Source organism: Scyliorhinus torazame, chromosome X, assembly GCF_047496885.1.
Source record: "Scyliorhinus torazame isolate Kashiwa2021f chromosome X, sScyTor2.1, whole genome shotgun sequence".
NCBI lineage: Eukaryota > Metazoa > Chordata > Chondrichthyes > Carcharhiniformes > Scyliorhinidae > Scyliorhinus > Scyliorhinus torazame.
This window is the reverse complement of record NC_092738.1, coordinates 29,212,797-29,789,512: the sequence shown is the minus strand read 5'-3', so window position 1 is coordinate 29,789,512 and position 576,716 is coordinate 29,212,797. Positions and strand designations below refer to the sequence as shown.

General features: G+C 46.0%; 8 protein-coding genes across 30 annotated transcripts in view; 2 read left to right on the top strand and 6 right to left on the bottom strand.

Moving 5' to 3' along the window:
• Positions 1-56,594, top strand: part of LOC140405470 (electroneutral sodium bicarbonate exchanger 1-like) — a 391,515-nt gene extending 334,921 nt beyond the window's left edge. For 2 of the 3 annotated variants that reach the window (XM_072493938.1, XM_072493936.1), the window contains 11 exons: positions 3,133-3,294; positions 4,092-4,205; positions 21,660-21,821; positions 22,134-22,385; positions 25,681-25,749; positions 26,460-26,633; positions 37,778-37,912; positions 42,857-42,954; positions 45,849-45,962; positions 49,154-49,197; positions 53,014-56,594. In XM_072493938.1, coding sequence (XP_072350039.1) covers positions 3,133-3,294; positions 4,092-4,205; positions 21,660-21,821; positions 22,134-22,385; positions 25,681-25,749; positions 26,460-26,633; positions 37,778-37,912; positions 42,857-42,954; positions 45,849-45,962; positions 49,154-49,178 — 1,305 coding nt within the window. In that variant the 3' untranslated portion in view covers positions 49,179-49,197; positions 53,014-56,594. The remainder of the gene's footprint in view (positions 1-3,132; positions 3,295-4,091; positions 4,206-21,659; positions 21,822-22,133; positions 22,386-25,680; positions 25,750-26,459; positions 26,634-37,777; positions 37,913-42,856; positions 42,955-45,848; positions 45,963-49,153; positions 49,198-53,013) is intronic. The other variant, XM_072493937.1, reaches the window with a different exon arrangement.
• Positions 56,595-73,084: 16,490 nt separating this feature from the next.
• On the bottom strand, positions 73,085-84,747 carry LOC140405383 (protein S100-B-like). Its single transcript, XM_072493717.1, has 3 exons — positions 84,620-84,747; positions 79,551-79,700; positions 73,085-73,622 (listed from the first exon to the last, which is right to left on the bottom strand). The coding sequence occupies exons 2-3, from the start codon at positions 79,680-79,682 to the stop codon at positions 73,479-73,481; spliced, it is 276 nt and encodes a 91-aa protein (XP_072349818.1). The 5' UTR covers positions 79,683-79,700; positions 84,620-84,747; the 3' UTR covers positions 73,085-73,478.
• A 22,612-nt stretch (positions 84,748-107,359) lies between these two features.
• Positions 107,360-270,911, bottom strand: esyt1a (extended synaptotagmin-like protein 1a). Its single transcript, XM_072493933.1, has 31 exons — positions 270,007-270,911; positions 217,508-217,549; positions 196,846-196,980; positions 189,281-189,354; positions 177,945-178,017; positions 173,781-173,870; positions 168,501-168,556; positions 167,848-167,968; positions 166,597-166,773; positions 164,787-164,869; positions 162,737-162,785; positions 161,349-161,438; positions 148,952-149,047; positions 146,554-146,625; positions 146,169-146,255; positions 145,689-145,838; positions 132,608-132,805; positions 124,066-124,242; positions 123,690-123,772; positions 120,957-121,005; positions 119,900-119,989; positions 118,699-118,794; positions 118,198-118,269; positions 117,065-117,151; positions 116,721-116,864; positions 116,052-116,302; positions 115,556-115,645; positions 111,518-111,649; positions 110,662-110,758; positions 110,258-110,307; positions 107,360-109,544 (listed from the first exon to the last, which is right to left on the bottom strand). The coding sequence occupies exons 1-31, from the start codon at positions 270,331-270,333 to the stop codon at positions 109,523-109,525; spliced, it is 3,360 nt and encodes a 1,119-aa protein (XP_072350034.1). The 5' UTR covers positions 270,334-270,911; the 3' UTR covers positions 107,360-109,522.
• A 24,849-nt stretch (positions 270,912-295,760) lies between these two features.
• Positions 295,761-456,333, bottom strand: LOC140405462 (zinc finger CCCH domain-containing protein 10-like). 12 transcript variants are annotated; one of them, XR_011938615.1, is made up of 6 exons: positions 451,981-452,643; positions 450,977-451,048; positions 315,378-316,680; positions 313,015-313,072; positions 305,942-306,016; positions 295,761-299,118 (listed from the first exon to the last, which is right to left on the bottom strand). XR_011938615.1 is itself a non-coding variant. In XM_072493919.1 (4 exons), exon 4 carries the CDS (start codon positions 433,014-433,016, stop codon positions 431,370-431,372), a length of 1,647 nt encoding a protein of 548 aa, XP_072350020.1. In that variant the 5' UTR covers positions 433,017-433,064; positions 450,977-451,048; positions 451,151-451,433; positions 451,981-452,413; the 3' UTR covers positions 426,920-431,369. The 12 variants fall into 12 exon arrangements, 6 of the variants coding, with proteins under 6 accessions (XP_072350020.1, XP_072350018.1, XP_072350021.1 ...); XR_011938614.1 differs by having other exon boundaries at positions 313,015-316,680; positions 451,981-452,646; XR_011938617.1 differs by lacking the exons at positions 313,015-313,072; positions 315,378-316,680; positions 451,981-452,643 and adding an exon at positions 456,202-456,333.
• LOC140405464 (zinc finger CCCH domain-containing protein 10-like) lies at positions 319,903-370,162 on the bottom strand. Of its 9 annotated transcripts, XM_072493928.1 has the most exons (5): positions 367,056-367,562; positions 334,745-334,796; positions 334,587-334,619; positions 327,686-327,764; positions 319,903-323,538 (listed from the first exon to the last, which is right to left on the bottom strand). In XM_072493928.1, the coding sequence occupies exon 5, from the start codon at positions 323,501-323,503 to the stop codon at positions 322,664-322,666; it is 840 nt and encodes a 279-aa protein (XP_072350029.1). In that variant the 5' UTR covers positions 323,504-323,538; positions 327,686-327,764; positions 334,587-334,619; positions 334,745-334,796; positions 367,056-367,562; the 3' UTR covers positions 319,903-322,663. The 9 variants fall into 9 exon arrangements, 7 of the variants coding, with proteins under 7 accessions (XP_072350029.1, XP_072350028.1, XP_072350033.1 ...); XM_072493927.1 differs by lacking the exon at positions 334,587-334,619; XM_072493932.1 differs by lacking the exons at positions 327,686-327,764; positions 334,587-334,619 and having other exon boundaries at positions 367,056-367,564.
• Positions 456,334-456,420: 87 nt separating the features above from the next.
• Positions 456,421-477,746, top strand: LOC140405463 (zinc finger CCCH domain-containing protein 10-like). Its single transcript, XM_072493924.1, has 2 exons — positions 456,421-456,537; positions 464,313-477,746. The coding sequence occupies exon 2, from the start codon at positions 464,360-464,362 to the stop codon at positions 465,560-465,562; it is 1,203 nt and encodes a 400-aa protein (XP_072350025.1). The 5' UTR covers positions 456,421-456,537; positions 464,313-464,359; the 3' UTR covers positions 465,563-477,746.
• A 1,254-nt stretch (positions 477,747-479,000) lies between these two features.
• LOC140405461 (lens fiber major intrinsic protein-like) lies at positions 479,001-494,146 on the bottom strand. The gene is made up of 4 exons (XM_072493915.1): positions 493,637-494,146; positions 486,495-486,659; positions 484,643-484,723; positions 479,001-483,323 (listed from the first exon to the last, which is right to left on the bottom strand). Exons 1-4 carry the CDS (start codon positions 493,997-493,999, stop codon positions 483,138-483,140), a joined length of 795 nt encoding a protein of 264 aa, XP_072350016.1. The 5' UTR covers positions 494,000-494,146; the 3' UTR covers positions 479,001-483,137.
• Positions 494,147-535,603: 41,457 nt separating this feature from the next.
• Positions 535,604-561,357, bottom strand: LOC140405460 (aquaporin-4). Of its 2 annotated transcripts, none has more exons than XM_072493913.1 (5): positions 561,087-561,357; positions 557,835-558,191; positions 552,838-553,002; positions 550,949-551,029; positions 535,604-542,952 (listed from the first exon to the last, which is right to left on the bottom strand). In XM_072493913.1, exons 1-5 carry the CDS (start codon positions 561,099-561,101, stop codon positions 542,734-542,736), a joined length of 837 nt encoding a protein of 278 aa, XP_072350014.1. In that variant the 5' UTR covers positions 561,102-561,357; the 3' UTR covers positions 535,604-542,733. The 2 variants fall into 2 exon arrangements, with proteins under 2 accessions (XP_072350014.1, XP_072350015.1); XM_072493914.1 differs by having other exon boundaries at positions 557,997-558,191.
• Positions 561,358-576,716: the final 15,359 nt, after the last annotated feature.

Genomic DNA, 576,716 nt, shown 5'->3' with positions numbered 1-576,716 from the left:
TGGATAAGGATAAAGGATGGTAGTGAACGGGCTCTTAATTCGGCCTACTGCTGCTGTGAAGAAAGCAATAAACAGCACCAAACAAAATCAAAGGTCTAGTGTCACATTCTAAATGTTCATGCTGTGTCTTATTGTAATATAGTTAGTAAGCTGCTAATTGTAGAGAAGAATTGTATATCCTTGCTTTTCATAAGATCATTTTCAGGTCCTTGTATTCAGGTTAATTGTATTGGTATTAATGACCACAGAGGAGTGCAGTTAAATGCTGTATTCTGATACCTGTGCAAAAAATATTAAGAAGGAAGAGAGTATATATATTTTATATATTTATATTCTTTCAAACAAATTTGTGATATTCCAGTAGTAGCTATTTTGGATAATATTTGTATGAACTAAATGATGAAATAAGTAAACTGTAAGGGATACTACTATGAATAAATGTGCAAAAGGCTTTGTTGAGTTGATTTTGTAAATAAAGTCAGAAAATTCTTAATTCAGCATCCTCCACACATTGCTGGAATAGTTTGGGGGAAATTGAGCTGAGCAAGCCCCAGGATCTCTGTCATTCAACCAGTTTGTTTTTCCTCAGCTGAAGATTCTTTTCCTTGTACATAGGACCTTTTGTCGACTAAGTTTGGAACAACATCTATAGGAGAGGTTAGATTGGAAAGAACGGTATTAAATGTTCTGTTAATTTGTCCAGCTTGACCAGGTTATTGTGCTTTCTTATCAGGTTTCCCAGGAGACTAAGGTGTTGATACACTGGATAAAAGCCGTCTGGCAAGCAACCTTCCCATTGCTTGCCATTTTAACACAAGACCCTGCTCCCATGCCCACATGTCTGCCCTTGGCCTGCTGCAATGTTCCAGTGAAGCTCAACGCAAGCTGGAGGAACAACATCTCATCTTCCAGTTAGGCACGCTACAGCCTTCCGGTCTCAACATCAAATTCAACAACTTCAGATGATTAGCTCTACCCCACCTCGACCCATTTGTTTTCATCCCATTTCATTTTAACTGTCTTTTACCATTCCTTTCTTTATTGTCTTTCTTTATATATATTTAACACCCCCCCCCCCCCCAATCTTATTACCCTCCCTTACCCTTTCTCCCCTTTGCTTCCCCCTTCCCCTCCCGCCACATCAATATCTATCACAGTTCACCCTCTGATGTTAGTTTGTCTGCTGTTTGGTCTTTCACACCTTTTGTTCTCTCTGCGGACTGCCATTGGTTTCTGTGGCTATTAGCACCCCGTTTCCCTGGGTTTCTGTGGCTATGACTCATCTTTCATTCTCACTCCACGGTATAAATATTTCCCACTTTCTCTGTCTGTTAGCTTTGACAAAGGGTCATCTGGACTTGAAACGTGTCAGCTCCTTTCCCTCCCTACAGATGGTGCCAGACCTGCTGAGCTTTTCCAGCATTTTCTCCAAGGTGTTGATACAGATTGGCACTGGAAAAGAATCAATCAGAAAATATACCAAACTGTCCTTTTCAGAGCAAGCGTACAAAAGAAAGAAAAATTAAAAGCTTTGTTCTTTAGATTGTATGGTAATAAGCTGGGTTCCCTTGGACTTCCCTTTTTAAACGGGCATTAGGTTGGCCATCCTCAAATCTTCTGGCTCTCAACAGAACCCCCAATTAGATACGTTCAGGCCTCTGCTAGTTCTTCCCTCTTCCCTACAGGATCCCATTAGGTCCTGGCACTTTGTTGTCCTTAGCTTAATTAATTAAACTTTTGATTTCCTGTTATATATTATCTTATCTCACTTTTAATCAATTCAGGATCTACCTCTTCTAAATATTGATGCTTTTGTTAATATGGAAGCAAAGTACGTTTGGTGTATCCCCCACCAATTTCAGCTTTTGCTCTACTAACTCTCAATATTCTCTTCACTTGGGGATTCCACCTGCCAGTGTCTCATTTCATGGAGGTTATTTGGAAATTGTACCCATTAGTCACTGGTTCCTAATGCGGTTTTCATTTCGGTCTTTACAAATTCACAGATCAACTGTTCAAATACTTTGAATACTTAAGTTCACTTCCTGAATGAAAAACATTACTGTTTAATGATTGTTTTGACTTATAGTTAGTAAACTATTATGTATGTTACTCATTTTTGATTTTCCATTCTGACAGGATTGCATGGGAATTTTACTTGAAATTGCTTCCCGGTTTAGTTTAAGATATTTCTATCCCAACATTTTACCTCCCAGTGCACAAGTCAAACTGACAGCTATACAGCATAGATGCTCACCCAGCTCCGATGTCTCTGAAGCAGAACAATTTAGGCAGGCTCAACAATTATTTTGTTGCTATGGTGCAAGAATCCAAAGCAAACTAGTGAATAAATAGTGGACCAGACAAATGAATGGTTGAGAGTATCCTACTCTACTATCAGCTTATGGATCAAAAATGCAGGGCAGGATAAAGATCATGGGCGGGATTCTCTGTCCCGCAAGCCCCGTTTTCCGGCAAGGTGCGCCCCAGCCGACAGCGGGATCCTCCATTCCAGCAGCCGGCCTATGGGGTTTCCCATTGTGGCCATTGGGAAACCCGCGGGTGTGAGTGCGCTGCTGGCGGACCGGATGATCCCGCCAACGGAGAATCCCGCAGCATTTCCTTCATTCTATGGCAGTCTCCAATGCATCACTGAATGATTGAAAACCTTTGTGAAGTTGTCTTATGAAGTAATCCAAATACATTTACGAAACACCACTATTTGTATATTTTTAAATGAGTTGGATTCTCTATCTGGACAAAGTATAAACTAAGCATATTTTTTATAGATGGCGAGAAAAAGTATACCTAAATGTGACAGCATGCAAGACTGAATGGTTTAAATCCAGGTGTTAGGAGAAACAAATTGCTGGTCAAGGTCAGGTCAGGCCTTTTAATGTTTGAGGTTACTAAGGATGCCTCTGACAGTGATGTCATCATGTGACAAAATGTCTTAAAGGACAATGGTTACAATATAAACCTTTTCCCCATAGAGTGGTAACCTGGTACAGATTGCTCCAATGGTGTGTGGAGGATACTATCCACTGAAGAAACCTATTACCATGGCTTTCCAGGAAGCTAGTACAATGCAATATTTTTAATATGATCTGTTTGCTGCCTTTCTTCATCCAGGATTGTCGGACATTTCATGGTGAATTTTTTGGTCCTTCGTGTGGACATCACGGACCATACACCCCAGATGTCCTCTTCTGGTCTGTTATACTATTCTTTTCTACATTTGCCCTGTCAGGGTTCTTCAAACAGTTTAAAACAAGTCACTATTTTCCAACTAAGGTACATGCAATCAGTTTCTCCAGCTTAGTTTTAAAAACATTATGTTTCTAGAGTTTTGCGGGTTGTGGTTTTGTCGGAAACTTTTTTTTAAATTTGTACTAGTTTTCCAGGTATAATGTTCAGCTACTCTGAGTATGCAAGCATGTAGTATTCTGCTCCCAGGTCCTGCCAACATGCCATGTCAAGGTTTGGCTCACTATGGGTAACCACTGGATAGGGAGTTTTAATGGAAAAAGATCTACAACTATTGTTATAAAAGATTTGATATAAAAACAGAAAATATTGGAAAAAAATCAGCAGTCTGGCAGCATCTGTGGAGAGCGAAACAGAGTTAACATTTTGAGTCCAATGTGACTTCTAAAGAAGGGTCTCGGAACCCGCGGTGGAGCCGGTGAGCCATTGTAATCTCCATTCACTTCGATGGGACTAAAAGATCCCGCTGGTGAGAATAGGTGGAAATTCAGGCGGTTCACTCTGTTTCTTTCTCCACAGATGCTGCCAGACCTGCTGAGTTGTTCCTGCACTTTCTATTTTTATTTCAAATCACCAGCATCCACAGTATTTTGTTTTTTATTTTATTGTTATATAAGATTTGTTTTTTGGACCTAATTTCATTTTGGTGAAGCTATTTTGTGACCTAGATTTTCTTTCCCTCTGACTTTGTACACTATTTCACACAAAGCTGATTGTTGGCATTCTTGGTGAATGAATACAATGCATTTGTATGGTACTTTCATGTTCATTGTTCTAACTAAGGCATTAATCTTGTTTTGTTAATTTACAATATTTACTGGCAGGTGCGATCAATGATAAGTGACTTTGCTGTTTTCCTGACCATCTTATCTATGGTTCTTATTGACTATGCCCTGGGAATTCCATCACCAAAGCTTCAAGTTCCTAGTGTTTTTAAGGTAATAAAATAGACATAATTTGGAGGATACTTCAAAATACTCAGAGGAACAAATAAGTACTTTGCTTCCATCAAGATGAACAGAAAAACCTGAAGATTTCAGTTAAATTTTATATTTTGTTTTATTATATATAATACAAAAGTAACAGAGGAATCTTAATGAGATGTTCCAGATTTTTTACGGTGTATGGATAAACTGAACACATTGATTTAAAATAAGTCACACTCTACAGCATTGAGACAAGCACTGAAGTTCAGAGAGATTTTGATTTAATTCACACAGACCGTGATGATTATTCAATTCCCAAGGAGATGGTTTCAAGAGGGAACTGGATACGTATAGCTTGTTGACGGAGAAAGCAATTAAAGGGTATATGTAATTGTTATGCATGGTATTTTCTAAACTTTGAAACTAGCCAGGTGAACTAGAATGCTATCTTGAAGTCTGGAATATACCTCCCACTAGATCCTGGCCAATTGATTGTCATAAATATTTTGAATCCCTCCCACGTCCTTGGATTGTCTGTTATTTGGTCTGATGTCCTTTACAAGCGAAACAAAGGTGTGCAACAGTCAGGGATAATGTCAAAAAGATAAAGTTGAGGGCATTTTACCTGAATGCATGCTGCATTTGCAACAAGGTAGATGATTTAAAGGCACAAATAGAGGTAAATGGTTATGATCTAATTGCCATTACAAAAACTGGCTACAGAGTAACCACGATTGGGAACTGAATATTCAAGGATATTTAACATTAAGGAAGGACAGGCAAAAAGGAAAAGGAGATGGTGTTACACTGATAATAAGGGATGGGATCAGTACATTAGTAAGGGAGGATCTCAGATTGGAAGAGCAAAATGTGGCATCTTTGTTTGGCTGGAGTTAAGAAGCAGCAAGGGACAGCAAGCATTGTTCAGAGCTGTTTATATGTGTGGTAGTGTGGGGTATGGTATTAATCAGGAGATTAGAGAAGCATGCACCATGGGTAATCCAGTGACTTCAATCTGCAAAAAGACTGGGTAAACCTAGTGAGTACGAAAGCTGTGGAGGATGTGTTTCTGGAGTGCGTTTGAGATTGTTTTTTAGAGCAGTATGTTGAGGAACCAACTAGAGAACAGGCTATTTTAAATATAGGGCGAGATTCTCTGGCCTCTTGCGGCGTGTTTCTTGGTGGCAGGATCTTCTGGTTCTCCTGCTATCAATGGGATTTGCCATTGAATCCATCGCATGTTGCCAGGAAATCCGCAGGGGGCGCGCCGTCTGCAGGACCAGACGATCTTCCCCACATTAGAGAGAGGCTCTGTGACAAATTGTCCGCATACAGGGGCACCCTATGCTCCTACCTCCCCTCTCTGTAGCTTTCCACCCGGCCGACGATCTAAGTGCGATGGCTCATCGCCAAAGCAAACAGTAACGGGAAAAGTAGATATCCCTGCCTTGTACCCCTATATAACCGAAAGTACCCCAAATTCAGTGCATTGGTACGGACATGCGCAGTGGGGACCCTGTACAAAAACGTAACCCATTAAATGAATTTAGGTTCATAGCCAAACCGCCCAAATACCTCAAGGTACCCCCACTCCACCCAGTCGAACACTTTTTCCGCATCCATGGAGATGATTACCTCTGGATCAGCATTCAGAAGAGAGATGGGCCTATATGACCCACACTCCATGGGATCTTTATCCTTTTTCAGGATTAAGGAGATTGATCCTGTGTCAGTGTGGCCTGTAACACCCCCCGGGACAGAGAATCATTAAACATGTCCAACAGGTGTGACCCCAACACTGTTGCAAAGTGTTTATAAAATTCCAGACGGAGTCCATCCGGGCCCGGTGCCTTCCCCGACTGCATTGAATGAATACAGTTCAAAATTTCCTCCAGCCCGAGCGGTGCCTCCAGTTCCTGCCCACTTTCCCTTTCCATCACCGGGAAGACCAACCCATCCAGAAACTGTACCATAGTCGCGTCCTCCTCTGGAGGCTCAGACTTGTATAGCCCCCGGTCAGAGGTCTCAAACACACCCCCCCTCCCAAAAATCCTTAACCTGTGCTACCTCCCAAGAGGCCATCTGCCACCTCAGCTGGTGAGCCAATAAACGGCTGGCCTTCTCCCCATACTCGTAAAACGTCCCTCTCGCATGACGAAGCTGGCTTACCGCCTTCCCCGTCAACACCAACTCAAACTCCATCTGAAGCTTCTTCCTCCGCTAACAGCCCTGCCATTGGAGCCGCAGAGTATTGACGGTCCACCTCAAGGATGGAATCCACCAACCTCTGCCTCGCCGTCCTACCAGCCTTAAACAAAATTATCTCCCCGCTGACCGCCTTTAATTTCCAATAACAGAAGCCATCCTCTCACAAAACCCTTTATCTGCGAGCAATGCCGTATCCAACCTCCATGGGGGTTGCTTAACGCAGCCCGTCTCCAGCCACATATCCACATAGTGTTCGGCACTGTCCATGTAATCAAGCTTACTATGAACAGCCAAATCCCACCCGCAAGGAAGTCTGCCAGGGCCACAACTTATGCCAGCTCCAGGCCCACCCAAGGTGGTTGCCATCACCTCCTCGGACATCAACCAAGAAACCCTCACCATCAGCAATCTGCCCCATCTACCCTCCCTAACCCCCCAACCCCCGGGGCACCAACCAAGCAGCCAACCAAGCAGCCAACCCAACTCCAACCAAACCCCCCCCCCCCCCCCCCCCCCCCCCACACACACACACACACACACACATCCCGAACAAAGAAAACCCAGCCAACCTAGGCTCGTTGCCTTAACAAACAAAAGAAACAACCCCCCCCCCCCCCAAAGGTAACCAGGTCTCTCCCCCATTTCGCTCCCATTAACCCGCATAACTGCTAGTGGGGTGACCCCGATCTGGGGGAAAAATCAAAGTTATACACACTGGATCAGTATATAGCCCCTCTACCCGAACCTAACTTTAATATCAAACATTTCAGGAAGGAAAACCATGGGTGGGATTCTCTCAGCCCTGGGCCGGGCCAGAAGATCCCCACGACTGGCGTGGTTGGCGCGGCGCCAGTCTCAGGCCGCTCTACGCGGCCGGCCCGCTGATTCTCAGGCCGGGATGGGCCGAGCGGCCGTCGTGGAAACACAGTCCCGCTGGCGCCATCCACACCTGCTCTCAGCCGGCGGGAACTCAGCATGGAAGGGTCAGGTGGCGGCCTGTGGGAGGGGAGGGGGGCTCCGACGGGGGGAGGGGGGGGGGGCCTCCGAAGCGGCCTGGCCCGCGATCAGGGCCCACCGATCAGCGGGCCGGCCCCTCTGGCTGGGGCACTCATTTCCTACGCCCCGGCCCCTGTCGTCCTGCGCCATGTTGCGCCGGGGCCGGCGCGTTGAAGGAAGCCGCTGCGCATGCACGAATCCCGCGGCGCCCAGTTCATGCCAGGAACGGTAGCTGAAGCGGCATGAACCACTCCAGTGCTGTGCTGGCTGCCTGTAGGGGCCAGAATTAGTCCTAGGTGCGACCCGTTCACACCGTCGTAAAACGCGATGGCGTTTACGATGGTGTGGACACTCTGCCGCGGGATAAGAGAATCCCGCCCCATATACCCACACCCAATACCTCTCCCCCAAACATTTCCAACAATACTGGAAACAAAAGACAAAATCGAGGAAAAAGGCAAAATAGCAAAACACATTAAAAAAAACAAGTCAGGTGTAACCAACAACTTCATTCAATTCTCCCTCAGTCCTTGCTTTTTTACAAAGTGCCTCCTCTGGCATGTCAAAATAGTAGTCCCTGTCCCTGAACATGACCCAGAGGTGAGTCCGACACCCCAAAAATGGCCACCAACAGACAAGGCTCCAGTTCAATGCTAAGAATCACTGACATGGTGCTAAAGAAGGCGACCCAAAAGCTTGCCATCCTTGGACACGACCAGAACATGTGGGTGTGATGAGCGGGCCTACAAGAAGACCGCTTTGACAAAGGGCCATCTGGACTCGAAACATTAGCTCTTTTCTCTCCCTACAGATGCTGCCAGACCTGCTGAGATTTTCCAGCATTTTCTCTTTGGTTTCAGATTCCAGCATCCGCAGTAATTTGCTTTTACCCAGAGGCGAGCTGGGTACACCACTCCAAAATGCACTTTTCTCTTACAAAGCACCGCCTTGGCCTTGTTAAACCTTGCACGCCTTTTTGCCAGTTCTGCCCCAACATCCTGATGAATTCTGACAGGATGTCGCTCCCATCTACATTCTCGAGTGTCCTTCACCCACCTCAGGATCCTTTCCTTATCTAAGTTTCTGTGGGGTCAACTATAATCGCCCATGGCGGCTCTGTCTCAACGACCAGTGGGCCCAGTCCACTTCAGGAGGGTTCGCAAAGACAGTGCAGTCACAAATAGGATTGGAGAGGGTTGAACATTAGAGGGCTGTGATTTCAGACTCATTCAAGGCACTGCCAGGCTGCTGCAGTTGGATTTGAATTGCACTTCTGGAATATTTGGAAGCCTGGTGCCCTGGACCACAATGATGTGTTCAGCGTCTCGTGGACCATCTTTTTAAAAAAATATTTTGATTTATATTTTTCATTGATAACAAATACAACATCAACATCAAACAGCCCAGAATGTGGCTCTGACTACAGTGTCATAATGACAATAGATATTTTTTAAAAATACCGCCAACCAATCTTCTAACTCCCACCAGCCCAACAAAAATTACCTACCCCCGACAATAATAATAACCACCTTTCCACATCTAACAGCTGATGGTGACTAATTCTTTAAAGTATGAGTTGAATGGTCCCCACCTCGGATAGAATCCCTTCACGATCCCCTAATGGTGTACTTGACCTTTTTCAAATCGAGAAATTTCATGAGGTCACCCAACCCGGCTGAGGCACGAGGTGGAACGGAAGATCTCTATTCCAGTAAAACCCGTCCCCGGGCTATCAGCGAGGCAAAGGCAAGAACATCCACCTTCAGAGCGGTCAACACCCCCAGCGAGTCCGATACACGAAATATGGCCACCAACAGACAAGGCTCCAGATCAATGCTAAGAATCACTGACATGATGCTAAAGAAGGAGACCCAAAAGCTTACCATCCTTGGACACGACCAGAACATGTGGGTGTGATTAGTGGGCCCACAAGAGAACTGCTTACACCTGTCCTTCATTTCATCAAAGATCCTGCTCTTCCTAGCCTTAGTTAGGTGAGCTCTATGTACCACCTTAAGCTGAATCAGGCTGAGCTGTGCACAGGAGTAGGTGGAATTCACCCTACAAAGGGCCTCAATCCACACAACCTCATCCAGAATGGGTCCCAGCTCCTCCTCCCACTTCACCCTCACCTGCCGCAGCGGAGCAGCTTCCATTGACGTGATCTGCCCATAAATATTTGAAGTGCTCCCCCCTACCCTTGACCATGCCAACAATAGGATTCTCCCCAACAGGGAGGCTTGAATCGAGACGAGAAATGTAGGACAAGCCTTATGGATAAAATCATGTAACTGATAATATCGGAACAAATGTGCACCTCACAGTTGAAATTTCACCGCGAATGCCTCTCAACTGGCAATCGTCCCTCCAGGAACAGATCCCGAGAGCACTCCAGACCCTTTACTTCCCACGACTTAAACGTCGCACCCAACCCTGACGGCACAAACAAATGGTTACCGTATATGGAAGACAGCAATGACATCCCCCCCCCCCCGGCATATGGGGCCAGATTCCCCGATCCTGAAGCTAAGTGCGGAGGATCTGCGGCGTTTTACATGGAAAAAATTGCCGCCGTCCCCTCACCAGTGCAACTGGCGAGGGGCTAGCAGCCATGTAAAACTCCCAGCCTCCACAAAATAAATGGTCCATGGCCACGCCTGCGCACGACGACGACCTGCAGCAGTCGCATCGTAAAATTTGGCACTGGCCATGCATGGACCTGACCTGCCAGATAGTTCCCCCCTGGACATCCCCTCGATGCCCCCTGGTCAGCCCCCACCAGCCCAGCCTTCGCGGAAGCCTCCCCGCCCTGGCCAGCAGCATGTCTCCCACCCAACTGTGATGGCGCTGGACACAGTCCGCAGCCACCACGCCGGGTTCCTGACCGCTGAGACCATGAGTCAACCGCATGGTCGGGAACTCGGCCCATCGGGGGAGGGCTTTCAGGTGATGCGCTAAGGCCGTCCCAATGGGGTGCGGTGCACGCCGCTAGGATGCCGATTCAGAGGGTGCGGAGCATGGGAAACCTGCATCAAACAGGTTTCGACGTAAAAAGGGATTCTCTGCCTGATTTCCGATTACGAAATCGGCGTCGGGGAACAGAGAATCCCGCCCATGGAGTCTGACTCCCCCAGCCACTCCTAAACCTTCTCAACATTGGCTGCCCATTAATAAAGGAGAAAATAGAGTAACGCCAAGCTCCCAAACTGCCGGTCCCTCTGAAGGTATACCCTACAAATTCTTACCCGCCCAAATAAAACAATTCACCAACTTGTTCACCTTGGCAACAAAATACTCGGCATGGAAAACGGGGAGGCATTGGAACAGAAATAGGAACCTTGGTAAAATATTCATCTTAATTGCCTGGACCTTGCCCGCCAGGGACAGCAGAAGGACATCCCACCTCTCTAAACCGGACCTCACCCATCTCACCAAACTTACATATCTTAACCTAAGAAGCATGGACTAATCATGGGCCACTATGATACCCAATACCCGAAGCTACCTCTGGTGTCCGCGTTCAAAAGAGAGATGGGCCTATATGAACCACGTTCCGTGGGATCCCTATCCTTTTGACCTGCGAGAATATATCGGGCAACATTCCCCAAGCTAGAGAATCATTGAATATATCTACTATCAATGGCACCAACTGGCCCACAAACATCTTATAAAACTTGACAGGAAACCCATCAGGGGCCTTACCTGTTTTCATCAGCAATCTCCCTCAGCGCCTCTCAAAGCTTAACAGCGCCTCTAACTCCTCCCTACTCTTTCCACCACCAGGAAGGAGAACCCATTTAAAACCTCCACCATGTCCGACCCACGCCCCGTGGACTCTGACCTATAAAGATCCCTACAGAAAGCTTCAAATGCTGCATTAACCTCCTTCGGAGCGGAAACTAACCTTGGGTCCGATGGGTGGCCGTCATCGGCAATCCTACCGTCACCATTTTCTCTGCTGAGGAACAGCACAAAGCCTCCGACTCTGCTGAGGAATTGTCTACTGTCGGTTTCTTGCTTCCTTTCCTTGCCCTTTTGACATGTGTTTAGTGTGGGAACCCTGTAGTACTGATCCAGAGTGCTTTCCTGCAAAAACTGTCCAGCAAAAGCAGATCCTGGTCGGAGCTACCGAAGCAGTGACCTGTCCCTCACATGCCGCCACTGGAGGTGCTCATTGACTATCTTGGACATGGTAGATGTCCAGATGCTGCGTTCCCTTAATGTTGTGACTCGCCTTCCCTTCTCACATCCCTGAGACCACTTACTGGGGAGAGTGCAGCCCTGCCTGTTCCCCACAACAGTCTGTCCAGTTAAAGTGCAGCCCTGCCTGTGCCCCACAACAGTCTGTCCAGTTAAAGTGCAGCCATGCCTGTGCCCCACAACAGTCTGTCCAGTTAAAGTGCAGCCATGCCTGTGCCCCACAACAGGGTAGCACGGTAGCATTGTGGATAGCACAATTGCTTCACAGCTCCAGGGTCCCAAGTTCGATACCAGCTTGGGTCACTGTCTGTGCGGAGTCTGCACATCCTCCCCGTCTGTGCGTGGGTTTCCTCCGGGTGCTCCGGTTTCCTCCCACAGTCCAAAGATGTGCAGGTTAGGTGGATTGGCCATGATAAATTGCCCTTAGTGTTGGGTGGGGTTAGTGGGTTATGGGGATAGGGTGGAGGTGTTGACCTTGGGTAGGGTGCTCTTTCCAAGAGCCGGTGCAGACTCGATGGGCCGAATGGCCTCCTTCTGCACTGTAAATTCTATGATAATCTATGAAACAGTCTGTCCAGTTAAAGTGCAGCCCTGCCTGTGCCCCACAACAGTCTGTCCAGTTAAAGTGCAGCCCTGCCTGTGCTCCACAAGTCTCTCCAGTTAGAGTGCAGCCCTGCCTGTGCCCCGCAAAAGTCTCTCCAGTTAGAGTGCAGCCCTGCCTGTGCCCCACAACAGTCTGTCCAGTTAGAGTGCAGCCCTGCCTGTGCCCCGCAACAGTCTCTCCAGTTAATGTGCAGCCCTGCCTGTGCCCCGCAAGTCTGTCCAGTTAAAGTGCAGCCCTGCCTGTGCCCCGCAAGTCTGTCCAGTTAAAGTGCAGCCCTGCCTGTGCCCCGCAAAAGTCTCTCCAGTTAATGTGCAGCCCTGCCTGTGCCCCACAACAGTCTCTCCAGTTAGAGTGCAGCCCTGCCTGTGCCCCACAACAGTCTCTCTAGTTAGAGAGCAGCCCTGCCTGTGCCCCACAACAGTCTCTCCAGTTAAAGTGCAGCCCTGCCTGTGCCCCACAACAGTCTGTCCAGTTAGAGTGCAGCCCTGCCTGTGCCCCGCAAAAGTCTCTCCAGTTAGAGTGCAGCGCTGCCTGTGCCCCACAACAGTGTCTCCAGTTAAAGTGCAGCCCTGCCTGTGCCCCACAACAGTCTCTCCAGTTAGAGTGCAGCCCTGCCTGTGCCCCGCAACAGTCTGTCCAGTTAAAGTGCAGCCCTGCCTGTGCCCCACAACAGTCTATCCAGTTAAAGTGCAGCCCTGCCTGTGCCCCACAACAGTCTGTCCAGTTAGAGTGCAGCCCTGCCTGTGCCCCACAACAGTCTGTCCAGTTAAAGTGCAGCCCTGCCTGTGCCCCACAACAGTCTGTCCAGTTAGAGTGCAGCCCTGCCTGTGCCCCAAACAGTCTGTCCAGTTAAAGTGCAGCCCTGCCTGTGCCCCACAACAGTCTGTCCAGTTAGAGTGCAGCCCTGCCTGTGCCCCGCAAGTCTGTCCAGTTAGAGTGCAGCCCTGCCTGTGCCCCGCAAAAGTCTCTCCAGTTAGAGTGCAGCACTGCCTGTGCCCCACAACAGTCAGTCCAGTTAAAGTGCAGCCCTGCCTGTGCCCCACAACAGTCTGTCCAGTTAGAGTGCAGCCCTGCCTGTGCCCCGCAAGTCTGTCCAGTTAGAGTGCAGCCCTGCCTGTGCCCCGCAAAAGTCTCTCCAGTTAGAGTGCAGCACTGCCTGTGCCCCACAACAGTCTCTCCAGTTAAAGTGCAGCCCTGCCTGTGCTCCACAAGTCTCTCCAGTTAAAGTGCAGCCCTGCCTGTGCTCCACAAGTCTCTCCAGTTAGAGTGCAGCCCTGCCTGTGCCCCGCAAAAGTCTCTCCAGTTAGAGTGCAGCCCTGCCTGTGCCCCACAACAGTCTGTCCAGTTAGAGTGCAGCCCTGCCTGTGCCCCGCAACAGTCTCTCCAGTTAATGTGCAGCCCTGCCTGTGCCCCGCAAGTCTGTCCAGTTAAAGTGCAGCCCTGCCTGTGCCCCGCAAGTCTGTCCAGTTAAAGTGCAGCCCTGCCTGTGCCCCGCAAAAGTCTCTCCAGTTAATGTGCAGCCCTGCCTGTGCCCCACAACAGTCTCTCCAGTTAGAGTGCAGCCCTGCCTGTGCCCCACAACAGTCTCTCTAGTTAGAGAGCAGCCCTGCCTGTGCCCCACAACAGTCTCTCCAGTTAAAGTGCAGCCCTGCCTGTGCCCCACAACAGTCTGTCCAGTTAGAGTGCAGCCCTGCCTGTGCCCCGCAAAAGTCTCTCCAGTTAGAGTGCAGCGCTGCCTGTGCCCCACAACAGTGTCTCCAGTTAAAGTGCAGCCCTGCCTGTGCCCCACAACAGTCTCTCCAGTTAGAGTGCAGCCCTGCCTGTGCCCCGCAACAGTCTGTCCAGTTAAAGTGCAGCCCTGCCTGTGCCCCACAACAGTCTATCCAGTTAAAGTGCAGCCCTGCCTGTGCCCCACAACAGTCTGTCCAGTTAGAGTGCAGCCCTGCCTGTGCCCCACAACAGTCTGTCCAGTTAAAGTGCAGCCCTGCCTGTGCCCCACAACAGTCTGTCCAGTTAGAGTGCAGCCCTGCCTGTGCCCCAAACAGTCTGTCCAGTTAAAGTGCAGCCCTGCCTGTGCCCCACAACAGTCTGTCCAGTTAGAGTGCAGCCCTGCCTGTGCCCCGCAAGTCTGTCCAGTTAGAGTGCAGCCCTGCCTGTGCCCCGCAAAAGTCTCTCCAGTTAGAGTGCAGCACTGCCTGTGCCCCACAACAGTCAGTCCAGTTAAAGTGCAGCCCTGCCTGTGCCCCACAACAGTCTGTCCAGTTAGAGTGCAGCCCTGCCTGTGCCCCGCAAGTCTGTCCAGTTAGAGTGCAGCCCTGCCTGTGCCCCGCAAAAGTCTCTCCAGTTAGAGTGCAGCACTGCCTGTGCCCCACAACAGTCTCTCCAGTTAAAGTGCAGCCCTGCCTGTGTCCCACAACAGTCTGTCCAGTTAATGTGCAGCCCTGCCTGTGCCCCACAACAGTCTGTCCAGTTAAAGTGCAGCCCTGCCTGTGCCCCGCAAAAGTCTCTCCAGTTAGAGTGCAGTACTGCCTGTGCCCCACAACAGTCTGTCCAGTTAATGTGCAGCCCTGCCTGTGCCCCACAAAAGTCTCTCCAGTTAAAGTGCAGCCCTGCCTGTGCCCCACAACAGTCTCTCCAGTTAGAGTGCAGCCCTGCCTGTGCCCCACAACAGTCTGTCCAGTTAATGTGCAGCCCTGCCTGTGCCCCGCAAAAGTCTCTCCAGTTAGAGTGCAGCACTGCCTGTGCCCCACAACAGTCTCTCCAGTTAGCGTGCAGCCCTGCCTGTGCCCCACAACAGTCTGTCCAGTTAGAGTGCAGCCCTGCCTGTGCCCCGCAAAAGTCTCTCCAGTTAGAGTGCAGCACTGCCTGTGCCCCACAACAGTCTGTCCAGTTAATGTGCAGCCCTGCCTGTGCCCCACAACAGTCTGTCCAGTTAATGTGCAGCCCTGCCTGTGCCCCACAACAGTCTGTCCAGTTAAAGTGCAGCCCTGCCTGTGCCCCACAACAGTCTGTCCAGTTAAAGTACAGCCCTGACTGTGCCCCACAAGTCTCACCAGTTAGAGTGCAGCCCTGCCTGTGCCCCACAACAGTCTGTCCAGTTAATGTGCAGCCCTGCCTGTGCCCCACAACAGTCTGTCCAGTTAATGTGCAGCCCTGCCTGTGCCCCGCAAGTCTGTCCAGTTAAAGTGCAGCCCTGCCTGTGCCCCACAACAGTCTGTCCAGTTAAAGTGCAGCCCTGCCTGTGCCCCACAACAGTCTCTCCAGTTAGAGTGCAGCCCTGCCTGTGCCCCACAACAGTCTGTCCAGTTAAAATGCAGCCCTGCCTGTGCCCCACAACAGTCTCTCCAGTTAGAGTGCAGCCCTGCCTGTGCCCCACAACAGTCTGTCCAGTTAATGTGCAGCCCTGCCTGTGCCCCACAACAGTCTGTCCCGTTAAAGTGCAGCCCTGCCTGTGCCCCACAACAGTCTCTCCAGTTAGAGTGCAGCCCTGCCTGTGCCCCACAACAGTCTGTCCAGTTAAAGTGCAGCCCTGCCTGTGCCCCACAACAGTCTGTCCAGTTAGAGTGCAGCCGTGCCTGTGCCCCGCAAAAGTCTCTCCAGTTAGAGTGCAGCCCTGCCTGTGCCCCACAACAGTCTGTCCAGTTAAAGTGCAGCCCTGCCTGTGCCCCACAACAGTCTGTCCAGTTAAAGTGCAGCCCTGCCCGTGCCCCACAACAGTCTCTCCAGTTAGAGTGCAGCCCTGCCTGTGCCCCGCAACAGTCTTTCCAGTTAGAGTGCAGCCCTGCCTGTGCCCCGCAAGTCTGTCCAGTTAAAGTGCAGCCCTGCCTGTGCCCCGCAACAGTCTCTCCAGTTAAAGTGCAGCCCTGCCTGTGCCCCGCAAGTCTGTCCAGTTAATGTGCAGCCCTGCCTGTGCCCCACAACAGTCTCTCCAGTTAGAGAGCAGCCCTGCCTGTGCCCCACAACAGTCTGTCCAGTTAAAGTGCAGCCCTGCCTGTGCCCCACAACAGTCTGTCCAGTTAAAGTGCAGCCCTGCCTGTGCCCCACAAGTCTCTCCAGTTAGAGTGCAGCCCTGCCTGTGCCCCACAACAGTCTCTCCAGTTAATGTGCAGCCCTGCCTGTGCCCCACAACAGTCTGTCCAGTTAAAGTGCAGCCCTGCCTGTGCCCCACAACAGTCTGTCCAGTTAAAGTGCAGCCCTGCCTGTGCCCCGCAACAGTCTGTCCAGTTAAGGTGCAGCTCTGACTGTGCCCCACAACAGTCTGTCCAGTTAAAGTGCAGCCCTGCCTGTGCCCCACAACAGTCTGTCCAGTTAAAGTGCAGCCCTGACTGTGCCCCACAACAGTCTCTCCAATTAAAGTGCAGCCCTGCCTGTGCCCCACAAGTCTCACCAGTTAGAGTGCAGCTCTGCCTGTGCCCCACAACAGTCTGTCCAGTTAAAGTGCAGCCCTGACTGTGCCCCACAACAGTCTGTCCAGTTAAAGTGCAGCCCTGACTGTGCCCCACAACAGTCTCTCCAGTTAAAGTGCAGCCCTGCCTGTGCCCCACAACAGTCTCTCCAATTAAAGTGCAGCTCTGCCTATGCCCCACAACAGTCTCTCCAATTAAAGTGCAGCCCTGCCTATGCCCCACAACAGTCTCTCCAGTTAGAGTGCAGCACTGCCTGTGCCCCACAACAGTCTCTCCAATTAAAGTGCAGCCCTGCCTGTGCCCCACAACAGTCTCTCCAGTTAGAGTGCAGCACTGCCTGTGCCCCACAACAGTCTCTCCAGTTAAAGTGCAGCCCTGCCTGTGCCCCACAACAGTCTCTCCAGTTAGAGTGCAGCACTGCCTGTGCCCCACAACAGTCTCTCCAGTTAGAGTGCAGCACTGCCTGTGCCCCACAACAGTCTCTCCAGTTAGAGTGCAGCCCTGCCTATGCCCCACAACAGTCTCTCCAGTTAGAGTGCAGCCCTGCCTGTGCCCCACAACAGTCTCTCCATTTAGAGTGCAGCACTGCCTGTGCCCCACAACAGTCTGTCCAGTTAGAGTGCAGCACTGCCTGTGCCCCACAACAGTCTCTCCAGTTAAAGTGCAGCCCTGCCTGTGCCCCACAACAGTCTCTCCAGTTAGAGTACAGCACTCCCTGTGCCCCACAACAGTCTCTCAAGTTAAAGTGCAGCCCTGCCTGTGCCCCACAACAGTCTCTCCAGTTAGAGTACAGCCCTGCCTGTGCCCCGCAACAGTCTCTCCAGCTGGAGTACAGCTCTGCCTGTGCCCCACAACAGTCTTCCGGATACAATGTCACCCTGCCTGTGCCCTGCAACAGTCTCTCTAGTTAGAGTGTACCACTGCCTGTGCCCCACAACAGTCTCTGGGTACAGTACAGCCCTGCCTGTGCCCCACAACAGTCTCTCTGGGTACAGTGCAGCCCTGCCTGTGCCCCACAACAGTCTCTCTTGGTACAGTACAGCCCTGCCTGTGCCCCACATCAGTCTCTCTGGGTACAGTACAGCCCTGCCTGTGCCCCACAACAGTCTCTCTGGGTACAGTACAGCCCTGCCTGTGCCCCACAACAGTCTCTCCGATTAGAGTGCAGCCCTGCCTGTGACCCGCGACCGTCACTCTGGTACAGTGCAGCCCTGCCTGTGCGCACAACAGTCTGTCCGGTTAGAGTGCAGCCCTGCCTGTGCCCTACAACAGTCTGTCCGGTTAGAGTGCAGCTCTGCCTGTACCCCATAACAATCTGTCTGGGACATGCATGACCGACTGATAGAAAGGGCCGACACTGTACTGGACGCACCAAGAAAGAAATGGGAGGAGGACCTGGGGATTGAAATAGGGTGGGGACTCTGGAGCGAAGCACTGCATAGGGTCAACTCCACCTCCACGTGCGCAAGGCTCAGCCCGACGCAGCTAAAAGTGGTACATAGAGCCCACTTAACAAGAACCCGTATGGGTAGGTTCTTCCCGGAGGTGGAGGATAGATGTGAACAGTGCAAAGGACGCCCGGCCACATGTCTTGCCCCAAAACTGAAGAGGAAAGAAAGGCGAACCATGGGAGGGGGAGGAGAGGGAAGAGACAGGGAACAAGAGAGGAGAACAAGGGAGGTGGGTGGGAGGCAGGGAAATGAGAGTCGCAAGGAAGACATGGGATACAATAACGAACATGGCATCTCCAGGAGCAGGGAACGAGGAGAATAAAGACGAAAGACGGGAGGAATGGCAGAAGCGGAGGTGCGCGAGACGGCAGTGAGATCCGTCCGGGAGAAGCAAGCGACAACACCAACACCAAACCCATTCGAGGATTGCCCACTGAAATTGTTTCTCCGGCACCCAAATGTATATTTACCCTACCAGTCTCCAGCCCTCCCTGCCCCCCACCAACAGTCACCCACTTATGTGTTGTAAATAATCTTGCCAGGTGTACAGAGTTGCTGCTGTTGAGCTGGTGCACAATACCCCACCAGTTATTGTACTTTATTTTTTATTGTATTTTTAAAAATTATTTACTACTTTATTTTCTTTGGTCTGTTTGGGTGTGCCCTTCTCTTCTATATGTGTGTATATATATATGTATATATATGTCTCTTATCCTGTGTACATAACGGTAAATATACTTTGTTCAAAAACCCAATAAAAAACATTTATAAAAAATACAATCTCTCTGGGTGCAGTACAGCTCTGCCTGTGCCCCACATCAGTCTCTCTGGGTACAGTGCAGCCCTGCCTGTACCCCACAACAGTTTCGCTGGGTACAGTGCAGCCCTGCCTGTGCCCCACAACAGTCTCTCTTGGTACAGTACAGCCCTGCCTGTGCCCCACATCAGTCTCTCTGGGTACAGTACAGCCCTGCCTGTGCCCCACAACAGTCTCTCTGGGTACAATACAGCTCTGCCTGTGCCCCACATCAGTCTCTCTGGGTACAGTGCAGCCCTGCCTGTACCCCACAACAGTTTCGCTGGGTACAGTGCAGCCCTGCCTGTGCCCCACAACAGTCTCTCTGGGTACAGTACAGCTCTGCCTGTGCCCCACAACAGTCTCTCTGGGTACAGTGCAGCCCTGCCTGTGCCCCACAACAGTCTCTCTGGGTACAGTACAGCTCTGCCTGTGCCCCACAACAGTCTCTCTGGGTATAGTACAGCTCTGTCTGTGCCGCACAACAGCCTCTCTGGGTACAGTACAGCCCTGCCTGTGCCCCACAAGTCTCTCCGGTTAGAGTGCACCCCTGCCTGTGCCCCGCAACAGTCACTCTGGGTACAGTGCAGCCCTGCCTGTGCCCCACAACAGTCTATCCAGATACAATATCACCCAGCCTGTGCCCCGCAACAGTCTCTCTGGGTACAGTGCAGCCCTGCCTGTGCCCTGCAACAGTCTGCCTGGGTACAGTACAGCCCTGCCTGTGCCCCACAACAGTCTCTCTGGGTACAGTACAACCCCTGCCTGTGCTCCACAACAGTCTCTCTGGGTACAGTGCAGTCCTACGAATGTCCCGCAACAGTCTCTCTGGGTACAATACAGCTGTGTCTGCCCCACAACAGTCTCTCTGGGTACAATACAGCTCTGTCTGTGCCCCACAACAGTCTCTCTGGGTACAGTACAACCCCTGCCTGTGCTCCACAACAGTCTCTCTGGGTACAGTGCAGTCCTACGCGTGTCCCGCAACAGTCTCTGGGTACAATACAGCTGTGTATGCCCCACAACAGTCTCTCTGGGTACAATACAGCTCTGTCTGTGCCCCACAACCGTCTCTCTGGGTACAGTGCAGCTGTGTCTGCCCCACAACAGTCTCTCTGGGTACAATACAGCTCTGTCTGTGCCCCACAACAGTCTCTCTGGGTACAGTGCAGCCCTACCTGTGTCCCACAACAGTCTCTCTGGATACAATACAGCTGTGTCTGTGCCCCACAACAGTCTCTCTGGGTACAATACAGCTGTGTCAGTGCCCCACAACAGTCTCTCTGGGTACAGTACAGCCCTGCCTGTGCCCCACAACAGTCTCCCCGGTTAGAGTTCAGCTCTGTCTGTGCCCACAAAAGTCTGTGTGGGTAGAGTGCAGCCGTGCCTGTGCCGCACAACAGTCTCCCCAGATACAGTGCAGCCCTGCCTGTGCCCCACAACAGTCTCCCCAGATACAATGCAGCCCTGCCTGTGCCCCCCCAACAGTCTCCCCAGATATAGTGCAGCCCTGTCTGTGCCCCGCAACAGTCTGCCCAGGTACAGAAAGCACTTGATGGCAGCAGCACAGTGAATGGTATGCACAGCTTAAAGTCGCCGGTGAGTTGAAGGTGGGCAGGTGCATGCTATTTATATCTGGTCGTAAATCAGACTAGTCTAATTATCTGCTGACGTGGCACTAAAGTAGTAGGAAGAACGTGATTCCGGTGAGTTGTGAATTTAATGTGTATGCATGGCATGCTAATGCTTGCAAATGGAGTTCCCGAAATGGATTAGCGGGAATGTTGATCCGCCAGAGGGTAGTGGGTGCCTGGAACTCGCTACCGGAGGAGGTGGTGGAAGCAGGGACGATAGTGACATTTAAGGGGCATCTTGACAAATACATGAATAGGATGGAAATAGAGGGATACGGACCCAGGAAGTGTAGAAGATTGTAGTTTAGTCGGGCAGCATGGTCGCCACGGGCTTGGAGGGCCGAAGGGCCTGTTCCTGTGCTGTACATTTCTTTGTTCTTTGTATTCAGCAGCCCTGAAAATCCTGAGGGGAAATTCCAACTTATTTTCCTGCGAGTGGATATCCTACTTTTGGTCTTGCCCAATTTTATGCTCACGTCTGCCATGATTCTCACCACTACCTGGATAGGAAAATTCCGTCCTTAGTCTTAACATTTCAACTCTTTTATAATAATAATCTTTATTGTCACAAGTAGGCTTACATTAACACTGCAATGAAGTTACTGTGAAAATCCCCTAGTCGCCACATTCCGACACCTGTTCGGGTACACGGAGGGAGAATTCAGAATGTCCAAATTTCGGGACTTATGGGAGGAAACTGGAGCACCCGGTGCGACATTTAGTTGAGCAAGATAAGACTGTTATTTTTCTGGAAAATACATGTTTATGAAAAACAAGAGAATGACTATTACAGAAGTTCTGTTTCACTGCTTTATTCAATTAAGAAAAGTAGATTCCACCACTGAAGATATTTTTAAAATTTTGAACATAATATTGTACAATAAGGTAAAGCAAAGACTTAATTGAAGAATACATTCAGAACCATTCTAACTCCAGCAAAACAATAATTGCAATCCAGTTACACTTTAAAAGATTGTAAATAATTCAGATTTGGGTATCTATTACGTGAGGATCAACTGCACCATTCAATTGAATGAGATGTGCAAAAGTAACCACATCATTAATGTATAATGTCTTAGGGATGCACTGCTATGAGAGGGTACAGGATTGCAATGATAGTTGGTTGTGGAATTGATTTTAAATTGCTTGTACGATATATGCTTATTTGTAGCCAACAAGAGATGATCGTGGGTGGCTAATTAACCCAATAGGTCCAAATCCTTGGTGGACAGTCATTGCTGGCATTATCCCAGCTCTGCTCTGCACCATTCTGATCTTCATGGACCAACAGATCACTGCTGTTATTATAAACAGGAAAGAACACAAGCTGAAGGTATGATTTCCTTTTGATCATTAATAATTGTCCCAAAATGTTTTGTCGAAAATGGATGATGTAAATGACATAATGTTGAACACAGTTACATCTTTAATTATTTTAGCCTATTATCAGTTAGTACTTTGCATCATATATACAGACTTAAAATGGATTCACTGCAAAACCAGTGTAGTGTGCATATAAAAACCACATCATGGTCTATGTATGGTTGAGATAACTGTTTTGGTTTGTAACATGGTACTAACATTTCAGAGTAGTTAACCAGTTAGAACTTAGAGATTTCAAGTAAATAGTTCTTTCTCCCCACAGAAAGGATGTGGCTATCACCTTGACCTCATGATGGTAGCTTTAATGTTGGGTGTGTGTTCAATCATGGGACTGCCCTGGTTTGTAGCTGCAACTGTTCTTTCCATCTCTCATGTGAACAGTTTGAAGCTGGAGTCAGAATGTTCAGCTCCTGGTGAACAGCCAAAGTTCCTTGGCATTCGAGAACAGCGGGTCACTGGTCTCATGATCTTTGTACTTATGGGCTGCTCTGTCTTTATGACTGCTTTCTTAAAGGTAAGATAACAGTGGAAGCATTAAGCAACTTCTTGTAATGGTAAATTCCAGTGGAGAATGCTAATTTGAAAGATTATGGAATGCAAAATAGACTTTTAATTGAATTATAAGAAAAATTCTGATTATCTTGATGTTTACAAAATATAATCAATTAAAAAATTCATGAGGTAATATAACTCAAATTTAGGATTTTTGTTGCATTGCATTGTTTCTGAAGATAACTCAATGTTCACAACCACTTTTCATATCCTAACATAGCAGCCTGTAGTGCGATAATGATTATATTCTTTTCATACAAATAATCAATGTGGAGGCAGTGTTGTGCCATAACATCCCAGTGTACCAGAGGTGGGTGCAGGGTTGTCTCTACCACTTGAGTAAATTCCCAGTCATAGCTGAGGGTAGGTGATGAGCAAAGGCACTGAGTGGAAAGAAAGAGCGAGACAATCTGAGAAAGATTCACCTGTAGGTCACCCTCCCAGTAGGCACCTCTAAACAGTAGTGGAAGTGGCTATGGAACAGGCCAGAAACCCTTGATGTAGCTGCAGGCAGTGCAAGACTTGAAAATAAAGAAATCAATATACTTGCATAAAGAGTCTTGCGATTCCAGCTGATAATACTAGACAAGTTAGATCCCACAGTGAAACCTGGCTTGATCAATCCTGGATGTGATCTACCCAAATGGGGACAGAGTCCCGTAGTGCGTGATTAGCCAGGTGTTTCCTGGTGCTCGGAGACTAACTGTCTCACTCTAATATGCAGATTTTCCAGAAAGTGATCCCGTCCACAATGGGCGGGATGCACATTGCGACGTTTCACGAGATGCCGTTAGGTCTCACAAGGTGTGGCGAGTCGGGTAGATCCCGGAAGTGGGATCACCCAGTTGCGTTGAGCCACGTCACACTGCTTTTCAGGCGCAACGCGAAGCTGAGCAAATTCACAGAAGTCTGCTGATGAACTTTTAAGACAGAACAAAACATTTATCAAACCAAAAAAGTGAACTATATTATACCAAACGAAAAGTTTGGTAGGATCTCCATTTAAACATAAGAAAATGGCTCAAATATTCACTATTCCTTCACCCCAGCTATTTTTTTTACAGACACATAAAAATTTAGAAAGATAAAACAATTTATCATATCTATCTTATACTTTAATATTCAGGATAAATATGCACTACATATGAACCAACTGGCGAACTGTAGACAGGCACACCACACTCCAAAGTAAATGACGATGTGACCAAAGCAGATTTCTCAACAACCACCCAGATGCTTGTCACACCATGTGCCAACTGGTCTGACTGAAACTCTGGGTGAGATTTACCGGCTTCGTCGCGTCCGACTTGGTGACGCAACAAGGCCGATGAATCTCATGAGATTTCCGATGCTTGAGAAGTCTCATGAGATTCATCTGAACCTTGCAAGACGTTGCAATCTGGATCTCGCCCACGCTTTGACAAAGAGTCATTCAGACTCGAAACATTAGCTCCCTTTTCTCTCCACTGAGGCTGTCAGATCTGCTGAGATTGTCCAGTATTTTCTGTTTTTGTTTCAGATTCCACCATCCGCAGTAATTTGCTTTTATATTAAGCTGTCAAATATGTCATACTTCCAGAGTGTTGCCTCTTGCCTTAATGAGTTTTCTATTGATTTATTCATTGAACTATTCAGAATCAATGATCTGTTATCTGTATACTCCTGGTGGAACAATTGAATAACATTTATAAATGCTGGGCTCTGTCCTCCCAGTAGAAAGCAGGTGCTTAGCTGATGTAATGTCGAGCTTCTGTCAGTCGAACTCAGAACTAGTCAGAAGCAGAAACAGCACATTAGCTTAAGCTGGTGTTCCAGTTTCTGACTCATATCCTGGTTGAAATATATCCGGACTCTGGTCAGTGCCTTCTGACACCAGTGCAAATGAGATTGGGAACTCTGAACTCTGTGTGGCGAGGTCAGTTAATCAGTCAATATAATTTTCAAAATTAAAACCAGTTCAATGATAAGATGGCCTCAATATTAGCTTGGGGCAAGGTGGGGGCATGCTGTTCTGTAGCTGGAAAACTGAAGTGAAAGTATTTCACTCAGGTTTTACCAACATTGACGCAGGAGCTGGTTAAAATTTCTTCTGCCTGTTTCTCAGCTGCAGCCAACCAGATCGAGACTGCAGGCCAGATTTTGGGAGTGGGGGAGCAGTGGATGGGAGATCGGAAGAGTCAAGAGTGACATTTGAGGCTTAGTTCAGGAGAACAGAAAAGGGAAAGATGGGCTGAGATTTTTTTTGCTCCCATTCGCATAGGGTAGCTTTGGCAGCGAGACAGGAAACTATCACAAGAAGGCCTATGTCACATTTCAGTCAACTGAAAAGGAGGAAGCGATCATCCCCTCCCCACATCAGTGGCTGACCACGTTTCCCACCGTTCAACATCAGGAACCTCATTGTAACGCAACTGTATATCATTATCAGGCCCACACACAGGAATCCTACCCCCATGTCATAAAATGCAGCGTGATGTCAGAATGGCACGATGCACAACTGGTTTCAAAAGCATGCACCTGGCGAGCAGAACTCCAAGAGGAGCTCGGAGATGATCTTGGTGCTTGCAGAGCAGTTCCATGTCCTCAGGGTGTGGGAGGGCAGTGGTTGAGGGGTGGCGGGGGGGGGGGGGGGGGGGAGACCTGGGCTGTGTCGTGTGTAGCGGGGGACCTGGACTGAGTCGGAGGGGGGGACAGTGGCTGAGTCGGGGGGACGGTGGTTGAGATGGGGGGGGGAGATAGGTGGACAATGCCTCAATTGACTGGCGGGTAATAGGACCGCCCGATGCCTGCCGTGGTGCTGGTAGAATTGCAGTGTGGGGTGTGTAGGCACAAGGAACAGTGTCACTGGCATGATAGCCAATCTTCCAGACAGCCCGACTCCTTTACCAATCTGCCAACCTGCTCCCGAGATGCTGTAAAATTCTGGCCCCAATTTCTATAACTTCTAAAGAAGTAAAATAGATTTTTGTCTGAATAATAGGTCCCTTAATATGCATAGTGAGTTAAATGTGTTTCATCTTTTTGCACTGTCTTCAGTATCACATACAATGAACTGAGTAGGTTGCTTATAAGCTGTAAACTACTACATAGTTACAAATTAGTCTTGGCAAGGGATTACCAATAACCCAGCCTCTTTGTCAGATCATTTTAAACAATGGGAGGAATGGGAGCATGACGGGAGGGAATCAAAAATAACTTGGAAAAGTAGTAATGTGTAGGTTTCCTTTGTGACGCTTCCAATCACTTTAAATTTGCAGTTCATTCCAATGCCAGTGCTTTATGGAGTCTTTCTTTACATGGGGGCCTCATCGCTGAAAGGAATTCAGGTGAGCAGTACATTCACAAAACAGGCTTTCCACTACAACATGTATAGGAATTATACCTACCACGTGTGAAATTTGTAATAGTACTTAATAATATGAAGAAAATATAATGTAGATTGGTTAGTAAAATATTTTAACAGCTTTGTTGAACAAGTAAACAACTTTGGATATATTTTTCTGTATTAATGCAGAGTTGCATAATTGTAGATTTTCAATGTTCAGAATTTAACAAGTTACAGACATTACTTCAAAGGGAAACTGGAACAAAATCTCACTTTCTTCATACACTATATTCAGTATTGTTAGACCTGTCATAGTGAATTCACTTCTGTCTTGTGAAAGAATAATTCCCAGTTGGTTTAATATTGAAGAAAATAACAAACACACAAGCTGGTAATGTTTTGCAAGTATTCTGCAACTTGAGCAGCAAATATTTTAGGCATCCATTTATATTAACTCTTTTGCTCCCCCATCCTTACACAGTATTTAGGAAAAATGAAACATTTATTATAACTGAAGATTTACAGTAGTTTATTTTACTTTCCTGTATGTTAATTATTTTAAAATCTTATCTCCAGCTGATTTTAAGATTGTTAGTGAATATTTTACAAATCTAACATGTAATATATATTTTAATGAATAATGTAGATGAACCTGTTCTTTTGAAAATGACCAACCTTCTTAAAATAAGTATTAAATCTTATTTTTTCCAGTTCTTTGATCGTCTGCAACTATTTGCGATGCCAGCTAAGCACCAACCAGATTTTATCTACCTGCGTCACGTGCCTCTGCGCAAAGTTCACCTTTTTACACTCATACAGCTCACCTGTCTGGTTCTGCTATGGGTCATCAAAGCCTCACCTGCGGCTATTGTCTTTCCTATGATGGTAAAAGTTATGGCTCTTTAAATATATTTACTTGATTTTAAAGTTATTTTCCTCTTCCCACCTTCCTTTAGGTGTCTTTCGGATTCATATTACCCTCTGCCTAAGTGTGGGGAGCTGACCTGATCTAAAGCCCCTGCCCAAGTTGCCCTTCCTCACTATGACTCATAATGTGCATTTAGGTTGATATTTTCTATTTGTAAAGATTTTTATTTGAATAAAACAAGCATAAATTCAGAGTAATTTTGATTTATTTTTAATGAATTTTCAGAAATTCCTTCCTCATGAAAACCTTTACTACAAATTGTTATGAATGTTGCCAACATAACAGGCGCAATCCAACAGCCAGCTGCGCCGGAAAAGCAGCTTGCTGTGGCGTAGCACATCCGATAAAAGCTGGGAGGCCCCGTTCCCGGGATCTACCCTGCTCACAACTCCTCGCAAAATTCAACACAATCTCGCAAGACGTTGTGATGTGAATCCCGCTCACAATGGGCGGGATCACTTTTTAGCAAATCTGCATATTAGATATTGTGCAGATTCCTGAAGTACCTGACGTTTTGGGATTCAACCCCTTTGCCTCAGAGACCTTGGGTGAGTGCCGTTCAGCACTGGTCTCCACAAACAGGGATCAGATGGAATGGCACTCATGGTCTTCAAGGGGATCAGAGCCCCCAAGCTGCATGCCTTTTGGGTAGGATGGTGCCATGGCACTGCTGGTGGCACCTGGGTACCCTGGCAGTGTTAGCCTGACACCCTAGCAGTGCTCCTGGGTGCCAGCCTGGCCCTGCCAAGCTGGCATTTTTTGCATGCGCGTGATCAGGCTGGGGGTGCCTGATGTGGGTGTTGAGGGGTGTGCACGGGGGACACTCCCATATTATGTTCGGGCTAAGGGGGAGGTCAGGGATCGCTTTGGGGGCCTCAGAGATCGGGACGCCATTTAAAAATGGTGTCCCAATCTCTCGCTACAACTGGGAGTTCACTGCGAGTGCCGGGAAACACGCGGCTAAATGCGCTTGCTAGGGGACTTTGTTCCCTTTTGGGAGAATTACACCCAACATCTTCTTTAGCTTTTCTAGAGGTGAATTGCCCTCAAGTTAAAGCCCTCACTTTTGCCTTCCGACACATCTTGTGCAATGTAAAGCTCATGTGCACAAACATCTGGGCTGATGGTCCAGTGCTCTCCTAACCAATATTAATCCTTCAATCAACATCAACTTTGTTCAAAAAACATTGTCACATTGCTGTTTGTGGGGCCTTGCTGTGCGCTAATTTGCTACTGTATTTTCTACATTATAACTGTGACTATGCTTCACAACAAATGTATTAGGCTTTGGGAGATTCTGACGTCATGAAAGGCGCAATATAAATGTAAGTGCTTTCTTTCCTTGGAGCTACAGAAGGAGGAGTCAGATTATGTAAAGGGGATCTCTTGCTGTATGTTTCGGATCCGTTGGAGAGTATAGGAAGGATTATGGGCCTGTTGGGGAAGTTTAGAGGGTTCTCGATACAAGCTGAATGTAGGGAAAAGCGAGGTATTCCCGGTGAATGAGCTGGCACAGCAAGCTAATTTAGGGGGATGCCATTTACGGTAGCGAGGGATAGGTTTAGGTACTTGGGGATTTAGGTAGCGAGGGAATGGACGGGGCTCCATAAGTGGAACTTAACGAAGCTGGTGGAGGAGGCCAGGGTGAATCTTAAGAGGTGGGATACACTGTACTTAAAGTTGGCGGGGAGGGTCCAAGTGGTGAAAATGAATATTCTGCCGAGGTTCTTGTTTATCTTTCAGGCTCTCCCGATCTTTATACCAAAGGCCTTTTTTCGGAAAGTGGACACAATCATCTCTGACTTTGTATGGGCGCGGAAGGTGCTGAGAGTGGGAGGAGCCTGCTATAGAGGCAGCAAGAAGGGTTGGCGTTACCAAACTTGCTTCATTATTATTGGGCGGCGAATGTGGACAAGGTGCGGCGGTGGTGGGAAGGAGAAAGGGTAGAGTGGGTTAAGATGGAGGAGGAATCTTGTAAGGGGTCTAGTTTGAGGGCTATGGTGACGGCAGCATTGCCAATGGCTCCGAGTAGGTATTCAGGGAGCCCAGTGGTGCAGTCCACGGTGAAGATATGGAATCAGCTGAGGAGGCATTTTAGGGTGGAAGGGATGTCGGTGCTAACGCTGCTGTGCGAGAATCATGGGTTTGAGCCGGGGGGGATGGATAGTGTATACAGGAGGTGGAGGGAAGTGGGTCAAGGTGAGGGATTTGTATTTGGAGGAAGGGTTCGGCAGTCTGGAGGAGCTAAGGGAGAGGGTAGAACTGCCGAGGGGTAGTGAGTTCAGGTATCTACAGGTTAGGGACTTTGCACGAAAGGGCTGGAAGGGGTTCCCTCGATTGCCAGGATATACCCTGCTGGAGCGACTGCTGCTTCCGGATGTGGAAGGGGAGGGAAGAATTGGGGATATCTATAAGTGGCTGGGGGAGCAGGGAGGCGAGTGGGTGGTGAAGATCAAGGAGAAATGGGAAGCGGAGTTGGGAATGGAGATCAATTGGGGAGTATGGAGTGAGGCACTGCGTAGGATAAACGGGACCTCCTCTTGTGCAAGGATGAGACTGATACAGGGTGGTGCACAGGGTGCATATGACTCGGGCGAGAATGAGTGGGTTCTTTCAGGGGGTAGCAGATGAGTGTGAGAGGTGTGGGCGGGGGCCAGCGAATCATGCACACATGTTTTGGGGTTGTGAAAAATTGGGAAGATTCTGGGCAGGCGTGTTCCCGGTCTTAGCCAGGACAGTGGAGGAGGGAGTGGACCCGGACCCTTTGGTGGCGATATTTGGGGTCTCAGAGAAGCAGGAGCTCATGGAGAGGAGGAAGGCCGATGTCTTGGCCTTCGCCTCTCTGATTGCACGGCAACGGATTTTGCTGGAGTGGCGGTCGGCATCGCCACCGGGGGTAGCAGCATGGTTGGGTGACCTGTATGACTTCCTGTGGTTAGAGAAGATAACGTATGAGGTCAGGGGCTCAGCAGGGGAGTTTGAGAAAAGGTGGGGGATGTTTGTGACCGTGTTTGAGGAGCTGTTCGTCGCAGGCGGGGTGGGGGGTGGTGATGGAGGGGGGGGGGGTGAAAAAGGAAAAAAATCTGTACAAACTGTATAGTTGATTGTTGGTAAGAATGTTTCCCGGGGTGTTTATTTGCTGTAACCTACTCTGATACAAGTTTGAATAAAATGCGTTGTAAAAAAAAACGATTATATAAAGGGAGACAGTAATCACAGTCGTGAAGGACGTTTTTCATTGATATGTTTAACCATGTGGGTGGAAAATAGATTACCATGTGGGTGAACAAATAGAGGCAGCAATGGGCACAGGAGGCAGACCACTGGGTGAATGTGAGACCAAAGGCAACATTTTCCAGGATATTGACAAAGCCCGATAGCGGGTGGGAAAAGTAGCATTGAGGCGGCTTTCTCCACCATATCGTTCGGGACTTAGGCTCAAAAACTTCAAGGGGTGGGTTACACGACGTAACACTGGCAAGAGTCCACCCCGCCAGTAACATAATTTCTCGAAGATCGGGGCACATTTTTTAAAGGCAGTCCCAGCACACAATAGTTCATCAGGAAATTCCCACCACCACACATGGATCCATGACTGGGCATTACCACCATCCCCCTGAGCGATGCACTCACCTGAGCGACTCTGGGACGTGTGCCCGCCTTGAGAGACCAGTCAGGTTTCATTTTAGTCTGCCCTCACGCCGACGTGAATGGATTTAGGGATAAAAGTTGGAAAATCAGAGTCTTTGATGCCACAGTTTCATCATGGCTTCTGTGGTATGATTCTTCTGAGACATAGTAACGTCACTTCAGAGACAGAAGAAATGCATTGCCTGTGTTGGCAATGCTCGAAAAATCCAAGGACATGGATGGATAAGAATCCTTTCTGTTGTCTCCACTTTTTTGTTAAGTATATGTAAAATTGCTTAATAAATTCATATACACCAGTTATTCGTAACTTGTTAGGTCAGGTACAACTGACTACTCCATCACCATGTGAATACCTGAAAACTTTTGGCAGTGAGCAGCAACAGGTAAATGCATTTTGATTTTGCTGAAAGACATGGGTGGAATTTTCTAGTCCTTCCCACTGGCGAGATCTTCTAGTGCCAACAAAGGCAGCCCGCCACGGCGGGTTTCCCGACAAGATGGCTGGTGAGCAACGCAAATGGCCACTTTGTTGGGACTGGGAAAATCTGCCAGTGACCTGCCTCCACAAGAGGTGGGAGGCAGAAAATCAATTTTGTACTTTCATTGAAAGAAAGGGCCATTACTCCATGAAAGTGGAATCACTGGCTGACAATCATTCAGGTAATCTTTTCCAGAGAGCACTCGTGACTTGTACATCTGCCACTCATACTGCAACCATGGCTCGTCAAACCTATACCCCACCCTCAGCACAGGACAACTGCAATGAGGTACAATTCAAGGGAGGGAACTTTCATATCAGCCATTGGACCATTTTGTGCTCTATAACATGCATCAACGATGTTTTCCAGATGTTATCATTGTGTGTGACATGTAGCACACATATCACTCAGAACAAAAGCTTCATAGAAAATAGCAGTAGGCATTTCCTGAGCAGCAACAATAAGTTACAGAATACAAGATGCAAAAATGATGATTGCAAAAGCAGCCCATGCAGGCAGAGAGACTGCTTTGTCATAAACCATTATGATTTATTCTGCAAATGAAGGTGCACTCAACATAGCAGAACAAATTTGTTAACTAGCATTTCCTGCTTTTTGCACCTTTCCTCTTTAGACCTGACATCCTTGTATTGCCTTTGCATTCCTCATCTTATTTGGATTTCAACTATACATATTAAAAGACTGATTTCAAGATTTGTGATAGTTTTTTTTCATTTGCCTAATAGTACTTCCACTAAATCCGACCCATGTGCTCTGCTTTCCCCTCATGATTGTGACCTAGTGTAATTTGAACTAGCTCATATACTGTTCCTATGCAAATCTGTAATTTCAGGATTAGCTGGTAGTTGATAACTCTTGCAAGCTTCTTATGATTTCCATGCACCAGTGATCCAGAGGGATCTTTATCTGTACTAGGAATATCCTGTTCTGTACTTATGGGTGACATAATTTTCAAGAAATCATCTGTCACTGTGATGCATGCAGTGGGATTGGCAGTGGTAGGCTTGCCAAGTGTATGTTTTTGTGCAATTGCATGCATGTCTTGACTAAAGACTATGACCTCTGTTAGGCCACTGGTTTGGTCAAGAACAGATCACTGGACTGCAGTGAATTGTCTGGTCTTTCACTGATACTTGTCTCAATTTGATTTCCAAGTTTGTTGAAGTCAACACCGTGAGTGACAGCATTAAGGAGATGCTGTGATTGTGATTTGTGTGCACCACTGAGATCTCCTTCGCAGTTGTCACAGTTACCGGTTGTGTGTACTGTAAATAACTTCTTCAGTCATAACATCCAGAAGGATATCAGCGGAAATCTAATTAAGATTTTCTGAGTCAAACAAAACCACATAACCAGCATATGGTGCAAAGATTACAGTTCTTAGTGTACACATTCATGCTAACACACCATCCTTAATTTGAAAACTGGTGCCCTCAGTTTTTGAATCATGATTGAAACAGCAGGCCCAGTCAACATCCTGGACCGTCACCTTGCATCATGCTGCCGTTCTCTGGTGATCAGCATTGCCCTTAAGTCACCTATGCACTATGACCAATCCCTGATAACATTCTCTACGGTTTGTGTCTTTGGATCACCTATTTTAGGGATTCCATTTAAGCAGGGTGGACTGAAACCATTATGGTGAATATGTTGAGTTTCATCAGAGGATAAGACTGGATATATAACACACTAGTAATACAGCAATAACATATGATCATGATAGGTGCCAAGTACTGGACCCAATCTGATGGCTGGAATATGCAAACAAGTCTTCTTTCTCCTTGGTTTGGTACCTTGCTTCTTCTCAAGGTCTCACCAAAGTGAGCATGAATCCACCCTTGGAAATTTCTCTCCACTACTTATTGCAACGAGAGTCTTTTCCGGATCTGGAGTTCATTGTTGGCCTATAGCGGTTCCTCTATAAATCAAGGTGCCCAGTATTATGTCAAGGTCTTCATTCAGACCATTGTGAGAAGCCCATCCTTATTGTGTCCTTATGGCATGCTAAGGATTGTTTCCCCATGATCAATTTCACAAAATTCCCTTGAGGCATACCAACCTTCAAACCTACGTGGTCAATATTCCATTGTTTGTTTCTACCTGTTATCAGTTGTTTATGCTTAGTGCAAGTCATCCAGTCTGCCTGTTCTACTCCCTTACCAAATCATTGTACCATAGAATGAGTCACTGTTTACAAAGGAAATTCCTACTCTATTCTCAGATATAAGTTAACTTGCTTTGTTAAACAAAATTAAAATACACTCATGTGTACACTTTGTGGTAGGGCTACTTATTCATGCAACCACTCAATTATGGTCCCTCATCTGGGCTTCTTGCAACTGGGGCAATTGTCATATTAAAATGCTCATTCTAGTGAAATGGAATTTAAGCTATTTCTAGTAAAACAAAACCTGCAGCACCAACCTAATCCTCTACCTTATTCTAACCTGATTATATATGTATATCAGGCATATGTCTAACATTATTGAACGCCTTTCTGATCTCAAGCGCAACCTTCTCTATGTGGAGCCAGGCTGGATCACCCTTGGGTTGTTACACTGCTGTCAGATGTGATGTTGGAACATTGTCATGTAATTTCTGTTGATATTATGACAGTACTATCTTGTGTCATGCTGCTCAATCATTATCTGTCACCACATGATTGCAGGAATTCTTGACAATGCAAACCTATGTAATCATGCTAGCAACCAGCCAGTATCTTGGTCCTATCCACTAGCTTTGTTGTCTTCTATTCCTTCCCTGCTGATTTGTAACTCACTTCCTTTAAGGGCTCTTATTTTTTTTAGAACACCACCAGTCCTTGCTGAGTCACTCCTGTTGAATGCTTTTTTTCCACAAGGATGATGGCTGTCAACATTCATTGAGTGCACTGCACGACAACCATGTTTGTCCACTATGAATCTGTGTGTTTATACATTTTGCATTTCTTTACGATGTTGAGAGTACTCTACCCTTGCTACTACTCAGAGTTCAAAGTTAACTTACTCCATGAGCCAATAATATTATTGTTAGGTTTTGTGCCTACAGCGATTCAGCCTCCGTTATGTGATATGCAATTTTCTATTATGCACCTACCTACTTTCATTATTTTCTTGTTAATATTCATTGCTTTCACAGTTCACTAGTTCATTTACTTTTAAGTATAAAGAAACAAGAGATTTGGAGGGTTATTTACATAGATAATTAAAATGCAATGAGCAGTCACAGAAAATAATCAAAAAGACTAAGGCCTTTTAAGTCTAGAGGACTAGAATACATTGGGGGTAGAAAGAATGTTATAGCTATGCAAAACCCTGGTCAAACCACACTTGGAGTCACTGTGAGCAGTTCTAGACACCTTAGGAATCATATATTGGCCTTGGAGGGAGAGCAGTGTGGATTTACCGGAATGATACCTGAACTCCAAGGATTTGATTTGATTTGATTTGATTTATTATTGTCACATGTATTAGTATACAGTGAAAAGTATTGTTTCTGGGAAGGAAGGAGAGACTACAGAATGGGTTAGATTATGAGAGGTTACGTAAACTAGGGTTGTATTTCTAGTAATTTAGAAGATTAAATGGTGATTTGATCAAAGTTTTCAAGATATTAAGGGGAAGAGATATGGTAGAGAAAGAAAATCTATTTCTACTGGTTGGAGTGTCGAGGACTGGGGGTCAGGGTCTAAAAATCAGAATCAGACCTTTCAGGAGTGAAATTGGGAAACACCTCAACAAACAAAACATGATAGAAGTTTGGAACTCTCTTCCGCAAATGGAAAGTGATGTTAGATCAGTTGTAAATTTTATATGCTAAATTTTTGTTATCCGAAGGTATTAAGGGATATGGGCCAAAGGTGGGTGTATAGGTTGCAGATGAGCCGTGATCTCATTGAATGGCGGAACAGGCTCAGAACTAAATGGCCAACTTCTGTTCCAATAATAGGTGTTTTGTGAATGTTGCTGCTTGGGTATATACCTCTTAATAACTGCAACTGTGTTTAGGATTTCATTTTAATATTAATTGTTTCCCTTTCACTTAAGGTTATACAGCTTTTCAGTTCCAAACAAATATAGTGCGCGTACAAGACTGCATTCATCTGTGATCTCTTCTTGCACCTGATGTACTTTTTTTTAGAACATTGCTCCTTTACACTGAAGAGGCTAATGCAGCTCTCCTTCACACAGTTTAAGTGCCTAGAGGGCAGGCTTGGCATTTTATCTTTCCATCATACATTCTGAACAAGTTTCATGCTTCACCTCCAGATTTGTGAAAAATGCATTTTTCCCCACAAGTTAAGTGCCTCTTGCTCGTTAATTCATGCCTTCCTGGCAGGATGGATCATTTAATTTACTATGGTAAACAACAGTGTCCCATAAATAATTTCAGAATTACATTCTTCTATATTTTGTTTTTATTCATTCAAGGGATGTGAGCATCACTGGCTAGGCCAGCGTTTATTGTCCATCCCTAATTACCCTTGAGAAGATGGTGGTGACCTTCCTTTTTGAACCGTTGCAGTCCCTGCATTGCAGGTACACCCACAGTGCTGTTAGGAAGGGAATTCCATGATTTTGACCCAGTGACAGTGAAGGAATGGCGATATATTTCCATGATGTGGAGATGCCGGAGTTGGACTGGGGTGAGCACAGTAAGAAGTCTTACAACACCAGGTTAAAGTCCAACAGGTTTGTTTCAAATCACTAGCTTTCGGAGCACTGCTCCTTGCTCAGGTGAACATACCTCTTCATTCACCTGAGGAAGGAGCAGTGCTCCGAAAGCTAGTGTTTGAAACAAACCTGTTGGACTTTAACCTGGTGTTGTAAGACTTCTTACTGTGATATATTTCCAAGTCAAGAAGGTGGGTGGCTTGGCTGGAAACTTCCAGGGGGTGGGGTTCCCAGGTATCTGCTGCCCTTCTAGATGGCAGCGGTCATGGGTTTGGAAGGTGCTTATTAAGGAACCTTGATGAATTCCTGCAGTATAGCGTTTTGTTGGTACACATGGCTGCCACTGTGCTTCAGTGGTGGAGGGAGTGAATGTTTGTGGATGAGGGGCATCCTGCACAACTTAGCGCTGCAAAGGAGGGATGTGTTGCCACAGGGGGACATGAAGAACCAACGCATCTCCTCAGACGAGGAGACATTGAAGGGGATGAATCTGAAGAGGACAAGGGCTCAAACGGGCCGCATGGGCGCAATGTGGAAGATGTGCCTGTGACAACCTCATAGCTACATGATCCCAGGAGGAAAAGGTTGAAGAGAAGTTGTTACAAGTGCAGTTCCCTCCATTCTTTGATGCAACATATCATGAAAGGTCATCGATCTCACATTTACCATGGAGGAAGCATAAATACAATCAACTCTTAATGATGAGGCCATCCTTGGACGGTGCAGTATCCTCGGGACCATGTGGCCGCTGTGGAATGGGATAAGCAGTCCACTACCACACATCCTTAAGCAGCTAAACATAAGTGCAGTTCTTTCAGCCAGGTCCTGGATGGCCCTGGCCTGCTAAGGGTCTCTTGCTCTGGGGGCAGGTGTACCTATCCCGGCCTGACCTGCTGGAATTGATAGGGTCACAGGTAGAAGGGATGTGGAGCGGCAGGAAATCTTTAGAGAGCCCTGGGTATCTCCGGCCCTCGGGGTGCCTGGCTCGTGTTCCTCCTCACTTTGGATGCCTCAGGGGCCCCTCCCTGACTCCTTGAGAAGGGGCACCTGGAGGGATGTTGAGGTACCCCATCTCTTCCTCATCTAGCCACTGCTGGAACACATCCATAGCCAGAGTAATGGTGTGCAGATCCGAGTGCAAATCCAGCAGAAACTACTGGACCGAGGTCCCCAAGGCAGCCGCCACCCTTCGATGCACTCGCATACCAGAACCATGACATCAGACAGAATGTGGAAGGACTCCTCCAGCCATCATTCTAATCTGGTTATGGCCTCTGACAACTCTGCATGATGTTCCCCTGCCTGTCTCTGCATCTAACATTTCGCTCAGGGCTGATTCCAGAGGCCTGTCATTGGACTCCCTGGCGACCTCCTCCCATACCAGCATGATCAGTTGGATGGACCTCCTGCTCCTGTCTGTCAGAAAGAGGACCTCGCACCTTTCCTTGGCCGCCTGGAGGAGAATCTCCAGGAAGGCCTTGCTGAAGCATGGAGCAGAGGGATTGATCCGTTTGGCCGGTATTGTAATGTATACCTCCAGAACACAGCTGGCCTGCAGTGAGTAAATGTGTGTGTGGGTGCCATTTAGAAATGGTGCCAGGACCTTCCAACCCATGAGGTAACAGTGGGGTGGACAAATCTCTGCTCAAGATTTGATGAGCTCCTTGCTGATGCATAATTAATTAGCTCAAAAGCGCAAGATCGGCCGCAAAATTCCACTTCGCTACGCAGCGAGAATCAAGCAGACTTTCTCGCCTGCCACTGTACTTAATCTCCAGAATGGAACATTCCGCCAATGTGTTTTTAGTTCAAAATGAAGAATTTCGAGGCTCTATGATATTGGGTCACTTTCTAACTTTTGATATTCAGTTATAAGCTGATGTTGAATCTTAATACTATTTAGTCACTGACATTTATGAAATTTATTGATGCAAAATGCATATAGCTAATATTGAACTGTTCATATTAATATTTACATTGGTCCTCTGGTAACTATATTCTGTGCATGTTATAATACCCAATCTAGTTGAGTGACAGATAATGTAACAAGGAGTGTAATGCCCATTTATACGTATCTCCTATATTTACCAATTTGTGGCAAAGCAATAAAAGGCATTCCCCTTTAAACAACTGGGGGAGATGACTACTGAAGTCTGTGGTGTAAGGAAAACCTGTGTAAATCTCCGAGTGTTTTAGTATAGGTATTTAATTGTTAACAATAAAGTTGTGTATATCTCTTCAATATTTCTTAATTTGATCTCTGATGATATATTGCAGGTGTTAGCTCTAGTTTTTGTTAGAAAATTGATGGACCTTTGCTTCCTGAAGCGTGAGCTCAGCTGGCTTGATGATCTAATGCCTGAAAGTAAGAAGAAAAAACTAGATGATGCCAAAAAGGTCAAAGAGGATGGGGTAAGATTTAATTCTCTCAATAAGCTACAATATATGGAATGAATGTGCAGAACAAAATGCACATAAAGGGTGGGTTCTATTTGGCAGGTTTTAGTCATGGGTTAAAGGAGAGACAAAGTTTTGAGTATGCTTTTCCTTCAATGCATTTCTTTTTTCAGAAAATAATATACATGCACAAAATATTTATTTTGATGTTTTAGTAAAAGTTGTTTACTGGAGATTTGCTTAGGCCCAAATATCTCCACGTCAGCAAGAATAATTCTGGTATGTTTACTTCTACATATGGAGGGTCAGTAAATTACATTTTAAAAAGTACTCACCCAGACCATCTTTCCCTTCAATTAGTTGGCTGTCGATATTTGATTAATGAAAACAAGTTCTATTTTTTGATAACATTCTAAACACTGTACAGTAGTTACCCCTTGCACATTCGGAAATTTGTGCCTTTGCACAATTCTAGTAATTTACCAAGGAACGGTATGGTGGCACAGTGGTTAGCACTGCTTGCCCTTAGTGCCAGGGTCCTGGGTTCGATTCTGATCTGGTCTGTGCGGAGTTTGCATGTTCTCCCCGTGTCTGCGTGGGCTTCCGGTTTCCTCCCACAGTCTAAAGATGTGCAGGTTAGGTGGATTGGTCATGCTAAGTTACCCGTTAGTGTCCAAAGATGTGCAGGTTATGGGGTAATGGGGAGAGGGCGGGGAGTGGGCTAAGGTAGGATGCACTTGGTAGGGTCGGTGCTGACTTGATGGGCCGAATAGCCTCCTTCTGCAAATAGTCATTATGCTATTTTTCTCCCTTTATAAAATGTATTTTTCTTTCCTTCATTGAACTACCTTGCCTTACCCACCCAATGGAAACAATTTATCAATCTTCCCTAAGCTTTACAAACGACAACTTCAAATCAGTCATAAGAGCAATCAACTTGTTATTTTGCAGCATTTTCCCTTCCTCCCTGCCTCCGTCAAGGGGAGTTCAGCTGAATTCAGTGTGTGGAATAATAGTTAGAACTGCATTTCCTAACACAATATTAAGGATGAGTTAGACAGATTTTTAATTGGTAATGGGTTGAAGGGTTATGGAGAATGGGCAGGCCGGTGGAGTTAAGGCCAGGATGAGATCAGCCATGATCAAATGGCGGAGCAAACTTGATGGGCCAAACGGCCTAATTCTGCTCCTATATATCTTATGAATATGACAGTGTAATGATATGAAAAATGGCTGTGCCATCACACCACCTACTAAGTACTACATGGAATAATTGATTGGATTCACTAGGTAATTTAAATTTTATTTTAGATCAGAACAAGAGATTTATCTTGCGCATGAGGTTGTGTTGGTTATATATCTCTTTATCCTGCTTTTATCTTTGGCCTTCAGCTAGAGATTGTGGGTGTACACTGTACATGAAGGTACAAAATGATTAATATGAGTATTGAGTCTAACTGCTGCACGTTGCATCTGGTTTGCATTAATGAAACACATTAATATCATAAAGCTTTTTTGATCTGCAAATGCTGTTAAAATTTTACATTTTCTATGCGAGCGACTTGATAAGGTTTCATACAGATGTCTTGTCAATGCAGTTTTGTATTGATACCCATTACTGGTCACTCACTCCAACAATCTGAATATCTTAAAATCCATATGTAATTATATATTGTGCGGAATCTTACCGTATTTTTTCAAAGTATCAGGCTGAGACTGAAGCCCGCTGTGTAGCCCTCCAGCTGCACAGACCAGTTTTCACTCCAGATCTTAAGCCTCTGAGTAAAAAAAATGAATGGCCGTGGTTTATGCCATCATTCTGGTAGGGCGGGGCCTGATAGAGCCGGCCAGAGATTGAGGCGTTATCTTAAAAGGGTGCCCCGATCAGAACTGAAGATCAACTACCCCCAACACAGAGGTCTCATCGGGATTCTCCACCCCCCCCCCAGCAGAAAATTATCGGGGACTCTCTTCCCCCTCCCCCACACCCATCACAGAAGTATAGCCTGCATTCCCACCTACCCCCACCAAATGTTTGCTCCGCCCCTGTGCCCGCATCCTTCCCCTGCCAAGACTGCAAGTTTCTCTCTCAATGGCCTCAGCACTCTTTCTCTCTTTTCTCCCCCCACAAAGGGCCTGCCCCTGGAACTGCCCCCTCTCCCGCACAGGATGGCACTGTCCGGGCATGTCTCTCTCCCCCCAGGGTGCTTAACTTTGCACCCCCGGGGTGGGGGTGGGGGTGGGGGATGGGGGTGTAATCCTCTCAATTCAATCTCTTTTTTTCAAAACTTGTTGCAAATCTTGCCATGTGAGGTTCTCACCCTTTGTGGGAATGAACCTCGTGGCATCACCGGCCACACAATCTCTCCAGAGAGAATTGTGTATCCTGATTCACACGGTAGCACAGTGGTTGGACTGTGGATTCACAGCACCAGGGTCCCAGGTTCAATTCCCGGCTTGGGTCACTGTCTGTGCGGAGTCTGCACGTTCTGTCCGTGTCTGCGTGGGTTTCCTCCGGGTACTCCGGTTTCCTCCCAAACGACATGCTATTAGGTAATTTGGACATTCTGAATTCTACCTCGGTGTACCCGAACAGGCGCCGGAATATGGCGACGAGGGGCCTTTTACAGTACTTCATTGCAGTGTTAATGTAAGCCTACTTGTGACAATAAAGATTATTATTATCTCTGGTTTTCAGCCCGCCTTGGCGATCCCATGCACTGCGAACGTGGGCTCAAAGTTGCTCACTGGAATCCAAGGTGCAGGAATAGGACCTTTTGTGATCTGAATGTGATAAATGTATCTTTCAGACACTTCAGATCATATTTTCCCAAGTTACATAGTATTGAAATGAACCCAAGTCTTTCTCAATAAGAAACTGATAAACGCTTCAGTAAGAGAAAGCTTGACTCAAATCATTGAACTGCCTTATTGCCTTATTGCCTAACTGCCTTATTAACAATCAGCAAGAAAGAATATAGAGAAACAGTTGTAAATAAACCTCACTATCTCTGTACAATTTCATGTCCCTCTATGAAAAACAATAAACTATAATAAGCCATGTGCTCTGCCTTTTGTTGGCCAATTTACTTTTTTGGCATTTATTTCCTTTTTAGATCATTTCTAACTGCAAAGACAGACCTTCTGTATATTAACCTCCATTTCCATTAATCCGCTTCTAGTTCAGTGGCTTTTTAAATCTGAGCAAGTTCACTTCTGAAGGACATTACTTAAATATAATTCATTCACAAACACTTTCCATTCAATAAATTCTGAAATGTGAAGGAATTCATACATCATCCTAATCCATGGTTACAAAAATTAAATACATAGGGCGGGATTCTCCAACCCCCTGCCGGGTCGGAGAATCGCTGGGGGGCGGCGTGAATCCCACCCCCGCCAGCTGCCAAATTCTCCGGCGCGGGGGTGGGAATCGCGGTGCGCCGGTCGGCGGCTGCTGACAGCGCCCTCCCGGCGATTCACCGGCCCGCGATGGGCCGAGTGGCCACCCGTTTTCGGCGGGTCCCGCCGACGTAAATCACAACAGGTCCTTACCGGCGAGACCTGGCTCCACGGGCGGCCTGCAGAGTCCTCGGGGGGCGCAAGGAGATCTGGCCCCGGGGGGTGCCCCCACAGTTGCCTGGCTCATGATCGGGGCCCACCGATCCGTGGGTGGGCCTGTGCCGTGGGGGCATGCTTTCCCTCCGCACCAGCCGCTGTCAACCTCCGCTATGGCCGGTGCGGAGAAAAACCCTCCTGTGCATGCGCTGGGATGACGCCAGCATACGCTGGCAATCCCGTGCATGCGCCAACTCGCGCCGGCCGGCAGAGGCCCTTCCAAGACGGCTGGCAGGCGCCAAAAATCTGGTGCCGGCCTAGCCCCTGAAGGTGTGGAGTATTCCGCACCTTCGGGGCGGCCCGACGCCGGAGTGGTTCATGCCACCCCTCGGCACCAGAGTGGCCCGCCCAGCCGGTTCGCGGAGAATCACGGCCATAGTTAATTTTTTGTATAATTTGGAAAATTCTAAATAAAGCTGGCAAATAAGATAGTGGACGAGATTCTCCAAACCCCGCCGGGCCGGAGAATCGCTGGGGGGGGGGGGGGGTGGCGTGAATCCCGCCCTCGCTCTGCCGAATTCTCCGGCGCCGGGATTTTGGCAGGGACGGGAATCGCGCCGGCCGGCGGCCGCTCACCACGGCCCCCCCCCGGCGATTCTCCGGCCCGCAATAGGCTGAGCGGCCGCCCATTTTAGGCCAGTCCCACCGGCGTAAAGTAGACCTGGTACTTAACGGCGGGACCTGGCTCTGCGGGCGGCCTCTGGGGTTCTTGGGGGTCGCGGGGGGATCTGGCCTGGGGGGTGCCCCCACGGTGGCCTGGCCCGCAATCGGGGCCCACCGATCCGTGGGCGGACCTGTGGTTTGGGGCACTCTTTCCCTCTGCACCGGCTGCTGTGGACCTCTGTCATGGCCGGTGCGGAGACGAACCCCCTGCGCATGCGCTGGGATGAGGGCGGTTGGGGCGGCGCCAACCCCGCCGGCGCCGGCCTAGCCCCTGAAGGTGCGGAGGTTGACTCCGCACCTTCCAGATGGCCCGACGCTGGAGTGGTTCACGCCACTCCTCGCCGCCGGTACGGACCGCCCCGCCGGGTAGGGGAGAATCTTGGTATTTTTATAAATTAGAACAATTTGATGTATTCGAACATTTGGGGTTACATATGATAATAGAATGTGTGGAAATAAACTGCGGAACTCTGCCATAATGAGGTTTCTATTTCTCAGAACCACCTACCTCATATTACAAAAAAAAACCTCTCCCCTAGTTGCGTATCTGTGCAATAATATCCCTGGATTTCTACAGATCATCATTTGTATCACATGAAAAACATTTTTAGCAGATCAGTAAATCATTATGGGAGGATTTTTTAAATCTAGTACAGTGTTTGTATCTCTCTCATCTAGGAATCAGAGAAAATGCTGGAACCAGGGGACAGTGGCGTGCAGCTACCAATGGAAAGTAGAAAACTGCTTCAAAGCCCAGTAAAGAGTAATGTTTATAGGTAATCTAGTCAATAGTGCTTCTAATACTTCACAATTAAGTTCATACAGTTTCAGTGGTTGCGTATAGATGTTTTACATGCTGTTTATATTGAGCATTTTAAGTCATTTCTCACCTGAATGATATCAGATGCCAAACTAGAATACATAACTTGGTGTTTAGTTAATACATTATATTTTTACATCCAAATAATATCAGTATTTGTAAATAGATCAGGGTCTGGATTCTCCGCCCCGCCGCGCCACATTTCTGCCCCGACTGGCTGGCGGGATTCTCCATTAAGCCGGCCAGTCAATGGGGTTTCCCATTGTGGGGCAGCCCCACGCCGTCGGAAACCCCCCCGGGCGCCGGTATAACAGAGAACCCGGCGGCGGAGAATCCCGGCCCAGATTGGGTAGTCTCTACGTATACAGGGAATACCAGTAAAATATACTCTGCAGAAGAGTCATACATACTTGAAATGTTAACTCTATGTCTCTCTCCACAGATGCTGCCAGACCTGCTGAGTTTTCCAGCGTTTTCTGTTTTTGTTTCTGATTTCCAGCATCCATAGTATTTTACTTTAATTTCAGCAGAACTAATGATCTGTCATCCAAAAGTTTCTCTGAGCAGTGAGATTACACTTCACAATAGTGCATTATTATTTTGGGGCATGATTCCAACCGATATATTCAAAAAACATTCCATATCTTGCAGCTTCATACCCTGGTGACAGATAACATGTCTATGGTAAAACAGTGCAAGAATGTACTGGATGCTCTGTCAATATTTTAATCTGCTAGATACCAGCAGAATTACAAAAAGTGCAATGCATGCTGTCAGCAATATCTTATTACTGCGCAAATAGAGTACTATCCGGGCCGGTTTGATCTCAATTTTCTGTCCTTTCATGGAGGCCTACCTCCTCACCTTGCCCCACACTTGCAGAGAGGTACAGCCCCCCCACCCCACCCCCGTTATACATAACCAATTGTCTCTTTCAAATGAAGAGATGGTCCTTTGTGGAATAGGCTAAGTACCTGTTACAATTATGTTCCAGATCTGTGTGTTAAAGTATAAAAACTGGACTACTTTTGATTTCAACGACTTCTAACTCACTTGCGGATTTGCGCTATTTTCTTGAATGGAACATTTGCAGAATAAAATGCATTGCAATGGGCGCACAATTGAAGAGTCAATCATGTCATACTGCAATAAAGCTGCGGCGCCGGTTGTTAACCATGTGTTTAATGAGCTGAAATCTACAAAGCTTTGCTAATGCTGCTATACAATGCGCATGGATCCATTCTTCATTCTTCTGGCTGACAAGCTGAAAGTGTGGGAAATCCTAAAAGGCCCTTCATTTGCTCAGTTCCTTCTGCTGTTTTGTAAATAAGACATTGCTGCCTAAGTTTAAACTTGTTTGCAACAGTGCTTCTTGTTGCTTATTTGATAAAATTTATTACCAGATCCGGACTGCATATCCACCAAGTCCTGGAGCAGGTTAGTAAACTTTTTAAAAAGTGAGCAGCAAATCAGATTGCATCCCTCATGAAGAGTTTGGTGTTAGAAGTGGAAGATTTTACACTGTCATACAAAGAATGTATGTATTGAGCTTCTGAAACTCGGAACTTGGTAAATGTTTGGGTGCAGGATTAATAAATAAGCACGGATGTATTACTGTGCTTAAATAGAACATTCATTGTCATGGAATAATTAAACTTTTACTTTTCTTATTTTTCAAAATCTTGTGTAACAGAAGCACAATACAGGACATGACAGAACAAAATAAATTTCAATTTGTTACCCGACCATGTATTCTACATGGCCAATCATTGTGCTATGTTTCAACTTTTTTGGGGGGTGATTTGGTCACAATGGCAAGGGCTTGCTTATTACTATGAGACAGTGGTGATTGGCCTCCTTCTTGAACTGCTGCTGCTGCTCTGGTGAAGTTAAAGAATTTCATGAACTTCTCCCAGTAATGATAAAGCAATGGCCATAATGTCAAGATTATGTGTGCCTTGAATGGGAAATTGAAGGTGATGCTGTTCCCAAGATATTGCTGCTCTTGCCCTTCTTAGTGTTGAAGGACATGGGGCTGAAAGATGCGATTGCAGTAAGCTTAGTGAATGGCTGCATTCACTAAGTACCTACCATCAGCACACTGTGGCTGCAGTAAGTCCAATGGCAGGAACATTGGTCATACAGACTGCACCTGGTCACAGAACTTCCCTTACTACTGCAGATGTGCAAAGCAATTTTGAAGTAAGCGCAAAAAGCTGGCAAATGCGGAGCGAGTGCACACAGTACAGGTTCCTCCACATTAACACTTAGTTTGCCTGTGGAATAAATAAAGCAAATGGAGGCAATGCTGGATGTGAATTATTAACAATCTTTGAGAATCTTCTCCCTGCTGACATGTAAAGGGACTCTGGTGTCCTTCTGATTTATTGTCGTAGCTTTATCATGTGAAAAGGTATAATTTAGCCATGCAGACATGCTGACTCCTGTCTCATAACAACTTAGAAATGTAACTGAAAACCAAGTTTATTTTTGTTTCGCAAAAACTCAGCAATTTAGTATGGGCAGTGGTGTCCATGTTTGGATGCATGCTCCATGACCCAATAAGTGTCTGCAAACTGAAGTTGAGGGGAAATTTTCCCCAATAGTGAAAATAAAACCACGCATGTGGTAAACAGCACCACTCAGGAGGTGCAGCAAAAGTGGCATTAAACAAAAATTTACAGTTCACTTGCCCATTCTTTGAGTTGAAGAGGATTCTCTGTGGATGACCTTTATTATGTGGCTGAATTGGAAAAAAAAAAATTGAGATGAACATGTAATTTGTTGATTTCTTTGCTTAAAATCATGATTATCTCTTTCTTGATTATGACACCCAAACTTTGTTTATAGGTGTGATCCATCTGAAATTAATATCTCTGATGAAATGTCCAAATCTACAGTTTGGAAGGCACTCAGTATGAACACAGAGAGCAACAAGACCAAGGATAACACAACTTCAAAAAGGTAAAACTAGTGTTCATTCAATGTTAACATTTCTATAATTTTAACCACATAGCCATCCTATCCCATTGGATCAGACATTGAGTAGCTTCTCTGAATTTCAATTCCTGGTCGATGTATTAGGAAACATTCTTGAACAAGGAAAGGGGCCGGGATTCTCCCCTACCCGGCGGGGCGGGGAGTTCCGGCGTAATGGAATAGCGGGAACCACTCCGGTGTCGGGCCGCCCCAAAGGTGCGGAATTCTCCGCACCTTTAGATGCCAAGCCCTCACCTTGAGGGGCTAGGCCCGCGCCGGAGTGGTTTCCGCTCCGCTGGCTGGCGGGAAAGGCCTTTGGCGCCACGCCGGGTGATGCATGCGTGGGAGCGTCAGCGGCCGCTCACGGCATCCCCGCGCATGCGCAGGGGAGGGGTCTCTTCCGCCTCCGCCATAGCGAAGACCATAGCGAAGGCAGAAGAAAAAGAGTGCCCCCACGGCACAGGCCCGCCCGCGGATCGGTGGGCCCCGATCACGGGCCAGGCCACCATGGGGGCACTCCCCGGGGCCAGATCGCCCCGCGCTCCTCCCCAGGACCCCGGAGCCCGCCCGCGCCTCCTGCTCCTACCGGTAAGGTAGGTGGTTTAATTCACGCTGGCGGGAGACTGTTGACAGCGGCGAGTCTTCGGCCCATCGCGGGCTGGAGAATTGCCAGGGGTGGGCCCGCCGACCGGCACGATTCCCGCCGACCGGAGCGGCGCGATTCCCGCCCCCGCCGAATCTCTGGTGGCGGAGAATTTGGGACACGGCGGGGGCGGGATTCACGCCAGCCCCCGGCGATTCTCCGAGCTGGTGGGGGGTCGGAGAATCATGCCCAGGGTCTCTATCAAATTAATTTTCCTTTTCTTCTTCTGATAACCCAGTTATATGAACAAGCTTGACCTTAGTGCAAGTGTTTGAGACAGGGGGCGGGATCTACTGGTCGCATTGCACCCGAAAAGCAGCGTGGCGTGGTGGAACACGACTGGTAGATGCCGGGTGACCCCACTTCCGGGATCTACCTGGCTCCCCATGCCTCATGAGTTCTAATGCGATCTCGCGAGACGTTGCGATGTGAATCCCGCCCATTGTGGGCGGAAACACTTTCTGGTAAATCTGCATTTTAGAGTGAGACTAGCATATGCGTTCCCGAGATCTACCCGAGGCAGACAGAACAGCACTCGTGGGAGTCTCCCAGGGGATTGGAGGTCCCAGGTGCATACTCTCTGGCCAGGGTGATACCCTGGCACTGCTAACTGGGAGCCAGCCTGGCATTGCTGAGGTGCCCAGGAGGCATTGCCAAGGTGCTCAGCTGGCATTTCTTTGCATGGAGGTGATCAGGTCCCCCTTATAGTGAGTCGGGGGTCACGTTGGGGGCTCGAGAGATTGGGATGTCATTTAAAAATGGCGTCCTGGTCTCTTGCTGCACTGAGGTGTTCTGGCAAGCAGAGTACCTCAGTGCAGAAAATGGGCTAAGTGTGGCCTCATCGAGGAGATTCCCGCTGAGGTCCCAGATGGGCATTCGATAGCTCGATGGACATTAGAGCACTCATATAGAACATAGAACAGTACAGCACAGAACAGGCCCTTCGGCCCTCGATGTTGTGCCAAGCATTGTCCAAAACCAAGATCAAGCTATCCCACTCCCTGTCATTCTGGTGTGCTCCATGTGCCTATCCAATAACCGCATGAAAGTTCCTAAAGTGTCCGACTCCTCTGTCCCCATTCGGGTAGATCACGCCCAGGGATTCTAGCTTTCCTTCAGTCATTAAAGGTATATATATCATTGAACTGTACAGGTTGGGAGGGGCGGTCCAATCCTAGTCTGTGCTGAGTTGGTTGATCTCAGGGTAACAGAAGTGGTATGAGGGTGAACCTTCAATTGACCTCTGCCCCGATCACAAAAGCAATGATCATCCAAGGCTCTCACTGCTGCTTGTTATCTGGTAACCCCTGCTAGTAAGCGAATGCTTTGTCATCTGAAGAGACAGACTCCAGCTCATGGTCAAATAGCTTGTCAACCTTAATTGTTTATGTTCACATGTGAATGAAATGTTTCCATAGGTAATTCAGGGCAGTGGGCATCTTCACAACTGTGTATCCCAATAAAAGTCAGCATCCTCAGGGAGAAGAAACTTAATAATTGGTGTTAGTTTTGTCAGGTGTAGATTCTTGTTAGTTATCTCCATTTGTATTCTGTTATTAAATTATTTAATGCACTAAAACAACTAGCAGTTTTCTTGTTAATTCAATGTATAACAATACAGGTAGCACACTTCACTCCTGAGAGAATCTTCTGATTTGTTGAAAATGAAAATCGCTTATTGTCACGAGTAGGCTTCAATGAAGTTACTGTGAAAAGCCCCTAGTCGCCACATTCCGGCGCCTGTTTGGGGAGGCTGGTACGGGAATCGAACCATGCTGCTGGCTTGCCTTGGTCTGCATTAAAAGCCAGCGATTTAGCCCAGTGTGCTAAAACAGCCCCTGTATTTCATAATTGGTATTATGATTGGCCCAAAATCAGGCACTTAACAGGGCAGGCCTTTCCCAGGATTAAGGATCTCAGGGCGCCAGTCCTGCATGCTGAGAGCTGTCAGCTAGTTGATCAGCTTAATTTTCAAATGGACCTGCCCAAATCAGGTGGCACCTTTAATAAAACATTTGAATCAGGTCTTACACTGGTTGTAGGACACCAACTAAATTTCCAGATACTGATGGGCTGCATATATGCCTGGTATGCTACGCCCATTGGTACAGGGCTTAGAGCCGTCTAACCTGTTGTCCTTTAAGGGATTGCTGGAGGCAGCTCCAAAAACCTGTGGCACTGATTTTTGTGGGGATTGGAAGAATGTTTCTTCAGGTCCCATAAAATCATCCCTCCCATTGATGGTGAGTAGGGTGTTCTCTTATTCTCAAACATTTGGCTCTGTAGTGGAGTGACTGGATCCCAACCTTTCCCCACTCTGATTAGCAAGTTATGTACCAATGCTTGTTTAGCACTGGCAGCTCAGGTGAGGCCTGAGCATGAAAATGGTTCAGACATTTGCTATTGCCATTGGGTGAACTGTGTGATTGCTCTGCCCAATCGGCCTTGTATGAAAACTTCCCCCTAAATATTGAAAAGAACACCTTTGTTATCTTCCTTCTTTATACTGAGTAATACTAATTTCTTTTTACAGCAGCTCCATTCAAAAATCAATGTAAATTGATATTACTGGATCAGGTGAGTCATGTGTTCTCTTATTTGGAAAAAACGCAAAGTTTGGTGCTTATTGAGATGAATCATGTCAGTCTGGTACACCATGGACCATTTGCAGCTAAAGGTCACTCTACTCTGCTTCAACGGAGCAGGGTTGAAGGGTCAAAAGGTCTCCTCCTGCTCCTATCTTCTATGTAACAAGGAATTTTAACTCTAATCTCAGAAGAGCAGCCTCAGCACCATTTTGATTTTGTCCTTTCACACACCAACGTCTTTAAGTTGATTTTGCTGGAAAAAATTCACACTGTGCTGTAGACCTAAATGCACATGAATTGGGTTCTAAATATCTAAACTGATTTCACCTTCAGCCCTTACATTTAGCTAAGAGCATCAGTCCAGCCCATCAGTTTAATTCTGATTCCTGATTTTAAAAAAGAGTGGGGTTGTTAATCCAATGGGAGTGATTTTCAACTGCTATTTCTTGTCCAAAAAAAAACTGGTTTAGTGCTGATCCACTCTATATTGTATCCCACACTAAATCCTGCTCACCCATCACCCCTGTATCCAGTGACTTACATTGTCATTTAAAATTGTAATCCTAATGTTTAAATCTCCATATGGGCTTGCCCTTCCCTACATCTTTAACTTTCTCTGACCCTATAATCCACTCTGAACTCAGAATTCTCTTGCTACACCAGTCTCCACCTACTTTAAAATCCTCCTGTAAGCATCCCCATGACCAGGCTTTTGATCTCAACCACCTCCGCCCCGCTCCCAAACCACCTTCTCTGGCTGCGTCATATTTTCATTACACTTTATGAAGTGCCGTAGATGTAAACAGAAGAGTTTGTTGACACCTTCATGCTCTCAATCAATTGGGTTTACTCCCTTTCTTCAATGCCTTTAATTGTTGCTTTGGTTTTTAACTTAAACACTTAATTTTTGATAAGTGCATTGAGCTCCAAAAGCAGATCAAAGTTGAAGTTAGAATCAAATAAGTCCCTCATTAATCAGAAGACCCGAGATGGGATTATTTAGACCATGTGATATCAACCGAAGCTGGTTCATTTTCAGGTGTCAGCCTTGGCTCTGTGGGGCGTACCCTTGCCTGAGGCTTTTTTTTCTTAAATATTTTTATTCTCCTGCTTTTTCACATTTCCTCCCAAATTTACACCCACAAACAATAAACAATAATCAGTAACGAATGCAATGTCAGTCCCCATATCAGTAACAACAATCCCATGTTAACAAAACAAATAACAAAAAGGAATCAGGAATCACCCAAAGTCGCCATTTACACACACAGCCCCCCCCCTCCCCCCAACACTCCCAACCCAACCCCCCCCTAATGTTTGATGTAATCCAATTCTCGAAAGTGCAAAATGAATAACGCCCATGAATTGTAGAACCCCTCCATCCTTCCCCTCAATTCAAATTTGACCTTCTCAAGAGTCAAGAATTCCAGCAGGTCCCCCCGCCACGCCAGGCCACAGGGTGGAGAGGTTGATCTCCATCCCAACAGGATCCGCCTTTGGGCGATCAACGAGGCGAAGGCTACAACATCTGCCTCCACACCCGTTTCCAACCCCAGCTGGTCCGACACCCCGAATATAGCCACCCGAGGGCACGGGTCCTATTTCACGTGCACCACTTTAGAGATTACCCTAAAAACCTCCTTCCAGTAATCCTCCAGCTTTGGACAGGATCAAAACATATGAACGTGATTTGCGCCCCCCCTCCCCCCCAGCAACGTTCACACACATCTTCGACACCCTCAAAGCGCCGGCTCATCCTCACCCTTTTTTTTTATTAAATATTTTATTGAAAATTTTTGGTCAACCAACACAGTGCATCCTTTACACAATATTATAACAACACAAATAACAATGACCTATTTTATAAACAAAAAATGAATAAATAATAAATAACAAAAATGAAAACTAGCCCTAATTGGCAACTGCCTTATCACAAGTAACACTCTCCAAAAATATAATTTAACAGTCCAATATATAATTATCTGTAGCAACGACCTATACATACTATACAGTATATATTAACAACCCTGAGAGCATCCTCACCCTTATGAGGTATGCTCTATATACCACCTTCAGCTGTATCAGTCCCAACCTTGCGCAGGAGGTGGAGGCGTTCACCCTCTGGAGCACCTCGCACCAGAACCCCTCCTTCATACCCCCTCCCAACTCTCCCTCCCATTTTGGCTTGATCCCTTCCAGCGGCGCCTTCTCCTCCTCCAAAATAGCTCCGTAAACCGCTGACACTGCCCACTTCTCCAGTCCCCCTGTCGTCAGCACCTCCTCCAGCAATGTGGAGGCCGGCTCCACCGGGATCTCTATGTCTCCTTTCTGACAAAGTCTCAAACCTGCATGTATCTATGCCTAAATTCCTCCTTCCAAAGTGCATAACCTCACACTTTTCCACATTGTAGTTCATTTGCCACTTCACTGCTGGGACCACAACTTTTCACAATATACATTAATGATCTGGAAGAAGGTACTGAAGGCACTGTTGCTAAGTTTGCAGATGGTACAAAGATCTGTAGAGGGACAGGTAGTATTGAGGAAGCAAGGGGGCTGCAGAAGGACTTGGACAAGCTAGGAGAGTGGGCAATGAAGTGGCAAATGAAATACAATGTGGAAAAGTGTGAGGTTATGCACTTTGGAATGAGGAATTTAGGCATAGACTATTTTCTAAATGGGGAAATGCTTAGGAAATCAGAAGCTCAAAGGGACTTGGGAGTCCTTGTTCACGATTCTCTTAAGGTTAATGTGCAGGTTCAGTCAGCAGTTAAGAAGGCAAATGCAATGGTAGCATTCATGTCAAGAAGGCTAGAATACAAGACCAGGGATGTACCTCTGAGGCTGTATAAGGCTCTAGCCAAACCCCATTTGGAGTATTGTGAGCAGTTTTGGGCCCTGTATCTAAGGAAGGATGTGCTGGCCTTGGAGGGTCCAGAGGAGGTTTGCAAGAATGATCCCTGGAATGAAGAACTTGTTGTATGAGGCACGGTTGAGGACTCTGGGTCTGCACTCGTTGGAGTATAGAAGGATGAGGGGGGATCTTATTGAAACTTACAGGATACTGCGAGGCCTGGATAGAGTGGACATGGAGAGGATGTTTCCACTTGTAGGAAAAATTAGAACCAGAGGACACCATCTCAGAATAAAGGGCCGATCCTTTAAAACAGAGATGAGGAGGAATTTCTTCAGCCAGAGGGTGGTGAATCTGTGGAACTCTTTGCCGCAGAAGGTTGTGGAGGCCAAATCACTGAGTGTCTTTAACACAGAGATAGATAGGTTCTTGATTAATAAGGGGATCAGGGGTTATGGGGTGAAGGCAGGAGAATGGGAATGAGAAAATATCAGCCATGATTGAATGGTGGAGCAGACTTGATGGGCCGAGTGGCCTAATTCTGCTTCTATGTCTTATGGTTTTAAGTTCTTTTGGGAAGATTTTGCAAGATTGTTTTAACTGTGTAACTTTAAGATTATGTGATTAAAGTTTCTTTTCTCCTTGTTAATAAATCTTTTATTTCTTTCTTATATCCTGAAGGTGATACTGACATTCTATGCGTCTGGGGTCAGTAGGTTCCTCCTTGTTTTCAGAATACAAAAAAGGTTATGATCAGTAAGACAAGTTTCCCTCTGGGAGTTGGCTTGCGCAGCAAATAACATCTGTTGTGGTTGCAACAAACCACACTTCTCTACCCTTATCCCAAATTCCTTTTCTTCCTCCTCAACCTCTTCCGCCTCAAAGAAAGGTCTGAGACATTCTTCTGTAACAGTAGCATGATATCAATGCATTTTTCTTGTTTGTTCTTAGGTTTAAATCCCAACATTGACAGAGAAGGATGAAGTTGTAATTGACTCAGGGAAGAGCCAAAACAGAGAGGTTTTCAATCAAACATCCACACTGCGTCCTGGAATGTCCTTGGAAAATTAAACATATTGAAGGCAGCACATTTTCTGTTTAAGTACCCATTAAGACCTTTCAAAGAGAAGTCTAAACTTTTAAGTCCAATATTATTTTGTTTGCAAATGTTTAGATTGACCAGAATAGAAGTTTGAACTCTTGAAAGAAAATCAGTGTAGTTTTATGTATTTTTTTTAAATTTCAGTTTTGTAATACAAAGCCTGACAGACAAAAATAGACCTTTTGAAAGGCCTTAATCTTTAACCGGCATATAATTTGAGATGCTTGATATGTGGAAAGTAACAATATTTAGATTTGTTATATGTACTGTATCACAATTATCGTGTGATGATCAGTGTTGTTTCATATGATTTCTGCATTTCAATGTATGTTTTCATATCTGCATACTTGTCCATCAGCCATGTTTACCTTGATCACTAAATGTTATCCTCCTAAGTAATAAAGCAACTTGCAGTGCAATATACAGTACAAATTAAAATCACTAATAACATAGTAAATGGCTAGTAAATAATAATGTTGAAAATGCTCTCTAAGAATTCCTAACCAATAGAAATTGAGAGGCTTCTGTCACCTGAAACCCTCACCAGCCTGCTGGCAGTAATATCCCTGTTGTGAGCCTTGAGGTGGGGTAGGGGGCGGGAGCAATTGTATGGCATTGATATGAAGAACAAAATTTGATAATTTGGTTTTTACGTGGGGTAGCACGGTGGTGCAGTGGTTAGCACTGCTGCCTCATGGCGCTGAGGACCCGGGTTCGATCATGACCCCGGGTCACTGTCCGTGTGGAGTTTGCACATTCTCCCCGTGTCTGCGTGGGTCTCATCCCCACAACCCAAAGATGCGCAGGGTAGATTGATTGACCACGCTAAATTGCCCCTTAATTGGATTTTTGTTTTTAAATTGGTTTTTACACTGAAGTGAAATATACTTTGCAAAAGGGAAGAATTATTTTAGAATGTTGTACAGTAACAATATGAAAAGTTGTAACTAGTTTAAAAAGTACAATTTTGAAAAAGACCTGCAAAAACATACCCCATGTAATGAAGTACTAAGATCATAAACTTAACTTGCACGTTGATTTAAGTTGCTCCCACTAAAAGCATCCACTGCCAAATTCTCCAAAGGACTTTCTGTAGTCATATTTTAAATTATCTAGCTATTGTCAGATAATTCCACTTCTATATCATAAAGTACAGTTTCTTAACTGTTAGCTGTTTCTTAAATTAGTATTTTTGAGAGGATGAGAAGGTTCCAGTGCAATAATATAGCAATACACAATGCTTATTGTTTATTTTTTAGTGTCAGGGAAGAAATATCAGAAAATCATTAGATGGGAGAGAACCAAAAATGCAAATTCTACTCTGCACCATTTTTGGAAACGGTACTAGTATAAGTGCCATGAAAGTAATCCTGGTCCAAACACAATCAAATTAAGCTATTGAGGGCAAGTGGTGACAGTCTAGGTCTACTGCTGAATGGGAACATCCACAGTCAGCAGAGATTGTCCAATATACTTGCAATCACCATGTACCCCTGAATCGTAGAAGTCAAGAAAGTTTCAGCTGAAAGGTGAAAAACTAATATCTGGTTGGAAAAAATATGGTGTTTTGGGGGAGAACATGGCAAACTTTCCTCCGCTCTGCAAAACATCATTGGAATAGACAGACCTAAATTATGGACTGAAGTGCCACAGTCCCTCAAAGGGTTATTCATAGAGACTACGCAGAAACTGTACTGGTTGCAGGCTGTTGAGGGCACCTGGCAATAAAAACAAATCTCTCCGTTCTGATGGTAAAAATCATTACTTCAAATACTTTGGTTTACAACTTTAGAATCCAGTATTGTTCTGTCACACTTGTAGGACATTGTTTTTGTCTGATTTCCTGGAGAAACACAGCTCTCAAAACAAGCAATTTCCATGATTTTATGATTTTGAATGTAATACATACCAAAAGAAAATAAAGTATGAAAATATATCCTTAGTGAATTTTAAAAAGTGCAGGCACAAATTTTTAATATAGCTTCTTTCTAGTGGACTACATGTAGAAATCGAGACGCGTTATTTTATTTTAGAAGAGACTTAAAGAAATATATTAATAGATTATTTTGTTGCAGAAAACCTATAGTCTTATGACACTTATAATGTAAATAAAAGTACAAGCATAAATCAAATCCACTTGGTCCACAAATAGAAGCTTGTTGGCTTAAATCTGAAGGATGGGCTAATAGCTAACATACACAAGATGACCGCAGACCCCTTGAACTAAGAAATAGAAACGTATAATAAAGGCCAATATGGCTTCTATTTCAGTGATGCTATTTTTGTTTCTGTTTATTAGTCCTGGACATTTCGATGTGAAGACCCAGGTCTTTAATTGTTTGTTTACAGTATTGTTTAAGTGGAGTAATGTGATTGCAGTTTTAGTTCAAGGTGGGTGTAAAAGTTATTTACGATATACCGGCGGAATTGTTATGTAAAAGTGCTGTACAGTCAGGTAATACTGTTGTTTAATCTTGTATTTTGTTTTGTTGCACACTTGTTGTAGTGAAAATAGAGATGCAGATAAAATAAGTGTACACCTAAACTGTAACAGATGAAGAAATGTATCTTTTTAAAGAGACAGCATTCCTCTTATTTAAATAGGCCTGCATTTTGCAAAACTTTAGAATGAACTTTCCTTCCTCTTTCTTAGCCTGTTGTGAACATCAGTAAATGTGATAGAAACATGTTTTATTTCTGTTCAAAATGTTAATATGAAGTCTTATTAACAATGTCCATTAGGTCCTAAAATGCAGCCTCTTTAGATCAAGAGCAGGAATTCTGTCAACTTAAATCATGTAAATGTGAATGGAACAATTGTAATTTATTTCTATAAGGAAATAAAGGTGATTAAAATACAATGATTTGATTATTGCTTAGATAAAATAAATTTTCAATTAAAAATACTGTAGTGCAGGTGATGTTTAGAATGTAATGATCCTTTTAATGTGCAATGTTAGAGTGGTAGGACTTGTGATTCCCATTATTCTGTGTTTCTAATCTGACATTTATCATCATATTTCCTCACAAGAAATTAGGAAAACTGAGGTGAATCGCCTAATCCTCACTGCTACCTAGCTTTGGAGCAGCACTGGAAGAGCTTTTGGATCAGGTCCCATTTGTTGCTTGGTACAAGAGAATTTAAAAAGGAGTGAAAATAACTTAACAATGAGGACCAAAATAATCTTTAATTTGTGTTACTTTATTTGTATAAAACCTATTCTTTGTACATCTTATAAGTCAGAATGTTTTCAACTGATGTGCACAATGAAAGATGTATGTGAACCAGTTGATGAACTGGTGAGTCAAAGAAATGCTTAATCACAACCATATTGTCTGAAATATTTCAAGTCCTACATTAGAAACTGAGTATTTAGAATGAATAACAAGTATTTTTTTGCTTATAAGAAATAAAGTATCATTCAACATATCACTACTAGAATTTTGCAATACGTTTTGAATCACTCAATTATTTGTTTGGAATTATGGTTCTTAACATTGAAAGACGAAAAATGTATGGCATTTGCAGGGAACGGTTTAGTTTAAAATGACAATAAAAATAACTCCTTTGAAAATCCTAATGGACAATTATTAAATAGTCAGAAAAATGGAAAGACAACTTATTAACTAAACGGAGATAAACTTCAGAGTGCTTCGGTGCAAAGGGATCTGGGTGTCCTCGTGCATGAATCTCAGAAATAAACTAGTTTGCAGTTACAGTAGGTAATAGAACAAAGAACAATACAGCACAGGAACAGGCCCTTCGGCCCTCCAAGCCTGTACCGGTCATGATACCAACCTTGGCCAAAACCCTCAGCACTTCCTTGTGTCATATCCCTCTAGAACATAACAGTGCAGAAGGAGGTCATTTGGTCCATCGAGTCTGCACCAACCCACTTAAGCCCTCACTTCCACCCTATCCCCGTAACCCAATAACCCCTCCTAACCTTTTTGGACACTAAGAGCAATTTAGCATGGCCAATCCACCTAACCTGCACACCTTTGGACTGTGGGAGGAAACCGGACCACCCGGAGGAAACCCACGCAGACACGGGGAGAACATGCAGACTCCGCACATACAGTGACCCAAGCCGGGAATCGACCCTGGGACCCTGGAGCTGTGAAGCAACAGTGCTAACCACTGTGCTATAATGCCGCCCTAGGGCAGTTGGAAATTGGGGGGGAATCCAACAGAAATCGGTTAGAGCACAACCCTGCTGATTTTGGGACTCACTATATTTCCCTGTTGGTCTTGGGATGGGCATCTGAATCTCTCATCCGAAATTTATCTTTTGGCCTGGGGTGCCACTATTGGAGCCTGTTTGCTACCAGGAACCCTCTAAGTTGTTGTTAGAGGAAAAGAGGGACCTGAGACTGGCTACTTGTCCACCTGCCTGTGCCTCTGTTGCCACATCTGCAGAGATTATATTCCTTGCTTTGGCAGATGTTGTTGAAGGCTCCTTTCCCCAAAATGGCTATGCCAGCAAATCTCCAGCGGCATCACAATGAAATGTGAATGCTGAAAGATTTTCCAGAAGCTCCCCAATCACTGGTACCGCATCAAACAAGGCATGCCAGGGCAATCAAGAAACAGTGGCCAGAATTCTTCCAACCTGCAGAAGGTTTGGAGGCGGGCAGACATGGCGAATCTGGCAGGAGCCAAAATGTCAGAAATTGGCCGGTGTAAAATTATGTTGCAATTCTCACAATGGTGGGTTAATGGTGGATCCATCATCCTGCTGCCAGGCAGCGCAAATGCAATTTGATTCATTTGCATCCATTGAATGTTCATTAAAACAGCTGCCCACCAGTGTCCCGTCAGGGCTTCCAATCTTGCATCACCCCAGCAGGTAATCATGTCGGCGTCAACCCCGATTCCTGAAGGGTGGTTTGTACAAGATGGCCCTCAGTTAGCACGAGACTTCAAGGTGAGTGCAACAAAGATTTCTACCACAGTGCTGTGCTGCTCCTGATCTGCTTTCCAACACTTCTGGGCAGACTGGTTCCTATGCTCCATCTCCATGCCGAGCTGCTCAACCCATGGACCCTCCTGTGTCACCGTCTCAGTTTAGTACTGTACCTGGGGTTGGAGTGTACAGGGGAGTACCCCCACCCCCCCCCCCCCCCCCCCCATGCCTCACACCAGTGTATACCTGGAAAGTACTGTGTTCAGAAACAATTGTCTGAAGTTCAACCGGGGTTGGGGAGGGGGGGGGGGGGCAGTGGAGGTTGGGGTGGTGGCCTGATGAAGACAATGGGGGAAATGCAGAAGGACGGGGGTATCGGGTGAGAACGTGCGATGGCAGGCAGATGAAGACGAACAATGGAAGGCAGATGGAAGACCAAAGGGAGGGAAGCTGGATCCCAACAAGGCTGCATAAAGAGCTCACAAACAAGGGGGTCAACATGATAGCACATTGCTTACTGAAAGGGGATAGATGAAGACTCCAGAGGCATTGGGTAGAGGTCCAAAGGGGGCTTGGGGAAGAGCTGGTTGAATCGAGAACAGACTTCCTCTTGAGGCTGTTAGCCTACTCCCTCTGGGATTGCTGCCTGGTGCACGGTCTGATAACAATAGCTGGGCTGAAGAGCGATAGGAGGGTGCTGGACTGGTATTTAAATATGGCGTTAGGACATTCAAACCTGTCAGCTGAGGGTGAGTGGACAACTCAGCTGCCAGGAGGCTCGGAGGGGAACTCGCCTGTGCATAATTAATGAGGTTCCAAGTGCAAAACTGGCATGGGATACTGCCATTCTGGTCAGCGGGACAGGCGCCACCAGAGCCGCCCACCACCTGTTTCAAAATGTTTCTTAGTGCACATGAATGGAGAAAAATGTGACTGAATTTTATGGCCAGTCATGGAGGAGCTGGAGCTGGAAACTGCAGTGTGATCGGGGGCAGCACGGTAGCATTGTGGATAGCACAATTGCTTCACAGCTCCAGGGTCCCAGGTTCGATTCCGGCTTGGGTCACTGTCTGTGCGGAGTCTGCACATCCTCCCCATGTGTGCGTGGGTTTCCTCCGGGTGCTCCGGTTTCCTCCCACAGTCCAAAGATGTGCAGGTTAGGTGGATTGGCTATGATAAATTGCCCTTCGTGTCCAAAATTGCCCTTAGTGTTGGGTGGGGTTACTGGGTTATGGGGATAGGGTGGAGGTGTTGACCTTGGGTAGGATGCTCTTTCCAAGAGCCGGTGCAGACTCGATGGGCCGAATGGCCTCCTTCTGCACTGTAAATTGTATGATAATCTATGATAATGATCCATTCGGACTTCAGGTGGGAGCGGAAAATCCCACCCATGACATAGTTTTTATTATGTGGAGATGCCGGCGTTGGACTGGGGTGAGCACAGTAAGAAGTCTTACAACATCAGGTTAAAGTCCAACAGGTTTGTTTCAAATCACTAGCTTTCGGAGCATTGCTCCTTCCTCAGGTGAATGAAGAGGTATGTTCCAGAAACACATATATAGACAAATTCAAAGATGCCAGACAATGCTTTGAATGCGACCATTAGCGGGTGATTAAATCTTTACAGATCCAGAGATGGGGTGACCCCAGGTTAAAGAGGTGTGAATTGCATCAAGCCAGGACAGTTGGTAGGATTTCGCAGGCCAGATGGTGGGGGATGAATGTAATGCGACATGAATCCCAGGTCCTGGCTGAGGCCGCACTCATGTGTGCGGAACTTGGCTATAAGTTTCTGCTCGGCGATTCTGCTTTGTCGCGGGTCCTGAAGGCCGCCTTGGAGAACGCTTACCCGGAGATCAGAGGCTGAATGCCCTTGACTGCTGAAGTGTTCCCCGACTGGAAGGGAACATTCCTGCCTGGTGATTGTTGCGCGATGTCCGTTCATTAAATTAAATTAAATTAAAGGCCACCAATTTTAGGTAGTAGTTATTAAGTAGGTATAGGTAAATCTCATCACTTCCCAAATCTAGGGGCCGGTACTTCCAAACGTTATATTGTCTAGTTTTGACTGCACTTATTTCAATAGTTATACTATTTACGAGTAGATTACTATTCTATAATTAATCTGGATGTTTACTCTAATCGTTATTAAATCTTTTAATTTTGATTGCAACTGGAGATCGATATACTTGATATTGCTAGATGGTTTAAAAGTGTTTCCAGCTACAGACAAACGGGGCAGTCGCAGTAAAAAAAATGGCTCTTTCCTCCTGTGTGATCTGTCTCGCCGCGAGTGACATTTGCTTTAGGTATGGAGATGGTGCGCATGCGCCAGAATATAATGTAGCCCGCACATTGCTTCAGTTGAAGCTGCGCGCGCGCGCCTCATTCGGCGCCGTCCGCCCCTACCCCTCCCCGTCCCCGCCCTGCCCTTCCACGCCCCGCCCGGCCCGGCCTGGCCCCGCCCCGCCAGTGACTTTTGCTTTGGGAATGGAGATGGTGCGCACGCGCTAGAATATCATGTCACCCGCGCAATCATTTCAGTTTGAAGCTGCAGCGCGCGCGCGCCTCACCCGGCGCCGCCATGTTTTCGCGCTGCTGACACAGGTACTTCACTCTTAACATGTTCATAAATTCGACAACCAGTTTTCCTTCCTTACGTACTTCGTTTTGTCTATTTAAAATCTCATTCTGTCCCAGCCGATAATCCTGCCAACAAAAAATCATCTATTTTTTGCCCAAAGCTGGCAACACTACTTGAGCTTCATCATTATATTCTAGTGTTTTATGGATTGCCAACGTTTGGGCTTGGCTTCCAAGGAACTGTATTCAGGATTGAATTTTCTGCAATTCTTTTTTAAAAATGCTAACATTTTTTTAAAATTTAGAATACCCAATTATTTTTTCCAATTAAGGGGCAATTTAGCGTGGCCAATCCACCTACCCTGCACATCTTTGGGTTGTGGGGGTGAGACCCACGCAAACACAGGGAGAATGTGCAAACTCCACACGGACAGTGACCCGGGGCCGGGATCGAACCTGGGATCTTGGCGCCGTGAGGCAGCAGTGCTAACCACTGCACTGGACCACGTGCAGCCCTGAGTTTTCTGGCATTCGTGTGGAGCCAAAGTGCGAGCTATTTACGGAAGTGGAAATATTTGCCAAAATTATTTTTGATGAAGAACAAAAATAGATTATCAAATGGTGTCAGGGGTGAGGAAGTGCATGGTGAGAAGGCGTTTCTCTCTGAGCGACGAAGCTTAAGCAATTTGATGGAGGTGTTTAAAATGATGAAGCGTTTCACTAGAGTAATGGGGATAAACTGTTTTACTGGCAATGAGAGTCAATAACCAGAGAATACCGATTTAAGATAGTTGCAAAATAACAAGAAGGGTGATGAGATTGTTTTTACACAGCAAGTTTTGATCAGAAAGGGTGGTGGAAGCAGATTAGGTAGTAACATTAAAAATAGAATTGGGTAAGCACTCGAAAGGGAAACTTTTCCAGGGTTCTGGGGGGACAAGACAGGGAAATTGAGCTAATTGGAAATTTTTTAAGAATATAAGAAAAAGGAACAAGCTGTTCAGCCCGCAGGCTCTGCCATACAATAACATCATGGCTCATCTTCACCTTTTTCCTGCACTATCCTTGTATTCCTTATGCAGACATAATGGGCTGAATGGTCGCCTTTATGATCTGTGATAAAAGTATGAATATCACATCGTCTGGCCCGATATTCAAATCATTATACACAGCAAACAGAAGTGGTTTCGGAAACAATACTCTGGCATACTGCGATCCAGTTCCAACCATGCTTAAACTGTGCTTAATTCATCTTCTGATTCTTTAACCAGTTATTAACTCGATTTGTTGCCCCTCACTTAATTCCATATAGACAATGTGAAGGTGGAGGAGGGGAGAAAAGCTTCACGAGAATGGTCCAGGAGTGTTTGGGAGATATTGGAACTCTTTTCCGTGCAGAAATGAAGGTCGAGAGGGAATTTGATAGATATTCAAAATTATGTGGGGTCTGGACCCTGGACAGATACTGCCTGAGAGTGTAGTGGAGGCAGGTTCAATCAAAGCTTTCTAATTCTCTTTTGAATGCTATCTGAAAAGGAAGAATGTGCAGGGTTACAAGGAGAATGACACTAAGTGAATTACTCAATCAGTGAGCCAGTGCAGACACGATGGACTGAATGTCCGCCTCGTGCGCTGTTACGATTCTGTGAATTTCTCCCAATGATAGAGTCATAGAGCTTTACAGCACAGAAAAAGGCCCTTCGGCCCATCATGTCTGCACCGGCCATCAAGCATCTATCTATTCTATTCCCATTTTCCAACACTTGGACTATAGTCTTGTATGCTATGGCATTTCAAGTGCTCCTCTAAATGCTTAATAAATGTTGTGAGGATTCCTGCCTCTACCTTCCTTTCAGACAGTGAGTTCCAGATTTCCATCATCTTCTGGGTGAAAAAGCTTTTCCTCAAATCCCTGCTAAATCCTGCCCCTAACTTTTAATCTGTGCCCACTGGTGCCCTCGACCAAGGGGCAAGTTTTTTCCTATCTTACGTCCCTCATAATTTTGTACACCCCAATCGGATCCCCCTTAGCCTTTGCTACAAGGAAAACAACCTCAGCCTAACCAGCCTCTCTTGATAGCTGAAACGCACCAGCCCAGGCAACATCCTGGTCATCTCCGATATGATACAAAAGGACTATGGGCTCCTTTGACAACATTCCGGCGACAGTACCGAAGACTTATACTCCAGAATTAGCTGTGCCCCTAGCCAAGCTGTTCTAGTATAGGAACAGCACCATGTAGTGTACCTGACAATGTGGAAAATCGTCCAGGTATGTCCTGTCCACAAAAACAGGATAAATCCAAACTGATCAATTACTGTCCTATCAATCTACACTTGATATTACCGTTGCTTCACTTGCTGGATCAAAATCATGGAAAACACTTTCTAACAGTACTGAGTGTACGTACACCAAATGGGCTGCAGTGGTCCAAGAAAACAGCTCACCAATTAGGGATGGGTAACAAATGCTGGCCTTGTCTGCGACAGTCATATTACAGGAAAGAATAAAAGAAAGCTACCAAAGACCATATCTACCGGAACCAACGCATTTCTATCACATCTGTCAGCTCAAAGAGCAAACTGTTTAAAAATGAACAATTAAAAATTCCACATTCTTAAGTCGTGGACTAATAGTTCTGTCTTTTTACTATTCCAGCGTTTGGGATGGAGCATAGATCATCTCATCAAACAGCTTCTAGTTATTACTCTCCATCCAATCATCGGTTTGCACTTCTGTTACCAGAGTCGCCCTTCCATCTGGTGCCTGATGTTGAAAGATCTGGCCTTGAATGGTTTGATATTCGAGTCTTTGAAATGTTCGAAGCAGGTAATTTTACATAAAGCTACGAAACATTACAAATGCAAAAACTAATCTTCTATGAAACTGATTTTTCTTCCATTCTTCAGTTGGTAGCCGGGATCGAAATGTGCCATCATCTCCTTTCAATGACACTGCTGAGAAAATGTTGAATACCCAGGATACAGGTAAGTTTTCACTTTATCCCCTCTCCAAATGAATGCATTTGTTACTAACGTGCTCTCCTACAGCTTCTAGCCGAGAGGGCTGGCAGACAACTGCTTGCAATGATAATCTAGACCTAGCTACAAATGATAACTTGTCCCACAATTTACTTTTCCTGTAGATTAGTGCTCGTCCTCCACTCTGGTTTTACCAAATTCTTAGTGGAACGTCATACTGTATCAAATGTTAACAATGATGTTACAAAGGCAAAATATTGCAAATGCTGGAAATCTGAAATAGAAACAGAAATTGCTGGAAATACTCGTGTCAGGCAACATCTGTGGAGAGAAAAACAGAGATAACCTTTCAGGTCAATGATCTTTCCGAAATAACTGATGAGTTCTGATAAAAGATCGTTGACCTGAAACATTGGGCGCGATTCTCCACTCCCACGCCGGTTGGGAGAATTGCCTGGGCCGCCAAAATTTCCGGGGACGCCGGTCCGACGCCCTCCCGCGATTCTCCCAAGCGGCGGGAACGGCCCGGTCGAGTTTCGCAGGCCGGAGAATCGCCGGAGACACCGAAAATGGCGATTCTCCGGCACCCCCGCTATTCTGAGGCCCGGACGGGCTGAGCGGCCAGGCCAAAACGGCGGGTTCCCCCCGGCGCCGTCCACACCTGGTCACTGCAGTCGTGGGCGGTGCGTGAACGCTGGGGGGGGGGGCGGCCTGTGGGGGGGCGAGGGGGGATCCTGCACCGGGCTTCACCTGGAATGTGGGGTGGCCCGCGATCGGTGCCCACCGATCGTCGGGCCGTCCTCTCTGAAGGAGAGCCTCCTTCCTTCCGCGGCCCCGCAAGATCCGTCCCCCATCTTCTTGCGGGGCGGACTTGGAGAGGACGGCAACCACGCATGCGCGGGTGACGTCCGTTATGCTGCGCCGGCCGCGTCATCTATGCAGCTCGCCACTTTTACGCGGGCGACAAGGCCTGGTGCGTGTAGATGACGCGGCCCCGATACTGGCCCATTGTCAGGGCCTGAATCGGTCGGGACCGGGGCTTCCGCGCCGTCGTGAACCTTGACGGCGTTCACGACGGCGCGGCCACTTCGGCGTGGGAGTGGAGAATTCCGCCCATTAACTTTGCTTTTCTCTCTCTACGCTACCTGGCATGAGTATTTCCAGCATTTTCTGTTTTTATTTTAAAATGTTAATTTGCCTGCATTCAAAAATAGGCAATTGCATGAATTATGAAATGTTTTAATGTAAGACTATGGAGTAGAATTTCCATTGTAACTTTAACTTTGGGCTATCAGCGGAAACCCTGCAAAAATGATTAAAATGGTCATTCATGCTGTTTCTCTGTTTTTTCCATCAACGTTGGTGAAATTTCTGCAGGAGATTGGAAGACCCCTTGCAAAAGTTCTGAGTCTGTAAATACAGTTAGTAGATACTTCACTCAGATTTTGATCTTGTGTTATACATGGAGTTTTGTGTGTTGAATACATGTATTAGATTCATCCGGAAGCTTCACTTAAGGTACACTCGCATATCGATTAGCATTTACTTCAAGCTATGATCTGTTAATTTTCAGATTTTATAGTACCTTCAACCCCAACTGATCGTAAACTGCAAGGGATGGTTTCTGCTAGTGATCAAACTTGTGTTCAAAAGCTGTCCCCTCAGGGTAAGAGACAAACATTTCTCCACATCTTGTTACTTTCTTGGCATTTTTAGTTTTCCAGGCAGAAAAGTGTTGACAAGAAAAATAAAAAGGCCAGGTTTCGGCTACATTTGTTTCACTTTTCCTCAAAGGAACATTTACGTTGAAACATTTTGGAATATAGTTCTCTGTAATATTTCTAACCCATATGTTGATGTTAAAAATTAGGAAAATGACACAAGATGGGATTCTGTAAGGAATAGTGAGAGTTTCTATAGATATTTAAATATGAAGAGTTACCAAAGCGAGCATTGATCCTATGGAAAGTGAGTCTGGGGAATTAATAATGGAAAGTAGGACATGGCAGGTGAATTGAACAAGTATTTTGCATCAGTCTTCACTATAGAGGATACAAATAACATCCTAGAAATAGCTGTAAATCAGAAAATGGAAAGGAGGGAGGAACTTGTGAGGGGAAAATTACAATCAGCAGGGAAGTGGTATTGGGCAAATTGTTGGAGCTGCAGGCCAGGTCCTGATGTACTCCATCTTTAATTGATGCATTTTAATTTTCCAAAATTCCCTAGATTCCATTACATTGAAAAATAGTAAAAAAGGAGGGAGATAGAAAGCAGGAAACTACGGACCAGTTAGCGTAACATCTGTCATAGGGAAAGTCTTAGAAGCCATTACTAAAGATGTTATAGCAGGGCACTGAATTAATTCAAGGCATTTAGGCAGAGTCAACATGGCTTTGTGAAAGGGAAATCATGTTTAACCAATTAATTAGAGTTATTTGAAGGAGCCACGGGCTGTGGATAAAGGGATCTGGTGGATGTACTGAGTCACAGAGTCAGAGAATCTTTACAATTTAGAAGGAGGCCATTTGGCCCATCGAATCTTAAAGAGAGGAATTGAATAGAAGTAAGGAGGTTGTGCTTCAGTTGTACAGAGCACATCTGAAGTCTTGTGTACTGTATTGGCCTCATTTAAGGATGGATGTAAATGTGTTGGAAGCAGTTCAGAGAATTTTTACTGGACTAATACCGAGTATAGGCGGGTTGTCTTATGAGATAGGTTTGGACAAGCCTGATTTGTATCTGCTGGAGTTTCCTGAGAGGTCTTGTCAGTGTGGAGAAGGTGTTTCCTCTTGTGGGAGAATCTAGAGCTAGGTGTTACTGTTTAAAAATAAGGGGTCCTCATTTAAGATAAGAGGTGAGGAGATTTTTTTTTCCTGAGGCTTGAGTCATAGAATCATAGATGTTTACAGCATGGAAACAGGCCCTTCGGCCCAACCAGTCCATGCCGCCCAGTTTTTACCATTAAGCTAGTCCCAGTTGCCCGCACTTGGCCCATAACCCTCTATACCCATCTTACCCATGTAACTATCTAAATGCTTTTTAAAAGACACAATTGTACCCGCCTCTACTACTACCTCTGGCAGCCCATTCCAGACACTCACTACCCTCTGAGTGAAGAAATTGCCCCTCTGGGCCCTTCTGAATCTCTCCCCTCTCACCTTAAACCTATGCCCTCTAGTTTTAGACTCCCCTACCTTTGGGAAAAGATGTTGACTATCTACCTTATCTATGCCCCTCATTATTTTATAGACCTCTATAAGATCACCCCTAAGCCTCCTACGCTCCAGGGAAAAAAGTCCCAGTCTATCCAGCCTCTCCTTATAACTCAAACCATCAAGTCCCGGCAACATCCTAGTAAATCTTTTCTGCACTCTTTCTAGTTTAATAATATCCTTTCTATAATAGGGTGACCAGAACTGCACACAGTATTCCAAGTGTGGCCGTACCAATGTCTTGTACAACTTCAACAAGACGTCCCAACTCCTGTATTCAATGTTCTGACCAATGAAACCAAGCATGCCGAATGCCTTCTTCACCACCCTGTCCACCTGCGACTCCACCTTCAAGGAGCTATGAACCTGTACTCCTAGATCTCTTTGTTCTATAACTCTCCCCAATGCCATACCATTAACTGAGTAGGTCCTGGCCTGATTCGATCTGCCAAAATGCATCACCTCACATTTATCTAAATTAAACTCCATCTGCCATTCGTCGGCCCACTGGCCTAATTGATCAAGATCCCGTTGCAATCCTAGATAACCTTCTTCACTATCCACTGTGCCACCAATCTTGGTGTCATCTGTAAACTTACTAACCATGCCTCCTAAATTCTCATCCAAATCATTAATATAAATCACAAATAACAGTGGACCCAGCACCGATCCCTGAGGCACACCACTGGTCACAGGCCTCCAGTTTGAAAAACAACCCTCTACAACCACCCTCTGCCTTCTGTCGTCCAGCCAATTTTGAATCCAATTGGCAACCTCACCCTGGATCCCATGAGCTTTAACCTTCTGCAACAACCTACCATGCGGTACCTTGTCAAAGGCTTTGCTAAAGTCCATGTAGACAACGTCCACTGCACTGCCCTCATCTACCTTCTTGGTCACTCCCTCAAAAAACTCAATCAAATTTGTGAGACATGATTTTCCACGCACAAAGCCATGCTGACTGCCCCGAATCAGTCCTTGCCTCTCTAAATGCTTGTAGATCCTGTCTCTCAGAATACCTTCTAGCAACTTACCTACTACAGACGTTAGGCTCACCGGTCTGTAGTTCCCAGGCTTTTCCCTGCTGCCCTTCTTAAACAAGGGCACAACATTCGCCACTCTCCAATCTTCAGGCACCTCACCTGTGGCTGCCGATGATTCAAATATCTCGGTTAGGGGACCCGCAATTTCCTCCCTAGCCTCCCACAACATCCTGGGATACATTTCATCAGGTCCCGGGGATTTATCTACCTTTACAAGAGTCTTTGGAACTCTCCTCAGATGGCAGTGGAAGCAGAGTCTTTGAACATTTTTAAGGCAGAGCTGAATAGATTCTTGATGAGCAAGGAGGGTGGAAGGTTCTCTGGTTGAGTTGAGATTACAATCAAATTAAACATGATTTTGGGTGGCACGGTGGCGCAGTGGTTAGCATTGCTGCCCAAGGCGCTGAGGACCTGGGTTTGAACTTGGCCCTGGGCCACTGTCAGTGTGGAGTTTGCACATTCTTCCCGTGTTTGCATGGGTCTCACCCCCACAACCCAAAGATGTGCAGGGTCGGTGGATTGGCCACGCTAAATTCCCCCTTAATTGGAAAAAAAAATAATTGGGTACTCTAAATTTAAAAAGAAAGAAAAAAATGAAACATGATTTTATTGGAGCAGGCTTGAGGGGCCGAGTGGCCTGCTCCTCCTATTTCCTATGTTCATAATTGCAAGCACTGAGAAGGACATAAACAGCAGTATATTGAGAACAAGATCACCTCCAAATCAGATTTTCCTTTATTTCCTATCCAACGTTATTGTGCAATCAGCGGGTGAAGAAAGAGGCTTGCGGATACCTTGCCAGAGGAACTAGAAGCGCACAATAAATGCAGCCTTGCCAGCATTGCCCAGATAAGACTAGTATACAACTTTGAATGACCTCGATATAAAGGCTGAATTTTCCAAGCAATCAAAACTGTAAAGCTTGGCATGTTTTTATCAAGTCTGGAAGAGCTATCACAGGATGAGTAAACTTGTCATCATCGCCCTTAATCTTTCCCATTCCTCACTGCTCTTTTACTTTATATCCCCTCTGACCTGTCTCTTCTCCTCTTATCCTCCCATTCTCCCATCACTTTTCAACACTTCCTCTTATCTCCTCACATTGTTCTGTTTCCATTAGCACTCCCATCCTCCCCTCTTTACTTCCTTTCTTACACATTTCCTCCTCCACCTTGTTACTTCCCCCATTATTGCTGCCGCCATTCCTCCTTCCCCTCGGGCCTCCCTCCTTCCCCTCGGGCCTACTCCCTACAGTTTCACTCTGCTTGATATGAAAAGTGTACTTGACAGTCACTCCCGTTGTACAATACCACAGGCGATCAGTTGATATTCTTTGAAAGGCATTAAATTCGGCACCGAGTGAGCTGCCTGTGTTCCATTATTGGCATAGACTTCAGTGCAGCTGATCATTTGTGCCACTCCTTACGTTGGGCTGGATTCTCCGGCTCCCAAGCTGCATATTTCTTGACGGCACATCGTTTGCTGGTGGTGGGATTTCCCATTGAAGCCACTCCATGCCGCTGGGAAACCTGTGAGCGGGGATGCGCTGCCGGCGGGAAAAGTGAATCGCAACGGCTGGAGAATTCCAGTCCTGGTCTACGATTTACTTTTCATTGATATGTAAACCTGTAATCTGTCTCCATTATGTGCAGTGCTAAGCTGCAATTCCAGTGCCAAGTATCTAAGGAGTATCTCAAAACAGATATTACGGCAGCAAAATTTCCTGTTTCCTTATACATTCTAAGATATGGTATTAATCCAAGTGTAACTTTGACGTTTTGTTAGTGACTTCAATTCCCAATGTGCACATCCCAAATAGCCAGCCCTAACCCCAACTACGTATCAGATTTGTTAAGGCTAGAAGCTGGATAGTTTTGCCTCCTGGCGCAAGCAAATCTGACAGGTTTACTTTGGTGTTGGTGCTGGTTGTGCAATAGTTATTTGTTGAGCAGGTGGTGTTTGCGCAATATAAAAATGCTCCAGAAAGACTAGAATTCTACTCTGATTCAAACTCCAGACCTCTGGTCCACTCACTTAACCAATTAATTTGCGTGATGCTCATTGTTTTAAATGGTATTGTTGTAACAATAATGTCTATATTTCTTTAAGTTATGTGATGTGTCAGGGTAGCTATTCTGTTTGTAATTTTTGTAATATCTTTGTGCTTTTTGTTCAGTGATACAAATTGTGCCCTTGGTAGACAAGAGGTCTTCGAAGATTAGTACAGGCAAGCAACAGAAAGTAATACGCAAACAGAATGTTGTGAAGGAGTAGAGTTACTGAAATGGTTTATACTTAAGTCTAGACTGGAGCTCAAGTATTTCCTGTGGCATTGTTAGCTGCTTGATATAATTCTGTAAGGTAATCTATGGGAAGATACTATTAGTTGCAAAATAGTATTTAAAACTTGTGTTTAATTCCTATATTTTAAGATTGTGTTTATTGTAAAATCTGATGCATGAGTTATGCATGTATGAATATATTAATGTCTTTTAGAAATGGGAACACTGTTGTATCGCAAAATGTTCCATTTTCTGATAATGAGTTTATACTTCCTTGTTACTAGCCCACCAACCTTTTATTTTTTACACTCTCAAAACCTTTCACAATTTTGGAAACCTCTTGATAAATTTCCCCTAACTGTTGGTGTTTTAATGAAAAACGCCCCTACCTTTTATTATAATTATAACCCCATCTTTTCTGGTTTAATCTAATGAGTCTTCACTAAATCTTTTTCATGAATCTAATATCCTTCCTAAACTACACAATACACCAATTGTGGTCTGACTGGCATAATGTACAAATTTAAAATTACTTTTGCTTTTGTGTTCGATGTCCCGATGTATAAAATCCTGTTTTGTTTGCTTTGAATGGACTTTCCTACATCCACTCCACAGTTAAAAGTTGTAATTGGGGGGTTCCTCTTCGAGACAGATAATTGGGTGTCTACCTGTCATCAGAGTTTTGGACATGATAACATTGGGGCATTGTCAATTTTGGTAAGTACCAACAATAATAACATAGACTTTAAGGAGTTGAATAAAAAATGGTGCAGTTGTTTGGATAATAGATTTGTAGAGCCAATTTTTTAAATAATCACTAAAATTGAGCATTTTTGAGAATTTGTCTGCCTAGCTATATCTCTGTATAGGTTTGATTTGGCCAAACTCAAAACTCAAAATCCTTCTAACATTGTCTCCAAGGTTTTCTGGGTTTAAATCTGATGTATAAAGATGATGTGCTAAATTGTAATAATATTGGAGGTGATATGTTATAGGAATTGTTGCTGAACCGGTGCATCTTTTAAATTGGTCAATGGGTGAATATTTAAAATAAAACTCTTAAGTTTTTAATTTATTTAATTTAAATTTGCTGTGGACCTCAAGTGCTCAGAATCCAAAATCTGAGAAACCATTCTAAAATGTATTGTTTAAAATGTTGTCCAGTATAATATTCTGAAATGACTTGCAATACAAATCCATGTAGGACTCTTTGCCGAGTGGGTGTAACTGTTTCCCTTGTGTTTTGATAAACTGTCTTTGTTTTATCTTTAATGTCTACATTTTATTCAAACTGTAATGTAGCAAGAAAGAACTATCGTGAGCAGAACGGTGGGCCATGTGATTGAAGTTACCATAGCATGGAGGCAAGAAAATTGGGTACCTAGTGCTGAGCAATGGGTTGTCCACAAATATTTAGAGAATGAAGCACTTTGTTATCATTAGACAGATGTTTTGTAGAATATTACATTAGTCTATTAGAACACTACCTGCTGCCTGGGGAGTTCTGGGGCGCAGTTCTCCCATCGGGAGACTAAGTCCCGACGCCGGAGTGAAAATCGGAGAGTTTCACTCCGGCGTCGGAGGCCGTTCCCAGCCCCCTATTCTCCCGCCCCCGGGGGGCTAGGAGCAGCGCCGCGTCATTTACGCGCACTGGGCCTTGGCGCCGCGTAAAAGCGACGGCGCGTAAATGGCGCGACCGGCACCGCGTAAATGACGTCACCCGCGCATGCGCGGGTTGCCGTCCTCCCCGCAAGAAGATGTTGGATGGATCTTGCGGGGCAGCGGAGGAAAGGAAGTCCTCCTTCAGAGAGGCCGGTCCGCTGATCGGTGGGCACCGATCGCGGGCCAGACCCCTTTTGAGCCCCCCACCGGTGCAGGAACCCCACAGGCCGCCCCCCCCCCAGCATTCCTGCGCTGTTCCCGCCGGCAGCGACCAAGGGCGAGATTCTCCGACCCCCCGCCGGGTCGGAGAATCACCGGGGGCTGGCGTGAATCCCGCCCCCGCCGGTTGCTGAATTCTCCGGCACCGGATATTCGGCGGGGGCGGGAATCGCGCCGCGCCGGTTGGCGGCACCCCCGATTCTCCGGCCCGGATGGGCCGAAGTCCCGCTGCTAAAATACCTGTCCCGCCGGCGTAGATTAAACCACCTACCTTACCGGCGGGACAAGGCGGCGCGGGCGGGCTCCGGGGTCCTTGGGGGGGGGGGGGGGGGCGCGGGGCGATCTGGCCCCGGGGGGTGCCCCCACGGTGGCCTGGCCCGCGATCGGGGCCCACCGATCCGCGGGCGGGCCTGTGCCGTGGGGGCACTCTTTTCCTTCCGCCTTCGCCACGGTCTCCACCATGGCGGAGGCGGAAGAGACCCCCTCCACTGCGCATGCGCGGGAATGCCGTCAGCGGCCGCTAACGCTCCCGCGCATGCGCCGCCCGGAGATGTCATTTCCGCGCCAGCTGGCGGGGCATCAAAGGCCTTTTCCGCCAGCTGGCTGGGCGGAAATTAGTCCGGCGCGGGCCTAGCCCGTTAAGGTTGGGGCTCGGCCCCCCCAAGATGCGGAGCATTCCGCACCTTTGGGGCGGCGCGATGCCCGACTGATTTGCGCCAGGTGTGGATGGCGCCGGCGGGAACCTGTCGTGTTGGGCAGGCCTCTCGGCTCATCTGGGCCGGAGAATCGCCACTCGCCTGTTACCAACGGCAAGCACCGATTCTCCCAGCGGCCAGCCGTGATTCTCGCCGCGCCCGTTTGGGAGGGGGTGGGAGAATCGCGTCGGGGCGGCGTGGCGGGACTCGCGCGGTGCCCGGGCGATTCTCCCACCCGGCGTGGGAGGGAGAATTCCGCCCCCGAGGTACCACAGTAAGGGTCCTGCCCTTTATTTCACCATCTTTATTCATTTAATCAATAAAACGTTCCATTTGAGTAACATCCATTTAGTGAATTCAAATTTTCCAAAAGATCAATAACTGGCACAATTTAGTTATTTTAAAACAGAAAGCAGCATTAGAAGGCAGCTATAATGTGTACATTCTTTGAAGTGGTACATTAAAAACTGAAGTCCAGTTTAGAATACTCTAATTTTTAAAGCATATTTGTATCTATTGTTCGATTTGTCAGGGTTGTCAAGAGTGCAGGAAGCTAGTTTTAAGAAATGGAATATGCTTGGCCCTCCTAGGCATCTTCAAAGTACTTTTTCTTCTGATCAGGTAGTTTTGTTTCTGTCTGCTTGAAAAGTTGTCGTCTTTATCGAGTTGAGGTTCTTCAACTCATTTCTGTACGCAAAGTACACTTTCTGCTCTTGGTTCCAAAGTTCACTGCTGAGGAGCAAAGAAGCTGTGACATGCCGAGGTAATCATAGCAACAAATGTGACAAATTCTTGAAAATCAATTTCCATATCACCATTTTCATCCAAGTCCAGCATGAGTGTATCCAGAGTCTCTTGATCTTTTATGTTCTTTGTGGGATTGATAAACACAAAAGGATGCATTTTATTCAAGCAAATAAACATTAACAAACAATTGGAATGGTGGACTGCGATGCCTGGTCTCCAATTCAAATCTAATCCTAAACTCGTCCACTTTCAGTCAAACACAATAGGAGTGTTTTGCGCGTTCTTGGTTGGGCTGCTGAATAGACTCTGGGTTCCCTTTTGGTCTGGGCCTGTTATTGGACTCATAACCCCCGTATAGTATTTTGGAATAACTAATAATGCTAATCCATATCGGAGTTTATACCAAATGCGATGTAGATGTTTCCCTTGTGTTTTGATAAACTGTTTTTGTTTTACCTTTCATACCTACACTCCATTCAAACTGTTATGCAATAAGGAAGAACTGTAGTAAACATAAAGGTACACTCGGCTATCTCTGACCAGTGTGCCCCGCACCAAGCAGCCCAAGGTTTGGTGGAAATTAGTAGCATACCTGCCAGAGGTTGCTGATAATGGTCACACCTCCACAGGAAGCTAACCTGAGCAAAGACATGATTTGGCCACTGTCCTGACTGGCTGTGGTCTTTGGATAAGTCCTGGGAGGGGTGATTGTGACTCCTGTTGAATCGTAGTACTCCCACTACTACTGGCTCCACATGATAGTTTTTATTCCCCAAATCTTTCATTAGAATCATAGAATTTACAGTGCAGAAGGAGGCCATTCGGCCCATCGAGTCTGCACCGGCTCTTGGAAAGAGCACCCCACCCAAGGTCCACACCTCCACCCTATCCCCATAACCCAGTAACCCCACCCAACACTAAAGGCAATTTTGGACACTATGGGCAATTTAGCTTGGCCAATCCACCTAACCCGCACATCTTTACTTCCCTTATGTCTTACGCCTCATCCTCAATGAAATTGGAAAAACACTAGCCCCTAATTTCCTTGAGCACAGCACCTATTTCAATCATCTGCCAAGGGACTGGTTTAGCACAGTGGGCTACACAGCTGGCTTGTAATGCAGAACAATGCCAGCAGCGCGGGTTCAATTCCTGTACCGGCTTCCCCGAACAGGCCCCGGAATGTGGCAACTAGGGGCTTTTCACAGTAACTTCATTGAAGCCTACTTGTGACAAGAAGCGATTATTATTATTATTATTATTATTATTATTATTAATAAACACACCTGTTTTTTAAAAAAAGGATCCCATGAATTTAGCAGGACCCAATTGAGCACAGACCATCCCATTGCTAACTTGGTATGCCTTGCGCCCATTTTATGCTGAAAAAGCAGGTGCAATGTCTGCCAATTTCTAACCCTCCAAATGGATCTATTGTGTGCATTGTCAAGCAGGAAATCTGAAGCCTGTTGTGACGATATGTGCCTGCAATCGTAATGTAAGATGCTCACCAGAGCAAAGGTTAACATGGGACAAGAGAGTGACACTGCCCACAGTGTGATGTGTGGTCAGAGAATAGGCTAGAAAGAATTTCAAGCAGCTAGCCTTTATGGTGGAAGCACGATGCAAGACCATACTTGGAACTATAAATAGTTAAAGCCTACCATAAAGGTGTTTATGTTTAGACACACAAGCCTCAAGATTGCATCAATGAACCACCACCAGTGCAACATAATATGGCACCTATCATTAAGACAACAGCCATGGGATGTGCATAGAGATGTATTGTCTGATAGAAGGGAACATTACCTGTTCAAGAATTTTGGTTAGAAATAAGCGAGGCATTTATTCTAGCAACTGAGCAATGCCATCATGAGACGTAGCTACTTTAAATAATTTGGAAGGCATCATTTACAAGTAATACTTAGATCTTGGTAAATCTTTGTACAGAATTGGCCACTATTTTCAACTATTAATCTCGTTAATGTCGAAACTCAAAGGAAAATTAAAAATATAGGAAATTGTTCTTTATATCTGTTTTTTTTAAATAGTCTGAGAACTGTGAACTAATCTGTTGTTTCATAATGATGTAACTCTGCAACACAACTCTGCTAATATTTAGGGAGAGTGGTATTCAGTGTTCCCTCTAATTTCTCTTCGCTGTGCGCAGCCTGCTTGTTGCATTGTGCAATTCTTTCTTGACGTATTGTCGTGCTTGTGCACATCTTAAAGGGAATGTTGGATATGCACAAAATTACTTTTTGGCTGCAATGCTTAGAGGGACCATTGGTGAAATTTCTCTTAAACAAAACATGGCTTTTCTCTGTAATTGATAACTCACTAACAAAATCGAACTCTCAGAAATCACAATTTCAAAGCCTTGCATTTCTGCAATTTCTTTGATTTATTAGTTACAGAAGAAAAAACTACTCATCTATTTTTCATTCGGGTTTTATTTCTATCTGTGCATATCCATAAGAACGTGCTATTTGGGGGAAGTGGTATTGTCACTGGACTAGTAATCCTGAGACCCAGGTTCATATCCCACCACAGCAGATGGTGGAATTTCAATTCAATAAAATCTGGAATTAAAAGTCGGATGGTGACCATAAAACCATTGTCAATTGTCGTAAAAACCCATCTGGCTCATTAATGTCCTTCAGGAAAGGAAATCTGCCGTCCTTACCCGGTCTGCTCGACATGTGACTCCAGATCCACACCAATATGGTTGACTCTTAAGTGCCCTCTGAAAATGGCCTCGCAAGCTAATTAGTTTAAGGGCAATTAGAGATGCGCAATAAATGCTGGACTTGACACCCACATCGCATGAAAGAGTTAACAAATAAATTACATAGTGTCCTACTAACCTCTGATTTGAAAAGAAGATTCATTCTTGCGATTTGGGTATTGTCCGTCCCTAATGAATACATCTGTACTATAACATTCTGTATGTTTTGAGTCAATGAATCGGTTGTCTTGAAATTTTTTTTGTTCATGCAAAACATCGAGATTAATGACATGGACAAAATGTCTTGAGTAATTTACAAAGCTAGGAGGGAATGTAAGCAGTGAGGAAGATACAAAGAGGCTCTAAAATGATAGAGACAGGTTAAGTGAGTGGGCAACAAGTGGCAGGCAAGTATAATATGGGGAGGAGTGAAGTCATTGACTTTGATGGTAAGAATAGAAAAGCAAAACATTTTTAACAGGTGTGAAACTTTTATAGGCTGATCATACAGGGAACAAAGAAAGTTAGCGTGCAACAACAACCAGCAATTAGGAAGGCATGTTCTTGCATGCTTTCCTTTATTGGAAGGGGATTGAGTACAGGAATAAGGAAGTCTTAATACAATTGTATAGGGCGCAATTCTCCGGCCGCGTTGCGCTCAAGCGAGAGCACAACGTGGCCGGAGAACCCCAGGAGAGACATGTAGCGAGCCTTGCGACAGCCTCCGCACCTTGTGAGATTTGCCGAAGTCCTGCGAGACGTCTGAGTTGGAACTCCGCCCCAAATGCGTGGGATCCACCGGCCTCCCTCTATTCTCCAGCCTCCCCAGGGAGGCTGCAGCTGGGCGCCGATCAGTGCTGGTCCACACAAACGTGGACCAGGCGGAACGACACCCGGGGGGGTCTCCCGGACCATTGGAGACCCCTGGGTGGTCAAGGTAAGTGCAGGGTGACTCCATGGCCCTCCCCCTGGAACGTGGACATCTTGGCACTGTCCAGCTGGCACCTTGGCACTGCCACCCTGGCACTGCTAAGGTGCCCGGATGGCACTGCAGGCTGGCAGGAGCACTGCCTAGGTGCTAGGGTGGCAGTCACAGCATGCCCGATTACCAGGGTGGCACTGCCAAGGGTCGGGGTGAGGGGGGCCATGCCCATGAAACAAGGGTGGTGGGGGGGTTTGAAGGCTGGGGGAGTGCAGGGCAGGTAATTAAGTAGGGGCCTCCGGGTGGTTGAGGGGTGGGTGATGGGTGGAGGTCCTAGAAGGGAGTGGGTGCTGTTAGGGGACTTTGGGGAGGCCTGAAAAGGGGGGACCCCCAGGGACCCCATAGTATGGTGTCCTCACTTGGGGGTGTGGGGTAGTGTCCATCTGTGTGGGGGGTGACATTGACCATGGTGAGGGGTGTGGGCGACCCACTACCCATGGGTTGGGGGTGTGGGGACCCACAAGCTCACTTAGAGATCGGGGCATCCTTTCAAAATGGCAGCCCAATCTCTGAGTTCAGCTCCCCAGTGCTAAAAAAAATTCTAAGTGTGGGCTAAACCGGTGAGAAACTCCCCAGGGCCCAAAAAGGTGACTTAAATGTAATTGAATAGTGGTGGGGAACTCACCGGCAGGGTCGGCGGGAAGCTCCCTGAAAAACCCACCACAAATTAACTTAGAATTCTTTTGGGAGAATCGCGCCCATAGGCTTTGATGAGGCCACACTTGGTGCATTCTGTAGCTTTGCTCTCCATATCTAAAGAAGCATATACTTGGAGACAGTGCAGTGGAAGTTCACTAGATTGGTTCCTAGAATGAGAGCGATTTCCTGTGAGGAGCGATTGCATATATTGGGCCCATACTCTGATGTTTGGAGAAATGAGAGGCACTCACATAGCAACATATAAGATGGGGCGGCACGGTGGCACAGTGGTTAGCACTGCTGCCTCGCCAGCGCCAGGGACCCGGGTTCAATTCCAGCCTTGGGTGACTGGAGTTTGCCACCGTGTCTGCGTGGGTTTCCTCCGGGTACTCCGGTTTCCTCCTACAGTCCAAAGATGTGCAGGTTAGATGGATTGACCATGATAAAATTGTCTCTTAGTGTCCAGGGATGTACAGGTTAGGTGGGGGAATGAACCTAGTTAGGTCTTTCAGAGGGCCGGTGCAGACATGATGGGCCGAATGGCCTCCTTCGGCACTGTGAGGCTATGATTCTGAGCGGGCTTGGCAAGGATGATACTGAGAGGCTATTTCCCCTGGTTGGGGAACCTAGAACTGTGGGGTCCAGTTTCAGGATAAGAAGTTGATCATTTAGGAGATGAGAAATTTCTTCTTTGAGGGTTGTAAATCCTCGAAATCCTCCACCCCAGAGAATTTTGTATATTCAAGGCTGACATAGATTTTTTGGTCTTTCAGGGAATCAAGGGAAATAGGGAGTGGGAGGAAAGTGGAATTAGATCAGACATGATCGTATTGGCAGAAGAGGCTAGAAGGGACTGTATATCGTCTACTACTGCTATTTCTTATGTAATGTAAAATCTTAGGTCATAAGGTTCTGGCCAGATCCCATTTGCAGTATTGTGAGCAGTTTTAGGACCCGTATCTAAGGAAGGATGTGCTGGCCTTGGAAAGGGTCCAGAGGAGGTTCACAAGAATGATCCCTGGAATGAAGAGCTTGTCGTACGAGGAACGGTTGAGGACTTTGGGTCTGTACTCATTGGAGTTTAGAAGGATGAGGGGGGGCCTTATTGAAACTTACAGGATATTGAGAGGCCCGGATAGAGTGGACTCGGGGAACATATTTCCACTGTTAGGAGAGACTAGAACTCGAAGGCACAGCCTCAGACTGAAGGAACGATCCTTTAAAACTGAGATAAGGAGGAATTTCTTCAGCCAGAGGGTGGTGAATCTGTGGAACTCTTTGCTGCAGAAGGCTGTGAAGGCCAAGTCACTGAGTGTCTTCAAGACAGAGATAGATAGTGGATTAATAAGTGGATCAGGGGTTATGGGGAGAAGGCAGGAGAATGAGAAACATATCAGTCATGATCAAATGATGGAGCAGGTGTGATGGGCCGAATGGCCTAATTCTGCTTCTATATCTTATGGTCTTTGTGTTACCCAGTGCCAATGAAGGTGCTATTTGGGCTACTTTTCCTGCATGTCCAGTTCTGGGTCTTAATGTACAAAATCCAATTGTTGTGAAAGTTTGCAGACCAATTTGCAGTGCACTGGAAAGTGTATATTTGGAGAAGCCTATCGGATGTGTATTATGTAAACAATATTTCCAGGTAAATCCCACAAGATAATATAAGTATACTTAGTAACTGTTAGTAATTTTTTTCTACCTCAATAAACTGGCTTAACTCATTGTTGACGAGAGCCTTCAGTTGCGCTTTCTTGAGTTTATCTCTCTTGCATTTTGTATACTTGTGAAAGACTTTTATGATTGCAATCAATGCATTCTCCAGGTCAGACATTCCGCTCAATCAATTTTTCTGTTAAGAAAAAGATTATATGTGGAGTTAATGAGTATATGCTTTGATGACGAGACAAGAAAAATAACCTGTGTTCTTGCTCTTTGCATCTAGTGTTCGAATCAAAAACTCAAAAGCTATGTATAACATAGGATGGGGGTCGGTTAGCTCAGCTAGCTGGATGGCTGGTTTGTGATGCGGAGAGATGCCAACAGTGCGGGTTCAATTCCCGTACTGGCTGAGGTTATTCATGAAGGCCCCACCTTCTCAACCTTGCCCCCCCGCCTGAGGTGTGGTGATCCTCAGGTTAAATTACCACCAGTCAGCTCTCCCCCTCAAAGGGGAAAGCAGCCTATGGTCATCTGGGACTTTGGCGACATTTTAATAACATAGTTTGAAATCAAGATTAAAGGTCCTAATACTGGGCCTCAACTTTTTAAGCAAACTTCCCTATTCTATGTCCATTTCTCACATCAACCTTTTCTTGGTCTCTGAGAGAAATATGGAATTAGAGGACAAATTATGGGCTATTTTATGTTTTTATTTCTGGCACGCCAATATTTGTTTAACATCTATCATTTCCCTATTCCCCATTACAGTTTCTCCTGTCTCAGCTTCTTAAGGGACTCACATTTACCTTTGCTTCTCCTTTGTACATGCTTGTAGAAGATCCTGCAATCTGTTCTTTACGTCTCTTGGTTACTCTTATTCTTTTTACTCCCTCTATCAACTTTTGGACATCCCTTGCTGCTTTCTAAAACTCTCCCAATTCTCGTGCTTACTACTCTTCTTGATAATATTATAACTCTCTAACACTATCCTTTAACCTCTTAGTTAGCCATTTTCCAATGGAGTTTTAGTTCTCAAAAAAATGTATATTGAAAATTATGAAACATTTCTTACTATCATAAATTTCTCAATCTACGTTGGTGAACCCGCTCCTGATACCTATGTAATCGGCCTTCTTTAAGTGTAATACTCTAGCTTTGGACTTGCATCAAACTTAACTTCATCATATTAGAGCACCTCTAACTACGATATTACTAATTAATCCTACCTCAATACACAATAGGGATAGACAATAAACGCTGGCCTAGCCAGCTAGCTCACATCCCTTGAATGAATCAAGTTGAAATATAGAAGAATGCAATTCTGAAATTATTTATGGGACTTGTTCTAATTCAACTTCCTGCTCCTCCGAGCCAAGATCCTTCTCACTGCCTTTATCATAGAATCATAGAATTTACAGTGCAGAAGGAGGCCATTTGGCCCATCGAGTTTGCACCGGCTCTTGGAAAGAGCACCCTACCCCAAGCCCACACCCGCACCCTATCCCCATAACCCAGTAACCCCACCCAACACTAAGGGCAATTTTGGACACTAAGGGCAATTTATCATGGCCAATCCACCTAACCTGCACATCTTTGGAGTGCGGGAGGAAACCGGAGCACCCGGAGGAAACCCACACAGACATGGGGAGAACGTGCAGACTCCGCACAGTCACCCAAGCCGGGAATCAATGATCCTTTATAATCAGTGCCAAATCCCCAACTAGCTTTTCCATTTCATTAACTTGTTGAAATGTCAAGTACCGTTTAATATTTAGTTCCCCATCTTGGTCATTATGAGCCCAGTCTCTGAAAGGCTATTGAACCAAACCCATTTATTTCTATCTTGTTCCAAATACTTTGTGCATTCAGATAAAGTGCCTTTCGTTTTAACTTTTTACCATTTTCTCTTACCCTGATTTCATTCACTGATGCATTACCATAATAATAATCTTTATTAGTGTCACAAGTAGGCCAACGTTAACACTGCAATGAAGTTATTGTGAAAATTCCCACATCGCCACACTCTGGCTCCATGGTAAACTCCTTCCTTTCTGTCACGTTTTCACATTTTCATCCAAATTTAAACCCACCAACAATCAACAATAACAAATACAATGTCAAACCCCTCATCAACAGTCCCTTCCTCCCACCAACCCCCAAACACCCCCAACATTTTAAATACAAACATCAAAGAAAAGGAATCAGGAATCCACCATCTACCCATACATAGTCACCAACAACATCCACAGTCCAAACCCCCCACCCCCTAATGTTCGATGTCATCCAATTCTTGAAAGTGCATAATGGGGGAAGCACGGCGGCGCAGTGGTTAGCACTGCTGTCTCACGGCGCCAAGGTCCCAGGTTCGATCCCGGCTTTGGGTTACTGTCCGTGTGGAGTTTGCACATTGTCCCCGTGCTTGCGTGGGTTTTGCCCCCACATCCCAAAGATGCGCAGGGTAGGTGGATTGGCCATGCTAAATTGCCCCTAAATTGGAAAAAATGAATTGGGTACTTATTTAAAGTGCTTAATGAACAAAGACCATGTTTTTTAGAACCCTTCCATCCTTCCCCCTCAACTTAAACTTCACCTTCTCGAATGTTAAAGGCTCCAACAGATTCCCCGCCACACCAGGGCACAGGGTGGAGCAACTAACCTCCACCCCAAAAGGATCTGCCTTTGGGCAATCAGCGAGGTGAAGGCTGAAACATCTGCCTCTGCACCTGCTTCCAACCCCGGCCGATCCGATATCCCGAATACGCACCCGGTTTTCCAGTTACGGTGGCAGGAGGCTGCTAGGGAGAATGCGCAGGTGAGGGAGTAGGTTGGTCTCCGCCCCAGAAAAGGTGAATGGTGCGTTTCGGACCGTTTATGAGGGGCTTTGTAGGTCGGAGCCGCCAGAGGATGAACATAGGTTGGCAGAGTTTTTAGAGGGTTTGGAGTTCCCCCAATGTGGGAGAGGAATTGCGGGAGGAATTGGAAGCGCCATTGGGATTGGGGGATAAGGACCCCCACATAGTGCGGGTCGTACCGCCCGATTTCGCTGCTCAATGTGGATGCAAAGCTATTGGTTAAGGTCTTAGCATTGAGGTTGGAGCGCCGTCTCCCGGAGGTAGTGAGGGAAGATGTACCACCTTCGAAATTACCCTGAAAACCTCCCTCCAATACCCTTGCAGCTTCAGACAGGACCAAAACATATGAACGTGGTTTGCCCCCCCCCCCCCGCAAATCTCACAAACATCCTCTACCCCCTCAAAGAGTCGGCTCATTCTCGCCTTTGTGAGGTGCGCCCTCTAACCATTAACCAGATATGTATCACTTCCTAAGCTAAGGGCTGTGACTGCTTCGTAGATGAAAGTATCAATATAATTCTCTATCCCTGATATCCCTGATACCCTACAGTATTTGCCACATTGGACACCAATTCAACAATTCTGAGCTCAAGTTCCTCAAGATGCAAGCACTTAATGCAGATATGGTTGTCTGGGTTTGCAATGCTCTCCAGAAACTTGCACCTCCTACAGTTGCATTGCCATCCCTATCTAACCTTAAGTAGATTAAGTTAAGTATTTACCTGTAACACAAACCACTACAATATTCGAGGTGAAAAACAGCACCTCCTCCTCCACTGAATGGAAAGAATGGGGAGGGCAGATCTATGGGGGAATTTGAAACGGAGTAAAAGTAAAATATTGTGGATGCTGGAGTTCTGAAATAAAAACAAAGTGCTAGCAGGTCTTAAAACAAAGGTCCAGCAGCATTAAAATGGAGGTGTTGCTGGACCAGGAGCCAATGTAGGTCTGCAAACACAGGTGATGGGTAAATGGAACTTGGTGCTTATTGGTGCAAAAAAAAAGTCAATTCACGCTGAAACTATTAGTTGTAGTGTGAGCGTATCCTTAATTACATGCAACATTATTTAAATTTTAAAAACTCTTGCCAAGCTGATTGTATTTCTGGTTGTGTCTAAAGTGCACAGGGAATGAATAAAAGCTCCCAAATTGAATTAGTATGCTACACAGTTTCAATTGATGAAAATATCCAATCCTATCCCTCTGGTATACTTAGAAAGCACTCAGTCAGGCGTAACATTGATCATGTAATCTTCCTCCTCCAGCTGTACTAATGCAGTAACATTTTTACACAAGTTTAAATCATATCTCCCCTTTGGAAACACTGCCTCTGCCATATTTGTACCTGGGAACTGGACTGACATTCATCTTTTGTTACAAAATAAAATATCAACACACAATCAGCCAGTAAAAGACCTCCTGCTCCTCCCAGACCCACGTTCAGGTAAGCATATTTTAAACACACCTTTTTGGTTGTGACTTGCAGCAGTTGCTTTAAGCACCTGCTAGGCCACATGTAAGCATGGTTTTTCCGAGTGCTGGCGCCAATGACTTCAGGGTGAACCAATCTTGGACAGGTCTCAAACAAATGTTAGTTTGGCCCCTTCCTTGCATTTGCAAAGGCATTAATCTGTTACAGGTGTGGTAACTTTGGATGGTACGGTAGCACAGTGGTTAGCACTGTTGCTTCACAGCTCCAGGGTCCCAGGTTCGATTCCTGGCTTGGTCATTGTCTGTGCGGAGTCGGCACCTTCTCCCTGTGTCTGCGTGGGTTTCCTCTGGGTGCTCCGGTTTCCTCCCACAAGTCCCGAAAGACGTGCTGTTAGGTGAATTGGACATTCTGAATTCTCCCTCTGTGACCCGAACAGGCGCCAGAATGTGGCGACGAGGGGATTTTCACAGTAACTTCATTGCAGTGTTAATGTAAGCCTACTTGTGACACTAACAAAGATTCTTATTATAACTGCACATCCTTTTTTGCCATTTACCAAATGGCAGGTGACACCCTTCTGGTTTGTAATGAGCGTATGCTTCCTGCCTGCAAAATTGCAGGACTTTTAGCTCCCTAAATGCAAATTAAATTTTAAGTTGCCAAATTTCTAGCCATTATTTCTTTGACACTATTAATATGATTAATTTATTTTTAACAAAGATAAACTAAACAAGATGCCGATAGATTAATAATGAAATCCATTATTTCCTAATCTACAGTATTACAATTTAGAAGAAATACTTTTGTGCGAAGTGCCGTACTCACCTTATATTTTACTTCTGGGTCTGTCTTTCCTTGTTGCTTGAATGTGATGAATTGGATTTAGCAGCTTTGACTCCTTTCAGTTATCTTTGTTCTGAGCATGCTCAGTCTGAAATGTAGCACCCTTCATTATTTGTTGGTGCATTGAAAGAACAGAGTTTTACTGTCATCATTTCTCGTAAGTGCAGAGCACCAATGGACCTTGCTGCTAATTGCCTTTGATTTGATTTGAATACTGTGTTTTTAATGTTTTAATGGATCACTTAGTGTAAAAGCGCATTCGATGCATTTTCTGCTAAGTCACTCGATTTTCAAGACAACTTAAAAGCCTATACATTTTGTTAATGCATTAGATAAGTACAAGAGGGAAAAAAGAACAGAAGAATATATTAATAGGATCAGATGAAGTAAGATGAGAGGAGGCGCATGTGAAGCATAAACACTGGCATAGACCATCGCGTTATTCAAAGCGAAGTTTTGAAACTATCCATTGAGTATTGAGAGTGAGGACTGGGCACAACACTGGGTGTGCATATAAACATATCTGTCATTCGATAAAATCGTGCCTGATCTATTTATGTTTCAAGTTCTACGTTCTCCCTGATAACCGTTGATTCTTGTTAAGCAAGAGAATCAGTCTACCTCCACCATGAAAACATTCAGTGACGCCGCCCCAGCCAATTCTGAGGCAGAGTTCCAAAGTTGCACAATCCTCTGAGTGAAAATCTTCCTCCGCTGTCCTCAAAGGGCAACCGCGAATTTTAAAACTGTGCCCCATGGTTCTGGACTCACCCACAAGAGGAAAACCCGTTCCACGCCCACCTTGTCACCACCATTCAGGATCTTGTATCCTTCAATTAAGCCACCCCTCACTATTCTAAACTCCAATGGAAATAAGCCCAGTTTGTGTAGCCTTTCCTCATGCAACATGTTATGATCTGGCAGGTGCTGTGCAAACCAAATCCCAAACGGTAACTTGGCAAACTATCAGAATGCTTATCTTTTTGTATTTTTACCACAAGAAGGTACGGCACCAAATCCAGTAGCTCTTTTGGAGATTATAACTGTTAACTGAAAACATTTATTAAGAAAAGAAAACTTTAATACAAGATTACATTCACACAGTTTGTTAGTCTGACAGAACTCCACCCCCCCCCCCCCCCCCCCCCCCCCCCCCCACCCCCAAATCCTACTTGGTTACACTCACAAGTAAATACCCCTTTAGGCAACAATCCTTTTGGATACTTAATCTATAAACAATTCCTGTAATAATACCACAAGGCAAACCTGTTGTTGCTGCAGGGGAGGTATGGCACATAAACTACACTTTTCTGGGTTGCTGGAGGCTTCTTCACTTGCAGTTCTGTCTCAGCACTGAGCACGCGCCACACTATATGGTCACTCCTCAAGATGGATGGATGGATTTGTTTATTGTCACGTGTACCAAGGTACAGTGAAAAGTATTTTTTCTGCGAGCAGCTCAACAGATCACTAAGTACATGAATAGAAAAGGAAGTAAAAGAAAATACATAATAGGGCAACACAAGGTACGCAATGTGACTAGATAACACCGGCATCGGGTGAAGCATACAGGGGTATAGTGTTACCGAGGTCAGTCCATAAGAGGGTCATTTAGGAGTCTGGTAACAGTGGGGAAGAAGCTGTTTTTGAGTCTGTTCGTGCGTGTTCTCAGACTTTTGTATCTCCTGCCCGATGGAAGAAGTTGGAAGAGTGGGAGGGGTCTTTGATTATGTTGCCCACTTTCCCCAGGCAGCGGGAGGTGTAGATGGAGTCAATGGATGGGAGGCAGGTTCGTGTGATGGACTGGGCGGTGTTCACAACTCTCTGAAGTTTCTTGCGGTCTTGGGCCGAGCAGTTGCCATACCAGGCTGTGATGCAGCCAGATAGGATGCTTTCTATGGTGCATCTGTAAAAGTTGGTAAGAGTTCATGTGGACATGCCGAATTTTCTTAATTTCCTGAGGAAGTATAGGCGCTGTTGTGCTTTCTTAGTGGTAGCGTCGACGTGGGTGGACCAGGACAGATTTTTGGAGATGTGTACCCCATGGAATTTGAAACAGCTAACCAGCTCCACCTCGGCCCCGTTGATGCTGACAAGGGTGTGGACCGTACTTTGCTTTCTGAGGTCAATGATCAGCTCTTTAGTTTTGCTGGCATTGAGGGATAGATTGTTGTCGCTACACCACTCCACTAGGTTCTCAATCCCCCTCCTGTATTCTGACTCGTCGTTATTCGAGATCTGGCCCACTATGGTCGTATCGTCAGCAAACTTGTAAATGAGTTGGAACCAAATTTTGCCACGCAGTCGTATGTGTACAGGGAGTATAGTAGGGGGGCTAAGTACGCAGCCTTGCGGGGCCCCGGTATTGAGTACGATTGTGGAGGAGGTGTTGTTGTTTATTCTTACTGATTTTGGTCTGTGGGTCAGAAAGTCGAGGATCCAGTTGCAGAGTGGGGAGCCAAGTCCTAGGTTTTGGAGCTTTGAGAATGAGCTTGGTTGGGATTATGGTGTTTAAGGCGGAGCTGTAGTCAATAAATAGTCTGATGTAGGAGTCCTTGTTGTCGAGATGCTCTAGGGATGAGTGTAGGGCCAGGGAGATGGCGTCTGCTGTGGAGTGTTTGCGGCGGTATGCAAATTGCAGTGGATCAAGGCGTTCTGGGAGTATGGAGGTGATGCGCTTCATGACCAATGTCTCGAAGCACTTCATTACGACTGAAGTCACAACCACCGGACGGTAGTCATTGAGGCACGTGGGGGAGGGTTGGTTATGGTGGCAGGGTGTCTGCGAGCCTGGAGCGGGAGGGAGGGGGTGGGAGAAAACTAACAATGACCAGGGGATTCTCTTTGTCTCGCCCTCGACGTACCCAGGAATTTGTGAAGGAATATGTGTGGATGGCTGACTTGAGGAATGTGTGTGTGTGTGTGTATGCGTGGGGCGGGGGGGGGGCGGGGGAAGAACTGGGACCTGTGACGAGGGCAAGAGTATTTCCCCATTTAGAAGGTTTGGGAACCGATGTATCCAACAAGTGGGTGTGGGACCAGACCATGTTACGATGGCCTGGGTGAGCCAGGTTTGACAATAGGGCCTGGGGGTGGCCATTCTGTTCAGCAAAAGGGTTCGCTTTCAGGCGGGGAGGTTCTGGCCAATCAGGGGATCGTTACATGATGGTTACAGGTACACTGGAGAGGAAGGCTGTGGTGTTAATGAACATGTACGCCCCGAATTCGGACAATGTCAGGTTTATGGGATGGTTGCTGGCTGTTAAGACGCACACCAATTGATTTTAGGGGGGTGGATTTTAACTGTGTATTGGATCCAAGTTTGGACCACGCCAGGCTGAGGTCGCTGGCCCCTTTGAGGATGGCAGAGGTGTTAGCTGCATTCATGGAGGAGACCGGAGGGGCGGACCCGTGCCGGTTTACACACCCGTTTTTCCAGTTACGGTGGCAGGAGGCTGCTAGGGAGAATGCGCAGGTGAGGGAGTAGGTTGGTCTCCGCCCCAGAAAAGGTGAATGGTCCGTTTCGGACCGTTTATGAGGGGCTTTGTAGGTCGGAGCCGCCAGAGGATGAACATAGGTTGGCAGAGTTTTTAGAGGGTTTGGAGTTCCCCCAATGTGGGAGATGAATTGCGGGAGGAATTGGAAGCGCCATTGGGATTGGGGGATAAGGACCCCCACATAGTGCGGGTCGTACCGCCCGATTTCGCTGCTCAATGTGGATGCAAAGCTATTGGTTAAGGTCTTAGCATTGAGGTTGGAGCGCCGTCTCCCGGAGGTAGTGAGGGAAGATCAGACGGGCTTTTTGAAGGGCGGAAAACTGAAGTCCAACGTGAGGCAGCTACTCAACGTAGTTCTTACCCCAGCGGTGGAGCCGGAACCACAGATAATCGTGTCTCTGGAAGCAGGAAAGGTGTTTGACAGGGTTGAGTGGAGCTATCTTTCTGCGGTTCTGGAGAGGTTTGGGCTGGGTCCTGGATTTGTGTCGTGGGTGTAGCTGTTATACAAAGCTCCGTCTGCGAGTGTGTGCATTAACAACCCAAGTTCGTGGTCATTTCAGCTGTATAGGGGGACGAGGCAAGGGGGTCCTATGTCTCTTCTGTTTGTGTTGGAAATTGAGCCATCAGCATTTGTTCTCAGGGCCTCTGACAAGTGGCAAGGAATTGTGAGGGGTGGAGTAGAACACAGGGTGTCCCTGTATGCGGATTCGGGGCCAGTTATGCGGGGTCTCATGGGTATATTGAAGAGGTTCAGCCCCTTCTCGGGATATAAGTTAACCTTTGGAAATAACGAGTATTTTGTGGTTTCTTTGAATCCTGTGGTTGTCTCCACTTTGAAACTCCATCAACATTTCAAGTTGGGCAGTGTCAAGATGAGCGTCTATCTGCAGGAATCATTTGTTTGAGTCGGCAAAATTTGATGCCACATTTGGGGGGGGGGTGGGGGGTGGAAAGGTAAGGGGCTGGAGAGGGTGAGGGATTTGTTTCTGGAGAGGTGGTTTGCCAGCTTGGAGGAGTTGAAGGAGAAAGCAGGACTTGTGGGTTCGGATACGTTCAGGTACTTCTAGGTATGGGATTTTATTTTGTGGATATTTCCGACATTCCTAGTAGCGTCACTGTCCACTTTATTGGAGAGGATACTCTCCTGTGCGGGGTCGGGAGAGGGCAGCATGCCTGGGATATATGGATGGATCTTGGGGAAGAGCAGATCTCGGTCAAAGGAGGTGATGGCCAGGTGGAAGGAGGAGCTGGGACCCATTTTGGAGGAGGTGGTGTGGAGTGAGTTCCTCCATCGAGTGAATGCTACGTCATCCTGTGCAAGGTTGAGCTTGATGCAGCTCAAGGTGGTTAAGGCACCAAGGCCAGAATGAGTCGATTTTTTTTTCAGGGGTTGAAGATAGGTGTGGGGGGTGATCGAGAACCATACGCATATGTTCTGGTCCAGTCCCAAATTGGTGGGTTTTTGGGTGGTGGGTCTTCAGCACCATATCGGCAATTCTAAATATTTGTTTTAGAGCCCTGTCCGTTAGTAGCTATATTTGGGGTATCAGACCAGCCGGAGTAGAGGACGGGTGTGAGGGCGGAAGCCCTGGCATTCGCCTCATTGATTACTAGGAGGCGAATTCTGCTGAGTTGGAGACAGGCAACACCTCCTAGTGCCTCAGCGTGTCTAGGTGACTTGATGGAGTTTCTGTACCTCGAGACGTTTACAGTGAGGGGGTCGAGCGATGGGTTGTACCATAGATAGTAGTCTTTTATATTGTACTTTAAGGAATTGGTCACTGTTCGCTGTAAGTGGAGGGGGTTGTATTTCTGTTACTGGGGTTATTGTTACTGTTGTCGTTTGGAATTTTTTGATACATGTGTTGGTTTTGTTGTGTTTTGTAAATGTTTGATATAAAATGTTAAAAGTGCAATAAAAAAAATGTCAAAGAAAGATGAGGTTTCAGTTTAACATCTGGAAAAATAATACTCAACAATGCTGTAGGAGCGTTTTCAGAGACTAAGTAATGAGCTGTCTTTCACGTGAGGAACTTCCCTTCTTAATTACAGCTCAACTAACACAAAGACTCGTTGAGACAGTAACTCTGGTTAAGACGGCTTTATTTTCCAAGCTTGGTCAATGTACGAGGTAGTGATTTGGGTCAGTGCCAAAACCAACTCTGCTTTATATTGCTTTTGGTTCAAAAATTGTATAATTTCCAAAAATCAGTAGCCCTGTCTCAGCTGGACTTGATCCAATCCTTGTAGCTGTAGATTATGGCTTGACCAATGAATTTTACTTCCAGCAGCATGGTAACTGATTGATCAGCTTACGGAGTTGTCACATCCTGCCTCCTGCCACCTGTTGTTTTTCCAAGACCCCTTATCCGCTGTTCTTCGCTCTCCATATTCCCCGTTCCCCATATAGTTTGGGACTGCTGACAAGAATTGTTTCCCCTGAATGTGTTTCTGCTGACCAAATTGTTTCTGTGATTTTGTGTGGATCTGTCTTTCTCAGGAAAGTGGTTAAGTTTTTAAAAAAAATATTGTTATTAAGGTATTTGAAAATCTTTAGAAAAATAACAGACAATGACATCAACATGGTATAATAAACATTTCCCCCCCCCCCATCTCAATCTTCACACACCCCAACCATACAACAACAATCCGGCCCTCCTCCTCCACCCCCCACTTGGAATACAGCATCTGCTGACATTTTAATTTTCCCCGAGAAAGTCGACGAACGGCTGCCACCTCCGAGGTGACCCTGATCATTGACCCTCTTAAGGCGAACTTTATTTTCTCGAGACTGAGAAACCCAGCCATGTCACCAACCCAGGTCTCTACACTCAGGGGCTTCGAGTCCCTCCGCATTAACAAGATCCGTCTCCGGGCTACCAGGGAGGCAAAGGCCAAGACATCGGCCTCTTTCGCTCCCTGAACTCCCGGCTCTTCCGACACTCCAAAGATCGCTACCTCCGGACTCGGCAGCACCCGTGTTTTTAGCACCATGGACATTGCCTTAGCAAAACCCTGCCAAAACCCTACAAGCTTCGGGCATAACCAAAACATGTGGACATGATTTGCTGGGCTTCCCGCGCACCTTGCACACCAATCTTCTACCCCGATAAACCTGCTCATCCTAGCCGCTGTCATGTGTACCCGGTGGACTACCTTAAATTGTATCAGGCTGAGCCTGGCACATAATGAGGAGGTATTAACCCTGCTTAGGGCATCCGCCCATAGACCCGCCTCTATCTCTCCACCTAGCTTGTCCTCCCTCTTGCCCTTAAATTCCTCCACCGGTGTTTCCTCCGCCTCCGAAAGCTCCAGGTAAATATCTGAAACCTTCCCCTCTCCCACCCAGGTACTGGAGACTACTCTATCCTGTATCCCTCGTGGCGGCAACAGCGGAAAGGCCGGCACCTGTTTTCTCAGAAAGTCTCGCACCTGCAAATACCTAAAACCATTCCCTGTTGGCAATTCGAATTTATCCTCCAAGGCTTTCAAGCTGGGAAAGCTCCCATCTATAAATAGTTTCTAATTCCTGCCCATTGCCAACTCCGGAACCCACCATCTAGCCTCCCCGGTACAAACCTATGATTATTATAAATCGGGGTCCAAACCGATGCTCCCTCCACTCTCTTATATCTTGTCCATTGCCCGCAGATTCTCAGAGCCGCCACCACCACCGGACTTGTGGAGTATCGGGCCGGCGAGAACGGAGAGGTGCCGTTATCAGTGCTCCCAAACTGGTGTCTTTGCATGACGCTGCCTCCATCCGCTCCCATGCCGACCCCTCCCCCACTACCCACTTCCTAATCATGGCTATATTAGCCACCCAGTAGTAATTGCAGAAGTTCGGCAGCGCCAACCCACCCTCCCCCCGACTGCGCTCCAGCAACACTTTCTTCACTCGCGGGGTTTTACCCGCCCACAAAAAGCCCAAAATAACCTTATTCACCCGCTTGAAAAAGGCCCTTGGGATGAAGACAAACTGAAGTCTGGGGAGGACCGTCATTTTCACGGTCTGTACCCTCCCCGCCAGTGATAGCGGGAGCATGTCCCATCTCTTAAAGTCCCCTTCCGTTCGTTCTACCAACCGGGATAGGTTTAACTTGTGCAGTGCCTCCCATTCCCGGGCCACTTGGATTCCCAGATATCGAAAGCTCTTCCCTAGCATTCTAAGTGGCAGCTCTCCCAGTCTCTTCTCCTGTCCTCTTGCTGGATCACAAATATCTCGCTTTTCCCCATGTTCAATTTATTCCCGAAAAATTGCCAAATTCCCCCAAGATTTGCGTTACTTCCCCCATCCCCTCCAACGGGTCTGAAATATACAAGAGCAGGTCATCTGCGTAAAGCGAGGCCCGGTGCTCCCCCCCCCCCCCCCCGAACCAGCCCTTTCCAGTTCCTAGAGCCATGGCCAATGGCTCTATGGCCAGAGCAAACAGTAACAGGGAGAGGGGACACCCTTGCCTCGTCCCTCGGTGTAGTTTAAAGTACCCCGACTTCGGCTGGTTCGTACGCACACTCGCTACTGGTGCCTGATAGAGCACCCGCACCCAGTCAATAAAGCCCTCACCAAACCCAAACCTTCCCAGCGCCTCCCACAGGTAGTTCCACTCCACCCGATCAAAAGCCTTCTCCGCATCCATCGCTACCACCACCTCCGCCTCCTCTCCTTCTGAGGGCATCATAATAACATTTAGAAGCCTTCGAACATTGGCCTTGAGCTGCCTGCCCTTTACAAATAAAATTTACGTCTGGTCTTCCCCATCGCCCCCGGAACACAGTCCTCTATCTTTGTGGCCAGTATCTTAGCCAGCAGTTTGGCATCCACATTCAGTCGAGAAATCGGCCTGTATGACCCACATTGCTCCGGATCCTTCTCCCGTTTCAGGATCAATGAAATCGAGGCCTGCAACATTGTTGGGGGGAGGACTCCCTTCTCTATTGCTTCGTTAAATGTCCTCACCAGCAGTGGGCTCAATATCTCTGAAAACATCTTGTAGAATTCCACCAGGTAGCCGTCAGGCCCCGGGGCCTTGCCCGACTGCATGCCCTCCAGCCCCTTGATTATTTCCTCAATCTCAATTGGGGCTCCCAGCCCTTCCACCAGATCCTCATCTACCCTCGGGAACCTCACTCAACTGATCCAAAAACTGTCTCATCCCCTCCACCCCAGCCGGTGGTTCCGACTCATATAATTTACTATAGAAGTCCTTAAACACCTCATTCACCCCTGCTGAGTCCAGGACAGTATTCCCGCCTCTACTCTACTTTACCTATCTCCCTGGCCGCCTCCCTTTTCCTGAGCTGGTGCGCTAACATTCTGCTTGCCTTTTCCCCGTACTCCTAAATCGCCCCCCTTGCCTTCCTCATCTGTTCCACCGCTTTCCCTGTGGTCAACAGCCCAAACTCCGCCTGTAACCTCCACCGCTCCCTCAGTAGCCCTGCGTCCGGGGCCTCCGAGTATCTCCTGTCCACCTGGAGTATCTCCTCAACTAACCTATCCCTCTCAGCCCGTTCTGCCTTTTCTCTGTGGGCCTGTATCGAGATTAATTCCCCTCTAACCACTGCCTTCAGAGCTTCCCAAACCGTCGCTGCGGAGACCTTCCCCGTATCATTTGTTTTCTGGTAGTTCTGGATGGACTTGTTTTTTTAAAAATATATTTTATTCAAGATTTTTTGGCCAAACATAACAGTACGTAGTGTTTCTTTTAAACAACAATAAAGCAATATAAATAACAGTGGCCAGTTTTAAACAAATAAATAAATAATATATGAACAGAAACAAAAACCAAACTAAATGGCAACTGCCTTGTCAAAAATAAATACTCTCCAAAGATACAATCTAACAGTCCAATATACATTACCTAAATCAAGTGCCTATACATATACAATAACATCCCTGAGAGTCCGTCCGGTTCCTCTCCCCCCCCCCCCCCCCCCCCCCCCCGGGGTTGCTGCTGTTGTCTTCTTCTTTTCCATTCCCTCTATCTTTCTGTGAGGTAGTCGACGAACGGTTGCCACCGCCTGGTGAACCCTTGAGCCGAACCCCTTAGTACGAACTTAATCCGTTCTAACTTTATAAACCCTGCCATGTCGTTTAACCAGGTCTCCACACCCGGGGGTTTGGCTTCCTTCCACATTAACAATATCCTGCGCCGGGCTACTAGGGACGCAAAGGCCAAAACATCAGCCTCTCTCGCCTCCTGCACTCCCGGCTCCTCTGCAACCCCAAATATAGCCAACCCCCAGCTTGGTTCGACCTGGACCCCCACCACCTTCGAAAGCACCTTTGCCACCCCCACCCAAAACCCCTGTAGTGCCGGGCATGACCAGAACATGTGGGTGTGATTCGCTGGGCTTCTCGAGCATCTCGCACACCTATCCTCTACCCCGAAAAATGTACTGAGCCTTGCTCCGGTCATATGCGCCCTGTGTAACACCTTAAGTTGTATCAGGCTTAGCCTGGCACACGAGGACGATGAGTTTACCCTACGTAGGGCATCAGCCCACAGCCCCTCCTCAATCTCCTCCCCCAGCTCTTCTTCCCATTTCCCTTTCAGCTCATCTACTATGATCTCCCCCTCGTCCCTCATTTCCCTATATATGTCCGACACCTTATCATCCCCCACCCATGTCTCTGAGATCACTCTATCCTGCACCTCCTGCGTCGGGAGCTGCAGGAATTCCCTCACCTGTTGCCTCGCAAAAGCCCTCAGTTGCATATACCGAAATGCATTCCCTTGGGGCAACCCATATTTTTCCGTCCCATCTACGAACAGATCTCTCAATTGTGCTACCCCTGCTCTTTGCCATGCTCCAAATCCCCCATCCATTCTCCCCGGAACAAACCTATGGTTATTTCTTATCGGGGACCGCACCGAGGCTCCCGTCCTTCCCCTATGCCGTCTCCACTGCCCCCAAATTTTCAGTGCAGCCACCACCACCGGGCTTGTGGTGTATTTCTTCGGTGAGAACGGCAACGGTGCCGTCACCATAGCTTGTAGGCTAGTCCCCCTGCAGGACGCCCTCTCCAATCTCTTCCACGCCGCTCCCATCTCTTCTCCCATCCACTTACACACCATTGAAATATTGGCGGCCCAGTAGTACTCACTTAGGCTCGGTAGTGCCAGCCCCCCCCTGTCCCTACTGCGCTGCAAAAATCCCCTCCTCACTCTCGGGGTCTTCCCGGCCCACACAAAACTCATAATACTCTTCTCGATTCTTTTGAAAAAAGCCTTCGTGACCACCACCGGGAGGCACTGAAACACAAAAAGGAATCTCGGGAGGACCATCATTTTAACCGCCTGCACCCTACCTGCCAGTGACAGGGACACCATGTCCCATCTCTTAAAGTCCTCCTCCATCTGTTCCACCAACCGCGTTAAATTAAGCCTATGTAATGTACCCCAATTCTTGGCTATCTGGATCCCCAAGTATCGAAAGTCCCTTGTTACCTTCCTCAACGGTAAATCCTCTATTTCTCTGCTCTGCTCCCCTGGATGCACCACAAACAACTCACTTTTCCCCATGTTCAATTTATACCCTGAAAAATCCCCAAACTCCCCAAGTATCCGCATTATCTCTGGCATCCCCTCCGCCGGGTCCGCCACATATAGCAACAAATCATCCGCAGACAGAGATACCCGGTGTTCTTCTCCTCCCCTGAGTACTCCCCTCCACTTCCTGGAACCCCTCAATGCTATGGCCAGGGGCTCAATCGCCAGTGCAAACAGTAACGGGGACAGAGGACATCCCTGCCTCGTCCCTCTATGGAGCCGAAAATAATCAGACCCCCGTCCATTCGTGACCACGCTCGCCATCGGGGCCCTATACAGCAACTGTACCCATCTGATATACCCATCTCCAAAGCCAAATCTCCTCAGCACCTCCCACAAATAATCCCACTCCACTCTATCAAATGCTTTCTCGGCATCCATCGCCACCACTATCTCCGCTTCCCCCTCTGGTGGGGGAATCATCATTACCCCGAGCAGCCTCCGTATATTTGTATTCAGCTGTCTCCCCTTCACAAACCCAGTTTGGTCCTCATGAACCACCCCCGGGACACAATCCTCTATCCTCGTTGCCATTACCTTGGCCAGAATCTTAGCGTCCAAATTCAGGAGGGAAATAGGCCTATAGGACCCGCATTGCAGCGGGTCTTTTTCCTTCTTTAGGAGGAGCGATATCGTTGCCTCTGACGTAGTCGGGGGCAGCTGCCCCCTAGCCCTCGCCTCATTAAAGGTTCTCATCAGTAGCGGGGCCAGCAAGTCCATATATTTCCTATAGAATTCAACTGGGAATCCGTCTGGTCCCGGGGCCTTCCCCGCCTGCATGCTCCCAATCCCTTTCACTACTTCCTCCGTCTCAATCTGTGCTCCCAGTCCCGCCCTCTCCTGCTCCTCCACCTTAGGGAATTCCAGCTGATCCAGAAAGCACATCATTCTCTCCTTCCCATCTGGGGGCTGAGCTTCATATAATCTTTCATAAAATGCCTTGAACACTCCATTCACTCTCTCCGCTCCCCGCTCCATCTCTCCCTCCTCATCTCTCACCCCCCCTATCTCCCTCGCTGCTCCCCTTTTCCTCAGTTGGTGGGCCAGCAACCTGCTCGCCTTCTCCCCATATTCGTACTGTACACCCTGTGCCTTCCTCCATTGTGCCTCTGCATTACCCGTAGTCAACAAGTCAAATTCTACATGTAGCCTTTGCCTTTCCCTGTACAGTCCCTCCTCCGGTGCCTCCGCATATTGTCTGTCCACCCTCAGAAGTTCTTTCAACAACCGCTCCCTTTCCCTACCCTCCTGCTTTCCTTTATGTGCCCTAATAGATATCAGCTCCCCTCTAACCACTGCCTTCAGCGCCTCCCAGACCACTCCCACCTGGATCTCCCCATTATCATTGAGTTCCAAGTACCTTTCAATACACCCCCTCACCCTTAAACACACCCCCTCATCTGCCAATAATCCCATGTCCATTCTCCAGGGTGGACGCTGTTCTTTTTCCTCCCCTATCTCCAGGTCCACCCAATGTGGAGCGTGATCCGAAATAGCTATAGCCGTGTACTCTGTCCCCGTCACCTTCGGGATCAGTGCCCTTCCCAAAACAAAAAAGTCTATCCGTGAATAAACTTTGTGGACATAGGAGAAAAATGAAAACTCCTTACTCCTAGGTCTACTAAATCTCCAGGGGTCTACTCCTCCCATCTGCTCCATAAAGTCCTTAAGCACCCTAGCTGCAGCCGGCCTCCTTCCGGTCTTGGACCTCGATCTGTCCAGCCCTGGGTCCAGCACCGTATTAAAATCTCCACCCATTACCAACTTCCCCACCTCTAGGTCTGGGATTCGTCCTAACATACGCCTCATAAAGTTGGCATCATCCCAGTTCGGGGCATATACGTTCACTAAGACCACCGCCTCCCCTTGCAATTTGCCACTCACCATCACGTATCTGCCCCCACTATCCGCCACTATGGTCTTTGCCTCAAACATTACCGGCTTCACCACTAGTATAGCCACCCCCCTGTTTTTTGCGTCTAGCCCCGAATGAAACACCTGCCCCACCCATCCTTTGCGTAGTCTGACCTGGTCTATCAGTTTCAGATGCGTCTCCTGCAGCATAACCACATCTGCCTTAAGTTTCTTTAGGTGTGCGAGTACCCGTGCCCTCTTTATCGGCCCGTTCAGCCCTCTCACATTCCACGTGATCAGCCGGGTTGGGGGGCTCTTTAACCCCCCCCCCCCCTTGTCGACTAGCCATCTCCTTTTTCAATCCAGCTCCTCACCCGGTTCCCACGTAGCCGTATCTCCCCCCAACGGCGCCCTCCCGCCTCGACCACCCCACCCCATACCAGCTCCCCCTTCTCCCCAGCAGCAGCAACCCAGTTAACCCCCCCCCCCCACTAGATCCCTCACTAGCGTAATTGCACCCCCCATGTTGCTCCCAGAAGTCAGCAAACTCTGGCCGACCTCAGCTTCCCCCCGTGACCTCGGCTCCCACTGTGCGAGGCCCCCTCCTTCCTGCTTCCCTGTTCCCGCCATGATTACCATAGCGCGGGAACAAAGCCCGCGCTTCCCATTTGGCCCCGCCCCCAATGGCCGGCGCCCCAGCTCCTCATCCTCCCTCCCCCCCCCTCCCCCACGGAATGGGGAAGAGAGAAAAGTTACAGGGTCGCAGGATTAACAACTTGGGAAATCATCTCTTTCCACTTTTCCCCCCCTCTTCACCCCACATATTCGCCCACCACTTTGTCCCAAACGTTCTTTTTCTAGCCCGCTTATTCCAGTTTCTCCTCGACAATAAATGTCCACGCCTCTTCTGCCGTTTCAAAGTAGTGGTGTTTCCCTTGATGTGTGACCCACAGTCTTACCGGCTGCAGCATTCCAAATTTAACCTTTTTGTGCAGCACCGCCTTGGCCTGATTAAAGCTTGCCCTCCTTCTCGCCACCTCCGCACTCCAATCTTGATATACGCGGATCACCGCGTTCTCCCACCTACTGCTCCGAGTTTTCTTTGCCCATCTGAGGACCATCTCTCTGTCCTTATATCGGAGAAATCTCACCACTATGGCTCGAGGAATTTCTCCAGCCCTCGGTCTTCGCGCCATAACTCGATAGGCTCCCTCCACCTCCAACGGGCCCGTCGGGGCCTCCGATCCCATTAACGAGTGCAGCATCGTGCTCACATATGCCCCGACGTCCGCCCCTTCTGCACCTTCGGGAAGACCAAGAATCCTTAAATTCTTCCTCCTCGCATTATTCTCCAGCACCTCCAGCCTTTCCGCACACCTTTTGTGTTGTGCCTCGTGCATCTCTGTCTTCACCACCAGGCCCTGTATGTCGTCCTCATTCTCAGCAGCCTTTGCCTTCACGACCCGAAGCTCCTGCTCCTGGGTCTTTTGCTCCTCCTTTAGCCCTTCAATCGCCTGTAATATCAGGGCCAACAGCTCCTTCTTCATCTCCTTTTTAAGTTCTTCCACGCAACGCCGCAGGAACTCTTGTTGGTCAGGGCCCCATATTAAACTGCCTCCTTCCGACGCCATCTTGCTTTGTGCTTGCCTTCCTTGCCGCTGCGCTAGAGGATCCACCGCAATCCGGCCACTTTCCTCTCCTTTTTCCATCCGTGTCCAGGGGGGATTCCCTTCTGGTTTACCACGCAGTGTTTTTAGCCGTTAAAATTGCCGTTGGGGCTCCTAGCAAGAGCCCAAAAGTCCTTTCCACCGGGAGCTGCCGAAACGTGCGACTTAGCTGGTCATCACCGCACCTGGAAGTCCTGGATGGACTTGTTAACCCGCCCACAGATCGCTTTGTCTACTAGCAACCCCACATCCAGTCTCCACAGCGGGAGTTGCCCTCTCTCCACACTAACCCGTAGATCCACTCAATGCGGGGCATGATCCGACACGGCGATTGCCGAGTCCTCAGTATCCACCACCTCCGGTATTAGCGCCCTGCTCAGAACAAAAAAGTCGTGCGAGAGTATACCTTGTGGACATGTGAGAAAAAAGAAAACTCCTTCGCCCTTGGCCGTGCAAACCTCCATGGGTCTACTCCCCCCACCTGTTCCATAAAACCCTTCAATTCCTTTGCCGCAGCTGGCCTCCTCCCTGTCCTGGATTTTGACTGGTCCAATTCCGGATCAATAACTATTGAAGTCCCCTCCCATGATCAGGTTATGTGACTCTAAGTCTGGGATCTTACCTAATACCCGCCTCATAAATTCCACATTGTCCCAATTCTGAGCATATATGTTCACGAGTACCACCCGCACCCCCTCCAGCTTCCCATTCGCCATTATGTACCTACCCCCTTGTCTGACACGTTCTCCCTGCCTCGAATACCACTTGTTTGCTGATCAAGATTGCTACCCCCTGGTCTTTGAGTCCAGTCCGGAGTGGAACACTTGGCTGACCCACCCCTTTCTCAATCTTGTCTGGCCTGTAACCTTTTGGTGTGTCTCTTGTAGCATTGCCACGTCCGCCTTCAGCCCCCTCAAATGCGCAAACACGCGAGCCTCTTGACCGACCCATTCCTCTGACGTTCCATGTAATCAACCTGGTCGGGGGGCTTCTAGCCCCCCCACCGACTAGCCATCACCCTTTTTAGGCCAGCATCGAGCTCGCGCCCTCCGCTTCCTCGAGCCCCCCTTCGGGCAGTCACCATTCCCGACCTCCCATTTGTCCCCTAGTAATAGTTCCTCCCCTGTCAGCAAAGCAGCTCTCTCTCTCTCTCCACTCCCCCCCCCCCCCCCCCCCCCCTTCGCAACAACACTAGAAACCCAACCCCCCAAGTCAAGCTCCAGCTTAACAACTGGAAACTGGTTAAGTTAATTAGCTTAAATCCCACTATACATTTCAGCCACTATACATTGCAGGCTCCTGCTATTAGCAAGGGTTTAAATGCTTGTTAATGTTATGTTTTAAGAATACATGCTTAATGGTCAATAATGCTTACTGGATATATTTTCTATAGTTAGTTTCAGTCCTCAATAAACTAACTTATGTCGAGCTATTCCAGTGCTAACCTAGCTATCTAGTTCTAAGGGGTCTCGTCTTAAGCCCCCCCCCTCAAATGCTCTTAAGTACTGCACTGAAATGTCAATCTAAATTATGTATAATAATAATCTTTATTGTCACAAGTAGGCTTACATTAACACTACAATGAAGTTACTGTGAAAAGCCCCACAGTGGTTCGCACTGTTGCTTCACAGCGCCAGGGTCCGAGGTTCAATTCCCAGCTTGGGTCACTGTCTGTATGGAGGCTGCACGTTCTCCCCGTGTCTGCGTGGGTTCCTCCCACAAGTCCCGAAAGACATGCTGTTAGGTGAATTGGACATTCTGAATTTTCCCTCTGTGTACCTGAACAGGCGCCGGAGTGTGGCGACGAGGGAATTTTCACAGTAACGTCATTGCAGTGTTAATGTAAGCCTACTTGTGAGACTAATAACTATTATTATTATTAGTCTCCACATTCCGGCACCTGTTCAGGTACACAGAGGGAAAATTCAGAATGTCCAATTCACCCAACAGCACGTCTTTCAGGACTTGTGGGAGGAAATTGGAGCACCCGGAGGAAACCCACGCAGTCACAGGGAGAATCGGGAATCGAACCTGGGACCCTGGAGCTGCGAAGCAACAGTGCTAACCACTGCTACCGACTTTAGTCCTTGGCTAAAACCCGTAACATTCTGATTCCAAAGCAAGAGTGCTACCGCTGAGCCAAGCTACCCCACTTAATGTAAGGGAAAGTAAATGATTAAAACTATAAAAAGATAATTGTAGCTGCGTTTTTGTTTCTTTTTATTTAGTGTATCTGTGTATATGTAACAATACAATAAATATACATGCAGAAATATCCATCTAATTCATGAACAATGATCTACATAATCAAGTGCCCAAATCATACAGCACTGTTATAGAACCATGATATTATTTGGCAACATTTAACCATAAAAGTAGCAGTTTATTTTATGCTAGTTATGGCTAATAACTTAAGAGATTTCCAACTAAAATTACAATCTCAATCTCAGTTTTATTTATCATGTAACAAACAAAATAATGGTTACATAGTTCATCTTGGGGGATGCTCTCAATATTGAGGGTAAGAATTTAAATTATAAATAGTTATTTTTCACCATGTATAGCACTCCTGACATTTCTTGTCTGATACACAAGGAAGAAGAGCAGTAATCAGGAACCAGAATGGGACCATTGAATTGCACCAACTCTGAATCAGGGAGAAATGTGGACTTGCGAGATTGTCTCCAGAAGCCCATGAAGGTCTGGAACTAAATTCATTTCCAGTTGGTCCACCTTAAAAAAAAGTCTTGGGGAGCTGTGAACACTAAAATAGAAATTAAAACAAAAATGGACTTGATTATCAATACCTTTGTCTAATCATATCTGTAGATGTATATTGATCATTCAACTGTTTATCAAATATTATGGTATAGTCTTTCAAATCTTGCTTCATATACAATGTTCAACAGGAAGAAAATTCAAATATGATATCATTTTACAGACGTTATGCATCATATGTTTATGATGGATCCATTTTTCAGGCTAGCAAATAAAAATATTCAAATGCGGACAGCAAGATCCATCTTGAATGTCAGAGAAAAACAAAATCTTTCACAGCCACAGGACATCCCAGAGTGCTTCACCATCAATTAAAGTTTGGTCACTGTTATAATGCAGAGAGACATAGCAGCCAATTTGCACACAGCAAGCTTGCACAACAAGATTGAGATAAATGACCAGATAATCTGTGCAGGTTAGATGGATTGGCCATGCTAAATTATCCCTTAGTGTCTTAGGATGTGTAGGTTAGGTGTGGTTACAGGTATAGGATGGGGAGTGGACTTAGATAGGGTGCTCTTTCAGAGGGTCGGTGCAGATTTGATGGGGTGAATGGCTTCCTTCTGAGCTGTAGGAAGTCCATGGTTCTAATATGTCTCTGGTGAACACTCTGGGTCCTTCCCATTTATTCCCTCATTGCCCGTTTTATTTTTGGCTTTACATTTTTGATCCATGGATGATTAATGGGCATGTCCCTTTAAGGCAAGCAGTCTGACTACATCTTTAATTCAAGCAGGAAGAATCTGGAAGGCTAGAAGCTGCAGAGTGGCCGGCATTAGTGACAGAGGTGGGTTAGGACTCTTTTTGATTGACTTGCTGACGGCCAGTGGATTGGCCCAAAAGGCTGTGCTCTGCCCGGTAACAGGTGGTGATTGGATCTGATCCCACTGGAATGTTTATTCAGAGTCCAAGATTTGAGTTTGGTTTCAGCTTTGATTCTGGCAGTCTGGGGAAGAGATCCAACTAACTCTCTCCAGAAGGCAACTGTGAGGGCTGACTCTCTCTCCAGAAAGCCTCCGGGCACTCTCCTGGGGAACTACAGAGACCTGAAGACAAAGCATGCACTGAAAGCAAAGTGTGATGCAAAATAAGATGCCTCTCCAGGAAATGCTGTGAGTAATATAACTCACTCCAGCAAACTGTTTAAAGTTGTGAGTACTGCATTATTGAAACCACAGACACCTGAATGAATCTACAATAAAAGCTTTGAACATGAAGGCTGGGATTGAAGCAAAAAATGCTAACAACACACCATCTGAAGCAAAGACTCTTATCTTTTGACTTGCATCCTTATTATTTTTCACTCCTTTTCCTCCCTGTGTTTGGCTGTAGGTAGAGAGGGGGGGGGGCCATTAAAGTAGGAGTCTAAAATTAAATGGTAGTTAACCGGTTGTATTTACTGCATATTTCATGACAGTTCTTGTTATAAATCAACAGTAATTGTGTTTAAACTTGTAAACCTGATGACTGTACGTATTGAGCAGCCAAGGGCCACAGACTTGTGTATTTTTATGAGAATCGTTGGTTTATTCACTTGGTTGTGACTCCGGGGCACATGGGGCTATAATTGACCGCGCACTAGCCCAGTGTGTCATAACCTAAGTCTGTAGTTTTATCATTAGCAACACCTTTTTGTGAAAAGGCTATTGTGGGCCTGGGCATTTAATTAAGAAATTCAAGGTAAACCTTTTGTTTCTTATCAGGATATACAGTTATTCAACTGTCCTCTAATCCAGCCACTTTCAAACTCGGGGTCATGCCCCATGGGTGATCCACGGGCAGGTGTTTGCAGGGACGCGCCGTTCCTGATCGCGAGAAGAAGTGCCCAACGGCCGTGACCAGCTTTCAAAAATGCCAGCCGTGACTAGCTTTCATGAATGCCAGCCAGTCCCGTGGTGCTAGCTCCCTCAGTCGGATCTAGCAGTGCGCAGGCCCGGATCCCAGCGGGGCAGACCATCTCCTTCTGATGTCAGCGCGCTGTCCCAGTACTGCTTACTCATAATGTCAGCACGCTGTCCCAGGACCAAATTCTTTTTTTTTTTTTTAATCGATGAGGTCTTCCCACCAGAAGCGGTGGCAGAGAGCAGGTCACTGATGTCACAAGAGATTCCTCCATTTTGTTGCTGCCAGCAAGCAAGCAAGCAACAGGACTGTGTGAAGAACTGAAGATGGGTCATTTTTTAATAAAGGAAGAGAGGGCCAGAGACACAGTAGCTAGCACTGTTGCTTCACAGCACCAGGGACCCAGGTTTGATTCCCGGTTTGGGTCATTGTCTACGGATTCTCCCCGTATCTGCGTGGGTTTCCTCCAGGTGCTCAGGTTTCCTCCCACACGTCCAGAAAGATGTGCTTGTTAGGTGAATTGGACATTCTGAATTATCCCTCGGTGTACCAAAACAGGCGGCGGAATGTGGCGACTAGCGGATTTTCACAGTAACTTTATTGCAGTGTTAATGTAAGCCTACATGTGACAATGATAAAGATTATTATAACAAACAGGCCAGAATCTCACAATTGAAACAGGTGGAGAGAGCTTCTCAAGAGAACGCCAGGACAGGACAAAGCAGCGCTGGTGTGAGCTGTATCCAGACCTTTAGGGCCTCTGGTGAACAAACAATTCAGAAAAAAATGAAATCTGGAACAAAATCAATAAAGATGATTTTGTGAGAATTGGCATTTAGTTTTGCCAATGCAAATCAGGATGCAAAGCCCATGTGTGTTATATGCAGGGAAGTACTGGCAAATGAAAGTTTAAAAGCCTCAAAACTTCAAAGACATTTGAAGACTAAGCATAATGCGTTTGAGGACAACCCTCTTGATTTTTTTCAAAGGATGCATTGAGAAATCGTCAGCTGAAGTCCTAAGCAGACATGTAAAATTGAATAATGCAAGTGTCATGAGGACCAAGCATGCTCATCTATCTCATTAAAGGCAGTGCCAGGATGCCACCCTGCACAGAGGGCAAGCACCTGGGGACTCCGATCCCCAGGGAAGACCCCCACGAGTGCCGTTCCATTTGTGGGGACCAGCACTGAACGGCGCTTGCCCGAGATCTCCAAGGCGAGGTAGTTAGATCCCATGCTTTGGGTAGATCGTGGGAATGCATATTAAGAATGAGATTAACTGTCTCACTCTAATATACAGATTTACCCAAAAGAGGCCTGCCCATAATGGGTGGGATTCACAGCGCGATGTCTTGCGAGATCGCATTAGATCTCACGAGGTGTGGCGAGCCAGTTAGATCCTGGAAGAGGGATCACCCCTTATCTCGCTCCAAATGATTATAAAAGCTTAGCTTTGTTTCCCAAGTAGGGTGACTGGATGTCAATTGCACTGAAGGGTGCGTGGGTGTTTAACCATTAGAATGCTTCTGACATTGATTCTAGAAGTCACAAACTTGGTGACCAAGGCCCTAATTTTATATAGATGAGCTACGATTACAATAGGTACTGAATTCTCATTTTCCATTTAAATATTGGACTTGGCATTCTTGGGTTGGGGGACTGACCTCTATTCTGACAGCTGATCATATACAGGCCCCTTGAACACGTCAACTCAGAAGGCCCTTTCCAGCCAGAAGATCCAACATGTGGGCATGAAATTGTTCTCCTGAAAAATCAGACAGTAGCTATTTTTCACTATGATTGAGTGTCAACTAGAGCTCTTGCAGCAGGAGGGGATCATCTTGTTGCCCTAGCTTTTGGGCCCAAAATGGATGCAGAAACAGTCCCCATTACCCCCACCCTGGAAGCGCTGCAACTAGTGACTTGAAGTGTCCACTTCAAATAGCGTTAGGAAATAGTGATAAACTATTGATATTTGTGGGTACTAAGAATAAGTTTTAGCTTCAAGTTTAATTTATATTTGTAGGTTAGAAAGGGTCCTGGGTCTAGTTTTGTTTTAGAGTGGAGACAGCCGGTCTGGAGCTGTTTGTATAGTTGCAATTTTAATGAGGTTTTATGACCCAGGAGTTGTTTAGGGAGGCATAAAAAAAATCGAAAAAGCGTCCGTTGCTTAGCAACATGGGTTCAGAATGGTGAACCCACAGGAACAGAACAGTTTTAGTTCAGTGGAAAGAGCAAGTGTCAAACTAAAGAAAGTTCCAAAAAACCAAGGAGGGACAGGAAACATTTCCAAGACAACAGCTAAATTGAGGAACAAGAATGCTTGCGGATGACACCAGAGAAAAAGCGTTGTGTTGGAGAAGATTTCCAAGCGAGTTCTTCGAGAGTGGAGATCAGAAACCCAGTCCACTGAGATCAGTTGGCTCACAGTGTGACGAGCGTCTGGGGGACGTTGGCGAGAGATTCATAGCATCTGTTTGGGGTGGCATTTGTCACTTGGTTTCAGAGTGCGGTGTTGACAACAGTTCGCTTATTGGTTTACTGGACTGTGTACTTGCTGTGAACATTAGAGTATAATATACATGCCTATTGACACCACAGTTCGCTGCTGCAAACTTTCTTCCTGACGGTACCCCTGGCTCAATCCATTCACTGGACATGTAGCATCCAAGCTGGCTGAGTTTGGGAAAGATCAGACTGGCAAGCTGCACTGGAATGTCCGATTGGTGTCTCTAACTCGCTGGTACTTTGGTGATGACTGATTTGGAATGAGTCCAAAGTCTCCATTTTCAGGTGTGTGTTGTTATGCCCGTTACTAATTTCATGTCAGTTTCTTTTTTAAATGTATTCATTCATGGGATATGGGCCTTGCTGGTAAAGCCAGCATTTATTGCCCCTGGTAAGCCACCTATTTGAATTGCTGCAGTCCATCTTAGCAGGGTTTTCATAAAACCTGAGTGGCTTGCTGTGCCATTTCAGAGGGTAGTCAAGTGTCTGGATCTGGAGTCAAGGTTTCCTTCCCTAAAAAATACATTAATCAACCAGTTGGGCTTTATGATAATACAGTGGCTTTATGATAATACAGTGGTTTCATTATCACCATTACTGATTCAAAATGTTATTTAATTAACTGAATTTAATTTCCGCAACTGGTGAGGTTGGGTTTGAACTTGCCACTAACCCTCCCTAAATGTTTCTGTCAGTAAGACTTGTTGATGATTCATAAAGAGAGCAATTTTACATCTAAATTGTTTTTCTCAAAGCGGTTCCTTGTAAACATGCACAGATTGGAATATTTCCTACTCCTTAGTGGAGTATTTTATATTAAAAGTGTTTCCTAGACTCTGCCACCAGTAGTACATTTGTCTACTTTAACAACACTGTCAGTCTTGATGTTTAACTTAACTGATCATGGACCTGGATATGAGGAAAGGCTGGCTGATTGAAGGAGTCTATGGATTTGTGCTTCCTTTTCCTGAATATTCGTGAACTCTTAACCTCCAGGTAAAACATATTCAATCTTTAAACAACATAATCATGTCAGGTTTTATTAGAATGAAATCTGAACATATTAAGATTCGCAGTGGGTCACGATTCATGAACAGGACTCGATGTATAGTGGGTCATGATTCATGAACAGGACTTATATATATAAGAAATCCCAATGGAAGCTTGCTAAATTTTAACAGAACAGACTTTCTCATAAAGCTAATCACAAAGATACAAAAGAAAAACCTGGTATGTGGCAGAAAATGTTTGTACATTTATGCAAATTTCCAAAGTTATAAAAAGCATCTTCATACTGTACACTGGCTCCAAGCAACCCATGTGAATTTTATTCACTATGGAGTCAGGCTACAAACAGGCACTGCTCATAGCCCTCACACATGGCCTCCTATTCTTGTTGCTGTGCCCCTCAACATGTTATTTCCATGTTTAATGCACTTCTGCTAAAACTGAGCCAGATCTTGCACACCAAACACTCCAGTGGAACAAGTTATCCCATTTCTGACACACCTCAACTTAGTTTTTGATAATATGTAGTTTTTGATAATATGTGAATTCCAGAAGTGGATTGCTTTTAAAGGGCATTGTGAACACAGCACAAATGTATTAATAGCTACTTATATATATGCCATGCAAACAATCCATAACATTTCTATATATATATTCCCATTTGCTCCCTTTGCAATCAGACATTGAAAGTTGGGAACCATAGACCCAGAACAATTCTACTATTTGAGCTTTTCACCCAATTAACCTCTGTCCAAAGCATCAGAAAGCCACATTGTTTACATTAATTCAGGTAGAAAGTCCAGGCAAGAAACAGGAGTAAAAGTAATAAATACCTGAGGCCACTCCTGACAATGCAGTGGCCTGATATCATCACTGTCTGTGAAGTAGTGGTGCACCGGCACATGAAATGTTTGAGGCCCAATGTTTGATTTAGGCCTCAACATGTCCCAAGACAGACACAGACAATTTCTACCCCATTATTTTAACCAGATTTGTTCACTGCTTATTTATGGCAAACATGATTCTGATAAGAGTGCATAATAACCCATTCCTAATTAAAATTGGTATGTGCAAATTTTCCAAGTTCCATGATCTAGAACTTACTATTTTGGATTAATTTCTTGATTAAATAAATGGAGGGTCATCAATGCTGGGAAATGAAACTGCTTTCATTCCTTCAATCCACCACACTTATGTTGGGTATTACCGTCGATCTATAGTAACACGGACCATAAATGTCATCATGGCTCAGCTCCAATTTCTGTATTCCCACCTGCACCAGTGAGACATTTCCATTTTTATGTTAAATGAAATGACGGACAGTATTGCACTGAGATCTCCCAAACCTCTTTCATATAGGTTTAGCTCAGATCTAATGAGAAGTTAATTATAAGGATCTTAAGTTCCAGAAGTGACAAAGCAGCACAGTCCCCGAGAACCACAGGTATTGTACAGATATTTAGGGAAGGGACTAATATTGTGAACAGTGAATAAAAACAGGAAGTGCAGGATAAACTCAGCAGGTCTGGCAGCATCTGTGGAAGCCATAAGACATAAGAGCAGAATTAGGCCATTCGGCCCATCGAGTCTGCTTCACCATTCAATCATGGCTGATGCGTTTCTGATTCCCATATCCCCTGATCCCCTCATTAATCAAGAACCTATCTATCTCTGTCTTAAAGACACTCAATGATTTGGCCTCCAGAGCCTCCTGCGGCAAAGAGTTCCACAGATTCACCACCCTCTGGCTGAAGAATTCCTCCTCATCTCAGTTTTAAAGGATTGTCCCTTCAGTCTGAGGCTGTGCCTTCGGGTTCTAGTTTTGCCTACTAGTGGAAACATCCTGTTCTGTAGAAGGATCATTTAGATCTGAAACATTAACTCTGGTTCTCTCCACAAATGCTGCCAGACATGCTGAGTTTATCCAGCAGTTCCTGTTATTTGAGTTTTCCAGTAGCCGCAGTATTTTCCTTTTAAATGAACAATGTGGCATTCTGAATGCAGTCTCTGGAACTATTTGTGAATTAAAACAAAAACATAGTAATTGAATACAAAATACCATTACAAATTAAGGCATAATACTTTAAGTGGTAAAAAATACTTCAATGGAAATAAAACTATTCAAAAATAGTTGATCATGAATCAAAAACAAACTGAATTAATAGTCCACAGAACCACTCTATTCTTCCTTCAAATCGAACCTGCAATACGAAGAAAAGTTTTACTTTAATACATTGTAATTTTGTATATGTACTGTATCTTTAAAAAAGTTTTCTCCCATCCTCTCCTGAAGATACTGGGATAGTTTCACAGACACTAGCCACTCTCCAGTGCCTCACAAAAGTGGCTGTACATTACAGTTGGGATTCTCTGGTCCTGCCGGCAGCACACTCCCGCCCATGGGGAGGCTTTAATGGGAATTCCCATTGACAGCGGAGCAGAGATTCCTACCCTACATGTTAGCTTAAACAATGAATGTTGTATTTCAACTGTTAAGGACATCACAGCTCAGCGTGATACAATTGTCCACAGCTTGTAGGGAGGAGGCTTGTAGTGGTTGATAATACCAGAGCTCCAACCAGATTCTGATAATCAAAATAGTATTTCACTGCTTCAGAGACGTTTAGGCAAGAAATTCTACTGATCTACCAATCAGTCTGGGCCTCATTCTCTACAAACATGAATCCAAAACTCCTGCATTCACCATGAGGAGATGGACCATATTCTCTAACCATCAGCCAAATGGAAATCTCCACTAACGTGATTAAAGAAAATGGAAGAAAAAAAATCATAAATGGGTGTTATTAGTGATAGCACAGGAAAGATCAATTACTGCAAATAGTTAACTGACAATGATCTGCAACTGCTTGGCCCATGATGTCATATTCTCCCATAATATGGCTTGCTCACTTACCACTGTGTTATATCCTGAGTCGGGCTAAGCTGTGAGAGATCAAAGTAGAGCTGGAAGAGAAGCAGAGAGGTAAGGGGCCTGGTTAGTACCTAGATTCACTAACATGAAGACAACAGGGCACAAGATAAAGATTAATATCTAGTTAAAAGTAGTTACAAGAGGAGTTTAGGATGCTCATAACCGTGCCAACATTCTTAAATACTAAATGTTCATGTTCTTGATTCGCCTGAAGGTTTTTTAAAAAGTCTTCAATTGATGGTTTGTAGATATCCAAATTTTCCAGATCGATCATCATTTGAAATAATTGGGAATTAAACTGCATTTGTTATACTTTAGAATATTTTTCTTTGCAATATTAGGACTTTTTGAATGTTGTACAGTAGTGTAGATACACATCACAATACCTTTCCAATCTCTCTGGACATGAAGGAAATGTTGTTCTTTACAGTGAGGTCTAGCTTTTTCTTCTGTGCTTCCTCGAATGGCATTTCAAACTCAAATCTGGGAGGGGGGCAGAGAAAGCACAAGAACATGAATTCCGGAATGAGAAAAGGTCATTCAGCCTCGTAGCCCAGCTCCTGGATGTTTATTCTACTATGGACTCCCTCCCATATCAACTGTTGATCTCTTATTTTAAGGATACCAGCTTCCTGCCGCAACCTGTCCAAAAAAAGAAAATTATGCAATGTTAATATTTCTCTAACCTATTATCCCTTTTCTCAACAGATTTTGATTCACTTGCTTTGACCCCAGACCAACTTGGTCTCTGGGAGGTTCCGCACATTGGGGAAAAATGGACAGATTTCTTCTGCTTAGAGTATGGGTATGGGGCATTTGGGTACAGAACATTTTCACAATAAACAAGGGGGGAAAAAAATATATTTATGGGTGTGACTGGAAGCAACTGGGTTGTGGTTTATAAAACAGTAATGTACAAGTTATGTGCTTGTCATTTCACAAAATTTCCCTCTCAAATCACACTTCTGTATTGGAAGTCATTAAAATCATAAGCACAAAATCCTTGTTTTGCAGGTGTTTCTGTTGAAATAAAGTTCAAAACAGGATGTTCAAAGAACTGCTATCATGTTACCCCTAATATTGGAGTATCTCGATGATGGCACTGTCAGTATGGGTCCTTTCCGCTCTCGTTTCCATGCCGGTCAATATATTTTCTATTTACTTTCTAATTTTGCCCTGGGTCTCTTTTCCCTTAGTTTTTCTTAGTCTCCACCAGCCCCTCATCTATTCAGAACTCCTTACTTGTCATTGTACTCTGGATTGATTGTTTTCTTCTTCACACTTGTTTTTCTCTTTGTCACTCGATTTTTGTCGGGCAGCAGAATTAGAGAGACATATGGGTCAGGGATCTCCTTGGAATGGAGTTTCAGATTCCTGCAACAAACAACCAGTCAACATTCAGCAAAGCTTTTGTACATATTGCATGGTTTGATTGCAGTCTTTCATGCAAACGGTCTTCTCCATCATTAGCGTGTTACCGTAATTCTTTCCAATCCCCAGTGGATGCCGAATTCTTCTTTTAATTAATGCAATGCCCTTGTTTTATTAATTTCCTGTGAGCCGGAATGTTCTACAATTGCGAAGCACTCTCTAGCTAGCCCCAGCTGACAGGTGGTAACTTGTATCTACAATTATTGGAAAGGCAATCCAGCGTTGGAAGCAAATTAAATCTCAAGGGATGGATCATTTTCTTTTGTTACAGTAACACTTTTCTCTACTCTTAATTATTGTAAATATTTGAGGATGGCACAGTGGTTAGCACTGTTACCTCACGGTAACGAGGACCCGTGTTTGATCCCGGCCCGGGTCACTGTCCGTGTGGAGTTTGCACATTCTCCCTGTGTGTCACTGTCCGTGTGGAGTTTGCACATTCTCCCTGTGTCTGTGTGGACCTCACCCCCACAACCCAAAGATGTGCAGGGTAGGTGGATTGGCCACACTAAATTGCTCCTTAATTGGGGAAAAAAAAGAATTGGGTACTCAACAGTTGAATCCTTTTTAAAAATATATAAATATATGCTAATTTTTTTGTCCCATTGTAGTCTCCTGGGCCACATACCCTGGACTTTGTAAACATAAATGATTCCGTTGTATGCTCATTCACATGGATGGGAGGGAATCACTGAGGAGGCAGGCTCTTTTTGCCTCAGAGCTGCACCTGATGAACAAGTTTGTCTTTAATGTTACGTTCTGCAAGCTCAGAGGAATCTAGTGAAGTCAACCTACAACACAATATAATTAGTCCTGACTTTGCCACCCTCGTGCAAAATGCCTCCTGTAGAAAAACAGCTCCATGAACAAACCAACCATGACCAATATCTGGTTGGGATCAAAATTCAGGGCTCTAGTCCTGCACACCAATGTGTTGTATTTTCCACTTAATTATTTCTTATTCTCCGAGCACACTTATTTAGACCAAGCAGTTACCACAACACCAGGGGCTGGTTTAGCACACTGGGCTAAATCGCTGGCTTTTAAAGCAGACCAAGGCAGGCCAGCAGCACAGTTCAATTCCCGTACCAGCCTCCCCGAACAGGCGCTGGAATGTGGCGACTAGGGGCTTTTCACAGGAACTTCATTTGAAGCCTACTTGTGACAATAAGTGATTTTCATTTCATTTTCATTTTCTTTGGTCTGCTATGAATTATGGTGAAGACCATGGAGCAGTGATCAGAGTGGAATTCACTACCACATAAAGTAGTTGAAGTTAATAATCTTTATTGTTACAAGTAGGCTTACATTAACACTGCAATGAAGTTACTGTGAAAAGCCCCTAGTCGCCACATTCCAGCACCTGTTCGGGTACACTGAGGGAGAATTCAAAATATCCAAATTACCTAATAGCACGTCTTTCGGGACTTGTGGGAGGAAACCGGAGCACCCGGAGGAAACCCACGCAGACACGGGAGAACATGCAGACTCCGCACAGACAGTGACTCAAGCCGGGAATCGAACCTGGGACTCTGGAGCTGTGGAGCAACAGTGCTAACCATTGTGCTACCGTGCTGCCTGCATTTAGGGAAATCTTGCTAAATGCTTGATTTTGGAGGGGTGGGGGACACAAAGGAAAATAATTCTTTGAGGAAGTGACAAAGTTGATTGATGAAGGAAGGGCTGTAGATGTCATATACATGGACTTCAGTAAGGCATTTGATAAGGTTCCCCATGGTAGGCTGATGGAGAAAGTGAAGTCTCATAGGGTCCAGGGTGTACTAGCTAGATGGATAAAGAACTGGCTGGGCAACAGGAGACAGAGAGTAGTAGTGGAAGGGAGTTTCTCAAAATGGAGAATTGTGACCAGTGGTGTTCCACAGGGATCCGTGCTGGGACCACTGTTGTTTGTGATATACATAAATGATCTGGAGGAAGGTATAGGTGGTCTGATTAGCAAGTTTGCAGATGACGCTAAGATTGGTGGAGTAGCAGATAGTGAAGGAGACTGTCAGAGAATACAGCAGAATATAGATAGATTGGAGAGTTGGGCGGAGAAATGGCAGATGGAGTTCAATCCGGGCAAATGCGAGGTGATGCATTTTGGAAGGTCCAATTCAAGAGCGAACTATACGGTAAATGAAAAAGCCCTGGGGAAAATTGATGTACAGAGAGATCTGGGTGTTCAGGTCCATTGTACCCTGAAGGTGGCTGCGCAGGTCGATAGAGTGGTCAAGAAGGATACGGCATGCTTTCCTTCATCGGAAGGGGTATTGAGTACAAGAGTTGGCAGGTCATGTTACAGTTGTATAAGAATTTGGTTTGGCCACATTTGGAATACTGCGTACAGTTCTGGTCGCCACATTATCAAAAGGATGTGGATGCTTTGGAGAAGGTGGAGAGGAGGTTCACCAGGATGTTGCCTGGTATGGAGGGCGCTAGCTATGAAGAGGGTTGAGTAGATTAGGATTATTTTCAGTAGAAAGATGGAGGTTGAGGGGGGACCTCATTGACGTCTACAAAATCATGAGAGGTATAGACAGGGTGGATAGTAAGAAGCTTTTTCCCCCAGAGTGGGGGATCTCACTGGGGGTCACGAGTTCAAGGTGAGAGGGGAAAAGTTTAAGGGAGATATGCGTGGAAAGTTCTTTACGCAGAGGGTGGTGGGTACCTGGAACACATTGCCGGTGGAGGTGGTAGAGGCGGGCACGATAGCGCCATTTAAGATGTATCTAGACAGATAGATGAATGGGCAGGGAGCAGAGGGATACAGATCCTTAGAAAATAGGCGACAGTTTTAGATAGAGGATCTGGACCGGCGCAGGCTTGGAGGGCCGAAGGGCCTGTTCCTGTACTGTAATTTTTCTTTGATATACAGATAGGGCTTGATATAATATGCAAGAGAAGGCGCAGCTGGAATAGAAAACACCAGCACAGACCAGTTGAGCCAAATGGTCTGTTTCTGCACTGTAATTTTAAGTAAAGACTATCACTAAAGCTTGTCAATGCTATATTAATGATTTCCCCTTTAAACGATGAAAGATGTTTTTCTGAGAAAGTAAAGAATTTTGCACAAAACAAGGAATCCTGGATGAAGTGTTTTTAAATGATTGAAGGAAAAGTCGTCATAGTCCCAGAGAACGATCAGCTGCTTTCTCCTTTGAGAGGGAGAGCTGACTGGTGGTGATTTAGCCTGAGAATCGCCACACCTCAGACAAGGGGCAAGGTTGCGAAGGTGGGGCCTACATGATAACCTCAGCCTGGACGGGAATTGAACCCACACTGTTGGTGTCGCTCTGCATCACGAACCAGCTGTCCAGCTAACTGACTAACCAACCTCCCAAAATGATTGAAGTAATATATTAGTGAAGAAGGATACCAGAGAATTCCATATTTGCATCTTGAAAGGGATGACAATAATGATAAATGTGATTCTATGCCAGAATTTACATAATTTTCAATTTAAGGATTCAGTACCATCTGTACATTCTTCATAGATTATTTAATAATTTACTACAATTAACTGAAAAGATGTTCAAATATCTGAGCATTCTTATTTTGGAAATTGATGTATGGTTAACTTGCTGCCAAAGCAAGGTGTTGCAGCTAAGGTACTCCCAAATCTAGTACTGCTGCATAAATGTACCAAAAACAGGAAAGGGAAGAGGGAGCATACAAAGTGCATATCCTGGCATTCCATTCATTGAGTGCTAAATGGTGGGTGATATAAAAAAAACGAAGTCAATGCAGGATGTATGAAACTGTCCACAGAAGGTTTTAACTATGACCTGTGCAGTACAATGATTTATTAGCAATAGAATGCAATGACTGCCTCCCCCAAACCCTTACCTGCAGGAATGTACTACAAGCAGCAGTCTCCCTTGCTCCGTGTTGTACTGCAGTGTCAACTTGATCTGTGGTGACTCTACATCCATTTTACTGAAACAGGAAGAGGACAGTGACTGGTTATATGAAAAGATAAGCAACGATTGCACAGCATGGTTTCTGAGAAATTAGTCAACAAGTTAGCCATCAACTCCGCCTTCTGTGGGCCCTCACTAACTTAATGTTAAGAGGCCTCCAGCTGCAGTTCAATTTTCTTCCCGACTTTCCGGTGCAAAGTGCAGTGATGGGAGGTGTGGGCCTGGCTGGGGGTTGACAAAGGGCAGAAAAAACATATGCTTCCATCCTCTGACAGACACCGTGCACCTTAAGGAGCATGGTATGATTCAACCTTTACACTAAGTTTGTGTGGCATGACAAAGGCCAAAGGTTAGGCAACATAGCGATAATACTCTGCAAAAGATAATTTATGCAACTGGTATCAAAATAAGTTGCTGCCTACCGATTCATTCTCTGTCGTAGATCCAGTTCAGATGATGCTGACTCACTGGTTGAAATGTTGACGTTGTGCTCGGAAGCAAAGGAGGACACTGAATGATTGCTGGGATCATTCACTAATGATGAAATGGGTTTGGGTTCACTCTCATCACTAACTGAAGGTGAGAAGGACACATTCGCCACCTCGCAGTTAGCTGGTTCATGTGCCATGGTCTGAATAGAGAAAAGCTCTCTGGAATGCTCAGAAACTAGGATCTGTGGCATGATAAAAACAAAGACAGAATTTCAACGAAACATAAAAGGACACTCAGAGCAAACCTATAAAACGGCACCCACGTGAATATACAGACGTCAGAGCCGCCCCACATATAAAAGAACAGAACACTTGGAGGCACCTCCTTAATTAAAAAGATTAAAAGAGAACAGTCAGAGCAACTGCACAATGAAACAGAACAGTCAAAGTAGTCTCATAAAACAGCAGTCAAGCTACTTTGGCATAGGCTTCATTATGTGGTAATGGCACAAAAGAAAGCATTTTCACATGTTGGATATACACACATACACAGTGTAATGTACAGGTATACATATGTACACGGTACATATACGCGCACAAGTGCACACAGAAACACACATTTTTACACATACAGTCAATATTTGTTTCATGTACTCTTACCCCCAGCATGACTTTGAACATGATTTTGCTATTAGGTCCTGAATTGTCCAACTGAAACCATTTGTCGAAGGTCAGATTCTTGCTGGCCAGCAGTTGGAAGAGTGGAAGTGTCAGTGTGCCCAGGACATGACTGTCATCCTTAACCTAGGGAACAATTTTGAAAATACGTTTTAAATTGAAAATATCAAGTGTTAGAACCATTGTAATCAAGCAATGAGTCTAGCTGTAGTGGTTTAAAATGAGACAAAAATAAAATCTTGTACAGTGGTATGGTGTTCCTGCCCCACACAGGGGTGTGTTTGCTGAGGTGACTTAACCAAGATGTACAATAGCTTGAAGTTTACCTGAACCTCCATACGTTCCATTTTTGGATTCCCTACAAGGAATGAAAATGATTCCTCCCAAATGGGTAGTTCTGTGCTATTAACAACCTGGAAAAGAGGACACAACAGTTTGTACTTGTGCACAAATAACAAGAAATGTTATTGAAGCGTGGGTTTCAGCAAAGTGACCTCCAGTCTGAAAACTCTCAGAATATAGAGCACAACTCACTGCACCATCCACTTCCTTTTGATATATCAAGTTCCATTTTACTTTAAAGATATCCTTTCTGCCCTCTTTAAAATAGGTTCTGGAGAAGGTTAATTTTCTGGTCATAAAGGTGAGTCTCATTGACAGGAATAGAACATAAGAATACCATCAAACATTCAGGGCAGATAGATCATGGATTAGATACAGATTAAAACCTTCACTGTCCATCAAACACTCTCAGGCCAGATGCAAGGGTTAAATACAGAGTAGAGTTCCCTTACTCAGTTCTGTCGTGTTCCTTAACACTAATCTCAAATGCACCTATTACTGTATTAGTGTGCATATGATTATTTCCATTTCACTTAGCAGCCATTCTTATGATCTTTCTGACCAACCTGCAAATAATTGGTAGGGAATTAATATCATCCGGATGAGTGAAATCATGGTTTTATACATCATCAGATTGTTGCTGAAACTTTTATTGCAGTTCTCACTTCAATTTATATGTAGATATTGGTTTTTGAAATGGAACTGAGATTTGATATTAAATAGTGTTGCAGGCTTTGTGTGAGCTGGTAAGGTTGTCCAGTGATACCCATCTGAGGAAATGTTGTGTTTTGCTGTTGGAATGATTGTTTGCTCTTATAGCTGAGGTGGCTTGCAGAACGTGATACAGCAGAGTTTGAATAGATGACTGACTCACTCGCTTCTTGAGGTTTGCTTCTTGAAGGATGTGATTTTCTTGATTTTGCCAGCAGTGACATATCACCAACCTTGACCTCAATGTCAAGGATTACACATTGACATGGAGACAGGGAATCTTCCCTTCTATGCCTTTGACTTCTACTCAGGAATAGGCTCAGCTTTTCTACGAAGAGCAACATTTTCACCAGTTGCCAGAAATTTGTGGATGTTGGAAGCTCCAAATCTGAGGTCAGTCTCTTACCTGACTTTTAAACGAGGTGCGATTGACAGTGATTTGAACCATTGGACTGGGGAGCTTCTTCCCTTTCTTCATCTGCATGAACATGTAAGATCCATAGTTAGAATCATAGCAATGAACAAGAGCTAGCAACTTAACTCTTATGAATGAATAATGGTCTTGTTCTATATTGTGGATTAAGATTGACCATAGCCATTGGGAAAACTTGTATTGAATGGCCAAGATTAGAATATAGTTTAGTACCATGCATTCCAACACAAACCCTGTTTGGATCAGTGGTTGGATCATGCTCTTGGAGTCAGGGCATTGGACAAGATGCCCCATATAAATTGAATACGAGCCTTGCTAGATTTCTGGGAAATACAGGGTTTTCCCTCGACAATAACATCTCTAACAAGCCTAGATGCAGATTTTCTCATTCAGCAGCAGAACCAAACGGCTTCAGCAATTACAGCTGGGACAGAAATTGCCATTTTGGGGGGAATGAACAAGACTGAGGCTTACAGGAAGTTCGTGTGCCCTGTCCAGGTAGACGGTCAAGATGGCAGCAGATGGTTCCAACTCATTCTGTGTGAAGATGGTCCTGTTAGCCTGAAGCACCTGAAAAGAGATGGATTGGGGAGTAAAATCATTTAAACCAAAATACCAACTCTTGGAGATGACTGAGCAATCAGGATGAACAGCTTCTTTACAACTTCCCGTTAACAGAATAAAAGTAATACAGTAATCCAAAATCCTTCATCTAGACTAAGCCTATTTGGTCACAGCGGCCCTATTTTGACACTAGGTGGAGGAATGTGTAGGAATTTTACAATTCCAGTTTCATTCTACAGCATTTGCGAAAATTACTTTTGTTTTTAAAAGGAGTTCTAAGTTCTGTTTTTTTTTTTAAAAAGTCATTCATGGATGTGGGTGTGAACTGACTTGGCCAGCATTCATGCTGATCCCGGATTTCCTTTGAACGGAGTTGTTTGCGAGGCCATTTCAAATTTCACCATCTGCCATAGTGGGATTTGAACCCAGAGGGGCAGCACGATGGTACAGTGGTTAGCACTGCTGCCTCACGGCGCCAAGGACCCAGGTCAGATTGCGGCCCTGGGTCACTGTCCGTGTGGAGTTTGCATATTCTCCCCGTGTCTGCGTGGGTTTCACCCCCACAACCCAAAGATGTGCAGAGTAGGTGGATTGGCCACGCTAAATTGCCCCTTAATTGGAAAAAAAAGAATTGGATACGCTAAATTTTTTTTTTTTTAAAAGGATTTGAACCCGGATCCCCAGAGCAGTACCCAAGGTCTCTGGATTACTAGTCGAGTCAAAATAATACACTTGATGCTAATTGTTAATCTATGTGGGTGTGACAGATCAATGGCCATGGTCAGACCGAGACACAGCATCCTGATCAGGCCTGCCCAGCTTCTTTAAACAGAATAACTAAGGTGTATGCTTGCGACCTTGAAACATGAAAGCACGATATTCAGCTTCTAAAGGTGAAAATTATTTGTTCTCTCCATAACCAGCTATGTATGATAAAATACAGACTCAACCTGAAGAAGCAGATTTTCATCCCAAATTATTTAGAATCCAGAGCCTGTAGCTGGCACCACCACCACCGCACTATGCCATTTTCACTGTCCTCTGAGACAAAGAAATACACCTGAGAAATTAAAGAGCTGGACCACAGGAGGAAAATTTGTACCAATCTCACCTGGTCGAGGATGACTGAATCCATGCCCGGTGGCAACCATTCTAACTTGAGATGAAGTTTTCCTGATTTGACATCATTCAATATGAACCACTACAGATGGACAAGGACAAGAAATAGGCAATTGGATAGCATAGCATAGCGATTATGATGTTTACTTAATTCTCTAACTTGAACTAGCCTGTATAATGCCATGCATTCAATGATCAACTGGTCGTAGAAAAGTTCACCTGGACTCCCGCAACAATCCACTCCATTCTTTAAGCTGGGTGTGAAGTTTCAATAATAAATACCTGGCAGGAAAAGTCGAGTTTTCTGGGTGTTTGTGTTTTTTAATATTGTGGAGCTTGCAGTAAAATATCAAAACTCAACCAAAGGCTGCAAAATTCTGAGGATTTCAAAGTTCGCCACCATCAGAAGGGAGGAGATCAGCTAATGTGAGATTAGACTAGGTGACTTCATGTGGAAAGAAACACTAGTGAAGACTGAACAGGTTGAATAGCCTGTCTTGGCATTTTGACAAGCTGGGAGACTAATTTCAGCTGCCTTACAGTCAGGTAAAACATGCACCAGGTATCCTTCCCACTCTCTTCCAGATAACTCTGCAAACCAATACTCTAGTGGATAGGATGCCTTGGCTAGATGAGCACTCATTGCTGGTAGGCTACTTGCTTTTAATTGCTTAAATTCCTCAAGTTATGATATTTTCAAACCCGTGTTAAAAGTTGAGTTAAGTATGGTGTGTTGTGATGAGGGAGAGTGAGCAATCTGTATCAGTTAAATGGAAATTCTAGTTATGTAGACGTTCATCGGAGCCACCCAATTTCTATCCATTAATTTAAAGATATCAAAAATTCAAAAGGCTTCCTTCTTAATCTTTATTAGTGTCACAAGTAGGCTTACATTAACACTGCAATGAAGTTACTGTCAACCTAATGAATACTCCACTTCCTTGCCTGATTTCCCGTTAGCTCCTAAACCCAGGGGCTCCAATACTCTCAGCTGCAGTAAAAGGAAAATCTGTCCCATTACATGATTTGAATTAACCAGATTTTCATACCTCATCCATAACTTTAATGTTCATGATGTCCTTGTAGCTAATCTTCAATCTACATATGAGAGATTGCAATTTAATTCAAACACATTCAGAAAATTATTTTACATTACAAGCAAATATAGCCAACCATGTACCTTCCTAAAAAGCAGTTCCTTTAGGAGTAGAAATGTAGTGGAATTCCCATGACCTTTAGAACTTTAAAACTACCTTTTTAACAGGTTTATGATGTATATTTTACATTTTGATAGAGCAATGTAGAGGGAGCTTTTACTCTGTATCTAACTCCGTGCTGTACCTGTCCTGGGAGTGCCTGATGGGGACAGTGTAGAGGGAGCTTTACTGTGTATCTAACCCTGTGCTGTACCTGTCCTGGGAGTGTTTGATGGGGACAGTGCAGAGGGAGCTTTACTCTGTATCTAACCCCATGCTGTACCTGTCCTGGGAGTGTTTGATGGGGACAGTGTGGAGGGAGCATTACTGTGTATCTAACCCTGTGCTGTACCTGTCCTGGGAGTGTTTGATGGGGACAGTGTTGAGTGAGCTTTACTCTGTATCTAACCCTGTGCTGTACCTGTCCTGGGAGTGTTTGATGGGGACAGTGTAGAGGGAGCTTAACTCTGTATCTAACCCTGTGCTGTACCTGTCCTGGGAGTGCCTGATGGGGACAGTGTAGAGGGAGCTTTACTCTGTATCTAACCTTGTGCTGTACCTGTCCTGGGAGTGTTTGATGGGGACAGTGCAGAGGGAGCTTTACTCTGTATCTAACCCCATGCTGTACCTGTCCTGGGAGTGTTTGATGGGGACAGTGTGGAGGGAGCTTTACTGTGTATCTAACCCTGTGCTGTACCTGTCCTGGGAGTGTTTGATGGGGACAGTGTAGAGTGAGCTTTACTCTGTATCTAACCCTGTGCTGTACCTGTCCTGGGAGTGTTTGATGGGGACAGTGTAGAGGGAGCTGTACTCTGCATCTAACCCCGTGCTGTACCTGTCCTGGGAGTGTGTGATGGGGACAGTGTGGAGGGAGCATTACTGTGTATCTAACCCTGTGCTGTACCTGTCCTGGGAGTGTTTGATGGGGACAGTGCAGAGTGAGCTTTACTCTGCATCTAACCATGCGCTGTACCTGTCCTGGGAGTGTTTGATGGGGACAGTGTAGAGGGAGCTTTACTCTGCATCTAACCCTGTGCTGTACCTGTCCTGGGAGTGTTTGATGGGGACAGTGTAGAGGGAGCTTTACTCTGTACCTAACCCCGTGCTGTATCTGTCCTGGGAGTGTTTGATGGGAACAGTGTAGAGGGAGCTTTACTCTGTATCTAACCCTGTGCTGTACCTGTCCTGGGAGTGTCTGATGGGGACAGTGTAGAGGGAGCTTTACTCTGTATCTAACCCCGTGCTGTACCTGTCCTGTGAGTGTTTGATGGGGACAGTGTAGAGTGAGCTTTACTCTGTATCTAACTCCGTGCTGTACCTGTCCTGGGAGTGCCTGATGGGGACAGTGTAGAAGGAGCTTTACTCTGTATCTAACCCCGTGCTGTACCTGTCCTGGGAGGGTTTGATGGGGACAGTGTAGAGTGAGCTTTACTCTGTATCTAACCCTGTGCTGTACCTGTCCTGGGAGTGTTTGATGGGGACAGTGTAGAGTGAGCTTTACTCTGTATCTAACCCTGTGCTGTACCTGTCCTGGGAGTGTGTGTGATGGGGACAGTGTAGAAGGAGCTTTACTCTATCTAACCCCATGCTGTATCTGTCCTGTGAGTGTTTGAATGGGGACAGTGTAGAGGGAGCTTTACTCTGTATCTAACCCTGCGCTGTACCTGTCCTGGGAGTGTGTGATGGGGACAGTGTAGAGTGAGCTTTACTCTGTATCTAACCTTGTGCTGTACCTGCCCTGGGAGTGTTTGACGGGGACAGTACAGCGGGAGCTTTACTCTGTATCTAACCCCGTGCTGTACCTGTCCTGTGAGTGTTTGAATGGGGACAGTGTAGAGGGAGCTTTACTCTGTATCTAACCCTGTGCTGTACCTGTCCTGGGAGTGTGTGATGGGGACAGTGTAGAGGGAGCTTTACTCTATCTAACCCCGTGCTGTATCTGTCCTGGGAGTGTCTGATGGGATCAGTGTAGAGGGAGCTTTACTCTGTATCTAACCCCGTACTGTACCTGTCCTGTGAGTGTTTGATGGGGACAGTGTAGAGGGAGCTTTACTCTGTATCTAACCCTGTGTTGTACCTGTCCTGGGAGTGTGTGATGGGGACAGTGTAGAGGGAGCTTTACTCTGTATCTAACCCTGTGCTGTACCTGTCCTGGGAGTGTGTGATGGGGACAGTGTAGAGGGAGCTTTAATCTGTATCTAACCCTGTGCTGTACCTGTCCAGGGAGTGTTTGAAGGGGACATTGTGAAGGAAGCTTTTTCTGTATCGAGTAAGCCTATCAGCAGCAAAACAGGCTGTGATTGGTGGAACAGTCTCCTGAAGAAATCTTCAAACTCACTGAGCCTTCTTACCAGCTCTGGGAGCCACATAAATGGTCTTCTTGCAGCCCATGGGCCAGGGGTTGGAGAAACCTGGTATCTAACCCTGTGCTGTACCTGCCCTGGCAGTGCTCACCAAAACATTTGAGGAACCAGTTCCTGGTCCTTGAGGAGGTCAAACCTCTAACAAATGGTGCTTTCTTTGTTCTAATGCTGTCTTCACATTGTTTGAAACCTTTTCTCTGAATTTTGTTATGGAGCAACGTACCTTCCAAGGAAATCATCCTTGTCTATGTCCTTATCAAAGAGCTCAAACTCCAGCTCCTGACCTGGAATGTGATTTACGATGATCTAAGAGGAGAGAAGTTACCACAAGTCAGAACCTTGCTTGGGAAGAGAGTAGCAATTGATTTTAAAAAACAGGGATTAACAGGGCCAGATATTTGCACCCACATGTGAAATAAACTGAAACTTTATACAATACCAGGATCGAGTGAAGAAGGTGTCATAGTGACTGCCTCACACAGACCTGCCCATTTGTTACCCAGACCCATCTATCTTGTACCCTTCATAGTCCTGCAGGATATAAGAGTTTTTATTTTATTGGCCATGTATTTCAAAGCGCACCATCCAAAGACACTGACCTCATACATCTCATGCCACTTGGGATTAAGGTTTTCTTTAATTGTTCTGCTCCGGAAGCTTTGGGCTCCTGCTCGCACTTTGACGTAGGGATCTGACTTCCCTTTCACTATCCCTTTCATGAAGTTGTCCTTTGCGATTAGATTCTCAGCTTCTAACAGATGAATCCGTATCACCCCCTGAAAGAACAAAAATTAATGACCGCAACGTTTTAGCAAAGCAACATACTTAGGGCATTAAGCCTTTTCAGCCTGCTCCACATTCAGCTGGGTGATGACTGATCTGTACCTCAACTCCATTTGGATTCCTTTTTGTATCTGTGCACTAGTTTTAAATTATTTTTGAACTACATTATTTTTGAACTTGGGACTCTCAAATCTTTGTTCCTGCAGTATTTAGTTTGTCACCATTTAGAAAGTAGCGACCAGAAAAATGTTTGATTGGTCCTCTATATATACACACACTTAACCTTTGCTTCTCCCCAATAATTATTTGTTTAAAAATGCACTTTTTCATCAGTTTTACATAAAAATATCTCTTGACAATATCACAAAATTTCAGTGGATGGCAGCAAAAACAAGTTGTTGGAAGTAAATCTCCAAATTGCAATCAGATTCTTCATTTTTGACAGACTGACAGTTTTGCTTCCTAGTTTAAACTAGTTTGGCAGGGGGGTGGGAACCAGAGCTATGGATCAGAGGATAGGGTAGCTGTCGAACAGGCAGAAATAGTATGCAGCAAGTCTGTGAGGAAGGATAGACAGTTGATAGGACAAAGTTGCACTCAGTAGAATTAGTTCAAATGTGTCTGTTTCAATGCAAGGAGTGTCAGGAATAAGGGAAATGAACTTAGAGCATGGATCAGTACTTGGAACTACGATGTTGTGGCCATTACGGAGACATGGATTTCACAGGAGCAGGAATGGTTGTTAGATGTTCCGGGGTTTAGATGTTTTCAGAAGAATAGGGAGGGAGGTAAAAGAGGAGGGGGAGTGGCACTGTTAATTAGGGAGTGCGCCACAGCTGCAGAAAAGGAGGTAGTTGAGGAGGGTTTGTCTACTGAGTCAGTATGGGTGGAAGTCAGAAACAAGAAAGGAGCAGTCACTTTATTGGGAGTTTTCCATAGACCCCCCAATAGCAGCAGAGAGATAGAGGAACAGATTGGGCGGCAGATCTTGGAAAAGTGCAGAAATAACAGAGTTGTTGTCATGGGTGACTTCAACTTCCCTAATATTGACTGGAACCTCCTTAGTGCAAATGGTTTGGATGGAGCAGATTTTGTCAGGTGGTTGACAGGAAGGATTCCTGACTTAATATGTAGATAGGCCAACTAGGGGGGAGGCCATATTGGACTTGGTGCTCGGCAACGAAGCAGACCAGGTGTCAGATGGTTCGGTGGGAGAGCATTTTGGTGACAGTGACCACAACACCTTACCTTTACCATAGTCATGGAGAGGGATAGGAACACACAGTATGGGAAGATATTTAATTGGGGGAGGGGAAATTATACTGCTATTGGACAGGAGCATAAAGTGGGACCAATTGTTCTTGGGGAAATGCACAATAGTAATGTGTGGATTGTTTAAGGAGCACTTGCTGCGAGTGCTGAATAGTTTTGTCCCACTGAGACGAGGAAGGAATGGTAAGGTGAAGGAGCCTGGGATGACAAGAGAAGTGGAGCTTCTAGTCAAGAGGAAGAAGGAAGCTTACGTAAGGTTAGGAAGCAAGGATCTGACTCGGCTCTAGAGAGTTACAAGGTAGCCAGGAAGGAACTCAAAAATGGACTGAGAAGAGCTAGAATGGGGCATGAAAAAGTCCTGGCAGGAAGGATTAGGGAAAACTCCAAGGCGTTCTACACTTGTGAGAAATAAGAGGATGATCAGAGTGAGAGTCGGGCCGATCAGGGATAGTGGAGGGAACTTGTGCCTGGAGTCTGAGGAGATGGGGGAGGCCCTAAATGAATACTTTGCTTCAATATTCACTGAGAGGGACGTTGTTGCCCACGAGAACAGTGTGAACCAGGTTAATAGACTCAAACAGGTTAAGAAGAAGGATGTGCTGGAAATTTTGAAAAGCATCAGGATAGATAAGTCCCCTGGGCCTGACGGGATATACCCAAGGTTACTACAGGAAGCGAGGGAGGAGATTGCTGCGCCGTTGCCGATGACCTTTGCGTCCTCACTCTCTACTGGAGTAGTACCAGATGATTGGAGGGAGGCGAATGTTGTTCCCCTGTTCAAGGAAATAGTGAAATCCCTGGGAATTACAGACCCATCAGTCTTACGTCTGTGGTGAGCAAAATATTGGAAAGGATTCTGAGAGATAGGATTTATGATTATTTAGAAAAACATAGTTTGATTAAAGATAGTCAGCATGCCTTTGTGAGGGGCAGGTCATGCCTCACAAGCCTCATTGAATTCTTTGAGGATGTGACGAGACACATTGATGAAGGTCGGGCAGTGGATGTGGTTTTTATGGATTTCAGTAAGGCATTTGATAAGGTTCCCCATGGTAGGCTAATTCAGAAAGTTAGGGGGCTTGGGATACAGGGAAATTTGGCTGTCTGGATACAGAATTGGCTGGGCGAAAGACGACCGCGAGTGGTAGTGGATGGAAAGTATTCCGCCTGGAGGTCGGTGACCAGCGGTGTCCCGCAAGGATCTGTTCTGGGACCTCTGCTCTTTGTGGTTTTTATAAATGACTTGGATGAGGAAGTGGAAGGGTGGGTTCGTAAGTTTGCCGATGACACGAAGGTTGGGGGAGTTGAAGATAGTGTTGCGGGTTGTTGCAGGTTACAACAGGACATTGACAGGATGCAGAGCTGGGCTGAGAAGTGGCAGGTGGAGTTCAACCTTGATAAATGTGAAGTAATTCATTTTGGAAGGTCGAATTTGAATGCTGAATACAGGGTTAAAGGCAGGATTCTTGGAAGTGTGGAGGAACAGAGGGATCTTGGGGTCCACGTGCATAGATCCCTCAAAGTTGCCACCCAGGTTGATAGGGTTGTTAAGAAGGCATATGGTGTGTTGGCTTTCATTAACGGGGGATTGAGTTTAAGAGCCGCAAGGTTTTGCTGCAGCTTTATAAAACTCTAGTTAGATCATACTTGGAATATTGTATCCAGTTCTGGTCGCCTCATTATAGGAAGGATGTGGATGCTTTGGAGAGGGTACAGAGGAGATTTACTAGGATGCTGCCTGGACTGGAGGGCATGTCTTATGAAGAAAGGTTGAGGGAGCTAGGGCTTTTCTCACTGGAGCAAAGAAGGCAGAGAGGTGACTTGATAGAGGTATACAAGGTGATGAGAGGCATGGATAGAGTGGATAGCCAGAGACTTTTCCCCAGGGTGGAAATGGCTGTCACGAGGGGACATCATTTTAAGGTGATTGGAGGAAGGTGTAGGGGAGATGTCAGAGGTAGGTTCTTTACACAGAGAGTGGTGGGTGTGTGGAATGCACTGCCAGCAGAGGTGGTGGAGTCAGAGTCATTAGGGACATTTAATCGACTCTTAGACAGGCACATGGACAGCAGCAAATTGAAGGGGTGTAGGTTAGGTTGACCTTAGATTAGGATAAATGGTCGGCACAACATTGTGGGCTGAAGGGCCTGTACTGTGCTGGACTGTTCTATGCATAACTTCAAAGGTGCAGCATCTTCAAAACAGCATGGTATACTCTGGATTATTTTGTACAAAGTACATTGCTCATAGTTTTTATATGAATGCTTTCTGCTCAATCAAACAATCCCTGACATCAATTCCCACCAGTCAGTCCCTGATATCCATAAATCCCCTCCTAATCCATCCCCACCCAATCACCCATTCCTGCTTAATCCAAACCCACCCATCAATCCACAAAAAGATGCAAGCTGAAACGAATGGAAAATTGAATCCTACATTCCTGCGCCACAGGCAACCTCGGTCATCAATTTTCACATTTGGGCATCAGGTGATGAGATTGCGGGAACAGCTGTGTTTTCACAAACTCTGGCTGTGCTCATCTTTGAATCTGTCTTTTCCTCCTGGCGTACATTTAATATATGTCTTTTCTTGGGTTGTTAGACTTGCGCTATGTCCCAGGAAGTTTCTGATCGGTCTCTTTGTGAGAAAGAGCGGAGATAAAATGCTAAAATCCTTGTTAGTTCGTGGTGGTCGCAGTGGGCTGGGGTGGGGCCCAGCTTGCAGTGGTGCAGTTGCTGCTGAGTGGGCCCTCATCTTGGCAGTGCAGTGGACATCGGCTGATGGCTGCCAACGAAGATTATGCCTTGGCTGAAAATCCGGGCTCTGTGGTACAGATCGTCAGGGCTCATTGCAAAGAATTTGGGGTTACTTTTTGAGAGCGATGGAGGTGCAGAGGAAGGTTTTTGCACTTGAGAGAGTACTTTCCCTGGTGAGGGCCCGGCTCTGTGTTGTCGAAATCCTACTCCATGGCCTGCTGTCCATCCTGATGAGTTTGGGAGAGGGGGGACAAGTAGGATGTGTCCTCAAGCCCGGTACCCAGTGAGCGCTGACAGGTGACAGGCAAGTTCCCAAGCGAGTTTGAAAATTGGCTGCCATGTTTTGGTAATCTTGATTTGGAGTCTGGGTGCTTCAGATTTGATGAAGCACAGCATATTCTGTCTTTGAGGCCAGGTGTTGGTTGGGCCAACCGATCACTGGTCCCGTATTGTCCTGTTCTCGATCCTTACCATGAGGGGTTGGAGGTGGTCGAGCCGGTTGAGTCATCCCCCACACCCCCGGCCAGGGCCTAGGCTGTGGACTGCCTGGGTATTGGTGAGACAGCATAGTGGAAATAATGGTGTCTCGGGTTTCAATCGTCAAAATTCTTGAGATCCTAAAGAGTGCTCATTGATCCTGCTTTTATCCTTTGCCTTTTTGTGGAACTTAGAAGATATCTTCAACCTGAAGTTTGCCCTGTGATTCTATTATCCTGGACGTTACACTCCATTAATCCTGCTGCTGATTATTGTTGCAGTCTTTTCTCTTTTTTCCTGCCGGGGCATGTGAAATGTGGGCGTGATGGTCAATATTGTTATCCTGATTTAGCAAATTCAATTCACGTTGAGACGAATATGAGAAATGTGATTTGTGCACAGTTCCACTCTTTTGTTATTATGTCCTATAATGTCTTGTGGTTGGGGGATGGGGGAATCTTTGCTATCACTCCCTGCTCATTAGAAAGAAGATGAGTGGAGCCAGAGCGGGTGGGTGAAGAGAGGGAGGGTTGGGTTGGTAGGATTAGTTCATCCTCACTGAGATTGAGCTAATCCGTTTTGGGTGTTCTTTTCTTTTAGAAGTGAATTTAAGAATCCATGTCTTTATCCTTCCATGGCCCAAGCAGACTTCTTGTTATCCTGATGAGGACTGAGTTCCTTCTGACTATTCCTTTAGGTTGAGTTTATTTTTTCTCTTCGTTTGGGTCTCTCTTTTTAACTCTTCGAAACTATCAGCACAACATATTTATTATGGGGCAGGCTGAAGTGGGATCAGTATTCATGGCTGATGACTGGGGGAGGAGTATTCTTTGTACGATGATGAGCTGGAACAATTATCCTTTTCCTTTTAGTGGGAGTGGTGCAGTGCCCTGGGTGGAGCTGGAAGGTGCAGGCTCAGTGGGGTGTAGGTTTTGGGACTGTGGGAAGTCCTGGGGATATACGTCCTTGTGTTTTGGATAGTGCTGGGCTAGGCCAGGTCTGGTGCCATGGCTGGTATCCTGCTGTCCCAGAGGGCCGGGTGTGTCCCTTTCTGGGAGGGCCTGCGGCGTGGGGGGTGTCCAGAGAGGCTGGGTTTAGCCCTCGGGTGCGTGGGGACCTGGGAATCGGCTGAGTTCTGTGCTTGGTAGATATCCTGTTTTTATTTTCCTGGGGGGGGGGGGGGGATGATGCCCATTTGTTGAGTAAGTGGCTGCTTCGCTTCTTCATTGTATGTGTTGGGGTGGTTGCCTCGGGTTTGGGTTGGATTGGATTCTGATCCTTAGGTATCCAAATGTTTGTTTCTTGTTCGTTCTTCCCTTCTTTCTCTCTTTTGGGAGGCCCTCAAGATTGAATCCTCCACCTGGTCTCTCTCTTTACTTCTCCCTTGAGCTATTAGAACATGAAGTTTAGTGTTGGTGTATGGTGAAGTTGGATTGGTAATTGTGATCTGGTAACTAGGGAGTGGGACTGCTTTGAGTACTCCATATGCAATGGTGGTCGCCTTGTGTTGGTTTGGGCATTCCAGTCCTGGGGGATTTTTCTCTCCTCCTCTGGGTGAACATGGTGTTGGCTTTTTTCCAGGTCGGGCCCGGTTGATGGGGTGGGCCAAGGGGGCGCGGGTTGGCTCTCCCTCGGGGCACCCTATTGTTGGGTCTCGTGACGATTCCTCTTTTTCTCCGGGCAGTCCTTCGACTGGGACCGGAATAATTGTCTTTACCTACTCCTGTGCTTTGATGGTTATCCTTTTTGTCGGTTGAGTGGCTTATTCCCCTTTTGTTGGATGGGGCTTCATAGCCGCTGTGGTGGCTCGGGGCCTGGTTGGGTCCTGAGCTCTTATCCATTGGGTCAGTTCTGGTCCTTCTTTTCATCGTCTTCCAGGGGAGACTCTGGGTTTGGATATTTTGCTGCTGGTCCTCGCTTTACAATTGGATGGAATGATATTGGTTCTGCTCTAGGCCTGGATTAGGGCTAGATTGTGTTGTGGGGTATGGATGGAACTCCCCTTTGAATTGGGAGTTTTTGTAGAGTTGGGTATGATGAATCTGCTCTTGACTTCTACATGGGTGCAGATGGGTCTGATATCCGAAGGACTGTGATGGGTCGTTGATGCCTGTGGCGCTGTTGGGGTCGAGGGAATTGTATGTTGGTGCGCGCCCTATCTTGCTGCAGGTAACTTATCCTGACTTCTTGTGATGGCTGTGGATCTGTGCAGCATGGGAGGACGTGCACCATTTTACCATGTCTTTATGACATTATCCTGTTTTCTCCTTGGTCGGGTCATATGAGCATCTAGTTTTGTCTAATGATTGAACCGAGCCAATTATGATCATAGAATTTACAGTGCAGAAGGAGACCATTCGGCCCATCGAGTCTGCACCAGCTCTTAGAAAGAGCACCCTACCCAAGGTCAACACCTCCACCCTATCCCCATAACCCAGCAACCCCACCCAACACTAAGGACAATTTTGGACACTAAGGTCAATTTATCATGGCCAATCCACCTAACCTGCACATCTTTGGACTGTGGGAGGAAACCGGAGCACCCGGAGGAAACCCACGCACACACGGGGAGGATGTGCAGACTCCGCACAGACAGTGACCCAAGCCGGAATCGAACCTAGGACCCTGGAGCTGTGAAGCAATTGTGCTACCCGCAATGCTACCGTGCTGCCACGGATGTTCTCCACTCCTCATTTGCTGAGTTTAAGGTGATTACTATGCCACTTAGCCTGTGGAAGGGACACTCTGAAATGCTCAATACTGTATGTTTCACTTCTGCAAATACATATGGGGTTTGTATTGAGGCCCCAGCAGTGGAGATTGGTTGTAGAGCGGCCCTGTCCTGTCCCCGTTTAGCAAGGACCATTTGCGCCATGGTAGTTCAACACCTGCTGTTTGACCAATACGATTTGTCACAACGAACTTGTTAGAGACTTCCCATGTTTCCCATTCCCTGATCCAAGGATGTTTGTGAGTAGATCATGCTTGGGAACCTTGCTCCATATTGAACACAAGATGGTAGGTGGTAAGTGACGTGCAGCATGGATGGGTTCAGCAGCTTGTGGATTTTTTCAGTCGGCAGATGTATGGGGAAGTGTTGTTTCTGAAGACAGGAATCCAGGGGAGGGGTGCTGAGCAGAGGGCTCCAGTTATGGAGCATTGTTGCATTCAGTTGAGCGTCAACAAGATGTGTGTGTGATGTACTGTGGACCTGTCTGGCAAAGGTCTATAGCGTGGATTATGATTGGATCCAATAACCTCTTTCTCCCCCCCCCCCCCCCCCCCCCCCCCCCCAAAAAAAAATCCTGTTCTCGCTCTTCAATTTTTTCATTTTCATTTCACCTTTATTTTATGTTCCCACTCTCTTGTTTCAGCCAGGCCTGCTCTTAAGGCCTCACTGAATAGGTCATGCACATCTCCAGAACCAATACCAGCTCGGTGTTATCTTTGATTCAGAAAGGATTTATATGCATGACCCTTCCAAATCACCCACAGATACTACTATCCAATCCTACCAATGGCTGTGAAGCACTGAATCTGTCCTAAAGAGGACAAGGCTGGAACAGAATGCTCATTCAGTTCTACTCTTTCAAATGGGAGTCTGAATTAAGACTTCCCCAAATGTGACCCAACTTTGGTCTTCCAAATGTTCTTGTTAACGAGAGCTGCTGCTCAGCGCACCTGCAATGGCATGTCAAATCTGATGGTCTTGATCCGCGTCCTATCATTCAAAATCAATCACTGACCAGCCAAATTGCCACAGATGACGCACATCAGCTTGATTCATGTCAACTGGAAAGATGAATTCTTACACACGTGGAAATATAAAGCAGCCCTATAAATGACCAAGTACCTCAGTCCCCACACTACTGGGGGCACTGCTTTCAGTTGGTAAGGGAGCTTGGATCAGACTTCCCACCCCTGCAGCCTCCACCAACTTAGCTGCAGTCTTATTCATCTTGTCAGGCTTGCTTGATCCCTGTTTTTGTTCCAATGTGGATTTCCGAGTTCGGGCCAGCTTCTCCAGATCAACCATTTCAGAAACCAGGACCTGCCAAGAAACAAACACACAGCAGTGGTAAAAGAAAGAAGGGAAATAGCATCCAATTTATTCTACTTTATTTTAAAATCTCTGAAAGAACAAGTGATCTGTGTCCAGAATTTAAGGGACTCCTATTTCAGATCCAACACATCTGAAGAAATAGGAGCAAAGCAAAGCAGACAGCACCACGAGCCTGCTCCACCATCAGTATGTTTTTTAAATCCTAATAATGGCTATATTTAATTTGAAATATTATTTACTTACAACAGAACAGGTTAAGGTTCAGATTGTATCCAATTGGGGTTCTTTGGCCAATGTCAAACCACATCATAATTTCCGTGGCCACAAGTATCCTTTCCAGATATTTCTTTGTAAATGCGCAGCCTTAAATGATGCCACAAGACCCTTGAAGCTTTCAACAACCGAAGCTTTCAACAATCACTGATTTCTCCAAGAGTTGGAAGAGTCCGCTCCAACCGAGCACTTTTCCAGAAGGTAGCCGACACGGCTTAAAGTAATTAGCAGCAGTCAAGGTGAGCTTGGGGCCCCCAGTCACCACTTCCTGCACCAACCACCGCCTCCACCATCTGGCTGATCATCTAGGTCAATTTCACTTTCTTGCCCTATCCACGTCTTCCTTACTCTGTGTCCAAAAATCTATCTGAATGGCCAAGCATGAGAAACCCTCTCGGGTACACAATTCATAGAATCATAGAATTTAGAGTGCAGGAGGAGGCCATTCAGCCCATTGAGTCTGCACCAACCCTTGGAAAGAGCACCCTACCTAAGCCCACACCTCTACCCTATCACAGTAACTCCACCCAACCTTTTTGGACACTATGGGGCAATTTAGCACGGCCAATCCACCTAACCTGCACATCTTCGGACTGTGGGAGGAAACCAGAGCACCCGGAGCAAACCCTTGCAGACAGGGGAGAACGTGCAGACTCCACACAGACAGTGCCCAAGCCGGGAATCGAACCTGGGACCCTGGCGCTGTGAAGCCATTGTGCTAACCACTGTGTTACTACCATGCCCACAAAAATTAAAATGCACAACCATCTGAAATAAGAAACTTCTTCTCATCTAAGTCCAAAATATCTGACACCTTATCCTGAGACTGTGAACCCCTAGTTCTGGACTCTTCAATCAGAAGGAAACGGCCTCTCAGCATCTACCCTCGAAGCATTTTATACATTTCAATGAGATCATTCTTATAAACTCCAGAGAATATAGGCCCATTCTATTCAATCGGTCCTCATAGGACAAGACAGCCCTCTCATTCCAGAAATGAACCAGTGAACCATTGTTCTTTGTTGCCCCCCCCCCCCCCACCCCATCAGGGTAAACAGGGATGGGAACTGAATGTCCCAGGGTTCTCAGTATTTAGGAAGGACAGGCATAGAAAAAAAAGGTGGTGGTGTGGCACTGCTGGTTAAAGAGGAAATTAACACAATAGTGAGAAAGGATATTAGCTCTGACAATGTGGAGTCTGTATGGGTAGAGTTGAAAAATACCAAGGGACAAAAAAACATTAGTGGGTGTCATATAGACCCCCAAACTGCACTGGTGAGGTTGGGAATGGCATTAAACAAGAAATTAGTGATGCATGTAATAAGGGAATATCGGTGATCATGGGTGGTTTTAATCTTCACATAGATTGGGCAAATCAAATTAGCCACAATGCCGCAGAGGAGGAATTCCTGGAGTGTATATGGGATGGTTTTCTTGACCAATATGTGGAGGAACGAACTAGAGAGCAGGCCATCTTAGACTGGGTACTGTGCAATGAGAAGGGAATTATTGCCAATCTGGCTGTACGAGACCCCTTGGGGATGAGCGACCATAACATGATAGAATTTTTTATCAAAATGGAGAGTGAAGTAGTTGATTCGGAGACTAGGGTGCTGAATCTTAATAAAGGGAACTATGAGGATATGAGGTGTGAGTTGACCCTGATAGATTAGGGAGAGTTACTTAAAGGGATGACAGTGGATAGACAATGGCAAACATTCAAGAACGCATGGAGGAACTACAGCATTCATTCCTGTCTGGCACAAAAGCAAAGGGGGTAAGAGGGCCAATCCATGGCTTACAAAGGAAATTAGAAATAGTATCCGATACAAGGAAGAAGCATACAGATTGACCAAGAAAAATAATAGGTCTGAGGATTGGGAGCAGTTTAGAATTCAGCAAAGAAGGACGAAGGGATTGATTAAGAAGGGGAAAGTACAGTACAAAAGGAGGCTTGCAGGGAACATAAAGACTGACGCTAAGAGTTTCTATAGATATGTGAAGAGAAAGAGATTGGTAAAGAGAAATGTAGGCCCACTACAGACAGAAACAGGGGAATGCATAATAAGGGACAAAGGAATGGCTGAGCAATTGAATACATACTTTGGTTCTGTCTTCACAAATGAGGACACAAATCAGATCCCAGAAATGTTGGAGAATGAAAGGTTTAGTGAGAGGGAATAACTGAGGGGGATCAACATTAGTAAAGAAATGGTGCTGGGAAAACTGATGGGATTGAAGGCGGATAAATCCCCAGGGCCGGAGAATCTGCCCAGAGTGCTTAAGGAGGTGGCTCTGGAAATAGTGGATGCATTGGTGGTCATCTTCTAGGTTTCTATAGACTCTGGAATTGAGAGGGTAGATTGGAGGGTAGCTCACGTCACTCCAATGTTCAAAAAGGGAGGTAGAGAGAAAGCAGGTAATTATAGACCAGTAAGCCCAACATCGGTAGTGGAGAATCCATTATCAAGGACTTTATAGTGGAACATTTAGAAAGCAGTGGCAGGATCAGTCAGAGTCAGCATGGATTTATGAAGGGAAAATCATTCTTGACAAATCTGTTGGAATTCTTTGAAGAGGTAACCAGTACAGTCGACAAGGGGGAGCCAGTCGATGTGGTATATTTGGACTTTCAGAAGGCGTTTGACAAAGTCCCGCATAAGAGATTATTGTGCAAAATTAAAGTGCATGGGATTGGGGGAAATGTATTGAGGTGGATAAAAAACTGGTTGGCAGAGAGGAAACAAAGAGTAGGGATTAATGGGTCCTTTTCAAATTGACAGGCAGTAACCAGTGGGGTACCACAGGGATCGGTGCTGGGGCCCCAGCTATTCACAATATATATTAATGATTTGGATGAGGGAACAAAATGTAACATCTCAAAGTTTGCAGACGATACCAAGTTAGGTGGGGGGGATGAATTGTGACGAGGATGCAGGGATCCTACAGCATGATCTGGACAGGTTGGGCGAGTGGGTAAATCAATAGCAGATGCAGTATAATTTGGATAAGTGTGAGATTATTCATTTTGGAAGCAAAAACAGGAAGGCAGATTACTACCCGAATGGTTGTAAGTTGGGAGAGGGGAGTGTGCAGCGGGACCTGGGTGTCCTTGTGCACCATTCGCTGAAGGTAAGCATGCAGGTGCAGCAGGCAGTAAAGAAGGCTAATGGTATGTTGGCCTTCATTGCAAGAAGTTTCGAGTATAGAAGCAGGGATGTGTTGCTGCAATTGTACAGGGCCTTGGTGAGGCCACACTTGGGAGTATTGTGTGCAGTTTTGGTCTCCTTCTCTTGCTCTCGAGGGAGTGCAGCGAAGGTTTACCAGACTGATTCCAAAAATGGCAGGACTGTCGTATGAATAGAGATTGACTCAGGTTGGGATTGTTCTCGCTGGAGTTCAGAAGAATGAGGGGGGATCTCATAGAGACTTATAAAATTCTAACAGCACTGGACAGGATAGATGCAGGGAAGATGTTACCAATGATGGGTGTGTCCAGAACCAGGGGTCACAGTCTGAGGATTCAGGGTAAACCATTTCGGACAGAGATAAGGAGACTTTTCTTCACACAAAGAGTGGTGAGCCTGTGGAATTCATTACCACAGGAAGTAGTTGATATGAATATATTCAAGAGGCGGCTGGATATAGCACTTGGGGAGAATGGGATCAAAGGCTATGGGGAGAAAGCAGGATTAGGCTATTGAGTTGGATGATCAGCCATGATCGTGATGAATGGCAGAGCAGGCTCGAAGGACCAAAAGGCCTCCTGCTCCTATCTTCTATGTATCTATATATGTATCTAAGGTAAGAATATCATCCCTAGAGGTAGAATTTTAAGGATGCCGAGCAATCAGTGGTTGCCACCCCGAGAGTTGGCACCTAACGCACAGCCACCGACTCTAGAACTCCCACTGCCATGTAACGCTCACGATTGGCAGTGAGCAGTGCTTTCGGCCACCCTTGGAAGGAAGTCCCGCCTGTGGGAGTTGTCATCCAATCAGATTGGCCGACAGCACTTCCACCTGGTCTGGCACAGTGCTGCAGCGTTCTGCCGGAGATTAAGTCCCGCCCAAGGCTTTGCCCGCCCAAGCATGAAGTTGCATCTGGGTTTGGTAGGCAGGATGCCAGGGGGAATCCGGTCCATTCAATTTTATGCCCTCTTCCCTCCCACACCTCCAGTAGAATGTAAAATTGTGCCCTTGAGAAAGGAGACCAAAACTGCACTTCGTACATCGGCCGGAATACTCTGCTTTTGAGACGAAGTGCGAGTGAGACTAAGGGGCTGGTTTTGCACAGTGGGCTAAATCGCTGGCTTGTAATGCAGAACACAGCCAGCAGTGCGGGTTCAATTCCCATACCAGCCTCCCCGAACAGGCGCCGGAATGTGGTGACTAGAGGCGGTTCAAAGTAACTTTATTGAAGCCTACTTGTGACAATAAGTGATAATTATTTTTTTGTGTGGGCAGTTCTGGCAGCACCTTTCCTGCTGACCTGAGTGGCAGGTTCCCGAGCCAGATTCGGCGCTTGGAACCTTATTAATTATGCACAGGTGAGTTCCCCGCAGAATCTCCTGGCGGGCCGGCAGCTGATTCATTCGCCCGCCCTCAGCTGGCAGGTTCAAAGGTCCCGGTGCCATGTTTAAACACCAGTTCAGCATACTCACTCGCCAACCCATCTGTCTTCCTAGATCGTGCAGGATTTCAGCAACCCAGTGGAAAAGGGTAGCAATACTTTGGACCACTGAGTGCTGAATTTGGTGCATTTGAGTGCGATAGTGAGAGTTTGGTGACCGAGGGAGTATAAGGCTTCATTTTTATCTAAAGTTTAGTCTTTCTTTTATTTAGTTAATTAACTTAAAAGTTGCTGTTTGGTTTAGAAGAAGGTGAATTTTCAATAAGCTTTAAACAGGCTTCTACTTGTAGGCACTTGCAGCTGGAGCTTGTTAATTAGTTAATTGGATTAGGCCAGTTTTCAGAGGCTAGATTCACAGTATAAAAGTGATCCCCTGCAGTGCAGACTTTGTTTGCACTGAGTGCTGAATTTGGTGCATTTGAGTGCGATAGTGAGAGTTTGGTGACCGAGGGAGTGCTGAATTTGGTGCATTTGAGGGCTATAGTGAGAGTTTGGTGACCGAGGGAGTGCTGAATTTGGTGCATTTGAGTGCGATAGTGAGAGTTTGGTGACCGAGGGAGTGCTGAATTTGGTGCACTTGAGGGCTATAGTGACAGTTTGGTGACCGAGGGAGTTAGGTGAGGAGGGAGTAAGGTGCTCCTTTCATTTTGTTTCCGACATTTCCGCAAAGAGTGCGAAGAGAGCCAGGAGTTTACAGAAAGTGTAGCTGACTGGGAGCAGGGTCGGAGGGCGGAGATCTAGTTAGTCCACAGGGCAGCTATATTCTGTCAGGTAAGAGGGGATGGAGGCTAGGCCAGTTACATGCTCCTCCTGTAGGATGTGGGTGGTGAGGGATACCACCGGTGTCCCCACTGACTATACCTGCGGGAAGTGCACCCAACTTCAGCTCCTCAAAGACCGTGTTAGGGAACTGGAGCTGAAGCTGGATGAACTTCGGATCATCCGGGAGGCAGAGGGGGTGATTGAGAAGAGTTACAAGGAGGTAACCACACCCAAGGTACAGGACAAGAATAGCTGGGTTACAGTCAGGGGGAAAAAAACAAACAGGCAGAAAGTGCAGGGATCCCTCGTGGCCGTTCCCCTTCAAAACAAGTACACCGTTTTGGATGCTGTTGGGGGGGATGACCTACCGGGGGAAGGCCCTAGCGGCCAGGTCTCTGGCACTGAGTCTGGCTCTGGGGCTCAGAAGGGAAGGGGGGAGAATAGAAAAGCAATAGTTGTAGGAGATTCAATGGTTAGGGGAATAGATAGGAGATTCTGTGGTCGCGAGCGAGACTCCCGGAAGGTATGTTGCCTCCCGGGTGCCAGGGCCAGGGATGTCTCGGATCGTGTCTTCAGGATCCTTAAGGGGGAGGGGGAGCAGCCAGAAGTCGTGGTGCACATTGGTACCAACGACATAGGTAGGAAAAGGGGTGTGGAGGTAATAAACAAGTTTAGGGAGTTAGGCTGGAAGTTAAAAGCCAGGACAGACAGAGTTGTCATCTCTGGTTTGTTGCCGGTGCCACGTGATAGCGAGGCTAGGAATAGGGAGAGAGTGCAGTTGAACACGTGGCTGCAGGAATGGTGTAGGAGGGAGGGCTTCAGGTATTTGGATAATTGGAGCGCATTCTGGGGAAGGTGGGACCTGTACAAGCAGGACGGGTTGCATCTGAACCAGAGGGGCACCAATATCCTGGGAGGGAGGTTTTCTAGTACTCTTCGGGAGGGTTTAAACTAATTTGGCAGGGGAATGGGAACCGGATTTGTAGTCCAGCAACTAAGGTAGCCGATATTCAGGACGCCAAAGCGTGTAATGAGGCAGTGGGGAAGGGAACACTGACAAAGGAGAGTACTTGCAGGCACGGAGATGGGTTGAAGTGTGTATACTTCAATGCAAGAAGCATCAGGAATAAGGTGGGTGAACTTAAGGCATGGATCGGTACTTGGGACTACGATGTGGTGGCCATCACGGAAACTTGGATAGAAGAGGGGCAGAAATGGTTGTTGGAGGTCCCTGGTTATAGATGTTTCAATAAGATTAGGGAGGGTGGTAAAAGAGGTGGGGGGGTGGCATTATTAATTAGAGATAGTATAACAGCTGCAGAAAGGCAGTTCGAGGAGTATCAGCCTACTGAGGTAGTATGGGTTGAAGTCAGAAATAGGAAAGGAGCAGTCACCTTGTTAGGAGTTTTCTATAGGCCCCCCAATAGTAGCAGAGATGTGGAGGAACAGATTGGGAAACAGATTTTGGAAAGGTGCAGAAGTCATAGGGTAGTAGTCATGGGCGACTTTAACTTCCCAAATATTGAGTGGAAACTCTTTAGATCAAATAGTTTGGATGGGGTGGTGTTTGTGCAGTGTGTCCAGGAAGCTTTTCTAACACAGTATGTAGATTGTCCGACCAGAGGTGGGGCAATATTGGATTTAGTACTGGGTAATGAGCCAGGGCAAGTGATAGATTTGTTAGTGGGGGAGCATTTTGGAGATAGTGACCACAATTCTGTGACTTTCACTTTAGTAATGGAGAGGGATAGGTACGTGCAACAGGGCAAGGTTTACAATTGGGGGAAGGGTAAATACGATGTTGTCAGACAAGAATTGAAGTGCATAAGTTGGGAACATAGGCTGGCAGGGAAGGACACAAGTGAAATGTGGAACTTGTTCAAGGAACAGGTGCTACGTGTCCTTGATATGTATGTCCCGGTCAGGCAGGGAAGAGATGGTCGAGTGAGGGAACCATGGTTGACAAGAGAGGTTGAATGTCTTGTTAAGAGGAAAAAGGTGACTTATGTAAGGCTGAGGAAACAAGGTTCAGACAGGGCATTGGAGGGATACAAGATAGCCAGGAGGGAACTGAAGAAAGGGATTAGGAGAGCTAAGAGAGGGCATGAACAATCTTTGGCGGGTAGGATCAAGGAAAACCCCAAGGCCTTATACACATATGTGAGAAATATGAGAATGACTAGAGCGAGGGTAGGTCCGATCAAGGACAGTAGCGGGAGATTGTGTATTGAGTCTGAAGAGATAGGAGAGGTCTTGAACGAGTACTTTTCTTCTGAATTTACAAATGAGAGGGGGGATATTGTTGGAGAGGACAGTGTGAAACAGATTGGTAAGCTCGAGGAAATACTTGTTAAGAAGGAAGATGTGTTGGGCATTTTGAAAAACTTGAGGATAGACAAGTCCCCCGGGCCTGACGGGATATATCCAAGGATTCTATGGGAAGCAAGAGATGAAATTGCAGAGCCGTTGGCAATGATCTTTTCGTCCTCACTGTCAACAGGGGTGGTACCAGGGGATTGGAGAGTGGCGAATGTCGTGCCCCTGTTCAAAAAAGGGACTAGGGATAACCCTGGGAATTACAGGCCAGTTAGTCTTACTTCGGTGGTAGGCAAAGTAATGGAAAGGGTACTGAAGGATAGGATTTCTGAGCATCTGGAAAGACACTGCTTGATTAGGGATAGTCAGCACGGATTTGTGAGGGGTAGGTCTTGCCTTACAAATCTTATTGAATTCTTTGAGGAGGTGACCAAGCATGTGGATGAAGGTAAAGCAGTGGATGTAGTGTACATGGATTTTAGTAAGGCATTTGATAAAGTTCCCCATGGTAGGCTTATGCAGAAAGTAAGGAGGCATGGGATAGTGGGAAATTTGGCCAGTTGGATAACGAACTGGCTAACCGATAGAAGTCAGAGAGTGGTGGTGGATGGCAAATATTCAGCCTGGATCCCAGTTACCAGTGGCGTACCGCAGGGATCAGTTCTGGGTCCTCTGCTGTTTGTGATTTTCATTAATGACTTGGATGAGGGAGTTGAAGGGTGGGTCAGTAAATTTGCAGACGATACGAAGATTGGTGGAGTTGTGGGTAGTAAGGAGGGCTGTTGTCGGCTGCAAAGAGACATAGATAGGATGCAGAGCTGGGCTGAGAAGTGGCAGATGGAGTTTAACCCTGAAAAGTGTGAGGTTGTTCATTTTGGAAGGACAAATATGAATGCGGAATACAGGGTTAACGGTAGAGTTCTTGGCAATGTGGAGGAGCAGAGAGATCTTGGGGTCTATGTTCATACATCTTTGAAAGTTGCCACTCAAGTGGATAGAGCTGTGAAGAAGGCCTATGGTGTGCTCGCGTTCATTAACAGAGGGATTGAATTTACGAGCCGTGAGGTGATGATGCAGCTGTACAAAACTTTGGTAAGGCCACATTTGGAGTACTGTGTACAGTTCTGGTCGCCTCATTTTAGAAAGGATGTGGAAGCTTTGGAAAAGGTGCAAAGAAGATTTACCAGGATGTTGCCTGGAATGGAGAGTAGGTCTTACGAGGAAAGGTTGAGGGTGCTAGGCCTTTTCTCATTAGAACGGAGAAGGATGAGGGGCGACTTGATAGAGGTTTATAAGATGATCAGGGGAATAGATAGAGTAGACAGTCAGAGACTTTTTCCCCGGGTGGAACAAACCATTACAAGGGGACATAAATTTAAGGTGAAAGGTGGAAGATATAGGAGGGATATCACAGGTAGGTTCTTTACCCAGAGAGTAGTGGGGGCATGGAATGCACTGCCTGTGGAAGTAGTTGAGTCGGAAACATTAGGGACCTTCAAGCAGCTATTGGATAAGTACATGGATTACGGTAAAATGATATAGTGTAGAGTTATTTGTTCTCAAGGGCAGCACGGTAGCATTGTGGATAGCACAATTGCTTCACAGCTCCAGGGTCCCAGGTTCGATTCCGGCTTGGGTCACTGTCTGTGCGGAGTCTGCACGTCCTCCCCGTGTCTGCGTGGGTTTCCTCCGGGTGCTCCGGTTTCCTCCCACAGTCCAAAGATGTGCGGGTTAGGTGAATTGGCCAATGATAAATTGCCCTTAATGTCCAAATTGCCCTTGGTGTTGGGTGGAGGTGTTGAGTTTGGGTAGGGTGCTCTTTCCAAGAGCCAGTGCAGACTCAAAGGGCCGAATGGCCTCCTTCTGCACTGTAAATTCAATGATAATCTATGATTAATCTAGGACAAAGGTTCGGCACAACATCGTGGGCCGAAGGGCCTGTTCTGTGCTGTATTTTCTATGTTATGTTCTATGTTCTTTGTTGTGGTGGCTGCAAACGCCCGATAGCACAGCGCTGTCCAGATAGACACTGGTATATGGTACCGGGGGAAGGAGACCCGTAATCACCAATGCCAGCCACTGTATTGATCTAACTCAGTAACACGAGGGTCCATGGGTCCAGCAGCACGGTGCTGTCCATGAAGACCAGCGTGGCATGGAGATGGAGGGCAGGAACCTGTCTGTCCTGGCAGAGTAATGTACAGCACATCAGGAGCAGCGCAGGCCTATGGCGGGTAGGCTTTGTGGCACTCACCTCAAAGTCTCTTACGAATTGAGGATGGCCGTATGCACATCATTTTTTCGCAATCGGGTTTAGACTGACGTAATTTCCTGCAAGATTGTTCAAGGACACGCAAATCCCTCAATACCGACATAAGCTCGACTCACTTTTGAAAATAATTCTGCTTTTGCATTCTACCTATCAAAGTGGACAATTGAACACTTCTCCCCCATATACTCCTGTTGTCACCTCATTGCCCAGTTTTTTTTTCTACCAATGAAAATGCTACATCGAATCCTGGCCGCAATTCTCCGGTCGTTGTGATTCACTTTTTCCACCGGCAGCGCACCGGCGGTGTGGGATGATTACAATGGGAAGATAGAATCCCACCGCCAGCGAACGGCAGATAATCCCGCCTCCTGTCTCGTCTTCCTTGCATTTTTCACTTGCACACACCACCTAGTTGGCATGTGAGGCAGATGTATACATGAGGTCAATGGTACAGATAAAAAGAGCATAAGCAAGACAGTTTGAAAGAAGGGAGAGTGATTGTTATGGGCGAGGGTTTAGAGAACCCCAAAGTGTATCATGGAGTTCACCTGACCCACAACTTTTAATAGATTGTGGTATGGGGAGCAGACGGCCCACTCTACAGGTGTGGTACAGCAGAAATGGAAAAGTATTTTTTAAAGCAAAACAATGTTTATTCTATGAAGTTAAGTTAACCTTTTTAAAACAGAGTGAACATCTTAGCAACCATTAATTCAAATACAACCCCCAAAGAGTACAACACTAAGTAATCCTTAATAACTTCCCAAACAACATCCAGACAAAAGAAACCTCTTTTAACAGAAGCATATTAGGTTTACATTCACTACTGAAAACATTTCTAATTCTGAATTCACCAAAGGATCAAGAGATAGTCTTTTCATGGCAGAGAGATCAACAGTACACCTGCTCTGTCTGGGTTCAGCCCCAACACTGAAAACGAAACTAAAAAGCTGACAGACAACCCAGCTCCACCCACTCTCTGACATCACTGCAGTAGTAAACACCCATTTCTTAAAGGTACTCTCACTACAGATATTTATATACACACCCATTTATATTCACCCATTTCTTAAAGGTACTCCCACATGACAGTGATACACAGAGGGCTGCATTTCATTTGCTTGGTCTATTTGCATAAAATGCCTGTGCCGAATTTTAACACTAATCAAGCTATTGAGTTAATGATTACATAAAAATTATTTTAAGAGAACAGATAGAATATCGCTTTGTCAGAAGAAATTAAGTAGGTGGCATAGTGGCTAGCACTGTTGCCTCACAGCGCCAGGGACCATGATTCAATTCCGGCCTTGTCAGTGTGGAATTTGCACAGTCTCCCCGTGTCTGCGTGGGTTTCCTCCAGGTGCTCCGGTTTCCTCCCACAGTCCAAAGATGTGCAGGTTAGGTGGGTTTGCTGAGATAGAGCGGGGGAGTGGGGTGCTCTTTCGGAGGGTTGGTGCAGACTCAGTGGGCTGAATGGCCTCCTCCTGCACTGTAGGGATTGTATAGATATAATGGAGCCAAGAGAGAAACGGCATGTAGAGAATAGAATACTTGGTAAATCGCAGAGAGCAAAGCAAGAAGACATTATTGGATTTACAATGGCAGTCTTTTTGCTGTGGTTGTCGGGTGGATTAGAATATGTAATTGTAGCAGTGACTAAAAAAATAATGCCAATTACTTTAAGTCTAAAATGTGCCAGCATTACAAAAATAATCTGTTACTGAAACAGCTGCAGAACATACTGAATAATGACCTGAAGTCGAAGGGAGAAGACAGATACAAAGGGAAACTGAAAGATTGAAAAAGAAACTCAAAATTTCAAGAAAATATTGAGCAGTGCTGAAGCCACAGCTTCATGTCTTTCCCTCCTCAGGCAACAATGTTTCTATTCATAGTCATGTCATTAGAGGGAACTAGTGAGCTAAAAGAGGGCAACAATGCCAGTTGCATTCCAACATAAAGGGATAGATTTTCATCTTTAGCACCTGGCCAGTAATCTAGCGGAGTGGTTTTTCCGCCTTTTAAAGAACCCACCCAATTTTCATTCTATTGAAATCAGTGGGATGAAAGTTAGGTGGGTTCTAGAACAGGTAAGCACCAGATTACTGTCCAGGCAGTGAAGATAAAAATGTACTTTGATGTTCCATCTCCCGGTTCTTCTCCTTGTACTACCTTGCTTCCTCAGGGCAGCACATTAGCACAGTTGCTTCACAGCTCCAGGGTCCTAGGTTTGATTCCCGGCTTGGGTCACTATCTGTGCAGAGTCTGCACGTTCTTCCCGTGTCTGCGTGGATTTCCTCCGGGTGCTCCGGTTTCCTCCCACAGTCCAAAGATGTGCAGGTTAGGTAAACTGGATAAATTGCCCTTAGTATCCAAAAGGTGGGGTGGGGTTACTGGAATAGGGTGGAGGCTTGGGTAGGGTGCTCTTTCCAAGGGCTGGTGCAGACTCAAATGGGCCGAATGGCCTCCTTCTGCACTGTAAATTCTATGATTCTAAATCTGTGGTCAGGCCATCTAATTGTTCCTGGTGTTAGTCCCAACACTATTCTTTTTCAGTTCCAAGCCACAGATCTTTTTATGAAGGTCCAACATTTTTGACCTGTTGGTGTCACTCACCCGCATTATGATTTTCAGATAAATCTGGCTATTGCGCCCAGAATGTTCTAGTGGGAACCACTGGTCAAAGCTCATATCTGGGCTCATCAGCAACTGTGACAGAGATATGGATAGCGACCCCAGACTCAACTGACGGTCATCATCCTTAACCTAGAAGAAAAAGTAATATGAACAGATTTAACTGAAACAGTTAAGACTATGGGCTTGTAATTAATGCCTATGTAATTTCTAACCCTTCACTTCCCATCTCATTTTATCTTTAGCCCATTTTCAGTTATTGCTCGCCCCTCTTGCACTGGTTGCAGTTCACCATGAAACTCACAGAAAATACAAATCCCAAACCAATAGTTCTTTAGCAAAAGAAAAATTGTTAGATACTTTTTAAATTTCCTACAAAGATAACTATTTGGACAAAATTCAGTTCATTATTAAGTTACAGTCAACAAATAAAAAGCCTTCTGCAAAGGATAAGAAATCTACCTGTATATCGAGATCTTGTTGATTCGGATTCTGAACAAAGAAAGTGAAGGCGTCCTCCCAAGCTGGAGAGTTTGTGTTATACACGGTCTGTGGGAAGAGATAATAATGTGACATTTTGGAGAGGCATAAACCTGTCAACTTGGTTTGTCAGATTAAACACTGTAAATGGCACTGTGAAATATCTGAGGAGATGACGTTCACTTCATTCTTATAGTAAAATGCTTATGTATCTAGATACCGGAGTAAGTGTGCACATGGACTGTAAGCTATACTGAGGAGTATCTTTTAGGAACTGTATAATGAGTGAGTGTGCAAGGGTCTGTTCTTTAAATTACATTACACTGTGTTGACTTTAAGTAATGGACTTTACAGTGTCCATCCGTACCCTGCTTTCGAATGTTTTATCCAATAATGAGATCTGTACCAGTGCATTCGGTTCCCTGGTCCCTTGCTTCAGCTGTGCACAAAGAGAAAAATAAGAGTTAATGAAACAGCAACACCTGGAGGTGGATACAGGAACTGAGAGAAAGAAGAGAAAAACAGAAAGAGAAACAAACATTCTCTCTATATTTCTTTCTGTTCAACTCTGGGAGAATGGAAACCAGACAAGAGGGCAATTACAATTTCCCCCATGTCGCTTAGTCGCTCTATAAATGCCCCTCTCTGTAGCTGCCAAGAGCTGACGGCCGTGAATTTCACAAACTCCTGAGGATAACCGCCCAAAGCTGGCAGGGTGTTTTAATATTTTTAGTTTAGATCTGATGATAGCCCAGCGAGATTAGCAGATTGGGGTTTGTAGATGCCATACAAGATAGATTATATATTTCTTTTTTACATTCCTTGTGTGGCCTAGAGGAAAGGATTGTTCGTTTGGGCCTCACAAGGATAGCTTAGGCCTCCTTCATGTGATCTCGCCCCTCCCGATCACATGGACTGGATGAAATGGCCCGATAGTCAGACCCACCAATTAACTGATCTCGGTGGACAGGGGGATAGTAGGCGGCATTTAATCATAGAATGGTTACAGCACAGAAGGAGGCCGCTCAAGCTATTGCATCCGTCCAAGCTTTCTGCAAGAGTAAATCAGTTGGACCCACTTCTGCACCTTTTAGCCGTCGCCTTGCACATTTTCTCTCTTCAGGTGTTTATCCAATTCTTTTTTGAAAATTCCAATTGAATCTGCCCCCATCACACATTCCAGATCCTAAGTACTCATTGCGTATGAAAGTTTTTGTTCATGTCATTTTGGTTGTTTTGCCCATCACCTTAAATTGGTGTCCTCCAGTTCTTAGCCATTCCATCAACAGTCTCTCCCTATCCATTCTGTGCAGACCTCTCATGATTTTAAACACCTCAATCAAATCTCCTTTCTGCCTTGATTCGAGCTTTTCCAATCTATCTACATAACCGAAGCCCCTCATCCCTGGAACCATTCTCCTGAATTTTTCGGGACCCTCTCTGATGCCTTCACATCCTTCCAGAAGTGCGATGCCCAGAATTGGACACAATACTCCAGTTGAGGCTAAACCCCTGCTTTCTAAAGGCTCACCATAACTTTCTTGTTTTTGTACTCTGTGCATGTCTTATTGACCACTTTCTCAATTTGTCCGGCCACCTTCAATGATTTGTGCACACCATGTCCCCCCAGATCCCCCTGCTCCTGCACCCCCAATAGTCTTGTACCCTTCATTTTATATTGCATCTTTCGTTCTACCAAAGCACATCACTTCACACTTCTCTGTAATGCATTTCATCTGCCACTTGTCTGCCCCTTCCACCAACCTGTCTCTGCCCTCTTGAAGTCCATCACCACCCTCCTCACAATACTTCCAGTTTGCATCATCTGCAAATGTAGCCTGCACATCCAGATCCAAGTCATTAATACATATCAAGGAAAGCAATGGCTCTAATGCCAACCCTTGAGCAACTCCATTATATGCCATCCTACAGTCTGAAAAACCACAGTTAATCACTCCACTCTGTTTCCCATCATTCGTGAACTTTATATCTATGCTGCTGCTGTTGCTTTTATTCCATGGGATTGAACTTTGCTGACAAACTTGTTATATGGCACTTTATCAAATGCCTTTTGGAAGTTCACATATACCACGTTAACTGTATCACCTTCATCAACTATCTCTGTTATCATATCGAAAAACGCGAACCAATCTGCGAGTTAAAATATTCCAGCCTCATTTCTGTTTAAAATGGTGCCAAAATTCACCCACCAAAAACTGATTCCCAGTTACAATAAGGATCAGAGAAACAAGAGAGATGAACAGGCATAATAGTAACGTACACTTACAGAACTAGAGAAAGACAGTGAGGGGAAGTAAAACAGAAAATTATCTAATTCAGGTTGAACTTTGGAAATCAATAATCTATCATTTCATGATGAGATTGATTGATTTCCTTGTGTAGATGGTAAGGGTTAGGTTCGCTGAGGACTTGACTCCAGCTGTGTAGGCAAAACAGATGTATTTAACAACATCAACTGCTGAATCACACCTAAAACAGAAGTTACATACAGAATGGGAATTTATTCACTCTGCCCCCACAATCGCTACATTACACTCACGCTATTGGTGAACCATGCAGCAAGGTGGGCCTCAACTCCAAGAAGGCTTGCCTGGCAGATACTGTTCCCGTCAGGTTGATGGCAAGCACTGCACTCAACAGTGCAGTATAATGCCAGGATTAAGGTTTGAAGACGCTGTTGGTGTCTCATTCTCACAGTTTATATTGCTGATTGGAGCTCTGCATCCTCTGACCATTATACATACCGGGAGGTCCTGTGCTTGGTCCACGTAGACAACCATGATGGCAGAAGAGGGTTCCTCACTGTTCTGTACGGTGATGGAGTTATTAACTATCAGTGCCTAAAGATAACAAACACAATTAATATTGTTCTTAAATCACAGTTTTCAGGGGATGTGGCCCCTTTATTCCTCTTCTTGCATGTATCACTGACCATACACTCACCATAGTTACTGACTGGGGGTTGGGGTCATGTCATACAAGGGATAGGTACCAAGTAACACAAGTCATGATTGACGTGGTCTGGGCTCGTTTCAATCATCCAAGGATACTCAGAAATATTCCCCCTAATTGGCTGTGGGATTTTCTTTGCTTTTCCCAAGAGATCCCATGGACCCAATGGGTTAAATATGAACCATAAAGCATTGCAACTCTGAAAGGTTGGCCCAGCTGGTCTTTTCCTGTCCAGTATTTTTCATTTGTTAAGACTTCCTCCCCAGCCCTGTGCCAGCCTTAAGCTTGAGCATAAAGCTGTGCAATAGTGGCCTCACAATGTCTTGCCCTCTAATTTTATTCCCTCCACTTTCTTCAGTAATCTGTTAAATGGAATTAATTCAACTGTCACTACAGTATATATTTTAAAAACAGAAACAATTGAGAACTAAATAAGTTGTATTCATCTTAGGACTCAAGGCATTTAGAACTATTCCATTTGGTGCTTTCTAATGGGTTCGATCAGGCTTGTCCAACCTTTTCTCGTCGATTATCAATTTTTCTCATGCAATGAGCAAATTTTGGGAAGATAAGATTTGGAGGAACATTGAACATGAATCTTTTTAAAAAGCTGACATATGAAAGGAAACCACTTGCTGAGCAAAATAAATCACAAAAAAAATTGATATTTTAAAAATGTGTAATAAAGACAAGCATTCAAGTGTGAAGAGTGGAGTGTGTTTGTTCAGCTCACTCCCAATCTCAGGGTGCTAACTTACTCCCCCACCCACTGTGAGAGTGCCTGTTGGTGTGTGGGTGAATGAGAACACAGACTGGGGGTGAGCCAGACACTGTGGTAAACCAGTTACACCTGTATTAGGTGATGTAAGGTAGGACCTGTACTACAGGTTCGCCGGTAGCCCCTGCCTGCTGGCTCCGCCCAGTAGGAGGAGTATAAATATGCGTGTCCTCCATTCAGCAGCCATTTCGCCAGCTGCTGTGGGAGGCCACACATCTTACTGCAATAAACCCACAGTTGTATCCAACCTGAATCTTTGTACAATTGATCGTGCATCAATTTATTGCAGTACGATTTTCTATAAGATGGACCTCCGAATCAAACTAGATCGCCTGCAGCTGGATCCGGAATCGAGCGACGCCAGAAAGGACTTTAATCACTGGCTAGCCTGCTTCGACGCCTATATCAACTCAGCGACCACCCCTCTGACGGAGGTTCAGAAGATACAGATCCTGAACTCAAATACGTACTCAAGGTTGAGCTCCAGCGTGTTTCCACTGATCCAGGACGCCCCGACCTACGCGGACGCCATGGCGCTCCTCAAAGAAAACTTCGCACAGAAAGCGAACACACTTCGCCAGACATGTACTCGCCACTCGCCCTCAACTCCCTGGTGAGTCCATAGAAGACTTCTGGTGGGCCCTAATCTGACTCGTCCGGGACTGTGACTGTCAGGCCGTAACGGCCACTGAACATTCAAACCTTCTTATGCACAATGCTTTTGTAACGGGGATTGGGTCGGACCTCATTCGCCAAAGGCTGCTTGAAGGGGCCACGCTTGACCTATCGGAGACTAAGAAGCTCGCACTCTCCATGGCGGTCGCCTCACGTAATGCTCAGGCCTACCCTTCCAGCCGCGCAGCCCACCCCACCTATCCCTCGTGGACCCCACAAATGGCCGCCCCAGCCGGGGCTTTACCCAGCCAATAAGCCTGCACCACACGCCAATCCGTGCACCCCGGGGATCCCCGATGTTACTTCTGCGGTCAGCAGAAGCACTCCCGCCAACGTTGCCCGGCCCTCGCTGCCATTTGCCAGGCTTGCAGCAAAAAGGGCCACTTCGCCGCGGTGCCAGGCCCGCGCAGTCGCCGCTATCGCCCCCTCCCCCCTGACTTACACACAATGGGCGCCATCATCTTCGTCCCGGACCACGCGCGGCTAGTGGGTGCCGCCATCTTCACCTCTCCTGGCCATGCCAGTGGGCGCCGCCATCTTCACCTCCTGGGGCCGCGAGCGGCCAGTGGGCGCCGCCATCTTGTCCAGCCCCCGCAACGTGCGGCCCATGGGCACCGCCATTTTGTCCCCCGCAGGATCTTCAGGCGCCGCCATGTTGTCTTCCCCACGGGACATGGACGCCGATAACATTCCACGACCTGGGCCCCCCACGTCCTCCATCTTTGGACGTCAGCGACGATCAACCGCAGCTCGCCTCAATGACGCTCGACCAGTCTCATCCACACAACCTGGCCACCGCCTCGACTACGGTGAAAATCAACGGCCACGTGACCTCTTGCCTGCTGGACTCCGGGAGCACCGAAAGCTTCATCCACCCGGATACGGTAAGGCGCTGCTCCCTCGCGGTCCACCCCGCCAATCAAAGAATCTCCCTGACCTCCGGATCCCATTCCATCCCGATCCGGGGGTTCTGCACGGTCACTCTCACGGTCCAGGGCGTAGAATTCAGCGGCTTCCGCCTCTACGTCCTTCCTAATCTCTGTGCTGCACTACTACTAGGGGCTGTTTAACACAGGGCTAAATCGCTGGCTTTGAAAGCAGACCAAGGCAGGCCAGCAGCACGGTTCAATTCCCGTAACAGCCTCCCCAAACAGGCGCCGGAATGTGGCGACTAGGGGCTTGTCACAGTAACTTCATTGAAGCCTATTTGTGACAATAAGCGATTTTCATTCATTACTAGGCCTGGACTTCCAGTGTAATCTCCAGAGCCTCACCCTCAAATTCGGCGGGCCCCTACCACCCCTCACTGTGTGCGGCCTCGCGACCCTAAAGGTCGACCCACCCTCCCTCTTTGCCAGTCTAACTTCAGATTGCAAACCCGTTGCCACCAGGAGCAGACGGTACAGCACCCAGGACAAGACCTTCATCAGGTCCGAGGTCCAGTGGCTGCTTCGGGAGGGCATCATCGAGGCCAGCAACAGCCCCTGGAGAGCTCAAGTGGTAGTCGTTAAAACTGGGGAGAAGCACAGAATGGTCGTGGACTACAGCCAGACCATCAATTGGTACACGCAGCCCGACACGTACCACCTCCCACGCATATCTGATATGGTCAATCAGATTGCACAGTACCGGGTCTTCTCAACGATAGACCTAAAATCCGCCTACCACCAGCTCCCCATTCGTAAATCGGACCGTCCATACACTGCTTTCGAGGCGGATGGTCGTCTCTATCACTTCCTCAGGGTTCCCTTCGGCGTCACTAACGGGGCCTCGGTCTTCCAAAGGGAGATGGACTGAATGGTCGACCGGTACGGTTTGCGGGCCACCTTTCCGTACCTAGACAACGTCACCATCTGCGGCCATGATCAGCAAGACCACGATGCCAACCTTGCTAAATTCCTCCGCACCGCCATCCTCCTCAACCTCACCTACAACAAGGAGAAGTGCGTGTTCAGCACAACCTGCCTAGCCATCCTCGGCTATGTGGTCCAGAACGGAGTTCTGAGGCCCGATCCCGACCGCATGCGCCCTCTCATGGAGCTTCCCCTCCCCCACTGCCCCAAGGCCCTCAAACGCTGCCTGGGGTTCTTCTCCTACTACGCCCAGTGGGTCCCAAACTACGCGGACAAGGCCCGCCCACTCATTCAGTCCACCCACTTTCCCCTTACGGCCGAGGCACAACAGGCCTTCGCCCGTATCAGAGCTGATATCGCCAAGGCCGGGGTGCACGCAGTAGATGAGACACAGTGCCCTGCCCTTCCAAGTAGAAAGCGACGCATCAGACATCGCACTTGCTGCCACCCTCAACCAGGCAGGCCGACCCGTGGCATTCTTTTCCCGCACCCTTCATGCCTCAGAAATTCGACAAAGAGGCCCAAGCTATCGTTGAAGCTGTGCGGCATTGGAGGCATTACCTGGCCGGCAGAAGATTCACTCTCCTCACTGACCAATGGTCGGTAGCCTTCATGTTCAACAACACGCAGCGGGGCAAGATCAAAAATGATAAAATCTTGCGGTGGAGAATCGAGCTCTCCACCTATAATTACGAGATCTTGTATCGCCCCGGTAAACTCAACGAGCCCCCAGCCACCCTCTCCCGAGGTACATGTGCCAGCGCACAAGTAGATCGACTCAGGGCCCTACACTACAGCCTTTGTCACCCGGGGGTCACACGGTTGTACCATCTTGTCAAGGCTCGCAATCTGCCCTACTCCGTCGAGGAAGTACAGACAGTCACCAGGGACTGCCAGGTCTGTGCGGAGTGCAAGCCGCACTTCTACCGGCCGGACCGTGCACGCCTGGTGAAAGCCTCCCGCCCCTTTGAACGCCTGAGCGTGGATTTCAAAGGGCCCCTCCCTCCACCGACCGTAACACGTATATTCTCAGTGTGGTCGATGAGTACGCCAGGTTCCCCTTCGCCATCCCATGCCCCGTGACGTCTGCCACCGTCATCAAGGCCCTCAACACAATCTTCGCTCTGTTTGGCTTCCCCGCCTACATCCACAGTGACAGGGGATCCTCATTCATGAGTGATGAGCTGCGTCAGTTCCTGCTCAGCAGGGGTATCGTCTCCAGCAGGACGACCAGCTATAACCCCCGGGGAAACGGGCAGGTAGAGGGGGAGAACGGGACGGTTTGTAGGGCCGTCCAATTGGCCCTACGGTCCAGGAACCTCCCAGCCTCTCGCTGGCAGGAGGTCCTCCCTGATGCACTACACTCCATCTGGTCGCTACAGTGCACCGCTACGAATAACACATCCCATGAACGCTTTTTGCCTTCCCCAGGAAGTCCACTTCCGGGGTGTCGCTCCCGACTCGCAGCTCCAGGACCGGTCCTGCTCCATAGGCACGTCCGACTCCACAAGGCAGACCCGTTGGTGGATAGGGTGCACTTGCTCCATGCCAACCCCCAGTATGCCTATGTGGCGTACCCCGACGGCCGCCAAGATACTGTCTCCCTCAGGGACCTGGCACCAGTAGGTTCCACTCATACACACTTCCCCGGCCTGGCGCCACCTTCCCCTCCCCCGGCGCTCCCAACATTAACCCCACCAGGACCATCCCTCCTTCCCCTGCCCATGCAAGAGGATGAAGAGGATTTCAGCACGCTCTCGGGGTCAACCGACATCAGGCCAGCACCGACGTCGCCAGCATCGACATCGCCGCCACCGTTATGTCGCTCCCAGCAGAACATCAAGGACCAGACCGGTTGAATCTCTAACTGGCACCGGACTTTCAAAAGACATTTTTTTTTCTCTCCTAATAAAACATTGTACATAAATTCACTACTGTATATAGTTCTCCACCACCCCCGCCGGACTCATTTTTAACAGGGGGTGAATGTGGTAAACCACTGTTACACCTGTATTAGGTGATGTAAGGTAGGACCTGTACTACAGGTTTGCCGGTAGCCCCTGCCTGCTGGCTCTGCCCAGTGGGAGGAGTATAAATATGCGTGTCCTCTATTCAGCAGCCATTTTGCCAGCTGCTGTGGGAGGCCACACATCTTACTGCAATAAAGCCACAGTTGTATCCAACCTGAGTCTTTGTACAATTGATTGTGCATCAGACACACACTGCATGCACCCCCCCCCCCTTCATCTCTCACATGCTCACTGTCTCGCTCTCACACCCTCCCATCCCCCCTCATTAAACCTTAATTACTCACCCTCATTTGTCCACCCACCCTCACTCGCCCACCCTCAAACTCACCCACTCAATCACCTGTCCACCCTCAAACATTCACCTATCCTCACTCACCAACGTTCAGCTTATCTGCAGCAAATGTAAAGAAAAAGTGTAATTGGAGGAGCAGTCCCTGAAAAATCTTCAAACTCACTGAGCTGTCTTCCTGGTTATTTCACAATCGCTCCGGGGCCACATCGGGGGCCTTCGCAGGCTGCACTGGGGCCCCTGGACTGCAGATTGGAGAAGCCTGGGTTGGATGATAAAGGCAGTGTGCAACACGGCCCACATTCAATCCCTGGCCCAAGCTGAGATAGCTAATCTCAGTGTGGGCAGTGATATGGGTGCTACAAATTGGCCTATGCCTTCCAGGATTAAGAAGCAGAAAATCAGCCAGGGCGCCTGTTCTTAATCACTCCAGTGACCCCTGCTGGAAAGTGTTTGTGTGGAGGTGAAGCAAGGATTGATTGTATTTAGCTTTGATTATCATAGAATTTACAGTGCAGAAGGAGGCCATTCGGCCTATCGAGTCTGCACCGGCTCTTGGAAAGAGCACCCTACCTTAGTCCACATCTCCACCCTATCCCCATAACCCAGTAACCCCACTCACCCAACACTAAGGACTCCACACAGACAGTGACCCAAGCCGGAATTGAACCTGGGACCCTGGAGCTGTGAAGCAATTGTGCTATCCACAATGCTACCATCTGATGACATTCAAGTGAAGAATGTATACTTGGGCAAGGTACTAATGCTTTCAGGAAAGGAGGGGATAACAGTCTAATAGGGGTGCACAATATTTTAAAAACACCTTATTTCATCTATGTTCTCTTTGGAAATCATTGAAGCTTATGATAAATTCAAAGTTATTTTTGAGCTAAAAAATCAATTATCCAATAATTTTTTTTTTTTTTTAAATAATATTTTATTGAAAATTTTTGGTCAACCAACACAGTACATTGTGCATCCTTTACACAACACTGCAACAACACAGACAATAATGACCTCTCTTAAATTTAAACAAAAACAACAACAAATAAATAAATATTAAATAACAAAAAATAAAAACTAGCCCTAATTGGCAACTGCCTCGTCTCAGGCCACCCCCCCCCCCCCCCCCAAGTCCTGGGCCTCTGCTGCTGCCTTCTTTGTTCTCCCCTATCTATCTTTCCGCAAGATATTCGACGAACGGTTGCCACCGCCTAGTAAACCCTTGAGCCGACCCCCTTAGGACGAACTTAATCCACTCTAACTTTATGAACCCCGCCATATCATTTATCCAGGTCTCCACCCCCGGGGGCTTGGCTTCTTTCCACATTAGCAATATTCTGCGCCGGGCTACTAGGGACGCAAAGGCCAAAACATCGGCCTCTTTCGCCTCCTGCACTCCCGGCTCTTGTGCAACCCCAAATATAGCCAACCCCCAGCTTGGTTCGACCCGGACTCCTACTACTTTTGAAAGCACCTTTGTCACCCCCATCCAAAACCCCTGTAGTGCCGGGCATGACCAAAACATATGGGTATGATTCGCTGGGCTTCTCGAGCACCTCGCACACCTATCCTCCACCCCAAAAAATTTACTGAGCCGTGTTCCAGTCATATGTGCCCTGTGTAATACCTTAAACTGAATCAGGCTTAGCCTGGCGCACGAGGACGACGAGTTTACCCTGTTTAGGGCATCTGCCCACATCCCCTCCTCAATCTCCTCCCCTAGCTCTTCTTCCCATTTCCCTTTTAGTTCGTCCATCATAGTCTCCCCTTCGTCTCTCATTTCCCTATATATATCCGACACCTTACCGTCCCCCACCCATTTCTTTGAGATGACTCTGTCCTGCACCTCTTGTGTCGGGAGCTGCGGGAATTCCCTCACCTGCTGCCTCGCAAAAGCCCTCAATTGCATGTACCTGAATGCATTTCCTTGGGGCAACCCATATTTCTCGGTCAGCGCTCCCAGACTCGCAAACTTCCCATCCACAAATAGATCTTTCAATTGCGTTATACCTGCTCTTTGCCACATTCCATATCCCCCATCCATTCCCCCCGGGGCAAACCTATGGTTGTTTCTTATCGGGGACCCCCCCAGTGCTCCGGTCTTTCCCCTATGTCGTCTCCACTGTCCCCAAATCTTCAGTGTAGCTACCACCACCGGACTCGTGGTATAGTTCCTTGGTGAGAACGGCAATGGGGCTGTCACCATAGCCTGCAGGCTGGTCCCCCTACAGGACGCCCTCTCTAATCTCTTCCACGCCGCTCCTTCCTCCTCTCCCATCCACTTACTCACCATTGAAATATTAGCGGCCCAATAATACTCACTTAGGCTCGGTAGTGCCAGCCCCCCCCTATCCCTACTACGCTGTAAGAATCCCTTCCTCACTCTCGGAGTCTTCCCGGCCCAAACAAAACCCATAATACTCTTTTCTATCCTTTTAAAAAAAAGCCTTCGTGATCACCACCGGGAGACACTGAAACACAAAAAGGAATCTCGGGAGGACCACCATCTTAACTGCCTGCACCCTCCCTGCCATTGACAATGCTACCATGTCCCATCTCTTGAAATCTTCCTCCATCTGTTCCACCAACCGCGTCAAATTTAGCCTGTGCAATGTGCCCCAATTCTTAGCTATCTGGATCCCCAGGTAACGAAAGTCTCTTGTTACCTTCCTCAACGGTAGGTCTTCTATTTCTCTACTCTGCTCCCCTGGATGCACCACAAACAGCTCACTCTTTCCCATATTCAATTTATACCCTGAAAAATCCCCAAACTCCCCAAGTATCCGCATTATTTCTGGCATCCCCTCCGCTGGATCCGCCACATATAGTAGCAGATCATCCGCATATAAAGATACCCGGTGTTCTTCTCCTCCCCTAAGTATTCCCCTCCATCCCTTGGAACCTCTCAGCGCTATCGCCAGGGGCTCAATCGCCAGTGCAAACAGTAATGGGGACAGAGGACATCCCTGCCTTGTCCCTCTATGGAGCCGAAAATATGCCGATCCCCGTCCATTCGTGACCACACTCGCCACTGGGGCCCTATACAACAGCTGCACCCATCTAACATACGCCTCTACGAACCCAAATCTCCTCAACACCTCCCACAGATAATCCCACTCCACTCTATCAAATGCTTTCTCGGCATCCATCGCCACTACTATCTCCGTTTCACCCTCTGGTGGGGCCATCATCATTACCCCTAACAACCTCCGTATGTTCGTGTTCAGCTGTCTCCCCTTCACAAACCCAGTTTGGTCCTCATGAACCACCCCCGGGACACATTCCTCTATTCTCATTGCCATTACCTTGGCCAAGACCTTGGCATCTACATTGAGGAGGGAGATTGGTCTGTAGGACCCGCATTGTAGCGGATCCTTTTCCTTCTTTAAAAGAAGCGATATCGTTGCTTCTGACATAGTCGGGGGCAGTTGTCCCCTTTCCTTTGCCTCGTTGAAGGTCCTCGTCAGTAGCGGGGCGAGCAAGTCCAAATATTTTCTGTAAAATTCAACTGGGAATCCGTCCGGTCCCGGGGCCTTTCCCATCTGCATGTTCCTAATTCCTTTCACCACTTCTTCTACCGTGATCTGTGCTCCCAATCCCATCCTTTCCTGCTCTTCCACCTTGGGAATTTCCAGCCGATCCAAAAACTCCATCATTCTCTCCCTCCCATCCGGGGGTTGAGCTTCATACAATTTTTTATAAAATGTCTTAAACACTTCATTCACTCTCTCCGCTCCCCGCTCCGTCTCTCCATCTTCGTCTCTCACCCCCCCTATTTCCCTCGCTGCTCCCCTTTTCCTCAATTGGTGTGCCAGCAATCTGCTCGCCTTCTCTCCATATTCATACTGTACACCCTGCGCCTTCCTCCATTGTGCCTCTGCAGTGCCTGTGGTCAGCAAGTCAAATTCCACATGCAGCCTTTGCCTTTCCCTATACAGTCCCTCCTCCGGTGCTTCCGCATACTGTCTGTCCACCCTCAAAAGTTCTTGCAACAACCGCTCCCGTTCCTTACTCTCCTGCTTCCCTTTATGTGTCCTTATTGATATCAGCTCCCCCCTAACCACCGCCTTCAACGCCTCCCAGACCACTCCCACCTGAACCTCCCCATTGTCATTGAGTTCCAAGTACTTTTCAATGCATCCCCTCACCCTTAAGCACACCCCCTCATCCGCCATTAGTCCCATATCCATTCTCCAGGGTGGACGCCCTCTTGTTTCCTCCCCTATCTCCAAGTCTACCCAGTGTGGGGCATGATCCGAAATGGCTATAGCCGTATATTCCGTTCCCCTCACCCTCGGGATCAATGCCCTACCCACCACAAAAAAGTCTATGCGTGAATAGACTTTATGGACATAGGAGAAAAACGAGAACTCCTTACTCCTAGGTCTGCTAAATCTCCACGGGTCCACCCCTCCCATCTGCTCCATAAAATCCTTAAGCACCTTGGCTGCTGCCGGCCTCCTACCAGTCCTGGACTTCGACCTATCCAGCCTTGGTTCCAACACCGTGTTAAAGTCTCCCCCCATTATCAGCTTTCCGGTCTCTAGGTCTGGGATGCGTCCTAGCATTCGCCTCATAAAATTGGCATCGTCCCAATTCGGGGCATACACGTTTACCAACACCACCATCTCTCCCTGTAATTTGCCACTCACCATCACGTATCTGCCCCCGTTATCCGCCACTATAGTCTTTGCCTCGAACATTACCCGCTTCCCCACTAATATAGCCACCCCCCTGTTTTTCGCATCCAGCCCAGAATGGAACACCTGCCCTACCCATCCTTTGCGCAACCTAACCTGATCTATCAGTTTCAGGTGCGTTTCCTGTAACATGACCACATCTGCTTTAAGTTTCTTAAGGTGTGCGAGTACTCGTGCCCTCTTTATCGGCCCGTTAAGCCCCCTCACGTTCCACGTGATCAGCCGAGTTGGGGGGCTTCCCACCCCCCCCCCCTTGCCGGTTAGCCATCATCTTTTTCCAGCTTCTCGCCCAGTTCCCACGCGGCTGTATTTCTCCCAGACGGTGCCCCCCCGCCCATCCTTTCCCGCACCCACTCCCCCCTTTCCCCAGCAGCAGCAACCCAGTAATTCCCCCCTCCCCCCCCCCCCCCCCGCTAGCGTAATTACTCCCCCCATGTTGCTCCCAGAAGTCAGCAAACTCTGGCTGACCTCGGCTTCCCCCCGTGATCACGGCTCGCCCCGTGCGGCGCCCCCTCCTTCCTGCTTCTCTATTCCCGCCATAATTATCATAGCGCGGGAACCAAGCCCGCGCCTCTCCCTCGGCCCCGCCTCCCATGGCCAACGCCCCATCTCCTCTCCCTCCCCACCTCCCCCCATCACCACCTGTGGGAGAAAGAAAAGTTACCATACCGCAGGATTAATCATACAATCCCTCTTCGCCCCCCCCCCCCCACTCGTCCCACCACTTTGTCCAAACGTTCATTTTCGTAGTCCAATCATTCCAATTTTTCTTCTACAATAAAAGTCCACGCTTCATCCGCCGTCTCAAAGTAGTGGTGCCTCCCTTGATATGTGACCCACAGTCTTGCCGGTTGCAGCATTCCAAACTTTATCTTTTTTTTGTGAAGTACCGCTTTGGCCCGATTAAAGCTCGCCCTCCTTCTCGCCACCTCCGCACTCCAATCTTGATAGACGCGGATCACCGCGTTCTCCCATTTACTACACCGAGTTTTCTTCGCCCATCTAAGGACCATTTCTCTATCCTTAAAACGGAGAAATCTCACCACTATGGCTCTGGGAGCTTCTCCTGCTCTCGGTCCTCGCACCATAACTCGGTATGCTCCCTCCACCTCCAACGGACCCGTCGGGGCCTCCACTCCCATTAACGAGTGCAGCATCGTGCTCACATATGCCCCGACGTCCGCCCCCTCCACACCTTCAGGAAGGCCAAGAATCCTCAAGTTGTTCCTCCTTGCGTTATTTTCCAGTGCCTCCAACCTCTCCACAGATCGTTTCTGGTGTGCCTCCTGTATCTCCGACTTCACCACCAGGCCCTGTATGTCGTTTTCATTCTCTGCTGCTTTCGCCTTCACGACCCGAAGCTCCTGCTCCTGGGTCTTTTGTTCCTCTTTCAGCCCTTCAATCGCCTGTAGTATCGGGGCCAACAACTCTTTCTTCATTTCCTTTTTTATCTCCTCCACGCAGCGTTTCAAAAACTCTTGTTGTTCAGGGCCCCATATGAAACTGCCACCTTCCGACGCCATCTTGGTTTCTGCTTGCCTTCCTTGCCGTTGTTCCAAAGGATCCGCTGCAATCCGGCCACTTTCCTCTCCTTTTTCCATCCGTGTCCAGGGGGAACACCCTTCTGGTTTACCGCACGGTGTTTTCAGCCGTTAAAATTGCCGTTGGGGCTCCTATCAAGAGCCCAAAAGTCCGTTTCACAGGGAGCTGCCGAAACGTGCGACTCAGCTGGTCATCGCCGCACCCGGAAGTCTTATCCAATAATTCTAATTACAAGTAGACTAGATTTTGAATATGATACTGATCATGTATCATCTCATGGGTGATGGTCAGTCAAACTGATTTTAAGTTTTGGGATTACCTGCTCCAGTTTTGCTGGGTCAGAGTACAGAGACAGCCACTCCAATTTCAGACGGACCTTTCCTCGCTCAACGTCCTTCAGAGTGAACCACTACGTAAGAGAACAGAGAGAGGAGAGGTTTAGAGTCAGGCACAGAGAAAACACAGGGTTGAGCATTATAAAGTGAGGTACAACAAAAAATAGTTCATGCATATCTGTAACTACACCAAGAATAAAGGAACTTCAGTACATGAATATGAATTTTCTCAGAGCTGTTCCTCTGCTACCATAACATTGTTGAAAATCTGACATAAATAACAAAGATGATGCCTGGTAATTAATGTACAGCCATCAGCGACAGCCTATGGTTTTGGGAATTAAAAGGTGACTTGTCTTCAAGAAGCAAGCTTTCCAAACGGTTATTTTTAGTTGTTTGCAAGCCCAAAACGCAATGCTGAAATTACTCATGTGTGACATAATCATGCCACAAATGATGCAAAGCACCTCCTCAAACAAGGTAAGGATAGAAATGACAATGATGTTAATGTTCAGTGCATTCAGATAAAATTCCTTCATTTTAATAGAGCTGTTGGGCAAGATCTATCGGCCGCGTTACGCTCGAAGAGTGGCGCTGCCGGGAGATCCCTCGACCAGGATCTATCCGGCTTGCCATGCCTTGCGAGATCTAACAGGATCTCGCAAGATGTCACCCGTTGTGGGCGGGATCATTTTCTGGCAAATCTGCACATTAGAGTGAGCAGTTAGTCTCACTCATATGCATTCCCACGATCTATCCAAGGCGTGGGATCTAACCCCTTCGCCTTGGAGATCTCGGGCGAGCGCTATTCAGTGCTGGTCTCCGCAAACGGGAACGAGACAGAACGGCTCTCATGGGGGATGCCCAGGGGATCAGAGGCCCCCAGGTGCTTGCCCTCTTGTCAGGCTGACATTTTTCAAGCAATGGGGATCTGGCCCAGGGGTGCCCTATGTGGGGGAAAGATGTGGTGGTTCTAAGGACTCCCTTTTGATGGAGGGGGCGGTGGAGGAGGTTCGGGGGAGCTCAGTGCAGAAAACGTGACTAAGTCCGGCCTTCCCCGCTGAGGCCCCGATTTACCCAAACGGCCGTTCGATAGCGTGGTGTTTCTCGGCTCTCCGAGCGTCAGGAAACACCCGGCTAATCACATGCGCGATGAGACACTGTTCCCATTTGGGTAGGTCGTGCCATTAGCTTATTTAAAATAGAATACCGCCTCTTTTAAGATGCTGCAATCTTGTCGAACATTCAGATGACATCACCAGAAGCAACTCTACTCTTTAGTTTTGTCTGGTAGTTTTCCATTAAGAGTGCCACTTTAATGGCACTTTAGTGCCTGTTCAGTAGTTATCTCAACATCTCTGCTGGTCCTTACTTCTTCCACTATTTGATTTTTCATCACTTCTCCAAGGTCCAGCTGCATTCTGAAATAAAAGAAATTCTGATATTACCGTCTCACTCCGATTCCAAGCACATTTCTCTCAGTGCAAGAAACAATCCATCAAGGCCACATGAGACACTAAGAAAAAGCAAGAATAAAATACAAGGAGACAGTAGGCGTTGTTTTAAAATTCATTTACGGGATTTATTGTCCATCCCTAATTGCCCTCCATTTGAGAGAGCAGTTGAGTTCTGGAGTCACATGTAGGCCAGACCAGGACGGCAGATTTACTTCCCTAAATTATATTAGTGAGATAGGTTCGACAATTTCACTATCTGCCGGGGTGGGATTTGAACCCGGGTCCCAAGAACCTGGGTCTCGGGATTACGAGTCCAGTAACAATACCACTATGGGGGGGGGGGGGGGGGAAAGAGAGATAGTATTACTGTTAGCATGCTCATCTGTTCATAATATTTTACTCCATCTCATTTGATTTAAATCAAAAGTCTTTGCATTTATGGTGGCGTGGTGGTTAGCACTGCTGCCTCACGGCGCTGAGGACCCGGGTTCGGCCCCGGGTCACCGTCCGTGCGTGGGTTTCACCCCCACAAGCCAAGAGAGATGTGCTGGATAGGTGGATTGGCCATGCTAAATTGCCCCTTAATTGGGGGAAAAAAATTGGGTACTCTTTAAATTAATTAATTTTTTAAAAAAGTTGTTGCATTTAATGCCCATATCAGATCTTATCATTTTGAGAGAGCTCAATGTAACTCTCTTTGATATACCACAATCCATGAAAACCCAAGGAGCTGTTTTTTGTTTTGTTCATTGGATGTGGGTGTTGCTGACTGGGCCAGCACTTATCGCCCCTGAACTGAGAGGCCATTTCAGAGGGCATTTAACCATATTGCTGTGGGTCTGGAGTCACATGTAGGTCAGACCAGGTAAGGGTGGCAGAGTTCCTTCCCAAAAGAACATTAGTGAACTGGATGGGTTTTTACAACCTCGACAATGGTTTCATGGTCATCATTGACTTTTTAATTCCAGATTTTATTGGATTTATATTTCACCATCTGCCACGTTGGGATTTGAACTTGGGTCACCAGCGCAATATCTTGGGTCTCTGAATTACTAATCCAGTGACAATGCTATCAGGCCATCGCTTCCCCAATTTTCCCGAATAGAGCGCACAACCTCAGAGATGAGACTTGTTGAATTTGTCTCTTGTTATATTGAGTATTGCAGCAACATTTTTAGTTAGAGTATCACAGGACACAAACATTGCCTCAGGTATCTGCATCTTATAATACTGCATCAATTTCTCCTCCAAATATATTAAAATTTTCATTTGTGTTTCTTCTGGGGTGGCGCAGTGGTTAGCATTGCTGCCTCAGCGCTGAGGACCTGGGTTCGATCCCAGCACTAGGTCACTGTCCATGTGGAGTTTGCACATTCTCCCCACGTCTGCGTGGGTCTCACCCCCATAACCCAAAAAGACGTGCAGAGTAGGTTGATTGGCCACGCCAAATTGCCCCTTCATTGGAATTTTTAAAAAATTAGAATTCTCTTTTTATTCTCTGGCGCAGACGCCTTATAAGATGAATTACACCACTCAACACACAAGGGGGTACATTTTAGTTTGGTTTGGGAATCCCCCACAAGTGCCGTTCTGTCTGGTCCCTGCTTGTAGGGACCAGTCTGAACATCGCTCACCTGAGGTCTCTGAGGTGAAGGGGTTAGATCCCAACGTCACTGGTAGATCACAGGAGTGCATATTAGAATGAGGCTATGGTCTTGCTTTATGATTCTGTCCACAATGGGTAGGTTTCAGGTCGCGACGTCTTGTGAGATCACATTAGATCTCGCGAGGCGTGGCGAGCTGGGTAGATCCCAAAAGAGGGATCTCCTGGCATCTACTGGCCGCACTGCCTTTCGGGCACAACGCAGAAAGCCAAGTGGCCATACATACACTCACATAGTCCTATACACAGACATGCGGACACAAGCTGCTACATACATGCACACAAACACACAGTGCTCTCACCTGCCCAGGAAATCATCCTGATCTGGGTCTTTATCAAACATCTCTATTTCCAACAGCTGACCAGGAACTTCGTGGACAATCACCTGTGGAGTGTATACGGCCACAGGTCAGAAAGAGAACACGGGATACACTGCTCCTCAAAACTATCCTTTTCTGTATATTCCAACAAGTTATGTGGATTCTCCATCAGTTGAAGTTGCATTTTATGTTCCAGGATTGTAGTCCTGTTCAGCGATACACTGATCCAACTTGACAAATAACTTTCAAATTATAAATTCCAGCTGTTTGAAGGCAGCACGGTGGCACAGTGGTTAGCACTGCTACCTCACGGCACCGAGGTCCCAGTTTTGGCCCTGGGTCACTGTCCGTGTGGAGTTTGCACATTCTCCCCGTGTTTGCGTGGGTTTCACCCCCACAACCCAAAGATGTGCAGGGTAGGTGGATTGGCCACGCTAAATTGCCCCTTAATTGGAAAAAATGAATTGGGTACTCTAAATTTATAAAAATAAATTCCAGCTGTTTGAAACAGCTTGAGAATACATGGGTGCATAAGCATAATAATTAATAAAATTAGCTAATGGAGAAAAATACATCCATCCGATTCTGAAGCTGAACATATTTCTTCCATATTGCTTTCTAGCACTAGATGTCAGCAATGTGCTCAATGAAGCAGAACTTGGTGCCAGTAACAAAAGACATTTAGATTTTGGATTAGTAGATGATTGTGGATATTGCTGATTTAAAGGTGAGCACTGCAAGAAGGAAGGAAATACTATCCAGGAAGGGATCTTGTGCATATATTATTGATCAGCAAAGGAGTATTCATAATGTCTATGGGGAATCCATATGCTCTCTATACACTCTCCACCGACAGGGGTTGGGGTGAGAGCAATGTCATGGGGTTGGGGCTGTAGTGTTATTTGATGATACATACAAGGGAGATAAGAAACATATTTCACATCACCACTCACCTAAATGTTAACAAAACACATTGAATTGTTTTATTACCCCTTTGGTGAGTAAATACAGGCCTAGATGTGTGTGAAGTTATCAACTAGCATGATTGATGGAAAAGCCTTTCAGTGGTATTAGGGATAATGCGGTGAATTTCAATGTCACATTGATGGACCCAGTGCACTGCAGAAGCAGTTCTGTACTTTGATGAAATGCTGGTACTGGAGTTCTGCTCCATTTAGAATATGGGGCTGAGGAAGATACTGAGAGAAGGTGGAACTTCCACCCAGCCAGAATGTTGCCCACCTCTCCCCAGAGTGTCAGTGGTGGAGAACACATACGTCAGCAAACACCCTCTCAAGTACCATGTGTGGTGCATGGCTCTGAGACACAAGGGAAAAGACAAAGAGACTTGTCCTTACAAGGAAAGGCCATCTATGTCCTTAAAATTAACTAGGCCAGACAATGTTTCAAGTAATGTTTGATGAACCCTACCTGCCAGGCCTATTGGAATACCTGCGCCACAAACTCATATGTGACAGTTCCATTTCTGGTACATCTGAAGTTTCCAAGCTGACTGTGATGGGGGCAAGTGGGAAGGAGGGGGAGGCAGATTTTTGCTGTAATTTCATCCTAGAATCTTCCTCAACAACAGGATCACGAGGTATAGGTGAAAATGCCAGCATTCTCAAATGGGCACAAATATGAGCACTGCACCAGATCCCAGTCTCCCTCAGCCATTACACCACAAAGCTGTGCTTCCAGGAATTGCAGAGCCAGGATTTCAACCAGCAGAAATGCCAGGATGTTTAAAGGTTCCAAAGACTGGATGAAACATACAATCATATTCACCCACCTCATACATTTCATTCCACTTAGGATTCATGCTCTCACTGATGGTCTTGCTCATGAATGCCTGTGTGCCTACTCGTACAATTGCATACGGATCAGACTTTCCTTTGATGAATCCCTTGACATAGGTGTCCTTCGACTCCAGGCTCGCTGCTTCAATTAGGTGGATCCGAACTATTCCCTAAAAATAAACAGACCAGTTTCAAATCCCCCTTTCTGAAGGACTGGATTATTGCAGATGGAATAATTAAATGCTGTAGACTGTGTGACATGGAGATTAACTGAGTGCTGACAGGTTCGTACCTAGGCAGCATGAGAGTTTGTACTTATCTGGTGTCAGCAACAAACAGCACTGCGCCATACAACATGGTAGCAGTGCTGGAAGTTCCCCTTTTCTAATATCACCAGATTGGGGTTTACTTCCCATGAAAACTATTGGCATCCAGTTTCCTGGTGGGGCAGCACAGTGGTTAGCACTGTTGCTTCACAGTGTCAGAGTCCCAGGTTCGATTCCCGGCTTGGGTCACTGTCTGTGTGGAGTCTGCACGTTCTCCCTGTGTCTGCGTGGGTTTTCTCCGGGTGCTCCGGTTTCCTCCCACAAGTCCCGAAAGACGTGCTGTTAGGTGAATTGGACATTCTGAATTCTCCCTCTGTGACCCGAACAGGTGCCGGAATGTGGCGACTAGGGGATTTTCACAGTAACTTCAATGCAGTGTTAATGTAAGCCTACTTGTGACAATAAAGATTATTATTTATTTGCTATTCATGGACATTGGAATGCGCGCTATTCGGAGGAACATTAATGACAAAGTAGACTGGTGAGGGAGGGGTAATTTTCATCTCCACCTGGGCTGGCTGGAAACTGGCAGAGCAAATCACCTGTCTTTTGTAGAACTTGCCTGGATTTCACCCCATTCAGATCAATGCAACACGGAACTGCCAGGTTCTGCAAAGAGTGTGAAATTTCTTCCACCTGGGTAGTGCTCAGGTGGTGAAGTTAAAAATGAAGTTCTCCCTTCCCATGTTTTATTGGTACAAACAAAGCAAACCACAACCACAGCGCTATGATTGGCCAGACAGGTGCTATTTATTACTAAATGCATTAGTACCTCCCCACTCTCAAAAGGATATCAAGGTTTTAACATTGGGCTCCAAATAGGTAGACTTAATGCTGACACACCACCAAAATAGCACCATCCTAGAGCAATTGCACCCCAAAAACAATTTTCTTGTCAATGATTTGGTGAAAACATACCCGAGGCAGGGGAGAACGGAGCTCAGCAACGTGGAGTTCTCCAATAAGAGGACAAGTGATCCGGTTTGGCAAAACCAGGAAAGAGGCAATGGTGTCCATAAGTACGGTGTCAGACTTTGAGCTGTCCAAGGAAAAAGAGACAGAGCAAGGCAAGAGATGGAGGGAAATAGTGTAATAGAGCAAAATAAAACATTTATCAGAGGCTTCAATTGCAAAGGAATATAATATATAGGAGATAAACTTAGAGACACAAGGGTAACCAGAGGTTAGAACTCTGAAGAATAATTACTTTTTACTGAAACGTTTAAGGTGTAGTCTCTGGTATTTTTGGCAGTTTGCAGTGTTTTCAAATGTGCTGCTTTTGAATCAATTACAGGATTCCAGTGGGGCCCTGTGCTCATTTTTCAAACAAACATTAGAATTCTAATTAAACCTTATGCAAAGTACTGTATATTTATGAAATTATATTATTGATTACATTTTTCAATATGCTTTGGTTTTGTTTGTACATTGTACATTTTTGGAAGAAAGGTGAGATACACCCAGAATTCGAGAATGTAATTCATGTTCTTGGAATAATCTTTCGAATGCTTTGATTTCATTTTTGATCCTCAGAGGATTAATTCTGTTTTGCTCTTATCTATGATCAATACCTCAGCCCTGGAATATCCAACAAGTTGGTGAGTCCTGTCCAGTTAATGTCCAGTACCTGAAAAGACAAAAGTGTCTAAATCAATGTCAGAATCTCAAACTGTACTTCAATTTAGTGTGCATCAGGTTTGGCTATTCAATACAGACACCTTTCATTGTCAGACATGGGAATTCGGAAACTAGGTCTCCATTCAAATCCAGTGCAGATCTGCCAAGTTTCATGCACTTTTGGTTTAAATGTGACTATTTTGTCAATGCCATTCATATAAACAAAGCTAGCTCCATTGGATAAATGTAACCCTTGCTCTGTGCCTCATACACAACAAGAGCATAAGTCAAAGATGGATCACTACACAACCAGCACTCCTGTCAACCAAGACCTTCCATGACAATCTTGCAAAATGTTTTATTTATTCTCAGGATGTGGATGACTAGGCCAGTTCAGAAGGTCAGACGGCAGTTAAGAGTCAATCATGTTGGTGTGGAACTGGAATCACACATAGGCCATGCAAGAGTGGCAGGTTTCCTTCCCTAAAGGACATTGGTAAATCAATTAAGATTTTACGACAATCCAACAGCTATATGGTGACTTTTATTGATGCTAGCTTTTTATTTCCAGATTTAATTCTAAAACTGCCACCATGGAATTTAAACTCTCAATCTCTGGATTAATAGTCCAGGCTTCTGGATTACTAACCTAGTAATAAATAGGAAGAATAAGGAAGATCATTTGCTTCTTGAAAGTCTAGGTGGGGTAGAAGACCAAAGAGATCTCGGAGTACAAATGTATTAATTGCTAAAAGCCACACCACAGATTATCAAAACCACAGTGTTGGGTCCCTATGACATGAAAAGAAATCCAAAACTTTTTTTTGCCATGTTTAAAAAATGGACTTTCTGCTGAACTAAACAAGATGACCGCTACAAGTCACCTGACCACAGGACTGGCCCTTTGTTCCAGGAGCTACCACCAAGAGTTACAAGAAAAATAATTCCCTTCTCTGCCTGTGGAATATCACACTTTATTGTATAGAACCCTTGTAATCAATGAAAGCAGAGAATGTGCAGACGTGCTGGCTCCCCAACCTGAACTATCACAAAAAGATATTCCTACAGAGTTATTAACAGACTCATCTTGCACCTGGGAATGTCTAGGGCCATTTCAAAAGGGGACCATTGAGGGAACAATAGAATTCTGGCTAAAAGCACAGAAACCAATTGTTAAGCTGCAATTAACCATTAATCGGCCACGACATGTCCCTGGCCTTTTGGACAATTTTAACATGACATCTTTGGTCTCACAGACAGGCTTCTGTTTTAATGGCAGCTAGAAAGGACTCTAGCACCCACCTAAGAAAGCAGTCTCTCAACTCCATGAAACCTGCTTGATTTTTAAAAGTCTCTGATCAACACCTGTCAAGCAATCTAAGCACCAGAAGCCCATCGTGCTGCAGTGCCATTCATTTCAAGGATTTTCCTATTGTCGCCTCCAACCAGAAACCTATCAGTTATCAAGGAAAACTCTCTGGACTTTGACTTCTCTGACTCTGGACATCACGAGCTAATATTAATTTCGGTGGTTCTTTTACTGTTCCTATCCACAATCATAAACTCCTTCTATCGCCACCACTGCGAATACGAGGTTGTGAACACTCCTCTCTCCCGTTTTGAATGTGGAATAAGCGGAGTTTGCTGCGAGTTACTAGTAAATTCCATCACACAAACTGCCATTTTGGGAAAACGTACCACAGCGTATGTTTTTTAAAAAATTTGGAGTATCCATGTTACTATTCTGACCAGGGCCTTTCGCCCTTTGTTGCCATCGAACCTGTCCAAAGAATCCCTCATCCAGTTCCTTTTGAAAACACCTCTCCCTGTATCGATCCCATTCGCCTACCTTTCCCACCTCCCAGGCCCATCGAAACCTGTGCGACCAGGTTCCAACGACCATGGCCCGTCCCCCCACCACACTCCCGTTCACTAGTCAACCTTCGCTTGCTAGTGTGGAGGTCCCTGCCCAGGCCCCCCTCCTCCCAATCCCCTCCCCCATAACCCAATCCCTGAAAACTAAGACACTCAAACATAAGCAGTGCAAAGAAACACGCCCCAGAAAACTGCCATAACACCCAAGCCCAATATTCACGCAATCTCTGTAGCCAATAACAAAGGTGAACTACCCTTTCCCATCAATTAACCCCAAAACCCCACTGTTCCCCCCACAAATAAACAACCTGAAACAAGAAATAAGACTGTACACATTCCACTCAGTCCGAAGCCAAATCTCAGTCCCATCTCTCATTTCAACCCTAGTCCTTTGGCCTTCACAAACGCCTCCGCTGCCTCTACCATCTCAAAGTCTCGAGTTACATGTCACCCTCAGCTTCACCGGATAGGCCACATCAAACCTCACCCCATTGCTGAAGAGTGCCGCCTTCTCGCCAGCTCTCTTGTTAAGTCCTGGTATGTTCGAATACCAGCTCCTTCCCACTTGACCTCGTGCCTTTGCTTTGCCCACCTTAGGACCTTCTCCTTAACATGGAACTTGTGGAAGCAAATTATAACTACCCTTGGCGACTGGTTTGCCTTCGGCTTGGGCAACCGATGTGCCCGGTCCAGCTCGTATCGGGAGAGTTCTCCTCCAACCCGCCCCCCTCCCCAACAACTCCGCCAGCATCTTCGCAGTACTCAGTTGGCCTCCACACTTCCAAGAATCCTGCCTTTAACCCTGTATTCAGCATTCAAATTTGACCTTCCAAAATGAATCACTTCACATTTTCTTTTGGGGGAAAGCGTCACTACAGACCATCAAAATATGATATTCATCAGGGGGTAGCAGGGTGGCACAGTGGGTTAGCCCTGCTGCCTCACGACGCTGAGGACCCGGGTTCAATCCCGGCTCTGGGTCACTGTCTGTGTGGAGTTTGCACATTCTCCCAGTGTCTGCGTGGGTTTCACTCCCACGACCCAAAGATGTGCAGGGTAGGTGGATTGAACACGCTAAATTGCCCCTTTATTGGAAAAAATGAATTGGGTACGCTAAATGTTTTTTTTTTATAAATGATATTCAGCAAGAAATCCATTCGGGAATACAGAAACTACTTCCCCCAGAGAGTGGGGAGAATGTGGAACTCGCTACCACAGGAAGTGGTTGAGTGATCTTGTACAGCTGGATTAAGGGGAAGCTAGACAGGTATATATGAGGGCGAAGGGAATAGAGATTGACCATGATAAATAGATCAGGAAATATCGGGGCAGGCTCAAGTGGAACATAAATGCAAACATGAATGGCTTGTTTCTGTGCCATATATCCTATGTAATCTTATGTAATCACATGTAACCCCTACACAACCATGCCCTTGTTTAGTTTAAAAGTTTTTTAAAAAATTAACTTTTGTCACTTTTCAAGATGATATGCCAAAGATTTTTCCAATGTTGACAGCTTCATGATGTCGACCTCAATTTCAAGTCTCCTTTTTTTTTTCTAAAGGTAACACACCCAACCTCCCAACTCCAAACTCTTCAACCTTTCCTTATAACTTCAATTCCTGATACCAGTATTTATCTGCATTGCTCATCTCCCACCCTTCTAACACAAATAATACATTCCTTATGATTAGTTGGTGAGAAGTGCACTTCCAAATGGGGTCTGATCAGTGTATTTAACAGCAACCCTCGCCCGATTCATAATCCATCCCTTGATTGCCAACCAAACTATTGTCCATATTGGTTACGTGTTTATCAATTTTCCCTCGACTACTCATTTGCATTAATGACGCTGACTCCTGCTGGGGTAGTCCTCCAGTACCTCACCAAATGGCCACTCCTTGTATGTGTGAGGTCAGGCAGCAAGTGTCCACAGGCTATTCAATATGGCAGTTATTTAAAAGCAAATAATATGGGGCGTTGGTAAATGCGCCTCTGCCAGCCCTGAGAATTTGGGGCCAGTGGACGCAGCATGTGGGAGCATCGGTCTGGGCCCCAATCTGTGATAATCACTGGTTTGCCCCGGGGAGTATGGACGGGGGGGGTTCCGGTTATGGCGGAGAGCAGGGATTGAGAGGATGGGGGATATGTTCATAGAGGGAAGCTTTCCGAATATGAGGGCATTGGAGGAGAAGTTTGGGTTGGCGAGGGGAAACAAATTCAGGCATCTGCAGGTGCGGGACTTCCTTCGTAAACAGGTGTCAACCTTCCCGCTCCTACCGCTAAGGGGGATTCAGGACAGGGTACTTTCCAGAGGGTGGGTAGGAGAAGAGAGCGTCTCGGACATTTATAAAGGAGCTTATGGGGTCGGAGGAGACGCAGACCGAGGAGCTGAAGTGCAAGCGGGAGGAGGAGCTGGGAGGTGAGATAGAGGATGGTCTATGGGCAGACGCGTTGAGTAGAGTCAACCCGTCCGCAACATGTGCCAGGCTCAGCCTGATACAATTTAAGGTTGTTCACCGGGCTCACATGACAGTGGCCCGGATGAGCAGGTTCTTTGGGGTGGAGGACAGGTGCGCAAAATGTGCGGGAGGAACAGCGAACCATGTCCACATGTTCTGGACATGTCCGAAGCTTAGGGGATTTTGGCAGGGGTTTGTGGACGTCATGTCCACGGTGTTAAAACAAGGGTGGCACCGAGTCCAGAGGTGGCGATTTTCGGGGTGTCGGAAGACCCGGGAATCCAGGAGGAGAAAGAGGCAGACGTTCTGGCCTTTGCTTCCCTGGTAGCCCGGAGACGGATACTATTAGCATGGAGGGACTCAAAGCCCTCGAAGTCGGAGACCTGGCTATCAGAGGCTAGCTTTCTCTGTTTGGAGAAAATCAAGTTCGCCTTGAGAGGGTCAATGTTAGGGTTCACCCGAAGGTGGCAACCGTTCGTCGACATCTTTGCGGGAAATTAATCGTCAGCAGATGGGGGGGGGGGGGGGGGAGGGGAAAGAGTTTAGATTAGAGTAGGGGGTCAATAAGGGAGGGACCTGTATGAGAGGTGAATAGCTTTTGCACTATGTTTATGGTTTCATGTATATTGTTTATTTTGTTGTTGTTACTATACCAAAAATGCCTCAATAAAATGTTTATTTAAAAAAAAAAATTAAATAATATGTAATCAACTAATTCAACATGACTTGGCTCCTTATAAATCACATCTCCAGATGACGCTGTGAGATCATTTACAGTAGAACTATAATAATCCCAAGTTAAGATCTCTCACTGATCCCGAGTGAAGCAGTCCTGCATTCATCCCTCATCTTCTATTCCATTGGTGGGTTTTCTTTTTACTTCCACAACACACTTACTGGACGGCGGATGAAGAACAGGGTCACTGCTCCCACCAATGGCATATTTCCAATCAAGGGCTCGAGGATCACGCGAAGCATCCCATGGAGCTACAGGAGAGATGGGGAAAGGAATAATCGAGTGAAGGAACAGACACTTGAATAATAGACACGAGGATACTTCAGGAGAAATGTGTTGCACACAATATAGGTCAGGTTCATGGCCAAAATTACCGATAGGTTTCTGGGTTTCTCCCCAAGCGTGTTTCACACAGAGTAGTCATGTTAGCCCGGCAACTTTTGCAACAATAATTTGAATAATATACAAGTATTTCACTTTCTCCTACTGCTCAGACATTTCAGTATTTACATGGTCGTTGGTAGTATGGAACTTGAGCATTGCTGAAAAGAAACATGATGAAGTTTTTCCACTTTTCACGCATTGGCACACTTCACAAGAATACCAGCAAGGGAAAAAAAACAATTCATACTGCATGAGAAGAGAGTGCTGATTGGTTGGAAAACGGACTTTAGACGAGGCCTGCCATTAAGATTGCACCAGTTGATGGTGGCTGACAGATAAATGCCAAGCATTATTTCCAATTTAAACCAGGCTGCTTGACTCGGATTGGGCAAGGCATTGCCCTGTGTAATGGGCCAGCGAATGGCTGTCACTTATTTTAGTGGAATAGGTGCAATGTGTGTACATGCTCTTTCGTCTGCGAAGAACAGGGCTCTGTGTATTAATATGTGCATCTTTCAGTACACACACACACACACACACACACACACAGTGCAGACACAGTAAAGGTAAAGTCACCATAGTCCCAGATGACCATAGGCTGCTTTCCCCCGGGGTGTGGTGGGGGGGAGCTGACTGGTGGTGATTTAACCTGAGGGTCACCACACCTCAGGCAAAGGGCAAGGTTGAGAAGGCGGCAGCCTTCATGAATAACCTCAGCCGGTACGGAAATTGAACCCACACTGCTGCCCTCACTCTGCATCACAAACCAGCTGTCCAGCCAACTGGGCTAAACTGGCCTGAGCTAAACCGTGCAGACACAATGGGCTAAATGGCCTCCTGCGCCATGGCACCACTGTGATTCTGTAAAACTGTGAGCCCGACTGACTATGTTAAATTGGTTGTCAACGTAATTCTTAAACCAATCCTTTTCCAATATGTGAATGATAAGTTTGGTCTATTTAAATCCGTAGCAGCATGTAATAATTTCCTTGCATGTCTTAATAGCTCCACCCTGCGCTCAAATTCACCTTTGAAATATAGCAGTCAAATGAACTAACTCCCTTTCCATGGCATACTTGGTAAAGAATCTGCCAGAGTTTTTTTTTTTTTTAAAACCACAGTCGACCGCAAGCCTACCGTCAATGGTCAATACACACGCTGGGATTCTTACGGTTCCACGTCCTATGAGATTGGCCTTATCAGCAACCATGTAAATAGGGCCGAAGCCATTTGCGCACCGTGCAAGCTTGATGCGGAAATCGGACACATCAAAAGCATCATTGGCAGAAAATAGCTACCCTGATCAGATCATTTTGCACTGTATGCCACGCAAACTCATGAATGGGCCTAAGGCATATTCAGTCCTGAAAAGTGTCCAGTCTACCTCGGATTACCCTGGAAGGGCAAGATATCAAAACTTTGAGCAACAGGTGAAGCTAGCTGTTCACGCTGCTGCTATGCAGTAGCAACACGAGTGGTATTTCCACTAACAGGATGCTGCCATCAAGCGAAAGACTTTTTACCAATCACACAAATGACTAATGTGGTATTTGAGGTTCAGTGCCAGTGTGATGCTAGGTATGTAGGCCATACGTCCCAAAGACTGGTGGATCGTATAAATAGCAAGTCCCTTCTGTTATTCACAACGGGCAAGGTGCAGGCCGTACTTGACCAAACCGTGCTTGCAAAGCTCAAAACATAGGCTTGGATTTTTTGCTCCTGTTTGGGTCGGGCAGGTTCAGTGACAGGAGCAGACGATGCCATGACCAATCAGGGTCAAACTGCTTGGTTGAAATTGCAAACAATGTTTGGCAGTTAACTGTCAGTCCCCATCAACTGGTGCATTCTCCATGGAAACACCTCTACCAATCAAGTCCACTTGTCAACCAATCAGCACTCTCTTCTCATACAGTATAAATCGTTGCTTTCCCCTTTAATATTGATATTCTTGCAAAGTGTCCTGATGAGTGCAAGATGAAAAGCTTCGACTTGTCTCTTTTTTTCAGCAATACTCATCATTTATCTAGAAAGTTACTGTCAAAGTCAACGTCAACTGTACCAATGCTCCTGCCTTTCCAATCATAATTCTATTAGCTCTGTTCCCTCACCCACTCCCATTTCTGGTAATTCATTCTTTCACCCCATCACTGATCTTGTTTTCACCCCAATTATCTTGTAACCTCGCCCATCTGAAACCAGCCCATCCTGCTGCAGGTAGCTGACAGCAGACCAATTGCTGAAAATTTGCTGATGCTAGCCGAGTGACCAATGGGGAAACGCTGGCTGCAGATTGGCTAGCTGCGGATTAGCTGCTGTGGATTGGCTGCTTGCGGCGGCTGCAGTTTGGCTGCTTGCACAAGAGCAAAATACTGTGGATGCTGCTGCAAATCCGAAATTAAAGACAAAATGCTTGAAATACTCAGCAAGTCGGACAGTATCTACAGTGAGAAACAGAATTAACATATGACAAACTGTCATCACCAGAAAAGTTAATTCTGTTTTTCTCTCCATGGATGCTGTCAGATTGGCTGCTAATGACATTATTAGATGCTACTGTGGCTTATTACCTAGGCGCTGTACAGTTATCAAGAGTTTAAAGAACACGAGAGTAGGTTCATATTCACTGCCATCTGCCTGTGTGCGCTTTTCATATTGCCCCTGTGCATTTGTATTCCACAGAATTGCTTCGATGTATTTTTGGGGCAGAATAGTATTTAATTTTATTTCTTATATCAGTTTTCCTTATTTCATAACTTCCTGACAATCACATTACTACTTTGTGCCTGGGAGGACAAAGTGGGTCAGAGTTTTGTCACTTAATACTGCAACTAGGGGCTGCATTGTCAGGGTATTATGGGATATATTGCAATCTCCTCACGATTATGACAACTCTATGCTGAGAAGCACTGCTGTTTAAGAAAGGTTTTATCCAGAAGAAAACACCAGAAGCTGCTGCTCAACTAAAAGTGATATGGAAGTGAATATATCGTAACAAGGGCCTTAGTTCAGTGTCAGCTCACTCACTGTTGAATAATGGCTCACAAATGCCGATATTCATTCATTTAACCTGCAGTCTTACAGGAAATGCTAACAGTGACTTCCTCCAGTTCAATCAAGTATTGCGTGTTCCTTTATTTCAAAGCTGATGTCAATGCAAGATCTTAACAACAACTTTAGTGCTTCTTCCTGGTCTCTATAATTAATGGCTCTGAAGGAATGGAGTGGTTGAATAGCTATTCAGTTTTGTTTAATACATTTATTCATGAACGTTGCTCAAAAAACCAGCAGTTATTGCCGATCCCCAATTGCCCTCAAGAAGGTGCTGGTGAGCCACGTTCTAGAACCACTGCAGTCCGTGGGGTGTAGTACACACACAGGGTGTTAGGGAGAGAATTCCGGGATTTTGACCCAGCGACAGTGGAGGAACAGCGATACATTTCCAAGTCAGCATGGTGTGTTACTTGGAGAAGTTGCAGAAAATACTAACAGATGTGTTGCCATGCATCTGCTGTCCTTGTTCTTCTAGGTGGTTGAGGGAGGGGGGGGGGGGGGGGGGGGTTTGAAAATGCTGTCAAAGGAAAAAGGAACCATGGTGAGTTCAGAGAGTTCTGATCTGACTTCCACACCCACATATTTTCCATCTATAGCCCCTTGACTGGGAACCTTGGACCTGATTTTCCCCTTCACTAGCCTGAGCATACTGAGACCAGGTGTTACAGTTGCTTCTTTCAATGATCAGAGCACAGGCCAGGGACCAAGCATGGAACCTTCCAGGCCTGTGTGGCTCAAAACCACAGCTGATAATGCATGTGCCACTGAGGGTGACATTTTAAATAAATTGGGATTTCCTTTCAAGTGTAATTTGTAATAACGGTGCTAGAAAATGGGCGCAAATTTACACGGTGCACTGAGCTTTACTATTTCCCATTGAAATGACCTACCTGAATGCCATTCACTCCAGCTTTGCAGAAATACTTCTTCACTTCAACATTGATTTCACAGTCACCAATGTAACTACAGAGGGAAAGACAACAGAGGAAACCCCTTTTTAGAGAATATGAAAGTGCACACTATACTGGCTTCAAAAGTATGGGGCAGACTGTGTCCTTTTTGGGATTCAATTGTGATCCAGGGCTCGTCAGTTAGTGAGTTGAAGGCAGTGTTTGATCAGGAATCTCTAGGTTCATACACCTGATGTCAAACAGAATAGCTAGTTACCCAAAGCAAAGTCAAAGGAGCTAGCAGATTTTCTTTCTCAGACTGTTGGAAGGAAGCTCTGAGGGGAGTCACACCTGCCACAGTCCAATTACAGAGCATTGGCAGAGGCCAGGGGTGTGACCCTAACTGCCCTCTCATGTAGCGATGTTCGGTGGAGGTAGGGGAAAGGTGCAAAGAGAGACGAGGAACTAAATTCATTGTAGCTTTCCCTCAAATTTTGCTAATTTAAAAGTCCAAAACCAGTTGTAAAAAAGATTTATTCAGATTTTTTTCACCTGGAGATATATTACATAAAATGTAGAAACACATCAAACCCGAGATATTATGCGAAGGAAAAAAATAATGAACTTACATTTAGGACGTCCCAAAATACTGCCCAACCAGTGGTGCATTTTTGAAGTGCAGTCAATCTTGTAGAGTAGAAAATTTGGCAAAAGTACTTCATTGACAAGTGAAACATTTTGCAATATTCCAAGGTTGCAAAATAAGCAAATGCAAGTTTTTCATTGGGCTTCATGTCGAGGTGCAAAATCTGGACACAATGATGCTAATACAAGCCAAGTTTGTTGCTTTGCCTGGATTTTCAATTTCACTTGGAGAGACTTTGAAGGAAGTGCATTCAACACGTTGTAACTTTTTTTCCCTGATACTGCATTCTTGCATAATCATCCCTCTTTCCATGCAGTATTGCAAGTGGCAAACATAGGTGCTGTGATATAAATGGCACTGAGGTTGGCAGGTCTACTGCCAGACTACTATATGATCTGAATGAGAAGTGCCAATTATGAGACAACATCATTTGCCGATCCAAAAGTACCTCAAGGGCACCTGCCACTCCTATCTGGACGTGTTAAATGAGCCATAGCACTGCTTTACTGCAGCCTGATTTACAGGCAAGATCTGTACATGACACTTCAGCAAATCACAGAAACCAGGATATTCTTCCTGTTCTGCCAAAATCACTAATACATGAATCTTTCCAGGTCAACATAGAAGGACATCTCCCAGATTAACCAGCTGTAGTTTGTTCCTGTACAAAACTATCCAGTAGAAAAGATATTCACTGGGGAGGGCACAGAAACTTACAATCTGGGAGGTTTCGATAGTACCTATATAGCCACAAACACTGCTCACAATAATTCTAGTACCAACATAGAGAAAGGGACATCATTCCATGAACACGCATGGTAGCTTCCCACCGCAACAATGCAATCCCACGTCTTCGCCATTACCCATGGAGTACTCACTGCTATTATCCTGCAGCAGTCCACATTATCTGCATTGTTTGAAGGTGCTAAGAGAATGACCAGACTGCACGCTACAGAGATGAGGGGTTATCCTTTGCACCCATACCGAACGCTACTGGAAACCCCCACAACGCAGCTACTATCACGAGGCCCATGTCACTCTGAAACACACCATTGAGATACTGAAGTAACAATTCTGTTTGGTGAGATGCTGTACATTCCATCCAAGGTCCATAAATTTGAGAGAGATGAAAAGCTGGAAGATGGAATAGTCCAATGAAGATAGAAAAGAGGCAAACACGGAGAGTCATGTTGTTTGGATAGGGAAGATGGGGTCCAAAGCTCTTACAGAAGTACAGTAACCAATACTCCCACCTTTTACCAAACATATCTCTCAATACCAGATACATAGAATCCTTGTGCAGGAGGCCATTCGGCCCAGAGTCCGCACCGACCCTTAGAAAGAGCACCCAACTTAGCCCCACGTCTCCAACCTATGCATGTAACCCAGTAACCGCATCTAACCTTTTGGGCACTAAGGGGCAATTTATCATGGCCAATCTACCTAATCCGCACATCTTTGTACTGCAGGACGACACCGGAGCACCCGGAGGAAACCGATGCAGACACTGGGAGGAAGTGCAAATTCCACACAGACAGTCACCAGCTGATAGGAAGAGCATATTCCCGATTGTTATGCTGATTCGGCAGGTAACCCGAAGCAGCTCCTAAACATCAAAGGGGGAAAATAAAGTTTCATTAGATCACTGCCTATACAAAGCTTTTTCTTGGTAACAGTGTAAGGTGGGTTAGTGCTATATCTTAACCATTGAAACTCCTATCCAAGTGAGCAAAGCAACTGTGATGGCAGGAGGAGGCGCTAGTCTCCTGGAATGGATATGGTCTACTGGATGCAGGAACTACAGATGTTGCTGCAACAGCTGGAGCTAACTGCCAGAGGCTGTCCAGTCCTTCATGGGGACTGAGTGAATATGAAAGCTTTGAGAGAGGAAACCAGCCTCTATTGCAACCATACCATTGGGATAGGAGGGCAGCATGGTGGCGCAGTGGGTTAGCCCTGCATTTGAAAACCAACAGCTCCTGAAACTGGACACTGAAGATCTCTCATGGTTTGAGTTGCAGTATTCCTGAAGAAATTCAGTTCTGGCGTTGTCCTCTCATTGGTTAGGGAATCCCCTGCAGAGGACTCTCCTTGGTTCTTTGCACTTGAATAAATCCCTCCTCCAGCACTACAGAGGACCCATAGATGCTCTGCTGCCTGCTGTTCATGGGCAATTATGAACCCTATGCCATGTGCTCCTGCATTAACTCGAGTCTGAATCCAAACGTGTCTGAGGAAAGCAATCCTTTGTTCATAACCAGGAAATGCCCTTAGTGACCAAAAAAGGTTAGGAGGGGTTATTGGGTTACGGAGATAGGGTGGAAGTGAGGGCTGAAGTGGGTTGGTGCAGACTCATGTTCTATGCTCTAACTGTCTACTGGGACACTCTGATCGAGACTCTTTTCTTCTGTTCCTGCTGATTGCTCCTTCTCACTCGTGAGTAGTGCTTTATCAGATACCCCTTCCTCAAATTCACTCATTGCAACAAGTAGCTGGACAGGTACAGAGTGAAGGACAACACTTGACAACCTGGTGTGATGTGCAAGAGATCATGGTTCTGAGCCTTCACATTGGGAAGCATATATAGAAAAAAGAACAGACTTGCATTGCATCCCCAAGAGAATATAACAAAAGGTATTTTGTGTGTGAGATAACCTTATCACAGGAGAGAGAGAAAGATGCAGAACTAAAATACTTGCAGAGTGGTGGCACCATGCCTTTGGATACCTGAAAAAAATTTTGTACATTTGTTCCAAGGTCCAATGATCTGGAACATTGTGTTCGTCTGATTTGCCTTCTCCTTCCAATATCTTGAACTGCTGCATTTACAGAAAGCCGGGCCTAATGCCCGGTTTTGTTGCACCTACAGCAGGACACCCAAAGCTTTATCACTGAAATTAGGTTTTGCCAAGTTGCTCCTTCCAGCCATTGTGAATTCCAGAGAAGACAAACATCTTCCCTTTAAGAAAAAGCACTTTCCATTTAAATGCTACTGACAGGACAGATTTTTCAAAATATATTTTTATTCAGAAATGTTTTCAATTGTAACATATAGAAGGCAAACAAATGTATACAATTGCTATTAAAAAATCCCCTCATCCCCACCCCCAATTGCTGACAAATAGCTCCTTAAAGGAGGTAATGAATGGCAGCCACCTAGAATAAAACCCCTCCTCCAATTCCCTTATGGCATACTCGATCATTTCCAAATGCAGGAATTCCGACAAATCCCGCAACCATGCAGGAGTCTTGGGTGGCTCCGATGCCCTCCATCCGAGCAAGACTCGCCTCCGGGCTATCAGTGAGGCAAAGGCCAAGAAAGCAAATTCATCCCCTCCTGCAGCTCCGGCAAGTCTGAGATCGTTCTCCCAGAGTCTGCGTGGGTTTCCTCCGGGTGCTCTGATTTCCTCCCACAGTCCAAAGATGTGCAGGTTAGGTGTATTGGCCATGCTAAAATTGCCCTTGGTGTCCAAAAAGGATAGGTTGGGTTACGGTGATAGGGTGGAGGTGTGGGTTTAAGTGGGGTGCTCTTTCCAAGGGCCGGTGCAGACTCGATGGGCCGAATGGCCTCCTTCTGCACTGTAAATTCTATGTTCACCACCATTGGGTACAGCTCCACTCTAACTTCCAAAATCTCCGATATTGTTTTGAAGAAGCTTAGGACAAGACCAAAACATGCGAATGGTTCGCTGGACCCCTCAAACAACGCTCACATCTATCCTTTCCACTCAGAAAGAACCCACTCATACGTGTCTTGGTCAAGTGCGTCCTATGTACCACTTTAAATGGAATCAAACTCAGCCATGCACATGAGGAGGTGAAATTGACCCTATGAACCTCACGCCACCCCCCCCCCCCTTCCCAAACCCAACTCTTCCTCCCATTTCCTCTTTACGTCCTCCAGCGAAGCCGTTTCCATGTCCATCATCTGCCCATATATATCGGATATCTTCCCTTCCTCTATCTCGTCAAGAGACAGCACCTTATCTATAAGCGAAGGCACCAGTAACCAAGGAAACAAAAAGCGTTTTGCACAAAATTCCACTCCTGTATATACCTAAAAACATTCCCACCTGTGAGTCGGATCTTTCCCACCTGTGAGTCGGATCTTTTTCCACCAACTCCTCCAGCCCAGCAAACCTACCCTCCACGAAAAAAATCTCTAAACCTCTCCGCCTCCTCCCAGATCTTATACGATCAATCCATCCCAGCCGGTACAAACCAATGCTTCACACAGTTTGGCGCCAGTAGCAACATAGACCCTAATTTAAAGTGCTGTCTGAATTGATTTCATATTCTGAGAGAGGCTATTACCATTAGGCTCGAAGAGAACCTAGTTGAAGAGAACAGAAGAAGAGCAGTAACAAGTGTCCTCAAACTCGAACCTATACAAGACGGTAGCATTGTGGATAGCACAATTGCTTCACAGCTCCAGGGTCCCAGGTTCGATTCCGGCATGGGTCACTGTCTGTGCGGAGTCTGCACATCCTCCCCGTGTGTGCGTGGGTTTCCTCCCACAGTCCAAAGATGTGCAGGTTAGGTGGATTGGCCATGATAAATTGCCCTTAGTGTTCAAAATTGCCCTTAGTGTTGGGTGGAGGTGTTGACCTTGGGTAGGGTGCTCTTTCCAAGAGCCGGTGCAGACTCGATGGGCTGAATGGCCTCCTTCTGCACTGTAAATTCTATTCTATTCTATTCCTCCATCTGCTCCCATACACTGAATCCTGAAATCATCTCTGCACTTTCTCAATGTTTGCTGCCCAGTAATAATACATCAAATTAGGTAATGCCAACCCCCCCCCCCCCCTCCCCCGCAACTGTCTATCCCTCTGCAAGAAAGCCCTTTGAACCGAGTTGGGTGGGGAGGAACCTCCCAAGCAAAGGTTGAAATTGACTTGTTGACCCTACTAAAGAAAGATTTGGGAAGAAAGTTGGGAGACATCGAAACACAAACAAGACTCTTGGAAGAATGTTCATCTGAACCCTTCCCACCAAAGACAACAGGAGGGCATCCCACCTCTTCCAAGTCCGTCTTCACCCCCTCTACCAGACTGGCCAGGTTCAATTTATGTAACAAGCCCCTGTCATGAGCCACCCATATCCCCGGTACCTAAAACTACCCCATGCCAGCCGAAACAGTAGCCTCTCCAGATCAGCTCCCTTCCCTGGAGGGTTCACTGGAAAAACTAAAATCTGCAGCCTCCCTGCTTCCTCAATACTATCTGTCCATCGACATATCTTTGTATCATCTGCAAACTTAGCAACAATGCCCTAAGTTCCTGCTTCCAGATCATTAATTTATATTTCAGTTGTGGTCCCAGCACTGACCCCTGAGGCACACCACTAGTCACCGGCTGCCATCCTGAAAAAGACCCCTTTATCCCCACTCTCTGCCTTCTGTCAGTCAGCCAATCCTCTATCCATGCCAGGATCTTGCCCTTAACACCAAGGGCTTTTACTTATTTAACAGTCTCCTATGCAGCACCTTGTCAAAGGCCTTCTGCAAATCCAAATAGATCACGTCCACTGGCTCTTCTTTGTCTAACTTCCTCATTACCTCCTGAAAGAACTCTAACAGATTTGTCAGGCATGATCTCCCCTTGATTCAGCCCTATTTTACCATGCACTTAAGTACTCGCAATTTCATCCTTAATAATGCACTCCAAAATCTTACCAAAGTTCAAAGTCAGGCTAACAGGCCTATAATTTCCCGTCTTCTCCCTCCCTCCCTTCTTAAACAGGGGTGTTACATTAGCCATTTTCCAGTCCTCTGGACCCTCCCTGCCTCCAGTGATTCCTGAAAGATCACTACCAGTGCCTCCACAATCTCCTCAGCTATCTCCTTCAGAACCCTGGGGTGTAGTCCATCTGGTCCAGGTGATTTATCCACTTTCAGACCTTTCAGTTTCCCCAGAACCTTCTCCTTAGGTCACTGCACTCACCTCTGCCCCCAGAGTCTCCTGGAGCTCTGGCACCCCACTGGTGTCTTTCACCGTGAAGACTGATGTAAAGTAACTACTCAGTTGTCATTTACAGTGCAGAAGGAGGCCATTCAGCCCATCGAGTCTGCACCGGCCCTTGGAAAGAGCACTTCACATACCTCCACCCTATCCAGCAACCCAGTAACCTCACCTAACCTTTTGGACACAAAGGAGCAATTTATCATGGCCAATCTACATAACAGAGTTCCTCTGCCATTTCTTTGTTCCCCATTACTACTTCTCCACACTAATTTTCCAGTGTCTATTCTTGTCTCTCTCTTACCTTTTATATATTGGGGAAAAACTCTTGCAATCTTCATTTATTATACTAGCTAGTTTACACTCAGATTTCATCATCTCCCCCCCCCCCCCCCCCCCATTGCTTTTTTAGTTGTCCTCTGCTTACTTCTAAAGGCTTCCCAATCCTCTGGCATCCCACTAATCCTTGTCACTTTGTATGCTTTTTCTTTTCTGCTGTCCTTGACTTCCCTAGTCAGCCATGGATGCCTCGTCCTCCCCTTAGCATGTTTCCTCCTCCTTGGGATGAATTTCTGTTGTGCCTCCCGAATAACCCCCCAAAACTCCTGCCATTGCTGTTCCACTGTCTTCCCTGCTAGGCTCCACTTCCAATCAATAATGAAGAGTTACTTCTCCTCAGAACATCTCAAGAAATGCTGTTGAACCACCCACGACACGAAAATGCCAGGAAGCTGGTTAAAGACAGTGGAAAGTTCTCAGAAAAAGGAAGTGCTCTCAGATTAGTGCATCTGATACACTCTTTGTTCAATGTTTTGTTTAAACCGCTGAAGTGATAACTAGAAGGTCTCGCTCTGTTCACAGTATTGGCTGCAGGCCTCGAGTTTTTCATTATATTTAAAAAAGTAACAAAGTCACGAGTTCTATTTGGTCACATCTGGCTGTAGGATGGATTTTGCGCTCAGCTGTATGAGGTGCAGCAAACATTTGGACATTGCATGCTTCACATCCAATTCCTTCCATGATTTTGCGCCAGCTGCTAGTGTGCTTATACAGTTCTTGTGCCAGAGCCTCCTGAAAGCCCCATAAAACACATCCAAATATTTAAATGAATAGCTTCCATGTCTTTTTGCATTGGACTGTAATTTTATTTCTTCTTTGAAACCTCTTGTCTATTTGTCACCAGTTAATCTGCGTCTCTCTCCCCAAAACAACCCCTGTAGCCACCTGCTGCCTCCCAAACAATTCCCTCAAATTACTTCTACATCTCCCCCAAAGTCACTATTCACAACACTGGCACCTCGATCATTTGGGTGGAACGGTAGCACACTGGTTTACTCTGTTGCTTCACAGCGCCAGGATCCCAGGTTCGATTCCGGCTTGGGTCACTGTCTGTGCGGAGTCTGCACGTTCTCCCTGTGTCTACGTGGGTTTCCTCCGGGTGCTCCGGTTTCCTCCCACAGTCCAAAGACGTACTTGTTAGGTGATTCTGAATTCTCCCTCGGTGTAGTCGAACAGGTGCCGGAATGTGGCAACTAGGGGATTTTCACAGTAACTTCATTGCAGTGTTAATGTAAGCCTACTTGTGACAATAAAGATTATTTCAACCATCACATACTGTACACGCATCACTTGTGTGATGGGAGGGGTCAACTTGTTGGTGAGTGGTCCACGCACAGAGAAGCAAACAAGAAGGAAACGCTCAGTTTTCTGCATGCAATAAGTCATAGAAACTTAGAAAATAGGAGCAGGCGATTCAGCCCTTCGAGCCCGCTCTGCCATTCATTATGATCATGGCTGATCAGGGGCAGCACGGTAGCATTGTGGATAGCACAATTGCTTCACAGTTCCAGGATCCCAGGTTCGATTCCGGCTTGGGTCACTGTCTGTGCGGAGTCTGCACGTTCTCCCAGTGTGTGCGTGGGTTTCCTCCGGGTGCTCCGGTTTCCTCCCACAGTCCAAAGATGTGCTGGTTAGGTGGATTGGCCATGATAAATTGCCCTTAGTGTCCAAAATTGCCCTTGGTGTTGGGTGGGGTTGCTGGGTTATGGGGATAGGGTGGAGGTGTTGACCTTGGGTAGGGTACTCTTTCCAAGAGCCGGTGCAGACTCGATGTGCCGAATGGCCTCCTTCTGCACTGTAAATTCTATGATATCACTCAATGGCCTAATCCTGCTTTCCACCCATATCCTTTGATCCCCTTTGCCCCATGCTATATCTAACAGCGTCTTGAAACAATGTTTTGGCCTCAGCTACTTCCTGTGGTGATGAATTCCACAGGCCGACCACTCCCAGCGTGATGTCCCCTCATCTCTGTCCTAAATAGTCTCCCCCGTATCCTTAGACTGTGACCCCTGGTTCTGGACAACCCACCATCTGGAACATCCTGCCTGCATCTACCCTGTCTAGATCTGTTGGACTTTTATAAGTTTCTATGAGATCCCCCCCCTCATTCTTCTGAACTCCAGCAAATACAATCCTGACCGACTCAATCTTTCCTCATACGTCAGTCCTGCCATCCCAGGAATCAGTCTGGTAAACCTTCCCTGTACTCCCTCTAGAGCAAGAACATCCTTCCTCAGATAAGTAGCCCAAAACTGCACATAATATTCCAGGTGTGGCCTCAACAAGGACCTGTAAGACCTGTACTCCAATCCTCTCGCTATGAAAGCCAACATACCATTTGCCTTCTTTACTGTCTGCTGCTCCGGCATGCTTACCTTCAGTGACTGGTGTACGAGGACACCCAGGTCTCGTTGCACATTCCCCTCTCCTAATTTATGGCCGTTCAGGTAATCGGCTGCCTTCCTGTTTTTGCTATCAAAGTGGATAACCTCACATTTATCCAAATTATACTGCATCTGCCATTCATTTGCCCACTCACTTGTCCAAATCTCACTGAAAGATCTCTGCATCCTCCTCATAGCTCAACCTATCCTCCCAGCTTTGTGTTATCTGCAAATTTGGAGGTATTACATTTAGTACCCTTATCTAAATCATTTATATAGTGAATAGCTTATATTGTGAATAGCTGGGGTTCCAGCACCGATCCCTGCGGTACCCCACTAGTCACTGCCTGCCATTTGGAAAAAGATCCTGACTTAGAAACTTTTATGTGCAGCCCAAAAACAACATTTTGAATTTATTTCTTCTGTAGAGATAAATTTGGAAATCCTATTAAAATGCCCTATTCCCACTTAGAATGTTCCAAGTTCAACAACTTGGAGCACCCACTGCTTCTTGGCAATGCAAATAAATATTCAAGGGGATCACCTGGTGACCAGTTATTAGAATCATAGAATTCTGACAGTGCAGAAGGAGGCTATTCGGCCCATCAAGTCTGCACCAGCCCTCTGAAAGAGCACTCTACTCAAGCCCAATCCTTCACCCTATCTCTGTAACCCCACAAAACCTTTTGGACACTATTGGGCAATTTAGCATGGTCAATCCACCTAACCTGCACATCTTTGGACTGTAGGAGGAAACTGGAGCATCCGGAGGAAACCCACGCACACACGGGGAGAACATGCAGACTCCACACAGACACTCCAAGCCCGGAATTGAACGTTAAAGAACATTACTGTACATGTGGGGAAAGGAAGAATTTCTAAATCAAGTGCTCCTTTGTGTTGGGGCCCAACATATTTTACATTTCAGCTGGTGCAGTGTGTGTCGCAAATGAACATTTCAGGCCAGAATCAAACTTGCATAACAACAGACAAGCTCAGTCTGTGACCACACTAATTACTTTAATGATAAGCTACCTCTTTTTCTTCCCGGAAAGATCTCTGGATAACCACATGGCAGTTTCATAATATATTCATCAGTAATAAAAAAAACAGACGTTCCAAGTAGGAATGACTGAGCTGTTGCTTTAACAAGGTCTTTGCAGCTCTTGCATCCATTATCCACTTTTCTTCACCATATTGAGTTAATTACCATTCTGGTCACACAAACATGCAGCAATCGCCTCACCAGTCAGGACTATTTCACTGATATTTAATGGTTATATTCAGTCAATAGTGATACAGCTAGTAGGTTATACCATTGTTAAGATTTATGCAACGATTAATCAAACAGAATCCTTGGGAGACAATCAAAGTAATTGGAGCATTAAATATACTAATGACTTTGGGAGATGAAAGTAACCAAAATTAATGCACATTAGGGCACATATTAAAGGCTCCCAGATACATTCAAATCTCAAAGTGCTGACAGGTGAGCAGTTTCCCACACAATTTTAGATATCAGTTATAGTGTTGCACATATTTTCTACATTCTTCAAGATTTTAAAATGCTAACAGTAAACCCTTTAATTTACTGCCCACAGCATAGCTGAGGGGCAGCTTTTGACAACATAGGTTTAGCCCTCACTTCCCCAGGCAGTGAAACCCTGGTCTAAAAAAACAGGTTGGGAGAGAGGTTGGACAGGCAAGTCTCTCCTGACTATCCTTCTACCTCCCCTTGCAACATTGGCAGAGGCTTAGGAGGAGTTTGTAAAATAGGGATAACCTTATTTCACCAATATGCCTGTTTTTCAGAAGGCAGTCAGGAAGGAATAGGAAAACAAAGTATCAACATTAGAAGGACAGGGAAATGCACTAGATTAATATTTCAAGCAGGAACAGGCAAATAAATCATAAATAGGACAGCCAGCATGTGCTTCTACATGTAAGGAGCTTTGATCTTGGGAGTTTAAGCAGGAAAGTGGAGTTGAACAGTGAGTCAGTTACCTGATATGCAGGTCAAGCGTGACCTGTCGTTTGTCTGTACCTGTATGCACCTGTACTCCATGAACCTTCAGAGGCTGAAAGACATTTCAGAGGCATGATCAGTTCTCCAGCAACACAGACCTGAACATCTAGCATTTCTTTGATATATTTGGAACCTAGTTCAGCTACTTTGCTCCATAGTACTCCTGCTACTTAAAGTAAAAGCTCTCTTGTTGGCACCTCAAATTTAAAGGAACAGCTGAAAGTCCCAGATTCATTCCATGGTCAGTGCTGAGTTAGCTGCTTCCACTGGGACAAGGATTGGTCACAATGCCCTACATTAGGGCAGCAGAGCACAGTGGTTAGTACGGTTGCTTCATAGCGCCAGGATCCCAGGTTCCATTCCCGGCTTGGGTCACTATCTGTGTGGAGTCTGCACGTTCTCCCAGTGTCTGCGTGGGTTTCCTCCGGGTGCTCCGGTTTCCTCCCACCGTCCAAAGATGTGGTTAGGTGGATTGGCCATGCTAAATTGCCCTTGTCCAAAATTGCCCTTAGTGTTGGGTGGGGTTACTGGATTACAGGGAGAGGATGGAGCTTAAGTGGGGCGCTCTTTACAAGGGCTGATGCAGACTTGTTGGGCCAAATGGCCTCCTTCTGCACTGTAAATTCTATGTTCTCTGTTGACCAGGATTATGCTATCCAGTGATTCCTGCTGAGAAATGTGTGTGTGTAAACATCAAGTGAAGACTGGGTCGGCTTCAGCTCTCATGGTCCTGATAATCGAAATATCATCAACACTCTTTGCCTAGATGCACACCCAAATGATGGCTACCATCATGAGGTATAGGAGGGTGACCAGGGCCCATGATTCACCATGATAAGGTACTGAGGGGTCAGTACCCATGGTGGGCCCTCAGTTGTGTAAATGGTTCCCTGGGACATATTTCAGTCTGATATTTCTTTCAATGGAGATGAGTCACCCATTTGATTCACTTATATTTGGCACATTCATCATTGACATTTACACATCAATTAATACCTCATTAGATTTTTATTCTGGTCAATAACGCAGGGGGAGTACTTGTGAAGGCACACGCATCCTCCATATGGTTTACTGAAGAATGTCAGACAGGATAATTTCTAAAACCACCAATATGTCACTTCAGTGTTACACAGTTCAAAATGTTCTCTTCACACAGCCCACGCATGGAAGGTTACGCGAGGGAGATATTAGGAAATTGGGTCCAGAAATTAGATACATGATGTCGCAGGCAATTTAGGGGCTAAACAGACCGAGGAGGGAAAAAAACCTGCTAGCACAGAGTCAGAGGGATATGTCCACACCTAGCTGAGTTACATTGTCCCAGTCAGATTTAAACTGGTGGGAATACTCAGGATGCCCCAGATCCGTTGTTCTTTGGGACACTCCTGTCTGACCAGCTACTAGCCCATTACAGAGCCTGATGGCCTTTTTGTCCGTCAGTGGGAGGTTAGTTGGATATCAATAGCATGGCTCTGTCCTTTTGTATAAACGGGAGCAGGCAATCAAACAACCAAAAGGACATTGATGGGTTTGAGCCTGGAAACCCCAGTAGAGAACTTTTGTTTGAGGGGCTGGGCAGGCTCAGTCATAGAATTCTTACAGTGCAGGAGGCCATTCGGCTCATCGAGTCTACACTGACCCTTCTAAAGACCCTTCTAAAGAGCATCCTACCTAGGCCCGCACCTCCGTCCTATACCCGTAACCCCACCCTTTTTGACACTAAGGGGCATTGATCATGCCCAACTACCTAATCTGCACATCTTTGGGCCGTGGGAGGAAATCGGAGCACACGGAGGAAACCCACGCAGACCCGGGGCAAACTCTACACAGACAGTCACCCAAGGTCGGAATTGAATCCACGTCCCTGGCGCTGTGAGGAAATCGACCATGAGAGGACATGACAGTTACAGACGGAAAGACTTTGGAAATCGACCAGGAGAGGTTATGAAAGTTGCCCCCCGAGGCAGGCTTTGAAAAAGTGTTCAGAACGAATGTCCCTAACAGAAGAAAAATTGCTTGCTAAATGCAAGCTCGCTGTGTAAGTGGAACAAGAGCTGCTTGTTTATTTAAAGTGGGGGGCTGCACGGTGGTGCAGTGGTTAGCTCTGCTACCTCAGGGCGCCGAGATCCCAGGTTAGATCCCGGCTCTGGGTCACTGTCCGTGTGGAGTTTGCACATTCTCCCCGTATTTGCGTGGGTTTCGCCCCCACAACCCAAAGATGTGCAGGGTAGGTGGATTAGCGACGCTAAATTGCCCCTTCATTGTAAAAAATTAATTGGGTACTCTAAATTTTTATTTTAAAAAATGTTTATTTAAAGAGGTGTTTAGTGGGAACTAGTGTGTTAAGGTTAAGAAACTGCGTGCAATCTGTTAATGTAGGGTCGCAAAAGATTTCCTGGGGGGGGGGGGGGGGGGGGGGGGGTGGAGGAAGTCACTCGGGAAGATTTAAAAGGGGAATCGATAAAGGAAAGCTGTTGAGTTTGGCCGAGAAACAGCAGAGAGCCCTGCCAAAAGGGGCAAAGGCGGCAGAGATAATACAAACCATAGCTCAATATTTAAACTTGCCAGTAACCCTTTAGAATGAGCTTGAATCCAATTAAAAATGAAAGAATTGGAAATGCAGCAAAAACTGAGAAATGGAGGTGGCAAATGAAGCCAAAGAAAAAAAAGGTTTTTCAAAGAGAAATGGAAAGGAATAAGATTGAAATAGGGAAAGATTAGCAAAGGAAGAGAGAGAGAGAAATTGGCCATGGTGGAAACAAAGGAAAGGGAGAGAATTTGAACTTCAGAAACTGACACTGTAAGGAGAGCAACAACTTAACGTTGGAGGCAAAGGCAGGAGCTGAGGAGGTTTTATGGGGAAGAAGAAATACCCACTAGTCAAAGATTTAGTAGGGAGGATGTTTAAATATATGCAAGCCTTGCCAAGATTCAATGAGAACAATGTTGAAGGGTACTTTATTATCCTTTGAGAAAGTAGCTAAACAATTGAATTGACCAAAGACCATGTGGGTGATGTTGGTTCAAACCAAGTTGGTAGGTAGTGCTAGTGATTTGTTTGCCTCACTATCAGAGGAGGATCTGGGGATTATGATGTGGTGAAGGAAGCCATATTAAGTGCCTCCGAACTAGTGCCAGAAGCCTACAGACAGAAGTTTAGAAATCTAAGAAAAGAACTGGGTCAGACCTATATAGAAGTCGAAAGAAACAAGCTAATTTTGATAGGTGGACAAGGGCACCAAAAGTAAACCAAACATATGAGGCGCTTCGGGAAATAATTATTTTGGAAGAATTTAAAGATTCACTTCTCGCAGTAGTGAGCAAAGAGTTAAAACAGCTAGACAGGCCGCAGACATGGCTGACTATTTTAATTCGTTCATGTTTAGTGTCAGACATTAATTTCAATCTGCGAAGAGGGCAGCACGGTAGCATTGTGGACAGCCCAATTGTTTCACAGCTCCAGGGTCCCAGGTTCAATTCCGGCTTGGATCTCTGCCTGTGCGGAGTCTGCCCATCCTCCCAGTGTGTGCGTGGGTTTCCTCCGGGTGCTCCAGTTTCCTCCCACAGTCCAAAGATGTGCAGGTTAGGTGGATTGGCCATGATAAATTGCCCTTAGTGTCCAAAGTTGCCCTTAGTGTTGGGTGGGGTTAATGGGTTATGGGGAAAGGGTGGAGGTGTTGACCTTGGGTAGGGTGCTCTTTCCAAGAGCCGGTGCAGACTCGATGGGCCGAATGGCCTCCTTCTGCACTGTAAATCTATGTAAGATAGGGACACGAGACTTTCACAGGAAATATGTGAGGAGGTGTAGGTGGTGATGTTAAGGAGAGTGTGCCTCAGAGTAAAAATGGAACCAATTGTAGTGGTAGCGAGACAAAAAAATGGAAGTGTTTTCATTGTAATAAAGTTGGACATGTGAAGTCAGTGTTGGTGGCTTAAGCATAGTACTGTGAAGGCAGAGTTGGTTTAAAAAAAAAGGATAAGTCAGTGGGCCAATGTATTGGCCTTTGCCTCCCAGATAGCCCGGAGACAGCATTTGTTGTGTAGCCGGGATCCGGAGTTGCCGAAGGTGGGGGTAAAAATTGGGAAGGCGGGATGTTGATATCAGGGGAAGTTGGGGATTTGTGGCTGTTTGTTCAGGTTGATGTTCTGGTGTTCTGATATTTAAAAAACCTTTAATAAAAATATGTTTTAAAAACTATCTGATCAAACATAGTTCCTGACAATTCGTCCATCACCTGCTCTTTGTCTTGACTAGCTATCTGATCAAACATAGTTTCTGACAATTCAATCTCATCCTCCCTAAGTTCTCTTCCTCCCGTCTCAGCCTGTGGCTTTGTGATTGGGTTACCACAATCAGGAAACACTCCCGGATATACTTGCCACATCTATTGCTTGATTTTCCACTGGCTTTTCAACCACAGTCGGCTGCACTCCCACCGGTGATACAGCTATATCATTACCCTGGATAAATCTGGCAATGGTATTTAGTCTATTATTCCTACTACCACTTATCAGCGGACTCTCGAACCTTAAATAGTGGCACACTACTGCTCTCACCACTAATTCCACATTTTACCACCTTTCTGACAATCAGCCTTCCAAACCACATATTTCCTTATATTATCACTCCCAGAACGAATCAATCTTTCGGCACCGTCTTAACCTTTGAGACTTCCGGGGTAAGCCATGTAGTGAGTGGTCGCACATTTGGTGGCTCGTGCTTGAGGTGGAATGGTTTGGACCTGGTGACCCATACACGGGGGGTGATTGCTGTTACAAAGTACAGGAACATATAGAGCTAAAAATTCTCCTTCGGGTGTGCATGTCTCAGCCCTATCAAACAAGGAGTGCAACTGTAAAGGGGCAACAGTCAGACCAGGAGTGTGACAGGAGGAAAGATGGCAGAGAGTTCTGTGGCGATGTTGACCGCTCAGTGGACCACCAAACAGTTGTGGCATTTTTAACGGTCAAGTTCCGGCAGCAAAGGCAGGAGGCTTCGGAAGACCTGGCTATGGTGGCTGATCCAATTCAGGCAGCCATTGAGAGAGCTGAGCAGAGGCTGGAGGCACGCATATGTCGCTCCAAAAAGTGGAAGAGTTGGTGGCGGACGGTGAGGACTGGTTGGCCTTGTTGGAGGCAAGGATTACACTGGTGGCAGAGTGCCAAAGGAAGCTGAGTATAAATGGAAAGGTGGAGGAGCAGGTGCGAGGGATTGGGGGAGGCAGTTGCCTCGAGTGCAGGCCACCATGCTAGTGGATAGGCTAGTTAACGGGATGAAGTGGGGGAGGGGTTCTTTCTCTTGTTCTCTGGTGGGGTGGGACAGTTTGCTGTCATGGACGGAGTTGGTGTGGCACAGTTGTTTAAAGGGTGCTGGCGAACATCTTGGGGATCCCTAGGAGGGCATGGGCGTGGACCTGGAAGATTAAATGGGCTGGTTAAGAGGTTGTGCGTGTTGGTGCATTTGAGGAGTCTGAAGGCGGATGTTGTGTTTTTCCAAGAGACTCATTTGAAGGTGGTGGATCAGACGAGGCTAAATATGAGGTGGGTCCTGGAAAAGATCCCAGGTCTGGACACGCACTGGATGATCACAGTGGAGGTGGTTGAGGGGGGGGGGATTTTAATACGGTGTTGGATCAGAGGCTGGACAGGTCGTGTCCCAGGTCGATGATAAGGGTGTCGGCAATGGCGAAGGAGTTACTGGTATTTATGGAGTGAATGAGGATGGCGAATGGAGGTTTGAGAGACAGAGGTCGAAGGAATTTTCAGTTTTTCCACATGTCCACAGGGGGGTATTCCTGGACTGATTTTTTTCATCCTGGACAAGGCACTGTTGGCGGCGGTGTTTGGGAAGAGTATTCCGCGATCGTGCCTGCCTCAACTGATACGCAAGCATCCTGCTTGCAATCTCCCCATACTCATACACTTCCCCTCTAGCCCTGTGCAACTGTCCCACCGCCTCACTCGTCGGCTGTAGCCTAAACTCTATTTCGAGAGGATGAGGGAGGACTTTAAGGGGTGGAATGTGTTGCCATTGGCTCGAAGGGTCCAGACGGTAAAGATGACCTTGCTCCCGAAGTTTTTGTTCATGTTTCCGAATCTCCCGATTTATTTACAGTGCAGAAGGAGGCCATTCGGCCCATCGAGTCTGCACCGACCCTTGGAAAGAGCACCCTACTTAAGCGCTACTTACTTTTGGAGGAGCTTGAGGTGTACTTGCTGCCGAAGGGGAATGGGCTCAGGTACCTGCAGGTGATTGACTTTTGAGGAAGGAGTTGGGTTCGTTCCCGCAGCTGCCGCCTACAGCGCTACAGGACAAGCTGCTGTCCGAGGGTGAGACAGGCGAGGGCAAGTGTCAGATATATATGGGGAGCGAGGTCTCGACAGTGGAGAAGGTCTGCAGCAAGTGGGATGTGGAGTTGGGAGGGGCGATGCAAGCCAGGATGTGGAGGATAAACTCGTCCTCACCGTGTGCAAGACTGAGTCCCATACAGTTTAAGGTGGTGCATAGGTGATAGTGAGATTTTTTTTGCCTGGGGTGGAAGATAGGTGCGGGCAGTGTGCCGGATGTCCAGCAAACCATGTCCATATGTTTTTGGCATGTCCAAAGTTTGAGGGGTTCTGGAAAGAGTTTGCGAACATAATGTCAATGATCTTGGGACTGGAGGTGGCGCTGAGCCTGTGGGTAGCAATTTTTGGGGTGTCAGAGGATTCAGGAGTGCAGGCGGGGAAAGAGGCTGATGTGGTAGCCTTTGCCTCCCTGATAGGCTGGAAGCGGATCTTGTTGGGCTGGCGGGACTCGGAGCCGCTGAAAGCGGGAGACATGGGTGAGCGACTTGCTGGAGTTCCTCCACCCAGAAAAAAATGAAGTTTGCCAGAGGAGGGGTTCTCCACAAGGTGGAGGCTGTTCATCATTGACTTCTTTAAGGGACACTAACACATCAAAGGGGGGGGGGGGGTTCTGCCTGGGGTTGGGGGGGCTGGTGTAGAAGGAGGGGGTGCTAAGGGGGAACAGTGGCATTTGCGTATGGCTAACTTGTTTGTTCATTTCTGTTCTGTATATATTTGAAAATATCTCCAATAAAATATTTTTCAAAAAACCCCATAAAAGTTATTACTCTGGTTCAGTCCCTTAGCCACTGTTGAGAACTGACCAGGCATTTAACAGTTACACAGTTCAAAATGTTCTCTTCATACACAATGCACATTTGGAAGGGCAAACATGTTGTTAAATGAGGACTAGTTTGGATTCTGCAGTCAAGTAGCCTGCCAGCATTCATGGCAAAGAAGAACTGCCGTTTTAGCAAGGTACACAAGGCTGTGCACGGAACTGTACTTAGCGACTGAGAGCCTTCTAGGGGATAAAATCAGGGGAAGATGAAGCAAAAAGGCTGACACTCAGTTGTTCTTTAGATGTACCTGTGGGATTCACTATATTAAACACGGAAGAAACAAATCACAGGCTTAAACAATGTGCAAATTAACTCAAACAATGTGCAAATTAACTCTCATTAGTGAAACACCACTTGCATAGATACGGAATTACCTTGACTCCAAAGCTGACTTTTGTGAAGGCGAAGGTCTGCAGATGGTTGTTTGAATTTCGAATTATGGGAGCAATCGAGTTCACCAACAGCTTCTCCAGGTACTGACCAACAAATGGCCATGCTTGCTGCAGAACCTACCGATAAAGAGACCTTCTATTAGATGGTGCATTTGTGAATTGACTCTTGGATCTAAAAATCGCACCTAGCTCCAGACAACATGATGTTTTCGTTAAACATTGTTTGCTTTCTTTAAACTTATTCTGTGCATCCTCCCAGTTGTTTTAGAACTCCAGATTGCTTAGTAACTGGTTGCTCAGCAACATGCAAGACCAATCCCATGAAAATGTGCCCTCCAAATTTACTCCCCCCCCCCCCCCCCCCCCTGGTGTGTGTGTGTGGGGGGGGGGGGGGGGGGGGGAGGCTGTGGCGGCAGACACCTGGTCAGCCCCTTCCTAAGCAGACATTAGCCACTTGCTGTATGAGTAATTTCAGATACAATTCAATCATCTTAACTAGAGTAGAGTAGCCAGGAATTGAAGCCCCAATGTTCACCCAATTTTCCTGGCAGAAATGGAGCAGGCTTGGGTCAGTCTTATACAGGTGTACTGCATTTCAGCACAGGCAGAGCACCTTTACGTTTGATGGTCTGTGGCAAATAGTCAAGTTTGCAACTATTTTAGTATTCAATACTGTTCATTTACCCATTTATTGTTCAATAATGTGTCTGCTATCTTATAGCCCAAGCCTGGGATCTCCTGCATACCAAAGTGAAGGAAGCAACATGACCACACATGGCCACCCAGAATACAGTAGCAATGCAACATGGAGTGGGTAAAAACTTACAGGAATGGACTGTAGCACTAAGCCCAAAGAAAATATCTAGTGGAAAACAACAAGAACCAAGAGCTGCTACTTCCCTACTGTGGATGTGGTTGTCAGGTATACACAGGGTAGCCATGACACTGGGATTTAACAGGCATGTGTGTCCTGGGCAGCCCTGGCCTCCCAAGTTGAAGAGAGTGCTCAGAGCCGTGTTTAAAACATAATAAGTATGCTAAATATATGCTTTTGTACAAATAGACCATTTCCCCTGCACCACACCTAAACCAAATCACACTGCAAATTGGAGTATTTGCTTATTACAATTAATTAACAGGAAAAAAATATAAACAGAACCTCCTAATTTTGGTGTTGTTCAGTGGTTTTAAAGACGTGTACCTTTTAGTTTCTCATTACTTCATTGATCTGTGTAAAAACCTCTAATCCTTTTACAAGACTCTTATCATTCTTTATTTTGATCATTTATTTGAAGGACATATCAAGAGTTGTATCTTCCATTCTGGAGTAGAAGTTGGATAGGAGGTTTGGAAATGAGTTAATTCTGCTTGGAGGTGACTCCCCTGCAACCTCACACTGTTCAGCTCATTACATATGCATGCATGAGTTGCACTAAAGGTCCTAGCATCATATTTAATAGGCACCCAGTCAGCCATTCATTCACTGCAAGCCAGGAGCATCCATTGTTCAAGATTCAACACTTAACCAGAATGCCCCAGAGCAGACAACAACAACACAAGGCTGCACAGTTAAGTAAAGCCTCTCTGCAAGTGCAGATCCAGGCATTCCAGGAAGGGTGGGAGGTGATGTTTCTCACACTTGGTAGCAGGAAGTCCCTGTAGCCACCCGAGTTAGCCAAGTCCCGATTTAAAATGGAGAACAGCAAAGGCCGAAGGGAAATTCAGCCAACACAGGCAGAAACCAGCAGGTGCAAGTTACTGTGTATTAAACTCTGCAAAAGCCCAGACAGCATCGATATAAGCAGCCATCTGCATAATAATGTAGCAGCCATCTACATACTGATGAGCGATCCCCGGGAACAATCGCAACATTTGGGACAAACAAAGCAAAGCCAGACTCCCCGGCGCCAGCAGGAGCCAACACAAAAGAGGTTAACGGACACCTCAAGACCGCCCATCGATCAGGGAACAGCTCCAGTATTGGAGAAATCAAACCAAGCGATTGGAACGGAGTCCAATCACTTGGAACCAGGTACAGGGTCCGCCCCGAAAGGCGGGAAGCCCCTGGGGACTATAAAGTTAAGCCCCCAGGTTCAAATTGTTCTTCTCGACAGGGTCACTCAGCAACGCGAACCAACCCTTGAGAGTGAACTGTTCAAGCTGCCGCATCACTGAAGTAAGTCTCAAGTCGACGCTCGCTACGAGATAGGCGCTCCGAGCTACCAGTCCATGTCGGCTTTGAATCCCGCAGTTTCAGAACCCGAACGAAAGGCCATTTGTTCCCCTGACCTGGTGGGCCAGTCCGAAGTTAAGTATAGGCCTGTTAGTTGCAGAAGTAGCTTAGAAGTAGAATTTATGCATGAGTAGCGATTACTGTGTATAATAAATGTGCTTTGATTTGAATCTTACTAACTGTTGTGTTGAGTTATTGATCATTACTTGAACTTGAACCTCGTGGCGGTATCATAAAGATACCTGGCGACTCGAGAGCAAAGGTTATAAAACAGAGCCAATTGAACCAACCAAAAGTTAGCAACAGTCCCTCCCTGAAAAAGGCAGCCTAGGTGGAGGTCGCAGCGGAGCTTTTCAATTTATTCATTCACATGATGTGGGCGCCATTGGCTCTGCGAGCATTTATTGACCATCCCTAATTGCCTCTTGAGAAGGTGGAAATGAGCCACCACCTTGAACCGCTGTAGTCCATGTGGTCCATCAACAGTGAAGGAATGGTCAATCAATTTGCAAGTCAGGATGGAGGGGATCTTCCATTGGTGACATTCCCATGTATCTGCTGCTCTCCTTCTAGATGGTAGCAGTCATGCGTTTGGAAGGTGCTACCAAAGGAGCCTTAGTTAATTCCTGTAGTGCATCTTGAAGATGGTACACACGGCTGCTACTGTGCATTGGTGGTGGAGGGAGTGAATGTTTGTGGATGGGGTGCCAATCAAGGTTGCTTTGTCCTGAATGGTGTCTTGAGTGTTGTTGGAGGGGATTTGGAAGTGCTGAGGTGCTCCAGCATTGCCCCTGCGGAAGGCACCAGCATAGGCTCATCACTTCCTCCTCCTCTGGGTGCTCGCTGGCCCCCATGGGACAAAGGGGAAGCCAGAATGAGCTGGGGAGGCTAGAATGAGCTTGGGAGGCTCCACCATCTCCTGTAGCATTGCCAGTCCTGGAGACCACCCTTGTCTGAGCCATGGTCACAATGCCTTCAGCCATGGAGCACTGAGACTGGGACACTTCCTTCAGCGAGTGAGACATGTCCCTCATTGTCTCAGTCACGTCCTTCTGTGACTGGGCTAAGCTCTAGAGCGCCGCAGCAGTGTCCATGTGGGACCGGGACATGTCTGCCTGTGACTGGGCTCCCCAGTCCTGAGCCTCAGCCATTGACCGCACAGTGTACGACCTGACCCACGGCTCTGACTTCTTGTCCCAGGCAAATTTATGGATGACAAGGAATTTGAGGGATTCTCACTATTGGGCTGCCATTTTGACTCATTCCGCAGCCGCTACGCTGGGTTCCTGAAGAAAAATAGCACACGCCCCATGCCGTCGGGAATGGTATGTTTATGCAGTTGACTGCAGCCTTTGTGAGACCGCACATAAATAATTGTTTACCCTCCTTATCACACATAATGAAGCAAAGTGCACTGGACTTCATGGAATAATGCCATGATCCTGAAGTGAGAGAGAGTAGAATGGGCCTACGTGGAATATAAGGAAAGTAGGAAGGAACTTAAGCAAGGAGTCAGGAGGGTTAGAAGGGGTCACGAAAAGTCATTGGCAAATAGGGTTAAGGAAAATCTCAATATCTTTTTACACGTACATAAAAAGCAAGAGGGTAGCCAGGGAAAGGGTTGGCCCACTGAAGGATAGGCAAGGGAATCTATGTGTGGAGCCAGAGGAAATGGGAGAGGTACTAAATTAATACTTTGCATCAGTATTCACCAAAGAGAAGGAATTGGTAGATGTTGAGTCTGGAGAAGGGTATGTAGATAGCCTGGGTCACATTGAGATCCAAAAAGATGAAGTGTTGGGCGTCTTGAAAAATATTACGGTAGATGAGTCCTCAGGGCCTGATGGGATCTACCCCAGAATACTGAAGGAGGCTAGAGAGGAAATTGCTGAGGCCTTGACAGAAATCTTTGGATCCTCACTGTCTTCAGGTGATGTCCCGGAGGACTGGAGAATAGCCAATGTTGTTCCTCTGTTTAAGAAGGGTAGCAAGGATAATCCAGGGAACTACAGGCCGGTGAGCCTTACGTCAGTGGTAGGAAAATTACTGGAGAGAATTCTTTGAGACAGGATCTACTCCCATTTGGAAGCAAATGGACGTTTTAGTGAGAGGCAGCATGGTTTTGTGAAGGGGAGGTCATGTCTCACTAACTTGATAGAGTTTTTCGAAGAGGTCACAAAGATGATTGATGCAGTTAGGGCAGTGGATGTTGTCTACATAGACTTCAGTAAGGCCTTTAACAAGGTCCCTCATGGTAGACTAGTACAAAAGGTGAAGTCACACGGGATCAGGGGTGAGCTGGCAAGGTGGATACAGAACTGGCTAGGTCAGAGAAGGCAGAGAGTAGCAATGGAAGGATGTTTTTCAAATTGGAGGGCTGTTACTAGTGGTGTTCCGCAGGGATCAGTGCTGGGACCTTTGCTGTTTGTAGTATATATAAATGATTTGGAGGAAAATGTAACTGGTCTGATTAGTAAGTTTGCAGACGACACAAAGGTTGGTGGAATTGCGGATAGCGATGAGGACTGTCAGAGGATACACAGGATTTAGATTGTTTGGAGACTTGGGCGGAGAGATGGCAGATGGAGTTTAATCCGGACAAATGTGAGGTAATGCATTTTGGAAGGTCTAATGCAGGTAGGGAATATACAGTGAATGGTAGAACCCTCAAGAGTATTGAAAGTCAGAGAGATCTAGGTGTACAGGTCCACAGGTCACTGAAAGGGGCAACACAGGTGGAGAAGGTAGTCAAGAAGGCATACGGCATGCTTGTCTTCATTGGCTGGGGCATTGAGTATAAGAATTGGCAAGTCATGTTGCAGCTGTATAGAGCTGTTAGGCCACACTTGGAGTATAGTGTTCAATTCTGGTCGCCACACTACCAGAAGGATGTGGAGGCTTTAGAGAGGGTGCAGAAGAGATTTACCAGAATGTTGCCTGGTATGGAGGGCATTAGCTATGAGGAGCGGTTGAATAAACTCGGTTTGTTCTCACTGGAACGACGGAGGTTGAGGGGCGACCTGATAGAGGTCTACAAAATTACGAGGGGCATAGACAGAGTGGATAGTCAGAGGCTTTTCCCCAGGGTAGAGGGATCAATTACCAGGGGGCATAGGTTTAAGGTGCGAGGGGCAAGGTTTAGAGTAGATGTACGAGGCAAGTTTTTTTTACACAGAGGGTAGTGGGTGCCTGGAACTCGCTGCCGGAGGAGGTGGTGGAAGCAGGGACGATAGTGACATTTAAGGGGCATCTTGACAAATACATGAATAGGATGGGAATAGAGGGATACGGACCCAGGAAGTGTAGAAGATTGTAGTTTAGTCGGGCAGCATGGTCGGCACGGGCTTGGAGGGCCGAAGGGCCTGTTCCTGTGCTGTACATTTCTTTGTTCTTTGTTTGTGCTGGACCATGCGTAGGACTAAGGCTATCCATGCGAAGCATCAAGAACTCTTACAGGGCGGACTTCCGCTTGTGACCATGGAGTGATTGGTCACATAAAGGGCTGTTCCTGTTCAAAGTCACAGAAAAGGGCTCTTTTCACCCAGATCCGGGTGGAATTTTGATGAAAAGGCCTAGGTGAATGTTAGAGGAGTAGTTTACCCCTGGAATGGGATGTCTTCTGATCACCGGACCCGGCAGAAAACAGTGAGAGGTTTGGCTGGAAAGTTGAAACAGTCTTGTGCTTCACAGACAGTCTCTTCCAGCATGCAGACGGGGAAGGGGCAAGCTGTAAGGCCCCAGATACAGGAACTGATTACTTTTATCAAGGAGGAATTCCATAAACAGAGGAAAGAAATGCATGAGGATCATGCAAAGGGCATTGCAGAAGCTGTGGCACCCCCTGAAGAGTACTTTGGAGCGGATGAAGAGGTGTTTGGAGGTGCAGGGGTCACAGATTCAGGAGATCGAAGGAGTGATCTCGGACCACAGCGATCGTGTGGTGGCTCTGGAGGCGGAGGTGGGGCTCCTAGGAGACCTCTGTAAACCGCTGAGGACAAAGGTGGAGGAGCAGGAGAATGCGTCGAGAAGACAGAACCTACGAATAGTGGGCCTGCCTGAAGGAGTGGAAGGTGTGAGTGCCACGAGGTACGTCTCGAGGATGCTAGAGGCACTGGTGGCAGAAGGGGTGCTGGATAAGGCACCTGAAGTGGACCGAGCGCATAGATCTCTGAGGCAAAAGCCTAGAGCTGGGGAGCCGCCGCGGGTGGTGATCGTGAGACTCCATAAATTTGTGGAGAAAGAGAAAATTCCACAGTGGGCCAGGGAGAAGCGTAGCTGCGACTGGGAGGGAAATAACGTCCGGATTTATCAGGACATCGGAGCTGAGTTGGCAAAACGGCGGGCAGGTTTCAACAAGGCCAAGGCGGTGCTGTACCGGCGGTAGATCAGGTTTGGGGTGCTCTATCCGGCAAAATTATGGGTGACGTTCAGAGGGCGGGAGTATTATTTCGAGACCCCAGAAGTGGCCGAAGATTTAGAACAGAGAACATAACAGCGCAGTACAGACCCTTCGACCTTTGATGTTGCGCTGACCTGTGAAACCACTCTAAAGCCCATCTACACTATTCCCTTATCGTCCATATGTCTATCCAATGACCATTTGAATGACCTTAGTGTTGGCGAGTCCACTACTGTTGCAGGCAGGGCATTCCACGCCCTTACTACTCTCTGAGTAAAGAACCTACCTCTGAAATCTGTCTTGTATCTATCTCCCCACAATTTAAAGGTATGTCCCCTTGTGCTAGACATCACCATCCAAGGAAAAAGGCTCTCACTGTCCACCCTATCCAATCCTCTGATCATCTTGTATGCCTCAATTAAGTCACCTCTTAACCTTCTTCTCTCTAACGAAAACAGCCTCAAGTCCCTCAGCCTTTCCTCACATGATCTTCCCTCCATACCAGGCAACATTCTGATAAATCTCCTCTGCACCCTTTCCAATGCTTCCACATCCTTCCTATAATGCGGCGACCAGAATTGCACGCAATACTCCAAATGCGGCCGCACCAGAGTTTTGTACAGCTGCAACATGACCTCATGGCTCCGAAACTCAATCCCTCTACCAATAAAAGCTAACACACCGTACGCCTTCTTAACAACCCTCTTAACCTGGGTGGCAACTTTCAGGGATCTATGTGCATGGACTTCATTACGGAGCATAAACTAGGGGACTGAGTGGACAATGCTTGGGAACCGGGGTGCTGGCACTATGTAATGGTCGGGAGCATGTTTGATGTGGGTGTAGGGATTGGGGGATTCTCGCTTTTTTTGTTGGGGGGGGGGTTCTGTTCAATGTTGAGATTGTAAGGAGTTGTAGGGGTGAAAAGTTTATGTGGGGATGGATATTCCCATCCCCCCCTCCTGTTTTATGGGACTGTTTGTGTTTAACATCTGTTTGTTTGCTTTTGGAGAAGGCTACCTGGAGTTCAGGAGAAGTCTTTGTTTGGGCGGGGGAGGGTAAGGCCAGCAGGAGGCCTTTTTCTTGAGCTGAGGAGTGGGGGGGGGGGGGGGCGTGCTAGCAGGTTATGCTGGTGAACGGAAGGGAGGTGGTGGGGGAGAAGGCCAAGAGGGGTGACCGGGGGGAGGGGGGAAAGGGGAAGTGGAAGAAGGGGGAAGGGGAAAAGCGGGGGGGGGGTTTGCGACGTGGCAGGGGGTGAGAGATGACATTGTCAAGGGTGAAGAAAGGGGCCATCTGGGATGGGCTAGGTACAGAGTGGAATTAAGGGGGCAGGAGTTAAGTGGGGAAGATGACGGACGGTATAGGAGATTGGAGGCTCAGGCCTCCGGTAAGGTTGGTAACGTGGAACGTCCGGGGACTGAATGGGCCGGTTAAAAGGTCGCGGGTGTGCGCGCACCTCAGGAGCTTGAAAGCGGGGGTTGTCTTTTTGCAGGAGACACATCTCCATGTGAAGGACCAGGTTAGGTTAAGGAAGGGATGGGCCGGCAGGTTTTTCACTCGGGGTTTGATTTGAAAGAGAGGGGTGTGCCGATTTTAATGAGCACATTAAATGGGACTTGAGTGTGAAGGAGGTGAGGGAGAAATATGATTGTGAGTAGGGTATTGGAAGGGGCACCGGTAATGTTGGTAAATGAGTTTGCCCCAAATTGGGATGATGTGGGTTTTATGAGGGGGTTGCTGGCAGCAATCCCGGATTTGGCCACGTACCAGTTGATCATGGGAGGAGATTTTAACTGTGTCCTGGAGCCGAGGGTGGATAGATCGAGCCCCAGGTCGATGGGTAGGGTACGAATGGCAAGGGAGCTGGGGGAGGGTTTATGGAGAGGATGGGTATGGTGGATCCATGGTGCTTTCAGAACCCAGGGGGAAAGGAGTATTTCTTCTTTTCACACGTCTATAAGGTGATTCGAGGATTGATTACTTTGTAGTGAGTCGGGAGATTTTGGTTGGGGTGGAGGGGGCAGAGTATGCGGGGATAGTTATCTTGCACCATGCACCCCACTGGCTGAATATTCGGTTCAGTACGGGACGAGAGCAGAGGCCGGGGTGGAGGTTTGATTTGGGGCTATTGGCAGATGGAGGTTTTTGTGATAGGTGCGGTTGGTGATTAGGGATTATGTGGATCAGAATGGGGAGGTGTCGGCGGGCATTTTTTGGGAAGCACTGAAGGCAGTGGTGCGGGGAGAAATTCTCATTTACGGTTTGTGTGAATAAGGAAAGGAGAGCGGAACATGACCGTCTAGTGAGCAAGATAGTGGAGGTGGACAGGGAATATTCGAGGGTGCCCACCGTGGAGGGATTGGCGAGGAGGAAAAAGTTGCAGGGGCAATTTGACAGGCTGACAACGGAAAGGGGGGTAGGGCAACTGCGTAGGGCAAGAGGGATGCAATACGAGTATGGGGAGAAGGCGAGCCGCATGCTGGCACACCAGCTGCGGAGGCAGGCTACGTCCAGGGAAATATTGAAGATCCGGACTGGGGCTGGGGATGTGGTGTCAGAGCCAGGGAAGATAAATGAGGCATTTAGAGAGTATTACCAGGGACTTCATGAGGCAGACCCAGGAGGAGAGGAGGGGGACATGGGGCGGTTTCTGGACGAGCTGGAATTTCCCCAGGTTGAGGAAGCAAAGAGGCAGGTGTTGGAGGAGCCCCTGGGGCTGAGGGAGGTGCTGGATAGTATCAGGGGTATGAAGTCGGGGAAGGCCCCTGGGCCGGATGGGTACCCGGCAGAATTTTATAAGGAATTTGCGGTGGACCTGGCACCACATGTGTTGGGGGCGTTTAATGAAGCACTGGAGAAGGGGGAGTTGCCGGAGACGATGAAGCAGGCAGTAATCACACTAATCCCCAAAAAGGGAAGGATCCGGTGGAATGTGGATCGTATAGACCCATATCACTATTGAACACGGATGTGAAAGTATTGGCTAAGTTGTTGGCGGGGAGGATGGAGGATTGTGTCCCGGGGGTGGTTGCATAAGATCAAACAGGCTTCGTGAAGGGCAGGCAGCTCGCGAGTAATATAAAACGGCTGTTGAATGTGGTGATGAATCTGTCGAGAGCTCTGGTACCGGAGGTGGTGGTGTCCATGGACGCGGAGAAAGCATTTGATCGGGTGGAGTGGCGGTACTTGTTCAAAGGTTTGGGCCGAGATTTGTGGCATGGGTGCGGTTGCTGTACGTGGCACCAAGAGCGAGGGTGAGGACGAATGATATGAGCTCACAAAGCTTTGACTTGCACAGGGGTACGAGGCAGGGGTGCCCGCTGTCAAAGAACAAAGAAAAGTACAGCACAGGAACAGGCCCTTCGGCACTCCAAGCCCGTGCTGACCATGCTGCCCGTCTAAACTAAAATCTTCTACACTTCCTGGGTCCGTATCCCTCTATTCATGTATTTGTCAAGATGCCCCTTAAATGTCACTATGTCCCTACTTCCACCACCTCCTCCGGTAGCGAGTTCCAGACACCCACTACCCTCTGGTGTCAAAAACTTGCCTCGGACATCTCCTCTAAACCTTGCCCCTCGCACCTTAAACCTATGCCCCTTAGTAATTGACCCCTCTACCCTGGGGAAAAGCCTCTGACTATCCACTCTGTCTATGCCCCTCATAATTTTGTAGACCTCTATCAGGTCGCCCCTCAACCTCCGTCATTCCAGAGTGAACAAACTGAGTTTATTCAACCGCTCCTCATAGCTAATGCCCTCCATACCAGGCAACATTCTGGTAAATCTCTTCTGCACCCTCTCTAAAGCCTCCACATCCTTCTGGTAGTGTGGCGACCAGAATTGAACACTATACTCCAAGTGTGGCCTAACTAAGGTTCTATACAGCTGCAACATGACTTGCCAATTCTTATACTCAATGCCCCGGCCAATGAAGGCAAGCATGCCGTATGCCTTCTTGACTACCTTCTCCACCTGTGTTGCCCCTTTCAGTGACCTGTGGACCTGTACACCTAAATTTCCCTCACTTTCAATACTCGAGGGTTCTACCATTCACTGTATTTTCCCTACCTGCATTCGACCTTCCAAAAAGGAATTACCTCACATTTGTCCGGATTAAACTCCATCTGCCATCTCTCCGCCCAATTCCACCAATCTTTGTTTCGTCTGCAAACTTACTAATCAGACCAGTTACATTTTTCTCCAAATCATTTATATATACTACGAACAGCAACGGTCCCAGCACTGATCCCTGCGGAACACCACTAGTCACAGCCCTCCAATTAGAAAAGCATCCTTCCATTGCTACTCTCCGCCTTCTCTGACCTAGCCAGTTCTGTATCCACCTTGCCAGCTCACCCCTGATCCCGTGTGAGTTCACCTTTTGTACCAGTCTACCATGAGGGACACCTTTTGTACCAGTCTACCATGAGGGACCTTGTCAAAGGCCTTACTGAAGTCCATGTAGACAACATCCACTGCCCTAACTGCATCAATCATCTTTGTGACCTCTTCGAAAAACTCTATCAAGTTAGTGAGACACGACCTCCCCTTCACAAAACCGTGCTGCCTCTCACTTAAACGTCCATTTGCTTCCAAATGGGAGTAGATCCTGTCTCAAAGAATTCTCTCCAGTAATTTCCCTACCACTGAAGTAAGGCTCACCGGCCTGTAATTCCCGGGATTATCCTTGCTACCCTTCTTAAACAGAGGAACAACATTGGCTATTCTCCAGTCCTCCGGGACATCACCTGAAGACAGTGAGGATCCAAAGATTTCTGTCAAGGCCTCAGCAATTTCCTCTCTAGCCTCCTTCAGTATTCTGGGGTAGATCCCATCAGGCCCTGAGGACTCATCTACCGTAATATTTTTCAAGACGCCCAACACTTCATCTTTTTGGATCTCAATGTGACCCAGGATTTCTACATACCCTTCTCCAGACTCAACATCTACCAATTCCTTCTCTTTGGCGAATACTGATGCAAAGTATTAATTTAGTACCTCGCCCATTTCCTCTGGCTCCACACATAGATTCCCTTGCCTATCCTTCAGTGGGCCAACCCTTTCCCTGGCTACCCTCTTGCTTTTTATGCTGTTTGCGCTGGCCATAGAGCCATTGGCGATGGCTCTCAGGGGGTCGGCAGTGTGGCAGGAGATAATATGGGGACAGATCGGGAGTCGCTCTATGCCGATGACCTCTTGCTGTATGTTTCGGATCCGATGGAGAGTATGTGAAGGATTATGGGCCTGTTGGGGAGGTTTGGAGGGTTCTCGGGATACAAGCTGAATGTAGGGAGAAGCGAGGTATTCCCGGTGAATGAGCTGGCACAGCGGGCTAATTTAGGGGGGGGGGATGCCATTTACGGTAGCGAGGGATAGGTTTAGGTACCTGGGGATTATTCAGGTAGCGAGGGAATTTCATTTGAAGCCTACTTGTGACAATAAGCAATTTTCATTTCAGAGGCGGGGGGGGGGCAGGGGGAGGGGGCGGGCAGGGGGGGGGGGCGGGGGGGGGTGGCGGGTTGGCGTTGCCAAACCTGCTTCATTACTATTGAGCGGCGAATGTGGACAAGATGCGGCGGTGGTGGGAAGGAGAAGGGGTAGAGTGGAGGAGGAATAAGAACATAAGAACTAGGAGCAGGAGTAGGCCATCTGGCCCCTTGAGCCTGCTATGCCATTCAATGAGATCACGGCTGATCTTTTGTGGACTCAGCTCCACTTTCCGGCCCGAACACCATAACCCTTAATTCCTTTATTCTTCAAAAAACTATCTATCTTTACCTTAAAAACATTTAATGAAGGAGCCTCCACTGCTTCACTGGGCAAGGAATTCCATAGATTCACAACCCTTTGGGTGAAGAAGTTCCTCCTAAACTCAGTCCTAAATCTCTTCCCCTTATTATGAGTCTATGCCCCCTAGTTCTGCTTTCACCCTCGAGTGGAAACAACCTGCCCGCATCTATCCTCTCTATTCCCTTCATAATTTTATATGTTCCTAGAAGATCCCCCCTCATCCTTCTAAATTCCAACGAGTACAGTCCCAGTCTACTCAACCTCTCCTCGTAATCCAACCCCTTTAGCTCTGGGATTAACCTAGTGAATCTCCTCTGCACACCCTCCAGTGCCAGTACGTCCTTTCCCAAGTAATGAGACCAAAACTGAACACAATACTCCAGGTGTGGCCTCACTAACACCGTATACAATTGCAGCATAACCTCCCTAGTCTTAACTCCATCCCTCTAGCAATGAAGGACAAAATTCCATTTGCCTTCTTAATCACCTGTTGCACCTGTAAACCAACTTTTTGTGACTCATGCACTAGCACACCCAGGTCTCTCTGCACAGCAGCCTGTTTTAATATTTTATCATTTAAATAACAATCCCTTTTGCTGTTATTCCTACCAAAATGGATAACCTCACATTTGTCAACATTGTATTCCATCTGCCAGACCCTAGCCCAGTCACTTAGCCTATCCAAATCCCGCTGCAGACTTCCAGTATCCTCTGCACTTTTTGCTCTACCACTCATCTTTGTGTCGTCTGCGAACTTGGACACATTGCCCTTGGTCCCCAACTCCAAATCATCTATGTAAATTGTGAACAGTTGTGGGCCCAACACTGATCCCTGAGGGACACCATTAGCTACTGATTGCCAACCAGAGAAACACCCATTAATCCCCACTCTTTGCTTTCTATTAATTAAACAATCCTCTATCCATGCTACTACTTTACCCTTAATGCCATGCATCTTTATCTTATGCAGCAACCTTTTGTGTGGCACCTTGTCAAAAGCTTTCTGGAAATCCAGATATACCACATCCATTGGCTCCCCGTTATCTACCACACTGGTAATGTCCTCAAAAAATTCCACTAAATTAGTTAGGCATGACCTGCCCTTTATGAACCTATGCTGCGTCTGCCCAATGAGACAATTTCCATCCAGATGCCTCGCTATTTCTTCCTTGATGATAGATTCCAGCATCTTCCCTACTACCGAAGTTAAGCTCACTGGCCTATAATTACCCGCTTTCTACCTACCTCCTTTTTTAAACAGTGGTGTCACGTTTGCTAATTTCCAATCCACCGGGACCACCCCAGAGTCTAGTGAATTTTGGTAAATTATCACTAGTGCATTTGCAATTTCCCATGCCATCTCTTTTAGCACTCTGGGATGCATTCCATCACGCCAGGAAACTTGTCTACCTTTAGCCCCATTAGCTTTCCCATCACTACCCCCTTAGAGATAACAATCCTCTCAAGGTCCTCAACTGTCATAGCCTCATTTGTATCAGTCACTGGCATGTTATTTGTGTCTTCCACTGTGAAGACCGACCCAAAAAACCTGTTCAGTTCCTCAGCCATTTCCTCATCTCCCATTATTAAATCTCCCTTCTCATCCTCTAAAGGACCAATATTTACCTTTTTTGTTTTATATATTTGTAGAAACTTTTACTATCTGTTTTTATATTCTGAGCAAGTTTACTCTCATAATCTATCTTACTCTTCTTTATAGCTTTTTTAGTAGCTTTCTGTTGCCCCCTAAAGGTTTCCCAATCCTCGAGTCTCCCACTAATCTTTGCTACTTTGTATGTTTTTTCCTTCAATTTGATACTCTCCCTTATTTCCTTAGATATCCATGGTCAATTTTCCCTCTTTCTGCCATCCTTCCTTTTTGTTGGTATAAACCTTTGCTGAGCACTGTGAAAAATCGCTTGGAAGATTCTCCACTGCTCCTCAACTGTTTCACCATAAAGTCTTTGCTCCCAGTCTACCTTAGCTAGTTCTTCTCTCATCCCATTGTAATCTCCTTTGTTTAAGCACAAAACACTAATGTTTGATTTTACCTTCTCACCCGCCATCTGTATTTTAAATTCCACCATATTGTGATCGCTCCTTCCGAGAGGATCCCTACCTATGAGATCATTAATCAATCCTGTCTCATTACACAGGACCAGATCTCCGACCGCTTGTTCCCTCGTAGGTTCCATTACATACTGTTCTAGGAAACTATCGCGGATACATTCAATAAACTCCTCCTCAAGGCTGCCTTGACTGACCTGGTTAAACCAATCGACATGTAGATTAAAATCCCCCATGACTTCCGCTGCGGCGATGACCAGCTAAGGCACACGTTTCGGCGGCTGCAGCTCGAATGGACCTTCGGGCTCTTTTAAGAGCCCCAACGGGGAATATTTTCAGGACAAAACCCGGTGTGGGGTGAGAAGATATGGAATCAGCTGAGGAGGCATTTTAGGGTGGAAGGGATGTCGGTGCTAACGCCGCTGTGCGAGAATCATGGGTTTGAGCCGGGAGGGATGGAGAGTGTATACAGGAAGTGGAGGGAAATGGGGCTGGTCAAGGTGAGGGATTTGTATTTGGAGGAAGAGCTTGCCAGTCTGAAGGAGCTAAGGGAGAGGGTAGTGCTGCCGAGTGGTAGTGAGTTCAGGTATCTACAGGTTAGGGACTTTGCACGAAAGTCTGGAAGAGGTTCCCTAGATTGCCGGGATACACCTTGCTGGAGCGACTGCTGCTTCCGGATGTGGAAGGGGAGGGAAGAATTGGGGATATACACAAGTTGCTGGGGGAGCAGGGAGGCGAGCGGGTGGTGAAGATCAAGGAGAAATGGGAAGCGGAGTTGGGAATGGAGATCAATTGGGGAGTATGGAGTGAGACACTGCGAAGGGTAAACGGGACCTCCTCTTGTGCAAGGACGAGCCTGATACAGTTTAAGGTGGTGCACAGGGTGCATATGACTCGGGCGAGAATGAGTGGGTTCTTTCAGGGGTTAGCAGATGAGTGTGAGAGGTGTGGGCGGGGGCCAGCGAATCACGCGCCCATGTTTTGGGGTTGTGAAAAATTGGGAAGATTCTGGGCGGGAGTGTCCGCGGTCTTAGCCAGGATAGTGGAAGAGGAGGTGGACCCGGACCCTTTGGTGGCGATATTTGGGGTTTCAGAGAAGCCGGAGCTCATGGAGAGGAGGAAGGCCGATGTCTTGGCCTTCGCCTCTCTGATTGCACGGCGACAAATTTTGCTGGAGTGGCGGTCGGCATCGCCACTGGGGGGAGCAGCATTGTTGGGTGGCCTGTATGACTTCCTGTGGTTAGAGAAGATAAAGTATGAGTTAAGGGGCTCAACAGGGAAGTTTGAGAAAAGGTGGGGGATGTTTGTGACCGTGTTTGAGGAGCTGTTCGTCGCAGGCGGGTGGGTGAAAAAGGAGAAAAATCTGTACAAACTGTATAGTTGATTGTTGGGAAGAATGTTTCCCAGGGTGTTTATTTGCTGTAACCTACTTTGATACAAGGTTGAATAAAATGCGTTTAAAAAAAAAAAAATGAACTCTTACAGGGCTCTGCAGGAAAGACGTTTAACCTGACTGGGTACCCAGAATGATGGAACACAGTCCCAGACTAAGGCCATCTAGGAATGATTTGTGCAAGACTCTGCAACTGGAGGGTGGTAAGTAGTTGAGGCAGTGTCATTGTGTGGACTCCAAAGTTATATTTCAGGTCAATAAAGATGTCAAGGGATAGTGTGTGGGTGATTGACGATCAGATCAGTTACAAGGAGCAATTTATCATGACCAATCCGCCTACCCTGCACATCTTTGGGTTGTGGGGGTGAGACCCACGCAAACACGGGGAGAATGTGCAAACTCCATACGGACAGTGACCCGGGGCCGGGATCGAACCTGGGACCTCAGTGCCGTGAGGCAGCAGTGCTAACCACTGTGCTGCCGTGCCACCCCATCAACAGGTTTGGTGCATGCAAAGGATCACAACACCAGCCGGACTGTCATCAAGTAGTGCAATTTAATTGAAGCAGTTATAAATAAAGTTTAACGGTACACAAGAATAAACTATCAAGTGTGTTACAAAAAAGGAGTCACGGCCTGCCAGCCAGCATAGAATTGAAAACAAAATAATAGAGGATAATCATCAGCACCTTACTCTGCCTGGAATCTATCAACCATTAGATTGCCACAGGCCTGTCAGCCAAGTAATACTCTTTGCAATGGCCTCTGCATGTGCTTCCGCAAGATCATGGCCCTCATCACTATCCCCTTCCCTATCCTGATCGTTCATGGAGATATCTCAGTCCTCCATGTCTCCCTCCACCAAGATATTTCCCCCACCCCCCACTTTGTTGCGTGAGCTTGTGCAGGGCACAGCTGGCAATGACACACACACACAGGTGAGAATTGGAGAACTCCACCCGAGTGGTCCAAACATTTAAACCTAATCTTTGGTGCCCTATCATCTACTAAAACACGTGCCTGGTGGAGGGATGTGTGGCATTATACCCCTCCTCAGTTGCATTCTACAGACGGAAAACTGGCATCGGCCAGGTTGTCTGGACGTATTTTCCAAACCCTGCTCCCATATCATCCTACACAATCACTACCTTTGCACTCTCTCTTCTCTTTCCTTCCCCTTCCGAGTCTCTAATGATATCTACATGGGACATTCCTCCAAACTGGCTTACCCCTCCACACCCTGACTTACCATGAGCCCAACCGCCCCCCCCCCCCTCCCCCGATGAGACCATCCACTACCCACCCATGACCCTAGAAACTCCACCCTACCTGATCCCTTACTGTCACTGTACCATCTGCCTCCCTGTACTCTTATTTAACTCTTAGGACCCAGCTCTGGACATCACCGACCCCTTCCTTTAGACCCATCTATCTACCACACTCAATGCCCAAAAGGCCAATCCTGACCCTTCCACCCTTGGTCATCCTCTGCAAAGCTTCAACTATCAGCATCCAATCTCAATTAATAGACTGACACTTCGGGAACTGTGAGCGGGGGAGAAGTTCAGAGTGCAATCTGGGAAGGTAAGTGGTTCACTGATTCTCTGAAACTGACAGAGGTCAAACTGGGGAAAGAAAAGTGACATTACAGGAAGGCTGTGATTTGATTGGCTGATAGGGAAGCTGTGCTAAATTTGAAAATCCATTGGGAGGATGAGGCATCCATGGCTGATGATGGAAGTCAAGGACAACATAAAAGCAAAAGAAAAAGCTTACAAAGTGGCAAGGATTAGTGAGGAAGCCAGAAGATTGAGACACCTTTAAAAGTGAGCAGAGGACAGCTAAAGATACGATGGGGGGGTGGAAAGATGAAATATAAGTGTAAGCTAGTTAGTACTATAAGATATGAAAGACACAGGCAAGAATAGACATTGGACCACTGAAAATGTGGCTGGAGAAGTAGTAATAGGAAACAAAAAAATGGCAGAGGAACTGAATAGTTATGTTAAATCAATCTTCACAGTGGAAGGCACCAGTAGGATTCCAGAGCTCCAGGAGAACCAGGGGGCAGAGGTGAGTGCAGTAGCCATCACTAAGGAGAAGGTTCTGGGGAAACTGAAAGGTCTGAAGGTGGATAAGTCACCTGGACCGGATGGACTATATACCCCAGGGTTCGAAAAGAGATAGCGGAGGAGATTGTGGAGGCATTGGTGGTGATCTTTCAGGAATTATTGGAGGCAGAGAGGGTCCCAGAGGACCGGAAAATGGCTAATATAACACCCCTGTTTAAGAAGGGTGGGAGGCAGAAGATGAGAAATGATAGGCTGATTAGCTGGACTTTGGTCATTGGTACGATTTTAGAGTCCATTATTAAAGATGAGATTTGGAGTACTTGGAAGTGCATGATAAAATAGGACTGAGTCAGCACAGCTTCGTCAAGGGGAGGTCATGTCTGACAAATCTGTTAGAGTTCTTTGAGGAGGTAACAAGGAAGTTAGACAAAGGAGAACCAGTGAATGTTATTTATTTAATTTCCAGAAGGCCTTTGACAAGGTGCCGCATAGGAGACTGTTAAATAAGGTAAGAGGCCATGGTGTTACGGGTAAGATCCTGGCATGGATAGAGGATTGGCTGACTGGCAGAAGGCAGAGAGTGGGGATAAAGGAGTCTTTTTCAGGATGGCAGCCGGTGACTAGTGGTGTGCCTCAGGGGTCAATGCTGGGACCACAACTTTTCACAATGTACATTAATGATCTGCAAGAAGGAACTGAGGGCATGATTGCTAAGTTTGTAGATGATACAAAGATATGCAGAAGGGCTGCAGAAGGACTTGGACTGGCGAGGAGAGTGGGCAAAGAAGTGGCAGATGGAATACAATGTGGAAAAGTGTGAGGCTTTGCACTTTGGAAGGAGGAATTTAGGCATAGACTATTTTCTAAATGGGGAAATGCTTCGGAAATCAGAAGCACAAAGGGACTTGGGAGTCCTTGTTCACGATTCTCTTAAGGTTAACGTGCAGGTTCAGTCGGCAGTTAGGAAGGCAAATGCAATGTTAGCATTCATGTCGACAGGGCTAGAATACAAGACCAGGGATGTACTTCTGAGGCTGTACAAGGCTCTGGTCAGACCCCATTTGGAGTATTGTGAGCAGTTTTGGGTCCCATATCCAACGACGGATGTGCTGGCCTTGGAAAAGGTCCAGAGAAGGTTCACAAGAATGATCCCTGGAATGAAGAGCTGGTCATATGAGGAGCGGTTGAGGATTCTGGGTCTATATTCGTTAGAGTTTAGAAGGATGAGAGGGGGACCTTACTGAAACTTACAGGATAGTGGACATGGAGAGGATGTTTCCACTTGTAGGAAAAACTAGAACCAGAGGACACAATCTCAGACTAAAGGGATGATCCTTTAAAACAGAGATGAAGAGGAATTTCTTCAGCCAGAGGGTGGTGAATCTGTGGAGGCCAAATCACTGAAAGTCTTTAAGACAGAGATAGATAGGGTCTTGTTTAATAGGGGGATCAGGGGTTATGGGGAGAAGGCAGGAGAATGGGGATGAGAAAAATATCAGCCATGATTGAATGGCGGAGCAGACTCGATGGGCAAGTGGGTTAATTCTGCTCCCATGTCTTATGGACATTTATGAGCGGTCTCCAAGAAGGAAAAAACAGCCATAACTCACTTCAAAAGTCTACCTAACCAGGTGTGTCACTTACATGCAGTCATGAATTTGAATACACAAATTTTTCACTCACTGAGCATTTAATTTGGAGGGGGCACTCGTATTTCAATGAGCATGTATGACACAGCATACAAGGCTAGATGAACCAAGTACTGGAAGATAGGATTAGACTCTATGATACGCAAATGCATATAAATGTGCTTCCTGACACTGGTCGTCAGGGAGCTTGATCTGCCTTCAAAGTTCCACGGCCTTAATTGGAAAAATTAATTACACCGTTGGGAAACAGATTTCCTGCCTCCCACTGAATTATTTTCCCCTGCCCGACACTCAAGGTGGGCCTCAACGTTGTTGGGGGGGGGGGGGGGGGGGGGGGGAGTGATGGCAGAAAAACTGAACGGAGAGTAATTGGCACCCATCAAAAATTGGTATGTGGAAAAATCTGCATGATTCTGTGATTTACTTTTTAAAGGAGTTCCAAAAATCATAGTGGTAGGACATGGGTCCGTGCCTGTAAATTGTCCACATGGCAAGATTTACAATCTCAGTCAATTCACTCTGGAGGCATCAGAGGCACAAGAACAAGAGAATGAGCTACCCGAGGCTGCTCACCAGCATCTCAGGGGGTTTGTGACTGGATTCTCAACCCAATGCCTTGTTGGGGAAAAGGATACTCATAAATCGCCAACATCCATAGTTCACAAGAGTTTTGTTCAACATGCCTGATTCACACTACAAAGCTGACAGCTCCACTTAAAACTTTACTTTGAATTGAGAGTGTTCAAAATATTTGGAAGTGAGTTGTAAATGTTAACTGGATGTGATGTTGGGCAATATCAAGGGAGAAAATGAAACATTATTTACTGAAACAAAGTAAATGCATGAAATGGAAGTTTAAATCTGGTTAAATGCACGTCTTCCTCATCTGCACTCATCATATTCGCCCATATCTACTGGAGATTAGGTTGGAGTCAGTGATAACACTGGATCGGATTGTAGGACCAGCCTGCCACTGAAAAGGCAGGGGGGAAAAAAACTCTTCACACTCAAACAAAGTCATTAAAGAATCAGTTCCTACCTTGTTTAGCCAGTCTGCACGCTCAAGATCCTGGAAGTTAATCTGTGAAGAGAGAATACATCATCAGTTTGTCAATCTTCTAATGAACTCTTTCAAATGCAGCCCTCATCACCATATCCAGGTGTTAAAACAATATGGATTTTGTGACTAAACATACAAATATCAGAGATGCAATTTTAGGTCTCCTCAATTGGTAGGAAAGGAACAGGAGAACAGTTAAAATGGAGCAACTAAGTTCCAGCTGGATTCCCAATTTTAATAGAACTGATTTTTTTTTGATTGATGAGACTTCTCAGGCCTCCAGGTCAAGAGACGGAGCATCTGTTGCCCCCAGGCTCAGCCACAAAATTCTCACATCACAGAGCGTACATTTTACAAACTAGTGCTCCCAGCAAAGAGCATTGCATATGCAGAGCACATAACATGGCAAGTCAGTGCATCTCACACAGTCTGCTGTCCAATAATTTGAATTCCCAGTCAACAAACCTCGGATTGCATAAAAACTACCATACTCGTATATGCTGGGAAGCTTTTATCTCCAATATTTCTTATTGTACACACATTTTCAAGGTAGAAATCTTCACAAATGCTCTTCTAATGTTGCTACAAGTTACCAGATCCTTGGTATTGAATATAATAACAGCAATCAGCTGATAGTCAAAATAAGTAAATCACCATTTAATTTTTGAAAAATGCCTACAATATAATCTACCTGCTACATAAGACAGGCACTGAGCTATCTTGGACACGTTGATGGCACTGGAACAGGCTCCCTTTGTTCCATCTATTTGGCCACAAAGGGATTCAAACACTAAATTCTAGAATGAGAAAAGTTATTCAGCTTAAGCCAATTCATTCCAAAGATCTCCCAAGGAGAGGGTCTATAAAGTTTTGCCCTACCTCATGCTCCCAAAAGAGAAATAAAGCAGAATTTCATTCAGAATACTTAGCGAACTTTAATGTTCCACATGGCCTGGGTGTGTAGCACAAAACTGACCATGGAAATTTTCTGAAGAAAATTGGGCAGCGTGAAAAAGCAGGCAGCTGATTTGCCATCACCCATTCTGTGCTCCCACTTCAGATGAATTTCACACCCAAAATATGCATGAAACATTCAGGCTTTACTCGCAGAACAAATGCAATTTGGAAATAATTGACAATACAGTACTGATTTGTGCCTTATTTATGGTTAACCATAACTATAAATAATTTTAAAAGAACAGTTGGCGAGGCCGGCATGTGGCGCAGTGGGACTGCGGTGCTGAGGACCCGGGTTCGAATCCCGGCCCTGGGTCACTGTCCGTGTGGAGTTTGCACATTCTCCTCATGTCTGCGTGGGTTTCACCCCCACAACCCAAAGATGTGCAGGTTAGGTGAATTGGCCACGCTAAATTGCCCCTTAATTGGAAAACAGTTGGCATCTGTTCCGATTCCAAAGCAAAGCCCAGAACCTGCTAGAACACACATGCCCTTCCCAGGATACACTGCACAAAGCAAAAGCATTTCCTCTTTCCTTCCCCAGTCAATACAAAAATAAAATGCAAATTTAATGCAATTTGTTTGACAGTAATCTTTCACAGCAGTACACTGTTCACAATACTTGGCAGGAGTCTGGGGAGTTTATGTATTGGTGATTAAAAAACAAAGCCCACTGCTCTCCCCATCATTTAAAGCCTACAACAAACAGTTAAGATAAAACCAAGCTAGCTGTTGTCAAAACTGTGGGAAGAGACAAATATAATAAAGATACAATTCCAACTGAGCAGTGATCTAAACAATGGTCATGCCTGTTTGAAATTGTGGGGCAGGCATGAGGAAAGTGATCCTTAAACAGCTGCAAACTCCAGTTATTTGTTCCTACCAGCCATGGGATGTGACCTCTTTGGTCTTGCCTAATTTTTGTGTGGGATTGTTAAATGGTTTTAAAATTAAAACCCAGAAATCAAATATTACATTTTTATTTTTACAAACACAAATACATTCAAGGGGCTAAATGGCATCCCCCTGTTCTGATGCAGCTTTCCTTTTGGATTGGACCGAGTTTGTGTCTGCAATCCAGAATATGTCTGGAATGCAAAGCTGACTCCCAAGAAATTGCGACTTTACAGCATGGTGTGATGTATGCGCTTTTAAAAAAAATATATAGTGCTCTGCATTGCTTGTAGATATTCTGAGTATCCAGCAATCCTGTTAACATTGATAGCTCGATGGAAAACGATTACAGCTTCCGTTGGGCTACTTTTGTCTATTTGAGGAAATGTAGCCTTTTTGCTGTTGAGTCACTGCTGCTGCCTGGTACTGTTGATAAGATAGCATGCAAGCAGTCATGAAAAAAAAATCTTGCAGCAAAAAAAAAACCCTGCCACTGTGGCAGTACCATCAGATTCAGACTCAAAAAGGAAACCACTTTGGCCATTTGTTCAATACTTTGTTATTAAGGTGTTAAACACTTCTTAAACAGAGTGTAAGTAGGCGTGTGCATCGGAGATGGAGTGGGATGTTTCTATTTCAGTCTCATGCACATTTGACTGGAAGATGTGAGTCAGTGACCATATGAGTTCCCAATTTCACTCCCGACATCGACACAGGGTGGAAACTAGATGCTCAAATGAAATGGATGGAGAACCATCTACACTTACACACATCTCAACATGTTATGCGACAGAGTAGAAGGATCTCCAGCCCCTCTAACTGGAGGAGCTACAACAATGGGGATGGAACAAAAATTTTAATTGAGTATGCAACACCACCACCCATCACATATCACAAACTCAGCACTGGCAACATTCAACATCACTCTTATTCTGCATTCACATGATTCAACCACAAGGTTTGAACATGCAGAAAGCTACAATTACATTTGCCACATGAATCATGATCATTCAAAAACACTCCCCGAAATCTCAGTGCACTCAAGCAATGGCTATACTGCAGCTATACTTGTATACAATAACAGTGTTTCCAGGACATCTTGGGGTCAAAGCAACTGATAAACTATTTGCTTTTCACTTCATCCTCTCAACGTTTCAGTGTTAGATCAGCATCCACTGTACCCAATACACAACACATTCCAGCTTACCCTGCTCCAAATGAAAGACACTGACCACACTCAAGAATGCATAAATATATATTTTAATTAAAGAAATACTTTTTAATCCAACGTAGTTTTGTTCAAGGTATTTAAATTGCTGATGGCTGATAGCAGGGGGTTCTTTGTAATCCAATTATGTGCCAGTTGTGATTTTCTGATGACAGTTTGTCTGGGAACTTCGTAATGGATTTTGCAGACAGAAATGCCTTTTCTTATCGACTGACTCACTCATAAGAATGGCCAAATGGATGCCAATAGAATAGTCTCCCACCAGGAGTCTGGAGCAGAGGAGAGAACATTGAGCGAACAGCAAAGAAAATATTGTCTCTCAACATTAGACCCGTGTCCCTGTACAAGTGCCCAATGATAGCCGACAGTTAATTGGACACAGCAGAGGCAGAGGTGTCGAATGTATAGTACTCAATGTTCGGTCATCAGAGATGACAGACAACAGACAATATTAAACACATTCAAAAAAAAAAAATCGAGGGCAGATCTCATTCTGGTATCAATCTCTTCTTCCTTTTTAGACACTCCTTAAAACGCAACTTGATTTGTTCCAATATCTCCTGATATGGTTCAGTATCAAATTATGTCTCTAACATTCTTTCGAAGCACCCTGGAACACTTTGCTACAGGAATATATAGATAGGGACTTCCGGTTGCGGCTATGCGGAGCTAAGTCGCACATACGGCAACTCCCGCAAAAAAACAGACTTTTGGGCTCTTTTCAGGGCCCCCAACGGCATTTTTTCGACGTTTCCCGCTGTGGGAAGGAGAGTACAATAGTTCCCCGACAGTATATGGCTTTTACCAGGAGCGGGGCAACTAAAAAAGTGGTGGTGAACCCAAAGAAGGTGCGAGGGAAGAAGAGCAAAATGGCGGCAGGCGGGGACCAGGCAGCGTGGGCGCAGGAGCAACAGGAGGGTATCCAGCGCTGCTTCAGGGAGATTAAAGCGGACCTGCTTGAGCCGATGAAGGCTTCTATCGATAAGCTGCTGGAGACACAGACGGCCCAGGGGGTGGCGATCCACGAGGCCCGACAAAAGATCTCCGACAATGAGGACGAGATCTTAGGCCTGGCGGTAAAGGTGGAGGCGCACGAGGTGCTCCACAAGAAATGTCAGGAGCGGTTCGAGGAGATGGAGAATCGGTCGAGGCGGAAGAACGTGCGGATTCTGGGCCTCCCGGAGGGGCTGGAGGGGCCGGACGTGGGGGCCTATGTGGTCACCATGTTGAACTCGCTGATGGGAGCGGGGTCCTTCCAGGGGCCCCTGGAGCTGGAAGGGGCCCATAGAGTGCTGGCGAGGAGGCCCAAGGCTAACGAGCCTCCGCGGGCGGTGCTGGTGCGGTTTCATTGGTTCGCTGATCGGGAGTGTGTGCTCAGGTGGGCCAAGAAGGAGAGGAGCAGCAGGTGGGAGAACACGGAGGTTCGAATATACCAGGACTGGAGTGCGGAGGTGGCGAAGAGGAGGGCCGGGTACAACCGAGCGAAGGCGGTGCTGCACAGGAAGGGGGTGAAGTTTGGCATGTTGCAGCCGGCGCGACTGTGGGTTACCTACAAGGACCGGCACCATTATTTTGAGTCTCCGGAGGAGGCGTGGGCCTTTGTTCAGGCCGAGAAGTTGGACACAGATTGAGGGTCGGGATGGGCGTTTGGGGATTGCGGTTGATATGTTACTTTTTGAGGGGGGGGTCCTTTGCTCTTGTTTTTTTCTTTCTGGTTTGGTGAGGGTGGTTAGGGCGGGTTGGGCACTGTTTTGGTTGGGTTGGTCGGGGGGGCTCTTGGAGGGGGGGTAAGCAAATGGAACAGAGGAGGATGGCCGGCAGTGTGATGGGGCTCCGCGGGGGAGGAGGAGGCCCGGGTCGGGGGTGAGGGGACTGGGCCTGTAAAAGGAGCTGAGTCAGAGGTGGCGGGGCCGGGTAGGTGGTAAGCGCGGGCTTTTTCCCGCGCTGAAGACTGGAGGGGGCGGGGCAGCGAGGGTTGTTTCCCGTGCTTGGGATTGAAGGGGGAGGTGGAGAGCCTGGGGAATGGAAGAGGAGGGTGTGCCACACAATGGGAGGAGTCGAAGGAGAGGCGGGAGTGGCCGGGGTCAGCAGGAGTCAGCTGACTTGCGGAAGTGCAATGGGGGCAGTAAAGCAGCTAGGAGGGGTCCTAGGAGGGGGGGGGTCGGGGGGGAAGGGGGTGATCGAGTTGCTGCTGCTATGGTCAAGGGGGAGCTGGAGCGAGTTTGGGGGGGGGGGGGGGGCTGCCGCCGTGTGGCTGGCCAAGGAGGGGTTATGGCTAGTCGGCGGGGAAGGGGGGGGGGGGGGGGGGGGGAAGTCGAGACGGGGGGCCGCCGCCGTGGGGAACGGGCCGGGCGTGGGGGGCGGGCGCGTGACTGGCCGAGGAGGGGTTATGGCTAGTCGGCGGGGGCGGGGGACGGGTAGCCCTCCCGATCTGACTGATAACCTGGAATGTAAGGGGACTGAACGGGCCGGTCAAGCGGGCCCGCGTGTTCGCGCACCTGAAGGGGCTGAAGGCGGATGTGGTCATGCTCCAGGAGACACACCTGAAGGTGGCAGGCCAGGTAAGATTGATGAAAGGGTGGGTAGGTCAGGTGTTTCATTCGGGGCTGGATGCCAAAAATCAAGGGGTGGCGATCTTGGTGGGAAAGAAGGTGTCGTTCGAGGTGTCGAGCATTGTGGCAGACAATGGCGGTAGGTACGCAATGGTAAGTGGTAAGCTGCAGGGAGAGAGGGTGGTACTGGTCAATGTATATGCCCCGAACTGGGACGATGCAGGTTTTATGCGCCGCATGTTGGGTCGGATCCCAGATATGGAAGTGGGGGGCCTGATAATGGGGGGAGACTTTAACACGGTGTTGAATCCGGCACTGGATCACTCCAGGTCTAGGACGGGTAGGAAGCCGGCGGCGGCTAAGGTGCTGAGGGGGTTTATGGACCAGATGGGAGGGGTGGACCCTTGGAGATTTGCAAGGCCGGGGGCTAGGGAATTTTCATTCTTCTCATGTCCATAAGGCTTATACCCGGATCGACTTTCTTATTTTGAGCAGGGCGCTGATAGCGAGAGTAGAGGATACTGAGTACTCGGCGATAACCATTCCGGATCACGCCCTGCATTGGGTGGACTTAGAGCTGGGGGAGGAGAGGGACCAGTGCCCGTCGTGGCGTTTGGAGGTGGGGCTGTTGGCGGACGAGGGGGTGAATGAGCGGGTCCGAGGAAGCATAGAGAGGTACCTGGAGACCAACGATAACGGGGAGGTCCGAGTGGGGATGGTATGGGAGGCGCTGAAGGCGGTGGTTGGGGGAGAGCTGATCTCCATTAGGGCCCACAAGGAGAGGAGGGAGCAGAGGGAGAGGATGGTGGGGGAGATGGTGAGGGTAGACAGGAGGTATGCGGAGGTGCCTGAGGAAGGACTGTTGAGGAAGAGGCGCAACCCCCAGGCCGAATTCGACCTGGTGACCACCAGGAAGGAGGAGGTGCAGTGGAGGAAGGCCCAGGGGGCGAATTATGAGTATGGGGAAAAGGCAAGCCGGATGCTGGCGCATCAGCTTCGGAAGCGGAACGCAGCTAGGGAGATCGGGGGAGTTAAGGACAGGGGAGGGAGTGTGGTGCGGAGTGGGGATGGCATCAATGGGGTCTTCAGGGACTTTGAGGAATTGTATTGGTCCGAGCCCCCACTGGAGGAGGGAGGGATGGGCCACTTTCTGGACCAAGTGAGGTTTCCGAAGGTGGAGGAGGGACTGGTAGCGGGATTGGGGGCCCCGATTGGGCTGGAGGAGCTGGCCAAAGGCATAGGGAGCATGCAGGCAGGGAAGGCACCGGGGCCAGACGGTTTCCCGGTCGAATTCTATAAAAAATATATGGACCTGTTGGGCCCGTTGCTAGTTAGGACCTTCAATGAGGCAAGGGAGGGGGGGTGGGGCTTAGCCCCTGACGATGTCCCGGGCAATGATCTCCTTGATCCTGAAGCGGGACAAGGATCCCCTGCAGTGTGGGTCTTACAGGCCGATTTTGTTGCTGAACGTAGATGCCAAGGTTCTGGCGAAGGTCATAGCCATGAGGATTGTGTGCCGCAGGTCATCCACGAAGACCAGACGGGGTTCGTGAAGGGGAGGCAGATGAACGCGAATGTGCGGAGGCTTCTGAACATTACCATGATGCCGGCGAGGGAGGGGGAGGCAGAGATTATGGTGGCGATGGACACTGAGAAAGCCTTCGATAGGGTAGAGTGGGTGTACCTGTGGGAGGTGCTGAAGAGGTTTGGGTTTGGGGAGGGGTTTGTCAGGTGGGTCAGGCTGTTGTATGAGGTCCCGATGGCGAGTGTGGCCACGAACAGGAGGAGGTCTGAGTACTTTCGGTTGCACCGAGGGACGAGGCAGGGGTGTCCCCTGTCCCCCCTGCTCTTCGCACTGGCGATTGAACCCCTGGCTGTGGCACTGAGGTAGTCGAGGAACTGGAGGGGGTTGGTGCGGGGTGGGGAGGAGCATAGGGTGTCGCTCTATACGGACGACTTGCTGTTATATGTGGCGGACCCGGTGGGGGGAATGCTGGAGGTAATGAGGATACTCAGGGAATTTGGGGATTTCTCGGGGTATAAGCTCAACATGGGGAAGAGCAAGCTGTTCGTGGTTCACCCAGGGGACCAGGAGAGGGGGATTGGCGAGCTCCTACTAAAAAGGGCGTAGAGCTTCAGGTATTTGGGGGTCCAGGTGGCCAGGAGCTGGGGGGCCCTGCATAGGCTTAATTTCACAAGGCTGGTGGAGCGAATGGAGGAGGAGCTAAAGAGGTGGGACGCGTTGCCGCTGTCCTTGGCGGGTAGGGTGCAGTCAGTCAAAATGACAGTGCTCCCAAGGTTTTTGTTCCTGTTCCAGTGCCTCCCAGTGTTTATCCCAAAGGCCTTTTTTAGGCGGGTCAACAGGAGCATAACGGGGTTTGTGTGGGCGCGAGGAACTCAAGAGGGTGAGAAGGGTGTTCCTGGAGTGGGGTAGAGATGGGGGGGGCTGGCACTGCCCAACCTCTGTGGGTACTACTGGGCTGCCAATGCGACGATGGTGCACAAGTGGGCGATGGAGGGGGAGGGGGCTGGAGACAGCGTCCTGTGTGGGTACGAGTCTGGGGGCGCTGGCAACGGCGCCGCTGCCGCTCCCTCAAAGGAGGTATACCACGAGCCCGGTGGTGGCGGCTGCCCTCAAAATCTGGGGGCAGTGGAGGCGGCATCGGGGGGGGGGGGGGGGGGGGGGGGGAGTTGGGGCCTCGGTGTGGACCCCAATACGGGGGAACCACCGATGGAGGGTTTTCGGGGTGACACAGGGCAGGGATACGAAGGTTGGGAGACCTGTTTGTGGACGGGAAGTTCGCGAGCCTGGGTGAGTTGGAGGAGAAGTATGGGCTCCCCCCCGGGGAACACCTTCAGGTACTTACAGGTTAGGGCATTTGCCAGGCAGCAGGTGGTGGAATTCCCGCGGCTGCTGCCACACAGTGCAGGACAGGGTGCTCTCGGGCGGTGGGTGGGAGTGGGGAAGATCTCGGAAACTTACCAGGTGATGCAGGAGGAGGAGGAGGAGGCCTCGGTTGTGGAGGTGAAAGCTAAGTGGGAGGAGGAGTTGGGAGAGGAGATCGAGGAAGGGACGTGGGCAGATGCCCTAGGGAGGGTGAACTCTTCCTCTTCGTGCGCAAGGCTCAGCCTCGTACAGTTTAAGGTGCTGCACAGGGCACACATGACCGGGACAAGGATGAGCCGGAATTTTGGGGGTGAGGACAGGTGTGTTAGGTGCTCAGGGAGCCCAGCAAACCACACCCATATGTTCTGGGTATGCCCAGCGCTGGAGGAATTTTGGAAGGGCGTAGCGAGGACGGTGTCGAGGGTGGTAGGATCCAGGGTCAAACCGGACTGGGGGCTCGCAATATTTGGGGTGGCAGAGGAGCCGGGAGTGCAGGAGGCGAAAGAGGCCGGTATTCTGGCATTTGCGCCCCTGGTAGCCCGGTGGAGGATTCTTCTTCAGTGGAAGGACGGGAGGCCCCGCAAGCGTGGAATCCTGGATCAACGATTTGGCGGGGTGTATGAAGTTGGAGAGGGTGAAATGCGCCTTGAGAGGGTCGGTACAAGGGTTCTTCAGGCGGTGGCAACCGTTCTTAGACTTCCTGGCAGAACGGTAGACATTGGTCAATGGCAGCAGCAACCCGGGGGGGGGGGGTTACTTTATTTATGTTTATTTACATTGGGGGAATCGGAGGGTGTATATATTTGCTATGTTGGCTGTGTGTTAAGTTGGAGTGTTAATTTATTTATGTACGGGGCGGGGGAGGGGGATATGGAGGGTTGTTTTTTGACTGTGTTTTGTATTTAACCCTGTTGGGTTCCTTTTTCATTTTGTTATTGATATTGTGAAAACCTTAATAAAAAATTTTTTTTTTTTTTTAAAAAGGAATATATAGATATCAAGACATATATATATATATATATAAATTTAAGCGATGTACTGCCTATATGACTCGTATAAATATCTCATGGTTTTTCAGTTGGGTCGGGTCCTGCTTCAGAAACACTCTCAAGTTATGCTCTCCCCAATGTGTTGGCAAAATAAACAAACATTCTGTACCCGAGTCTCCTGGTATTATTTTCTATAATAATCTGTTCCACAGTAGTGTAGAGAGGGAATTCCAGAGCTTGGGGCTGAGGCAACTGAAAGCGTGGCCACTAATGGTGGAGCAATTAAAATCGGGATTTACAAAGCACCAGAATTGGAGGAGCACAGATGTCTCAGAGGGTTGTGGGGTTGGAGGAGATTGCAGAGATACAAAGGAGGTCATGGAGGGATTGGAAACCAAGGATGGTGATTTTAAAGTCAAGACATTGCTTGATTGGGAGCCAGTGTAGGTTAGTGAGCACAGGCAGTGATAAGGGAACGGGACTTGGTGTAAGTTAAGACACAGGGCAGCAGAGTTTTGGATGAACTCAAGTTTACAGAGGGTGGAATGTAGAAGACTAGCCTGGAGTGTGTTGGAATAGTTGAGCCAATAGGTATGAGTGATGGTTTCAGCAGCAGATGAGCTTTCAACCCACAATTGTCTATTGAATTCTTAACGTCCACAGAAATAAAATTACACAAAAGTCATGCTGCACATTATCCCCCATGGGACTGAAGGAACTACGTCACTTATTTTTTGTGGTAGCAAAGTTTGTGCTGGATCTCAAAATGACAGGGTTGAAGTCAGACAGGGCAAGGTCGTCTCACATCAAAGTAAATTCACTTTACCTTGGGAGCATGAAAATAGTTTCATTTTTGCAGCATAAGGAGAGTGGATCGATAACTACCCATCCAAATGATTGAATTACTTCCTGCCTTTCACATCCCCACTGGGAGCTGATGCAGATGAAATGTCTCTCTCAATCCTTACAATTGATCGTTTTTTTGTGCCAAAATGTGCATTAGTGCACTTAGTTAAGACTCTGGGCACAGGAAAAGTCAGCAAAAGCAGCCAATGTCTTGTCAATCACCAATGAGGCTGGAAAGGAGCATTTGCCCCCAACATGCAACAGTCAGACTGCAAATTCAAACACAATGAGAAATTATTCAAAATCAAGTCAGCCAATGCTAGCTTAACTGGTTCCCTCGCCTCAGCTACTGTCTCCTTCCCTTTCACACCAGTTGTCATCAACGCCCCCCCCCCCCCCCCCGCCCCTCACTTTCAGAAAATTCCACGTACAACCTCTATGTCCTTGCAAACTACCATCCAACTCCACCGCAGCCCTAACCAAACTCACAAATAACATTCACAATGATTGGCGATGGCACGTTACCCCTCCCTCGACCTCTCAGCATTGTTAACATGATCAGCCACACCATCGTCCTGCAACATTTTTCCTCTGTTGGGCAGCTGTGGGGGACTGCCATTGCCTAATTTCATTCTTACTGACCTAGTCATAGGCAAAAAACCATCTGCAATAGCTTCTGTTTCTGCCTTACAGTTTGCTCCCAATGGATCTATCCAGTCTGCCTTCTTCATATCCACCCACATACTGCTTGAACACTGATGACATCCAGCTTTACCAACTTACGAGACCGCTCCACTTTTATGATGCATTGGATGCTATAATTTCCTCCAATTAAACATTGGGATGACCAAAGGCATTGGGGCTTCAGTCTCTGAAAATCCATACCCTTTCCACCAATTTCATTCCTCCCCTCCCACTTTTACGTGGCCCACTGTCTCAGATGGGTTACAATCTCAGGATTCTACTCAAGCTGAGCTTTTTAAAAAAAATAATAATAATAATTTACGTGATGTAGGTATTGTTGGTTGGTGAAGCAGACTTTTTTTTTTTACAACAATGGTTTCATGGTCATCATTCGACTTTAATTGCCAATTTTTATTGAATTCAAATTTCACCATCTGCCATGGTGGTATTCAAACCCTGGTCCCCAGATCCGGCCCTGGGGCCTCTGGATTACTAGTCCAGTGACAATACCACTACACCACTGCCTTCCACTTCGGACTCCATATCTCCTCCATCTACGTCCACCTCTGCAACACTGACCATCCACCTCTGCAATACGGTCCATCCACCTCTGCAACACTGTCCATCTCCACCCCTGCTCAGTCCAACAGCGGCTGAAATCCTCATCCATGCCTTTCTCACCTCCCAACTTGACTATTCCAATGTTCTTCTGGCCAATTTTATATGATTTATATTCTGTAAACTTCAGCTTATTCAACACTCAGCTGTCCTATCCTTTCCCACAATAGGCCCGGACGCATTACTCCTGTCCGTAAGGGTCTACATTAGCTCTTGATTCTCCACTGCCTCCAATTTAAAATTGTCATCTAATCCTTCATATCCTCGGCCTTCCTCATCTCAGTAACCTCTTCAAACAGCCCCCCCCCCCCATTTCCTTTTTTTGGGGTAATGTAGCATGGCCAATCCACCTACTCTGCACATCTTTGGGTTGTGGGGGCGAGACCCATGCAGACCCGGGGAGAATGTACAAACTCCACAAGGACAGTGACCCGGGGCCAGGATCGAACCCGGGTCCTCAGCGAACCACACACCATTCCGACTTTGAGTTAGATCATAGTTTCCTCACTGTCGCTGGGTAAAATTCTGAAACTCCCTCCCTAACAGCACTGTGGGTGTACCTACACCACATGGACTGCTGCGATTCAAGAAGGCAGCTCACCATCACAAGGACCATTAGGGATGGGAAAGAAAGGTGCCCACATGCCAAGAATGAGTAAGAAAATAAAAACTCTTTATAGAGTACTTGACAGTGCGAAGGAAAGACTCACAATTCAATCTTTTTAAAAACGTTTTCCATTACTTTCACTGCTTTATTACATTCTTGGTGTAATGCCAAGTTGGTCTCTGCAGCACAGCTCATACATTCCTGGACAATTAGTCACTCGATTAAGTAGCCACACCTCACAAGAACATTTTCCACCTTCCTCTTTATAATCTGGGTTATAATCCTAGTGTTTTGTGCTTTTGGATCTATATTTTTGCCCCCCTTGATCCTCTCCTGAAAGCACCAACCCTTGCCAGGATGGTGGTTCCACATAACCACAGGCAACTTCATGTGGAGTCCAGACATCAAGTGTCACCAAGGCATTGCCATAAAATGAGTAATCCAGAGACCCAGAATAATACTCTGGGACCTGGTTAGAATCCCACCACAGTAGATGATGAAATTTGAATTCAATCAATAAAAATCTGAAACTGACCATGAAACAGATCACGTGTTGTAAAAACCCATCTGGTTCACGATTCACTAAAATCCTTTAGGAAAGGAAGTCTGACGTTCTTGCTTGGTCTGGTCTACATGTGACTCCAGACCCACAGCAATGTTCTTCACTATTAAATGCCCTCTGAAATGGCCCGGCAAGCCACTCAGTTGTATCAAACTTCTAGAAAATCAATAAGGAATGAAACCAAACCAACAACCCAGAGTTGACCTAGGCACCAAAATGACAATGGCAAACCCAGTCCTGTCAAGCCTGCAAAGTTCTCCTTACTAACATCTGGGGGCTTGTGCCAAAATTGAGAGAGCTGTCTTACAGACTAGTCAATCAACAGCCTGACATTGTCCTACACAGAAACACACATGACAGACAATGTACCGGGCATCACCATTCCTGGGTATGTCCTGTCCCACTGGTAAGACAGGCCCAGCAGAGGTGGCAGAACAATGGCAACAGTCAGGAGTGAGTTTCCCTGGAACTCCTCAACATCACCTCTGGACCCCATGAAGTCTCATGGTATCAGGTTAAACAAAATTATCACATATCAGTATTCCTCCCATGTTGAACACCACTTGCAGAAAGCAGGCAAGGGCACAGAATGTATTCTGGGTGGGGGACTTTGAAATCCATCACAAAGAATGGTTCGGTAACACTAATATTTGCCAAGTCCTAAAGTACATAGCTGCTAGACTGAGTCTGCAGCAGGGGGGTGAGTAAACCAACAAAAAGGAAAAACATACTCATCCTCACCAATCTACCTGCCGCAGATGCATTTGTCCATGACAGTATCAGTAGGAATGACCATCACACAGTCCTTGTGGAGGCAGTGGCATAGTGGTATGACTGCTAGTCTAGTAACACAGGCAATGCTCTGGGGACCTGGGATTGAAGCACACGACAGATGGTAAAATCTGAATTTGATAAAAATCTGGCATTAAATCATTGTCAATTGATGTAAAAAACCATCTGGTTCACCGATGCCTTTTGGGGAGGGAAATCTGTCGCTCTTACCTAGTCTGGCCTACAGGTGACTCCAGATCCATAGCAACGTGGTTGACTCTTAAAAATGCCCTTTGAAGTGGGCGGCATGGCGTTGTGGTTAGCACTGCTACCTCATAGCATTGAGGACTCAGCCATGATCATAATGAATGGGGGAGCAGGCTTGAAGGGCCAAATAGCCTACTCCTGCTTCTATTTCCTACGTATGTCCTCAGGGTAGTGTACTGGGCCGAAGCATCTTCAGCTGTATCATCAATAACCTTTTCATCATAATGTCAGAAGTGGGGATGTTTGCTGATGATTGCACAATGGTCAGGATTCTCCAGTCCGGCACCCGCGTGTTTCTCAGCTTGACACCATCCAGGGCAAAGCAGCCCGCTTGATTAGCACTCCATCCACAAACATTCACTCCCTCCACCCCCACCACACAGTGGCAGCCGTATGTACCATCTACAAGATGCACTGCAGGAACTCAGCAAGATTCATTAGGCCACACTTCCAAACACAAGACTACTAATGTCTAGACGAACAAGGGCAGTAGACAAATGTAAACATCACAACCTGGAAGTTCCCCTCCAAGCCACTCACCATCTGGACTTGGAGAAAAAATGTCGCCGTTCCTTCACGGCTGCTGGGTCAAAATCCTGGAACTCCCTTCTTACACCACATGGACTGCAGCAGTTTAAAAAAAACATCAAAACATCTCACTACCACCTTCCCTAGGGCCACTAGATATGGGCAATAAATGCTTTAAAAAAAATAAATTTAGAGTACCCAATTATTTCCCAATTAAGGGGCCATTTAGCGTGGCAAATCCACCTACCCTGCACATCTTTGGGTTGTGAGAGTGAAACCCACGCAGACACGGGGAGAATGTGCAAACTCCACATGGAAGTGACCCAGGGCCAGGATTTGAACCCGGGTCCTCTTGGGCAGAAAATGCCGGTGACGTTCACATCTTGAAAATGAATAAAAAGAAAAGCTGAGCTCAGTTGTGACAGCCCAATACAGACTGGGAGTTTAAACCTGGCCCTTACCTGTACCAGTGACTATGCAGTGCTAAATATATAGTCTTGGAACAATTTTTTAAAAGGTTGAAAACAAGAGTCCTTTTACTGGGTTAATGTTTCAATAAATCTGTCAAGTAGTTTGTAACATTTGGCAGGTAGCCATCTGGGATGGCCACATCCCGATTACAAAATGGACACTTGCAAAGACTGCAGCGAAAATTGGACAATACTGAGAAACAAGCAGGTGCAAGGTCTGTCTGTTGATTAGAACCTTAGCTCTTAGACAGGACAGAAACTACTTTTTTTAAAAAAAATATGTTTATTCAAAGTTTTTCCAACAAAAATTTTCAACCAATTAAACCCCCCCCCCGTAACAGAAAAGAAAAAGAGAACAGAACAAAACATAAACGTATCAATCCAACATAATACAGAACTTGTACACTGGGTTCCTCCCGCACATATTGACTCTGCCATATGTTTATGTTTTTCCTTTTTCAAGTGCCCCTAGGAAAACCCTCTTCCCCGCCCACCCATAAACCCCCCCCCCCCCCCGAAAGACAGACCACCCCCCCCCCTCCCCTGGCGCCCCCCCCTCTCCCCTGGCGCCCCCCCCCCCCCCATCCCTCCCTGGGTTGCTGCTGCTGACCGCGCTCCGCGAGATAGTCTAGGAACGGTTGCCACCGCCTGAGGAACCCTTGCACAGACCCTCTCAAAGCAAACTTTATCCTCTCCAGCTTGATGAACCCTGCCATGTCATTGATCCAAGCTTCCACACTGGGGGGCTTCGCGTCCTTCCATAATAGCAAGATCCTCCGCCGGGCTACCAGGGACGCAAAGGCCAGGATACCGGCCTCTTTCGCCTCCTGCACTCCCGGTTCGTCCGTTACCCCAAATAATGCCAACCCCCAACTCGGCTTGACCTGGACTTTCACCACCTTGGACATAGTCCTCGCAAAACCCCTCCAAAACCCACCCAGTGCTGGGCCGACCAGAACATATGGGCGTGATTCGCCGGGCTTCCTGAGCACCTCCCACATCTGTCCTCCACCCAAAAGAACCTACTCAGCCTCGCCCCTGTCATATGCGCTCTATGAATCACCTTAAACTGTATCAGGCTTAGCCTGGCACATGAGGAATAGGAATTAACCCTACTCAGGGCATCAGCCCACAGACCCTCTTCTGTAGCCATGTAAAATGGCTAACTCCCGATTAGAATGGCCAAACCCCGATTTAAAATGGCGAACGGAAGAGGCTGATGGGAAAATCAGCCAACAGGACTCAAACAGACAGCTGCAGGTAAAACAGTGTATTCGCCTCTGGGGAGGCCAGACAGAATCGATGCCTGCAGCCATCAACATAACAACACACCAGCCACCTGCATATAAATTAGGAATCCCCGGGAACAATATGCTACAAATTAGACACACAAAGCCAACCCAGACTTTTCGGCGCCAGCAGGAGCTTACACAAAGAGAGGTGACTGACCACCTCGAAACCGCCCATCGATCAAGGAATCGCTCCAGCATAGGAGAATATCAAACCAAGTGATTGGGACAAAGTCCCATCACTTGGAACCAGGTACAAGGTCCGCCCCGAGAGGCGGGAAGCCCCTGGGGACTATAAGAATTGGGGCCAAATTCAAATCGACCCTTCTTCTCCTCTCCGCACCCTTCGAGACCCTTCTGCTGACCCTCTACAACAGCCGCAAGAAACAGTAAGTCTTATTCCAACGCTCGCTACGAGATAGGCACTCCTGACTATCGACCAGTACCAGCTTTGAATCCCGCAGGCTCAGAACCCATACGAAAGGCCATTCATTTCCCTGACCTGGTGGGCCATTTCCAAAGTTAAGTATTGGCCTGGTAGTTGTAGGAAGTAGCTTAGAAGTAGAATTAATGTATAAGTATTGATTGCTGTATATAATAAATGTGCGTTGATTTAACTCTTACTAAGCGGTGTGTTGGATTATTGATCATTACTCGGACTTGAACCACGTGGCGGTATCAGAAAGATACCTGGCGACTCAAGAGCAAAGGTGAGAGAACAAGAGCAATTAAACTAAAAAGAGCAACACTTCAATCTCCTCCCCCAACTCCTCCTCCCATTTGCCCTTCAGCTCCTCTACCGAAGCCGCCTCCTCTTCTTTCATCTCCTGATATATCGCCGAAACCTTGCCTTCTCCGACCCATACACCCAAAATCACCCTGTCCTGGATCCCGTGTGCCGGGAGCAACGGGAATTCCCTCACCTGCCGCCTCACAAACGGCCTCACCTGCATGTACCTGAACGCATTTCCCGGGGGTATCCCAAACTTCTCCTCCAGCGCCCCTAGGCTCGCAAACGTCCCATCTATAAACAGGTCCCCCATCCTTCTGATCCCTGCCCGGTGCCAGCTCTGAAACCCCCCCGTCCATCCTTCCTGGGACAAACCGATGGTTATCTCTGATCGGGGACCACACCGAGGCTCCCGTCGCACCCCTGTGCCGTCTCCACTGCCCCCAGATCTTTAGCGTTGCCGCCACCACCGGACTCGTGGTGTACCTTGTCGGCGAGAGCGGCAGCGGTGCCGTCACCAGCGCCCTCAGGCTCGTTCCTTTGCAGGATGCCATCTCCAACCTCTTCCATGCCGCCCCCTCTCCCTCTATTACCCACTTACGGATCATCGCCACGTTGGCTGCCCAATAGTATCCACCCAGATTCGGCAACGCCAGCCCTCCTCTGTCCCTACTACGCTCCAGAAACCTCCTCCTTACCCTCGGGGTCTTGTTTGCCCACACAAAACCCATGATGCTCCTACCTACCCGCTTAAAAAAGGCCTTGGTAATCATAATAGGAAGGCACTGGAACACAAAAAGGAACCTCGGGAGGACCATCATTTTAATCGACTGTACCTTGCCCGCTAGCAAGAGTGGCAACACATCCCATCGTTTGAAGTCCTCCTCCATCTGCTCCACCAGCCGTGTCAAATTAAGTTTGTGCAGGGCCCCCCAACTCCTAGCTACCTGGATCCCCAAGCACCGAAAGCTCCTTTCCGCCCTCCTCAACGGTAGGTCGTCTATCCCTCTTCCCTGGTCCCCCGGATGCACCACAAAGAGCTCACTTTTCCCTACATTGAGCTTATACCCCGAGAAGTCCCCAAACTCCCTTAGGATCCGCATGACCTCCACCATCTCCTCCACTGGATCTGCCACATACAGCAACAGGTCGTCCGCATACAGCGACACCCGATGTTCCTCTCTCCCTCGGACCAGTCCCCTCCATTTCCTGGATTCCCTTAGTGCCATGGCCAAAGGCTCAATTGCTAATGCAAACAACAGGGGGCACCCCTGCCTCGTCCCTCGATACAGCCGAAAATACTCCGACCTCCACCGATTCGTAGCCACACTCGCCACCGGGGCTCTATATAGGAGCTTAACCCAACCGATAAACCCCTCCCCAAACCCAAACCTCCGCAACACTTCCCAGAGATACTCCCACTCCACTCGGTCAAAAGCCTTCTCCGCGTCCATAGCTCCCACTATCTCCGCCTCTCCCTCCACCGATGGCATCATTATCACATTTAGGAGTCCCCGCACATTGGTGTTTAGCTGCCTGCCCTTTACAAATCCCGTCTGGTCCTCGTGAATCAACCCCGGGACACAGTCCTCAATCCTCGTAGCCAGCACTTTTGCCAGCAACTTAGCATCCACATTAAGCGAAATCGGTATATACGACCCACATTGCAGCGGGTCCTCGTCCCGCTTCAGGATCAGAGAAATCAGCGCCCCGGACATTGTCGGGGGCAGGGTCCCCCCCTCCCTTGCCTCATTGAAAGTCCTCACCAGCAACGGGGCTAACAGGTCCGCATACTTCCTGTAGAACTCAACCGGGAACCCATCTGGTCCCGGGGCCTTCCCCGCCTGCATGCTCCCCAGTCCTTTAACCAGCTCCTCCAGCCCAATTGGCGCCCCCAAACCAGCCACCTCCTGCTCCTCCACCCTCGGGAACCTCAGTTGATCCAGAAATCGTCGCATCCCCTCTTCCCCTGCTGGGGGCTGAGATCTGTACAGCTCCTCATAAAAGGCCTTAAATGCCTCATTGACTTTCACCGCACTCCGCACCGTAGTTCCCCTGCCATCCTTGACTCCACCTATCTCCCTCGCTGCCTTCCTCTTACGGAGCTGATGTGCCAGCATCCGGCTCGCCTTCTCCCCATACTCGTACGTCGCCCCCTGTGCTTTCCTCCACTGTGCCTCTGCCTTCCCTGTGGTCAACAGGTCGAATTCCGTCTGGAGACTTCACCGCTCCCTAAGTAGTCCCTCTTCAGGGGCCTCTGCATATCTCCTGTCCACCCTTAGGATCTCCCCCACTAACCTCTCCCTTTCCCTGCCCTCTCTCTTCTCCCTGTGAGCCCTGATGGAGATTAACTTGCCCCTGACCACCGCCTCCCATACTACCCCCACCTGCACCTCCCCGTTATCATTGGCCTCCAAATACCTTTCAATGCACCCCCGTACCCTCCCGCACACCTCCTCATCTGCCTGTAATCCCACATCCAGACGCCACAGCGGGCGTTGGTCCCTCTCCTCGCCCAACTCCAGCTCCACCCAGTGCGGGGCGTGGTCTGAGATGGCTATGGCCGAGTACTCCGTTCCCTCCACAAAAAAAAAAAATCTATCCGGGAGTAGGCTTTGTGTACGTGGGAAAAAAAAGAAAATTCCCTGGCCAGAGGCCTGGCAAATCTCCACGGATCTACTCCCCCCATCTGGTCCATAAACCCCCTGAGCACCTTGGCCGTAGCCGGCCTCTTCCCCGTCCTAGATCTGGAACGATCTAATGCTGGGTCCAACACAGTGTTGAAATCCCCCCCCATTATTAAGCTTCCTGCCTCCAGATCCGGAATGCGCCCCAACATACGCTTCATAATTCCAGCATCGTCCCATTTCAGGGCGTATACGTTTACCAATACCACCCACGCCCCCTGCAACCTACCGCTCACCATCACGTATCGACCGCTCATTGTCCACTACTATATTCTTGGCCTCAAACAACACCCGCTTCCCCACCAGTATTGCCACCCCTCTATTCACATCCAGCCCAGAATGGAATATCTGTCCTACCCATCCCTTTCTTAACCTGACCTGGTCTGCCACCTTCAAATGTGTCTCCTGAAGCATGACCACGTCTGCCTTCAGTCCCTTTAAGTGCGCGAACACTCGGACCCTCTTAACCGGCCCATTCAGGCCCCTCACATTCCACGTTATCAGCCGGATTGGGGGGCCTCCCACCCCCCCACCGACTAGCCATCTCCTTTTCTAGGCCAGTCCCGCGCCCGCGCCTCCCGCACCCTCCAGTCCCCCAGACGGGGGAACCCCGCCCCGACCACCTCTTCTGTTTCCAGTTCCCCCTCGGGCAATGCAGCAGCAACCCTATTTTCCCCCCCTCTCCCGCTAGATCCAGATCTAGCTCTTTTGCTCCCTCCATAACACTCCCGTAAGTCAGCTGACACCGGCCTCCCCCGCCATCCCATTGACCCCCCCAGTGTGGAAATACCACCACCCACACCCCCCAGCAATCAGTGTGCGCTCCTCCATTCCCCCCCCCTCCGTCCTTCCCTAGCGCAGGAAAAAGCCCGCGCTTTCCTGAGCCTGCCCCGCCCCCTCTGGCGCAGCTCCTGTTGCGGCCTTATCCCAATTCCCCCATCCCCAGGCCTCCCCTCCCTCCAGCACCGGCACCCACATTCTCTCACAGTCTCCCCATCAGATCTCTTCCCCCATCCATCGCCCAACCCGTGGAACATTCCCGACGCATAGTTAAAACCCTGTATACAACCGACATCCCCCCCACAACCACAGACCCTCAGTTTGAGTCCAACTTTTCAGTTTGTATAAAGGTCCAAGCCTCTTCAGGCGTTTCAAAGTAGTGGTGTCGATCCTGAAACGTGACCCACAATCGCGCTGGCTGCAGCATTCCGAATCTCACCCCCTTCCTATGCAGCACCGCCTTGGCCCGATTAAAACCAGCTCTCTTCTTTGCCAGCTCCGTACTCCAGTCCTGATGGATTCGCATCACCGTACTCTCCCACCTGCTGCTCCGCTCTTTCTTGGCCCATCTCAAGACACACTCTCTGTCCATGAAACGATGAAACCTCGCCACTACCGCCCTTGGCGGCTCGTTGGCCTTGGGTCTCCTCGCCAGGACCCGATGAGCCCCATCTAGCTCCAGGAGACTCGGAGAGGCCGCCGCACCCATCAGCGAATGGAGCATCGTGCTCACATACGCCCCGGCATCGGCCCCCTCAACCCCTTCAGGGAGACCCAGAATCCGAAGATTCTTCCTCCTCGACCGGTTCTCCAGGTCCTCTAATCTTTCCGCCCACCTCTTATGCAGCGCCTCGTGTGCCTCCAGCTTCACCGCCAGGCCCAAGATCTCGTCCTCGTTCTCTGCGGCTTTTTCCCGCACCTCTACCCCTTGGGCCTTCTGGGTCTCCTTTAGCCCCTCGATCGCCGTCAGCAGTGGCGCCAGCACCTCTTTCTTAAGCTCCTCCACGCAGCGCCTGAGAAACTCCTTCTGCTCCGGGCCCCATGACGCTCGATCTGCGCCCTCCGCCATCTTGTTTTTTCTCCCTCGCTTCTTTCGCTGCTCCAAAACCGTTTTGACCGCTCCACTTCTGGTCCACTCCATATACTATGCAACGGGGACCTTGCTCTCACCTTCCCACACGGGAAATCGTCAAAAGATTGCCGTTGGGGCTCCGCACAGCCGCAACCGGAAATCCAGGACAGAAACTGCCAAGCCATCTACATACTAAATGAGCCATCTCCGGGGACAAAAGGGAAACATTTAGATACACAATGTTAGGACAGACTCCCCGGCGCCAGAAGAAGCTAAGACAAAGCAGACTGACAGTCACCAGGACACGCCCAGCGATCAGGGAACCACCCCTCTATTGGAGGAAGATCGATACGAATGATTGGGAAAGCCCAATTAATTGAGGGCAAGTTCATGGCCCGCCCAAAAGAGCGCAAAGCCCTTTCGAGTACATAAGCACTCACCAAAGAGAGAATCTTTCTTCTTTGGCCTCGTCTCTCAGCGAAGAGACCTGCCGAGTTGCTGCATCAAACCAAGTAAGTTCCAAGTCAACGCACGCTACGAGATAGACGCTCCTAGTTGCTACCCTGTAAACAGCACAACCCAGCAGCCTCAGAACCGAGCAACGGCCATTGTTCCTCTGACTGAGTGGGCGCCCGAAGCTAAGTATAGGCTTTAGTAATAGTGATAGTTTAGTTTGTAGAGTTTAAGCACGAGTAGATTTAAATGAGCATTGCTTTTGAACTTACTAACTGGGTACCGAGTCTTTGATCAGTATTCGGTTCTGAACCTTGTGGCGGTGTCGAAAGATACCTGGCGACTCTTGAGCAAACGTAATTAAACAGAGCCAAATTAAGAAACAACACACAAATTAGCAACAGGCATAATCTGATTTTTATTCTTCTGGTAGCCTAGATTAGTTTTCTTAAATTCAGAAGCAGAAGAACAAACAATTCTCTAGCACTGATTGCTTTTTTTCCTCCACACAATCCCTGCAGTGCAGAAGGCCCATTGAGTCTGCACTGACCCTCTGAAAGAGCACCCTACCTAGGTCCACTCTCCCCCTACCTAGGTCCACTCTCCCCCTGGGCCCTCCTCCCCCCAAATAAAAATATCCCAGTAACCCCACCGAACCTACCCATTCCTGGACACTGAGGGACATTTTATCATGGCCAATCCACCTAACCTGCTCATCTTTGGACTGTGGGAGGAAACCGGAGCACCCGGGGGAAACATACATAAAAAATAAATAATTTACATGACTACTCGGTGAAATGTAGGCATTATCTTTTCTGATATTTCTACACTAGCTCTTAGAAGTTGAACCAAAGCACCTCAGAGGGATCTTGTGAGCGAGAGGGTCTCTTGAGAAAGTGCAGAAGTGTTGACTCGTGTATAATATGAACACCTGCTCTGATCAGTTCGGCCAAATGGTCGGTTTCTGTGCTGTCTGTATATTCTATTCATATTGATTTTAATGGACGATTTTACCCTAATCTGATCAAAGTCTAGGTCGGGTTTGGGGTCAGATGCCCGTTTTACATTTTGTCCGACTTTATATGCCATTGACTCTGGGCTAAGCCATGGAGAATGGTTGCATGGGTGGTATCAGAGGCTTATTGGTGTGCTTGAAACGATAGTAGGAGACACAGCTCAAGAAAGAAGAAGCAAAGAAAGAAGAGCGAGTGTGAAGAGAATAGAAAAAAAACACCCAGTAGAATTAATGTCACTCAATGGTCTTCCTATTGCTTCAATTGCCCTTCATTTTGTAGCTTCTACTCTGACGTCAATTGAAACTCTCGGAGTTCATGATAATGCAGAGTTCTCTCGATCCAAGTTGCAGGCAGAAGATGGATCAATGCTGCAATAATAATGCAGCATCCTATCCAAGCTCAATCAATGTTCTGCTGAGATCAGCAGCAGTTCCAACTTCTATTGCCTGTATTTCCTTAGTAAATCATCTTAATGATTCAACTCCTCTCAGAGCTGTTGTCCTTGAGGCCTGTGCTAATTAATCAATGAATTGATATGCCCTTGATTTAGTTTGAGCTAGTTTGGGCCAGGTTTCCTGGTGAACAGAACTGCACAAATTTTCAGCAGATTTTAAACAGACTTGAAAATACCACACTATTTGCAAAATCGTTTTTATCAATGTTTCTAAAGTTGAAGATTCTCATTCAAAAGCCAGTTTGTCAATATGTTCTGAGTGGGACCGAACAGCTATACAATGGGTTTTGATCAACTGTGGGACCACAGTACTGCAAAACAGACCTGCTATACCTCACACATTGCACGCTTTGGTTAGCCAGGGAGGGATATATAGGCAATGACAGGTTCCATTTTGCCTTTTATGCAAAGTTAAAAAGGTACAATAATTGGGATAGCGCTCGAGGTGCATAGCACGATATGCAGCTGCTGGCTGATGCAATCATTCAGAGGACAAATGGTCGGTCCCCAGAGCACACTACAAACACCCCATTTGCTCTAGAGATATTTATTCTGACTTAAATTTGGAGACAGATTTAATAACAGCTGTGAGGTTCAGAAAATAAAAATGTAATTTCCCTCTCCATGCAATGTCACGGCGCAAATCACCTTATACCTGTTAGGTGAATTGGACAATCTAAATTCTCTGTGTACCCGAACAGGCGCCAGAATGTGGCGACTAGGGGATTTTCACAGTAACTTCATTGCAGTGTTAATGTAAGCCTATTTGTGACGATAAAGATTATTTTTTAAAAAAGAAATAATCAACTTAGACAGCAGTTAGGGGCATTCAAACCATCATTTCTGACTCCGGCCCTTATCTGGTGTAAACAAAGCAAGGTTTTGTAGGTTTCATTTTATACATAACTAGGAGATTGTCTGTCCTCTCTCTTTCAAGGAGCAATCCAGTTACTTCACTCTCCCACTCTTTTCCCCATATTCTTGCAATTTTTTTTCTCTTTCAATAATTTATTTCCTTTAGGGCTACTATTGAATGGGTATCCACTAGCCTATATTTTTTTTCCTAAAAATTAAGTATCCAATTCTTCTTTTCCCAATTAAGGGGCAATTTAGCGTGGCCAATTCACCCACAAGATCTTTAGGTTGTGGGGGTGAAACCCATGCAAGCACGGGGAGAATGTGCAAACTCCACACGGACAGTGACCCAATGCCGGGATCGAACCCGGGTCCTCGGCACCGTGAGGCTGCAATGCTAACCACTGCACCACCGTGCCGCCCTCCACTACCCTATATGACATTGCATTTCAAATCCCTCAGCAATTCTCTGGGCGTGATTTTCTTGCCGCATTGTGCTCACTTGCAGAAGGAGGTTGTAAACCTACTTACGACAGGCCTGCTTGGGATCCACCATCCTCCTTAGATTAAATTTAGCATGGCCGATCCACCTAACAGCACATCTTTGGACTGTGGAAGGAAACCGGAGCACCCGGAGACACAGGGAGAACGTACACACTCCAGGATAGTTTCCTGTAGCAATATGTTCCAAATGCAACAAGCGAACAGGCAATATTAGATTTAGTTATGAGTAATGAGCCCAATTTAATTAGTAGCCTAGCTGTGCGTGAACATTTATCAAATAGTGATCACAACATGATTGAATTCAGTGTAGCAAAAAAGCACGATTCTGATACTAGAATTTTAGACTTGGGTACGGCTGACTTTAACGGGATGAGACCGAGACTGCCCAGGGTAAACTGGGAAAATGTTAATGGGTCAAACGACTGAAGATCAGTGGAGAATATTAAGATACAGAGCGAGTACATACCAGAGGGAAAAGGCTCCACTTCACAAAAAAAAACAGCCATGGACAACTAAAGAGGTTAGGGACAGCATAAAACTAAAAGAAAGGGCGTACAAATGCAAAACATCACACAGATGCAGACGAATGGGATAGACACAAAGACCAGCAAAGGGTCACAAAGCAGCTTATCAGAGCTACTAAAAGGGATTATTCAAGGGACATCAAAATCAATAAGATGACATTTTACAGTTATTTTAAGGGAAAGCAGGTGGTGAAGAGCAATTATAGGCCCAGTAAAAGCTGAAAATGGAGATATTGTCAGTGATAATGGGGCAGACATGTTGAACAACTACTTAGTCTCAGTATTTACGGTTGAAAAGAAGAATAACGCGCCGAGGACCTGGGTTTGATCCCGGCCCCGTGTCACTGGTGTGAAGTTTTCACATTCTCCCAGTGTCTGCCTGGGTCTCACCCCCACAACCCAAAGATGTGCAGGGTAGGTGGATTGGCCACGCTAAAACTGCCCCTTAATTGGGGAAAAAAGAATTGGGTACTCTGAATTTATTTTGTTTTAAATTTGCCTAAGTCCCAAAACAATTAACAATCAATATGTATTTCAAGGGGAGGCAATGAAATAATGGCAATATCGCTGGACTAGAGACCCAGGGTAATGCTCTGGGGTCCAGGTTCAAATCCCATCATGGTGAAATTTGAATTCAGTAAAAATCTGGACTTAAAAGTCTAATGCTGACCACAAAACCATTATAGGCCGTCATAAAACCCCATCTGGTTCACTAATGTCCTTTAGGGAAGGAAATTTGCTGTCCTTATCTGTCTGGCCTACATGTGACTCCAGATACACAGCAAGGTGGTTGACTCTTAAATGCCCTCGTGGATGGGCATTAAATGCTACCACACATCCAGTGAACAAATGAAAAAGACCAAGGGGTCCTTTCAGAAAGGACAAGGACATTCCAGCCCCCTAGGACTTCCTGGGGGGGGGGGGAAAGATCCTGGGCATGACTGTATCGACACTGCAGGCAGTATTTTTCTCGGATCCCATTATTGACCTCTTCTCAATCACTTCTGGTTGTCCAATTATTAGAGCATCTTATCTATTACTGAATCAACAAGGTAAAAAGTTTGCTGCTTACTAATAATAAGTACATCTCATTAAATTATAACAATTTAATCAGGAAATTACATGAAACAAAAACCATTTTTAACCAATCAATTTAGTAACTAGATTTCTATGTAGATAATAAACCAACGTGGACTGCAGTGGTTCAAGGCAATGGCTCACCACCACCTCAAGGGCAATTGAGGATGAGCAATAAACACCAGCGATGCCCACATCCCGATCCGAGACACAGGCTGGCTCTTGTTCCCAGAACCAAAGGTTCCTTTAATTGCTTCAACTTTTATCACCAACCTTCTAATTGGCGTCATCATTCCACTCAAAAGGTGGCGACTTGTTTTGGAACAGTTTCAGCATCTGGTAGTTCACCGAAATGAGCCGTTATTCATGTGAGAGTCTGGATATAAAGTGTTGGCGTGGTATTTTGCAATAGCAGGCTTCAAGATCAAACCAGATTCCAACAGATGTTCATACCTCCAGCCCAATTTGCTAGAGAGCGATTAAGAGCAAGAAGCCTGGTCAATATTTTCCCTGCCCTCACTCAGGCTGCTAAGGATAATTGCAGCAACCCAACTACTGAGATTAGCAAACACCACAGATCCAGGCCTGGAACCTTTCTGGACTGTTAAGGCTCAACCATTCACTGAATAAACTCAGCCACTGGGGGAGTCTGGTCCCTAAATGCCTGTCATTTATCCAATTGCTCTGTGGAAGAGACCTTCCGCCCATCAAAGGCAATGGTGATAGCATAGTGGTATTGTCACAGAACTAGTAATCCACAAACCGAGGGCAATGCTCTGGGGTTCCAGGCTTGAATACCACCACAATACATGGCAAATCGTCCTGTGGCAGGCATACGCAAGCTGAAAAATTACCTCTGAATCATATTTTGTCCCTCAGTTCGTTTGATTTAGTTTAATTGGTTTTACCCCAAAATAGGGTATTGTCACTGAACTAATAATCCAGAGACCCAGGGTAATGCTCTGGGAACCTGGGTTCATCTGGAATTAAAAGTCTAATAATGACTATGAAACCATCATTATAAAAACCTAACTGGTTCACTAATGTCTGGATCCAGATCCACAGCAATGTGGTTGACTCTTAAAATACCCAAGGTCTAGCAAGTCTCTCAGTTCAAGGGCAATTAGGGATGGGCGCAGCCAGCAACACCCACATCCAATGAATAAAATAAAACTTCTGTTTTATACTTGGGTATTTAAGAGATCATTCTGTTAGCCATGGTTCAATGGGCAGCTTGCTAATTAATCTTGCTAAATCCAAGCTAGCACCCTATTGTAGTCCCGAGGGAGTCCTGCACTCTCAAAGGTATAGTCTCTCGGCGAAGATGTTAAACTGATGCCCTGTCTGCTCATCCAGAGGGATGGACTATTTTAAGTGGAGGCAGTGGCATAGTGGTATTGTCCCTAGGCTAGTAATCCAGAGATGCAGGGCAGATGGTGACATTTGAATCCAATAAAAATATGGAATGCTAATGGTAACGATGAAACATACATAGAAAGTAGAAGCAGGGGTAGACCAGTCGGCCATTCGAGCCTGCTCCGCCATTCATTATGATCATCAAGTTCAATATCCTGATCCTGCCTTTCCCCATAGCCCTTAATCCCTTTCGCCCCAAGAATTTTATCTAATTACTTCTTCAAATCACACAACAAAGTTGTAAAAATCTATTTGCTTCACTAATGTCCAGATCAAGATCCACAGCAATGTGGTTGTTTCTTAAATGCGCTAGGCCTAGCAAGCACATCGACCATTGTCGATCGTCATAAAAACCCATCTGGTTCACTGACATCCCTTATGTTATGGAAGGAAATCTGCACCCTTACCTGGTCTACATGTGACTTGTAAATGGCATTTGAATTAGAGATGGGCAAGAAATGCAGGGCAAGAAACGCAGGCCCTACCAGGGATGACCACATCCCATGAACAAAAGAAAAACTAGCTAATGGAATTGTGAAAGAGGCCATAATTGGAGGAGGACAGACATCTTGGAAGGATGTAGGACTGGACGACGTTAGAGATTGGGTTGGAAGGCACAAGGGGATTTTAAAACCATTCTTAATTAGGAGCTAATGTAGTTCAGCAACCACATGGGTGTTGGGTGAATAGGACTCGGACAGAGGAGCAGAGTTTGGATGACCTCAAGAGACCAAGGAGGATGGAATGTGGGAGATCAGCCAGGAATGTGTTGGAATAGTTGAGTGTAGAAGTAACAACAGTATGGATGAGGTTTTCAGTAGTAGGCGAGTTGAGACAGGGACAGAATCAGGCAATGTTATGGAGGTAGAAGTAGGTGGTCTTAGTTATGGTGCGGTTATGTAGTCGGAAGCTCATCTTGGGGTCAAATATGACACCAAGGCTGTGAACAGTTTGGCTTAGTCTCAGATAGTGTCAGAGGGAGGAATGGCTCATCCAGCACTGGGCATCAAACAAGCAGTCTGACAATTTAGAGACAGCAGCGAGGTCAAAAGGTGGTGACCAAGTGCATCATCAACATATGTGCAAAAACTAACGCTGCGTTTTAGGATTAGTTTTTTTTGTTTGTTTTAATCGTTCATGGGTGCAGACATTGCTGGCTAGGCCAGCATTTGTTGCCCATCAGTAACTGTCCTCGAGAAGGTACTGGTGACCATCTTCTTGAACTGTTGCAGTCCTTGCAATGTAGGTACACCCACAATGCTGTTAGGAGGAAGTTCCAGGATTTTGACCCAATGACAGTGAAGGAACGATGATATTGTTCCAAGTCAGGATGGTGAGCAACTTGGAGGGGGAACACCACTACCTGGAGGTTCCATGTGTCTGCTGCCCTTGTCCTTCTCGGTGGTAGAGGTTCTGCATTTGGAAGGTGCTGCCAAAAGGAGCTGTGGTGAGTTACTGCACTGCATCTTATAGATGGTATACACTGCTGCGACTGTGCGTCGGCGGTAGGGGGGTGAATGTTTAAGGTGGTGAATGGGCTGCTTTGTCCTGGATGGTGTCGAGCTGCCCTCATCCAGACAAGTGGAGTATTCAAACACATTCCAGATTTATGCTTTGCAGATGGTGAAGTGGCTTTGGGAGTCAAGAGAGGAGTTACTCACTGCAGAATTCCCAGCCTCTGACCTGCTGTTGTAGCCATAGTATTTGTATGGCTAGTCCAGTTTAGTTTGTGGTCAATGGTAACCCCCAGGATGTTGGCACTGGGGAATTTAGTGATGGCAATGCCATTGATTGCCAAGGGAAGAGCATTAGATCCTCTCGAGACAGCATTGCCCAGCACTGTGTGACAGAAACGTTACTGGCCACATATCAGCCCACGCCTAAATGCTATCCAGGTCTTGCTACATAAGGGCATGGACTGCTACAGTATCGGAGGAGTCATGAATGGTACTGAACATTGTGCAATCATCAGCGAACATCCCCACTTCTGGCCTTGTGATGGAGAGAAGGTAATTGATGAAGCAGCTGGTTAGCTATAGGACACTACCCTGAGGAACTCCTGAAGTGATGTCATGGGACTGAGATGATTGTCCTCCAACCACCACAACCATCTCCCTTTGTGTCAGGTACAACTCCAACCTTTGGAGAGTCATCTATTTCAGTTTTGCTAGAACTCCTTGATGCCATACTTGGTCAAATGCTGCCTTGTTGTCAAGGAGAGTCACACTTGCCTCCGGGGTTCAGCTTTTCTCCATGTTTGGGCAAAGGCTGTAATGAGGTGAGGAGCTGAGTGGCCCTCGCAGAACCCAAACTGAGCATCAGTAAGTAGCTTATTGTCGAGTAAGTGCCTCTTGAAATCATTGTTGATACTCTTATCACTTTGCTGATGATCAAGAATAGACTGATGGGACAGCAATTGGCAGGGTTGGATTTGTCCTGCTTTTTGTGGATATCTGGGAAATTTTCCACATTGCTGGGTAGATGCCAAGTGTTGTAACTATATTGGAACAGCTTGGCTAGGGACACGGTTCTTTCAGGAGCCCAGGTTCTCAGTACTATTGCTGGAATATTGTCAGGGCCCATAGCCTTTGCAGTATCCAGTGCCTTCAACTGTTTCTTGATATCACCTGGTAATGGAGGAGTGGGGATATGCCAGTCCATGAGGTAAGATTGCAGTGAAATACACAATGCCACACAACACCACGGAGGGCATTCTCAATGCGAAAACAGGACTTTGTCTCCACAAGAACGGAGTGATGGTCACTCTTACCGATACCATCATGGACAGATGCATCTACAACAGGAAGATTGGTGAGGGCAAGGTCAAGTAGATATATCCAACCACATGTTCAAACCAGCGAGGGTGGATGCTAGTCTAGAGGGTGGGAGGAGAAGGGGGTTGCTGTGATGAAGCAGGGCCGATTTGCGAGCTTTGACGAGTTGGTTGAGAAATTATAACTCTCTCAGGCAGATGTATTTAGATATTTACAGGTGCGTGACTTCACAAAGAAGGTCTTTCCAATGTTCCCGATGGCACCCCCTGCCTCGTTGTTGGAAAGGGTTTTGTCACTGGTGGGGATGGAAGGGGGGGGGAGTACCTCGGGGGTTACGAGAGACTTATAGTGGAGGAGGCAGTATCCTTAGAAGGGGTGAAGGCCAAGTGGGAGGAGGAGCTGGGTCAGAGTTGGAGGAGGGGGTATGGTGTGAGATTCTGCGTAGGCTGAATGTAGCGTCATCTTGTGCAAGGCTAGGGCTGATACAGTTGAAAATAGTACATAGGGCCCATTTTACCAAGCCCAGGATGAGCAGGCCATTTTCAGGAGTGGAGGACGAGTGTGAGCATTGTGGGAAGGGCCTGACTAACCATGTACACATGTTCTGTTCGTGTCCTAAGCTCATGGGTTTTTGGGTCTCCTTCTTTGGTACCATGTCGGCAACTCTACAAATGGAACTGAAGCCTTGTCCCTTTGGGGCCATATTTAGGGTATCAGACTTGCCGGAGCTGCAGACTGGGGTGGGGACGGTTGATTTTCTGGCTTTCGCCTTGCTGATTGCTCAAAGGCGGGTGCTGATGGGTTGGAGGTCAGCTTCTCCACCCAGCGCCTCTGCATGGCTTGGGGATCTTATGGAGTTTTTGTATCTCAAAAAAGTAAAGTACACTGTGAGGGGTGCAATTGAAGGGTTCTACCAAAGATGGCCATTTAATTTGTCAGTCAGTTGTTGGGGAGAGAACTTTGTCATTACCGTTTTTTGTTGTTTATAAAATTTGAAAAAGCTGAATGAAAATATATATTTAAATAGATTTATTTTTCTAGTTGGTTCCTAGTTAGGCCTAGTCTAACAGCCAAGTCCTTTAGAACTCGGCCAGCTCGGTCAGTAGTGGTGCTATATCGAGCCACTCTTGGTGATGGACCCAACCAGAGTATATTCTGTGCCCTTGCCATCCTCTGTGTTTCTGCCAATTGGTGTTCAACATGAAGGAGTGCGGATTCGTGAACTGGGGAAGTAGCTGGATCAGTAGGTAGTACTCAGCAGGTTTCCTTGTCCAGGTTTGATTTGATGCCATGAGATTACCTGGGGTCTGGGGTCAATGTTGAGGACTCCCAGGTCAACTCCCTCCTGACTGTATGCCACTGTACCAAAACCTCTGCTGAGTCTGTTCTGCCAGTGGGACAGGATGGGCGATGGTATCTGGGACAATTATCTATACAAGGCATGATTCGGTGAGTATGACTCGTCAAGCAACTGTCTGACATAGTTTATGAGACAGTTTGTTGGCTCAGGCTCCCAGGTGTTAGTAAGGAGGACTTTGCAGGGTTGACAGGGCTGGTTTTGCCATTGTGGTTTGGTATCTCGGTCGATGCCAGGTGGTCTGTCCTGTTTCATTCCTTTTTGAAACAATTGAGTGGCTTGCTGGTCATTTCAGAGCGCATTTAATATTCACATTTCTGTGAGCCTGGAGTCACATGTAGGCCAGACCAATAAGGATGGCAGATTTTCCCCAAAGAAAGAACATTAGTGAACCAGATGGGTATTTCATGACAAATGGTTTCATGGTCACCATTAGGACTAGCTCTGAATTCCATTCATTGTGTCAAAGGGTGCAGACAGGTGCAGAAGGACTAGGAAGGATGGTTTATCTTTACTGCAGCCACAGTGCTTGCATGACAAAAAAAGGAGCCTATTATTAAATCCAGGCTAAAAAGATTACATTCTCAACTCCTGCTATTTGGAACATATCCACTGGCTTACTCAGCTCTGCATGACTGTGCAAACCAAATTCATGTTCTAGCAAGCAATTCCCAATGTCAGGACTTGAGCAAGATGTACTGAGCATTAACATGGAAGTATTCATTCCAAGGAACTTAGCATTCATTCAGGATCATTTGGCAGCACAGTATGGTTTCCCCAAATGCTCAGAACCATCGTGATTAAAAAGCTATTAAAATATTTTATCTTATAATAAAATCTTTTATAATTCTGTTTTCCAAGAAATTCCATCACATTATTTCCCAGTTACAACTCTCCCCCCCCCCCTCCCCACACACACACTCATTCATTACCCACTTGAGAAGACTGATCTCCTGATTCTCATATGGGATGGTGCCCCAGAGTTTTTGATAACCTGTTGGAGGATTGTTAACTTTCTCCCAACCCAGAGTTATTATTTCTTTAAATCCCTATGATTTATTTTCTTGGGTTGACTGCAGGAAAAATCCAGGATGATTGTCAATTCTATTAGTGACCAAAAGAATATTAACAGCTGGGCTTAAATTTGCTGGTCCCTTTACTTCAGTACTTTCAGCTCAGCACAGACGGGTATTCACAGACATGGGGGAATCCAAACCCCGCCGCAGAAGAAACTGAAAAATAACTCAAAATGGAAAGGAGATGATGATTCTTTGTTAATATAAATTGGGGGGAGAAACTGTTCCGAATGGCAGTAGCGTCATCATCAGGATATTCAGATAATTGTAGACGGGCGATGAGGAGAATTTTTTTCCATGCAACAAGTTATAATGATCCTGGAGTACACTGCCATAAAGCACATTCAATAATAACTTTGAAAAGGAAAGGAAGTTTAATACAGACTTGAAAAGTTAAATAAAAGTGCAAGACTGTGGAACTAATTGCATGGGCGCGATTCTCCCAGCCCCGCGCCGGGCCGGAGAATCGGCGCAACCACGACACTGCCCCGACGCCGGCGCGCGATTCTCCGAGGTGCAGAGAATCGGCGCTGGTCGCGGGCCGCTGCTGTACGTGGCGGGGCCGCTGATTCTCTGACCCAGGTGGGCCGATTGGCTGCGCGGAAAAAACAGAGTACCACCAGCGCCGTCTACACCTGGTCACCTACTTTGTTGCGCGTTCGGCCCCTGAAGCCCCACGCCATGTTGCGTCGGGGCCGGAGCATTCAGTAAGGCCACTGCGCATGTGCGGGTTGGCGCCGCCCCCAGTGCGCGGGAGCGGCGTGAATGCCTCCAGCGCCGTGCTGGCCCCCTGTGGGGGACAGAATCGCTAGTGCCCGTGCCTGTTTTGCGACCATTGTTCAAGGCCAGAACAGGCACAATGGGCCTAATGGCCTCTATGAAAAATAGAAAATCACAAACACCTTTTGGTTTGGATGAACAGGGTTCGTTAACATTGCAAGCATGAGTCATCCCAATGTACAGTCTTTAACAGCCAGCTTCCTGGAACCACAGCAGATGCCAAGTTTCATATTTCATTGGCAAACATCTAGAGATACTCACAAGCAGTTCTGTGCAAGCCGACAGTTTTGTTTATATGTGGAGATGCAACACATCAAAGGAATAACTGAACAGTACTTTGGTTCTTCTTTTTCATCTCAATCTTGGAAGCAGTATTTATTTCCTAGGAACCAAACCTCAAATTTGAGACTGTACAGGAACAACCCCCACTGCTTAACATCTGTCTGTTTCAGGTCAGATCAAATTCCTGATTTTTTCTATTGATACTCTTTTCGAAACTCTCCTTCTTCAGGTTTCCATATGATTCCCAGAAGAAGAGATGGGTGAGCAGCACCCAGCCTCTATCACCGAAGTGCAGCTTGGCCAGACCTGGAATGTTGCTCCTGGAGAAATCCCATAACTCTGCTCAGCAACCTTCTGGTAACCTGGGTAAGAACAATATGAGGAATCGTAGACACAAGGACTACACCCCCATAGAGCAACTGGCATGGACACACCCGCACACTTTATGAGCGGGCCTGTGAAATGTTATCATATTCAAAAAGATCTCCAGCGCCAATCATTTTACAGAAAGTTCTACTCATTTTCCCAGGGTTGCACCACATAGCTGTGATGATATCCAACCAGGAGCGTTGATAGATCATCATAGAACTCTGCTTCTGTTCTGTGAACAGGATCAGCTGGACATTGGGCTGCACGCTCCAATATGTCACAGAGAGCTTTTCAAATACCTTTCTTAAGAACACCTGTAAGCAGCAATTATCATGGAAAGGGAAAATGTGCAGTACACTCACAGCCAGTACCATGGTTCCCTGGAACTGGGCATTTCGCAGCAAGTAGGTCAATGATCAGAGTCACAGATTTAAAAGCAGTGCCTAAAGATTTAGAGGAGAAATGAAGAGACTTGTTGGGGTCTAGAACGCTCCACCTGAATGAGTAGTGGAAGTGGATTCCATAAATAATTTTAAATCGAGTGGAAAGATGCTTAAGGATGAGGAAGGAGCCTATTGGGTTCAGGTCATGCTATGGCTGTTGAGTTGTATTTAACAGAGTCCGTTAGTCTTATGTGCAATATTCCTGTACTAATTTGAAAGCCTTTGCTTTGGCTCTTCCTTCTACTAGGCTGATCCAGTGAACACTCCAAGATGGCACAATTACTTGATCAAAGAGATAGGTTTTAAAGATAGTCTTAAAAGTCTTAAAAAGAGTGTAGAGAGGGATTTCCAGAGCTCAGGGCCTAAGTAGCTGAAAGCATGGCACCGAAGGGGAAATGTTGGAAATTGGGAATACACACGAGACTGGAATTGGGAGGGTGGCACGGTGGCACAGTGGTTAGCACTGCTGCCTCACAGTGCCGAGGACCTGGGTTCGATCCCGGGTCACTGTCCCCGAGGACACATTCTCCCAGTGTTGGAGCTGCACAGAGATCCAAGAGAGTTGTACGGTTGGGGTTCTTGCACAGAGCATCAGTATTAAGAACACCAAGATTTAAACCAGCTGACTTCCTAAACCTGCTGTAAGTCAGTGCTCAAGGATCGAGCATCAAGTTTGATATAATCTTGTACACTTACACACTTATTTGACCACATTGCCTTCTTGGCTCAAATGCATGAACTAAACCATACAGCCAAGAAAGAGGTGCTGTAAATATCAGTTAGTTCAGAATCAGATTACTGCTTCCTGTTGGAAAGTATATGTGTACATGGTGTATACCTTGGCCAATCAACATTTCCTGCCTAAGTTCACAAATGAAAAATGGTCATATAGGTCGAGTACCAGAGAATAGTAGCCACCCGTGTAACTATATTCCAGCAAGAGACAGCACTTTCAGAGGACAAGGAGGGGAAAAAATACTTTCCTTCAGCCTTCCACCTCACTCCTGTTGACAGTATTGTTTGGACATTGTTCCAGGAAGTTTGTTCATGCCTCCAGTTTTCCTAAGCCTCTAATTGCTTTCATTAACAGCTCCCTACCTGTTACTGAAGATGTGAATGCCTTTGCTGTCAGTTACTCTGACATTTAAATGGTGAGATGTCCACAATTCCAATGGAATTTAACACCCAATTTTAATCCGGGTTTACCATTGGACGAGCTGCGACTGCACTATTGAGCCAGAGGATCCTATCCGGTGTGTCTGCTTTGTAAAATCTATTGAAGTTTCCCACATTTGCTCAGGGAGTAGTGCCAGATGATGATTAATAACTGGGGGAAGTAATATGAGATTGTTTTAACACTGCTCTCCCTGGTATCCTGAGCTGAAGATATAAAGCTGTTTGGTTCAGATCTCCATTGAAACTGCAAATAGACAGGGAACTGGCGGAACTGGCTAATCTGGATCAGTTGCTCCTCATTAGTTTCAATAATTTGCATTTTTATTTGCATGAGGTTGTGTTTATTTATGCTGTAGAGTTAAAAAGAAGTGTATTGACTCTACACACTGGACAGGGCTCAGCTTGGTTCATGGATTGGTGAGAATTTAGATAAGAATAAAATAAACTCAGTATAACAAGCACGAGCTTCTAACAACCAGATTAGCTGGTTTCTGCAACACAAGGGATTTTTTAGGACAATGCTACTCAGAACTACTGCGAGGTCTTCATGCCCAAAACCCATGTCTTCACAATTAGACAAATGTGCACGGAACTGGTTTTTGATTGAATCATTCAGCAATATTGTATGTGGTCCATCATGCTAGTGACTATTTTAGTTATTGGATGTGATGCCAAATACTATATCAGTGGCAGAGGTAGAAAATTCAGCAGTGACTCCACTACAGTGTCTTGCTGATCTGCACCTCAACTCCATCTACTCATCTTGGGTCCATATTTGTTAATACCCCTCATCTACCAGAAATCAATTATTCTCATTTTTTGACAATCACAATTGATCCTCCCCCCCACCCACAATACCTTTTTCTTTGGGGGGGGGGGGGGGGGGGGGGGGAGGTCAGTATTCTTCTTTTCACTTGTGATAAACTAGACATCACCCCAATTAGCATCAGTCCCCAATTATAAAGTAACACCCCTTCTTCCGGTGCCCAGTAATATAGATATAAGAGTCTGTCCTTCAAACTGGAGTGGTGCTTAGGGAGAGGATTTTAAGCTGATAACATCACAGGCCACTCCTGGTGGATGGAATTATTTTAGTGTATGAATTCAGAAGTGTCACACGAGGAATGGATAATTCAATAAAACATATTGCATTAAGTACCTTTCTCCCACCCTTCCCCACAGTTCACTACTACCAATTTATTGAATGCATTCTCCTTCGGGCTCAATCTGTGGATGTGTAAAGCAGGAGGAATGGTATCAATAGGCCAGCTTAGTTGCCGCTCTCCCAAACGTGCATTGAAATATGCAAAAATGCCATAAAAGGAGATAATTTTTCAGATACAACAATAGGAACGATAGAGTGGAGTTCTGATCCCTCATTTCCCAAAGGCTTTCAGGTTATAGCAACAGTCAATCCCCCAGCATGGATGTGGTTCACCAAGACCAATCCCATAGAACAAACCAGAAGACAGCTTGATGGTATCCTGCATCGTGCCTGGGACAGTGTCCTTTTTACAATGGTGTGCCTAGTTTCTGGTCAGCACCCACATGATGCCATGACCAAGGAATGAAATGTGCTGTTCCACGAGCACACTTGGAAGATGTTGTCTAATTCTTATATATCCCATTTTTCCCTGAGCAACCTGGAAGTGGCCAGCATTGGACCAAGTCTTACACATTAGCCAAGTTCCATGGTCAATCTCTGGAGTCAGAGGATTTCAGCCAGAGCAGTAGTGGTTGTACAACAAGCCTCAATGTCCCTGGGGGTAGGGAGGAAATAATATCCAAGTTTCTATTTTTCTTAAAAACTCAAGTGGCACTCCCTTCCCCAACCCTGGAAAAGGAGTACGCAATGGAATATTATTATTGCGATGCCATATCTCACTTTTTTCCCATTTTCAAATATTGCAAGATAACTGCCAGAAATAGTGGTGTTCCATCTGAGGGATGCAATGAAGAAAGTGTGAACGAGAGAGTTTCTCATTATAAATTTTAGGTGAAGTGGTTTACAAAACAAATGTTCCCTTGTCCATTTACACAGTACACACCCACACTATAGAACAATTTCCAAGCTTGGAGCCTAAAGCAAAACCTCATTGTTGTCCGAGTAACAACTTAATGGAACCGGTTTGTATTTTTTCATGTCCGGACACATATCTATTGCTGTGAGGCTGTCAGAACGGTTGTGAGAACATGGATCTCCTCCTGCAAACAAATTCTTCCATTCTGGCCAAGTAGTGCATGGGCAAAGCAAAAAAAAAAAAAAAGTCTGAATGCACATTCCAAGTTGCATACGAGGAGGACGTCAGTATTGTCAACTGTCATAATACTACAAGCACCCTTAAGTGTTGATTTCTTTTATTTTGCTGTTATTTTGACACTCGGTTTGCGTTCTGCCAAGGTCACTCGGCTCCTGACCTCATTACAGCCTTGGATAAAAGAGCTGACTGCCAGAAGTGAGGTGAGAGTGACTACTCTTGACATCAAAGCAGCATTTGACCGAGTGTGGCATCGAGGAGCCCTAGTTAAACTGGAGTCAATGGGAATCGGGGAAAACTCCACTGTTGGAGTCATACCTGGCAAAGATGATGAGGATTGTGGTGGTTGGAGGTCAATGCTCTCAGCTCCAGGACATCACTGCAGGAGTTCCTCAGGGTAGTGTCCTCGGCCCAATCATCTTCAACTGCTTCATCAATGACCTTCCTTCATCATAAGCTCATAAGTGGGGATGTTTGCTGATGACTGCACAATGTTCAGCACCATTCACGACTCCTCAGATAATGAAGCAGTCCCTGTCCAAATGCAGCAAGGCCTGGACAATATCCAGGCTTGGGCTGACAAGTGGCAAGTTACATTCACGCCACACAAGTGCCAGGCAATGACCATCTCTGACAAGAGAGGATCTAACCACCGCCCCTTGACATTCAATGGCATTACCATCACTAAATCCCCCACCTAACCTGCACGTCTTTGGACTGTGGGGGGGAAACCAGAGCACCCGGAGGAAACCCACGCAGACACAGGGAGAACGTGCAGACTCCTCACAGACAGACAGTCACCAGAGGCTGGAGTTGAATCTGGGTCCATGGAGCTGTGAGGCAGCTGTGCTAACCACTGCGCCTCCGTGCCGTCCCTGGTTTTGTTTCATAATTCAAACATTGACATCAACCTCGTGGCTCTCCTGTGCACTTTGAATATATCTCTACTTTCATAGAGTCATCTAGTTGTACAACACAGAAAGAGTCCCTTCGGCCCATCAGATATGTGCCGGCCATCAAGTGGGTCCCGAAGATTAGCCAATTGGCAAAAGTGGGTCCCGGGAGATAAAGTTTGAAGAACACTGATCTAGAAGGACAAGAGCAGCAGATACCTGGGAACCCCACCACCTGGAGGTTCCCCCCAGAATCACTCACCACCCTGGCTTGGAAATATATCGGCCGTTCCTTCACTGCCACTGGGTCAAAATCCTGGAACTCCCTCCCTAATAGCACAGTGGGTATACCTACACCTCAGGAACCGCAGCGGCTCAAGAAAGCAACTCATCACCATCGTTTGAAGGGCAACAAGGAACGGGCAAATGCTGGCCTAACCAGCGATGCCCACATCCCGTAAATGATTTTTTTAAAAAAACTATTTTCCCCTTGGTTTGTTTGTCTTGCGTGTGAGATTAATTATTAATATATACATATTTATTTAAAGAGGGGGGGGTTAGGAATTAGATAAAAGTAAATCAGCTGTATTAGCAGTATATTGCATTCTAGTTATTAATCAAAATTAATTATGTTTAAATTTACAAACCTGGTGACTTGTGATTATTGGCAGCCAAGGGCCAAAGACTTTGGTGTTTTTCTAAGAATTATTGGTTAATTCAATTGTGTTGCGACTCTGGGTCAAGTGGGGCTGAAATTGACTGCACACTAGCCCAGGGGGTCGTAACAATACCCAACAAGTTTAACATACATATCACGCAGAGGAAACGTCGCAGGTTATCGGTCAGATACCCAATTTTATGCCCATTCACATCAGTAGGGTGATTTCTATACATTTGCTTTATTTCACCAGGTTCTCTCCTCCTTTCCCCAAAGGTGCTGCTGCTTGGTGGAAGGCTATTCCCCCAGTCCCTCATCCATTCTTCTGGCATGAGCCCAGGCAGTGACTGAACATCACAGCCGAGTCCAATATTAGTCTCACCTGACATCCATAAAAGTACACTTTCCAAAAGGCATAACTGGGTAGCAATCAAGAATGGAAAACCTATGGCAGCACCTTGGCGCAGTGGTTAGCACTGCTGCCTCACGGCACCGAGGTCCCAGGTTTGATCCCGGCCCCGGGTTAGTGTCCATGTGGAGTTTGCACATTCTCCCCGTGTCTGCATGGATCTCATCCGACAACCCAAAGATATGCAGGTTAGGTGGATTGGCCACGCTAAATTGCCTCTTAATTGGGAAAAAAAAAAAGAATTGGGCACTTTAAATTTATTTTTAAAAATGGAAACCCCATTAAGCTTCCATGCTCATGCATACAAGTGCTGAGGCTAATTGTAATGTTCTCTCCAATGCCCCAGCTGGGATCAGCAAATGTAGTACATGGGCGGCACGGTAACACAGTGGTTAGCACTGTTGCTTCACAGCACCAGGATCCCAGGTTCAATTCCCGCTTTCTGTGCAGAGTCACAAAGAAAGAAACAAACTTGTTATTGGTGGTTTGGTGCATGAATGCTCCATGGGCTGTGGCCCATAGAGACAAGGAAGGTCCAGGGTCCAATCCCAAGTCTTTATAATAATAATATTTCTTATTGTCACAAGTATGCTTACATTAACACTGCCATGAAGCTACTGTGAAAATCCCCTAGTCGCCACATTCCGGTGCCTGTTCGGGTACACAGAGGGAGAATTCAGAATGTCCAATTCACCTAACAGCACGTCTTTCAGGACTTGCGGGAGGAAACCGGAGCACCCGGAGGAAACCCACGCAGTCACAGGGAGAACGTGCAGACTCTGCACAGACAGTGACCCAAGCCGGGAATTGAACCCAGGACCCTGGAGCAGTGAAGCAACAGTGCGAACCACTGTTCTCCATGCTGCCCGTAGAGGTCATCAACATGGATTTCAGTAAGGCATTTAACATGGATTTCAGTAAGGCATTTAACAAGGTCCCATGTGGCAGACAGGTCAGGAGAGCAACAGCTCATGGGATACAGGGGAATGAGGAGAGTTGGATCCAAAATTGGCTCAGCGACAGGAAACAAAGGGTCAGTGGATATTTTTGCAAATGAAGTAGTTTCCAGTGGTGTTCCATAGTGTTGAAGTCCTTGCTATTTTGTTGTACAAATTAATGATTTGGGCTTAAAAGATGAGTGACATGATTGGGAAATTTGCAGATGACACAAAAATTGGTTGTGTAGTTGATAGAGAGAAGAATAACTGTTCTTTCTAGAATATGAATGGGTTTGGTTTAGTGGGCAGAGGGGATGGTAAATGGAATCCAATACGGAAACATGTGAAGCAATGTACTTGGGGAGAAAACAAAGCAAGGAAATACTCAATAAACTTGGAAGGGCAAGGATGTGAGAGACCTTGGAGTGCATGCTCCCAAGTTCTTGAAGATGGCAGGACAGGTGGATAAGGTGGTAAAGAAAGCATGTGCAATGATCTCCTTTACTGGATGAGATATAGAATATGCAAACAGGGATGTAATGATGGAACTGTATAAAGCGCTGGTTGGGTCACAGCTGGAGTTGCGTGTACAGTTCTGGTCACCACATTACAGGAATGACATAATTGTTCTGGAGAGTGCTGAGGAGATTTACAAGAATGTTGCAGGACTGGAGAATTGCAGCTATGAGGGAAAATTGGATAGGCTAGGGTTGTTTTCCTTAGAATGGAGGAGGCCAAGGATGGTCTAATTGAGATGTACAAAATTGAGAGGGGCCTAGATACAGTAGACAGGGATACCCAGTTTCCCCTAGCGGAGAGGCCAATTAAAAGTACCTGGATGTGCTGTAACCTGCAATGCTACAGACAGGGTGCTGGAAGGTGGGATTAAAATTGGCAGCTTGTTTTTATTTTTTGAGTGGCACAGACACGGTGTGAATGGCATCTTTCTGTGCTGTAATTTTTCGATGGTATGACACAAGAAAAAGGATTGGGGCAGGGAGCTGGTGGAACGATTGTTGATGTTACCACCACAATGAATAGCAGCAGTAAATAAAGCAAACAGGATCTTGGATTAGAGAGCAGTGAATTAGCAGACAAATTACAGGTGTGATACTGAACCTGTACAGGGTCATATCCATCTGGAGTAAGGTTGACGGAATGACATTATAACACTGGGAAAGGGGTAGCTCCTGCATGATATTGCTATCTGCCACCTGAGCTTTAAGGATAGGTACCAGGAAGGACACAATGTAATAAAGACTCATGGGAAACTTATCGAGAGATTCAGGTTCCATAAAGTGTATCCATTACATAAACTCCAGGAAACTCTGATGAAGGGATGTGGAATGGAGCTTAAGGAGGAAGGCGACTCGAAAATCAGATAGAGCTATTCCCATAAAAGGTTGGTGAATGATTGGAATTGTCAGGCCGGGGAGACGGCTGAAGTTGAAAACATCAGTAATTCCAAGAGGGAATTGTACAGGTCTTGGGCAAGAAAATCTATTGTAGGATATAGGGAGTGACTTGTGTATTCTGTGTTTGAATTCTGGGACCATCCAAATGGACTGAAATAGTCTTCTCCAGTCTTGTATATTCCTGTGTTCTGACATTAAACTGCATTGGGAGCAGGAATGGGTTACCTTGCAGATTCCCCTCCTGACACAATCCAGAGGCAGAGTGTAACTATAGTGCCACTACTGACATCACCTAATGTGGCACAAGAGAGTGAAGCTGGAACTTTCATGGTCTACACGAGTCATTTACTCAGTGTAACACTGGGGAAAAATACACCTCCTGACTTAACCAGCAGTTAGGAAGCTTAATATTTACTCCCAAATAAACTGTGCTTTTCATCATCACACTTTGCAGGAAGACTTTCAAAGAAGCTGATCTGAACAGCACTGAACTCATAGGTTATGGGGTATTTCCTGCAAATTCACTCATATCTCACGTTAACATTTCCCTCACACTGCTACACAAACTCTTTTTTTGCTCCCAGACGAACAGAACTCCGTACATATAAATCACCAGTTTCTATAGTCAGGAGTTCCCACAACAACTGCCAGATCAAATTCCAACGGAGAGACATTTCTGACTAGAATACATACGGTGGCAAGCTCAGTGCATTCTCTGGCTAGTGGTGTGACGGATCACAAGAATCTTATTTGGCTGAATAATGGCGTAAAGGCAAATTCCAATGACTACATTTGTTAATTTTAGTGAGGGGAGCTGTATATGCAAATTGTCTACCTTTCCTCCAAGTGTAAGATTTCAACATGCAAACTGGTCACCTAAAGCCTTTAAGAAAGTTTACTCTTCTACTAATGAAGTGGGGTTTTTAAATTCCTAAAATTATTAACGTTTTCAACGAATTAATGTCCCCCATCCCATGCCTTTGGCAGGAGGAGCTCCTTGGCGACTCTAATTGTTTTATCAGCAGTATTGCCTTGACTTGGAACAAAATGTACTTTCTTTCATAATGGAACGAAAGCACTCAAAGACATCTGTGTCTATGAAAAATAAGTAAGTGTTCGCAATTATTTACAAAATTTTGTTGGGCCAGTGCCAGCCTATAAGAGCCAAGGACATAACCTCATGTGGAAGAAGTAGTTTAGAACAAAGCGCCATATCTCTCTGGATTTCCTCTATCTCAAGCCTCAAAATGATGGTTGCCATACCTCCAGACAGGAGCACCAATACCAGCAGCCTGACATTGGATGAGTTAAAAGAAACCAATTCAAATTAAAAACCGGACAAATAGCAAAGAAAATTGCACTGCTGCCTCACTGTGCCGAGGACCCGGGTTCAGTCCCGGCCCCAGGTCACTGTCCGTGGGGAGTTTGCACATCGTGCCTGCGTGGGTCTCACCCCCACAACCCAAAGACGTGCAAGGTAGGTGGATTGGCCACACTATATTGCCCCTTAAGAAAAAAAGAATTGGGTGCTCTACTTGGTTTAAAAAAAAAAAAAAAGAATTTGATACAAAATTCAGGGCCAGTTTCCACGTCCCTCTTCCCCTGCGCCCGGGCAGCTGCAGCACTCCCAAAATTGTTTGTTTTAAAAAAAATTAAATTAAAGTACCCAATTACTTTTTTTTCCAATTAAGGGGCAACTTAGTGTGGCCAACCCACCTACCCTGCACACCTTTGGGTTGAGGGGGCAAAACCCACGCAAACACGGGGAGAATGTGCAAACTCCACACAGACAGTGACTCAGAGCTGGGATTTGAACCCGTTCCTCAGCGCCGCAGTCCCAGTGCTAACCACTGGGCCACGTGCCGCCCTGCACACCCAAAGTTGTTTGTAATTCCAGGTTCAGGTTATTTAGAAACATTCTAGCCTATCCTGGCACAGTCTAGCACTGGGGAAGCATGCTGGCATTCAGGCCTTCTGACCACTGATCAGAAACTGCAGGCAGGAGAGCCCTCCATCGAATCTGTATTCCTGGAATGATTTTGTTTGGGTCTTCTCTTCTTCATCACCTGACTGGAAGGGATTGGAGATACAAGTCCAAGGCCCACGAGTGCCTATTCTGGTCTTGGCTGAGGTGATTTCTTACTGCCCACTTCTAATTGCCCTTGAGAAGTTGGTGGTGAGCTGCCTTCTACCGCAGTCCACATGGTGTAGGTACACTCACAGTGCTGCGAGGGAAGGAGTTCTGCAGCTTATTAGCAGAGCCTGAACAACTATGTCATACTACTGCATCCTAATATTTCAGAAACACAGGGCAGCATGGTGGCACAGTGGGTAGCACTGCAGTCTCACGGCGGCGATGTCCCAGGTTCGTTCCCGGCTCTGGATCACTGTCCGTGTGAAGCTTGCACATTCTCCCCATGTCTGCGTGGGTTTCGCCCCCACAACACAAAGATGAGCAGGATAGATGGATTAACCACGCTAAATTGCCCCTTAATTGGAAAAAAATGAATTGTGTACTCTATTTATTTTTTAAAAGTTGGAAATGGCTGTCTGCTTGCTAGCAATTGTTCATCTGCATTCGCAATCAACCACTCTATATAGAACATCACAAGGTGTGACTTTCTAAAGTGTTCACATTCTGCTCTAAACAATCTATTTGTGTCAATAACTAAAACTGGTCGTGGAAAGAAAATGTTGCCTTGTAAGCCAAAAACTCCACAGTACTGTTGCAGTGGTTACCCAAGTTCACCGGATTCCCCATGACAGCAATGATTCTTAATCTCAGTAAAAACAGCCTGAGCCAGTTTTTGATCCAGGCTTATAAATTGTTCCATTCATTCAAATGTTAAATGTGTTTGATGACTGTTCAATTGACTGTGATGGATGTTGATACTGTTCCTAAGAAACCTCAAAATAGAGTGACACTGTAACAATATTAGAATGCTGACATCTGCTACAATATATCTTGAAAGACAGAAAATCACCAATGTTCCATGCCAGGTCCTGCAACTGCTCTTTTCATGTAATTCCATCATCTTGAAGACAGCTAGGTGGGGCGGCAGGGTGGTGCAGTGGGTGGCATGCTGCCTACAGTCCTGAGGACCCAGGTTCGATCCCAGCCCCGGGTCACTGTCCGTGTGGAATTTGCATATTCTCCCTCGGTCTGCGTGGGTCTCACTCCCACAACCCAAAGAGATGTGCAGAGTAGATGAATTGGCCACGCTAAATTGCCCATTATTATTAGAAAAAAAAAATTGGTTACTCTTTATTTTTAAAAACAGTAGGGTGCTCTATCGGACGGTTGGTGCAGACTTGATTGGCCAAATGGCCTCCTTCTGCACTGTCGTGATTCTATGATTTGGCATGTTCCTATTTCCATCAATGGTTTCATGTAACACGTTTCAAACACTCAATCCTGCTGCCTTCAAATGCAACATATGTCTCCATATACAGTTTGTTATAATATGCTTGCTACAATACTGCTCCAAAAGCAGGTGAACTGATCGGTTTTCAGCTGTTGGCCTTCAACTTAATGCTAAGATTCCTTTTATAACATCAGAAGCAGGGTGAAAAACCATTCCCATTTTGTCAAGACTGATGGTAAAGCCCAGGGGCAGAAGGTACATTTCGAACTATTAATAAGAGTTTTTCCACAAGGAATAGGAAGTCATGCTCTGACTAAGTCAGCAAGAAGTGGCCATCAGCAGGCACGTTCTCATCACAGGTCTTTACTCTTGTCCGCAGATTCAGTTTGAAAGAATTGGTACTTGTTCTGAATCAATGCAGATGCCAGAATTATCAAGATGCATTCCACAAAATGGCAATTTAAAACTTCTAAAATCACCTTGTTTTACTCCGGTGCTAACTTGGAAAGAAAGCAATTTCAGACCATGCTGACAAACATTGCACACCATCTGAACTTAGCCAAGGTATCCCACAATGCTTGCATATTCAGTGTTAAACATTTATTTTGAGGTCAACAAACTTGATTCTACTCAATAGCATTCCACTTTCATTTGAGCAAGTGCAACAATGTCAGTGGTGTATGGTTAAAGTGGAAACCAAACTGACTCTTGGACAAAACATATTAAGGTGGTCATGATGTAATGATCCCATTCACGATCACTCTGACAAGCATCTTTCAAAAGATTAAAAGAAAGTTAGCCACCAAAATTGGAATTTGACAAAAAGCAGGACATCCTTCAAATATTCTAGTACACTTCTGAAGTCCATTTCTTGTGAATGTCTTCTTTATCCGTGAGATGGTGAATGTCTTCTTTATCTGTGAGATGATAACTTTAACTGCACATCACATGTAGGATGCCATCGTTTCCCAGACCCCTTGCCAATCTATATAACTTGCACAGCCTGAATTAATTAATTTTGGATGAGGCTTACAGTCATTCATGAACCAGTTGCTACTGAATTTCATTGATCACTTGCTCTTTGACTTCTGAAAGACAAGTAAGGCTATGGCTGATGCTTACTCACCATTACACAAAGTCAGCTGTCACAGAAGAATTATCTGCCATCTACTGATCTCACCAGATCTTTGGGATTCGAACCAGTGGCTTCGTAGTCACTGATCCTCTGTTTGAACACAATGGGCAGCACGGTAGCATTGTGGATAGCACAATTGGTTCACAGCTCCAGGGTCCCAGGTTCGATTCCGGCTTGGGTCACTGTCTGTGCGGAGTCTGTACATCCTCCCAGTGTGCGCGTGGGTTTCCTCCGGGTGCTCCGGTTTCCTCCCACAGTCCAAAGATGTGCAGGTTAGGTGGATTGGCCATGATAAATTGCCCTTAGTGTCCAAAATTGCCCTTAGTGTTGGGTGGGGTTACTGGGTTGTGGGGATAGGGTGGAGGTGTTGACCTTGGATAGGGTGCTCTTTCCAAGAGCCGGTGCAGACTCGATGGGCCGAATGGCCTCCTTCTGCACTGTAAATTCTATGATAATCTATGACAATGGCTATTCAAAGTTTCACTGCTGCTGCAATGATTTAGATCAGGGTTTTTCAAACTCAAGGTCACGACCCACGGGCGGGCGTCGGGAGGGTTGCCGAGCGATCGATCGTTGTATTCCGGATTGTGGGAGAAGCGCCAATGGCTGCGGCCGGCTTTTCAGAATACCGGCCCCGATTGGATTTTAGTTGAGAATAGTCTAAGCGCAAATGCTGGAATCTTCCCGCCAGAAGTGGCTGCAGAGAGCAGGTCACAAGCCCGGCATATACACTGACGTCACGCGCCCTGTACATCCGGGCTTTGAGCACAAAATCACGGAGGAGAGATTCATCCATTTTGTAGCTGCCAGCAAGCAAACAACAGGACTGTGTAACGAACTGAAGATGGGTCATTTTGTAATAAGGAATAGAGGGCGAAGGGCAGCACGGTGGCACAGTGGCTAGCAACCACTTTCCTACGCTAAATTGCCCCTTAATTGGAAAAAGAAAGAATTGGATACTCTAAATTTATAAAAAGAATGTTTACACACAGCATTAACAGCAAAGCAAATCTCGGCACACTATACTAAGCTGAAATTAAACTGCTTCATTTACAGAGGGCACATACTATAGACGTCTGCATTAATCTACCCCTGCAAGATCTTTCAATGCACCAGTAAATTACGCAGTCCGTGACTATGGATTTTTAGTATTCATCAACATATGTACATATATCACGGTTTCAATGATAGCCTTGCCATAATTGGGTACATCACTATCTGTTAATGTCACGTAAATAATGAAACACTGCTTCAGACTGCAGCAATCAGGTGAAAATTAATTTAAAAGCTGCTCCCGGAGCTGGTTTTCAATTATGCATATATTGCTCCTGCATAGAGTAAAACAAATCTTTACCTCCTGGCAGTTTACCCCACCCAGTTTCTCCCAAACCAGCTGAACATTATATTAATGCATCAAATCACCGTCTATAGTCTTGGTGGTGGACAGGAGAGGTACTGAAGGGTGAGGAGCAGAAGAGATCTGGTGGATGCAGTGCTGCACAGAAATACATTCAAAATGAACATTGATCCAATCTTGCCCAATATGCTGCGAGAGATCTGATTGTGTAGGATATGTAAATCAAAATTACACTGGAGTAGTTTTGACCTCCATTTATAAAAAAAGGTCTTAAAAGGGAATTCTTAATCTTCAAATAACTTTTAATTGAAACTTTTCAACATTGGAGCTTTTCTCCAATATTATGCTTCTCGTACTAATTTGGAAAGAGTATAATTTCCACTTTCCTGTAGCAATCATTTACTATGCTAGCCTGTGTCACTGAATGGTAATGCTTGTTGCTGATGATGAGATACATGAGAAAATCAGAAAGCTCAACGAACAATAAACAGAGCAGGTATCAGATTTCTTAAACAGGTGAAGCAGTTTGAAAATGTAGGTGAAAGAGCCGGTTAATTATTTTGGAAATACAGTAATCATGTCCACAAGGAGCTCAGAAGGTGGGGGAGGGGTGGACATACATACACAATGCTGGCCTAGATTGTAGGGCCACTTTTGTTTTACTGTAGGCCACTTTCGTTTTACTCTAGACACCAAGTAAAAAGATCACAAAATATACCTGTTGAAAACATTGTAGAAATGCATGTTGAAGAAAAAGATTTTGGGAATGTGTGTTGGGGAAGAATGTGAGTAAGCGTATTAATTAGAACCAGGATATTAAGGATCTTGGAAGGAAAAAAAGGCAGGATAAAAATCAAAGTTAGTTCGTAAAATAAAGTCGGAATGCTATAAAAAAGGAATGCAAGTAGGTTTTTTTAATGTCGATGTTCAACCAGCAAGGAGAGGGATGTCCTCTGCTTAAAATGGGGGAGCAACAATTATGCCAATGCACTTGATACCTCTGATCCATAAAGGGAAAAACATCTTGAAGACTGGCTAGATGGCAGCAATGAAATAAAGTGAACTAGTCTGGGGGATAAAGTATTGCCATGGTGGTGGAACTCAGGTTGATTCCCCATTTTACTAGATTCCTGATCTGCAATCTGTTGCCAGGAAGAGTATTCCAGGAGTAGCTGTGGTTATCCCCAACCCATTCTTTGGCACCTTCTAGCAGCTGGTTCACAACAGCATAAGCAAATGTTTGAGAAGTAAAAAAAAAGAATTACTGATGACAAAGCCATAAATACTTTATATTTCCATTTGCTCTGAATTAACGAGATCTGTTACAGGGGAGAGTGTATGCTATCAAATATAATGGGGTGAAATTCTTCTTGATGAAAAATGGGGGAAACTTTTTTTCTAAATCAAAATTACTTCTGCTATATAATCGTAAAAATATAGGCATTATTGTTGAAAGAGAAATTTCACACCCAGTGATTTATATAGCAGAGACTGCTATACTTTGGGTACAAATCAATTGCACAGAACTGTCCTTAATGAATGAAAATCGCTTATTGTCACGAGTAGACTTCAATGAAGTTACTGTGAAAAGCCCCTAGTCGCCACATTCCGGCACCTGTTCGGGGAGGCTGGTACGGGAATTGAACCGTGCTGCTGGCCTAAGAACATAGAACATAGAAAATACAGCACAGAACAGGCCCTTCGGCCCACGATGTTGTGCCGAACCTTTGTCCTAGATTAATCATAGATTATCATTGAATTTACAGTGCAGAAGGAGGCCATTCGGCCCTTTGAGTCTGCACCGGCTCTTGGAAAGAGCACTCTACCCAAACTCAACACCTTCACCCAACACCAAGGGCAATTTGGACATTAAGGGCAATTTATCATTGGCCAATTCACCTAACCCGCACATCTTTGGATTGTGGGAGGAAACCGGCGCACCCGGAGGAAACCCACGCAGACACGGGGAGGATGTGCAGACTCCGCACAGACAGTGACCCAAGCCGGAATCGAACCTGGGACCCTGGAGCTGTGAAGCAATTGTGCTATCCACAATGCTACCGTGCTGCCCTTGAGAACAAATAAATCTACACTATATCATTTAACCGTAATCCATGTACCTATCCAATAGCTGCTTGAAGGTCCCTAATGTTTCAGACTCAACTACTTCCACAGGCAGTGCATTCCATGCCCCCACTACTCTCTGGGTAAAGAACCTACCTCTGATATCCCTCCTATATCTTCCACCTTTCACCTTAAATTTATGTCCCCTTGTAATGGTTTGTTCCACCCGGGGAAAAAGTCTCTGACTGTCTACTCTATCTATTCCCCTGATCATCTTATAAACCTCTATCAAGTCGCCCCTCATCCTTCTTGGCCTGCCTTGGTCTGCTTTAAAAGCCAGTGATTTAGCCCAGTGAGCTAAACCAGCCCCTTACTGTCCTTACAGTAGTAATTCATTAAATTAGCATTACTCAGAAAGGCCACAAGGTAATTAAATGAAAATGTCTCACTAATGTATCAAGAGGTGCTCTTCCGGGGTTCAGATAGAGGGACATGGTTAAGGAAAGGTACAGGAAGCTTCACTCTACAGCATCTGACCTGACAGAGCTCGATGCGGAAACTGGATGCTGTAATAACATGTCTCAGCTTGGTGAGCATTATATTCACAACATCCTTCACGTGAAATATACAAAAAAATATACCAAAAAAAACACTTTAAAAATCAGACAACGACTCCAATTTGAAGTACGTTAACATCACTCACTGTTTCGATCATGGAGTGTCGCAGTGAGAGAACATTGATCAGCATTTATTTAATCCTAGACACTAAAAGCTGGTATTTGTTCCCTAACAATTTACCAGCAGATTATCCATACCCAAATATTAGTGTTTCAGAATGCCATTAAATTGTTCACTTATAGTCATTAAGAGCAACTGACTTTATCTTTCATGGCATGAGGGGCGGCACAGTGGCGCAGTAGTTAGCTGGAGCTGTGAAGCAATTCTACTTCTACAGTTCTACTTCAATGGATGCAATCTCGGAGATCAAGATTTTCATGCTCCACTGAACTGCAAGCTTGTAACTACATTAACAATGTCTTTTCTTCAGAGCTCTTCACTGCAAATGTAAGGAAAGGTACAATCTACACTCAGTGCCTAGTGCACAGCAACCTTTTAATAAGAATATTTTAACCAGATGACATCAAAAAGGACAAAACAACATAAAATCTTCGACAATTAAGCACGGTAGCATAGTGGTTAGCACAATTGCTTCACAGCTCCAGGGTCCCAGGTTCGATTCCGGCTTGGGTCACTGTCTGTGCGGAGTCTGCACATCCTCCCCGTGTGTGCGTGGGTTTCCTCCGGGTGCTCCGGTTTCCTCCCACAGCCCAAAGATGTGCAGGTTAGGTGGATTGGCCATGCTAAATTACCCTTAGTGTCCAAAATTGCCCTTCGTGTTGGGTGGGGTTACTGGGTTATGGGGATAGGGTGGAGGTGTGGGCTTGGGTAGGGGGCTCTTTCCAAGAGCCGGTGCAGACACGATGGGCCGAATGGCCTCCTTCTGCACTGTAAATTCTATATAATCTATTAATAATACATAGCATCAAGAAAGGCATGCAATGTGAAAAAAGTATATGACTTCATGCTATTGGAATTCCTATCCCAGCACTTGGCAGTCTCGATGCGCAGAAATATGCCAAATCATCCGTCAAAACCAGGGATAGGTCTTATTTGGGGGGGGGGGGGGGACAAATTAAACATGGATAAAAAGCAAACAATTTGCATGAACACCACAATATAATCTTATTCATGATGCATTTCTGTATAACGTGCACGTATGTTATATTCGTGATATTTCTAAATTGCCTTTTATTGCTGCGGATTTTTTTGGTAGGAATGACACGAACGCACAACTGGAAAAAAAACCAGACAGCACTAGCACATCTCTCACTCTGCAATTATACTTCCCATTGGCGTTATGATTCCCCAAAGGTACGGACAGAAACTTTGGAAGTAAAAGATGTTTGTACTTTCTGCACAGTGAGACTTCCTGTTGGCTGACTGTCCCTTACCCAGGCTGGAAGGCTCTTGTTTACTCTCTTTCTCGTGATGGTCTCTTCGTTTTCGAGGAGGTAGCAGGCGTTCCTCAGTTTGTTCTGTTTGTGCTCCCTCCGCATTTTCCAGCCCATCCACAACATCAGTCCGAAAACCAGAAAGCTCACACTCAGCCCGAAGTAACCGGTCAGATAAATCACCATGAGCCACAGAAGCGTCTTGCCGAACCGGGTTAACATAGCCATGATGTCGGTGACGGCCAGACTCGGAACCCCGGCTTCCTCAGGGGTCCCGCCAACTGAGGCGGGCGCCCCTTCCTCGCGAGCGCTGGGCTTTCGATCCATGAGGTAATTTTTCTTCTCAAAAATTGGACCCAAAAGGTATTTTTGAAATAAAAGACGACAACAAGACCAACACAGAAAATAAAATGGGGAAAAAAAATAAGTGGACCAGTTTTAGTGAACAACAGGGTAAGACATCTGGGCGCGAGCGGCTGGGGTTCCTCCCTGGCTGCGACAAACCCGGTTCCGGAAAATAGCCAAGCCTTCAGTCGGAACGCAATTTATTAAATGTCAGATTGGCACTTGGGCGAAAATGAATCGCTGCTGAATATTACCCTATCGCCTATCAACTGCAAGAAGTGAAAGCGAGCTCCCCTCCCTCTCTTATAGCCGGTTGCTAGAGGGCGTTGCTGCATCCTGAAGAAAACCTCCTCACTCACTGCTTTTTTTCTCCGGGATTTTGTAAGTCGCTTCAAATCTCAACTTTCATTTGTCACCATGATTTTCCTCCCCACCCTCTCAAAAGACGCCGAGAAAATATATTTCATCCATACAATATCCACGTAGTTTGTTAGGAACGATGACTTTTATCTATTGTGCTTTTTTCATTTCGTGTCTGAAAGTTTGGTCCCAAACTGTACACTTCACACAGCTGCAAAAGCAAACCTGCCGTCACATCCGCTCATTCTCTAGCATTTTTTTAAATTTAAGCATACCAGCTTGTTCTTATTAAACTTGTTTGTTAAAGCGGCCAACGGTTTTTCAGACACAGCCCACACTACAACAAATAAACAGCCTCTTACAGGGCACACCACACATTTCAAAAGACGACCTTTTGCAACCAATACAAAAATATGTATAATTCTCTTTTAGTTACAAAACTACATGTGTTTTCCACACGCACTTGTGGTGCTTTTATCATGTGTTCACTATGAGATATTACTGATTTGTTTTTGCACTCCGAGAGGGAATGTGCTGTCGGGGTGACGGGGTGGGATGGCGGAGGACAGGGTGCCAGAGGTAGACGGGCTGAGAGAGACAAGGTAAAGGACTGGTATGGCAGGTACATGATGTGAACAGGTGGGGACAGGGGATAGAATGGCAGCAAGATGGGGTGGGGAGAGGAGAAGGGCGGGGTTGGGGGGGGGGGTTGGGGAGGAGAAGGTTGGGGGGGGAGAAGGGTGGGGTGGGGGGGGAGAAGGGTGGGGTGGGGGGGGAGAAGGGTGGGGTGGGGGGGGAGAAGGGTGGGGTGGGGGGGGAGAAGGGTGGGGTGGGGGGGGAGAAGGGTGGGGTGGGAAGGGTGGGGTGGGGGGGGAGAAGGGTGGGGTGGGGGGGGAGAAGGGTGGGGTTGGGGGGAGAAGGGCGGGGTTGGGGGGAGAAGGGTGGGGTTGGGGGGAGAAGGGTGGGGTGGGGGGGGAGAAGGGCGGGGTTGGGGGGAGAAGGGCGGGGTTGGGGGGAGAAGGGCGGGGTTGGGGGGAGAAGGGCGGGGTTGGGGGGAGAAGGGCGGGGTTGGGGGGAGAAGGGCGGGGTTGGGGGGAGAAGGGCGGGGTTGGGGGGAGAAGGGCGGGGTTGGGGGAGAAGGGCGGGGTTGGGGGAGAAGGGCGGGGTTGGGGGGAGAAGGGCGGGGTTGGGGGGAGAAGGGCGGGGTTGGGGGGAGAAGGGCGGGGTTGGGGGGAGAAGGGCGGGGTTGGGGGGAGAAGGGCGGGGTTGGGGGGAGAAGGGCGGGGTTGGGGGGGAAGGGCGGGGTTGGGGGGGAAGGGCGGGGTTGGGGGGGAAGGGCGGGGTTGGGGGGGGAAGGGCGGGGTTGGGGGGGGAAGGGCGGGGTTGGGGGGGGAAGGGCGGGGTTGGGGGGGGAAGGGCGGGGTTGGGGGGGAAGGGCGGGGTTGGGGGGGAAGGGCGGGGTTGGGGGGGAAGGGCGGGGTTGGGGGGGAAGGGCGGGGTTGGGGGGGAAGGGCGGGGTTGGGGGGGGAAGGGCGGGGTTGGGGGGGGAAGGGCGGGGTTGGGGGGGGAAGGGCGGGGTTGGGGGGGGAAGGGCGGGGTTGGGGGGGGAAGGGCGGGGTTGGGGGGGGAAGGGCGGGGTTGGGGGGGGAAGGGCGGGGTTGGGGGGGGAAGGGCGGGGTTGGGGGGGGAAGGGGGGGGAAGGGCGGGGTTGGGGGGGGAAGGGCGGGGTTGGGGGGGGAAGGGCGGGGTTGGGGGGGGAAGGGCGGGGTTGGGGGGGAAGGGCGGGGTTGGGGGGGAAGGGCGGGGTTGGGGGGGGAAGGGCGGGGTTGGGGGGGGAAGGGCGGGGTTGGGGGGGGAAGGGCGGGGTTGGGGGGGGAAGGGCGGGGTTGGGGGGGGGAAGGGCGGGGTTGGGGGGGGAAGGGCGGGGTTGGGGGGGAAGGGCGGGGTTGGGGGGGGAAGGGCGGGGTTGGGGGGGGAAGGGCGGGGTTGGGGGGGGAAGGGCGGGGTTGGGGGGGGGAAGGGCGGGGTTGGGGGGGGGAAGGGCGGGGTTGGGGGGGGAAGGGCGGGGTTGGGGGGGGAAGGGCGGGGAGAAGGGTTGGGGGGGAAGGGCGGGGAGAAGGGTTGGGGGGGAAGGGCGGGGAGAAGGGTTGGGGGGAAGGGCGGGGAGAAGGGTTGGGGGGGAAGGGCGGGGAGAAGGGTTGGGGGGGAAGGGCGGGAAGAGGGGTTGGGGGGTAAGGGCGGGGAGAGGGGTTGGGGGGTAAGGGCGGGGAGAGGGGTTGGGGGGTAAGGGCGGGGAGAGGGGTTGGGGGGGAAGGGCGGGGAGAGGGGTTGGGGGGGGAAGGGCGGGGAGAAGGGTTGGGGGGGAAGGGCGGGGAGAAGGGTTGGGGGGAAGGGCGGGGAGAAGGGTTGGGGGGGAAGGGCGGGGAGAAGGGTTGGGGGGGAAGGGCGGGAAGAGGGGTTGGGGGGTAAGGGCGGGGAGAGGGGTTGGGGGGTAAGGGTGGGGAGAGGGGTTGGGGGGAAGGGCGGGGGGAAGGGCGGGGAGAGGGGTTGGGGGGGAAGGGCGGGGAGAGGGGTTGGGGGGGGGAAGGGCGGGGAGAGGGGTTGGGGGGGAAGGGCGGGGAGAGGGGTTGGGGGGGAAGGGCGGGGAGAGGGGTTGGGGGGGGAAGGGCGGGGAGAGGGGTTGGGGGGGGAAGGGCGGGGAGAGGGGTTGGGGGGGGAAGGGCGGGGAGAGGGGTTGGGGGGGGAAGGGCGGGGAGAGGGGTTGGGGGGGAAGGGCGGGGAGAGGGGTTGGGGGGGGAAGGGCGGGGAGAGGGGTTGGGGGGGAAGGGCGAGGAGAGAGGTTGGGTGGGAAGGGCGGGGAGAGGGGTTGGGGGGGAAGGGCGGGGAGAGGGGTTGGGGGGGAAGGGCGGGGAGAGGGGTTGGGGGGGGGTAAGGGCGGGGAGAGGGGTTGGGGGGAAGGGCGGGGAGAGGGGTTGGGGGGGGAGGGCGGGGAGAGGGGTTGGGGGGGGAGGGCGGGGAGAGGGGTTGGGGGGGGAGGGCGGGGAGAGGGGTTGGGGGGGGAGGGCGGGGAGAGGGGTTGGGGGGGGAGGGCGGGGAGAGGGGTTGGGGGGGGAGGGCGGGGAGAGGGGTTGGGGGGGGGAGGGCGGGGAGAGGGGTTGGGGGGGAAGGGAGGGGAGAGGGGTTGGGGGGAAGGGCGGGGAGAGGGGTTGGGGGGGAAGGGCGGGGAGAGGGGTTGGGGGGGAAGGGCGGGGAGAGGGGTTGGGGGGGGAAGGGCGGGGAGAGGGGTTGGGGGGAGGGCGGGGAGAGGGTTTGGGGGGGGGGGAGGGCGGGGAGAGGGGTTGGGGGGGGGGGGAGGGCGGGGAGAGGGGTTGGGGGGGGGGGGAGGGCGGGGAGAGGGGTTGGGGGGGAAGGTCGAGGAGAGAGGTTGGGGGGGAAGGGCGGGGAGAGGGGTTGGGGGGGAAGGGCGGGGAGAGGGCTTGGGGGGGGGGAGAGGGGTTGGGGGAGGGTGGGGAGAGGGGTTGGGGGGAGGGTGGGGAGAGGGGTTGGGGGGGAGAGTGGTTGGGGGGGGAAGGGTTGGGGGGAAGAGGGGTTGGGGGGGGAAGAGTGGTTGGGGGGGGAGAGGGGTTGGGGGGAGAGGGGTTGGGGGGGGCGGGGAGAGTGGTTGGGGGGGCGGGGAGAGGGTTTGGGGGCGGGCGGGGAGAGGGGTTGGGGGAGGGTGGGGAGAGGGGTTGGGGGGGGAGGGCGGGGAGAGGGGTTGGGGGGGGGAAGGGTTGGGGGGGAAGGGTTGGGGGGGGAAGAGGGGTTGGGGGGGAAGAGGGGTTGGGGGGGAGAGGGGTTGGGGGGGTAGAGGGGTTGGGGGGGTAGAGGGGTTGGGGGGGAGAGGGGTTGGGGGGGGGCGGGGAGAGGGGTTGGGGGGGCGGGGAGAGGGGTTGGGGGGGCGGGGAGAGGGTTTGGGGGCGGGGGCGGGGAGAGGGGTTGGGGGGGAGGGCGGGGAGAGGGGTTGGGGGGGAGGGCGGGGAGAGGGGTTGGGGGGGAGGGCGGGGAGAGGGGTTGGGGGGGAGGGCGTGGAGAGGGGTTGGGGGGGAGGGCGTGGAGAGGGGTTGGGGGGAGGGCGGGGAGAGGGGTTGGGGGGAGGGCGGGGAGAGGGGTTGAGGGCGGGGAGAGGGGTTGGGAGTGGAGAGCGGGGAGAGGGGTTGGGGTTGGAGGGCGGGGAGAGGGGTTGGGGTTGGAGGGCGGGAGAGGGGTTGGGGTTGGAGGGCGGGAGAGGGGTTGGGGGTTGGAGGGCGGGAGAGGGGTTGGGGGGGGGAGGGCGGGAGAGGGGTTGAGGGGGGAAGGGTGGGGAGAGGGGTTGAGGGGGGAAGGGTGGGGAGAGGGGTTGGGGGGGAAGGGCGGGGAGAGGGGTTGAGGGGGGAAGGGCGGGGAGAGGGGTTGAGGGGGGAAGGGCGGGGAGAGGGGTTGAGGGGGGAAGGGCGGGGAGAGGGGTTGAGGGGGGAAGGGCGGGGAGAGGGTTGGGGGGGAAGGGCGGGGAGAAGGGTTGGGGGGGAAGGGCGGGGAGAAGGGTTGGGGGGGAAGGGCGGGGAGAAGGGTTGGGGGGGAAGGGCGGGGAGAAGGGTTGGGGGGGAAGGGCGGGGAGAAGGGTTGGGGGGGAGGGCGGGAAGAGGGGTTGGGGGGTAAGGGCGGGGAGAGGGGTTGGGGGGGAAGGGCGGGGAGAGGGGTTGGGGGGGGAAGGGCGGGAGAGGGGTTGGGGGGGGAGGGCGGGAGAGGGGTTGGGGGGGGGAGGGCGGGAGAGGGGTTGAGGGGGGAAGGGTGGGGAGAGGGGTTGAGGGGGGAAGGGTGGGGAGAGGGGTTGGGGGGGAAGGGCGGGAGAGGGGTTGAGGGGGGAAGGGCGGGGAGAGGGGTTGAGGGGGGAAGGGCGGGGAGAGGGGTTGAGGGGGGAAGGGCGGGGAGAGGGGTTGAGGGGGGAAGGGCGGGGAGAGGGGTTGAGGGGGGAAGGGCGGGGAGAGGGTTGGGGGGGAAGGGCGGGGAGAAGGGTTGGGGGGGAAGGGCGGGGAGAAGGGTTGGGGGGAAGGGCGGGGAGAAGGGTTGGGGGGGAAGGGCGGGGAGAAGGGTTGGGGGGGAAGGGCGGGAAGAGGGGTTGGGGGGTAAGGGCGGGGAGAGGGGTTGGGGGGAAGGGCGGGGAGAGGGGTTGGGGGGGGGAAGGGCGGGGAGAAGGGTTGGGGGGGGAAGGGCGGGGAGAAGGGTTGGGGGGGAAGGGCGGGGAGAAGGGTTGGGGGGGAAGGGCGGGGAGAAGGGTTGGGGGGGAAGGGCGGGAAGAGGGGTTGGGGGGTAAGGGCGGGGAGAGGGGTTGGGGGGTAAGGGCGGGGAGAGGGGTTGGGGGGAAGGGCGGGGAGAGGGGTTGGGGGGGGAAGGGCGGGGAGAGGGGTTGGGGGGGAAGGGCGGGGAGAGGGGTTGGGGGGGAAGGGCGGGGAGAGGGGTTGGGGGGGAAGGGCGGGGAGAGGGGTTGGGGGGGGAAGGGCGGGGAGAGGGGTTGGGGGGGGAAGGGCGGGGAGAGGGGTTGGGGGGGAAGGGCGGGGAGAGGGGTTGGGGGGGAAGGGCGGGGAGAGGGGTTGGGGGGGGAAGGGCGGGGAGAGGGGTTGGGGGGGAAGGGCGAGGAGAGAGGTTGGGGGGGAAGGGCGAGGAGAGAGGTTGGGTGGGAAGGGCGGGGAGAGGGGTTGGGGGGGAAGGGCGGGGAGAGGGGTTGGGGGGGAAGGGCGGGGAGAGGGGTTGGGGGGGAAGGGCGGGGAGAGGGGTTGGGGGGAAGGGCGGGGAGAGGGGTTGGGGGGGGAGGGCGGGGAGAGGGGTTGGGGGGGGGGGAGGGCGGGGAGAGGGGTTGGGGGGGGAGGGCGGGGAGAGGGGTTGGGGGGGGGAGGGCGGGGAGAGGGGTTGGGGGGGGAGGGCGGGGAGAGGGGTTGGGGGGGAAGGGCGGGGAGAGGGGTTGGGGGGGGGAAGGGCGGGGAGAGGGGTTGGGGGGAAGGGCGGGGAGAGGGGTTTGGGGGGGGGGGAGGGCGGGGAGAGGGGTTGGGGGGGAAGGGCGAGGAGAGAGGTTGGGGGGGAAGGGCGGGGAGAGGGGTTGGGGGGGAAGGGCGGGGAGAGGGCTTGGGGGGGGGGGGAGAGGGGTTGGGGGAGGGTGGGGAGAGGGGTTGGGGGGAGGGTGGGGAGAGGGGTTGGGGGGGAGGGCGGGGAGAGGGGTTGGGGGGGGGGGAAGGGTTGGGGGGGAAGAGGGGTTGGGGGGGGAAGAGTGGTTGGGGGGGAGAGGGGTTGGGGGGGAGAGGGGTTGGGGGGGGCGGGGAGAGTGGTTGGGGGGGCGGGGAGAGGGTTTGGGGGCGGGCGGGGAGAGGGGTTTGGGGAGGGTGGGGAGAGGGGTTGGGGGGGGAGGGCGGGGAGAGGGGTTGGGGGGGGGGAAGGGTTGGGGGGGAAGAGGGGTTGGGGGGGAAGAGGGGTTGGGGGAGAGAGGGGTTGGGGGGGTAGAGGGGTTGGGGGGGGTAGAGGGGTTGGGGGGGGAGAGGGGTTGGGGGGGGGCGGGGAGAGGGGTTGGGGGGGCGGGGAAAGGGGTTGGGGGGGCGGGGAGAGGGTTTGGGGGCGGGCGGGGAGAGGGGTTGGGGGGGCGGGCGGGGAGAGGGGTTGGGGGGGAGGGCGGGGAGAGGGGTTGGGGGGAGGGCGGGGAGAGGGGTTGGGGGGGAGGGCGGGGAGAGGGGTTGGGGGGGAGGGCGTGGAGAGGGGTTGGGGGGGAGGGCGGGGAGAGGGGTTGGGGGGAGGGCGGGGAGAGGGGTTGAGGGCGGGGAGAGGGGGTTGGGAGTGGAGAGCGGGGAGAGGGGTTGGGGTTGGAGGGCGGGGAGAGGGGTTGGGGTTGGAGGGCGGGAGAGGGGTTGGGGTTGGAGGGCGGGGAGAGGGGTTGGGGGGGGAAGGGTTGGGGGGGAAGAGGGGTTGGGGGGGAAGAGGGGTTGGGGGGGGAGAGGGGTTGGGGGGGAGAGGGGTTGTGGGGGAGAGGGGTTGGGGGGGGGGCGGGGAGAGTGGTTGGGGGGGCGGGGAGAGGGGTTGGGGGAGGGCGGGGAGAGGGGTTGGGGGAGGGCGGGGAGAGGGGTTGGGGGGAGGGCGGGGAGAGGGGTTGGGGGGAGGGCGGGGAGAGGGATTGGGGGAGGGCGGGGAGAGGGGTTGGGGGGGGAAGGGCGGGGAGAGGGGTTGGGGGGGGGAAGGGCGGGGAGAGGGGTTGGGGGGGAAGGGCGAGGAGAGAGGTTGGGGGGGAAGGGCGGGGAGAGGGGTTGGGGGGGGAAGGGCGGGGAGAGGGCTTGGGGGGGGGAAGGGCGGGGAGAGGGGTTGGGGGAGGGTGGGGAGAGGGGTTGGGGGGAGGGCGGGGAGAGGGGTTGGGGGGGGGGAAGGGTTGGGGGGGAAGAGGGGTTGGGGGGGAAGAGTGGTTGGGGGGAGAGGGGTTGGGGGGGAGAGGGGTTGGGGGGGGCGGGGAGAGTGGTTGGGGGGGCGGGGAGAGGGTTTGGGGGCGGGCGGGGAGAGGGGTTGGGGAGGGCGGGGAGAGGGGTTGGGGGAGGGCGGGGAGAGGGGTTGGGGGGGAGGGCGGGGAGAGGGGTTGGGGGAGGGCGGGGAGAGGGGTTGGGGGAGGGTGGGGAGAGGGGTTGGGGGTGGAGGGCAGGGAGAGGGATTGGGGGGGGGGCAGTGCGGGGAGAGGGGTTGGGGGGAGGGTGGGGAGAGGGGTTGGGGGGGAGGGCGGGGAGAGGGGTTGGGGGGGAAGGGTTGGGGGGGAAGAGGGGTTGGGGGGGAAGAGGGGTTGGGGGGGAAGAGGGGTTGGGGGGGAAGAGGGGTTGGGGGGGAAGAGGGGTTGGGGGGGAGAGGGGTTGGGGGGGGGAGAGGGGTTGTGGGGGAGAGGGGTTGGGGGGGGCGGGGGAGAGTGGTTGGGGGGGCGGGGAGAGGGGTTGGGGGAGGGCGGGGAGAGGGGTTGGGGGAGGGCGGGGAGAGGGGTTGGGGGAGGGCGGGAGAGGGGTTGGGGGGGAGGGCGGGGAGAGGGGTTGGGGGGGAGGGCGGGGAGAGGGGTTGGGGGGAGGGCGGGGAGAGGGATTGGGGGGGAGGGCGTGGAGAGGGGTTGGGGGGGAGGGCGTGGAGAGGGGTTGGGGGGAGGGCGTGGAGAGGGGTTGGGGGGGGAGGGCGAGGAGAGGGGTTGGGGGGAGAGGGGGTGAGGGCGGGGAGAGGGGTTGGGGGTGGAGGGCGGGGAGAGGGGTTGGGGGGAGGGCGGGGAGCGGGGTTGGGGGGGAAGGGAGGGGAGAGGGGTTGGGGGGGGAAGAGAGGGGTTGGAGGGGAAGGGCGGGGAGAGGGGTTGGGGGGAAGGGCGGAGAGAGGGGTTGGGGGGAAGGGCGGGAGAGGGGTTGGGGGGGGAAGGGCGGGGAGAGGGGTTGGGGGGGGAAGGGCGGGGAGAGGGGTTGGGGGAAGGGCGGGGAGAGGGTTGGGGGAAGGGCGGGGAGAGGGGTTGGGGGGGGAAGGGCGGGGAGAGGGGTTGGGGGGAAGGGCGGGGAGAGGGGTTGGGGGGGTGGAAGGGCGGGGAGAGGGGTTGGGGGGGGAAGGGCGGGGAGAGGGGTTGGGGGGGGAAGGGCGGGGAGAGGGGTTGGGGTGGGAAGGGCGGGGAGAGGGGTTGGGGTGGAAGGGCGGGGAGAGGGGTTGGGGGGGGAAGGGCGGGGAGAGGGGTTGGGGGGGAGGGTGGGGAGAGGGGTTGGGTGGGGAGAGGGGTTGGGGGGGAAGGGCGGGGAGAGGGGTTGGGGGGGAAGGGCGGGGTTGGGGGGGAAGGGCGGGGAGAGGGGTTGGGGGGAAGGGCGGGGAGAGGGGTTGGGGGAAGGGCGGGGAGAGGGGTTGGGGTGGAAGGGCGGCGAGAGGGGTTGGGGGAAGGGCGGGGAGAGGGGTTGGGGGGGGAAGGGCGGGGAGAGGGGTTGGGGGGGGAAGGGCGGGGAGAGGGGTTGGGGGGGAAGGGCGGGGAGAGGGGTTGGGGGGGAAGGGCGGGGAGAGGGGTTGGGGGGGAAGGGCGGGGAGAGGGGTTGGGGGGGGAAGGGCGGGGAGAGGGGTTGGGGGGGAAGGGCGGGGAGAGGGGTTGGGGGGGGAAGGGAGGGGAGAGGGGTTGGGGGAAGGGCGGGGAGAGGGGTTGGGGGGGGAAGGGAGGGGAGAGGGGTTGGGGGGGAAGGGCGGGGAGAGGGGTTGGGGGGGAAGGGCGGGGAGAGGGGTTGGGGGGGGGAAGGTCGGGGAGAGTGGTTGGGGGGGAAGGGCGGGGAGAGTGGTTGGGGGGGCAAGGGCGGGGAGAGGTGTTGGGGGGGGAAGGGCGGGGAGAGGGGTTGGGGGGAGGGCGGGGAGAGGGGTTGGGGGGGAAGGGCGGGGAGAGGGGTTGGGGGGGAAGGGCGGGGAGAGGGGTTGGGGGGGGAAGGGCGGGGAGAGGGGTTGGGGGGGGAAGGGCGGGGAGAGGGGTTGGGGGGGGAAGGGCGGGGAGAGGGGTTGGGGGGGGAAGGGCGGGGAGAGGGGTTGGGGGGAGGGCGGGGAGAGGGGTTGGGGGGGGAGGGCGGGGAGAGGGGTTGGGGGGGAAGGGCGGGGAGAGGGGTTGGGGGGGAAGGGCGGGGAGAGGGGTTGGGGGGGAAGAGTGGGGAGAGGAGTTGGGGGGGGGGGAGGGTGGGGAGAGGGGTTGGGGGGCGGGGAGGGTGGGGAGAGGGGTTGGGGGGGGGGCGGGGAGAGGGTTTGGCGGGGAGGGCGGGGAGAGGGGTTGGGGGGGGCGGTGAGAGGGGTTGGGGGGGAGGGCAGGGAGAGGGGTTGGGGGGGTGGGCAGAGAGAGGGGTTGGGGAGGAGGGCGGGGAGAGGGGTTGGGGGGGGAAGGGCGGGGAGAGGGGTTGGGGGGAAGGGCGGGGAGAGGGGTTGGGGGGGGGAAGGGCGGGGAGAGGGGTTGGGGGGGGAAGGGCGGGGAGAGGGGTTGGAGGGGGTGGAGGCGAGGGAGAGGGCGAGGAGTGCGGGGGGCGAGAAAGAGGGGTGGGGGGGGCGAGGAAGAGGGGTGGGGGTGCGAGGAAGAGGGGTGGGGGGCGAGGAAGATGGGTGGGGGGGCGAGGAAGAGGGGTCGGGGCGAGGAAGAGGGGGTGGGGGGGCGAGGCAGAGGGGTGGGGGGGGGCGAGGCAGAGGGGTGGGGGGGGTGAGGCAGAGGGGTGGAGGGGGGGCGAGGCAGAGGGGTGGAGGGGGGGTGGCAAGGCAGAGGGGTGGAGGGGGGGCAAGGCAGAGGGGTGGAGGGGGGGCGAGGCAGAGGGGTGGAGGGGGGGCAAGGCAGAGGGGTGGAGGGGGTGGTGAGGCAGAGGGGTGGAGGGGGGGCGAGGCAGAGGGGTGGAGGGGGGGCGAGGCAGAGGGGTGGAGGGGGGGAGGCGAGGCAGAGGGGTGGAGGGGGGGCGAGGAAGAGGGGTGGAGGGGGGAGGCGAGGCAGAGGGGTGGAGGGGGGGGGCGAGGAAGAGGGTGGAGGGGGGGGGCGAGGCAGAGGGGTGGAGGGGGGGGGCGAGGCAGAGGAGTGGAGGGGGGCGAGGCAGAGGGGTGGAGGGGGGTGGCGAGGCAGAGGGGTGGAGGGGGTGGCGAGGCAGAGGGGTGGAGGGGGTGGCGAGGCAGAGGGGTGGAGGGGGGGGCGAGGCAGAGGGGTGGAGGGGGGGGCGAGGAAGAGGGGTGGAGGGGGGGCGAGGAAGAGGGGTGGAGGGGGGGCGAGGAAGAGGGGTGGAGGGGGGGGCGAGGAAGAGGGGTGGAGGGGGGGGGGCGAGGAAGAGGGGTGGAGGGGGGGGGCGAGGAAGAGGGGTGGAGGGGGGGGGGCGAGGAAGAGGGGTGGAGGGGGGGGGGCGAGGAAGAGGGGGTAGAGGGTGGAGTGAAGGGGTGGGATGGCAGGGAGGGAAGTGGGGAGAGGGGTGGAGGGGATGGAGTGGAGAGAGGGGTGTCGGGGTTGCGGGGGAGAGCATGGAGGGGGGCAGGGAGAGGGCAATGAGGGGGGTGGTGAGAGGGGAGAAAGTGTGGAGGGGGGAGCAAAGAAGGGCTGGAGCGAGCAGAGCGGGAGCGAGGGGAGGCCATGTGTTTACCATTCGTGGGCTTCCTGAGGCAATCGTCTTAGACAATGACACCCCCGATCACCAACAATGATTTCCAGCGTTTTGTGAGAGGAAATGGCATATGACACACGAGGCCCCCTACCACCCAGTGTTGAAAGGTCTGGCTGAGCGGGCCGTTCCAACTTTCAAGAACGCCATGAAAGAGCAGACAGCTAAACCACTTCGCCAGAGATTGGATCATTTTTTATCAACCCTTCATTCAACCACTGGATCACACCAGCTGAGCTGCTCATGAGCCATCGGTTGAGAACCCGATTAGATCTTGGCGGGGAGGAGTCAGCGGTCAGAGCAGAGGGAGGACAGATAGTTCCAGGTAGGAGACCCGGTTTTCGTCCATAATTCCGCAGCAGGCTTGTCATGGTTAGAAGGATCGGTTGTGGCCCGGTGTCTTATGTGGTCGATGCAAACAGAAAGTCCATTTAGAAGCACGTCGACCATCTGAGGAGTTATGGGGTGGTGACTCCCAGAATAGAGTCAATGAGTTCTACGACACCGTGAATAATCTTGTAGCTTGTTCCAGCCAGGACTCTCTTTACTTGGCTGTCCTGTTAACGATTGTGACTTCTGTACATAATGAAATGAAATGAAAATCGCTTATTGGCACAAGTAGGCTTCAAATGAAGTTACTGTGAAAAGCCCCTAGTCACCACATTCCGGCGGCCTGTTCGGGAATGTAATGGAGAAGTGTATTAAGGGATTTAGGGGATGGTGGGTGGAGGGATGTGGTAGCGTGACCCCTTTAAGGGGGGGGGGGGGGGTAGCTGCACTGACCATGTGACTGACTCGAGGCCAATCATGCGTGAACGCGCGACCCCTAGCCAATTGCATGGGGGCCCTGGGAGCAGAAGAGCAAAGACCTGTGTATAATATTTTGTGCCTGTCATTAATAAACCCCTTTTGTTTGCAACTGGAAGCCTCCAGTATTTGTCTCGAGCCACCACAGGAGGGCACATTGGAATCTGCTTCCTTTTTTTTAATAATAATTTTATTGAAAATTTTTGGTCAACCAACACAGTACATTTGTGCATCCTTTACACAATATTAAAACAACACAAATAACAATGACCTATTTATAAACCAAAAAATGAATAAATAATAAATAACAAAAATGAAACTAGCCCTAATTGGCAACTGCCTTATCACAAGTAACACTCTCCAAAAATATAATTTAACAGTCCAATATATATATTATCTGTAGCAACGACCTATACATACTATACAGTATATATTAACAACCCTGAGAGTCCTTCTGGGTTCCTCCTCCCCCCCCCCCCCCCCCCCCCCCCCCACCACCGATCCTGGGCTGCTGCTGCTGCCTTCTTTTTCCCATTCTCGTCTATCTTTCTGTGAGGTATTCGACGAACGGTTGCCACCGCCTGGTGAACCTTGAGCCGACCCCCTTAGGACGAACTTAATCCGCTCTAGCTTTATAAACCCTGCCATGTCATTTATCCAGGGTCTCCACCCCCGGGGGCTTGGCTTCCTTCCACATCAACAGTATCCTGCGCCGGGCTACTAGGGACGCAAAGGCCAAAACATCGGCCTCTCTCGCCTCCTGCACTCCCGGCTCTTGTGCAACCCCAAATATAGCCAACCCCCAGCTTGGTTCGACCCGGACTCCTACTACTTTTGAAGCACCTTTGTCACCCCCATCCAAAACCCCTGTAGTGCCGGGCATGACCAAAACATATGGGTATGATTCGCTGGGCTTCTCGAGCACCTCGCACACCTATCCTCCCACCCCAAAATATTTACTGAGCCGTGCTCCAGTCATATGTGCCCTGTGTAATACCTTAAACTGAATCAGGCTTAGCCGGGCACACGAGGACGACGAGTTTACCCTGCTTAGGGCATCTGCCCACAGCCCCTCCTCGATCTCCTCCCCCAGCTCTTCTTCCCATTTCCCTTTTAGTTCATCTACCATAGTCTCCCCTTCGTCCCTCATTTCCCTATATATATCTGACACCTTACCATCCCCCACCCATGTCTTTGAGATCACTCTGTCCTGCACCTCGTGTCGGGAGCTGCGGGAATTCCCTCACCTGTTGCCTCGCAAAAGCCCCTCAGTTGCATATACCTGAATGCATTCCCTTGGGGCAACCCATATTTCTCGGTCAGCGCTCCCAGACTCGCGAACTTCCCATCCACAAACAGATCTTTCAGTTGCGTTATTCCTGCTCTTTGCCACATTCCATATCCCCCATCCATTCCCCCCGGGGCAAACCTATGATTGTTTCTTATCGGGGACCCCCCCCCAAGGCTCCAGTCTTTCCCCTATGCCGTCTCCACTGTCCCCAAATCTTCAGTGTAGCCACCACCACCGGGCTTGTGGTGTAGTTCCTCGGTGAGAACGGCAATGGGGCTGTCACCGTAGCCTGTAGGCTAGTCCCCCTACAGGACGCCCTCTCTAATCTCTTCCACGCCGCTCCCTCCTCCTCTCCCATCCACTTACTCAACCATTGAAATATTAGCGGCCCAATAATACTCACTTAGGCTCGGTAGTGCCAGCCCCCCCTATCCCTGCTACGCTGTAAGAATCCCTTCCTCACTCTCGGGGTCTTCCCGGCCCACACAAAACCCATGATGCTCTTTTCAATCCTTTTAAAAAAAAGCCCTCGTGATCACCACCGGGAGGGCACTGAAACACAAAGAGAATCTCGGGGAGGACCACCATCTTAACCGCCTGCACCCTCCCTGCCAGTGACAGGGATACCATATCCCATCTCTTGAAATCCTCCTCCATCTGTTCCACCAACCGCGTTAAATTTAACCTATGCAACTGTGCCCCAATTCTTAGCTATCTGGATCCCCAGGTGACGAAAGTCCCTTGTTACCCTTCCTCAACGGTAGGTCCTCTATTTCTCTACTCTGCTCCCCTGGATGCACCACAAACAACTCACTTTTCCCCATGTTCAATTTATACCCTGAAAAATCCCAAACTCCCCAAGTATCCGCATTATTTCTGGCATCCCCTCCGCCGGGGTCCGCCACGTATAGTAGCAAATCGTCCGCCATACAAAGATACCCGGTGTTCTTCTCCTCCCCTAAGTACTCCCCTCCACTTCTTGGAACCCCTCAACGCTATCGCCAGGGGCTCAATCGCCAGTGCAAACAATAATGGGGACAGAGGGCATCCCTGCCTTGTCCCTCTATGGAGCCGAAAATATGCAGATCCCCGTCCATTCGTGACCACGCTCGCCACTGGGGCCCTATACAACAGCTGCACCATCTAACATACCCCTCTCCAAAACCCAATCTCTCTCAACACCTCCCACAAATAATCCCACTCCACTCTATCAAATGCCTTTCTCGGCATCCATCGCCACTACTATCTCCGTTTCTCCCTCTGGTGGGGCCATCATCATTACCCCTAACAACCTCCGTATATTCGTGTTCAGCTGTCTCCCCTTCACAAACCCAGTTTGGTCCTCGTGGACCACCCCCGGGACACATTCCTCTATTCTCATTGCCATTACCTTGGCCAGGACCTTGGCATCTACATTTAGGAGGGAAATAGGTCTATAGGACCCGCATTGTAGCGGGTCCTTTTCCTTCTTTAAGAGAAGCGATATCGTTGCTTCAGACATAGTCGGGGGCAGTTGTCCCCTTTCCTTTGCCTCATTAAAGGTCCTCGTCAGTACCGGGGCGAGCAAGTCCACATATTTTCTATAGAATTCGACTGGGAATCCATCCGGTCCCGGGGCCTTTCCCGCCTGCATGCTCCTAATTCCTTTCACCACTTCTTCTACCTCGATCTGTGCTCCCAGTCCCACCCTTTCCTGCTCTTCCACCTTGGGAAATTCCAGCCGATCCAAGAAGCCCATCATTCTCTCCCTCCCATCCGGGGGTTGAGCTTCATATAAATTTTTTATAAAATGTCTTGAACACTCCATTCACTCTCTCCGCTCCCCGCTCCATCTCTCCTTCCTCATCCCTCACTCCCCCTATTTCCCTCGCTGCTCCCCTTTTCCTCAATTGGTGTGCCAGCAACCTGCTCGCCTTCTCCCCATATTCGTACTGTACACCCTGTGCCTTCCTCCATTGTGCCTCTGCAGTGCCTGTAGTCAGCAAGTCAAATTCTACATGTAGCCTTTGCCTTTCCCTGTACAGTCCCCTCCTCCCGGTGCTTCCGCATATTGTCTGTCCACCCTCAAAAAGTTCTTGCAGCAACCGCTCCCGTTCCTTACTCTCCTGCTTCCCTTTATGTGCCCTTATTGATATCAGCTCCCCTCTAACCACCGCCTTCAACGCCTCCCAGACCACTCCCACCTGGACCTCCCCATTATCATTGAGTTCCAAGTACTTTTCAATGCACCCCCTCACCCTTAGACACACCCCCTCATCTGCCATTAGTCCCATGTCCATTCTCCAGGGTGGGCGCCCTCCTGTTTCCTCCCCTATGTCCAAGTCCACCCAGTGTGGAGCGTGATCCGAAATGGCTATAGCCGTATACTCCATTCCCCTCACCTTCGGGATCAATGCCCCTACCCAGCACAAAAAAGTCTATTCGCGAGTAGACTTTATGGACATAGGAGAAAAACGAGAACTCCTTACTCCTAGGTCTGCTAAATCTCCACGGGTCTACACCTCCCATCTGCTCCATAAAATCTTTAAGTACCTTGGCTGCTGCCGGCCTCCTTCCAGTCCTGGACTTCGACCTATCCAGCCCTGGTTCCAACACCGTATTAAAATCTCCCCCCATTATCAGCTTTCCCATCTCTAGGTCCGGAATGCGTCCTAGCATCCGCCTCATAAAATTGGCATCATCCCAGTTCGGGGCATATACGTTTACCAAAACCACCGTCTCCCCCTGTAGTTTGCCACTCACCATCACGTATCTGCCCCCGTTATCCGCCACTATAGTCTTTGCCTCGAACATTACCCGCTTCCCCACTAATATAGCCACCCCCTGTTTTTCGCATCTTAGCCCCGAATGGAACACCTGCCCCACCCATCCTTTGCGTAGCCTAACCTGGTCTATCAGTTTCAGGTGCGTTTCCTGTAACATAACCACATCTGCCTTAAGTTTCTTCAGGTGTGCGAGTACCCGTGCCCTTTTTATCGGCCCGTTCAGCCCTCTCACGTTCCACGTGATCAGCCGGGTTGGGGGGCTTCCCCCCCCCCCCCCCCGTCGATTAGCCATCACCTTTTTCCAGCTCCTCACCCGGTTCCCACGCAGCTGTATCTCCCCCAGGCGGTGCCCCCCCCGCCCATCCTCTCCCATACCAGCTCCCCCCTCTCCCCAGCAGCAGCAACCCAGTAATTCCCCCTCCCCACTCCCCACCCCCCCCACCCCCCCGCTAGCGTAATTACTCCCCCCATGTTGCTCCCAGAAGTCAGCAAACTCTGGCTGACCTCGGCTTCCCCCCGTGACCTCGGCTCGCACCGTGCGACGCCCCCTCCTTCCTGCTTCTCTCTTCCCGCCATGATTATCATAGCGCGGGAACCAAGCCCGCGCTTCTCCCTTGGCCCCGCCCCCAATGGCCAACGCCCCATCTCCTCCACCTCCCCCTCCTCCCCCATCACCACCTGTGGGAGAGAGAAAAGTTACCACATCGCAGGATTAGTACATAAAACCCCTCTTTGCCCCCCACATTCGCCCCACCACTCTGTTCGAACGTTCTTTTTAATACCCGCTCATTCCAGTTTTTCTTCCACAATAAAAGTCCACGCTTCATCCGCCGTCTCAAAGTAGTGGTGCCTCCCTCGATATGTGACCCACAGTCTTGCCGGTTGCAGCATTCCAAATGTTATCTTCTTTTTATGAAGCACCGCCTTGGCCCGATTAAAGCTCGCCCTCCTTCTCGCCACCTCCGCACTCCAGTCTTGATAAACGCGGATCACCGCGTTCTCCCATTTACTGCTCCGAGTTTTCTTCGCCCATCTAAGGACCATTTCTCTATCCTTAAAACGGAGGAATCTCACCACTATGGCTCTGGGAATTTCTCCTGCTCTCGGTCCTCGCGCCATCACTCGGTATGCTCCCTCCACCTCCAACGGACCCGCCGGGGCCTCCGCTCCCATTAACGAGTGCAGCATCGTGCTCACATATGCCCCGACGTCCGCTCCCCTCCACACCTTCAGGAAGACCAAGAATCCTCAGGTTGTTCCTCCTTGCGTTGTTTTCCAGTGCCTCCAACCTTTCCACACATCGTTTCTGATGTGCCTCCTGCGTCTCCGCCTTCACCACCAGGCCCTGTATGTCGTCCTCATTCTCGGCTGCCTTTGCCTTCACGACCCGAAGCTCCCGCTCCTGGGTCTTTTGTTCCTCCTTTAGCCCTTCGATCGCCTGTAGTATCGGGGCCAACAGCTCTTTCCTTCATTTCCTTTTTGATCTCTTCACACAGCATTTCAAGAACTCTTGTTGTTCAGGGCCCCATGTTAAACTGCCACCTTCCGACGCCATCTTGGTTTTTGCTTGCCTTCCTTGCCGCTGTTCTAAAGGATCCACTGCAATCTGGCCACTTTCTCCTCCTTTTTCCATCCGTATCCAGGGGGGATTCCCTTCTGGTTTACCGCAGTGTTTTTGCCGTCAAAAATTGCCGTTGGGGCTCCTATCAAGAGCCCAAAAGTCCGTTTCACAGGGAGCTGCCGAAACGTGCGACTCAGCTGGTCATCGCCGCACCCGGAAGTGGAATCTGCTTCCTGGTCACTACTTCAACTCTCTACTTCATCCTGTGAAGTCTGTGCCTCACTGAGTATTAGTTCCTTCAGCCTCCGTTAACGACAGACCAGACCCTTCATACATAACATACACTAGATGGCGGCCAGGTGCCTTTCCATTTCGTCCACCATGACTTGATGCCTGTGCTGTGGAATCCCACTTCTGATACCATGATGTAACATGAGACTTAAGCACAAGGACTACACAAAAGTTATAAAGCAGGGATCCTCTATACCACTGGCATTAACTCTGTATAAACTCTGAAGGGAAGCTTAACTTAAAAGGAACAAATTATTTACAGTGAATGTACATGTCTGATGCTCCAGATCCACCCAATATGTTAAGAACTGAACTGATCTCCAATCAACCACATAGCAGAGTTCACTTGGCTATTGCTAACTTCCTGTGACCATTTGGACCCAATTACCTGGTTCCTAGACATGAAGGGGGCCTCTTGAACTCAGAGGTGCTATTCAGGCAATCCACCTAGGTTATCAGACCAATGCCCTCTGCTGGTGGGGACCTAGAAGTCAGGACACCAAGGTCCCTGCTCATCTTCCCCCTACATCCCATGACCCATTATTTCAAACTCTGCTCTCAAACACTTTGGTGATTTGACAAAGCCACCGAAATTTCCAAATCCTATCAGAATCTGGCACCATTTAATGTAGCTTCGTATTTGGTCATCCACCAATTATAGCCATGGTTCACAGTAGCAGTGAATATACTGCTGGCCTAGTAATCCAGAGGCCTGGACTAATGCTCCAGGGCTAATGATAATGATCCTGGGCTAATGATAACGGGCAGCTCGGTAGCACAGTGATTAACACTGTTGCTTGGGAATCTCAGAATGGAGTAGGGACAGGTTGAAGATGTCCGCGAACACATCTGGCAGCTGGTCCATGCAGGATCTGAGTGCATCACCAAGGACCCCGTCAGGACCCTAGATGGGAAAGTAAGCTCAAAGACCTTTGTTTTTTGTAAAAGAACTGTTTAACTATTAATTGAAGAGCTGTTTTTCCATGGATGTTAATCCTGTGTTAGTAATAAAGTGTGTTTTAATACAAAAATCCCGATTTGTCAGTGGAATCACTCCTGGGGCGAAGTATCCTTTCTCAGAATTGAGAAATTGTTGGGTTTCTCATCTGATTTCCTAATATAAATTGGTTACTGGTCTGGTACCGAACAAAATGTTTAGAGAATCAGATCACACCATGTTGGCTACCTGAGCCACAGCAATCACAACTTTAACTCAGGCATTTTCATGTCTGGGCAAGGTTCTAGGTGACTCTTTGTAATAGATCTGGATCAATTGTAGCACAGTGGTTAGCAGTTGCTTCACAGCGCCAGGGTCCCAGGTTCGATTCCCGGCGTGGGTGACCGTCTGTGTGGAGTCTGCACATTCTCCCTGTGTCTGCGTGGGTTTCCTCCGGTTTCCTCCCACAGTCCAAAGGTGTGTGGGTTAGGTGGATCGGCCACGCTAAATTGCCCTTGGTGTCCAAAAAGGTTAGATGGGGTTATTGGCTTCGGGAGATAGGGTGGAGGCTTGGGAAAACAGTTGGGCAGGGTGGGTACAGAGGGATATGGGCCAAATACAGGCAAGTGGGACTAGCTTAGTGATAGAAACTGGGCGGCATGGACAAGCTGGGCTGAAGGGCCTGTTTCCCTGCTGTAAACATCTATGACTCTGTATCTGATTTGGTTTAATTTAGTTGTTGGAATGTTTGCAATACAATGTGAAATTCAAATGTTGTCTCTCAATTCTATTTTTAGATTTTGCTCTTGCTTGGTATCTGCCATCTTTTAACGGGTATTAAGTTCCTCCTTAGATACAAAGGAAGTTTTACATACTTATAGGTGTGCAAGTATGGTTTGTGCAGAGACTGAAGCATGGAGAGCTGCTGACTGAAATTAAAAAAAAAAATATTGAGGCATTTACAAATTAATCACAACCACAAAACAAACCAAGCCAACAGGGCTGCAAATAACCAAATCAACTAAATACCTAACACCCCCACCATCCCATCCCATCCGCTGCTGACATCTTAACTATGATGTGGAGATGCCGGCATTGGACTGGGGCAGGACAGTAAAAAGTCTTACAACATCAGGTTAAAGTCCAACAGATTTGTTTGGAGTCACTAGCTTTCGGAGCGCAGCTCCTTCATCAGATGAGTGAAGATGTGGGTTCCACAAACTCATCTCTAGACAAAGTCAAAGATGCAAAATGATATTTTGAATGCGAGTCTTTGCATTGCAGGTAATTAAGTCTTTACAGGCCCAGATGGTGCGACTGGAGAAAGGGATAATCACAGGTTAAAGAGGTGTGAATTGTCTCAAGCAATACCTTAATAATATACCATGTTATTTGAAAGAAAGCATTTCCACATATCACTTTGATATTCCCCCCTGTAGATTCTGCTCTCCACCTCTTTCAAATGTTTTGCCTTTAGAAGTTATCATTTGCACTGACCTCTAGTAAACAATGTTTCTGACATGGCCATTCACACCTCAATGTCTCCTGCTAATCTTGTTACAGGGCAAATTGCATCTCATTATTCCTCTAGATGCCTGCTAGTTTTTTTTAAAAATTCATTCATGGGATGTGCACATCGCTGGCTAGGCCAGCATTTATTGCCCACCCAGTGGGCACTTAAGAGTCCATTGCTATAAATCTGGAGTCACATGTAGGCCAGGCCAGGTAAGGACGACAGATTTCCTTCCCTAAAGGGCATTAGTGAACCAGAAGGGTTTTTACGACAATCGACAATGGTTTCATGGTCACCGTTTAGACTTTTAACCAGATTTTTATTGAATTCAAATTTCACCATCTGCCATAGCGGAATTTGAACCTGGGTCCCCAGAGCACACCTCTGGGTCTCTGGATTACTAGTCCAGCGATAATACCACTAAACCACTGCCAACAAGTCTTGTTACTTGTCTGTTATTTTATTTTTATCTCAAGGTTACTGTTAATCTGGTTAACTTCCCACCTTCCTAACACATCCACTCTTTAAAATGAAACGTCTTAACTTGAAAGATGCTTTCATTTATCAACCATTACAAAGATTTAAGAGCATGCATCAACAATAAACCACACCCCCACTACTTGCCTTCAAACAACCGCGCAACCTCAAACAAACCATTGTTTGCAGCAAACTACTCAGCCTTCAGAACAGTGACCACGACACCACACAACCCTGCCATGGCAATCTCTGCAAGACGTACCAGATCATCGACATGGATACCACCATTACACGTGAGAACACCACCCACCAGGTACGCGGTACATACTCGTGCGACTCGGCCAACGTTGTCTACCTCATACGCTGCAGGAAAGGATGTCCCGAAGCGTGGTACATTGGCGAGACCATGCAGACGCTGCGACAACGAATGAACGGACATCGTGTGACAATCACCAGGCAGGAATGTTCCCTTCCAGTCGGGGAACACTTCAGCAGTTAAGGGCATTCAGCATCTGATCTCTGGGTAAGCGTTCTCCAAGGCGGCCTTCAGGACGCGCGACAACGCAGAATCGCCGAGCAGAAGCTTATAGCCAAGTTGCGCACATGAGTGCAGCCTCAACCGGGACCTGGGATTCATGTCGCATTACATTCATCCCCCACCATCTGGCCTGCGAAATCCTACCAACTGTCCTGGCTTGATACAATTCACACCTCTTTAACCTGGGGTTACCCCATCTCTGGATCTGTAAAGATTTAATCACCTGCTAATGCTCGCATTCCAAGCATTGTCTGGCATCTTTGAATCTGTCTGTATATATGTTTCTGGAACATACCTCTTCATTCACCTGAGGAAGGAGCAGCGCTCCGAAAGCTAGTGACATCGAAACAAACCTGTTGGACTTTAACCTGGTGTTGTAAAACTTCTTACTGTGATCAACAATAAAATGATACCACAAGGTTTTGCACAGGGCGCATATGACCGGAGCAAGGCTCAGTAAATTTTTCGGGGTAGAGGATAGGTGTGGGAGATGCTCGAGAAGCCCAGCAAACCACACCCACATGTTTTGGTCATGCCCAGCACTGCAGGGATTCTGGGTGGGGGTGGCAAAGGTGCTTTCGAAGGTGGTGGGGGTCCGGGTCGAGCCAGGCTGGGGGTTGGCTATATTTGGGGTTGCAGAAGAGCCGGGAGTGCAGGAGGCGAGAGAGGCTGATGTTTTGGCCTTTGCGTCCCTAGTAGCCCGGCGAAGGATATTGCTTATGTGGAAGGAAGCCAAACCCCCGGGCGTGGAGACCTGGATAAATGACATGGCAGGGTTTATAAAACTAGAACGGATAAAGTTCGTCCTAAGGGGATCGGCTCAAGGGTTCACCAGGCGGTGGCAACCGTTCATGGACTACCTCGCAGAACGATACAGGAAATGGGTAGGTAACAGCAGCAACCCGGGGGGGGGGGGGGGGGGGGGGGGGGGGAAAAGAGTGCTCGGGTGGGTCCTCAGGGGTGGTTTTTGTATAGATATTTGTACTTGGTTATGTATATTGGATTGTTTGATTTTATTATCTGGAGAGTTATTTTTGTTATGGCAGTTGCCATTTAGTTTATATATTATTTATTTACTTGTTAAAATGGTCACTGTTATTTATATTGTTTTATTGTTGTAAAAAGGGAAACCTTTGTATTGTTTTGTTTGGCCGAAAAATTTGGAAAAAAAATATATTTTTAAAAAACAATAAAATGATACCCCAGAGAATGTACACCCAATATTCCCAGAAGTCTCTTTTATACTCTTGATAAAGTATTTGCAATGGTGTTCTCTCTCCCAGCCATATGAATGATTTTTAAATTCGAGGGTTGTAACAGCAGGCTCCATCAGAATAACCTGGTGTTCCGATCGCAAATTATTTCCAGAAATTTTAGGAGATTATGGTCTGTATATATGATTTCTGCAGGATTACTGGCAATGTAAATCTCAAAATGTTGAAATGCCAGTACCAAAGTTTTTCCAAAGGTGGAATGCTTCTGTTGGTGACTATTTAATTTCCTTGGGAAATAGTCCACAGGTTTCTCAATGCCAAGTTTGTCTTCCTGCAGCAACACGGCTACTACACCAATGTCACTCGCATCCAGTTTAAATTGAGTCTCGGAGGTTGGTGCAGCTAACACTGGTTTTGTCATTAACAGTTTCAACATTTTTTGAATGCCGTTTTTCAGTCCACCGTCAAATGAAAGGATTTGTTCTTCTTTAAAAAAGGAGTGGTGCTACCACACTGTTAAAGTTTGGCACAAACTTGTAAAAGAATCTGCTTATTCCCAGAAATCTTTATCAATTTTCTTGTGGTGGGTTCTGGAAAATACCAAATGGCTCGTATTTTTGCATTATATGGGGCCATTTAACCATGTCCCACAATATGTCCCAAGTATGAAATTTGGCCGTTAACAAATTCACTTTTTGCTAGATTCAGGAGATGGGTTCCTTTCAAGCGGTCAAACAGATCTTTTAAGTGGGGCAGATGTTCTTCCCAACTTTGACTGAACACCACTAAATCAATGTGTACTGCACAGTGATTCAGACCTTAAATGACTTTATTTGTGAGTCTCTGAAAAGTTGCCGTTGCATTCTCAATCCCGCACAGCATAACTTTGAATTGATAATCCATTCGGTGTCACGGATGCAGAGGTCTCCTTTGCCCTCTCGATCAAAGGTACTTGCCAATAACCATTTAGCAAGTCTATCTTTGTGATGAATTTAGATTCTTATTATTCCTCCAGATGCCTGATCACTTTCCACATTCTGAACAAAATTAACATTGTTGAAAATTACCCACAGCACTGAAACTGCACTGGTCAAAGTCATAAATGACATGCAGTGTGACTATATCATGACTGTATATCTCTCCTCGTTCTTAACATGTTGCCCATTCTAAGTTTCTTTATCCTTCCTTTCAACACTGCTGACTTTTGTCTCTTCTTATATCTGTCACAGTGCAGGTATTAACATCACTTGCTCTTTTCTTACAATCACCTCCAGTGGATACCAGGGGTCCATCCATGGTCCAGCATGTATTCAGCACCCATAGGTATGCTGATAGCAAGCAGCTCCACTGTTCTCAATCGATTCAAACACTCTTGCTCGTCTCTCCAAATACCAACATCAGTTTTGATGAAAGATTATAAATGTTAATTTGGTTTCTCTTTCAAAAGATGCTCGCATGATCTACCGAGTATTTCAAACCTTTTCGGTTTTGATTCCAGACTTCCATCATCCACTGAAGCCTGGTGTGCCGAGCGTGTTGATCGTCACTAAGGCATTTGTGGGATAATTGACCTCTGCACTTCTGAACTAGAGGGGGAAGCTGTAAAAATCAGGCAGAGGTCTAGGTGTGTTGATGTCAGGTGAGGTCAAGATTAACCTCATCAGTCACTTTCTCCGAATGGAATAGTCAGTGGAAGCTCCATCAAGGCTCACACACCAAGTGAGGTAACAGCACCTGTGGAACTGCGCCCTAGCCAAGAGTCAAACCTTTTGCAGATTGGGGGATATTTGGCCAACCAAAGAAATCGTAAGTATCTTGTACTGAGTCATGCAGATCGGACATATTTCTCATTCTATCCCCTACTCCATGCGAAGTTAGCTAATCTTAGTTGTCGAGGTCCCAGACTAGGCATACATGAGGCAGTCCAAATTGCTGTTCAGTAATCCCTACTGGAAAGCAAGCTTGTGATGATGTTGGGCAGGTTTTAAACTCTCCGTCCACAACAGAATAGCTTGTCACTCTATCTCGTCTCACACATGAAGATTGGTCACTTAGGTGAGGAACTGGAGGGCTGCTAATACCAATAAACTACATTCCCAGTGAAAGTCAAAAGTTTCAAGAGAGGAGGTAACATTGCTCAAGAAAATACCCATTTCCCCAACAGTTAACACATCTCCATTCTCAACAAGTTGTTTTCTTTCAAGATAGAAGGTCTGCCTTTGCACAGAGAATACATCACCTACCATGAAGCTGTTATTTTAACAGAAGGCTGTATAAAACCACTTGTAGGTTGTAACAAACCATACTGAAAGTTCTTCTGCATGATTTGGTGCTATTTATTAAATTCCTACGTGATAACACACTCTAGATGCTTTTGTGATGACTCGAAAGAAGATTGTGCCACCGGGTAGAGATATTACTCTGCAGAATCTCACTGAGGGCTCAACAGCTGTCAAAGTATAACTGTTGTGCCATGCAGTCTGGAGTGTGGTTTGGCTACCACGAAAGTGACTAAAATAAGGACACAAATTTAAAATAAAACTTTATTTTTTTTTAAAAATCATCATTTGGGCAGTTTTTATGCATTCACAAGGAAGTATACAAATCAACCACTCAATACTATCCAACATGGCTGTGCATCAGTTGCCTGCTGGGACCTATTTTCTCAAATTACTTTCAAAATAAAAAAAACAGTGCAATATACATATTAAAACTACCATAGCTATTTATGAGTGATTGTATACATATGTATAAAAGTAATGAACAAAGGACATTCTGGCTCCAGTGTGAGGTTGCATGCTAAAAAAAAAAAAGTGCCCTAATGGCTCAGTGGAGTACTTGGTACAGTACTGAATGACACACACCAAGATGATCCCAGGTTTGATCATCACTTTGTGCCAAGTTAGCTAATCTCAGCTGGAGCAACAGTGAGGGTATTACAATTGGCCTTAAGATCCCAGTTAAAGAGGGGAAGTAGCCAGGTATGGCAGTCCCGATAGCTATCCAATTATTTCAGTTGGAAAAGTGTGTAAACGTTATCACATCTTACATTTACATAGGGCAGCATGGTGGCGCAGTGGTTAGCACTGCTGCCTCATGGTGCCGAGGACTCGGGTTTGATGCTGGCCCTGGGTCACTCCCCGTGTCTGTGTGGGTCTCACCCCCACAACCCAAAGATGTGTAGGCTATGTGGATTGGCCCCGCTAAATTGCCGCTTAGCAAGACTGACTTGGTAGGCAAGGAGAGGGGGAAGGATGAGACAGTTGATTGTATATTTTCAATATTAGTTACAAAGTTGTCCATGAATTCCTCTCACTTTTTTGTTGGAGGTGGCAGTGGAAAGCAGTTTAAGGAGATAGTGGGGTTGTCTTTGCATTTCAAGGTGATCCTGGAATAATGAGCAGTTTTGACAAAGGTGAACTGGGCCCAATCGTACTTGATGTACCTAGCCAAATCGGACTATGAATGGCTAAACTAGTTGTGCAAGATATATAACGAGCCTGCACCCCTTGGGCTCAAGGGAACATACATGGGGATTGCATTAGAGAACAGCTGGAGTTTTACTGGGGACAAGGGCATCAAAGGTGGAAATGAAGGCATTATTGAGAAGGCCAACAGCTGTAGAATGCAGAAGTAAAGACTAGACAGTTGTAAGTGACTTAGGACGTTTTTCCAGGATGGTTACAGAAGCAAGTGGGTTAGGAAGGATGGTGTAAGTTGAGGGGGAGACAGGGAAGTATTCAAAGATGGCCTTGTCTGTGAATGAGTTTATGGGAAGAGTGAGGTCAGTGAGATGGCAAGATCAAGATGGTGATTGTAGATATAGATAAATGAAATAAAATGAAAATCGCATATTGTCCCAAGTAGGCTTCAAATGAAGTTACTGTGAAAAGCCCCTAGTCGCCACATTCCGGCGCCTGTTCGGGGAGGCTGGTACGGGAATCGAACCGTGCTGCTGGCCTGCCTTGGTCGGCTTTCAAAGCCAGCAATTTTCATAGATTATCATAGAATTTACAGTGCAGAAGTGCATTTAGCCCTGTGCTAAGAGCGTTTACATGGAGGAAGATTGTAAAAAAAAAACCTGGTTGTGAAGACACAGACTAGGATGCTTTTGGTAGAGACCGTCTATTGCATGGTTTATTTCTCTATTCCAACACAATCTCCCTCAATGTTGGTTGACTCTTTGTACATACATCAAAGTATAATTAATTAATCAATCAATACCCAACACCTGTTAACCTTATTATCTTAAACTATGTATTTAACATCCATCAGCAGAATTTATTAGATACTAACATAAGAGAGGACAGGAGTGCAGGGAAACAAAAGGAGAGAGGGCATAGAATGTACTTGGTGGAGAAGTTCAACATCTATCACCAAGACAGCTTTGCATCCTTTATTGACTAAAGGACTTTGCTGCCAGATTATGCCTGCAGCAGCTGGTGATGGAACCAAGAAGAGAGAAACATCTATTTGACCTCGTCCACACCGATCTACCTGTCAGACGTGCATCTGTTCAGGACAGTATTAGTAGGAATGACCACCACATGGTCCTTGTGGAGACAATGTGCAATCTTCGCACTGAGGAGACTGCCTATCACATTGTGTGATACGACTATGGTGTTAAATGGGATAGATTCAAAACAGATCTAGCAGCTCAAAACTGGCCATCCATGAGGCACAGCATATCCATCACTCTACCATTATCAGGTCAAGGGATCAACTGTGGTTTAATGAGTATAGGAAGCTCATCCTATACTGTTAGGAGCAGCATCAGGCTGAGGCCGAACCTCATTCAGTGATCTGAGAACTAACCTCTTTTTGTGTTCTGAGGCCTGAGTTTGGCTGCAAGGTTGCTATCTGTGGCCCTGGTACACCCATGAGCAATGCTACGGGAAATCTTTTTTTAAACTAAATTTGTCCCTGCGCAGCCAGCCACTCCTGACCTGTCCAGAGTTGTTCCTAAATGGGCATGGACACTCCAATCTGGGTCTTCCCCAATCCAGCTAATTAGCTAGAATCTCTTTAAACTATTCCCACCCATCTCAAAAGTTATCCCAACCTGGGTACATTTCCTGCAGTTGTTATGTTTGGCTCCCACGCCCCAATGGGAGTTAAACCTGCGAAGCAAGCACAGCAAATGGGAGCTGCATGCAGAGGTCCAGCCGTCTGCTTGTTCACCTGCCCACTCACTTGACCACCTTTACCAGTGCTTCACAAGCCCATTTGCTCACTCAGCCATCTACATGCCCCAAGTGCTTCCTGGCTCCCTGCTCACCCACCCTAAGTGGTGAAACAAGTGAGAAAAAAGTGGAGAGCAGAATGCAAATGAGAACAAGAGACAGAAATAACATGGGGGGGGGGGGGGGGGGGGGGGAAAGAGAGAGAGAAAGAGAGAGAGAGAAGAAAATTGCAGGGGGGTTGGGGTGCGGGAAGAGGGAGATTTAAAGGGTGGGGAGAAGTATAGTTCTTCTAATCGATTTTTCCAAATAAATAGGTGTAAAGTGTGCATAACCAACAAGAAAATGGAGTCAGAACTCAATTAAAGCAAACCTTTTACCATTGCACTCCCAGACTCCCCAGTGTTTCCATGGCGACTTTTCCTAGGCCTCCACTTCTTGCATAAATGTAGATCCATAATTTCCAGTTGATCGTATTTATCGGACTATTGTTAAACTTATCCATTCCCTTAATGCAACCTCGAAGCCAGGATGTTGACATGCTGTTGAGACACATTTTAACCATGTTCAACTCTTCCATTCCCTTAATGCAACTGAAGGGCTGACCATTTGACAGGCAAGTGGTTTGAGCAGCTGCCTTCTGGGACTGGCATTGCATTCATCCGTTCCATCTTCTGCCGTTTAAACACTGGAATCCCAGGATAATTCTGATGAGAAATGGGTTAACAACTGTGTTAAACTAGTGCAGACAGAAATTTAACACTGTTTGATTCGTGTGCTAAAAATAACAATTAAATCACCAAGTTACATACTCAAACATGGTTTTTGAACAGTTGTACACTCTGCATGGTGCTTGAAGAGTGTACACTGGGTTTACTGGCAATGGTTTCACATTCACTGGAAGGAATGTTTAAAGCATGCTTAAAGATTGCAGGAATTTGTTCCTTGGGAGATATTTAATTAGATTGCCTGAATCATTAACAGTAGTAAAGCATCCACATAGACCATATTCTTCAGGCATCAATAGTCATCCAACATACTGGACATAAAACGCCATGGGCAGGATTCTCCATTCGGAACATTGTTATCCCACCAGAGTAGAATCACCCCTAGTCTGCGCTGACACTAGGAGTGATGTCCAGTTGTGATTCCCTCTCCCATGCCATGCAACTTTATGCATGGCAGGGAGCTCGAGGGATTCTGTTCCAAATCCTACAATCGGGGGAATGCCATTTTGAGCGGGTGGCCCGATATTAAGGTGTGGCAGCTGCTTGCCTGCCCCCCCCCCCCCCGATCAGTACAGACACCCTCTCCCACATCGGTCACTCCTGACTGGAAGCTAAAGAACAGTCCATGCAGTAACAGTGGGAAATTGCCCTTTTTTCACTTGCCCGTCCCTTACACCCGCTGTCTCAAACAGGTGTAGATATCAGCAGCTGTTACTTCATAGAAACCCAAAACCACATCACAAGGTTGTAAACCCCCTCAGATGCTTTGATCTGTGAGTCGTCTATTCACTTTCAAAGAGAACTAGCTTTTAGTAGGCTGCAATTGACAGGGTAATGGTTTCCAGACAGCCAGGTGTCTGGATTGTTTATTTTCATTTCCCTTCACGTGTGCATGCATCCCAAGTACCCCGCTTTGAACCTAACCACAATGTTTCTAGACATTTGATACGATTCACAGCTCCTAACCACATCAAAAGCCATTAAGGACTTTTCTACGAAGAAAAAGTGAAAGCATTTAACTCCTAGATGTTTATAAACATTGTGGTTAGGTGAAAAGTAAATTACTGCGGATGCTGGAATCTGAAACGAAAGAGAAAATGCTGGAAAATCTCAGCAGGTCTGGCAGCATCTGTAGGGAGAGAAAAGAGCTAACGTTTCGAGTCCGATGACTCTTTCTCAAAGCTTTGTCAGGCCTGCTGAGATTTTCCAGCATTTTCTCTTTCGTTTGTGGTTAGGTGATGTGGTTTTGGCTTTCTATGAAGTAACAGCTGCTGCTTTCTACACACCTGTCCGAATCAGCAGGTGTAAGGGACGGGTAAGTGAAGAGGAGTGTTTTTTTTAAACTGTTTCTGCCTGGACTGCTCTTTAGCTTCTAGACAAGGGTGACTGGTTGGGGGAGGGGAGTCCACGCCTGTGTGAATCCAGGCCGAATGGGCCGGAGCATCATGGAGGCATGGAAAATCCAGTGTCCAGCCTGCTAATAGAATGCAAATGGATTCAAATGGCCAATTTGCATCCTCCTGCCAGTGCAGTGCACAAACCCTGAGCCGCCGCCAGTGGGGGACCAGAGTGTCGTCGCTGATCCTGTGTTTTGACCGACACGAGATTCTCTGCCACTTCGGGAATTCCGCTACTGGTGGCAGGGAATCCCCACTCACATCATTAGTATAGCTACTGCAGTCGAAGACAGATTTTAATATATTGCAAAATGCAGACAATTGTAAATTAGCATAAAGCAATCTATCCAATCGAACTGTATAGCATTGTGAGGTCATTTGCAATTCTGCATAAAGAAAGATTCTGTATTTGCTTATTGTTTCTCAAATTCCCAGGACTTGAGAAAGTGTTTTTACAGCAAATGAACTACTTGGAAAGTGTAGTCACTATGTTTTACAGTCAAATGCAGAATCCAATTTTCAAAAGAGATCAGTGCCCATTTAATCTGTTTTGTTGGTGTTGTTTGGCAGAGGACTGTTGACGACACTGGAAGATATCCTTCCTTTGCATCAAAAATAAAGTGCCATGTACTTTACACCTGCCATGCATACCAGGCCTTGGTTTATTCCCTCAGCTAAAAGGCATCAGACAGTAGAGCACTCTGCAAGCATAGCACTGAAGCATCAGATCCAGATTATGGAGTGATATTTGTAGTGGTGCTTGAGCGTATAATCTTTTGACGTGGGAAGTAGGTATACCAGTATTGAGCCAATTGAGACATACTGATCACTCGTACGTCTCTCAAAATTTCACAAACAGCAAGCATGAGAAAGAGTCATACAAATTGAGCATGAAATGGAAACAAGTGAGATGCATAGAAAGAGAAAAAAATGAGTGGAGAACGACAGATTAATATAGAAGTAGAGGGCAGCACGGTGGTGCAGTGGTTAGCAATGCTGCCTCATAGTGCCGAGGGCCCAGGTTCGATTCCGGCTCTGGGTCACTCTCTGTGTGGAGTTTGCACATTCTCCCTGTCTCTGCGTGGGTTTCGCCCCCACAACACATGGATGTGCAGGTTAGGTGGATTGGCCATGTTACATTGCCCCTTAATTGGAAAAAATGAATTGGGTACTCTAAATGTAAAAAAAAAATAGAAGTAATTAGAACATAGAACATAGTGCAGAAGGAGGCTATTCAGCCCATTGAGTCTGCACCGACCCGCTTAAGCCCTCACTTCCACCCTATCCCTGTAACCCAATAACCCCTCCGAACCTTTTTGGGTCACTAAAGGGAAATTTTATCACGGCCAATCCACCTAACCTGCACGTCTTTGGACTGTGGGAGGAAACCGGAGCACCCGGGAGGAAACCCACGCACACGCGGGGAGGATGTGCAGACTCCGCACAGACAGTGACCCAGCAGGGAATCGAACCTGGGACCCTGGCACTGTGAAGCCAGTGGGTTGTGGGGCTAATCACTTGTGCTACCGTGCTGCCCAAAGGGCTAGTAAAGGGCTTCCAAAACCTTTCTGGCCAAGGAACCAGTTTCATCTCCCAAGAGTATTGACGGAACCCCTGAGAAACATTCCTATTATGTTGAAGCGTTAAGCCACAAGATTGTATGTTTGTATCGATTGCGTAAAAACAAACACAAGAAAAAAACAAATTTATAAATAAGTGTATTTTCTATTTCTTATATGTATTCCTATAGTATAATTTAAAAGTTATCTTATTCAACAAAGTACTTCAATCTTACCATTTTGTTATTTTTAAGAGGAGGCATGATGCGGTTTCTTTTGCTCACAAGTTTGTTCAATATTAAAGTGCTGGATTCCCATATTGGACACACCTCCCTTGCCGCTGCGCCCCCACCCATCCCCTGACCTTGGATCTCTCAAACAGCATTGCTCACACTGGCACTCAAAAGCTTCTACTGATTTCAATCTTTCAGCATTTATTGTGGAGATGGAGAGCAATGAGCTGGGTGAAGATAATTCAAAGAAAACGGTCAACATTTTAAGACAGAACTGGAAACTATGCAAGCGCTATTGTAGGTCGGTGCACAACACAGCTCAGTTTTTATTTCAGGTTTCAAGCATTTTTTTTTTTAAACTCAGAGATAACTGAATATCAAACTGCATTTGGGCAGCCAGGAACACAAACTCTCGATTCAGATCATCCTGGTTGAAACTGAATGCAATGTTGACTTTGGGATGGGACGCATAATATAATAAGATCTCTTGCGATTCACACGACACTCAGAGTACACCAGTGGTAGGGGCAGCTCGGTTGCACAGTGGGATAGCCTTGCTGCCTCACGGCGCCGAGGTCCCAGGTTCGATCCCGGCTCTAGGTCACTGTCCGTGTGGAGTTTGCACATTCTCCCCGTGTTGCGTGGGTTTCACCCCCACAACCCAAAGATGTGCAGGGTAGGTGGATTGGCCATGCTAAATTGCCCCTTAATTGGAAAAAAAAGAGAGTACACACCAGTGGTGGGCAGCCTGTGGCCCATCAGGACTATGGCCCGATGACTATTATCCACGGTGCAGAGGAATCACGCCACTACAGTTCATTCTGGGTCCGGGATCGCGCTGCTACAGTTCCTGCCAGGATCACAGTGCTGCAGTTCCCGCCGTTCAAGCAGCACACCGAGCGCATTCTGGGACGCAAGCACAGGGAGACCATCGCGTTCCGTGCCAGTGCATGTGAGAGATAGCTCCTCTTGCTAGCGATTCTTTTCAGTTATCCACTTTGCTCCTGCCGAATAGTATTGAAGTGGTGTGGCGAGGAAGGAGAATCAGGTGCAAAATCAAAAATATGCAGAGAAATAGCAAAGCGAAAAATGGGTGATGAGGGCAGAATGCTAAGAAAAGAGAGTTGCGAGCTGAATTATTTTGATTCTCAACAGAAAGGGAGCTTAATTTGCAATGAGATAACATCAGTTCCAACTAAATAAAATGTTAACAGACGTTATGAAACATGCCATCCCTCTCAAATGGCAGAATTTCCAGTAGGTTCTGCCCAATGAGCTCAACAGCTTTCAAATCTCAAGGAAGCCAGTAGCAGGTTCTTTGAGAAGCATTAACTGAGAGTGATGCAGTGACTTTGGCTAGCTTTCGTATTGCTTGGTTACTTGCCATTCTCAGATGGCAGATTAGTGAAAGAATGCATCATCGAATCTGCAAATGTTTTATTTATCAAACGTGCTGAATTGCGAAGCATATGGCATTGCTGAGTCTCAATGTAAGAAAACCTGTGGAGGACAGATCCAACCAGAAGTCCCATTAATAATGCAAGTGTAAATATTACATTTTCCTTTTGCCATTTGAAGTTGATGACAGTTCTATTACTAAATGGGTGTTTATATAAGCATCTTATGTAACTGGTTCTGAAATATTTGTTGTGTATTCAATGTATTTTATCTTATTCATGGGGCCGTGGTTAAAGCAAATACCCAATTTCACTCACGCAGCCCACGGACATGATGAAGGTCCACTCAATAACCTAGGTTGCCCATCACTGGAGTAGCCATCAGTTGATTTGATAGTTATTGGAAAGAAAATAACCCTTTGATCAGTTTGAAAAAAATGTAAGCCTGTTAAACTGACAATTCAAAGGAAAAGACATTCTGCAACCGATGTACAGTGACGTCATAGAAGTACCGTTATTTTATTTCTTAACAGATGTGGGGCATTAATTCCTAATGATTGGTCATCGGCGGAATGCCTGTCAATTCAACTCTTAACATGTGGGCGGCACGGTGGCAGAGTGGTTAGCACTGCTGCCTCACAGCCCCGAGTTTGATCCCGGCCCCGGGTCAGTCTGTGTGGAGTTTGCACATTCTCCCCGTGTCTGCGTGGGTCTCACCCCCACAACTCAAAGATGTGCAGCGTAGGTAGATTGGCCACGCTAAATTGCCCCTTAATTGGAAAAAAATAATTGGATACTCTAAATTTAAAAAAAAAATTCAACTCTTAACATTCAATGAAAGAAAAGGAAACATACTTGAGACCCATGTACAGTGCATCAGATCTCGTGCATCACACAGACTGTTGTCGTTTAAATATCGTCTACATCATTACCTCACAAGCATCATCAGCTCAGCCTGCTTCATATGCACACAAGATTTTAGTGAAACCTTTAAAAAGTTGGAATGACTCGAAATGGTTTTATTTTAAAAAGGTGGTTTGGAGGGAATTAACAAGAAATCTCCTTATTAGTGCCACTTGTCAGTAGATTGCTTTTGTCTAGTTTTCAAAGCAGAGTTCCACTCCTGGTTGATTTCTTGCTGTGAGCGATATGGATTCAGGAGCAATGACAAGAGGCCAACAAATCATTTGTTCATGAAATTTGAGTTCCCTGAACTCCACTGATGGCTCAATGACTTGCATTTATACAGCACCTTTACTGTACAATACATCCTAAAGTGTTTCATAGAGATGAAACGGGCACCAAGTGGTTGCAAAGGATAAGTTGGGGAGGTGTCCAAAGAAGGTTCAATCAAAGAGCTATGTTTCAACAAGTTTTAACGATGTGCAGAGAGATAGCAAGTACAAGAGCGGTTTTCTGTCATGTCCAGACCAATATTTATTCCTCTACCAACATTATCTGGTCAATTTCCCATTGCTGTTTGCACACCTCATTGCTTAGCACAGCAACCGCACTTCAGTTATACTTCATTGGGTGAAAAGCACTTTGGGTCATCCTGAGGTTGTGAAATGGATTATACAAAATACAAGGGGCAGCACTGTGGCGCAGTGGTTAGCACTGCTGCCTCTCAGTAACGAGGTCCCAGGTTCGATCCCAGCCCTGGGTCACTGTCCGTGTGGAGTTTGCACATTCTCCCCGTGTTTGCGTGGGTTTCACCCCCACAACCCAAAGATGTGCAGGCTAGGTGAATTGGCCACGCTAAATTGCCCCTTAATTGGAAAAAAATTATTGGGTACTCTAAATTTATTTAAAAGGTGTATGATCAAGAAGGATCAGGAGATCTTTGGATGCATAAAGGAATCAACATTTGAGGATAGTGTGGGAAGGTGGAGTAGAGGTAGAATATCAGCCCGTGATTTTATTGAATGGTGGAGCAGGCTTAAAGGGCTGAGTAACCTACTCTTGCTTCTTTTTCTTATGTTGTGTTCTTACACGTTTAAAGGCCTTTACAAATAATGGATCACTTCTGATGCATAGTCGTTACATAAGCAAACACAACAGCCAACTTACACAATATGCATTAAAGAGGGCAAAACTAGAGCCTTCCTATCGTTATCCATGACCATGCAAAAACGTGCTGTATGTGGATTTTGGGTTGGGACAGGATTAATTTGTGCTGTCATACTATTTTGTTCAAACAGCTAGTCAATACTCACCATCTCATACATTGTCATTTGGTCAAGGTACTGGATAGCTGGCAGTGGCCATGCAGTTGTACCCAAGTCAGGGCCCTGGAAAAGAAAAAATAAGATTTATACACAGAGAAGACATCTGTGAAAGAAGGTGGCAAGAAGCAATAAGTGGCACAAGAGCAAGCAGAGCATATGTTTCAAGTTGGTATGAAATTGCAGAATAAGCTATGGTGGATAATCAGAGGGATGAAAGAGAACTGGGAACACCGATGATGGAGAACAGAACAATAAGAGCAAAACAGATGAAGCAAGCTTATATTGCTCAGGTTGTATGAACTGACAGATAAAACAGGTATATGGAGGCAATGTTTCCTCTAAGCTGCATGATTAGAAGTTTCCACACAGAGAGTGGCATGGTGGTGCATTGGTTAGCACTGCTGCCTCACAGCGCTGAGGACCTGGGTTCGATCCGGCCCTGGGTCACTGTCCGTGTGGAGTTTGCACATTCTCCCCGTGTCTGCATGGGTCTCACCCCCACAACCCAAAGATGAGCAAGCTAGGTGGATTGGCCACGCTAAAGTTCCCCCTTAATTGAAAAAAATACAATTGGGTACTCTAAATTAATTTTTTTTTTTTTTTTTTTTTTCTTAAAAGGTTGCCTCGCACTAGTTTTTAAAAATAATTTAGAGTACCCAATTTCTTTTTCTTCCAATTAAGGGCAATTTAGCGTAGCCAATCCACCTAGCTTGCTCATCTTTGGGTTGTGGGGATGAAACCCACGAAGACACAGGAGAAATGTACAAACTCCACATGGGCAGTGACCCAGGGCCGGGATTCAAACCCGAATCCTCAGCGCCGCAGTCCCAGTGCTAGCCGCTGCCCCACCTGCTTCCCAGGCCCCGCACTAGTTGACCCTTTTAAGTTACCACCCAAAAAACCTATGGGGTCTGTGCACGAAAAAAGAAAAATTAGAGGGTCCGTTACATACAAGTGGTTAAAAGGCAATTCCACTGGAATAACAACTCTTATCAGAAAAGTATTATTAATTAGAATAAACACCAAAGAGAGTACATTGTCCATGTTTTTTCTCGCATATAAAAAGCCCATAAAATGTGAACTCTAAGATGCCAGACAATGCTTGGAATACGAGCATCAGCAGGTGATTAAATCTTTACAGATCCAGAGATAAACCCCAGGTTAAAGAGGTGTGAATTGTGTCAAACCAGGACAGTTGGTAGGATTTCGCAGGCCAGATGGTGGGGGGTGAATGTAATGCGACATGAATTCCCGGTTGAGGCCGCACTCATGTGTGCGGAACTTGGCTACAAGTTTCTGCTCGACGATTCTGCGTTGTCGCGCGTCCTGAAGGCCGCCTTGGAGAACGCTTACCCGGAGATCAGAGGCTGAATGCCCTTGACTGCTGAAGTGTTCCCCGACTGGAAGGGAACATTCCTGCCTGGTGATTGTCGCGCGATGTCCGTTCATTCGTTGTCGCAGTGTCTGCATGGTCTCGCCAATGTACCACGCTTCGGGACATCCTTTCCTGCAGCGTACGAGGTAGACAACGTTGGCCGAGTCGCACGAGCATGTACCGCGTACCTGGTGGGTGGTGTTCTCACGTGTAATAGTGGTATCCATGTCGATGATCTGGCACGTCTTGCAGAGATTGCCATGGCAGGGTTGTGTGGTGTCGTGGTCACTGTTCTGAAGGCTGGGTAGTTTGCTGCAAACAATGGTTTGTTTGAGGTTGCGCGGTTGTTTGAAGGCAAGTAGTGGGGGGGTGGGGATGACCTTGGCAAGATGTTCATCTTCATCGATGACGTGTTGAAGGCTGTGAAGAAGATGTTGTCGTTTCTCCGCTCCGGGAAAGTACTGGACGACGAAGGGTATTCTGTCGGTTGTGTCCCAGGTTTGTCTTCTGAGGAGGTCGGTGCGGTTTTTTGCTGTGGCGCGTTGGAAATGTCGATCGATGAGTCGAGCGCCATATCCTGTTCGTACGAGGGCATCTTTCAACGTCTGTAGATGTCTGTTACGCTCCTCCTCGTCTGAGCAGATCCTGTGTATACGGAGAGCTTGTCCATAGGGGATGGCTTCTTTAATGTGTTTAGGGTGGAAGCTGGAGAAGTGGAGCATCGTGAGGTTATCCGTGGGTTTGCGGTAAAGCGAAGTGCTGAGGTGACCGTCCTTGATGGAGACGAGTGTGTCCAAGAATGCAACTGATTTTGGAGAGTAGTCCATGGTGAGTCTGATGGTTGGATGGAACTTATTAATGTCATTGTGTAGTCGTTTCAGTGATTCTTCGCCGTGGGTCCAAAGGAAAAAAATGTCATTGATGTATCTGGTGTATAACGTCGGTTGAAGGTCCTGTGCGGTGAGTAGGTCTTGTTCAAACTTGTGCATGAAGATGTTAGTGTATGGGGTGCGAATTTGGTCCCCATGGCTGTTCCGTACGTCTGGATGAAGAACTTGTTGTCGAAGGTGAAGACGTTGTGATCCAGAATGAAGCGGATGAGTTGCAGAATTGCGTCTGGAGATTGGCAGTTGTCGGTGTTGAGTACTGAGGCTGTTGCAGCAATGCCGTCGTCATGGGGGATGCTGGTGTAGAGTGCCGAGACGTCCATTGTGACGAGGAATGTTCCTGGTTCAACTGGTCCATGGGTGCTGAGTGTCTGTAGGAAGTCCGTCGTGTCGCGACAGAAGCTGGGCGTACCTTGTACGATGGGTTTCAAGATGCCCTCGATGTAGCCAGAGAGGTTCTCACACAGGGTCCCATTGCCTGAAACGATAGGGCGGCCTGGTGTGTTGGCCTTATGTATTTTCGGGAGGCATTAGAGATCTCCAATGCGGGGAGTACGTGGGATGAGAGCACGTAGGGTGCTCTGAAGATCTGGATCCAAGGTCTTGATCAGTCTGTTAAGTTGGCGCATGTGTTCCTTGGTCGGATCTGCGGGTAACTGTCTGTAGTGTTTTTGGTTGTTCAGTTGTCGGTATACTTCTTTGCAGTAGTCCGTTCTGTTCAGTATGACAGTGGCCCCTCCTTTGTCTGCTGGTTTGATGACGATGCTGCGGTTGGTCTCGAGAGCGCGGATGGCATTGCGTTGTGCTTGGGTGACGTTCGGGGCTGTCTTGTGAATGCGACTGATGAATCTGGCATTGACGCGACTCCTGACAGCTTGAGCATACATGTCGAGTCTAGGGCAACAGCCTTCCGGAGGGGTCCAATTCGACTCTTTCCTCTTCGGTTGCCGCACCGCAGATCTCTTGGTCTGCTGTTCCGGTTCATTGGTAGTCTGCTTGGGTTCGCTGTTGGCCTCTTGGGGTCTGTGGAAGAATTCCCGGAGCCTCATTCGCCTGATGAATTCCTCCGTGTCTGCCACGAGACTGATGGGGTCCATTTTGGTGGTGGTGCAGAAATTGGGCCCTCTGCTGAGGACTTCGATTTCGTCTGGTTGAAGGGTGTAGTCTGACAAGTTGACAATAGATTTCCCTGTATTGTTTTCTACTGTGGTACCGGGGGTGGCTTGGAACACATCCGCCAACTTAACAGACTGATCAAGACCTTGGATCCAGATCTTTAGAGCACCCTACGTGCTCTCATCCCACGTACTCCCCGCATTGGAGATCTCTACTGCCTCCCAAAAAAACACAAGGCCAACACACCAGGCCGTCCTATCGTTTCAGGCAATGGGACCCTGTGTGAGAACCTCTCTGGCTACATCGAGGGCATCTTGAAACCCATCGTACAAGGTACGCCCAGCTTCTGTCGCGACACGACGGACTTCCTACAGAAACTCAGCACCCATGGATTAGTTGAACCAGGAACATTCCTCGTCACAATGGACATCTCGGCACTCTACACCAGCATCCCCCATGACGACGGAATTGCTGCAACAGCCTCAGTACTCAACACGGACAACTGCCAATCTCCAGAGGCAATTCTGCAACTCATCCGCTTCATTCTGGATCACAACGTCTTCACCTTCGACAACAAGTTCTTCATCCAGACGCACGGAACAGCCATGGGGACCAAATTCGCACCCCAATACGCCAACATCTTCATGCACAAGTTTGAACAAGACCTACTCACCGCACAGGACCTTCAACCGACGTTATACACCAGATACATCAATGACATTTTTTTCCTTTGGACCCACGGCGAAGAATCACTGAAACGACTACACGATGACATTAATAAGTTCCATCCAACCATCAGACTCACCATGGACTACTCTCCAAAATCAGTTGCATTCTTGGACACACTCGTCTCCATCAAGGACGGTCACCTCAGCACTTCGCTTTACCGCAAACCCACGGATAACCTCACGATGCTCCACTTCTCCAGCTTCCACCCTAAACACATTAAAGAAGCCATCCCCTATGGACAAGCGCTCCGTGTACACAGGATCTGCTCAGACGAGGAGGAGCGCAACAGACATCTACAGACGTTGAAAGATGCCGTCGTACAAACGGGATATGGCACTCGACTCATCGATCGACATTTCCAACGCGCCACAGCAAAAAACCGCACTGACCTCCTCAGAAGACAAACATGGGACACAACCGACAGAATACCCTTCGTTGTCCAGTACTTTCCCGGAGCGGAGAAACTACGACATCTTCTTCACAGCCTTCAACATGTCATCGATGAAGATGAACATCTGGCCAAGGTCATCCCCACTACTTGCCTTCAAACAACCGCGCAACCTCAAACAAACCATTGTTTACAGCAAACTATCCAGCCTTCAGAACAGTAACCACGACACCACACAACCCTGCCATGGCAATCTCTGCAAGACGTGCCAGATCATCGACATGGATAACACCATTACACGCGAGAACACCACCCACCAGGTACGCGGTACATACTCGTGCGACTCGGCCAACGCTGTCTACCTCATACGCTGCAGGAAAGGATGTCCCGAAGCGTGGTACATTGGCGAGACCATGCAGACGCTGCGACAACGAATGAACGGACATCGCGCAACAATCACCAGGCAGGAATGTTCCCTTCCAGTCGGGGAACACTTCAGCAGTCAAGGGCATTCAGCCTCTGATCTCCGGGTAAGCGTTCTCCAAGGCAGCCTTCAGGACGTGCGACAACGCAGAATCGTCGAGCAGAAACTTGCCAAGTTCCGCACACGTGAGTGCGTCCTCAACCGGGACCTGGGATTCATGTCGCAGTACATTCATCCCCCACCATCTGGCCTGCAAAATCCTACCAACTGTCCTGGCTTGACACAATTCACACCTCTTTAACCTGGGGTTACCCCATCTCTGGATCTGTAAAGATTTAATCACCTGCTAATGCTCACATTCCAAGCATTGTCTGGCATCTTTGAATCTGTCTCTACATATGTTTCTGGAACATACCTCTTCATTCACCTGAGGAAGGAGCAGCGCTCCGAAAGCTAGTGACATCGAAACAAACCTGTTGGACTTTAACCTGGTGTTGTAAGACTTCTTAAAGTAGCGATTCAATTAATTCCGAAATATTCAGCCAGTCATCAAATGATAACTGCTCCATTCACTTTTTGTCTTAACAAAGATAATTAAACACTCCTATTTAACTTGTTTTCCTGCAAAATCTGATGTTACAACCCACATCCAAAGAGCACAGGTTAGGAAAAGTGAAGTCTCAGCAGCCCCTAAGTGTATGCAGGGCAGGATTGGGACTTTCAAAAACAGCACAATTTATAGAATGGAACACTATGCTTCCATCACCTGTCTATTAAGCATTTGCTTGTCGGAGCCAAATGGGATGCATCATAGACCCCACTGAAGGACCAAACCCCTACAAGTGCCATTAATGAGCCAGACTGGCTAGTCAATCCCCATTTGCGTCCTGGAGTACCATTGGCCCGTCTGGCAAAGGTATCCATCACGCAATTCTGTTTTAATCTTCCATCATCGGGTATGTTATCTTGGACCCAATTCAGCCCACAAGAACATACAAAATAGCAGAATCAGGCCATTTGGCCCATCAAATCTTCTCCGCCATTCAAGAAGATCATGGTTGATCGGATTGTGGCCTTAACTCCACTTTCCTGCCTACCCCGCCATAACCCTTAACCCCCTAGTCAATCAAAACTCGAATTCTCCCCTGAATGTATTCAATGTATTCAACTAGGGCAGCACGGTAGCATTGTGGATAGCACAATTGCTTCACAGCTCCAGAGTCCCAGGTTCGATTACCGCCTTGGGTCACTGTCTGTGCGGAGTCTGCACATCCTCCTCGTGTGTGCGTGGGTTTCCTCCGGGTGCTCCGGTTTCCTCCCACAGTCCCGAAAGATGTGCAGGTTAGGTGGATTGGCCATGATAAATTGCCCTTCGTGTCCAAAATTGCCCTTAGTGTTGGGTGGGGTTACTAGGTTATGGGGATAGGGTGGAGGTGTGGGCTTGGGTAGGGTGCTCTTTCCAAGAGCCGGTGCAGACTCGATGGGCCGAATGGCCTCCTGCACTGTAAATTCTATGACCCAGCCTCTGTATGGAATTCAAAGGACTAGTTAATGATCCTCTGAGCCCCTTTCCGCCCTACATGGAACAGCCATTAATTGGGCAATAGGTAGCTGAAAAGCCTTTATAATGCAGGCAGAATGTACCAAGAACTCCTCACAAGCAACGTGGCAAGCAGCAGAATTTGCTACACAATGTATTCATGCGTTCTCACAATCCTCCTGAATTTAGCAGGAGACAACATATTCCATTAAATGGTGGTTTCATCAGTTGGGACTGCATAGCGTCAGCTCAATCATGGTAAGCACTGAGCCTTGCAAATGAATGCATTTTTGCATACTTGGCCTTCACGTAATGGCTTCCAGCAGCTCTTCAAGATTCAGAGTTTCCTCGTCGCTATTGTGAAAGGATTTATGCAGAACAGCTTGCAACATGCCAGCCACCTCAGTGTTCTATTTAAGTTCAATGCCGCCAATGAATGCACTAAATTTGCTAGAAGTTGCAACCAAGAGAAAGTTAATCGCTTTTTTTCTAGCAATTTGTCTTCCATTTGTGGCTATAAATTAGGTACACAAGTGCATTTCTTCGTGCTTAACCCTCAGAATTCCACTGATGAAACGTTTTCTTTCTGCGCATGCTCTTACCTTGGCTGCTAATAAATATCTTGCTGGGAGTTTTGCAATTTTTGGCGTAAGCAGTCAGCTGAAAAACATCACAATTTTGATCCATCACTCAGACCCGGTCAGATCAGACTCCAAGCGATCTGTCTCCCATTCTGCTAACAAAATCAGCCTTAGGATGATTTTAAACAGTGTGGTGCCTGCTCCAAAATAGACAAGTCACACAGCCACAGGAAAACAGGTACAATTACTAGATAACTAGACAATTCTATGTTCTGTTCTATTGCAATGATATAAATGATAAAAATAAATGTTAAAAACAAATTTAAAAATATAAAATGGAGAAACCGGGAGGAAAAAGGCAAGACAGCACAGAAGTAACAGTTTCATATTGGTTTAATATGTATTAATGAGTGTAATAGACTAGCAAAGATTCTTGAGATCTCAGCAACGTTTCTGTGCTGAATGTTATCTAATGAGGCGATTTTAAAATCTCAGTAATCAGCTTAAATAAAGAGTTGCATTTTATATAGCGCCAAAACCTCATCAAATGAATTACTCTGAACAGCAGTATTATAATATAAGCAAATGCAGCAGCCATGTTGCACACAGCAATATTCCATGAACATAGTGAATGAATGAATGGCCAGTTAATTTTTTTTTTGGTGCTCTTGGTTCAGAGAGGAACGTTGGCCAGGCCATCTCCCTACTCTTCAAATGATGGCATGAGATTTTAATATACAGTCAAAAGGACAGCACCCCAATAATGCAGTACCTAACTCTGTATTGCACTGGAGTTGGGTTCAAACCAGAGTCAGAATTTTACAGCACAAAAAGAGGCCCTTCAGCCCATCATGACTGTACCGGCCATAGAATCATAAAATCCCTCCAGTGCAAGCCATTCGGCTCATCGAGTCTGCACCGATCCGCCGAAAGAGCACCATACCTAGGCCCACTCCCCTAGCCCCGCAACCCCATAACCTGACCTAAACATCCCTGGTCACTAAGGGCAATTTGGCATGGCCACTCCACCTCACCTGCACATCTTTGGATTGTGGGAGGAAACCCACAGACACGGGGGGGGGGGGAAGAAATGTGCAAACTCCACACAGTCACCCCAAGGTCAGGATCAAACACGGGTCCCTGGCACTGTGAGGCAGCAGTGCTAACCACTGTGCCAGCGTACTGCCCATCAAGAACCTATCGATTCCCATTTTCCAGCACTTGGTCCATAGCCTTGTACGCTATGGCATTTCAAGTGCTGATCTAAAGGCTTCTTAAATGTGGAGGGCTCCCGCCTCTACCACCCTTTTCAGTCAATGAGTTCCAGATTCCAACCACCTTCTGGATGAATACATTTTTCCCTGAAATCCCCTCTAAACCTCCTGCCCCTTACCGTAAATCTACGCCCCCTGGTTGTTGACCCCTCTGCTAAGTGGAAAGGTTTCTTCCTATCCACCCTATGTTCTTCAGTTTTGTACACCATGATCATGTCCCCCCTCAGCCTTCTCTGCTCTTAAGGATCTTCTGACTCCAGCCAAGTGCTAACAACTGATCTAAGCTGACCCGTAACACTTCAACCTGAAAAGCTACTCCCAATAAACCACCATTTGGCAGTCCTTTATCGAGGTAACACCATAATTTATGAATAGCTGCAGCATTGGCACTTTGGAGAAATAAAATTGAATGGTGTTGCATGTCCTTAAAGATATAAATACAAAGTCTTAAGAATATTAATATATAGAAATAAGATGGTAGAGCAGAGCACCTTGCTATCTTATAAAATGTGATAGGGTCCAGGGTTCACAGTTCAATTTTCTACAGCTAAGTTGTTGATCTTAGTTGGGCTAACTGAGTCGGCAAGACTTTGGCCCTGAAAACGGAACATAATATTGCAGCAACTGTTAATCTGCTCCCCTCAGTGAAAGAACGGTGCTCCAAGAGGGCTTATTGGGTCATAGATCATCCAATATATTTGCATGAAAAATGTTGAATCATATGTATTTTTTTTCCACAGCTGGAATTACATAAGATTATAAAATATCATCAGAGCAAAGCATATTAGCAAATATAATTAAAACAATGTAAAGAAATGCCACAATCTAAGTTGGATTCATGGGGTGAGGCACTGAATTGAAGTTGAGGATAGAGCAGGGGTGGTGGAAGGGAGAGAAAGGAAAACAAATTCAGTGAATCCTCCTGCTTTCGCGCACCTCCTAGTAGCCGCTTTAATATTAGCAGAGGCCAGGGACCAGCGCCTGTCCATCATCTTGATCTGGGACCATTATATTAAAAGGGGAAGGGAGAGGAGAAAGGGTAGAGGAAGATTATTTCAATTCTGACAATTAGTTACTTCCAGTACATGACACAAAGACTCTTGTCCTTACCGAATCATGTCGGTTTGTAACAAAAATTCAACCATTTTTTTTTCTTGCTTTTGGAACAGAAACATCAAAGCAGCCATTAACGTTGAGCTGTGCCAATTACAGCAAGTGGATGAAATGCAATCTGCAAGCCCTGGAGGGTTCAGCCTCAAAATTCAGCTCTATTTGCGCTAATATTTCTTACTTGTTGGCTTGTCTTTGAATTTTTGGATACCTGCAGGTTTTAGAAATAGATGTTTTCAGCGCTGTTACCTCAGTGGTGGATAAATCCTAAATCAGAACACCAAAATCTGTTAGTATCAGCAACATGATATATCTGCAAATTAATGCAAACAAATTAAAATTTACGTAGCCCCCTATGGCGCCATGGTATCCAATAATGCAGCTCATCAAGGTACAAATAAAACTATGGGAAATTCCTACACTACACTTGAAGAGGAAAAATTGTTCATCTTGGAACGACACCGGTTATTGTGGAGAGATCCATTTTCAACACAAATCCATCTGGTGATTTTGTAGTTTAATTTTCCCCGCAACGTTCTTTTGTCAAACTGAAAGGGAAACATAGTCAACTCTCAAAATAAGTAATCCAGGAATCCTGATCTCTATTGATGCTTTCCGAGAAGATTTTTACCACAACCTTGCTCGGAGACTTCTTGTTCTCACTCCAATAGTGGCCCGACTCAGATGTCAAAATGCTTCTGAGTAGTTCTTGGACTCAGCCAATGAGAAGAAAAGACACCTAACCAATGAAGAAAAAGATAAAAAGATGGATGTTTAATAGTAGCTACTATAATCATGGTCTGGATTTATATTCCACCGGTTGCTAAGCTCAGGCAGTTTAAGATGGTCTCCTAAAGGTGATTGCTACAGTTTGTACTTTGACCAACATGTCGTCTTGTCTTTATGGTTGGATGATTTTCATGAACAATGTATTTTGTGAAGCCAATCTTTATACTCTGCCGTGTTCACTTCAGCATAGCCCAGGTCTAACGATTAACTCTGAACTTGGTCAACCACTTACCACGCTACCAAACCACTGCACATGAGCAAAAACAATTTGTCCAGATTTATTTCAAGACAAAATAATACAGAAGCAAAAAAAGTGGGATGATCTAATACAGAATAATCAAACTTACAACATAGCCGAATGGGAGGTTGACTCCTTGAAAAGACAGCGTCCATTGTTCTCATACCTCCTCTCAGAAAGTCCTTAGGAACACACAGCCATGGCCAATAAGTAGGTAGGATTATTCTTTGAGCTTTTATTGCCTTCGTCATACAGAGAGATGTGACAAATAGAAAACTGAAGACAAGAAAGTTTCTGATTTATAAGAATGTCTTTCCCATTGAAGTAGAAGCAGTCGCTCTTGAGATAGTCTTCAACAAATAAGATTCAAGCAGAGTACACAGGTTAACAGCTTAAAATTGTCCCTCCTCTCTGTGATCTTCCCTCTCCCAGCCTGGCCAGCTTTTAAACACTCATTACATAAATCACATTTTGGATGCTCACATGGAGATGAATTCACAGAAAAACATCACAAAGGATCTCACATAAATGGATTGCATTTTGCCAGTCAGATATACATATGAAATAACCACAAAAATGTACTTACATTAACTAAGTTGAATAAGGTGGATTGCATGCAAATCAAGTGCCTTAGCCATTGAATAAAATATATTTTGTTCACCCCACAGCAACAGTTGGCTAATTTTATTCTAAAATTTGATTTGCTTTATCCAATATCCCATAAAATCAAGGCAACAATTTCTGTTTCCATCATTTCAGTTCCTGGCTTTATCCAACCACCTGACTTCAGCATTATACCAGCATTGTGTACCCAAAATCAATACATCAACATTTAAGTGGCAGCTTAAGCTCAGCCACGTGTTTGATTCGTCAGTCTACTCACTAATTACCATTCCTTTCTTAATCCTTTGGTTTCCTACTTTGCTGGGTTGTGGCTCAGTATTCGCCAATCTTGCCTGGGCTCAGTATTCGCCAATCTTGCCTGGTGCTCCATTTTTCTCCCTTCTTATCAAATGTAAAATTTTGTTCTCTAAATGTTTTGTCTTTTTATCACTAGTGTCATTTACTTCCCTCCCTTCAGCCCTGCTGCTCGTTTTATTTTGTTGCATGGTCATCTTTTTGCCTCCTCCACCTTAAAGAGATCACCAGAAGTGACATGAGGATGCCAAAACCTCCCCTGGCCTGGCAAATTTGCATGTGTGTATGGCACACAAACATGCCTGCCCCAAAAATATTGCAAATGGAGACCAAAGAAACAAAATAGAGGTTTGACATTTGGTAAAAGGAAGACTCATGACAGGAACAAAGCCAGGGAGGCTTCTGAAGAAATATAATTGTAGTGCACAGGAGGAAACCAAACAAGTTGGAGAATCAATATTTCCATGCCAAAAGTCTCTATAAAATGGTATGTTTTGTGAACAAGAATTAAAAGATAGGGAATGTGGAAAAATCTAACAAAATCGTTTCTTATTTTTTGTGGGATGCCCTTTTCCCCTCCATACGGGACATTTTTTAGGACAGAAATTCATGTACTTGCTTGTCATTATCCATGACTGCTGCTTTTGTGAATGTGAAATCTGGAAACCTTCCATCAGATGCAAATGTTTATATAGATTTGACAGTGCCAAGAAAGAAATCAATACCAACAGATTTGTTACATGTTTTTATAAGTTGGCAACCATGGTCTGACTCTGTTATCTTGATTTAAATATTTAATTCGGAGTAAAGTTTATCCCAAAATATTAGAGGGTTATCGAGATCTGAAAGCACGTTTGGGACCATCTATCGGACTGGGGCAGATTGTTTTTGTTGAGAGCAAAAAGACATCAACCAACATGACAAGTGAATTTGACCACTTTGAACATTAACACAGCTTAATGGTCTATGTCTAAAATGCAGGTAGGTGTGATAATCCACTGCATTTTACTATTTAATTCTTAATCAGGTTTAATTCTTAATCAGGTTTGTTCCCGTTGTAGCCTGTAAATAATTTTTGTGTTGCCATTGGCCTCTGCATGTCTTTAATGAGGAGAAGAGTAACACCCTGGGCTGCTGTTCACTATCCAGAGAGCAGTGGTAGAAATTCTGCACGCGAATGTTGAGTGAAGATACGACGGGGCTTACATGTGGTGCATTGGGAACTGTACCTGAACAAAGAGTCAATGCTTCAGGAAGGGAAGAAAAATCGCAGAGAAATAAAGTTTCCTCAAATTGTCATTTGACACTATGGAGTCTTCAGGTGCAAGTCCTCATCCACGATTCCCCATGTAAGGACTGGGATCAGTTCAAACTGGTAGAATTTTTCCAGCCTTTTCTCTCCCTTGCCTGCTAGAGCTCTACAAAAAAGGTTTTGCACATCTCAGCTTAGATGATAGGTGACTATAATACAAACCACCCCTGGTTTAATATTAAACAGCATTCTCATTCAGCAAAATGGCTAGGTGTGACAAATGGACACACATTAGCCCCAACCTTTGAACAGCCTCTATCCGAGGGGCCTTCAAGGTAATACTAGCACCATCCAAGGTCATTAGAATTTTCCATTTTTGACTTATTAATACATTATTTGCATGACTGAACACAAATGAGTGAATTTGCTAAAATGGTATCAGTTTCCGTTGGGTAGCTGACACTCTTGAAAATTTGGGGGCTGGTGAGCCTTCACAGTCATATTTGCAGGTCACTATACTGAAAAGTTTGTAAACCTCAAATAGGAAAAGCTTTATTTTGTAGCTGTAATTAAGGGGCTGCTTGATATTGGGTGCCCAGAATGGGACATCTTCCACCTGAGCAGCACAAAAAGTAACATCCAAGATTTTCAAACACACCTAACTTTCTAAATATTTGACTAGTCTCAAAATATACCAAAATCATATTAGAACCTTCTCGTAAAAGTGGCCTCTCAGAATCATATGTTGAGCTCTTAATTATGCAGGGTCAATCATAGAATTTACAGTGCAGAAGGAGGCCATTTGGCCCATCGAGTCTGCACCGGCCCTTGGAAAGAGCACCCACCCAAGCCCATACCTCCACCCCATCCCCGTAACCCAGGAACCCCACCCAACCTTTTTTGGACACTAAGGGCAATTTAGCATGGCCAATCCACCTAACCTGCACATCTTTGGACTGTGGGAGGAAACCGGAGCACCCAGAGGAAACCCACGCAGATACGGGGAGAACGTGCAGACTCCGCACAGACAGTGACCCAAGCCGAGAATCGAACCTGGGACCCTGGCATTGTGAAGGAATAGTGGTAACCTCTGTGCTATATGTAGTATCTCCTTTCCAATCAGATATGTGCAATACATTAATTTGAGTGTAATTTCTTGTCCTTCCCAACCCAAGAATGTCCCAAGGTATTTCTTAGTCAAAGGGGCAATTAATTCATCTGCATTTGGGTTTTAGCCAATTCTGCATAAGAGTAGCTCTGGAAGAGCTGAACACATTCGACCCTCCTGTGATCTGCGCACATAGTGCAAAAATAAAAAGACAATGCAGTTAATTGGTGAAAAATTATTTTATTGTTGCACACTCACTAACAGGCTTTCAGAAATGTCTACTTTTAAAAGATGTACAATTTGACAATAAACGGATAGAGGGGTCTCCCCAGTTAGGTATCCCTGCAGAGGTTAACAGATGGCAAGCATGAACAAGTTAAAAAGGTATATTTTATGTTTTTTGGATGTGGTGAAATTTCAATGTGGGGAATGTGATTTCAATGTAGGATCTCTACACACTGGAGTAATTCCTGGATTTTGGAACCCTGAAGATCTTTCTATTCTTTGGGAAGAATATTGATGTGATCGCCTGGAAAAGCACGGACAGTAAATACCGTAGCAATCAGTATACATAACGCAATTAAATATATACTGCATCATTAAACCTTTCCAGCCACAAAATAAAGGTGAAGCTCAATAATTTTATTGCCTCCGAAATCCAAACCAGTCGTCATTTGTAACATTTGCTAGTCTACAAACCACTTCAGAGAATTTGAATTAAATTCAAGAATGTCTAATGCAATGTTTTTGGGAAAACAAATTCAAGCTAAGAAAAACTGAACTAAAAAAAGGGTTATACGTATGGTTTGATTAACTCAGATATATGTGTTAAACATTAACACTATTAAGGAAGTTATTAAAAAATGCACATAACGGCGCATTTGTCCAAGTCCTGAACCCCATGGACCTCAACTCTTTTCGGATTAATCTATCACAATTAGCATGGTATAAAATTTAACGCTTTACAACTACTGTGACCAAGAGCTGCAAGAGAAAAGTAAAACACCATTATTGGGACTATGTATGTCACACAAACACGGTCGGAATAATTGAACATCACAGCCATTTTCTCACTGAAAGTCTCACCAAACATATTTAAGAAACTGTGTTGTGATTGTTTTGATAAGTGCCTTCTGAAACTAATCCTATTGGAGTTCCAGGGCATCTTGGGTGTTCGTACAAAGTTGACTATCATCTGCTAACAAACAAAATATTTGTGGAAAGCTTAGCCATTATAGTATAAAGCATCATAAAAACAACACTTTGGAGCTGCCAGGCTGTATATTCAAAGGTTAGGTCATGTTTCGTTGGCTGGAAAGGGGTAAATAATTATGCCCGAACACTCACAGACAAACAACTAAGCTCATGCAGCAAGTTCACACATGATTGTTTTATAAGAAATATATTTGGGGGAGTGAAAGACAGCATTTCAGCGTGCTGATGTTTAAGTAGCAAACGGTTGAATACATGTGACATTCAAAACACCCAAAGGCATCTAAAAGGGCCCAAAGAATGCTTCAGTTCCGAATGTGTACCTTTCAAGCAATGACATTACGCGCCTTGGTGCATACAGTTCTGCTCCTGCCCCAGCCTAGCATGTCCTTATGAGGCTGAGAGATTAGTTAGCAAAACAGAACTGGGAACATATAGAAACGACCATGTGCTGATCCAATATCTTGTGCAGCTGAACTGCGAATACCAGATACCATTTTCTGAAACATTATTGGATTACAAGTACACACATTAGAGCAACTGAATAGAAATAACATCAAATTTCAGTTACAGACTCCTTCACTAAGTTACATTTATTCCTATACACCCTAGAACTTCAAAGTCGTGTCTTCTTGGAGCACGACAGAAAGGAATTCCTCAGCACCTGGCACCTACATATTTAATTACTGATATCCAATAAGACCATTATCCAGTGCTCCTGTCATTTATAATATTAAAAGTTCTCAAGTTTGTGTGTTGGGATAGGGGTTGGGGGGGGGGGCAGAAAGAGAAGCAGTACTGTAAGGATCCTCGTGTTTCAAGGGGTTGCGAGGAAATTGCTTGGTGAATCAAGATATGCAGATTGCTTTTAAAAAAGCCAAATAGGTGTCAAATATACTCATTACAATTAACTATTCAGAAACGTCCATTTTGAACATGGGGATAACCCACATGATTTTTTTTTCATTACATGCCAACCGCAGTGCTTGGTTTGCAAGGCACCGTAACTTCAGGGGGGAAAGTACTGCAGCTGTAGTGTGTCATTGATTTCAGGATACTAACTTGACTGTATTGTCATATTATCCAAATTTCTTTGTAATGGTTTAAGTTATGGTTTCACACATGTTAGGAGTTGTTCCAGTTCGCTCACTTAGGTGTTTTTTGGAACACTAATGTTGGTGTTCTCGAGTCTGGTTCAGCTCAGTTCAAAGGCAGCAGTCACCACCATTCTAATTCCAAATACATTGTAACCAAAATTAACACAAAGTCTATGATAACATTCCCTCAAGTACAGCGAGTACAGCCTTGAAAATAACCTTGTTACGCATTACGTATGGTGTTAAGACACAAGCTGCATTTCAACAAAATTTGCTAAAGATTTGCAGTTCATATGATGCTGACATACTTTAGCAACTGTCATTGGTGCTAGCTCTTCAACCGCTCTTCCAAGTAACAATTTTTCCCAAAATGACTTCAATTAGTGACTGCTGCCAGTATCAAGCAAAAGTTAATCCAGCTAAAATCCATTGATGTTTCCTGCATGGCCTTTTCAAATTGCAAGTAGTTTGGTATGTTCCTTGACTGAATACACTGAAGCAATAAACAACAGTTTCAGGATTCGAATAGCATCCCTCAAAAGATATTCCACCCTCACCCCAACGCCACAGGAAGCAGTCTGATGCACTTAGGGTCACTGTTGAGATGTTCAGAATTTGGGAAGTCGGCTCATTAGAACCATAGGACTAATTTCTCAATTTTTGGAAGTACTTTTACTCCCAAAGTCCCCTTGTTTTAATTCCTGGGGAAGTGCAGTGGCTGAATCTCCCAGCTGTTGTTGTGGGCAAGGCGTTCACCATTGCCGCCTTTATTTGGTTGCGGAGAAATGCATTCTGCTCCAAAAGCACCTCATTGTTACCCATCAAGTTTGACACCTGCTTTTTGAGTTCCTCATTCCGGTTTCGCAGCATAAGGTTCTCTTCTTCCAGGTATCCAGAGTCAACTTGCCGTCGAGTTGTGAGATCGTACTCATACACTTCAAACTCAAATCCTTCCAACTTTCTCCTCTTCAAGCGGTGGTCATACTCATAACAATTGATACCACTGTCATTATCCACTCGGTCATATTTACGTAATGGCTGAGAAGGTGGGGGGTCTCGTGACAGTCTGATCTCTTGTTCTGAATTGTCACGTTTGAAGTGCCTGAATCTACATTTTGAGCCTCTTTGGCAGTCGCCTTTAAGGTAGTCACGGCATACTGGAATCTCACCTTTATCAGAAGGCAGGTCAGAAACTGATAGACCATAGGTTTCAGCCACCTTGGAACGTAAATGCAAAGGAAGCTCCCCTGTTTTTTTGTAGTATTCCTCATCCTGTGCTGTCCCGTGTATGAATGTGCACTTTGCACGGGTACAAACATTATTCATAAAGTAATGACAGAAGACAAACTCATTCTTTTTCACACCTAGGTCATGTACCTCATTTATGTCCGGGTGGAGGTATTTGCAGGTCTTGCCGCGATAGCAGACATTGCGCAGGTAGTCCCGGCAAACGTCTTCCGTGCTCTGGCCAGCCCCGTCTTTGCCATTGTTAACAACATTATTGTCTGCCATTTTTACCGATTATTTCTGCGCTGCTCAACAAACAACTGCAAAAGAAGAATGAATCATGTCAGAGAAAAGGGACCGACCACAAAATAAGCGTGGTTCACTTTCGCTCCCCCCTAAAAAAAAGCCCACCCAAAGGTGATTTCATCGAGGGCACACAACGAAGATTAGCTGAAAAGTTAATACAAAAGTTGTTTTTAAAAATCTCAAATTATAAGCACCTTTTTTTTAATTAGCCGCCTTGTTTTGTGAAAGCAGTAGCGTTAAGGAAGGAATTTATGTGAGGCTTCCATATTAGCCAATGTTAGCCATTCCGTATCGCGCCAAGTTGCCGCTTCAGGATCTGATATCGCTTTCTAGCTGTTATAACTTATTGAACAGTGAGCTCCTGTATTTGACAAAAGAAAACTGCAGCAAAAATGCACATGAAGATATCTATGACAATCTTAACCTTCAGATTATTTGCCCTCTATTGGTCAAAAACAAACAGCCATTGAATCCTGTTCTGAGCAAACAGCCATTTTATTGGGATTTGGCTCCTACTTTCCAAGTGGACGTCGAGGCCCAGGAGACCGAAGTTAATAAGTTTTAAGCACCATATTTTGATTAAGATGGGTTGGATTACTGCTGCCTCACTGCGCCAAGGACCCGGGTTCGATCACGGCCCCAGGTCACTGACCGTGTGAAGTTAGCACATTCTCCCAGTGTCTCACCCCCACAACTCAAAAAAGATGTGCAGGATAGGTGGATTGGCCACACTAAATTGCCCCTTATTGGGGAAAAAAAAGAATTGGATACTCTTTAAAAAAAAAAAACAAGGGTTGAATTAAATGGAAAATAATTCAAATAATAAAAATGGCAAACTGAGCGAGAGTGTGGATAAAAAGAGTGAAAAGTTGAAAACAGGCCAAGAATATTTTAAAAATATTTTGTTAAATTGTTTCAGGAATTTATTTTGAACTTTTAATTGTCCTTACTATTAGGGTATGGTTCAGCACCTATAGACTGAAAACTTAAAAAGAATGTGGTTAGCCTAGACAGCCTGAAATTTTTCCAGGTATAAAAAAAAAGTTAAAACACTTCTCTATGAACTATTACTTCCACAATACTCGATTTACATGGACATATTTTTAATGTCTTTCCTTCTATTAATAAAACCTTGTTACGGTCCCAATTGGTTCTGTTTTTCCAGTTGCAAGTAATGGGGACATGCAACCAAGATGGGAACTTACTGGCAAAGCAGTACAATAAAGAATTCTAATGGAACCTTTTGAACAAAGCTTTGTAATTCTAGGTCCCATGTAATGCCCAGTTTTGTTTCCTTTCTCCCTCCCCAATGCACCATTTCATGCCTTTCTGTAAGGAAGCACCTCAAGGAACATGGGACGAAATTCATTTGTTTCTTTCTGCAATGTATTGGAATTATATTCAATAATAATATTTATTATTGTCACAAGTAGGCTTCATTCCACTGCAATGAAGTTACTGTGAAAAGCCCCTAGTCGCCACACTCTGACACCTGTTCGGGTACAGAGGGGGAGAATTCAGAATGTCCAATTCACCTAACAAGCACGTCTTTCGGGACTTGTGGGAGGAAACCGGAGCACCCGGAGGAAACCCACGCAGACACGGGGAGAACGTGCAGACTCCGCACAGACAGTGACCCAACCCGGGAATTGAACCTGGGACCCTGGAGCTGTGAAGCAACGGTGCTAACCACTGCGCTACCTTGCCGCCCTTTTCACTTTCAGCATACTACCTCCATCTCTCAACTCCAAGGTAAGAGGGTTATGACTTGTATGAAATGACTGTCCAGAGGCAGTGTGTCATAGCTGAAATACAATGCGTCACTTAGTTATGGGGAGCCACTGCAAATAATTGGTGACAACTTTAAAACTTTCATTTAACCTCGAGGATTCTTCTGGCAGTCAAAAACTCTTTCATCATCCTTGCTAGTTTACTGCAACAGAAGTTATTGCCTTATACTTATTAGCATTTTGAAAGAATTATTTAAATTGTTAAAACTTGGGTGGCCTGTACAAATGCTAAATTCCTGAAAAACTCGGAAAAAGAGATGTTGAACGCTTTCTGCAGGCATGCATTTTGATAGATTGTGAGCATCGTTTTTCAGGTGGAAAAGTGTTCCTTTTATTTCTCAATTGAAACAATAGCAATTATTCTTATAGTCTGATACAAGGTGTAAAGTGTCACAATACACAGAACAGCCATATTTTCCTGCAACCTAGTTAGTTACATAATTCTCCAAATCATGATATAACACCCTCGAGAGAAAGGACTTGCATTTATAATCGCACCTTTCATGCTCTCAGGATGTCCCACAGCTAATGAATTGCTTTTGAAGTGCAGTCACCATTGTTTTGTCGGCAAACATTGCAGCCCATTTGCGCACAACAAAGTTTCACAAATAGCAATTGAGATTAAATGGCAGGATAGTCTGTTTTGTTGGTGTTGCTTGACGAGGCATACATGTTGCCCTCAACCCTGGGATAACACCAGTGCTCCTCGGATTTTGCGCCAGGCAGATGGGGTTGCGTGAACAGGCAGATGGGGTTGCAGTTTAACATCTCAGCCAAAAGAGCCATTTCTGGGAATGTAGCATGCCCTCGTTACTGCGCTGAAGTATCAGACTAGATTGTGTGCTCAAGTCAGAGTGGGCTCAAACCCAGAACCTTCGGACTCACAGACCCCACACACAAATGATCAAATCATGTGACAGAGCAACAAACAGCTCACCAGTGAAAGAAAGGTTGCGAAGCAATGCAAGAACACCCAAGTTATCAAGACTAGCATTTTGTGGAGCATGTTCCAGGAGTAGTACATTTTATTGCAGATGATATTCTATATGCTAATAATCCAAGACAAATAAAGAAATGCAGAATTTTCAAATGGGAGCATTTAATTTACTGCACAGAAAAATCATGGGATAAATTCACAACCTCCTGGTCCAAGGAAACACAGGTTCAAGAGTCAGTGTTAAAGGGTGCAGCCCTATCTCCACCCTGTGCTTCCTTTGAAAGTGGTTCCCTGCTGAGAACACTGAAAATGCGCACAGAATTCAGTTCCAGAGGTACAAATATTAAGTGATCTGTCCAGGCACTTAATCACTCACTGAAAATAGCAAACGATAAACTGTCTTGTGAGGTCAGTCAATCATTGGCACCAGTGGACTGAGGTATGGATTTTATTTTGCCAGAAATAGTGGATCAGCAAGCATGTTCATCTCAGAGTTGCCAGGATATTGCTACAATTATTCCTCTTTTCGCGCATGACTTGTGCTATCTGGAATTGGCGCTGGTTTTGCATCTTAGCCACTAACATAGATTTAGTAACTTGTCAGGATAATGCAAATATTCTATTCTTTGCGCATGACTTGTGCTATCCAGAACTGGCATCAGTTTGCTTATAGCAGCTTTCACAGAGCTGTTAGTTTTGCCGCGGGGGGGGGGGGGGGGGGGGTGCGAGGCATCAAGTCTAAATAGCAGTACAATGGTGAAATAAAAGCTGCAGCTCCAAAAGATCAGCATTAGGTAAATCCTCCCGAACAGTCCCCTCTCTCCATGCAGGTTTCATGCCTGAAAGTTCCCCATGCTACTCTAGATTCGTATTTAAAGCCAGCACCTTTATTCTTGAAGAAATTTAGCAACTAATGTTCAAAGGCTGAAACAAACATAATACAGCAAATTAAGTGTCGTGCAGAAATGCAGGGAGGGTAGATTCTTGTAACTCGGGAGCCAAGCTCAAGACTTTTCAGAATGAAAATCTGTAGGAACCCTACAAATACCCTCAAAAGCAGCGACCAGCAGCAGAGTACCTGGCTTTAATTAGGATGTACTTTCCTCCATTTGCCACGTTAGTGCAAAAATTCAGTGTGACAGCAAGCAGGGATTCAAATGACATTTAATGTCGTGTTGAGAATTAAAACACAGATTGATCTTATCAAATGGATGCCAAAAGAGTTGACTCCAGATTTAGTACACTGTTTAGGTTATGTTATTAAGCAATAACACACAATCCAACATTTATATCATGTTCACTTGTATTGTACCAATTGCATTTTGACAAAAATCACTTCAAATTGAATGAAAATCTTAAACCTTTGAGATCATTCAGTGTCAATTACAGCATCAAGTATGGTTTTCACTTTAAATAATAGTGAAAGGAACCCACCAGAGTCCGACGAGACAAAGTCCCTTATGTTTTTATGGAAGGCAAAAAGCTCCAACTGTCCATAAAAGGATCAGGTGTACTGAGAGAAAAACAAGAGCAGAATTATTTGCAAGTTGCTGAATTTTCAGGTCACCAAAGCTGGAAAGTAATGTTTCAGGATATTTGGTACATGGAATATTTCAGCCCTATTTCATGTCAAATACACACAAGGTCTGTGTAATGCCTCATAGGTTATGCTAGTAGTAATCATGCACAAATGGAAAGTGTGCACCCAGGTTATCTCATTTTTAATAAATTTAGTGTGCAAGTGAACAATTACATAAATTCAATTAAAGTTTACTGAAATTCTCAACTTACTGGGGGCATAATTTAGTGTTTTTGATACAGAAATAAAAGCATGTGCAACTTCCAATTAGTCTAGTGTCAAAGAGAACCAAAGGGCTGATTGAAATCCCTCAGTAAGTTTGCTGAAGTTTTGTTACTTGGGTGATAAATTGGTGCAAAATAAATTCCCAAGTGTTTGTAAAATCATAAAATATGCCAGCACAAACAGGTACCATCTAGTCTGCACCCAGGTTTTTCCTCCTCAAACCACCTAGTCTAATCCCACATTCTTGCTCATTCTCCGTACCCTTTAAAATCTTGCCTTGTTTAATCCCACTCTCCTGTTCCATCCCAAACCTTTTATATTCCTCTTTTTCTTTTTAATAAACATTTTATTGAGGTATTTTTGGTTTAGTGACAACAATAAAATAAATAATATACATGAAACCATAAATATAGTGCAAAACCCATTTACCTCTCGAACAGGTTGACCCCTTATTGACCCCCTACTCTAATCTAAACTACCCCCCCCCCCCCCTTTCTGCTGACGATTAATTTCCTGCAAAGAAGTCGACGAACGGTTGCCACCTCCGGGTGAACCCTAACATTGACCCTCTCAAGGCAAACTTGATTTTCTCCAAACGGAGAAAGCTAGCCATGTCCGATAGCCAGGTCTCCGACTTCGGGGGCTTTGAGTCCCTCCAAGCTAATAGTATCCGTCTCCGGGCTACCAGGGAAGCAAAGGCCAGAACATTTAAGGGGCATCTTGACAAATACATGAATAGGATGGGAATAGAGGGATACGGACCCAGGGAGTCTAGAAGATTGTAGTTTAGTCGGGCAGCATGGTTGGCATGGGCTTGGGGGGCCGAAGGGCCTGTTCCTGTGCTGTACACTTCTTTGTTCTTTGTTCATATTCCTCTTTTTCAAGCGACAATACCAAGTTTCTTTTAAAATAGCTTTATGTGCAGCTTTGGAACTGAATGCATATCTGAGAGTTTGGAATTGGTTTGTTCTCTACTACAGGAGAAGGAGCTAGCTGTGAATGCACGGTAAATGGTTAAAGTCTATTCCAGTTCGGACTTCTGGTGGCCGCCATGGTGTGGCTCCTGCCTAGGTTGGATTTTTTGGTCCTTTTCACCCATTTACGAAGGTTACGAAGGTGGAAAACAAAGGAATAGTGAGAGCTAGAGTCTCTTTCGGTAGGGAATGTCTAAGCCCTACCAAACAAGGAGTGTAATTTATAAAGGGCAACAGTCAGACTAGGAGGACTCTGGAGGTGCGACAGGAAAAGATGGCGGAGAACCCTGTGGCGTCATTGCCCGCACTGTGGTCTATGGAGCAGCTGGTGGTGTTCTTAATGGCAAAATTACAGCAACAGATGATGGAGGCCTCTGAAGACTTGGCCAAGGAGTATGGAAGGGTGCAGAGGTTGGGTGGGGCAGAAGGGGACCTTGGGAATGGAGAAGCGGTTGTTTCAGATGGAGGTCATCATTTTTTTCAACATCTTCACCAGTTAACGAAAGCGAAGTGGGGGAGGAGTGGCGGAGAGAGAGAGGGAGATAGGGAAGGTGGGGTGCTTGGGGAGGGGATGGCTTTCATTTTTTATGACTGGCAGAGTTGGGGAGGGACAGGTTGCCGACATGGAAGGTGGCATGGCACAGTTGGTTTGGGGGGGGAGAATGGTGGCCATCATCTTGAGGAGGCTCAGGAGATGAGTGGGGCAGGGACTTGAAGCCCTCCAACCAGGCTTATCACCTGGAAAATTCGGAGAGTGAACGGGCCGATCAAGACGTCCCACGTCTTTGTGACTTAAAGAGCCTGAAGGCAGATGTGGTGTACATGCAAGAGACTCATTTAAAAGTTGCAGATCAAACGAGGTTGAGAAACGGGTGGAGGGAGCAAGTGTTTCATTCAAGACTGGATATGAAGACAAGGGGGTAGTGGTGCTGGTGAGTATGAACGTCTCATTTTCGGCTGTATTGTGGCAGATTTGTGATGTTGAGTGGGAAGTTGGAGGGGGCACCCTTGGTGTTGGTGTACCCAACTGGGATGATGTGGAGTTTGTGAAGAAGGTGTTGGCGAACGTTCTGAACCTGGACACACACCAGTTGATTATTGTGGGGGGGGGGGGGGGGGGGGGGGGATTTCAATACGATTTTGGATCCAAAGATGGATCGGTCGTGTCCCAAGTCCCTGAAGGTGTTGGCGATGTAAAGGGAATTGTTGCGATTTATGGAACGAATGGGAAGGGTGGACCCGTGGCAGTTTGGGAGACAGAGGGCTAATGAATTCTCATTTTTTTCAACATCTTCACCGGGTGTGTTCTCAGATCGATTTCTTTGTGCTGGATAAGAGCTTGCTGGCGGGGGTGGTTGGGACAGAATATTCAGCGGTCACGGTTTCAGGTCACGCGCCGCGCCTGGTGGACTTGCGAGTGGAAAGAGGGGGTTCCCATGGTCGCAGTGGAGGTTGGATATGGGGTTGCTGGCTGATATGAGGATCTGTGAAAGGATAGAGGTGACTATATGGAATTATGTGGAGCTAAATAAGACAGACAAGGTCTCCACCTCCGTAGCGTGGAAAGTGGCGATCTGGGGGGAGTTTATTTCGATTTGGGCGCATAGGGAGAAGCGGGAGCAGCTAGAAGGGCAAAGATTAGTGCAGGCTATTCTGGAGGTGGATCTGAGGTACTTGGCAGCCCCTGGGGAAGCATTGTTAAAGGAAAGGAAGAAGCTCCAGATGGAGTATGAGCTTTGTCTACAGGGAAGGGGGTGGGCCAGTTGCATTGGGTCAGGGGGGCGATGTATGAACAAGGGGAAAGGGCCAGCACAGCAGGATGTTCACGCAGTTGAGGTGGCAGATAGCAGCGAGGGAGATTGGTCAGATGTGCGGGTGAGGGAAAGGGTTTGGAGAAGTTGCTGTTTCGGCTGGTCGGGGCGAATTTCCAATACTTGGGTGATATGAGTGGCGCATAGTTGGGTCCAAGTGCCCAAGCTGAACTTAGTGAAACTATCTGGTGGATGGGGTGAAAGGGGATTTTAAGAGATGGGATGTTTTGCCACTGTCATTGACTGGAAGGGACCAGACAGTGACGAATGTGATATAAAATAGTTACTTTAGAGATATTAGTTAATGTAATGTAGAAATAAGCCACTTTGATTCTGGCAAGTAGAGACAAAGGATTTTAGACCGCATGGAAAAAAGCAGGAAGAGGTGTGTCTATGAGAGTGATGCTGAATTGATAGGGGCCGGAGAAAGGGATTGGAAGTGAGCCAATCAGAATAGATCAAACAAGTCAGGAGGGACATAGGATGACCTATGGGTGTCGAGTATGTGAAACTTGATGCCATTTGAATGTATGAGTACTGATCTCTTTGTCTGAGACATTCACTTAGTTCCCGGGGCTGCAGAGAGCAACATGTTATCTGTATCACTGTGGGCTAGGTAGCTTGCAAGCTGAATAAAATAACTAATGTTATACTTGCAAATCCATCTCGACTTTTATTGAGACCAGACTGACGGATAAAGACATTTGGGATTCAACAACAGTTAAATTGATGGTGCTGCCAAAGTTTCTGGTTGTCGTCCAAATCTCCCAATTTTTCTGCCCAAATCTTTTTTTCCAGTAGGGTCAATAGGATGATCTCAGGGGTATGGTGGATGGATCAGGAGGGGGCTCTTGGGAGAGAAACAGACGGAGTGGTGGGTTGGTGTTGTCAATTTGCTGAATTATTACTGGGCAGCGAACTGGAAGGTGGTTGGGAAGTGGGCAGTGGGGGAAAGAGGTCGGTGCGGGGGGCGGATAGAGGGAGCCTCGTGTAGAGGGACGAGTTTAAGGGTGCTGTCATTGGCACCTCTTCCGTTCTCACCGGTCAGGTACTCCACGAGCCCGGTGGTGGTATCAGCGTTACAGGTATGGAATGAATGCCGGCAGCATTAAGATAGAGGGGATGTCATTGTGGGCGCCGATCTGGCCTCGATTCCATGTTTAGACATGGGAGAGGGCGAGGTAGAGTATTTTTGGGACCTATTTGTGGGGGGGAGAATTTGCAGAGTTGGGAGAGCCAAAGCAGGAGTTCCAGCTATACGAGGGGGGAATGGGTTTCAATATCTGCAAGTTAGGCAGTACATTAGGAAGAGGTTGGTTACGTTTCAGAGGTTAACGCTCCCGGCTCTGCAGGATAAAATTTCGTCCGAGGACGAGATTGGGGAGGGAAAGATCACGGACATAATGGGGAGTTGATGGGAGAGAGAGCAGTCTTCATTGGAGGGAAAAAAAACACAAATAGGGAGAGGAGCTGGGTGGGGTTGTAGAGGCCGGGCTCCGGAGCGAGGCCCTGCGGAGGGTAAACACGTCCTCATGTGCAAGACTGAATCTCAACCAGTTCAAGGTGGTGCATCGGGCACACGTGACGGTGTCAAGGATGAGTCGGTTCTTCCCAGGGCTCGAGGATAGGTGCAGGCGGTGCTCAAGGGGAACTGTGAATTATGTCCACATGTTTCAGGCATGCCCAAAGTTGGAGGAGTTTTGGGAGGCCTTTGCGGGAATTATGTCAAGGTACTGAGGGTGATGTTGGCTCCGAGACCGTGGGTGGCAATATTTGGACTTTCGGAGGATCCGGGAGTGCAAGTGGGGAGAGAGGCTGGTGTGTTAGTCTTTGCTTCCCTGATAACCCGGAGGCGGATACTGTTAGGGTGGCGGGACTCGGAGACGCCTAAAGCAACGGTGTGGGTGAGTGATTTGGCAGAATTTCTGCACTTGGGAAAGGTAAAGTTTGCGATCAGGGGCTCGGATGAGGAGTTCTTCTAGAGGTGGAGGTGTTCATCGACTTCTTTGAAGAGTGGTTAAATATCAGCGGGGTGGGGGTGGTTTGTATACTTGTGAAGTTTACAACGGTTGTTTTCTGATGTTCTGTTTCTTTTTTTTTCCTGTCTAAAACTGAAAATGCCTTGAATAAAAATACTTTTTAAAAAGTCTATTCGAGTCCCTAAGGATTAAAAATAGTATACAAACTGGTGGTAAAGTTAAAATATATAAAAAGAGGAAAATAAGTAAGTGAATAATGATTCATTAAAACACATTAAGGATGCGCTGGTATTGGCCTCCTTATTTAAAGAAGGATGTAAACACATTGGAAGCAATTCAGAGGTTTACAACACCTTAGAAGGCAACCCACCCATTCCAGGAAAGGCTGAGTTTAGAAGAGTAAAAGGTGACTTGATTGAAACATACAAGATCCCGAGGGGTTTCTTGACAGGGAAGATGTGGAGAGGATGTTTCCTCTTGTGGGAGAATCTAGAACTAGGGTTCGGTGTTTAAAAATAAGATGTTGCCCATTTAGAACAGAGCGGAGGAGAAATTGTTTCTCAAGAGTGAGAGTCTCTCGAACTCTCTTCCTCAGATGCAATGAAAGCAGAGTCTTTGAATATTTTTACGGCAGAACTAAATAGATTCTTGTTAGCAAGGGGGTGAAAAGGTATCGTGAGTGGGCAGGAACGTGGAGTCACAGTTACAATCACATCAGCCATGATCATATTGAATTTTAAAATATATATATTTTTATTAAAGATTTTCCATTTTGATCTTATTGAATGATGGAGCAGGCTTGAGGGGCCGATTCTTGCTCTATGTATGGAGGCAGGTAATATGTATGCAGGTAGATAGGTATGTAATAGGTATGTATTTCTGCTTTAAGAGGATTTAACATTCTTGCACTGAAAATTTTCAATCCCTCTCTATTTCACTGTTTTTGTGATTATCTTAAATTTATAATCTGTAATAATCTTGATAACAGGCCACCCAACTCCTGAAAAACTGCTTGAATTTCTCAAGTCTACCTTGGTAACCAGATCTCCTCATCCTTGATTACATTCCAGTAAACCTATGTTTCATCTATTGCTTCCATAATCCTTCTTATAAGTGATATGGCCAAAGAAACTGAACAGAATACTCCAACTGCAGTACAGCCTAAGGCTTTGTACAGGTTCAACATCACTTTCTGATCTTTTGTATCTGTACATTTTTTTAAAAAGTCACGGATTCGGTTTGCTTTACTAATGGCCTTATTCACTTGAACTTCCACCTTCAATGACCTGTGTATCACACAGCAAGGTCCCTCTATTCCTGCCAAAATGTTACTTTTTACAGCATATCTCCTTTCTCTTTCCTTTAAAATGTACTATTTCTACACTGAATTGCATCTGCCACATGTCAGCCCGTCTTTTAGCCCACGTCCTCCTGCAGTCTTTCACCATTTCTCACTAAAGAGATACAATCAATCAGGAAAATTCTACTGTTTCAAACAGGCCCTTAATTTAAAGGAACATAGCACTTGAGGACAAGAGAATATTTCAACTAAACTTCAGAAGCAGTGTTTTTTAAAATAACTGGTGACATCAGAACTTGCAGCACATGAGTACTACCAATTATGAACTGAAATGACGGCCAAATTTAAAACTACAAATCAGCTTTAATTTTTTTTTAAAAAAAGAACCTGCTCAAGTCATGTTATGTTGTTTTTAATGACAATGCAGCACAGGATTTCTAGACATTTAAATAACCTGTAGGACTCACCACCTGTTGCCAGTGTTCCTCATTCTGCACCAGCTAGGCAAACCAAAATCAAAAGGCAAGGTGACCAGAACAATCAAAATAAAGGTTGAATGAGACATAAGTATATGTACCTCTTAGTGAATTGAATATAGAGGCACAAAACTGAAAGATCTACTTACTTTTTTTTAATTACAGAGTTCTGAGAACTGCTCTGTAGGTGCTCCATTGGACCTAATTTTCATGGTGATAAAAAAGGCACATTATACCACCCAGGTGTGTAACATAGTTAATAATTCACTTGAAAGAATAGAACACAATCCAGAATATAATCAAATAAATAACATTACCTACATCATAGGTCTTTCTCATTCTTCAAATAAAACGGAGCGAGTACAGGTTACCTACATGGACACAATCCCCTCAGACGCTTCACTTTGACGATGCCGCCCATTCAGTACCCTTATTGTGACACCATTCATTTGATGCATAATTTTCCACAGTAAGTAGAACAGAGAGTAATACGTGATAGCACAACATTGTGTTGCTTTATGTAGATGCAGAAACATGGTACATAACAATGGTCCATTTTTATGGTATTTCATCAATAGGTGCTGTAAGCGTGAGTGGCTATCATAAACACCGTTATCACATTTCACAAAGTACTTTGTGCAAGCAGACATTCTCAATCAAAGTGAAAACAGTTTTGCAAAATGTAAAATCTAAAGATAAAGAATTCAGCTCTGTTGAAAAGCAGTGCCACTCTGTGCAACAATGAAAAAGAACTAGCACACGAGCAAAAGGAAGATGCCCTTGTACAGTGCAGGAAAAGAGCACATTGTGCATGCTTTTCCTTAAGCAGGTGTTTCTTAAAAGGATATATCCATACTTTCTTTCCTTTGGCTGATAATGAGGACTTGAGAACTTATTCCTACTGGAAGTAATGATGCCTAAATGACATAGAATAGTCAAATTGCGCAGATAGCATATAAATAACATCTAGAATGTTCTCAATTAAAATATATAGTCCAGTAAAATTCAAACTCAGGATTTCTCTCTCCTGCAGAAGATACAAGCTAATTGGTCTTTCAGATCCCAGATACTAAAAAGTGGGTATTGCCATCTTGATGATTTGCAGTGTTTGCTTTTAAGTAAGAAGCACTACTCAATGCTCAAAACAAAACTCTTTCAAATCAGCAACGTCAGAAAAAATAATTGCTGTCAATACCTTGGGATGCCCCCCATCCACTTAACTGAAGTGGCTGGGCCTCCCAGCCTACTCGGCTCATATAATAACTGCTGAATTAAATATATTAGAATTAAATTATTTGAATTTTCACTTTTATAATCTTGGTATTTCCCAAACCTAGAACAACCCAGATCCCATTATATGCGTGGTGAGGACATAAAGGTGTTGAGACGGTGGAGAATCATTTATTGTTCCCATTTTGTTGCAGGAGCTTCAAGATCATTACTTTTGGCTGCCTTCCCTGCTTTAACTGTTCAGTGATGGATTTTTTGGAAAAGATTTACGAGTAGAACATAGAACATACAGTGCAGAAGGAGGCCATTCGGCCCATCAAGTCTGCACCGACCCACTTAAACCCTCACTTCCACCCTATCCCCGTAACCCGATAACCCCTCCTAACCTTTTTGGTCACTAAGCGCAATTTATCACAGCCAATCCACCTAACCTGCACGTCTTTGGACTGTGGGGAGGAAACCGGAGCACCCGGAGGAAACCCACGCAGACACGGGGAGAACGTGCAGACTCCGCACAGACAGTGACCCAGCAAGGAATCGAACCTGGGACCCTGGCGCTGTGAAGCCACAGTGCTATCCATTTGTGCTACCGGGCTGGTAAAAAAGTAGTGGTAAAAAAAAGTATGAGGAGGTAGATTCTGAAGGTTTTGAAAATGGGGAGGGGAAGTAAAACGGAGAAATATCTTTTCAGGGTGCAGCGCAACAACTAGAGGATTCTGCCATCAATGATGTAATGGAACAGGGCAGTAGACCAGAGTCAGAAGAGTGGAGGATGCAGGTGATTTGAGAATGGGACTTATAACCATTCGACGCAGATTGAAAAACTGGTAACCTACAGTGGTGCTCAGGAGGGGGACTAGAAATTTCCACCAAATGTCCCTTCTTGGTCCCACACTAGTTGACATTGCATCGAGGTCCTTTGCCTCAGAATGTGCTGTGACCTCCTAAATATGTGCCAATTTCTGTTCCAAGTCCACCTGAACCTCTCCAAAATGGTCTTGGTTGCTCTCACTACACCAAAACACAGGTATTTTCTGACTGCAACCACTAGTGTATTACCCCTCTTCATCCTCTGATAGTCAACCACACCAACATCTTTCTGCTGTCTCGCTTGGTGGATTGCACTTCCTGGTTCCACTCTTACCCAGCCACTAGATCAGGAAATAGCTTCTCTTCCTACCCTCAACTGTTCCCTGCCTCAGCATCTAATTCAACCGGAGGTGAGCTTCTGAGCCTGTATGCTCTCCACTACAATGAACATCGACTTCCCTCTGCATAGGATTCCCCTCCTCAACCCCCAATTTATTCCGTCTGCTATTCTAACATTCATCTCAACATCATTACCTTTGGATTCCACTACTCCACTCCTCTCTCTCCTTGCTCAGTGAACCAACTTATCCAAAACTCTCATACCTGCTTCTCATCCAGTACCAAATCTTAACTGACCATTTTTTTACATCTATGAAGCACTCTTAACATTTTTCAAAGTTTAAGCTACTTTATGCAAGTTGCAGTCAGAGTAATTCCCTGCATGGTGGATCCATTTGATCATGCCAACTAATGGGATGGACACCCTTTTTACGCACTGTCCCCAAATTTAATCACCACTAACAAATAATATTAACACTCGCTGTAGTTTTTTGAAACACAAAAATTGTTTTGAATATTCTGGGTGTGTCTATCAACAAGGACATATTTTCCAAAGGTCATGGTGGCTTGTCCAATTTGGCACATAAACATCTATATAGCGAAGTCAAGACAAAAATCCCACCATAGTGAAATTTGAATTCAATAAAAATCTGGAACTAAAAGTCTAATGATGACCATGAAATTATTGTTGTAAAAACCCTTCTGGCTCACTATTGTCCTTTCGGGAAGGAAATCTGCCATCATGGCCGACATGATCTACTCCAGATCCACAGCAATATGGTTGTCTCATAAATGCCCTCTAAAATGGCCGAACTAGCCACTCAGTTCAAGGGCACTAAATGCTGGCCCAGCCAGTGATGCCCACGTCCAATGAATAGAAAAAAGCAAAGCACCTGAAGTACACCATGTCGAGTAGCAGATTTGACCGAAAATAAAGTTAATTCTGTTGATGTGCATTAATCGGCCAGCATGAAGAAATGCAGTTGGAGAAAGCTGAAGGATGAGCTCTTCACAATGGAAAATATTTCCAGAACACAAATGAGACCTACCAGGAAATTAAGCACAGGATAAAGCATCATTCCTACGAAACTCATCTCCAAACACCTTAGCTCCTCCCTCTACGACTGGATCCTGAACTTTCTAACCCACAGGCCACAATCAGTAAAGATAGGCAACAACACCTCCTCCACGATCATCCCCAACACCGGTGCCCCACAAGGCTGTGTCCTCAGCCCCCTAGTGTACTCCTTATACACCTATAACTGTGTGGCCAAATTCCCCATCAACTCGATTTTCAAATTTGCTGATGACACCACCGTAGTGGGTCGGATTTCACACAATGACGAGACAGAGTATAGGAATGAGACAGAGAATCTGGTGAACTGGTGCGATGACAATAATCTCTCTCTCAATGTCAACAAAACGAAGGAGATTGTCATCGACTTCAGGAAGCGTAGTGGAGAACATGCCCCTGTCTACATCAATGGGAACGAAGCAGAAAGGGTCGAGAGCTTCAAGTTTTTAGGTGTCCAGATCACCAACAGCCTGTCCTTGTCCCCCCATGCCGACACTATAGTTATAAAAGTTGTATCACAGCTTGGTATGGAGCCTGCTCTGCCCAAGACTGCAGGAAAATACAAACGGTCATGAATGTAGCCCAGTCCATCACACAAACCAGCCTCCCATCCATTATTCTATCTATAATTCCTGCTGCCTCAGAAAGGCAGCCAGCATAATTAAGGACCCCCCACACCCCGGACATACTCTCTTCCACCTTCTTCTGTCAGGAAAAAGATACCAAAGTTTGAGGTCACGTACTAACCGACTCAAGAACAGCTTCTTCCCTACTGCCACCAGACCTTTGAATGGACCTACCTCGTATTAAGTTGATCTTTTCTCTACACCTTGCTATAACTGTAACATTACATTCTACTGTCTCTCCTTCCTTCCCTATGTACGGTATGCATTGTTTGGACAGCATGCAAGAAACAATACTTTCCACTGTATACTAATACATGTGACAATAATAAATCAAATCAAATCAAAATCAGCTTGTGCAAGAACGGTGGGAAAATAGCTGTGCAGTGACAATCAGATAAAAGCACCAGAAAGACTAGATGAGATTAGAGGTAGGTGATGAAGGATTTGTAAACAAGAATAGGGATGAGATGACCCATGTGCTGGGCAAAGCCTGTATTTTATTTTGTGCAATTTCCCTTTAAGAACAAATTGGACTAGGGATTAATTTGAAAAAGGTGGTGCAGCACGGTGGCGCAGTGGGTTAGCACTGCTGTCTCATGGCGCCGAGGACCCGGGTTCAATCCCGGCCCTGGGTCACTGTCCGTGTGGAGTTTGCACATTCTCCCAGTGTTTGCGTGGGTCTCACCCCCACAACCCAAAGATGTGCAGGGTAGGTGGATTGGCCACGCTAAATTGCCCCTTAATTGGAAAAAAAGAATTATTTTTTAAAATGAAAACGATTTAATTTGTTTCCTGATTAGGCTCCAAGAAATACCCATGTGATCTGGGGCTACTTTGGGGATGAACAGTTAAGAAGCAACGGGTAAATAGAAAGCTAATTATAGTGAGAGGAGAGGTCAGCAGGTTAAAAAAAAAATTTTTTAAAAATAATCTCTGCATAAATTCTCGACGTTCTGAACTGCCAAAGAGAAAAGAAGCATGGCTCTCTCCGAATGGAATATTCTGTTTGCCGGCCTTCGAGCAGATCCTGGTGTTGAAGCACGTCTCTGAGAATACAGCAGACTTTTTACTGTGTGTTATACAGTTGGAAAGGAAGACATAGAATGAGGGATAGCGGATTTGGCGATACCCATTGCAGTTCAAAGTGTGCCAGAGTCCACCAGACTGTTTGAAGTGATTGGAAAAGGGGAGTCTCTGGGGTTTTTGTTCCATCGAGACTGTCATAAACAAAGTATTAGAGAGTTCATAGACATGCACCTAGTTGATGGTAACCATGCCTGGGGACTTTAGACTGCTGGTGGAAGCAAGAGACAAAATGATTGGATGGGATACTATAAATCCTACATATGAGAGTTGGGAAAACAGAAATTATACATGTTCCCACATTTGTGAAAGTAGTAATGCGAGTACTTGCAGCTACACTGCAGGGACATAAATTTAAGGTGAATGGTGGAAGATATAGGGGGGGATGTCAGAGGTAGGTTCTTTACCCAGAGAGTAGTGGGGGCATGGAATGGACTGCCTGTGCAAGAAGTTGAGGCGGAAACATTAGGGACCTTCAAGCAGCTATTGGATAGGTAGATGGATTACGGTAGAATGATATAGTGTAGATTTATTTGTTCTCAAGGGCAGCACGGTAGCATTGTGGTTAGCACAATTGCTTCACAGCTCCAGGGTCCCAGGTTCGATTCCGGCTTGGGTCACTGTCTGTGCGGAGTCTGCACATCCTCCCAGTGTGTGCGTGGGTTTCCTCCGGGTGCTCCGGTTTCCTCCCACAGTCCAAAGATGTGCAGGTTAGGTGGATTGGCCGTGCTAAATTGCCCTGAGTGTCCAAAATTGCCCTTAGTGTTGGGTGGGGTTACTGGGTTATGGGGATAGGGCGGACGTGTTGACCTTGGGTAGGGTGCTCTTTCCAAGAGCCGGTGCAGACTCGATGGGCCGAATGGCCTCCTTCTGCACTGTAAATTCTATGATAATCTATGATTAATCTAGGACAAAGGTTCGGCACAACATCATTCTTAAAATATCCATCAACTGTTAATGTTTCAATTATATTGATTTTAGCTGGTTTAAAGCAAAATCGGGTCCAGTGGTTTGCTTCCCAGTGGTGTTGTGGGAATGAATTTTTTTCTTTTTAAAGAGATTGTGACAAATAAGCGAGTAATACTTGGCATGGAACAGGATGCAAACTGCAGTTTTGTAAAACATCTCATGTTTAATGGACATCAAGAAATTGTCATGGAGAGAATTTGTGAAGTTAAGTCTAGTGGTAATGAAAGTGCAGAATAGGATTTCAGCAGGAGACAGGGGAGCAGAGGCGAGCAAAGTTATGAAGGTAGAAGCAAAGAGCAACGCTGCATCTTATAGTTCAACCTGAGCAATCAGCTGGAGGGGAATTAAGTCCGGGGTTGTTGGTAGGAACAGCATAAATTGTATTCGACCGTCTTGATTTTTAAATTAGCAAGAAAAAGAAGAAACATCTGTTTGAGGACAGACGATAATGCTATGGACGCCAGGGACGTCATTGACTTTGTACAAGATTTTATTTTATTAAAATAAATTTAGAGTACCTAATTCATTTTTCCAATTAAGAGGTAATTTAGCGTGGCCAATCCACCTAGCCTGCACATCTTTGAGTTGTGGGGGTGAGACCCACACAGACGCGGGGAGAATGTACAAACTCCATACGGACCGTGACCCGGGGCCGGGATTGAACGCGGGTCCTCGGCGCCATGAGACAGCAGTGCTAAGCAGACAGTTTAATGTTGTATGGACAAAAGCTGAACTGAAGAGATTCAAAGAGAATTGCGGAAGAAGCAGTGTTAAAGATAGACATTCAAGTGATGAATCCAAGGACCTGGAAAGAGAAAGGGAAACTAGCTAGGCAGCCGTAGTTTCAGGACACGAGGAACAGTGCCTGAACAAAGGAAGCAATCAACTTTGCTAGCGAGAGGGCGGCACGGTGGTTAGCGCTGCTGCTTCGTGGCGCCGAGGACCCAGGTTCAATCCCGGCCCCGGGTCACTGTCCATGTGAAGTTTGCACATTCTCCCAGTGTCTGTGTGTGTCTCCCCCTACAACCCAGAAAGATGTGCAGGATAGGTGGATTGGCCACGCTAAATTGCCCCTTAATTGGAAAAATGAATTGGGTACTCTAATTTATTTTTTAAAACTTTGCTAGCAAGCACTGGGCAGGAAAGAAGCTGTGTAATGAGGTGTGCAGAGGAAAGCGATAAAACATGAGGAAGATCTGTGATTGTATCTCCCCCCCCCCCCCCCCCCCCCCCCCGCCCCAAAGAATTATTTAGAGTCATCAGCAGGCATTTGTTAAATAAGTTAATGAAATATCAGGGTAACATCATAAGGCGTGTAAATGGTCAATACTGATGAACTTCCTATGCTATACCTAGCAGCACCATAATCAAGGCAAAAGACAGCCTCTACTTACAGTTGAACAGGCAATGAAAAAACGGCAATTTAGTCACGCTGGCAGTTATGCCAGGTAACATTTATTTAAGAATAAAATTCCATCCGAAATGTACAGTAAGGGATGGGGGCAGGAATGGATAGGGGCAGGAATGGATAGGAACTGCATGAAATCAAAGGCTCGATGCATTGAAATGTTCACAGGTTCTACTAACAATGTGATCATTGTAACTCCAGTTCCAACAGATGTGGCCATATCTGTAGTTGCTTTCTTTCGGAAAATCTGGGTACATGTAGCAGCAACATTTTCCCCTCAGTAGCAGTACTGCACTTTGATCTTTCCTAACAGCTAAAATGGAACATATTGGTTACGGTATGGTTTTCACTTTATCACTGCAATTATTGTTATGTTTAAAACTATAAAATGTATTCTGCAGAGCTTATTTTCATGTGATAACTACATTGGGGTGCACCCTCTATGCACATCAGTTTCAGTGAAGTTGTAACTTTTGAGTGTGTAAAACTAGGCAGGGCTGTAGTCAATTATCCTCCAATAAAAACATTTGACTTGCAGATGTGCTTTAAAGTGACCAAACATTTATCACAAAAAAAACTAACGAGCAAGTGTTTTCAAAAGCCATCAATTTAATAATCCAATTGTCCTGAACCAAACACCATAGTTTATGGTTTTGACAATTATCTTCATGGTTTCTTTCTCCAGTGAGTCTGGCCAATTGCAGTACCAAGAGTTCCAGTTTACCTACTTACAAGGAACTACTCCAATGTGCTCCCTCGCAGGGCTTTAGGTCTCGACTTCTTGATACAAATTAAAGTGCCTCCCAGTCAATTTAACCTACTCATTCCATACAATGTATGTACATAAATCTTAGTCCACTGAGCCCAAAACTTAATCACAAACCAAGGATTATCAATACAATGCATCTCTCTTCCTCATTGCTCCAACACAAAGAGGGTAAGAGAAAGACCTCCCCTATCAAAGGGCAACTTCACAAGGGCATTAAAAAGCCTCTTCCTAACAAAAAGGAACTGTTGGAATCATCCCACTATTTAGTTATTACATGCAAAGTAGCAATTTCTGTGAATTATAGAAAAGCTAAACAGCTAAATAGAAGCACTAAGATTTAATTGAATTTTGAAATTAGGAAAGTGTGTGTGTGGGGGTGGGGGGTCCATTTCTTTCCCTTCTCACGATTCAGTGGGGGTGGTTCTATGAGCAGGGAGCTCCTGCCAATATTTCAACTAGGTTTAAGACCCAATTTTTTGAAAGTTATTTCTGAAGCTTTCTAAAAATGAATAATTCGGACAATGTCAATTACCCCTACCCCACATTACTTAACCAACTGGAGATCCCAGCAAGGTGTAAAAGAAAAGTGAGCTAAATTAGGTGGTAGTGAGTATATGCTTGGGTTTAATAAGTCTGAAGAATGGCATCTGACAGGTGATCCCCACTCACCTGTGCCCTCCAATCTCCCTCTCACCATTGGCTGTTTCCTTACCTTTCTCTAGTTTACTGATATGGCCAATGCTCCAATGAAAATATAGTCAGATGCACTTTTCTACATGGTCTTCCCCACCTTGAATCCCCAAAGTGCTATAGTCAAGACTCTAGTTCCCTGTTTTTACTCATTTTTTAATAAATATATTTTTATATATTTTTTAAGTTTTTTAACACAATTTTTCATCCTTACAAATAACCCCCCCCCCCCCTCGTAACAAAATAGCAAGAAATCGCCCATAGCAAGATATATACATGGTAAAACGATATGTTACAGAGCCTTGTACACTGGCTCTCTCCCGCACGTGCCAGTTTCCCAAATCCTTCATGTTTTCTCTTGCTCATCCACACCCCCAGGCAAGTCCCCCTTCCCCCCCCCCCCCCCCTTCACGGGACATCTCCCCCCTTCATGGGACGTCTCCCCCCCCCCCCCGGGTTGCTGCTGCTGCTGACCGACCTTCCTCTAACGCTCCGCGAAATAGTCTAGGAACGGTTGCCACCGCCTGTAGAACCCCTGCGCAGACCCTCTCAAGGCAAACTTAATCCTCTCCAGCTTTATGAACCCAGCCATGTCGTTTATCCAGGCCTCCACGCTGGGGGGCTTCGCCTCCTTCCACATTAGCAAGATCCTTCGCCGGGCTACTAGGGACGCAAAGGCCAGAATGCCGGCCTCTTTCGCCTCCTGCACTCCCGGCTCGTCCACTATTGCTAGCCCCCAGCTTGGCTTGACCCGGACTTTCACCACCTGAGATATTGCTCCCGCCACTCCTCTCCAGAACCCCTCCAGTGCCGGGCATTACCAAAACATATGGACATGGTTCGCCGGACTCCCTGAGCACCTTCCACATCTGTCCTCTACCCCAAAGAACCTACTCAACCTCGCCCCCGTCAGGTGCACTCTGTGAACCACCTTAAATTGTATCAGGCTGAGTCTGGCACACGAGGAGGAATTAACCCTACCTAGGGCATCAGCCCATTACCCCTCCTCAATCTCCTCCCCCAGCTCCTCCTCCCATTTACCCTTCAGCTCTTCTACCAGCGCTTCCCCCTCTTCTTTCATCTCCTGGTATATTGCCGACACATTGCCCTCCCCGACCCATACACCCGAGATCACCGTATCTTGAACTTCTTGTGCCGGGAGCAACGGGAATTCCCTCACCTGTCGCCTCACAAACGCCCTCACCTGCATATATCTAAAGGCATTTCCCGGGGGTAACTCGAACTTCTCCTCCAGTGCCCCTAGGCTCGCAAAAGTCCCGTCGATGGACAGGTCCCCATTCTTCTCATCCCAGCCCGATGCCAGCTCTGAAACCCCCCGTCCATCCTCCCCGGGACAAACCGGTGGTTACCCCTGATCGGGGACCACACCGAGGCTCCCATTGCACCCCGGTGCCGTCTCCACTGGCCCCAGATCCTTAGCGTTGCTGCCACCACCGGGCTCGTGGTATACATTGTCGGCGAGAGCGGCAGCGGTGCCGTCACCAACGCCCCCAGGCTCGTTCCTTTGCAGGACGCCATCTCCACCCTCTTCCATGCCGCCCCCTCTCCCTCCATCACCCACTTACGGATCATCGCCACATTTGCTGCCCAGTAGTAGCTCCCCAGGTTTGGCAGCGCCAACCCTCCTCGGTCCCTACTGCGTTCCAGAAGCCCTCTCCTTACCCTCGGGGTCCTATTCGCCCACACAAACCCCATAATACTCCTACCGACTCGCTTAAAAAAGCCCTTGGTGATCACGATGGGAAGGCACTGAAACACAAACAAAAACCTCGGAAGGACCACCATTTTGACCGACTACACTCTACCCGCTAACGAGAGCGGTAACATGTCCCATCTTTTGAAGTCCTCCTCCACCAACCTCGTCAGATTCAGTTTATGTAGGGCCCCCCCAACTCCTGGCTATCTGGATCCCCAGGTACCGAAAGCTCCTTTCCGCCCTCCTCAGCGGTAGGTCCCCTATCCCCCTTTCTTGGTCCCCTGCCTGTACTACAAAAAGCTCACTCTTCCCTACATTGAGCTTATAGCCCGAAAAATCCCCAAACTCCCTTAGAGTCTGCATGACCTCCAGCATCCCCTCCACTGGATCCGCCACATACAGCAACAGGTCATCCGCATAAAGCGACACTCGATGCTCTTCTCCCCCTCGGACCACCCCCCTCCATTTCCTAGACTCCCTCAATGACATGGCCAAGGGTTTGATCGCCAATGCAAACAACAGGGGGGACAGGGGGCACCCCTGCCTCGTCCCTCGGTACAGCCGAAAGTACTCCGACCTCCGCCGGTTCGTCACCACACTCGCCACTGGGGCTCTGTAAAGGAGCTTAACCCAACTGATAAACCCTCCCCCGAATCCAAACCTACGCAGCACTTCCCAGAGGTACTCCCACTCTACTCGGTCAAAGGCCTTCTCCGCGTCCATAGCTGCCACTATCTCCGCCTCTCCCTCCTCCGATGGCATCATTATCACGTTTAAGAGCCGCCGCACATTGGTGTTTAGTTGCCATGCCTTTACAAATCCCGTCTGGTCCTCGTGGATCACGCCCGGGACACAGTCCTCGATCCTCGTAGCCAGCACTTTTGCCAGCAACTTAGCATCCACGTTGAGGAGCGAGATCGGCCTGTACGATCCACATTGCAGTGGGTCCTTGTCCCGCTTTAGGATCAAAGAAATTGTCGCCTCCGACATTGTCGGGGGCAGGGTCCCTCCTATTTTTACTCATTAACTAATACCTCCACATCAGAAATCATAAGATTAAGACAACTTCCAATGCATTAAGCAGCAAACACAGAACTCAAGCTACAATCCTACATTTAACCTGCCCGTTCTTAGATTTTCCATAACGTTACAATCCTAAACAATCTGTTGCTGTGCCTCTGGTGGTGCTAACAGCAGCCCTATTCTCAAACCAAGAGAAAAATCTAGTCTGGGTTTTCACTCCTGATTATCATTTACAGTAAGCATACAAGAACAAGTGCTGCCCTCATGGTTTACTCATTTACCACCACCTATGCCTCAGCTCACTTTCAGGAGACCATTGCCTATTCTGTACTTGCATTTTACAGCTAAAAGAAAACCCGACCACAGTCTACTGCGTTTCTCACCAGGAACTTATACTTTATACTTGAAAGACCCCCAACACCTGCATCAAATGGTTAAATTCAAGTCAAAACCTCCTGCACCAATGATGCCAACTCACTGCTCTGTATAGCCTCTAGTCTAGCTCTGGTTGACTGCAACAGTTTGAAAGAAAGGCCAGAGGGGCCTACGCATTCAATAATTGCTTAGACGCAGCAGCACAACAGACTCGCATAAGAGGTCTCGATGCAAAAAAAAAATAGGGTTGCAAGATTTTTGACATCAGGGAAGCGCCCGAGGCATAGTTTTCCAGTTTATTTCTCTGTAAAACAAACTGATGCCACATAAAAACAAAATTGTTCACTATATTTTCCTTCTTGTTCCTCCAACTAATTTATTTTCTGTAAAAGTACTGGAGTTGAATTAAGCTCGAATTATATGGACCTTCATAATTATCTACTACCAAACTTCCTTTGGCTTATTTTATTGACCTAAATTCACACACAGCATGTATTAATGACCTAACATTTTGGAATACAGCAAAATACTGTGAACAGGATGGTTTAACTTCCATAGCCTCAAAACTGTAGTCTATTCAATAAATTATTTTGAATGGAAATGTTTCTGGGAAGTTCTTTCCCTTCAAAGTTAGGCAGCATGAGCATGTCTTTGTGAACTTCATTAGTTGGAAACACGCAGCCAACAGCAAATGAAAAAACAAGGTTATACTTTCACCTGGATTGATGTAATTGTTCTTTTCCGCTCCATCCCCCCCCCCCCCATTCTATATTTACCATTTTCACTTAAAAGGCCTCTTCCAGTCAATATCTAACCTTATCCACGACTGAATATTCCATTCAACAACTTTTCATTGCACAAGTTATTTCTAGTCTTGTCAGTCCCTCTTACTTCCCTGGCCTATATTGTTAACGTAACCTAAATACTTTTATCTTCATTTCATTCCATTATGGAACCCCACGTTATTTATCCCTTTTTCTTCACTGTGTTGAGATCACATTCCTTTTTCTTATATCCAAGGGCTTTTAGATGCCAACTTTGGTATCAACCCAATCATGACATATCGATTCTTGGTCTAGTGAACAAATTGTTTCCTCCGTTAGAGCCCTGAGTTAATTTTTTTTTTTTTTTAAATTCAATTTTACGGATTGTGGGGTCACCGGCGAGGCCAGCATTCGTTGCCCACCCCTAATTGCCTTTTAGAAGATGGTGGTGGCACTATATTTCCAAGTCAGGATGGTGAGTGACTTGGAGGGAAACTTCCAGGTAGTGGTCCCATGTATCTGTTGCCCTTATCCTTCTAGATGGTAGTGATTTGGAAGGTGTTGCCGATGGGACCTTGGCGAGTTCTTGCAATGAATCTTGTAAATGGTACACACTGCAGTTACTGTGTGCTGGAGGGAGTGAATATTTGTGGAAAGGGTGATAATCAAGCAGGCTGCTTTAATAATAATAGCTTGTCACAAGTAGGCTTCAATGAAGTTACTGTGAACAGCCCCTAGTCGCCACATTCCGGCGCCTGTTGGGGGAAGCCAGTACGGGAATTGAACCGTGCTGCTGGCTTTGTTCTGCATTACAAGCTGTGAATGTTGTTGGAGCTGAACTCATCCAGGTAAGTGGGGAGTATTCCGTCATACTCCTGTTGTGCCTTGTAGGTGGTGGACAGGTTTTGGGGAGGTCCGGTGGGGAGTTACTCATCACGGGATTCTTAGCCTCTGACCTGTTCTTGGAGCCACGGTATTTATATTGCTGGGTCCAGTTGTTTCTGGTCAATGGTAACTCCCAGTATGTTGATAGTGAGGGATTCAGTGATGGTAATGCCTTTGATTGTCAAGGGGCAACGGTCAGATTCTTTCTTGTTGAAGATGTTCATTATCTGGCACTTGTGTGGCACTAATGTAACTTGCCATTTGTTCGCCCAAGCCTAGATATTGTCCAGGTCTTGCTGAATTTGCATGTGGACTGCTCCAGTATCTAAGGAATTACAAATGGTGCTGAACATTTTCATCAGCGAACATCCCCACATCTGACCATATGTTGGAAGGTCATTGATGAAGCAGCCGAATCTGGATGGGCTTAGGATACTGGACCTGCAATGACATTGTTGACTGACCACCAACAACCACACCCTCTTTGTGTGAGCTATGACTTCAACCGGTGGAGATTTTCCCTGATTCCCATGGACTCCAGGTTTGTTAGGGCTTCCGCAATCAAATGCTGCCTTGGTGTCAAGGGCAGTCACTCTCACCTCTGAAGTTCAGCCCTTGTATAATAATATTTTCTTGTCACAAGTAGGCTTACATTAACACTGCAATGAAGTTACTGTGAAAATCCCCTCGTCGCCACATTCCGGCGCCTGTTCGGGTCACAGAGGGAGAATTCAGAATGTCCAATTCACCTCACAGCACGTCTTTCGGGACTTGTGGGAGAAAACCAGAGTACCCGGAGGAATCCCACAGACACGAGAACGTGCAGATTCCGCAGTGACCAAAGCTGGGAATCGAACACGGGTCCCCGGCACGGTGAAGCAACAGTGCTAACCACTGTGCTATCATGCCATCCATCCATGTTTGAGCCAAGGCTGTAATGAGGTGTGCTGAATGACCCTGACGGAATCCAAGCGGAGCGTCAGTGAACAGGTTATTGCTCAGTTTCACTCGATAGCACTTTTTTTTTTATTTTTAAATATATATATTTTATTCAAATTTTTCGGCCAAACAAAACAGTACAAACGTTTTTCCCCTTTTTACAACAATAAAACAATATAAATAACAGTGACCGTTTTTAACAAATAAATAAATATATAAACTAAATGGCAACTGCCATAACAAAAATAATAGCTCTCCCAAATAATAGAATCAAGCAATCCAATATACATAACCAAGTTCAAATATCTATACAAAAACACCCCTGAGGACCCACCCAAGCCCTCACCCCTCCCCCCTGGGTTGCTGCTATTACCTTCCCATTTCCTTTATCGTTCTGCGAGGTAGTCAATGAACGGTTGCCACCGCCTGGTGAACCCTTGAGCCGAACCCCTTAGTGCGAACTTTATCCGTTCTAGTTTTATAAACCCTGTCATGTCATTTATCCAGATCTCCACGCCCGGGGGTTTGGCTTCCTTCCACATAAGCAATATCCTTCGCCGGGCTACCAGAGACGCAAAGGCCAAAACATCAGCCTCTCTCGCCTCCTGCACTCCCGGCTCTTCTGCAACCCCAAATATAGCCAACCCCCAGCTTGGCTCGACCCGGACCCCCACCACCTTCGAAAGCACATTCGCCACCCCCACCCAGAACCCCTGCAGTGCCGGGCATGACCAAAACATGTGGGTGTGGTTTGCTGGGCTCCTCGAGCATCTCCCACACCTATCCTCTACCCCAAAAATTTACTGAGCCTTGCTCCAGTCATATGCGCCCTGTGCAAAACCTTGAATTGTATCAGGCTAAGCCTGGCGCACGTGGACGAAGAGTTTACCCTACGTAGGGCATCTGCCCACAGCCCCTCTTCAATCTCTTCCCCCAGCTCTTCTTCCCATTTTCCCTTCAGCTCATCCACCATGTTCTCCCCCTCGTCCCTCATTTCCCTGTATATATCTGACACCCTACCATCCCCCACCCATGTCCCTGAGATCACTCTATCCTGAATCTCCTGCGTCGGGAGCTGCGGGAATTCCCTCCCCTGTTGCCTCGCAAAAGCCCTCAGTTGCATGTACCGAAATGCATTCCCTTGGGGCAACCCATATTTTTCCGTCAGCGCTCCCAGACTCGCAAACGTCCCGTCTAGGAACAGATCCCTCAGTTGCACAATCCCAGCTCTCTGCCATGCTCTAAATCCCCCATCTATTCTCCCTGGGACAAACCTATGATTATTTCTTATCGGGGACCACACCGAGGCTCCTGTCATTCCCCTATGCCGTCTCCACTGCCCCCAAATTTTCAGTGTTGCCACCACCACTGGACTTGTGGTGTATTTCTTCGGGGAGAACGGCAACGGCGCCGTCGCCAGTGCTTGTAGGCTGGTTCCTTTGCAGGACGCCATCTCCAATCTCTTCCACGCCGCTCCCTCCCCTTCTCCCATCCATTTACACACCATTGAGATATTGGCGGCCCAATAGTACTCACTTAAGCTCGGTAATGCCAGTCCCCCCCTATCCCTGCTACGCTGCAAAAACACCCTCCTCACTCTCGGGGTCTTCCCAGCCCACACAAAACTCATGACACTTTTCTCAATTCTCTTGAAAAAAGCCTTCGTGACCATCACCGGGAGGCACTGAAACACAAAATGGAATCTCGGGAGGACTACCATTTTGACCGCCTGCACCCTACCCACCAGTGACAGGGGCACCATGTCCCATCTCTTAAAATCCTCCTCCATCTGTTCCACCAATCGGGTTAGATTTAGCCTATGTAAGGTCCCCCAACTCCTGGCTATCTGAATCCCTAAGTACCGGAAATCTCTTGTTACCTTCCTCAGCGGTAAATCATCTATTCCCCTACTCTGCTCCCCCGGATGCACCACAAACAACTCACTCTTTCCCATATTCAATTTGTACCCCGAGAATTCCCCAAACTCCCTGAGTGTCTGCATTATCTCAGGCATCCCCTCCACTGGGTCCGCAACATACAGCAATAAATCATCTGCATACAATGATACCCGGTGTTCTTCTCCTCCCCTAAGTACTCCCCTCCACTTCCTGCAGCCCCTCAATGCTATGGCTAGGGGCTCAATTGCCAATGCAAACAGTAACGGAGACAGGGGACACCCCTGCCTCGTCCCTCTATAAAGACGGAAGTAGTCAGACCTCTGCCTATTCGTGATCACACTTGCCACCGGGGCCCTATATAGCAGCTGTACCCATCCAATAAACCCTTCTCCAAAACCAAATAATCTCAACACTTCCCACAGGTAGTCCCACTCCACTCTGTCAAATGCTTTCTCGGCATCCATCGCCACCGCTATCTCCGCCTCCCCCTCTGGTGGGGGCATCATCATCACCCCTAGCAGCCTCCGTATGTTCGTGTTCAGCTGTCTCCCCTTAACAAACCCAGTTTGATCCTCGTGGATCACCCCCGGGACAGAATCCTCTATCCTCGTCGCCATCACCTTGGCCAGGAGCTTGGTATCTACGTTCAAAAGGGAAATGGGCCTGTAGGACCCACACTGCAGCGGGTCTTTTTCCTTCTTCAAAAGTAACGATATCATCGCCTCCGACATAGTCAGGGGCAGCTTCCCCCTTTCCCTGGCCTCATTAAAGGTTCTCGTCAAAAGCGGGGCCAGTAGGTCCATATATTTCCTATAAAATTCCACCGGGAACCCATCCGGTCCCGGGGCCTTCCCCGCCAGCATGCTCCCAATCCCCTTTATCACCTACTCCACCTCAATCTGTGCTCCCAGTCCCGCCCTCTCCTGCTCCTCCACCTTCGGGAATTCCAGCTGATCCAGGAAATGCAACATTCCCTCCTTCCCTTCCGTGGGCTGAGCCTTATAAAACCTCTCATAGAATGCCTTGAACACCCCGTTCACTCTCTCCGTTCCCCGTTCCATCTCTCCCTCACCTCTCACCCCACCTATCTCCCTCGCCGCTCCCCTCTTCCTCAATTGTTGGGCCAGTAGCCGGCTCACCTTCTCTCCATACACATACTGTACACCCTGTGCCCTCCTCCACTGTGCCTCTGCCTTACCCGTGGTCAGCAGGTCAAATTCCACATGTAACCTTTGTCTTTCCCTGTAGTCCCTCCTCCGGTGCCTCTGCATATTGCCTATCCACCCTCAAAAGTTCTCTCAACAATCGCTCCCTTTCTTTACTCTCTTGCTTCCCTTTATGTGCCCTTATGGATATCAGTTCCCCTCTGACCACCGCCTTCAACGCCTCCCAGACCACTCCCACCTGAACCTCTCCATTGTCATTAAGCTCCAAGTACCTTTCGATACACCCACTCACCCTTAGACATACCCACTCATCCGCCAATAAGCCCATATCCATTCTCCAGAGTGGGTGCTGTTTTTCCTCTCCTACCTCCAGATCTACCCAATGTGGAGCGTGGTCAGAGATGGCTATGGCCGTATACTCCGTCCCTGTCACCTTCGGGATCAGTGCCCTTCCCAGGACAAAAAAGTCTATCCGTGAATATACCTTGTGAACATGGGAGAAAAATGAAAACTCCTTACTCCTAGGCCTAATAAATCTCCAGGGGCCTACTCCTCCCATTTGCTCCATTAAGTCCTTAAGCACCTTGGCCGCTGCCAGCCTCCTCCCGGTCCTGGACCTCGACCGGTCCAGCCCTGGATCAAGCACCGTATTGAAGTCTTCCCCCCATTACCAACTTTCCCGCCTCCAGGTCCGGGATACGCCCCAACATACGCCTCATTAAGTTTGCATCATCCCAGTTCGGGGCATATACGTTCACCAGAACCACCGCCTCCCCTTGCAATCTGCCACTCACCATCACATATCTACCCCCACTGTCCGCCACTATGGTCTTTGCCTCAAACAGTATCCGTTTCCCCACTAAAATAGCCACCCCCCTATTCTTCGCATCTAGACCTGAATGAAACACCTGTCCCACCCATCCTTTACGTAGTCTAACCTGGTCTGTCCGTTTCAGGTGCGTCTCCTGCAACATAACCACATCTGCCTTTAATTTCTTTAGGTGTGCGAGTACCCGTGCCCTTTTAGTCGGCCCATTCAGCCCTCTCACGTTCCACGTGATCAGCCGGGTTGGGGGGCTCTTTACCCCCCCCTTGTCGACTAGCCATCCCCTTTTTTAACCCAGCTCCTTACCTGGTTCCCACGTACCCGTATATCCCACCGACGGTGCCCTCCCGTCTCGACCACCCCGCCCCATAACAGCTCCCCCTTCTCCTTAGCAGCAGCAACCCAGTTAACTCCCTCCCCCCCCCCCCCCCACCCCCCCCCCCACCCCTCCGCTAGATCCCCCTCTAGCGTAATTACACCCCCATGTTACTCCCAGAAGTCAGCAAACTCTGGCTGACCTCGGCTTCCCGGTTTGCCCTCGGCCTCTCACTGTGAGAGGCCCCCACCTTCCTGCGTCCCTGTTCCCGCCATAATTACCCTAGCGCGGGAGCAACTCCCGCGTTTCCCACTCGGCCCCGCCCCTAATGGCGCAGTTCCCTTCTCCTTCCCACCGGCGCCCACAGTTCCTCATACTCCCCCCCCCCCCGCCCTCCAATGAGGGGAAGAGGGGAAAATCATCCCCCCCTCCCCTTCCTCGCCCCACATGATCACCCCACCACTTTATCCCAGAAGCTCTTTCTCTCGCCAGACTATTCCAGCTTCTCGTCCACAATGAATGTCCACGCCTCTTCTGCCGTATCAAAGTAGTGGTGCTTCCCTTGGTGTGTGACCCACAGTCTCGCCGGTTGCAACATTCCAAATTGAACCTTCTTTTTGTGAAGCACCGCCTTAGCCCGATTGAAACTTGCCCTCCTTCTCGCCACCTCCGCACTCCAATCCTGGTATACGCGGATCACCGCGTTCTCCCACCTACAGCTCCGAGTTTTCTTCGCCCATCTTAGGACCATCTCTCTGTCGTTGTAGCGGTGGAACCTCAGCACTACGTCTCGAGGTATTTCTCCAGCCTTTGGTCTTCGCGCCAGAACTCGATAAGCTCCCTCCACCTCCAAAGGGCCCGTCGGGGCCTCCGATCCCATTAGCGAGTGAAGCATCGTGCTCACATATGCCCCGACGTCCGCCCCCTCTGCGCCTTCAGGAAGACCCAGGACTCTTAAATTCTTCCTCCTCGAATTATTCTCCAGGGCTTCCAACCTCTCCACACACCTTTTGTGTTGTGCCTCGTGCGTCTGTGTCTTCACCAGGCCCTGTATTTCATCTTCATTTTCAGCAGCCTTTGCCTTCACGGCTCGAAGCTCCAGCTCCTGGGTCCTCTGCGCCTCCTTTAGCCCTTCAATCGCCTGTAGCATCGGGGCCAACACCTCCTTCTTCAGCTCTTCCACACAGCGCCGCAGGAACTCTTGTTGCTCCGGGCCCCATACCAAACGGCCACCTTCCGACGCCATCTTGCTTAGAGCTTCCCTTCCTTGCCGCTGCTCCAAAGAATCCACTGCAATCCGGCCGCTATCCTCTCCTTTTTCCATATATATCCGGGGGGATTCCCTTCTATTTCACCGCAGTGATTTTGGCCGTTCAAAATTGCCGTTGGGGCTCCTAATAAGAGCCCAAAAGTCCGCTCCAACGGGAGGTGCCAAAACGTGCGACTCAGCTGGTCATCGCCGCACCCGTAAGTCCTCACTCGATAGCACTGTTGATGACGCCTTCCATCATTTGTACTGATGATTGGAGTAGATTGGCGAGGGCGGTAATTGGCAGGGTTGAATTTGTCCTGCCTTTTGCGTACATGATATACCCGAACGATTTTCTGCATTGCTGGGAGCTGCCAGCATTGTAGCTGTACTGGGACAATATGGGGGGGTGGATTGTTTAGCTCAGCTGGCTCGACAGCTGGTTCATGATGCAGAGCAACACCAGCAGCACTGCTTCAATTCCTGTACCAGCAGAGGTTATTCGTGATGGCACCGCCTTCTCAATCTTGCCCCTTGCCTGAGGTGCAGTGATCCTCAGGTTAAACCACCAGCAGTCAGCTCTCCCCCCTCAAAAGGGGAAAGCAGTCTATGATCATCTGGGACTATGGCGACTTTATTAGTGTACTGGGAAGCTCGACTGGGGCACGGCGAGTTCTGGAACATACATCTGCGCTATTGCCGGAATATTGTTGGGGCCCATAGCCATTGCAGTATCCAGTGCCTTCAGCCATTTCTTGATATCACGTGGGGCAAATTGAATTGGCTGAAGACTGGCATCGGTGATGTTGGGTACCTCTGGAGAACACCGAGATGGATCATCCACTCGGTTCTTCCAGCTGAAGATCATTGCGAATGCTTCAGACTAATCTTATGTGCTGGGTTCCTCATCATTGAGGATGGGGATATTTGCCCTGCACAATCTACAACTGGATGTGGCAGGACTGTAGAACTGAGGTCTGATCTGCTGGTTGTGAGAACGCTTAACTCGGTCACTCGCTGCTTATGTTTGGCATGCTAGTCCTGTTGTAGCTGGTGTACCTGCGTTGTCATATTAACAAGAGACTCAATGCCTCCATACACAAATTCCTCTTACCTTAGAAGGTGGGTGAACAGCTTTCGGAGCTAGATGCTTCAGTGGTTTACTAAAATGGTAACTTTCTTATCGGGCATAACTGCTACTGTACCATTTACTGTCCATCCCTGGTTGCCTAGAGCTGGCAGACCTTCAACTACAGCAGTGCTTGTGCTATTGATTCTCTCAATGTAAAGTAGGGAATTTCATGTGTACCCAGGAACAATACCTGTTAATAGTGGAGGGGAACTTGAAAGTGATGTTTTCCAGTTCTTTGATGCCCTTGTCCTTTTCAATGATAGAAGCCTAAAGGAAGGCATTGAATATTTTCTGTAGAGTATATGAAGCCCAAGGAAGGCATCAAAAGCTTTCTGTAGACTATATGTATCTGCAGCCAGTGGTAGCTATGACCATTAAGAAGCCATTTAAGTTCCAAGCACAGATTTGGGCATAAACTACTTCATCACCTGGTGGTGTGAATGGAACTGAACACAACCAGCAAAACCCGGATCCACTCTTGGATTTTGCAGAGGGACAGTCATTGCCAGATACTGTATCAAGGATACTTCTCCTTAAGACCTCTTGCAGTGATGTTCCATAGATGCAATGACTATTTAACAACCCAACTTCCTTTGCATCAAGTATGACTGAACCTCATTCACTCTAATGTCCCCTCCACTTGTAGTTCATATTTGATGAGGCACCAGACTCCCCCTGCAACTCAAAAACTATCTTCCGGTTGAAGGCTGCTACGCCTGCCTCCCCTCTGGCATTTCAGCTCAGATCCATATCTTCACCAAGGCAAAGATTAGGCTGAAGCCAGGAGTTCTGGCAGAACAAGACCATGCAGCTTATTTGCGATTAAGTGTTGACATTTATCATTGCGACACTACCTTACGTGAAAATGTTATTTTGTTTAGAATTTGAATGATTTTTATGAGTTTTCATAACAATAGTGCATCGGTGGTTCATCCACCATAGCTGAATTCATTCAAACTTTCACACCTAATTAACGATTACAGGAGGCTGAAGGGGAAAATGATACATGATTTTTTTTTTTTTATAAATGTAAGCGTGATTTCAGCCCAAGTGGATTCTATTTGGACACCAAACTCATCAAGAAATATTCTGATGGACAAGTACCAAAGAGCAAAACATTTCTTCACTCAAACTCATCCCGAATCACAGAACAATCTGTATGGCAAGAAGAGTGGACTGGACAAAAGTCTTGCATGTCAACAAAAAATGTATTCTTCACTAGAATTAATTCAAGATGTGATCACAGGAGAGATGGCTGCGAAATAGCTGAAAAGCGCAGAGATGGTGAATTTTGGACCATGCTATCAACTGTTTCGGCACCATGCTGTTCCGAGTAGAGTTCACCAATTCATGGGCTACCTGAAACCAGGAAGGGCAACTACAGACTAAGGTTAGAAATTCCTGTAATCAGCAGTAACAAGAGTCCCAAGACATATGTACCCTTTCTATCCGAGAACCTTTGAGGTTTGCGCTCCAACATCAACGTGGTCCTTGTTGCCCTTCACATTAATGTTTTAGGACAAAAACTGAAGCAATGGATTCAAGGTTCATCTTCTTCAAAGTTATACTCTGATGGCAGGTAGCCATCTTGTTTTCCCCATTGCCAAACATGTTCAACCAAACAACTGAGGATTACAAGCCACTGCTCAATTTTGCACATAATGGCCACTTGGGAGGTGTATTGCAAGGTCATTGCCATTTGTAAAACTGCAATCTAGCAAACATTTAGAGTCAAGGAGAAAAAGGAAGCCTGTTTTCAGTTGTCAAGAAAAAGTGAAGAAAACCAAGCGGACAAAGACAAATGTGCAACTTGCCCTTCCATGACAGCATCAATAGTTGCAACAATACAGATTAGGGCATGCATGACAAAATAAAATTTGAAATTGAACTGTATTCTATCTTCATATGTAATTCTTAGCACTGAGCGGTAAAAATAACAGCTACATGAACAGGATCTGTTCAGGAATTTCCGTTTTTCTTGTATCCAGTCACCAAGTCCACTTCTTTGGATTTTTAAAATAAGTGTTACTGCAGTGGCACTTACAAACTTTCCTATTTACTCATCGATTTTTATCATCAAGGTGTGTGCTGGGGAATGAAATACTTTCCATTTTAGACACTCATTGAGCACTTCGTAAAACAGTGAGACAGAGAACAATGCTTCCCCCACTCACGATCTAAATCAATCTTAAGGGTATTCTTGACTATACCACTATAACACCTCAATTTTCCAGTGACCTCAGTGCGATTATCAATCTAGTGCTGAATTTGGGGCAAGTTATCCAATGAATCTATTCCCACTGCAAACTGGTATCAGTCTGTGAATATTAACTTTATAAAGTGGGTGCAGTCTAAAGTCATGTTACAGGACTAGAAAGGATGCAATTGGAACAAAATTCCACCATGACAAAAAGTAGAAAATCTGGAAAATTGGATAATTTTCTCAAACAGTTGCAAAAATCCAACTGATTTATGTCCATTACAGAAAGGAATGCCATCCTTACTCAGTCTGGCCTGTGTGCAACCCTTGTATCACATGAATATGTCCATATGAAATGGCCTAGCAGGTTACTCATCTCAGGGCAACATCATATGAAATCAGAGGATGGCGTAAAGAGCAGTTATTTAGATTGGAGGAACATAGAAACCAGTATTCTACAAGAATTGGGGCAGAAACAACTGTTGTTTATAATTTACATTAATGATTTGGAATTAACTGTTTGCTGATGATCCCAAATGGGAAGGTATAGTCAACATTTAGGAAAAATGCAATTATGAGACATTAGAAAATTTGCAGTCAAGTGGTATATAAATTTTTAACATGGATAAATGAGAGATGGTGTACTTTGGCTGGAAAAAGAAAACAGAAAACCCACCTACACCTTAGCAAAGAAATTGAATGGGGTGCAGGAGCAAACTGAATCGAGGGATAAAAGTGAAAAAATAAAACAATGCCGCTCAGAAAATCAATTAAAACGTTAATACAATGGGTATCGAATTTGTTAAGTAAATGTTACATTGAATTTGCATGCGACCCTGGTCAGAGTGTACTGTGCAGAGTTCTGGTCTCTATGCTATATGACAAAGTTGGGAAAAAAAACAATTCTGGGGATGATATATGGGGGGGGGGGGGGGGGGGGGGGGGGGGGGGGTCATAAAGTTAAGACCTGATAATTTTTTTTAAAAATTATGAATGAGGGGCAGCACTGTGGCGCAGTGGGTTAGCCCTGCTGCCTCATGACGCCGAGGTCCCAGGTTCGATCCCGGCTCTGGGTCAGTGGAGTTTGCGCATTCTCCGTGGGTTTCACCCCCACAACCCAAAGACGTGCAGGGTAGGTGGATTGGTCACGCTAAATTGTCCCTTAATTGGAAAAAAATTATTGGATATTCTTTAAAAAAAATTTAAATTATGAATGAGCTAGAATGGGTAGTGGTGGCAAGAATGCTTCCATTCATGGCAGAATTCAAAACTAGGGGCCATAAATAAAAGATAGTTCCGAATAAATCCAATCCAAGAGAAATCAAGAGTTGCAGAATGTGGAACATTTACAAAAGGATGATGTAGTTGAGGTTAATAGCTTGGATGCTTTCAAAAAGACAAATACATGAGGGAAAGGAGAATAGAAAGTTGAGATGAGGTAGATGAAATGAGACTTCTGTGGGACTATTAACACCAGCAGGCAAGTTGAGGGGTTTCTGTGCCACATATTGTCAGTGTTACACACGTGAGAAAAGGCAATAAACACAATTTGCCAGCGATTCCTACACCCAAAGGATGGAAAAAGATTTATAACAGACACTCACCCAGCAGCTCAAAAGGAACTTGGGCCTCTGTCCCAGGAGGTAAAAAACGTTCTAGTTCGATCTAACCAACTGGGCCACCCACAACTCATCACTGCCCCAGGCATCACAGCTTCTCTGCTGTCATAGTAGAAGGCCATTCGCCCCATCGAGTCTGCACCAGCCCTTGGTAAGAGCACCCTGCTTACCAACTCCCCCTAACCCAGTAATCCCATCTAACATTTTGGACACTAAGGGACAATTTATCATGGCCAATCCACCTAGCCTGCATATCTTTGGACTGTGGGAGGAAACCCACGCAGACACGGGGAAAAGTGGAAACTCCAGTCACTGGAGGCCGGAATTGAACCCTGGTCTCTGGAGCGGAGGCAACCGTGCTAACTAATGTGCCGTGTTTCAAATGTTTTCTGCAAGTTAAATAGCCACATCTATTAAATAACAGTTGGAGGGGGAAAAACACAAGGGAAAAAAAAACTTACCAGGCAGGAATTTTTAAAAAAATTTTTTTAAAACAAATTTCAAGTACCCAATTATTTTTTTCCCCAACTAAGGGGCAATTTAGTGTGGTCAACCCATCTACCCTGCACATCTTTGGGTTGTGGGGGTGGGACCCACGCAGACACGGGGAGAATGTGCAAACTCCACACAAAGAGTAACCCGGGGCCAGGATTGAACCTGGGTCCTCAGCGCCGTAGGCAGCAGCGCTAACCACTGCGCCACCGTGCTGCACGATCTACCTTCTTACACACACCCATCTGGTGTTTACTGCTCCCTGAACATAAAACTCACTATGTATACTCCCCCAAAAAAATGGCAAAGAGGGCTTAGAAATTGAAGTTACAATCAGGCTCCCTGATAATTCAGCAAGGTAATCTGTGGAGGCATAAAGAATAGAGATCCCAGGGGTGGTGCTTAGTCTGTACAGAGATCATTAATTTTAGCTATAGTGGAATGACTCTCCAACACACACACATACCCCTCCCACCATCAACTGGCCTCAGCAACCCAGGTTAGGAGGAAAGCCAGGGTCCCCAATACTGAGCACTGTCCCATTAACTTTGATGGAAATGCATATATGGATGTCAAGGAAGGACAAGATCATATTTTGCCATGAAGCAAACTGCATTGAATGACCAGGTATGGGATGAAAATTATTTTTTTTAAATAATGGAATCACGTTATCTTCTGGTCCTGTGGCATAAATATGAAAGAATGCCCAGTTTAAAATTAAACAAAGCAGGCTTCTGTTCCATATTTCAAGTTAGAAGTTTCCAAAACACCTCTTCATATGGTTTCAATTTTTTTTATTTTTTAAATGTGTATATTTCGGTTTTAAATCATATACAAAAGAATCCCCCATTCAAGGTAGGTCACAAAATTTACATCCAATCATTGACCTGCAGAGGTGGCAGTCAATGTAAAATAGGTGTCTTTTTTCATCAATGCCACAGCCATGGTTTTCATCCTCCTATTAGTTAAACAGCTCCAATATAAACTGACAGTTTTACGAGCAGGAGCTCGCACCTCCAGATCATTCAGAACCACTTTCTATTATTATTAGATTGGGCCAAATCAAGTTAACTCACATCCCAGAGGTAAAAGGATAGCATTTTAACTCCCTGCACCATTGCATTCCAGTACAGGCAATGCTATTTAAGTGTGCCCTATAAACACAAGGAATACAAAACAATACACAAATGAAAATTTGCTTTATTGTTATACACTCAACAGACTTCCATAGAAATGAAGGTGAACACATTTTTGCTTTAAAAGGTCAACAATTAAACAAAGTACACTTAGTTTAGGACTGTATAGGTTCCGTTGTCCTGGAGGTCTGCATCAGTGGAACGATTAACCATGGGGAAAGAACAGTCTACATGTAATCGCATAGAAAAGCAATAACCAGAGCAAAGAATTATGTAGCAATCAAAATATACACATTATACATATACTGTACCATTAAACCTTTCCAGCCCATAAGATGCAACTACAGCAGTGATGGTTTCCCATTTTATTGGCATGCCTAGATAAACAACCAAGTCTTTACTAATCCATCTCATTAACCATTTCACTGCAAAGCAAGTCCAATGTAGGAAACAATGTATTTTGGTAGTACAGTAAAACATTAAAAACGGAAATAAAAAATTAAAACTAGTTAGCAATCAAGTGAAAGCCAGAATTCAAACTGAAGGAACAAAAATGCAGTTCAGATCAATGGCAAATAGGAGTACACTATCAACTGCAAGATAATCCCATGTTTTCCTGGAACATTCACTCTCTCCAGGTGCACAGACCTCACTATGACCACATCAAACTTACTTCAATCACAATTCTTTTGTACAAAAAATGTGAATGATGATAGGGTCTGTGTAGGCTGTGAAGAAACAATTTCATTGTGATAAGACTCCAAGATATCCAATTACTTCCTTCCTTCTCGATCATTCAGCATATTGTGGTGTAACTATTCTAGCGTGGGTTTTAACCAGACCATAAAATCTGTTGCATGCCTGGTGGCTTCACTGGAAAGGATTAATAACTGATGAATAGACAAATAACTATACACCACCCTCCCACCTGCCCCCCCCCCCCCCCCCAAGACGGTTAACTTTAGCTTGGGTGGTTCCCAAAATTTAGGCAAGAATGACTGTGTGTGTACACGTATGTGTAGGGGGAGAAGAAATGTCAACTGTTAAAGTCTTGACCCCAAGCTTTAATTGGAAAACTAAACTCACATAGTACGTACAAACACCAGAACGAGGGATAGATGGATGCCAGAATCCTAAACCACTGATGACTATAAATAGTATCATAGTATATTTCAGTGCAAGAATCTAAAATAAACACTACAAGAGCAGGTGATACTTCAGCACTGTGGTTTGAGGAACTGGAAGAGGCTGTACAGTTAAATCCATGCAAATTTAAATCAGATACATTAATAAGCAGACTCCTGCCAAAGTCCTGCTGTGACAAATCATTACTGACTTAAGCAGTCTTTTATGCAAGTCTGATGAGTAAGCTTGTTCTATCACAAACAGGGTTCACCAAACTCTGATTCATCCATCAGTGTACCAGTTATAGCTAAAAATAATCAATATTCCTGGACTATGAGAGGAATTCCAAAAGTATCTGGTAGTTACAGTATTAGCTTGATAACGGTCATCATTAATATCTAGTGGCAATGCAAAGAATTGCATTTTTGCAATACAATGCTGAATTAGATCCCTTGAGTGAAGGCATGTAGAGGGAGATGGAAGCATGTGGACAAAAGGAAATTAGAAATACAGTAGTAGGGGCTAGTTTGTGTCCACCATTCCCAGTTGAACCCAAGTGAAGACCAGGTGCTTCTTCAAACAGGGGAAGAGAATCAGCAGAAGGTTGATGGAGGCTTTACTTCCTGCAACAGCAAGTGCAAGATCAAGATTTTCAGAGGCTTGGGCCAAGATGCCTGGCCTCCAAAGGGAACAGCAGAGCGACAAGAAAGTTAAAAACTTTTGTAGCCGGGGAATTACTAAAAAGCAGGCAGAATTGTTTACCAGAGTTCAGTGAAAATATGGCAACTAATATCTACGCTCATTCAACTATTTTAAATTGAGTTTTAAAGTAGAAAGCAATGCAAGAGTAACAGGAAAAACTGCATGAGGTGCCATGCAGTGGTCCTGGGTTCCCACCACCAATGCAAAAAAACACTTCACTACAATACAGATTTCCATAGACCAAAGGACCACCAACCCAACAATACCTATTATGCAAAGCATTAAAATGCCTCATTTCCTGTGTTTTTTAAGACAGGTTCTGAGTTTAAGAGTTGATTGGCTTGCAAATGATTGACTTGGTTCTCATAAAAGTCAGTCATATACAAAATAACATACATAGGAGGCAGCTACATGTTTAAAAGATGATTTGGGTGCATTAAAGGCTGTACTTAATTTGTTGGATTTAGCTTACAAAATAAATCAGGACAACAAAATTGATCTAGACTTATGCAACCCTTTAGTACCCAAGGCTGTTAAGTTTGCAACACAAACCAAGGCATCTCACTATAACACAATGGAAAGTTTTGCAGTACAGGTGGCTCAATTAGTAGCCAATTTCACCACTTAATTCACTTCTGTTTCTGCCACTATGTTTTGCCAAAGACAAATAAATCTGGCATGTGTCCTTCGTCTTTCAACAGGTTTTTAGAAAAACATAATACGTGGAAGTGAGAGCATACTCAAATCTGCACACATGGCCATAATCCAGTCACTGCATGTTCAATTTTCACAATGTGCAGTGTGTCACTTGGAAAATTGCATAAACCCAACACTGGATTATAACCCAAGTTCCTCTCACATTAAATATTTTCAAGGTTCTCCCATTATGTTATTTTCGATGGGAGGGAAAGGTGGTGAGGAGAAAGAAAGTCAAATTGTACAAGTGGTTTAAATGTCACTGCAGGGAACTGGGATATCACCATAAACAAATATCAGAATTTTTGATATTGTTCTTACTTTACGCCCAGCCATCCTCTGAATGTTAGAAAGGGTAACACACAGCAACCTGACCTGAAGACAGTCAAGCTACTGATAACCATCATTTATTTCTGCCCCACCACCACAACCATTTATAAATTTACGGTAGTGGCATGGTAAAACTGCCTTGTATCGATTGAGCTTGTGGTCTTTTATAGGTCAATTTGTAAATTTGCATCTGTAAAGCAGAGTCCCAGCACAACATTCTCAGATCTGACAAACTACATAGGTTTCTTTATTAATATACTGAAGTGACAAACATGTATGAGTTGTGTCACACCTCTTTCAGGTGATCAACTCCAATGTCACTGGGTGGTGAATCTCCCAACTGTTGCAGTGGGTGTGGGGGTCATGGAGCTCATGGAGGTCATGGGAGTCATCATTCCCATCTTCACTTGGTTGCGGAGATTTGCATTCTGCTCCAGGAGGAGCTCATTGGTGGCCATCAGGTTTGACACCTGTTTTTGGAGATCCTCAACGCGCTTTTGCAGCATGAGATTCTCTTCCTTCAGAAACCGGTAGTCAGCTGCGCCTGGATTCTGCATGCCGTAGTCGTATACTTCAAACCCCATGCCCTCCATCCTTCTCCTCTTCATGTGGGCGTCGTAGCCATCGTAGTGGTCAGCATCATAACCTCGAGAGTAGAGGTCATCATAGCGATCATATCTGCGTGCCAAGGGGGAAAACACCTGGCTGTGCGCCATACCTTGGTTTTCATAACCATACTCGTCGCGCTTTACGTGCAGGAACTTACATTTGGGCCCTCTTTGACAGTCACCCTTCTGATAGTCGTGGCAGATCGGAATCTCACCTTTATTAACGGGTAGATCAGAAGATAAAAGGCCAAGGGTGGACATCTCATTAGCGTCTGGGTGGCGGAACTTGCAGCGCTTACCGCGGTTGCAGACGTTGCGCAGGAAGTCACGGCAAATATCATCTGTACTGGGGCCAGCCTCCTCGGTGCCGTTATCTGGCATTTTTATAGATTAATTCTGCGCTGTTTAGCCAAGGCGCTACGCAAGCAACTGCAAAAGAAAAAAAAAGGCAGGTCTTTACAGAGAATGAGCGATTCATTTACAAAGTAACTATTGCGCATTCCATAAAACATTGAATTCCGAGTAGTCGCAGTAGCAACATTATCAAGTGTTTATTAGCACTGAAGAAATCGGTGCAATGTGTTTGCACAACTGGAGGGGGGCAGAACTCAAGTGAATCAGTCAGATCCACAAGTGTGATGTGCGCAAAAAAAAATGCTGTGTTATGTTTTGGGGTTGCCCAATTGATAGCATTTTTAAAAGATTGTATGGACAATGCCAGAACAGATCGATTCCTCGTGCGCAGGTTGAAACTTTTCCTTTTGAAAAGGAGTAAAACAGGTAAAACTCAAAGTGCACTCAAAAAGGTAACTCAATAGAGATATTACCAATCTCAGCTGTACCAATGCGCAGGGGATAGGCGCACTTCTTCAGACAGGAAAATTATGAAGTCACCCCCAGGTAACTGCAACTCTCAGCTAACTTCTGAAAAATAGCATCAATGAGCCCAGGATGAACATGAGCGTCTCAATATTGCAAGAATTTTGCTTTTTCACAGCAAACAAATTTAAAAGAAAACAAGCAATGTAGCCTTAAATGTGAAAAAGTAAAGCAGCTCATCAGCATGAAAACACAAGAGTGCAGACTCCCCTCGTTGTCAAGCTCCTCATGATACGAATTGAGACTATTTTGCTTTTGCGATTCCATGGAAATCAGCATGACATTGAGCTTGCTGGCCCGAGAGCCATCTGATTTCAGAAATTGAGATGCAGATTTCCAATCCTATCGCAAAGTTTAATCAGGCTGCACAGAATAACTCTTGGCCTGATCCTGTTGCTTAAATTGGTTTCCACTGGAGCTACTTCAGATGATTCTCATCAGTGTACAAACAATAGCAAGAAACCCCAAACTCGGGTCACCATACTTGCACCCAAGTTTAATTCTGAATATCACTTTGTTGGATAAAATGTTGCGGGGAGGGTTTTTTTTTTTTTAAAACTGACTCGTATTGCAAAACCAAAAACGTAGTTAACTCTTCAGGTTTGTTAACAGTCCCATTTTCAGTGCTAACCGGCGGTACGAGTCATAATAATTTTTTACACTTCCCGTAGGCAAGCAATTTCAACATGGCTTTTCAAATGAATAGGCTCCGAGGGCTTAACTTTCTGCTGCAAAGAACGACTGGATACACAACACAGAATCGAACATTTAAAAAGTTGGGAGTAATCAACAAAGTGCGTGGCGGGTAACGGCAACAGAAACAGTATTTGCATTGACGGCTCAGCTCCTCCAAATCACCAGTAGGTCCTCCCAGACAATATAACTGCAATCCTAGCCGTCTCAAACGAGATTAACCTTATTCCAAATATTTTTTGTCAAAAACTACGTTTAAATACGGGAAAAATAATTGAATTGTTTGTGTGTAAAAATATACCGCCGACCTTAACAGAATTGTCCTCCCCTCCCCCACACAAGCGGCTGATTTTATCCTGCGTGCCACGCACCCAACTGACGCATTTTATTCGACGGATACTTCGGTCTTAAAATCAACCTTTACCAAAATTCAACAACCAAGTGATTGGGCGGCCCCAGCCCCTCCAAATCACACCTCTTGAACCGAGGGCCTCTCAAACGCGCTCGCTGGATTTCAGGCTGTGATGGCGCCTTTAGGCCTCGACTTCCTGTTACAAATTAAAATGACCCCGTTCCACAAACAAACACCAATCTTCTCCACACAGCGTGTACACATTAAAATATTGGAATAATCCCATTGAGTCTGAAACTGTAACATGTATTAAAACTCACAAACCAGGGATGGGTTTACCTATACAGCACAGCACAGCTCCTTCTCTCGCAAGCTCCGACACAAAGAGGCTCAACGCAGGTCCTCCCAGTCAAGGGTAACTTCACGACAAAGAGCCTCAAACTCGGTCCTCCCAGTCAAGAAGGACCCCGGACTAAAGAAAAAGGCGTCTTCCACAACTGGAAAGGGGTTTCAAAAGGCCAGCAGGTTGCTGGTAAATACCAATCATCATCTGTCAAATGGAAATCACCAATGTGGATTTAATTTTGATATTTGGACAGACGCCATTTTAGAAAACGCAGCATTCTCTCCACAAATTACTTCCTTTTGTAACAGGTCTGGTGCCTGACCCCAAGGATGTGGATCGTGTCTCGAGACAGTGCTGATGTTTTCTATGAATGTTTAGTAATTAAATGTTCCCACTGTTTTAAACATGAAAATGGAAACACTGAATTGTATTTTAACAACTTTTGGCAGTCCTACTTGAGGGAGAGATGAAGCAAACCTAGCTGCAATCTATGTCACTCTTGCTGCCATAAAGGTCATTCTTAACATTTTCACAGCACGTGGCATCTATCACTATTTATTTCTGCTTAAAATTCACTATTTTCAATGAACAGGGCGACTTGCAAAGCACAAACTGACCTCAAGTATGGATGGATGCCTACTCTTTCAGAATACTCAAATGTGGACTATTTTATAATTTCCCATTAGTATTTCACTTCACTCATTTAAAAAAGGAACAATTTGACAATCCTGTGATCACCTTTAAATTCACAAACATTACTGTGCAGTCATTTGAATTAACATTCACCTCCTGTTTCAAGCTATTTATAAAGTTAGCAAAGGCAAATCTCATAATCATCCCTATCCTTTCCATGGTGCACAATGCGAACACCTGGTAAACACAAGTTGCAAACAGCCAATTTCAAGAAACTCAAGTTCTTCCCTCATTCCAAGAGACCATGGTTATTGTAAGGAACATGGATTTTTATATATTTTCCCTCGTACCCTGAATTTTACATAGAGTTAACAGCTGGTATGTGAAAACTGCAGATTAAGTTAGACATTAGTGATAGCATATCCATTGAATCTGGACATTTCTATAAACAGAGGGTGGGGTGTTAGGATGTGGGATTCAGCAAGACCAAATGGGTATGAAAACAGACAAAGTCTATCTGCAATGTCTGGGCTGGTGGCAAGAGTCAGGAAGACAATTAAATAGATTCTGTTGGTATACTTTGATTGGTAACACCTTCGGCAAGTTATTTTAAAGTTCAAACATTTGGATGCCTTAGGCTTGGTTAATTGTAGTCCAGGACATAGCTATTGGTTAAAAGCAAATTACTGCAGATGCTGGAATCTGAAACGAAAGAGAAAATGCTGGAAAATCTCAGCAGGTCTGGCAGCATCTGTAGGGAGAGAAAAGAGCTAACGTTTCGAGTCCCCGTTTCCCTGGGTTTCTGTGGCTAGGACTCATCTTTCATTCTCACTCCACAGCATAAATATTTCCCACTTTCTCTGTATGTTAGCTTTGACAAAGTCATTGGACTCGAAAATGCCAGACCTGCTGAAATTTTCCAGCATTTTCTCTTTCATAGCTATTGGTTGCACACCAACAGTTCATTGATCGAAATGTGAATGAAATCATGGGCAGCCCGGTAGCATAGTGGTTAGCACTATGGCTTCACAGCACCAGGGTCCCAGCTTCGATCACTTGGAACGTGCGGAGTCTGCACGTTCTCCGTGTCTTTGTGGGTTTCCTCTGGGTGCTCCGGTTTCCTCCCACAAGTCCCGAAAGACGTGCTGGTTTGGTGAATTGCCCATTCTGAATTCTCCCTCTGTGCACCCGAACAGGCGCCGGAGTGTGGTGACTAGGGGATTTTCACAATAACTTCATTGCAGTGTTAATGTAAGCCTACTTGTGACAATAGTAAAGATTATTAAAAAAGAATCCCTACAGTGCAGGAGGCCACCATTCGGCCCATCGAGTCTGCACCAGCCGTCTGAAAGAGCACCCTACTGAGGCCCACGCTATCCCCGTAACCCCACCTAACCTTTTGGATACTAAAGCAATTTAACATGGCCAATCCACCTAATCGGCACATCTTTTGACTGTGGGAGGAAACCGAAGCACCCGGGGAAACCCACACAGACACGGGGAGAAATTACCAATTCCATAGATCACCCGAGGCCGGAATTGAACCCAGGTCCCTGGAGCTGTGAGGCAGTAGTGCTAACCACCATGCCACCCATTATAGACGGTATATTGATTCAAGTGTGAATTTACAATTTACAGTGCAGAAGAAATGAAAAATGAAATGAAAATTGCTTATTGTCACAAGTAGGCTTCAATTAAGTTACTGTGAAAAGCCCCTAGTCGCCACATTCCGGCGCCTGTTCGGGGAGGCTGTTACGGGAATTGAAACGTGCTGCTGGCCTGCCTGGGTCTGCTTTCAAAGCCAGCGATTTAGCCCTGTGCTGAAGGAGGCCCTTTGGCCCATCGAGTCTGCACCGACCCTTGGAAAGAGCATCCCACTTAAGCCGATCCCAACCCCGTAAGCCAACCTAACCTTTTTTGGACACCAAGGACAATTTATCATGGCCAATCCACCTGACCTGCACATCTTTGGACTGCGGGAGGAAACCGGAGCACCCGGCGGAAACCCACGCAGACACGGGGCGAACGTGCAGACTCCGCACAGACAGTGACCTAAGCTGGGAATCGAACCAGGGACCCTGGAGTTGTGAAGCAACTGTGCTAACCACTGTGCTACCCTGGAGTATCGATCATATGAATGGTGCGAGTCAATCAAACATGGTTAAGAAACTCAGCAAATCTGACAGCATCTGTGGAGAGAAACGTAATTAACATGGATTGAATGACTTCTTTCCGAAAAAAGTTATACTCGACTTGAAACGCTAATTCGGTTTCTCTCTCCACTGATAATGCCAGGCCTGAGGTTTTATTCCAGATTTTCAGCATCCACAGAATTTTGCCTTTATCGTGGCATGAGAAATCCTGGATACCATATCCAGAGAGGACTCTGAAAGGGTCCAGTACACAGGTGTACAGGTTCATAGAACAAACGGGACAAAAGAGAGAAAAGAAACAGTAGAAAGTCATAACATACCAAAACTAGTGTTGGCCGGTGTTCAAGCTGCTCCAAAAAGTAATGGCCACCTGTGACCTAAACTACCTGGTTAAGTGTTGCTTTACTACTTAATAAATCCTCTTAAATTTGTTACACCAACTAATGTCTGCTAATTTTGTTTTGCCAAGAACCTAAATAAAGGTTAAAGTGATTTATCGAACCAAAATTATCTTTGATACATTACAATCTACGACTCTATTTCTCGCTTTCTCTCGCACCCCCACGCGCACGCCTCAGACATGTCCCAAACGCTTTTGGAACATTGTACTCCAAACAGGACTAGAAAATATTGCTATCCATTAAGCAAAACCCCAAGGCCACAAATATAACATGTGTTCCAAAAATGTATCCATCGTACTACTGAAATTTCTAACAAAATTACTGGCTCCATCGGCTTTTGTAGGTTAACCACATTTTATCCACCTCACATTTGCAGTTGCATCTAAAATGCATATTCACCTCATTCCTTATCACAGCCTGCATCCATATTCATATTTCCTTAGACTGAACCTTGTGCTAGCATTAACTATTTTGAGATTAGATTTCTCCCAAGAATGCAGCACCTTTCATGACCTCAGGACATCCCAAGTACTTTACAGCCAAGGAAGAACTTTTGAAAGGTAATCAATCATAGTTGTAAATACAGCAGACATTTCCAATCCCAAATTCCTCAATATGAACTCAAAACCACCTTTTTCTCATGCACTACAAGCACCCTATTAGCATTCATTTGCTCACAGCTCAGCACACCCAATTTAGTTGCCTCCTTTATACTTCCCCCAAGGACAAAACACTGTCTCCCCCCCGCCCCCTTTCAAGTGTCCAGGGTCAGCAGAACAGTGGGCTCGCACATTCTCATTTCATCTCAGGGATGTGATTTGAAATGCACCTCAGAGTTTCTGAATTATACCTGGCTAATGCATGCATGCTCATCGCACAAAAGTGGCCATGATCTGGAAATATGGATGAATGGACATTAAATGGCTAGTAGAGCACCTGATACAGACACTGGGGATTGATTACTCATTCTACGCTCAACAGCTTGCAACTTTCTGACAATTCAATTTAATGGTGAGGGGGGGGGAGACGACACACCAAGCAGCAAGGCCAAAAGCAGAGATCCCCAGCCAGAGTGTCAAAGAATAGAAGAGACGTTCCATTTGTTAGCACTTGCATGTCTCACACCAATGGTCACAAAACAGACAAGTATGTGCATATTGTGCATAATTCAGAAAATCGGTCCACAAGTTAGCTCTACATTGTATGAAATGGTTATAATATTCCTAACTTTGAAATGTCTGGTGTCTAGTAGGAAAAATGTTCCCGGTACCAATAATCCCTCACTTTGATGTGCTCAAAAACGCACCAAAGCAATGAAACGTAATATCAGTATGTCTTCAACTAAAGAAATTGAACTGCGGAATGCCTCACCAACAGGCTCATGCAGGACTCAACATTTTGGTTTAGAAGGGAACAGAAATGCTCAACTGACATCAATAAAGAACTACAAGGAAAATACTGGAAATCAGAAATCGAACATTGTTTATTTCTGCAGATGCTGTCTGCTTTGCTGAGTACTTCAGCAATTCCTGCTTATTAGTAAATGATCAGTCTGTCAAAAGTTTTATAAAGCAGAAGGAATTGGCATCCGAGCACTGGATACTACTCCCAATCATTGGGATTTTAAAAATTCAGTGGCCTGAAAAAGATTTATGGGTCAAAAGTTAAAGACTGCAAGTTCGAAACACTATTTAAGCCATCCAAATTGCTTAAATTGAGCCAGAGACAAGGAAGATCCCAGTTAAGATCCTGTTTTTTGCTGAGCTTGACTGTAGGAAGTAACAACGGCACTACAAATGACCTTTTTGGCCCCGGGTCAGGAACTAAATAGTCAGTCAACCAACTTTCCAATCTTGTTGATAAATTTACACAGCAATTAAGTACAATTTGGAGAGCGTGGGTGCAAGTTTTTCACAAAATAATTATTCTGCAAGCCAAGAGATTTGTCAATTCATGAAATCATCAATGTGACCAAGATAGCTGCAGTGGAGTGATATCTGGACAGCAGTAGAGTTCTAAGAGAGAAAGGCAACCATTAGGTTTGGCTGGGGAAATTAGGTTTGGCTGGGCCAAGCTCCTGACACCTTTGTACAAGATCAGATCACTCCTGATCATCTATTAAATGGAACGCTGTCAATTCATACATTTGGAAGGGGCAGCACGGTGGCACAGTGGTTAGCACTGCAGTTTCACAGCACTGAGGTCCCAGGTTCGATCCCGGCTCTGGGTCACTGTCCGTGTGGAGTTTGCACATTCTTCCCTTGTTGCGTGGGTTTCGCCCCCACAACACAAAGATGTGCCGGCTAGGTGGATTTGACATGCTAAATTGCCCCTTAATTGGACAAAATGAATTGGGTACTCTAAATTTATATTTTAAAATGTTCTTTTTTTAAAAATTCATACATTTGGAAAGTTGCATCGGTACCATCAACCAATCGGCAAAGGGAGAAATAAAACAATACAAGCCAATATACTTCTGGTGTGCTTTTCTTAATTCAACACACAGCGTGATGTTGAATTTTGACCACCTTATGTTACTTAGCTCAAAATGCTCTCTCTGCATGCAAGTTTGGAAAAACATCAACAATTGCTTCTCTGATCTTTCTTCAAATATCAAACGGACAGAGCAAAAATCATACATGCCACAACAATACTTGAATCAGACTGTGCTTAGATGATCCCCAAGGACCTTTACAATGCCACAAATAGAACAATTTAAAGAATGATTTAAAGTTTAAAGCTTTTAAAATTCAGAACACAAGACAGAATGGCTATCAGGCAAGAGTGCTGCAGGAGGTTTAAATAGACAAGAGACACCTAGGAGCAGGAGGGCCCTACTTCAAAGCTGCATGACAGGGTGTAGAGACATTAATTAAGTAAAGTCACGGATCATAAGTAGAAGTGTTTTTTAAGTCTGTTAACACTATGCACATAAGTTCCACTAATTGAAATTGGCTGTTCGGATCAGACCCTTTACTCTGCATTTCACCACACTGGAATAAAGCAATCGACAAAGTCCAAAACTCTGCTCCATCTCAGTGTTAACTTGGCCTGCTTGAGAAACTGAAGGAGTACATTCGGAGGGAAAGCTGGTCTAAGTTACTATGTTTCATGGATACATTCCCAGATCCACCTGCCATACAAGTTAAATAAAGGGCAGCAGGAGTAAATGTCCATAGATGCAAGGCCTTTGGACTATTTTCAGAAGTGACTGGTGCCACTTAACCAGAGACGGTATTTATGGCAGCCCGAATTATTTTTTAAATAAATGTAGAATACCCAATTCTTTTTTCCCCAATTAAGGGGCAATTTAGTGTGGCCAATCCACCTACACTGCACATCTTTGGGTTGTGGGGGTGAGACCCACGCAAACACGTGAAGAATGTGCAAACTCCACAGTGACCCGGGATAGACCCAGGTCCTCAGCACAGTGAGGCAGCAGTGCTAACCATTGTACCACCCCCTTGCATTCCCTTCAGAAAAATTATCAGGTCAGAACTTAAGCCAACAGGACATTTAATCTTCCATAACTTTAAAGTTAACCAATTTCTTCAAAGCATGGCGACTATTCCTCATCAATTAAAATCTCCGGCAGTTACCGAGTTTCCAAGCTACTGTCCTAAACAATCAACTGGAAACAGCGGCAATGACCGAAAAAAATCTCCCCCCCCACCCCCACAAACACATCTAGCCCGTAGAAAAACTACACGCCGGACAGCGACAAAGAAATAACCGTTAGGTAAAAGGGCGGATCTGGGCGTTAATTTCCGGGGAAGCCGAACCACCAATTGGCTAATCTAACCGACAGTCACTTCAGATGGTGTTCGGCGCCATTTTGTCGGCGGGAAAAGTGCTGCTGAAAAGCCGATTTTAAAATGGCGCCGCAGTATCGCCCCTTCCACAGACACAAAGAAAGACCAAGAGCTTCCAGCAAGGAAATTAAAACCATAGCATCCGCCACATCAGCGACGGAGGGTCCGAGCAAGTTACACTGTATTACAAATAGGAACTATAATAATGCACTGTAACTAAACAATTGAAGGGAAAATAACTTAATGGAAACAAATTATAAAAACTAACGGCGTGAGCCCACTTCAAGTGTAAACACCGCATTTAAAAAAAGGTTAGCAGTGCATCTGATCTGCAAAAACCTCTTCGCGTGTTGAGTTTTCAAACTAAATTGAGAAATGTACACAGGTACGTTTTGCAATCATTCCAAAGGGTGGTGCAGCTCAGAGGTTCCCGTGCTGCTTGCTTACCCGCACAGAAGAGGCAGCAGGCAGAAATTGACCTGCTAAAAATACATTTGAAAATTAATGTTTTTTTAATTATGTATTACAATTTACAATGGATGCTAAAAAAAGTAAGATTTTTTTTTTTTTACAAATTATGGAACAGCCAAACCAGTAAGGAAATTAAGTAAAAAAGTAAACGGACTAGGAATTGTAAATAATATTAAAACGGAAATGAATTGAGTGTAGCAATCGTTAGGACTCTGAAAAATGTTAAATGCATAAATTTTACGGATATTGAAAACTACTCTAGATATTTTCAACTTCAACTGAAAGAACCTTGAATCACAGAATTGTTACAGTGCTGAAGAACCACTCATCAGTACGCTAATTGAATTAACAAAGCCAAACTTGCTGAACAGGGTCACTGAAGGGACAGGATTAGTGTGTAAAATAGCAACAAAAAATATTTTAAAAAGATCATACAGGATCTGTTAAGACAAAACATTAGAAACCCTCAAGAGTGAAATGAACAATTAGAGCTCCCACAAGCTGTTGTCAGCGAGGAAAATAGAACCACATTTTTTAAAACTACAAAAAGGTAGGGAATGCCATACAAAGTTGAGATATAACAAGAGCGAGGGAATGGTATGGAACCCATATACGCCAAAGATATTAAACCTTTGGGAAACGGGTGTATAGAAAGTGTAAAACACTATACAAGATGTTGCAAACTATGGAACAGGCAGAAATACAAATGCATGATGTAAAAGATGCACGATGGGGGTAGCACAAGTAGATAGCACTGTGGCTTCACAGCGCCAGGGTCCCAGGTTTGATTCCCCACACTGGGTCACTGTCTGTGCGGAGTCTGCACGTTCTCCCAGTGTCTGCGTGGGTTTCCTCCGGCTGTTCCGGTTTCCTCCCACAGTCCAAAGATGTGCAGGTTAGGTGGATTGGCCATGATAAATTGCCCTTAGTGTTGGGTGAGGTTACTGGGTTATGGGGATAGGGGAGGTGTTGACCTTGGGTAGAGTGCTCTTTCCAAGAGCCGGTGCAGACTCGATGGGCCGAATGGCCTCCTTCTGCACTGTAAATTCTATGATAATTCTATGATAAAAGAGAACTTGGAGTTTTACATGGATGTAATAGCTCCAAAGGACAGCGTGGGTGCTACCATTAATGTAGTCATGTGCTTTATATTAGAAACAGGAGCATATTTAAACATACCTGTGGACCTAAACAAAGACAAAAATGACAGGGTAATCAAGACTACAAATAATATGAAAGATAATGCTGTCAGAATCATACACAAGATCAAATAACAGTTATCATTTGTGTAAAGGGTTAACATTAGAAGCACCCGATGCTGATGTCACGACAATGTAACACGATGATTAAGTAACAGATCTGAAGAGAGAAGTTCTCGCCTTGTGCAGAGGTTCCAATATGTGTATGATAACTAAATACAGAGTAATTGGTTTCATCATACCAATCTCAAGCAGCTTTGGGAGAACAGGCAAACCCCAAAAGAACCCCACCTGGACCCCAAACAAACAATAGCAGTGGACAGAGTAAAAGAAAGGCCCAGAAAAAACTCCAAGAAGCAGCTTCAGACCTGGCAAGTCAAGAGACCATATGAAGGATGAAAGGAACAGACTCAAAACTCACCAAGAAGTTGGAGCATCAGTGCAGCATCAGTTTCAATGCAGCAGATGCAAGCTAAGTCCAGATAGCAGTGAACATAGACCAGAATCAACAAGCAACTCCAGTAAAGCAGAAACTATTCCAGGGCTTGGTTACAAGCATGGAAACCACATTCATTCCCAGAACCACTCCAGAGCACCGAGGGCTTATGATAGGCTCAGCACTGAGATAACTGGAGAGGTTTTCCAGATATAGAACTGCTTCTAGTTTGTACAAAAGATCATTACTGTATACAGTTGGAGCTATATAACAACACAATAGCAAGGTAGAGAGTCAGTGAGACTTCAACATTAGTCCTTCAAGCAGTTGATTCACATTTCAGCATTTGCCAAAAAAATTGAAGGGCAAAATATAAAAAAACAAAGCAAAGACCAAGAGCATGAATTCATTCAATGATCTATACAGGCTGGCAGAAAATTGCAACTATGGAATATTGACACCGATTCATGACTGAATAGTAATAGGGGTCTTAGATGGAAGTTCTAATAAATCTCTTGCAAACGAGAGAGCATTTAACTCTAGTACAAGTTGCGAGGCAACAGAGCACAAAACAAAAAAGAGGAGAACTCATGGTCCCATGGAAAGGAATGAGTGAGACAGTTTAATATGTAGGCCATAAGTGAGAAAGCACGGTAGCATAGTGGTTAGCACAATTGCTTTACAGCTCCAGGGTCCCAGGTTCGATTCCCAGCTGGGTCATGGTCTGTGTGGAGTCTGCACGTTCTCCCAGTGTGTGCATGGGTTTCCTCCGGGTGCTCCGGTTTCCTCCCAGTCCAAAGATGTGCAGGTTAGGTGGATTGACCATGCTAAATTGCCCTTAGTGTCCAAAATTGCCCTTAGTGTTGGTTGAATGGGGTTACTGGGTTATGGGGATAGGGTGGTGTGGGCTTGTGTCGGGTGCTCTTTCCAAGAGCCGGTGCAGACTCGATGGGCCGAATGGCCTCCTGCACTGTAAATTCTATGATTCTATGAAAGTGCACCAAAGCAGAAGCCTACGAAAATCGTGATCTTGATTTGGTGGGAAAAACCTGCACAAGAGCAGAGCGCCACAACGGTGAAAAAAATAGGACGTTTTAAAACCGTTTGCCAATCTAAACCAATAAAAACCTGCAAAAAGGAGAAAAATATTAACGTCAAGCCACATACATGAAGTGGAAGAACCAGAGAGAAAGGGGTAACTTTCCTAGGGCAAGAAAATGAAATGGAAAATAAATACTGCAGTATTAAACTTAAAGTGGATGGACACCCCTCAGGAGTTTCAAAGACAGAAACAGGAGTTTGTCTTATCTGACAAAAGTAGAGTGGCATAAGCATATTACACTACAGATATCAAGTTACTGGGTCTAGATGGGACTACACGGAAAGCCATAGACCAATACATGGCAAAATTGAAGTACAAAGATAGAGAAACCATTGAAACTTTGTCATCCAAAATCAAGAATCTTCTTCAAAGCATGCTTAAAATTGAAGTTAAAGGGCAGCACGGTGGCACAGTGGTTAGCCCTGCTGCCTTGTGGCGCCGAGGACCCGGGTTCGAATCCCGGCCCTGGGTCGCTGCCCGTGAGGAATTTGCACATTCTCCCCGTGTTGCGTGGGTTTCACCCCCACAACCCAAAAGATGTGCAGGCTAGGTGGATTGGCCACGCTAAATTGCCCCTTAATTGGGAAAAAAATTGGGTACTCTAAAGGAAAATTGAAGTTAATCTGTAAAGTTGATGCATCAAAGCATCAACATTAAAGTGGTACATTCAGGAATACATTCCCAAGATTAGAACCCCTACAGTGCAGGAGAAGTTCATTTGGCCCATCAAGTCTGCAATGACCCTGCAAAAGAGCACCCGACCTAGGCCCAATCCCCTGCCCTAACCCCACCTAACCTTTGGACACGAAGGGGCAATTTAGCATGGCCAATCCACCTAACCTGCACATCTTTTGGCCTGTGGGAGGAAGCTCATGCAGACAAAAGGGAGAATGTGCAAACTCACCAGTCACCCGAAGTTGGAATCGAACCCAGGTCCCTGGTGCTGTGAGGCAGCAATGCTGACCCCTGTTTTTTTACAGGCTTGGGCAAACTGAAGACTATATTACCTGAAGAGCTGATGCTAAACCAATTCGCCACTTTACACCGAGCGAAGTCCCGGCCCAATCTTGGACAAAGTCATGGGTGAAATTAAGACGCAACGGCATGGAGTTATATCACCAGTCACTATGCCAACAAAGTGTTCAGGAATGGTGACAATTGCAAAGCCAAATAGATCAATTAGAATCTGCGTGGGTTTAATTCAACTAAACAAATCATTGGAACGAGAGATCCACCTGATGGCTTCAGCAGATGAGTCTTGCCAAACTAGCCATTCACCAAATTAAATGCAAACAGTAGATTTACTGCAGGTTGCTTTCTGTCGTTATTGCTTGGGATTGTGTCTGCTCCTGAAATTTTCCAGAGAACAATGACTCGGACATGGAAGGAGTAATATGCCATACAGACAACATACTTGTACAGGGTTCCATGAGAGAAAGGCATAGAGTTTGGACAGTTCTGAAAGCCGTACAGGATACAGACCCAACATTGAATGAAAAATGGAGTTCACCAAACCCATGATGAAGCTTCTAGGTCACATTGTGGGTCAACTGTTATTTGGGATGCTTTTACAAAGAACAACGGTGATCAGAGAGTTTCCACAATCCAGGAATATTACTGAGCTTCAGAGATGACTCGGGATGGTCAATCAAGGCGACAAGGTCTCTGCCAAATTCGGCAGAGATCAATGAGCCTTTCCGACAGTTGTCGAGACCGAGTCAAGTGGTTCTGGAATTTGGGCCAGCAAAATGCTTTTGGGGGGAAAAAAATTCAAATTTCCTCGGAAATTGTAATCGTTAGGATTACGATCCTAACTGCCAACCAGAGTAGCAGCAGATGCAGCATCTACAGGTCTGGGTGCAGTATTACTTCAAGTACAGAGACCTGTTTACTACGCCGCAAAGTCAATCTGAGAAAAGAGATATGCTACAATTGAGAAGGAAGCATCGGCAACAACAGGAACGTGCTAGAAATTCTCAGACTACGTGATGGGACTGCAGTTCAAAATTGAAACAGACCACAAGCCACTAGTCACTCTTTTATTGCAAAGATTCCAGCTAGAATCCAACAATTCACATGAAAACATCTCACAATCATTGATGAACAGCTAGTTTTTCATGATAGAAGTCATTCCAAGAACACGGATTTGAAATTTCTCAAAGACCTCACCAAGGTCACTTGCGGTAGCAAATTGTCGAGCAAGAGCCCAACAATCAGTCAGGTGGCTAGGCATTATTTGTTCTATAGAATAAATTATTTGCAATTGTCTTACGTATGCAGTGAACAGCCAAAAGCAAAAGGAACTACCATCACCTTTTCCATTAAAGGCTGGGGGAGCACCTGGGAATGGATTATTCGATTTTAACGGGCAAAATATATCTAATCATTGATTACTACTCAAGGTTGATTGAAGTGAACAGATTGCACAGCCGCTGTGCAGTCATTCAATCACTGTAAAGGTCAAAGCAACACATGACATTCCAGACATTGTGGTGTCAATGATTTGCAATTCACTAATGAATTATTTGAAAATTTATTTTCCTTTGCAAAATTAATTCTTGTAACCAGTTCACTTCGTTATCCTCAAGCAAATGGAGAAGCTGAGAGAGGCACACAAACCAAAGACCTGATGAAAAAGAATGAAGGTCTTATTTTAGTTCTTCGGAGTTGCTAAATCTCACTGCCACAAAATGATTTCTCACCATCAGAATTGTGAATGGGAAGAAGATTGAGAACACAACCTACAGCTCTGCAACAGAAACTAAAACCCAATATCACCTCAAATGACAGCACAAGGAAAAACAGAGAAACAATCAGGCTTGTAACTTTAACTTTGAGATCAATGCTGAAGCTCAAGGAGAGTTTATGGGTACAAGACCAGCAGAAAGAAGGTATAATAATGGAAAGAGCTCAGCAATCACGGTCATACAGGATTGAGGCAGATCAAGGAACTATAAGAATTTGTACCACTGTAAACTTTTTTAAAAATCAAGTGACTAGAAAATAATACATTTACCAAGACAGAAATCTGATTACATAGTGGTGCAAATTATGCATTTTTTGGACCCCAAAGCCCTAAACAGTACAGGGCAACATTTCCAACCACCAACTAGTAGAGAATTACGGTACAATTTGTTATTGTAATCATTTTAACAAGTTAGTTGATGAGTCTTCAGATTTCTAGCCACTGAACATGAAAAAAGTATATACATTGATGGAAGTTACAGATTCTTACAGCTTAACTTCAGCATTATTTCAGCTACAGTGGCAGTCTATTCCTGTCAACCTGAAATCATTCAAATGTGTGGGTAAAAACAATTATACAGTAATTCAAATAAAATACTTAATTAAAACAGCAAGTTTTGGTATTCTGAACAGATTTGAATGAACATGTAATTCTAATTAAGTGGCCTAAAGAGTAGAAGGTATAATCATAAAAACATCCACACGATAAACAAGCGCATTAGAACAAAGCCTTAAGAGTGAAAAAAACAATAAGAGAACATGACATCACCAGGTGGCACAACAATGCAGGATTTGTCAAACAGTCATGATGAAATTTAAGATGATTACGAGAAAAGTTCAATAAAGACAAGTGTATTTTGAATCACTGATTTGACTGTGAGACAACTACAATTTGTATTTATATAGCATCTTGAACGCAAACAAGAATGAGCCACAGAAGGAAACAATCAGGACAGTCGAGGCCAAAGAGTTAAGTTTTAAGGAGTGAGAGAAAGAGATGTAGGGGGTTTAGGGAATGTATTCCAGAGCCATTCTAGGTCACTGAAAGCACAGCCACCAATGTTGGCACAAAGAAAAACAAGGGAGGAGCGAGGTCAGGAGGGATTCGATAACAAGGATGAGAATTTTAACTTGGTGGACCAGAAACCAATTGTAGGTCAGTGGGCTACATGGATGATAGAAAAACGGAACCTGGCACAAGCGAGGACTTGATAAAGTGAAAGTAGCAGCCTTTGAAGGCATGTCATGCCTGCAGTCAAAAAGGAACTCCCTTGTATTATCTATTAGGTTAGTGAAAGCTGAATGAACTAGAGTCATGGATTTGGCAGAGGGGGGGGGGGGGGGGGGGGTTGAAGGAGAGGAAGAGAATAGCATCGGAAAGTTTAAAGCGACAGCTCATGGAACGTAGTAACAATTCTGGAGTTCTAAAAATCTGAAAACAAGAACATTCATAAGTTGCATCAGAGACAGGATTTGAGAATGTGATGATGCAAAAGAAAGGTGACTGACAGCAACCATTCACAGATGGGGCAGCACAGTGCCTAGCACTGCTGCCTCACAGCTCCAGGGACCCAGGTTCAATTCAAACTTGGGTGACTGTCGGTGTCGAGTTTGCACATTCTCCCGGTGTCTGCATGGGTTTCCTCCAGTCCAAAGGTGTGCAGGTCGATGGATGGCCATTCTAAAGTGTCCCTTTGTGCAAAGGTTAGGTGGGGTTATGGGGTTGCAGGGGAGAATTGGCAATGCTAAATTGCCCCTTTACGGTCCAATGATATGCAGGTTAGGCGGAGTTATGGGGTTACGGGGAAAGTGGGCCTAGGTAGTAGTGCCCTCTTTCAGAGGGTTGGTGCAGCCTCCCTCCTTTTGCACTGTAGGAATTCTATGGTTCTATGTGTCTGCACAATTAAGGGCCGCTCCATAGTTCTGAAAGGTTCACCAGCTTATGTATTATTACATTGCAGTGCTGCATTTTTGGTGGAGTTCATGGAATGTTATATCATTTGCCGAACAGCATCATGAAGCCACCGATTTATCGTTTTCACAGAAAAATGGAGTCACAAAATAAGAGCCCCAAAACATTTAGAACATACAGTGCAGGAGGCCATTCAGCCCATCGAGTCTTCACCGACCCACTCAAGCCCCCCCTTCCACCCTATCCCCGTAACCCAATAACCCCTCTTAACCTTTTTGGGTCACTAAGGGCAATTTATCATGGCCAATCCACCTAACCTGCACATCTTTGGACTGTGGGAGGAAACCAGAGCACCCGGAGGAAACCCACGCAGACATGAGGAGACCGTGCAGACTCCACACAGTGACCCAGCGGGGAATCGAACCTGGGACCCTGGCGCTGTGAAGCCACAGTGCTAGCCACTTGTGCTACCGTGCTGTCCTGCAAAGTCCCTTGATCCCATAATCAGGACAAAATATGATTTGGTCATGTTTTGGGAATCTCAATACATCACTAAATTCCTGTAATTTGACATGATAAAAATAGAATTTGACTTGTTTAGTCTTTAGTTAGTGGAACACTAAGCCAGATTACTGATCAAATAAATCAGTATGCTACCACTAATGAATATGGGTTTGATTAATCAAATGTTAATTTTCTGTTGAGTTTTATATCCTTCACTGTGCTTATTTGTAGTCAACCACATGAAAATTGATTATAAATTACACATCGAAAAACATTTATTCTAAAAATTGAGGTTTTATGGCAGGAATAAAATTGGGTAGACCTTGTTGAAACGATCAGAATGCTGTAACGTGTTTAGTGCCGAGATTAAAAGGAGTTTGCTTACTAAATTGTAAAGAAATATTGTAACATTAGATGACAAATATTCCCACAGTCCAAGGTATTCAGATACAGAATGTGCCGTTTCAATTTCAATTAGGGTAAGTGTTAATCCAGAGTCTGGTGGCTTTTCGGAGAATAGAATTCATAAATGCACTTCTGAATCGCGGGGGCAAAAGCTGTATTACTATTGACAGGGGAGAGGGGCGGGTTTGAAAGCAATAATTGCAATTTGACAAGTAACATTCCATGTGTAATCTCAGAGAGCATGGATTATTTCACTTCAAGAATGTTATTATTATTAAACCTGTCTTAAACACCAGATGAAGCCTCATCAGTAATTTTCTTGGATCAGTATCTGGACCAGTAATCTTTTGCACCATACATAAACCTACATGCGACTCTTTCACTAAATGTTAACTCCAGTGATGTCAAATATGCTTTTACTATCTACAGGTACACATTTTAATTACATTTACATTAATTTACATTTTTATATGTGGTATAATTCCACTACAAGTACTCCAGGGGCACAGGTAGAATGATTTAATGAGGGTTGAGGAACATCCCTATAGGATGAGACTGGGAATCAAAATTATAATTTTTAAAAAATATAAATTTAGAGTACCCAATTTTTTCTCCCCCCCCCCTAATTAAGGGGCAATTTAGCGTGGCCAATCCACCTACCCTGCACATCTTTGGGTTGTGGGGGCAAGACCCACGCAGACACGGGGAGAATGTGCAAACTCCACACAGACAGTATTGAACCCGGATCCTTGGCGGCGTGAGGCAGAACTGTGCCACCGTCAAAATTGTAATTCTACCTATCAACTGAGAATGAAGTGCATTTATTGCATCATTCATAGCATTTTGAAATTCCATAATTCACAGCCCCAGCCCCGCCCAGAAGCACCTAGGCATTCCAACCAAAAATGGTTTGATGGGTGAATTTTAACTGCAAACGCTGAATACGGGGGGGGGGGGGAGAAAGAGCCAGCGCGAGAGAGAAAGAGCCAGCGCGAGAGAGAAAGAGCAAGCGCGAGAGAGAAAGAGCAAGCGCGAGAGAGAAAGAGCCAGCGCGAGAGAGAAAGAGCCAGCGCGAGAGAGAAAGAGCCAGCGCGAGAGAGAAAGAGCCAGCGCGAGAGAGAAAGAGCCAGCGCGAGAGAGAAAGAGCCAGCGCGAGAGAGAAAGAGCCAGCGCGAGAGAGAAAGAGCCAGCGCGAGAGAGAAAGAGCCAGCGCGAGAGAGAAAGAGCCAGCGCGAGAGAGAAAGAGCAAGCGCGAGAGAGAAAGAGCAAGCGCGAGAGAGAAAGAGCAAGCGCGAGAGAGAAAGAGCAAGCGCGAGAGAGAAAGAGCAAGCGCGAGAGAGAAAGAGCAAGCGCGAGAGAGAAAGAGCAAGCGCGAGAGAGAAAGAGCGAGCGAGTGAGAAAGAGCGAACGAAAGAGCAAGAGAAAGTGAGCGAGAGAAAGAGCGAGCGAGAGCAAGCGAAATGGGGCAGCACGGTGGCGTAGTGGACAGCATTGCTGCCTCACAGCGCCACGGTCCCAGGTTCGATCCCAGCTCTGGGTCACTGTCCGTGTGGAGTTTGCATATTCTCCCAGTGTTTGCTTGGGTTTCCTCCCTACAACCCAAAAGATGTGCAGGGTAGGTGGATTGGCCACGCTAAATTGCCCCAAGAGAGAAAGAGAGAGAGAAAAAGCCCGAACTAGGATGAGGAGCACTGTCGCTTTGATGGCCAACAGCTATTACAATACCTCCATTTTATAACTGTCAACACACACAATACATCAGGCTGTTTGCTTCAAGAAATAAACTCAAATTACAAGGAAAGGCACTCTGCCTCGAATGCATTTTCTCAAGTTTAAACAAAAACTACAGATGCAAAAATCAGTAATCCAAACACTGATGCTTCAAAATACAAATCCTTCTTCTACAAACTTTAACTGCATCATTGGGTGGATTGGAGAAATAGGAAGGGAAGTTGTACAGTCAATCAATAATGTGGAAAGGTGGTTCAAAGCTTTCAGTAAATCTGGCTGTTCAGAACCACAAGAGTATTCAGAAATGTGTGACAGATTATAATGTGGTATCAACCCCTGCATACTTCACAATTCTGCACAAGAACATTTCCACAACACCTGCTACACTGAACACATGTTGAAAGTGGTTAAAAGTCATCTTTCTTTTTAACACCAACCATATACAATTGCTGCTCAAACTGGTCAAACTTTCCATTTAACCACAAAGGAGATACTTATGTTACAGGATGATTTAAAAATATAGAGAAAGTTTGTTTCAAAAAATCCCCAGAAAATATCAAATGCCGATGTTCAACTTAACGTTATAAACAATATGAGAACACTATAATCTTATTGGGTAACAGCGCAAGATGAAGAATGAGCTACTGGAGAATAGCAACTAGTAAAAGTCACTAGTTTTGCAGCAAATAAAACCCAGCATTGTAAATACCAAGAAAAATTTCACCAATTGCCTCGAAGTGGAATGTAGTGAATACAATTATGCATTTCAATGCATCCTTATTATGTTGCCACTTGCACAGTGGTTAGCACTGCTGCCTCAGCGCCAGGGACCCAGGTTCAATTCCGGCATTGGGTGATTATGTGGAGTTTGTACATTCTCCCCGTGTCTCCCTTCCAGATGCTCCGGTTTCCTCCCACCGTCCAAAGATGCACAGGGTAGGTAGATTGGCCATGCTAAATTGCACCTTAGTGTCCAGGGATGTGAAGGTTAGGTTATGGGGTTGCAGAAGTGGGTCATGGATCGGTGCAGACCTGATGGGCTGATTGGCCTCCTTCTGCACTGTAGGGATTCTATGAAGTAGGCTTAAATTAACACTGCAATGAAGTTACTGTGAAAATCCCCTCGTCACCACATTCGGCACCTGTTCGGGTACACCGACGGGGAATTCACAATGTCCAATTTACTTAACAAGCACGCCTGTCAGGACTTGTGGGAGGAAACCAGAGCACCCGGAGGAAACCCACGCAGACACGGGGAGAACACGCGGACTCCACAGACAGCGACCCAAGCCGGGAATCAAACCCAGGTCCCTGGCGCCGAGAAGCAACAGTGCTAACCACCGTACTACCTTGTTGCCATTCACAAACATTTTGCTTTTCAACGTGCAGACTCTTCCAGGTTTCAACGTGCAGACTCTTCCAGGATAACGTGCTGCGATCAGAATTAAATTGGCGTCTATTTATTCGACAAAAGAAAAGATAAGAAAAATGAAAGACCTTAGTCACACCTTTTCTCAAGAGTATCAGTGCCTGACATGACTAGGATAAGTACATCCCAGATGTGTGGAAACCAGCATTCTCACTGCCATTTGTTTGACACCTGTAGGGAATTCCCCATTGAGATTTTGCAGAATAAGGTTCTCTTGAAATTATTAGGAATCAACTGGATGTGAACTTGGGATGCCATATTCCTATCTCAGCAAAAATCACGGTCTTCAGATGGGGATCTTATCTACGCATAGAGAGAAAATACATACTTGGCAATGGCATATGCTTTCCATGCTGCAATTTTCATAATTATACCCATTACATTTAACATGCAATAATTTACATTTGGGACTCTGGCATCCACCCATGTGATAGCTGCGGAAAACTGAAATCCAGCCTTTATATAAGAGGCAGGTCATAAGACAAAACGCCAAGTTCAGGACACTCATTAGTGTTTGGATGGCAAAACGTGCCGCGCTTGCCGCAGATGCAGAGGTTGCGCAAGACGTCTCAGCAAATGTCATCAATGCTATTGGCGGCCTTGCTGTTGCCACTGTTGACTAAATGATCTGTACCTGACAGTTTTATAGATTAATTCAGCGCTGCTCAGTCAAGATGCTCAACAAGGAACTGCAAAAGAAAAACATGTCTTTACAATGAAAGAGGGAATTATCCACAAAATAACTGATTCACCCACCTCACAATGATTAAAACATTAATCTAAAGTACAATGTTGATTTAATCAACGACATACATACAAGGAGAAATAATGTGATTTCAGCTTTCTACCCCCTCCTGATTTCCTTTCTATTCCCAAAGGCAATACAGATGTACCAGATTTGGCAGCGTTCTGATATTGTGCCTACCAGATGTACAATCATTATGCATGGACCTAAACAGGCAGAGACATCAAAGCCAAACCTAACCCAATGACCACCGCATGTGATTACAGGAGGGGCCACCGCTGAGTGGTCAGGCATGAGATCTAACCCGGATTTCTTTTTCTCCCAGAGGCAAATTGTAGCATCCCTACTGCCACCATAGCGGAGATCAGCTAACTCATGACCGAATACGTGCCACATCTGGAATACTGCGCAGTTTTGCTCTTAGTTAGAAAAAATGTAATTGTGTTAGCAGAACAAAAAAAGTTCCTTTGACTCATTCAGGACTTACGAAGAAAGGTTGGGCCTATACACTTTGGAGTTTAGAAAAAATGAGGTGTGATCTTATTGAAGCACACATACAAGATCCCGAGGGGACTTGGAGGGGAACCTTCAGGTTCCACCCCAAGTAAAACACCATCCAGACTTGGGAAAAATATCGGCCGTTCCTTCACTGTCGCTGGGACAAAATCCTGAACTCCCTCCCTACCAGCACTGTGGGCGTGCCTACACCACATGGACTGCAAATCTTCTCAAGGGCAATTAGGGATGGGCAACAAATGCTGGCCCAGCCAGCGGAGCCCACGTCCTGCAAAAATTAATTTGCGAAATACCGGAAGGATGTTTCCTCTTGTTGGGGAAACTAAAACCAGGAGACACAGTTTAAGACTAAGAGGCCTCCCTTTCAGGACAGAGATCAGGAGAATTTGTTTCTCTCAGAGGGTTATTAGTATGTGGCTCTTCCCTAGAAAACTGTGGAGGCCAAGTCATTGAATTTATGCAAGGCCAAATTGGATAGATTTTTGCTAGACAAGGGATTATGGAGGGTTATGGGGGGCAGACAGAATCGTAGAGTTGAGGTCACAATCAGATCAGCCATGATCTTATTGAATGGGGGCGCAGGAGCAAAGGGGGCCGAATGGCCTGTTCTTGCTCCCAAATCTTATGTTCCAATGCCAGGGACCTTTAGCCGATATCACTTAGCTATTCAGATTCTAAACGAGCTGAGGCATCAGGAGAGTGCCCAATTTATTTTTATTGATAATATGGAAATAGGAAAAATACCATACATTATGTAGTCCACCCTCATGCACCATTCTATAGGGATCATTGACCGTCAACTGGAAACAGGAAATTTGATTCATTTTTCTTTCCATTGCCGGAGAACATTGAAACCAGTTATAATGTTCCCACAACTGTTCTAGCTGAGATCAGCAAAATCAAGAGTGTCCGGGACTGAACTTGGAATCCTTGGTCTATCAGACGCAATACAAAACAGAGCAGTGCATTTAAACACTGAGCCATTAGAAAAGCACACCAGTGTCAATGTTTAACCAGTCACTAGAAGATGGCCAAGACAGCTGAAGTGACTTCCCCATTGGGCAAAATCAGAACCTTCACACCTCCCTTAGAAGCATAGCAGCAATCCGATACATGCTTTGTGGTGCCATGGGAATATTAAACTGGTAATGTACCAGTCTGATTCATAACTTGTCAGACTACCAGAAACCTTTTCCATGTTAGCGCCCTGTAACCATTCTAAGCTATACTAATGATGAAACCCTTCAACACAAAAGAGATGATAATTCATGGATGGGACATTTTTGAGTACAAATTAATAAAACACAGTCCAACACGAACAGGGCTGTGTGGAAAAATACCCAGAAGGCAAGTGGAAATGTTACCTTTCTCACTGCTTATGAAGGCAATATATCAATAAAAGAACCTATCTAATGAGCCAAGGACAATTCTGTTTGTCCCCAGTAACATGGAAGCATCAATAAGATGATCAATATTCAGGCAGAATCACAGTGGAATAGAATTCAAGTGATTCATAGCTTTAAATAAAAGTCTGGATATGAACCCTTCAAATTTAAATGCTTACATGAGCATAAAATTATACAGAGCCAGAAAAATCTTCATAAAAACAGGAAGAACTGAAAGTGAAATCTGTGTCTGTGCATTTTTGTTGAAGCCCGTAAAAGTTGGCCACCAGCACATTCAGTCCTATGGAGTCGCAAAAAACACATGCTTAAACACATGTTTAATTCTCACTGATTAAAGCCTTTATGCGTCTTTATGCGCCGAGATGAGATGTTTCTAATCTATGAAAACAGCAGAAGTGTCTTTATGCGCCGAGGCGAGCTGTTTCTAATCTATGCAAACAGCAGAAATGCAACTTTTAAACATAAACCTGACATTCTTAAATTTGAAAATAAAATCAAAATAGCAATTAGCAATTATCAGCCGCTTTGAAGAACTTCAAATGACCATAGAGGTAAATCAATTGAACAGGAGGCCATTTTAAATAAAGTGTGACATACAACAGTGCACCAAAATGTGATGCACACACCGATTAGTATACGGACTCCATCTAGTGGCCAAACCAAGCTGCATCACTCCCTGCTTGACATTTGGCACGGCTCATTCTAAGTGGTAAAACAGTTTAGTTTGGATGAACAGTGCAGATCATAATTCACTGACACATTTTAAGTATATACTCCTATCGCAAACAATGTGACAGGCAGAAAAATGTACAAGACTGGCTTTCACATGCAAACGTTAGTGACCTGTTTTGGGACAAGTATCAATGTTAGTCATGCAAAGCAAAAAAAAACATTTTAAATAACAGTTGTCACTTACCCACATAAGATATCCAACAGAGATATTACTCAACTGGGTCATGGGGGACCTTGCTTGGAATCCACCCCAAATTAACCCACAAATCATTATTTGTTGCTGAATTCTTACTGCTATTAAGAAGCCAATCCCGCGATTTATATGGGGCGAGGCAGTTTATTCGACAAACTACTGCAGTTAAAGCTTCAATAAATTAGTCAGTCCTATTTAGTTCACCCTACTCTAGCAGATCTCCAGTGGTGTTGCTCAAGAATCATAAATTATGCTTTCGTAAGGAAGCACGCGAGTGAAAAATGCTGCACGTTTCCATTGACAGAATCTTTTAACGTTTGAGCTATTAATTTTTTATTATTTTTTTAAAATAAATTGGTTCTCCTTGCATTCTGCTCAATGCCTGTACATGCAAGATGAAGGAAAGCAAAGCAGGCAGCACTGCAAGCAGGAGTCCCTCAAAGCATGGTTAGCCTTCACCTTGTCCACTCACTTCCTAGCATTTGCTTTTCCCTCAGTGTATCAGGGGATCATGTTGTTTTAACAAAATAAGAAATTTTACATATGAGCCAATCATAAGAAATTTGAATTGAGATGTAACACATTAAAATTCTCTTTAATTAATTCTTGGAATGCGAGCAATGATGTTACGGTCACATTTAGTGCCTATCTGTCCACTGCCTATTTGCCATCAGCTTGTGATCAGTTTTCTCCTTGAAGTACTACGACAACAATTTGAATCAAAAATCCCAAGATCTTGACCCAGTGACAACTGCGTTTTTACAATATATGCCCAAGTCAGAATGGTGCAGGATTAAGAGTGGGACTGGGCAATGATGGTATTACCATAATATTGCTGTTCTTGTCCTTCTTGGTGACAGAAGTTGCAGGGTGCTGTCAAACCAAGCTTTGTGAGCTGTTCCAGTGCATCGTACAGATGAATATATTGCAGTTAGTGGGCATTCAGCCCTGTGGCAGGGGCATAGATCAACACCTGTTTGATGTTGGGCATTTTCAGATTTGTTGGGGTCCACCATCCAAGTGAGTGGTGAATATTTCAGTCCTGATATGAGCCTTATAGGTGAAGCAGCAGCTTGGAGGACTCAATGTGGGGCACTTGTCAAAACAGCACCTGCTCTTGTAATCAAAACGTTGATGTAACCAAGATTCTGATCAATTATGACTACCAGGATGGCACAGTGATTAGCACTGCTGCCTCACGGCACTGTGGACCTCAGGTTCGATCCCGGCCCTGGATCACTGTCCGTGTGGAGTTTGCACATTCTCCCCATGTCTGCATGGGTTCCCCCTCCCCCACAACCCAAAAAATAGATGTGCAGGTTAGGTGGATTGGCCATGCTAAAATTACCCCTTAATTGGAAAAAAATAATTGGGTACTCTAAATAAAATTTTAAAATTATGGCTACCACTGTTCATGGAAGATTGTGGCAGAGGAGATTCCATCAGTTAGGAAAGCTACTTGCCATTTTTCTTGTTGAAGATGCTCACTGGTTAGCTGCTTCATTAATTGGAATTGCGAATACAGATGAACAATTGTTAGCAAGCAGACAGCCATTTCCAACTTTTTAAAAATAAATTTAGAGTACACAATTCATTTTTTCCAATAAGGGGCAATTTAGTGTGGCCAATCCGCCTAGCCTGGGCATCTTTGGGTTGTGGGGGCGAAACCCACGCAAACACAGGGAGAATGTGCAAACTCCACACGGACAGTGACCCAGAGCCGGGATCGAACCTGGGACCTCGGCACCGTGAGGCAGCAATGCTAACCACTGTGCCACCGTGCTGCCCTCAGCCATTTCCAACTTTAAGAGGGGGGTGGGGGGAGTTTGATTATAAAGCTGAAGATAATCAACAGGGAAGAAAAAGCTTTGAGGGATTTGTAGGGAAGGATAATACAGTACAAGTGACCAGAGCCAGGACCCAGCTTCCAGACAATTTTTTGATTGCAACAGTGGACACAAAAATGAAAAAGCGCATGTAGATGTATAATGTTGCGAGACATGCTTGGTAGACAGGATAAAGTGTAATCTTCAGATGAAGCAGGGCAAAAGGATAATTAGGGCAGGGGACAAAGACGTAATTCACTATACAAAAATTGTATCTTCTGATCTTATTTTTAAATTCCCTTTCTAAGTTTACACATCTGCTATGTTGACATAAACCACAAAGTTATCTATCAGATTCTCTGTCTGGTGGTGGCACTGCACTGCCTCCACTGAGGAAGTTTCAATTATAACTTGGGGAAGCATGGTGGCTGTGTCTAGCACTGTTTGCTCAGTGCCAGAGACCCGCGTTCAATTCCAGCCTTGGGTGACTGCCTGTGTGCAGTTTGCGCACCCTCCAGTGTCTGTGGGTTTCGTCCTGGTGCTTTGGTTTCCTCCCACGGTCCAAAGATGTGCAGATTAGGTGACTGGCCATGATAAATTGCCCCTTAGTGTCCAAGGATGTGCAGATTGGTTGGGGTTACAGGGATAGGGCAGGGGAATGAAATGAAATGGCTTGTCAGAAGTAGGCTTAGGGATTCTATCATTCTAACTGCTAACCTACCAATTTATAATGGATATATTTAACGGAAGTATAGATGAAAAATTAGTACATTCAAGGTGGATATGTTGATTTGCTACTATTAAAGATTCCTATGTTCACTTTTATAAACTAAAACTATGGAAACATGTCACTATAATTATACCTCCCTGCAAATGGAGGCACTACTACAACCTCAATAGCAGGTGGGTGTAATTACAGTGTGGCAAGGTAGTTTTTGTACATAGGCACAGGGATTTGTAGTAAGAAGTTAAGAAAAAGGAACCATTCCTCGAGCCACTTAAACTCCATTTTCATGCCGCGGGGGGGGGGGGTTCTTTTGGAGGGCTGGTGCAGACTCAATGGGCCGAATGGCTTCCTTCTGCACTGTAGGGATTCTATGGATCTCCATACCCCTCGATTCCCTTCAGTAAGAAGCCAATTTGATTTTAAAATGGAGACTCAGTCACAGCTGCATGCACTGATCCAATTCTTTCCATTGCTCCAAACTAACTTCATCTTAAGATTACACTTGGGTTTGATTCTCCATGTGGAACACCATGCAAGATCAGTTGGCAGATCAATATTACTATCTTTCAGCACACCATTCATCCATCACACCTCATACATCAGTATTCCATTTGAAAATCTTGCAACACACTTGCACCCGATTGCCTCAACTGTCATTTTCATACAACAGCAAACCACTGAAATATATATACAAGGAGAATTTTAAATCACTAAAAATAGTGTTATTAAACTTGCCTATACTACAATTGTACCTTGTGTTCAAATTGCCTCCAACAATATTTTCCCATTTGTGGCCCTACACATCTAGAATGCCTGAGACTTACAGTGAGACATACTTACAATTAAAGAAACTCATAAGCAGCAGACTACAACACCCATCATGCAACAGTGTCTAGAAGGTGCTTAACAAACAAAGAACAAAGAAAAGTACAGCACAGGAACAGGCCCTTCGGCCCTCCAAGCCCGTGCCGACTATGCTGCCCAACTAAACTACAATCTTCTACACTTCCTGGGTCCGTATCCCTCTATTCCCATCCTATTCATGTATTTGTCAAGATGCCCCTTAAATGTCACTATCGTCCCTGCTTCCACCACCTCCTCCAGCAGCGAGTTCCAGGCACCCACTACCCTGTGTAAAAAACTTGCCTCGTACATCTCCTCTAAACCTTGCCCCTCGCACCTTAAACCTATGCCCCTTAGTAATTGACCCCTCTACCCTGGGGAAAAGCCTGACTATCCACTCTGTCTATGCCCCTCATAATTTTGTATACCTCTATCAGGTCGCCCCTCAACCTCCGTCGTTCCAGTGAGAACAAACAGAGTTTATTCAACCGCTCCTCATAGCTAATGCCCTCCATACCAGGCAACATTCTGGTAAATCTCTTCTGCACCCTCTCTAAAGCCTCCACATCCTTCTGGTAGTGTGGCGACCAGAATTGAACACTATACTCCAAGTGTGGCCTAACTAAGGTTCTATACAGCTGCAACATGACTTGCCAATTCTTATACTCAATGCCCCGGCCAATGAAGGCAAGCATGCCGTATGCCTTCTTGACTACCTTCTCCACCTGTGTTACCCCTTTCAGTGACCTGTACATCTAGATCTCTCTGACTTTCAATACTCGAGGGTTCTACCATTCACTGTATATTCCCTACCTGCATTAGACCTTCCAAAATGCATTACCTCACATTTGTCCGGATTAAACTCCACCTGCCATCTCTCCGCCCAAGTCTCCAAACAATCTAAATCCTGCTGTATCCTCTGACAGTCCTCATCGCTATCCTCAATTCCACCAACCTTTGTGTCATCTGCAAACTTACTAATCAGACCAGTTACATTTTCCTCCAAATCATTTATATATACTACAAACAGCAAAGGTCCCAGCACTGATCCCTGCGGAACACCACTAGTCACAGCCCTCCAATTAGAAAAGCATCCTTCCATTGCTACTCTCTGCCTTCTATGACCTAGCCAGTTCTGTATCCACCTTGCCAGCTCACCCCTGATCCCGTGTGACTTCATAGCTTATAAATCAGCCAATGTCTGCCAGGCCATGCGGTTTCTTTTTTGAAATAAATTTAGAGTACCCTATGTTTTTCCAATTAAGGGGCAACGTGGCATGGCCAATCCACCTACCCTGCACATCTTTGGGTTGAGGGGGGGGCGAGACCCACGCAGACACGGGTAGAATGTGCAAACTCCACATGGACAGTGACCCGGGGCCAGGATCGAGCCCGGGTCCTCGGCACCATGAGGCAGCAGTGCTAACCATTGCACCACCATGCTGCCCGGGACTTGGTGTTTCTAAGTCCTGAACTCTCTTCCACTGCTATGGATTGATGGCCAATTCCTGCAGACAATAACCCTCCCAGGAAACCATTCAAATGGAACATTTGGCATTTATTGTGTAAAAAAAAAAAGGAGGGATGGTGAGCTCCCAACGTTTCCTGAAAGCAAAAACAGCTTGGACATTAGCTGATTTCCACAACCATATTCAGCAAGTTCTGCAAAACAGCTGAAAACAGATTAAACCACGAATAAAACTGGCTAGTGTGGGAGAATATGAACGGGAACTTATAAGTCTTTATATTTTGTACTATATTATTTTATGTATGCTTATTATTTTAAAATAACCAAGCAAGTAAAAAAAGTTGCAAGTTCTGGAATGACTATAACTCCAAGTTAGGTGGTTCACTCCCTCGGTCACTGGCGGGTCGGGTCCAGGCTGTTGAAATAAACATGTTGCCGCAATATCTGTATATTTTCCAATGCCTGACGATTTTCCTGCTAAAGGCATTTTTAAAAAAAGAGATTGAAGGGATGATTACCTCGTTCATATGGGATGGGAAGGTGGCCAGAATTAGAAAGGTGCTACTACAGAGAGAAAGGCCGGCAGGGGGTTTTGATCTTCCAAACCTGATGTATTATTACTGGGCGGCGAATGTGGAGACGGTACGGAGCTGGGTCAGAGCGGTTGACTCCAAGTGTGTCAGAATGGAAGAGTTTGTGCAGGGGATCGAGGATTGAAGGCGCTAGCAACAGCGCCGCTCCCGACGGCCCCGAGGAAATACTCAGGGAGTCCGGTAGTAATAGGTTTGTTGAGAAACTGGAGGCAGTTTCGCCAGCACTTCGGGTTGGGGACACGGTCAAGGGAAATGCCAATTCGGGGGAACCATAGATTTGAGCCATTGGAATGGAAATTTTCGGAGATGGGAGAAGAAAGGAATTAAGACACTAAAAGATGTGTTTCTTGGGGGTCGGTTTGCCGGATTGAAGGAGCTGGGAGCAAAGTATGGGCTGGAGCAGGGGGAAATATTTAGATCCATGCAGGTTCGAGCCCGGTTTGCAGGATTGAAGGAGCTGGGAGCAAAGTATGGGCTGGAGCAGGGGGAAATATTTAGATTCATGCAGGTTCGAGCCTTTGCCAGAAAGGAGATACAGAGCTTCTCGGTAGAGCTGGCCTCCACACTGCTGGATGAGGTGCCGACGACAGGGGGACTGGAGAACGGGGTAATGTCGGCAGTTTACAGGGCTATTTTGGAAGAGAATGGGATCAAGGCAAAGTAGGAGAAAGAGTTGGGAGAGGGTACGGAGGAGGGGTTCTGGTGTGAGATGCTCCGGAGGGTGAATGCCTCCACCTCGTGCGAAAGGCTGGGGTTGATACAGCTGAAGGTGGTATACAAGGGGGGGGGGGGACCACCGCAAACCACATTCATATGTTTTGGTCCTGTCCAAAGTTTTCAGGATTACTGGAAGGAGGGTTTTCGGGTAATCTCTAAAGTGGTGCACATGAAACTGGACCCAGGCCCTCGGGAGGCCATACTCGGGGGGGTTGGACCAGCCGGGGTTGGAAACGGGTGCGGAGGCGGATGTTGCAGCCTTCGCCTTGTTGAGCGCCCAAAAGCTGATGCTGTTGGGATGGAGATCAACCTTCCCACCCTGTGCCTGGCGTGAGGACCTGCTGGAATTCTTGACTCGAGAAGGTCAAATTTGAATTGAGGGGAAAGATGGAGGGGTTGTACAATTCATGGGTGTTAACTCAATTATGCACTTTCAATAATTGGATTACATTGAACATTTGGGGGGGGGGGGGGCACTGTATGTGTTAATGGTGACTATGGGCGATTCCAGATTCCTTTTTGTTATTTGTTTATGTTAACATGCAAGCTAATGGTTTTTTTTGGGGGGGGGGGGGGGGGATGGGATTGTTGTTATTGATATGGGGATTGACATTGCATTCGTTACTGATTGTTTATTGTTGGTGGGTGTAAATTTGGGAGAAAATATGAAGGAGGGAGGAAAATCATTCCTGACCATCGTAATCGGGCAGCATTTTAGGAAGTTCTTCAGTTGCTTAAAAGTATTTGTTGATATATTAGAGTGGTGACCTGATGCAGTTTTATCGGTACAACTGAAAATGGGTTTACCACAAATAACCATTGTAACCAGTCTAGACCAATGAATACTTCGATTCAAATCTGAAAATGGCTTTAAAAATAACTTATTTGTTTACTCATTCCATTGGCACAGTAGTCAGTCTATATTTATTATTTTTGACTGTGACGATTAGTGCCCCTAGACCTTAAAAAAGCTTAACTTTAAGAGCCATCTCAAATGTCGGCAAACAGGCCCAATTAGCAAAAGATTCACCAAACTTTAATCTGCGACGTGCTAGTGTTACAGGCAACGTATTGAAGTTTTTATTTCACCTCAGTTCTCATGGTTAAATAAGAAGTCACCGCCTGTGTGGAGTTTGCACTTTCTCCCCTTGCCTGCATGGGTCTCACCCCCACAACCCAAAGATGTGCTGGTTAGGTGGATTCTCCACACTAAATTGCCCCTTAATTGTAAAAAAAAACAATTGGGTACTCGAAACTTAGTTTTTTAAAAGAGAAAACGCTGGGACCATGCCACATGGCTAGAAGCTGTGCCAGGATAGAATGCATGGGGTCATTGACACGGTCAATTGTGGGTTTAAGCATATAATTCAATTTCAATGTCAAAGAGAAATAAGTTTGGGCATGGAACTGGGCAGCAAGAGCACCAAACCAAGGAGAGGGGCTTTTAAACAAGACAAAGCGTCCCAAATCAAAAAGTACAAAACCCTTTATTGTAAGGCCCAAACAGCAAAATAAGTCGAGACCAATGGACAGAGACAATGCGATTGATTATGCGACAAAAATACAGAGGGGAAAGAGGGCAAAACGAAAGGCATAGAAAAGGAGAAAACGTGTACGCGAAGGGGCGGTTTTAAAAACTTGTCATGAGCAACGCCAAAGGAGATCAATTCCTGGGCATTAATTGAATATTCTCATCTAAAATTTTAAAATCAAATTCGGTAGACTTTTGCGATCAACAAAAACCAAATCTGATGATCCAGCTCCATCCCCGAACCCCATGCTGAGCTATTGCTCTAAAATTATACGAATGGGGCCTTTCGGAAAATAAACAATCTAAAATCCGTAAATGAACGCAAATAAAATAATTTCTTTTTCTGCGAATTTGATTTCGCGGTTAAATTAATCAGCCAAGTGATTGGGCGGCCCCAGCCCCTCCAAATCACACCTCTTGAACCGAGGGCCTCTCAAACGCGCTCGCTGGATTTCAGGCTGTGATGGCGCCTTTAGGCCTCGACTTCCTGTTACAAATTAAAATGACCCCGTTCCACAAACAAACACCAATCTTCTCCACACAGCGTGTACACATTAAAATATTGGAATAATCCCATTGAGTCTGAAACTGTAACATGTATTAAAACTCACAAACCAGGGATGGGTTTACCTATACAGCACAGCACAGCTCCTTCTCTCGCAAGCTCCGACACAAAGAGGCTCAACGCAGGTCCTCCCAGTCAAGGGTAACTTCACGACAAAGAGCCTCAAACTCGGTCCTCCCAGTCAAGAAGGACCCCGGACTAAAGAAAAAGGCGTCTTCCACAACTGGAAAGGGGTTTCAAAAGGCCAGCAGGTTGCTGGTAAATACCAATCATCATCTGTCAAATGGAAATCACCAATGTGGATTTAATTTTGATATTTGGACAGACGCCATTTTAGAAAACGCAGCATTCTCTCCACAAATTACTTCCTTTTGTAACAGGTCTGGTGCCTGACCCCAAGGATGTGGATCGTGTCTCGAGACAGTGCTGATGTTTTCTATGAATGTTTAGTAATTAAATGTTCCCACTGTTTTAAACATGAAAATGGAAACACTGAATTGTATTTTAACAACTTTTGGCAGTCCTACTTGAGGGAGAGATGAAGCAAACCTAGCTGCAATCTATGTCACTCTTGCTGCCATAAAGGTCATTCTTAACATTTTCACAGCACGTGGCATCTATCACAACATTTATTTCTGCTAAAAATCAATATTTGATTCACCATTTTCAATATTTACTACACTTCACAGGGTTATAAATATCTTTATTTAAATTAATTCCTTTAAAATGTGAGCACTGTAAGAAGTCTTACAACACCAGGTTAAAGTCCAACAGGTTTGTTTCAAACACCGGACTTTAACCTGGTGTTGTAAGACTTCTTACTGTGCTCACCCCAGTCCAACGCCTGCATCTCCACATCATTTAAAATGTGAGCCATGGCTCAGTTGGTCCCACTCAGAATCAAAACTTGACACTCCAGTATATAGTATCATCTACAAGATGCACAGCAGCAACTTCGACAGCACCTTCCAAACCTGTGACTGCTACTATTTAGCAGAAGGGTGACAGATGCATGGGAAGGACCTACCAATAAACAACTTTAGAAGGGGGGAAAATCTGACCTAAGCCATTCCAGACATTCTTTTCCTGCTATGGCAAGCCTTAAATGCAAGGCTTGGCCAGTCAACGCTGTTGGCGAGGGGGGGGATTTTTGTAAAATAAATCCTGAAATCACATTCCCACTCTTCTCTCCACATGCCATAGCAACTCTAGAAGCAGTGACACATTGACATTGTTCTTATGCAAAATAATCAGAAATATGACATAATATATTCCTATAATTTGCATATCTTTTGGATACCATTGTCTATATTAGGGCAGATCAAATCTATATCCCCATCCCTCCCCACGACATGGAAAATGTACAAGCACCTCTACTTACCACAATTCTGCCAGGGATCAGTGAGACAAACCTCTCCATAAGGGAAAAAAAGGTGAACCGATTGATTCTATCAAAATGCTTTTTGATTAAAAGATTGTTTGTCACTTTTGTTTAGTAACTGAAATTTCCATGTCTGAAATGAGTCAAACAAAATATAAACATCAAGAAATGTAATTGTGTTATTTCATGGTAACATGATTACATTTAACAATGAAATTGTCCTGCACTTTTAATAGCTTCATTAACGTTTTTATTTGAAAGAGGCTGGTTATCTGAAATGCCTGGACTTGAAACTTGACTCTGTTCTGAAAGCTGATTCTGCAATCTGAGCACATTGTGGACAGCTACCCAGCATGCAACAGTAGCATTTAACCATCCAATTATTTGAATGGTACCTTCAACCTCCAGTCGTATCTACTTCATTGCAGAAAAAACTGGACAATCTCAGCAAGTCTGACAGCACCTGTGGAGAGAGAAGGGAGCTAACGTTTCTTGTCTGGATGGCTCAGTCAAAGCTGGAGAGAACCGGCAATAAGGTCACATTTTTAAAAAATATATTTTTTATACTCCTTTTTCACATTTTCTCCCAAATTTACACCCACCAACAATAAACAATAATCAGTAACAAATACGTCAATTCCCATATCAATAACAACGATCCCATCCTCCCACCAAACCCCAAACATTAGCCCGCATGTTCACACAAACAAATTACAAAAATGAATTAGGGATCACCCATAGTCGTCATTCCCGTGCCAGCCTCCCCGAACAGGCGCCGGAATGTGGCGACTAGGGGCTTTTCACAGTAACTTCATTTGAAGCCTACTTGTGATAATAAGCAATTTTCATTTCATTTCATTAACACACACAGCCCCCCTCCCCCCAACCCTCCCAGCCACCTGCCCCAACTAATGTTCGATGTTATCCAGTTGTTGAAAGTGCATAATGAATAATGCCCATGAATTGTAGAACCCCTACATCCTTCCCCTCAGTTCAAACTTAACCTTCTCAAGAGTCAAGAATTCCAACAGGTCCCCCCCACCATGCCAGGGCACAGGGTGGAGAGGTTGCTCTCCAACCTATCAGGATCCGTCTTCGGGCGATTAACGAGGCAAAGGCTACAACATCTGCTAAGAAGGCTGAAATAATTAAAAGTTTATCTGCTAATTCCCTTAATTTACGTGTGTGAGAGGGATTAGCCAGACCAAAAGTTCAGAAGTGAAGATTTTGAATTAGCAAAACTTCAACTACAAAGAAACATAGAAATTAAGAAGGTAGAGGTGCAGGAAAAGAGAGGGAGAGAGAGAACATTTCCCCAGGAACAAGAAGAGAGAGAGTTTAAAAGGGAAATGGAGAAAGCCATATGGGAGGAAAGGGAGTGAGAGAGGGTCCAACTTAGCACACAGGCAGAAGCAACCGAAAGGTTAGAGCAGATAACGGAGGAAGGTGGTCCTAGACGGGAACCCAGTGGGGAGATGTTCCAATATATACAATCTCTACCAAAATTCGATGAGTGAGATGTTGAGTCATTTCCTTCTGCTTTTGAGAAAATAGTTAAACAATTGAGATTGCCACAAGATTGTTGGCGCCAATTCGTACAAACTAAACTTGTGGGTAGGGCTAGTCCATAGGATCCCGAGAGTGCAGATGGAGGCCATTCAGCCTGTCGGGTATGCACTGGCCCTTCAAAAGAGCACTCTACCCAATTTTAAAGTTAGAAATTGGGAAGGTGCAAGAGAAGATAGCACGGTAGCACAAGTGGCTAGCTCTGTGGCTTCACAGTGCCAGGGTTCCAAGTTTGATTCCCCGCTGGGACACTGTCTGTGCGGAGTCTGCACGTTCTCCCCGTGTGTGCGTGGAATTCCTCCAGGTGCTCTGGTTTCTTCCCACAGTCCAAAGATGTGCAGGTTAGGTGGATTGGCCATGATAAATTGCCCTTAGTGTCCAAAAAGGTTAGGAGGGGTTATTGGGTTACGGGATTAGGGTGGAAGTGAGGTCTTAAGTGGGTTGATGCAGACTCGATGGCCGAATGGCCTCCTTCTGCACTGTATGTTCTATGTTCTACGTAGGACATGTCAGCCAGAGCAGGAGTGGTTGGAAACTCCAAGGGGTTTCACCTCAAAATAAAACAGAGTCTGTTGAAGGGGTGAGAGATATGAAAGGGTTAGATGTTTTCATTGTTATAAACTGAGCCACACCAAATCACTAAACTGGAGATTAAACAGTCGGCTGTGGGGTGTTACAAATCTTAAAACTGTAAATACAAAATTAGAGGCTGAAGAACAGAAGTAGGTGGGATTTGTACACTGAGTAATGGAACAGACAACAGGAGGGGACATGAGTGCACAACTTGCGTAAGGGTGGAATGACCAGCAGGTGGCGGACATGTTTGAAGAATTTGTGTGCCAGGGTAAAATATTTCCATGTGGACAGGGTCAAAAGGGAAAAGATATTAAAACGTTATGAGATACAGGTGTGAGTCAATTTTTAATGTTGTGGGATGAAGATCTTTGTTGTGCACAATCAGCAGCATTCTCGGAGAAAGGAAATAAATTTCTTTGTAATAATAAGCTTACAAAGTAGCTTGAAGGCAGGGGAAGTAGTGGTAGGCGTGGTGGAAACCTTGTCCATTGCACGCATCCAAATCATTCTCGGGAATGATATTGCAGATGGCAGTGACGCCTACCATAGTCGAACAGCTGATAGAGCATCCTACCACAGAGAAATTACAAACAGACCTCACTGGAGTATTTCTGGATTGTGGGGTGATGCAATCATGACTCATAAACTAAGACAAAAAAAGGAGTTGCGAGCCCAGGTTATCTGATACAATTTAGTCAGTTGAATGACAATGAGACAGACACAGAGAAAGAGGCAAAGATATTCAATTCAAAGACGTTACTTAAACTACAACAGATTGACTCAAAGGAAACACATTTGAAGACAGCTCAGCAGGGAGTAAAAGCCAGAGCTGATACAAAGGCCCAGACCAGAGAGAGCGCTCGTGTTTTTAACTGTATCAGGTAAGGGGCAGCACGGTGGCGCAGTGGGTTAGCCCTGCTGCCTCACAGCGCCGAGGTCCCAGGTTCAATCCTGGCCCTGGGTCACTGTCCGTGTGGAGTTGCACATTCACCCTGTGTTTGCGTGGGTTTCACCCCCACGACCCAAAGATGTGCAGGGTAGGTGGATTGGCCGCGCTAAATTGCCCCTTAATTGGAAAAAATTAATTGGGTACTCTAAATTTATAAAAACAAATCAAAAAGAAAACCGGATCAGGTGCAACCCCGAAGGCTGGTGGTACACTGAAAGGAAAGTGAGCGAGGAAAACTATCCAGTACGAACCCCAGATAGATGCAAATCACACACAGTGTGTGAAGTGAACATGTAAGAAAAAACTCTTGGGTTAGAGGAGATGAGAACAAGCAGGGGATCTTGTTCGTAATGAAGCAGGGGGAAGACGTGAGGTCAATTTCTGACAGCGACTTCGTTATAATTCATTTGGAAAATGAGGAAGCACTGGAACATTTAAACCAATAGTTCAGTCATCTCCCAGATAAGAGCCAGAGAAAACTGGAGATAACGGGCAACATGGTAGCATAGTGGTTAGCACAATTGCTTCACAGCTCCAGGGTCCCAGGTTCGATTCCCAGCTGGGTCACTGTCTGTGCGGAGTCTGCACATCCTCCCCGTGTCTGCGTGGGTTTCCTCCGGGTGCTCCGGTTTCCTCCCACAGCCCAAAGATGTGCCGGTTAGGTGGATTGACATGCAAAATTGCCCTTAGTGACCAAAAAGGTTAAGTGGGGGTTCTTGGGTTATGGGGATAGGGTAGATTCGTGGGCTTGAGTAGTGTGCTCTTTGTAAGGGCCGGTGTAGACTCGATGGGCCGAATGGCCTCCTTCTGCACGGTAAATTCTATGATTCTATGATTCTAAAACTGACAGTTACTGCAGTCCTATAAACACACTGGTGGGAATAACCGAGGTAGAACGGGGTTAGCAATGGATGCCTTAGATGTGGGGGATGCAGTTCCAATCAAACAACATCCATCCCGGTAAACAAAAATAGAAAATGCTGGACAATCTCAGCAGGTCTGAGATGGAGAACAGAGCTAATCTTTCGAGTCTGGATGATTCTTTGTCAGAGCTAGAGAGAACTGGAAATAGGATGAGATTTATATTGTTGGGGAGAGGATGCTGGATCGGGGGCCTGCGATAGGTGGAGATTGACAAAGATGTTGTGGACAGATAGACAAAGGGAATGTAAATGGCGGTGATAATGACTAAGAAGGGTGCTGATAGTGGCGCATTACGGAATAAGAATTACGCAAACTAGAGGAATAGCACCTCATCTTCAAGATCCTCCTCCCCCTGCTCCTATTTTCTATTACCTCTGTTCTGACACTGACATATTCTGATCTCTTATTCTGCCACTATCAGCACCCTTCTTAGTCATTATCACCACCATTTACTGGCACAGATGTTTCCAAAACTCCCCCTTGTTGGGTTTTGGAATGGGCAGGGCAATCAAAATGGTGATTGCATGGTCCAAGAATTTTAGTTTAACCCTCTATCCTTTCAGCCATCATGAACAAAAAACAAAATGGATATTACAAATTAATGAGACAGTATAGATTACTTTTAAACCCCCAATTATGTGGCAATATTAAGTCGGAATTAACACCTGAGCTTGGTTCTAAATTATATCAGCATATATACGTTCACCCATACTTACCAACTACTCAACATTCCCTACTTATTTATCTTGATACAGCTTCAGTTATTTAAAAGAAAAGCAAGACATGTTTTAATGTAGCACTTTTCATGACTACTAGGCATCTTAAAGCGCTTTACAGCTGATGAAGTAAGTCTGAAGTGCAATCACTGTTGTAATGTAGGAGACACCACAGCCAATTTGCAAACTAGCTCCCACAAACAGCAATGTGTGATGAATATAAGAAAATTGTCATATTTTATAGTTTGTATTTTTACAGTAATGTTTTTACAAACCTAGGTCAAAATGCTTACAGACAGTATGTCTGCTGGAGCTGTGATTGAAAGAAAGGTAATCAGTGATTTTTGTAGAGGAAGTAGTTTGCTAATAGATGTTAAAAGCCATTTTACCTGTTTGCAGATAGAGAGCGAATGTAATATTGTGTCACTTTGAGTCTGGCTAAACAAATCAAGGCACACCTTGTAACAAGAGACAAAAGAATGCTGTGTGCTTTGAGGGAAGTTGGTGTGGATAATGGGAAAGGTCAAGTCTGTCTGGACAAAGGAGTTGCTTCCAGGGCTTTAAGCTGAGCAGAGGGTTTTCCACTTGGTCCTAAAAAAAGAGGTTTCGCTCTCCAAGAACTCTGTACCAAGATACGCAAGTAAAACCTTGTTGTTAACCTAATACAGAAGTGGTATTTGAAATATATTGGTTACATAATTGGAATGTAGAGGCAGGTTTCAGGAGGCAAGTTAAGATGTTGTAACTGCTAACTGTAAAGCTATATCTTTGTTCCCAATGTGCTTAATTCTGTGTTCAAACTAAAGTTTGATTTAATATAAAAGCTGTCTACTGGTCAGTGTTATCACTCCTGGCGGTTGCTAGGGAGGGTGGGAGTAGAGGTTTCACTGCCTCTGCCCCCGCTAGGCGCCCCCCCAGCATCCAGCTCTCCTTGTTATTGTCTCCCAGCTGATCCCGGCCTCAGCTCAAACCTCCCCCTCAAACCTCCCTCTCCCCCCTCCTCTCAAACCTCCCTCTCCCCCTCCCTCAAACCTCCCTCCCCTCAAACCTCCCTCCCCTCAAACCCCTCCCCTCAAACATCCCTCCCCTCAAACCTCCCCTCAAACCTCCCTCCCCTCAAACATCCCTCCCCTCAAACCTCCCTCTCCCCTCAAACCTTCCTCTCCCCTCAAACCTTCCTCTCCCCTCAAACCTTCCTCTCCCCTCAAACCTCCCTCTCGACAAAATGGGTTGAGTATGAACTTGTAAATCCTTTCAACAGGCCGACGCTAAGAGCTGGAGAGATTGCCAGTCAACCATGTTGATGGAAAGAAAATTGGAGCTTCTACTGGCGAGATTTTGTTTTCAATAGAAATTGCCCTATTACAATGGACACAAACAGGATTGGGTCGGATACTGGGAGAATCCAAACTGAAAGATGATCTAGTGTGGTGCAAATCTCACATGGGGTACATAGAAACTTACATAGAAAATAGGAGCAGGAGGCGGCCATTCAGCCCTTCGAGCCTTCTCCGCCATTCATTATGATCGTGGCTGATTAAACAATCTTCAGTGTCACAAGTAGGCTTACATTAACACTGCAATGAAGTTACTGTGAAAATCCCCTAGTTGCCACATTCTGGCACCTGTTCGGGTACACCAAGGGAGAATTGAGAATGTCCAATTTACCTAACAGCATGTCTTTCAGGACTTGTGGGAGGAAACTGGAGCATCCGGAGGAAACCCACGCAGACACGGGGAGATCTTGCAGACTCCGCACAGTCAGTGACCCAAGCCAGGAATCGAACCTGGGACCCTGGAGCGGTGAAGCAACATTGCTAACCACTGTGCTACCGTGCCGCCCTTATCAAGTTCAATACCCTGATTTCGCCTTCCCCCCAGTATACATTAGGTGTCTGATAAAATGTCTCACACACAAACTGAAACAATGCAAAGGGGGTGGCGAGGGCAACGAGGAAACACTCACTTGTCATCTTTACACGCATGCAAGACTTTGTTTGTCTCTGAAAATTACATTTCAAATTACTTGTGATTTGTACCATAAAAGAAAATCAGAAACCTTTAAAGCTTCGCACAGAGCACTGCTGCAAAGTTGTGAGCAACAGAGGAACAATCAAGCGTGCTAACATCGTCGATGAAACATCAATGCAGTGTAAACCGGATCCATGACAAGTTTTGTTAAGGTCTTCATGAAGGTGTGTATCGTAAGCTGAAAACAGCCAGAGAAAATAACATTCCAGTGCCAGGCAATGCATTCAGTGAAATGGCGGAAAACCAAGTTGGAGTCAGACACCGAAAGCTTCAAAAGTTCGAACAAATAGGTGGATCGCCTCTTTCACAAGGAGATGATTTAAAATTGAAAGCAGTCATCGACCTGGTGACGATTGCAAGGCTGACTGATGATTTCTCAGGCATCGAGCCTGCTGAGGAATTCAGTGAGATTATTGCTGATCATCTACCTCAGCTCTACTTTCTCACCCTACCCCCATATCCCCGATGTCCTACACACAAGGACAGTCCAAGAGACACTTAATTTTTAAATAAATTTAGAGTACCCAGTTCAATTTTTTTCCCAATTAAGGTGCAATTTAGCGTGGCCAATCCACCTAACCTGCACATTTTTGGGTTGTGGGGGCGAAACCCACACAAACACGGGGAGAATGTGCAAACTCCACACGGACAGTGACCCGGGGCCGGGATCGAACCTGGGACCTTGGTGCCGTGAGGCAGCAGTGCTAACTATTGCGCCACCGTGCCGCCCTAACAATCATAATATTGACATAATTAGACTTATATTTCAGCTTTTCTCGAACAAACCTGGCCAATGTTGATGATGCCTACGCTAGCACCAACAAAGTCATTAGTGTACTATTCTTCCATTGGAGGAAACACGGATGAAACCTTTTTCCAGCTTGTAAAGCTGGGAATCCCAGGTGCTTTAAAAATGTAGAGGCGCTGCCATTAAAGCACGTGAACAAAAAAGACTGGGTGACCCGGGGACAACTGGACCCACTGGATCAAATCTTGAAAAAGAAAAATTAGCATTTCGACTGCACCCTTCATGACGGCAAAATGTCCCAAAGTAATTTATAACCAAATAAGTACTTTGAAGTGTAAAAAAAGTCTTAAAAGAAGGCAGCCAATTTGCATACAATATGGACCCACAAACAATGGAATAATGACCAGATAATCTTTTTTGGAGATGTGTAGTAAGGAATAATATTGGCCTGGGACACAAGAGATAACCCCCTTGCTCTTCTTCAAAATAATGTCTGCACAGTAGCACAATGGGTAGCACTGCTACCTCACAGCACCAGAGACTCAGGTTCGACTTCCGCCTTGGGGCGACCATGTGGAGTTTGCACTTTCTCCCCGCGTCTGTGTGGGTTTCCTCTCGGTGCTCCAGTTTCCTCCCACAGTCCAAAAATGCGCCGGTTAGGTGGATTGACCATAGAATCATAGAATTCCTACAGTGCAGAAGGAGGCCATTCAGCCCATCAAGTCTGCACCTGGACCCACTCCCCCACCCTATCCCTGGAACCCCACCTAACCTGCACATCTTTTTTTTTAAATTTTAGAGTACCCAATTAATTATTTTCAATTAAGGGGCAATTTAGCCTGGCCAATCCACCTAACCTGCACATCTTTGGGTTGTGGGGGCGAAGCCCAGGCAAACACAGGGAGAATGTGCAAACTCCACATGGACAGTGACCCCGAGCCGGGATCGAACCTGGGACCTCGGCACCATGAGGCAGCAGGGCTAACCCACTGCGCCACTGTGCTGCCCTAACCTGCACATCTTTGGACTGTGGGAGGAAACTGGAGCACCCGGAGGGAACCCACGCAGACACAGGGAGAACGTGCAAACTCCACAGTCGCCCTAGGCCAGAATTGAACCTGGGTCCCTGGCACTATGAGGCAGCAGTGCTAACCATTTTGTCATCATGCCACCCCTAAATTGTCCCTTAGTGTCCAAAGGTAGGGTGGGGCAACAGGGTGGTCTTTTGGAAGGGCGCTGCAGACTCGATGGGCCAAATGGCCTCCTTCTGTACTGTAAGGATTCTATAATTCTTTGAATGTCATAGGAACTTTAAGGTCCACCTTGTTAAGTAATGGGTTAAGAGACACTGCAATTAGTTGTCTCATTTATGTTAAGTATCCATTAATTGACACTGATATGTAAAGGGGCTTCAGGTGGCCTCTGTCAGGTGGTGTGTTGTTAAGAGTTTTGTGCAGAGGCTGTGGAAATGAAATAAATGGTGTTTGGTGAAAAGGAACAAGAACTTTAGACTCTTCATTTCACAGCAACTAAAACGTCTAACAATTGGTAGCAGAGGATGGTTGCTGTGTAAATGTGAAGGGTTGAAAGATACAACTTTCCAGATCAAACCAAGGAGTGAGTGAGAAAAGAAAAAAAAAGGGATATATGGCTGAACAGAGGATAAAGATGGCTGGATATGACTATCCTCCCTTATTTTCTGAAAGGGAATCGTATGACCAATGGAGAAGTGCAGTAGTTACGTGGACCAAGGTAACTGCTTTGGGAAAGAGAAAACAAGGTATGGCATTGGCTCTTTCTCTACCATATGGCAGTAAAATCCGAAACAAAGTGCTTTCTGAGCTGGAATTGGAAGAGTTAGACTCAGAAGAAGGTCTGGAGACTTTATTACATTATATGGATAAGATTTATAAGAAAGATGACTTGTTAAGTGCGTATGAAGCATAGTCGGATTTTGATAAGTTCTGGAAAATGGAGGATATCTCCATGGAAGACCATATAATGGAATTTGGCAGACTATATAAAAGACTGCAGAAACACATCCTGGAATTTCCACAGTCTGTGTTGGCCTTTAAATTACTTGACTGTGCTAGAGTGAGCAACATGGATAGGCTCCTGATTTTGACAGGAGTTCAGTTTACTGATACCTTATTCGAACAGATGACAAATGCTTTACAAGAGTTTCTGGGGAAACATTCGATTCCGATGGCTCTGATGACCCAAATAGGTCAGCCTGCAATAAGGCAGAATATGGAAGATACACTACTAACAGGATGGCAAAATCGTATGGCTACGAACAGGGCTCAAGACTATAGAAGGAGACAGAGACAAGGAAATTATGAAGACAGAAACCCGAAACACAGTTAGAAGATGAACCCCAGAAATGCACGGGGTATGATAAATCGATGTTTTCGATGTGACTATCAATACCATTATGCTTTCAACTGTCCAACTCGTTATGATAGAGTGTTTGAAGCAACACATGACATGGAAGAGTCAGAAGAGGAAAAAGATAGTGACCAGAAAGAAGGCATTGTCCTATTGACAAGCGGTTTTACGCCGGTAATGAGGGTGTTGGTTGCAGAATCCTTCAACTGTGCTGTATTGGACAGTGGCTGCACATCTACTGTGTGTGAAATTGACTGGTTAAAATGTTACCTGGACTCTTTGAATGCTGAAAATTGTAACAAGGTTAAGGAATTTGAAAGTTCCACACGTTTCAGGTTTGGGGATGATAATATTCTGAAGTCGCTGAAAAGAGTGGTGATCCCTTGCAATATTGCCGGAGTGAATCATCTCATTAGCACAGATGTTGTATCAAGTGAGATACCTTTGCTTCTGAGCAGACCATCGATGAAGAAAGCACACATGAAACTGGATATGGAACAGGATAAGGCAACAGTTTTTGGAAAGACGGTGGACTTACAATTTACACAGTCGGGACACTATTGTATTCCGTTACTGAAAAATAATATTTCAAGTAGAGTGGTTAAGGATGTGTTAATGGCAGTTGAAAATGGGACTTTAGCTGATTAAAAAGCTTGTGGTATTAAAACTGCACAGGCAATTTGCACATCCGTCTCCTCGGAGGCTGAAAAATTTATTAAAGGATGCAGGGGTAAGGGATGACGACTATACTAAACTGAGAGAACAGGTTAGTGACTGCTGTGAAGTTTGTAGGAAGTACAGAAGGACACCAGCACGACCGATAGTAACCCTACCTTTGGCCAGGGATTTTAACAACATTGTGACCATGGACCTTAAGATCTGGGATAAAGTAAATAATATATTTATTTTGCATTTTGTAGATTTAGCAACCAGAATTAGTCAATCAACGATTGTACGAAGTAAAGAAAAGAGAGTAATTCGGGATCAAATTGTGGAAAAATGGATAGGGACAGGAATGGGTCCACCGGCAAAATTCCTTGCGGACAATGGGGGAGAATTTGCTAATGATGTGTTTAGGGATATGTGTGAAAACATGAATATCAGAGTTATGAATACGGCTGCAGAAAGCCCATTTAGTAATGGTGTCTGTGAAAGAAATCATGCTGTTATCGATGACATGCTTTGCAAAATTTTGGCAGATCGACCAAATTGCAGGCTAAATTCAGCTATTGCATGGGCAGTACATGCAAAGAATTCATTGCAGATGGTTGGGGGCTATAGTCCTTATCAATTAGTGTTTGGTAGAAATTCTAAAATTCCGTCCATTTTGGATGACCAGCCTCCAGCTTGGGAGGGGACTACAATTGGCTCTGGTTTTGCTGAACATTTAAATGCATTACATCATGGTACAAAAGCTTTTTTGGAAGCAGAAGTCTCTGAAAGAATTCGCAGAGCTTTAAGACATAACGTATGGCCATCAGATGCTGTTTTTCAGCAAGGAAGCATGGCATACTATAAGAGAGACAATTCTAATGAATGGAAAGGCCCAGGGAAGATCATAGGCATAGATGGCAAAACAATTATTTTGCAACATGGTAATCAAACTGTTAGGGTACATTCATCAAGGATAATGGGTACAGATTACAAATTTTCAAACTTGGACAGAGCAGACAGACATGACGAGGAACCAGTCATCTGGTACGCATGTGTTACAGAACTATGAGGACCAATTAACTGATATAGACAGGGTTTCTGTGGAGGAACACAACACTTCTGATGAATTAGGACAGGCCATTTTTCTGAAAGGGCAACTGCCAAAAGTTGGTACAAAAGTGACATACTTGCCTGAAGGGTCTAGTCAATGGAAGGATGCAACTGTTATTAGTAGAGCAGGGGCCACTGGAAAGTATAAACATTGGTTGAATGTACAGCATTCAGGGGAAGGTGTCAAGACAATGGATTGGGAAAACGAAGTTCAAAATTGGAGGGCACAGAAACGCAGTGCCAGTTCAGATAGTACATTGGATAGTGAACAGGTCCACAGGAAAAGGTCGAGAACTATTGAAAGGACATCCCACAGCAGAAGGGAAAGATCTAGCAGTACAGAACGAGATACTAGGCGGGAGAGCGGACGTAGTTTATCAAGATCTCGGAACATGAGTAAGACTATGAATACTAATAGGAGTAGAAGCCCACATGCACGTGAAATTTTGGTGGCTTCAAATAAATTAGATGAAAAAGTTATCAAAGAAGCTAAACAGCTAGAATTGCATAGTTGGAGTGAATTTGGGGTGTACACGGAAGTACCGGATAGGGGACAAAGAGCTCTATCCCACAGATGGATTTGCAAGGAAAAGGTTCTTCTCGATGGAACTTATAAGGCAAAGGCCTGTCTTGTGGCAAGGGGATTTGAATAAAACTTAGGAGATCGGGATTTAAGGGTAGATTCACCGACAGCAGGAAAGGTTATTTTAAAGATCTTCTTGGCTCTATTAGCCACAAAGGCATGGGAATGCAAATCTATAGATATAAAAGCTGCCTTTTTGCAGGGGCATCAGCTCCAGAGATATATTTTTCTCCGTCCTCCTAAAGAAGCAGCTAACACAGAAGGGGTACTCTGGAAGTTGAACAAATGTGCATATGGATTAAATGATGCATCTAGAGTCTGGTATTTTTCGGTAAGGTCAGTTTTGTTAAAGTTAGGCTGTTGCCAGTTGTTTTACTGGCACTATAAAGGAAATCTTTCTGGCATTTTTATGATGCATGTCGATGATTTTTTGTGGGGTGGGACTAGGGATTTAGAAGCTATTGTAATCTCTGGTTTGAGGAAAGAATTCAGGGTTGGAAGTCAGGCTTCCCGGTGCATTTAAATATATTGGACAGACTAAGTTAGGGGCAACTTTACGTCAGCAATCTTATTTGGAAAGCATCAGCCCAATAGCAATTAGTCGTGGCCGAGTTTCACAAAAAGACGCAATGGTTTCAAAGATAGAAAAAGTGCAACTGCGAAGTTTAATTGGGCAACTAAACTGGTTAAGTAGACAGACTAGACCGGACGTGAATTTTGATGTCTTAGAGTTGAGTACAAAAATGAATGATCCCAAAGTGGAAGACATAATAAGAGCAAATAAAGCGTTGGCCAAACTAAAAATGCAGGAGTGTGTTTTGAAGTTCCCGTTTTTTAGGTGACCGTAGGCACTTGAAACTCATAGTTTATAGTGATGTGTCCTACGCAAATTTATGTGATAGGGTTTCAAGCGCAGGAGGTTTTATAATTTTCCTTTTGGGGAACAATGGTAAATGTTGCCCGCTTGTGTGGGAAACAAAGAAAATAAGGAGAGTAGTAAAAAGCACTTTGGCTGCTGAGACGTTAAGCCTTGTAGAGGCGGTGGATATGGCCTTTTATATTAGTCTGATATTGACAGAAATTAGGGGATTTGGGTAATATACCTATTGACTGTCACATTGACAATAAATCCCTGTGGGAAAATGTGCACTCTACAAAAAGTGTCAATGAAAAGAGGTTCCGGATAGACATCGCAAGTTTGAAGCAGACGTTGGACAGAGGGGAAATAACAAAAATTAAATGGGTTGACAGGAGCTATCAACTGTCAGACTGTTTTACGCAAAGAGGGGCGAGTTCACAGAAAGGGCGCTTGTTTCTGTGACTGTTTTTTTTTTCTTTCTCGTCCAAACAAAAAAAAAGGGGGGGGGGGAAATCGTGTGTGTGTTTTTTGAGTTTCTTGAAATTTTGTTTTCACCTAATTTTTTTTTCTCCAAGGAAGGGGAGACTGTTAAGTAATGGGTTAAGAGACATTGCAATTAGTTGTCTCATTTATGTTAAGTATCCATTAATTGACACTGATATGTAAAGGGGCTTCAGGTGGCCTCTGACAGGTGATGTATAGTGAGAGTTTTGTGCAAAGGCTGTTGGAAGGAAATAAATGTGTGTTTGTGAAAAAGGAACAGAACTTTAGACTCTTCATATCACAGCAACTAAAACGTCTAACACACCTGAGAGCGAAGATTGTCTCATGCAAGGGAACAGCAGCTCCAACAATGAAGCGCTGCCTCAGTACTGCACTGGAGTGTCAGCTTAGATTCCTGTAATGAAGTTCCTGGAGTGGGTCTTGAACCCCCATCACCTGACTCAGGGGTGAGAGTGCTGACCCACTGACCCACCAAGGACAAGGAAAAACACCAAACTGCTATCTCCCTCCCATAAACAATCTCAAAGTCATATTCTGAAAGGGCTCTACAGCTTCGTTGTTTCAAATCTTCGTACAGGAAGTTCCTACGGAGGGAAATGATGGTCAGGGTTGCTGCACTTCTTTGTCCACAGAATGTCACCTCGCAGTGTTGTCCAACAATTGAAACAGCTCCTAAAAACTTATCTCCCTGCCCAGTAAGTGTTATCCAAAACATTAGCTACTTGTCACCACATGTGTTAGTCGGGAATACAGATATGGAAATTGCCTTTCTGGTTAGAAATCAAATGTGAGTGATAGACACTGTCTTTGGGCATCTTATCCCAATATTGGTATGTGCATATGATCTTTAACTTCATTGCGCATTTGTTGGTAAAATGAAACGTAGAGTGTATGAATATTTTTGACTAATACGTGTGCTTTACTCCTTGTGTAACACGCTGCATTCAGCACCATAAAAACAGCAGCAATTCCTGTCTGGAAGGGACGTGTTATCTGACCTGTGGTCAGCTCCAAACCAACACACCCGAACAATAACAAACTAATCCCAATGGGGAAAGTCTATTGCAGTAGCATCGAAGTCTGGCGCGACTCGTGAAAACTAATTTGATTGGGAAATGAATCGAGTTGTCGCAAGGAGGCGGGAAACAGCGGCACGACCTGGGACTGTGTTTTTTGGCGCGCTGACTGACTGGATGCGCTAGGAGTTTCCAGCCGAAGGCGGTAGCATTGGGTGACGGCTAAAGTCCCAATGGAGCAGCTAAATCCCAATGGATGGGAAACGGGCAGTGTCTGGAAAGTACCTTTGCTTTTTGTGCACGGCCGGTGGATAATTTGGGGGGGGGGGGGGGGGGGCGTGGAGGTTTCTGAATTTCCGTCTCGCAGAAAAGAGTACATGAAATGTCTCGAAAGAAAAAATGCTGGAAAATCTCAGCAGGTCTGGCAGCATCTGTCGGGAGAGAAAAGAGCTCACGTTTCGAGTCTAATAACTCGTCAAAGCTGAAATGTCTCGTCAGAATCACAGAATAATACAGCACAGAAGAGGCCCTTCAGCCCATCGAGTCTGCACAGACATGAAAAACACCTGGGGGGCGATTCTCTGAGCCCCGGGCCGGCGAATCGTCGTAAGCGCTCCCCGACACCGGTGCGCGATTCTCCGAAGTGCGAAGAATCGGTGCCATTTGCGGCGGCACATTTGGCACGGTGCCGGCTGCGGTCCACTGGAATCGGGGCCGCCGATTCTCCGGCCCGGATGGGCCGAGCGCCGATATGACAGAGTCCCGCCGGCGCTGTTCACCCCTGGTCGCTGCCGGCGGGAACTCTGCGCGGATGGTCGGGGGGTGGCCTCCAATGGGTCTGGCCTGCGATCGGGGCCCACCGATCGGCGGGCCGGCCTCTTTCTCCCCTCCCCCCCCGGTCTACTTTATGGAGCGCCCGGCCCCTGCACACCGACGCCATCTTGAGTCGGGGGGCCGGCGCGCTAAAGAAGTCCCCCGCGCATGTTGGCGCGGCCCAACTGCGCAAGCGTGGGTTGGTGCGGTGCCCATTTGGCGCCGCGAAAGGGGGCTGGAGCGGCGTGAACCAGCTTCTGTGGGGGCCAGAATCTGTCGTGCCCGGTTCGGCCGTCGTGAAAAGCGACGGCGCGAACACTTGGGTTCCATATTGGAGAACTGCCCCCCTGACCTGCCTACCTAATCCCATTTGCCAGCAATTGGCCCATAGCATTGAATGCTAAGATGTGCCAAGTACTCATCCGGGTACTTCTTAAAGGATGTGAGGCAACCCGCCTCTACCCCCCCCTCCCAGACAGTGCATTCCAGACTGTCACCACTCTCTGGGTAAAATAGTTTTTCCTCAAATCCCCCCTGAACCTCCCGCCCCTCACCTTGAACTTGTGTCCCCTCGTAACCGACCCTTCAACTAAGGGGAACAGCTGCTCCATATCCACCCTGTCCATGCTCCTCAATCTTGTACACCTTGATCAGGTCACCCCTCAGTCTTCTCTGCTCCAGGGAAAACAACCCAAGCCTATCCAATCTCTCTTTATAACTTAAATGTTCCATCCCAGGCAACATCCTGGTGAATCTCCTCTGCACCCCCTCCAGTGCAATCACATCCTTCCTACAATGTGGTGACCATAATTACACACAGTACTCCAGCTGTGACCTCATCAACGTTCTATACAACTCCAACATGACCTCCCTGCTTTTGTAATCTATGCCTCGATTGACAAAGGCAAATGTCCCATGGGGTTGTGGGGATAGGGCAGGAGAGTGGACCTAGGTAAGGTGCTCTTTGAGAGGGTCATTACAGACTCGATAGGCTGAATGTCCTCCTTCTGCACTGTAGGGATTCTGTGGACATGGATCGTAATCAAAAGAAAGCAGTTTGCCTGTCATGGGAAATGATAGAATCCATTACTAAGGAGGTAACAGCAGGATGTTTAGAAAAACCATTATACAATCAGGCAGAGTCAACATGGTTTTGTGAAAGAGAAATCATGTTTGACTAATTTATTAAGCTCATTGAGGAAGTAATAAGCAACGTATAAAGAGGAACCTATAGATATGCTGTACTTGGATTCTCAAAAGATATTTGATGAGGTGCCATATCAAAGGTAAGATACAAGATAAGAGTACATCGTGTAGGGGGTAACATATTGGTATGTGTAAGAGAGTAGGGATAAATGGGTCTTTTTCAGGTTGGCAAGATGCAACTAATGGAGTGTGACAGGGATCAGTGCTGGGGCTTCAACTATTTACAATCCATGTCAATCACTTGGATGAAGGAAAATTTGCCGATGACACAAAGATAGATAGGAAAGTAAGTTGTCAAGGGGACATAGAGCAGAGTGATTTAGGTAAGTTAAATGAGTGGGCAAAAAAAATGACAGAAGGTATGATGTGGGATAATGTGAACTTGTCCACTTTGGCAGGAATAGAAAAGCAGTATATAATTTGAATGGAGAGACTGCAGAACTCTGGTACAGAAGGATCTGGGTGTGCTGGTAATTGAATCACAAAACGTTGGTATGCAGATGCTGCAAGTAACTAGGAAGGCAATGGGAATCAAATATAGAAGTAGGGAAGTGTTGCTACAGCTGTGCAGGGCCTTAGACCACATCTGAAGTATTGTGTACAGTTTTGGTCTCCTGACTTAAGAAAGGATATAATTGCAGGAGAAGCAGTTGAGGGTTCAGGTTCACTCAACTGATTCCTGGGAGGAAGGGTTTGTCTTATGAGGAAAGGTTGAGCAGGTTGGAGTTCAGAAGAATGAATGAAAGGTGACCTTCTTGAAACATAATATTGTGAGGGGACCTGACAGGGTGGATGTTGAGAGGATATTTCTCCGTGTGGGGAAGTTTCAAACTAGGGGACACAGTTTACAAACTAGGAGTCTCACATTTAAGACCAAGATGAGGAGAATTACTTTCTCTGAGGGTCTTAGACTGTAACTCTCTTCCCCAGAGAGCAGTTGAGGCTGGGTCATTTGAATATATTCAAGGCGAAGTTAGATAGATTTTTGATTGACAAGGATTATGGAGGCAGACAGGTAAATGGAGTTGAGACCACAATCCGATCACCCATGATCTTATTGAATGGCAGAGCATTCTCAAGGGGCTGAATGGCCTACTCCTAATTCTTGTATTCCTGTGCAAAGCTTTAACCACCTAACCTTTTTGGACACCAAGGGCAATTTTGCATTTGTTGCTAATTGATTTGCCTTCACGTGCTCATGCACCTAATCAGCTTTGAATACGCACTCGTGTTCTTTTTCATCTTTATTTATGTTGCCTCTGAGACTTCTCATACTTGCGCAACCTCCAATTTAAGCACTTCAAACTGCAATGTGGATTCTTCGCCTTTTTCCCTCCACAGCCAGACTAATTCCGGCTCGCTTTCCATGCCTATTTACACCCTCATATAGCATTTTCAATACTGTTGATTCTGCTGGTTTAAATTCATTTCCATCCATTGGCCTGCATGTGATGTTAATCATTCCTTTTTTGCGAATGATTCAGATATCTGCAACAACTTTGTCATGTCCAACACAAAAGATGTTATGCATTTCCTGTAAACTAAAGAGATATTTTGCGCAAAGTAATCTGGCATAGTGAGGGCAGCACAGTGCCGCAGTGGTTAGCACTGGTGCCTCACAACGCTGAGGACCCGGGTTCGATCCCGGCCCCGGGTCAATGTCCGTGTGGAGTTTGCACATTCTCCCCATGTTTGCGTGGGTTTCACCCCCACAACCCAAAGATGTGCAGGGTAGGTGGATTGGCCACGCTAAATTGCCCCTTAATTGGAAAATAAATGAATTGGGTACTCTTAAATTTATTTTAAAAAAGAAAAAAAATCTGGCAGTGTCTCTTGACAAACCGGTTTATTTTTGAGATTACATATCAAGATTCAATACACCAGACATGTTCATAACAGACTAAATGACCAAACAAGTTTATTCTCTGAGCCTTTCGCAGAAATAAACAATAATAACCAGTTGAACTCTCACCAAATAATATAGCAACTTTAAGCCCATTCAGGAAAGATTAAACAGACAAACTAATCAGTTTAGTTCCTTTGAATAGCTTTCTTTACAGATCTTTCAAGGAGAGGCACTTAATTTCAACAACGAACAGAAAGCTACATAATACATATAAAAGCATGCCAAAATCTACCAGTGATGCCTTGAGCTAAAATCAGATTATGTCATGGCATAATAGTGGCACAATTGTGATGAACATTATTTCGAGCAGTTGGGTGTTCTCACTAGTCGATTATCCACATACATCTACTAGTAATCAATAGTATTGGCTTGGTGGCTCCTAATGTATTTAGTGCAGAACAAAAAAAAAGACCAATTTCCCAACATGCAGTTAAGAAGCCATTTTGAGCATGCCATTGTTCTTAAAAGAACCTGGTTTTAAATTTAGAAATGCAGCCAAGAGAGGACATCTATAAGCTATGAACAAAATAATCCATTCTGTTAAGTGCCTTTACTTACTAATTATCTTGGACATTAATCAAAAATTAACTTAATTGTACTCATTCTGTGATTAATCTTGATTTCTATTCCTGTTGGTATCTTTCAGTTTCAAAATATTTTATAATTACAAGAATTTTCTCAGAATAAACAGTGCAATTTAATAAGAATTTTTGGAAAATTCAAAAACCTAGATATAAGTTTTTAAACTCACCAGAAGCAAAGTGATGGATCTGATTTGTTGGTTCTCAGTTGGTTGGTTTTGTGCAGGTTGTTGGTGATTAAGAGCAGTAGCTTTTCTGCCTGTCTAGTCACAATCAGTTTTTGAGCAGATCAACATGGATTGCTGGACACATTGTAGTTAGAAAGATGGACTAGAGTGGAGGTAGGTACCTGCTGATTTGCAGTACAGAGGTTGTAGTCCAAGCATTTTGCAGCAGATATGCAGGAGTTTGCTGGATCAGGACATGTGTTCTGTGGTTTGGTGGTACTGTGAAGGGAGAACCTGGAGCTTGGTAGGGTTAACCCACATCCTGAGAGCATTTGAAAAATACCCTCTAAATGAGTATTTCTTGAATATTTCTGAAATTAGTTCAGAAGCCAGTGAACAGAACCAAGTCAAAGGATATCATATATACAAAATAATGAAAGGGTTGGATTTGATTTTTTAAATTCGTTCATGGGTTGTGGGCGTCGCGGGCTGGGCCAGGTAAGGAAACAGATTTCTTTCCCTAAAGGGCATTAGTGAACCAGATTGGGTTTAATGGCAATCATTTCGTGGTCATCTTTAGACTTTTAACTCCAGATTTTTTTTATTGAATTCAAATTTCAAAATCTATTATTTGCTGTGGTGGATGCAAGCCTGTCTCTGGATTACTAGTCTAGCGACAATACCACTACGCCGCTGCCTCCCCTAATCATTGTGTGCCTAGTAATAGATTATTGAGAAGACTGGAGTCAAGCATTTAAACTACACAAAAGTAAGAATAGACTGGATGTTAGGTGGTAATAAGAGAATAGCGAGCCTCTGGATTAATTATTGAGTTGTGTGATATGTGCTCATTCTCTGGGAGCTTTGAAAAGCTGGAGTAGTTCTTGGTTATAACAGAGAACACATCATATAGAATTGTGAGCGCACAGATAGGTCAAAGTCCCAAAAAAGCACACAAGTCAAATTGATCTTCAGGATTGGTTTCAACTATTTTTTGGAGGTGCAATTTCCCAGAGTACGTTTTCTCTATTGGCAGAGGATTATTTCTGGTCTGATGCCTCTCCCCACTAGTTTACAAGGCTGCTGAGTGGTAGCTCACATCATCATAATACTCCAAGCCTGTTCCACACTCGTGGTGCCTGATCGACCAACTGGTCCTATCTTGTCTGTCATCTTTGTATGTTCATATGATAACAAAATAAACTGGTTTGGGTTGTTCTCAGTTCTGTGATCTGCTGCAGTGTGATAATGGAATTGTGAAGTTACAAGGAGTTAGTTGACAAGCATGGAATAAAATATCTTCCTGTGTCAATTAGCACAGAGCAAGCTCCCATAAACATAAAATATTACCAAGATAATTTTGATACAAGAGTATACAATGTGAGTTGCACATGTTAGATCGAGCCTGGTGGAAAAATAGGTGGGAAAAGAAAAATTGAAAACTGCGAATTGATAATGAAATTTTAAAGTGAATCGGCAGGTGAACACATAAAAAAAGAACCTGTTGGGGCCGAGTTTGTAAATAGGGAGCTGTAGTGAAGCAAAGTTTTGAGGTTGGAAAGGTGTGCACCAGCATGCGGGATTGGGAATTTACAATTTGGGAATATTTTACAAGGTGGCGGCAGTTTTGATGGGTAGAAGCAAATTTTAGAATTGGGTTGGGACTGGGAACGTGTTGGGAAGAAAACAAAAGGTTTCTAATTGGAGGTGGTGGTGATGGGGGGGGGGGGGGGGGGGGTGCGCTGTGGCACAGCAAGGGCTCAGAGCCAACATTTTGAGAACAAGGCCAGAGCTGGAAACATGGGCGAGTGTCGACAACCTTTGCAGTAGAACGCCACAGAACTATTTACTTAGTAAACGATGACATAAATGTATTAGGTAAAATAACTTGTATTTATATACTACCATTCAGGGCATCCTAGTACCATTCAGGACATCCCAAAGTACTTTATAGCCAATAAAATACTTCTAAAGTATTAATGCAGTAAACACCGCAGCCAACTTGTAATATCTGATACACAATAGTAACATGATAATTATCAGATAATATTTTAATGCTTATGTTTAAATATTGGCCAGGGCACCAGGCCTCTTTTTCTATGGTCAGTGCCATGAGCTATTCCTTGTGCACTTGGATGCAGACAGGACCTAGACAAATGATACTTCAAACAATGTATCACTCCCTCAGTACTGCATTTAAGAGTCATCCTAAATTATGTCTCAAAAATGGGGCTTTAACTTATGACCTTCTGACATGGGCAGCACGGTAGCAAAGTGGTTAGCACTATGGCTTCACAGCCCCAGGTTCGATTCCCGGCTTGGGTCACTGTCTGTGTGGAGTCTGCACGTTCTCCCTGTATCTGCGTGGATTTCCTCCGGGTACCCCAGTTTCCTCCCACAAGACGTGCTGTTTGGTAATGTGGACATTCTGAATTCTCCCTGTGTACCCGAACAGGCGCCGGAATGTGGCGACTAGGGGCTTTTCACAGTAACTTCATTGCAGTGTTAATGTAAGCCTACTTGTGACAATAAAGATTATTATATGTGAGCATAAATTGTACACCATATACAAGAATTATATAGGGGCAGCAGGTGGCACAGTGGTTGGCACTGCAGTCTCATGGCGCCAAGGTCCCAGGTTCAATCCCGACTCTGGGTAACTGGCCGTGCGGAGTTTGCACATTCTCCCCGTGTTTGTGTGGGTTTCGCCCCCACAACCCAAAGATGTGCAACGTAGGTGGATTGGACACGCAAAATTGCAGCTTAATTGGAAAAAATGAATTGGGTACTCTAAATTTTGTTTTTTTTAAAGAATTATATATATATTTGTATATAAAAACAATAACCAAATAGGTAATATTAAAGGGCTGACATTTGAATACCATCTGTTCGTACCTCCGAGAAATATCACCAAGCACTTCACAAATTACTTTTGAAGTGTTAAAATAGTGAAATCATAAGAGTCATTCAAATGCATTTGGGGGAGTTGTGAATACTATGGGAGCGCTTTAATGTCCTTATTTTATGCAGTATTTGGATTTCATATAATTTGTAGTTAAATAGCAAAACTAACAAATTTGGGAAACAAAAATGGTTGGACCATAGGTGTTTTTCTGCAATATAAGCTGAAGAACTGTGAAATGCAAGAACAAGTTGCTACAGCACCACAACTGGTAGAAAAGTGCAGATGCAAATAACAAGTTTACAAAGGAATTTCTGGCAAAAAGTTGACACAAAAATCCAACACATGATTACATGATTTTGCAAACAGTAAGTGTGCGGAAGTGTAAGTCTTTAATATATTACATATATATTTGGAGGCTTTCCCTGGTGCCAATTATAGTGCAGGATATGTGTTTGGACTTTGAATTATATATTCTAGTCACATCTCCTGTGGCAATATAACAGGGCCCAAACCAAGCGCATTCTTCCAGTGAAACAGAATTCTAGGCTAATTAGACCAACATTCAGAGACATACTTCAATTCCAGTTTTTAGGTCGACACTCTATACGTATTTGTCTTCATTAGTTGGTTGCACTCTTGCCTATGAAGATTGTGGATTTAAGTCACACTCGATTAGAGCACAAAATCTAGATTGAATGCTCTAGTGTAGGGGCTGGTTTAGCACAGTGGGCTAAACAGCTGGCTTGTAATGCAGAACAAGGCCAGCAGCGCGGGTTCAATTCCCATACCGGCCTCCCCGAACAGGTGCCGGAATATGGTGACTAGGGGCTTTTCACAGTAACTTCATTGAAGCCTACTTTAGACAAGCGATTATTATTATTATTGAGGGAATGCCACACTATTGGAGATATTAACTTGCAGATGAAACATTAAACCGAGGCTTCAACTGTCCTCTCAGGTGGATATGAAAAATATGGCACTATCTAAAAGAGTATCAGAATTATCCCTGGTGTCTTGGCCAATATTTATCCCTCAAACATAAGACGTCGGAGCAGAAGTAGGCAATTCGGCCCATTGAGTTTGCTCCATCATTCAATGAGATTAAGACTGAATTTATAAAATCCTCAACTCCACTTTCCCACCTTATCCCCATAACCCTGATTCCCTTACTGATTAGAAATCTGTCTATCTCAGCCTTAACCATATTAATAACTCAGCCTCTACATCCCGCTGCAGTAAAGAATCCCATAGATTCACTCCCCTCCAAGAGATATTTCTCTTCATAAATATCTTAAGTGAGATTATGCCCTCTGGTCCTAGACTCTCCCACAAGGGCAAACAACCTCTCAGCATCTACCCTGTGAAGCCCCCTGGGAACCCTAGATCAATAAGGTTGCCTCACATTCTTCGAAACTACAATGAGTACAGACCAAACCTCCCCTCATAAGAAAATCCTTCCATAACTGGGATCCACATAGTGAACTTTCCCGCGACTGCCTTCGATGCCAGTATATCTTTTCTTAGGCAAGGGGGGCAAAACTGTTCACAGTATTCCGGGTGTGGTCTAACTCCTGTCTCGTGTTATTTTAGCAAAACGTCCCAATTATATACTCTATTCCAGTGTTCTTCAAACTTTTTTTCCGGGGACCCATTTTTACGAACCGGCCAACCTTTGGGACCCAACCCGGCCGACCTTTGCGACCCACGTCGGCTGACCTGCGTGACCCACCATTTTTTCTTACCTTGTTTGCTGCTGACAAAAATGGAGGAAATGGTTTTGGGTCCCTTTGGCCCTCGTACACGCTCCTCCAATGGAACCTGTTGGATGAAGGTGAAGCCTTCCAGTGTCAGTGTCAGAAAGTATGGAGTCTCCATCTGCCCAAAGTTCTGCATTTTTTTCCGGTAAAATTTTATCAAATATTAGCCCCCCCCCCCACCCCCGAACTTGTTTAAAAAATAAAAATAAATTTAAAAATAAAAATGATATAAAACCTCCCCGAACTTGTAAAACAAAAAGCTGCAACCGTTTAAAAAAAAAAAAGCGGGCGCACTGCACATGCGTGCCCGATCATCGACACACACGCGCAGTTTTGGGCATGCCGCCGATGATCTGGCACGCATGCGCAGTGCGGCCGCATTTTTATTACATGTTCGTGGCTATTTTGAAGGCCGCTTGCAGTCGGCGTTTTTAAACAGCCGGCTGCTGTGGCTGTTGCGCGCAGATTTGCGCGATCAGGAGCGCTGCAATGGACGGCTCTGCGACCCTCCCGACACCCACCCGCGGGTCGTGCCCCCGAGTTTGACAATGCCTGCTCTATTCCCTTTGCAATAAAGACCAAAAATCCATTTGCCTTGCCTATTACCTGCTGAACTTGCATGCTTGCTTTTTGTGGTTGATGCACGAGGGCCCCAAATTCCTCTGTGCCGCAGTCTTCCTTTATTTAAATACTCAGCTCCTTATTCTTACCAAAGTGCAACCCTATATTATATTCCATCTGCCAATTTTTTTTATTTTTTTTTGCCCACTCACTTAATCTATCCATATCCTTTTGTAGTCTCTTTATGGCATCCTCATCACTTGCCTTCCCACTTATTTTTGTGCCGCCCGCAAACTTGGCAATAGTACATTTACTTCCCTTGTCCAAGTTATTAATATATATTGTAAAATAATTGTGGTCCCAGCACTGATCCCTGTGGCACTCTAGTTACAGGTTGCCATCCTGAAAATGCCCCTCTTACCCAAACTGTCTATTAGTTAGCCAATCCTCTATCCACGCTAATAGAATACCCCCAACACCATGGGATCTTACCTCATTAAGTAGCCTTTTGTGCAGCACCTTATTGAACATCACCAAAAATACATTATCTGGTCATTATCAGTTATCTTGCTTTACACAAATGTGGCTGCTGCATTGCCCACATTTATTTATTAGTATTTCACTGCATATAAAGCACTTTGAGATGTCCCGTGGTCATGAAAGACACTATAAATTCAAATGTCATATTTGAATTTAATGCCTACCATGTTATATTTATTTTGATACCACCCCTTCAGCTCGCACCATCTCACTACAGAATCACAACATAAAAAGTCCTTAAAATTTTTAAAATAAAATATAAAGAGTAGCCAATTATTTTTCTTTTCCAATTAAGGGTAATTTAGCGTGGCCAATCCACCTAACCTGCACAGCTTTTGGTTTGTAGGGGTGAAACCCACGCAGACATGGGGAGAACGTGCAAACTCCACACGGACAGTGACCCAGAGCCGGGATTCGAAACAGTGTCCTCAGCACCGCAGTCCTAGTGCTAACCACTGTGCCACATGCCGCCCAAAAGTCTCTAAAATAAAAGCAAAACAATGTGTACACTGAAAATCTTTCTTTTTCTTTTATAATTTTTTTTAAAATTTAAGAGTACCCAATTCATTATTTCCAATTAAGGGGCAATTTAGCATGATCAATTCGCCTACCCTGCACATCTTTTTGGGTTGTGGGGGCGAAACCCGCGCAAACACGGGGAGAATGCGTAAACTCCACATGGACAGTGACTCAGAGCCGGGATAAACACTGGAAATCTGAAATAAAAGAAAAATTGTTGGAAATACGAGAAAGTAGCTATTATTTGGTCCATCTGGTTCTTTTGAAGAGCAATCTCCACTCTTTCCCATATCCGTGCAATTTTTTTAATCCTTCAAGTATTCATTCAATTCCTATTTTGAAACATATTATTGAATCTGTTTCCATCACCTTATCAGGCAGCACATTCCAAAGCCTAACCACTCATTCTATAAAGATTTATCCTTATGTCACCTCTCTTCCTGGTGCCAACATCTAAAATTGTGATGAATTTCTTTAGTTGCCAGCTGTGGCTTGGAAGCTAGATCACATTATCTGGATCTTACATAAGGGAACATTTTCCAGTAGTGGCCAAGTTTAGTTTCACAAAACAATATTTTCACTAAACCACATCCAGGTCCCCACGTCATAGTTCACCCAATGGAATTTCCACTGCAGCTCCCAAAGTTTTGTCATTTACTTTCATACTTGGTTGCTCTGTGCCTTGCTGGAGCTATTGAACATTCAGGAACTGCAATAGTTTTGCAGCTACAGTAGGTTCAAATCAGTCTGGAAATTTGTATTTCAATCCTTAAATTAAGCGGCATCAGGTGGAAATAAATAATGACAGCCTGCTTAAAGAAAGTAAAGCTACAACTCAGAAAGGTGGCAACCATCCACAGCATTTGTCCGTTCCAGCATTCTCATAACCAGTGATATTATACAGGCAATGTAGCGATATACTAAAACAAAGTGCGGTAAAACATTTAGACCATTCAGGGGAAAAAAGAATCACCTTCATTGTGGATGGTTCTAATTTATTCCAAACTGTGAGAATAACTAAATAGAATTTGCAGTAAATTAACACGACTGATGTTAGCTTCCAACTTCTGACCTGGCTGTTTGCAGGTATATTTTTAGCCATTATTTTCAGTTTAATTTAAGAATAGAAAGAGGAGTCTGACCAAAGCAGGATCAGTTAAAACCTCATAGCTATGGCTGCTATACTTTCTTCAGAGCCACAACCACATTTCCCCAACCTTCTCATCTTTATGAAGCTGTCCTGTGGAGTATGTCTGAATGCAGTCAGAGCATAAAAGCAATAGATGAATCAAGCAGCAGATAGTGTTAGGAGGAGCCAAACAAAAGGACATTGAGCAGTCACATTGAGCTAAACTGTACATGGAGCCAAGCAACTTTAAGTTAAGGAAGTTGGGTTAAACTCATACAGAACACTGGTTCGGCCTCAACTAAGTATTGCACCCAGTTTTAAGTGCCACATTTTAGGAGGGATGTGAAGGCATTAGCAAAGGTGCAGAAAAGACTCATGAGAATTGTTCCAGAGATGGGGAAATTTGGTTATGTAGATAAATTGGAGAAGTTGGGGCTGTCTTCCTTGGAGAAGATTGAAATGAGATTTGATAAAGGTATGTAAAATCATAAGGGGTCTGGACTGAGTAGATAGGGAAAAGAATGTTCCCATTAGTAGAAGGATCAAGAACAAGAGGGCAGAAATGTAAGATAATTGGTAAAGTGAGAAATGGCGATATGAGGGAAAGCTTTTTCACAGTGAGTGGTTATGATCTAGAATTCACTGTCTGGGAGCATGGTCTGGGCAGGTTCAATTGAGATATTCAAGAGAGAATTGGATTGTTATTTGAAAGGAAGAATGGCAGGGCGATAGGGAGAAGGCAGGGAAGCGGCAGTAAGTAAATTGCTTCAATAAAAAGCCAAATGTAACAATTCTGTAAAATTGGCTCAAGAAGAACCAGTACAAGTTATTAGAAACCAGTATATTTCAGATGCAGAAGTTTAAATCCAAACTAAATCCAACAACTTTACTGGAAGATTTAGTTCATTGAATAGAATTATACTTATTTTTTTATAAATTGAACCAATTCAATGAAAACATCAGGAAAAAAAACTAAAACACAAGAATTTGAGAAACTTTAATTTCATTGCACCACACACATTCAACAGAAATACAATGGTTTTTCCCCCTTTGTTCAGAAGAGGCTCGTCTTTCCACAACAAAAGGTCATCTTGCTTCGTACACTGCCCGCAGAAAAATAAAGTGGGTATCCTTCACCCAGCCTTTGCTTATACTGCTCTGAAGCCAGCCACTGTTACACACGCAAGAACAGCTCAGGTGCTGCACAAATCCTTCTGCTATTGCCCCATACTTTCAATGTGGCAGTTAGCCCCTGTTTGGCAGCTTTGCTCAGTAGCATAGCTGAATTTTAGGTCCAAACCTATGTCCTCTCCATGAAACATCCGTGTCCACCTTTAGTAAGCAGAACAAGACAGAATGCTAATTTAATCTGCCAGGAGGTGGTACACATTTCTGTAGGAGGCCAATCTCCCAATTCCATCCCCATCCTCATCCAAATCAAATAGTACAGCTTAGTAATGGTGAATTAGAATTATCTAATAAGTCTGAGTGATGGCCAAGGGTGGGGCTTGCTCAAGACAGATACCAAAAGCAATGGGTACTTAGCAAACTGACAAGAGCTAGTATGAATGCTTCGATCACTAGATTGCCCTTCTAAAGAATCTAACCATTTAAAAATGAATAATTCATATTTCACACTCTAAAATGATTAGATATATCAACATTTTAAAAAAATGAACTGATAGCAATCAATTAGGCAAGATACAAAAGTAACCTGGAAATCTAGGCTATTCTGGATGCTATTAGTGGGAAGGATTAACTTTGGAGAATGGTATTACATGTACCCCAAAGGAAAAACACATCTAAAGACAAAATCTTCCTAGTCCAGTCGACTCTGTTCAAAAACAGTATGAATTCACCCATTCTAGTCCTGCATCAGTTTTAATCCTAACAATGTGATAACACTGCTGTACATTCATAGTCATATATAATCGGTAATATTTATATATATATATATATATATATTATATATATGGGACATAAACTGTCATTTTCAGATTCTCAATAAAATTGTAACTTTTCATCCAGAATTTTGTTAATATTGAGTCGGTTATCTGTTATCAAGTATAAAATGTGCTTAAAGGGCCTTTTTCAAAAGCTGTGCCGAGGAAACCAATTTTGAACTTCTGTGAATTTGAAATTTTCTGGCTGCAGTTAGACGATCCTGACATTCCACTATATGTTGAAAATCTCAGGGACGCTCAGAACAATAAAGTGCCTGCTGTATTTTGAGACCAAAATTTTAAGGTCCATATTTCCCATGTTGCAGACCCAAACTCCTGTTTGTTTTGGCCCTTTAATCCTCCCCAACAATACATTTTCCACACACATCCCTGATTGAGAGTAATGCCACTATTACATAAATAGAAACTCCCATGTGCAATTTTAACAAGTTAGAAATCTGTAATTCAGGTAAATATGGAGTACAACTATAAACAAAGAACTTGCAAAAGGTTAAAACCATCTTGAAACTAATAACTGTACAGACGATTTGGGAAACTTTATCCTCCCTTAAACAAATTGAATGCAGGCACAGGTTCATTTTCAGAATTCCCCTCTGTCCATTTGGAAGTACCTGGTTTCTTTTTGCACCTCCCTCAGATGCCCCATCCTATTATGCAGGAGAGCAAGTCACTGACATACCTGTCATTTGTTTGAGCCAGGGTCAATCAAATGGGCACAATTATGTACTACGTATACAAATTACAGTAGATAAAACTGAACTGCCAAACTACATGACACATTATATTTTACATTATTTACGGCAGTTCACTTTTATATCCTATGTATAATTACAAGCCTTCCCCTCTCTCTTTTCTATTCTCATCCTCCTCACCCAAAGGCCCTGATACCATGCTGAAGTATAGTTCAACCGGGTGTCCCGCTGGTACCTCACCCACGTGATGATAATAATAACAATAATAATCGCTTATTGTCACAAGTAGGCTTCAATGAAGTTACTGTGAAAAGCCTAGTCGCCACATTCCGGCGCATGTTCGGGGAGGCTGTTACGGGAATTGAACCCACGCTGCTGGCATTGTTTTGCATTACAAGCCAGCTGTTTAGCCCACTGTGCTAAACCAGCCCCAATCATCTTTCATTTGAGCTTAGGCAGTGCAGAATATTCGACCAAAGTGGGGAAGAAATATTACACTAAGCCAGATTCTGTCCTCGCTCAACATCACATTTACATTTATACTACGGATGACTAAAAATATATTTTAGTCGTATCATATACATATCTATTTTTTATATAGTACTTTGTGTATGTATGTTTTTTATTTGCTCTGGTTTGCTTTGCGATTTTGCCGCTGAATCAAAAACAGAAAGCAGCCATACTTATGCCATATACATTGGTAAGGCATCCCTGAAAGCCTCTCTGACAGTATCATCAGGTGAGCATCCTAGCCAGACGCGGAAATGGCACAGCAATATCGGAGTGTCGAGCCTCGACCTTTCAACAATGTCATGACAAAAGATGAGTAACCAGAATTCTTTCTCCACATCTTCTGCTGCAATGCTGCTCTCATCTACTAGTTACTGACCACCAAGTCTCCACGCTCCAGGCACTAAATCAAATACATATTTATTACATACACATTTTAGTCTGATTCACAAACATTGCAATATTGTAGCATTCTACAATAATTTTGATCATCTCGGGGGTTACAGAGGGCTTATACAGGTTTGAAAAGAAAAGACAGTAAATACAAAACCAACAAATGCTTTGGTCAGGAACTCTTATTTGTACAAAAACATAAAGGAAACATGTAAATTTCATGACTTGAGGCAAACAAAATCAGCCACAATGTATGTTTAATTAAAATAATTTCAACTAAATGCACATGAATCACTGAAAATTAACCCTCCATATGCATATCTGCTTTGAGATGGGGCGGATATAATGATTGTATGCATAAATCTAACAAAGTAAGCAATACTTTGTTTCAGGTAACTCAGACTGTAATCTTGGAATAAAGAAATGGAAACACAGAACATTTATGGTATAAGATTACGGTTTTAAAAACCTGCTAAAAGTACATCGGTAAATAATTAAAAAAGTGACAATTTCATAAAAGGAGAATAAGTAGTCTGAAATTTATATAGTATCCCACTGAATGATTTGTTTTGATAGACTGTCAGTCCAGTACTGATCTTGCATTTTTGTTGTTTAATTTATGCAGAGGAAGTCTTGCCATCAGTATTCCTTAAAAAAAAACAATTTTGTTGTTTAACATATAGCTCATGGGGCAACACTGGCACAGTGGTTAGCACTGCTGCCTCACAGCGCTGAGGATCTGGGTTCGATCCTGGCCAGTTTGCACATTCTCCGTGGGTCTCACCCCCACAACACAAAGCTGTGCAGATTAGGTGGATTGGCCACGATAAATTGCCACTTCATTGGAAAACAGAAGAATTGGGTACTCGGAATATTAAAAAACCCACATAAATCTCATTAATACAATTTGAACTTTGAGCGCACAAAATTGATGAATTATGAACAACACAGCTTAAGAGAACTTGATGACCATCAGTAGTTGGGAGCCATTACCCAAGGTGCTTCAGTGATCTTATTTCAAATGTATGCATGTTAAATTAGTCCCCTGTTCCTGCATTTATAGGAAGTCAGACATGTTTGTAGATCTCCACTCCAAAATCTGTGGGCAAAACTGTCCCATTTGTACTACAGGACAGTTCTCCAACAGAAGGGAGAAAAGATATGTGCTGCCACCTTCCACATATCCTCCAATTACTGCCCTGATCACAATCAAAGCACAATGTATCTTTTGGGGGAAGGAGGTAAAGATTGCTTTACTTTTACTTCTGTAAAAGTATCCTGGTTTAAAAACATGTCAACTGCTGAACAGGCACAAAGCTTTTTAGCGCATGCGTTTTTTATTTAAAAAAAGCAACTTTTTTGTTGTTGAATGAAACCAATTTTACATGAGTAGACACGGCAGCCATAGTGCAGGCAAAACTATTCTGACTGCAGCAGCAGGAGAGCTTACGTTGGTCTGGGCATCGCAATGTGCTGTCAAAAACGTTGCTTTCACTAGCATCAGAGTTTACATTGTGAGCAAAACAAAATCAAGACCTCTGCTGACACCAAGTTTTCAAAGCATTTAAAAACATGGCTTCTGTTTAATCTGTTCTTTTCCAAAGCATTTACAACTTATAGTAGCAAACTGAAACATGGCTTAACTTCAGTTTGCTACTACTGCTGAGGTACATTTCTGCATTGGCAGTTCATCAACACTCGGCATTTGACACAGGAATAAAAAGCATCCTCAGTTTCATTGTTTTTCCAAAAGGGTTGCTAATGGCGAGACTCCCTCTTTGAGAATCATATTTAACCCAGTTTTCACAATTATCCTGGGAAGCAAAAACAGGAAAACATAAATCTTTTGTAATGTCTTCCAACCTCAACTCTCTTCTGCACGACAGAGGAACCTCATACTCTGTGAAGCATTTGGATAACTGACCATTTGAGTGGTGGTATAACTCATGGCAATCCCTGGCAATGATTGTGTAACTGCCACCGGTGTAGAGATGGCAAGTGGTGCCATTGAGACTGGGGATGCCATCGCCTGGGCATAGGGTAGAGAGAGAGAAGCGCTAAGACGGGGCGGACTTTGGGCTAAAGCTTCAGAACACAAAGCATTATGAGCTCTAGCTTGCGCTATCAATTCTTGATGAGAAATGGGCTGTGACCTCAGTGTCTGGTTGCTCAGGGTGGTGTGAGTCTCCACTATGCTATGATTATAGTTGGTAACAGTGTGCATGGTTGGTTGTTGCATTGGGTCAGCCCCAGTTTTCAGGATCCCCAACTTCACCTGCTTGCGCAAATCTGCATTCTGTTCCAGAAGGACCTCATTGGTCAGCATTAGGCTCGACACCTGCTTTTTGAGTTCTTCATTGCGCTTTCTGAGCATATGATTTTCCTCCTCCAAAAAATTCAGTTCACGTGGGCGCAGACTAGGAGTGCTGTAATCAAACACTTCAAACCGCAGGCCCTCGACCTTTCTCCTTTTCGGATGTTGTTCATAATCACATCTCTCAGTCTCATAGAGGTCATCCAACCGATCATACCTACAAGTCTCAGGAGAAAGTTCCCTACCTTGTGATGACACATGTTCTACACTTTTTTTATCATTGTCATCACGTTTCAAATGCTGGAATTTGCATTTGGAATCTCTTCGACACTTGCCCTTTAGAAAGTCCCGGCAGAATGGGATTTCCTTTGTAATAAGAGGAAGGTTAGAGGGCGAGAGCCCAAAGGTCACAGCCACTGTCTGTTGCAAGTGAGCAGGAAGTTTTCCTGTTTTATTGTAGTAATTCTCATCCCCCTTTGTCCCATGAATGAACGTACAGTTCTCACGAGTACATTTACTATTCTGAAAGTACTGACAAAAGATTGATTCATGCCGCATGTCACCCACACTGTACGCCTCAACGTTGTCCGGGTGGAAGTACCTGCAATTCTTACCACGGTTGCAGACGTTGCGCAGAAAGTCGCGGCAAACATTCAGTTTGCTCTTGCCAGCCTCATATTTGCTATTATTGACTAAATTATCAGCGTCATCATTTAGGTCAAAATGGTTGGAGGGCTCAGTATCATCTGGGTGAAAATACCTGCAATTCTTACCACGACTGCAGAGATTGCGCAGAAAGTCTCGGCAAATGTTCGGTTTGCTTTTACCAGCCTCATCAGTGCCCATGTTTACTAAATTATCAGTGCTGTTCCTTATGTCAGTGAGGTCAGAAGCCTCAGTGTCATCTGGGTGAAAATACCTGCAATTCTTACCACGATTGCAGAGATTGCGCAGAAAGTCTCGGCAAATGTTCGGTTTGCTTTTACCAGCCTCACCAGTGCCCATGTTCACTAAGTTATCAGTGTTGTTCCTTATGTCGGCGAGGTCGGAGGCCTCAGTATCATCTGGGTGGAAGTACCTGCAATTCTTACCACGGTTGCAGACATTGCGCAGAAAGTCTCGGCAAACATTCTGTTTGCTCTTGCCAGCCTCATATTTGCCGCTGTTGACTAAATTATCAGTGTCGTTCTCGGACATGTTTCCAGATTATTTCTGCGCTACTCAGCCAAGGCTCTCAATAAACAACTGCAAAAGAAAAAGAAGCCAGGTCTTTTACAATGAACAAGAGATTAATCTACAAAGTAACTGTGGTTAATCCCTTTCTCACAAAAACATTGCAGATGCACCAACATCATGGATTCAATTAAAAAACTTATTTAGAGAGTGGCAGAAATTTTGTTTGAAAAACGCAAGGGAGAAGAAACATTACTTTGACCTGGATCTTGCTACAGTAACGATGATGAAATTATCAGCATTTGCCATCATTACTCCTCTGCAACTGAAAGCAACTTCTAGAATCCGCACATGCACAGAATAACACAGGAATCAAGAAGTTCATGTCAGTGATTTTACTCGCCTCCTCTGGATGAAGCAAGAGTTGTATTTTTATATGGAATATATTAATGCATTACAGGAGTTTTAAAAAAAACACTGGCAAATCAAAACAATTGCCTTCTCAATCATTCTTGCTATCGAAAAAAAGAGATTCTTGTGATATTTGTAGGAATTTATAAATAAAGAGACTTGCAATCAGCAGTGGAAATAAACTACTGAAGAAGCATGCTGAAGAACAAATGAAAGAAATGGTGCTGATTTAGCTCACAAGAGCCTCGAGTTCAGTCTTCCAACAATTAAATCTTATTGCAAGATACTATTTAAATAAGTGAAAACTCAACCGTTGACTTATCATGTGGAATTTTGCAACAGAATCTATGTGCCAGAATCTACCGCAGAAAATTCTTACAGCAAATCATTTCAGAATTGGTCCCTCAAATTCTAGTATTTTAAAAGAAATTTTAAAAACACAGTTTTGAAGGGCAGCACGGTCGGTTAGCATTGCTGCCTCACGGCGCCGAGGTCCCAGGTTCAATCCCGGGTCTAGGTCACTGTCTGTGTGGAGTTTGCACATTCTCCCTGTGTCTGCATGGGTTTCGCCCCCACAATCCAAAGCTGTGCAGGCTAGGTGCATTGGTCACGCTAAGTTGCCCCTTAATTGGAAAAAATGAATTGGGTACTCTAAATTTATATTAAAAAAAAGAAAAAGGACTTCCGGTTGCGGCTATGCGGAGCTAAGTCGCACATTCGGCAGCTCCCGCTAAAAACGGACTTTTGGGCTCTTTTCAGGGCCCCCAACGGCACTTTCACGACGTTTCCCGGTGTGGGAAGGAGATTGCAATAGTTCCCCAACAGTGTATGGCTTAGACCAGGAGCGGGGCGACTAAAAAAGTGGTGGTGAACCCAAAGAAAGTGCGAGGGAAGAAGAGCAAGATGGCGGCGGACGGGGACCAGGCAGCGTGGATGCAGTGGGCGCAGGAGCAGCAGGAGGTTATCCAGCGCTGCTTCAGGGAAATTAAAGCGGACCTGCTGGAGCCGATGAAGGCTTCTATAGACAAGCTGCTGGAGACCCAGACGGCCCAGGGGGTGACGATCCGCGAGGTCCGACAAAAGGTCTCCGACAACGAGGACGAGATCTTAGGCCTTGCGGTAAAGGTGGAGGCGCACAAGGCGCTCCACAAGAAATGGCAGGAACGGTTCGAGGAGATGGAGAATCGGTCGAGGCGGAAGAATTTGCGGATTCTGGGCCTCCCGGAGGGCCTGGAGGGGTCGGACGTGGGGGCCTATGTGGTCACCATGCTAAACTCGCTGATGGGAGCGGGGTGCTTCCAGGGGCCCCTGGAGCTGGAAGGGGCCCATAGAGTGCTGGTGAGGAGGCCCAAGGCTAACGATCATCGGTTCGCTGATCGGGAGTTCGTGCTCAGGTGGGCCAAGAGAGGAGCAGCAGGTGGGAGAACGCGGAGGTTCGAATATACCAGGACTGGAGTGCGGAGGTGGCGAAGAAGAGGGCCGAGTACAATCGGATGAAGGCGGTGCGGCACAGAAAGGGGGTGAAGTTTGGCATGCTGCAGCCGGCGCGACTGTGGGTCACCTCAAGGACCGGCACCATTACTTCGAGTCTCCGGAGGAGGCGTGGGCCTTTGTTCAGGCCAAGAAACTGGACAGAAACTGAGGGTCGGGATGGGTGGTCGGGGATTGCTGTTGGGGTGGTACACTTTGAGGGGGGTTCTTTGCCCTTATTTCTGTTTGGTTCGATGAGGGTGGTTAGGGTGGGTTGGGCACTGTTTTGGTTGGGTCTGTCGGGAGGGCTCTTGGAGGGGTGTAAGTAAATGGAGTAGGGGCGGATGGCCGGTAGGGGGGATGGGGCCCCGCGGGGGAGGGGGAGGCCCGAGTCGGGGGTGAGGGGACTGGGCCTGTAAAAGGAACGGCGACAAGGGTGGCGGGGCCGGGCAGTGGAAAGCGCGGGCTTTTTCCCGCTCTGAAGGCTGGAGGGGGCAGGGCCGGGGTGGGGAAGCGAAGGTTGTTTCCCGCGCTTGGGATGGAAGGGGGAGGCGGAGAGCCTGTGGATGGGTAATGGAGGAGGAGGATATGTCCCATAATGGGAGGAGTCGAAAGAGAGGCGGGAGTAGCCGGGGTCAGCAGGAGTCAGCTGACTTGTGGGAGTGCAATGGGAGGAGTAAAGCAGCTAGGAGGGATCCTAGCTTTGGGGGGGGGGGGGGGGGGGGGAAACGACACCGGGTTGCTGCTGCTATGGTAAAGGGGGAGCTGGAGCGAGTAGAGGGGGTTGGGACGGGGGTCTGCCGTTGTGGGGAACGGGCCGGGTGTGGGGTGCGGGTCTGGCCAAGGGGGGGTTATGGCTAGTCGGCGGGGGAGGGGGGCGGGTGGCCCCCCCTTTCCGGCTGATAACCTGGACTGTAAGGGGACTGAACGGGCCGATCAAGCGGGCCCGGGTGTTTGCGCACCTGAAGGCGGATGAGGTTATGCTCCAGGAGACACACCTGTAGGTGGCAGACCAGGTAAGATTGAGGAATGGGTGGTTAGGTCAGGTGTTTCACTCAGGGTTGGATGCCAAAAATCGGGGGGTGGTGATCTTGGTGGGAAAGAGGGTGTCGTTCGAGGCGCGAGCATTGTGACAGACAATGGCGGCAGGTACATAATGGTAAGTGGTAAGCTGCAAGCGGAGAGGGTGGTGCTGGTCAATGTGTATGCCCCGAACTGGGATGATGCGGGTTTATGCGGCGCATGTTGGGTCGGATCCCGGACTTGGAAGTGGGGGGCCTGATAATGGGGAGGGACTTTAACACGGTGTTGGATCCAGTGTTGGATCCGGCACTGGATCGCTCCAGGTCTAGGACGGGTAGGAAGCCGGCGGCAGCTAAGGTGCTGAGGGGGTTTATGGACCAGATGGGAGGGGTGGACCCCTGGAGATTTGCAAGGCCGGGGGCTAGGGAATTTTCATTCTTCTCGCATGTCCATCAGGCTTCCTCTCGGATCGACTTCTTTATTATGAGTAGGGCGCTGATAGCGAGAGTAGAGGATACCGAGTACTTGGCGATAGCCATTTCGGATCACGCCCCGCATTGGGTAGACCTAGAGCTGGGGAGGAGAGGGACCAGTGCCCGTTGTGGCGCTTGGAGGTGGGGTTGTTGGCGGACAAGGCGGTGAGTGAGCGGGTCCGAGGAAGCATAGAGAGATACCTGGAGGCCAATGATAACGGGGAGGTCCGAGTGGGGATGGTATGGGAGGCGCTGAAGGCGGTGGTTAGGGGAGAGCTGATTTCCATTAGGGCCCACAAGGAGAAGAGGGAGAGGCTGGTGGGGGAGATGGTGAGGGTAGACAGGAGGTATGCGGAGGTGCTGGAGGAGGGACTGCTGAGGAAGAGGCGTAGCCTCCAGGCCGAATTCGACCTGTTGATCACCAGGAAGGCGGAGGTGCAGTGGAGGAAGGCCCAGGGGTCGATTTATGAGCATGGGGAAAAGGCAAGCCGGATGCTGGCGCATCAGCTTCGGAAGCAGGACGCAGCTAGCGAGATCGGGGGGAGTTAAGGACAGGGGAGGGAGTGTGGTACGGAGTAGGGTTGACATCAATGGGGTCTTCAGGGACTTTTATGAGGAATTGTATCGGTCCGAGCCCCCACGGGAGGAGGGAGGGATGGGCCGCTTTCTGGACCAAGTGAGGTTTCCGAAAGTGGAGGAGGGACTGGTAGCGGGATTGGGGGCCCCAATTGGGCTGGAGGAGCTGACCAAAGGGAGCATGCAGGCGGGGAAGGCACCGGGGCCGGACGGTTTCCCGGTCGAATTCTATAAAAGATATATGGACCTGTTGGGCCCGTTGCTAGTTAGGACCTTCAATGAGGCAAGGGAGGGGGGGGCTTTGCCCCCGACGATGTCCCAGGCACTGATCTCCTTGATCCTAAAGCGGGCCAAGGATCCCCTGTAGTGTGGGTCTTACAGGCTGATTTCGCTGTTAAATGTAGATGCCAAGGTGCTGGCGAAGGACTTAGCCACGAGAATTGAGGATTGTGTGCCGCAGGTGATCCACGAAGACCAGACGGGATTCGTGAAGGGGAGGCAGTTGAACGCGAATGTGCGAAGGCTCCTGAACGTGATTATGATGCCGGCGAGGGAGGGGGAGGCGGAGATAGTGGTGGCGATGGACGCTGAGAAGTCCTTCGATAGGGTCGGGTGGGGGTACTTGTAGGAGGTGCTGAAGAGGTTCAGGTTTGGGGAGGGGTTTGTTAGGTGGGTTAGGCTGTTGTACAAGGTCCCAATGGCGAGTGTGGCCACGAACAAGAGGAGGTCTGAGTACTCTCGGTTGCATCGAGGGACAAGGCAGGGGTGTCCCCTGTCCCCCCTACTCTTCGCACTGGCGATTGAACCCCTGGCTATAGCACTGAGGGAGTCGAGGAGCTGGAGGGGGTTGGTGCGGGGCGGGGAGGAGCATAAGGTGTCACTCTATGCGGACGACTTGCTGCTGTATGTGGCGGACCCGGTGGGGGGAATGCCGGAGGTAATGAGGATCCTCAGGGAGTTCGGGGATTTCTCAGGGTACAAGCTCAACATGGGGAAGAGCGAGGTGTTCGTGGTTCACCCAGGGGACCAGGAGAGGGGGATTGGCGAGCTCCCACAGGTACTTGGGGGTTCAGGTGGCCAGGAGCTGGGGGGCCCTGCATAGACTCAATTTCACGAGGCTAGTGGAGCAAATGGAGGAGGAGTTCAAGAGGTGGGACGCGCTGCCGCTGTCCCTGGCGGGTAGGGTGCAGTCAGTAAAGATGTTCCTGTTCCAGTGCCTCCCCATTTTTATCCCGAAGGCCTTCTTTGGGCGGGTCAACAGGAGCATAACGGGGTTTATGTGGGCACAAGGGACTCCGAGGGTGAGAAGGGTGTTCCTGGAGCGGAATAGGGATGGGGGGGGGGGGGGGGAGAGAGAGCTGGCGCTGCCCAACCTCTGTGGGTACTACTGGGCCGCCAATGCGGCGATGGTGGGTGATGGAGGGGGAGGGGGCTGCATGGAAGAGGCTGGAGACGGTGTCGTGTGAGGGTACGAGTCTGGAGGTGCTGGCAATGGCGCCGCTGCCGTTCCCTCCAATGAGGTATACCACGAGCCCGGTAGTGGCGGCTACCCTCAAAATCTGGGGGCAGTGGAGACGGCACGGGGGGGGGGGGGGGGGGGGGGAGTTGGGGCCTCGGTGTGGACCCCAATACGGGGGAAAACAGCGGTTTGTCCCAGGGAAAATAGATGGAGGGTTTTCAGGGTGGCATAGGGCAGGGATAAGGTTGGGGGACCTGTTTGAGGGTGGGAAGTTCGCGTGCCTGGGTGAACTGTAGGAGAAGTATGGGCTCCCCCCAGGGAACGCCTTCAGATATTTACAGGTAAGGGCATTTGCCAGGCAGCAAGTGGTGGAATTCCCGCGGCTGCTGCCACACACAGTACAGGACAGGGTGCTCTCGGGGGGGGTGGGTTGGAGTGGGGAAGATCTCGGAAACTTACCAGGTGATGCAGGAGGAGGAGGAGGCCTCGGTGGTGGAGTTGAAAGGTAAGTGGGAGGAAGAGTTGGGAGAGGAGATCGAAGAGGGGACCTGGGCAGATGCCCTAGGGAGGGTGAACTCTTCCTCTTCGTGTGCGAGGCTCAGCCTCATACAGTTTTAGGTACTGCACAGGGCACACATGACCGGACAAGGATGAGCCGGTTCTTTGGGGGTGAGGACAGGTGTGTTAGGTGCTCAGGGAGCCCAGCAAATCACACCCATATGTTCTGGGCATGCCCAGCGCTGGAGCAATTTTGGAAGGGCGTAGCAAGGACGGTGTCGAGGGTGGTAGGATCCAGGGTCAAACCGGGCTGGGGGCTCGCAATATTTGGGGTTGCAGGGGAGCCGGGAGTGCAGGAGGCGAAAGAGGCCGGTATTCTGGCCTTTGCGTCCCTGGTAGCCCGGCGAAGGATTCTTCTTCAGTGGAGGGATGCGAGGCCCCCAAGCATGGAATCCCGGATCAACTATATGGCGGGGTTTATTAAATTGGAGAGGGTGAAATTTGCCTTAAAGGGATCGGTACAAGGGTTCTTTAGGCGGTGGCAACCGTTCTTGGACTTCCTGGCAGAACGGTAGACAATGGTCAGCAGCAGCAGCAACCCGGGGGGGGGGGGAGGGGGAGGGGAGAGTTCAACTTTATTTTTGTTTATTTGCCCTGGGGGATCTGAGGGGGTGTATATATTTGCTATGTTTGCTTTGTGTTAAACTCGGGGTGTTAATTTATTATTTATGTATTAAGGGGGGGGGGGGGGGAGGGGGAGGACACGGGGGTTGTTTTAATTTGTTCTGTATTTAACTTTATTGGGTTTCTTTTCCATTCTGTTGTTGATATTTTGAGAAAACCCTAATAATTTTTTTTTTAGAAGAAAAACAGTTTTGATGTCACACTTGAACGCTGTTAATCACAAAATAGTCGAGGCAGGTATTTGATAGCTACTCGATATGAAAGGTATATTTCAAAGTACTAAATATATTCCCAAATTGCAAATTTGCAATATTACACACAAACACAACCATAACATGTTTATAGATTAATTTATACCATGTTACAATTTTTATTCATAAAAGCAATTTATGGAAAACATAGGTATTGAATACAAACAGCATCAAGTTAACTTTTGCAATTTAACAGTGATTTAGATATTAAACACAAGTCACCCAATTTTCTTCGGCATCTTCAACATATATTGTCAACTTCATTGTAAGCTTTGTTATTGGAAATAAATGCTGTGGATTCTATTGCTACAATCCACATTCCTCTTACACTACAATGTTTGACTCACATCGCTATTCCTTCACACCCTTTAATGAGGCAATGAAATACCATTTCTTCAAATTTCTCAAGGTACTCCTGCCTCTCTCTCTCGAATCCAACTAACAGTTACCAATTATTCTGATTGCCCTACCCTTAGTTCTCCTTTGTCATTTTACATCATCTCCTCTATTGCTAAAATTGTTCTCAAGAAGCTGTGCTTCGGGACGCCCGGTTGCGGCAGGGATGAATAGCCGCACGTTTCGGCGGCTCCAGCTCCGACGGAACTTCGGGCTCTTTTAAGAGCCCCAACGGGGACTTGGACGGCCGTAAAACCCGGTGCGAGGCGCGAGGGAAGGGAGCCCCCCCCGAAAGACGGAGGGAAAAACCGGCGGCGGCGGCTGCAGCCCAAAGAATCTGCAGCCAGAAGATCAGAGAGAGAGAGAGAGAGAGGGGGAGTGAAACAAAATGGCGGCGGAGAAACCACAGGTGACATGGGGGCCTGAGCAGGACGAGGTGGTGAGACGGTGCGTGGACCTGCTGAAGAAGGAGGTAATGACCCCGTTGTTACAGGCAATTGAGGGGCTTAAGGAGACTTTAAAGACCCAGGAGACGGAACTTCGCGTGGTGGAGCAGAAGGTGTCAGGTATTGAGGACGAGGTCCTGGGCCTGGCTGTCAAGACTCAGACGCACAAGGCACTTCATAAAAAGTGTGCTGACAGGATTGAGGCCCTTGAAAATAGAGCGCGAAGGAAGAACCTTAGGATACTAGGTCTCCCGGAGGGTGTGGAAGGAGTGGACTGTGGAACGTACGCAAGTAAGATGCTGAGCTCACTGATGGGTGCTGAGGCCCCTGCGGGCCCCATGGAGGTGGAGTGGGCAAATCGGATCCCGGCGAGAAGACCAAAAGCGGGAGAACCACCGAGGGCGATAATCGTGCGATTCTACCGCCTTAAGGACAGAGAAGAGGTCCTGAGATGGGCCAAAAAGGTGCGGAGTAGCAGATGGGAGAATGCGGTGGTAAGGATCTACCAGGATTGGAGTGCGGAGGTGGCGAGAAGGAGGGCGAGCTTCAACCGAGCCAAAGAGGTTTTGCACAAAAGGTAGGTGAAGTTTGGGATGCTGCAGCCGGCAAGACTGGGTCACGCATCAGGAGAGACAATATTATTTCGAGACGGCAGAGGAAGCATGGTCCTTCATCAATGAAGAGAAACTGGACCGGAACTGAGGGACTGATGCTGCAGGGAACTGTTATTGTTGTTATTATTGTTTTTGTTAATGGGATGGTGAAAGTTAAGCGAGAAGTAAACAGGGAAGGGGGGGGGGGGGGCACTGGGGAAATGTGGGCGCCGGTGAGGGGGGAGAGGCGGGACATAGTCAGAGAATGGGGAAGGAGAGGGGGAGGGGAAAGGGAGCTGCGCCATAAGAGGCGGGACAGGTAAAGGGATGTTCCCGCGCCAGAAAGAATAAGGCGGGAAAACAGGCGCAAGGCGGATGGGAGTTCCCTCACACCGGGGGGGCCGAGGAGCGAGCAGGAGTAGCCGGGGTCAGTTGAAGTCAGCTGACTTACGGAAGTGATATGGGGGGAGCAATCAAGCTAGATAGGGATCTAGCGGGGGGGGGACGGGACTGCGTTGCTGCTGCGGAAATCCAAAAGGAAATGGCTAAAGAGAAGGTGGTCGGGGGCGGAATGCGACGCTGGGGGAGCGAGCGGGAGCGCGGAGGCGGGATATGGGACTGGCCTAGAGAAGGTAATGGCTAGTCGACACGGGAGGGGGGCAGGTAGCCCCCCAGTGAGGCTGATCACGTGGAACGTGAGAGGCCTGAATGGGCCGATAAAAAGGGCCCGAGCGCTCGCGCATTTGAAAGGACTAAGGGCAGACGTGGTTATGCTCCAAGAGACGCACCTAAAGGTGGCGGATCAAGTTAGGCTAAGGAAAGGATGGGTGGGACAGGTGTTCCACTCAGGACTGGACGCAAAGAACAGAGGGGTGGCCATTTTGGTGGGGAAACGGGTAGCATTTGAAGCAAAGAACATCGTAGCAGATAGTGGAGGTAGATATGTAATGGTGAGTGGTAGGCTGGAGGGAATGGAGGTCGTGTTGGTTAATGTGTATGCCCCAAATTGGGACGATGCGGGGTTCATGAGACGGATGCTGGGGCGTATTCCGGACCTGGAGGCAGGAAATTTGATTTTAGGAGGGGACTTCAATACGGTGCTGGACCCGGGCTAGATAGATCCAGCTCAAGGACCGGAAGAAGGCCGGCAGCGGCCAAGGTACTTAAGGGGTTTATGGACCAAATGGGGGGAGTGGATCCATGGCGATTTCTTAGACCCAGGGCTAGGGAGTATTCCTTCTTCTCCCACGTCCATAAAGTGTACTCACGGATAGATTTTTTTGTTCTAGGAAGGTCGTTGATCTCTAGGGTGGAAGAAGCTGAATACTCAGCCATAGCGGTTTCGGATCATGCCCCACATTGGGTGGACCTGGAAGTAGGAGAGGACAGGGAGCAGAGAACACTCTGGCGATTAGATGTGGGACTGATGGCGGATGAGGGAGTGAGTGCAAGAGTGAGGGGGTGTATCGAGAGATACCTGGAGGTCAATGACGACGGCGAGGTCCCTGTGGGAGTGGTCTGGGAAGCACTAAAAGCGGTGGTCAGAGGAGAGCTGATTTCTATTGGGGCCCACAAAAGGAAAACAGAGGCCAAGGAAAGGGATAGATTACTGGGGGAGATTTTAAGGGTGGACAGGGAATTTGCAGAGACCCCGGAGGAGGAGCTGTACAGGGAGAGGAGACGACTCCAGACCGAGTTTGACCTTCTGACCACCAGAAAGGCAGAGGTACTGTGGAGGAAGGCACAGGGGAGGAGGTATGAATATGGGGAAAAGGCTAGTCGCCTGTTGGCACACCAACTGCGAAAGAGGGCAGCAGCGAGGGAGATAGGAGGAATTAGGGATGAAAGGGGAGACACCGTGCGAAGGGCAGGAAAGATAAAGGAGGTGTTTAAGACCTTTTATGAAGAACTGTATAGGTCTCAGCCCCCAGAGGGAGAGGAGGGGATGCGGCAGTTCCTGGACCAGTTGAGGTTCCCGAAAGTGGAGGAGCAGGCGGTGGCAGGCCTGGGGGCGCCGATTGAGGTGGACGAGGTTATTAAGGGACTGGGAAGCATGCAAGCAGGGTAGGCCCCGGGGCCAGACGGGTTCCCGGTGGAATTCTACAGAAAATATGTGGACTTGTTGGCCCCGTTGTTGGCAAGGACGTTCAATGAGGCCAGGGAAGGGGGGACACTACCCCCGACAATGTCGGAGGCGACGATATCGCTAATTTTGAAGAGGGACAAAGATCCGATGCAGTGTGGGTCCTATAGACCTATTTCACTATTGAACGTGGACGCCAAACTGCTAGCAAAGGTGCTGGCATCGAGGATAGAGGACTGTGTCCCAGGAGTGGTGCACGAAGACCAGACAGGGTTCGTAAAAGGGAGACAATTGAATGTTAATGTGCGACTTCTATTAGGGGTGATAATGATGCCCTCAGTGGAGGGGGAGGCAGAGATAGTGGCGGCAATGGACGCAGAGAAGGCATCTGATAGGGTGGAGTGGGAGTATTTATGGGAAGTGTTAAGGAGGTTTGGGTTTGGGAACGGATTTATTCGCTGGGTTAGACTACTTTATGGGGCACCAACGGCAAGCGTAGTTACAGGTCGACATAGATCGGAGTATTTCCGATTATATAGGGGAACAAGACAGGGATGCCCGCTGTCTCCATTGTTGTTTGCGCTGGCAATTGAACCTCTGGCCATGGCGCTGAGAGACTCCAGGAAATGGAGAGGGGTGACTAGAGGGGGAGAAGAACACCGAGTCTCGTTATACGCGGATGACCTATTGCTATACGTGTCGGACCCAGCGGGGGGGATGATAGAGGTTATGCGAATCTTGAGGAGGTTCGGGGAATTCTCGGGGTATAGGTTAAACATGGGGAAGAGTGAATTATATGTGATACATCCAGGGGACCAGAGTAGAGAGATAGAAGGCTTACCGCAAAGGAAAGTGGAAAGAAACTTCCGATACTTGGGGATTCAGATCGCTAGGAGCTGGGGAACCTTGCACAGACTTAATCTGACACGGCTGGTAGAACAAATGGAGGACTTTAAGAGGTGGGACATGCAGCCTTTATCGCTGGCGGGCAGGGTGCAGGCAATTAAGATGATGGTCCTCCCGAGGTTCTTATTTGTATTTCAATGTCTCCCTATTTTAATCACCAGGACCTTTTTTAATAAAATAGATAGGAGCATTACGAGCTTTGTGTGGGCAGGGAAAGTTCCGAGAGTAAGGAGGGGGTTCCTGCAGCGCAGTAGGGACAGAGGAGGACTGGCACTACCGAATTTGGGAGATTATTATTGGGCCGCCAATGTGGCAATGATACGTAGATGGATGATGGAGGGTGAGGGAGCGGCGTGGAAAAGGCTGGAGAGAAGGTCCTGTAAAGGGACGAGTCTAGAGGCGCTGGTGACGGCGCCGCTACCGTTCTCACCGAAAAAGTACACCACGAACCGGTGGTGGCGGCAACACTGAACATATGGGGACAGTGGAGGCGACAGAGAGGGGTGCGGGGAGCCCTGGTGGGGTCCCCTATCAGGAACCACCATAGGTTCGCCCCAGGAAGAATGGATGGAGGATTTCAGAGCTGGTACCAGTTGGGAATTAGGAAGGTGGGAGATTTATTCATAGATGGGACTTTTGCGAGCTTGGGAGCACTGGAGGAAAAGTATAAGTTACCCCGGGGGAATTTCTTGAGATATATGCAGGTGAGGGCGTTTACTAGACAACAGGTGAGGGAATTTCCACGGCTCCCGACACAGGGGATACAGGACAGGGTGCTTTCAGGGGTGTGGGTCGGAGAGGGCAAGGTGTCAGAGATTTATAGAGAGATGAGGGAAGAGGGGGAGGAGTCGGTGGGCGAACTAAAAAGAAAGTGGGAAGAAGAATTAGGGGAGGAGATAGAGGAGGGTATGTGGGCTGATGCCCTAAGCAGGGTAAATTCCTCTTCCTCATGCGCCAGGCTTAGCCTGATTCAATTTAAGGTGCTACATAGAGCACACATAACGGGGGCAAGATTGAGCAGGTTCTTTGGAGTGGAGGACAAATGTGGGAGGTGTGGCGGGAGCCCGGCAAACCACGCACATATGTTTTGGGCGTGCCCGGCACTGGAAGGGTATTGGAAGGGAGTGACGGGAGTGATTTCGCAGGTGGTGAAGGCCCGGGTCAAACCAGGCTGGGGGTTAGCTCTATTTGGAGTTGCGGAAGAGCCGGGAGTGCAGGAGGCGAAAGAGGCCGATGTCGTGGCCTTTGCGTCCCTCGTAGCCCGGCGCAGGATCCTACTCATGTGGAAGGAGGCGAAACCCCCCGGACTGGAGGCCTGGGTAAACGATATGGCGGGGTTTATTAAACTGGAGCAGATAAAGTTTGCCCTGAGAGGATCGGCTCAAGGGTTCACCAGGCGGTGGCAGCCATTTCTCGACTACCTAGGGGAACGTTAGAGGGAAGACGGATGACCAGCAGCAGCAACCCGGGGGGGGGGGGGGGGGGGGGGAGGCAGTTGAGTATAGGTCAATAGAGTACGAGGTTTTGTTCCTTGTATATTATTACTACTATTATTATTATTGTTAAAAAGTTTAAAAATTTCTGTTTTGTTACTGTTATCGTTTCGCTTGTTTTGTAAGCGGGAAAAATGCTCAGGGAAAAAAATTTCAATAAAATATATTTTTTTTAAAAAGCTGTGCTTCTTTCATGACAAAAATCTTTCCCTCCCCACTAATCCCCTGCCTCCATCCCCTCAACATGTCTTAACTCTGAAGTATATCTATCAGAAATGATAATACTGTTCCCATATTTCAAGGGGTAGGAAAGAGCTTGACTCTTCTGGCATCGCTCATATTTCTGGATATGAGGCAAGAAAAGCTTCTGGTCTGTTAGCCAATTTTCACCCCCTTTTTCTATTAACAACCTTTAAATTTTAATTTATAATAATAAAGTGCTTCTCCGAACTTTCTTCTTTAGTGCCTCCTAAGCTCCAAATATGCACTCTTCCTACACCCTCACAGTGATTAAGGAACAGTGTGATAAGTTTTGATTTAATACTAGATAATAAACTCAATTTAACTATTGGGAAGAGTAGACAGGGAAGAGATGATGAACGCAAAGGGACAGGTGGTCCTAGGTGCATTTCTTTCAATGCGAGAAGTGTAGCAGGTAAGGCAGATGAACTTAGGGCTTGGATTAGTACCTGGGAATATGATGTTAGTGGTATTACGGAGACTTGGTTGAGGGAAGGGCAAGACTGGCAACTAAATATCCCAGGGTATAGGTGCTTCAGGAGGGATAGAGAGGGAGGTAAAAGGGGTGGAGGAGTTGCATTACTGGTCAGAGATGATATCACAGCTATTATTAAGGAGGGCACGATGAAGGATTCGAGCACTGAGGCAATATGGGTAGAGCTAAGAAACAAGAAACACTAACATTGTTGGGACTTTACTACAGGCCTCCCAAAAGCGAGCGTGAAGTAGAGGTACAAATACGTAGACAGATTATAGAAAAATGTAGGAGCAATAGGGTGGTCGTGATGGGAGATTTTAACTTCCCCAACATTGAATGGGACTCATGTAGTGTTGGAGGCGTAGATGGAGCAGAATTTGTAAGGAGCATCCAGGAGAGTTTTTTAGAGCAGTATGTAAATAGTCCAACTCGGGAAGGGGCCATACTGGACCTGGTATTGGGGAATGATCCCGGCCAGGTGGTTAAAGTTTCAGTCGGTGATTACTTTGGGAATAGCGATCACAATTTGGATGATTTGGAGTTGGGGACCAAGTGGAATGTGGCAAAGTTTGCAGACGACACTAAGGCGAGTGGTAAAGCAAAAAGTGCAGAGGATACCGGAAGTCTGCAGAAGGATTTGGATAGGACATCCATTTGGACATCCCGAACAGGCGCCGGAATGTGGCGACTAGGGGCTTTTCACAGTAACTTCATTTGAAGCCTACTTGTGACAATAAGCGATTTTTATTTAATTTTTCATTTTCAATTCCGTAAGTTTTAGAATACTCATGGACAAAGACGAGAGTGGTCCGAAAGAAAGAGTGCTAAATTGGGGAAAGACCAAGTATAACAAAATTCGTCAGGAGCTAGGGAATGTGGATTGGGAGCAGCTTTTTAAGGGTAAACCCACATTGGAAATGTGGGAGTCTTTTAAGGAAAGGTTGATTAGAGTGCAGGACAGACATGTCCATGTGAAAATGAGGGATAGAAATAGCAAGATTAGGGAACCATGGATGACGGGTGGAATTGAGACTAGCTAAAATGAAAAAGGAAGCATACATAAGATCTAGGCGACTTAAATCTGATGAAGCTTTGGAGGAATATCGGGAAAGTAGGACAAATCTCAAACGCGCAATAAAGAGGGCTAAAAGGGGTCATGAAATATCTTTGGCTAACAGGGTTAAGGAAAATCCCAAATCCTTTTATTCGTATATAAGGAGCAAGAGGGTAACTAGAGAAAGGATTGGCCCACTCAAAGACAAAAGAGGGAATTTATGCGTGGAGTCAGAGGAAATGGGTGAGATTCTTAATGAGTATTTTGCATCGGTATTCACCAAGGAGAGGGACATGACGGATGTTGAGGCTAAGGATGGATGTTTAAATACTCTAGGTCAAGTCGGTATAAGGAAGGGGGAAGTTTTGGGTATTCTAAAAGGCATTAAGGTGGACAAGTCCCCAGGTCCGGATGGGATCTATCCCAGGTTACTGAGGGAAGCGAGGGAAGAAATAGCTGGGGCCTTAACAGATATCTTTGCAGCATCCTTGAGCACGGGTGAGGTCCCGGAGGACTGGAGAATTGCTAATGTTGTCCCTTTGTTTAAGAAGGGTAGCAGGGATAATCCAGGGAATTATAGACCTGTGAGCTTGACGTCAGTGGTAGGCAAACTGTTGGAGAAGATACTGAGGGATAGGATCTATTCACATTTGGAAGAAAATAGACTTATCAGTGATAGGCAGCATGGTTTTGTGCAGGGAAGGTCATGTCTTACAAACCTAATAGAATTCTTTGAGGAAGTGACAACGTTAATTGAGGGAAGGGCTGTAGATGTTATATACATGGACTTCAGTAAGGCGTTTGATAACGTTTCCCATGGCAGGTTGATGGAAAAAGTGAAATCGTATGGGGTTCAGGGTGTACTAGCTAGATGGATAAAGAACTGGCTGGGCAACAGGAGACAGAGAGTAGTGGTGGAAGGGAGTGTCTCAAAATAGAGAAAGGTGTTCCACAGGAATCCGTGCTCGGACCACTGTTGTTTGTGATATACAGAAATGATCTGGACGAAGGTACAGGTGGTCTGATTAGCAAGTTTGCAGATGATACTAAGATTGGTGGAGTTGCAGGTAGCAAGGAGGACTGTCAGAGAATACAGCAAAATATAAATAGATTGGAGAGTTGGGCAGAGAAATGGCAGATGGAGTTCACTCCAGGCAAATGCGAGGTGATGCATTTTGGAAGATCTAATTCAAGAGCGGACTATACGGTCAATGGAAGAGTCCTGAGGAAAATTGATGTACAGAGAGATCTTGGAGTTCAGGTCCATTGTACCCTGAAGGTGGCAACGCAGGTCGATAGAGTGGTCAAGAAGGCATACAGCATGCTTGCCTTCATCGGACGGGGTATTGAGTACAAGAGTCGGCAGGTCATGTTACAGTTGTATAGGACTTTGGTTAGGCCACATTTGGAATACTGCGTGCAGCTCTGGTCGCCACATTACCAGAAGGATGTGGATGCTTTAGAGAGGGTGCAGAGGAGGTTCACCAGGATGTTGCCTGGTATGGAGGGTGCTAGCTATGAAGAAAGGTTGAGTAGATTAGGATTGTTTTCGTTGGAAAGACGGAGGTTGAGGGGGGACCTGATTGAGGTCTACAAAATTATGAGAGGTATGGACAGGGTGGATAGCAAAAAGCTTTTTCCAAGAGTGAGGGTGTCAATTACAAGGGGTCACGATTTCAAGATGAGAGGGGGAAAGTTTAAGGGAGATGTGCGTGGAAAGTTTTTTACGCAGAGGGTGGTGGGTGCCTGGAACGCTTTGCCAGCGGAGGTGGTAGAGGCGGGCACAATAGCATCATTTAAGATGCATCTAGACAGATATATGAACGGGCGGGGAACAGAGGGAAGTAGATCCTTGGAAAATAGGTAACAGGTTTAGATAAAGGATCTGGATCGGCGCAGGCTGGGAGGGCCGAAGGGCCTGTTCCTTTGCTGTAATTTTCTTTGTTCTAACTCATCTTTTCTCAAGACTTAAAAATAGTTGATTTTTTTCTTTTTTATAAATTTAGCGTACCCAATTATTTTTTCCAATTAAGGAACAATTTAGCGTGGCCAATCCGCCAACCCTGCACATCTTTTGGGTTGTAGGGGTGAGACCTATGCAAACATGGGGAGTGTGTGCAAACTCCACACGGACAGTGACCTGAGGCCGGGATCGAACCTGGGACTTCAGTGCCGTGACGCAGCAGTTCTAACCACTATGTCACTGTGCTGCCCCAAATAGTTGACTTTTTACCTCTCTTTCCCCAACCTAATTATTACATCCCCGTTTACCTCATCTTTTCATTTTCTGTGGTGCCTCATAGAACAGCCTTCGTGCCTAAGTTTTTTAATTTTAGAAAATCATCTTGATCTGCACTTTGCATCCAAGAGTATGGGTTTGATAGCAGCACATCACCAGAGAGGAGGAACGGACCTGTTGCATTTTATTTTCTGATACCAGAGGCCTATTGCTGACAGTAATCCAAAACATGTAAATGAGATTCAGTTGCATAAAAAGTGTAAATTGTTGGTCTAATTCCTTATAGTTCCATGTGAGAACGTCACAACTATCTGACAAATTGGTCCAAGTTCAGTACATCAAACTTAAAAAAAGTTGATTCTAAGAGCAGCATAATGTTGACAAGTGATATTGTGCAATTTGAAGTTGTGTTGCACCCTTGAGAGATTTGAACTTTTCAGTGCGGCTCCAAATTCACAGAATGTAACGTTTTGGTAAATAATGCCAACCAATTTCTGCTCCAATTTTTGATTACTGAACTTACTTTAATGTTACTATACAGGGCAGGAAGGGCATCCCTTAACTATTTTTTCACCCAAGAAATACAGATGGGACAGAGTACCCAATGTCCATTGTTTTTTGAAAAACTACATAGCAATCCAGTCCAGTCAAAAAGCACATCAATGCATTCTGCCTCTCATCATCACCAACTCAGTAGGTAAATTAAACTTATGGTGTCGTACTGAGTAGCCATATAGGATAGCATGGTGCCAGATTCACCCACAGTTTACACCAAATTATCTCAACTAGGACAGCTGTGGAGGAATAAAATAGACATCAACTTCCCTTGATTATTAAAATCAAACAAAAAGCTCTAGCTTGAACACCATTAAAAAGTGCACATATGGACAGTGGGCAAATACATAATTAAGTTGCCAGTGTGTCTCCATGGTTGAGTAGTCATCAATATTTATATGGGTTAATAATGACCACTTAGACAAAGCACTAAAGGAATTTGTTACCTGTGGGCACATACCTCACAGCGTGAGGTATGAGCTTTAGGATGGACTGGGGAAAAAACAGGCAGGACAGAGTGAGGGGGGGGGGGGGGGAGATCAGGATCTTCATGTCATCTCTAAGGCATTTCACAATGTAAGGTCCCAATGATAGCTGGAGAAATCTGCTCCTTCCAGACAGGAAGACAGAGAAAAATAATTTACCCTCCCTCATACCTTTTAAGTGATGGATCAAAGATCGCTGCTTAACTCCTCCTCTGCTGCTTGAATGGCAAAAGGTGCAGTGACCTAAAGTGGAAGATGGGGATTAAGAAACATTGTATAACTAAATATTTGAGATAATTTTAATCCAGTTGTCAAGATTTTTTTTTTTTAAATCAACTTATTTACTTTGAATCACAATGGTAGGGCAGTGGTTAGCACTGTTGCTTCACAGCGCCAAGGTCCCAGGTTCGATTCCCGGTTCGGGTCACTGTTTGTGTCGAGTCTGCACATTCTCCCTGTGTCTGCGTGGGTTGCCTGCGGGTGCTCCGGTTTCCTCCCACAAGTCCCGAAAGACGTGCTTGTTGGGTGAATTGGACATTCTGAATTCTCCCTCTGTGACCCGAACAGGCGCCGGAATGTGGCGACGAGGGGATTCTCACAGTAACTTCATTGCAGTGTTAATGTAAGCCTACTTGTGACAATAAAGATTATTATTATAAAGTGGCCACTTGGTGTGGCACGACACTCATCCATCAGGAAGGTTTCAGCTTCAATCGTTGTTGCATTACCTGATTTAGTTAATTCAGAGCACAGTGGAGAATCCATGGCAGTGAACCACAGAAGGACACGGGGCCGTGTAAAGTCCACATTCTAGGCTCAGATTTTAAAGGAAGATTGGTGTATGTGCTGGAATAAAGCACCAGAGGTTGGGCAGCAGTCATGGTCTGTACCGGCCGTGTTACCAACAGTAAACCCGCTCCTGCATGCAATAAATGGGACGAAGTGATTTCAAATAATGTTCAAACGGGAAATTTAATATCAAAATTCCCGTCATTGAAAATGATACTTTCGATATGGGAGCTCTTTTTAAAAAGATCCTTATTTAGATTTTCATTTACACATTATCTTTGTTATATAAATAATCTACAATTCTGTTTTTTTCCAAGCCAGTTACATCTTTTCAAATTGACAGTAGACACTAATTCCCTCAGAATAATTCTCGTTCTTCGGCCTACCGGCATTCAGTCAGAAACCTGCTCGCGAATCGTGCTGTTGACAGCTCTGGTGGCGGAAACTTCTCGGACTTGCTGCGAGGCTTCAATTGCGCTTCTAGGCCTCAACGAGGTTTACTCAAATTGCTACAACTGCTTGCGCGCAAATGAAAAAAAAAATCATTTTTTAAAAAATGCTACATAAACAAAAAAATTCACTCGACCGATTCTGGAATAAAACCGATATAGAAAGCCCAAACAAACAACTACATTTACCAACGCGGTTCAAGCCTTTTTCCCCCCTCAGTCCTCCCAAGTACAACGAACATGGACTCAGGTCCTCCCAGACAAGAGCAACTGGGGAAGACGCTTTCGGTACCTCTCTGCATTCATTGTTCAACGACCAGCAACTCGTTTAGCAACTGTCCTTCCCCCTTCTCTGCCTCTGGACTTCTTCAAACCTCACATCTCTATATTTTTCCAGTTCTGAAGACAAGTCCCTGACCTGGGATGTTAAGTGTTTTATTCTCCACAGATGCTGCCAGACCTGCTGAATTTTCCAGCATTTTCCTTTTTATCGCCAATTGAAAATGAAAAATGAAATGAAATGAAAATCGCTTATTGTCACAAGTAGGCTTCAAATGAAGTTACTGTGAAAAGCCCCTAGTCGCAACATTCCGGCGCCTGTTCAGGGAGGCTGGTACGGGAATTGAACCGTGCTGCTGGCCTGCTTTAAAAGCCAGCGATTTAGCCCACTGTGCTAAATTTCCAGCATCTGCAGTATTTTATTAGTATTAGTTTTTAATTCACTGCTACTTTTCTTCCATGATGTGGAGATACCGGCGTTGGACTGGGGTGAGCACAGTAAGAAGTCTTACTTCTTACTACCAGGTTAAAGTCCAACAGGTTTGTTTCAAATCACTAGCTTTCGGAGTGCAGCTCCATTCACCTGAGGAAGGAGCTGCGCTCCGAAAGCTAGTGATTCGAAACAAACCTGTTGGACTTTAACCTGGTGTTGTAAGACTTCTTACTTTTCTTCCAGTAATGCCCTAAAGAACAAAGAAAAGTACAGCACAGAGTCAGGCCCTTCGGTCCTCCAAGCCTGTGCCGATCATGATGCCCTAATTTTAAAAAAAAACTTCTGTCCTCCCTCGGTCTGTATCCCTCTATTTCCTCCCTATTCATGTACCCATCCAGATGCCACCTTAAATGTTGCGAATGTGCCTGCTTCCACCACATCCTCTGGCAGCACATTCCAGGCACCCACCACTCTCTGCGTGAAAAACTTACCCCTTCTCACCTTGAGCCTGTGCCCCCTTGTAATCGACATTTCCACCCTTGGAAAAAGCCTCTGACAATCTGCCCTGTCTCTGCCTCTTGACCTCTATCAGGTCTCCCCTCAGCCTCCGTCTTTCCAGTGAAAACAATCCCAGTTTATTCAATCTCTCCTCATAGCCAACATCCTCAAGACCAGGCAACATCCTGGTGAACCTTCTTTGAACTCTCTCCAAAGCTTCCACGTACTTCTGATAATGTGGTGACCAGAACTGCATGCAATACTCCAAATGCAGCCTAACCATGGTTTTATGTAGCTGCAACATGATTTCCCAACTCCTGTACTCAATGCCTTCTTAATCACCTTGGCCACTTGTGTTGCCACTTTTAGGGAACCTGCACACCTAGATCCCTCTGTATGTTAATATTCCTAAGGGTTCTGCCATTTACAGTATAATTCATACCTAGGTTTGATCCTCCAAAGTGCATCACCTCCCATTTGTGCAGATTAAATTCCATCTGCCATTTCTGTGTCCAAGTCTCCAATCTATCTATATCCTGTTGTATCCTCTGACAATCCTCAGCACTATCAGCAACTCTGCCAATCTTCGTGTCATCTGTAAACTTACTAATCAGACCACCCGCATTTTCCTCAAGATCATTTATATATACAATGAACAGAGGTCCCAGCACTGATCCCTGCGGAACACCACTAGCCACACATCTCCATTCTGAAAAACACCCTTCCACCGCTACTCCCGGTCTTCTATAACCAAGCCAGTTCTGTATCCATCTAGCCAGCCCACTCCGAATCCCATGTGATTTTAGTTTTTGTACCAGTCTGCTATGTGGGACCTTGTCAAATGCCTTACTAAAGTCCATATAAACGACATCCACAGCCCTTCCCTCATCAATTTACTTGTCACCTCTTCAAAAAACTCAATCAATTTGGTGAGACATGACCTTCCTTGTACAAAACTATGCTGCCGGTCACTAACTCGTCCATTTTCCTCCAAATGTGCATATATTCTGTCCCTCAGTATCTTTTCCAAAAGCTTCCCCACCACTGATGTCAGGCTGTCCGGCCTCGGATTTGCTGGATTATCCGTGCTTCCTTTCTTAAACAAGGGAACAACATTGGCTATTCTCCAGTCCTCTGGAACCTCGCCTGTGGTCAAAGAGGATGTGAAGATATCTGTTAAGGCCCCAGATATTTCTCCCCTTGCCTCCCGCAGTAACCTGGGATAGATCCCATCCAGCCCCGAGGACTTGTCTACCTTAATGTCCTGCTCTTGTCTCCCACGGAATTTCCATTAGTCTCCTATACCTTGATAACCTTCATTGTTTTCTGGTATTTGATCAGGTACCGAACAAAACTCGGGTGGAATTCTCCCATCCTGGAACTAAGTGCCATAGTGGTGGCAGGAACATGGAGTGTTTCCCTCTGCAGCAGCCAGATCTTCTGTCCCCAACCTCATTAATAATGCACCCGGGGGCTTTACGCCATATTCAGTGGCGGGGTAGGCCTGGATGGTGTGCAGTTTGCCGCCATGTCTGGGGACCATATTAAAAAGGCCCCCAATTGCTGCCTCACGGCGCCGAGGTCCCAGGTTTGATCCCGGCCCTGGGTCACTGTCCGTGCAGAGTTTGCACATTCTCCCTGTGTCTGCGTGGGTCTCACCCCCACAATCCAAAAGATGTGCAGGGTAGGTGCATTGGCCATGTTAAATTGCCCCTTAATTGGAGAAAAAATTGGATACTCTAAATTTATTTTTAAAAAGGCGCTGAACATCACTGACCCCACCATTGAAGAAAGAAGGTGGACCACCTGAAAATGAAGGTAGATCTCCAGGAGCACTCTTGAGACTGGAAGATGGACTCCTGAGAATGAAGATGGATCTCCAGGAACATTCTGAGGCTATAAGATGGTCCCCCTCCAGGACACTTGATCTGGAAGATTTACCTGCCGATGCCCTCCCCGGCCCACTGCTGTGGTGCTCCAGGGTTGCGGGTGGCCTTCATCCTGAACTCCGGAGACAGCCCCAGGCATTGTTCAGATGTCCTGACATCTGCATGCCACGTTGTACGAACATGTCATGCTGGCATGTTGTCATGCTGGCATGTTCTCCTGCCGACATCGCGGAGAATCTGAGGTGGGGGGTGTGGGCCTTCATCTGTATCCCATTAGCGGGATGCAAATTAGATTCACCCTGTCCTCTGGCAGGTTTTCTGACCGCTCTGGCAGGCACCAGCAGAAGATTCGACTGCAAATTCACAGCGGTGCGAAACCAATTTCTGACATGTCTTACCCCTCCCCTCCCCTCCCCTCAGCATTCCAAAGGGACCATTCCCTCTGACACCCTGGTCCACTCCTCAATCACCCCAACAACCTCCCCCCTACCAATGAAAGCTTCTGCAAGTGCAGGATATGCAACACTTGCCTCCTCCCTTCTCATCGTCCAAGGCCCAAACACTCTTCCCAAGTGAAAAAGCGATTTTACGTGTACTTCTCTCAATTTAGTACACTGTATTTGCTACCCCTGATGCAATATCCTCTATATTGGGGAGACCAAACCAAGATTGGGTGACTGCTTTGTGCACAGGGCTAAATCGCTGGCTTTGAAAGCAGACCAAGGCAGGCCAGCAGCACAGTTCAATTCCCGTACCAGCCTCCCCGAACAGGCGCTGGAATGTGGCGACGAGGGGATTTTCACAGTAACTTCATTGCAGTGTTAATGTAAGCCTACTTGTGACAATAAAGATTATTACATTAAAAACTCACACCTCCAATAGACCCACCTTCTGTTTGTTCCTCCACTCGCTCCATTACCATCTCCTTTTTCCCTGCACCATCAACCTTTTTGTGATTTACTCACTCCTGTCTTCCACACAGACTTTCCTTTTGACCTTTCTCCCCGCCTTTGTACTTGGTTCAAACCCCGTCCCCGGTTCTGATGAAAGGTCACTGACCTGAAACGTTTGTGTGTGAAATGTGTTTTTCTTTCTCGGAGATGTTGCCAGACCTGCTGATTATTCCCAGTATATTCTGTTTTTAATTCCAGCTCTCCAGTTGCGCCCGTGTTGTTGGCGACTGTTTAACGTTACAGACATTTCATTTGAAAAATTATTTCGGAGGGAGTGGAGTTCAGTTTAAATCCGTTTTCATTTAAAATAGCGAATGAAATTGGTAATATGACTGAAAGAAATTAGGCGGACAAATCGTCGCTGTTTGGTGCTGAGCCGCTCTTGTCTGGGAGGACTCGTTTGACGCTCGTTGTGTTTGGAGGAGTGAAGGCGCTGAACTGTGTATGTAAATACATTCCTTTTTTCTGTCCATTTTGTAACCGTTCTGATCTTCTCTGATATTTATTTCGACAGTTTAAACATGCCAGATTGATCTGAGTGAGGGTGTAATTTTGTTTGCGCGTCTCTGCTATTGTTTTATGCAGCAGGAAGTTAAGGCCTAGAAATCCCATGACAGCCTTCGAATCCTCGACCAGCCTGTTACTGTGAAACGATGTGATTTGCAGTTAATATCTCTGAAAATCAGACGTTTATTAGCATTGTTTTGAGAATTCGTGGGTCACCTCTACATTTGAAACACTAAGGAATCAATATTTGCTATTAATGAGACTCTTGTTTCCCAGTGAAATGTTTTCTTTGGTACAGTAGTTCATCCTTGGATAATGCCTTCAATGTGCCAAAAAGATCCAAGGGACTTCATGAGGAGGGGATTGAGCCCTCAGTGAGAGTTAGGTGAGGTGACCCAAAGTGTAGTTGAAGAGGGATTTTGAGGGCGGAGAAAGATGTAGTACGGTGGGAAAAGTCTAACAAGAGAATTCAAGGATATGGGTGTTGATGGCGAAAGGTTTATTAAAGGGAGGTTAAAGAGGTTGTGATGTACAAGGAGGATGAGGTTGAAGAATGAAAAGATTCTAGAAGTAAATTGAGGGTGAGGCCATTGAGAGATTTTTCATGAGAATTTTGGAAAGTTTGGAAGTCGATGTAGACCTAAGCGACTGGGACTTAGGATTCTGGTTGGATTGAGATGGAGTTTTTTTTATTTTTAAAATAATTTTTATTAAAGGTTTTCATAAAATATCAATAACAAAATGAGAAAGAAAAAAGAACCTAACAGGGTTAAGTACAAAACACAATTTAAAAAAGCAACCCCCCAAACCCCCCCCCCCGTACATAAATAATAAATTAACATTAACACCCCGACTTAACACAACAGAGATGGAGTTCTTGGGTCAAACAAGGATAGGATTGAAGTCCAGCTTGGAGGTGATGAATGTAGTTTGAAATTCAATTTGTGGTTTGACAGGGTACATGAGGTTACACGCTGTCAAACTCCAGACCTACAGCAATGTAGTTAACTTTTAAATAACTTCCGAAATGTCCTTGCAAGCCACTCAAATCAAGGGAAATTAGGGATGGGCAACAAATGCTGGCCTTGCCAGCGACACCCACTTCCCATGAAAGAACTGTTATTTTTATTCATTTTTTCCAACTAAGGGGCAATTTAGCGTGGCCAATCCACCTACCCTGCACATCTTTGGGTTGTGGGGGTGAGACTTGCGCAGACACTGGGAGAATGTGCAAACTCCACACGGTCAGTGACCCGAGGCCAGGATTGAACCCGGTGCTAACCACTGCGCCACCGTGCTGCCCTCCCATGAAAGAATTTTAAAAAGAAAAATTGTGGGGATGAAAATGACCCTGAATATTTGTTTCTCAGACACTACTGTACAATTTTGAAAATGTGCTTAAGCATAGAGGTTACAATTCCTTTGATATAGCTGAGCTATTTGACATGCACTAACTGATGTCAGTAGTGGACCTTCTCTGATGCAAATGAGAACATAGAACATAGAACATAGAAAATACAGCACAGAACAGGCCCTTCGGCCCACGATGTTGTGCCGAACCTTTGTCCTAGATTAATCATAGATTATCATTGAATCTACAGTGCAGAAGGAGGCCATTCGGCCCCCTGAGTCTGCACCAGCTCTTGGAAAGAGCACCCTACCCAAACTCAACACCTCCACCCAACACCAAGGGCAATTTGGACATTAAGGGCAATTTATCATTGGCCAATTCACCTAACCCGCACATCTTTGGACTGTGGGAGGAAACCGGAGCACCCGGAGGAAACCCACGCAGACACGGGGAAATTAAAGAAAAAGGTGACTCCTTAATTGACATCCTGAAATTTGATAACTGAAAACATTTACAGTTGCACAACAAGGTTTTTTAAAGGACTTTCTTTTTCTCACTTATGCCTCTACTTTTCTGCAAATAGTGACTCATCTAGACGTATAGTTCCACTGCTGCTGATATCTCTCCAGTATCTCACCCAAGTTGACATTCCTCATTTGTGAACCTGAGCAGTGAATGCCAATAGGCTATTTGACCATGAAGAGTATTGCAGCCTATCTGATCCTATTTGCACCTAGTGTCCACATAGGTACATTTCCAGCAGCTTGTAGAATTAGCCACACAATGTCATTAGTCTGATGATGCTGATGATGATTATTGTATCAGGCTCTCTGAAACGAGGAACAAAATGCTGAGCTGCTGAGAGTGGAACATTTTAAATATTTTTTGGAAAGTTGCAGTTTCTGCTCTCGTCACTGTCCTCTCTGCTCCTTGCTCCTCAAGTGGTGGCTTGCTGTTTGCTAGGAGCCTGGTGGAAAACTATAGAGATCAGCAGTGAAAATGCACAATCCAAATGTTTCTGAAATTAGGTAGGTGTATACAGCAGTGTTATAGGCACCCAGGCTTCTGCTAATGCTCTGGATAGGAGCAAAAGCAACAGGGTAGTTGTTATGGGGGACTTTAACTTTCCAAATATTGACTGGAAACGCTATAGTTTGAGTACTTTAGATGGGTCTGTTTGTGTCCAAAGTGTGCAGGAGGGTTTCCTGATACAGTATGTAGATAGGCCAACGAGAGGCGAGGCCATATTGGATTTGGTATTGAGAAATGAACCAGGACAGGTGTTAGATTTGGAGGTAGGTGAGCACTTTGGTGATAGTGACCACAATTCCATTGTGTTTACTTTAGTGATGGCAAGGGATAGGTATATACCGCAGGGCAAGAGTTATATCTGGGGGAAAGGCAATTATGATGCGATGAGGCAAGACTTCGGATGCATCGGATGGAGAGGAAAACTGCAGGGGATGGGCACAATGGAAATGTGGAGCTTGTTCAAGGAACAGCTACTGCGTGTCCTTGATAAGTATGTACCTGTCTGGCAGGGAGGAAGTGGTCAAGCAAGGGAACCGTGGTTTACTAAAGCAGTCGAAACACTTGTCAAGAGGAAGAAGGAGGCTTATGTAAAGATGAGACATGAAGGTTCAGTTAGGGCGCTCAAGAGTTACAAGTTAGCTAGGAAGGACCTAAAGAGAGAGCTAAGAAGAGCCAGGAGGGGACATGAGAAGTCTTTGGCAGGTAGGATCAAGGATAACCCTAAAGCTTTCTATAGATATGTCAGGAATAAACGAATGACCAGGGTAAGAGTAGGGCCAGTCAAGGACAGTAGCGGGAAGTTGTGCTTGGAGTCCGAGGAGATAGGAGAGGTGCTAAATGAATATTTTTTGTCAGTTTTCACACAGGAAAAAGACAATGATGTCGAGGAGAATACTGAGATTCAGGCTACTAGACTAGAAGGGCTTGAGGTTCATAAGGAGGAGGTGTTAGCAATTCTGGAAAGTGTGAAAATAGATAAGTCCCCTGGGCCGGATGGGATTTATCCTAGGATTCTCTGGGAAGCTAGGGAGGAAATTGCTGAGCCTTTGGCTTTGATCTTTAAGTCATCTTTGTCTACAGGAATAGTGCCAGAAGACTAGAGGATAGCAAATGTTGTCCCCTTGTTCAAGAAGTAGAGACAACCCCAGTAACTATAGACCAGTGAGCCTTACTTCTGTTGTGGGCAAAATCTTGGAAAGGTTTATAAGAGACAGGATGTATAATCATCTGGAAAGGAATAATTTGATTAGAGATAGTCAACACAGTTTTGTGAAGGGTAGGTCGTGCCTCACAAACCTTATTGAGTTCTTTGAGAAGGTGACCAAACAGGTGGCAGAGGGTAAAGCAGTTGATGTGGTGTATATGGATTTCAGTAAAGCGTTTGATAAGGTTCCCTACGGTAGGCTATTGCAGAAAATACTGAGGCATGGGATTCAGGGTGATTTAGCAGTTTGGGTCAGAAATTGGCTAGCTGGAAGAAGACAGAGGGTGGTGGTTGGTGGGAAATGTTCAGACTGGAGTCCAGTGACTAGTGGTGTTCCAGAAGGATCTGTTTTGGGGCCACTGCTGTTTGTCATTTTTATAAATGACCTGGAGGAGGGCGTAGAAGGATGGGTGAGTAAATTTGCAGATGACACTAAAGTCGGTGGAGTTGTGGACAGTGCAGAAGGATGTTACAAGTTACAGAGGGACATAGATAAGCTGCAGAGCTGGGCTGAGAGGTGGCAAATGGAGTTTAATGCAGAAAAGTGTGAGATGATTTATTTTGGAAGGAATAACAGGAAGACAGAGTACTGGGCTAATGGTAAGATTCTTGGCAGTGTGGATGAGCAGAGAGATCTCGGTGTCCATGTACATAGATCCTTGAAAGTTGCCACCCAGGTTGAGAGGGTTGTTAAGAAGGCGTACGGTGTGTTAGCTTTTATTGGTAGTGTGATTGAGTTTCGGAGCCATGAGGTCATGTTGCAGCTGTACAAAACTCTGGTGCGGCCGCATTTGGAGTGTTGCGTGCAATTCTGGTCGCCGCATTATAGGAAGGATGTGGAAGCATTGGAAAGGGTGCAGAGGAGATTTACCAGAATGTTGCCTGGTATGGAGGGAAGATCTTATGAGGAAAGGCTGAGGGACATGAGGCTGTTTTCGTTAGAGAGAAGAAGGTTAAGAGGTGACTTAACTGAGGCATACAAGATGATCAGAGGATTGGATATGGTGGACAGTGAGAGCCTTCTTCCTCGGATGGTGATGTGCAGCACGAGGGGACATCGCTTTAAATTGAGGGGAGATAGATATAAGACACATGTCAGAGGTAGGTTCTTTACTCAGAGAGTAGTAAGGGCGTGGAATGCCCTGCCTGCAACAGTAGTGGACTCGCCAACACTAAGGGCATTCAAATGGTCATTGGATAGACATATGGACGATAAGGGAATAGTGCAGATGGGCTTTAGAGTGGTTTCATTGGTCGGCGCAACATCGAGGGCCGAAGGGCCTGTACTGCGCTGTTATGTTCTATGATGTAACTGTTTGCTAGGAGGTTTGTGGCAGTTCGCTTTTCAGTTCTTTTTTTCTTGATTCCTACTCTGGGCAAGCCATGACTTTTGCTTGATGATGTGATTGAATTCAAAAAGCTGGAGCAGTTGCAGAAGTGAGCCTTTATTCTAGCCTTCCGTAGCACAATATATTGCAGGTTAGTATACCAATCTGTAGTTAATTCGAGGGTCACAAAGGTCAGTTGCAGAATCCTTATTGCTAGAAGTGACTATCTCAGCAAAGACCTGGGGCCAAACTTGAGTCTCTGGTCTGAATAGCTCTGGTAGTACTCAGGATTAAAATCCTTATTTTTTTTCCAGAATTCCACACAAGTTTATTCTGGTACGATGATTTATTTTTTTACATGGCATTTTAGGATCATATCTTGATACAAGATTATCTTTTTAAAAATCATGGTATTGTTGGGTACAGTTGCTTCTGATTTTTATCCTTTATACTAAAACATGTCTGGTCTAAATTTAATGAGATTATTCAAAATGCAGGCTATTATGGGTTTTATGCATTAACATCTCTTATGCGCATGAAGGCTACTTTCACTGATTGTGAATCTCACGGCTTGGTGTTTAACTCTAGATTCCGCACAAGGCGCTATACATCAATATAACTTGTCTTCCTCACCTTCCCAACCCCACACCTCACCAAATCCACATGCCGAATGTGGCTGAATTCATGAGCACCCAATCGATTTCACTTGTTAAATAAGTGCTGCCAGTGAAACTCGTCTTTGTGAAACTAGAATGACAGCTTTTTATAAATTGTGAGGATTACAGTTCATCATATTGAAAGCAGATATCCTATACATTTGATATATTGGGGATTGGGGGGGCGAATGGGTTGGAGGCTAGACAGATAAAAGATATATTGCGAAAGATTTTTCGTAAACTTTCATACTAGTCGATATGCTACAAGGAATAGAGTGTTTGCCTTGTACTCCATTCAGAAGGAGGAGGATCCATTCTCTGTTCTGTTGTAGGTGTGTATTCCACTATTGGTTTATAGGTTGTAGTCGGAACAGACCAGAAATAAGCAACAGTCATGTTATGTTTCACGGGGGAACGCGGTGGCGCAAGGTTAGCACAGTTGCCTCAAGGCGCCGAGGTCCCAGGTTCGATCCCGGCTCTGGGTCACTGTCCGTGTGGAGTTGGCACATTCTCCCCGTGTTTGCGTGGGTTTCACCCCCAGAACCCAAAGATGTGCAGGTTAGGTGGATTGGCCACGCTAAATTGCCCCTTAATTGGAAAAACTGAATTGGATACACTAAATTTATATTTTAAAAAATGTTATGTTTCACAAATTTCTGATATTATGTTGTCTAAACAGCTGCTTCAATTGTCATTTAACTTTTTGCTGGCTCTGATTTATTTTGAAAAAATTGAATATGGAGGCTCTGCAGACACAGTCATTTCTGAAAAGAAATGCAGAATTAATTACTTTGTTATGTATTTCGTTGAATTCATAATGGCTGGTCTATCAGGATCAGACTTGGGTTGACTTGTTTTGATTACAATCTGAGATGGGAGAGCAACAACAACTCCCTATCATGGAAGACTACTCATGCGGGGTAGCATGGTGGTGCAGTGGGTCCCGGCGAGGGCCCGGGTTCAATCCCGGCCCCGGGTCACTGTCCGTGTGGAGTTTGCACATTCTCCCCGTGTCCGCGTGTGTCTCACCCCCCCCCCTCCCCCCAAAAAAAGGATGGCCACGCTAAATTGCCCTTGAATTGGAAAAAATGTTTTTAAAATGGATGAATACTCATTTGTATTCTGTGTAAAGGCTCCTGCACTCAGGGAATGTTTTGTACTGATTTACCCATCACAAAGTACAGATGAGGGAGGCAATTCAGCCCATTATTGGCAGGCTCATTTACTATGGGTGACAGCATATCTGATCCCAGCCTGTGTGCACCCAAGATTCACAGATGTACATTTTCCAGCAGAGGTAACAGAATTGAAATCCGAAATGGGAACTCTGACTCTTTTTGTTTTCTTATTTTAGCCTGGGATGCTAAGGGTCATCAAATTATTTCCAATCAAACAAGCAGATACTTTTTTGCCTTGGTCTGTGAGTCAGGTACTCCTTATTTTTAATTCCTTTTTGTAATTTTTTCCTATCCCATAACCAGGAATCATTCCTCGGGTGAAAAACATACACCCCCCACTTTGCCTCTAGTGTTTGGAGGTGTGTGAAAACACCATGTGGTGATTAACTCTCTGATACTTTTGAAAACATACATGTACATTGCGTGTGAATAAGTAATCCACAATGAAAATCCTTAATCTAAAAATACTTTTCCAAAATGTTATATTGGCCTACATGATAGGTGCAGTGTTTTAACGTATTCCAGACTGACAAAGCAAATGTTCTCTTTTTTTTTTCCTTTGCTGGTGCTAATATCCAAAATGAAATCTCAAGCAAGCTCTTGATGAACATAAATCAAGAGCACAAAACAAGCTATAACTGAGTACAAATTAACACTCCTCATTCCCCAACTCGGACCAAGGATCAATGATTACGAAATGAAAGTGTGACTCTGATACAGTGGGAGATAGTTTTCTAGTTGGTGTTGATGTAGTGAAGACAAATTTTGGGGAACTGTGTGGTGCAACTAACCTGATAATGTTTGTTGCTGACACTGCACGCACAGATTTGGAAACCGTTTTCATTCCCACCACAACTATCACTTAGCTCGCTGAGCACAAAATGCAGTGGTTCAAGTAACACTTAGGTTGTAGACGAATTCCTCCTTCTCTGTAAAGATGTGCCTTGATTTTCTTTTTCAGATGTTTTTGTGTACAGTGGCTGAGAAGCACAGAAATAGTCTGTGAAGATGCCGGATAAAGATAATTTATTTAACAGTGGTAATGATGAGGCTGGCCACAGCTCAGATGATATTTGCCGTGACTTCCTGCGCAATGTCTGCAAACGTGGTAAGCGCTGCAAGTTCTACCACCCTGACATTAATGAGGTGTCCGATTTGGGTGTAAAAAAGAATGAATTTGTCTTTTGTCATGACTATCAGAACAAAGAGTGCACCCGCATTAACTGCAAGTTTATTCATGGAACAAAGGAGGATGAGGAACATTACAAAAAGTCAGGAGAGCTTCCCCCACGCCTGCGTCTTACAGTGGCCATGGGTCTTGGCCTTTCACCTTCTGACCTCTCTTTTAAAAAAGGTGAGGTCCCAATCTGCCGAGACTTCCTGAAAGGTGACTGTCAAAGAGGATCTAAGTGCAAATTCCGACATTTGAAACGTGATGAATACGAGTATGAAAACAGAACTTTGGAGAGGTTGTCAAGAGACCAAGTGCTTTCACCTGTAGTGCGTCGATATGACCCATTCGATGACCTCTATGACACCGATCGCTATACTGATTACGACCATGTCCTAAAGCGACGAAGAGTCGATGGCTTGCGATTTGAAACTTATGATTTTAATATCCCTAATTCACGTCCAGTTGACTATCGGTTTCTAGAGGAGGAGAATCTGATGCTCCGAAAGCGTGTTGAGGAACTCAAGAAGCAGATCTCAAATTTGATGGCAACTAATGAGGTACTTTTGGAGCAAAACGCACACTTCCGCAACCAAACTAAGGTGGTCACATTGACTTCCACTCCCACTGCGACAGAGCAAACACTGGCAGCACCAACTGTGGGCGCAATCACCAATTACAACCATGGTATAGCGCAGACTCACACCACTTTGAGTAGCCAAGCACTTCAACCACGACCTGTCACCCAACAAGATTTAGTGGCAACTGCTGGAGCTTCAGCTGCGCCACCTACCAATGCTGCACCAACAGCACAGCATCTTAATCCTGAGATTGCTTCTCTGCCTGCAGCACTTGCCCAGACCATTGCCCAGGGGATGGCACCTCCAGTTTCCATGGCCCCAGTGGCTGTCTCTGTTGCACCAGTGGCAGTATCAATTGCACAAGCACTGCCAGGAATTACCATTAGCCATGCCACCACTCCAATGGTTACTTATCCAATTGCATCGCAGAGTATGAGGATAACAGCAATTCCTCACTGAGGATCTTTGAAGTAAGGGTTCCACAAAGGCTTTTGAAAAGGTTCTGTATTCCTATGTTGCTTCCCATGACGTGTGCTACGTAAATATGCACACCAAAGTCAAATAGAATTCTGATCCAGCATTTAGTTCTATTTGTGCCTAAACTATTCCTCTTCAGTCCATTTACATGTCATTTCTGAATACGTGTTTACCACCATCCTGTTTTAGTGCTCAGCTTGCCAGCTTCATAAATCCATCGCCTAACATAACATAAAAACAACTGCACGCGGCACAGGAGCATTTTCTTCCAACACGCTTTGTTTAAACAAACCACTGGGCTGTGGTTCCTGCGCAAAATATTCAAACCAACTCTGTCTCCCAAGCTTGACCATCTGCATTCTTGACGCAAAAAAAACCATTTCATAGCATATGAAATTGTAAATTTTCCTGATCTTAATGATCAAAAGAAAATTATTTTAAAACTTTTTATTGTGTTGCTGGCGCTGAATGATTGCTGCATTTTACCAGGTCACTGCATAACGAGACGTAATTCTCTGGGTGAATCTTTTTGGGGTGTTTTGATGATGCGATGGGGTGCTATAAAGTACATTTTAAATCGTATAAACCGTCCAGATATTACAATGTAACCCACACAATTTTGGCTTATGACATTGCTCTACCAAAGTGTCCAATTAACATGGAAGCCATTACAATAATTTTATTTATGAATTCACCTGGTGTACTTTCAACTTGGAGCATTGGATGCTCAGTGTGTGTAAGTCGCCATAGTCCATGAGGACCATAGACTGCTCTCAAAGGAGAGAGAGCGAGCTGACTGGTGGTGATATAACTTGAGGATCACCACACCTCAGGCAAGGGGCAACGTTGAGAAGGACCTTCATGGATAACCTCAGCCGGTACGGAAATTGAACCCACGCTGTTGGCGTCGCTCCGCATCACGAACCAGCTGTCCTGCCAACTGAGTTAACCAACTCCCGCCCAGTGTGTAACATTAGTCTGTTCAAATTCTGCCACATTGATGGGATTAAAATCTTTGTTCTTTGCCAGCTGCAAGGATGATACATAAATGGATTTGAAGAATCTAAATTCAGTTTCTACTGGGTCTTTTCTATAACACAAAACTGCCCATAACTTGGCAGTCTTAATCTGGCCGAGGAAGAAATCTTACAACATAAGGTTAAAGTACAACAGGTTTGTTTGGAATCACGAGGTTTCAGAGCGTAGCTCCTTCATCAGGCGAGTGAAGCTACGCTCCGAAAGCTAGTGATTCCAAGCTAAACTGTTGGACTTTAACCTGGTGTTGTAAGACTTATTACTAGGCACACCCCAGTCCAACGCCGGCATCTCCACATCATGTTGGCCTGTTTGCTGGAAGGAAGGCGGGTGATGATACAGATTCAGTAGGGAAAGCTCTTCTAAGTTTGAAGTCCAGACCTGGTGGGGAAAATATTACTCTGCACCTAGCCTGTCACTGCTTGATGCCTTGATGCCACTTATCCTCAGACTGTGAATTTAGCAAAATAAGACAAAATCATTTTCTTTTTTTAAAAACGCATTTTATTCAAACTTGTATCAAAGTAGGTTACAGCAAATAAACACCCCGGGAAACATTCTTCCCAACAATCAACTATACAGTTTGTACAGATTTTTCTCCTTTTTCACCCACCCGCCTGCGACGAACAGCTCCTCAAACACGGTCACAAACATCCCCCACCTTTTCTCAAACCACCCTGCTGAGCCCCTTAACTCATACTTTATCTTCTCTAACCGCAGGAAGTCATACAGGTCACCCAACCATGCTGCTACCCCCGGTGGCGATGCCGACCGCCATTCCACCTCCAGCAAAATTTGTCGGCGTGCAATCAGACAGGCGAAGGCCAAGGTATCGGCCTTCCTCCTCTCCATGAGCTCCGGCTTCTCTGAAACCCCAAATATCGCCACCAAAGGGTCCGGGTCCACTCCCTCCTCCACTATCCTGGCTAAGACCGCGAACACTCCTGCCCAGAATCTTCCCAATTTTTCACAACCCCAAAATGTGCGCATGATTCACTGGCCCCCGCCCACACCTCTCACACTCATCTGCTACCCCCTGAAAGAACCCACTCATTCTCGCCCGAGTCATATGCACCCTGTGCACCACCTTAAACTGTATCAGGCTCATCCTTGCACAAGAGGAGGTCCCGTTTACCCTTCGCAGTGCCTCACTCCATACTCCCCAATTGATCTCCATTCCCAACTCCGCTTCCCATTTCTCCTTGATCTTCACCACCCGCTCGCCTCCCTGCTCCCCCAGCCACTTATATATATCCCCAATTCTTCCCTCCCCTTCCACATCCGGAAGCAGCAGTCGCTCCAGCAGGGTGTATCCCGGCAACCTAGGAAACCCGTTCCAGACCTTTCATGCAAAGTCCCTAACCTGTAGATACCTGAACTCACTCCCCCTCAGCAGCTCTACCGTCTCCCTTAGCTCCTCCAGGCTGGCGAACCCTTCCTCCAAATACAAATCCCTCACCTTGACCAGCCCCACTTCCCTCCACCTCCTGTACACACTATTCATCCCCCCCCCCGGCTCAAACCCATGATTCTCGCACAGCAGCGTTAGCACCAACATCCCTTCCACCCTAAAATGCCTCCTCAGCTGATTCCATATCTTCACCGTGGACTGCACCACTGGGCTCCCTGAATACCTACTCGGAGCCATTGGCAATGCTGCCGTCACCATAGCCACCAAACTAGACCCCTTACAAGATTCCTCCTCCTTAATCCACTCTACCTCTTCTCCTTCCCACCACCGCCGCACCTTGTCCACATTCGCCGCCCAATAATAATGAAGTAAGTTTGGCAATGCCAACCCCCCCTGCTGCCTCTGCCTCTGTAGCATGGTCCTCCCCGCCCATACAAAGTCAGAGATGATTGTGTCCACTTTCCGAAAAAAGGCTTTTGGTATAAAGATGGGGAGAGCCTGAAAGATAAACAAGAACCTCGGCAGAATATTCATTTTCACCGCTTGGACCCTCCCCGCCAACGTTAAGTGCAGTGTATCTCCAACAGATCCGAAACATACAGCAAGCGGTCATCGACATAGAGCGACACCCGATGCTCCCTCTGTCCCCTCATTATCCCCTGCCACTCTGCCGACCCCCTGAGAGCCATCGCCAATGGCTCTATGGCCAGCGCAAACAGCAGCGGCGACAGTGGGCACCCCTGCCTCGTACCCCTGTGTAAGTCAAAGCTTTGTGAGCTCATATCATTCGTCTTCACCCTCGCAATTGGCGCCACATACAGCAATCGCACCCATGCCACAAATCCCGGCCCAAACCCAAACCTTCCCAAAACTTCGAACAAGTATCGCCACTCCACCCGATCAAATGCTTTCTCCGTGTCCATGGACACCACCACCTCCGGTATCACAGCTCTCGATGGATTCATCACCACATTCAACAGCCGTTTTATATTACTTGCGAGCTACCTGCCCATCACGAAGCCTGTTTGATCTTCTGCAACCACCCCCGGGACACAATCCTCCATCCTCCCCGCCAACAACTTAGCCAATACTTTCACATCCGTGTTCAATAGTGATATGAGTCTATACGATCCACATTCCACCGGATCCTTCCCTTTTTGGGGATTAGTGTGATTACTGCCTGCTTCATCAACTCCGGCAACTCCCCCTTCTCCAGCGCTTCATTAAACGCCCCCAACACATGTGGTGCCAGGTCCGCCGCAAATTCCTTATAAAATTCTGCCGGGTACCCATCCGGCCCAGGGGCCTTCCCCGACTTCATACCCCTGATACTATCCAGCACCTGCCTCAGCCCCAGGGGCTTCTCCAACGCCTGCCTCTTTGCTTCCTCCACCTGGGGAAATTCCAGCTCGTCCAGAAACCGCCCCATGTCCCCCTCCTCTCCTCCTGGGTCTGCCTCATAAAGTCCCTGGTAATACTCTCTAAATGCCTCATTGATCTTCCCTGGCTCTGACACTACATCCCCAGCCCCAGTCCGGATCTTCAATATTTCCCTGGACGTAGCCTGCCTCCGCAGCTGGTGTGCCAGCATGCGGCTCGCCTTCTCCCCATACTCGTATTGCATCCCTCTTGCCCTACGCAGTTGCCCTACCGCCCTTTCCGTTGTCAGCCTGTCAAATTGCCCCTGCAACTTTTTCCTCCTCGCCAATCCCTCCACGGTGGGCACCCTCGAATATTCCCTGTCCACCTCCACTATCTCGCTCACTAGAAGGTCATGTTCCACCCTCCTTTCCTTATTCGCACGAACCGTAAATGAGATAATTTCTCCCCGGACCACTGCCTTCAGTGCTTCCCAAAAAATGCCTGCTGACACCTCCCCATTCTGATTGAACTCCACATAATCCCTAATCACCAACCGCACCTATCACAAAAACCTCCATCCGCCAACAACCCCGAGTCAAACCTCCACCCCGGCCTCTGCTCTCGTCCCGTACTGAACCGAATATTCAGCCAGTGGGGTGCGTGGTCCGAGATAACTATCCCCGCATACTCTGCCCCCTCCACCCCAACCGAAATCTCCTGACTCACTACAAAGTAATCAATCCTCGAAAACACCTCATAGATGTGTGAAAAGAAGGAATACTCCCCCCTGGGTTGTGAAAGCACCATGGATCCACCATACCCATCCTCTCCATAAACCCTCCCCCAGCTCCCTTGCCATTCGTACCCTACCCAGCGACCTGGGGCTCGATCTATCCACCCTCGGCTCCAGGACACAGTTAAAATCTCCTCCCATGATCAACTGGTACGTGGCCAAATCCGGGATTGCTGCCAGCAACCCCCTCATAAAACCCACATCATCCCAATTTGGGGCATACACATTTACCAACACTACCGGTGCCCCTTCCAATACCCCACTCACAATCACATATCTCCCACCTGGATCCCTCACCTCCTTCGCACTCACAAATCCCATTTTTTTGCTCATTAAAATCGCCTCACCCCTCGATTTCAAATCAAACCCCGAGTGAAAAACCTGCCCGACCCACCCCTTCCTCAACCTAATCTGGTCCTTCACACGGAGATGTGTCTCCTGCAAAAAGACAACCCCCGCTTTCAAGCTCCTGAGGTGTGCGAAAACCCACAACCTTTTAACCGGCCCATTCAGTCCCCGGACGTTCCACGTTACCAAGCTTACCGGAGGCCTGAGCCTCCAATCTCCTCTACCGTCCGTCATCTTCCCCACTTAACTCCTGCCCCTTAATTCCACTCTGTACCTAGCCCATCCCAGATGGCCCCTTTCTTCACCCTTGACAATGTCATCTCTCACCCCCTGCCGCGTCGCAGAAACCCCCCCCCCGCTTTTCCCCTTCCCCCTTCTTCCACCCCCCACTTCCCCTTTCCAACCTCCCCCCGGTCACCCCTCTTGGCCTTCTCCCCCACCACCTCCCTTCCGTTCACCAGCATAACCTGCTAGCACGGCTGCCCCTGCCCAAAGGCACATCCTAATGACCTCCCACTACCCCCCCCCCCACTCCTCAGCTCAAAGAAAAAGGCCTCCTGCTGGCCTTACCCTCCCCCACCCAAACAAGGACTTCTCCTGAACTACAGGTAGCCTTCTCCAAAAGCAAACAAACAGATGTTAAACACAAACAGTCCCATAAAACAGGAGGGGGGGATGGGAATATCCATCCCCACATAAACTTTTCACCCCTACAACTCCTTACAATCTCAACATTGAACAGAACCCCCCCCCCAAAAAAATCGAGAATCCCCCAATCCCTACACCCACTACAAACATGCTCCCGACCATTACATAGTGCCAGCACCCCGGTACCCAAGCATTGTCCACTCAGTTCTCCCCCAGTTCATGCTCCTTAATGAAGTCTTTGGCCGTTTCCGGGGCCTCGAAATAATACTCCCGCCCTCCGAACGTCACCCATAATTTCGCCGGATAGAGCACCCCAAACCTGATCTACCGCCGGTACAGCACCGCCTTGGCCTTGTTGAAACCTGCCCGCCGTTTTACGAACTCCGCTCCGATGTCCTGATAAATCCAGACGTTATTTCCCTCCCAGTCGCAGCTACGCTTCTCCCTGGCCCACTGTGGAATTTTCTCTTTCTCCACAAATCTATGGAGTCTCGCGATCACCGCCCGCGGCGGCTCACCAGCTCTAGGCTTTTGCCTCCGAGACCTATGCGCTCGGTCCACTTCAGGTGCCTTATCCAGCACCCCTTCTGCCACCAATCCCGCCTGCATCCTCGAGACGTACCTCGTGGCACTCACACCTTCCACTCCTTCAGGCAGGCCCACTATTCGCAGGTTCTGCCTTCTCGAGGCATTCTCCTGCTCCTCCACCTTTGCCCTCAGCATTTTACAAAGGTCTCCTAGGAGCCCCACCTCCGCCTCCAGAGCCACCACACGATCGCTGTGGTCCGCGATCACTCCTTCAATCTCCCGAATCTGTGACCCCTGCACCGCCAAACACCTCTCCATCTGCCCCAAAGTACTCTTCAGGGGTGCCACAGCTTCTGCAATGCCCTTTGCATGATCCTCATGCACTTCGTTCCTCTGTTTATGGAATTCCTCCTTGATAAAAGTCATCAGTTCCTGTATCTGGGGCCTTGCAGCTTGCCCCTCCCCCGCCTGCATGCTGGAAGAGACTGTCTGTGAAGCACAAGACTGTTTCAACTTTCCAGCCAAACCTCTCACTGTTTTCTGCCGGGTCCGGTGATCAGAAGACATCCCATTCCAGGGGTAAACTACTCCTCTAACATTCACCTACGCCTTTTCATCAAAATTCCACCCGGATCTGGGTAAAAAGAGCGCTTTTCTGTGACTTTGAACAGGAACAGCCCTTTATGTGACCAACCACTCCATGGTCACAAGTGGAAGTCACAAAATCATTTTCTGTTTACTTGGCATTAGTGACAAGAGTGGGGTTGGTAAAAGTGGTTAAAGAACAAAAGCCAATGATAGTTGCTCCTGCAAGTAGTTTGGGTCAGCAACACAGGAAATGCAAACCTTTTGCAAATCCTTGTTGAAGTGGAATGCATATATATTTTCACACCAAATATTGTAATTTGTATACAAATACAATCAATGTATAACTTTGATAAAATTTATGGAATTACATCTAAGGCAGCTTAACTGCTGACTTTCTGGGGACCAGAATGGAAGTGTTTGCATGCAGCCTTTGAAGTATGGTGAGCCAAGCTGTAACAAATTTGAGCACGTGAACGTGAATGTTCATGATCTTTTCCCTTTTCTTTAAAAGTGACCAATAACCAACTCCAGCTGCCTTCAAACCCTGAAAAGATCTTTTAAAGGCATTTTGAATACAGTGTATTTTGCTAAATGCATGTTTTGATTAACTCCTGGAAGTCCATAACCAGGGTCAGTGGAAAACTGCAGGAAATTGAAGTAAAATCTATTGGGATTTTGTGCCCAATGTCCTCATTCATTTTGAAAACTTTGCTAAATCCACATATCGCTGATTGATTTATCTGCATTTTCTTCAAGCTTGCCAAAATGATCTTGCAACGCAATTAAGTGTTAACGGTAAAATAGGCTTTTTGTATTCACTGTTAAAACCCTGTGGTTATTTTGTTTCATTGATTCTGGTGCTCGTTTTTTTAAAGGGCTGGTGGTGATATGGAACCCTAAGGTTGGTTATACTTGTGCGATTTAATCAACTAGTTATTGAGGACATTCAGTCTCAATTGTTGTTTTTCTGTTAACCATGTCTACAACTTGTATATAGTAGCTGTTTTAGTCTTTTGAAATCTGCTGTGATGTTTGTCAAGTTCTTGTGGGATCTGGGATTCAGCACCAATGATCTAATCTTGTGCAATTGAAACAAGGTTAATGAAGGAAATGTGTTCTTATTTGTAGTTTCAATGTAACCCACAACTGGAAATTCTACTCAATACTTGTACGAGCTCTTTAACTGTGCAACAATTTTTATATTTTGTGGGTGGGAAGGGAAATGTTCATATCATCGGATAGCCTTTCCCCTGCAATTCTTACTTCATGCTATAGTTTTGAACTTCCAGGATTCCCTGTGACTGAAAGTTTACCTAATTACAACACTGTGTCTACCATTCATACTTGCCAAACCATGAATATTCAGGAGCCCTTCCAAACCAAAGGGAATCCCTTTTAGAGTTTGATCTAATAATGCAAACTGCTTCTTCACAAAGAACTCTGGGGACATGACAGTATTGTAATATATCACAAACAAATACCATGTAATGGTGAGGTCAACAGTTAAAACAGTGCACTATCGTTAAGGAATGTTCAAACTAGTCTTTTTTTAGTAAAGGATTGTTATAGATGAGTGAAAATAAGCAATATTAAATGTGCATTGTATTCCTGCCGTATGTAATGAGTCAAAATATAACAAAATCTGCATAAAACTGGAATTGCCAAATTGGAACTGGCTGAGTCAGGATCAAATTGAAATTTCTAGTGGTTTGCTTATACAGCATCATATTTTCAGATTTGACTTTCTGATTCCTAGTCGACTATTTTCACATTGAATGTAATATCACTGTCATTATTAATGACATTTTTACAATATTCTGTTTATGGAAAACTGTTTTATAAAGAAGAATTTGACTCCAGTGTCAGCTAACATGGATCAGAACATAAGAAAAAGGAGCAGGAGTAGGCCATTCAGCCCCTACGCCTGCTCTGCCAGTCATGTCTGATCTGATTGTGGCCTTAACTCCACCTTCTTGCCTGCCCCTCATGACATTTGACGTCCTTGTCAATCAAAAATCTGTCTAACTCAGCCTTGACTATATTTAATGGCTCAGCATCCACTGCTTGCTGGGGAAGAGAATTCCAAAGACTAACGACCCTCTGGGAAGGAATTCCTCCTCATCTCAGTCTTAAACAGGAGACCCATTTAGTTTTAAATTGTGCACCCTAGTTCTAGATTCCTTCATAAGAGGAAATATCCTCTCACCATCCACCTTGTCAAGCCCCCTCCCCCCTTAGAATCTTATGTTTCAGTAAGATCATCTCGTTCTTCGAAATTCCAATGGGTATAGTCACAGCCTTTCCTCAGAAGGCAAACCGCTCATCCCAGGAATCAGCCAAGTGAGCCTTCTCTGAACTGCTTCCAGTGCAAGTATGTCCCTCCTTGAGTAAGGTCACCAAAACAGTAATGTGAAGATGCCGGCGTTGGAGTGGGTGCGCACAGTAAGAAGTCTTACAACGCCAGGTTAAAGTCCAACAGGTTTGTTTCGAATCACTAGCTTTCGGAGCACTGCTCCTTCATCAGGTGACTGCACAGTACTCTGGGTACAGTCTAACCAACACCCTGTACAGTTATAGCAAGCCTTCTCTACTTTTCTACTCCATCTCCTTTGCAAGAAAGGCCAACATTCCGTTTGCCTTCCTAATTAATTAAAATGCTGTACCTGCATGCTGATTATTTTGTGATTCATGTGCAAGGACTGCGACATTCTGTAGTCTCTCTCCATTTAAATAAAGTGCTTTTCCCACTTTTTCCCACATTACACTCTTATCTGTCAAATTTCTGCTCTGACTCTTAACCTATTTACTTTGCAAACTCTTTTTGTATTCTCCTCACCACTTGCTTTTCTACCTATCTTTGTATCGACAGCAAATTTGGCTACAGTGCATTTGGTCCCTTCATCCAGGTTATTGATTCAGATTGTAGGCAGTTTGGGTCAGTTCTAGGCAATCTAGGCTAGTGAGTGGGCTGCATGAGTGGCCCTCCTTCACATCAGTGGGCCATAGGAATGAAATTGGGCATGTGCACTAGTCATGACCCCATGAATAGGATTTAAAACATTTTAATATGTGCTGAATATTTCATGACTAATTATAGGAACTGCTTAATCATTCAAATATTAATATAACTGTCTTCAACTTCACATGGCATAAACAAAATAAATATTTACACTTTAAAGTGCAAAAGTAGCATAAAAAAGCTCAACCTCCCACTTCCACTGGTCTCCTGGGCTAGGGTAATTTTGCTAACGGCACTTGCATATCCAGGATTTGCGGGGTGTGCCTATTGAACCGTAGGGGTGCTATGTTTGGACGGCTCTTGCAGTCATTGGTCAATCACTATGCACCTTTCCTCACTTGCCCGTGCTTTATGTGTGTATCACTTTAGTAATAACGGTAGGAAAGCAAAACTACGCGGATGGAAACCAGAAGAGTGTGGCAACCCTACACCTGGGCAATGGTCAACAAAATGTCTCATGGGCAGTGGGGTGCCCATCACTGGCTTAGGCCCTAGCACTGATCCCTGTGGCACGACATTAATTACAGTAACCTGAAAATTGTGTGTGGGGGTGGGGGGGGGGGGGGTCGGTGGTAGCACAGTTGCTTCACAGCTCCAGGGTCCCGGTTCGATTCCCGGCTTGGGTCACTGTCTGTACGGAATTTGCACTTTCTCCCCATGTCTGTGTGGGTTTCTTCCAGGTGGTCCGGTTTCCTCCCACAGTCCAAAGATGTGCGGGTTAGCTGGATTGACCATGCTAAATTGCCCTTAGTGTCCAAAAAGGTTGGGTGGGGTTCCGGGGATAGGGTAGGGGTGTGGGCTTGGGTAGGGTGCTCTTTCCAGGGGCTGGTGCAGACTCGATGGGTCGAATGGCCTCCTTCTGCACTGTAAATTCTATGACCCATTTTCCCAACTCTGTTTCCTATTTAGCTAGCCAGTTCATTATCCGAAACCATGAGATTTTTTGTGTGGCTCCGTTATCAAATGCCTATTGGAAATCCAAATGCACTACATCTATTTTGTTTTGCCCATTGTGTAAAGTGAGAACATTATTTAACTAATGTCATTATAAACGAGTTAAGTTTTTACAGATATTCAGAACCACATTATCACTTGCTAACCATAGACAACTTTGGAATGTGAAGACCAACAGTCCAAATATGGAGATGGAATACTAAGTAACATATCCCGACATGACAAAAATACCAGACTTTTCTCAATAATGTATAAGCGAAGGATCAGCCAGAATCTGGCAAAACATACTGAATATGTAATATACACTAAGCCTGTAATTATTCTGGTGCTTATTATTTCCGATGTGGCACTTGACTGTACTCTTCAATTATAACAAAACCTTTTTGCAAAAAGTTTTTGGTGGTTGTAATTAAATCTCTGGAAGAAGGTGGTTTAACATCCCAGTAAAAATCAATTTAAAATGTCAAACTAGGGGCAGCACGGTGGCGCAGTGGTTAGCACTGCAGCCGCATGGTGCCGAGGACCCGGGTTCGATCCCGGCCCTTTGTCACTGTCCGTGTGGAGTTTGCACATTCTCCCCCTGTCTGCGTCGGTCTCACCCCCACAACCCAAAGATGTGCAGGTTAGGTGGATTGGCCACGCTAAATTGCCCCTAAGTTGGAAAAAAACAATTGGGTACTCTTAAAAAAAAAAAAAATTTACATTTCAAACTAATTTCATTTTCATAATGTGTTTTGTATCATGAATTTCTGAGTAATCCGGTATGTTGCGGTAATGGAGAGCTGTGCCACAGAATGTTGAGACCTGTAATCCATCACCCTTTAACGTTACTTATCTCAAAGAGACCCACACCAAGATGACTGGGGGAGGTAACGTATGCCGCCCTCCAATCTGCCAAGACTGCTCCAGAATCTGCAGAATTTTGGAAGATGACGACCAATGCATCCACTATTTCCATGGCCACCTCCTTTAGCAGCTCCTCATAAAAAGGCAAATTGTCGCATTAACACTGTTCCATAATCTGAATTGCATTTGTGTACTTTCGAATTTCAATTTCCAGTACTTTAAATGCTCATTTAGCCAATTATTTGCTTGCTGCTCCTAAATCAATTGATCTGGGAATGGTAAGAACCAAAGCACAGACTATTTTGACATTCTTACACTTGGCTCTATATTTTGAAGAGTACTAGCAAAATAGAAACCAGTGTGGCAAACAGCATTCTGTTGTAAATTGAATGGGTTATACATATTGTACATATTGTTTGCTCTGCTGTGATGGACATTTTAAAAATGTGATTTCCCCTTAGAATATTCTTCCAAGCAGTAGGTTAATGTTCAACTGATACAGGTCTCCAGAACAGTAGAACTTGCACAGTGCAAGTGCATACTTTGTTTAAAATGGGATAAAAGAGTCTGTATTGATTTGTATGGAATCCTGTCAAATGCAGAACAATAAAGAGCGTTTTAATTTAAGAGTAAAGCTTCCTGCCTAGCCCTTATTTATTTTTGAAGCACACATTTAGGATCGTTGGTTAAAAGTATATTTTTTATAAAGTTGTATTTCTGAACAAGTATTGTCACTGTTGAAGGGTTAGTTAACTGTGTTTCTTGTGTCTGAACACAGGTAAGTCTGACTTTTTGTTGTGCATGCAGATTTGACCTGAATAAAATTTTCTTTCATAACTCCCATGAAGGACATTGGGATACTTTACTATGTTAAAGGTGCTGTATAAATTGAATTTGTTGTTGAGAAGGTGCTAAGTATGCTATTTGATGGGAGGCAGCTAAGTGTGCTATTTGAAGATCTTTTCTACTATCCAATTGCTTGATGAAAATAAACCTTTTTGACAAGGTCAGGCATTTTTAAAAAAAACATTTTAGTAAGTGGCATTTCTGTAGGTTCTATAAGTATGCATCGCATGCAGTATACTTCATTGTTCCCAGTTTTATCTGTGCCAGTAGAAGGCAGCTGCCTCCCTACAAGAAAGAACCATGCAATAGAGTGTCCTGCACTTGCTGGTAGCTGGTTTCAGGGTGGCAGTACATTGGCTAAGTTGTTATATCTTGACCATTTACACTCCAGTAGGGCATAGGCTAGATGCAAGGGAACAACTCCTCCATTCTCTACACCAACAATGTGCCTCCATTCCCCATCTCAAAACACAGACTCTACTGGCCAGATTTGTTTCACTTAGGGTTGCTTCCCTCCATCCTAAACTAGAAAATAAATCTAAATCTCTTCAAAATAGATTTAAATCAAGATACTAGAGATAACAGGGAATGCCTAGTACCACTAAATTATTTTTTAGCAATGAGTGGAACCATAGGTTAGCATAGTTCCTCAGTGAATTATAGTGGCAAGAGACTGGATCTTGATTATACTTTCTTGAAGAATGCTTTGACAGAGAGAGAAATCTGAGAAGTTACCCCAGATTCTAGCACTTGGTTGCAAGGTAAGATGCACAGATCGCAGCAGGCCACCTGCTTGCTGACCCTGTAAGCTGGGAAATTGTATCGAGTGGGGGAAGAGGGAAAGGTAGCGCCTAACCAGGAATAAAAATAAATCCATTGATCGTGTGGATTTGATGCAAATCTTTTTTTCCCCTTTTTGTTTTTTGGCAAAAACCATTTTAGACTTTGGACTTCCTAAATCTAATTGAGGGTTGGCGCCTGAAGTGGATCAGATATAAGTCACTTCACTGGTTCACTTGGCTGAAAAGGAGAAATGCCACAATTCAAGTTGTGTAGGATTTATTTTTTTCCTTTTTCGCTGATGTCTACAAGTTACAAACACTGGTAAACATGAAGGCGGTTTTAACCTTTACATTTCTATAGTAACAACTAAAAATATACACAAAGTAATATAGATTGTAAAGCCTTGTACATACATAATTGTGTGGTGCTTCGAGTTGGTATTGTGTTTCCGTAACTTGTAGAAAGGAATCTAATTCGGTCACTTTAGCAATAATGGGTAAGAGCAAGTGTCTGTGAGCAGGTTTTTTTTTTTTAAAAGCAGACAATAAAAGGAGTAAAATAAGACTCAAAAATCCCATACCATAAATTTAACTTGGGCTTGAATTTAATAATGCTCCACATTCACTACAGGCAACACAATTGGATTAACTGCCAAATTCTTTTCCAAGTGCTGGGTTGGATGAGGAAGTTCTATAGCAGCATCTCATTAACCACTTTTCGTACATAGCTCATGCGAATTTCAGCAAATCTGTATATTCTATTTAATATTTTTCATTCTCGCTCCTTTTGACACCTTATTCGAGAAGACAAGAAAACGAATGATTGTAGTGCGATATTTGAACAGCTTAAGTCATAATTGGTCTACATATGATTTATTTTTTAATGGACAGGCTATTTTGAAGAGTTAAAACTGCAGGTTTTTAATAAGTGTGCCATATTAAAACACCTGCAGAGATGGTGCCTTTAAACAAGATACATTCCTTTCTAAAGCAATCTGCAAAAGACTGGAAAAGGAAGTTTAAGCATTGAGCAATTTAAGGAAATTCAAATGAATGACTCACTTAGATGGTTAAAGCATTCTCAATTCAGTGCAAATTGAGGTTTGGAGACATCCTGGATCCCTAATTACATCTCGAGTACTTTGAGAATGAGCAAAGAGTTTTATTTCACTTGCCATTTTAAATATACCTCTGTTTGATCTGCTATGACTTCAATAAATTTAATTAGAATTCATGTAAACTTTCATTAGAATAACGCTGTGCCACTTTTCAAAATGTATTCATTCAAAAGATATTGTCTTAATGATGATACCACAAAAATGCACTGTTAACAACTGTAGCATCACTCCCAATTCAAAATAGTTAGGTTGAAAAGACCAAAGTGTTTACACGCAAGGAGTTGCTCTCAAAAGGAGCAAGAAAAGTCTAAACTGCCCATGAATACAAGAACTGATCCTAATAACATTGGCAGTGTTAAATTGATGATGTTTTATTTCAAGTGACTTAGGGTTTTGGGGAAGGGGGGTGGGGTGAGCGGTGCAGGGGAAGAAATATTTGTTCGAATATGAATGAGGGCAGTATTTGTCCTTCTAAAAGCAACTTCCTATAGCCTCACCACAAAGCACAAATCTCACACAGCTTGTAAGAAATCCACATTCGGAAACCCAGAGGTATGTTACAGATAAAACCGTTTATAGTAATGCTAACCAACTTTAGCTCTAAATTTTGTTTAAATATTCCTCTGATCACTTTTGTTTCCCAGTTAGCATTCACTCTAGCCCAAGGAATTGATAATAGGGAACAAAATGGCATCGATTTATCAGTGGAATTTACTCTATTAGGTATAGTACAAAGTAATGTGGAGTGTAAATTTAGACACTAATCAGAGGTATTTTAATATATTGGCTTCTTTCCTCTCCCTCCTTCTGTTGCTGCTTTTTACTTCACCCAAGAGGTTAGAATGGTCTGGGTGACTTCATGGGTGCCAACAGTGCTGTCCCAGTGATTGGCTAACGGGAGGTGCACTTTGTGAGGTAGATGTATTCATCCCTTCCTCCACCATGCAATATATTTGCACATCCTTCAAGGGTCTCAACTAGCAGCTTCAGCAAGAAGTGACAGAACTTATCCAATGAGGAAAGATGAGTTTGTATGTTAAAGTGGAATTTCGAGTTGTGACTCTTGAGATTGGGTGTCCTAAAAACCCTGCACTCCCAATAATACTGGCATTGTGATTACTCAATTTTCAAAATGTGTTGGGTTTTCGTCAGGGGCTTAAATAGTCAACAGAAACAATAAAAGATAGGTGAACAGATCTCGGTTTACTTTTTTTTCCAGTATTGTTCACTTGCATGGGCTTGAATACACAGAAAATGCTGAGGTTAGTTGTTGTTGCTGTCCCTCACCCCAATGGACTACAGTTACTTGTGTTTCCTGGTGTACCAAACATGAAATTGACTTCAAACAACCCTACAAATAACTAGCAACGGATTTGTTGGCAGATTTGGTGAAACTTTGTTTAAAAATTTTTCTCCCAATGGATCGTGTGGCATTATACTTAAGAGTTTTACAAATGATTCTGACCATTCAGAACTTGCCCTGAACTTGTGAAACTCCGGTTTCTGAATCATTCTAAAACCATCAGAAATTGGCTTCAACCCTTCAAATCTAAAGGCGTAAATGCTCATTCATCCCTAACCATAAATATTCAGAATTGTGCTTTGTTTAAAATGAAGGGACTGTAAAATGTGCTTCCTTTTGTCTCTATTTTTTTCATCTGATTATGTCGAAGTTTACTAATTTTCTAAGAGCTGTGAGGGTTTTGAATGTGATGAGTCTTGTCAGTGCTTATTTTATTTATTTTACTTAAAAAAATTTTTTTTAGCGTACCCAATTCTTTTTTTTCCAATTAAGGGGCAATTTAGTCTGGCCTGCACATCTTTGGGTTGTGGGGGCGAAACCCACGCAGACACTGGGTGAATGTGTAAACTCCACACGGACAGTGACCCAGGGCCGGGATCCAACCCGGGTCCTCGGCACAGTGAGGCAGCAGTGCTAAACACTGCTACCGTGCTGCCTGTCCGTGCCAAATTTAGATCAGTTCAGACAACAATTGACCCATTTTCAGGTGAGTGCAGCAACAAGCATAGCGGGAATAAAAGCCCTGGCACTCATGCCATAAAAATGATTTTCTTTGGTTGAGAAACCCACATTCAAATTTCAGATCCTCACGACTCTCGAGCCTAATGGGGATGTGATACCAAAAACAAGGGAACGCGTCCAAAATCAGCTAACGCGTGGGCAAGACAAAATAATTAGCAAATCCAATCTGAATTTTAAAAATAAATTACTGAAGTTCTTAGTGGTACATTTTTTGTTTTTCAAAAAACACAATAGAATGATAATGTCAGACTGTTGTACATAAACCTTTTCATTGACTAAAAGATTATTGTCTGAATTGCACAGTAATTTTGCTGCCTTTTTATAATTGTAAATGAGTTATGTTGCTCTAATCCATAAAGATGTTGTGAGGGTGCCATTATATGTTGGGCTGAGAATATTTGATAAAATATTTCAGGTGATATAATTATTTATTTGCCGTGGTAGGGGAGGGGCTGAAATTGCACTGCAAGTGACAAAATACCAGCTGTAATGTGATCTATTTGCCAGGAAGAATTTATTTTTCAAGAAACGGGTTTATTAGTAAAATTCCCCAACATGGTGACTTTGCACTTTTGTATTTTTCTTTAATAATTTTTCTAAGTAAGCATTCTGTTCATGTTGGGGAATGGGGGGGGGGGGGTGCATTTTAGGAAAGCAAGTTAAAAGAATGTTCATAAAAATCCATTCTACTTCAAGATGGTAGGTTTAACCAGCTATATCTGTCTTTACTGCTGGTCTTCACTAATATTAAACTTGCTTACATTTTTCATGAACTTCAAGGCTTTAAAAAAAAAACATGTTCTTTTTCAATCAAAGCAACCTATTAGATGATATTTAAAGCATAAGGTTGTATAATTAACAAACAATTTTAAAAAGCAAGTTATAAATTTAATGTAACTGTTGTAAAGCATAGTCAAATAAGCTCATGATGAGAACCCATTTCTAAATAGGATTTTTTTTTTTGCCAATTAATGAGTGGATTATTACATTCAAACCCCTGAATTTGAAGAATCCTAGGAACAAATTTGAGTAATTGATCTTCATTTTTTTTTCCAGATACCTTCTGTCTGTACAGCAATTGTAGATATAGCCTCTGATCTATAATTCACTGCTCAGGGACATTAGCAGCATTCATATTCTTTCAAGCACACCTTCAGTAACAACCGAGTAAATTTCACAATGTCACTTGGTGATAGGATAGTTCTTGTGTTGTAAACACCTTTCTTAAAAACTATTTATAAGGCTTGTGTTTTGAGTTCGATGGGATCGCTCCTAGGTTCTTGTTGTCCTTCAGCTTCTGGGGGGTGAGCTCCTTTAAGAATAGCCAGTCTCTCTGAGAGACCTCTCATCCTGGGGAAGAGGATAAAATCGTACAGCAGTGCTGCTATAGCACCTCCTATCAGAGGACCTACCCAGAACACCTGCAAGAAATAAAGAAATTAAGAACAACACTGAGAAATAATATCTCATTTGAATGAAGCCCTTTCCCTCCATCTTTTACTTTCATAAAGCTTATAACTGAGTTAGGATATTGTTCATAAGTGTTGACATCCCAACAGTACTTCTCCCAAGTGGCTATTTTTGTGTGCAAACCTAGACAATAGTACCAGGCTATTATACTATGGAAGCATTTATAGACCATCCGATCCTGCGCACATGTACACTTCTCATGATTCGCAGAAATTCTGCTTTACATGCTTTCATCATAGTTTGGAGATACTTGACATTCTGGCTGCAATCAGCTAACTTGGCTTAAACCATAAGAACACAATGATCTGATGGTTCAGTAGCTATGCTGCGTTGAGCATTTGAAATATATTTTACACAGGTTTGACACAGTACAGCACTGGCATGTAACTGTGTAACTGCATCAATTTGGTGGAGCATTGAAAAGAATGCCAGTCCTTTGTCCCCTCCCTCACCCAGCTGAAGTAAGATTTTCTGATTTCCCCCCCCCCATTTCTGCTTGCTTCAAGATTGCAGTTTCTACAATAACAGCCATCCTTTTCACTGCTTTAGAATTTATTTCAATATTTCTTACAGTTAGTAAAAAAAAAAAGAAGGTTGCCTTCTACCAGACCCCTAAGCGGTCCAGTGAGATTTTTCTCATTTCTCACGATAGGCTTTATTATGAATTCTCCAATTGAGATTGCTAACTTAATGACAATTTGTGCTGAATTATGGAGAATTTTAGTTTTTAATTAAAACATAAATCCTTCTTTAGATGTTTAAAACCCAGGAGGAGACCATTTAGCAAATTAAATTAATCTTTCAGGTAACTTGGGAATCGAGAATATGCTTAAAAAGTAGACTTTATTTAGATGGATAACAGCTTGCTAACTAGTAAATTGAGACTTGTAGAATTTTTGACATATCTGAACGGATGCATTCTCTAAACTGCAGCAGTTACACATAGTGACTTTTAAAAGAGCTGCACATTGAGTACAAGATCGGTTGCATAAAATAAGTACCCTAGTCCTCATTGTAGTAAATTGAAATCCTTGAGCTGTATTTGAGGAGAGGAATCCTTGGTCATAGGTTACAGTGATGGGTAATTTACGCCTCAAAAGCTCTTGGGACACAAAATCCCATGGTTCCTAACTTGGCGTATTCTGGTTAACTGCTTGGTGATTCAAACAGTTTTTTTGCATTTTCTAATCTCTCGTCACTTTTTTTAAGCACGTATTCTTTGTTCAGCTGCCTACTGTATGTATGTTAGCTAAATTCAGTTTATTCTTACCCAGTGATTTCCAAAGTTTCTAGTAAGCACGGCTGGTGCAAAGGATCGGGCTGGATTCATACCACATCCTGTGTAATACAACTGAAGAAAACAGAGAATAGACGGGCATTATGAGAGTCAGACATAATTTCAAACAAAAATAGTTGTTAATCAATCCGTAAGTGGTTACATAAGTCATTGAAGATGGCAGGGTATGTTGCGAGAGCAGCTAGTAAAACTTATAGTATCTTAGGATTTATTAATCGGGGCATTGAGAGGGTGGCACCGTGGCGCAGTGGTTAGCGCTGAGGACCTGGGTTCGATCCCGGCCCCGGGTCACTGTCTGTGTGGAGTTTCCACAATCTCCCCGTGTTTGCGTGGGTCTCACCCCCACAACCCAAAGATGTGCAGGGTAGGTGGATTAGCTATGCTAAATTGCCCCTTAATTGGAAAAAAAAATTGGTTACTCTTTAAAAAAAAAAATTAAATTAGGGGCATTCCGTATAAGAGAAGGGAGGTGAGTATAAGAGTAGGGAGGTCATGTTGAACTTGTATAAGACACTAGTTCGGCCACATCTGGAGGCTGCATCCAGTTTTGGGTGCCATACTTGAGGAAGGATGTGAAGGCATTGGAGAGAGTACAGAGAAGATTCATAAGAATGATTCCAGGGATAAAGAGCTGTAGCTAGGAGGATAGATTGGAGAAAATAAGGCTGAGAGGAGAATTGAAAGAGCGACATGGACATGGTAAAGAGAGCATTAAGAACTAGACGGCATAGATTCAAAATAATGGGCAAAAGGAATAAAAAAGTGATGAAAGGAAAATATTTTTCACCCAGAGGGTGGTTGAAATCTGGACCAAACTTCCTGAGGGGGCAAGTTCGATCAAGGTATTCAAAGGGGAATTGGGGGCAGCACAGTGGCGCAATGGGTTAGCCCTGCTGCCTCACGGCGCCGAGGTCCCAGGTTCAATCCCGGCCCCGGGTCACTGTCCGTCTGGAGTTTGCACATTCTCCCCGTGTCTGTGTGGGTTTCACCCCCACAACCCAAAGATGTGCAGTGTAGGTGGATTGGCCATTAATTGGAAAAAATAAATTGGGTACTCTAAATTTATTTTTAAAAAGGGAATTGGATTGCTATCTGGAAAGAAAGAATGTGCAAGGTTAGGGTGATAAGGCAGGGGAGTGGGACTAGGTACAATGCTTTCAGAGAGCTAGTGCAGACTCGATGGGCTGAATGACCCCACTTGGGCTCAGCACCACTTGGCCAAGTTTAATTCCCTGTTTTGATTTCAACCAGTCATTGTTGAGCAAGTGTGAAAGGAGAAAAGTCCATCTGCCAATCAAACCTAATTCTTTCAGTAGACCAGAGTCTGATTTGACTTTTCGGCAGTTGTCCATTCTGTCATAACTTCTCCCAAATTTATGTATCAGTCTGGTATACAATCATGGCTAAAACTTGCAGAATCAGGATTTGGAGTGATACAGTAAAAATCAATTAAATTTGCCCTAAAGAGGCTGACACAAGTATAATGGCCAACTGGGTCCGATACCTGTCTTTGTATGTTCATACTTATGTACTTTACAGCATGGGCTGCTGAATAATTATCAAGAGCATTAAGCCCTGGGTAATTGATTTCCCCTTCCTAGCTCAGAGTTGAGTGGGTGTTCTGATGGCCAATTTTAGCACCTCGGTTGTGCCCTGGCTTAAATGGGCTAACTCCGTACACATTGGGTATCCTTTGGGTCTGTTTGGCTTAGTACCAAACCAAGCATGAAGTTAGGATACTGCTCATTAGTCCAGCGTTGATTCTGCACATTATTTTAAAATCTAGTCCTTTTGGTAAAGTTGAGGTAGAAATTTGCAGACTTACCCCAAAGAAGTGACCCACAGTGAGAGAAAAACCAATGATGATAGCTGCTGACCCCATGAATCCATTTCTGCGAATGTCTGTTGTGGCAAAAATACAGAGAACGAACTGAAGAGTAAGGAATATCTCCACAGCTGTACCCTGGCCAAGACCCACTCCAGCATGCAGCTAAAGAATAAAGAGAAATGGAAAATCAGAACAGACCAGAAATAAATTTAGAGGAAAATATTTATGCCTGTCCTTTTGCCCGCTGACAAAATCAATGAACCACATGGACCCATAAATTTCTACAGCCCCCTCCTCCCTTTTGTACCTAGTGTGAGCTGATTCTAGAGTTTGAAACCCATCTTAAACCACAGGCATTTTAACATTTAATGGATGCTACATGATAGAAAGGAATGTATACTTTAGAAAGCTGGCTTGGTGAGCAACCATTATGAGTTCAAACAGTCATTCCTTCAAGAGCCAAACAATCAATATACTGCAGGAACTAACCAAGGCTCCTTCGCCAGCACCTTACAAACCCGTGACCCCTACCACCTAGAAGCACAAGGGCATCAGGCGCATGACCACCCCTCCGTCACGCACCATCTCCACTTGAAGCTATATTGCCATTCCTTCACTGTTGCTGGGTCCTGAATTCCCTTCCTAACAGCACAGTGGGTGTACCTACCCCATATGAACTGCAGCGGTTCAAGAAGGCAGCTCACCACCACCTTCTCAAGGTGCAATTAGGGATGGGCAGTAAATGCTGGTCTAGCCAGCGATGCCCACATCCTGTGAACGAATAAAAAAAAAACTAAGGGAAATTGAGTGTATTCTGACTGAGCTCACTTATTTTTTTCCCAACCTCCAAAACATATTATTCCCAACCCGCCTTTGTGAATCAAACAGCTACTAAACAAGCAAGCAACCTGTCTATTGGGATGAGAATTTGCTTTGAACTTAAATGTTTATCAAGTTGAGGGATGTGCTGGATAGAGAATGGAACTGTTTCACTTTTAAAACTAGTGTTAGCATCAAACACCTGGATAAAACCAAAGATCTCTCTACTTTGCCCCAATAGTATGCTTTAACCTTCAAGCTCAGAAGTGCACTATGTAATACACCAATTAATTTTTTTAAAATTCATACACTACCTTTGCACAGCCTCGGAGTGAGAATGGCAACTTGTGCTAAACTAGGTGAAGTGGAACTGGATTGCGACTGCCCCAAACTTCTTGCTTATATTACAATGAGTCTGATTTCAGGGAGAAGAAAGCCTTATTTTTGGGGGGAAAAGTTAAATAATTAAAAGGTAAGCTTTAACCTACCTCCCATCATGAAGAGTTGAATTATGATCTCCTTCCACAACTGCCAAGAAAAATCTATGCCTGTGAACTCAACACTGGAATAATGTATCACATAACAGACTAGGGTTTTCTTCAGCATGACTTACAACATCCTAGAATTAAATCACAATCACAATGAGATTTGGCCAAATATCTAAGAATTTTTATGCTTCACGTTTTTCATGCCTGTCCTCTGTGAAATCCTAGTCTGTTCCTAAATTCCATTTCCCCATATAGTCCAGCAAAATATTTGAGGAAAGGTTACATTGTTTTCGAATCATATGCTTAAAAACGCACATTTTTTCTTTCAACTGATGTTAAAGGTCCACTTATGACTAATTATTCTTCATTACAATCTACCCACTCCTTATTCTCTTGCGTTTTCTACAATATATAACATTTTAAGAATAGGAAATTGAACCAAAAGCACTACTTTTGTTTGGAAAACCCAGATAGTCGAAGATGAATTAGTACGGCATATATAGTTCTCACCTTGCATATGCACCCTATGTTGCAGCGTATAAACAGTAACATTTATGCCTATTATAAACTTACTGTGCATGTATTATACAGCAATGTTATGCCATTTTTATAGGAGACCCACCCTATTTTTACATATGCTGTTTTCTTGGCTGAGGGATACGTCTGAGATGCCAGATATTTTGCGACCCCCTCATCAAGATGCTTTATCCTAACAAATGCATTGCTTTGCTACAGTAAGACGTTCAAGGCCGGTATCCGTGGCAAATTGAATTGCAAATCCAGTGATACAAATAGATATGAAAATAAAGCCTCACACTTTCCTAGTGCTTTATTATATCACAAAAAGCACCTCAAATTGTTTCACATACAATGAACTTATCTTGATGTTCAGTGGCCTATTATGCAAGCAAATACATACAGCAAGATCCCACAAACAACAATGCGATGAATGATCAGTTAACCTTTTTTGGGTGGAGTTGGTCAAGTGAGAATTTGGGTAGGACATGGGGAACTCCCTGCTCATTGAATATTGCCATGGAATCTTTAGCATCCACTTGAACAACCAGAACAGGTAGATGGAATACTTCAGGCTCAGTGGTAAATATTTAGATTTGCTATATTTTAAATGATATTAGCCTGTATCCAAGGGCTGCACAGTGGTTAGCACTGCTGCCTACGGCGCTGAGGACCCGGGTCGATCCCGGCCCTGGGTAACTGTCTGTGAGGAGTTTGCACATTCTCCCTGTGTTTGTGTGGGTCTCACCCCCACAACCCAAGATGTTCAGGGTAGGTGAATTGGCCACGCTAAATTCCCCCTTAATTGGGAAAAAAATTAGTCTGAATCCATCTTGATAGTGCGCAGGCCAAGCAGCAACGCATCATTTTCCATGTTTTACCAAAGCTGTTAATTGGTCTGTAGAGAAGGGCAAAAAACCACTTGAAGTAAAACTAAATAGTTTTTAATCTTGTATTGTTATTTCGTTTTATCTTTTCAAATTTGGAGGTCTTTTGGAGAATTGCCTGTTTATGGTCATTAAATCTGGTAGGGATCCTACCAGTTTGTTGCTGAACTATGTGTTTGATCCTTGAAAAAAATAGATTTCAATTAATTTTCAGGGATTTTGTGGATGTCCAAGTCCTAGTGATGGATTATGCCTTGGTTCCTCTCCAGCCTAGTGGTAAAATATGCAATCAAGCCCTGACAATGGATTTTGCAGCCAGTCCTAGGTGGTCTAGTGGCTATTTGTACAATGAATCAATGCCAGCTCTGCCTAGCTGTTTTGGATTATGTCTTGATTGTTAACACACTAGACTATTGGTGAATTATGCATCCAGTTGTTGGAAGACTAATAGCAGCCTGTGTCCTTGCTACCTGAAGGAAGGGTAGTGGATATCCTGGGAAGTGTTGGAGGCGAGAAGGTCCGCCCGTTTTTTCCGGTAGCCAAGAAAAACACTCAATATATAGTTTACAGTTTCAATCCCCAAATATTCAAAGCTGAGGGTACCAACATGAAAACCTGAAAGCACCTTGAATAATTATTACTGAAAGATAACACCAAAATACCTGATGTAAGTGGACTGCTTTTAAAAGAGACTCTTGCACCTGGTATCTTGCACTTGTATCTTGCGGATACATCACACAGTATTTCATATACAATGAAGTATTTTGAAGCCAACTGACTTAGCAAGGAGGCAAATGCAGCAGCAATTTTGTACAAATCAAAATCCTAAGACACAATACATCACTGACCAATGCATTTCTATTTGGCGATGATCCCACAGACAGCAATGAGACCAAGGAGCAGCTCGTCTACTTTGGTTGTGATTGGCGCACAATTAGATCCCACAACCAGAAATCCGAGCCATGATCAGTTCATCTGTTTGGGCGGCGGTTTGTGCAGCGCAAGATCCCAACATGAACAACGTGGCCAACCACCAGCTGGATGGCATTGGTCTTTTTGCGCACAGCAGGATCCCATAAAGAGTTGTGAGATCTCTGATCATCTGGTCAGCTTTAGGGGCGTTTTGCGCACAGCAATAGGATGAGTGGCCAGGGAAGCTGCTCTGGTGGTTGGTGTATGAAGTACTGCCCAGAAACACAAATCAGATCAATGCCCATCTGGTCTTTCAGGGGTGGTTTGCGCACAGCAAGATCCCACGAGCACCAATGAGATTAGTGGCTAGTTGGTCTGCTCTGCTGTTAGGCGCACAGCAGGATCCCATAACCAATCGGGAGATCTCTGATCACGGGTCTATTTTAGTGATGTTTGCGCGCAGCAAGATCCCACAAACAGTCAGATCAACGAGCGCTCCAGTATTTCGTGTTTGGGCGCACAGCAAGATCCCACACACAGCATATGCGGCCAGTCCACTGCTTTGGTGTTTTGCGCACAGCAACATCGCAGACATAGGCCATTTAATTTGTTTTTTTGGCGCCAGTTCGCATACAACAAGATTCCAGTGGCGCCAATGAGATTAGTGAGCGGCCCTTCCGCCCTGAGTATTGGGCACTGTTTGTTAAGAATTAAATGTTGCCCAGATCACAAGGAGAACTCTAATCTTCAAATGGCCGCATGGGATCTGTCTATACTGTACACAGACATCTGTACGCAGACATCTACTGTACACACATCTACTGTACACACATCTACTGTACACAAACATCTACTGTACACCTGTAGACAAACCTCTTCTGTACACCTACTGTACAGACATCTACTGTACACACATTTACTGTACACAAACATCTACTGTACACACATCTGTACATACATTTACTGTACACACATCTACTGTACACAGACATCCACTGTACACTGGCATTCGCAGGGGAGTTTTTTTTATTACTGATTGCGTCCATAATCTGAACCGACGGATTTCAGTTACACACATTGCGCAGTGTCAGAGACCCGGCGGTTTGCAACTTTATTCTGGGATAAATCAACTACAGATGCTAAAGGGGAATCAGTTTCTAACGAGTACATATTTTTCTGGAGAAAGCGGTTGACATGCGAGTTTGCAATGCCTGTACATTTGCTCTGTAACACTGCAAAGGGTGGACAAAACGTGGTTCCACTTGACACGACATGAGCTTTCCCCGAGTCACAACTGACCGAACCATAACATTCACGCTGCAAACCGTGGCAGTATATCTAACATCTGTCTGTTTTAGACTTGACACCAGACTGGGAGATTGGAGACTTCCCTCCCAACGGATACAGGGAGTGTTCAGAGGTCCTCCTGACCGCTAAGGTTTCATATCTGTCTACATCAGAGGGAAGGGATAGAGGAGGGTCGGTTTTCTCCTCCAGGCACCAAACTTTACCTGTGACTACCTGCATCTGTTCATCACGACCATGTCACTGAACTTTAAACGTCCTACAGTAACCCTCCCAGATCCCAGAACCACAATCACTTCAAAAGCAATGCAACGCGAACACTATATGGGGAACTTTTACTTCAATCAGCGGGATCGCCAGAACTAACCCCAACTCACAGCTTTGCTTTTGCCTCTTGTTTGTTTAAAAACTTTTATTTCCCAGCAATTTGCAAAGATAACAAACGTGGACAACGCAGAAAGCACTCGTGCTGCATGTCACACTTTCCAACAACTCCAGCAAACCCGAGGGGTTCATAAACCATTGGATAGATTTCTAAAGACCCTGAAAATACCCGGCTTGTAAAAGTGGTACATTTCACTCATATTTATTTAAAATAAAGTTCCTTAGTAATTAACCGCGCCTGAGAAAAGTAACACTCCAAATAAAACCGCAAGTGAACAAATTCAAATATGTTGCAGACGAACTGAAGCAGAAACTAAGACTTCCCCTGAACATGATCTATCGTTTGACATCAAATTGGTGGGGTATTCTCAGGCTATCGAATAAATATTCATCTCAGAAGCACTCACACCAGCTAATTTCAGAAATTCAGCTCACAACTAAAGCAATAATCACCAAAGACTCCTTTGTTATTTACAGTACCTGATCTTTGGCATTTTCATCGTTCAATAAACTCCACTGAATTAAACGGGATCGACCGAGAGAAATCCTGGACTCTTGTTCCACATTAGATTTTTTAATTAACCTTAAATGATGGTTGAATTGAGTACTGCACATAGCCCCAGAGATCAAAAGCATTGAGAACTATTGCTACATTTCAAACGTGAGGAATTACTTCGAATTGATTTGTCAAAGGCATCAGATGAGCTTTTTGAGACAGCCAGGCAATTATTGCAATGTTTTACAGGTTTTCAGGAAATGGGGAACTTTTAGCATTGGAATTATTTATTCACGTTGAACAAAACCTCTTATTTAATTTCGTTTAATTCTCGGTGGCGGGTAGGCTCCCTAATTTTCCTGCCTACCTCTGGATTCTAACTTTGGGCGAATGTTTAAATCCTAAAATTCAGACGGGCACAGAATTGGGGAAACTTCTTGAATCTGTTCTCGAGAGCAGCAATTCTCTGCGGAGAAAGAAACAGGGTTAATAGTTCGAGTCATGGTAACTGTTCTCCACAGCTCCGAGGAAGAGTCATTGCAGACCTGAAACTTTAACTCTGTTTCTCAGACCTGCTTTTATCCCAGTTTCTCCCAAACCCCTCTAAAAATAAAAGTTCACCACCTTCAAAAATGCAGTATTTACGAGCTGATTGTGTACATAAATTGTTTTGACTCGCAGTAGACTAAACAAATGTATATTTAAAGTGTAACAATCCTGTTTCAAAGACCAGTGTTTTGAAAAGTAAACGGGAGCAACTCTTCAGCACCTTCCACTTAATATTAACATTATTTTTTGAAAGATTTTGAAGTGCCACTTTACTGAGCTTGTTCACTGTTATATTTCCCTGTCACTAATTACATTAATTCCCACATCCTCCTTATTATACAGACGGGAATATTACTCTAGGATACTTTATTTTCCTATTCAAGTCAAATATTTTTAGAACACCTTGCATTTATTACTTCAAAAAGCAGAGTTCCAGATGTACTTTCTTTTACTCATTGAGTTGCTAATTAGATAACGTTTAATTTTTACAGCAATTTAATTGTATAGATTTTGGATTAATGGGTCTCACACATTTGCAACATGTGTTAATGTTGCATCAATTCATTCTCAAAGATATTTCAGATCTCAAGCCCATTGTCTCAATAAAGGAAAAGTTACATTTTGGTCTTCATACCCATTTTCTCGTCATTCTTTGCTTTTTCCAGGACATTTATCGTTTTGCTTACCACTTTAATATTTGCTTTCAAAGTAAGGTTTTAGTTTGCACAGATTCATATGTTAACTTTCTTTTTCTTCACAAGTGCACTTTGCCAACATATTTACCGTGTTGAGCCCCAGGTTGCCCCGCACCGAGGGAGGGGTGACCCCATACAGCACCGCTGCCCCCGCCACTGCCCCCAGCAGCTGAGCTACCATGTACATGACACAGCGGAATATGCTCAGCTGCGCCCCCAGTAGGTAGGCGAAGGTAACGGCCGGGTTGAGGTGTGCCCCGCTGACATGTCCAACCGCCTGTACCAGGGCAGCCAGGACAAAGCCAAACCCCAAAGAAACCAGCAGCACGTTCATGGGGCCCGGAGACCATCGCATGGTAAAGCCCAGTCCAAAAAACACGAAGAGCATGGTGGCAAAAAACTCTGCAAAGACTGCCCTCCAAAAGGAGATAGATTTCAGCTCCCACATCATTCACGATCTTCCAAAGAGCAGACTATTAAAACAAAACAGAAAATAAAAAAAAGTGATGAAGTCGTCTCCTGGCTCCTCAAACGTTCCCCCCAAAATTTAATTGCACAGAATGAAGTATTTATAGGGGACTCTGAATCTGACAACATTATCTGGGGGAGGGACCTGTCCAGTTTGTCACTGCATTTAACTGTTTCATCTCAGAACACTGGGCATATTCCAATGATTTGGAAGTCAAGGAGGGGTCACAAAATGAAACAATCAAATGTGAAAATAAATCGTCCACAGACCCACAAATAGCAAAATGACAACTAATGCAGAGAGAGATAAGGTCACTATGCATAAGATAAACTCACAGATCATGACAATGAAATGGCAAAAGTAAATACATTTAAGATAGAAAGGAAGAAAATAGTTGATTACACTAGACAAACTTAAAAAAGGATAAAATCCCTGTATTGCATCCAGTCACACTAAAAGAAGCCAGGGAAGAGATACAATATATATAATAGAATAGTGCCAGAGGACTGGTGGACAGTTAATGTTACTTCCATATTTAAAAAGTGAGATGGAACAAATCCTGGATATTACACACCAGTTAGCTTGGTGGTAGGAAATATATTGCCATCTTTACTCAAAGGTGTAGTAGAAAAACGTCTAGAAAATGAAAATGCAATAAGGGAATAGCATAGAGTTCAAAAGGGAGGTCATGCTTGGCCAACCTTATTGAATTATTTGAAGAAGTAACAAACAGCAGTAAAGAGTAATGTAGTGGATGTAATCTAAATGGACTTTCAAAATGTCGTCAATAAGGAGCATGGTAGACTCATGAGTAGAGCATACGGAGTTAGAGGACAAATAGCAGAATGGATAGCAAACTGGCTACAAAAAAAGAGAGCAGGTAGAAAGATAGTTACTCAGATTGGCAAAAAGGTGAGAAGTGGTATTTATTTTAGGGATGGTGCCAGGCCCACTGGTGTTCACCATTGACATCAATGATTTAGACTCCGGAATCTGAAGAACTATATTAAAATTTGCAAATGACACCAAATTGGGTGGTGTAGCTGATGTTGAGGAAGACTGCAACAAGATATAAGACGGCATTAACAAACTTGCAGAATGGGTGCCTAAATGGAAAATCAATTTCTTTCCTTTTTTAAAAATGTAATTATATTTTTTTAAAATAAATTTAGATTACCAAATTATTTTATTTCTAATTAAGGGGCAATTTAGCGTGGCCAATCCACCTACTCTGCACATCTTAGGGTTGTGGGGGTGAGACCCATGCAGACACGGGGAGAATGTGCAAACTCCACACAGACAGTGACCCAGAGCCGGGATCGAACCTGGGACCTCGGCGCCATGAGGCAGCAGTGCTAACCACTGTGCCACCCTGGAAAATCAATTTGAATATAGAGAAATTTAAGGTGATACATTTTCATAGGAGAAATAAGTAGGCCAAATAATCATTGAAAGAAGGGTGGCACAGTGGTTAGCACTGCTGCCTCACGGCACTGAGGACCCGGGTTCAAATCCCGGCTCCGGGTCACTGTCTGTATGGAGTTTGCATATTCTCCCCATGTCTGCGTGGGTTTCACCCCCACAGCCCAAAGATGTGCAGGGTATGTGGATTGGCCATGCTAAATTGCCCCTTAATTGGAAAAAAATAATAATTGGGGTCTCTAAATTATTTTTTTTTAAATACGCGTTGAAAGATAATACTCTTAATGGAGTAGAAGGTCAAAGGGATCAAGAAGTACAGATTCACATTAAATGTAGCATCAGAGCTCAACAAAGCCATAAAATTGCTAACATAGCACTGGAATACATTTCCAGAAAAATAGAATTCAAAGGCAGAAAAGTTATATATCAAACTTACATGAAACCTCAATATGACCACACTTATAATAATGTGCACAGTTTTAGCCTCCATTTTGCAAAAAAAAGAAACTTTGAAGAAGATGCAAAAACGATTTAAAAATAAGACACGAGAGCTAAGAGTTTAGAGCTGTCATGAAAAATTGAACAGGATGTCTAGAAGACAGCAGGCTGAGGGGTTACCTGGTAGAGGTCATAAAAATTATGAAGGGATTTAACAGGATAGACATAGACATAGGGGGCGGGGTGTGCAATGAATATAAAGAAGTCACTAATGAATCCAACAAGAAATTGAGGAGAAATTAATTGGGGTGAAATTCAATCTCTGCATATACTCCACTCTGAATATATGTCAGCCATGGTTCTGTGGGCAGCACTCTCATCTCGGAGTCAGAAGATTGTGGGTTCAAGTGCCATTCCCGAGCTTTAGTACAACATGAAGGCTGACACTCCAGTGGCGCACTGACGGACTGTCTTTCAGATGAGATGTTACAGTGAGGCCCTGTCTGCCTTTTCAGGCGGGCATCAAATATCCCATGGCACTATTTTAAAGAAGAGCAGGGAGAGTTGTCCCTGGTCCCCAAGCCAATCAACACCACGGAAACAGATTATGTGATCATTGTCGCATTGCGTTTTGTGGGATAGTGCTGTGTGCAAATTAGCCATATTTCCTACATTACAACAGTAGCTGCACTTCATCAATGCTTCATTGGCTGTGAAACGCTTGGTGGTCATGAATGGTAGCATATAAATGCACGTCTTTCAAGTCTACCCTGGATTTGTTCAATGATCTCTACACACTCCATGATAAACTGTTCAGTAATCTTCACATATAATCCAATCTGAACTTTGTTAAATAATCCATATTGAGGTGTGAACAAGGGGACATTCATGGACATAATTTCTGTTCTTTTAATGACTGTAATATTCTCACGTGTAGGTTGATCATGAACACCAAATAACACAAACTTTCAGCATTAAATAATGCAAGGGATAGGTAGGGAGGTGTCAATTAATTATCCAGTGTGCCTTTACTTGCAGGGTTAATACTGTGATGTGTTGTGGGAGGCGGGGATTTGCTCACATACACGGTCACACAACAATTGGAAACCTTTCTGGTTAATGCTGCCATTGTACGGGAGGATTTAGTAGGATTTGATACATTAGCCCAGAAAAAGTAATTTCATTTTCTGGAGTTCCAACTGAACACACGTTGAACCATGGATTCAAATATGCCGTCGTATACTTGGGAGATGGTGAATGCAAAGTAGTGAAAACCTAATGTGAATACAGCTTTGCATACTGGGCAGAAGCCTTGAAAGAGTATGTTTGTCGAGGTAGGGGGCTTTGGAAGTGCAAAATGTAGTATCATTGTACACATTACATTGAGAGGAGGACGTTGTTCTCTCTCTTCAGGTGTTTTTCCTCCTTTAAATCTACCGTAATCGGGCAGCAAGCTGGCGCAGTGGTTAGCACTGCTGCCTCACGGCGCTGAGGTCCCAGGTTCTATCCTGGCTCTGGGTTACTGTCCGTGTAGAGTTTGCACATTCTCCCCGTGTTTGCGTGGGTTTCGCCCCCCACAACCAAAAAATGTGCAGGCTAGGTGGATTGGCCACGCTAAACTGTCCCTTAATTGGAAAAAATGAATTGGGTACTCTAAATTTATTTGAAAAATCTACCGCAATCACCCTCTGCTCAAAAAAAATCCTTAATCCCATTATCCTTGCAAATTGCCACCATGTCCCCAATTTCTTCAATGTGTTGCCTCCCAAATACTTTCCCACCTTTTCCAGAACTCCATGTTCAAATCAGATTTCTTCCCCTACCACATTGCCAAAATGACTCTCATCAAAGTCACAGATGATATGCTATGTAACTGTGACAAGGGCAGTAGATGTATGGGAACATAACCTGGAGGTTTTCCTCCGAATCACCCACCATCCTGACTTGGAAATATATCGCCGTTCCTTCACTGTCGCTGGGTCAAAATCCTGGAACTCTGTCCCTCACAGCACTGTGGGTGTACCTACACCGCATGGACTGCAGCGGGTTCAAGAAGGCAGCTCACCACCACCTTCTCAAGGGGCAATTAGGGATGGGCAATAAATGCTGCCTAGCCAGCAACACCGATATCCCATGAATGAATATAAATGAAAATGCAGTTCTGCTGGTTTCTCACGTTCGATCTTCCATGGCGTTCAAATTCTCTAAAATTCTGCTGCCCATATCTTAACTTGCACCAAGTTCCATTACCCTACAAGGTCTGTGCATGCTGACTTACGCTGGCTGCTGGTTAAGCAACAGCTTGATTTTAAAATTCACATCCTTTTCAAATTCCTTCATGGCCTCATCCCTCCCTATCTCTGGAATCTCCTGCAACACTACAACGCTCCCAAGATATCTGCACTCATCCAATTCCAGGCTCTGAGCAGCCCCAATTTTAATTGCAACACCATTGGCAACCTAAGCTCTGGAATTCCCTCCTCTCCACCTCTCTGCTTCTCTTTCCTCATTTAAGATGCACCTCAACACCTACCTCTTAGACCAAGCTTTTGATTATCTGCCCTAACACCATCTTGGTGTCAAATTCTGTTTTATAATGCTTCTATGAAGCACCATGGGTGATTTATAGTGCCACAGGCGTTAGATAAATATAAGTATTGGAGTCCTGAAATAACAGCAGGAGCCATTCAGTTACATGAAATAACAGTGCACGTTGCATAGAGGATAGACCTGAAATAACAGTGCACGTTACATTCAGGACAGTCCTGAAATAACAGGACACATTACATAGAGGATAGACCTGAAATATCAGTGTACGTTACATTCAGGATAGACCTGAAATAACAGTGCACGTTACATTCAGGATGGACCTGAAATAACAGGACACATTACATAGAGGATAGACCTGAAATAACAGTGCATATTACATTCAGGATAGTCCTGAAATAACAGTGCACGTTACATTCAGGATAGACCTGAAATAACAGGACACATTACATAGAGGATAGACCTGAAATAACAGTGCACATTACATTCAGGATAGTCCTGAAATAACAGTGCACATTATATAGAGGATAGACCTGAAATATCAGTGCACGTTACATTCAGGATAGACCTGAAATAACAGTGCATATTACATAGAGGATAGTCCTGAAATAACAGTGCACAATGCATAGAGGATAGACCTGAAATAACGGTGCATATTATATAGAGGATAGTCCTGAAATAACAGTGCACAATGCATAGAGGATAGACCTGAAATAACGGTGCATATTATATAGAGGATAGTCCTGAAATAACAGTGCACAATGCATAGAGGATAGACCTGAAATAACGGTGCATATTATATAGAGGATAGTCCTGAAATAACTTTATACATTACATTGAGGATAGACCTGAAATAACAGGTCACATTATATAGAGGATAGTCCTGAAATAACTGTATACATTGCATTCAGGATAGACCTGAAATAACAGTGCATATTACATTCAGGATAGTTCTTAAATAACAGTGCACATTACATTGAGGATAGACCTGAAATAACAGGTCACATTACATTCAGGATAGACCTGAATGACAGTGCACACTACATTCAGGAGAGACCTGAAATAACTGTATACATTACATTCAGGATATATCTGAAATAACAGTGCACATTACATTCAAATAGACCTGAGAGAACAGTGCACATTACATTCAGGACAGACCAGAAATAACGAAGCACATTACATACAAAAAGACCTGAAATAACAATGCACTTTACGTTCAGGATAAACCTGAATTAACAGTGTACGTTACATTCAGGATAGACCTGAAATAACAATTCGGACTACATTCACGGGTGTTTTGAAATAACAGTGCACATTACATTCACATAGACCTGAAATAACTGTGCACGTTACGCTCATGATAGTGCTGAAATGACAGTGAACATTACATTCAGGATAGTCCCAAAATAAGAGTGCACATTGTTAATATTAAATGTCAGTATATGATGGAGGAATAATACAACAAATTGCATTTTACCTTCAGCAAGCTTATTCTGCATCCAACTCAGCAACAATACGAACTCCATATAGTTACCGTACATCAACTGTTCCAGCTGTGTCCACTTATACTCTTTTTGAGGCTGAGTCAATAACCATTACCTGACTTTAATAAGGCAATTAGTTTAACAATGTAATTGTCACATCATGCACTTGCTGATACATTGACAGATTCCCCTCCCTTTCTTTACAGCTTCAGAAAAGAAATCAAGAGCACCTTATTTAATCTAAACAAATGGAAACAAAGTTATATGTTTCAACATTATAGATCCCACGTTCCCTCGACCATATTTAAATACACATAATTACAAAGCAAAGATTAGTTTTCCATTTTGTTATTATAACACAATATGCCGCTCCTCCAATACATTCAGCAATTCCCCGGAGCAGACATTTCTTTTTGTAAAGCAGTCTGATAAGTGGTAACGTGTATCAATCCATCGTATCTTAGAAATCTCCTTTCTTTCAACGATTTATGCTAGCTAGGTCTATTCTTAGCCTGTTTTCAGTGACCGTTTCATTGAATGGACATTGTCCCACAGGAATCGGTTATCAAAATAGCACTCTATATGCAGACTTTCCTCATCTTGTCCCATGTACAATATTTCTGTCAGTATATTAGACAAGTAAACCTCCATATCTATGGCTTCAACCAATGCCAGAGTTTTTGCAGCTAAAGTGTTTTTCATTACCCTTTAAATTTTAAATTTTCTTGGCCTCCCAAGCCAAAGGGAACATTTGTCATTTTTTCTACCAAACATGCTGAACCCTGCAGTGCTCGAGAACCCATCTGGAAAAAAGTTTTACTAAAGATTACCAATCTCATATCATCTGGTCCACCAGGGACTGGGAACTTGAGTGTGCATTTCTCCAAGTTTGGTTTCTTTAATATTTTGTTTGCTTTCAAAACTTCCTCTACCATGGCATGCTTCATCATAATACTTGGCTTCAACACGTCATAACTGGTATCCGGTCTAATCTGAGTACTTAACCAGTTCAACAGCCCAATTAAACTTGTCAATTCATCGGTTTCTTCCTTGGACGCTGACTCCCCTTTTTTGTGAAGATCTGATCTGATTTATTGGGATGCGACCAACAGACTCAATGGCCTCCTTCGGCACCATGTTCTATGTTCTATGTCACTCCTGACTTGCTTTGCTTAATACTCAAACCTATGTATTTAAAAGCTCCTGAAGCCTAGCTTCCAACCTTGAACTCCTTGATTTTATTAATCACCCATTGTTCAAAGTTTACCGAACTGCCCCACAAAAACATCATCCACATGCATAATGAAGATTCCTGCTAGTCTCTCCTCGTTATACCAATAGAACATCGCAAGGTCTGTTTTTAACTGGAAACAGCCCAATTTTAACAAGACCAACCTCATGGAAAAATACCATACTCTTAATCCATAAATACACTTGTGTAATTTCCACAAATTTCCTTCTATATTAGAGGCTTCTTGAGGTGGTTTCAAAACTATTTCAGTCAAAAACACTGTCTTGATATCTATCAATCTACACTTCCAGGAGTAGAATGCCAAAATGGCCAAAAGAATCTTCCAGCTTACTTCCCCATGCAGTAAGGGAGTCCATTCTGATAGCTTGATCCCCAAGTCTTTCCTGAAAACTCCAAGCTGCCAGTTAAGCTTTAGGCTTGTTTGTATCAGGGAGCAATTTAAGTATCTACTCCAAATTCTTTGCAACTTTTTAGCTCTTTTTGTTTGATCTCTTATCAGCTTATCTTCCAATTTATTGGCAGCTCCTAAAATGTCTTTATCGTGGGGACTCCTACTTCTAGTAACATTTCTAGTTTGATCTATAGTCCTCTTTCTGGTCAAGCTACGAGCCCCCCTTCTCCTTTCCTGGACTGCTGCTACACAATCTTTCCCATATGTGACCAGAGTCCTGTCTGCAAGTCCGAAATCTTTCCCTGGTGTCACCACCCCGTTCTGGGGCACTGTCAGAATTTATACTGCACTTTCTGCCCTTTCACATTTTTACCTCTTTGAATTCCTGATCTTCATTGGGCGGCACGGTAGCACAGTGGTTAGCACTGTTGCTTCACAGCTCCAGGGTCCCAGGTTCAATTCCCGACTTGGTTCACTGTCTGTGCAGAGTCTGCACGTTCTCCCTGCGTCTGCGTGGGTTTCCTCCGGGTGCTCCGGCTTCCCCCACTAGTCCCGAAAGACGTGCTGTTAGGTGAATTGGACATTCTGAATTCTCCCTCTGTGACCCGAACAGGCGCCGGAATGTGGCGACTAGGGGATTTTCACAGTAACATCATTGCAGTGTTAATGTAAGCCTACCTGTGACAATAATAAAGATTATTATTATTCCGCATGTTTAACCAATGTTTCTATTTACTAGTGGCCTTTGTTATGGGCCATGGTTTAGAGAACCCCAAAGTATATCATGGAGTTCACCTGACCCACAACTTTTAATAGATTGTGGTATGGGGAGCACACAGTCCACTCTACAGGTGTGGTGCAACAGAGAGCTCAAGTACTTTTAAATTAAAACAATGTTTATTTATGAAACCAGTTAACACTTTATAAACCCACAGTAACCATCTTAACAACTATCAACACCAATCATCCCCACAGATACAATATTCTATAAGTAACCCTTAATCTTTCCTTGCAACGTCCATAAGACAAATACCCTCTTCAACACACAGACATCAGGTTTAAATTCTCTACTGAGAGCAGTTATCACTTTTAAATTAGCAAGTGATTTGAAGACATTCCTTTCATACAGAAAGAGACCAGAATTACACCTGGTTTTGCTGGATGCAGCTCCCAATCTGCAAAGCAAAACTAAACACACTGTAGCTGCCTGTTCAAAAACAAAAGTGAAAGACAGACAGCCCAGCTCCGCCCACACTCTAGCATCACTGCAGCTATTTGATAAACACCCATTTCTTAAAGGTACTCGCACATGACACCTTTCCTGCTCTTCCTATGATGGCTGCATCCCTCCACACTTGGATAGTTGTTCTTTTGAATAAATAGCCTTATCCTGCACTTCAGTGTTATTTTGTTCATCAATCAATTCTTTATTTGCCGTAGTCAGTGCCTCATAATTGCCCATTATGTGCGTATGTGAAGTGAACAGGGCCTCTTCACTCTCTACATCTTGTTCAGAATTTGTAACGGTATAGTTAGTGCCAGTTAACTTTGAATTATGACCCTAGTAAGAGAGAATCGAACCATCTCCCCATGACATTCAGTGGCATTTCCATTGCTGAATCCCCCACTATCAACATCCTGGGGGTTCAAATGAACAGAAAAGTAGAGCTAATGCTAGTCTCTTCTAGAGCAGGGGAGCATCGAATAGGACTGAAGGAAACTTTGGATTCCTGCTGTATACCAATTGGTACGGACTGTACCTTTCAACCATTTGCAAAACGTTCTTTGCATGCACTGCCCATGCCAGCACCGTTTGCAATTTACAATCTGGTTGATTCGCCAATATTTTATGTAACATGTCATCTATCGCAGCATGGTTTCTCTCACACAGGCCATTATTGAACGGGCTCTCAGCTGCAGTGTACATAACTGGTGTTCAAATTTTCACACGTCTCGAAATTCCTCATTGGCAAATCCCCCTCATTATCATCTGTCAGGAATTTCGCTGGTGTGCCTAAACCTGTTCCCACCCACTTCTCCGTGCTCTTCACGGTAATGGTTTATTTGTCCTTGCCACATAATACAGTGGATATGATAAATCTGGTTGCTCTATCTATATAGTGTAGCAAAATAATAACCATGGGCGATTTTGCCTTCCCGCTGCGCCAGATTTCTGGTTCAGCACGCCATCGGGATTCTCCGTTTCGCCGGCAAAACAGAGCATTCCGACGGCGGAGGATTCAGTGCCCTATCTTTGTCCTATATTTTTAAGTCCATTGCCACTGCATTGTTAAATTCCTTGGCTCGTGGCACACAACAGGATGTGGTGGAGTCTTCTGATATTTTATACAAATTTCACACTGGACCAAAATTTCCTCAATAAGGCCGTTGTATGCTTTATCAAGCGCTCCAGTATCTTGCAGTAAAGCAGTTTATGTGGCTCCGGATGTGCAAATTGTCTTTGCAACTTCCAAACCATCTTCATTTTGTCTGTCAGATTTTGCTTCCCATATGTTAACATAAGACTTCATGAATTCTTTGAGAAATTTCCAGCTTCCTTAATGACAGGTAATAATGGCTTGTTCTAGTAAAATGTAGATGTTACGTAAATGTTGGGGGCCGGTTTAGCTCAGTTGGCTGGACACCTAGTTTGTGATGCAGAGCGAGGCCAGCAGCGTGGGTTCAATCCCCGTACCGGCTGAGGTTATTCATGGGGGCCCTGCCTTCTCAACCTTGCCCTCGCCTGAGGTGTGGTGACCCTCAGGTTAAATCACCGCCAGTCAGCTCCCCCCCTCAAAAGGGAAAGCATCCTATGGTCATCTGGGACTATGGTGACTATTGAAAGATCCACATTTTTCCCAAACATTTTTCATGTCTAGTCTCATCTGTGCTTTTTTCATCGAGGACCTGGACAGGAGAGGTATGTTGCTAGAAACCACATCTGTACTGATGAAAAGGCTGATCCCAGCTATCCTGCAAGGAAGGACTCCCTTTTTGGAAGTGTGTTGTTATCTCCAAACCTGAAGCATGTTGAGCAGGAGTACGAAAGTACTCCTTAACCTTCTGCCGATCTGCCTCATCAAGAGCCTCCAGGGAGCAGTTAAGCCAATCAACCCCACAAACTGCGGAAGTGCAACCGTTATCTAAAACTATGCAGTTGAATGAATCAGCGATCAAAATACTATCAGCGGATTCAAACTCTCAGTGACTAACATAACTCCTTCATGGCAGTTACCCTCACCGTTTCCAGCCTTGGAATGATCTGTTTCCTGCATTATTTCTAAATTTGATTCTTCCGCTGTGGACAGCACATTGAAGAATGATACTTGCAATCACACCGATAACATCGATTAACCATTACCTGTGAATTTCTTGGGTTTAAGAGCCCAAAGTCGCCACTTTTTGTCTCGATTCTCATATTGGCTAAAATCATCTTCCGAATCAATATCAGTAACCCTATCTTCGTATTGGAATCTGCGTTTAATGTTTTGTCGATCTCAAAACTAGGCCACCACCGAATCCTCCATCCTTTGTTTTACCACAGAGTTGTCTGTATTTGATGGGAAATTGCTGGAAATGACTGTCTTCCTAAAATAATTTTTAGGGCAGGCGCCATTTGGACGAAAAGACAGTCTTTTCGGTGAATTTGAACCACGTAAAAACCAAATTCTTTCAACCTGAGAAGTACGTGCACAATCGAGTAACTTAAATGCCAAAGCAGATTCCAGAATGTCGACCTCAAATTTCTTCAGTCTCTTGCACCATTTGTCAAAGTCCATCATAAGTCCATCCTCCACGGACTGATCATCGAAGATGATGTTTCATATGCTTCCACTGACTCATTTCTTCTGTAAAATTCATCCAAAAGCTTTAAGAGAAGGTCCAAACCCTCTTCATTATCCAAATCGTCCAATCCCTCTTCATTATCCAAATCGTCCAATCCCTCTTCATTATCCAAATCACTCCCTTACCTTTCAGAAAATACTTCACGACTAATTCTGCTTTTTCCCGGTAATGACAAAGCCCAAGGTGCACCTTGCTTCTTCCTCGGCAAAGCCGTAAACCGTGTCCACATTCCTGCCTTGTTTTTCCATTGTTGATATTGTTCAGCCTTACTGAAAATCAAAGAATAATCAAAGCACGAGATTTTGCACTTTCCTTCTGCCATCCTGTAACTTAAATTTGCCAATAGCAGTATACTTCTTTTCCTTCAGAGAGTGAAGACAAAAAACATCCTTCACAGCAACCAATAAATTGCCCTTAGTGTCCAAAAAGGTTAAGTGAGGTTAAGTGGGGGTAACAGGAATAGGGTAGATACGTGGGCTTGAGTAGGGTGCTCTTTCCAAGGGCCGATCCGGCCCGCTGGCCGAATAGCCTCCTTCTGCACTGTAAATTCTATGATTCTATGATCACCAAGGCTCAATGTTCATTCTCTACTGCCACGTTAATATTAAATGTCACGGGGCAGCACGGTGGCGCAGTGGTTAGCACTGCTGCCTCATGGTGCCAAGGTCCCAGGTTCGATCCCGGCTCTGGGTCATTGTCCATGTGGAGTGTGCACATTCTCCCCGTGTTTGCGTAGATTTCACCCCCACAACCCAAAGATGTGCAGGGTAGGTGGATTGGCCACGCAAAATTGCCCCTTGATTTTGAAAAAAAGAATTGGGTACTCTTAATTTATATATTTTTTTTTAATTAAATGTCAATATATGATGGCGCAATAATACAGCAGCTTGTTGTTTATCTTCAAGTTTATTCTGCACCCAATGCAGCAGAGATGTAAACTGCATACCATTACACCACAGCAACTGTTCCAGATGTGTCCAATTATACTCTTTTTGGCACTGAGCCAATAACCATTACCTGTCTTTAACAAGGCAATTAGCTTAACAATGTAATTGTCACAGCATCCACTTGCTGATACATTGACACATTTTGCATTCGGATAAACCAGAAATAACAGTGAACATTTCATTCGGATAGACCTGAAATAACAGTGCACATTACATTCAGGATGGACCTGAAATAACAGTGCACATTACATTCAGGATGGACCTGAAATAACAGTGCACATTACATTCTGGATAGACCTGAAATAACAGTGCACATTACATTCTGGATGGACCTGAAATAACAGTGCACATTACATTCTGGATAGACCTGAAATAACAGTGCACATTACATTCTGGATAGGCCTGAAATAACAGTGCACATTACATTCTGGATAGACCTGAAATAACAGTGCACATTACATTCTGGATAGGCCTGAAATAACAGGACACATTACATTCAGGATGGACCTGAAATAACAGTGCACATTACATTCAGGATGGACCTGAAATAACAGTGCACATTACATTCAGGATGGACCTGAAATAACAGTGCACATTACATTCTGGATAGACCTGAAATAACAGTGCACATTACATTCTGGATAGACCTGAAATAACAGTGCACATTGCATTCTGGATAGTCCTGAAATAACAGTGCACATTACATTCTGGATAGACCTGAAATAACAGTGCACATTACATTCTGGATAGGCCTGAAATAACAGGACACATTACATTCAGGATGGACCTGAAATAACAGTGCACATTACATTCAGGATGGACCTGAAATAACAGTGCACATTACATTCAGGATGGACCTGAAATAACAGTGCACATTACATTCTGGATAGACCTGAAATAACAGTGCACATTACATTCTGGATAGACCTGAAATAACAGTGCACATTGCATTCTGGATAGTCCTGAAATAACAGGACACATTACATTCAGGATAGACCTGAAATAACAGCGCACATTACATTCAGGATAGTCCTGATATATCAGGGTCTATATCCATATCAATTCTTTGTAGTGGGGAAATTGGTGCTTCCAGGGATAGTAAGAACGGAATACTCCACGATTTTAATCTCCGACCATGCTCCACATTACGTGGATGTGAGGTTGGAGATGGGCCGTGCCCAGCGCCCCACATGGAGGTTGGACCTGACCCTCCTGCCGTCAATACCTTCTGCCAGAAAACATCACAGGCCATAGACGAGTACGTTACTAACAACCAGAACAGGGAGGTCTCGCCCTCCACGGTCTGGGAGGCACTGAAGGCCACGATTGGAGTAGAAATGATTGTCTCTAAGGCATGCCGAGACAGGGAAGAAAGGGCGGCTAGGCAGCAACTGATCAACTCCATTCTGGTGGTTGACAGAAGATACTCCGAGGTCCAGACTGTAGAGCTTCTGGCAGAGAGAAAATAGCTACAAATGGACTTTAACCTGCTATCCACCAGGAAAGCAGTGCACCAACTCCGCCAGACACTGGGGACCTGTCACAAACACGGAGACAAGTCTAGCTGCCTGCTGGCTCATCAGCTGAGAAAGCAGGCAGCCACGAGGGAGATCGAGCAGGTTAAGGATAACAGAGGCGGACTTGATTGCAAGCCAAAAAGGTCAATGAAGCATTTGAGGCCTTCTACCGAGGGCTGTACATCTCCAAATCCCCCGACGGGGACTCTGGGATGAAACAGGTTCCTTGATGGACTGGACATGCCAGTCGTGGGGGACGATAGGAGGAGGGAGCTGGAAGCACCATTAGGACTGGGAGAGGTCATGGAGAGCATCAACTCCATGCAGGTGGGGAAGGGGCTGGGACCCGACGGGTTCTCGGTGGAATTCTACAAAAAATTTGTGACAGCACTGGCCCCACACTTACGGGAGATGTTCGCAGACTCGCTAGCAAGGGGCACACTGCCTCCGACGCTAACACAGGCCACCATATCACTGATACCCAAAAAGGACAAAGACCATGCGGATCATACAGATCCATTTTGCTGCTCAATGTTATTGTGAAAATACTCGCAAAAGCCCTGGAGAACTGCGGACTAGAGGTGGCCACAGGAGACCAGGCGGGCTTCGTTAAGAGTAGACAGCTAACAGCGAACATCAGACAATTGCTGAACGTGATATTGACCCCACCCGGGGAGAGAACACCTGAGGTGATCGTCTCCCTGGACGCAGAAAAGGCCTTTGACAGAGTCAACTGGAAATACCTCATTGAGGTACTCGAGCGGTTTGGACTAGGGTCAGGGTTCACTTCATGGGTGAAACTTCTGTACAACACCCCCAAGGCGAGCGTACAGACCAACACCACCAGCTCTGAATACAACGCTGTCCCCGCTCTTATCCGCCCTGGCAATCGAGCCACTGGCAATCGCCCTCAGAGTGGCGAGAAGCTGGAAGGGTATTTGAAGAAGAGACAGAGAGCACAGAGTCTCACTCTATGCTGATTACCTGCTCCTCTACACCTTGGACCCGCAAAGCGGCATGGAAGGAACCATGAAGCTCCTGAGAGAGTTTGGAGCCTTTTCTGGCGACAAGCTCAACCTGAGCAAGAGTGAGGTCTTCCCCGTGAACCTGAGAGGGGGAGGGACATAGCTGTAGGGTCTACCATTCAAACTAGCCCAAAGCAAATTCTGCTAGCTGGGGGTCCAGATTGCCCATGACTGGACACGGATCCACAAGTGGAACCTGACCAATCTGGCGAAGGAAGTCAAAAAGGACCTACAGAGATGGTATACACTCCCGCTCTCACTAGCGGGGAGAGTGCAGGCGATCAAGGTGAACCTGCTGCCCAGGTTCCTCTTCCTGTTCAGGTCCATATGTAGTCACGGCAGAAAGAGTGAGGGGTTGAGTGAAAGAACCAGAAATGAAATGGGTATGGGCGGAGGAGACCTCCTGTACAGGGACGACCCTCCGGGCCCTCGCCATGGCAGCGCTCCCACCCCCAACAACAAAACACTCAACAAGCCCAGTGGTGGTAGCTACCCTCAGAACCTGGAACCAGATGAGACAGCGCTTCGGCCTAACCAAAATGTCCACGTTGGCCCCCATCTGCGGCAACCACAAGTTCGCACCAGTCATGCTGGACACCACGTTCAGGAGGTGGAGACAGGACTGACCATTAGGGACTTCTACACAGAGGACAGACTAGTGACCTTAGAGGAACGGACAGAGAGATTCCAGCTACCCAAAGGAACAAACTCCAGCACCTACAGGTTAATAACTTCCTCCACAAGGAGACGAAAACGTACCCACGGACCCCAAGACGCACAATGTTAGAACTACTGGACACGGGTAACCTAGGAGGGGGGAACGGTGGGGACCTGTACGGACGACTATTAGGAAGGACACGCTCTCCTTTGGACGAAACATGGGGAAAATGGGCGGAAGAACTAGTGATGGAAATAGGGTGGGGTCCCTGGACTGAAGCACTGAGCAGGGCCAACTCCACCTCCTCATACGCAAGGCTAAACCTCATGTAGGTGTAAGTGGTGCACAGAGCGCACCTGACAAGAAGCCGAATGAGCAGGCTCTTCCCTCTGTCAGCCTTCTTCGAGGCAATGTCCAAGGTTGTGGGAGTGAGGGTGAAGCCATGCCCAAGAGTGGCAGTCTTCGGGGTATCGGACCAGCCAGAACTATTTATGGGGAAGAGGGCTGACGGCCTTGTCTTTGCTTCCCTCATCACCCGCAAACTGCGACAATGGATGAACGGACATCGCGTGACAATCGCCAGGCAGGAATGTTCCCTTCCAGTCGGGGAACACTTCAGCAGTCAAGGGCATTCAGCCTCTGATCTCCGGGTAAGCGTTCTCCAAGGCGGCCTTCAGGACGCGCAAGAACGCAGAATCGCCGAGCAGAAACTTATAGCCAAGTTCCGCACACATGAGTGCGGCCTCAACCGGGACCTGGGATTCATGTTGCATTACATTCATTCCCCACCATCTGGCCTGCAAAATCCTACCAACTGTCCTAGTTTGAGAATATTCACACATCTTTAACCTGGGATTACCGCTCTCTCTGGATCTGTAAAGACTTAATTACCTGCAAATGCTCGCATTCAAAGCATTGTTTGGCATCTTTGAATTTGTCTCTATATGTGTTTCTGGAACATACCTCTTCATTCACCTGAGGAAGGAGCAGTGCTCCGAAAGCTAGTGATTCGAAACAAACCAGTTGGACTTTAACCTGGTGTTGTAAGACTTCTTACTGTGCTCACCCCAGTCCAACGCCGGCATCTCCACATCATCACATTCAGGAACGACCTGAAATAACAGGTCACATTACATTCAGGATAGAACTGAAATAACAGGTCACATTACATTCAGGATAGACCTGACATTACAGTGCACACATTCAGGATAGACCTGACATTACAGTGCACATTACATTCAGGATAAACCTGACATTACAGTGCACATTACTTACAGATGGACCTGAAATAACTGTGCACTTTACATTCAGGAGAGACCTGGAATAACAGGTCACATTCCATTCTCGATAGTCCTGAAATAACAATGCAGGTTCCATTCAGCATAGACCTTGCTGTAAAAGAGCACAATTCTCTTTTGTAACTCCACATGCTTAATTCAGCATTTGTAAGCTGTATCAATTTGTCCATCAATCCTGCTCTTTTCATGTGCTGAGAAGATTCGTGGAACTCAATAAATGTTCTCTTTCTGTTCTATGTTGCAGAACTATACATGAAAACAGAGGTCATAATGGCGGTAGTAAGCACCCTGAAGGAAAATTAGTGTTGAGAAGAAACCTATTGCTAATCCTGAATAGAAGACAGCTGAACAGCAGGGAAAATTTAAAAACATGTGTCATGGTCCTTACCCACTGGTTCTAACTGCCTGCAGACATCCCTTTGGTGTGGAGGATGGATTCTGTCATGCTGTATGTTATTCTCATTTAGTTCACTGACCTGTGTGGCTTTGGACTGCACTAGCTCTAGAATCAAGACAGGAATTCTCTCTGCAGCCTGCTTAATGGAACTGTAGTATTTCATCCCTCCCTCGATGTGTGCTTTGTTGAAGATGGAAGTTGCTGACTGTGACAAGTATTGTTGAGGTTTTTTGATGATTTCCACCATTTTAGTTTTGCCTTTCCAGCTACTTCCATCATGTGCTTGCTGTGCTATATTTAGTAGATGCTCATAGCAGAAGAAAACAAGAAAAGGTCATTTGGCCTTTCCACCGATCTCCCACCATTTGACCTTTTGTGGTGTCTACCCAACTCTTGGGTGAAGTTTGTGTAGTTTTTCCCCGTCCCCTAAAAGTAAGTCAGCAAAGACTTAGAATGTCTATTTAACCATGTAACCAGCATTATTCACCTTTGACCAGATTTTATTTCTACAGAATGACATGGTCATGGCCCAGAATCCATCATGGTGCAAAGCTTGCTTCATTGTTCCTCGCTATTATTTGACTCAGAGAATGATACAGGATCGAACAAGGTTATTTGGTTGACCATGTCTATTCCAACTCATATTGTCTACTTAGAACCTGCAAACCTGTTCCTAACCAGACATTTATTGACTTCTTATAAAGAAATTAAATAACACAGCATCACTTGTTTATGTTGGGAGTCTGCTGCTGTGTGAATAACAATGTCTCTGTGACCTGAAGCTTGTAAATATAATTCTCACGGAATATAGTTCTGCATACACTGGGCAGGATTCTCCAGTCACCCAGCTGTGCGTTTCCCAGGGGTGCGCCGTTCGTTGGCGGTGAGATTCTATCTTCCCGCCGCTTGTCAATGGGATTTCCCATTGAAAACACCCCACGCCGTTGGGAAACCCGCGGGCGAGAGTGCACTGCCGGTGGGAAAAGTGAATCGAAATGACCGATTGTCTGCAAGTTCAAGAAGTTGCTTACATTCACATTTATCGATGGCTCTGAACACATTGAAGACCAAAGTCATGTCCCCTGTGAATGATTGTCTCTCCAATGAAAAACAAGTTCAGTTCTGCAAGTTCGAAATCCAAATGATCCTTGTTACTCTTCGAATTTTCCACAATGCTTCTTTTGGATTGCGGGTATCCAAAATGATACCTGACCTCACCAGTATTCTATAGAAGTTAGGATAGCCTGTTTTGAATTAGAATCAAATGACATTGAAAAACATCCAAGCACATTGTTAGCTTTGATGATAATAGCTTCTTATTGATTGAATGCTTTCAGTGAATGTCACATTGTGACATCCAAATCGTTTTCCTTTTCACTTTTGCTAATGTTCATCCCTTCATTTTCTATACATTTTCTATTTCCTGCTTTAATTATCGTTGTCTTCTATTTGTGTCTGTCAAAATCTATCTGCCCAGAAATGTAATTATGAAGTGAAGAAAGTGAATTATTGCACATGAAGAGAGTTCAAACCTCTGTTGAAGAGATGGGTTGGCAACATCATCTTAAAGACCTCTGAACAGGTTTAGCAGCATGACCTTCTTAACAGCCTGTCTTCCTGTTTACTATCCAATTCTGTCTATCTGTAATTCAGTCACTGTTTGCCTTTCAGATGGCGGGCGCTCTGCTACTCGATAGGATGTCACATCAGCAAAAAGCAACATAGTTTTGATGAGATTCTCCAATGACCCAATGAGAAATCATGTCGGATTGAATATGCTTCCCTATATGCAGGTGTGACTGGAAGATGAACATTTGCTCGTCATGACCTTGCAACTGAGTCTTCTGAACATTGCATTTGATTCACCTATGGGCAGATATGGTGGAAGAGACCAGAATGCCACACCTATTGGGTCCAATTTTAACTCGATGCAATCAATGGGTTTTGAATGGGTTAAAAGGGTTGCTCCACTACCGCTTAGGAGGGTGGCGGGGAGTTTTCGGATAGCCAGGAGTTGGGGGCCCTACATAAACTGAATCTGACGAGGTTGGTGGAGCAGATGGAGGAGGACTTCAAAAGATGGGACACGTTACCGCGGGTAGAGTGCAGTCGGTCAAAATGGTGGTCCTTCCGAGGTTTCTGTTTGTGTTTCAGTGCCTTCCCATCGTGATCACCAAAGGCTTTTTTAAGAGAGTAGGTAGGAGTATTATGGGGTTTATGTTGGCGAATAGGACCCCGAGGGTAAGGAGAGGGTTCCTGGGACGCAGTTGGGACCGAGGAGGGTTGGCGCTGCCAAACCTAGGGAGCTACTACTGGGCAGCAAATGTGGCGATGATCCGCAAGTGGGTTATGGAGGGAGAGGGGGCGGCATGGAAGAGGATGGAGATGGCGTCCTGTAAAGGAACGAGCCTGGGGGCGTTGGTGACTGCACCGCTGCCGTTTTCGCCGTCAAAGTATACCACGAACCCGGTGGTGGCGGCAACGTTAAGGATCTGGGGCCAGTGGAGACGGCATAGGGGTGCAGTGGGAGCCTCGGTGTGGTCCCTGATCAGGGGTAACCACCGGTTTGTCCCGGGGAAGATGGACAGGGGGTTCCAGAGCTGGCATCGGGCGGGGATTAGAAGAATGGGGGACCTGTTCATTGACGGGACATTTGCGAGCCTAGGGGCACTGGAGGAGAAGTTTGAGTTACCCCCGGGAAATGCCTTTAGATATATGCAGGTGAAGGTTTTTGTGAGGTGACAGGTCAGGGAATTCCTGTTGCTCCCGGCACAAGAAATTCAAGACAGGGTGATCCCGGGTGTATGGGTCGGGGAGGGCAAAGTGTCGGCAATACACCAAGAGATGAAAGAAGAGGGGGAAGCGCTAGTAGAAGAGTTGAAGGGTAAATGGGAGGAGGAGCTGGGGGAGGAGATTGAGGAGGGGTAATGGGCTGATGCCCTAGGTAGGGTTAATTCCTCCTCCTTGTGTGCCAGGCTCAGCCTGATACAATTTAAGGTGGTCCACAGAGCGCACTTGACGGGGGCGAGGCTGAGTAGGTTCTTTGGGGTAGAGGACAGATGTGGAAGGTGCTCAGGAAGTCCGGCGAACCATGTCCATATGTTTTGGTCATGCCCGGCACTGGAGGGGTTCTGGAGAGGAGTGGCGGGAACAATATCTCAGGTGGTGAAAGTCCGGGTCAAGCCAAGCTGGGGGCTAGCAATATTTGGAGTAGTGGACGAGCCGGGAGTGCAGGAGGCGAAAGAGGCCGGCATTCTGGCCTTTGCATCCCTAGTAGCCCGGCGAAGGATTTTGCTAATGTGGAAGGAGGCGAAGCCCCCCAGCGTGGAGGCCTGGATAAACGACATGGCTGGGTTCATTAAGCTGGAGAGGATAAAGTTTGCCTTGAGAGGGTCTGCACAGGGGTTCTACAGGCGGTGGCAACTGTTCCTAGACTATCTCGCAGAGCGTTAGAGGAAGGTCGGTCAGCAGCAGCAGCAACCTGGGGGGGGGAATGGGGGCTTGCCTGGGAGGGTGGATGGGATGAGCAAGAGATAACATGAAGGATTGGGGAAACTGGCACGTACGGGAGAGAGCCAGTGTATAAAGCTATGTAAATATACTATTTTGCCATGTATATATCTTGCTCAGTGCGATTTTTTTGTTATTTGTTACGGGGGGGGTTATTGTTTGTAAGGGAGAAAAATTGTGTTGTTAAAAAACTTTAATAAATATATTTTTTTTAAAAAAGGGTTGCTCCAAGGATATTATGCTGGTCATAGAACATACAGTGCAGAAGGAGGCCATTCGGGCCATCGAGTTTGCACCGACCCATTTAAGCCCTCACTTCCACCCTATCCCTGTAACCCAATAACCCCTCCTAACCTTTTTGGTCACTAAGGGCAATTTATCATGGCCAATCCACCTAACCTGCACGTCTTTGGACTGTGGGAGGAAACCCACGCAGACACTGGGAGAACGTGCAGACTCCGCACGGACAGTGACCCAGCGGGGAATCGAACCTGGGACCCTGGCACTGTTAAGCCACAGTGCTAGCCACTTGTGCTGCCCAAAGAGAATTCATGAAGAGAATTGTTTCATTACTGGATCAGGAGTTTAAGAATATCTCAACTTGACTCTGAAATCCCCAAGGTCTTAATCTGGGGTCAGACATTTCTAATGAAAATGCTTAACATCCTTGTACCCGTTGTCAGGTCACCCTCACTGAGTTACTGCACGTTGACGGAAGTCAATATCGGATCTTGGATTCCGGGTGAATTACAGCAAATGGAACTTTTAAGGTTTACTGCCTTGTGCGGATATAACCTGTGATTATAGTTTTAAGAGAGAACTTGCAATAATATAGCACCTTTCACATCCTCAGGATGTTTCTGAATGCCTCCTCCCAGCCAATGAATTTGTTTATTTGTCAGTCATTGCGATCAATTTGCATGTAACAAGGTCCCTCAAACAGCAATGAGCTAATTGAGCCATTAACTCCATTTTTGCTGCTGGAAAAATCCAGCTTGTTACCACCAAAGGGAGAAGGTGCTGCTTTTTTTCTTTTATACAATACATTCTGGGAAGAATTACAACACCATTAACACCTTTTGCTCTGATAGTTTTTAAGATGGTCTGTTCTTAAAAGTCTTGCCTAATTTTTTGGTGCTGCTTTTCTGTCAATTTTGTTTTAAAATTTAGAGTACCCAATTCATTTTTTCCAATTAAGGGGCAATTTAGCGTGGCCAATCCACCTACCCTGCACATCTTTGGAATGTGGGGGCGAAACCCACGCAGACACGGGGAGAATGTGCAAACTCCACACGGACAGTGACCCAGAGCCGGGATCGAACCTCAGCACCGTAGGCAGCAGTGCTAACCACTGCACCACGGTGCCTTTTCTGTCAACATTAACCCATGGGAAACTGTTGTGCCAAACATTCCAGTTTACAGTCAAGGTGCAGTTGTGGCCTCTGGGCATTAGGTGGCAGGGTAGAGTACATTCCAGAAGTTTTTCTCACAGCTTTGTCCTCATTTTGTTTGTTTGTGCAGAGGGAGTGACAATTCTTTTTTTAATATAAATTTAGAATACCCAATTATTATTTTTTTCCAATTATGGACAATTTAGTGGGTGAGACCCACACAGACACGGGGAGAGTGTACAAACTCCACAAGGACAGTGACCCAGAGCCGGGATTCGAACCTGGGACCTTGGCGCCATAGACCCAGTGCTATCCACTTGAGTGACAATTGTAAACTCTTAGCTGAGGTAATGACTCTTTACTAAGGAGCTGTTGATGGAATAAAAAGAACAATAATTTTACATAATTTCACTTTGCACATGGTGGCCAAAGTTGTATCATCTTTTACAGAGTGGATATTGTACTAAGATTCACATGGGCATCTGCCTGATCATGCTAAACTAAACTGCAATGGTAAAAGCTGCATATCTCCACGGTGCAGCACTGGGTGGATCACAGCGCTCGGCACATCAATTACAGATAAACAGGGTGTTGTCCCCTTTTAAAAGTCTTGTGGCATCAGGTCAAACATAGGCAAGGAAACCTCCTACTGATTACCACTGCCATCCCTCAGCTGATGAATCATTACTCTGCCCTGTTGAACACCACTTGGAAGAAGCACTTGGAAGGACGCAGAATCTACTCTGGGTGGGGACTTCAATGTCCAGCTTCAGTGTCCAGCACCATTACTTCAGTGTCCAGCACTATTACTTCAATGTCCAGCACCATTACTTCAGTGTCCAGCACCATTACTTCAATGTCCAGCACCATTACTCCAGTGTCCAGCACCATTACTTCAGTGTCCAGCACCATTACTTCAGTGTCCAGCACCATTACTTCAGTGTCCAGCACCATTACTTCAGTGTCCAGCACCATTACTTCAATGTCCAGCTTCAGTGTCCAGCACCATTACTTCAATGTCCAGCACCATTACTTCAGTGTCCAGCACCATTACTTCAATGTCCAGCTTCAGTGTCCAGCACCATTACTTCAATGTCCAGCACCATTACTTCAATGTCCAGCACCATTACTTCAATGTCCAGCTTCAGTGTCCAGCACCATTACTTCAGTGTCCAGCACCATTACTCCAGTGTCCAGCACCATTACTTCAGTGTCCAGCACCATTACTTCAATGTCCAGCTTCAGTGTCCAGCACCATTACTCCAGTGTCCAGCACCATTACTTCAGTGTCCAGCACCATTACTTCAATGTCCAGCTTCAGTGTCCAGCACCATTACTTCAGTGTCCAGCACCATTACTCCAGTGTCCAGCACCATTACTTCAGTGTCCAGCACCATTACTTCAATGTCCAGCTTCAGTGTCCAGCACCATTACTCCAGTGTCCAGCACCATTACTCCAGTGTCCAGCACCATTACTTCAGTGTCCAGCACCATTACTTCAGTGTCCAGCACCATTACTTCAATGTCCAGCACTATTACTTCAATGTCCAGCTTCAGTGTCCAGCACCATTACTTCAGTGTCCAGCACCATTACTTCAGTGTCCAGCACCATTACTCCAGTGTCCAGCACCATTACTTCAATGTCCAGCACTATTACTTCAGTGTCCAGCACCATTACTTCAATGTCCAGCACCATTACTTCAGTGTCCAGCACCATTACTCCAGTGTCCAGCACCATTACTTCAGTGTCCAGCACCATTACTTCAGTGTCCAGCACCATTACTCCAGTGTCCAGCACCATTACTTCAATGTCCAGCACCATTACTCCAGTGTCCAGCACTATTACTTCAATGTCCAGCTTCAGTGTCCAGCACCATTACTTCAGTGTCCAGCACCATTACTTCAATGTCCAGCACCATTACTTCAATGTCCAGCACCATTACTTCAGTGTCCAGCACTATTACTTCAGTGTCCAGCACCATTACTTCAGTGTCCAGCACCATTACTTCAGTGTCCAGCACCATTACTCCAGTGTCCAGCACCATTACTTCAGTGTCCAGCACCATTACTTCAGTGTCCAGCTTCAGTGTCCAGCACCATTACTCCAGTGTCCAGCACCATTACTCCAGTGTCCAGCACCATTACTTCAGTGTCCAGCACCATTACTTCAGTGTCCAGCACCATTACTCCAGTGTCCAGCACCATTACTTCAGTGTCCAGCACCATTACTTCAATGTCCAGCTTCAGTGTCCAGCACCATTACTCCAGTGTCCAGCACCATTACTTCAATGTCCAGCACCATTACTCCAGTGTCCAGCACCATTACTTCAATGTCCAGCACCATTACTTCAATGTCCAGCACTATTACTTCAGTGTCCAGCACCATTACTTCAGTGTCCAGCACCATTACTTCAGTGTCCAGCACCATTACTTCAGTGTCCAGCACCATTACTCCAGTGTCCAGCACCATTACTTCAATGTCCAGCACCATTACTCCAGTGTCCAGCACCATTACTTCAATGTCCAGCACCATTACTCCAGTGTCCAGCACCATTACTTCAGTGTCCAGCACCATTACTTCAGTGTCCAGCACCATTACTTCAGTGTCCAGCACCATTACTCCAGTGTCCAGCACCATTACTTCAGTGTGCAGCACCATTACTCCAGTGTCCAGCACCATTACTTCAGTGTGCAGCACCATTACTTCAGTGTCCAGCACCATTACTTCAATGTCCAGCACCATTACTTCAGTGTCCAGCACCATTACTTCAGTGTCCAGCACCATTACTTCAATGTCCAGCACCATTACTTCAGTGTCCAGCACCATTACTCCAATGTCCAGCACCATTACTCCAGTGTCCAGCACCATTACTTCGGTGTCCAGCACCATTACTTCAGTGTCCAGCACCATTACTTCAGTGTCCAGCACCATTACTTCAGTGTCCAGCACCATTACTTCAATGTCCAGCACCATTACTCCAGTGTCCAGCACCATTACTTCAATGTCCAGCACCATTACTTCAATGTCCAGCACCATTACTTCAGTGTCCAGCACTATTACTTCAGTGTCCAGCACCATTACTTCAGTGTCCAGCACCATTACTCCAGCATCCAGCACCATTACTTCAGTGTCCAGCACCATTACTTCAGTGTCCAGCACCATTACTTCAGTGTCCAGCACCATTACTTCAATGTCCAGCACTATTACTTCAGTGTCCAGCACCATTACTTCAGTGTCCAGCACTATTACTTCAGTGTCCAGCACCATTACTTCAATGTCCAGCACCATTACTTCAGTGTCCAGCACCATTACTTCAATGTCCAGCACCATTACTTCAATGTCCAGCACCATTACTTCAATGTCCAGCACTATTACTTCAGTGTCCAGCACCATTACTTCAATGTCCAGCACCATTACTTCAGTGTCCAGCACCATTACTCCAGTGTCCAGCACCATTAATTCAGTGTCCAGCACCATTACTTCAATGTCCAGCACCATTACTTCAATGTCCAGCACCATTACTTCAATGTCCAGCACCATTACTCCAGTGTCCAGCACCATTACTCCAGTGTCCAGCACCATTACTCCAGTGTCCAGCACCATTACTCCAGTGTCCAGCACCATTACTTCAGTGTCCAGCACCATTACTTCAGTGTCCAGCACCATTACTCCAGTGTCCAGCACCATTACTTCAGTGTCCAGCACCATTACTCCAGTGTCCAGCACCATTACTTCAGTGTCCAGCACCATTACTTCAATGTCCAGCACCATTACTTCAATGTCCAGCACCATTACTCCAGTGTCCAGCACCATTACTTCAGTGTCCAGCACCATTACTCCAGTGTCCAGCACCATTACTTCAGTGTCCAGCACCATTACTCCAGTGTCCAGCACCATTACTTCAGTGTCCAGCACCATTACTTCATTGTCCAGCACCATTACTTCAGTGTCCAGCACCATTACTTCAATGTCCAGCACCATTACTTCAGTGTCCAGCACCATTACTCCAGTGTCCAGCACCATTACTTCAATGTCCAGCACCATTACTTCAATGTCCAGCACCATTACTTCAATGTCCAGCACCATTACTTCAGTGTCCAGCACCATTACTCCAGTGTCCAGCACCATTACTCCAGTGTCCAGCACCATTACTTCAGTGTCCAGCACCATTACTTCAATGTCCAGCACCATTACTTCAGTGTCCAGCACCATTACTTCAATGTCCAGCACCATTACTTCAGTGTCCAGCACCATTACTCCAGTGTCCAGCACCATTACTTCAATGTCCAGCACCATTACTTCAATGTCCAGCACCATTACTTCAATGTCCAGCACCATTACTTCAGTGTCCAGCACCATTACTCCAGTGTCCAGCACCATTACTCCAGTGTCCAGCACCATTACTTCAGTGTCCAGCACCATTACTTCAATGTCCAGCACCATTACTTCAGTGTCCAGCACCATTACTTCAGTGTCCAGCACCATTACTTCAGTGTCCAGCACCATTACTCCAGTGTCCAGCACCATTACTTCAATGTCCAGCACCATTACTTCAGTGTCCAGCACCATTACTTCAGTGTCCAGCACCATTACTTCAGTGTCCAGCACCATTACTTCAGTGTCCAGCACCATTACTCCAGTGTCCAGCACCATTACTTCAGCGTCCAGCACCATTACTCCAGTGTCCAGCACCATTACTTCAGTGTCCAGCACCATTACTTCAATGTCCAGCACCATTACTCCAGTGTCCAGCACCATTACTCCAGTGTCCAGCACCATTACTCCAGTGTCCAGCACCATTACTTCAGTGTCCAGCACCATTACTTCAATGTCCAGCACCATTACTCCAGTGTCCAGCACCATTACTTCAGTGTCCAGCACCATTACTCCAGTGTCCAGCACCATTACTTCAGTGTCCAGCACCATTACTTCAATGTCCAGCACCATTACTCCAGTGTCCAGCACCATTACTTCAGTGTCCAGCACCATTACTCCAGTGTCCAGCACCATTACTTCAGTGCCCAGCACCATTACTTCAGTGTCCAGCACCATTACTCCAGTGTCCAGCACCATTACTTCAGTGTCCAGCACCATTACTTCAATGTCCAGCACCATTACTTCAATGTCCAGCACTATTACTTCAATGTCCAGCACCATTACTTCAGTGTCCAGCTTCAGTGTCCAGCACCATTACTTCAATGTCCAGCACCATTACTTCAATGTCCAGCACTATTACTTCAGTGTCCAGCACCATTACTTCAATGTATGTCCAGCACCATTACTTCAGTGTCCAGCACCATTACTCCAGTGTCCAGCACCATTACTTCAGTGTCCAGCACCATTACTTCAATGTCCAGCACCATTACTTCAGTGTCCAGCACCATTACTTCAGTGTCCAGCACCATTACTTCAGTGTCCAGCACCATTACTTCAGTGTGCAGCACCATTACTTCAGTGTCCAGCACCATTACTTCAATGTCCAGCACCATTACTTCAGTGTCCAGCACCATTACTTCAGTGTCCAGCACCATTACTTCAGTGTCCAGCACCATTACTCCAGTGTCCAGCACCATTACTTCAATGTCCAGCACCATTACTCCAGTGTCCACCATTTTTGACCAAACTAGCTGAATCCTGAAAGAAATTTCTGCCAGACTGTGCCTTCAGCAGGGGAAACCAAGAAGAGGATTAAAGCCTACTAGACCGGTCCTTACCAATCTACCTATCGCAGATGCATCTGCCCATGGCAGTATAGATTGGAATGACCATTGCACATCCTTGTGAAGACAAAGCCCCATGTTCACATTGGTGAAGCTACAGCACAGGACTACTTGTGTGTCAAACAGCAGAAGTAACATGCGATAGACAACTGAATGATCCCGCAACCAATGGTTCAGATCAGATCAAAGCTCTGAATTCCTGCCACATCCAGTTGTGAATGTTGGTAGACAATTAAACAATTAATATGGACAATTAAACAATTAACTTGAGGAGGCGGTTCCCCCAATATCCCCATCCTCAGTGATGGCGAGCCCATCAGCAGAACAAAAGACCAGGCTGAAGCATTTGCAACCATCTTCAGCCGGAAGTCCCGAGAGGATGTTTCATCTTAACCTTCTCCTGAGGTCCCGAGTATCACATACGCCAGTCTTCAACCAATTTGATTCACTCCGCATGATATCAAAAAACAGCTGACGGCACTGGACACTGCAAAGGCTATGGACCCTGATAGTACTGAAGACGTATGTTCCAGAACTCCTTAGCTAAGCTGTTCCAGTGCATCTACAACAATGGCATTGACCCAACAATGTGAAAACCTGCCCAGTTATGTCCTGTCCACAAAAGGCAGGGCACGTCCAATCTGGTCAATTACCGCTCCAGCAGCCTCTTCTGTTCTGATGGAAGGTGTCATCAACAGTGCAATCAAGCGGCACTTGTTCAGCAATAACCTGCTCACTGACACTCAGTTTGGGTTCTACCTGGGCCTCGGCTCTTGACTCATTACAGCCTTGATCCAAACATGGATAGAAGAGCTGGACTCGAGTGTGACTGCCCTCGACATCAAGGCAGCATTAAAAAGAGTGCGGCATCAAAGAGCCTTAGGAAAGCTGGAGTCAGTGGGAATCAGGGGGAAACTCTCCGCTGGTCGGAGTCATACCTGACACAACAGAAGATGGTTGTTGCTGGAGGTCAATCATCTCAGCTCCAGTACATCACTGCAGGAGTTCCTCAGGGTCGTGTCCTCGGCCCAGCCATCTTCAGCTGCTTCATCAATGATCTTCCTTCCATCATAAGGTCAGAAGTGGGGATGTTGGGCAGCATGGTAGCACAGTGGATAGCACTGCTGCCTCACAGCGCCAAAGTCCTGGGTTCGATCCCGGCTCTGGGTCGCTGACCGTGTGGAGTTTGCACATTCTCCCCGTGTCTGCGTGGGTCTCACCCCCACAACCCAAAGATGTGCAGGGTAGGTGAATTGGCCACACTAAATTGCCCCTTGATTGGAAAAAATTAACTGGGTACCCTAAATTATATTTTTAAAAAAGAAGTGGGGATGTTCACTGATAATTGCACAATGTTCAGCACCATTCGTGACTCCTCACTTACTGAAGCAGTCTGTACCAATGTGAAGCAAGGCCTGGACAACATTCGGGCTTGGGCTGATATTAGCCTGATAGTCAGGCTTGGGCAGCACTATGGCACAGTGGTTAGCACTGCTGCCTCATAGAGCCAGGGACCCAGGTTTGATTCCGACCTTGGGTGACTGTCTGTGTGGAGTTTGCACATTCCTCCCGTGTCTGTGTGGGTTTCCTCCGGGTGCTCCAGTTTCCTCCCACAGTCCAAAGATGTGCAGGTTAGGTGGATTAGTCACACCAAAATTGTCCCTCAGTGTCCAAGGATGTGCTGGTTAGGTGCGGTTACACGGATAGGGTGGGGGAATGGGCCTAGGTAGGGTGTTCTTTCAGAGAGTCAGTGCAGACTCGATGGGTCGATTGATATGTGACAAGTAATATTCATGTCACACAAGTGACGCACAATGGCCATCTCCAACAAGAAATAATCTAACCACCGCCCCATGGCATCCAATGACAATACCATCGCTGAATCCCCCACTGTCAACATCCTGGGGGTTACCATTGACCAGAAACTGAACTGGACTAGCCATATTAATACTGTGGCTACAAGAGCAGGTCAGAGGCTGGGAATTCTGTGGCAAGTAACTCACCTCCTGACTCCCCAAAGCCAGTCCGTTATCTAAAAGGCACAAACCAGGAATGTGATGGAATACTCTCCACTTGCCTGGGTGAGTCTGCCTTCAACAGCACTCGAGGAACTTGACACCATCCAGGACAAAGCAGCCTGTTTGAGTGGCACCCCAACCACCAACTCAAACATTCGGTCCCTCCACCAACACAGTGGCAGCCGTCCTTTGACAGCTCCTTCAAAAGCACCTTCCAAACCCACGGCCACTACCATCCAGAAGGCCAAGAACAGCAGATGCATTGGGAACACCATCACCAATTCCCCATCAAGCTACTCACCATCCTAGCTTGAACAATATTGCCGTTCCTTCACTGTGGCTGGGTCAAACTCCTGGAACGCCCTCCCTAACAGCACTGTGCGTGTCCTTACACTACACAGACTGCAACGGTTCAAGATAGCAGCTGAACCACCTTCTCCAGGGTAATTGAAGGAATGAAAATGAAATGAAAATTGCTTATTGTCACAAGTAGGCTTCAATGAAGTTACTGTGAAAAGCCCCTAGTCGCCACATTCCAGCGCCTGTTCGGGGAGGCTGGTACGGGAATTGAACCGTGCTGCTGGCTTTCTTTCAAAGCCAGCGATTTAGCTGTGTGCTAAACCAGCCCCAATTTGGGATGGGCATCAAATGCTGGCCAAGTCAGTGATGCCCATGTCCAATGAAATAATTTTTAAAAATGTTCCATCTAACCTTTTTGGTTTTGACCCAATCATTTTCGATGCAGTTAAAGGAAAATGCCAAAATATAACATTGAAAATTTCAAAAAATATGGAGTTCCTGGTGTTTAATGTATGTTTACATAATGTTGACATTGAGTGAATTGTCTCATTGTATATTAATATTAAGAACTGAATATACAATGTAAAAAACATTGGTTAGATTCAACTCATGCGCAATGGTAATCTTCATTACTGTTTAATGATTTGTTTTACCTACCACAATTTGAAAGAAGTTGAGGATTTCCTCTTGGCTAATTGCAGTAAACACAAAAGGAAAGAACCTGTTCATGATTTCACGACAAATAGTGAATGGCGGAAATCTCCTCTTGTCTTTCTCAGTAATAATGAGGATTTACTTGCAGCTCACAGCAGACAGCGCCATCTGTTAAGGTCATTGTTCACCCTGAAAGATCCTACTCGACAAGAGCAAAGCTTGAACTACTTCTTCGGCAGGAAAGTAATGAGATGACTCAGGTCTACCGGTCTACCACAGAGCAAAAGTTAAACAAAAAGACTTGCATTTATATAGTGCCTTTCATGACCACCAGATGTCTCAAAGCAGCAACTGAAGTATATTTTTGAAGTGGAACCACTGTTGGAATATAGCAAACACGGCAGCCAATTCACACACGGCAAGCTCCCTGAAATAATCTGTTTTGTGATGCTGATTGAAGGACGAATATTGGCCAGGACACCAGAGACAACTCTTCTTTGACAAGTGCTATGAGATATTTAACATTCACCTAATAGAGCAGATGAGGCCTCAGTTTAATGTCTCATACAAAAGACAGCAACTAAGCACTGCCTTGGAGTGCTCGTTTGACTCTTGTGCTCAAGTCCTTGAGTGGTTCTTGAACCCAGAATCTTTTGACACTTAGGCAAGAGTGCTACCAACTGAGCCACAGCAGATGGGAATATGGGCTTCTGCCTCTGATTGCGTACCTACTGAATTCTCGACCCTAAAGCTATTGGATACAGGTAAAAATCAAAGATGAAGCAATCCCTACATGGGAGGAGGAATTGAATGGACAATCGCCCTTGGCTGTTCTCATGCACTTCCTAGCAACCAGTTATGGAGCAACATTGGACGAAGCCTCTAATTTCATCACCCCCGTCTTTGCTGAACTTCATTGGCTCCCAGTCCACCAAATACTTAATTATTAAAATTCTCGGGGTGGTGCAGTGGTTAGCACTGCTGCCTCACGGCGCCGAGGTCCCAGGTTCGATCCCGGCCCCGGGTCACTGTCCGTGTGGAGTTTGCACATTCTCCCCGTGTCTGCGTGGGTTTCACCCCCACAACCCAAAGATGTGCAGGGTGGGTGGATTGGCCACGCTAAATTGCCCCTTAATTGGGAAAAATTAATTGGGTATCCTAAATTTTTTTTTGAAATAATTAAAGTTCTCATCCCCATATTAAATCCCTCCATCGCCCCTCCCCTCTCTATCTCCATAACCTTCACACCTACAACCCTTCAAGAACTCTGCATTTCTCCAACTTTGCATCCTTAAGTATGTATCACTCTCTTTGCTCCACCATTGACAGCCGTGCCTTCAGCCCTGGAATTTCCTCCCTAAACTACTCTAGCTCTCCGCCCAATTCTTCCTTTAAGACCCTTCTTAATATTTACTTTTTTTATTTTATTTTTAATTTTTCCCAATTAAGGGGCAATTTATCGTGGCCAATCCGCCTAGCCTGCACATCTTTGGGTTGTGGGGGCGAAACCCACGCAAACACGGGGAGAATGTGCAAACTCCACACGGACAGTGATCCAGAGCCAGGATCGAACCTGGGACCTCGGCACCGTGAGGCAGCAGTGCTATCCACTGTGCCACCGTGCTGCCCCCTTAAAATTTACTTCTGTAACCAAAATTAGGGCAGACCACTTGCACAGATATCTCCTTGGGATGAGTGTCAGTTTATGTCTAATTATACTCCCCTGTAAAACACTTTGACATGTTTATTGCATTAAAGATGTGGTATAAATGCAAGGTGTTGCGGAGCTGGGTCAGAGGGGTTGATTCCCAATGGGTCAGAATGGAGGAGAGTTTGTGCAGGGAGTCGGGATTGAAAGCACTAGCAACAGTGCCGCTCCCGAAACCCCTGGGAAATACTTGGGGAGTCCGGTAATAATAGCTTCATTGACAATTTGGAGGCAGTTTCACCAACACTTCAGGTTGGGGGCAGGGTCAAGGGAAATGCCGATTCAGGGGAACCACAGATTTGAGCCAGGGAGGTGGGATGGAAATTTTTGGAAATGTGAGGAGAAGGGGATTAAGACACTAAAAGATTTGTTTCTTAGGGGTCGGTTTGCAGGATTGAAGGAGCTGGAAGCGAAGTATGGATTGGAGCAGGGGGAAATGTTTAGATACATGCAGGTTCGAGATTTTGCCAGAAAGGAGATACAGAGCTTCCCGGTGGAGCCGGCCTCCACATTGCTGGAGGAGGTGCTGACGACAGGGGGACTGGAGAAGGGGGTAGTGTCAGCGGTTTACGGAGCTATTCTGGAAGAGTAGAAGGCACCACTGGAAGGGATCAAAGCAAAGTGGGAGGGAGAGTTGGGAGAGGATATGGAGGAGGGGTTCTGGTGTGTGAGGTGCCCCGGAGAGTGAACGCCTCCACCTCGTGCGTGAGGTTGGGGCTGATACAGCTGAACGTGGTATACAGAGCACACCTCACAAGGGTGAGGATGAGCCGATTCTTTGAAGGAGTAGAAGATGTGTGTGAACGTTGCGGGGGGGGGGTGCCCCGTTAATCACGTTCATATGTTTTGATCCTGTCCAAAGCTAGAGGATTACTGGAAGGAAGGTTTTAGGGTAATTTCTAAAGTGGTGCACGTGAAACTGGGCCCGGGTCCCCGAGAGGCCATATTCGGGGTGTTGGACCAGCCAGGGTTGGAAACAGGTGTGGAGGCAGATATCATAGCCTTCGCCTCGTTGATCGCCCGAAGGTGGATCCTGATAGGTTGGAGAGCAACCTCTCCACCCTGTGCCCTGGCGTGGCGGGGGGACCTGCTGGAATTCTTGACTCTTGAGAAGGTTAAGTTTTTTTTTTGTTTTGTTTAATAATTTTTTTTTCCTTTTCTGAGTTACCAAGCCAGGGCTCAGAGTGTGGGTCAGGGGCGAACCCTTAATCCAGCTCCTCGCCTGCTCCAAAAAACTAATTCAAATTGAATCCAATTCATGGTCCCCACAAGAGAGACATACCAGATCTGAACCAAAGGCTCAATCTACAGACACTTGACCGTAGCCAAAAGGCCGAAAAGCGATGAGAAGGTTAAGTTTGAACTGAGGGGAAGGACGGAGGGGTTCTACAATTCATGGGCATTATTCATTATGCACTTTCAACAACTGGATAACATCGAACATTAGTTGGGGCGTGTGGGTGGGAGGGTTGGGGGGAGGGGGGCTGTGTGTGTTAATGGCGACTATGGGTGATCCCTAATTCCTTTTTGTCATTTGTTTGTGTGAACATGCGGGCTAATGTTTGGGGATTGGTGGGAGGATGCGATCGTTGTTATTGATATGGGGACTGACATATTTGTTACTGATTATTGTTTATTGTTGGTGGGTGTAAATTTGGGAGAAAATGTGAAAAAGGAGGAGAATAAAAAAATATTTTTAAAAAATAAAATAAATGTAAGGTGTTATTCCTTTATATGGACACTGGTGGAAAATCATGTGCGCAGTAGCAACCACTTTCACGAGCTTATCATTTTTACTACAGCTGCAAGAATGGATTTTGCAGCAGTACACAAAATATCTAAAGTATATATATGGCTTGTGGGGCTCTGCAGTGGATTGATCTTTTGCTATTGAACGTTGCCAGTTGGAGCACAATGAGTGAGAGCAGTGTGGACCTGATTAGGCAGGTTTATTGTACTGCGAGTTTATTCCAGTACAATTCTGCTGATGACGACACAGTTATTGCCTGGGTCTGAATCCAGCCCATTACTGGCTGGGTTAGAGCAGGCCACTATTGGCTGGAGGACTAGATAAATTATGTCCAAATAACATCACATTCCTGACTTTTCTGCAGACTCCCCCCAACCCTATCAACCCCACGCATTACGGCATTGCCCGAACCTTGTTATTTTCATTGTCCCTGCACCTGATCACTGCCTAATCTCTCCTGTTGGAAAACGAACATGTGTACACATCAAGTAAGAACAGGCTCCGTCACACACAGCCACCTAGGCATCCACGGAACTGGATCCCAATAACTTCAGGAGAGGAGGGGTAATTGTAAAGCTACAATTGAGAATGAGAATATGCACAATGCTAGGTTTCCCTTGAGAAGTACAGTCAATAAACCAATCCAGGGGTTCAACTGACAATGACTCAAAGTTTGCTTTCCTGGTTTATGATGTCATGTAAATTCCTTAATTAGGTTCCTGCCAGCCATCAGTGTATGAGATGAATCTGTACAGAAAGTGTTGTATGTTTGCAGAATTTACTTTGTTAAAAAATCTTGTAGAGGCAAAATGGCACATAAGCAGAACTGAAATGAAGCCAGCCATGACATCAAAACAGTCATTTTAAAGAATTATTTTGAGAAATATCAGAATTGACAATGCGTTAAGTAGTGGTGTCCAGCTGCTATTGTATTCAGGATAGTAATTCAACTGAGACAGCACGGTTGCACAAGTAGATAGCACTGTGGCTTCACAGTGCCAGGGTCCAAGGTTCGATTCCCCGCTGGGTCACTGTCTGTGCAGAGTCTGCACGTTCTCCCCATGTCTGCGTGGGTTTCCTCCTGGTGCTCCGGTTTCCTCCCACAGTCCAAAGATGTGCAGGTTAGGTGGATTGTCCGTGATAAATTGCCCTTAGTGACCAAAAAGGTTAGGAGGGGTTATTGGGTTACGGGGATATGGTGGAAGTGAGGGGTTAAGTGGGTCGGTGCAGACTTGATGGGCCAAATGGCCTCCTTCTGCACTGTATGTTCTATGAGACGATTAAATGAGAGCAACAATAACTTGCATTTATATAACCCCTTTGACGCAGGAAAATGTTTCTTGAGTTACAGCTTTTTAGTGCTATATGTTCACGTGTTTCCAAACAGTGCTGTGGGATCTGTTGTACGCATCTGAGAGGACAGACAGCCTCTTGGCTCATTTGAAAGATCTCTGACAGGGTCGGGATAGAGAACCTTGCAATTATACAGTCCCTTTAATGGAGGAAAATGTTTCTTGGGTTACAGATTTTTAGGGTTCTGCGTTCATCCAGCAATGCCATGATTGATTATCTTGTAATTGTCATGAAAGGATCAAGAACGAGAGGACACAGATTTAAGTAATTGGTAAAAGAAGTGAAAGAGGCATGAGAATAAGCTTTTTCACACAGTGATTAGGGTCGGGAATGCTCTGCCTAAGAGTGTGGAGGAGGCGGATTCAACTGAGGCATTCTTTTTTTTTCTTTTTTTAAATACGTTTAGAGTATCCAATTATTTTTTTCCAATTCAGGGGCAATTTAGCGTGGCCAATCCACCTACCCTGCACATCTTTGGGTTGTGAGGGTGAGATCCGCGTAGACACGGGGAGAATGTGCAAACTCCACACGGACAGTGACCCGGGGCTGGGATCGAACCCGGGTCCTCAGTGCCCTAGGCAGCAGTGCTAACCACTGCCCCACCGTGCCGCCCCCAACTGAGGCATTCCAAGGGAATTAGACTGTTATCCGAAAAGGAAGAATGTGCAGGGTTACGGGGAGAACGGCTGCTCCTTCGGAGAGCTGGTGCAAACACGATTGGCCAAATGGCCTCCTTCTGCGCTGTAAGCAGTCTGTGATTCTGTGTATGGCCTCCTCCGTACTGTACTGAAATGTCAATTAAGATTTTTGTGCTCAAATTTCTGGAGTGGGACATAAACCCCCAATCTCTAACTTTGAGGTGAGGGATCTAGCACTGAGACACAAGAAGCTAGTTGAAACATTGGCCAGAGTTTTACTGCCTCTCCTGCCAGTGGGATTGGGAAATCCCACCAAAGTCAATGGGCTTTTGAACGGCTCGCAGCATTCTCCAGCTCTGCTCCTGCCACAACGGGGCTGGAAAATTCCACCCATAGTGTGCCTGTGTTGTTTTATTTCCTCTCAAAGTCGCTGACTTAAGCCAGAATACTCATCTGTGCCACAGTCATCAGCTCTCAGAAACCCTGATCAAGTAGTCATGTGGCAACCTAAACAGTGAAATTTTGATTTTCTGATCGATATTATGTTAAAATAAGTTGTAGTTCATTAAAATAAAACACATTACTTCCAGTATTAATGCTAATTAAATAGAAAATTGAATAAAGAAAGTATTTCAGTCAGGCTAAGTTAATACAGTACACAAGTAATTAAACTTTCCATTCATGGGTTTAAGTGCTCTTCATTCAATATCCATTAAGTAAGTTTTGTTTGTGTTTTCGACAGTAGATTTGTTTTATTCATGTTCAGGATGTTAGGAAGGTGGTATTTATTGTCCATTCATAGTTGCCCTGAGGTGGTGATGGTTTTATTGTTTGTTTCGTCTACAACTAAGTGTTGTGCTGGCCATTAAGAATCAATTGTGTAGCGTGGGCATGGAGTTGGATCAAGTGTGGATGCAGCTTCCCTTCCTCGAAGGACATAGTGGACTAATTGGATCTTTCTGACAAACTGGAAGATTTTAGGATCATTCTTTGGTGCCAGTTCACAAATTACCATTGAACTCACAATGTCATAACCGCTCGTCTACCACAGCCCGAGCATTTAAAAAGCCTGTGCTCTGACAGTGGCAAGTTAATCATCCGTGTCAGTGGTAGTGGAAAGTTGCCGTGTTGTGTGCTAATGGCACTGCAAGGAATCCATATTAACAGCAGTGTGAGGTTAGAGTGAAGGTTCATGATGGTGTTTGGAAATATGTACGTCTTAAAAAAAGTGTGAGGTTAAATAGGCAGCTTATGACACTTGAGAAAATGCTCTGAAAGGTAATTAGAAAATCAGTCACAGTGCCAGTCTAATTTCTTTATTGTCTATACAAATGAAACAACAATGAAAGAGTTATTACTGAGATAAATTAGATTAAGACTGAAGAATGCAGTGTTGATCAGCTTTACTGATTCAAAATCAATGTATAAATTGATTAAAGAAGGAGAGGTGTCTGCAATTAAGTAGTACCAGTAGTATTGAATGTGTTTGAGCATTAGCAATTTACAAAATGCAAGTAAAGTGGCAACATCTAATATTTGGATACATCGCACACCTTTGTATACACTTTCTGAAATAACATCCCCTTCCTATTATGTCTGTTGATACACCATCACTCTGATCCAGCACAAATTGATTAAAGATCCATCCCTGATATAAAAACAACATACCTCTGCATAACCTCCCCCCTCGCTGTTAAACTCCCAAGGAAAATACTGACTGATATATCAGACCTAACTACAACACTATTTGATATTTCCACACCCCCAATACAATGCAGCTCAATGTCCCACACCCTCACCACAATCCATATAATGGGGCAGCGGTGAACAATTTTTACAGCTCCCAATGATAGCGAGTGATGGTTGATGGAGTAATAACTATTCCAATTTTCTTAGAATTTCAAATTTGTCCTTTATTCACCAGTACTCACAGGGCTAAACGGGTTGTCCTGTCAATTTTCTTATTTCAACAAATCCTTTCGAATAGACCTCTAATATGTTATTAACTGAGGATTCGGCTTAAGCAGAACACAAAACAGTTGAAAAAAGTCTTAGAATGCTTATTATGACCTACTCCATGGGACTATGAAAACTTAGATATCAGGTATCATTGGATCATTGCAACTCTATGAAATTATTTTAAAAATAAGTTTCAGCATCTATTAAACAGTGGGGCTAAGAAGTTGAAGTTTCCTTTCCCAACAGCAAGTCAGGTTTCATAGACCCCGCAGCCCTGGAAGTTGAGGTCAGATCTAGCCCAGATTGTTAAGGTAAGGATGACCACCTTGGCACCTGTGAAATGGGGTTTTCTCAGTCTGATTCTCAGTGGAGATGAGTCCATAGCAGAAAATCTGCCAACAATTTGGCAGAAGATGTGGAAATCTATTCAGAATGACACATGGTTAACAGTAATATTAAGGCAGTGCTCTCATAAGTCTGGGCTTAAGGCACATTGTAGAGGCAGACAAGATCACCCTGGAACAATACTCAATGTAGGAGTGCTTAAGACTGAGTGACAAATTCTGCAATTATTCCATTCCTTTAAGAGAATCATTCTTCACATTGATTTGACAAAAATAATTTCTTGTTTCCGAGATAGTAACTCAAGCCTCAGAGCCTTCAGATAATGCACCCTGTATCAATATTGATCTAACTTTGTATCTATGGTGGAAAGAAGTTCCCTGATGCTCCCTCTGACCTGAGGCTACTATATGATTGAAATCTACACGTAGTCCAGTTGTAATGACCAACAATACGCAACACATGTTTTTGACAGGTTGGTCTTTAGTTTGTTATCAACTAAACTTCATGACAACCCTTACACGGTGTCAGGTTTTGGAATTGACTCACTTAGACCATCAAAATGATTCAAAAGGAAATACAGGAGTAAGAAAACGATAATATTTCAAATCAAATAATTTTTTTGCAACAGCTGAGCACTCAAAACTGATCCGTACTATTTTTACAACACCAGGTTAAAGTCCAACAGGTTTATTTGGAATCACGAGCTTTCGGAGCGCCGCTCCTTCACCAGGTGACTGAAGAGGCAGGTTACGCAAACACAGCAGGTATTATTTTTGTTTGCCTGCATCCTGGTCTGGTGATTCAACTTTTTTTGGATACAAAGCGTTCAGGAAAAACGACGAAGAAAGGAAGGAGGTGGGGTAGCAGTTCTGATTGAAGAATATTCCAGTGCGGGAGAGATAGGATGTCCGAGAGGGATCAAGGGCAGATTCAATCAGAGGCTGATTACACTATAGGGTTGTAAACCCTCCAGCATTGGCCTGGAGGGGGGGGGGGTTTGCAGGGGAATACTCGTATTCAATTGGTCCACTTATATTGTTTTCTATTGGCTAGAAATACGGTCCTTTCATTGGTTTAAAATGAAAGTTTAACTGTGATATTATTGGTGTGTTGGCATGCAAATAATGAATTGGACTGCGACTGTACACCTATTGGTTGAAAATGTTATAAGTATTACTGCTTCACTGGATTCAGACAGATCATTGCAGTGAATCCCACTGTGTTCTCCTGGTGCACAAGCCAATAAAGATTGATCATAGATCATCATAGAATTTACAGTGCAGAACGAGGCCATTTGGCCCATCGAGTCTGCAGCAGCCCTTACAAAGAGCACCCCACTCAAGCCCACATATTAACCCTATCCCTATAACCCCACTTAACCTTTATGGACACTAAGGGCAATTTAGCATGGCCAATCCACCTAACCTGCACATCTTTGGACTGTGGGAGGAAACCGGAGCACCCGGAGGAAACCACGCACACATGGGGAGAACGTGCAGACTCCACACAGACAGTGACCCAAGCCGGGAATTGAACCTGGGACCCTGGAGCTGTGAAGCAACAGTGCTAACCACTATGCTACCGTGCTGATCAAAGAGTACTAACGTATCTACTTGCTAATTTTCACATTGCTGAGGCTCTATGAAGCTCTGGTCAGACCCCATTTGGAGTATTGGGAGCAGTTTTGGGCCCCGTATCTAAGGAAGGATGTGCTGGCCTTGGAAAGGGTCCAGAGGAGGTTCACAAGAATGATCCCTGGAATAAAGAGCTTGTCATATGAGGAACGGTTGAGGACTCTGGGGCTGTACTCGTTGGAGTTTAGAAGGCTGAGGGGGGATCTTTGTGAAACTTACATAATACTGAGAGGCCTGGATAGAGTGGACGTGGAGAAGATTTTTTCATTAGTAGGAGAGACTAGAACCAGAGCACACCATCTCAGACTGAGGAGGGAGAATTTCTTCAGCCAGAGGTTGGTGAATCTGTGGAACTCTTTGCTGCAGAAGGCTGTGGAGGCCAAATCACTGAGCGTCTTTTTTTAAAAACGTTTTTTTTAAATTCCAATTAAGGGGCAATTTAGCGTGGCCAATCCACCTACCCTGCACCTTTGGGTTGTGGGGGTGAGACCCACGCAGACACGGGGAGAATGTGCAAACTCCACACGGACAGTGACCCGGGGCTGGGATCGAACCCGGGTCCTCGGTGCCGTGATGCAGCAATGCTAACCACTGCGCCACCATGCTGCCCCAAACGAGTGTGTTTAAGACAGAGATAGACAGGTTCTTGATTAATAAGGGGATCGGGGTTATGGGGAGAAGGCAGGAGAATGGGGATGAGAAAATATCAGCCATGATTGAATGGTGGAGCAGGCTCAATGGGCCGAATGGCCTCATTCTGCTTATGATTCCTGGGATCTCTAGCGTTTCTTGATATATATTAATTACTTAGACTTGGGTGTATAGGGCACAATTTAAAACTTCCGCATGACAGAAATCTTGAAGTATCGTGAACTGTGAGGCATCAGCATAGAATCCGTACAGTGTAGAAGGAGACCATTCAGCCCATCGAATCTGCATCAACCCTCTGAAAGACCCTACCTGGGCCCATGCCTTCACCCTATCCCTGTAACTGAACCTATCCTTTTGAACACTAAAGGGCAATTTACCATGGCCAATCCACCTAACCTAACATCATTGGACTGTGGGAGGAAACCCATGCAGACATGGGAGGAATATGCAAACTCCACACAGTCACCCAAGGCCGGGATTAAACCCGGGTCCCTGGCGCTGTGAGGCAGCAGTGCTAACCACTGTGCCATTATGCGGCCTGTTGTGATGAATTTCAAAAGGACATAGACAGGCTGGTGGACAATGGCAGCTGTAATTTAATGCTGAAAAGGACGAAGTGATGCATTTTGATGGAAAGAATGAGGAGAGGCAACATAAAATAAAGGGGACAGTTCATTTTTTTAAAGTATATTTATTGAAGTTTTATATGATAACAATAACAATATAGCAAACAATCAACCAACAAAGTACGAAGTCAAACAAATCCCCAATTAAAAAACACAAACCAAAATGTAAACTAAACCCTGAACAGCTGACGGTGTCTAGATCCTTAAAGAAGGAAATGAAATGTTGCCAACTCAGGTCGAATCTCCCCACTGACTCCCTGATGGTATATTTACTTTTTCTAAGTGTAGGAATGTCATTAAACCGCCCAGGCAGGCAGAAGCACTGGACGGAATGGGAGACCTCCAGCTAAGCAATGTTCACCTCCGGGCTACCAGTGAGGCAAAGGTGACAACATCCGCCCCTACCCGAGAGTGAAACGTAGGTGAGTCTGAGACCCCAACTATGGCTACCAATGGACATGGCTCTAGAACCGCCCAAAGAATCTCCGATTTAGTGTTATAAAAGGAGACCCAGAAGCTGGCAAGTTTGGGACAGGATCTAAACATATCTGTGATTAACCGGGGCAGGCGAGCAACGATCACACTTGTCCTCCACGTTTGTAAAAAACCCACTCATCGTTGCCTTGGTCAGTGCGTCCTGTGTAATACTTTGAACCGGATTTAACTCAACCGGGCACAAGAGGACGTGGCGTTGACCCTGTAGAGGGCCTCCCTCTGGGCCTCATCAGTAAGCACAGGGCCTAGCTCCCTCTCCCATCTCACCCTCACCCCATCCAAAATAGATGAAATTGCCCAATTTGAGCTTTTGAACAAAGGAGCCTGCATCTTCCGCATGTCAAAAAAGCGGATAAACCAGCCTCCAGGACACTCACTTTGGTCTTCAATGACTTATTACATTCAACCACCAAAGTGCGATCGCCTCCAGAGAGACGATCCGATCACTGTGGTCTGTTAATGCCGCTCATTTTTTTTAAAAAATCATTTACACCCACAGTGCTGTTAGGGAGGGAGTTCCAGGATGTTGTCCCAGCGACAGTGAAAGAACGGCCAATATATTTCCAAGTTCGGATGGTGAGTGACTTGGTGGGGTTCACAGGTATCTGCTGCTCTTGTCCTACTAGATGGTAGTGGTCGTGGGTTTGGAAGGTGCTATCAAAGGAACCTTGGTGAGTTGTTGCTACTGTGCGTTGGTGGAGGGTTTGAATGTTTGTGGAAGGGGGAGCAATCGAGCGGGCTGCTTTGTCCTGGATGGTGTCGAGCTTCTTCAGTGTTGTTGGAGCTGCACTCATCCAGGCAAGTGGAGAGTATTCCATCACATTCCTGACTTGTGCCTTGTAGATGGTGGACAGGCTTTGGGGGGTCAGGAGGTGAGTTACTCGTCGTAGGATTCCTGGCCTTTGACCTGCCCTGGTAGCCACAGTATTAATATAGCCAGTCCAGTTCAGTTTCTGAACAATGGTAACCCCCCAGGATGTTGATTGTGGGGGATTCAGCTTTGGTAATGCCATTGAATGCCATGGGGCGATGGGTAGATTCTCTCTTGTAGGAGATGGTCATTGCCTGGCACTTGTGTGGTGCGAATGTAACTTGCCACTTGTCAGCCCAAGCCTGGATATTGTCCAGGTCTTGCTGCATTTGGACAGGGTCTGCTTCATTATCTGAGGAGTCGCGAATGGTGCTGAACATTGTGCAGTCATCAGCGAACATCCCCACTTCTGACCTTATGATGGAAGGGAGGTCATTGATGAAGCAGCTGAAGATGGTTGGGACGAGGACACTACCCTGAGGAACTCCTGCAGTGATGTCCTGGAGCTGAGATGATTGACCTCCAACCACCACAACCATCTTCCTTTGTGCCGGGTATGACTCCAACCAGTGGAGAGTTTTCCCCCTGATTCCCATTGACTCCAGTTTAGCTCGGGCTCCTTGATGCCACACTCGGTCAAATGCTGCCTTGATGTCAAGGGCAGTCACTCTCATCTCACCTCTGGCATTCAGCTCTTTTGTCCCTGTTTGAACCAGGGCTATAATGAGGTCAGGAGCTGAGTGACCCTGGCGGAACCCAAACTGAGAGTCCGTGAGCAGGTTATCGCTGAGTAAGTGCCGCTTGATAGCGCTGTCGATGACTCCTTCCATCACTTTGCTGATGATGGAGAGTAGACTGCTAGGGTGGGAATTGGCTGGGTTGGATTTGTCCTATTTCTTGTGCACAGGACATACCTGGGCAATTTTCCACATTGCCGGGTAGATGCCAGTGTTGTAGCTGTACTGGAACAGCTTGGCTAGGGGTGCGGCACGTTCTGGAGCACAAGTCGTCAGTACTATTGCCGGAATATTGTCAGGACCTATAGCCTTTGCAGTATCCAGTGCCTTCAGCCGTTTGGACATCACATGGAGTGAATCAAATTGGCTGAAGACTGACATCTGTGATGCTGGGGACCTTCGGAGGAGCCGAGATGGATCATCCACTCGGCACTTCTGGCTGATGATTGTTGCGAATGCCTCAGCCTTGTCTTTTGCACTGATGTGCTGGGCTCCTCCATCATTGAGGATGGGGATATTGTGCAGCCTCCTACTCCAGTGAGTTGTTTAATTGTCCACCACCATTCACAATGGTAGTGCCACACAACACGATGGAGGGTATCCTCAATATGAAGACAGGACTTTTTGTCCACAAGGACTGTGCGGTGGCCACTATTACCAATGCTGACATGGACAGATGCATCTGCAGCAGGCAGGTTGGTGAGGATGAGGTCAAGTATGTTTTTCCCTCTTGTTGGTTCCCTCTTCACCTGCTGAAGTCCCAGTCTAGCAGCTCTGTCCTTTAGGACCCGGCCAGCTCGGTCTGTGGTGGTACTACCGAGCCACCCTTGGCGATGGACATCGAAGTCCCCCATCCAGAGTACATTTTGCACCCTTGCCACCCTCAGTGCTTCCTCCCAGTGATGTTCGACATGGAGGAGCACTGATTCATGATAGGGGCTGGTTTAGCACACTGGGCTAAACAGCTGGCTTGTAATGCAGAACAAGGCCAGCAGCGTGGGTTCAATTCCCGTACCAGCCTCCCCGAACAGGCGCCGGAATGTGGCGACTAGGGGGCTTTTCACAGTAACTTAATTGAAGCCTACTAATGACAATAAGCAATTATTATTATTATTATCATTATTATTCATCAGCTGATGGTGACTGGTACGTGATAGTCAGCAGGAGGTTTCCTTGCCCATGTTTAACCTGAAGCCATGAGATTTCATGGGGTCCAGAGTTAATGTTGAGGACGCCCAGGGTAACTCCCTCCTCTTTGACGGTATTTCTCTAGTCCGTTCGCTAAAATGCTAACGGGATCCTCGGCCATTAGTGGAGTGGTCAGAAAAGGAATAGGAGGACCCACCCCCACCACCTTCCAGAAGAATCCTGCCAGGTTTCAGAATCTGTGGACAGATTTTGGCCTGAGTCTTTCTTACTTTTGTCTCTCCCGCATAAGGGTGGGGTTCTATTTCACTAAGTTATGAAGTTTTTGAAAAGTAAGGGGTAAAAAAACAGCTTTCAAGTGGGAGCCACCGGGAGTCCCAAAGGAGACTAAAGGGGCTGCAAGAGCTGGGGATTTATGTGCAGAAACCATTGAAGGCAGCAGGGCAGATTGAGAAATCAGTTAAACATATGGTGGCCTGGGCTTCAGAAATAGGGGCGTAGAGTACAAAAGCAAGGAAGTTATGATAAACTTGTTTAAAACACTGTTTTGGCCTCAACTGGAGTGCTATGTCTAGTTCAGGGCACCACACTTTAGGAAGGATGGTTTCATGGTGATAGAGCAAAACCCCAAAATATGTACAGACATATTGAACTTTTAAATAAGACATGTTTGTTTAAAAATGGACAAACAAGCCAAAGCTGGCTGAGGATGTAAATTCTGAGAATGTAAATCCAGTGACTGAGATTTTCCTGTGTGGATGATACTATGTCCTAAGAGGCAATGGAATATCACACCCTTTTCCCAGACAGGGACACATCGAAAGCACAAAGCAGTTGACCGTAATCCCCTATGGAGACAATGGAAGTTGATTATCCTCTCAGTGGGAATCGTATCCTGTGAGTTATGTGCCAGACCTTTTGTGGGTTCTCCCTTTTATCGGAATACAGGAGACTGGGATAAAAAGCCAGCTGCAATCTTGGTCAGTGTAGATGAGTGCTGGGTGTGTCAGAGTGTGTGAGACACAGAAGCAAGGAAAGAGAGCAGCAGTCACGCCTGCTCTGACAGGTTAAATAAAAGTCTTGCTCTCTCTCTCATTGCTGTAAGTAGCCAAGTCAGCAAAGCCACAGCTGAAAAGGAAGCATGACAACCTCTCAGCTTAACTGCAGAATCTGGAACTGAACTATTCAACTGCAGGAGTCAGTGCTACTGGAATCATGAATCTTAACAGACGCAACATTTCACCATATACTCCTCACGGACAAGTCAAAGACTGATTTTTTAAAAGCTATTTTGGACGCACTTCTCTGTAAATGTATATGTATGTGTTTCATTATTTTCCTTCTGTTTAGCAGCTAATAAACTTTTTCTTTCTTTAACTCAAGAAAACTTGGTTAAATTGGCTCCTTTTAAAATATAAATACGTTGGTACCTGGGAAAGGTATCCACTAGGGAAAGGGGTATTTTTTTGAAATAGTCTTATTGTGACCAACCGGGGGGGGGTTGAATAAAGAATGTTCACCCTCCTCACCGGGGGCCACAACAATTAGGGGGTACTCCATCTGGAATTTAACAAATTGGGATTTGTGCTGCGATGGTTCCCACAGAGGGAATGGAGGGTAGTAAATCTGGAGACCCCACATGTGGACCGGTTGTGTTAATGTAACAGCATTAGAGAGTGGCAAAAAGATTTACAAGAATGGTTCCCAAGGTGAGGAACTTCAGTTACGTAAATAGATTGGAGAAATTGAAGCTGTTGTCCTTGGAGAAGAGAAGATTAAGTGGAGATTTCATCAAGGTGTTCAAAATTATGAGGGGTCTAGACTGTAGACCGGGTGAAACTGTTCCCATTGGCGGAAGGATCACGAACTAGAGGACACAATTTGAAGTGATTGTTAAAAGCAGTGATGGCGACATGAGGAACAACAGCAGCAAATGGTTAGGATCTGGAATGCACTGCTCGAGAGTGTGGTGGGGCAGGTTTAAACGAGACAGTCAAAAAAGATTTGGATAATTATCTGGCTATGGGAAAAGGCAGTGGAATGTGACTCGGTGAGTCTTTCTTGCAGAGGGCAGACAGCCACAATGAGGCAAGCGGCTTCCTTCTGTGCTGGAACCATTCTCTGATTAGCTGGGGTATCATTTAAAATGTTAAAAAAGTAAATCTTTAAACACCAGAACGTAAGCCATTGGACATTTTTCAATCTATTACTCATGATGTACCGTTTCCTGCAAAGCGAGAGATGGTCAGTAATCTCGCTAACATTTAGAAAGGTTTCAAGAGAATTTGGGACAATTATGAGATTGCATCACACCTTATGAAGCAGCCAAAGGATATCAGAACTGCTATACGAATGACCATTATGGGCAAGATGCACTGTGAATAATTGTTGCTCTTCACCTTAAGGCAGATGAAGACAATTTTGATATAGAGGTTGTTAATAAGATTGAACAGGTTTGTGTTGAAATAAATGTGAACAAATTTTGGAATGTCCCATAAATAGTGTCTGGGGTCGCAAATGTATACCGTAGTGGAATATGGCCCAGTTATTACAAAGAAATTGCCTACTTATAGTACATTTGTAAGTTTGTTAAAAAGAAACACTTGGCGGCACATGACGCAGTGGTTAGCACTGGGACTGCGCTGCTGAGGACCCGGGTTTGAATCCTGGCCCTGGGTCACTGTCCGTGTGGAGTTTGCACATTCTCCCCGTGTCTGCGTGTGTCTCACCCCCACAACCCAAAGATGTGCAGGGTCGGTGGATTGGCCACGCTTAATTGCCCCTTAATTTGAAAAAAAAATAATTGGGCACTCTAAATCCGTGAAGAGAGAAACAGGGTTAACATTTCAAGTTGATGACCTTTCTTTTTTAACTCTGTTATCAATGTAATGAAATGAAAATCGTTAATTGTCACAAGTAGGCTTCAAATGAAGTTACCATGAAAAGCCCCTAGCCGCCACAGTCCAGCGCCTGTTCGGGGAGGCTGGTACGGGAATTGAACCCGTGCTGCTGGCCTGCCTTTAAAAGCCAGATATTTAGCCCTGTGCTAAACCAGCCCCTATTCACTCTCCAAAGATGCTGCCTGACCTGCTGAGTATTGTCAACATTTTCTGTTTTTAGTTATAAGTTACAGGACCAGAGGAACTAAGTCAGGAAGACTTTAGACTTTACTGAAACTTTTGCTGACAAAAAATATACGAATCATTAAAGGCACAGCTATCAAACAACAGAATATGTTTACAGTAGCTGTGTTAAGGTTAACCAACGCATCAAGTAATACAAAATAATAAATAGACCTTGTTGTGAATATTAACATTAATTGGCTTTAATGATTTGTTTTAATGATATAATGCACAGCAAAATATTTTCTTCTTTAATTGCTATTATTTTTGAGAGTTTCCTGTTGTGTTCTGAAGGGTTTTCAACAGAAACTGTTCTCTTTTACAGCTTATATCTCCCACTGCCCGTGTCAAAAGCAAATCATAAATCTGATGAGATACATAAAGGAAAATGAGCTTCCATTCACTCGCCACTCAATTTTTATTTCCTGCTGCAAATGTAGAACTCTTGTTGGGATATGGTTCCATTGGTGCTGGGGTATAGTTCTGTGTAGCCACCAGAAAAATATTGAACTGAACTGACTTTGCATTAATGGGTGAGGCCAGCATAGCCAGTGCTCAATGTTAGTGGAACATTCAACTATGGCGGAATCTCAGCCCGGCTGATGTTCATATATATACTTTCCAATGAACTGGAGTAAGAACCTGGCTGTCCTCCTTTACCCAAAGGCCCTGACCGTAATAGTGATGCCCCAAATGGTACCCTTGTGAAATCAACTAACTCAGCACGCACTGGTGGTTTTAAACTTGGGGCTTACTGGATTGTGCAGCATCAGGACCACTCTAACCTGTGCACTCACCAACAGAACCACCAGGGGTGCTAACACTAATTGTTAATATTTGCGACAAATGTCTCTAGCACAAATTCAAGAAAGTAATCCAGGCTATCTATATAGGTCAGTGAAACAAATGTACAATGTTAACTTTAACTGTGGTCCTGCACTTTTGCAGTCTGCTTTGCTCGCATTGCAGACTGCGTGACTGTCAGTAATGATGAACGGGACACACTGGCGGTTTCCACAATCTCAATATCTTTACAGGTGATACAGGCAATGAGCTTTTCCTGGGAGGCGCTGGAGGCGAAAAAGAACTCGTAAGAAATACCACCAAGAACAGCACCAAGGATAGGGCCAATCCAGTACACCTGCAAGAACAATGAATAGAAAGTTGCACTCATTATTTTATGTGGTGACATATCTATGGCACTTAATCTTTTTTCTATTCATCCCTGGGAAGTGGGTGGCCCTGGTAGAACCCAAACAGTGTCAGTGAGCAGGTTATTGCTGAGTAAGTCCCGTTTTCTAGCACTGTCAACAACACTTTCCATCACTTTGCTGATGATCAACAATAGATTGATGGGGTAGCAATTGGCCAGATTGGATTTGTCTAACTTCTTGGGTAGATGCCAGTGTTGTAGCTGTACTGGAACACAGCAGGTTCTGGAGCACAAGTCTTCAGTACTATTGCCGGAATATTGTCAGGGCCCAGAGCCTTTACAGTATCCAGTGCCTTCAGCAGTTTCTTGATATCACATGGAGTGAATCAAATTGCCTGAAGACTGACATCTGTGATGCTGGGGACCTCTGGAGGAGACCGAGATGGATCATCCACTCGGCACTTCTGGCTGAAGATTGTTGCGAATGCCTCAGCCTTGTCTTTTGCACAGATGTGCTGGGTTCCTCCATCATTGAGGACGAGGATATTTGTGGACCCTCCCTTGCCAGTGAGTTGTTTAATTGTCCACCACCATTCACAATTGGAAGTGGCAAGACTGCAGAGCTTAGATTTGATCCATTCATTGTGGGATTGCTGACAGCGCAAATTGAGGGACAGACGCCAATGAATAACTGAGTTAAAGAATCATAGGCTTTACAGTGCAGAAGAAGCCTATTAGTCCCATAGAGTCTGCACCAGCCCTTGGATGGAGCACCCTACTTAAGCCCACACCTCCACCCTATCCCCGTAACCCAGTAACCCGCCTAACCTTTTTGGACACTAAGGGAAATTTATCATGGCCAATCCACCTAACCCACACGTTTTTGGACTGTGGGAGGAAACCGGAGCACCCGGAGGAAACCCACGCAGACACGGGGAGAGCGTGCAGACCCCGCACAGACAGTGACCCAAGCCGGGAATCGAACCTGGGACACTGGAGCTGTGAGGCAACCGTGCTAACCACAGTGCTACCGTGCCACCCATAATTCCTGGCTGGTGGCTGTCACTTGACGCCACCTGCTACTGTTCAGATTAATAGTGTTCCTTTTTAACCAAACTACTGGAATAAGACATTTCATTAATAACCATGTATACCTCTGAACACCCCTATCAATCATACAGTTCGAATCCAGCACTTACAGGTCTGTGCTATAAGAACACAAGCCTCACATTACTGAGGTTAACCTTCATTGGGTGAATGTTTGAATGGATGGTGTTGGACTGCTCCAAGTTCCTGTAAATCTCTTTCTATAAACCAGGAGAAATTGAGTGTGTTTAGCACTTCTTTAATAACATGGACTGAAAACTCATCACAAAGAAATAAACTTAAAAATGAAATGCTCCAATCTCTGGAATAACGGTAACAAAACAGAAATACCATAGAGAGAAAAATATAGATATAAATTGAAGGCAGCAGAAGGAGACTTCAGTGCAAACAGCTTCAAAGTAAGAAAAAGGCCGTTCAGTACACAGACGTTTATAGGAGAGCAGTACTGGGGGACGAGGCACTCTGCACAAGCCCCAGACAAAAATGCACTTGTTAATTCTGCTGACAGATCTTCGGCAGACTGGCAAATGACAAGGCAAAGGAAGGAAATGATATTTGGAAACTTTCTTTGAGCGTAAGTACCTTATTGAACGTACCTCTTCCCCCATATTGCTCTTTGTTGGGAACAGGGAAAGGACAATTGGCATTACAGACTTGTCACCTTTTCAACATCTGTCCCACTGCTCACTTTGTCATCATATCCCTCAATCTTTTCTCTCTCCAAAAACATACCTCTTGAACCCATTCATAGGATCTGCTTCAATCATCTTCCTTGGTAACTTATTTCACATCTTTATTATCCTTTGGGTGGAAAAATATCACCTTTCAGACTATTCTGCTGAATATTACCCCTTTGAGTATTTAGCCTTTCATTGTAATTACAGTGACACTGACTTCATAGATTACTTGCATAGGCACTACTGCTGTAACTGTGACTTAAATATGGTGGAAACAAGACTTCATCGATCATAGAATTTACAGTGCAGAAGGAGGCCATTCGGCCGATCGAGTCTGCACCGGCCCTTGGAAAGAGCACCCTACTTAAGCCCACACCTCATCCTATGCCCGTAACCCAGTAACCCCACTTAATCCTTTTGGACACTAAGGGCAATTTAGCATGGCCAATTCACCTAATCTTTTTTTTTTTTACATTTTCTGAGTTACAAGGCCAGGGCTCAGAGTGTGGGTCAGGGGTGAACCCCTAATCCAGCTCCTCGCCTGTTCCAAAAAACTAATTCAAATTGAATCGAATTCATGGTCCCCACAAGAGAGACATACCAGATCTGAACCAAAGGCTCAATCTACAGACACTTGACCGTAGCCAAAAGGCCGAGAAGCGATCCAATCCACCTAATCTGCACATCTTTGGACTGTGGGAGGAAACCGGAGCACCCGGAGGAAATCCACGCAGACACGGGGAGAACGTGCAGACTCCGCACAGACAGTGAGCCAAGCCGGGAATCGAAACCTGGGACCCTGGAACGGTGAAGCAACAGTGCCGTCCCACTTCTATCAACTGTCTAGTGATGGGAAGGCACGGCGGCGTAGTGGTTAGCACTGCCGCCTCAAGGCGCCGAAGACCCAGATTCGATCCTGGCCCCAGGTCACTGTCCGTGTGGAGTTTGCACATTCTCCCCGTGTCTGCGTGGGTTTCACCCCCACAACCCAAAGATGTGCAGGTTAGGTGGATTGGCCACGCTAAATTGCCCCTTAATTGGAAAAAAATAATTGGGTACTCTAAATGTATTAAAAAAGCATCTGGTGACAGGTTGGGAAGAGTTCCAAGGAATTTCCTGGCAATATTTTTTTTGTTTGTGTTTTCTTTTTAAATTTAGAGTACCCAAATATTTTTTTCTCCAATTAAGGGGCAATTTAGCATGACCAATCCACCTAGCCTGCACATCTTAGGGATGTGGGGGTGAGGCCCACGCAAACATGGGGAGAATGTGCAAACTCCACACGGACAGTGACCCAGGGCCAGGATTCGAACCCGGGTCATCAGGGCCGCAGACCCAGTGCTAATCACTTGATGTTTTAATATGTAGAAACCTATCAATCTCAGTCTTGAATATACTCAATGCTTGAGCCTCCAGCTTGCTGGGGTAGAGAATTCCAAAGATTCACCACCCTCTGAGTGAAGAAATTCCTCCTCATCTCAGTCCTAAATGACCTGCCCCTTATTCAGAGACTGTCCCCTGGTTTTAGACTCCTCAGCCAAGGGAAACATCCTTCCTGTATCTACCCTGTCGAGCCCTGCAAGAATTTTGTATGTTCGAATGAAATGACCTTTTATTCTTCTAAACTCCAGAGGATAAGGGCCCAGTCTATTCAATCGTTCCCCATTGGACAACCCTTCCATCCCAGGAATTAATTTAGTGAACTTCCATTGTACTCCCTCTATGGAAATTATTTCTTTCCTTTGGGAAGCAGACCACAACTGCACACAACACTCCGCGTGAGGCCTTACCAAGGCTTCATATAATTGCAGTAAGACATCTTTACTCCTAACCTCAAATCCTCTTGCAATAAAGGACACATATTATTTGCCTTCTTAATTGCTTGCTGTATCTGCATGGTAGCTTTCAGTGACTTGTGAACAAGGACACCCAAATCCCTTTGAAGTTGAACATTTCCCAGGCTCCTGCCTTTCTGTTCCTTCCACCAAAGTGGACAGCCTCACATTTCTCCACATTATTTTCCATCTGCCAAACTATTGTCCACTCGCTTAGCACCTCTTTTTTAAAAAATATATTTTATTAAAGTTTTCAAACACAATTTTTTCCCTTACAAATCAAAAAAAAAGGTAACATGATAACTGCAATATAACATTGTTTAACTAACATGGTAAACTAACCAAATAACACGAAGTAATACTCCCCCTCTCCCCCTCCAAAAACCCAAACAATTTACCCCCCCCCCCCCTTCTCCCCCCGCCCTCCCCCTGGGTTGCTGCTGCTGGCCATCTATCTTCCCTCTAACGTTCCGCTAGGTAGTCAAGGAACGGTTGCCACCGTCTGGTGAACCCTTGAGCCGATCCTCTCAGCGCAAACTTCATCTGCTCTAGTTTTATGAACCCCGCCATATCGTTTATCCAGGCCTCCAGTCCGGGGGGTTTTGCTTCCTTCCACGAGTAAAATCCTACGGCGGGCTACTAGGGACGCAAAGGCCACGACATCGGCCTCTTTCGCCTCCTGCACTCCCGGCTCATCCGCAACTCCAAATAAAGCTAACCCCCAGCCTGGCTTGACCCGGGCCTTCACCACCTTCGAGATCACTCCCGTCACTCCCCTCCGATACCCCTCCAATGCCGGACACAGCCAAAACATATGTGTGTGGTTCGCCGGGCTTCCCCCGCACCTCCCACACTTGTCCTCCACTCCGAAGAACCTGCTCAATCTTGCTCCCGTTATGTGTGCTCTATGCAGCACCTTAAATTGGATCAGGCTATGCCTGGCACACGAGGAAGAGGAATTTACCCTGCTTAGGGCATCAGCCCACAAACCCTCCTCAATCTCCTCCCCTAGCTCTTCTTCCCATTTTCCCTTCAGTTCGCCCATCAGCTCCTCCTCCTCTTCTCTCATCTCCCGGTATATCTCTGACACTTTGCCCTCCCCGACCCACACCCCCGCGCTTAGCACCTCTAAATCCCCTTGAAGCATCTTTGCATCCTCCTCACAACTCACACCTCCACCTAGTTTTGTGTCATCTGCAAACTTGGAAATCTTACTTTTCATCCCCTTATCCAAATCATTGATATTGATTGTGAATACCTAAGGAGCAAGCATTGTTCCTTGTGGTACCCCACAAGTCACAGTTTGCCAATCTGAAAACGACCCATTTATTCCTACATTAACCAGTTCTCAATCCATGCCAGTATATCCCCCCCCCGCCCCACCCCCACCCCCCCCCACACACACACACAATCCGTGTGCTTTATTTTTGTTTACCAATCTCTTGTGTGGGACCATATCAAAATCTTTCTGAAAATCATATATACCACATCCATTGACTCTCCCTTATCTATTCTGCTACTTACATCTTCAGAAAACTCCAACAGGTTTGTTAAGCATGAGTTCTCTTTCATAAATCCATGTCGACTCTGCCCAATCCGAACATTATTTTTGAAGTGTCCTTGATATCACATCCTTGATTATAGATTCTGGCATTTTACCGACTACTGATGTCGGGCTAATAGGTCTGTAGTTCCCCATTTTCTCTCTCCATCATTTCTTAAATAGTGGGGTTCCATTTGCCACCTTCCAAACTGTAGGAATCATTCCAATTTTGAAAGATGATCACCAATGCATTTACTATTTCTACAGCCATCTCTTTCAACAGTGATGAAATGTTCTGATAGAAAATGTATGTGAACTTCGGAGTAGCCCAGATTGTTGTGCATATTAAGAGTATTTATCGGATTGAATGATTTGATTTGTTTGCACCAGGAATATTTTGTGTGCTCGGTTCACCATTAGAAATTTGGTAACAAAGGCGGGCCCTTGGAAAACTGAGGACTGAAAAAGTGTGTTGCTGGATTTTGATCTCTGGAATTTTATTTGCTGTGCTCTGTATTTTCATTTTCTCAATTTTCTAACCCTGGATTTTTGCTTGCTGCATTTTACCTGTTGTGTTTTAATGTCTACATTATGCTTTTCTGCACGTTTGCTTCTGCACGTTTGCTTCTGCACTTTTGCTTCTGCACGTTTGCTTCTGCACTTTTGCTTCTGCGCTTTTGCTTCTGCACGTTTGCTTCTGCGCTTTTGCTTCTGCGCTTTTGCTTCTGCACGTTTGCTTCTGCGCTTTTGCTTCTGCGCTTTTGCTTCTGCACATTTGTTTCTGCACATTTGCTTCTGCACATTTACGCTTCTGCACTTTTACACTTCTGCATGTTTGCTTCTGCACCTTTGCTTTCCTGCATGTTTCTGCACTTTTGCTTTTCTGCACGTTTGTTTCTGCACTTTCGCTTTCTGCACTTTTGCCATCTCTGGAGTTTTAATTGCTGCATTTCAGTACTCTTGCTTTCAGGATTTCTGCTTGTGTGTGGGCATTGCTGGTAAAGTTTTCCTTCGAAGATGATGGTGGGACTGCTTCTATTTGATACAAAGTGCTCGGTTTCGCGAGGGCAGTTAAAGAGTCATCAATGTTGATGTGGGACTGGAGTCACATTTAGGCCAGAATAGTTGAGGATGGCAGCTTTCCTTCCTGAAGGACATTTGTGAACCAGTTGGAATTTTAGGGCAATCCAAGAGCTTCATGGTCACCTTTATTGGGTGCAAACAACCGTGCAACCTCAAACGAACCATTGTTTGCAGCAAACTACCCAGTCTTCAGAACAGTGACCACGACACCACACAACCCTGTCATGGCAACCTCTGCAAGACGTGCCAGATCATCGACATGGATACCATTATTACACGTGAGAACACCACCCACCAGGTACGCGGTACATACTCATGCGACTCGGCCAACGTTGTCTACTTCATACGCTGCAGGAAAGGATGTCCCGAAGCGTGGTACATTGGCGAGACCATGCAGACGCTGCGACAACGAATGAACGGACATCGCGCAACAATCACCAGGCAGGAATGTTCCCTTCCAGTCGGGGAACACTTCAGCAGTCAAGGGCATTCAGCCTCTGATCTCCGGGTAAGCGTTCTCCAAGGCGGCCTTCAGGACCCGTGACAACGCAGAATCGCCGAGCAGAAACTTATAGCCAAGTTCCGCACACATGAGTGCGGCCTCAACCGGGACCTGGGATTCATGTCGCATTACATTCATCCCCCACCATCTGGCCTGCGAAATCCTACCAACTGTCCTGGCTTGATACAATTCACACCTCTTTAACCTGGGGTTACCCCATCTCTGGATCTGTAAAGATTTAATCACCTGCTAATGCTCGCATTCCAAGTATTGTTTGGCATCTTTGAATTTGTCTATATATGTGTTTCTGGAACATACCTCTTCATTCACCTGAGGAAGGAGCAATGCTCCGAAAGCTAGTGACATCGAAACAAACCTGTTGGACTTTAACCTGGTGTTGTAAGACTTCGTACTGTGCTCACCCCAGTCCAACGCCGGCATCTCCACATCACCTTTATTGACAACAGCCTTTAGTTTGTAGTTTACAACTCACAATGCACAGTTTCCACTGAGACATCATGGGACACAGCAAATCTATCCTATTGTGTCTTAGCACTTCCTCTACCTTAGAAAGAGATGTTAGTGCCGCCATACTGAATTCCATATTTGAAATCTACTTTCCCGTGCCAAACAGAGATAAAGATATAGGAATATTTTTTCTATGAACATTTGAGGATGCAGCCAGCGTTGGTGCTTATCACATAGAATTCCTTTAACCACACATGCAGGACTTTTCTTTTTACATTCCTTTTGAAAAAACTTATTGCCAGCTTGTATTAAACCTTTGGAATCATAGAATTTACAGTGCAGAAGGAGGCCATTCGGCCCATCGAGTCTGCACCAGCTCTTGGAAAGAGCACCCTACCCAAAGTCAACACCTCCACCCTATCCCCATAACCCAGTAACCCCACCCAACACTAAGGGCAATTTTGGACACTAAGGGCAATTTTTTATCATGGCTAATCCACCTAACCTGCACATCTTTGGACTGTGGGAGGAAACCGGAGCACCCGGAGGAAACCCACGCACACATGGGGAGGACGTGCAGACTCCGCACAGACAGTGACCCAAGCCGGAATCGAACCTGGGACCCTGGAGCTGTGAAGCAATTGTGCTATCCACAAGGCTACCGTGCTGCCCCAATAATGCAGTGACCACAGGGCTTCAGTGAAGATGTTTACAAATGAAAATACATCTGATATGAATATGAAGTGGATATGGAAAACCTTTGTTTTACCCAATGGTGCTCCCAGAATCCGGTGATTATTGCTGGTCCAAGAGATCTTGCAGGATTCAGGCTTCCTCCTGAAAACTTACCCTGCAGAAAACAAGCACAGAAATCAGTGAATCCCACTGGTTTTCAGCTAAGGTTTAAGGTTAATGTGCAGGTTCAGTCGGCAATTAAGAAGGCAAATGCAATGTTAGCATTCATGTCAAGAGGGCTAGAATACAGGATCAGTGATGTACTTCTGAGGCTGTATAAGGCTCTGGTCAGACCCCATTTGGAGTATTTGTGAGCAGTTTTGGGCCCCGTATCTAAGGAAGGATGTGCTGGCCTTGGAAAGGGTCCAGAGGAGGTTCACAAGAATGATCTCTGGAATGAAGAACTTGTCGTATGAGGGACGTTTGAGGACTCTGGGTCTGTACTCGTTGGAGTTTAGAAGGATGAGGGGGGATCTTATTGAAACTTACAGGATACTGCGAGGCCTGGATAGAGTGGACGTGGAGAGGATGTTTCCACTAGTAGGAAAAACTAGAAGCAGAGGACACCAACTCAGACTAAAGGGACGATCCTTTAAACCAGAGATGAGGAGGAATTTCTTCAGCCAGAGGGTGGTGAATCTGTGGAACACTTTGCCGCAGAAGGCTGTGGAGGCCAAATCACTGAGTGTCTTTAAGACAGAGATAGATAGGTTCTTGGTTAATAAGGGGATCAGGGGTTATGGGGAAAAGGCAGGAGAATGGGGATGAGAAAATATCAGCCATGATTGAATGGTGGAGCAGACTCGATGGGCCGAGTGGCCTAATTCTGCTTCTATGTCTTTTGGTCTAAAGGGACCAAAAACTTGTGCTCCCGTTGTGGCGTTTGCCTGGTCCCAATGCATGTAACAAATTCAGATGCACATTCCCGGGGAGGGTCTCTCCATATCAGACAGCCAGTCTGGAATGCCCAGTACACACTGTCGCAGTCCATGTTGGGAGCATGAATTAGTAAAATTACCCATTCAATTCTATATATTTTAGTGACTGCACAGGAAACACAGACAAATCCCAGAATTGTTCCCATACTTAAAGTGCAAACATATGTTTTATCACCTTAGAACTCTAAATATTTAAAATGAACGACCTTGTTTTAAGCTTTAAAATAAAAAATATATTTTATGGAGCTCCGCAGCTTGAGAAGGTCAGCTTCTACCAAAGCACTGTGATATTTTTCATTTCCAAACCTTGCACCATAGAGTGCCCTTTAAAGCTGAGTTGGGTGTCAAACCATATCTCCTATCTGCTCTGTCTCGAATTGTCATAGAATCGTAGAATTTACAGTGCAGAAGGAAGCCATTCGGCCCATCGAGTCTGCACCGGCCCTTTGGAAAGAGCACCCTACTTAAGCCCACACCTCCACCCTATCCCCGTAACCCAATAACCCCACCTAACCTTTTTGGACACTAAGGGGCAATTTAGCGTGGCCAATCCACCTAACCTGCACATCTTTGGACTGTGGGAGGAAACCGGAGCACCCGGAGGAAACCCACGCACCCACGGGGAGAAAGTGCAAACTCCGCACAGACAGTGACCCAAGGCTGTGATTGAACCCGGGTCCCTGGAGCTGTGGGGCAGCAGTGCTAACCACTGTGCGCCATGCCGTCCTATGGTTCCAATGGACATTTACAGCTTATGTGCTGAATTTACAGGAATTGACTTCTATAAGCATAAAATAATAGTGCCTACTTATTACTATTGCATTGAAAATTGGTCCAGTGTGTAGTAAGAACTCATTTCCCTTTGTCATTCGCTATAGAGGAAACACTTATGTGTCATGCACGGTAACATTGGCTTTGTAACTCTAAGAAAGGAATAACATTTTTAAAAAACACTGTTTAAGCAGCAGATATGTGTGTTTCTTACCGATGCCAGGATTCCTGCTGTCAGACTGAACGCAATTGCCAGGCTACCAGATTCTCCCACTTCCCTACGGCGATGATCCCCCATGGCAAATATAGTAAAAACCAGCTGGAATGTGGCAAAAATCTCCATTGCAAGTGCTTGGCCAGCATTTCCATCTTTGTTGATCTGCCCAGAAACACATGACATCAGTAGAGATTGAGACTCCCATAAATTAAACCATGGGCTGGATCTCCGCTCCCCCAGCCGCAGGGCGCCATTCACTGGCAGCGGGATTGTGACACTGTGTATTGAAATGCTTTGCATAGATTTTGTGGATAACACAATCACAATCAAAGGCATAATGTTCCTGAAAGTGCCAAGTGTAGATAGATAAAGTCATAAGAAATTAATTTGCATTTTTGGTTTTACAAGTATGACACAGAGTACAAGAGTAAAGAGGGATGAGAAATTTGCACAATGCATTGGTTCGACCATAATTGAGAGAACTGTGTGAGGTTTTGTGTGTCCCAAAGTGGAAAGGACATTAAAACCAAAGGGAGTGTTCAGCAAAGACTCCCTACGATGATGGCAGGGTTGAAATGAAAGTTAGCGAGGAGAGACTTGATCCAGTGAATAGGGAAAAATGATTTCCTCTGCTTGGGGAATCAGTTGAAGGGGTCTTCAATTTAAAATTGTCCTCAAGACAGTGAGGAGAGAGGTTGGGAGAAGTTTATTTTGGGAGAGAGTTATTGGGGCATTGCGTGCTTTAGCACTTGGAATATTGAGGCAGAGACTATTGGATCTCTTAAATGAAAGGCTGATCACATTGAATCAGAAGATTACACAGGGCATTGGGGAGCAAGTGGGCAAAGGGATTGTTTTTGGTTTCTGTTTCAGACAAGATGAGCTGAATGACATCTTTCTGCTTTGCATACTTCCGTGGTTTGAAAATAAAGGTGGGGATTTGGGGGGGAGGGGTAGAAGACGGTGGCGTAGTGCTAATGCCACTGAACTAGTACTCCAGAGGCCCAGGATAATGCTCTGGAGACATGGGTTCGAATCCCCCCCATGACAGTTGGTGGAATCTGAATTCAATGAATACGGTGCCACATGGCAGGTTGGTTAGCAAATTAAAAATGTCTGGGATTGATGGGTCCTTAGCAGCATGGATTTAGAAGCTGGTTAAGAGATAGGAAACAGAGGGTAGGTATAGATGGGCATGTCTCAGACTGGAGACGAGTTGAAAGTGGTGTTCCCCAGGGCTCAGTGTTGGGACCCTTGCTTTTTCTGATTTATATAAACAATTCAGAGAAGTGTTGAGGGCAAAAATCTCTAAATTTACAGATGATACTAAGCGAGGGAGAATAGTGAATTGCGAGGGTGATGCTGAGCAACTTCAGAGGGAGATTGACAAGTTGGCCAAATGGGCAGACACCTGGCAGATTAATTTCAATGCAGCAAAATGTGAGGCAATGCATTTGGGAGAAGAAACATGGGAGACAATATAGGCTCAATGTTACGGAGGGGAGTACATGAGCAGAGGGATCTCAGGGTTTAAGTATATAATTGGACATTCTGAATTCTCCCTCTGTGACCCGAACAGGTGCCGGAATGTGGCGACTAGGGGATTTTCACAGTAACCTCATTGCAGTGTTAATGTAAGCCTACTTGTGACAATAATAAAGATTATTATTATTAATTCTCTGAAGGTGGCCAGGTCAGTTGAAACAGTTGTGAAGAGGGCTTATAGGATCCTTGGGTTTATAAATAGAGGCATAGAGGATAAAACCAAGGAAGTGATATTACACCTCTACAAATCATTGGTCAGACCACATTTGGAGTAGTGTGTTCAGTTCTGGGCACCTTATTTAAGGAAGGATGTTAAAGCCCTGGTGAGAGTGCAGAGGAGATTTACTGGAATGATACCAGGAATGAGGAATTTTAGATACAAGGAAAGCTAGGGGAAATTGGGCTTGTTCTCCATGGAGCAGAGAAGATTACGAGGTGACCTTATTGAGGTGTTCAAAATTCTGAACAATTTTGACCGGGTTAAGGAAGGCTATTCTGTTTCCACTAGTTGGTAAGTCAGTGACGAGGGGGTCACAATTTCAAGATGGTCAACAAGAGAGCTGGGAGTGAGAGGAGGAGAAACTTCTTTACTCAGAGAGCTGTTGGGGTTTGGAATGCGCTGCCTGGGAGAGTGGTGGAGGTGGATTCCATAGGAGGTTTTGAAAGAGAGCTGGATATTTATTTTAGAGCGATGAATTTAGAGGGCTACGGAGATAGGGCTGGGGAATGGGACTAGCTAGGTTGCTCTTTTGGGAGCTGGTGCAGACACAATGGGCCAAATAGCCTCCTTCTGTGCTGTAAATAACAAAACAAACTAACAAATAAAATCTGGAATTGAAAGCTAGTCATAGTAATGGTGACCACGGCAACTATCGTTCATTGTTGTAAAAACCCCATCTGGTTCACTGATGTCCTTCAGGGAAGGAAATCTGCTGCCCTTACCTGGTCTGACCTACAATTGACTCCAGGCCTATGGCAATGTGATTGACTCTTAGTCTCTCTCTGAAAAGGCCGAGCAAGCCACTCGATTCAAGGGCAATTAGGGATGGGCAACAGGTGCTGACCTTGCCAGCAACGCTCACATCCCCATGGAAGAATACATTTTTTTAAAGCCCCAGCGCAGATCTTTGGGGCATACCACTGTGGGCAGCATGGTAGCATTGTGGTTATCACAATTGCTTCACAGCTCCAGGGTCCCAGGTTCGATTCCGGCTTGGGTCACTGTCTGTGTGGAGTCTGCACTTTCTCCCCGTGTGTGCGTGGGTTTCCTCCGGGTGCTCCGGTTTCCTCCCACAGTCCAAAGATGTGCAAGTTAGGTGGATTGGCCATGCTAAATTGTCCTTAGTGTCCAAAATTGCCCTTAGTGTTGGGTGGGGTTACTGGGTTATGGGGATAGGGTGGAGGTGTTGACCTTGGGTAGGGTGCTCTTTCAAAGAGCCGGTGCAGACTCGATGGGCCGAATGGCCTCCTTCTGCACTGTAAATTCTATGAAACGTCATACCCCAATAACATGAAAAACAACAATTTACCCCACCTCCTTGCTTTCTCCCCATGACACTTATTAATTCATGAGGCCAAGGGCTTGATTGATTTTTGTCTTCATTGCCTGGGTGGTAATCTGGTGGGGCAGATTCCGCTCTTTACTGAGCCCACGTCACTTACGTGGCACCTTATTTCATGCTTCCTGAAAACACACGTCTATCTATATATAGATTTATACTGTAAAATATATATAAATGATGGATGCTCTCACTAATTTATCTCTTTATATCCCGCTTTTAACCCATTGCTGCTTTCCCAGCTTAATCAACTGTAACTCTGCAGTTAACAATTAAGAACCAACTGCCAGTCTTTGCAAATTCACTTCCAGTTACTGGGTTCTGTGAATTAATAGCTAAAATGTAATCAACATCTAAACTGAACTCCAATTCATCGCCAAACTCCCGCATTGAGTCAATCTCACCTTTTATTAATAAGAATAATAATCTTTATTGTCACAAGTAGGCTTACATTAACACTGCAGTGAAGTTACTGTGAAAATCCCCTAGTCGCCACATTCCGGCGCCTGTTCGGGTCACAGAGGGAGAATTCAGAATGTCCAATTCACCTAACAGCACATCTTTCGGGACTTGTGGGAGGAAACCGGAGCACCCGGAGGAAACCCACGCAGACACTGGGAGAACGTGCAGACTCCTCACGGACAGTGACCCAAGCCGGGAATCAAACCTGGGTCCCTGGCGCTGTGAAGCAACAGTGCTAACCACTGTGCTACCGAGCTACCACTTTTGCTCCCCACGTGGATGCGTGCATGTTAAATTACTGCTTTTATATTGTTTAGTGTCATTGAGGACATTTTTGATGGGGTATTTTGTTTTTCTAATTGAAATTGAGGGCATTTTTCCGAGGGGAGTTTTCTGGACTGTATCGCTGCTCCTATTTGCTGCTTAAATGCGCATCATGAACATTAGCGAAGGCAACAAATCAGGAGTGATTGGCACTGCCATTTTCTTATTTGGAGAGGGTTATAAATGACAGTATAAGAGAGTGGATGAGAGGTAGTGCTGTTGGAACCTAAATCTAAAAGAAGCATAAAGGAGAGAGGACGGGGAATGAGTAGGGAAACGCAGCAGCAAAACAATTAATTGAAGTTTGGGGCTGAGGAAGAACGGGTAGAAAAACCACTGGGAGGAAGTTTCATGGAAGACGGTCAGGGACCCAAGCTACAAAAAAATGTTTTTTTCCAATTAAGGGGCAATTTAGCGTGGCCAATCCAACTGCACATCTTTGGGTTGTGGGGGTGAAACCCACGCAGACACAGGAAGAATGTGCAAACTCCACATGGACAGTGACCCGGGGCTGGGATCGAACCTGGGTCCTCAGCGTCGTGAGGCAGCAGTGCTAACCATGCTGCCCCCAGGGGGACCCAAGACATTGACTGTTAATGCAGTTTACAAGGGCACAGTAGTGCAGTGCTTATGGCTATTTAACTCTTTATATATGGCTTCATATATATGGCTATAAAACTATAGAAATAGGCACCAAATGCAACCACCTCCCAAAAAACAAAGTTTTCTTTGCAATACCCCTTGTGAATTGATTTTTTTAACGTGTTTTATTGTTTGATTTCCATTCTCCATTTTAGAGAAATGCATCTCTTTTTAAAAAAATAAACAGAGTACCCAATTAATTTTTGCCAACTAAGGGGCAATTTAACGTGGCCAATCCAACCTGCACATTTTTGGGTTGTGGGGATGAAACCCACGCAGACACGGGGAGAATGTGCAAACTCCACACGGACAGTGACCCAGAGCCGGGATCGAACCTGGGACCTCGGCGCCGTGAGGCAGCAGTGCTAACCACTGTGCCACCGTGCTGCCCCTGAAATGCATCTCTATTGGAAATCGCCAGGGAAAATATTATACCGAATGCAGTAACAGAAATGGACTCACCATGTTGACTAAATACCTTGATGTTGACTTGTTTGGCAATGACATGTAGATTATCCCTGATCCAATCACAGCTCCAAGACACTGAGCCAAAAGATAGGACACAAACTGGAGAAAATCCAGTTTCCTGGTGCACAAGAATGCGAGGGTGACAGCTGGGTTTACCTGGGCACCGCTAATCTCTCCAAAGCAGTGGATCAAGCTGACAGCAGAAAATCCAGCAGCTACAGCCACCTGCATCAGCGCTGGAACTCCACCTTCCTGGTCGGGGGCAGAGGCCCCCAGAATAACGGAGACCAAGACCAGGGAACCAACCAACTCTGCTAAGACTGAACGCCAGAACCTGCGACTTCTCAACTCCTAAGGCGAAGAAAGACAGTGTCACCGTGGAAACAATTTTCCCTTTTCGATTTTATTTCCTTGCAAACGTTACATTGAGTGATATAGAATGCTACAGCAGAGAAACAGGACATCTGGTCTGAGCCTATGTTTAAGTCTACCCAAACCCCTTCCCACCCTTTCTCGTCTAACTCCATCTGCATAATCTGTATTTCTTCCACCCAAGTGATTACCAAACTTTCCCGTAAAGACAACTGGAGCTTCATTTAGCCACAAGGATGCACTTTTCCACAGTTAATTTCAACGCTCGTTCCATTGACTTCCGCTATTGCTGTCATTGCTTAGATCACCTTGTCCTCTTCCCCTGTCCCACCAAAACCCAAAACCCTGCCTTCAGCTTTCAAACTACCTTATAAGAATGATTTGGACTTGACTCTCCAAAAAATATTTTCTGCATCACATGAAGCCTGCAGGTTTTTTCCCCCCCCCGCAATAATGCAATGCAGACCCTAGATTCCCACATAAATGTTCCATCGACACCAGGAGATGTCTTCTGGGCCCTCGTGGGAAAAATCCTGGATTTCTATGCATGAAAAGCCCTAAGGCCAACGTTAACTCCAAGCTTCTTGTAATAACCTTTCTGCCCGAACATGCATTTGGTCGGTAAATTATTGATATTATCTTGCAAAATAAGTGAGATCTTGGATAGTTGATATTTCAGTTAAAAACGGCTTAAAGATATCGCACACGAGCTTACAGAGAAGCATTTCAATTCTTGTCTTGTACAATCCAACATTTTGTCTTGGTTCTCTATTTATTCCCGGTGCTTAAGCAATTCACATCAGCCAGTGGTGTTTTGTTTCTATCTTTTTTTAAAACTCTTTCTCTGTCACTTTCTGCCTTCCTCTCTCTTTTCTAAAGAGCCTGTGCCAGTAGCTAGATGACTTGCCCACCATGCCAGTAGACACTAGCGGTTTTCACGTCTTTGAGTTTTCGTTATATCACTGGGATAAATCAGAAAGATTGTGCAGTATAAATCCCCCGCCTGTCAGAAAGAAAACCAATTGGATTATAAAACAGGCTGCTGATTTGCTATCCCCAAAATGAATTTATATCCCTGGGTTTGTACTTTCTTTTTAATAATAATAATAATAATAATAATAATCTTCATTATTGTCACAAGTAGGCTTACATTAACACTGCAATGAAGTTACTGTGACAATCCCCTCGTCGCCACATTCCGGCGCCTGTTCGGGTCACAGAGGGAGAATTCAGAATGTCCAATTCACCTAACAGCACGTCTTTCGGGACTTGTGGGAGGAAACCGGAGCACCCGGAGGAAACCCACGCAGACACGTGCAGACTCCGCACAGACAGTGACCCAAACCGGGAATGGAACCCGGGACCCTGGCGCTGTGAAGCAACAGTGCTAACCCCTGTGCAACCGTGCCGTGACTTTGTTCCCTCCATCGCTCTCTTGTTCTCTTTCTCTTTGCATTTTACAAACTTGGTTTGTTCTCGCCATCTTTCTATTTCTCTCTCTACCTCATTTCTTTCTGTCCACGTAATAAACATCATGAAAGGTAAGTCACGTAGCACAGGGCCATTTTACAGAAGACGTACAGAATTTGATTAGACACTTCACAGGGAAATAGCAGATTCTCCATCATCAATGCAGAGCTTCGAGCTCTCACTGGGCCCATGTTGAGGTTTAAATATTAAATACTACTCTGACTGAGTCCCTGTCTGTCAGCTCAGCAGCCACGATGATACCAGACAGAAATAATGACAAGAAAACCTCCCAAACTATCCTCAGGAGCTACAGTCCGATTATAGTGTTTTTACAGGAGCTGTGCACCATTTATGTCACTTCTGCATCAACCTGAGAACTTTAAAGATGAATACCAGCCTCTCCAACATTAAATGATCTAATGTAGCAACTAATTATCAGCTCTGCTACGCTCGACATGTCGATTGATTTATTTACAGGAGAAAACATTGAATATACAAAGAAAATGCATTTGTCTTACTCAATTGGTACTGTACACAGTTTGAGGTATACCTTATATTAACCTTGTAAAAAGACTAATTTAAACGAACAGATGTATGAATTGTTAACCATTAAATTTATGTACATTGCACTCATTTACACTTCTGTCACTTATGTTAATCCTTTTGTGGTTTTTTTCTGCCTCTGAGTTGCTTACTTACATCCATTTATTTAATACCCTGGCATTTATCCTCTTTATTTATTGTCAGATTTTAAAAAAAATTAGAGTACCCAATTATTTATTTCCAATTAAGGGGCAATTTAACGTGGCCAATCCACCCTCCCTGCACATCTTTGGGTTGTGTGGGTGAGACCCACGCAAACACGGGGAGAATGGGAAAACTCCACACGGACAGTGACCCAGAACCGGGATCGAACCCGGGTCCTCCACGCCGTAGGCAGCAGTGCTAACCACTGCGCCACCGTGCTGCCCAATTTATTGTCACATTTAATGTAAGTTTCAACGTCTCTTTGTTTATCAATGCCCTCTCACAATGCTACATATTCTGCTGCTTTGTTCACCTTCGTACCCATCTGTCTGTGTTTATACATCATTTTAGCTTTTAGTATCTAATTTTACTTGCCTTTTGGTTCCCCTATTCATGCCTGTCCACTACTGTCTGTCGATCTATTTTTCCCCCTTTTTAAACTCTAGCACACTAAGACAAATCTCTGGATAGTTCAAAAATGCACGCTTAAAAGCCGGAATCTGCAGAAAACAGTGAGCACTTGAAACCACTTGTTAAAGTAGGCTTAAACAAGATCATTTAGTATCCTATGTTGAACAAACTATAAGTAAACACTAATTGTCATCAAGATGTTAGTATTCCCTTGTTTGGGGGGGACAATTATACCCCTTTCCTTACCTCTCGGAAGGACATGCTTGAGAGCCACGGAGAGATGCTTCTGGTGACGGATCTCGCTCCAGAATATTTTTTCTGGGCTGTGGTTTTGCACAAAGCCACAAGGGATCCTGAAAGAGCTCAAGAGTGAGAGAGACAAACTGGCAGACCTATCGCTCTCAATGAAACAAATTAATCCATTTCATTTCCCAACCAACTTCCTCCTCATTTGTCCCATGGCAGTCTTCCATGTCGTAAGCCGATAGTGTGTGCCAGGCTGATCAATTCTGTTAAGCCTCATCTGGCGTGACTCGGGAGCCCCACTCTGACATGGCGCAGTCTCTGCCACACTTGCTGGAGAGGGAGACAGCGATGTGAGAAGGTGCACGATTCACTGGCCCCTATTTTCTCTGGGCCCTTTTCTCGGCCAGCTGAGCTTTCCATTGCTGTTCACCGTTTCCAATGTCTTTCCTAACAGAGGTCACAGCTGTCAGCGGCTGTCACACAGTGTCAGTGTTCAAATCTGCCATCTTCATATCTTGCTTGAAGGTGGCCTTGTAGTGGAGGTTTGGACATCCAGGAGGTCCTAATCCAGAGGCCAGTTTATCATTCAGAAAGTGTGTATGGATGTCATCCATCCGATGAATAGGGCTGAGGGGGCAGTGGGTAGCATCCCTGTCTCTGTGCCAGAAGCTCCAGGTTCAAGTCCCACTTCAGGACTTGGTGGACACGGAAGGCATGTCCATAATGTGACCAAACAGGTTGATTATCAGCCTGTGAATCCTTCCAATACGCCCGACCAGGAGAAATTCTGTTCAGCCATACTGCAGAAGGACATGGCAGTACTTTGCCAAGCATGGACCAATCCAATAGATGGAAGTTTATGGTTGCCAATGCCCTTTTACGGGCATGATCCCTGGAGGAGGAGCATATGTTGTCCAGGGCCCACTATCGTAGCGGGGTTCACTGCGGACAGAGGCTTGGTAGACTCACAGTCAGCTTATTTCATAATCTCACTCAGTTTGGCCATAACAGCTGCAGCTTTTGCAATGTTTGTGTTAACTACAGCGTCAAGTGACAGATTGCTGGTGATTGTGAAGCCTAGATATGTGAAACTGTGGAAAATATGTGGATATTCAACAACTCCAGAATCACATTATCAATGCTGATAGATGATAGTATGGCAACATCCTGGACCATGGCATTGCCTTCCTGATGCTGATGATCAAACCAAACACTTTTATTTCCCGTGAGAATCTGTCAATTTGCCACTGAAAATGTTCCTCAGTGTGGAATGTTCGTGCAGCATCATCAGCATAGAACAACTCTCTGATGAGGACTTGGTGCACCTCTGTCTTGAATCTCCGGTGAGAAAGGCTGAACATCTTTCTGTCAGTTCTGTTTGAACTAACGTAGAGCCCCTCCTAGATGTTCCCCAAGTACCACGAGTTCATGAGGTAGCTGGTTCCTGCTTTCCAATATGAGTCTCTTGGGTGGCCCTGATCGTTGTCCCATTTCATAGACATCCTGGTCCTCCGAGGAGGTTGGGAGTAGGTCAGATGTGTTGCTATCCTTGCAGGATAGCAGCATCATGTGAGTAGATTTCTGCTGCGCCACTAGTACTGGATCCTGGTTCTGCACAGGCCAAGCAGAAGTCTGGGAACCATGGCAGAAGCTAAAAAAAGAACTTGCTTTTATGCCAGTACATAAGATGTCATAGTTTTCCTGTGCAAGGAAGTGATCAGCTGAGCAAAATGGTCAGGTTTCGTTGAGTGCAAAGAATCACCGTAAGGGGCAGCACGGTAGCATTGTGGATAGCACAATTGCATTGTGGATAGCACAATTGCATTGTGGATAGCACAATTGCTTCACAGCTCCAGGGTCCCAGGTTCGATTCCGGCTTGGGTCACTGTCTGTGCGGAGTCTGCACGTCCTCCCCGTCTGTGCATGGGTTTCCTCCGGGTGCTCCGGTTTCCTCCCACAGTCCAAAGATGTGCAGGTTAGGTGGATTGGCCATGATAAATTGCCCTTAAGTGTCCAAAATTGACCTTAGTGTTGGGTGGGGTTACTGGGTTATGGGGATAGGGTGGAGGTGTTGACCTTGGGTAGGGTGCTCTTTCCAAGAGCCGGTGTAGACTCGATGGGCTGAATGGCCTCCTTCTGCACTGTAAATTCTATGATAACCTATGATTCCCATTGGCAGAATCAGGATCCCGCAGTGTTGTAGCCTGAAACCAATAATCACCACTTAAGGCCAATCTCCATAAAATTAACAGGAACGACTCCCTATCTAACGGCCTCTCGTGATCTAACCGCCTCCACAGCAAGTGGTCACGCTGGCACCGATTAGTGTGAAGCTGGCAGAATGGTTGCTGTGGGGACTTGAGGAGGCGAGGAGCCATCTTCGCTCATTGGCACAGAGCCCGGCGGCACTTGGGTTGCAGCCCCGGTGCTCGGCGGGTGTGGGGGGCAGCCTCGGTTGGGGGTGGGGGTCGCCCCTGGGCTGGGTGGGGCGGGGCGGTCTCAGCACTCATGGGTCCGTCATGCCACCCCCTGGCTCATGTGTACCCGTTACGGGGGCAGCCACAGCCCCTGCCTGTCTGCCCCACCGACCACCCACAACTCCCACTGACCGCGGAGGCCTCTGGCCGTGCGGATGACGACTATTGCGAATAGGGAATTGGCAACCGTGGTTAGGTGAGCACCTCACATTTCCCAAGTGGATTCCCGTGGGTAGGCGGGCCATGTGGCATGTGGGAGTAATTGCCAGGAATCCCAATCAGACCGTGATGCCTGGACAGCACCAGAGGGTGGGTGTGTGCACTGGGGAGGGGACTAGCGCCCGGTCCAGGTAACGTTGAGAGCGGTTGTCTGGGGTACAGGGTCTGGGGTCCGGTGACCAGGAGACCCCGCTGTGGCCGGGGTTGTGTGGGCAGGGCATGTCGGATGGCAGGGGATGTGGGAGGGGGGGGGGGGGTAATGGGGAAATGGAGGGTCCCAGGGTGGAAGACGCCGCTGGTTGTTAGTCTCTCACCCCTTCCAATTCCTTACAGACATTACACGATATCTTGGACCCCGCGGAACTGGCCCTATTGGTGCTGCTGCCAGAACAGGCAGCCAGACGCTGGAGGGACCACCGATGAAGATCACGCACGTGTGTGCACACTTCCCGGGGGAGTGTGCACGACAGCTATATCCTGGGGCAGTCAGCCATCCCCAGGCTCTTCGAGGACCACCCCAGCATGGCCGGCTGGCTCTTGGGGGATGTGGGTAGCCATTGAGAACCTGCCTAATGATACCAGTAAGGTTGCGAGGCTGGAGGAGATTAGAGATAGGGAGGGGCAATGCCATTAAGGAAAAACAAAGATGAGAATTTTAACATCAAGTCATTGCTCGACTGGGAGCCAATGTCAGCGAGCACAGGGGGTGATTGGGGAATGGGGCTCGGTGTGAGTAAGACACGGGCAGTAGAGTTTTGATGACCTCATGTTTATGGAGGGTAGAATGTGGGTGACCAGTCAGCAGTGTGTTGGAATCGCCGAGTCTAAAGGTAACAAAGGGATGGGTGAGGGTTTCAGCAGCAGATTAGCTGAGATGGGGTGAAGTCGCGTGATGTTACGGAGGTGGTCTTAGAGATGAAGCAAATATGAGGTCAGGATCAAAGGTGACACCAAGGTTGCGAACTGCCGTACAACATTCTGTGTTCCCCAGCCAAATATGGTACAAAATGGTTGGGGCTCAGATTGCAAAGTTCCATGTGAACTGCCTGCAACTTCCCCGAGACACACACGTAAGTGTTCAGTCTCAATTTTACCGTGACTGCAAAATGAGGGTTAACATTCACGATATCGGCAATACTTTCAAATGGAATTGAAAGCAAAGAGATCGCTCGTTTCCCAAGCGGAGTGAGTCGTGATGCACTCGGGAACTCTTGAACTTGGAAAATGATGTTAAAATGTAGATTTCAAGCTAAACATTGAATTGATGCACTGTTTTCTTCAACCAAAAGCAAGCACAAGCAACCATCGCCTCCTTTGAAGTACACAAAAACATGATCAGTGTTTGATCTGCCCCTCACTGAATCACATGGTTCTCATGAAATACAATCAAGTATGCACCATTAATGCAGCTCACAAATACAGGCTTCATTTGCAAGGATTAGGTACAGCCTTAGAAGCTCTTTTTAATTACAATGATATGAATTTGTATATGTCAATAACCTCTGAATATATTAGTTGAAGTGCTAGCGCCAACCTGACAAGAACACAACCTTCATATTCCAAAAGAGAAAATGCTGGAAAATCTCAGCAGGTCTGGCAGCATCTGTAGGGAGCGAAAAGAGCGACCGTTTCGAGTCCAGATGACCCTTTGTCACAGCATTCATATTATTTGGTTGCCAAGTTTGCATCTCTGCCCTTCCCTTGGGCTCTGCTTCAAAGCGTCACCCAAGCAGATATTCTTCATGTGTGAGCTGAGTCGGTCAAGGTCAGCGGGCTATTTGATCATGTAGTGCATCACAGCTAAACAAAATCCTGTCCCCCACCCCAACATAGAACATACAGTGCCGAAGGAGGCCATTCAGCCCATCGAGTCTGCACCGACCCACTTAAGCCCTCACTTCCACCCCACCCCCGTAACCCAATAACCCCTCCTAATCTTTTTGGTCACTAAGGGCAATTTAGCATAGCCAATCCACCTAACCCGCACGTCTTTGGACTGTGGGAGGAAACCGGAGCACCCGGAGGAAACCCACGCAGACATGAGGAGAACGTACAGATTCCGGACAGACAGTGACCCAAGCTGGGAATCAAACCTGGGACCCTGGCGCTGTGAAGCCACAGTGCTATCCACTTGTGCTACCGTGCTGCCCCGATGTCTGTGATCTATCCGGTAAGCTGCATTACAACGGCAAGGGTTCAATTCCTCGGCCTTGTTCTGTTTACTGGGATACTGATTGGGTAAAAGCACCCTCTGATTTTTAGGAGATGTAAGATCTGTTTGTGGGAGTGACTGGTGGCATTGGACCACGGGATCCAGAAATGTAACACTTTCTTTCATTTTTAAAAAAATTTAGAGTACCCAATTATTTTTTCCCCAATTAAAGAGCAATTTAGCGTGGCCAATCCACCTACCCTGCATATCTTTGGGTTGTGGGGGTGAAACCCACGCAGACACGGGGAGAATGTGCAAACTCCACACAGAAGTGACCTGGGGCTGGGATCCAACCCGGGTCCTCAGCGCCGCGAGGCAGCACTGCTAACCATATCCGCCTGTTCCTAATCAGGATGATCGTATAGAGACAGACTGGGATAATTTCCCAAACTGAAAATTCTCCGCTGTAGATTTTCATACTCCTTTTATGTTTCTAATTGTGATATATTTGGAGATAGGATACTGTGTTGAAGTGAACAAGTCATGTGATAATTACAAAGGGGGATCCAACTTGTTTGTGATCCAACTGCCCATGAGGAGAAATGCTAGACACGATGGGCAGGGATAAAAGCATTGGCGACAAAGCTAAAAGAACTGAACGTTCGTACAAATTGTTTTCACTCTTGTTCGTAGCTTTCTGAAGTACCATTGAAATGTCACGTCGGCATGGTAACATGGTATTTTCATTTCAAAGCACAGGAGATGCGCCTTCACTCCCAGACTGCAGTTGCCCTGGCAACTGTTGTCCACCTTTATGTTACTGAAATTTGGAGAAATATCTACCTCATTTACAAGGGAGGGAAGGTACTGCTTTATGAAGGGGTTGTTTAGCACAGGGCTAAATCACTGGCTTTGAAAGCAGACCAAGGCAGGCCAGCAGCACGGTTCAATTCCTGTAACAGCCTCCCCGAACAGGCGCCGGAATATGGTGACTAGGGGCTTTTCACAGTAACTTCATTTGGAGCCTACTTGTGACAAGAAGCGATTTTCATTTTCGTTTTTGTCCAATGTGTGGAGGAGGGTTTCCTGACACAGTATGTAGATAGGCCAACGAGAGGCGAGGCCATATTGGATTTGGTACTGGGTAATGAACCAGGACAGGTGTTAGATTTGGAGGTAGGTGAGCACTTTGGTGATAGTGACCACAATTCGATCACGTTTACTTTAGTGATGGAAAGGGATAGATATATACCGCAGGGCAAGAGTTATATCTGGGGGAAAGGCAATTATGATATGATGAGGCAAGACTTAGGATGCATCGGATGGAGAGGAAAACTGCAGGGGTGGGCACAATGGAAATGTGGAGCTTGTTCAAGGAACAGCTACTGCGTGTCCTTGATAAGTATGTACCTGTCAGGCAGGGAGGAAGTGGTCGAGCAAGGGAACCGTGGTTTACTAAGGCAGTCGAAACACTTGTCAAGAGGAAGAAGGAGGCTTATGTAAAGATGAGACATGAAGGTTCAGTTAGGGCGCTCGAGAGTTACAAGTTAGCTAGGAAGGACCTAAAGAGAGAGCTAACAAGAGCCAGGAGGGGACATGAGAAGTCTTTGGCAGGTAGGATCAAGGATAACCCTAAAGCTTTCTATAGATATGTCAGGAATAAAAGAATGACCAGGGTAAGAGTAGGGCCAGTCAAGGACAGTAGCGGGAAGTTGTGCTTGGAGTCTGAGGAGATATGAGAGGTGCTAAATGAATATTTTTCGTCAGTATTCACACAGGAAAAAGACAATGTTGTCGAGGAGAATACTGAGATTCAGGCTACTAGACTAGAAGGGATTGAGGTTCATAAGGAGGAGGTGTTAACAATTCTGGAAAGTGTGAAAATAGATAAGTCCCCTGGGCCGGATGGAATTTATCCTAGGATTCTCTGGGAATCTAGGGAGGAGATTGCTGAGCCTTTGGCTTTGATCTTTAAGTCATCTTTGTCTACAGGAATAGTGCCAGAAGACTGGAGGATAGCAAATATTGTCCCCTTGTTCAAGAAGGGGAGTAGAGACAACCCCGGTAACTATAGACCAGTGAACCTTACTTCTGTTGTGGGCAAAATCTTGGAAAGATTTATAAGAGATAGGGTGTATAATCATCTGGAAAGGAATAATTTGATTAGACATAGTCAACACGGTTTTGTGAAGGGTAGGTCATGCCTCACAAATCTTATTGAGTTCTTTGAGAAGGTGACCAAACAGGTGGATGAGGGTAAAGCAGTTGATGTGGTGTATATGGATTTCAGTAAAGTGGTTGATAAGGTTCCCCACGGTAGGCTATTGCAGAAAATACAGAAGCATGGGATTGAGGGAGATTTAGCAGTTTGGATCAGAAATTGGCTAGCTGGAAGAAGACAAAGGGTGGTGGTTGATGGGAAGTGTTCAGACTGGAGTCCAGTTACTAGTGGTGTACCACAAGGATCTGTTTTGGGGCCACTGCTGTTTGTCATTTTTATAAATGACCTGGAGGAGGGCGTAGAAGGATGGGTGAGTAAATTTGCAGATGACACTAAAGTCGGTGGAGTTGTGGACAGTGCGGAAGGATGTTACAAGTCACAGAGGGACATAGATAAGCTGCAGAGCTGGGCTGAGAGGTGGCAAATGGAGTTTAATGCAGAAAAGTGTGAGCTGATTCATTTTGGAAGGAATAACAGGAAGACAGAGTACTGGGCTAATGGTAAGAGTCTTGGCAGTGTGGATGAGCAGAGAGATCTCGGTGTCCATGTACATAGATCCCTGAAAGTTGCCACTCAGGTTGAGAGGGTTGTTAAGAAGGCGTACTGTGTGTTAGCTTTTATTGGTAGAGGGATTGAGTTTCGGAGCCATGAGGTCATGTTGCAGCTGTACAAAACTCTGGTGTGGCCGCATTTGGAGTATTGCGTGCAATTCTGGTCGCCGCATTATAGGAATGATGTGGAAGCATTGGAAAGGGTGCAGAGGAGATTTACCAGAATGTTGCCTGGTATGGAGGGAAGATCTCATGAAGAAAAGCTGAGGGACTTGAGGCTGTTTTCGTTAGCGAGAAGAAGGTTAAGAGGTGACTTAATTGAGGCATACAAGATGATCAGAGGATTGGATAGGGTGGACAGTGAGAGCCTTTTTCCTCGGATGGTGATGTCTAGCACGAGGGGACATAGCTTTAAATTGAGGGGAGATAGATATAAGACAGATGTCAGAGGTAGGTTCTTTCTTCAGAGAATAGTAAGGACGTGGAATGCCCTGCCTGCAAAAGTAGTGGACCCGCCAACACTAAGGGCATTCAAATGGTCATTGGATAGACATATGGACAATAAGGGAATAGTGTAGATGGGCTTTAGAGTGGTTTCACAGGTCGGCGCAACATCAAGGGCCGAAGGGCCTGTACTGCGCAGTAATGTTCTATGTTCTGTGAATAGCAACCCCAAATTAATAAACATGAGTATCAAATGAAGACTTGAAGCACCATGGTATGAGGAGGTCTGCCTAGGTTTAATATTCAGCCAACTGACCCGAGCCGGGATCGAACCCAGGTCCCTAGCGCTGTGAGGCAGCAGAGCTAACCACTGTGCCACCCTGGTAATTCTAGTTAATACCATAAAGAGTTACGTATGTTTCCATTACTTGGATGTGATAATTAGATAGGGACTGCACATTGCCAGCTACAGGGAAGGGGAATTCCTTTGTTGTGTCCTTCACTGACTGACAGTTGTACACTGCATTCAAGATTTATGAGCATGTTTCTCATTATCACTCTACTAAAAGCCATTTGTCTCCATGAATCCTCATTAGGTGAGCAAGGGTGAGCCACAGCTCATTACTAGATTAAATTATCTACCTGATGTACAATAGTTTGAAAATATAAACATACGTAACTCTTTATGGTATTAACTAGAATTACCAGGGTGGCACAGTGGTTAGCACTGCTGCCTCACAGCGCCAGGGACCTGGGTTCGATTCCCGGCTCGGGTGACTGTCTGTGCGGAGTTTGCACGTTCTCCCCGTGTCTGCGTGGGTTTCCTCCGGGTGCTCCGGTTTCCTCCCACAGTCCAAAGATACGCAGGTTGGGTGGATTGGCCGTGCTAAATTACCCCTTAGTGTCCAAAACGTTAGGTGGGGTATCGGGGGTGTGGGCCTAGATTGGGTGCTCTTTCAGGGGGCCAGTACATACTTGATGGGCCGAATGGCCTTCATCTGCACTGTCGGGATTCTATGACTCTGTACCACCTTCTGCCAAGTCCAAAAACGAACTAACAGCAGGATGGGAGGGGGAGGACTGGGATCTTAGCTTAACCTCTGAGGTTTGTTTTGTATTGAGGAACAGTAATTGAAAACACTCCCAGTATCAACAAGAACTCACTCCGCTCACCTCATGACACACAGAAGTAAGTGGAAACACAAGGTTTACATACTGAAGGATAAACAGAAAATGCAGAAAGTGCTCTAGGTCAGGCAGTATCTGTGGAGCCAAACAGAGTTTATGTTTCCGAGCCATCTTTTGTTTCTTTACTTGTCCATTACTATCCTCTTTTGCCTCGTACCATGATCCCATTGGAGTTCTGGTGAAGGGTCATTGACCTGAAATGTGACTGTTCCTTTACCCACAGACACTGTCCGACCTGTTGAGTATTTCCAACATTTTCTGTTTATATTTCAAGTTTCCAGCATTCATCGGTTTTAAAGAGCTTTGGAAATTTTATTTTTTTAAATAAGCATCATATAAATTCACGTGGTGGTTAATTGGTGATTTTTGGTAATTTTACATTCCTTGTTAGCCGATTTAAAAACTGAACTGTCCAGTGCCGTACTAGATGATGGCACCCTGATGCCTTATGACATCAAAGATTTACTTACAACATCATAAGAAATATATTATTCAATATGTGACACTTCATGTATGTTACACATCTCTGCTACTGTTGCTGATTTGTATGGTGGTCTGTCTAGGAGATACTGCACATTAATTTCCATGGCCACTGTCACTATTAGGCATTTGCCTCGGGTGGCATGGTGACGCAGTGGATCTGCGTTCGATCTCGGCCCGAGGTCACTGTCCATGTGTAATTTTCACATTTCCCCTGTGTTTGCGTGAGTCTCACCCCCACAATCCAAAGATAGAACATAGAACATACAGTGCAGAAGGAGGCCATTCGGCCCATCGAGTCTGCACCGACCCACTTAAGCCCTCACTTCAATCCTATCCCCTTAACCCAATAACCCCATCTAACCTTTTTTGGACACGGAGGGCAATTTATCATGGCCAATCCACCTAAACTGCATGACTTTGGACTGTGGGAGAAAACCGGAGCACCCGGAGGAAACCCACGCAGACACAGGGAGAACGTGCAGACTCCGGACAGACAGTCACCCAAGCCGGAAATCGAACCCGGGACCCTGGCGCTGTGAAGCCACAGTGCTACCGTGCTGCCTGCACCTACACAACCCAAAAATGTGCAGGTTGGGTGAATTGGCCACTCTAAATTGCCCCCTTATTGGAAAAAAATAATTGGGTACTCTAAATTAAAAAAAAACTATTAGGTTTGCCTTGGATAGCAGCATTTGAGATCTTTTCCCAACTACATTTATACATCTTTTCAAATAATGAGGAAACAAGCTCCCTATTTGGGACATTTTAGAAAAGATTTTCACTAGCAAACTTGGAATGGAAAGCAGGGCTACACATTGATTGCGGCTTCTTTCAATCCTCCTTTTGACTCCTGTTTTTGTGGTTCTAAAGCCCAGAAGGAAACCACGAGAACGGACGCTCAGTGTGGAGCTCCCTACATTCACCAGGGGCCGTTTTTAAAACCACACTCCGCTTTAGAGCACAGGAGTCGAGCAGTTTGTGTGTCGGCTGTAGTGATTGCCTCATGATGCTGCACCTGAAATATGCACAAGCCAAGATTTATAGAATCATTGAATGGTTCCAGCACTGAAGGAGGACATTTGGCATGTCCATGCTGGCTCTCTACAAGAACAACCCACCTAGTCCCACTCCCCCACCGTTTCCCTATAGCCCTGCAAATCTTTCTCTTCAACTAATGATCCAATTCCCTTTTTGAAAGCCCCAATCGACTTTGCCTCCACCACACTCTCAGGCAGAGCATTCGTGATCCTAACCACTCACTGCATAAATCAGCTCATGTCACCATTGGTTCTTTTGCCATTTACCTTAAATTTGGTTCTTGACACTTCCACCAATGGGAACAGTTTCTCTCTATCTGTTCTGTTAAGATCCTTCATAATTTTGAAGACCTTCATCAACTATTCTATCCTTGTGGGCAGCATGATGGTGCAGTGGTTAGCACTGCTGCCTCACGGCGCCGAGGACCCGGGTTTGATCCCAGCCCCCGGTCACTGTCCCTGTGGAGTTTGCACATTCTCCTTGTGTCTGCATGGTTCTCACCCCCAAAACCCAAAAAGATGTGCGGGGTAGCCCTCACCCACTTCCCCCATTCCTTCTCATACCCCCTGCCTCCTCCATAACCTATTATACACTCATGCCACCTCCATGCCTTCCCATACCCCTGTGCTACATCCATGAACCTTCACATCTTCCATGACATTTCCATACCCCTCATACCCTCCATGCCACTTCTATGGACACTTACTCAATATTCGCCATGGGCAGACCTCAAGAGCCATGTGGAGATGAAAAAAACCTTCTAACAATCTCTTACATTTGGTACTAAAAAACCTGCATTCATGAAACCCTTCAAAAATTTTAAATTCTCTCAAATAGTCAATATATTGTAAAAATTAACTTAAAAAAAATTTTTTTTTTTAAGAGAACCCAATTAATTTTTTCCAATTAAGGGGCAATTTAGCGTGGCCAATCCACCTACCCTGCACATCTTTGGGTTGTGGGGGTGAGACCCACGCAAACATGAGGAGAATGTACAAACTCCACATGGACAGTGACCCAGAGCCAGGATCGAACCTGGGACCTCGGCGCCGTGAGGCAACAGGGCTAACCCACTGCGCCACCGTGCTGCCTGTAAAAATGAACTTTCAATCACTAAACACATCAAAGAGGCCTAATTCTTTATTAGCCTCTTCAAATTGTCAATCAAAATATGAACTCAGCTCTCCGCTGAGATAGTACTCCATCAGCTCTAACTTTGGCATCAAGCCTATTATGTGGCACTTATCAAATGCCTTTTGGAAGTTCATGTACATCACATCAACTGTGTTGCCTGTTACCTCAATCAAATTCGTTAAACATGACTTGCCCGTGACAAATCAATACTCGCTCTCCTAAATGTTTGTCTAAGTGACTGTTAATTTCCTCCTGAATTATCATTTCTAAAAGCTTTTCAACACCACAGTTAAACTGACTGGCCTTTCATTGCTGAGCTTATCCTCACACCCATTTTGTGAACATGGGCGTAACATTTGCAATTGTCCAGTCCCCTGGAACCACCCGTGTATCGAAGAAGAATTGGCAGTTTATGGTCTTTTTCGCAAAATCCAGCCATACTTCCCTCAGTATTCTCAGATGCATCTGATCTGGTCCTTGGAATTTATTCATTTGAAGTACATTCATCCTTTCTAAAATCTCTTCTATCAAGATTTAGCCCATCCAGTATCACAACTACCTCCTCTTTCATTATGATTTTGGAAGCATCTTCTTCCTTGGTAAAGACAGATGCAAAGTATTCATTCAATGCCTCAGTTATGCCCTCTGCCTTGATGCACAAATTTCCTTTTTGGTCCCTAATTGAATCATTCCTCCATTTATTGCCCATTTACTTTTTATTTGGCAACATTTTGCTTCCATTCATATTAACTGCCAGTCTCCTCTCATACTCTCTTTGCTTGCTTATTTTTCACTACCCCCCAAAATTTCCAAATTCAGCATTGTATTATCATCCTGATATCTGTCACACGCACCCTTTTTCTGGCTGATATTACTCTCTATCTCTTTCACCATCCAGGGAGCTCTGACTTTGCAAACCTCATCTTTCCCCCTCAAGGGAACGTACCTTGACTGTTCCCGAACCAAATTCGCTTTGAAGGAAGCCCATTGTTCTGCACCATTTTACCTTCCAATCTTTGATTCCAATTTACCTGGGTCAGATCCATTCTGACCCCATTGAAATTGGCTTTCCCGAATTAATTATTTTACTCTGGTTTGCCCCTTTTCACAGCTAACTTAAACGTTATGATACTTTGATCACTGTCCCCTATCTGTTCCCCAGGGCAGAGGGGTTAATTACTAGGGGGCATAGGTTTAAGGTTTAGAGGAGATGTACGAGGCAAGTTTTTTTACACAGAGGGTAGTGGGTGCCTGGAACTCGCTGCCGGAGGAGGTGGTGGAAGCAGGGACGATAGTGACATTTAAGGGGCATCTTGACAAATCCATGAATAGGATGGGAATAGAGGGATACGGACCCAGGAAGTGTAGAAGATTGTAGTTTAGTTGGGCAGCATGGTCGGCACAGGCTTGGAGGGACGAAGGGCCTGTTCCTGTGCTGTACTTTTCTTTGTTCTTTGTTCTTTTTTCCTACTTGATCTATTTGGTCCACCTCATTCCCTAGAACCAGATGCAGCAAAGCCTCCTCCTTTGCTGGACTTGAAACGGTCTGATCTTGACAAGTCTCTTGCAAAGCTGTTAACCTTAACAGAGAGATGGAGCTTTACTTGACAATGTGAGGAGGCTATAATTTAAAGCTATCTTTTTACTGGTGTCCATGCTGCTTCCAGAGCTGTGTTATGTGCTGACTGTTGGCATGGGGTTGTGATTCTCAGCATCAGCATCTGAAATGCAAGGCCACCATTGTGAACAATTAATGGTTGTCTATCACTCCCAGATCTGCTGTGCTGGCTGAGCACTGAATACCAGCCTGAACAAAATCAGCAAAATCCCAGTGTATTTAACCACCTCTTGATAAACTCCGTCTTTATCCCCCTTTTGCCAACATAACAAAGAAAAGTTTTTGTAAAAATACATCAGCTAAATCTTTGCCCTGACCCTGCGTGTCATCTCCATTGTTCTGAAAGCTCCGATTTCTGGAATGATTTTTTGTATCTCTCTCTTTGCTGAAAGTCCAATGCATTTTTATTTTTTCCCCAACAAGCTTGCTGACTCAGAGGGAAAAAAAACAAACAATTGATAAGCTGCGTGTTCAAACAGTTTCTAACAAAAGAAAGGACTCTGAAAGCTTGTTTCCTAAATCGTGCCATGTGCCACTTGTCAAATCATATTAAAATCAACATTTTGTCCAGTATGCTGACCCCATGTCATTGGAGTACTCTTGGGTCGCACAGAACTAACGTTACAGTCAGTATGTTAACAGTCAAACTCTCAACACTAGGACTATTTCAAAGGCTTACACATTTTGCATCAATTTAAAGCTATTTCAGCTTTGCATGGACATTGATTTGTCACCACAGGAGGAGGGGAGGGGGGAAGGGGCAGAAGGGGGGGGAAGAGTGAAGAGACAGGGAACAATAGAGGAGAACCAGGGAGGTGGGGGGAGGCAGGGAAATGACAGCCGGAAGGAGGCCACGGGAAACGATAACAAACTTGGCATCTACAGGGACAGAGAGCAAGGAAACTCCGGGCGAAAGATGGGAGGAAAGGCTGAAGCGGAGGTGACAATGGCAACGAAGTCCGTCCAGGAGAAGCAAGTGACAACACCAACCCCAGACCCATTCGAGTATTGCCGCCTGTAATTGTTTCTCCGGCACCCAAATGTATATTTACCTCCCCAATTTCCCCACCCCCACAAACAAGATGCCTACTTATGTATTAAAAATAATCTTGCCAATTGTACAGAGTTGCTGCTGTTGAGCTGGTGCACAATGCCTTACCAGTTATTTTATCTTATTTTTTAGGTATGTTTGTGTGTGCTCTTCTTAGATATATATTTCTTATCCTGTGTACATAACGGTAAATATACTTTGTTCCAAAACCCAATAAAAAACATTTATAAAAAAACATTGATTTGTCAAGAGGGAAGCGGTATTTGCACATCAGATTAGCTAACTAGTTGAATTCCCAGACTAGTCCGATACATAAAGAATGGTTACAAGAGCGCTACTAATATCTGTTGAGCTGTATCCAGCAAGAGTGGGGTGAAAATTGGGAGGAAAATAGAACAGCTAACATAGAAAAGTACAGAGGGTGAGTAATGAAATAGGCGAGCAGAGGAAAATTGCTTTATCCTCCAGTCATAGTCATTCATTTTTAACATCATGTAGACTTCCGGGTGCGGCTATGCAGAGCTAGGTCGCATATTCGGCAGCTCCCGCTTGGAACGGACTTTTGGGCTCGTTACAGGGCCCCCACGGCATTTGTTTGACATTTCCCGGTGTGGGAAGAAGACTGTAACATTCCCCTGACAGTGTCCCCCAGGAATGTTATGTCTTTTGGTTACCAGACCCGGCAGAAACAGTAAAAGATTTGGCTGCAACAGGGTAAACAGGTCCTCTTCCAGCATGCAGGCGGGGGAAGGGCAAGCTTAAAGCTGCAAACTGACCTGAGGACCTTTATCAAAAGTGAATTCTAACAGCAGAGGGAACAACTGTGAAAAGATCTCACCAGGGCCACTGAAGAAGCGGGGACGAGGCTTCCGGTGGCGGCCATGGAGGAGTAGGTCGCGCATTCGGCAGCTCCCGTCTGGAACGGACTCTCAGACCTTTTTCGGGAGTTTCCACAGACATTTTGGGGCAGATTGGTGAAGTGAACACTGCCAAAAGGATTCCCTCTCGAGACTTTTGGGCTCTTTTCAGGGCCCCCAAGGGCACTTTTTCGATG

What these genes read in the sequence shown, in the direction of transcription:
- LOC140405463 (XM_072493924.1), top strand. Translation starts at nt 464,360, where the DNA reads ATGCCGGATAAAGATAATTTATTTAACAGTGGTAATGATGAGGCTGGC.
- LOC140405461 (XM_072493915.1), bottom strand. Translation starts at nt 493,999, where the DNA reads ATGATGTGGGAGCTGAAATCTATCTCCTTTTGGAGGGCAGTCTTTGCA. An exon ending in GCAACCTGGGGCTCAACACG is followed by an intron (nt 486,660 to 493,636) that starts GTAAATATGTTG and finishes TTTATTCTTTAG; the next exon opens with CTGCATGCTGGAGTGGGTCT. An exon ending in CTGTGGGTCACTTCTTTGGG is followed by an intron (nt 484,724 to 486,494) that starts GTAAGTCTGCAA and finishes TGTTTTCTTCAG; the next exon opens with TTGTATTACACAGGATGTGG.
- LOC140405464 (XM_072493930.1), bottom strand. Translation starts at nt 323,503, where the DNA reads ATGGCAGACAATAATGTTGTTAACAATGGCAAAGACGGGGCTGGCCAG.
- LOC140405462 (XM_072493920.1), bottom strand. Translation starts at nt 433,016, where the DNA reads ATGTCCGAGAACGACACTGATAATTTAGTCAACAGCGGCAAATATGAG.
- LOC140405460 (XM_072493913.1), bottom strand. An exon ending in CAAGGTATTTAGTCAACATG is followed by an intron (nt 553,003 to 557,834) that starts GTGAGTCCATTT and finishes GTTTCTGGGCAG; the next exon opens with ATCAACAAAGATGGAAATGC. An exon ending in CAGCAGGAATCCTGGCATCG is followed by an intron (nt 551,030 to 552,837) that starts GTAAGAAACACA and finishes TGTTTTCTGCAG; the next exon opens with GGTAAGTTTTCAGGAGGAAG.
- LOC140405383 (XM_072493717.1), bottom strand. Translation starts at nt 79,682, where the DNA reads ATGTCTGACCTGGAGAATGCATTGATTGCAATCATAAAAGTCTTTCAC. An exon ending in AGTTAAGCCAGTTTATTGAG is followed by an intron (nt 73,623 to 79,550) that starts GTAGAAAAAAAT and finishes AATCCCACAAAG; the next exon opens with AACATAAAAGATCAAGAGAC.
- esyt1a (XM_072493933.1), bottom strand. Translation starts at nt 270,333, where the DNA reads ATGGATCGAAAGCCCAGCGCTCGCGAGGAAGGGGCGCCCGCCTCAGTT. An exon ending in ATTCAGTCATCCTCGACCAG is followed by an intron (nt 118,795 to 119,899) that starts GTGAGATTGGTA and finishes ATCTCTTTTCAG; the next exon opens with GTGCTTCAGGCTAACAGGAC. An exon ending in TGGAACGTATGGAGGTTCAG is followed by an intron (nt 116,865 to 117,064) that starts GTAAACTTCAAG and finishes ATTGTTCCCTAG; the next exon opens with GTTAAGGATGACAGTCATGT.